Source organism: Homo sapiens, chromosome 7 (assembly GCF_000001405.40).
Source record: "Homo sapiens chromosome 7, GRCh38.p14 Primary Assembly".
In the NCBI taxonomy this organism is placed as follows: Eukaryota; Metazoa; Chordata; class Mammalia; order Primates; family Hominidae; genus Homo; species Homo sapiens.
Window position 1 is genome coordinate 92,540,702 of NC_000007.14, and position 545,156 is coordinate 93,085,857.

General features: G+C 38.5%; 2 protein-coding genes, 3 long non-coding RNA genes and 2 pseudogenes across 12 annotated transcripts, besides 36 other annotated features; 1 reads left to right on the plus strand and 6 right to left on the minus strand.

Annotated features, from left to right (window-relative positions):
• Positions 1 to 20,056: 20,056 nt before the first annotated feature.
• FAM133B (family with sequence similarity 133 member B) lies at positions 20,057 to 49,689 on the minus strand. 4 transcript variants are annotated; one of them, NM_001040057.3, is made up of 12 exons: positions 49,567 to 49,689; positions 44,597 to 44,695; positions 40,805 to 40,902; positions 38,616 to 38,694; positions 37,618 to 37,692; positions 37,449 to 37,481; positions 36,954 to 37,016; positions 36,402 to 36,494; positions 35,070 to 35,120; positions 29,122 to 29,214; positions 25,313 to 25,360; positions 20,057 to 21,667 (listed from the first exon to the last, which is right to left on the minus strand). In NM_001040057.3, exons 3-12 carry the CDS (start codon positions 40,894 to 40,896, stop codon positions 21,581 to 21,583), a joined length of 714 nt encoding a protein of 237 aa, NP_001035146.1. In that variant the 5' UTR covers positions 40,897 to 40,902; positions 44,597 to 44,695; positions 49,567 to 49,689; the 3' UTR covers positions 20,057 to 21,580. The 4 variants fall into 4 exon arrangements, 3 of the variants coding, with proteins under 3 accessions (NP_001035146.1, NP_690002.2, NP_001275513.1); NR_109929.2 differs by lacking the exon at positions 44,597 to 44,695 and having other exon boundaries at positions 36,954 to 36,975; NM_152789.4 differs by lacking the exon at positions 44,597 to 44,695.
• Positions 49,417 to 49,476: an enhancer, noted in NCBI's record as "active region_26263". NCBI's record gives its function as "activates an Ori minimal core promoter by ATAC-STARR-seq in GM12878 lymphoblastoid cells {active_cell/tissue: GM12878}" and the evidence as "EXISTENCE:reporter gene assay evidence [ECO:0000049][PMID:35858748]".
• Positions 49,567 to 49,846: an enhancer, noted in NCBI's record as "active region_26264". NCBI's record gives its function as "activates an Ori minimal core promoter by ATAC-STARR-seq in GM12878 lymphoblastoid cells {active_cell/tissue: GM12878}" and the evidence as "EXISTENCE:reporter gene assay evidence [ECO:0000049][PMID:35858748]".
• Positions 51,319 to 60,234, minus strand: LOC105375397 (uncharacterized). The gene is made up of 3 exons (XR_927744.3): positions 59,733 to 60,234; positions 54,475 to 54,567; positions 51,319 to 51,447 (listed from the first exon to the last, which is right to left on the minus strand). It is a non-coding gene; the product is annotated as an uncharacterized LOC105375397 (long non-coding RNA).
• Positions 58,143 to 58,192: a silencer, noted in NCBI's record as "silent region_18373". NCBI's record gives its function as "represses an Ori minimal core promoter by ATAC-STARR-seq in GM12878 lymphoblastoid cells {active_cell/tissue: GM12878}" and the evidence as "EXISTENCE:reporter gene assay evidence [ECO:0000049][PMID:35858748]".
• Positions 64,220 to 295,872, minus strand: CDK6 (cyclin dependent kinase 6). Of its 3 annotated transcripts, none has more exons than NM_001145306.2 (8): positions 295,777 to 295,872; positions 292,390 to 292,989; positions 233,995 to 234,130; positions 184,925 to 185,092; positions 130,725 to 130,834; positions 82,335 to 82,385; positions 77,371 to 77,506; positions 64,220 to 74,585 (listed from the first exon to the last, which is right to left on the minus strand). In NM_001145306.2, exons 2-8 carry the CDS (start codon positions 292,620 to 292,622, stop codon positions 74,439 to 74,441), a joined length of 981 nt encoding a protein of 326 aa, NP_001138778.1. In that variant the 5' UTR covers positions 292,623 to 292,989; positions 295,777 to 295,872; the 3' UTR covers positions 64,220 to 74,438. The 3 variants fall into 3 exon arrangements, with proteins under 3 accessions (NP_001138778.1, NP_001250.1, XP_047275672.1); NM_001259.8 differs by lacking the exon at positions 295,777 to 295,872 and adding an exon at positions 293,172 to 293,258; XM_047419716.1 differs by lacking the exon at positions 295,777 to 295,872 and adding an exon at positions 293,102 to 293,258.
• Positions 85,014 to 85,308: a silencer, noted in NCBI's record as "tiled region #6214; HepG2 Repressive DNase unmatched - State 15:Elon". NCBI's record gives its function as "represses a minimal TATA promoter and a strong SV40 promoter by Sharpr-MPRA in HepG2 cells {active_cell/tissue: HepG2}" and the evidence as "EXISTENCE:reporter gene assay evidence [ECO:0000049][PMID:27701403]".
• Positions 91,360 to 91,449: an enhancer, noted in NCBI's record as "active region_26265". NCBI's record gives its function as "activates an Ori minimal core promoter by ATAC-STARR-seq in GM12878 lymphoblastoid cells {active_cell/tissue: GM12878}" and the evidence as "EXISTENCE:reporter gene assay evidence [ECO:0000049][PMID:35858748]".
• Positions 91,560 to 91,609: an enhancer, noted in NCBI's record as "active region_26266". NCBI's record gives its function as "activates an Ori minimal core promoter by ATAC-STARR-seq in GM12878 lymphoblastoid cells {active_cell/tissue: GM12878}" and the evidence as "EXISTENCE:reporter gene assay evidence [ECO:0000049][PMID:35858748]".
• Positions 97,505 to 121,969, minus strand: LOC112268009 (uncharacterized). Its single transcript, XR_002956577.2, has 2 exons — positions 101,560 to 121,969; positions 97,505 to 101,426 (listed from the first exon to the last, which is right to left on the minus strand). It is a non-coding gene; the product is annotated as an uncharacterized LOC112268009 (long non-coding RNA).
• Positions 101,390 to 101,439: an enhancer, noted in NCBI's record as "active region_26267". NCBI's record gives its function as "activates an Ori minimal core promoter by ATAC-STARR-seq in GM12878 lymphoblastoid cells {active_cell/tissue: GM12878}" and the evidence as "EXISTENCE:reporter gene assay evidence [ECO:0000049][PMID:35858748]".
• Positions 107,739 to 107,788: an enhancer, noted in NCBI's record as "active region_26268". NCBI's record gives its function as "activates an Ori minimal core promoter by ATAC-STARR-seq in GM12878 lymphoblastoid cells {active_cell/tissue: GM12878}" and the evidence as "EXISTENCE:reporter gene assay evidence [ECO:0000049][PMID:35858748]".
• Positions 154,699 to 155,898: an enhancer, noted in NCBI's record as "BRD4-independent group 4 enhancer chr7:92324714-92325913 (GRCh37/hg19 assembly coordinates)". NCBI's record gives its function as "activates an origin of replication core promoter dependent on BRD2, P300/CBP, MED14 and CDK7 cofactors, and independent of BRD4, by STARR-seq in HCT116 cells {active_cell/tissue: HCT116}" and the evidence as "EXISTENCE:reporter gene assay evidence [ECO:0000049][PMID:35650434]".
• On the minus strand, positions 161,008 to 161,113 carry RNU6-10P (RNA, U6 small nuclear 10, pseudogene; annotated as a pseudogene).
• Positions 177,177 to 177,226: an enhancer, noted in NCBI's record as "active region_26269". NCBI's record gives its function as "activates an Ori minimal core promoter by ATAC-STARR-seq in GM12878 lymphoblastoid cells {active_cell/tissue: GM12878}" and the evidence as "EXISTENCE:reporter gene assay evidence [ECO:0000049][PMID:35858748]".
• Positions 177,247 to 177,546: an enhancer, noted in NCBI's record as "active region_26270". NCBI's record gives its function as "activates an Ori minimal core promoter by ATAC-STARR-seq in GM12878 lymphoblastoid cells {active_cell/tissue: GM12878}" and the evidence as "EXISTENCE:reporter gene assay evidence [ECO:0000049][PMID:35858748]".
• Positions 183,178 to 183,734: an enhancer, noted in NCBI's record as "NANOG hESC enhancer chr7:92353193-92353749 (GRCh37/hg19 assembly coordinates)". NCBI's record gives its function as "activates a minimal SCP1, AML or CMV promoter by ChIP-STARR-seq in naive H9 embryonic stem cells {active_cell/tissue: H9 hESC(naive)}" and the evidence as "EXISTENCE:reporter gene assay evidence [ECO:0000049][PMID:30033119]".
• Positions 197,134 to 197,203: an enhancer, noted in NCBI's record as "active region_26271". NCBI's record gives its function as "activates an Ori minimal core promoter by ATAC-STARR-seq in GM12878 lymphoblastoid cells {active_cell/tissue: GM12878}" and the evidence as "EXISTENCE:reporter gene assay evidence [ECO:0000049][PMID:35858748]".
• Positions 197,404 to 197,553: an enhancer, noted in NCBI's record as "active region_26272". NCBI's record gives its function as "activates an Ori minimal core promoter by ATAC-STARR-seq in GM12878 lymphoblastoid cells {active_cell/tissue: GM12878}" and the evidence as "EXISTENCE:reporter gene assay evidence [ECO:0000049][PMID:35858748]".
• Positions 223,411 to 224,038: an enhancer, noted in NCBI's record as "OCT4-NANOG-H3K27ac hESC enhancer chr7:92393426-92394053 (GRCh37/hg19 assembly coordinates)". NCBI's record gives its function as "activates a minimal SCP1, AML or CMV promoter by ChIP-STARR-seq in naive and primed H9 embryonic stem cells {active_cell/tissue: H9 hESC(naive and primed)}" and the evidence as "EXISTENCE:reporter gene assay evidence [ECO:0000049][PMID:30033119]".
• Positions 227,840 to 228,379: an enhancer, noted in NCBI's record as "OCT4-NANOG hESC enhancer chr7:92397855-92398394 (GRCh37/hg19 assembly coordinates)". NCBI's record gives its function as "activates a minimal SCP1, AML or CMV promoter by ChIP-STARR-seq in primed H9 embryonic stem cells {active_cell/tissue: H9 hESC(primed)}" and the evidence as "EXISTENCE:reporter gene assay evidence [ECO:0000049][PMID:30033119]".
• Positions 242,060 to 242,260: a silencer, noted in NCBI's record as "peak6637 fragment used in MPRA reporter construct". NCBI's record gives its function as "represses an SCP1 promoter by STARR-seq MPRAs in K562 erythroleukemia cells {active_cell/tissue: K562}" and the evidence as "EXISTENCE:reporter gene assay evidence [ECO:0000049][PMID:32103011]".
• Positions 257,185 to 257,254: an enhancer, noted in NCBI's record as "active region_26273". NCBI's record gives its function as "activates an Ori minimal core promoter by ATAC-STARR-seq in GM12878 lymphoblastoid cells {active_cell/tissue: GM12878}" and the evidence as "EXISTENCE:reporter gene assay evidence [ECO:0000049][PMID:35858748]".
• Positions 268,681 to 269,880: an enhancer, noted in NCBI's record as "MED14-independent group 3 enhancer chr7:92438696-92439895 (GRCh37/hg19 assembly coordinates)". NCBI's record gives its function as "activates an origin of replication core promoter dependent on BRD2, BRD4, P300/CBP and CDK7 cofactors, and independent of MED14, by STARR-seq in HCT116 cells {active_cell/tissue: HCT116}" and the evidence as "EXISTENCE:reporter gene assay evidence [ECO:0000049][PMID:35650434]".
• Positions 268,869 to 268,918: an enhancer, noted in NCBI's record as "active region_26274". NCBI's record gives its function as "activates an Ori minimal core promoter by ATAC-STARR-seq in GM12878 lymphoblastoid cells {active_cell/tissue: GM12878}" and the evidence as "EXISTENCE:reporter gene assay evidence [ECO:0000049][PMID:35858748]".
• Positions 269,109 to 269,253: an enhancer, noted in NCBI's record as "145 bp enhancer 59/60 fragment used in the MPRA reporter construct; PK_construct_3404". NCBI's record gives its function as "activates an SV40 promoter by MPRA in HepG2 and K562 cells {active_cell/tissue: HepG2 | K562}" and the evidence as "EXISTENCE:reporter gene assay evidence [ECO:0000049][PMID:23512712]".
• Positions 269,176 to 269,186: a transcriptional cis regulatory region, noted in NCBI's record as "NFE2L2 motif; enhancer activity is reduced when this motif is scrambled". NCBI's record gives its function as "necessary for full MPRA enhancer 59/60 activity {active_cell/tissue: HepG2 | K562}" and the evidence as "EXISTENCE:site-directed mutagenesis evidence [ECO:0005528][PMID:23512712]".
• Positions 269,369 to 269,478: an enhancer, noted in NCBI's record as "active region_26275". NCBI's record gives its function as "activates an Ori minimal core promoter by ATAC-STARR-seq in GM12878 lymphoblastoid cells {active_cell/tissue: GM12878}" and the evidence as "EXISTENCE:reporter gene assay evidence [ECO:0000049][PMID:35858748]".
• Positions 292,120 to 292,620: an enhancer, noted in NCBI's record as "H3K27ac hESC enhancer chr7:92462135-92462635 (GRCh37/hg19 assembly coordinates)". NCBI's record gives its function as "activates a minimal SCP1, AML or CMV promoter by ChIP-STARR-seq in naive H9 embryonic stem cells {active_cell/tissue: H9 hESC(naive)}" and the evidence as "EXISTENCE:reporter gene assay evidence [ECO:0000049][PMID:30033119]".
• Positions 292,120 to 292,758: a biological region, named in NCBI's record as "H3K27ac hESC enhancer GRCh37_chr7:92462135-92462635".
• Positions 292,439 to 292,758: a silencer, noted in NCBI's record as "silent region_18374". NCBI's record gives its function as "represses an Ori minimal core promoter by ATAC-STARR-seq in GM12878 lymphoblastoid cells {active_cell/tissue: GM12878}" and the evidence as "EXISTENCE:reporter gene assay evidence [ECO:0000049][PMID:35858748]".
• Positions 294,455 to 294,704: a silencer, noted in NCBI's record as "silent region_18375". NCBI's record gives its function as "represses an Ori minimal core promoter by ATAC-STARR-seq in GM12878 lymphoblastoid cells {active_cell/tissue: GM12878}" and the evidence as "EXISTENCE:reporter gene assay evidence [ECO:0000049][PMID:35858748]".
• Positions 295,285 to 295,364: an enhancer, noted in NCBI's record as "active region_26276". NCBI's record gives its function as "activates an Ori minimal core promoter by ATAC-STARR-seq in GM12878 lymphoblastoid cells {active_cell/tissue: GM12878}" and the evidence as "EXISTENCE:reporter gene assay evidence [ECO:0000049][PMID:35858748]".
• CDK6-AS1 (CDK6 antisense RNA 1) lies at positions 295,782 to 376,486 on the plus strand. 3 transcript variants are annotated; one of them, NR_110086.1, is made up of 5 exons: positions 295,782 to 295,862; positions 314,208 to 314,252; positions 365,029 to 365,119; positions 365,390 to 365,676; positions 376,136 to 376,486. It is a non-coding gene; the product is annotated as a CDK6 antisense RNA 1 (long non-coding RNA). The 3 variants fall into 3 exon arrangements; NR_110087.1 differs by lacking the exons at positions 365,029 to 365,119; positions 365,390 to 365,676; NR_110088.1 differs by lacking the exons at positions 314,208 to 314,252; positions 365,029 to 365,119; positions 365,390 to 365,676.
• Positions 295,815 to 296,174: a silencer, noted in NCBI's record as "silent region_18376". NCBI's record gives its function as "represses an Ori minimal core promoter by ATAC-STARR-seq in GM12878 lymphoblastoid cells {active_cell/tissue: GM12878}" and the evidence as "EXISTENCE:reporter gene assay evidence [ECO:0000049][PMID:35858748]".
• On the minus strand, positions 430,241 to 430,625 carry RN7SL7P (RNA, 7SL, cytoplasmic 7, pseudogene; annotated as a pseudogene).
• Positions 464,185 to 464,640: a transcriptional cis regulatory region, noted in NCBI's record as "candidate enhancer chr7.3172 targeted for multiplex CRISPR interference". NCBI's record gives its function as "positively regulates CDK6 gene expression with high confidence in K562 cells {active_cell/tissue: K562}" and the evidence as "EXISTENCE:mutant phenotype evidence [ECO:0000015][PMID:30612741]".
• Positions 481,571 to 482,770: an enhancer, noted in NCBI's record as "BRD4-independent group 4 enhancer chr7:92651586-92652785 (GRCh37/hg19 assembly coordinates)". NCBI's record gives its function as "activates an origin of replication core promoter dependent on BRD2, P300/CBP, MED14 and CDK7 cofactors, and independent of BRD4, by STARR-seq in HCT116 cells {active_cell/tissue: HCT116}" and the evidence as "EXISTENCE:reporter gene assay evidence [ECO:0000049][PMID:35650434]".
• Positions 487,784 to 488,368: an enhancer, noted in NCBI's record as "H3K4me1 hESC enhancer chr7:92657799-92658383 (GRCh37/hg19 assembly coordinates)". NCBI's record gives its function as "activates a minimal SCP1, AML or CMV promoter by ChIP-STARR-seq in primed H9 embryonic stem cells {active_cell/tissue: H9 hESC(primed)}" and the evidence as "EXISTENCE:reporter gene assay evidence [ECO:0000049][PMID:30033119]".
• Positions 498,316 to 498,831: an enhancer, noted in NCBI's record as "H3K4me1 hESC enhancer chr7:92668331-92668846 (GRCh37/hg19 assembly coordinates)". NCBI's record gives its function as "activates a minimal SCP1, AML or CMV promoter by ChIP-STARR-seq in naive H9 embryonic stem cells {active_cell/tissue: H9 hESC(naive)}" and the evidence as "EXISTENCE:reporter gene assay evidence [ECO:0000049][PMID:30033119]".
• Positions 499,033 to 499,172: an enhancer, noted in NCBI's record as "active region_26277". NCBI's record gives its function as "activates an Ori minimal core promoter by ATAC-STARR-seq in GM12878 lymphoblastoid cells {active_cell/tissue: GM12878}" and the evidence as "EXISTENCE:reporter gene assay evidence [ECO:0000049][PMID:35858748]".
• Positions 499,864 to 500,378: an enhancer, noted in NCBI's record as "H3K4me1 hESC enhancer chr7:92669879-92670393 (GRCh37/hg19 assembly coordinates)". NCBI's record gives its function as "activates a minimal SCP1, AML or CMV promoter by ChIP-STARR-seq in naive H9 embryonic stem cells {active_cell/tissue: H9 hESC(naive)}" and the evidence as "EXISTENCE:reporter gene assay evidence [ECO:0000049][PMID:30033119]".
• Positions 503,160 to 503,891: an enhancer, noted in NCBI's record as "OCT4-NANOG-H3K4me1 hESC enhancer chr7:92673175-92673906 (GRCh37/hg19 assembly coordinates)". NCBI's record gives its function as "activates a minimal SCP1, AML or CMV promoter by ChIP-STARR-seq in naive and primed H9 embryonic stem cells {active_cell/tissue: H9 hESC(naive and primed)}" and the evidence as "EXISTENCE:reporter gene assay evidence [ECO:0000049][PMID:30033119]".

A 545,156-nucleotide genomic window follows, 5' to 3' on the forward strand; every position in this document is an offset into this window, starting at 1 on the left:
TTTGTAGAATTTGTTCCACAAAGTATCTCTTACTTGGGAGCCCATCAGGTAAAAAGGGTAACAGTGAAGTTGCTCTGTTAAGGAGGAAGGCACTGGGAGTTATGGAAGTAACAGTTCTGAAGAAGACTTGCAGACCACTGCTGAACCTTTAAGGATGGTTGGGATAGGTAGAGAGGTGTGAGGAGGAGGTGCAGAAGAGTGGCCCACCTGAATTAAGACAGCAAATGGGTATAAATTAAGAAGACAGACCTGCCTGGAGTGAAGCATTCATGACAGGGATTATGAGAGACCAAGTATGTTGCGCAGGAGTAGCGGGTGAGAATAGCATGTGTAGAGATTATGAATGCCTTTAACTGCTTAATTGGATTGGTTTCAACAGGTCCTTGTTTTTTCACTTCTGGGCCTAATTACATCAGGATTGCTGAGAGTCTAATCTAGAGAAAAGTTTGAGTAATTGTCAGAAAAAATTTACTCCATAACATTTTCTTTCAAAGGAGAGGTCCTAGCTAGCAATTAGACAAGAGAGAAATAAAGGGGATCCAAATTGGAAAGGAAGAAATCAAATTATCCTTGTTTGTAAATGATATAATCTTACATTTGGAAAAACCTAAAGACTACCCCAAAAAAGCTATTAGAACTGACAAATTTAGTAACATTGCAGGATGCAAAATCAACATAGCATTTCAACATAGCAAAAATCAGTAGCATTTCTATATGCCAACAATCTGAAAAAGAAGAAAAGCAATCCCATTTACAATAGCCATACATAAAATTAAATACCTAGAAATTAACCTAAGAAATGAAAGAGCTCTACAATGAAAACTATAAGACACTAATGAAAGAAATTGAAGAAGACACCCCCAAAAATGGAAAGATATCCCATGTTCATGAATTGGAAGAATCAATATTGTTAAAATGTCCATACTACCCAAAGCAATCTACAGATTCAATGCAATCTCTATCAAAGTACCAATGACATTCTTCACAGAAATAGAAAAAGCAATTCTAAAATTTATATGGAACCACAAAAGACCCAGAATAACCAAAGCTATCCTGAGCAAAACGAACAAAACTGGTGGAATCATGTTACCTAACTTCAAATTACACTACAGTGCTATAGTAACCAAAACAGCATGGTACTGGCATAAAAACAGACACACAGAGCAATGGAACAGAATAGAGAACTCAGAAACAAATCCATACATCTACAGTGAACTCATTTTTGGCAAAGGTGCCAAGAACATACGTTAGGGAAAAGACAGTCTCTTCAGTAAAGGGCGATGGGAAAACTGGATATCCATATGCTGAAGAATGAAACTAGACCCTACTTCTCACCATATACAAAAATCAAGTCAAAATGGATTAAAGACATAAATGTAAAACCTCAAACTATGAAACTACTACAAGAAAACATCAGAGAAACTCTCCAGGACATTGGTCTGGGTGAAGATTTCTCACAAGCACAGGCAACCAAAGCAAAAGTGGACAAATTGGATCACGTGAAGTTTAAAAACTTCTGCACAGCAAAAGAAACAATCAACAAAGTGAAGAGAAAACCCAAAGAATGGGAGAAAATACTAATATTTGCAGACTATCCATCTGACAAGGGATTAATAACCAGAATATGTAAGGAGTTCAAACAACTCTAAAGGAAAAAATCTAATAATACGATTTAAAAATGGGCAGAAGATCTGACATTTCTCTAAAGAAAATGTAGAAATGTCAAACAGGTGTATGAAAAGGTACTCAACATCATTGATCATCAGAGAAATGGAAATCAAAACTACAATGAGATATCATCTCGCCCCATTTAAAATGGCTTATATCAGCTGGGCATGGGGGCTTACACCTGTAATCCCAGCACTTTGGGAGACCAAGGCGGGTGGATCACCTGAGGTCTGGAGTTCAAGACCAGCCTGACCAACATGGAGAAAACTGTCTCTACTAAAAATACAAAATTAGCTGGGCGTGGTGGTGCATGCCTGTAATCTCAGCTACTCGGGAGGCTGAGGCAGGAGAATCACTTGAACTCAGGAGGCAGAGGTTGCAGTGAGCCGAGATCGCACCATTGCACTCCATCCAGCCTGGGCAACAAGAGTGAAATTACGTCAAAAAAAAAAAATGCGTATATCCCAAAGTCAGGCAATAACAAATGCTGCCAGGGATGTGAAGAAAAGGGAACCCTCGTACACTGTAGGCGGGAATGTAAATTAGTACAACCACCATGGAGAACAGTTTGGAGGTTCCTCAGAACTGGATGTGGTGGCTCACATCTGTAGTTCCAGCAATTTGGGAAGCAGAGGCAGGAGGATTGCTTGAATCTAGGAGTTCAAGACCAGCCTGGACAACATAGTGAGACCCTGTCTCTAAAAAAATTAATTTTAAAAAAATTAGCTGGATATGGTGGCACATGCCTGTAGTCCCAGCTGCTCAAAAGGCTGAGGCAGGAGGGTTGCTTGAGCACAGGAGGTCAAGACTGCAGTGAGCTGTGATCATGCTACTGCACTCCAGCCTAGGTGACAGAGTGAGACCTTTTCTCAAAAAATTAAAAATAGAGCTACCATATGATCCAGTAATCCCACTGCTTGGTATATATCTAAAAGAAAAGAAATCAGGATATTGAAGAGACAGCTGTACTCCCATGCTTATTGCAGCACCACCCATAGTAGCCAAGACACTTAGGAAGCAACCTAAGTGTCTATCAACAGGTGAATGGATAAAAAAATGTGGCGGGGCGCAGTGGCTCACGCCTGTAATCCCAGCACTTTGGGAGGCCAAGGTGGGCAGATCACCTGAGGTCAGGAGTTCGAGACCAGTCTGGCTAACATGGCGAAACCCCGTCTCTACTAAAAATAAAAAACTTAGCTGGGCATCGTGACACATGCCTGTAATCCCAGCTACTCAGGAGGCTGAGGCAGGAGAATTGCTTGAACCTGGAAGGCAGAGGTTGCAGTGAGCTGAGATCATGCCATTGCACTCCAGCCTGGGCAACAAGAACGAAACTCTGTCTCAGAAAAAAAAAAAAAAAAAGTGGTACATATACACAATGGAGTACTATTCAGCCATAAAAAAGCATGAGATCCTGTCATTTGCAACAACATGGATGGAACTGTAGGTCATCATGTTAAGTTAAATAAGCCAGACACAGAAAGACAAACTTCACATGTTCTCACTTTTACGTGGGAGTTAAAATTAAAACAACTGAACTCATGGAAATAGAGAGTAAAATGGTTACCAGAGGCTGGAAAGGGTAGTAGAGGGGTGGGAGTGAGGTGGGGATCGTTAATATGTACAAAAATGGGAAGAACGAATAGGACTAGTATTTGATAGCACAACAGGGTGACTATAGTCAATAATTATTTCATTGTACATTTAAAAATAACAAAGAGACAGGTGCAGTGGCTCACGTCTGTAATCCCAACACTTTGGGAGGCCGAGATGGGCGGATCACTTGAGGTCAGAAGTTCGAGACCAGCCTGGCCACAATGGTGAAACCCCATCTCTACTAAAAATACAAAAATTAAGCCAGACACCTAATTTTTGGCACCTGTAATCCCAGCTACTAGGGAGGCTGAGGCAGGAGAATTTCTTGAACCCAGGAGGCAGAGGTTGCAGTGAGCTGAGATGGCGCCATTGCACTCTAGCCTGGGCAACAGAGTGAGACTCTTTCTCAAAAAAATCCCCCAAAAACCCAAAATTTTTTTTTTTTTTTTTTTTTTTAGTATTTATTGATCATTCTTGGGTGTTTCTCGGAGAGGGGAATTTGGCAGGGTCATCGGACAATAGTGGAGGGAAGGTCAGCAGATAAACATGTGAACAAGGGTCTCTGGTTTTCCTAGGCAGAGGACCCTGCAGCCTTCCGCAGTGTTTGTGTCCCTGGGTACTTGAGATTAGGGAGTGGTGATGACTCTTAAGGAGCATGCTGCCTTCAAGCATCTGTTTAACAAAGCACATCTTGCACCGCCCTTAATCCATTTAACCCTGAGTGGACACAGCACATGTTTCAGAGAGCAAGGGGTTGGGGGTAAGGCCATAGATTAACAGCATCCCAAGGCAGAAGAATTTTTCTTAGTACAGAACAAAATGGAGTCTCCCATGTCTACTTCTTTCTACACAGACACAGCAACAATCTGATTTCTCTTTCCTTTCCCCACACTTCCCCCACTTCCACTCGACAAAACTGCCATCGTCATCATGGCCCGTTCTCAATGAGCTGCTGGGTACACCTCCCAGACGGGGTGGCGGCCGGGCAGAGGCGCCCCCGACCTCCCGGACGGGGCGGCTGCCAGGCGGGGGCTGTCACCCACCTCCTGGAGGGGGCGGCTGCTGGGCGGAGACGCTCCTCACTTCCCAGACGGGGCAGCTGCCGGGTGGAGGGGCTCCTCACTTCTCAGACGGGGCGGCCAGGCAGAGACGCTCCTCACCTCCCAGACGGGGTGGCGGTCGGGCAGAGACACTCCTGTTCCCAGACGGGGTCGCGGCCGGGCAGGGGCGCTCCTCACATCCCAGACGGGGCGGCGGGGCAGAGGTGCTCCCCACACCTCAGACGATGGGCGGCCGGGCAGAGACCCTCCTCACTTCCTAGACGGGTTGGCGGCTGGGAAGAGGCGCTCCTCACTTCCCAGACTGGGCGGCCGGGCAGAGGGGCTCTTCACATCCCAGATGATGGGCGGCCAGGCAGAGACGCTCCTCGCTTACCAGACGGGGTGGCGGCCGGGCAGTGGCTGCAATCTGGGCACTTTGGGAGGCCAAGGCAGGCGGCTGGGAGGTGGAGGTTGTAGCGAGCCGAGATCACGCCACTGCACTCCAGCCTGGGCAACATTGAGCACTGAGTGAGCGAGACTCCATCTGCAATCTGGGCACATCGGGAGGCCGAGGCTAGCAGATCAGTCGCGGTTAGGAGCTGGAGACCAGCCCGGCCAACACGGCGAAACCCCGTCTCCACCAAAAAAATACGAAAACCAGTCAGGCGTGGCGGCGCGCGCCTGCAATCCCAGGCACTCGGCAGGCTGAGGCAGGAGAATCAGGCAGGGAGGTTGCAGTGAGCCGAGATGGCGGCATTACAGTCCAGCCTCCTCTCGGCATCAGAGGGAGACCGTGGAGAGAGAGGGAGAGGGAGAGGGAGACCATGGGGAGAGGGAGAGGGAGAGGGAGACGGGAGACGGGAGACGGGAGGCGGGAGACGGGAGACGGAGAGGGAGAGGGAGAGGGGGAGGATTAATAAGAACTAAAAGAGTATAATTGGATTGTTTGTAATACAAAGGATAAATGCTTGAGGGAATGGATACCCATTTACCATGATGTGATTATTACGCATTACATGCCTATATTAAAGTATCTCATGCACCCAATAAATATATACATCTATGTACCCACAAGAATTAAAAATTAAAAAAATATATTAATACAAAAAAAGAAGGGTGTGTGTGGTACTGGGAACATACTGTCTCTCAGGAAGGAATCTACCCTCAGCCCTAACAGGCCTAGTGAGTATATTTCCAAAAGAAGAGGATACTTTGGAGACTGCATTAGCTGGATCTGAGACTCCAAAACCTCCCACCATCTGTTTCTTTCCTGAACTCCAAAGTAATACAGGTGAACTGGGCCTGGGCTGCCTTGGATTCACAAAACCTCACTGGTATCCAGCTTACGATCAAAGAAAGAAAAGGGTAGAAATCACCATGTTCATAGTAAAAGAATTACCTTAGGCTTTGGTTTTTGTTTTCGTTTTTGTTTTGTTTTGAGAGAGTCTCGCTCCCTTGCCCAGGCTGGAGTGCAATGGCGCGATCTCAGCTCACTGCAAGCTCCATTTCCTGGGTTCAAGCAATTCTCCTGTCTCAGCCTCCCGAGTAGCTGGGATGACAGGTGTGCACCACCACGCCTGGGTAATTTTTCTATTTTGGATAGGGACGGGGTTTCACCATGTTGGCCAGGCCGATCTTGAACTCCTGACCTCAAGTGATCTGCCCATCTCGGCCTCCCAAAGTGCTGGGATGACAGGCGTGAGGCCCTGCACCCGGCCAAGAATTACCTTAGGTTTTATTGAGAGATGAATTATGCACCCCATTTTCTAGGGTGACCTTGGGTAAACCTTTCTGTATTTCAGTTTTCTCATTTGCAAAATGGAGATAATAGTTTCTACTTCATAGTGATGGCAACAGCGGCCCATCTGGAGTGGCCATTGCAAAGGTGCCAGCTGCAGCAGGGAGGCGTAGCTGGGGCTGTGTGCGCTACATAGCAGGCAGGATCCCCACCCTCCTGGGCACAGCTGCCGCTGCCCAAGCCACAGCTGCGGACCCAGGCATCTCTGCACTCTTAGGGGCCGGGAAGGCCCCCCTTCCCCCCACAGGCTTGGAGATGCCTGCTCCCACTCTCTGACCTCTCCCTTCTCCTGGCACCTACTCCACAGGCTTGGAAGCACCTGCTGCCACTTCTGGCCTCTCGCTGCTCCGGCACCCATTCCAATCTTAGAGCAAAGTTGAGGCTGAGCCAGGGCACTGTCGCGACCTGGCCAGGTGTGCGCACACTCAGGGCAGTGCTGACACACCAGCCCCCTGCTGACTTGGCCCCCTCCGGACTTTGGGCACTGACTAGCATTGGAGAGAGGCCGAGGAGGTGCTGAAGGCAGTTCAGCGCTGGCCTGCAGGCACTCCTTGTCACCAACAACCTGGGCGCCATGAACAGCGGCAGGAGGCAGACAGGCTCTGGGGTGGAAAGGGGTGTGTCCTCAGTTTTGAAGAGAGAAGGAGAGAAGAGCTGCGGCCCTTCAGAGAGCCCAGACCTAGGAGCTCCCCAAGCCAGGGATGTGACACCCTGTTTGGGAATCTGTAGTTCCTGGCTTCTCCAAGCTTCTGGGCACCACCACATTCCCTGGTGCCAACTGTGGAAGCTGTTTGTGGTATACCTGGTCCAGCTGCAGCCTCACAGGGAGGTAGCGCTTGTGCCAGCACCTGGAGCTGCCCACCCCACCACAGCCAGTGTGCCTGTCTGTGCGCAGTGGCTGGACCCCATGGTCATTCACTCACACACCCTTTGCTGCTCTGAGCCTGACTCACCCTTGGCAGGCATGGGATTCAGGCCAGTAGCACAAGCCAAGCACAACCCTGCCAGGCCGAGTGGATGGAATGAGTCCAGTAGGCCTGAGCAAAACTTGGACAAAGGTGCCACTAGCCACAGAGGTTTCTGGCTGGCAAGGTGACACCCCAAGAATCCCATGACAATGAGGTTGTTTTGAGAATAAAATGAGTTCACGGCCAGGCGCAGTGGCTCACGCCTGTAATCCCAGCACTTTGGGAGGCCGAGGCGGGAGGATCATGAGGTCAGGAGTTCGAGACCAGCCTGGACAACATGGTGAAACCTCATCTCTACTAAAAATACAAAAATTAGCCGGGTGTGGTGGCACATGTAATCCAAGCTACTCAGGAGACTGAGGCAGGAGAATCCCTTGAACTCAGGAAGCGGAGGTTGCAGTGAGCCAAGATTGCACCATTGCACTCCAGCCTGGGTGACAGAGCGAGACTCTGTCTCAAAAATATATATATATATATATATAAAAATAAAATAAAATGAGTTCACAGATTAAAGCTCCCTGAAGGGTCCTGCATTTAGAAAGCACTCTAGAGGGGTCAACTATTTTTATTATTATGTTATTGTATTATAATGAATATGTAGGTGGATTGGAGGAGTTAGGTCATAAAGACAAAATAGAGTAGCATCCAATTGTACATGCATTGCATCTGGTCTCCCCCTAAACTAATGAGGTTTTACTGAGTAAAATTTTTAAAAATAACAAAATAAACATTCATTTTGTATAGTGATTCATTTAGTTGCCCAGCTATTCTATAAATATTTGTTGAGCACCACTATCAGCCAGGCATTGTTCTAGGCAATAGTTAGGTCAGGAACAAACAAAAACCCCTGCACTCATAAAGGCTGCATTCATTATGGAAGAAAAGAAATCATTTCCTTAGCTTTATCTAACAAAAATGAATTGTAATTTTTCATTCTTACCATTTTCTACAGTGTTATATCTACCGATTCTTTAATTCCTTCATCAGTCTCTTCTTCAGATGACTGTTGGTGTAGACTGTTCTTCAACATGTCAAATATTTGCTCTCAAGAAATGTAACCATCTCCATTCAAATAATAAACTTGAAACAGACTTTTTAAAGCATAAGAAGTTTAAAGATTTGAATAACAGCAGTTAAAGTGTCATTAGTCTTCTCTTTAGTTATTTCAATTTATGATACTAAAAGACAAAAACAATTTATATTCCACGCAATGACTAGTTTATTATATGGTAGAGAGATTTTAGAATAAAGCACTCTTTATATTTTTTTCTATCAGATTAAATATTCCTTGGGATATGAAATGAAAAACATAATTTCTGGATTTTTATATTGAAGGTTTAAAAATGATATGAAGCTGCAATCAAGGAGCTTTGAGATGAAGTTTTTAAACCTTTGATCATGCAATACATATATATACATACATGTATATGCATGTGTGTATCTATATCAGTATTATGATTCTCTTCTTACATAGAGTGCAAAAACGAAGTACACCCTTCACTGTATCGCTGACAAAGAACATTTTTGGATGTATTTGGATGGTGAATCAGTAATGTCCTTGGTGTCTGCTCATCTGCACTATCCAAAATTATCGAATAACCTCTCCCTGGAGAATGCTTGCCATGACTTATAATCATGGAGCTTAAGATCATGCTTTCCATGATCTTTATAAGCACCAAAGTTCACTCACTCATCCCACAAATGATCTCACTCAGGTCATTTGTGAATAAAGGAGTCCCACAGTGAAGGAGCTTTTGTGGGGTTTATAATCAAATGTTTTAGCAAAAGTAGGAATAAAACTCCAGATTAGCAGATTAGTTGGGTCTTTCTGTTGAATTTCTTCAATCTGTAGCATACATATGAGTTTGCAATACAACCTGACTAGAAAGTAGTATTTTCTCAAAATTAACTTAAGTGTATATGAAACATTTTTAAGAAGTGAGATTAGAGAAGGAAAATTTTTTTGATAACGGGAGGCTGTTCAACCATGTACAGCTGCATTCAGTGTCAAGACCACTTTCACCAGATATTAGCATTACAAGAATTTACATTCAGAAAACAACTTTTCACTCCTAAGTGAGACTTTGGTATAAAACACTGCAGTGGAAACTATATTTATTTATTTATTTATTTGTTTATTTATGTATTATTTTTTGAGACAGAGTCTCACTGTGTCACCCAGGCTGGAGTGCAGTGGTGTGATCTCAGTTCACTGCAACCTCTGCCTCCTGGGTTCAAGCAATTCTCCTGCCTCAGCCTCCCCAGTAGCTGGGATTACAGGGAAGCTCAACCATGCCCAGCTACTTTTTGTATTTTTAGTAGAGAGGAGGTTTCACCATGTTGGCAGGCTGGTCTTGCATTGCTGACCTCAAGTGATCCACCCACCTTGGCCTCCCAAAGTGCTGGGATTACAGGAGTGAGCCACTGCACCCAGCTGGAAACTATATTTAAAAATTATCTTATCTCATGAAAAGTTAGAGTGGGAGAAAAAAAGTACAACACAGAGAAACTAAAAAATTCATAAATGTCAAAGAAAAGTCAAAGAATTACCCCTCCATAATACATGCACTGCCATGTGCAAGGCCCGTTTCCTGCCTCAGAGGCAGCCTCGGAAATGCAGTCTTACCAGCTGATCAGAGTTGGCACAAGCCCTGACCCTTAGCTGTTGTTCTTAGCATGGGCCATAAGCCAAAGACCCATCCTGGTGATGACATTTCGGCATCCCAGAACCAGTGAAGGAAATGTTTGGGGCTGGGGACTCTTCCGTGACCTTACAATTCTGCCACCCATTTCATCAGCTTTTTTTTTTTTTAAGCTGTCATGAACTATTTCTGCAAGGTTGCTATAAAGAACACTGATTTTATATTTTTAAACATGTAAGCATTCACTAAGTCCAAAATTGACTATATATTACTAAGCCAGTAATCACATACAGAAATCTTACACTTGAGCTTTTCTTCATACGTTCCTTGAAGAAACACTGATAATCCTTTAACCCACTCTTTTACTTTTATGTAGTTATCATGGTCTTTGTCAAATGCAAAAAACACTGAAAGAAAAAGAATGCGTAACTGTATTGTAATTTAGTGCTATTTTGTAATTCAACAGTATGTAAGTATGGATAGAAAAATGTTTCTCCCAAATTGAGGGGGAGAAGTTTTGGCACAGTCTTCTTGAAAGAATCAAAATTACAGGAAATGTGTTTTCCGCTGTATTCTTGAAGAAAGAAAAGAGACATTCTCCATCATGAGCAATGATGAGTTTCGTTTGTGATGTTTTATACAGTTACTATGAGCCAAGGAGACACACAGTGGAGTTAATAGGATAATGCTTATTCTAAAAAAAAAAGTGGCAAAAATTATGTTCTAAAGAGTTTGCACAATACTTAAAGGTAAATTACTAAAATAATACATTATTTTTAAAATGGGAAACTTTAGTATTAGCCTATAAAAATAAGATATTTACTCTTTTTGAGATGATGAATATGTTAATCATTTTGATTGTGGTGATGGTTTCATAGGTGTATACATGCGTCAAAACTTACCAAATTCTATCTTAAAAATCTATTACTGGCTGGGTGCGGTGGTTCACGCCTGTAATCCCAGCACTTTGGGAGGCCAAGGAGGGCGGATCACCTGAGGTCAGGAGTTCGAGACCAGCCTGGCCAACATGGTGAAACCCTGTCTCTACTAAAAATACAAAAAATTAGCTGGGCATGGTGGCAGGCGCCTGTAATCCCAGCTACTCCGGAGGCTGAGGCAGGAGAATTGTTTGAACCCGAGAGTTGGAGGTTGCCTGAGCTGAGATTGCACCACTGCACTCCAGCCTGGTCAACAGAGCGAGACTCCATCTCGGAAAAAAAAAAAAATCTGTTACTGAAATTAACTGGATCACATTAAATAATTTTTTATTTTAAAGATATGATCTTTGATTTTTTTCAATATGATGAGTCATTACCATTTTTTATACTAACTGATACATGTTCATTTTTATGAGGAAAAAGAAGCCATTTAGTAATTTACATGTCTACAGCATGTGAATCTAAAGACATCATGATTAAAAGCTACAAACTGCATATCTTTTTTTTTTCTTTTTTTTTCTTTTTTTTTGTGTGACGGAGTCTCGCTCTGTCGCCCAGGCTGGAGTGCAGTTGCGCGATCTTGGCTCACTGCAAACTCCGCCTCCCAGGTTCACGCCATTCTCGTGCCTCAGCCTCCCGAGTAGCTGGGACTACAGGCGCCCGTCACCACGTCAGGCTAATTTTTTGTATTTTTAGTAGAGATGGGATTTCATTGTGTTAGCCAGGATGGTCTCGATACCCTGACCTTGTTATCTGCCCACCTCCGTCTTCCAAAGTGCTGAGATTTCAGGTGTGAACCACCACGCCTGGCCCTATTGGTTATTTCTCAAAGCTGTACACCTATGAGGTATGAAATTCTGAGTGAGTTTGTATTGAAAACTATCCTCACGATCAAACTAATTATGTTTGCAGCACTACACTTCTGGTATTATGCCTTTCTAGTTCGGAGTTAAAAAAATTCAGGCCTGGCACGGTGGCAGATCACGACGTCAGGAGTTCGAGACCAGCCTGGCCAACATAGTGAAACCCCATCGCTACTAAAAAATACAAAAGTTAGCCAGGTGTGGGGCACGTGCCTGTAGTCCCAGCTACTCGGGAGGTGAGGCAGGAGAATTGCTTGAACCCGGGAGGCAGAGGTTGCAGTGAGCCGAGATAGCGCCACTGCCCTCCAGCCTGGGCAACAGGGTGAGACTCCATCTCAAAAAAAAAAAAAAAAAAAAAATTCAAAGTCTTTCATGAAAATGGAATATGAGTAGTCTGCTATTTCAGATCGGCTGTTTTTAGTCTCTTATGACTTCTTATCCCTATTCATCAACATGTCATCAGTCATTCCTAATACATTGTGCAGGACCCCTCGAAAAGCGTTACGATCTAGCCCAGTGTTTCCAAATCTTCCATCAGCTCTTCCCACTAAGCTGTGGAAAAGTCTTATGAGACACTCTAGCTCACTTTTTTTGGCTGTAAAATGAAAAGGCAAATAAATACAACTTAGCTTTAATCATTAAGTTATTCAATCCAGTGAAATATATCTTACTAGCAGCTATTTTGTTCCTATGATGCTAGGTATTCTGATAGAAAAATATATATATGATATGGACTAGTTACTAAAGAGCTTACACAATTAATGTGAGCCTCACTTAGAAATTTCCTAAGACAGTATGCAACTGCTAAATCATGTAAGATAACGTTCACCACTATAGACATGTGAAGAAAGAAAAATCAGTATGGGAAAAGAGTTGGGCCATTTTCATGGGAGAACTAGACTGTGAACTGAGCCTTGAAGGATGCGTAGTATCTATGTAGGAAGAAATGTGTTGAGGGTGGTAAAGAGGAGGAAAATTCTAGGAAAATAGGATGACATGAGTAAAGGAAAGAGGTAGAATTTTAGGATTGAAATAGAACGTGCCTTACTGGAAGCATAATGAGCATAGCAAGGAGTTGGGAAGAAGAGAACAGCAAGGTTCAAGAGGATAGGCTGATGGTGGAGGGCCTTCAATGCCTGGTCAGAAGATTAATATTTACTATACAGAAGCAGTGTCATTTTAGACCATCTGTATGAGAATTAACCCCTTCTCCACTGCCCCATGCTTGCAGTTTCCCAGAACTTGCCCCAAATCTGCTAAACCAGAATTGTTAACAGCAGGCCCAGGAATTAGCTTTTGAACAAGAGCTCAACTTCTATGCCCTAGGAGTTGAGAATCTTTGGGTTAAGCCACTGAACATTTCGGAACAGGAGAGGGCCATAACAGTACAAAGTGGTTTAGGAAAATCTATTGAAGTAGGAAAGCTGGAAGCATGGAAGCCAGGCTTGGAGGCGTAGGGTTTGGGATAGAAAGGTGGAAATAAAGACAGAAAGCTGGGAGGGAGCCTGAGATGCTGCAGAAACTCAGTCAGGCTTTGTGACCGATCAGATCTGCAGTGTTCAAATGGAAATTTTTAAATATGCACATACCTGGTTCTCACTCCAGACTTAGTAAAATGCTATTTTGAACAAGTGCACAAGTGTCTGATGCACTGTCAGGACTGAGAACCAACAGGTGAGACTTCGTGGGCTGGGGATACAAGACTTAATAAGCCCCTGGGTTCCACTTCCATTTCTTATCCTAAATAACTGAGAGACTTACACAAGTCATACAGCTTCTTTATGCCTCACTGCCCTCACCTATAACACTTAGGTTTTGTCCTGGATGATCTCTAAGATTCCTTCAGTCTCTAAAAGCATAAAGTGGCACCGGGCACGCTGGCTCACGCCTGTAATCCCAGCACTTTGGGAGACTGAGGCGGGCAGATCACCTGAGGTCAAGAGTTTGAGACCAGCCTGACCAACATGGAGAAACCCCATCTCTACTAAAAATACAAAATTAGCTGGGTGTGGTGGCACATGCCTGTAATCCCAGCTACTCGGGAGGGTGAGGCAGAAGAATCGCTTGAACCTGGAAGGCGGAGGTTGCGGCGAGCCAAGATCGTATTATTGCACTCCAGCCCGGGCAACAAGAGTGAAACTCTGTCTCAAAAAAAAAAAAAAAAAAAGGATTACACTATATGATTTTTTTTTTTTTTTTTTTTTTTTTTTTTTTTTTTTTTTTTTTTTTTAGCACAGGATCTTTCTCTGTCACCCAGGCTGGAGTGCAGTAATGTGAATGATAGTTCACTGCAGCCCTGAACTCCCGGGCTCAAGAGATCCTCCTGCCTCAGCCTCTTGAGTAGCTGGGACTACAGGTGCACACCACCATGTCTGGCTAATTTTAATTTTAAAAAGTTTATTTCAATAGTTTTTGGGGTACATGTGGTTTTTGGCTACATGAATAAGTTCTTCAGTGGTGATTTCTGATATTTTGGTGCATTCATCACCTGAGCAGGGTACATGGTGCCCAGTATGTAGTCTTTTATCCCTCACCCTCCTCCCACCCTTCCCACAGAGTCCCTAAAGTCCATTGTATCATTCTTATGTCTTTGCATCCTCATAGCTTAGCTCCCACTTATGAGAACATGTGATATTTGGTTTTCCATTCCTGAGTTGCTTCATTTAGAATAATGGCCTCCAGCTCCACCCAAGTTGCTCCATCTAAAGGCCATTAACTTTCAAATTTTTAGTAGAGATGAAGTCTCACTATGTTGGCCAGGCTGGTCTACAACTCCTGGGCTCATGCAGTCCTCCTGCCTTGGCCTCTGAAAGTGCTGGGATTACAGGTGTGAGCCACTGTGCCCAGCCTGGCAGTAGATTCTTTTTTTTTTTTTTCCTTTGAGATGGAGTCTTGTTCTGTTACCCAGGCTGGAGGGCAGTGGCATGATCTCAGCTCACTGCAACCTCTGCCTCCTGGGTTCAAGTGATTCTACTACCTCAGCCTCCCGAGTAGCTGGGATTACAGGTGCCCACCACCATGCCTGGCTAATTTTTATATTTTTAGTAGAGATAGGACTTCACCATGTTGGCCAGGCTGGTCTCGAACTCCTGGCCTCATGTAATCCGCCTGCCTCAGCCTCCCAAAGGGTTAGGAGTACAGGCGTGAGCCACTGTGCCTGGCCGCCTGGCAGTAGGTTATTGAAACTACCTTATTAATGGTGAATCCTGATGAGGCAGTTTGTATTTTCCTAAAGATGATTATATCAATGTATCCCATTGAACATGCTCTTCTTACAATGTGACTTTGGTACTCCTCTCTTAGAGAGATGGGGTCTATGTCTTCTCCCCTTAAAACTAGGGGGCTTTTTGTGACTGTTTTAACCAATAGAATATAGTGAAAATGAGGCTCTGTGATTTACAAGACTAGGTCATAAAATGGACGCAGCTGCTCTGAGGACAAAAACTTGGAAAGTCTTTTCTTGTTTGGAATATGAAGAAAAAGGAAGCTCAGGTGTAGATGCATTATATAGAGTATAGTGTATTAATGCTTGCCTGAAAGAGATCCTGCTCCACTCTGGTAGAAAGTTATTATCTGAGTGGAAAATGTTAGCACCAATAGTGGTGTGAAAATGGAAGCCCGAGAAAAGAGAGGTTGGAAGAATAAGAGTCAGGAGCTTCTCTGAGAGTCAAATGTTGACAAGTCATCCAACAAAGCAATCAAAGATTTTAGATACAATCTGCAGCAAATAATAAGGTAACTTTTCCTGAATTTTATCAGTGTGTCTCATGTTTCATTATATCTAAAGACCTTGCACAAGAAACCATTGTAAGGACAGGCATGGTGGTTCATGCCTGTAATCCCAGCACTTCTAAAGGCAGAGTTGGGCAGATTGCTTGAGCTCAGGAATTTGAGACCAGCCTGGGCAATATAATGAAATCCCATCTCTACAAAAAATACAAAAATTAGCTGAGTGTGGTGGCACATGTCTGTAGGCCCAAGCTACTTGGGAGGCTGAGGTGAAATGATGGCTTGAGTTAGGGAGGTCGAGGCTGCAGTGTGATGTGTTTGTACCACTACTACAGTCCAGCCTGGGTGACAAAGTGAGACTCTGTCTCAAAAAGAAAAGGAGAAAAGAAACCATTGTAAATGATATTTGAGAAACAATGGGTCAATAATGAGGATGGTGTTGAGATAATAGAAATTGACCCATTTTAGTTTGGAATAATTTTAAATTTACATAAGAGATGCAACGGTATTACAAAGAGTTCCTATATACTTTTCACCCAGTTTCTCCCTAATGCTAATGTCTTACATAGCCATGGTACATTTGTCAAAGCTAATGTATTAACATTAGTACATTAAACTATAGACTTTAATTGGATTTCCACAGTTTTTACACTAACATCCTTTTTTTGATCCCAGAATTCAGTCCAGGATACCATATTTGGTTGTCATGCCTCCTCCAACCTGTGATAGCTTTCAATCTTTCCTTGCCTATCATGAACCTGACAGTTTTGGATTTATTTTGTAGAATGGAATGGTCATCATTTTGTTTTTTTAAATTATTTTTTTCTTTTTATTTTTTAAGAGATGGAGTCTTGCTGTGTCTCCCAGGCTGGAGAGCAGTGGTGTGAGCTCATTGCAGCCTCCAACTCCTGGGCTCAAAATATCCTCCTGCCTCAAGGCCTCCCCAGGAGTTAGGACTACAGGTGCATGCCATCACATCTGGGTGTTTGCCTGTTTTTCTCAAGATTAGACTGTGATTATGTGTTTTGAGGAATAAAACCACAGACGTAAAGTGCTGCTCTAATCACATGTAAAGGGAAACATAATCTCAGCATGACATATCACTATGGATGTTAAACTTGATTGTTTGGTTAAGCTAGAGTCTGCCAGCTCTCTCCACTGTACTTACTGTTTTTCTCTTTCCACAATCTATTCTTTTGAAGCCAGTCACTCAAGAAGGGAATTAAGCTCCACTTCCTGGGAAGTGGTATCTATATTATTATTTAGAATTCTTCCATAAGGAAGATTCTTCTTTTCCATTTATTACTATTATTTAATCAGTATTAAGTCACATGTATTTATTTTATACCACTGGTTATACACTGCTATGGTCTGTTTAGGCCCCTCCCTGGCCTCCACCAAATTCATGTTGAAATTTTAACCCCCAAGCTAATGGTATTAGGAGGTGTGGCCTTTGGGAGGCAGTGGCAGCTAGGCCTAGTGTTCTTATAAAGAGACCCCACAGAGCTAGCTAGTCTCTTCCACTGTGGTGAGGACACAGCAAGGGAGTGCCATCCATGAGCCAGAAAGCAGGCCCTTCCTTACCAGACAGTGAATCGGCCTCGACCTTGGGCTTCCCAGCCTCCAGAACTGTGAGAACTACATTTCTGTTGCTTATAAACCATCCAGTCTATGGTATTTTGTTACAGAAGCCCAAATAGACTAAGACGCCTTTCAATACTATGTTACTTTGTTGCTCAAGTTGTTCCGGCTTTGGCCATTGGCAGTTTTCAGGTTGGCTCCTGTATCTTTTTAATATATCCTCATCTTTTTGCTTTTTAAACATTTCTGTGAATCAAGATGTTCAGGCAGCACTGGAAGTCTGGTCAGTACTTACAGTTCTTGACAGTTTCACTGATGGATTCTACCAGTTTCTTCAGAGCCTTCTGGTCCATGTCGTGTGGCTTTAACAACTCCAGAATTTCCAGATAGCTTAGCTTCAAGCCTGGACATCCTGAGCTATCACTGTTTCCAAAGTTCGTTACTCCAATCCCAACATGGCATGTGACCATGGCAACATCCCAGCAACCAAACACAGAAGGTTCTCAAGTAACTGGAAAAGTATGAAATGTTTGCTACCACTCCGAATATGGTAATTTCATTAATGTTTCTGTGATCTAAAAATTCATTATTTTCTGAGACAGGGTCTTGCTCTGCCACATCGCCTAGGATGCAGTGCAGTGGTGCCATCTCAGCTCAATGCAACTTCCACCTCCTGGGGCTCAAGCAATCCTCCCACCTCAGCCTCGTGAGTATCTGGGATTACAGACATGCACCACCACACCTGGTTTATCTTTTGCATTTTTTGTAGAGATGGGATTTTGCCATGTTGCCCAGGCTGGTCTCGAATTCCTGGGCTCAAGCGATCCACCCACCTCCACCTCCCTAAGTACTGGAATTACAGGCCTGAGCCACCGTGCCCGGCCTATTTTTATTTTTTAGACAGGGTCTTGCTGTGTCACACTGCCCAGGCTAAAGTGTAGTGGTACAATCATAGCTCACTGCAGCCTCAGCTTCCCAGGCTCAATCCACCCTCCATCTCAGCCTCCCAAGTAGTTGGGACTGCAGGCACGAGCCACCACACCCAGCTAACGTGATTTAAAAATTTATAGCAATTCCAACATTTATCTTTTCTTTGGGGCTAAACACCACTTCAAGTGGTATTTGATACCATTTATACTCCTTCAGCACCAACAGAACAGTTGAAAACATATTTGAACACATAATAACTAAATAAGTTACAAATACCTTATTAAGCTGGAAGTAATTTCCCAGGCTATCAGCAGCTCCTTCAAAGGTTACAACCTCCTCCAAACTCTAACCAAGCACCCTTTTATGATATCCAAACAGAAGCTTCAATCTGGGAGCTTCTAGAAAAATTAAAAACTCACTTTTACCCCTCCAACTTTGATTGGGTTGACTGGTAGGATAACATGGTGTGACTATGCCAAAGCTGACTAAAATGTCAACTGTTCTAACTTGTTGATTGTAAAATCCTGGTAGAGAGAACAAACATGTCATCTATGTCTGCTGGCCTTCACTGTGGTAAGGCAAGAAAATGTATTAAAGTGATTTTTAGAATTTAGGACACTAGATTCTTACTAACTTTTAAATGAAACATAAAACCAAAATTTAAAATACAGCAAAGGCTGGGCGTGGTGGCTTATGCCTGTAATCTCAGCAGTTTGGGAAACTGAGGTGGGAGGACTGCTTGAGCCCAGGAGTTTGAGACCAGCCTGGGTAACATAGGGAGATCCTGTCTCTACAAAAAAAAAAAAAAAAAAAAAAAAAAAAAAAAAAAAATTAGCTGGGTGTGGCGGTGCATGCCTGTCACAGGTTCCAGCTACTGGGAAGGCTGAAGTGGGAGGCTGGCTTGAGCCTGGGAAGTCAAGGATGCAGTGATCTATCATTAAATACAGTTGGGGGGAAAAAAGGTTTCTCAAAACTTTTCTTAAGCAAATAAATAAATGAGTATTCATAGACTTTAAGTTAAAAAGTAGCAATTTTTAAAAAACTATGAACCCTGTCACTTAAATTTGAAGAATAGCTGTTCTCACTTGGTTTCTGTGAGCCTTGTCTATGGGTCTCCATGAAATGTCAGAAAATTAAGCAATAGGTTTTTAATACAACTTGATTGAAGGAATGTAAATCTGTATTCTAGTTAAAATAAATTCAGGACACTCTAATGGTATTTAAAACAACTAAATATACTAAGGGCAGCCAAAGGAATCCAAACAATTACAAAGAGGTAGCATGAGTATAAAGCCAATTTTTCTATCTGGAACATCCACAGATTTATGGCAGTTATTCCAGTACCGTTATCCTAGTAACATGCCTTGTATTTGTAAAAAATTGGTGTAAAGTTTGTCAAGAAAAAGGGTAGTTTGGAAGGGAGGAAGAGATGTTAGTAACTTGCACAGGGTAATAACTTTGGAATAAACATAACTGATAATATGACTCTGTCAGCTAGGCGCAGTGGCTCATACCTGTAACCCTAGTACTTTGGGAGGCAGAGGTGGGTGGATCACTTGAGCCCAGGAGTTTGGGATCAGCCTGGGCAACATGGTGAAATCCCATCTCTATAAAAAATAAAAAAAATCAGCCAGGCATGGTGGTGTGCGCCTGAAGTCCCAGCTACTCGGGAGATGGAGGTGGGAGGATCACTTGAGCCTGGGAGGTCGAGGCTACAGTGAGCTGAAATCACACCACTGCACTCCAGCCCAGGAAACAGAGTGAGACTCTGTCGCCAAAAATAAAAAAAAATAAAAAAATTAAAAAATTATTCTGTCAAATTTTCTTTTCTTTCCATACTTTGTTAGGAGGCTGTTAAGGCTACCAACAGAGGACTAGAAAAAAGTGTTGCCCAGACAGTTAACACATTCTGGAAAGAATATAGTTTTTCACCAAATCACCTTCTTCCCCGTCTAATAAAATGAACAGTTGCTTCTAGTGGAATACAATCTTTATATACCTATTGGACTAGTCTGTAAACCTGCACTTCCATGTCGTAACAAAAGTGATGACCATGTAATCTGATCAACTTATCTTCTGGCATTTTCATGAACAACAATTCTAGGAAACTTCCTTTTGGATGCAAAATGTCCCTTGAATTTTCTGTGTATTCAAAAGCATACAGATATCTTTTATTAGGAAATAGCATGCAGCTTTGAGTATAAGAAACCAAGATATGTGTTTTTTTAATAGCTAAAAATTTAGGGACATGTCTTATCTATTTCCAGCTTAACATCTAGGAGTGTTTATCTTTGTAAGTTTACTTGCAGTCCAAAGGGAGCTGATAAGAACACAGCTATTTTTAAGTAAAATAGCTATTTATTCAGCCTGTTGTCATGCCAACATGTTCTGTGCATATACCACTATAATTAGCACACCCTTTGTAACAGGCAAAATTGTACATCAAGTTGTATGTCATGTTACCTGATTATATAAAAATGTAAAATGAAAATGAATTATCAATTCCTTTTAACATTCCTAGTAAACAATTCAGCAGTAGACATGAGGCACAAAATCTTAGTAAAATATGACACAGGGAGAGCAATAATGTAACTCTTATTTAAACTTAACTTGTCATAATTTGTTATTAATATACAAAGACAACAAACTTTTAAAACATTACATTTACTAAGATTCTGGCAATAAGACACAGCATACCAGGCTTGCCACTCAACTTGTTATTGTAAGTCTCAGCTTCAATATGAAGCCGTTTTTTTTTTTTAATCAAAACCCTGCTTTTTACATGCTAAATATCTTGGCAAGTAGGCCATTAAACATAGTAATGAACTTAAGACAGCAAGAGTGAGGAGTTAACAAAAGCTAAACATTGCAGCCTAAACAAAATTCATACAAAAAAATAAACTATCACTAGTTACATAAAATTTTCCTGACTGGTTAAAACTTAGTATAAAACATGCATTTTAGAATCTTTAGCTATCAAGTTCAAAAAGTACCAATGTCTATTTAAAATAATTCCTCTCCCAAGCCAAAGTGTAGTCAAAATTAATTCAAATGACATAACACATTCTAATGCTAAAAAATATTCATTATTACTAAAGTGGAGGTAAATCCCAGAGCTTTTGGGGCTTTCTCATGCTGCAAATGGCTGTTTCTCTGGTTCACTCAAAGCAGCATATGACAGCATCCAAAGATGACACTAAGCTCAGTAAAGGGCAAGACTGCTGGTAGCCAGCTCTGACCTCCCCGTGAAGCATGGCTACTGTGTCCATAATACAGGATGTGTGAGGATCAAAGGCACACTATTCTGCTAGCTAAAGAGATAGCAAACCACCCCCCAACCCTAAAAGCTCCTTCCCCAGGTAAATAAAAGTATACGAGGGGAAAAAATTAAAATACACTTATCTACAGAGTAAGGGTTTTGAAATATTAATGTAATCCCTCCTTCAAAAATTCTAACTAGAGTCATCTGGTCATTTCTGATTACATCTTAAAGATGTATCCAGATTCAATTTCTGTTGGTTTATCCTTAGACGCTTCTAGTCAAAAGTATTAATTTTATTCCCAAATATCTTAACCACTAGTACGACTGCAGTGTATTATCTCCCAGAGTTATCAAGCACTGGAAGAGAAAAAAATAGATGTTCAAGCAGCAGGCAACATTTATGGCCCTTTCACACAGTGGCATCTGAGTGGCTACTGAATAGTCCAGGAATAATTCCAAAAACAAGAAAATTCATGCATTTTAGTAAATATGTTGTAGTTTTCACAGTTGAAATTTCCTCAGACATTGCACTTTCTTTATAAGGGAATCCTGATTTTTCTTAATGTTATGGTGAGTCAGGACTTGAACTAGCAGCCTTCTTTTTCTTCTTCTTACTGTGTTTCTTATGCTTCTTTTTCTTTTTTGTTTTTTCCTGTAAAGATAATTCCATGTTAGACATTACTATATAAAAATACGCAAATTAAAAGCATCTTTACCATGCTTCTAAGCTACCACATAATTCCAAACAATCCACACAACCAAGAAAACTACTCAAAACATTCCTCAAAAAGTCTCAACAACCAGTATCATATGAGGACTAAAACAGTTCTTGTCGATTTTCAAAAAGATAGGGAGAAACTCTTAAGTCATTAGCATATTAACATAACTTCTAACAAAATTTCCTGTAGGAAATAAATTCAATTGAATCATGCTACCAATCACTATTATTTCATGCTATATAACTTCTAAAGGTAAAGTAATTGCAGTTACTGGAATGGAGTAACCAAATAAAAACATAATTGTTTTTGTAAAATAGTTTTCAGACAGAACAGAGATATTAAATTTGCCAGTTTTAAGTAAATAGGTACACAGGCATTGTGTACTGCTCAGACTGGCAGCACTACTTGAAGTTGCTGTCATTAATTATTAAATTATTAAATTAAAATCAACTAATTAGTACAAAGTATCAATGTATAGTTAAAAAGTCTACTTTGTTAAGCAAAACAGATGTCTGATTTTTAGAAGAAAATGCCACTAATGCCCGGTAGAAGTAGTTAAACTGTGAGTGGATTGAAGGGAGCTGGAGTTTTGCTGAAGTCTGACTCTCCTATTTTTGTTATAGAACGCAGAACTTTTAGAAACACAGATACTTGGAAAGGTGGTACCAAATGAGAGACTGCTGCTAGTGTACTGATATTCAAGAGAAGAAAATGAAAAGCAAAAAAGAAGAGACCTATAAGGATGGTAACAGCAGAGCTTCCTATCCATTTCCTATCTATCAGCACTATCTACTCTCCCCTCTCTCAAAGGCCTCTACCACTCTGTGGCACTAAGCTAATTTTCAACATTCTTTTCTCACTACATGTTTGAAGTACATAGGGAATATTACAGAGTCCAAAATCTTGTAATTTGGGCTTTTAAAACTAAGTTTTGGGTATAGGTTGCTTTTTCATAAAAGGACAGCTGAGCACTCTCTTCTAAAAATCATTTTCTTCTTAGCTTCCATGACACCTCTCTGCTGGTTTTCTTCTATCACAAAGACCTCTTCATTTCCTTTGCTGGCTCTTCTTCCTCTGGCTGGCTTTTCTGGGGCTTCCTTCCATTGTTTACCACATACTCTCCCAGTCACATGCTTTACATTCCACTTAAAACCAATGATGCCCAAATCTTTATATTCAGTCCTACTCTTTGACCTCAGGACGATAAGTGCCTCATTAACAGCTCTACCTGGGATGTCTCGTAGGCATATCTGAAATTAGCACAACAAAATGCTTCATTTTTCTCTCCAAATCCTCAGCCATCTTAGTAACTGGCACTACTTATCTGTCATTTTGCTTAGGTCAAAGAATCTAAGCTATCTCTGATTCTGCTCTTTAACTCCAATGTCCGCATTCAAAGTACCAAGCAAGTCTTACCATCTAAGTTCAAAATGTATCTCAAATCCATCCTTGCCAGTCCAACTCCATTACTATCACTGCTGTACAAACATCATTCCTCACTTGTGCCCACTTATCTCCTGTACCAAAGGATTTACAAAATGTAAAATATTTAGGTCACCTCTTTGTTTAAAACCCTCAGAACAGCTTCTTATAACATTCTGATGAAAACACACTCTGCTGTGTAATGTAAGTAAGCCTCTGCTTACTTCCTACCCTCATTGTATGGCATTCCTCTTTCCCCACCAGGCATTAAGCCACTTACCTTCTCTTAGTCCCTCAAATATATCAAGCTTATTCTCACTATAGGTCTCTAAGAGCTCTTCCCTCTGCCTAGGATATTCTTTCCTTTGATATTCACATGGTTGGCTCTTTCTTGTAAATCAGATTTCAGCTTAATTTCACTTCCTCAGCGAGGATTTCATGAGCCCGTCCCCACAGTATCTCTCTCACGTATCATATTCTTCTATCTCATACTCTTTTGTACTCTTAAGACTTAGAAAAGTGCCTGCATAGAGTTGCTTCATACATACACACTAGCTGAAAGCATGAAACAGTGAAAGTATGCAAATACTTATTTGGTTATGTCTTAATTAATTAATCCGAACCACAGACCAAAGCTATCTTCACCCAAACTACTTTCACATTCAGAACAAACAAACAAACAAACAAAAACTTATTCGTCATCGTAGGCTTGGAGCACATAAAATGTTATTTCTGAATCATTACTAGGGGAGCCTTCCTATCAGAGAAGGTACCTCGTTTTAAGAGTCAGGAAAATTCTGGGAAGGGGTTACTGAAACCTACAAATGATGATGTTTTCATTTTTCTTTCACCTTTCCCTAAGAAAATGCCTTCAAAGGTCATAGCTCACATTTATACTGAGGGCCCCTAAATTACTTTGCTGATATTGTTGGCATTACTCTTTGAAAATAATCTCTGTTAACCATTTTCTCTTGGTTGATCTGTTTCTTGTTTGGATACTACTTCTATTTTCCTTAATTCGCCTCTTCTTTCTCTTTTCTTCTCAATTTGCATTAATAGCAGAGTTTGGCTTTAAAAGCTATCAAAAGAATCTTTATTAATGAGTCATTTATGTTGTCATATTATTATTTTTTCATTGCAGCTAGTGCTTGGAGAGGCTTTTTCTGTTATTACCAGATTTGGCTGATTTGGAAGTAACTATTATCAAAGATAACAGAAATCACCATACTTTGGTCTCTCGTATTTCATATTGTAGCTTAAGGAAGTCAAACAGAAATTTGAGCTTATATTTCTTTTTTTTTTTTTTTTTTTAAGACGGAGTCTTGCTCTGTTGCTGAGGCTGGAGTGCAGTGGGGCGATCTCAGCTCACTGCAACCTCTGCTGCCCAGGTTCAAGCAATTCTCCTGCCTCAGCCTCCCGAATAGCTGGATTACAGGCGCCCGCCACCACGCCCGGCTAATTTTTGTATTTTTTTTTTTAGTAGAGACGGGGTTTCACCATGTTGGACAGGCTGGTCTTGAACTCCTGACCTTGCAATCCACCCGTCTCGGCCTCCCAAAGTGCTGGGATTACAGGCGTGAGCCACTGTGCCCCACCTGAGCTTATATATATATATATGTTTTTTGAGACGGAGTCGCACTCTGTCGCCCAGGCTGGAGTGCAGTGGCGTGATCTCAGCTCACTGCAAGCTCTGCCTCCCGGGTTCACGCCATTCTCCTGCCTCAGCCTCCCGAGTAGCTGGGACTATAGGTGCCCGCCACCATGCCCGGCTAATTTTTTGTATTTTTAGTAGAGACGGGGTTTCACCGTGTTAGCCAGGATGGTCTCGAGCTCCTGACCTCATGATCCACCTGCCTCAGCCTCTCAAAGTGCTGGGATTACAGGCGTGAGACACAGCGCCCAGCCCTGAGCTTATATTTCTAACAGTAAAATACTGAAATGGAAACAGGACATGCTTGCTACCAGGGTATTTTTTATTTTTCCTGAACCATTTTGACTTTCTCCTACCCATTAAGTGAAGCTGCTGAACACACCACACCTTTCCCAACAAATACTTATTTGGTCCCAGTAAATCCAATCAAGCTTTACCATGACTCATTTTATATTAAACCAAAACACCTATTCTATTGTCTGTAAAAACGTTAAGAGATACTTGCTGTTGCTTTTTCTCGTTCTTCACTGCTTTTCTTCTTTTTTGCTCGCACCTAGAAAGTTTAAATTTTTGTGGAGAACAGAAGACAAACATGTAATTTGTACTCAAGGCATTTTTCTTTCATTCTCTATCTTGCATCTTCAAAATTTAAATGTAAAAAACATTTTGACAATCACAGGACATTTAAAATAACTCCTGTTATATCTCAATGAGGTTTCAATAAAAAACATAAAGGAAGGACAATTAAGACGTAAAATCTCTAGACAGCTTCTCTTATATTCCCTTTCAGCACCTAAAAAAATGTGGTACAGTGGAAAAAAACATCAGCTTTAGGCCGAGTGTGGTTGCTCTTGCCTGTAATCTCAGCATTTTGGGAGGCCAAGGCAGGAGGCTTGCTTGAGCCCAGGAGTTCAAGGCCAGCCTGAGCAACATAGTGAGAGCTCCCCCATCTCTACCAAGAAAAAAAAAAAAGAAAAAGAAAAAATAGCTGGGCACAGTGGCATGTGCCTGTAGTCCCAGCTAACTGGAAGGTTGAGATGGGAGGATCACTTGAGCCCAGGAGGTTGAGGCTGCAGTGAGCCCTGTTTGCACCACTGCACTCCAGCCTGGGCGACAGACTGACACCTTGTCTCAAAACAGGCAAACAAAACATCAGCTCTGAAATGAGATAGATTCCAAGGTCTGAATCCTATCTTACTCTCAACATCTGTAAAATGTAGATAATATCCACCCTCAAGGGGAAGTGCCTAAAATACAGCAGGTATTTCTCTCACTCTATGGTGCTCAACAAATGGTAGCTCTATATTCAGTGTAGTTAGTATAAAGCCAATAGGTTAAAATTCTAAGTAAGAATTATCATCCCATTTATATTTTATTTCAATCTTTTTGAGTGTGGTACACTGGATTTAAATTAAACTGAGGCCGGGGGCAGCGGCTGGTGCCTGTGATCCCAGCGCTTTGATAGGCCAAGGTGGGAGAATTGCTTGAGGCCAGGAGTTCAAGACCAGCCTGGGTAACCTAGTTAAGACTTCACCTCTACAAAAAAATTTTTGTTAAAAATTAGTGGGGTGTGGTGGCATGTGACTGTAGTCCTAGCTACTTGGAAGGGTGAAGTGGAAAATCACTTGAGCCCAGGAGTTCCAGGCTGCAGTGATCTATGACTGCACCATTGCCCTCCAGCCTGGGCGATAGAGCAAGAACCTGCCTCTAAAAAAATAAGAATAAATAAGCTGAAAGTTGTCAAAGCTTTCATAAACTTTCGTATTACATGTTAAGTCCAAATGTGAGATATTTCATATTAAACTTGCTACCATGTAGCAGACAAACATAATACAACACTAATACATTACATACAAAACAATATTTATAAATTTGCCTAATGTTGAATTGCGTGGTTTTGCTGCTAAGTGACTACGACATTAAATACATGACAAATACATAAAAATGCAATTAACAATAAAAGGAAGCATGAGGACTAAAAAAAATATAACACATTAAGCACTAGAGATCACAAGCTCACAACAGAGATCACTAACTCACTAGCTCTCTTTACCGAGCACCTAGGAAACAATATTTTTATTGTTATTCTTGTTATTACAATGACTAAGGGTGACAGCAGATGTACTACATCTATATTTAGCCAGGCAGAGATGAGGGATGCTGTCACGCCATGTCCTGAACAGCCCTGTACATCCTCCACGACTTTTGAATAGCCTGCTAAACATTCATGTGATGAATCTGTTTACAATACAGAAACTAAAATTTTTTTTTTTTTGACAAAGTCTCGCTCTGTTGCCCAGGATGGAGTGCAGTGGTGTGATCTCGGCTCACTGCAGCCTCTGCCTTTCCGGTTCAAGCGATTCTCCTGCCTCAGCCTCCTGAGTAGCTGGGATTGCGGGTCTGTGCCACCATGTCTGGCTAATTTTTGTATTTTTAGTAGAGACAGGGTTTTGCCATGCTGGCCAGGCTGGTCTTTAACTCCCGACCTCAGGTGATCCATCTGCCTTGGCCTCCCAAAGTGCTGGGATACAGGCGTGAACCACCACACCTGGCCCAGAAACTAAATTTTAAAAAATAAAATTTTTTTATTTTTTTAAAGAGATAGGGTTTCGCTATGTTGCCCAAGCTGGTCGTAACTCCTGGTCTGAACTGATTCTCCTGCCATAGCCTCCCAAATTGCTGAGATTACAGGTGCCACAAGAGGCTGAGCCACTGCACCAAGCCTCTTGTGCAGGATTTTAAGATATACTGTAATGCCACTGTATGGTTTTTGAAGGGCGTATGTAATATACACCTGCTACAGCCTGCATTTTGTTTTTTCTTAAGATTCTATGTCTTCTGGTGTTACAGCATTGACTGATTGATTGAGATGGAGTTTCACTCTTGTTGCCCAGGCTGGAGTGTGATGGCACAATCTTGGCTCACTGCAACCTCCGCCTCCCGGGTTCAAGTGATTCTCCTGCCTCAGCCTCCCGAGTAGCTGGGATTACAGGCACCTGCCACCACGCCTGGCTAATTTTTTTTTTTTTTTTTTTTTTTAGCAGAGATGGAGTTTCACCATGTTGGCCAGGCTGGTCTGGAACTCCTGATCTCAGGTGATCCACCCGCCTCAGCCTCCCAAAGTGCTGGGATTATAAGCACGAGCCACTGCGCCTGGCCTGGTGTTAATCACATTCAGGCATTTACACTGAAATACAATTTCATAAAATTGCACATTATCATTATTATTTTTTTAGAGATGGGGTCTTGCTATGTCACCTGGGCTAGAGTGCAGTGGCTATTCACAGGTGGGATCAGAGTGCACTGCAGCCTCAAACTCCAGGGCTCAAGCAACCTTCTTGCCTCAGCATTAGCTTTCATTTCAGGAGCAATTACAAGACATTGCTATAAAATGGGGGCAATAGGTCTTAAAGGACCAAGTGCCACTGTTGCAGACCAAGAACGATGAAATCAGAAAGGAGAGAGGCACAAACAAACAAAAATGCAAGACTCAGGGAATGGGGAGATGAGGAATATAGTAGACAGAGATAGAGCTGGGCAGGACTGATACAGGAGGAGGCTAATACGGAAACGATTAAAGAATCATGAAAACCAGCTCTTGTTGCAATCTGCTACCACCCCTTGTAAGCAAGGGTAAGATCCTCAACTCTTTTAGATTACACTATTGGGGGTTAAGTATGTTGATCGCTAAAGAAAGCTACAGTTTTAAAAATAAATGATTCTAGGGCAAACTTGGCTTAGATTTTACTGTAACACCAAGAATTATGCAAACTTTAGCCACCATTTACTCTGTCTCAGGTATGATGCAATGCCTTTCGTAATTTATCATCTCATTTAGTTCTCACAACGAAGTAATATGATATGTTTCCTGCCAACATTTCTTCTCCACTTCATCACCTTTCTACTCCCCGAAAAGTAGCTCAAAACACAGCTAAATATCAACTAAACTGAGATAGTATATGCAATGTTCTATTTTAACAATGTAAGAGAATGTTTGGTTTCAACATGCTGTATGTTACACAGCTTCTTTCATGTAACAAGAATGGTAGCACAATAAAAAGGAAATATTAGAAGACTAAAAATATCTCAGATTAGAAAGGTATGTGGAAATACAGTTAATTATAAAAAATAATAGATAATTATCTTCTGGAAAAAAGCAAAACTCATTCTGAAATGAAATAACTTTCATTTTGTTTTTTCATACTAGAAAGGTGAATAAATTAAATATGAAGTATTTCTTTTTCTAAGTCATATTTATTAAATCAATAACTAAGCATTTTAAAATAGAGAAAATGGATTTGATCATATACTTACCTCCTCAATATACTCTGATTCTGACAAGGACTCAGATGATAAAGGTTTATCTTCAGAATACATCTTTCTCTTTTTGCTGAGTCCTTTAATATCCTATGAAAAATAAATACATTTATCTTGACTCAGACATACTTTGTCACACACATTTTATGTTTCTAAGTTCTATTTAATTCTTCTAATTATTATAATTACCCATTTTTATTTTAGAATGTCTAAAAAGTGTAACATTTACCAGGATTTAAGTCTTTAATTCCACTAAAGCAATATTAAATATATTGAAAAGAAATAACTACATATCCATTTAGATGTAATATCCATCTTATTTTCTTAAATTATACAGAATAGACTTTATACAGTCATATGAAATATGCAGATAATGTAAGATTTGGTTCCTTTGTATTCTAATTCTTTTGTTTCTACCCAGGATTGGATTAGACAGGCCTAGTACTGCAGAAAAGAAAATAAATGGGTGATTATTTGCAGTGATCTAAAAGAATCTCTATGTAGTAATTCCTTTAGCGCAAAGTGTTAAATGTAAATATGTGTTTAAAAAAATCTTAACCTCTAAGTATTTTTAATGTTGAAAAAGTGAGTAACTCTGGAGAAGGAGAGGGGACTGAGATTGGGAGTAGTACTTAGGGGCTTAAATATATATTTGAAGAAATAAAAAAAAATTATGACAACACCCAAAGCAAGTGTAACAAAATGTTAAGATTTATTCGAGCTGCATAGTGGATATGCTGGTTATCATTTTATTATTTTTCATGGAACTGTTCTGTATATCTGAAGTAGTTCATAACAAAAACAAAACTACCCAATGGAAAAAATGTTCACCACCTAATCTTACATAAAAAATTCAGAATGTACAACTTTTTATATAGCGTGAGTCTAATTTTGAAGACAAACAAAAATGCAGAAAATAAACTAACAGTGATGATCTCTCTATGGGCTAGATTATAGCAGACTTCCTTTTGTTTCTGCAAACAGCATTGTTATTTTGGCCAAAATGTTAAATGTTAACTGTAAGAAAATGGACTCAAATCCCACTATCAGAAATTAAACACCATTAAGATTTTTGGAAACATCTTTCTAAGTGTATGTTTACAATATTACATAAATACCTGCTGTCTGGAACCTGCTCTTCTCACCCAATAGTATCTTTCCATGCCAACTACATCATTTATGGCTGCATTTAACATTCACTAAAATGCCAGAATTTACTTAACCCATCTCCTTCTGGAGGAAAGAAATATGGGTTCTTTGCTATTAAAAACAAAGTTGAAATAGAATGAAGTGTATGTGAGTGCAAACTCTTTAATAACGATGACTAAATCAAAGACCAACGTAGCCTTCACACAAATGATCATCTTTTTCTCCCACCATGTCCAAAACTGTCTGTCATCCATTTATGAATCACACTTTACCAAGAAGCCTCCCTCTCAGGCTCTTTATCAATCGTATCAGAGAATACAGTTTGTGTTTTCTTTTAGAATTGCCTAAACGTATATTTGCCAATTTGTCTGTGTATGTGTGGTATTCTTTTTTCCTTATTAAAGATCATTAGTTTTTTGTGTTATACATTCTTAGAAGTTTTTCTTAGTCTGTTCATTGTAGTTAAACTTTGTTCACAGTTTAATTTTTGTAATCAGTTTTTGCCATTCAGAATTTGAAATATATGGTCAAAAGTTTGAGTTTTGAGGCATAAGCCTTCCCCACCCCAGTACTGTAATAGTCACCCTTTCTCTAGTTGCATTTTCATACATTGAAATCTCTGAGCTGTCTGGGATGTATTTGGCTTTATGTAGTGGCCAGCTTTATATTTTCCAAATGATTAGTCATTTTGTTCCAAGAAATGCCATCTTTATCATATTATTACATTCCACAGATTCTCGAATTTTCACCTGGACTCTACACTGTTCCATTGTTTTGTCTATTCCTGTACTAGTACTGCACTGTGTTAATTAAAACATTCTTATAATGTTTTAATATCCAGTACGGCAAGTTATACCCAGGAACACGTTATGACTCTCCATTTATTCAATCTTCATATATGTCTCTGAATAGACTTGTATAGTTTTCTTCAAATAAGTACTGTTTACTTCTTTAAAATTTTCTTGCAGATTTTTTGGTTACTACTATAAAGAGGATATTTTCTACCACTGTATTTTCTAATTGAGTATTTTATTATCAGCACTTTCAGAATAATTTTAAATAATAAAGGGGCTAAAAACAATGATTATGTGACTTAAAATTAAAGCCTTTATATAATTATAATAGACACAAAAACAAAGTAAAGAGACGCCATGGACCAGAAAATGTTGTTTCTTTCCAACAGAAAAATGGGCAAAGACTATGAAAAGCAATGCAAAGAAAATGAAATATGAATGGCTAATAAGCAGGTTAAGAAGCTCAACCATTTGTATACATTAAATTTGCAATAATGACATCTCCCTGGGTTGACAAGTATGTGAAACAAGGGTATTTTTATACACTAGCAAGAATGCAAAATAACAAGCACTTGGGCAAGCAAAATGTTCGTAAGTTGAATGTGTATGCACATCCTAGAACTTAGAAATTACAGTCCAAAGTATCCTTTAGAAAATTAACAGTAAACTGGCTGGGCGCGGTGGCTCACACCTGTAATCCCAGCACTTTGGGAGGCTGAGGTGGGCGGATCACGTGGTCAAGAGTTCCAGAACAGCCTGACCAACATGGTGAAACCCTGTCTCTACTGAAAATACAAAAAAGTAGCTGGGCGTGGTGGCGCATGCCTGTAATCCCAGCTATTCAGGAGGCTGAGGCAGGAGAATTGCTTGAACCCGGGAAGTGGAGGTTGCAGTGAGCCAAGATTGCACCACTGCACTCCAGCCTGGGCAACAGAGCGAAACTCCATCTCGGAAAACAAAAAAACAAAAAACAGTAACTGTGGAAAAGAAGAAATGGGTAAGAAATATCCACAGCAGCACTATTTGTATTACTGAAAAATTAAAACAATCTAGATGTTCATAAAAAGGAGAACGGAGAAATAATTGTGGTGGATTAATTAGTAGAATACCATAAGCAAAAGAAACAAACTTGAAAGTATCAGTAAGGATAGATGTCAACAGTAATGCTGAATGAAAAGAAACAAGTTTCAGAAGGAAACACAATGTTACCATTTTGATAATACACAGTATTCTTCCCATTCCAGTAGGTATAACTAATTAAAAAAAAAAGAAACTCAATATTCTGTTATTTATGAACACATACTAATATAATAAAAGTATATAAATGTGGATAGGAAAGACATACACTAGTTTCAGGATCAGCTATATCAAAGGAAAAAATGATAGTTTGGGGACTTTTTTTTTTTTTTTTTTTTAGAGATGGGGGTCTTACTCTGTCATCCAAGCTGGAGTGCACTGGCATGATCATAACTCACTGTAACCTCCAATTTCTGGGCTTAAGTGATCCTCCCACTTCAGTCTCGGGAGAAACTAGGACTACCACACCTGGCTAATTTGTTTTCTTTGTGTAGAGATGGCCTCTCACTATGTTGCCCAGGCTGGTCTCGAACTCCTGGCCTTAAGTGATCCTCCTGCCTCAGCCTCCCAAAGTGTTCGGATTATAAGCATAAGCCATTGTGCCCAGTCTTTTTTCTTCTTTTTTTTTTTTAATACATAAAACAAGACTTGAAGCCAATGTAAATCATTTATTAATTCTAACTGGTAAATATATTAATATTTGTTGATTACATGTGTGTATATTACTCTGTATCTAATATTTTAAGTACTTAAAAATTGCAGTTCAGTTTTAATATTTCATGTTTCTATGTTACCAGATTTAATTTCACACATACTTTTTTTTTTTAAATATGAGGGTAACCACTTATTTTATAATCGTTCTGAAAATCAGGAATTAATGCTGAATTATATCACATCCTTCTGACAACTACTGAAATAATCATATGGTTTCTTTCCTTGATCAGTTAATATGGCAAATTATATTAAATTATCCTTGAATTCTTGGAATTGGTCATTACAGTTTCTTTTTTAAGTGTCTTTTTAAATTAAATTTTATTTTTTTTTAAATTTAGATGCAGGGTCTCACTCTCTCTCCCAGGATAAAGTGTAGTGGCATGACCTTGTGGGCTCAGTCTCCCAAGTAGCTAGGACTACAGGCATATGCCATCACGCCTGGTTAGTTTTTAAAATTAATTAAAAAAAATTTAAAATTAATTTTTATTTGCAAATTGTTATGTAAACCACTCCTAGGCATATACCCAAGAGAAATGAAAACATGCATCCATACAAAAACTTGTGTTTATAAATGTCCATAGCATCATTACAATAGCCAAATGGTAGAAACAAAACCAAATGTCCATCAACAAATGAATGGATGGCGAAATCCGCCACACACACACACGGAATATTACTTAGCCATACAAAAAACCAAAGTACTGATACATGCTACAACTTGGATGAAATTTGAAAATACTATGCCAGCTGAAAGACACAAAAGGTCGCATATTGTATGACTGCTTTTATATGATAAATCCAGAATAGGCAAATCCATAGTCAGAATACCCATTAGAGGTTACTAGAGAATGAGGGAGTGGTGGTGATTATTTAATGGATATGGAGTGTTTTTATGGGCTGATGAAAGTTTTGAAACGAGAGTGAGATGGTGGTTGCACAACACTGTAAATACATTAATACTGAATTTTAGCTTTAAAATATGGTATATACCATTGTGTACCATGGTATATTAAATGAAACTGAAACTGAATTTCAGTTTCATTTTCTATCATTAAAAAAATATGGGCCGGGCGCGGTGGCTCACGCCTGTAATCCCAGCACTTTGGGAGGCCGAGGCGGGTGGATCATGAGGTCAGGAGATCGAGACCATCCTGGCTAACAAGGTGAAACCCCGTCTCTACTAAAAATACAAAAAATTAGCCGGGCGCGGTGGCGGGCGCCTGTAGTCCCAGCTACTCGGGAGGCTGAGGCAGGAGAATGGCATGAACCCGGGAAGCGGAGCTTGCAGTGAGCCGAGATTGCGCCACTGCAGTCCGCAGTCCGGCCTGGGCGACAGAGCGAGACTCCGTCTCAAAAAAAAAAAAAAAATATGTAAATTCTGAGTAAAAACTAGTGACACTGGTCTGTAGTTTTATTACTGCCCTCTTTAGGTTTTTATTTTTAATAACCAGAATAACAATTTTAAATGTAAACCAGAAATTAAGGTAGGCATAAATTCTGCTTTAACTATATAGGTAAGTTATAAATGAAGGTAAAACATTTATTTACAATAGTAAGAAGATTTTTCAATATTTATCTATGGTATATTCAATTTGAAAGAGAAATTAATGTTCTTTAATTGGAAGGGCCTTCTTCAAAATGGTTTAAGAAATCAAAGGAAATAGGCTGGGCACGGAGAGGCCGAGGCAGGCGCATCACCTGAGGTCAGGGTTTTGAAAGCAGCCTGGCCAACATGGCGAAACCGTCTCTACTAAAAATACAAAAATCAGCTGGGCGTGGTGACACACACCTGTAGTCCCAGCTACAGGGAGGCTGAGGCAGGAAAATCGCTTGAACCCAGGAGATAGAGGTTGCAGTGAGCTGAAACGGCACCACTGTACTCCAGCCTGGGTGACAAAGCGAGACTCCATCTCAAAAGAAAAAGAAAAAAAGAAATCAAAGGAAATGTTTAATCTGCTAATCTGCATTATTTTGTATTTTTAATCTGAGATAATCCATTAATCTATATAAATTCAAACTCTTGGCCTAGAATACTCTTTTGATCCTTTATCTTCAATAATGAATCCAAATTAAAAATTGCTTTAAATTGAAACAAAATATTACAAAAACAAAATAAATATATCTCTTAAAAAGAGATACACATTATTGTTATTTAAGTCAATTAAGTATTATATGACAGACTATCTTAAGGCAATGTAAAAGTATAGTTACCTTTTCTTTCTCAGTTCCATCTTTTGACTTCTTTTTCTTTTTTAAACTATCCTAAACAAAGAAATATATGTATCAATTTTAAATGCCAAGGACACAGCATTACAGAACAAGGACAAAAACACCCAAAAAGTGATTTGCTCTATGACTGAAAAAAGGCTACTCCAATCCCAGTATATTATTCCGAAAATTTAAGAGAAATATAAGTTATGTATACATTTGCTTGTAAGCAAACAGGCTTCTTTATCTGGCTGTATACCAAATTTACTCTTAAAATGATAAGTACTGTCTGTAATACCCACACAGCTTATTTTAAAATAGGACTTCGTGTCATTGCCTGTGTTTGCTTATGGTGGTCACATGTACTGGAGTTGTATTCTAATTTGAGGAGGCAACAATTTCTGCTTTTGAATCCTTTGAGTTCTAGCTATTAATCTTCCTAAGCCTAGTTTCCTTATCCACTTTATCCATAAAGCGGATTACCAAATTACTTCCTGAAGTTGTTGAGATTCAATGAGTTAATAAATTAAGTGCTTAGAATTGTGCCTAACAGATAGTAGGCACTCAATAAATGTTAGCTATCATTATCATGAGACTAGCTCTTCTGCTTTAAAAGACAAAGAGAAAACCAACATTTACTGAGTACTTTCTAGATGCTAGGTATTTTGCCAGAAGATCTCTCACGGGGGCAGGCAGCTATCTGTTATAAATGCAGACAGCTGCTTTGGTTTCCTGAGACTCTAGTACAGTGTTTGTCAAATTGTGGTCCATAAACACCCCAGTATCAGAATCACACAGGGCATCTGTTAAAGACGTAGGTTTCCAAGCCTAATCAGATACTAAAACAGACTCTGGAGGTAGGGCTCAGGAATCAACACTTTTTTCCGAGAACTTCTTAACTTTTTTCTGACCAGTAATGTTTGAAAGCCAACTGTGTGTCTGACAATCCTGGTTAGTACAGAACAAATTTAGGTACGGTATAGTAGAAAGGACATTGGACCAGATTTTAGAAGATAAAGACTCAACTTTTAATTCTAATTCCAGCTGTATCATTTTAAGCCAATGCTTTTTATCTGAACTCTAACTTCTTTATGAAAACAGGGACAATAATGTCAGTTGCCATGGAAATGTGGAGACATGGAGATATATATATATGAAAGCACTTGAATTATTAAATGTCACATGCAAGATATTATCAAGTATATCAATTAAGTGGCATAGAACATCAAAGTACAAATATCAGACTATCTTATTTTTAAATTGAGAGCAACTTTAGGCAGAAAAACTTAATTAAATGTCTTTGTATCCAATATATTAATAATTTAAATAATTTACCTTACTGTCTGATTCAGTTTCTGACATGGAGCTTTCAGAAGATTTATGTGAACGGTTCTTCTTTTTCTTTCTCCGTTTTCCTTGTTTCTTATCCTACATAAAATATTTTTAGAAACATTTGCTTTCTGTCTCAAAAATCTAATTTACACATTTATTAATATAAAACTTTTATCAGTGAACAAAATTTCACAAAAGGATCAGTTTCTATATTTTTTTCTTAATACTTAATACATCACTTTCCTGTTATAAAGATCAAGTGATTTGAATCACATGTAATGCCTAGCATCTAGTCAAATAGCATTTGATTTTTCAAATATTTTCTTCTACTGATATTTTTAGGTCAACAAAACAAATTTTAAAATCTAAAAAATATATTATATACCAATATTTAAGTTCCTAGTTACCACTCACTCATGTTAGTCCTCTAAGTTATGGATAATTAATCAAAACCTGGAAGTCAACATTTCTAACAGATATTTCACAATGGGTTTCCACTTGACATTAAAGAAATTAAGAGATATTATTTCATGAACCATTATAAGCAAACCTTACCTCATCTTCAGAATCAGAAGAACTGCTGGAAGAATCAGAGCTTGATGAAGAAGAAGATGAATACTTGACCAAGCACAAAACAATTAAAGCTTGTGAGATGCGAGAATGTTTTTCTTTTACAAAGTCTCTCAAATACTTAGTGAAATCAATCTAGTGTCTGAGAAACAGATGCCATATTCATAAGTCATAAATATGAAAATATAAAATGTCACACTTGTTCCCTGTACAAAAGCTCAACAAGTTAACATATGTGGCCATGGTCACCAATCTTTCTCTTTAAATAGCAACAGAAAATGTACTACGTTATAAGGTGGTTGGCACCGTTTTTTATGTCAGTGATAGAACAAAATCACTCTTCACAATCAAAGAACCTCTAAGTTCCTTGACTCATCTGGAGTTTAAGCTACCTTTAGCATACAGGTTAAACAAATTATTCTTACTTTTTTTGTTGGCTCTTAATTGTAACGTTTAGAAAAATGGAAAATTTTTGCTCACCCTACCAGATTTCTTCTTTTCTTTTTTCTTTCTCTAAATGGAAACAAAAGTACAAGTCTAAATAAGCTGATGTGAGTTTGCAAATGCATCTATTAACAGTAGTATACAGCATTATTATGAAAATCCAACTATGAGATTAAGAATAGCAATAAACTAAAAGTGGTATTACCTGTCTTTTTTTGGATGAGCTCTCACTTCCACTTAACAATTTCTCCCTGTGTTTTTCCAGTTCTTTCTTCCAGTTCTGCAAAAAGGTTATGAACACCATCAGAGACTATCTAACCTTTCCAATACACCTAATATACAGAGACAGCCACTGCTTCCTTCCCTCCATCCTCTTAATACCTCTCACCCATTTCAGCTTCTAATTACAGTCAAAAGAAACACAGGTGCCAATCCTTGACCCTATCACCAAAGGACCCTCTACTAGCTCTTTTCAAAGAGCATATTAAGGGATAGGGGTTCTGTATTATTGAGCAGCAGGCATTATTACTGAAGCTGAGGTCTCTTTTCAACAAAGATGGCTAGATTCTCCGTCTAGGCTGTAAAAGTTGAATTAATCATTACTGTGATTGATATGTTATATACATGTTTGTAATCAAAACAAGCAAACAGGCTGGGTATAATGGCTCACACCTGTAATCACAGTACTTTGGGAGGCTAAGGTGGGAAGATCGCTTGAGCTCAGAAGTTGGAGACCAGCCTGGGCAACATAGTGAGAACCTGTCTCTACTAAAGATAAAAAAAAAATTAGCTGGGCATAGTGGCCTGCAACTGTGGTCCCAGCTGCTCAGGAGGCTGAAGTAGGAGGACTGCTCAACCCTAACTTGGAATCCAAGTTATCTAAGTCTTAGATGACTTACATTACAAGATGATTCTTCTTCATTTTTTAAAGCATGCACGTAAATACAAACTTGTATTCACCATAACAATAACACTTCTAAAATACAGAACCTCTTTAACTGAGAGAGCTATGCCCAAATACTTAAGGTATTTTCTTTTTTTTAATGGAGACAAGGGCGGCGGGGGGGGGCCTTACTTTGTTGCCCAGGCTGGTCATGAACTCCTGGCCTCCCGTTTCGGCCTCCCAAAGTGCTGGAATTATAGGTATGAGCCACCATAACTGGCCAAATTAGTCTATTTTTTTAACAGGTACTTTTTACAAACCTCATTCATTTTTTCTTCAAATTCAGCCAAAGCCTTGGAGCCTTTCTTTTTCTTTTCTAGTTGCTCTTTTACTTCTTCCCTTAAAAAATAGAATGTACAAACAAAATTTCAAGCAATTCAAATTAGATAAATGCTTACAAATAAGACAACAAAATTTCATAAACTCTTCTAAATATTCTAATAGACTTCTATTCAATGTTGGTAACATTTCAATTTCTTTGTTCACGTTTATAAAAATAAATTACCATAATAAAGCTAAATAAATAACACTAATCACTCCTTTTCTAAATATGGATTATAAGAGCTAATACACCAAACATCTAAGCACTTACAACAGGCACTATTTAAAATACATTTTCATTTAATCCTCACAACGACCCTCTGAGAAAAGGTATGGATCCCCATTTTATAGATAAAGAAACTGAAGCTTGGAGAAGGTAAGAAATCCACCTAAGGTCATAAACCTGGTAGTTTTCAGTGTTAGGATGCCCTGAAATCTATCTGACTGAACTACTACATTCCATATATGACCCATTTAATAAGGTACCTAACATGCTGTGCAGAGAAGAGTTAATACAGCTCGCCTGACTGCTTAATCTTGGAAAGACATACTTAAAAGACTGGCCCTAGGTGGGCATCTGGGAACTTGAATTCGGAGGATTCTTACTATTCTCTGATAAGAGCAGATCATTGTTCCTAAAACTGTTTGTACAAACAATGTAGTTCAAGCTAAATACCTGTTTTCCTTCTGGGAAGCTGGAATTTTTTTTAAAAAGAGACAAGGCCTTGCTCTGTCACCCAAGCTAGAATGTAGTGGCATGATCATAGTTCACTGTAATCTTCAACTCCTGGCCTCAAGCAATCCTCCTGCCTCAGTATCCCAAGTAGCTAAGACTACAGGCATGTACTACCACATCCAGCTAATTAAAAAAAAAAAAAAAAACACATAAATATTTTTTGTAGAGACAGCATCTTGCTACGTTGCCCAGGCTGATCTCAAACTCCTGGCCTCAAGCAATCCTCCTGCCTCGGCCTCCTGAAGTGCTGAAACTGTAGGCATGAGCAACCATGCCCAGCCCTGGAATCTGGAATTTTGGTACATGACAGGCAGAGGCTGACCAGCCTCAATAAAAACCCTGGGCACTGAGTCTCTAATGAGCTTCAATTGGTTGCCAAAATCTCACATGTATTATCACAACTCCTTACTAAGGGCATTAAGTGCCTCTCACGTGATCCCACTAGGGGAGGACCCTTCAAAGCCTGTTCCGGGACTTACCCAAACTTTGCTCCCTGTGCCTTTTCCTTTTGCTGATTGTGCTTGGTAGCCCTTCACAGTAATAAATCTTACCATGAGTACGACTATCTGCTGAAACTCCAGTGAGTCCCTACGAGTTACTCAACCTGAGGGCTGTCTTGATGATTTCTGATACACATGTAATATATTTACTTGGACATTTCTCCTCGAAAGTTCATTCCCTCTCCCCATTAAAACATACTTTGTTTTGGGATAATGCATTTTCTGGTATGCTGCAATGGTTAACAATGGCATTCACACACACTGGTAAACAATCCTTACTTCTTATTTAACTCAAAGGAAGGATTCCCTATTATACATAAGCATACTTTTCAACCAGTTGCCTAGTTTTCAGGGGCACTTGGGATTCTGAAGTTAACAGCTCTGAAGCCTGTTGTATGTTGTCTCAGGAGTAAGGTATTAATAACGAGGAAGACATACTAAAGAATAACATGGCCCATACTCTGATGCTTTATTTACAAAAATCAGTCAGTTTTTCTAATTCATTGAAAAGCTGGCAGATAAAACTAGAAACAAAGCTGAATATTATTCTTCCTGCTATCTGGTTACACATCAGTAAAGGACAAGACTACTTAAACTCACTAAATAGCTTTGACCACTGCAAGGTTAGGGTCTTTTATGGAATAGAGAAGAGACTGGTATGAAAAAGTTACCTGGCAGTGCTTTGGCTATACTGGGTAGTGGGTTCTTAAATGTTTGCTTTATAATTGTACACGTGTTTCACACATTCAAAAGAAAGCACATATCAAATGTTACTTAAAAAAATTACTTATCTGGCAATTGCTTGGTAATCAATAAAATCAATTAAAGTCTTAAGAATAAACTTTAAAAAGTTGATAAAAGCTTATAAATAGGTAAAGTGTTTCACAAATACCAGGTAGGCCTTGGTCGATTCAGATAATCCTGTATTGTTGGCCCTGAAGACTGGATTGGACCCCTTGATCTCGCCATTGCTATTGGGTTCATATAGGCCTTGGGGAAAGAACAACAATTAATCCATTAAAGCAATCATTAAACATGCAAAACCTCACTTACTCATCAAGTAATCTTTACTATAAATGCATAATATATCCAGCTAAGTATATGCAATCTGACTAACCAACTCTTTATTCTAAAAAAATTAATTTAATCCTCTTTTAAGTCTTAAAAGTTTGGGAGAAAATTGTGTGTGTGTGTGTGTGTGTGTGTGTGTGTGTGTGTGTTTTACAAGAGATTTGATGAAATAATAGATACCTCTGACCTACTGATGGCTTTACAGCTCTTTCTCCTAAAGCCCAGTAACCCTGTGAGGGTGATAACAGTATGTTCACTAGAAAATTAAGAAACTCAATTCCAGGCTTGGTGCAGTGGCTCACGCCTGTAACCCCAGCACTTTGGGAGGTTGAGGCAGGTGGAACACCTGAAGTCAGGAATTCAAGACCAGCCTGGCCGACGTGGTGAAACCCTGCCTCTACTAAAAATACAAAAATTAGTCAGGTATGGTGGCACACGCCTGTAATCCTAGCTACTCGGGAGGTTGAGACAGGAGAATCACTTGAACCCGGGAGGTAGAGGTTGCAGTGAGCTGAGATCGTGCCACTGCACTCCAGCCTGGGCGACAGAGCGACTCCCTCTCAAAATAAAATAAATAACATAACATAACATAACATAACATAACATAACATAACATAAATAACATAAAATAACATAACATAAAATAAAATAAATTCATTTCCAAAGAAGTTAAATAAGATCTAACTCTAAATTCATTGTTTATTCAACTACATCTTGTCTCCCACGAAATACTATGTCATAGTGATGACAATTTTATTCATAAATAGTTAACATCAAAAATTGTAGGCAGGCAAGAAAAAAATAAACAGAACATCAAAATGTAAAATGTTTGTGCATCAAAGGACACTGTTAAGAGTGAAAAGACAATTCACAGAATGAGAGAAAATATTTGTAAATCATAAATCTAGTAAGAGATTAATATCCAGAATGTAAAATGAGCTCCTACAACTTAACAACAACAAAAAAACTCCAAGTAATTAAAAAATGGGCAGAAGAATAGGTATTTCTCTAAAGAAGGTATATAGTAAATGGCCAATAAACACATAAAAAAATGTTCAATATCACTAGTCATTAGGGAAATGTAAATTGAAACAACAAAGAGATGCCATTCTATACCCATTAGGATGGCTATTATTAAACAGAAAATTGCAAGGGTTAGCAAGGATGCAGAGAAACTGGAACCCTTTCACATTGTTGGTGGGAATGTAAAACGGTGTGGCCACTGTGGAAAACAGTTTAGTGGTCCCTCAAAAAGTTAAACATAGAACTACCACATGATCCTATATCTAGGTATACACCCAAAAGAATTCAAAGAAGGGACTAAACAGATACTTGTACACAAATGTTCACAACTGCAGAATTCACAAAAGCTGAAATGTGGAAACAACGCAAATGTCCATCTATGGATAAATGGATAAACAAAACTGTGGTATATACATACAATGGAATATTATTCAGCCTTAAAAAAGAATGCAATTCTGATACATACTATATGCAACCTGGATGAGCCTTGAAAATATGCTAAATGAAATAAAACAAGAAAAACACAAAAGAACAAATATATGATTCCATTTATATGAGATACCTAGAAAAGAAAGTAGAATGGAGGTTAACCAGGGTCTGGGGAGAAGAGGAATTTGGGAGTTTACTGTTTATTGATACAGAGGTTCTTGTTTGGGATGATGAAAATGGATAGTGATGATGGTTGCACAACACTATGAATGTACTTAATGTCACTAAACTATATAGTTAGAAACAGTTAAAATGGTAAATTTTGTTATACATATTTTAGCTCAATTAAAACATCTGCAAAAATTTAAATCATGCTGTCTACTACACTTACTACAGCAGAAAAATATTTTAGAGATTTTTTTCAAAAACATATTGAGGCAAAACAAAGCAAAAGGTTTCTTTGTTAATGACAGTGTTTAGCAAAGCGATGTTGTTTTATTAAAATTCGCATTGCTACTGATATAAAGTCTGGTCTTTAATTCAGTCTCTACCTCTTCTATTTAGTTTTTCCAAATTTAAGTCAATAAAAATTTTATTTATTACTATTATTATTTTTTAAAAGACAGGGTCAGCCAGGCGCGGTGGCTCACGCCTGTAATCCTAGCACTTTGGGAGGCTGGGGCGGGTGGATCACCTGAAGTCAGGAGTTCGAGATCAGCCTGGCCAACATGGTGAAACCCTGTCTCTACTAAAAACACAAAAATTAGCTGAGTGTGGTGGCGGGTGCCTATAATCTCAGCCTACTCAGGAGGCTGAGGCAGGAAAATCTCTTGAACCCAGGAGGCAGAGGTTGCAGTGAGCTGAGATTGTGCCACTTCACTCCAGCCTGGGCGAAAGAGCAAGACTGTCTCAAAAAAAAAAAAAAAAAAAAAAAAAAGAAAGGGTCTTGCTCTTTTGCCCAGGCTGGAGTACAGTGGTCAGTGGTGTGATCATATCTCACTGCAACTTTGAAAAATCCCCCTACCTCAGCCTCCTGAGTAGCTAGGACAACAGGTGTGAGCCACCGTGCCCAGTCAATAGACATTTATGAAACTCTTCTACTTTTTAAATAAAAAGAATTTTGATTGAAAATGACTACCCTCAAGGTTGGTTTAAGGTGTTATACCTTGTAATAATCCAAAATAAGTGAAAGGAAAAAATATATTTGTTGCATTTTAACAAAATCTATGAAAATGACCATCATTTCCCACCTTTATAACAGATAAAAGTTATATACTTCCAGATTTCTCTGTCAGAGTAAACAATATAAAACCAGCATAAACAACACATACTGAGAACTATTACCATTCAACTGACAAAACCTAATTACTTGGAATGAAAAAGATAAATCTTTGACATACTTCTCTACAAGCAGGAACAAATGCTAGAGCCCCTCATGTAAGGAATGTTTACAGAATCAGGGCAAGATGTGGACATCATATGCAATGTTAAAGACAGAGGCATATTGTTATATTTTTTGTATAAACTGTTATACCCTCAAATATTTCATTCAACTGCTTTTGCTAAGCATTTCGATTAGTTGGTGTGGAAGTATGACAAACAATGAAGGCAGAAATGAAGACAATGAAGGCAAGTACCATGTGCAGCTTAGTTCACCGTTTGTAAAACAGGAGTATTATTTGTACTGTTCAACACAGTTAAGTTGGGCTCAAAGCGTCCTCCTACTTGGGTAATAAAATTTGGCCCAAAAAGCCAGGTGCACTGGCTCACACCTGTAATCTAGCACTTTGGGAGGGTGAGGTGGGAGGAGCTTGAGCTCAGGAGAGACCAATCTTGTCTCTACTAAACAAAACAAAACAAAACAAAACAAAACAAAAACCCTCTGTATATGGTGAACTGCAACCTGGCTTGATGTGCAAACAAGTTCTAACCTAATCAAAGAGTATATCCTCTTAACCAATCAACTGAGTCTCAGCCAATCACAGGAGCCCAACCCTCAACCAATCCCAAACAGAAGGCTGCCAAATTATGCCCAAATAAGGCAAACTCAGAACTGCACCAATCAGGTAATCTCTGTATGTCATTTCCTATTGCAAATATAGGTCACCAGGATGTAGAACATCTTCCTCAAGTTCTAGAATCTTTTTCTTGCTCAAATTACCTTTGTTAAATTTAACTGGTCTCAGGTTTTTGTTTTTGTTTTCAACAATATTGATCACATTCTAATTTCCTTGGTATCATGTCATAATTTTGGCAGTACCTAATGGCAAAATATTTCAGGTTAGAATTGTAAAAACTGTTTATTTCCAAAGAGTGCAAATATACACATATCAAGGATATTCAGGTCTAAATTACTAAAACAGCAAACACTGAAAACACCCAAATAGCTATCAAACTGGGATTCGCTAAATATATTAAAGTACACACCCTGTTAAATATTACGTAGCTACTAAAATGAATGAAGTAGATCCATAGTTCCTGATAAGAAAATGTTTAAGATTTCTCAAGTGAAAAGCAAAGGCAAGTTGCCAAAATGAAAGAATTATTTTAATAAATAACTAAAAATTTAAAAATCAGAAAAATTAGACTGCATGTGCACCAAAATATAAAGGAAAACATCCATATTCATTCACACACTGGAGAAAAAAATTTTAAATAATGATTACCTTTATAAAACAAAAAATGTAACTGCGTAAACATTATTATAGTAATAAAGGTAAAGAAAATGACAAAAATCCAACCACAATACTGCCACTCCAACTCAGAGAGCTGAACTGTCCTTATGTAAAAATTCACAGATAATGCAGTGGCAATTTTTCATTCTAATGAAAAAAATTATAACATTTACCATGTTTTACAGTCTTCAAGTTATCTAGCATGTATCTTTAAAGTACATTAATATTTTTACATCTTACTGTGTACTATCAAACTGCTTTCATAAAGTACATACCAACCTATTCCTACTTTTCAGAGGAAAATGCTAGTAAAGTAGTATATTCACATGCTAGGACTACGGGTACAATTACATGAACTACTGCTGAATAAGGCTTACTTTTAAGCTTTTGACCACAAACACTATCTCAGTCTGCTTAAGTACACTCCAAATATCTCCATTGTTTATTTCAATTATAATAGCAATATTTTTTAAAGTGCATCTTATGTTCTAGGCTCCATGCAAAACACTTGATAGTCTGCTCTTATTCATTAAGCAACAATACTTTTCTTTAAAACTATGCACAACAGAAAGCTTTTAAAACAAGCAACTATTTTCACAAAGGTACAGGAGTTTTCATTTTTGTATCAGTGTGAAAAATAATGCTTCTAACATTAAGTGGGTGGCATGGTTAAGCATTCACTAAAATATAGAGATTGTGCAATTTCTTGAAACATTTCACTATGACTTAATCATTATAAACACTGTGACCTTGTAAATCAAACATTCACATCCATATGTAACTAGAATTCTCTGTGGCTTCAAACTGCTGCATGAGTTCAGATAACAGAAAATGATTTGTTTCTGAAACTCAGGATGGCAAATTGGTCTCAAGGGGATATGTATGGGGGCAGGTACAAAAAGAGCAATGCAGTAAAACTGGCTAAAGACACAATGTGCAGAATTTCATTTGTCAATTTGATTACCTATTTTTATCTAGAGGATACATCTATTTTAGAGGTCCCAAAGTAGCAGAAAAGAACATGAAGAACACTTCGGAAAATAACAAGCACAAAAGGTGGCCATCATGAACTTAAGAGCCCTTTACAAGTCCTGAATTAAAACGTTCAGTTATAAAAACTGTACAAGAATGCATACCAAGAGTGACCCCTAATGCAAACTACTGACTCTGGGTGATGATAATGTGTCGATGTAGGTTCATGAAATGTAACAAATGTACCACCCTGCTGGTGCTGGCGAATGTTGATAATGGTAGAGCTGCACAAGTGTGGAGGTATATGGGAACCCTCTGTACTTTCTGTTCAATTTGGCTGTGAACCTAAAACTGCTCTAAAAATAAAAATTAAAAAAACTGTTCAACCTGAAATTCACTGGGGCTTTTTTTGGAAAGCAATCCTATCATCTTTAAAACTATGATTGTTTCATCAATGTAAGAAAGAACAGGAACTGTTTTTGAGACAATCTCAAAAAATGCCAATATTTTCACAAGCAAATATTCATTTTGTTGCTCCAAATCAAGTGTTATGGCAAAACTATGGAGTCAGTAAAAAGATCAGTGGTTGCCACACTTGGGGACAGGGGTGGTAGAGGAATGGCTAGGCCGAAGAGAGGATTTTTACTCTTTATGATACTATATTGGTGAACGCATGTGGTGGCACTCCTGTAATCCGAACACTTTTGGAGGCCGAGACGGGAGGATTGCTTGAGGCCAGGAATTTGAGACCAGCCTGGGCAGCATGGTGAAACCCCATCTCTACAAAAAAACAACAAAAAATTAGCCAGGTGTGGTTCCACACACCTGTGGTCCCAGCTACTTGGGAGGCTGACGTGAGAGCATCCCTTGAGCCTGGGAAGTTGAAGCTGCAGTGAGCCATGATGGCGACACTGCACTCCAGCTTGGGCAAGAGTGAGATACTGTGTCTAAATAAATAAATAAATAAATTTATTTGTCCAAGCCCATAGAGAATGAACACTAAGAGTGAGCACTAATGTAAACTACTGACTGGATGATAGTAACATGTCAATGTAGGTTCATCAATTTTAACAAATGTACCACTCTGGTGAAGGATGTTCATAATGGGGAGGCTATGCACGAGTGGGGTCAGGAGGTAAACGGGATATCTTTGTACCTTCCTCTCAATTTTGCTGTAAAACTAAAAATGCTTAAAAAAAAAAGTCTTAAAAAGAAAATCAAGAGTTAAGATGTACAGAATTGAGTGTCAGATGACTGAAGTTTTGGTCCCAGTTTAAAGTCTTACCCCTCCTCTATGCAATGAGGAGACTGAATTAGACAATCCGTGTCTTCTACCTCTTAATTTCTTGTTCTTAATCCCAATCTTTGAAGTGCACACAAAATGTTACCAGAATACTCTGTGCCATAGCTGCATACCAAAAGTAGTAAGTAGAGCCCAGAGCTATCAAAATGTTCTAGTAAATGAAGCTAATTTGGTAAGTTTTTCAAATGTTTTAGAGGAATGTTTCAACCAAAACGTTTTTTCAGTAATATGAAACATTTTAGGTCTGTATATGAAACTGCATCCAAGGTCAGGTGATCTCTAAACATTCAAGGCCCAAGGGTATTAGAAGAGCCCAAAATACTCAAACACCTAAGGATGCTCCTATGCTGAAATGGTGTTATGCTACATAATTTCAACGCCATGACAATCAAGATAGCACAACAAAGTCTCACCTACAGCCAGGAGAAAGAACAACCCGCTATCTTGTAATCAAGATTCACTACCACAGTGGTTCCTAGACATTTTCCATTATAAAGACTATACAGAACTACAAAGTTTTTAAGATGGTGAAATGGTTTGGATCTGTGTCCCCGCCCAAATCTCATGTCGAATTGTAATCCCCAATGTTGGAGGTGGGGCCTGGTGGGAGGTGACTGGATCATGGGGGCGGAGTTCTCATGAATGGCTTAGCATCCTCCTCTCCCCAGCACTGCATAGAGATGATTTCTCAACAGATGCGGTTGTTTAAAACTGTGTAGCAACTCTCCCCGTCCCTCTCTTGGTCCCGCTCCTGCCATGTAAGACGCCTGCTCCTGCTTTGCCTTCCACCATGAGTAACAGCTCCCTGAGGCCTCCCCAGAAGCAGATGCCGCTAAGCTTCCTGTACAGCCCATAGAACCGTGAGCCAATTAAACACTTTTCTTTATAAATTACCCAGCCTCAGGTTTTTCTTTATAAAAGCCATGCAAGAACTGGCTACTACAGATGGCAAGTGTCATCATTTCGTAAATGTTAAGTCTCCTTTGGTGTGAGACACACACAGCTTGCAAATAATTGTTGAATAAAAAAGCGAGTTCAAGAAACGTAGCACATTCGTTTTACGTGCATTTTCCTCATTTTGCTACTCAGTGGCTAAAACTTTGTCACAGGCAAGCCCAGAAATTGTCAGGCTGCAACCTAAGCTTATTGTTATTTCATTATGTTTACTACTCATTCAATCTGATTCATAACCTGAGTTTTTCAGCCCCCTCCCCGCCCCAGCGGTCTAGAATACTTTCCTCCCATCTCCGCTTCTCAAAAGCACCTTTTCTTTTGAATGCCTTTAGAATCTCTAACAACTATCAAGGACCATTTCCTACTCTTTCTGCTGTAAGTTATTTATGCATCTCTTTTATCTCATTCACTAGAGTAATAATTTTCATGCCCAGTACTCGCTCACACATCTTGCCTTTTGTGATTTCAATTAATCTGTAAGGTTGTAGATAATAATGATCCCCTTTTATAAACGACGGCACAGAGAAGAAAAGTAACTTGTTCTAGGTCACCCAACTTCCGACGGAACAAAACTGACATTCCAGTTTTGTGTTGGACTCGAAAGCCAACTATTTTCACGCCATTCATTCCCTCACAGTGTCTATGGGGGCCAGGTCCTACAGGGCGCTGGAGACACGAAAGCAAATGCTGCCATCCCATTTTCAAACGGGAGCCTGCTTGTCGCTAAAACCAGGCGCGCTGCTGGCTCTCCGGCACAGGGACCGCGTCGAGGCCTCTGTGCCTCCCTCCCACTTGGGTGCGCAGGAGAGGGGTGCGGACCTGGGGCGGCCGATACCAAGGGGCGGGTGAGTCGGATGCGTCCAAGGGCCTAAGTCTTCGGAGTTACATGGCGGGGCCAGGTGTGGGGGGGGTTCCCCGAGCCCTCGCGGTTCTAAGTGGGCACTGGGGGCCCGCGTACAGCAGGCAAGAGTGCAAACCAGCAGCGCCAGAAAGAGCGACGAGGTGAGGGAAGAAAAAAGGGGCGGGCAAGAGAGAGCTGGGAACCCTAAAGCGCCAACTGCGTGCGCGGCGCACGCGCATCTGGGATCGGCGGAGGGTGCTGGGTCTCCAGGCCCCACGTCTGAGGGCTGCCGCTTGCCCTCCGGCCCGGCCGGGAACAGCGAGGGTTCTCGCTGTCCTGCCGCCGGGCCCTGCGTCGCCCCACTGTTTTCCCGGCTGAGTACTCACCACCCGATTGTCCCGCTTCCCCATGGTGCTGGATCGAGCGCACAGTAGCACGCCGAGGGAAACCGGGCCGGAGAGACTGCCGAAGAGGGCCTGCCGCAGGTCCTCTTGCCGCCTCCCCACTCCGCCTAGAGAGCGGCACCACGCGGACTCGACGGCCGCGCTCTGCTACAGCGCCCCCTATCTCTGTGGAGGACAGGCCGGCTCCAGAGATCGCTGCAGTTGGCGGAGCGCCTGCAGGAGTCCGGTCGTTCATTAGGCACCCAAGAGCAGGCGACGCTGCGCTTCTGCACCGGAGCCCCACCAAGGCAGCTCGCTTCAGTTTGGCCTTGGATTGTTTTGCTTTCTTCCATTCTTTTTTTTTTTTTTTTTTTTTTTTTTTTTTTTAGACAGACTCTCGCTCCGTCGCCCAGGCTGGAGTGCAGTGGCACGATCTAGGCTCACTGCAGCCTCCACCTCCCGGGTTCAAGCGATTTTCCTGCCTCAGCATCCCGAGTAGCTGAGATTACAGGCGGCCGTCAACACGCCGGGCTAAATTTTTTGTATTTTTAGTAGAGACAGGGTTTTACCACGTTGGCCAGGCTGGTCTATAACTCCTGACCTCAAGTGATCCGCCCGCCTCGACCCAAAGTGCTGGGATTACAGGCATGAGCCACTGCGCTTGGCCTTTCTTCCATTCTTGATACACTGAAATACTCATTCGAGGGGACACAAAGATTCTCCCGATGCTTATTTTGTGCTTGACAGAGTGCAAGTGCTGGGGACAAAGTGAGGACCAAAGAGCCTTGGTCCCTCACGGAGCCCATCAGCTGGTGGGGGGAAAGGCAGTGCTGTCATAGACGCTGCTAACGAAATCACCCTTTAATTTCAATCCCATTCATTCATCACCTGTGCATTCATTTCACACTAATTTTTGAACATGTAGTTTGTACAGTTTTCACTAACTGGGTGGCTGGAAGCTGGAGCTGGGTAGGGCACAAAGATGATTAAGAAAAATCCCTATCGTCAAGGAGCCTGTTTATAAACTCGTAAGGGCAATAAACACACACAGGGCCAACTTTACTGCATAGCATATCGTAATATTGGCACTACTGCACTGCAACTTTAAGGAAGATGATCTGGGCTCCAGAGAAGATAATCATATTTAGTAAGTATTTATAGATAAAGCGACCCCTCTGGGTTCATCTTAGCAAGTATCATTAGGAAGTAGTTGAAAATCAATTAGGATCTTCTCCGGACTCTTGGAAATGGCAAAATGGGAATTACACTAATTACATACAAGAACATGCTTTAAAATCATCTTTCCCGATCTCTGCCTCCCTCCCTCCCTGCATTTTTCATGCTACACTATATGACAGATGCTCCCAACTACCATCTTCTGTCTCAAAACTTTTCCAAACTCTCACATGCAGTCCTTGGTGGTTCTGCTCCCTACTAAGTGTTGATTCTTCCTCAGTAACCCACTTTCCAAAATGAGGCCTCCAGTCTCTCATTTCTCCTCCTCCTCCATTACCCCCGACTTAAGCTGGGGACTCTGACTGAAGACAGGCTTCTTTTTATACACAAGAGGAAGAGGAGAACCTATTAATATTAAGTTATTCTTTCTTTCCTGGCTTATTTTTCATGTTTTAAATATTCTAGGCATTTGACAGATATTATTTTTAATACTCCAACATGATAAGCATGATAATACCTGTGAGAGAATATAGTTTTTTTTTTCCCTCTTCAGCTCCTTCTTACCTTTCACTTCCTTGGTTGGCTGATTGTACAGAACACAGAGATTTTTAAAAATATGGTATAAGTCAACAGAAAGGTTGTGTTTCCTTTAGAAGTCTCTCTCTCTCTGCGAGTGTACACAACCCCTCCTGGATGAAACGTGAATCCCTGGGGGGACAGAGAAACAAGAAAATGACCAGGGGCCTGTGAAGATAAGGAAGATGGCAAGAGCTATCGGGAGCTCATCTGAGTGGACTACATAAAGAACAAATCAGTCCAAGACTTCTCAGGATATAATTCAGTGACAGTAGAAATCTTTACACATTCTCTGCACATGTGTGATCTGCTAATAAATACATTTCTGTCCTAGCAGTGGGCCTACATGCCCTCCCGAATGTTCTAGGCATAACCAGGAGATTACATTCCATTTTGTGGATGAGAAAAACCGAGGCGAAGGGAAGCCGAGTAATTTGTGCCAGCTTCCACAGCAAGAAAGCAGAGAAGCTGGGGATTCAAACACAGGTGTGTCAAACATGAAAGCATTTACAAGATGCAGTCTCTATTAAATACACACATAGACACACAGGCACGCGTAGACACACACACACACACACACACACACACCCACCCACACCATGAAAGCATATGCTTTCCTTACAAAATCACACTGCCTTTGGGAGGGGAGAGAAGAGAGGGAGGATTGAGAAGTGGCATTTCAGGTGGATTGTGACCCTGGGCCAGCTTCCCTCAGAGGAACTGAGAGGGAAGGACATTACAGAGGGAATAGCCCGCGTAAAAGGAGTGGTGATGTGGTCAGGTTTGGCAGCATAGAACACTTATGATAGAAGGGAACAAGGCTGGAAAGGTACACTGGGCCTGGAGGCAAAGGACCTCGAATGCCAAAGGAAGAAGTTATATTTTATTCTGCAGGCAGAGCCTTTTTTTTTTTTTTTTTTTTTGAGATAGAGTTTTGCTCTGTTGCCCAGGCTGGAGTACAGTGGTGAGATCTCGGCTCACTGCAACCTCTGCCTCCTGGGTTCAAGCGATTCTCCTGCCTCAGCCTCCCAAATAGCTGGGATTACAGGCATGCACCACCACACCCAGCTAATTTTTGTATTTTTAGTAGAGACAGGGTTTCACTATGTTGGCCAGGCTGGTCTCGAACTCCTGACCTCAGATGATCCACCCTCCTCGGCTTCCCAAAGTGTTGGGATTACAGGCATGAGCCACCACACCCAGCTGTAGAGCCTTTTAAAAATTAATATTATTTTAATTGACAAATCACTGTATACATTTATGGAGTACAATATGATATTTTGTTATATGTATACAATGTGGAGTGATTAAACAAATTAACATATCCATCACCTTGCCTACCTATTTTTTTTATGGTGAGACATTTGAAACTTACTCTTGGTTATTTTGAAATATATGATACATTATTATTGACCATAGTCACCCTGCTGTGCAGTAGATCTCAAAACTTATTGTTCTTGTCTATTTAAATCTTTGTACTTTTTGATCCGCAGCTCCCACTTCCCTCCCTTCCCACTCCTCCAGCCCCTGATAACCAAATTTTACTCTCTACTTCTATGAGTTCAGCCTTTTTAGATTCCACATATAAGTGAGATCATGCAGTATTTGTCTTTCTGTGCCTGACTTATTTCACTTAATATAACATCCTCCAGATCTACCCATGTTCTTGCAAATGAGATAAAGCTGTTTAAGCAGGGTAGTAACATAAGCATTGATAAAAGGCAAAGCTGTAAATAGTAACAGTCTAATAATAATAATAATTCTCTGGGGCAGGATTTTTCAGCTTGAATAACAAAGATTATAACTCAGGTGGCATCTTTAGCGATGAACTTGGGTCTATATCCAAATTAAACAATATAGTGGATTGTCCTATATATTTTTCTTTTTCTTTTTTCTTTTTTTTTTTTTCTTGAGACAGAGTCTCGCTCTGTCACCCAGGCTGTAGTGCAGTGGTGAGATCTCAGCTCACTGCAACCTCTGCCTCCCGTGTTCAGGTGATTCTCCTGCTCCAGCCTCCCAAGTAGCTGGGATTACAGGCACACGTCACCACAATGCCTGGCTAATTTTTGTATTTTTAGTAGAGATGGGTTTTCACCTTGTTGGCTAGGCTGGTCTTGAATTCCTGACCTCAAGTGATCCGCCCGCCGCGGCCTCCCAAATTGCTGGGATTACAGGCATGAGCCACCAAGCCCAGCCTGATTTTCCTATTTTTTTTTGTTATTGTTGTGTGGGTATTTGAGATTTTAAACAATGGTGAGAGATACAGAAACTCAACCCACAAACCCAAGTATGTTGTTTTGGCATGCATGTCACTAGACTGGAAATGAAAACATGGAGCTTTTGTGTTTGAAGACAACAGCCGTTGTGTTTATCCAACTATATTAAATGACAGAGCAAAAGACAGGAAACAAGTTAAATATCCATCAAAAGGGTTAAAGTATGGTATGTCCATGTAATGGCAAATTATGCAGTTATTTAGAAAGTGATGTAGAGCTGTATGTGTTGATAGGGAAAAATGGCCACTATACATTATTATTAAGTGAAAAAGAGAATTATAAAGAGTATGAGTAGGCCGGGCACAGTAGCTTACACCTGCAATCTCAGCACTTTGGGAGGCCGAGGTGGGTAGATTGCTTGAGCTCAGGAGTTGAAGACCAGTCTGGGCAACAGGGCAAAATCTCATCTCTATAAAAAATTAGCCGGGGTTGGCGGTGCATAATGGTCCCAGCTACTTGGGAGGCTGAGGTGGGAGAATTACCTGAGCCTAGGGAGGTTGAGGCTGCAGTGAGCTGTGTTCATGCTACTGCACTCCAGTCTGGGTGACAAAGTGAGAACCTGTCTCAAGAAAAAAAAAAAAAAAAGAATGTGAGTATATAGAGTATGGCAGTATGTGCAGCAAGAGGATGCATTGGTTGAGCCTTATGAAATTGCCGACATGCAGTAATTTCTAACCTATGAGAATGGCAATTTCATATGGTTCAACTTTTTACGTACGTATGCTTGAAATCTTCATTGCTGGATACTTCATAATGGTATTAGTGAGTTTAGAGGGCAGGTATAGGAATTTTTATTTTCCACCATATTCCCTTCTTTCTGATTTATTTTATTTTATAGGACTGCTCAGCTAATCAACTCCCCTTGCTCCGATTCCACACTCACCATTTAACTTCTGGATGTAATTTTGCCTACATGCAGAGAAAATGATCACCAGCAAACGTGATCATCTTGTGCTCCTGACAACTATATTTCTCGCTGTAAAAAATATAAAAAGGATGTTTTTAAAAAAGGATTTGGATCATGAAAACCAAATAGACATTCATTTTAATTAATTTTCCGTTTGTAAACCCCAGGTTGAGTACTATTATTGGATAAAGGCAGTGGAAGCTACCAAGTAAAGTGAGTCAGAAAGGAAAGTTTCTGGTGTTCATGAGGGCGCCAACTGAATCAATGGGTTATAATTTCACTGTAATTTTCCTCTCGTTCCACCCTTGTTGAGGTGACTCACAAGCTATAAACATTCTTGGACAATTATTTCAGGATGGCTTTGTTGTTAGCATTGAAAGAAAACATCTTTATTTTTTCTTTTAAAAATCAGCTTTATTGAGGTATATTCCACATCCGGTAAAATCCACCAGTTTAAAATGTTCAGTTTGATGAGTTTTGAAAAATATATATGATCATGTAACCGTGACTACCATCAGGATATCATTTTCCATCTCTCTAGAAAGTTTCCTTGTGCCCTTTTGCAGTTAAACCTATAACCTTGCTAAATTTATTCATTCTAGTAGCCTTTTTTTTTTTTTTTTTTGGTAGAGCCTTTGGAGTTTCTACATAGACACTCATACTGTCTTTGAATAAAGAGAGACTTGCCAGGTGTGGCGGCTCACACCTGTAATCCCAGCACTTTGGGAGGCCGAGGTGGGCAGATCACTTGAGGTCAGGAGTTTGAGACCAGCCTGGCCAACATGGTAAAACCTCGTCTCTACTAAAAATACAAAAATTAGCCGGGCATGGTGGCACATGCTTGTAATCCCAGCTACTTGGGGGCTGAGGTAGATTGCCTGAACCCGGGAGGTGGAAGTTGCAGTGAGCCAAGATCTTGCTACTGCACTCCAGCCTGGGTAACAGAGTGAGACTCCATCTCAAAAAAAAAAAAAAAAAAAAAAAAAAGAGAGAGAGAGAGACTTTACTTCCCTTCTAATCTGTATGTTTTTTGTTTTCTTGCTTATTGCATTAGCTAGCACCTCCAGTACAGTGTCGAATAGAAGTGGTGAAAGCTGACATTCTTGCCTTGTTCTTGATCTTAGGAGGAAAGTACTCTGAGCTTATCAAAGTGTGGGGTCAATATTGTACCAGGTCATACTTCACACCTCACATCTTTTACTTTACACTTAGTACTTTTCATTTCACAGTTAGTATTTTTCACATCCCACTTACTGACCAATTCTTTCTTGAATCCAATCTAATCAGGCTTCTACTTCTACCACCTAATCAAGATTTCTTTTCAAGGTTGCTCATCTTCTCTATGTTGCTTAATCAGTTGCCCCTTATTTTCCTTGACCTATCAGCAGCATTTGTCACAACAATGACTCTCTCCTCCTCAAAAGATTTTTTTTCACTTGGATTTCCAGACACTATGCTCACCTTCTGCTTCTCGTAAAGTCCACTTAGTCTCTGTTGCATATTTTCCTTCGTCTCCTGGGATATAAACACTGGGGCACTGTAGAGCTTGGCATATAAACACTGGGGCACTGTAGAGCTTGGTTCTGGGATCTTTCCTTTTTTTTTTTTTTTTTTTTTTTTTGAGACGGAGTTTCACTCTTGTTGCCCAGGCTGGAGTGCAATGTCATGATCTTGGCTCACTACAACCTCCGCCTCCCGAGTTCAAGCAATTCTCCTGCCTCAGCCTCCCTAGTAGTTGGGATTATAGGCAGGCGCCACCACGCTTGGCTAATTTTGTATTTTTAGTAGAGATGGGATTTCTCCATGTTGGTCAGGCTGGTCTTGAACTCCTGACCTTAGGTGATCCGCCTGCCTCGGCCTCCCAAAATGCTGGGATTTCAGGCATGAGCCAACGCACCCAGCCGGGATCTCTTCTTTTTATAGACACTTTCTTTCTTGTTGATCTCATCCAATCTCTAGCTTTATATGCCATCCATACACTGACAACTTCAAAACTTTTATTTCCAATCTAGACCACTTCCTTGGAATCTAGACTCATGCCTCTAACTGCCTAGTCAACATCCTCACTTCAGTGTCTCATATGAGCTCAAGCTTAACATGTCCAGTGTCCAACTCCCAATATTCTCCCTAAAACCAGGTCCTCCTACATTCTTCCCATCTCAGTAAATGGCAACTTGATCTTTCCACCTGCTTAAGCCAAAAACTTCAGAGACATCCTCACTTTTTTTTTTTTAGACAAAGTCTCACTCTGTCATCCAGGCTGGAGTGCAATGCTGTGATCTCAGCTCACTGCAACCTCCGCCTCCAGGGTTCAAGTGATTCTTGTGCCTCAGCCTCCCAAGTAGCTAGAATTACAGGCGCCCGCCACCACATCTGGCTAATTTTTGTATTTTTTCTTATTAGTAGATGGGCTTTCACATGTTGACCAGGCTGATTTCAAACTCCTGACCTCAGGTGATCCACCTACCTCGGCCTCCCAAAGTGCTGGGATTACAGGCGTGAGCCACCACGCCCAGCCCATCCACGCTTCTTCTCTTTCAATGCCATGTCTAATTTATAAGCACCTACTATAACCTTTACCTTCAAAACATCTTACATCTTGTTGTCTCCATTGTTTTCACTTTGATCAAAGCTACCATTATCTCTCATCTGGATTATTACAACAGCCTCCTAACCCAGGCTCCCCGCTTACATCTTTGCCACCCTAAAGTATTTTCTCAATAGAGCAGTCACAGTGGCTTTACAAACAGATCATATGTCACGACTGTGCTTCTTGCCTTCCGGCAGTTTCCCATCTTATTCAGAGTAAATACCAAAGTCTTTGCATTGGCCAAGAAGCCCCTCCAAGATATGCTTCTCCTGCCACTAACTTCCCTGGAATATCTCCTTTCTTTCTCTTGCAGTTAATTGCTGCTACACTGGCCCCCTTGCTGTTCTTTGGACATGGCAGGCATGCTCCTGCCTTAAGGCATTAGCACCTGTTGTTTTCTTCATCACTAATACACCTAGATTCCTCTTCTCTGTAAGTCCTTTGATCTAGTGTCACCTTCTCTATGAGGCCTTCACTGATCTCCTCGTTTAAAATTGCACCCCCATGACACTTTATATTCCTTTCCTCATTTCTTCCCACACATGTATCTAACATCCTAGTTTACTATAATTATTTATTTGTTGCCCCTCACTAGAAAACAAGCTCCATAAAAACAAGACATTTTGTGTATTTTGTTTACTGCCACATCCCCAGTGCCTAAGGACAGTGCCTGGCACATCACTGTGCTCAATAAATATTTACTAAATGAATCAATGACTAGTTTCACTGCCATATTGACTGGTCTGTTTGTACCTGTACCCACTGTCTTTGCCTGCCCTCCCATTAATCCTTTTCTCTCTCAAATCCAGCTCTTCCTCTTGTTCTCCTGGGCCCTTCCTCTCCCTCTTCTCATTACCTTTGCTTCTGCTGTTATTGCTTCTTTTTCACCCTCAATCTCTCTGTTTCCACAATGGACTGTCTTCCATCTCAGAAAACAAGAATTCTCCTTTGATACCACATCCTCCCTGAGCTCTACCTCCATTTCTCTGTTCTGCTTTATGATTCAGCTTCTCAAACAGGCTGTCTACATTCTCTACCTCTCTAACCTCATCTCTGACCACTCCTCCCCCGACTGACTATGCTCTAGGCTCACTGATGTCTTTTCTACATACCAAGCCTTCCTACCTTGAAGCTTTCAGCTGCTTTCCCCTGAGCACCCCACCTAGCTGCCTTAGTCTCATTCTTCATGCCTCAACTCTTTTGACAGGGCCTTTTCTGACACCAGTTTCCCATCTTCCAGCAGTTTCCCATCTTATTCAGAGTAAATACCAAAGTCTTTGCATTGGCCAATGCAAGTACTTTCTACCTTATAGCAATTTTAGCACTTATCATAATGTAATTATCCTATGCAAATATTTATGTTAGCTCCATGAGAGCAAGCACCTTGTTTTGTTCACTACTGTATTTCTAGGGTTTGCTGGTGCCTGGAACAGAAGTTCATTAAGTGTTGAATGAATGAATGTATGAGTTTCCAGTGATGAGATGACTTAAAGCTAGCTGCTGACATATGCAAATAAATATAAATGCATGCGCAGTACTGCCCTTAGAAGCACTGTTTCTTTCTTCTTCTTCTTTTTTTTTTTTTTTTTTTTTTTTGAGACTGGGTCTCACTCTGTCAACTAGGCTGGAGTGCAGTGGCACAATCATGACTTACTACTTGGACCTTCCTGGCTCAAGCCATCCTCCCACCTCAGTCTCAGGGTCCATGCCACCGTGCCTGGCTTTTTTTTTGTATTTTTTGTAGTGACGGGGTTTCACCATGTTCCCAGGCTGGTCTCAAACCCCTGGGCTTGGCCTCCCAAAGTGCTGGGATTATAGGCGTGGGCCACCGCACCCTCCTTAGAAGCATTGTTTCTAACAGTAAAAAATTGGATATATGGTGGGGAGAAATACCTATCAATAGGGGATTGGGTAAGTAAATTATAGTACATTTACACAATGGCACACTATTCAGCTGTAAGAGAAGTTAATGTAGATTTATATGTATTGCAATGACGAATTGTCCAAGATCTTCTGTAAAGCAACACACAACACTCAAAACACAAGTTATTGAATGGGGTGTACAGCCAGCCCATCATCATAGCGTAAAATTTCATTCCTGTATCTTACATGTATCTGTACAAAGCTAGGTATCTAGAAATTATTTATCAAAATATTAGCAGTGATTTTCTCCAGGTTGTGGAGTTTCAGGTAATATTAATTTTTTTCTTAGTAGTTTTTGTATTCTTTAAATATTTTATGGTAAGTATGTGATGATTTTATTTCAGCAGTTACATTTCAGTCACTTGGCCACTGGAAATTCATCACTAATCCATTCAATACTATTGAACCTCTACTCTGTTTAGGCACCACTAGACCCTAGAGCATGCACTGATATTTCTTTCCTATGTGTTTATATACAACTTCATTTCAGAACTTTTTGGGGCTGACCACACCATCTACTTATTCTCACTTTGGAGGTAAGAATGACTTGATGAAATAAGATAGTTTGTATGGCATGTACCAAATTGGCACTTGGGGAGTTCACTGGATGTCAATTGCTTCCCTTCTCCTCCAGGGCACTATTTTTGCTGCATCCACAGTTAAATAACACTGTATCACAATGCAATCCAAGGAGCAGGAGGGAGGGTCTATTATTACAAACCATCACTGTTGAACCAATGAACTACTGGGTGCCTCTTGATGCTTCTGCCTCCTTGTATCGGATGCTCTTTGAAAGCCGACACCAGTTGTAGACATCCAGTGAATATGGGTAAACTTGACTTTCTTTATCACAGAATAGTTGTCATTTTCAAATGAAGAATCCTGGAGACCAGAGGAGGTACAGCATTTAGAACAACAGACCCCTTTCCAAACAAGTGCCAATGTGTTCTCTTGGCTGCTGTGGTGCTTCTCAAAATTTTCCACAGGAGAGGGAATTGTATCAAGGGGCATCTAGTGGTATCCTCCAATGCAGTTATTAAAGTCAAATAGTATCTTTGAAGTTATCTGTATTTTTTTCATTTTTATAAAAATGGGTTTATTTAAAAATAAATCTATAAAAGTAGAAATACATTGCCTTAAGAATCTGAATTTTGCATTCTATTCCACAGAGTCTCACTCTGTCTCCCAGGCTGGAGTACAGTGGTGTGATCTCAGCTCACTGCAGCCTCTGCCTCCCGGGTTGAAGTGATCCTCCTGCCTCAATCTCCTAAGCAGCTGAGATTACAAACATGCACCACCATGCCTGGCTAATTTTTGTATTTTTAGTAGAGACTGGGTTTCACCACACTGCAGAGCAAACATGGCATCCTGGGACCCATCCCTACCATTAAGAGTGTTTCCCTACAGAACAGGAGGTGCAAATTGGGCTGACATTCCAAAGGGCAAAATCAGCGGCAAACAGCTACTAGGTTCTTAATGTAATGTAATGTAATGTAATGTAATGTAATGTAATGTAATGTAATGTAATGTAATGTAATGTATAGTAGGTTCTGAGTGAGTAATACAGAGATAACTGAAGGAGCTGTTCATACATAGCTTCAAAAAAAAAAAAAAAAAAAGGTCCAGTAGGCCAGACGCGGTGCCGCAAGCCTGTAATCCCAGCACTTTGAGAGGCCGAGGGGAGTGGATTACCTGAGGTTAGGAGTTTGCAACCAGCCTGACTAACATGGTGAAACCCAATCTCTACTAAATACACAAAAAATTAGCCAGGTGTGGTGGTGCATGCCTGTAATCCGAGCTACTTGGGAGGCTGAGACAGGAGAATTACTTGTACCTGGGAGGCGGAAGTTGCAGTGAGCCGAGATCGCGCCACTTCACTCCAGCCTAAGCAATAAGAGCGAAATTCCATCTCAAAAATAAATAAATAAATAAATAAAATAAAAAATAAAGAAAATGGTCCAATCAAACCTGGTTGTAGATGCCTATGGTTTGTGGAAACATGTATCATTATGACTGACCCCTTTATAAACCACAAGTTTTTGATATCTTAATAAAGATCAAATTCTTGACCCTTTATATTACCTCATGAATATTTTTTAAAGAGTTTTAAAATTTAAAATTTAAAGTTTAAAAATCTAAATGGTTATGATCCAGATATTTGAGGGCCACTGTCCCAGGCACAGTCTCACCAGCCTCCTGGGCATGGTGGCTCATGCCAGCACTTAGGGAGGCCAAGGCAGGAGGATCACCTGACCCCAAGAGTTTGAGACCAGCCTAGGCAACATAGTGAGACCCTGTCTCTACAAATAAGAATAATAATAATTAGCCAGGAGTGGTGGTTCCTGCCTGTAGTCCCAGATACTTGGGGGGTGAGATTGTGCCACTGCACTTTAGTCTACGTGCAGAGTAAGATCCTGCCTCAAAAATAAATAAATAAATAAAATTTAAATGCAATTTAGGACCTATAAAAAAATAAAGGCAAGTCCTAATGGGAGCTTCTAGGGAATTCTGGAAGTCCAATTTAAATACAGTATACCTGATATTATATACGAAGAGAGGAATATATGTATCAGTGACAATGATCCCCCTTTTGGTTTATTGTGTAGTATCTCGGGAGCTGCTTGATCTATTCCTCCCTCTGCCTCCAGTACATACATAGTTGAACAAAAATTAACAGAAATAATCTCCTTCTTTAAAGTCCTTCTGTGGTTCCAAGCTCCTTTACATGGCCTATATGACCTTACCTCCTGACTCTCCTTCACATACCCGCCTCTTTTATCAATAATTTTCAAACTGTAAGTCATGGCCTATTCATGTGATTGTGAAATCAGCTTTAGTCACTAGTTATTTTCAGAGTAGTAGATAACAAAACAGAAAAGAGAATGTGTGGACCACATAGCATCATTTTGTAAAATGTAAGTTTGAACAAATATGGCCTTCCGGGAGCCATCCACATAAGGAGTTCTTCCCTAGACAACAGGAAATGTAAATTGGGATGACAGTCCAGAGGGTAAAATCAATGGCAAAAGGCTACTAGGCTTTTTTAATGCAATGTGGTCCTAAGTGAGTACCAAATACCAGAGATAACCAAAGGAGCTGTTTGTACACAGCTTCAAAGAAAATGATCCAGCATATATGTGTGTGTGTGTATGTGTGTGTATGTGTGTACCAGCTCATGCTGGCAGATTCTATTTCTTTCTCTAGGTTATGATCCAGATATTTGAAGGCCACTGTCCCAGGCACAGTCTCACCAGCCTCCTCACCTTCCCTGCCTGCTCTTTCATAAAACTACAGGCCTCTACATGGGCAAAGTATTTCTCCTCATGAAACTGGAAATCATTGCTCTTTGTTTTTGAGTCCCCTTAAGCATGATTTCCAAGGTGAAAACTTTGCTCATCTCCAGGTGATTAGCAATTAGTTACACAAACCTTTTTCACAGCCCCTTCTCTTCCTGTAAGCTCCTGAAAGGACTGTCCATTGCCTTACTCATTTTTGTAACTTCAGTGCTTAGCACAGTCAACTAATGAGGGTTCAATAAATACAGTCATGCACTGCATAATGATGAACTGAATATATAACGGTGGTCTGGTAAGATTATAGTGGAGCTGAAAAATTCCTATTGCCTAGTGATGTCACAGTGTAACACATGACTCACATTTGTGATAATGATAAATGGCTGTTACTGATTTATGTATTTACTATACTATACTTTTAATCATTGCTACAGAGTGTACGCCTACTTATAAAAAAAGTTAACTGTAAAACAGCCGGAGGCATGTCCTTCAGGAAGTATTTCAGAAGGCACTATCACAGGAGATGACAGCTCCATGTGTGTTATTGCCCCCTGAAGTCCTTCCCGTGGGACAAGATATGGAGGTAGAAGACAATGATATTGATAACCCTGACCCTGTGTAGGCCTAGGCTAATGTGTGTGTTTGCATGTTAGTTTTTAATGAAACAGTTTAAAAATTAAAAAAAAAACTAAAAATAGAAAAAATCTTATAGAATAAAGAAAATATTTTTGTATAGCTGTGCAATGTGTTTGTGTTTAAAAATAAAGTGTTATTATAAAAGAGTCAATCATGCCCCTGAAATCCCAGCTACTTGGGGGTAGGGGACTGAAGTGGGAGGATAGGTTGAGCCTGGGAGGTGGAGGCTGCAGTGAGCCATGATTGTGCCACTGTACTCCAGCGTAGGTGACAGAGTGAGACCCTGTCTCAAAAAAAAAAAAAAAAAGTCAAAAAGTTAAAAAAATTAAAGTTTATAAACTAAAAAATTTACAGTAAGCCAAGGTTAATTTATTATTAAAGAAAAAATTTAAAATAAATTTAGTGTGACCTAAGTGTACAGTAAAGTCTACAGTAGTGTAATGTCCTAGGCCTTCACATTCACTCACCACTCACTGACTTATCCTGAGAAACTTCCAGTCCTGAAAGCTCCATTCAGTGTAAGTGCCCTTTGCAGGTGTACCATTTTTTATCTTTTATACCATATTTTGACTGTACCTTTTCTATGTTTAGATACACAAATACTTAACAATGTGTTACAATTGCCTACGGTATTCAATACTATACAGGTTTGTAGCCTAGGAGGCTTAGGCTACACCATCTAGTCTAGGTGTGTATTTGTGTAAGTACACTCTATGATGTTCTCACAACGATGAAATCCCCTAACAATGCATCTCTCAGACTGTATCTCAGTCATTAAGCAACGCATGATTGTTGAATGAGTTCTTTTTTTTTTTTGAGATGGAGTCTTGCTCTGTTGCTTAGGCAGGAGTGCAGTGGCGCCATCTTAGGTCACTGCAACCTCCACTTCCCAGGTTCAAGTGATTCTCCTGCCTCAGTCTCCTGAGTAGCTGGGATTACAGGCGCGTGCCACCATGCCCGGCTAGTTTTCATGTATTTTTAGTAGACACAGGGTTTCACCACGTTGGCCAGCCTGGTCTTGAACTCCTGACCTCTGGTGATCTGCCTGCCTCGGCCTCCCAAAGTACTGGGATTAAAGGCATGAGCCACCGTGCCCGGCCAATTGTTGAATGAGTTCTAAGCTCACTTAGCTGTTATTTACTTTTTAAACACTAGAAGCCTGAAAAGGAATCTCTTAAAGTAAAACTTTAAAACACATTCTTTCTACCACATGGCCAGGTTGCAAATAAGAAGCACCAAAAAAAAAAAAAAAAAAAAAAAAAGAAAGAAAAAAAACACATTCTGCTAAAACTTGGAATTTAATGAATTTTACTCACTACAGTTATACTCATTTTACATTAAAGTAAAAAAGAAAATAGCCAGGAGAGTAATTCATCTCCAGAAAGCAGTTTAAAGTTATTGTTTTTATTATTTTTATTTGCTACCAATATTTTTATTGTAAGAAATACAAAAGGTATTACAAATATACAAACTATTTGCTCTTTTTGCCTCATTCAATTTAGCTTTCACATAAGTGAACACATTGGACAGTGATATTTCAACACCAATTTTGAAAAAAACAATGAACTTCATCATCTGACAATAAATACCTACATTTTCATTCTAGCACCCAGTAAGACATCCAGTTTCCAAAGGATTATTGGTATGCAACCCTCTGAATTTTCTGACATGTTACCTTTGCCACTGCAACAGAAACACCACTGCAGTTCTCCCTTTCCCAATAAGTCAGAGTAAGGGGCAGGTAAGAATGGCTATCTGACTTCAGAAACCCTGGGTCACAAAGCATCCCTTACTTGAGCTACTTTTAAAACCAGATTTTTAATGATAGGGTACTTAAAGTTTTGGTGGTCCTTGAATGACATATTTTACGTTACATATTTACCCTACTTTTCTATTCTCCTCCTCAGATAGGAAGGGTATAGATAAACTGGCTATATTTTCATCTGCCTCTTGGGAAAGGAGCAAGAGCATTCAGCTCAGAGCATTCTGAAGACAGTAGCCTTAGAGATAAGCTTTCTTTCTTTCTTCTTCTTTTGCTTCAAGAGGGCTTTCTGTGTGTAATGGAGGGATGGTTGCTAGAGTGAGACAGCCCTTCCCCTCTTGCTATGTCTATACCATACCTGAGGCCATTTTTCTTAGAGGGCAAAAACGTTAGAATAGGTAGGAAGGTTCTTGCTTTCAGAGAGCTGTGCTGCACCCACAGGGTGGACCCGACAGGCCACTGTGGTAACTCTCAATCTGTGTACAGAGAAAAGAGAAGCAACATCTGATACAAAGTCACCTGCCAACATTCTTATAAGACTGTGTCCCAGGCAGTGAATTTCCACACTGCTTCTTGGGTCTGCAGAACTCAAAGCACCAAAACAGAGCATTCTGTAGCAATATAAGCAAACGGAATAAGAATAATTATGCACCTTTAAGGAACATGCACCCTTATAAGTCTGTACCCTGATATGAAAATAGCAGAATGAATTTCAAGTATGAAGAAATACAGTAAAAGTGTGGCCTGTAGATGGAGAGAAAACAGCAGCCTGGAATGTGGTTTATATTCTTGATTAGTTTTTCTCTTGGTACCACAGCCAAAACTGAATGCTCTGTACAATGACTTGGTTTAAAAATCAAGATGCATACAAAGATGCTAGAGGCATTTCTAATGGGTGCCATGAGCACAGTCTGTGCCCAGCATCAGGAACCATCTCTAGATGAATGTGGCTAGGTCAAGTTGGGAGTGGTGGCCAGGCCTAGACAGGCACACCTGTGGTCCATGATGTGGAGGAAGATGGAGAGCACCATGTGGACAAGCCAGGATGGTAGCAGGGAACACTTTAGTGGTAGAAAGGAAGAGATACAGGGGACAGAGATGTAGAGGTGTGGGGATGTTGGTCATCTTGGGCTGGTTCACACAGCCTAGATGAGTATCTGATATACACAATTTCTACATTTCTAGAACCATGATTTCAAACACAGAAACTAACAAGTCAAATTTCCAAATTAGATTTTTTTTTTTTACTTTCAAAACATTTTCTATTATAAGTCAGAAGGAAAAAAGCTTACTGTATGTGACAGTCTTCCTGAAACCTAAGAGAAAGTTTTAACCAGGCCCTATGGCAATGCAGAAACACTAATACATTTTACAGTGAAAACCTACTTTAACACATCTCAAAATGATAATCGTATAAAACTTTCTAGTTCTAATTTGCACTCTACGTGAACCAATATTTTTCTTTTCTTAACACATACTGCTCTTCTATACCAAACACTTGCCCTTTAACCTTCAGATAAAAACCTCAAATACCAAAAAATGCAACAAGCTTTTGAGGTGTTGGGAATTGTTGGTTGTTAAAATCCCTTTTATTTTATAATAAATTATACAGGCAATCCTTGCTTTTTATTACCACACTGGATTGCTTCTGTACACAGCTAAGTTGCCTGAAGCATGGAAACTTGGACTTCTCCATCTGACACGTTCTGGAAGCCTCAAGGCACAAGCTGACAGTTCTGCTTCTACAGAAAAACTCTCACACTGCTCTCCTCTCAACAGTACTGCCTGTTCCCACTACTCCACATGACACCTACGAGGGCACTACATCACGTGAGGGAAGCTTCTTCATGAGGGCAGACAAGAGGAGGCACCACCCAGGCACTGGTCTCTGCCTGGCATCTATTCCGAGGGCCACCTGGCACAGTTTCTAAATTAAGGCATATCTAAAATGCTTTTCTACCTTTAGTTTTTATTTTTGCTATATTTTTGCACTCTACTATATGCATATTTAATAAAAACAACTACAAAGTCCTTTACTTTAATTCCTTTACATAATGATAAAACACCTAGATACCCAAAATACTACATCTATATATTCAAATCTACTAATCATGTTACAAATGCATGCAGCTTATTTGGGGGCTTAGTCTAATTTTTATTTTCTTAGGTCCATCAATACCATGATAATGAACATTAGATGCAAAATCCTAACACTTTCTGCCTTCAGTTGTACTTTCACAGGACTAGTGTGATTCAGAAATAAATAACATACATGAATAATAATAGAAATAATTTATGCAAATGTAGAACAACTTGAAAAAAAATCCCCCGCCTGTCAGGTGCTGTTCCTGGGGGTAGCTGATGCTATAAATTCCATGTACTAACTAATATATTTACTACAGGTAATAGGAAAACAAATGAATAAAAAGTGAGGAACTATGATATACATGTGTATATTTTTGCAAACACAGGATCAGAATGAAAAGATATATCATGCACTGTGAGGTTTAAGAAATGTATTACTGCTGGGATTTGTTTTATTATTCAGACTTTAAGATCAAACTGAGAGTTGTTGGTGATCACAGAAATATTGCTAGCTGATACATATTATTGCATTTCATAAAACTTAAGATTAGAAACTTTCAAGTAAGGGTACAACGGGTATCTTCAGAACTTTAACCTAAGCACATCAACGGAATTTTTCTAGGGACCACAGAGAGTTAGAAATTAAATAATTGTGTGGCTCTATGTGTGCTGATTAGTGCTACAGTCATAGTTCTTGGCAGTCAATATGTAGTTATATGCCCCCTTTGAGAAAAACCTACATTTGACAATCCAAACTCCTAAAATTGAGAAAGGGTTATTTGTGTGACCAAACAACTCACACGGAAGATTCCTCTCAACATGAAAATCCCCTGCTACATGAGATAATTTGTTTACATACCTTTAATTACCTAACAAAGAAAAAGAGAGAAAAGAAACTGGAAGCTAAAGAATTGAGAGCTTTTGCCAACTGAAGACGAAGCAGAAAATAAACTTTTCAAAACAAAACTTTTCCAGGCATATCTTTCACCATCACATATATAGAATGATGGAAAATAAAAAAATAAAAAAAAATTCCTGCAATTATACATCTTTTCTTTAAAAAAACAAAAACAAAAACAAAAACTGAGCTTAGCGCCTGAGAGATGCGGGGTAGACAGCTTCACACAGGGCAGCTGCTACCGCATCTCTTTTTACCCGAACTTTCGGAGAATTGTGTTGTACTTATTTATGCACAGAAGACACCCGTTTGCTACTAGGGACATTTTTCTTCCTAAGATTTGCAGAACAGATGCCTCTGAGACAGCAGCAGGGCACTCTGACCTCGGAAAGCAGCCCGCGGGGCCGCACATAATTTCAGGCACCGGCAGGTGAGTGGGAGGCGGGGCCCCAGCCCGGCCTCGCCCACTGCCTCTCTCCTGCCAAAGGGGCGGGGCAACGAGGCAGCGCGCCCGGAAGGCTTTCAAGTGGGAATCAAGTTTTGAGCACGAGCAAATGGGGTTCAGACTGGCCACTGTTATAACAAACCCTGGGGTGGAATTCGGCCTTTCGCATAGGGGCTTTAACTGGACTCTAGTTCCTGGGAGCAGAGGGGCGAATGAGGCGGGGGATTTCTCAGCCAGTTTCTGACTGCCCCTAGTGTATGTGGCATTTTGGTTCAGTATGAATTACTGAGACTCATCTGCTTGCCACTCAGGAGGAAAGTTGGGCAGGCACCGTCGAGTGTCTGCCACTCAAAAGGAATAAGCTGCTTTCTGTGGTGCTGTGCTAAGGAAACTGAAAAATACTGCAATATCCTTCCCTACTAAATTTCAAGTGACACTGCTGTGAGAAAGGTGACCTCTAAAATTAACTTAATCATTTGGGGTATAAGAAGTCTTTAAGTAGACTTGTAAATTTAAAAAAAGTATATAAAGTTGCCAAAAAACTTCAAAAGTTAAGTATGTAGACACACTCCTAAGTTGTTATGCTCATATACTTCAGACTTTTTTTTTTTAATTAGAGCTTCTTATGAATTTACATTTGTGATTCCACAAATGTTAAAATTACCTGGTCTTTTGGTATTTTAGGGCTCTGTTTCAATACAGCAATTTTTCAGACAAAAGTTTTGTCTACTGAATTACTGATGTGCTACTCATTTTGCTCACCTGATCTTTAAATTAGGATTTTAAAATTTAATCAATGTTGAAAGGCCACCATGCTAGGGAATTTGAAAGCAGCAGAGAGGGTATGTGTGTTTTAACTGGGGCCACTAAAGGAGTTTTATACTTCTAACGAAACTATCCTGTTCACAGATGAGGACTGCCTTTTTAGTAACTAAGCCTGTTTTAATCTAGAAAAGTAAGGTAACTGGGTACTTCAAAAATTTTTTCTTGACTGAATGAATGACTAGGCTTTCTTTACTTAAATGATCAAAATGGGTGTATTATCCATCCTTAAGAACAATTTATTTGCAGACAATTGTTCAGAACCTAGGTAACAAGTAAAATATTGAAGTTACAGAACATTATAGAGACTATTAATCATCCCAAAAAACAAGTGCTAGGAAAGAGTTAAATATGCGCAGAAAAATAAAGTTAGAATGAAATCTCTTTTAGAAGTACCTCTTTAGTCTTCATCAGATTTGTTTTTCTCTAAAAGTGCCACCTTGTGGAATATACCGGAATAAAACAAGAAAGCTCATCTCTTAGGACAGTGTGAATGTTTAGAAAGACTTTTGCAAGAAAAGTCACCTTCCTTTCCTACCACATCAACTTCAAATTGCTGTAACAGTATTTCAGCAGATGCTCGAAAAGAGCCTGTATTTATTTTCAGGTGGCTCTTGTTTTCTTCCTAAGGCTAGACAAGGTAACAATATGTTGAAGGAAGTCCACTTCTACTCATTTAGCTAAACGTTATCACTTCCTGGAAATGCTGAGAAATAGAAAACATTTTGAAAAGCTGATTGGCACTTCATTAAGAAAATAAAAATCCCCAGAAAGGCTACTTGAGAAAAAAACGTGTAAAAATTGGACCCCTTCTGTTTTTACATTTCTGTTGCTTACAAAGGTCAGAAGATAGAGAGACCAAAGGATTATTTTTGGTTTATTTTCTGAAAAAGTACAAGATAGAAATGCTTGAGATATAGGGATGTATTAAAATTGGGTTGTGAATTGCATTGATATAGAAAGGGAGTAAATAAGAAATGAAAATGCTAGTTTCTCATGCTTTTGAGGAAAACAGCATTTCTAATTACTCTAAGGACTTACATTTCTTGGCACACTTTGGTAGCCTCAATAAGTTTTTCCACTGTGGAGATGGAACATGTAAATATCTTCCTAATTATATACCCAAATATACTTAATGGACATGATAAATGGTTTTGGGTAAGGTTCACAATTTTTCAAAAGTATTGGTGGCATAGGAAACACATGCCTTTTAAAAATTTATTTTTTCAATGAACGTTCTTAGGCATGTGTAAGAAGTATTGCTTCATGTGGTTGCCTCTTCCCTTGAAATGGGAAAAAAGTACAGGTAATTTAGTTTGCTTGGGACAGCTTCTCCATAACATTTGTTTTCGACCATATTAATCCCACAGTTACCAGATGACCTTAGTATAAATTTTTACAATATATTTGTTCATAAAGAATATATCCTTCAAAATATATATAGCTTTGAAACTACCCTTTAAATACCTTCATTTTCTCCAGAATTTCCTTTATCTATTGCCCACTGTTTTATGAATAATTTTTAAAGCCTTAGAAATCATACATCTTTATCTGTCACAATGTGAAACATGCATTCTTTTGAATTATATAAATATCTAAGAGTTTATAATAACATTCCAATATTTTCTTTCCAGGGTAAATATTCTGTAGTTTCTATACTAACATAATTAAGTAATTATGGTGGCATATTCACTTTTAACATTATTTTTTCCTAGACTCAACTATGCAATTAAAGCCTGCTTTTGGAAAATGTAAGACACTCTCATGTGCTTATCATAAGAATAGTCAAATTGTCACTTAAAAGAAAAGCAATATTTTAGAAGAATTTTAATATGTTTATGATATTAGGAAGCTTACATAATTTAATTTCCACAATGGAACAATAATGGCCATTACTGACTTTAATAGGCACCACTTGTAAAAGAAGCAGCTACAGTTTCTTAAACACTCACTTTAAATACATAATTTAAAGTTCAAAATGTTTGGTACTATTTAAGAGTTTTCTCATCAAGATGGATAGTACATTCTGGAGAGTCAAACTATACATTTCTCTATAGAAAAGAAACATGCTTTATTTAAGATAGGAACATCTCATGCCTTCTAAAGCTTTCATTTTTATTTAACACAATGCTGAGATTCTATTCTTAGGTGAATAATTTTCAACTATTTTTAGTAAGTCACCTGGGGCTAAATGAAAAGTCTGCCATTCACAGTGTGTGCTTCCTGAGAGAAAATCATGAGAATACAGGGGGCTGAAATGGCCCCAAGCTTTCTTCCAAAACAGGTTCTTTGCACCTTGAGTTCCCATCCACTTCAAAGGAGGGACAAAGTGGGAGGCTCCAACCCACTGGGTTCTTACAAGTGCTTAGAAATTGTATTTTTAAGATTAGGTCCTTTTTATTACCCTTTGCCATGGGATTTCTTATGAAAGCTAAATGGACAAGTTTCTCTTTTTCTCTTTTTATATGTAGGTTGTTTTGACTCCACCCTGTGCAACAGTTCCCAAAATGCCTGAGCCGCCAGAACCAAACATCAAACAGAAACTAGCAGGGACATTCTTGTACTGGTCCTACTATGAAATTCAAACATGATTTCAAATCTGTCACAATATTTTAACTTGCTATGAGCTGCTTCAGTGTAACCTTGGGGCAATATGCCCTTTTCAGTTCACCACTGCTTAGCTTTTGGCAAAGATGTTTGAAACCATATGTTACAGAAGAATAAGCTGTAGTCACTAAGTTCTTACTCTACTATCTGCTTCAAAATGCCCTAACGGCAAGACTGCTTGTGTTGGATCTGGATTTCAGAAATGGCGAATCTGGACATAAAATACATAAATCAAGAGAGTATTCACTCAAATGCAACAACTACACCGATGGAAGAACTGGGGACAGATTTTTACAAAGTTCAGAGAGGCTGAGATGCCCTTTCATTCTGTGTCATCAGAAGATAATCTGCCAACGATTGAATGCCAGAATGTTTGTGCTTTAATTTTTCTTCATAAGCACTGCCTAGAAATGAGTCAAAAGCAGATGCTAGGAATAAAAGTTGAGCTCTCTACTCATTTAAAATTCTAAAGAATGCTGAAAAATTCCAGTTCAGAACAGCTGCATTTTTCTTGAGTGAACTTATGAAAACACTTTTACAACAGCAAAAACTAAAGCTATGTTCACTCTAGCCATGAATACTAACCAAAAAGCTCAGATGAATCAGTGCAGTGAGTTTTTAAATTCAATTTGTAGGCCCTAGCAAAAATGTCTTTGTATTTTGACCCTCGATCAAAGGAAAGGCAGAACTCACTTTTCCATGTGAGACTTTGAGTAGACCTGACCTTGAATGCTGTGGATTCATTATATCTCAAGCATTTATAGTACTGACAACACCTAATCAATGTTGTCACAACGAAAGTAGAAAACATTTGTATGGCCCATCTCCTTTATTATCTTGCTCTAGAAAACAATGTTCCTGTTCCTCAAGCTACTGAATTAGAACAATGTTAAGTAGTACAGCAATTAAAAAAGAATAGTTCCCAACCCCAAAAGCTCTTCAGGAGAAACATCTCCTAGTTTTTTCTCTTGTTCAAGATAGTCATATATCACATTAAGCTGCAAAGAATTCAGTACAACTTAATAATGCATAAACATGATCTGAATTATTTTCTGAGTGCAGCAACCTCCATTCTTTGAAAATCCTAACCCTAAACATAATCTAACTGTTGCATGATCTAACTGTTGCATGCACTCTGAGTCAGAAAGCACAGGTGGCTAAACTTTCCAAAAGATACTTTCTGTGTCCTCTGGTTACTAGAGCCAACTGAGCACTAAACCACTTATAAGGCAGAGATGGTATGAAATATAAAGGACTGTAGAGAAAACAGTAAGAGAAAAAGGAAAAGCTGTTTACAATGCCCAGGCCAGGCTGGCTCTGTAGAGAGCAGGAGTGAGCACAAGGCACTAGAAATAAGCACAGCCTGGGGGATGGAGAAAAGATCATTTGATAGAGTAAATGTATGGCCCTAAAACATAGCTAAAGACATACCCTCAGGTAAAGACACTGAAAATATCTTCTATAAAAATGTAATTCACAAAGTAACAGTTTATAGCAATCTGTGTGCTGGTGATAAAACAAAACAAGATCCTACTCATTATTTAGGTAACAAAAGTAAACACCAGGTAGAAGGACTGCATTAGAGAACATATGTGACCCTGTTAGGTTTGCAGAATCGAGGCCATAAACCATAAGCTGAGACTGCGAATTTATGAAAGGTTCATTGAAAGCAAGCAAACAGGTGGTGCATGGGAACAGCTTAAGCAATCTGTTATTAGTTATACAATGGTAGCAATATATTTCAGAAGTGCCGGGAGATAGACAAGATGGATACTTTGCCAACAAGGCAGTGTGTGGCAGAAAGTACAGTGTAATAGATGAGGAAAATTTCAAGGCCACTCCTGTCTCTAGTTAGAGAGAACTACTCTCCAAACCAAAACAGGAAAGAGTTTCTGACAAATTCCTAAAAACAAAAACAAAATAACAACAACAAACAACAATAACAACAACAAAAAAAGGGAAGAAAGGAATTTCAAACCAGGAAATAAAGGCTTTCTATTCTTTTTTTTAAAATCTATCTGAGGTACACTCCCTAAACCTATAGCAAGTAATAAAAAGCTTACAGGCTATTTTCCAAAAGAAATGATAAAGCATGATGTCATACAGAAGGTTAAAATAGACTTACAACAAGTAAATTCAGCATTCTGAAGACTAAATAGAATGCATGCACATCTCTTAAAATATACTAGAATTTTTTCTCCTTTTTGCTGTGTGTATAAAACTTCATCTTTTACTGCTAGCAAATTTACTGCTTTTGGCCAGAAAAGAAATGCTGAGGACATGGGGTTAACTTTCTAATTTGAGAAGACTATTTTGGTGAATCACCTTCAGTGAACAAATGCCTGTTATTTACTGACCACCTTGAGTCTTTAAAATTGAATTATTCTTGTCGTTTACAAAAAGTAACACTTTAAAAGATCACAGAATCTCTCACATACACACACACACACACACACACACACACACACATGCACACACACACTCAAAAGTACCAAATCAGGCCCGGCAGCTGCAGAGAGATTACATCATAACTCAGCTGTGCCTGGATTACCCACTCCACACTGGCAGCATTCAAGGTTAGAAAAATCAAATGGCAGCACAATTGGTCAGCAGCTTCTCTTCTTCTGGAATTTTTCCAGGTTCTTGAAACAAACAGACAAACAAACAAACAAATGAACATAAAGCTGCAATCACTCTTGCATTGATTTCAAAACAGTAAACTAGGCGGTTTCCTTGGAGAAGCAGAGCCTGTCCAGAAGACAGCAGCTGGAAGGCCTCCAGATAGCAATCCTCCACAGCTCTGTAGGGCTTGCTGAGGGGGACCCATAAGCCACCAAGGGTGTTCTCCGCAGGATCAGCTTAAGGCGGCTGCTGAGGCCTCAGGCTGTATTCAGCTCCGAGGTGTTCTGGCTGGGCGGCAGGTGGGAATCCAGGTTTTCTTTGCACCTTTCCAGGTCCTGGAAGTATGGGTGAGACAGGGCACTGTAGGCAGATATTCTTTTGGCTGGGTTAAATGTCAAACACTTCTGTAATAAAGAAAAAAATAATTGGTTGATATACAATACATCAATGTAAATAATGTACTTACAGAGTTATCCCTTTATTCACTGTCATATGTTAAGCGCATCTACAGTGGGAATGAGTATTTATTTAAAGGGACACTAAATAATATGGAGACAGTACTCATATATATCCCTAATGTATAAAATGTCCCTCAGGAGAAGACCCTTTTGGGTGCCTATGGACTGTTTCCTGCCCAGGATTTCTCACTAAGCCATTAAAGTATGCATATAACTTTATTTAGTAATTCTTCCAGTGCTAGCAAACTTAGTGCTACAGTCGGAGACTTCACCGTAACTTATTATCCTGCCTCAAGGCTACACCACTCAGAGGCAGGGCTATCTTCCTTTTAATTAATACCAAGGTGCCACATGGCTAGCAGTAGCTCTCTCAGGGGACCATTAGATTCAGTTCGAGTCACTAAACTCTATTCCAGGCTGACAGCTCAAGTGTAGGGCTACCAAGGTGAATGAGCTGGTGCCTGCGCTTAAGAAGCTCCTGGTCCTAGTCAAGTGGTTTGGGCAGTTTGGCTGAGCTACTGAGGTAGAAGGTGAAAGGAGGGAAAGGGAAACCTTTGCAGTAGCAGCAATCTCTATTCCCAAACTGTCCATACCTAAATTAGTTAGAATGTGTCCCTAATTTCAGTCTCATTTCCACCCCTACCTCAGGTAATCTTGTTACTCAAATCCTCCTCCTCTCCTTCCATCAACGCCTCCTGCTGGGTGCCTAGCAGGTGGCAAGCACTAATTAGTGATGAGTAAGACCTCCTCATTGCCACAGGAGCTCACAAGTAGCAGGGAAGCCACACTGGCTTCTCCATCCTAAAGTGAACTGGGTATATGAAATGTCTATGCATTCCAGTCTTCTATGTAATTTACAGACTTCACATTATCATGGTTAATGGAAGACCTCTTCCACTTAAGAGGTCTGCATAACCATGATATTAATAGGACTCCTGCTCACAGTCCTAGTCAGGTTCCAACTGGATTAGGGACCTCTCTAATATTCTATCGAAGGCTACTGACCTAGAAAAACAAATACAAACAGAAAGTTCTATGTGTAATTTCAGGCAAATTCTTGGGTCCTCTGAAATCTGATTTATCCTGAGATCCCCATCAGTCCATGGTTGCTAGCCTCCCTATAGGATCTTCTGAACATCAAGAGCTAAAGGGCAAGTGGAAGAAAGAGCTTGTCTGTAGAAAGGTTCCAACTGTCTCTAACAGCAAGAAACATCTCTAGAAAAGCTTTGCAAGGGCTGAATTCCCAAAGGACCGGAAAGCAGGGGCAAAATTCCTGAGCCTGAGTTCTCTTTTCCCAGAGCCCAAGAAGGAGAAAATTAGGTAGTGGCATTTAATCTCCAGGACATAGGAAAGAAGAGAAAAGAGCTGTGGGAATACATTCACAATACAGAGACATGTCTCTAGAGGATTATGTGAGAGGAAGCCCTTTCCTCACAGCTACACTGATGGCTTAAAGCTGGGAAGAGGGTGGAGAGAAGGAGAACACCTTAGCCAAATGTGGGGGTGTGGGAGAATCTCACGTTGGAAGTCTTAATACATTTTGTCCTATAGAAATATGGTTAAAAAAAAGGTGTTTAAGTTCTATTATTGCTCTACTTCAGGAACAAGGTTGCCAGGTTGAGGGTTAATTAAAAAACTTTGTGTTAATAATATTGTTTCTGCAAGAAAATTTAGTTTAATTGCCAAATAGTTTACTTATAAAATGAGCTTTTGGAATCACAACTTAGTCAAGAGTTGGATACTATGGTAGATTGGATAACTTTTAGTACATATTCCCTCTTTTCTCTCCCCTCTCACCATAGGGGGAGCATTCTTTCCTCCATTCAAGTTGGCCTTAGGCATGGAACTTGCTTTGGCCAATGGAACATGGGCAGAGTGGCGGGTACTTCTTCCAAGTATGGACCTTCAGGGGCATTGCATATTTCTGCTTGCCCTTCTGGAGCATCGATACCTTCTATCATGAGAAAAACATGCCCCAGGGAGCTGCTGCCTCTCTGGCATGGGCCCCAGCATGAGACACATGGAGAAGACCTGTGCTTCACCCACGGGCAGAAGCAGATATCAAAGGCTGTTAATTCAGGAGGTAAAGCAGACACTCATTACTCACTGGGTTTCAGACATCAAGAACAGCCCAACAGGTACACTTTTCTACCTATTGTTCTGGCCTCCAAGTATAGGAAATTATGTATATGGTTGAGCATTAAGAGTCTCAGAGCACAGAAGTCCTTATTTTCAGTGAGGTATTTTATATGTCCCTGGCACACTAAATACTTATTAAATAAATCAGCAACTAGAAGAAGTATTGCTATATAGTTCTTTTGGAAAAACATCTCCCCAAAGTTGTGAATGTTTAAGAAAAGGCACGTTAAAATGACAAACAAATTACTTAAAGTAGCATGAAACTGTAAGAAAGGAAACATAATATTTACTTCTAAAGAAACATATGTCAAAGTGAATCGAGAGGCTTCTAAACCTGCATTGAAATAAACATTCAAAGATGGCAGATTTAAAAAAATGTGGATCAGAAAGACATTCCAGAATCAAAAGCCACCAGCTGCTACAAGTGTGAAAATGAAACCTCTGGAGGGACTGTTGCCTCCTGCTCCATGTGGCTGTGGCATGTGATGCCTATAGCAGCTACTGAACTGATATTTGTGCCCACCACCCAGTCTGGGTAGAGCAGGTGTCTCACTGGCACAGTGCAGACGAGCTTGACATCAGAAAAACTTACCAGAAGTAGGTCTTTGCCTAGTTCATCGATATCTGTTACAAACTTCTCAATTGGTTGGGCAGATTTTGAATGAAAAGCCTGCCTGGGAAGGGCAACATCTCTAGGCCAGTCTTCTTCTCCTGGGAGTCCAATCACGCTACAAAAGAACCACACATGGACATAAGCATTAGCTACTATGCAGAAGCTGTTTTCTCATCAATTTCCAGAGAAAGGCAAAATCTAAGGGGGAGACATGGGGGGCAGAGTCCCAGGAGACCTTCACTTTATCACTGGCAGGGTCTCTGTTTATCTCTGTCCTACTGCAATATGGTGGCCATGGGGGAGAGGGTAATCTCACAGAAGAATTGTAAAATTCAGTGGGAGGAGATAAGAGATTGCTCTGGTAGCAGACACTAAATGTAAGGGATGATGTAGAAATAGAAAATATATTACCAGGCAGTAAGCTCTGACTTAGTGACAAAGCAGGACTTATTGTATTCAGAGGAGACCCATACTGGTACATATCTTCCTTTATGTCCAAGAATGCTTTTTGTGTTTTGATCGAACACCCCAGTATTGACATGATTTTATGATGCTCATCCAACATGGTTTATTAACATATCAATTTGGTTGCATTTTTGGTTAAAGAGCAATTCCCTACATATTAAATATATACATTAGAATCAGAAGGAAAAATGAGGCTAAAACGTGCTAGTCCTGCATTATACAAACATGATTTTATAAAAGGAAGTCTGTGGTATTCCAAAGTGAGCAAACAGTAAATTAAAAGACTATTATTTATATTTCCCCTGAAAACCATTCTGGGATCAGAAATGTGGAAAGAACAGCAAGTGATAAGCACAGGCTTCGGAAATAGGCAGATTTGGGTTCAAATCCTGCACCTGCCACTTACTGGCAGGTAAGGACAAATTACTTAACATCTATGACCCTTAGTGTCTTTATGTATACAATGATAATAACTTACAGTTGTAATGAGGATCAGTTATACTTTATTTGAATTTATAGTAATATATAAATTTATAATTTAAAGTACAAAGCACAGCACCTGATATACATCACACACAGTCAATTATCAATCAATACACTGCCTACTATTATTATAATTAGAAAATGTTATTAATACAAGATGCATAGGAAATACATCACTACCACACTTAAAATATGAACTGCTTGTATCTATGTATAACTTAAGATTCTTTAAAAAATTAATGGGTCAATGGACTTACATAACTTATACATTGTATAGATATTATTTATAGTTTACATATAGGTCGTAAGTAGGTTTGAACAGAGAAAATCAGAGGATGCAGGGACTTCTTTCTCACACAGACTGTATAACTCTGAACCAAAAATAAAATCATAGTTTAGTGGACGGGGTACATAGCTATTCAAATACTGGAACAAATAATTTTAACTACAGTTAGAAATTGTGCTGGCCCACATTAGGGTCTTCTGCTTGGCCTCTACTTGTTGGGACTAAGGCCCAGGAAGAGGTGTTCTTATGAATGTACTTCCAGATTTCAGGAAGATGTGGTACAGGTCTCAAGATCTGTAGCACTTCATTTCCCCTTCCCTCACCTACACGGAGCCCAGGCCATAGACTTCAGCTGGGAAGATAACCCTGTCATCATGGCTTCTCTGCCTGGGTGTCTGGGGAAGACACTGTAATTCGGCCTCTATCAGGCATACTGAGAGAGCTACATTATTGAGGCAAAGACAGATTCATGGACATATTTACTAGAAGCAATAAATAGAAATGACAATGAGCAATATATAGATTTGTTCAATAGTACAGCCTACAATAGAAGTAAAAAGAAAAAAACCAAAAATACCACTATTAATTATGAAAAGAAATGCACGTGTAAGTGTCTGGATACAATGGGACAGGGCAGAGGAGGGAATGAAAAATGCTTGTTAGAGAGCTTTAAAAATTTCCTTTCATTCCTTTTTAGTTGTCAGGTCTATGTGTATCAATATTTTTGTGTATATTCACCAGTCAGCTAGAAATTGATTATATTAATAACTCCTAGAAATATTTAAAATCTTTTTTATTTGTGGCTTTGAATGTATCTACATCTAATTACATCTTGCAAGTATATGATCAACTGAATGCCAAAAGCCTTCAGAGGAACAGCACATCTCTGTTTGTATGTGTGTACATATACAAATAACTTTATATAATTTTATATAAAATTTTAAACAAACACATAACTATATATATAAAACTTTAAGTCTATCACCTCCTCTGATTCCTGTAATAATTTCCTAAGACATGTAAGTCAGGTGTTATTAGTCTCATTTTATAGATGGGGAAATTGAGAATGAGGAATAAAATGAACTGCCAAAGTCACAGATAGCAAGCTCAGTCACAGAGTCCAGAGTGAGTTCCGTTCTCTCTATTCCAATATTTTATTTCCATTTAGCTATGACATCATTCTTAAAAATGCTCTAAGATGTCACAGGCTAAAACTATTGTTTCACTTTTAATACTTGCTATTACTTGAAGGCTTAAATCTTCCTAAACACAGAAATGTTTTTCCCTTTAAGAGTATGTGAACATGGACCAGGTGGGGTGGCTGTAATCCCAGCAGTTTGGAAGGCCGAGGCAAGTGGACCACTTGACCCCAGGAGTTCAAGACCAGCCTGGGCAACATGGTGAAACTCCATCTCTATAAAAAATATAAAAATTAGCTGGTTGTGGTGCCCTGTGCCTGTAGTCCCAGCTACTTGGGAGGCTTAGATAGGAGGATTACTTGAGCTCGGAAGGCCAAGGCTTCAGTGAGCCAAGATCGCACCACTGTACTCCAGCCTGGACAACAGGGCAAGACCTTGTCTCCAAAGAAAAAAATAAAAAAGAGTATGTGAATATGGCTTTCCTTAAAAAAAATTTGGTTTCATGTCCAGAATGAACTTTTATGGCCCAAATATGTGTTGTGAAATTCTGATAGGTCCATTAAAAATGCTTGCACTTAATTCCACTATTTGGACTGCTGAATATAAGCCTTAAAAGTTGACATTTATATTGGCAAGCCCAACAGGGCACAAAATCTATAAATGGCAGTGATGGAGGAGACAGAAATATTTTTTCAAGTACTTCAGCAGTGACGCTAGGGTGCAGCATTGTCCCTTTTCTCTGGCAAGGTAATGCATTCAGAGGAAACAGAACATAATTTTGATGACACAATGCCAGAAACCACAAAGTAAAATCTAAAGGCACAAACCATAGAACTCTACAGCTTCTTTGCTGTTGGCAACCTACGATTGTCAGGACTTTGCCAAAAGCAGAACTGGCTTTTCTTTGGAAGCAGGTCAAACATGCCGGTCAAATGTTCCTTCTGGTCCATTTCACTGGCCTCATGTACTAAGGGGGCACTAACAATGTTAACAAGATTGCAGACATCAGTGCTGGAGGTAGACACAACTGTCAGGTAGTATAAATAAGGGAAAGAAGGTGATGGCTTTCAAGTCCTGGCAAGCTGACTTTAGTCAAGATTCTCTTTCCTTTTAACAGAAGGTCATCAGTATGTCTGCTTTCCCTAGTTTCCTCTTTATGATCACATGCACACAAAATATATTCAACAGTCATGGGGAAAAATAGATGGGAGTTCATCGAGTGATTAAATAACTTGCCATTCAGAAGCAGGGGTAACATGAAGGCTTTGTGTTGAATTTATCCACTGTACAGAGTGGTCAGTAGTAGGAGCAGTAGCATCACCTGCCCTGGACCCAGGAAGCCCCCAGGCATAAAAAACTAGCAAATGTTATTCAGGCCTTAAAGCTACTATGTTCTGACTCAGCAGTAGCACTGGCATTAACAGAAGTCTAGCTGCTTCTAGTCACTAAAAGAACAAAATCAGGTTCCAGTTTTATTAACTGTTTTAAGCAGTCACGCTTGAGTAGACAGTGCTGATATGAAAATCTGTTCTTTAGGGGTGGTTTTTTTTTTTTTTTCAGTCTTACAGACTTCGAATTTCATAAAAATCACTGGGATTCCTATAAAATGTCACAGACCAAAGATCAGGGCTATTTTTGGTCTAGAACTCCCACTTTTTTCCTACTCCACTCCAATTTGGATGGGCCTTTCAAACACAAAAAACCAAAAAAGGATGCCACACTGCATGCTTTGTCAGAAGAAGTGCCCCAGTTACATTCTAGAAACATGAATGCATACATGCATGAACATGCAGACATGAATGAAACTATGTAAATCATCAAGGAGCGATGTAACTGAAACCAAAGAATTTGAGCACAAGAAAGGATCTTATAGAGAATTTAAGTCAGAGTTTCATTTCTCAGATGAAGTTAAGGAAATAAAAGGTTAAATAATTAATGATGAACTCTAATAGTAACAGTAATAGATAACTTTTTAAAGTGCTTACTATGTGCCAGGCACTGTGTAAGCCCTTCACGAGGTGTTTTAAATGACTTTCTCAAAGTTGCAGAGTTATTTTGCCAAAGACTTAGGGTTCTCATTTTCTATTTTGGTGCTCCAAAGAAAAATGAGATGTGTAGCATACCATCCTTCGCCCAGGAAAACAAAACAAAACAACGCAGAACCAACCTGGGTGACCAAGGATACTCAGTGGGGACAGGAAGCTCACTGGACAAGGATGGGTACTTGGTCACCAGGCATCCCATCTCTGATGGTGGGTGCTTTTGAAATGACCACAAGCAGAAAATGTATTTGAACTAAAAGAACTGGAGCTCAGCCACACGAAGAAAGAGGAGCAGCAAAAAGATCCACACAAGCAACATACAAGCTTCCAGAGCAGAGCAGTTAGGGCTCTGCATAAAACGGCACTTCTACCATGTCTCCACTCACCACACAAATAGTAACACTGTCTGCAGCAGCTGCTTGAAGTAAGAAAGACAAGAGATAAACACATGATATGCATGTCAGAGGAAAGTCACTGTAAATGTTTTAATGCTATGGACACTGGTGTAAAATTATAATTATTACTTACTCCAAGATTTTTCCTAGTTGATCAACATCTGAACTTCCACGAAAAAGAGGCCTAAAAGAATAAAGATACATTTTAAATAAGAAATGTTCTCAGATTACATTTCAATCATATTTGCCATTATCATTGTTTCACAGGAAGCAAAATATTCTTTATGGGTTGGGAAGAAGTAAAAAAAATTGAGACATTTTTCCTTTGGTAAGTGAAGGTTTTCCCTGCATTTCATGTATGGGTTAGGATCTCTCATGAATACCTGGTGGTAGATGAATTCCATGTTTTACAATCACGGGCATTCTGTTTGCAGTCATTCTTACAACAGTGCTACCGTCAAATTCAGTTCCAGGTTTCAAAGATCTGCTTAACTTCGTGATAAGGTGGAACATACCACCATCCTAGTCTCGAACCATAAATAGGTGAGATTCTTTGATATTTCTCAGAGCACTTTTTCCATACTACTCTGCTATCAGAGTACTTCCTCATGGGTCTCTCTCCTTTCATTTGTCCTCAATGCTGCAGTGAACCACCTCTGGGTCTATTTTTCTAATTATACCACTTTTCTTCCTCCCAATATTATGGCAGCTAACCATTACAAGTTCTAAATCTTAACTCTGGGCTTTAGAGGCAATTGTGTCTGCTTCAAACACACAGCCTTCCTTGTCTACATTGAGCATTTAACTGGCAATTAAAAAAGGTCATTTTGTGACATTTCTGGCATTTCTCCAAGAAGATCAAGTAGCCCCTTGAGGGAGGAGACTTCTCTAGGTTTCCCTATAAATCCCTGCCATAGAGCTTTACTCTGACAGATGCAGTTACTAAACATTTTATTTCATTTTGCATACACCTATGGTACACAAGTAAACGTTCCCTGATTCCTTCCTCAACAAATGCCATAAACAGGTAATTTTCAACATTAATGTACTAAAATAGTTGTAGTCTATTATCAGGTATCATATCTCTTTTTATATTATATATCAAATTATACAGCCTTAAACTTGACCTCTTAAATATTTTCTGTGCACAATAAATGAACTCACTATATATGGCCATATATGGAGAATCCTGCAGTCATAGCATTTCAGTGGTTAGAACACACCTTAACGTTTCTCAACCATACTTTCTATGAATGTTACTATTCCTGAAAATAATGATTTCCAAATGCAGTGGAAAAGAATTTACTTATTGCAAGGTGATGGGCTGAATTTTTTTCCCCCAAATTCATGTTGAAGCCCAACTCCCAAGATCTCCGAATTTAACTGTATTTGGAGATAGAGCCTTTAAACAAGTAATTAAAATAAGATAGGGTGGGCCCTAATCAAATCTGACTGTTTTCCTTGTAAGAAGAAGCCATTTGGACACAAAGAGACATCAGGGGTGCACATGCACACAGAGAAATAAACATGTGAGAACCATGAGAAGGTAAGCCTAAAAGAGAGCCCTCAGAAGAAACCAAACCTGCTGACACCTTCATCTTGGACTTCCAGCCTCCAGAACTGTGAGAAAATAAGCTTTTGTTGGTTAAGCAATCCAGTCTGGTATTTTGTTGCAGCAGTCCTATAAAACTAATATAAGCCACCTGCATATCACTAATGCAGCCAAATTCATAAAGAATCACGAAGTTGCGCTCTGAAAGACATCTTGACAGGTCTTAAAAGATGACAAGGTGAGAAGTCCAAGTTTTTTTCTAAAACTTCCAAAAAAAGGCAAAAAATGGAATCTTAACAATTATAATTTATTGAGCATGAATGTTGTATCTGGCCTAGTGCCAAGTGCCCCAAACATAATCTCATTTGATTCTCACAAAAATTCCAGGAGAAATGTAGTAGTACAATTATCCCTATTTTCAGATGAGGAAACTGAGTACTGGAGATGTTACATGGCTTAATTAAGGGCATAATATTCCCCTCTCCTTTTATTTCTTTTTAGTTAACATGCTGATTTTTCAAGATTTTTTTTTGACTGGGGAAAGGGTCTGTTTGGCGATGGACTGTCCTGGGAGTGAATCTCTATTTAGCTGTTTCTTCCTATATGATCTTAGGAAAGTCTCTTAATTTCTTTGACTTAGTTGCTTCATTTGTAAAATGGAAAGAATGATACTTACCTCATAGGATCAACTAAGTGAGATTATGAATATATCTCATCTACTAGAATGCCCAGCTTATAGCAGAGTTACAATTAAGTGGTAACTAAACACACACACACACACACACACACACACACACACACACACCTCTCTTATTCCTGGCCAATATTATACAGATAATCATGTAAAGTATTTCACACAGTGAAGTAGAAAGGAAGGAACCATTTGCCACCATGTGGTGAGGTCCAAGTCACATTTAAGTCTAACAGTCTTTCCTCTGGGGTCACTAAATATTGCTTACATGTTACAGCTCTTACAACTTTATCAAGAAAAGAATTTTCTAAAGGATGAATGCCACATTTTTCAATAAGGATTAATTAATTCTGAATTGGCAATATCACTTCCTGTATGCAGTTTTGCAAAAAAAAACAAAACAAAACAAAACAAAACAAAAAAAACCAAAAACCTCACCAAGTATTTAAGTCTATCAGTGAGATAAATTTTCTCAGGTCAAATTACCAAGGGGACTAAGTTTCAGATTATATGCCTTTTTAAAAAAACAACTCAAAAATGCATAGATATCATTTGTAATCTCAGTAACAGTGGCAAACAACATTTAGAAGTTGGGTATGTTTTTTAACAGATGAGAAGTGTATACTGGTATGTCTGTTATAGAAAGGAAATGATTCATGCATAACAGGGGATGAAAGTTTCATTTAGTTACAATAATTTCATTGTACTCAAAAGACAAGGAAGTCATGGGTTAACCTATAGAACACCTTTGTAACCTGTATTTGACCTGCAGCTATGCTTTGACAGCTATTTTTCTTGATTAGTGGAAGAATTTTCCATGTTCATAAAGTGATCTTTCAAAAAAATATTACTGGAGAATATCTATTATTTTATACTCATTACCACATTCTATTCTAGAGTTGTTATCAGTTAAGTTAAAATTGTTAACTTATCACCTTACAATTACCACCTATTCAAATAACTGGATGAAGCAGAAAATCAATTAACTGATCTACTTAGTACACACTAATTGACTGATTACCCAGTAAGTACATGCGGCTGTAATTGGTGCTGGGAAATACTAAAAAATACACATATAAAAAATATAAATTACATTTCAAAGTATATAATTATAATGTATGTAATATACATATAATGTAAGTCATATGATATACATATAATATGTATTTATACATTAATAGCAGGAGACAAGGAGACAAGATATACAAATGCAGAATCACCGAATAGAAGTTTACCTCATTTTACCAGTGGGAGACAGAAGTCGCGGTAATCGTTTCATCTTAATAGAATGTTAGGAAGTGGTTTGATTAACTTACTTTTACAGATGGGAAGTAAAGTAACATCTAAGGAAACACAGATGAGTAAGTGGCTAAGCTGATTTGTCTGACTTCAATGAACAGCAATATAGAAAAAGTGTTTTAGAAAGACTAATTTGGCAGGGGTTTACTGAGTCAATAAGAAGGGATGGAAACCAAGCCAAGGAGGTCAACTGGGAAGTCAGTGTACAAGTAAGATGACAAGGGCCTCAACTAGGTGGGACAAGGAAATGGCTAGAGATGCAAAGACATTTAGAAGAAGATGATCAGAACTTGATGGAAATGTGAACATGACTTGAGAGGAGAAGCATGATTTTAAGTTTGTATTATATTATTAGTAAAGTCTGGCAGAATGAGATAGATGGAGGTGGTGGGGAGAGGAGATTAGAAGGTAACTGATTTAGTTTTAAATATTTTCCTTGTATAATAAAATTATATAAAACATTTCACTGAAATTGGAGAATGAATAATATGCAAAAAAGGTAGTTTGGCATACCTATGTATATACCCAAAAGCATTAACATACAGGTCCACATAAAAACTTGTACATGAATATTTATAGCAGCATTATTCATAATAGCCAAAAAGTGGAAACAATCCTAACGTCCATCAACTGATAAATGGATAAACAGAATGTGGTATGGACTTACAATGGAATATCACTGAGTCATAAAAAGAATGATATACTGAGACTACCTGGAGGACCCTTGAAACCATTATGCTCAGTAAAAGAAGCCAGTCACAAACAACCACACATAATGTGATTCCATTTATATAGACAATGTAAATTTATACGAACAGAAAGTAGACTGGTGGTTGCCTGGGACTAGGGGATTTGAGGGAACTGACTGTATACAGACTGAAGGTCTGTGCCCCTGAAAATTTCCTGTGTTGAAATCCTAATTCCTAAGGTGATGGCATTAGGAACTGGGGCCTTTGGGAGGTAATTATGTCATAAAAGGCATTAGTGCCCTTATAAGAGAGACCCTGGAAGGCTCCCTTGTCCCTTTCACCATATGAAGACACAGCAAGATGACGATCATCAATGAATGAGGAAATGAACCCTCTCCAGATACTGGCTCTGACCTTGGACTTCCCAGCCTCCAGAACTGTGAGGAAGAACTTTTTGCTGTTTATAAGCCAATCCAGTTCATGGTATTTTGTTAGCAGCCCAAGCTGAGTAAGACAGACTGCTAATGGGTATGGCGTTTCTTTTTGGGGAGATAAAAATGTTCTAAAATCGACTGTGGTGGTAGTGGTACAACTCTGTGAATATGCTAAACTGAAAAAAACACTGAATTGTACTATTTATATTGGTGAATTGTGTGGTTATATCAATTATATTTTGATAGAGCTGTTAAAAAAGGTGGTTAAGAAATTATATTTCCAAGCAAACATTACGGATTCAGGAGGAGGGTAAAAAAACTGCTAAATATTTGGAAACCATCCACATACACACAAAAATAAATTAAAAAAAAAACTGCTAGGAAAACTGTTAGGTCTACATATATGAAAGGCTTTAAGCATGCGGTATTAAAGTATAGTGACAAACATTTTACCATATATTCAATCAAGTACTTGTCTGGAGACATGTGCTCCGCAAGTTTTGATAATCTATTGTTATGATCTGAATCTTTCCAAACACCTGATTTATCAGATTAGGGTTAAATAATAAACCAAAAATGTCTATGCATGCAAAAAAAGGCACTGGTATGAAACTATTATCTTATACTTCACTTTGGATGGTGAGATGATGAATGATTTGCTTTCTGCATTTTTCTACTTTTCTATACTGCGTTTTATGAGTGTTAGTTTTAAAATCAGAAGAAAAAAAAACCCGACAACATTGCCTCTTGCCATACACTGCACATATATGATCTGTTCACCTCACTTCTTCATTCCCTACTTTAATACTAAGGCAACTCTATTATATTCGTTTACCTGTTGATTTCTACACACAAACTGGAAGTTCTCTGAGGACAGGGCCAACCCTCACTTGATTCTGTATTCAGAGTACTGAATTTACTGCCCAGTTTGGCTATAATTGGAACTCAATTAATACATGCTGAGTGGTTATTGCTCCCCCCTGCAAGAAGGCTTTCTGTCCCTTCTTTTCTTCAACTTCAGCTCCTCCTGTCTCAAAATTCACTTCCTTGGTTCATCTCTGGGTAATTCAAGTGCAAGCAGGTGTATCTGCAGAGGTACATATATACGATTAGATGTATACACACCAAGAGCCAACTCCAAATCCAATTTATATTGTTGTATCTGTTTATGCTTTAATCTGCCTGTGGCACCAGACAATATCTGCCTGCAAATAATGTGTATTTAAAAACTGGGGCTGGCTGACAATTATTCTCCTATATCCAAAACCTTGCGAAAACCTTCACAGAAGCAGCAAGAGGCAAGCAGGATAGGAACTTTGCCCTCCAGTGCTTGCTTCAGCCAGGTATGAAGGCTAGGGATGGTCTCCCTGGAAGACAAAGAAAGAGAAGTGTTGAGAAAAAGTGTAGCAAAGGCAAAACGGTATAGGATTAAGGAGAGTGGGGAGGGGAAAGACGCACTTGAAGTAAAACCGGTCCAGAAAGGGAGAAGGGCTGGTGGGAAAGAGCACGGAAAAAAACAATTTAAAGCCCAAGTAATGACAAGGAAAGACCGTGGCAGAAAGAAGAATCTGAGACGAAGTTCCGTCACAGAGACCCAGACTGATAGGAAAAAACCTCTGCCAGGGAAGGGAGGTGCCACTTAGAGGAAAGACTTGTGTCTCTAACACAAGTTAGAGAGTGTGCTGGCATCCCTGTCCATAGGAGGGACTATGAGTCTGGTAATTTCCTTAAAAATAAATAGCTGAATTAATTTTTCCTTGTTACCGATGTGAATAATTTATTTATCCACAGAGGGCTCATATTTACTGGACTATGAGTAACTTCCTCTAGAGAAAGAGATGGAGAGAAAGAAAGAGAGGGAGAGCAGAGGGACAAACCCTACCATTTTTCAACTCAAAATTGAGGATTAAAATTAAACTAGAACTCACCAAACTACTTCAGATTTCTGAAACATTACAAAACTCATAAATTAATATATTTACTGAGTCAACTTTACATATGACTAAAATAAGACTAAGCGGTCGTTGAGATGAAAAAGTCATTTCTAATCACTATGACAAAAATTGAATGGGTATCTCCCATTTCCAAGAAATAGTTACTTCTCTGAAATATTCAAATAATTTCATTTTTATTCTCCCAGTGTCATCTCTCCCTGCCTTAGTCTACTCAGGCTGCAATAATGGAGTACTGCAAACTGGGTGGCTTAAACAACAGAAATTAATTTTCTTGTGGTTCTGTAGGGTGGAAAGCCTGAGATCAGGGTGCTAGCATGGTAACTCAACAATGTAGGGTTCTGGTAAGATCCCTCTTCCTGGCTTGTACCTGCCTTCTTGCTATGCACTCACGTGGCTAGAGAGAGGGTATGCTCTTTGGTGTCTCTTCTTATAATGGCACTAATCCAATCATGGGAGCCCCATCCTCATGACCTCATTTAATCCTAATAATCTCCCAAAAGCCCCATCTCCAAATAGCATCACATTGGGGGTTAGGGCTTCAATGTAAGAATTTTGGGAGGGACACAAACATTCAGTCAGTAACACGTCCTTCTTCATATTAATGAATGTAATATATCTTCCATAATTTTAAAATTAAAAAGCTGGGCTGGCACATTCTTGTCTACTATAGCAGCAATAAATGTGATTTGTCTTTCTGTGACTAGGATCCAACTCTTCATTTTATATACTTTTTGATATTTTTTCTTGCCAAATTACATTATTTATTTATTTATTTATTTATTTATTTCCCTTCCAAAGCCTCCCTTATCTCTTGCTCTCCAATCACACTGTTCAGGGGGATTCTTAAGGCTGGGAAAGAAATGATGATGTATTTAGCACTTTCCAAGGGCTGGGTTCCTAATGCATTATTGCATTTTAATTCTCACTCTAACCATGAAGTTAGGCGACTAGCAAGTACTGAAAAACTTTGCAAATGAAAGAAAGTTTTAGAACCAGGAAAATAAATCTGAGTCAAACTTCGGAAGCTATAATTCACAAGGGTGAAGACTTTATATTAGTATTATTAAAAAATTGGAGGCAAGTCAAGGATATGGTACCCCCATGGAATCACTCCTGTCACTATGGGCTTCTTTAATAGTCAGATATCGCAGGCTCAACACTCCGGGGAATACTGTCTTCTGTCTCTTCATATAACCACAGAGCTTGGATAACCCTTCTGCTCCCTTGTGGAAATTCTAGCTTTAATACTCACTATAGTTTAAATTGGGCTTAGCATTGAAAAACTTTAATGACAACATGCTGGAAGGTCATTTGGAGCAAGGGTGATGGTGTGGTGTGGAGACAGAATAGATGATTAGAGACGATCAGGGACACCTGGCAAAATGAGTGCCACTGATTAATTAGTGAGGCTCTGATTATTAACTGGGCTCAGGGCTTATCAATTGCCTTCACTCTGCAGCAGAACTCTGAACTAGAGATATCACTCGACCAAATTAGAACCTCACCATACCACATAATAAACTTATTCTGTCTCACAACTCCCAGTCTTGCTTTATACTGTGCCTTCCTGGGAGAGAAGGAAAAGCTTTACCAGGGAATTCGTTCATGAGTAGGAACCTTAGCACTGTTGTTCTTCAATACCTGGTCATTTGGGTAGGAGAGGGCCCAGGAATAGGGTAACCAACGAGCCCAGTTTGCCCAAGATTGTCCCAGTGTCAGTACTGAAAATGCTGTGTCCTGGGAAACCTCTCTGTCCCAGGCAAACTGGGATGGTTGGTCACCCTATCCAGGAGACTCAGAGCAAGAGGCTGTAGAAGACAGAATTTTTTAAAAAAATTAAGTTCTTTGTTATTTCAGTGGGGCAGGCTGTTTAAAAAAATCAAATGAGCATACCTCAAAACAATCAGAATGAAAGTGGTCCAGACAGACAGGTTTTATTCTCTTTTTTCCTAATAACTCACTGCTACTGTGTAATAAGGGACTAGACTGGGGGGAGTCCCCTCCTCATACCACAATTCAAGATGTTATTTCTCTCTTTCAGTAAATGACTTCGTAAAACTATACGCACCTTGCCTCTTTTGCAGGGAAAGAGCATTGCCTATGGTTAGGTCTACATGGTTAAATTAATAGTCTGCAGGAAGTGCTGGATCTAAGGAGGCAACCACAACTAGGGGGTCACTGGGGTGGAGCTACCTACACATATAGGATGACAAGGAGATTTCATCCAGTCTGGTTGGTAGCGATAGGCTGTAAGCTGGGTTGAGAATGATTCTGAAGTGCTGTGTAGGTGGAGCAAGAGAGAGTGCTACATTAATCAGTAACACACACCTCTGAAAATGAACTAGCTAAGTGAGTCAAGTTTTCTCTCATGATAGGCTGACTTCAAAGCAACATTGATACAAGGAATAAAAATTAGAAAATACAAAAGTAAGTCTGTCTAATAGAGACATTTCAACAGCAAATACTACATACATTACGGTAACTAAAATGTGGCTCTCAAAACTACTTCTTACTTTTAACCTCTGAATCCACTGGTTTTGTCTTCAATACAACATTTTTTGCCAAAGGGAGTCTTATGGGCTCTGTTGTGGGTGTGTCTTTGAGTATATAATTATCATCACCTCTATGCTCACACACCTTTCTCTTGCAAAAACTCTAATATTGACATCAGCCGGATGTCAGCAAAATGACATCTTTCTGAGGCTGAAGGTTTTCATGTTGCCTTTGGGGGAAAATAATCACTAGACATTTTCTGAAATGGAAGTGTCTGTTGGCTGAAGTGGCTTCTTTAAAAAGAAAAAAAGAAGCTTTGCTCAAAATGGAACCAAAAGTATCAGTCATAAAGCATTACAAATGATCTAAAAATATTCTCAAATTGGATTCAATCATTGGTTAAAAATAGTCCAAACACTGAAAGACTGATTTTCTCATTTTTTCCTTAAAAAATTATAATGTGCTCAACATATAAATAAGGGCTCTGGCCCTTGAATGTCAGTGATGTTGTCTACCAGTGTCTAGTATTGTGAGTTTAGTGTGGTGATTAATCAACAAAAGCTAGCATTTATTTTATCAGAATAAAATTTTACTGGCCCAACAGCAAGTTTAACTTTTTCAAAAAGCTTATTTACTGAATTTATATTTTGAATGATTCATCATGGGTACTGTTAAAAATAACAAATTATTGCATACCTATATCAAAACATCTCATGTACCCCATATATATCTACTATGTATCCACAAAAATTAAAAATAAAAAATTTAAAAAGTAACAGATTATCTTGATTATAAAATATATACGCATTGTGGAAAATTTGGAAAATAGAGTAAATAGATGAAAATAAATTACACAGCATCACTTCCATTCTTTTCTCTTTTTATATACAAATGGATATGATGGTATCTCTAAAGATCTTTTTTTTTTTTTTTTTTTTTTTCCAAACAAGCTAAGATGGCACCAATCCCAGGGCAGGATCTGAGTCTTGACTATAGTCCTTAGTTTTGAACAAGTACAGGGTGACAAGAAAGTGCATAACAAAGCTATGACTGAATAAAACTCAAATCTTGGTGAAGAAAAGAAATCAAGGACACATTAAAAAAACTATGGGTACACACATTTTCACTTCTTAGTTTATATCTTATGGCAGGGAGCAGGAGTAATCTTTTCTTTTTCCTTTATGAATGGTAAAGACAACTGGTATCCTGTCTGAATATAATATGCCTATCCAGCACACTTTGGGTAGAATCCAATGATGTGTGATAACTCAACAATTTGGTACAGGAAACAGAGCCCACAACATTCCTCAGAAATTTCACAGACAATCTAGACAGAACAGACCTATTTGAATAGGGTTTTTTGTTCAGTAATATTTGAAGGATGCAATTTTTCACGGTGGACACATTGGGTTTGTGACAGATGCAAATTCAGATATGAATAAAACACAATTAAATGATTCAGACTCTTGAACTGTGCTTCCACAGACCTGATTTCTGCATGGGCCAAACAAAGGAAAGTTGGTGTTTGACAACTGTGGATGACTCATCAGAGGAAGTTCTTACCATGTGGATGTGCTTGTTGAAATAAAGCTGGTTAACAAAGCTAGCCTTTTTTTTTTTTTTTTCCCTCTGTGGGCCAGCGAGGGTTTCATTTTAGGAAATGGAAGTGTCAATGTGGACAAACTGTTCTGAAGTATTTATAGCATAATGTAATGTGTTAGTTTCCTTAAACTGCCTTTGGACAAAGAATATGTGAATGGAAAATAAGATCTGAATTTCTAATACTGTCTTGTGTCATCTGAACTGTATTATGAGTATAAAATGATTTAGCACTGTGATATGTACACAGTGTGATAGGAATGTAGTGTAGCTACAGTGGGGTGTGCTAGTGGCTTTCCAATTAATTTTAAGAGCTCTTTTATTCATTAAGGATATTACACCTTTGTCATATTCATTCATTTTCTCCAAGATTATCACATGCTTTTTAACTTGGCAGTGTTTTTATTTTCTGATGAACAAAAGTTTTCAATTTTTATATAATCAAATATATTAGTATTTTTGTTTGTGACTTCTTAATGCTTTGAAAATATATCTCCATTCTAGGGTCACAGATACTTCCTATAGTTTCTTTATTCTTTTATGGCTTCACTTTTAATATGTAACTCTTTAAGCCATCTGTCATTTGCTCTGTGGTGAGGAATAGTGAGAATCTAATCAGGTTACCATTTTTCCCCCATGAAATTGACCAATTACCCTATTCTCATTTGTTGCATATGCCGTTCTGTCCTCCCAGATTTGTGATTTATGATAAATTGCATCACTTCCTAAATTAGGGTTTCAAGTCTCATTCTCTATTCTGTTCCATTAATGTCTGTCACTTCTGCTGGTACCACATTATTTTTATTACTGTAGTTGCATAATGTATTTTAGTGCTTGGTAGCAGGAGTTTCTCTTCATAACTTTTTTTTTTTGGTAACAAAAAATTCTTGGCTATTTTCACCAGTTTAACTCTTCCAAATGCATTTCAGGAAATCCCACTGGAATTCTGACTGGAGTTGCATAAACCTATGAATTAATTTGGAAACCTTTTATATCCTTACAACTATTCAATCTTCCTGTTCAGGAAAATGGAATATTTAATATCTTTCTAATAATCAAATATTCTCTATATCTAGGAAAGTCATTTTTATGTATCTCAATCAAGTTTTATAGTTTTCTTGATATGGGTTCTACACATTGACTTACATCCATCTACATTTTTGATTTTTATACTGGGAATGAGATGGAGCTGCTGCTAACTCTGGAGAAACTTACTGCTGATCTTTTATCTTTGGACATGATCCTGACTGTTCTCCTAAGTGATGGATTATCTTAGATTTGAAAAGTATAGGAAGTAAAGGACAAGAGGGACATGTGGGGGGATGTAGTAGAGTCTGTTTTATATTCATAGTGAGAAGACTCTGAACCTCCCAGGAGGGCTCTAAAGGTTAAAAAACATGCAACCAAAAGCACCGAGGATTAGTAAAAAGAAATAATGTGCAGTAAGTGCTCAGAGGGATGACTCATTGCATTGGATCATCTTTGGGAAACCACCTACTAAGCAGAATTTAGCAGCTAAAGCGTTATTTTTGGTGCACAGTTTATTGCTACTTCCTCTTGGGAAAAAAAGATTAATCCTAGCTCCCTAAAACACTTAAGAATGGTCACCCTGGCAAACCGGCCTGTCAGGTAACAATGTTGTTTCCAGATCAGGGCAGTGTTAGGTTCCCTGTAGGGATTTCTTCAGAACAAGGGAGAAGCACTTTACCACATGTTATGGAAAGGAGTATAGACCAGGAGACAGAAGATCCAGCTCTTAGTGCTGGCTCTGTAACTGATTAACAAATAAATCCCAGAGTGCAGGCAGGCCACTTAATCTCTGCTCATCTGCTAAAAAACAGATATCACAGCTTCTGTCGTACTCCATATCATGGAAGAAAATAACACAAAATAATAAACCATGTGAATGAAGCAGTTAAAACTGCTGAGAAATAAAATTAACCTGCTCAGTAAAAGTAAGGCTACCAATCAAGAACAAATAGAATGAACTGTTACTCGTTCCAAAGTTATTTATTTTTGCTTAATACTGTATTTCCTTCTCCTTTTTCTCTGTCCTGTGGTTTCTTTTCCTTGTTTCATTATGACTAAATATGCAAGGAAAATTCAATGCTGTTATTTTGGTCCTATCTTTGGCCCAAATCTCTAGATTTAATTTACCCATGATACCGTGCTGTGCTATTTAAAAAGATCACTAAGAAAACTTTATAGATGATGAAGTTAGGAAAATGACAAATAAGGGGATAAATGCGTTTCCTTATTTAGGTGAGGACTATGGCTGAGAAGATTCTGTAACTTAGACATAGTCAGGGACGTGATAAGAGCAGGAGCTGTAATCAGTTTTGCTAATCATGATTTCTAAACAATACTATTTTATCAAGTATTTAAATGCAATCTATCCGTAGCACATTTAAAAAAAAGTTATAAGAAATATTTTTAAATTTGTTATTATTATTATTTTTTGAGACAAGATCTCATTCTGTTGCCCAGGCTGGGGTGCAGTGAAGTGATCTCAGCTTGCTGAAGCCTCCATTTTCTGGGTCAATCATTCACCCACCTCAGCCTCCTGAGTAGCTGGGACCACAGGGGCATGCCACCACACCAGGCTAATTTTTGTATTTTTTGTTTTGTAGAGACAGGGTTTTGCCATGTTGCTCAGGCTGGTTTCGAACTCCTGAGCTCAAGCGATCTGCTGCCTTAGCCTCGCAAAGTGCTGGGATTACAGGCGTGCACCACTGTGCCCAGCCAACACAAATATTAAGGTCAACTTCTGGTTTCAGTACAAACTATTTAGTTTATTTATGAAGCAAATGAACTTACAAGAATGAGAAGGCTGAGGGGATATGATTATATATAAGATCCATTTGCATTATACATTCTCTAGAGAGGTACAACTCTCTGTCATATTTTTGATTTTATAACTATAAGAGAAAAATATCACCGGCAAAGGCTTTATGTCACTCATAAGAAATGAAACAGCATTTGATAAAAAACAGCATGTACAGGAATAAATAATTACATTTTGGTAAAAATATATGTTAAAAAAGATAAAATATTTATGAAATATGTTTTCTTCTTCCCCTGAGACGGAGTGCCCAGGCTGGAGTGCAGTGGCGCAATCTTGGCTCACTGCAACTTCTGCCTCCTGGGTTCAAGCGATTCTCCTGCCTCAGCCTCCCAAGTAGCTGGGATTACAGGCATGCGCCACCATGCTGACTAATTTTTGTATTTTTAGTGGAGATGGGGTTTTGCCATGTTAGCCAGGCTGGTCTCGAACTCCTGACCTCAGGTGATCTGCCCACCTCGGCCTCCCAAAGTGCTGGGATTTAGGTGTGTGAACCACTGCGCCCAGCCCGATTGTATTTTCCTAAATGAAAACTTCAAAAATTTTGCTGGTATATTGCTTTTTAATATGAAAGTGCAATAAAAGTTGTTAAAAATGCAGCCACATGTTGCTACACTTACGGTTTTAGAAAGAGATGAATATGTAGACATAAAACAAAAGCCTTGGGAGGTATTTCTTCTATACTGTACTTAAGACTATGTGGCCACAGAGGGCTGCCAGGTTTTACAGACCTACGGGTTAAATAGCAACTGACTGTTTTACTCAAAAACTCCTTTTGAATTTAGAAAACAATTTAGTCAGATTTTGGAATATTAAGCAAATAAATGTCTACTTCCAATATAAAGTTTAATTACTGACCAGTTAGACTTCTTGATCATCACTCGTAGTCTTGGCATTGTAACTGAGGGACACATTTTCCTTGAAAATGAAATTCAGATTCTTTCAAACTATAAAATAACTTCTGATCACTTTTGGCTAGATAAAAATCCTGAATGAATTTTAAGGAAATATGTAAGAGAATTTCACCTTAAGATCATTATTTTTAAGAAATTAAGTAGATAAAAACCAGTGTGACCTAAAAAGTGTTGAGTAAATAACTTTTCTTCAACATCAACAGCTAATAATAATAATAAATTCAATTTACTGAACACTTATTACAGGAAAGGGGCTGCTTTGCTTTGTTTCACATATGTTGTCTCATTTACTCCTAATAACACTCTGCTAAGTAAATATCATTATCCTCATTTCAAAGGGAGAAACTGAGACTTAGGTTAAGTCAAGATCAAATATCAAATTTAAAAACTCAACATCTACTATGCAATAACAGCCAACGACAAGGCCAATGGTATACATACAAGGTGATTACCATGTTTTGGGGAAGCAGGAAAAAAGAGAACGCTGAGATAAATTTCAAAATTTGATCACTTGCTGAAAGGCATTAAAAAAAAATGAAAGTTTGTGCTGTGTTCATTTATCCCATCTAATTAAGTAGGGCCCTTTAAAGCTTACAAAGCATTATGAGTAAAAGTATTTAACGTATTACAAATAACATGTTGGTATAATTTGTTAATAGACATTGTATGCATTGCTCATAAAATGCACCTTCAGATGGTATAATTTTAGCTCATAACTAATGTATACTTTGGATTACTGTGGTTTTGCATGCTAAAAAATTTAAAAGACATTTTCATTTTCTTTATATGGAAATTTATAAATTTTCCAAAAGATATAGAAAATAAACTTTTAGTATATCTTTGGCATTATTTTTATTAACATCAGTATATTTTGAAAATAAATGATGTATTTCAAAAGATGAACCTGGAAGTAGGAAGGCCTTGATACCAGGGAGGAGGCTGCAGGCTGAGCATGGAGCAGAGTGACTCTGCCAAGCCAATCCCATGTCCCACAATTGAACAACGTTTCACTGTCTCATGTCTTACTGACCCACTCATTTGAGGCTGAACTTTTTTGGTACCTTTACCCACTCATTTGGGAGTTCTGCCAATGCCCAGATAGAAGGATGCTTCAGAGCAAATCGGGGTCTGCCTCACTGAGTCTTGCTTTGTGCCTGCTCTGACAGGTAGCAGGACAACACACCCTGTGTTGACCCTCCAGACTGGGCAGGAACCTCAGTCCAGGTCTGCCATTGACCGGCTGTGACCCTCGTGGGCAACACTAACTGACTCAGAGTCTCTTTAGTCTATTCCAGAGTGGGTTCCTTGAATGCCTTGAAGGAACATCACTTACCTACTAAATTATAATAAAAATGTCCTCAAATTAAATATGTCTTCTTCACTAGTGCTTGAAGATGTCTTTTGACCCCCCCAGAGTTAAACATTGGATGCCAATGATATGCTGAAAATTACTAACTTTTGCTTTTCCAGGAGAACCACCATATCTCATCAGATCTAAGATGTCACCAGTTGACTGCAATTCACATTTTGATTTTTAGAAATAAATGTGAAAAAAATGTAGATCTTAGAAACACTGCAATGTGGTAGAATAGTTGGCAAAATAGCAATTTTCTTGTTGGGGGGTGATGAAATGCTTCAGCTACACTGTGTTCAGATTCTCCTGATGTTATCCTGGGACTTATATCATCTGCTTCTTTATGGATCCACTTAATATTTCATTCAATGAATACAGATTTACTGAAAATATTTTCTCAAAATATTAAAAAAAATCTTGGCGCTTTGGTGAACACACGTAGAAAACCTGCCTCCTTAAAGTTCTTGAAATAAAGAAAGTACATATGAGATAGATTCTTTGCTAAGCACTTCTGAGTTACAATGAGTTATTTCTTGATAACCAATGAACAATAGCGACATTATTAAACGTTTGTTCTGCAAAAGGCAGTAAAAAGGACTATGGGGTAAACTCTTTTGACGTAACTTGGTGACCAGATCCTTAGGTTCTTTTGCATATTAGTGGTCTGAGGAGCATGTTAGGAGACTGACAAAAATAGTCTCAATTAAACGCTATTCTCTTCCTTCAAGAAAAGCTTTCTTGCTCAGCAGTATTACTGGACAGCATGGCTTTGGTGCTTAAAGCCTTCCTGTTCTCACTGGAAAATTGGAGTCAGTGTCTTAGGCACCACCATGCTGCGGCACCCTCACGCCTAATGATCACATCAGACTGTACAGGCTTCAACCACTTTAAACAATTTCCTTTGTCTCCCCTTCCTTTTCTGTAAATTTTTTTGTTGTTTCGTTGTTATGGGTAGTGACAGTTTCTGGTTTCTTTCATTTGCCAACGGTTTCCTTTACCACAGCCTCTATTCCTCCTGCTGGAAGCCTGGCACCATTGGAAGCTGGAATAAAAACCACAACTGAATAGCCTGGCACTTACTTTAACAGTCATTTCCAACCACAGATTAATACTGTTACTGGATTTGACTAACGGCTCTCAATCAGCCCAACTGTCATCACTTGAGAACATGCTAGCCAGTGAAAGCCAAAAAGGAAAATATAAGCAAATTCAAATTATGGTATAATTTTTCTGATTGCTCATCTTTTGAATCCAAGGGTATCTATCTCTCTAAATATCTTCTTCTGGGTTCTCCTTAATAATATGTTTAATGTATATATAGATCAGGAGATAATACACCACCTGGCTGCAACTAGTGGGGAGGCTGAAGTCAGGAGGGAAGGGTTGCCACAGGCACTGGCTAGCACAAGAGAGCACGCCGCTCAGCTGCCCATGGAACGTATATGTATCCTGCACCTTGCTCTGCCCACCTTTGGCAACGGCACTGGAAACAGCTGGTGTTAAGTGTGCTAAGTAGCCAGCATCAAAGTGCAAATGGAAGGGGGCCCTCATGGAGGTTCTGTGTTGATAACAGTGATGTTCAATGCTAGCCTATCATAAACAGGAACCAGGTTTTTCTCTTTATCATTTACTTTGACATAGTAGACTTCAGGTCCAGTGCAGCTGATAGGATTTTTCAATAGATACAAAAGAAGGATGGTATAGCACATTATACGGTATATGACTGGCTTAATGAAAATAAGAGTCTATCCCAACTTGGAGCTTCCCGTATCAACAAAAACTCCATTTTCTATGACTGAAGGCTTTGACAACTCTTACTAATCCCAGCTTTTGGTCCTGACAGAATCTAACCTACAGATACAGGGAAAAGAATTTGGATGACTATTACTTTCTGACTGACGACTTCTGGGTCTACTCTGGGTATTTCACACACATTTAATCCCAATCTTCCTCCTTAAAAATGTATTGAATGACATTCATTTAATACACCCCTGGAGGGAAAATAAAGTAGAAAAATCTTTCTGGAGGGCAATTTGGCTCCACGTATCAAAGGGCTCAGGGTTTTGAATATGCTTTGTATCACTATTCCACTTCCGGGAGTTAGTCCTAAAGGAATAATCATGAGAATGAAAAAAACTTTACTTACACCAATGTGCATCACAGCTTTCCTTAAAGTCTTGCAAATTTCATTCACTCAACCAATATTTACTACATGCCTACTATGTACCAGGGAATATTTAAATACAAATAAATAAGATCCAGATATATTTTTATATAAGAAAAGCAGATTACAAAAAAGCATGATCTAATTTTACAAGAAAATTAAAATGTTATAATGCATAGGAAAAACAGTTGAAAGATAACTATTAAACCATTAGTAATGGTCATCTCTTGGTCACTGGTTTATGGTTTATTTTTCTTTCCTCTTTCTTTTCCTATTTTTATTTTTAAAGTAAGTATCTTGTAAAGAGCCATTTTGACACTACGTAAATCTCTTGATGAAATTTCCACTCAGTAGTTTTAGCATCATCCATTGATGATTTTCTAACTCCATCATTCACTCTGTTATTATTGATTGTCAGTCTACTGTAAGACAAAGCTCTCTTTTCTCCCACTTTATTTATATCAGCATGGACTCATGGATTTTAATTTTATTCAGGAGGTTATAATCCTTTACTATAATTATGTATTTTGATGCCCAAATTGTTTTATATTTGTCCAGTGGCTCCTTCAAGCTAAATTCTGTGCCTTTCTGGTATGTTCCCATATTTTTTGAGCATTTTCTTACTTTCTGGTATAACAAGATACTATAGACTTATACTCTTTACTCGTATTTTAAAAGCTCTACAACAACCATGTATATTTTTGTTAAATGAAAGAACATAATACATACTATTTAAAAAATAATCTTACATAAGATGCATACATTATACAGATTTTTATAAGATTTTTAAAAAACAGTCCAGATTGCTGATCCTACATGGTTCAGGAATATTAGAACAAATGGGCCTTCTGAGCTCCACCTGAGATGGGAGAGGATAGCACCTGTCTTACAAACCAATATGAAAGGAAATTATGTCTAGTGAGATCATTAAATGCATAAGTCATTGCTCTTTACTTGACTAAAACCAGTGAGCCGGCCACACAGCCTTAGATAAGAAAGGTAACAGTTAAAGTACATTCTGTTCGATTAATTAATGTCTCACAGCCAAATGTCTCTGTCTTGCCCCTTAGAAAACTGCATAGAAGAATGGTGAGACACCATCATTTTCATCTGAGTGACTGAGTTTCTTCCTGCTGACTGTTTGGAGTTCCCCTGTGAGCTGGCGTAAGGTACTTCTTCCTGTGGCTCAGAGTAAGACTCTGAGAGCCTTGGGGACTGCCCTCTGGATTCTGTGAGGAACTATGGAAAACAAGGGAAGACCAAGTAGGAGCCCCCAACTCCTCCTTGTGGAGGAGTCAGCTGACCCCACGCCTTGACCCCAGAGCCCTGCATAGTTTCTTTAATCTTATTAGATGGGTTTCCTTAAACTCACTTTCATGCTCAGCCTTTTGCCAGACTCTAGGACCAGCTCTGGCCTTTGTGGTGACTGTGGTGGGATATAGGGGGAGAGATATAAGGAGCACTACAATGATTAGTCATCACTTCACTATTGAGTCATTTGGCCATGCCGCCCAGCCCACTGTGACCTCAGTTCATGCTGTGTACCCCACGCTTGAGGTTCTGTCTAGAATCCCAGTACTCCAGGTCCTTGGACTTTTTTGATTCTGAATTCTTCTAATGTCTTCTGTTACCTCTGAGAAGAAGCCATCCTTTATCCTGTTCTAGAAAAGTGATACACCAAGGTAATTTAACATTATGAACAGGAAGTTCAGTGGCTAAGTTTCACTGAACATGTACAATGCAAAAAGACAAAAGTGAAGTGCTTTATACATACTGTTTAACCTCAGATCAATGCTATGTGGGGGATATATATTAATATCCTCATTTTACAATTGAGGAAACTGAGGTTGAGGGATGGTTAATGATAACTCATCATCATTGAGCTAAGAAGTGATAGAGACAACTAGATGCTCCAAAGCTGGCTCTCATGACCACTTCACTACATCGCATCGTTTGGCTATGACTACGGAACTGCTAGTGGACTTGAGACTCAGGCTGAAAAAAGAATTTTTTTTTTTTTTTTTGAGACAGGGTCTACCTCTGTCACCAAAGCTGGAATACAGTTGTGTGATCACAGCTCAATGCAGCCTTGACCTCCTGAGCTCAGGTGATCCTCCCACTTCAGCCTCCAAGGTAGCTGGGACTATAGGCATGTACCACCACACCTGACTAATTTTTTGTAGAGACAGGGTTTGGCCATGTTGCCCAGGATGGTCTCGAACTCCTGGACTCAAGTGATCTGCTTGCCTTGGCCTCCCAAAGTGTTGGGATTACAGGCTTGAGCCACCACGCCCGGCCAAATCCCGGGTTTTAAAAAATACAAATGAACTAATGGGAATAACACTGGTAAGCCTGATGTTGAGACCAAGTAGTATTCTTCAGTTGGTTCTAAGAAAAGAAAGAGGTGATCCAGAGGAGTCTGTAAGTCCATGAAGAACTTGGAACAGGTTTGCCATTATAGCACGCTTCAGCAGCTCATTCACTCATTCAGCACATTTGGAGTCTGTGATGTGCTTATCACTATGCTGAGTGTAGGGAACACAGAAATAAGACTGACGTGGTCCCTGCCCTTGTGAGGCTTACAGTTTAGGGAGAAAGAAAATCATTAAATAAGTGGTAAGTGTTATGAAGAAAATAAGATATGCTGGTGGAGAATAATAGAAAAAGCCTCTTTAAGGAGGTGACATTTAACCTAAAGGATGAAACAGAGGAGGCAGGCCTGCTGAGGTCTATTCACTTTCTTTTCATCTTTGGTTGTAGCTAGAATTTTTGAGTACTCTTCAAGGGAGCTTTATGACTTGGGTTCTGTTAAACAAGTCAACCACGATTTTTAATCCATGTGCTTTATCACGAATGGTTTCCTTCACCCTGTTCAAAACATCACAAATATGATATAAATGGGACACTTACTATTCAGTCTAAAACTGTTCTCATTTATTTACTTATTAAATACAGAAAAATCCCTTTAGAATCAGGGATAAGAGGAAAGGTCTTTGTGTTTCGCAAAGTTCATCCAAGTGTACTATTTGTTTCTTCCCCATGGAATTGTCATATCAGCTTTAGGAAAGATGATGAAAGAAAAGAAATGGGCCCAGAGGGACCTAAGGAAACCAGGCCAAACTTGCTGTTCACGTGGACCCTTACAGGGAGAATGGAAGGCAAAAGCAGAGAACTGGGTCCAATTTTCTTTCTCAGTGCTATCTGTGCAGTGGTCAGATGTGGCACTCACAACCAAAAGGCTTTTGAAACAGCACTGGTGAGTCCTGACCTACCTTCTTCAAATTTCTGAAAATGATACATTTTATTATCTCATGAGTAGAGATACTGGAGATTACTCTTAAGGCAGGAAGGGGAGACCTAGGGTCCCTTTCTTTGCTATAATTAACTGCATTTTCTCTGGGAGAACAGAAGCTCCCCATGGATATATGGGGTTGGGACAAGTGGCTATTTACAGCTAAGAAGGGAATATTTTTGAGGTTTAGAGAATTCAAATCACGATTACTATCTCATGTTCAAAGACTGAAATAAAAATGGCTGTGTACTCTCTTCATGGAGCAATTTGATGTTCTGAGGCCCTCTACTCCCTGGCTTCTGGAAATCTATTTTTCCCTCCATCACAATATTTCCTTTAACTACTGAATAATTAACCCTAGTGACTAACCTAGTCTCATAGGAAGAAGGCTTGTGAAATCTGCTCCTGATGCATGTAATAAGTGTAGAAGGACACATTAAGTAATGTGTACAGTCTGGGAAGGCCAAAATTCCTTTCCCAAGGCCTGGTCCACCCTGAAAAAGAGGAAGGAAAGCTCATACTTTAATTATTGGAGCAGGTATTCCACTGGTTCACACATTACCAGGACCTTAGAGGTTTCTTCTATCATACAGAAGGAACCTGGATCAGCACACTCGCCTACTCTTCTTTGTCTGCCAGTGGAACTCCACAACAACTGACCGAAGCTGTCACCACCCCAGGCTGCCAATGTGGGCCTCCAGATTGTGAGGCCACAGGGTCAGATATGGGGCCTGGCGCTGCACTGACAGTGCTGCATGTCCAAAGAGGCAAGCAGCCAGGCAGAGCCCTCTCTGTTACAGCTTGGCCACCTGTCTGAGAGGGAAGACAAATCCCATTTCATCGGGTTTGGCATGGAAAGCAAATTGTTCACCCCCACACGCAAAAGCTCTTGAGTGGCAGAAGGAAAAGTACACACCCCAGGTGCGAATATAAAAGCGGGTCTCTTTGGGATGAACCTTCTGGTTAATTTGGTTTGGAGTCTATGGTGTTTTCACTCAGCTCTCATCAGTTTTTAAGCCGTATTACAGCTCCCAGGCTTTTAGGATAATTCTCTTAATGAAGTAATGAAATGCCAAAGAAATGGCATCACAGGGCTTTGCCCTTTCCTGCTTTTTAAAGGCCATCAAAACCATCATTCCCTAACATACCCACACAGGAAAAAAGATGAGGCTTATCTTGTTTTTAAGCTATTGTGTTGCCAGCATTTCCATCGTACAAGAAAGATAAGTAAATGCTTGCAAAATAAAGTCTGACCCAAGCTTCACCTGATATGCAGTTTCTATCTTGCTGAGTGCACATGATAATAAGATTTCCAAGCAGCATTAGAAACCATGGTTCAATCCAGAAGTGTGCTCCTGCAACCCGGGGAGGGGGCTCCTGATGACTTCACAGTGAAGCCACCGTCACAAACAGGATTTCCTAAAGAGGTCTTAGGGTGAGGAAGAAGCTTCATTCTAACTTTGGCTCTGCCATCTGGGCAGCACTGCTGCTCCTCCCCTCCTGTAAACAGGCAGTTAAGAGGGGGCAGGGGCACTCCTTCCTATTGTTCCTCATGGCTCTCACTTCCCTTTCATCTTTGGCAATAGCTGGAATTTATGAGTATGTTGGATGACCTTCCAAGTCTTTCCTTCGGAGTTTATTTACTTCGTGGATACTCCTTAGTAAGGCTCCATCTTTTGGCGGCTCACACCCCGGCTGTATTTGTCCAAAGGTGTGGCTTTATCTCTGTATGGTATTGAATTGAATGGAAAAGGAGTCATAAAGACTGTGTGATTCATATAATCCAACGGTGATTGTGCATACACGACACTATTTCCCAACTTATACCTTCCAGTACAGCCAGGTCTTGCTTTTCTGAGAATGAATGCACTGCTATTTTTGTGGCTTGCCTAATGAAGTTCTTGTTAAATATCCAATCAAACATCTTCAAAATCCAGCTCAGGACTAACTTCAGGAAGCCCCTATTATTCTAGTTCAGGGTAATATCTGACTTTTCTAAGCTCTTAACAGTTTTAAAAATCTGTACCATGTGGCTCAGCACTTACATATGCCTGGTCTGATACTGTTTGCTAATTATTACATGCTAACACATCATGCACATTTTTATTTGCTCATGTAAGTTATAACCTCCTTCAGGCTCAGTCTTCAGGTTTTTGCTATCTTCCACAGTGCCCAGAATGATTGTAAGCACCTGGTAGGTTTTCTTTTTTCTTTTTCTTTTTCTTTTTTTTTTTTGAGATGGAGTCTTGCTGTGTCACCCAGGCCAGAGTGCAGTGGCGCGATCTCGGCTCACTGCAACCTCTCCCTCCCAGGTTCAAGCGATTCTCCTGCCTCAGCCTCCCGAGTAGCTGGGATTACAGGTGCCTGCCATCACATCTGGCAAATTTTTGTGTTTTTAGTAGAGATAGCGTTTCACCATGTTGGCCAGGCTGGTCTTAAACTCCCAATTTCAGGTAATCTGCCCACCTTGGCCTCCCAAAGTGCTAGGATTACAGGCATGAGCCACTGCGCCTGGCCAGCACCTGGTAGGTTTTCAAAGAATATTTGCTCATTCATTAATTGAGAGAAGAATCCCATGGGATTCTTCTGTAAGTTTCATTTCCTTATTATGCAACTGAGTTAAATATATTAAGTGTAAACATTAGAACTACCAAAGGAATAATGCTAGGACCAGTATTGACTTAATATGTTTATACTGTTTTGATTAGTAAAATGACATAAAACCTCTGAATTTAAAATTAAGTGCTTTCTGGGAATATAAAATAAAAAAATGACTAAACTCTACTGAAGAAAAATCTTGAGACTAAGTGACTGAAGAGAAACATGGGAAAACTGTTTTGAAAAAGGCAAGGAGCAAACGATGCATTTGGCCCATTTTATGCCAGAGCTACTCACAGAGTGATGGGCTCTGACCTACAGGCTGCAGTATGTTCATTCATTTATTCATTATTCATTTACTTAGTAGCCACTTTATGCCATGCTCTGTTAGGTACTAGTTATACAGTGGTGAGTAAAATAGAGAGGGTCTGGTTTATAGTTTCATGAGTGATAGGGCAAACAGGTTTTAAGCCAGAAAACACTAAAATAAATATAAGTGCAAACTGTGCTAAGTGCTATGAAGGAAAAAAGTCAAGGTGTTGTGAGAGTGAATACCCGAAGGTACTGATTTTACTCTGGGTCAGGAAAGGTTTCTTTAAGGAAATAACATTTAAGATGAGATTGGAAGAATGACGTGGAGCAGCCAGGAGGTGAGTTGAGGAGGTGAGTGGGCAATGCTCCAGGCAGATGACTCCAGGAATCTCTGCAGGCAGTTTCTTGAAGGGACCGATATAACTGCTGCTTCTGCACAGCAAAGCCAATAAACTTATGGATCCAAATAAGAATACAGGAAATTCATATACTCATTCAACGAATCTTTATTGAATGCTGACTATGTGCTGGATATAGTTCTCTGCCTCTGGGATATCCAAGTAAACAAAGCAAAGATCCTTGCCCTGTGGAGTTTAAGTTCTATAGTAAGAAATAAATGCACCAATATATTTTCATCTAAATATTGCAGGTTTGGCTACAGACCTTGATGTGTGTATAATGAAACTTGAAAGGTCTCAGAGGAAGGAACAGTGGTGTAGTGGACGCAGGGGACAGCTGTTCCCTGTTGGGAGACAATTCTGCATGGGCCCTTTGTATTTCTGCACATCTTGCAAGTAGAGACACTAACTGCATTTGTGCTGGATTAGATTTTCAAGTAAACTGCTTTGGAAGATGATAGTGTCTCCCTCTATAGCATGAGCAGGTTTGTTTGCTCTTAAACATGATAATAGCTTCTGCTGGGGCAAAGGTAAGGCCGACTTAACTGACCATTATAAAAGATTCATGTTGGGGATTCGTTTTTGTAACACAACCCGTGTGTGTGTGTGGGTATGTGTGTGTGTAAGTGTGTTCGTGCGTGCTTGCAGGTGTCATCTGCCCCCCTTCTTATTTTCCTATGGGAATTGGGAATCTGGTGCAAATGCTGATACTGTAGCTACTGCTATTGCTGTGAGTAATAAACTAGGCTTTGTCTCTAACCCAAGAGTCTTGTGTCTTTTGCCAGCATTCATGAAACTGTGGTAGACTAATTTGTTAACCTGCAAATAGGGGAAAAATCTCACATCCTTCGCAGGTCTTGACATGAGTCAAGTGACAAACCAAAAAATGGGGACTTTTTAGTTGAGAAAGACAAAGACCAAAGGGGTAGAGGATAAGGCTGAAGTATATAAAATCAACAAAAGTAAACTTGGTTGTATTCACCAGTCTTGAATATCAAGTGAAGGGATGAATCCCTGATGTTTGAGAGAGGTAAGTTTATGTCAATAGAAAGGAATTTCTTCACATACAGGATACTAACCTTATAGAACTTACCATCTCAATAAATGGTGCTGGCTGAAACTACAAATTATTTTATAAAAGGCCTCACTAAAGTGATGGATGACAAACCTAGAATGCCCAGTTCAATACGTATTGGATGACCGAGTGTTTGCCAAGTGACCATCTATAAGATGATCTCATTATCTGTGTCAGAGAAGAACTACTGGGAAAAATCATTAATTTGACCTAACAAGGACCATTTTTAATCTACAAAGTGAGAAATAGACTCTTCACTGCTTTATCTAGTTTTAGTTTTTACTATGGATACACATACATAAACATATACATTTGGGATATGTAAGTATAAAAATCTCCTTTACAACAAGCTACAATTCATAATCATCTTAATTCATAAATGTTAAATAATAATGGTAAAATATGCTCCTATTTTAGGGCAGTTGTTTCCCAAGCTGGATGTGAAGAACACTTCCAGGAAATTTTAAGAGGCATATCTTGAAAAAAAAAAGTCTCACGGTCAAATATATTTGAGGAGCTATGCACTATATGTATATATCTTTGGAAATTCAAAATTTACATTAATAATGAGGGCTGTGATAAGCCCTGAGTCACAGAAACCTTTAAGCTCGTGTTTCCCAAATTTTTAGTATTGACCGATCATTTCACAGCATGCCCATTATTATCTCATGAAACACTATTCCATGAAACAGCAGATTGAGAAATGCGTTTGTCAATTGTTAAAAAATGAAGATTTTTATGGCAAGGACTGCTATAATGCCAACATTATCTATAAAGCCTCACTAATTTGAAGTTAAAAACACCAGTGAAGTGGGGACAGAAGGGCCTAACAGGTGACTGGATGTCCTGGTTTGCTTCTCTCATACAGGTGGTTGGGCCATCTTCACCTGGGGGGATCCTTGGGATTAATTGTTTCTTGTGTCCAAGGAGCCCGAATGCCCCAATTTCATGAATATTTTCATGTTTAAGGCAAGGATAACAATCATAGTTATAGCTAACATTTATTGCTTCCAATTGATGTGCTACAATGCCATTTTGAGCACTTTATATTCTAAAATTCTCACAATAAACCATGAGAGAGGTAGTTTTATTATCCATGTTCACAGAAAAGGAAACTGAGGCACGGGTGGTTCTGTCACTTGGCCAAGGCTATACAGCTAGTAAGTGGAAGAGCTAGGATTTAAACCCAGACAGTCTGGCTCCAACATCAACTCCTGTGCTTAACTACCTTTGGAATTACAGCATATGTCAGCAAACTTCCACATTACCAGTGTAATTCATACCACAAAGCAATTCACTTTACCTTCTAGTTGGGTTGAGCCTAGGTAAGTAGCCTTCAGAGCTTAGGAACCATAAATAACAACCAGACCTTGTGCTAACACATCTTGAAAAGCTTGTCTAAGCTTTACAATTGTACCAGAAGAAGTAAAATACAAATAGGACAGCATGTACCATTGCCAAAACAATCTCCCCTTTGTATAGTTTTTTCTTCTCACCAATTTGTTACTATATGCAATACTGACTTTAAGTAAACAAACAAGAAGCTACAAACAATACACCCACCCTCTTTTAATTACAGCACTACAACAAGGCCACTTTGTTAAAATGGTTCATCTCTAAAATATTTTTCTTACCAAAAATGATACACAGATACATACACACTCATGTTTCCCCCTAAAACCCCAATCCTTTTTGTATGTTGTGAGTGGAGTGCAGAGAATAAAGCTCCTACTGAGTGCTTTTGGCCTTCAGATTTGGTGCTCATTACTGTGTAGACATTCTCAGCCAGAGCGCGACAACAGGCATTCAGAACTGTGTTTTCTGCAATGTTTATTGTTTATTCCACGATCTTTTGTTGTTTTTTTTTGTTGTTGCTGTTATTTTACATGTTGGCATATTAATTTCTATTGCTGTTGTAACAAATTACCACCAATTTAGTGGCTTAAAAAAACAACACTCATGTATCATCTCACAGCTCTGTAGGTCAAAAGTCCAAGTATGGCATGGCTCAGCTGGTTCTCTGTTAGAGTTGTACAAAGCTGACATCAAGGTGTCGGCAGAGCTGTGTTCCATTCTGGAAGTTCTGGGGCTAAATCTGCTTCCAATCTCATACGTGATTGTTGGCTGAATTCAGTCTGATGTGGTTGTAAGACTGAGGTCCCTGTCTCCTTGCCAGTTGACAGCTGGGGGCTGCCCATTGTTCCTAGAGGTCTCTCTCTGGTTCCTAATGTGGCTGCTACGTCTCAGAGCCAGCAAAGCATGTTTGATCCTTCTCATACTTGGAGTCTCTCTCTCACATCTCTTTTGCTTCTAGCCTGAGAAAATTCTCTCTCTTTTTTTTTTTTTAGACGGAGTCTCGCTCTGTTGCCAGGCTGGAGTGCAATGGTGCAATCTCGGCTCACTGCAACCTCTGCCTCCCAGGTTCAAGTGATTCTCCTGCCTCAGCCTCCCGAGTAGCTGGGACTACAGGCATGCGCCACCACACCCAGCCAATTTTTGTATTTTTAGTAGAGATGGGGTTTTACCATGTTGGCCAGGCTGGTCTCGATCTCCTGACTTCAGGGGATCCTCCTGCCACGGCCTCCCAAAGTGTTGGGATTACAGGCGTAAGCCACGGTGCGAGGCTAGTTCTGTTTTTAAAGGACTCATGTGATTAGGTTGGGCCCCCTCAGATAATCCAGAATAATCTCCCTATGGTAAGGTTCATAACCTTAATTACATCCGCAAAATCCCTTCTGCTATGTAATGTAACAAATTCATAGTGTTTAGGGTGTAGATATATTAGGGGACCATTCTGGGTACCACTTCAGGTGAACATTTCTGTGCCAAGATGGCTAACAGGGGTGAATGATAATGCTAAATCTGCCCCAAAACAACAAACAACAACAACAACAAAACCAAAAGAAGAATTTCACTGACATTAAATTCTAAATTTTACCCATTTCCAGAAGCCTTTAAGGTCCAAGAAACAGGATAAAGATCAGAAGTGAGTTAGGGACTAGGAGTAGAAGGTCTTTGATATTATAAGGAGCATAATGAATTGCTCTAGACCAGCATTTGTGCAAGTGGTAGCTGGAAGAAACCACTGCCAGAAACAGAGTGACTTCAGGGGGCTTAAAGAGAATACAGGAATAACAGCAAATGTCTACTCCCAGGAATGCATTTCTATAACCTGAAATAATACTAAAAAACTTTTTTTTTTTTTTTTGACATGGAAGAACACTGGTGTCAGCTGTTAACTCTCTAGTGGTGGAATCTTAGGGAGGCCCTGGGATCTTGGAGAGGGGCAGGGGCATCCAGGGAGCTGGGGCACTCCAAGGAGGGGCTCTTTACCAATGGGTCTGGAAGCACATCAATATTTTAACAATGGGTAAGGGATGCAGTAATATTTATAACACTGAATATTGGAAATGTAATCCAATAACATGAATGAGAGTCAACACGCTCACTTATAGGGAGGAACACTACAGCACAAATACTTTTGAATTTCAACATTTCATAACGTATTGATAGATTGTTATTTATTAAGCAGTTCCACAAATACTGAACATTTTGATTAATTTCACTTTTTGTATTAATATAGATCATCTTCAAGTAGAGAAATGCATGTTAAGAAAATTGGGAAAAATGCAAGACATGATATCAGAAGGAACACATCACCCACCTGAGAGTTTAACCCTATTTGCCTTTGCATCACTTTCTCAATTCTCCTAAAGTGTCAATTTTGTTATTTGCTGTCTGCCTTAAGGGGACTGTAATTTAGCTACTCCATTTTACGTCTTTATAATTCTTTCTTATCTCATTCATCTCCCTTTCCATTTCATCTTTGGTTTTTCACTTTGAATAGCCTTTCATATATTTATTTTTTAGGTCTTTAGAGACCATTTCTTTCTAGTCAAAGGTAGGGTAAAATGAAACATAATTTTAGTCATACTTAATTAGACTTTTAAATCTGATGGTACACTCTGCCTGAAGCTTTTCAGGGGGGAATTTCTGAGGTCCAATTACAGGGCTAGTCTCATAATAAGAACTAATAATTCATAATGAAATTATTTGCTTTTAAACCTCATCCAGACGCTGTTGTGAAAAATATACTAACCCAACCACATTCCTATAGGGTCATTAACACGGCCAGTACAAACAGGTGAGGTCTGCTGAAGTCATAGTTCTCAGAGCTTCTGTGAAGAGCTGGATGTTGGTTCTGTGACAGTATCACTACAGGGCAACCCTTTCATACCAGTCCTTTCATAGTATGGCATCCTGTTCTTGATGTATGGATTTTGATATCCTTCTCAGCTCAGGTAAATGCCCAATGGGTATTTAACAAATATACAAATAGAAACTGAATCCTTGCATCACTAAACTTTGTGTTGCCTTCACACATTAAGACAACTTAGCTGAAAATAAAGTTCTTGGGTTATAGACTTAGCCCCCAACAAAGTTGTAGAATTTTCCCTATTCTCCTCTGGCTTTGGTTCAACAAGAGAGAAGTCTGAGGCCAGCTTGATTTTCTTTCCTTTGTGTATAGCTTTAATAGAAACGTATTTTATCCTTGTAGGTTCTTTTCTTTCTCCCTGCAATTCAAACATTTTTCCAAATGTGCTCCACGTCAATCTTTGGAGTGAATTCCATGGATTGTCTCCCCTTTCACCTTGTAGCACAACACTGATGTTCTTCAATCTACCATCTATCTGATAAGCAAATTCCTTTGTTCCGGTCTCAGTCACTGGTTCCACTGCAGGCCCACATCACAAGCAGCCCTAAGAATGCATCTCAGGGCTCCTGTTTGAAATCCTGACACAGAAGAACGTACTCTTTATCTGAGTATCCTGCAGGGCAGATGTGAAACCTGGAACTACTGTAACCGCTTTGCCAATGAATGAAAACAGCCTTTGAAGATGCCAAGACATAGAAAAGGGAATGTTAGAGAAATGGAGCTGCAGCTTCTGGATTAAGCCAACCCTGATGCTCACCTATCTCTGGAATCACCGTTTATGTGAGTCAACAAGTTTTTTATTCTTTAGTGGATCCAGAATGAGTTTTCTGTATTCACAGCCCTGAGCATCTCAAGTACTAATGTCTCTTTTTAATGATTTTCCCCCAAATATTACAGGATCTTTTAATTTGTGTACTCAAGTTTTTCCTCAGTTTAGGAACATGTTTCTTTAATTATGGCTTTTATTACTGCATTTTAAGACCATCAATTTCCTTTCTCTTTTCGTATTTAGAGACAGGGTCTCACCGTGTTGTCCAGGCTGGTTTCAAACTCCTGGGCTTAAGCAATCCCCCTGCCTTGACCTCCAAAATGCTGGGATCACAGGTGTAAGCCACTGCACCCGGCCTCAAGATCATCAATTTCTTAGGCCAGATTTCTATTCTTTATCCTTCATGTTTGTCAGTTTCTCACCATTTTATAAATCTTTTTTCCTTTTTTCTCAGTATTTTGTGAGAACTTCCAATATCATCCTTTATGTCAATGGTTCCATTTCCTACAGTATTAATTCTATGTTTTACTGCTTCCTATCAGATTTTAACTGTGCTATATACTCAGTTTCCTTACAATTCCACTTATCATTGGTCTCTCCATCTCAGATTGCTGTTTTCACATTTTAGAGTGTTCAATTCTTGTGGCTTTTTTTTTTTCTGTTTTAGAGAGTATGTCTTCTAGCATTCTTCTCAGTCTACTGACTTTTAGAAATTTTCTTCTGATTTAGCTAATCACTTTCAGAATTTTTTTCTTTGGTTTTTTGAGTCTTTTGGGAAGTGTTACTTTACCCTATCTAGTAGTATTTTTTCAAAAGTTACAATCATTTTTTCTTTTAGATAGTTGTTTTTCATTTTCTAAGAGGAGCAATCTAACCAGACAATTTGTAGTCAATGCAATGTAGACATTACTTTGAACTTATTCTGTAAATATTTAATGGTCTCTGAGTAGCTTAGATGTTTATATCTACCATGTTTCTTCTAATATTACTCTTATGTCTCTGTCCCCACTTACTAAATATCCCATTCTTCTCACCTCCAGACCCCTAGTTCCTTTTTGCATGTATGTGTTTTCTGGTATTTGAAGCGTCTTACCCGAGAGAGCAAAAGATGTAATACTGTGGAGTAGGTAAGACAACAGCACTATGGAGCTCTCAACAGGAAAGGTAGTGGGAAGAGCTGGCCATTTTCTGAACCGAAGTCAACCTTGTGTTTCTGAAACAAGGGGACTTGAGGGAGGGGAATAAAGATCTACCTATTTCCAGGTGCACATAACAAACCTGTGTCACCAAATGGATATATATATGTATATTTTTCTGAGACAGAAAAAAGCCTGTCACCCAGGCTGGGTTGCAATGGCACAATCATGGCTCACTGCAGCCTCAATCTCCCAGGCTCAAGCTATTCTCCTACCTCAGCCTCCCAAGGTGGGACTACAGGCACGTGCCACCATGCCTGGATCATTTTTTTTTTTTTTTTTGTAGAGACAGAGTCTCCCTATGTTGCCTAGGCTTGTCTCAAACTCCTGGACTCAAGTGATCTGTCCACCTTGGTCTCTCAAAGTGCTGGGATTATAGGTGTGAGCCATTGCACCTGGCCACCAAATGGATTTTTCAATTCAGTTCTGGCTAAATGAAAATTCTTCCTATAATTTTGATAATTATTTCACTGCCAGTCTTAGTTTTTTAATGCTGGATGTTTTGAGGGGCCAGTAGGTATCACTTTAAACTAAAAGCTCCCAATATTTTAAATAAATTTTGATTGAGGGTTTACAGAGGTAAATGCAAAAATAAGCTGTTAATATGCAATCTGTAAAAAAGGTACTAGGTTAGAGAAAAAAATGAAACATGTCTAAGTTCAGTGCTGTTTTTAATCAGGGCTGTATGCCACCTAACAGAGTGCCTTTGAAAACAAGTTTATTGCATGCTGATGCCTAGAGAATTCAATATGACTCTGATAAGCAAAACAGATAAAGCAATTGGCTTCCAAATTACTTCTGAATATTGAAATATTAGCATGTCAAATTATTACAATTAAATGGTTGGGCAACACAGTGCAAACACATTTGGCACGCTCTTGTTGCCCAACTTTCAAAGTATTGGATCTCCTCCCAAGTTTTAGACTGGGAATGTCCAGCAAACTCTGTGCCAGTGATAAGAGAAGAGCTGGTAGTATCCAGTTCAGTTCATGGTAAAATCTAATCTCCACTAGAAATCTGCCATCTTGAATTGTCCCTTGCAATGTTTCAATTAGCAAGTAAGTACAATCCATATGTCTGCAGCTGTCTGTCACACCTTTCTTTTTCCTGTTATAAAAGTGCATGTATGTGCATTTGCACATACACACACGCTCCTAAGCAGCCAACAACTCTTAAACAATCCTATCTATGAGTACATTCTAATACCTGTAAATTTAATTTGGCAAGCAAAACTGGAGCAATAAATCACAAACCCAATTCTATCATGTATTTCCAGAGAAGGTTAAAGGCGAAAGACCATGCGGAATGCTCTATATTTCCTATGGTTAAAGTGGGAGGGAGAGAAGGACAAAGGGAGAGAGGGAAAGAGAAGGAAGAGAAGGAGGAGAACAGGAGCGTGGAGGGAGGGAAGAAGAGAAAGAAGATGAAGGGAGGGGATAAAAGAAGCTAGGTAATATCTTTTATTTCTGTAAGAATATACCCAATGTTTCTCAGTTAAACCAAGTGCTGGGTCTTATCAGACACCAGCTCCTTCAGCCACCATAGGAACACCAGATGGGAGGTAGATGCTCAGCGCAAAACAAAAGAGCAAGGGTATCAGACAGCCACAGACCACTCCACAGCAAGGGCCCGTATGGAGTTACTTGGTTTGTCACTACCCCCTATCATTTTAGTACAAGACCTAGTAGAATCTTTTGACACATCTTACTATTTGTTGTAATTTAGCGCCTTGGTTGTGTTTGGTGGGAAATTATGTAGGCATACAATAAAATCTCAGCAATCTACATTTACCTGAAGTTATTTACTATATTTATTATTGTCTAGTAAATTTGCATAAACACAATAAAACAAATGTAAATGTTACACCACACTTTAAAGGAGTTACCAAGGCCAGACTCAACTCAGATTGGAGGTCCAAGCCCCAGCTAGAATAATTTTGTGCAGGTGTGGTTCTTTTTATTTTGTAGGGCTATGAAGTACCTCCTGCTCATGAGAAAAATGAGATGGTAAGTTTGCCACTGACTAAAGATTAGACTGGTAAGAACTGACTTTCCATCCAGGACACAATTTTCCTTTAGAGTTGGCCATAAAACTTTCATTCCAGAGGTGCCCACCCTACACCTGGAGGATAGGAGCATTCTTATCTCTGAAGACCCGGGGACACAGAATGCACCTGAACAAGCAGGCCTTGCCAGGTTTCCCCCAGTTTATTACCATTAGATCATACCCTTGGTCTTCCGGCCACACTTCTGCATGACTGTCCATAAAAATGCACAGTTGTCTCTGTTTCTTTGGGTCTTCATTTCTGAAGGCTCCCATGTCACATAAAACATATTAAATAAATGTGTATGTTTTTCTCTTAAAAAAAAAAAGAATTGGCTTTCAATGTATAAAATAGTGACTGTCTCTGTGTTTTATAATCAAAAGTGGGTGGCTTCTGGACCTCAAGCTGAATATTTTCATCTGACTCAATGGCTGAAAGATGTGACCAGGTAGACCTGAGACTTTATGACCAGGTAGACTTGAAACTACTAGTTTGATTATTTTCCTATTGTAAGCAGCTGATGGAAAAGCTTCTAGAGTTATTCCAAGGAGTAGACCTAGAAGGCATCCAAAGTAATGATGCATGAGCACTGGTGACTAAGAAGGAAAAATGACATGAAGCACCTAAATTCTGCCTGGAAGGAATATCATAACTCAATATACATTATTCTTCAAGCCTAGGCACTTCTGAAATTCTGTAGAATAATCTTTGAACTGCCTGTGCACTGGAAAAAAACTGGTCTGAAAAACTGCTTGGGATGTGATCTGAGATAATTTTTTTTTAACTGACAAAATGAGGTTGATTCCTTCCCTATCACTACCCAACTGATAAAAAGGAAACCCACAGTGAATTTTACAGTTGAAAGATGTCTCTTATGCATCAAACCAAACTTAACAAAAGTTTTATAAAATTACCATATTCACTTATGTTTTCCACTTAATATTTTTGACACAGTCTCACTCTGTTGCCTAGCCTGGAATGCAGTCGTGTAATCATAGCTCACTGCAGTCTCCATCTCCCAGGCTCAAGTGATCCTCCTGCTTCAGCCTCTGAGTAGCTGGGAGTACAGGAGCACATCACTATGCCCAGATGATTTTTTTAAATTTTATTTTTCGTACAGACAGGGTCTCACCATGTTGCCCAGACTGGTCTCGAACTCCTGAGCTCAAGTGATTCTCCTGTTTTGGCCTTCCAAAGTGCTGGGATTACAGATGTAAGGCACCATGGCCAACCTCCACTTGATATTGTTTTAATGTAGTGGTAGAAAAGGTAGCAAGGCTTACATAAGAGTTCTTTTCTTGCTTTACTCTTGACAACCTTTCTTCATCTTTGAGAATCTCAATCCTACCTCCCACCTCAAGCTAAAAACAGAGTTTAGTTGAAACTTTTTGCAGGGTAATTTGGTTTAGCTAGCACAATTTAAAAAATTTGCATGTCATTTGACCCTGTAATTTCACTTCTGGAATTTACTGTACAGAAATACCTGGACGAATGCTCCATAAAATAAGCACAAAGATTTTACTGCAACACTGTTTGCAGTAAATATTGTTTGTATTTTTTGACCAAAAAACCCCTAAATGTCCATCAAGAAGAAATTAAATTATGAAATAAATGAACTGACAGTTATTAATCTGTTTAAAAATGAGTTAAATCTCTAGGTACTGACATATTATGATAAAATAAAGCGAATAAGCAATGTACAGAAGAGTATCGGGTAAGCCCATTTCTGTGAGAAAAATTTACATATGTACATGTGTACCTATGTATTTTAGCATTTATAAACTCTCTCTCTTTCTCTCTCTCTCTCTCTCTCTCTCTCATTTGTAACAAGGAAGATCTGGAAGTATATCGAGGGGACTATCTTTGGGAGTTTTGGAGAAGTACAGGAAAGACAATGTTCACATTTTATACTTCTGTATTAACATTAGGTGTTTTTACAACCAGACTATGTTATTTTACTTTTTCGTTTAAATTTTTTTAAAATTAAATAAAACTAACAGGCATGGAAATCTCCTACTTTGATCCTTCGTACAGCAATTTTTGTTTCTTAAAGTGTCACGTGGAGTGAAAGATCACAGAGACAATGAGGCTCCCCAGGTGCAAGCATTTTTTAAAGTAAGGACATATTGAGGATGATCCACTAGTGTCGATAAACACTTTATACTTGCAAGTTTGAGCTCAAGCACCATTAATTCAGGAGAAGAAGGCCAGGCAGCTGCATCAATATCAGCTTGGCTGGTTTTACATGCAAGGGCCCCAACATCTATAGCCCCTACACAACCAGAAAAGAAGACAATGTGGGACACAGAAGAATGAGACTTCAATGAGAAGGGCACTGACTTATTTTCTCCCCTCTTCCCAATAAATGGCAAGTTGTCTCTGTTTCTTCTTTAATTTATCCTTTTATTTGATGACTTAGACCTGCATTGTCCAATCAGTACATGTGGCTACTGAGCACTTGAAATGTGCTGAAAAAAGTCTGAACTGAGATGTGCTGTAAGTGTAAAATACACATTGGAGTTTGAACAGTTAGTAAAAAGAAAGAATGTAAAAATATCTCATTCATCCATATATTTATATTCATTACATGTTGAAATGATAACATTTTGGATGTACTGTGGTAAAAAAAATATATTATTAAAAGTAATTCGACTTGTTTCTTTCTACCTCTTAAAATGCAGCTACTAGAAAATTCAAAAATACATTTGTGGCTCTCATTACATTTCTCCCAGACAGAGCTGGTTTATACTTTTATAGATATTCCACATGGCAATGCAAATGTTCAGAAAAAGGAATAGCAGGGTAGAGAAGTAGGCATGACACACACACACACACACACACACACACCACACACACACACACTTTTGAATTCATAATAAGGAAGAAGTGGAAGTATATCCAGGGGGATATCTTTGGGAGTTTGGAGGGGAGTACAGGAAAGACAATACTCACATTTTATACTTCCATATTAACATTAGTCATATTAGACATAGTAAGAGTTTCAGAAATGACCAAGATATGGCTTTCTCAAAGAATATCAGAGTTGGAGTGAATCTTGGACATCATCCATTCCAGTGTTTTAGGGTCTTTTTAAATCTCAGAAGCCCAATATAGAAAAAAGATGAAAGCAAGATACTCTGATTAAAGCTGAGTGTGGGAACAAGAAGGGCCGAGAAATCTCTGGACTATGCATAGGAAGGGAATCTAAGAACTCTGAAGCACAGTTTGAATTCCATGGATGTGGTATTTCAGCCTCTCCATTTTATAGGTAAAGACGCTAAGTTCCAGAGGTTGATGGTTTGCCTTCAGTGGCAAAGCTGGTAGGGGTAGGGCTGGAACCCATTCTTAGATGTCTGGTTCCTAAGAAACAACACCGTGCTCTGCATGACATCATTGCTGCACCTATGGTGGACAACTTGTGTGCATGGAAAGATAGTGGCTCAGGAAAGTGCTCTGACATAGGTACAGACACAATGCTATGGGGCTACTGTAAGCACAGTACAGTGCTTCAGGCCTCTTCGTTAAAGAAGCAGCTTCTAGATTTACCTTTGAAAGATGACAGAGGCAGCTGGGCACCCAGGACAAGAGAAGAGCAAGGGTTCTAAGGAGAAAAACTTTGAGGCATGTTTTGGGGCCAAAAGGTAGGTCTCTTTCACTAATAGTGACATCTTGGAGAATAATATATGCAATGGCCAGAATAGAGTTGGAGCCTTCTTTCAAAAGGTCTTGAGAGCCAAGGATCCTACACCAGTCTTAGCAAGATTTTGAAAAACAGTGATAATAAGAATATTAATTTATCATAAATACATGAATGGGCAGGAAACAGGGAGACAGATTGGCAGGTTACTGGGTGACTGTTAAAGGCAGCCTCAATTAATGAGATGCAGGTCATGATGGAAATGGGCCAGATTGGAGGGGCCCCATGGAGACAGAATCCACAGGACTTGGATACAGAAGGATGAAGATGATTCCAGGGTGACTCTGAGGACCCAGCTGGGGGGCTGCGGGATGAGGGTTCCATTAACAGAAAAAGGGAAGGTAAGAGAAGCTGGTTAGATGGGTTCAGTGAAGAAAGGGTATCTGTGAGGTGGTTGGTGGAAGAGTCAGTCCATTAAGAAACTGCAGTTTGGCCCTGGAGCCCATCTGAGGGTCATCTATATCTTATCTAGATAGAATTCTTTGTAAACACCTAGGTTTGGGAGAAGGGAGATGAAGAGCCAGCAAAGGGGATATGGGCAGAGGCACCCAGAAGTGTGCTTTTTACCAACAGTGAGGACAGGGAGGCTTTCACGGAGTGAGTGGCCACAAGATTCAAATGCTGCAGACATCAAATGAAATGAGAATGGAGAGGAGGCTCCTGGATGCAATGATGAGGAGGTCACCATCAACCTCTAATATAGCAGCTTAAGTGTCAGGAGGACTCTGAAGTCAAATAATCCTGGTTCAAAGCCTCTTCTTGGGCCTCAGTTTTCTTACCTGTCAAATAGGGATGACAACAGTGCCCCTTATAAAGTTATTCTGAGATTAAAATGAAATTGTGTATTTTAAAGCACCAAATATAGCTGACCCTCGAACAACATGGGGGTTAAAGGTGCTGACCCCCTGTGCAGTCAAAAGTCCATGTATAACTTTTGACTCCCCTAAGACTTAACTACTAATGGCCGAGTATTGACTGGAAACCTTACCAATAGCAAACAGCTGATTAACACATATTTGGTATGTTGTATGTATTATACCCTGTATTCTTATAATAAAGTAAGCAGAGAAAGGAAATGTTATTAAGAAAATCATGAGAATGAGAAAATATATTTACTATTCATTAAGAGGAAGTGGATCATCATAAGGGTTTTCATCTTTCTCATCTTCACATTGAATAGGCTGAGGGTAAAGGGGAAGAAGAGGGGTGAGTCTTGTTGTCTCATGGGTGGCAGAGTTGGAAGAGCTGGAGGTGGTGGAAAGGGAGATAGGAGAGTCAGGCACACTTGCTGTAACTTTTACTGAAAATAATCTGTATATAAGTGGACCTGTGTAGTTCAAACCTATGTTGTTCAAGGGTCAACTGTACAGAGCGTGGCTCACAGTAAGTGTGCAATAAATGTTATCTATTATTTTTATGATGGGAAGGGATGAAGAAATGAGCAAGTGAAGAAGAAGTGGAGGCTACATGTAGAGACACTATTCTTTCAAGAAGTCTGGGCATGAAGGGAAGGAGAAAGACTAGGGGAATACAAAGGGGAATGAGAATCTTTTCCAGAATGGAGAGACAAGGGCATGATTTGACTCTTACGAGGCAAGTCAGAAAGGGATGATGGATGAAGTGAGAACCTAGAAGCAGGGTAGGAACAAGAGCAAGGGTTGAGGGAGATTTGCCTTGTAAGCAGGGAGAATGCATCCTTCTCAGAAACTGGAGGGAAGGAAGGAGAAGGTGAAGATAAAGAGAAATTTTTGAACTGAAAGAGAAAAGGAACTCACTTCGAGGGCTTCACTCATCTTAATTAACTGGAGATGGGGCTGAATGTTGGGTTGGGGGTGTGGAAGTAGGTTGGGGCTTAAGGATCGTGGGGATGGGAAGAGAAGTGAATCCTAGCATGGAAGTGGGTCTCAGACCAAAGGAGGGGAGCTGGAGGGGAGGAAACATGCCCACCAAAAGCCTAGATGCAAGTGTTAAACAAGCACGTGTGCTCTAGTTGCTCTTATTTCTGTCTCTAAGTAGAGCTTTCTTTTCAGTGGTGGAACATTTGGATGATGAAGTCCCTAATGTACAATGTCATGAGAAGGGAGAAGAAAACATTAATTCTCACGGGGGTCACTAAATGCTTGTGTATAGGCTGGGGGACAGGGAGAGTGCAAGCTGAGTGATGCAGCTGCTGAGTCAATCAAGACCCTCAAACTGCTCTGTCTCCACGTATTTGCAAAACACTTCTGTCAGTAACATTTACTCTTACTCTGTAGTGACTCTTTGCTGGAAAATCATGGGTCCTGAAAATCTCCAGGTCATGCCATTAGGACTGGGGAGACAGGAGTGTAAGAGGATTGCAAAGAGAAGTTGGGAGGCTTTGGCGGAACTGTGCCCCCAAGAAGCAGATAGCTAAAAACACTGCAATTCCCTTCTTGAGGGGATAGAGCACCTACAGAAAAAGGCCGGGTTTTAGTTACCTTGAAGAAGATTGTGAGTAAAAGTTTGGGGAAGAAAGGAACTTCTTCCTATGTGACAAGGATTCCAAGAGTCAGATTTGAAAGGAGTAACAGAAGTAGAGAGTCAGCGAGGGGAGGTATTGGGGGCTAAGAACAGGGATGGGAACATGGGAAGAAGTAATAAACCAGCAGTTGTTAGTAAGAGGGAAGCAATGGCTTGGGAAGTAAGAGGGAAGAAAGAATGGTAGAGTGGTATATGATATGTGATAGAATGGTTAGAAGAAGACTAAGCAGATAAAATCTGGTTTGTGGTAAAGATCACAGAACAGGCAGACCTAGGATATGAGAATGGAGGTGCCCTGGAGTGGGAAGGTGGAGGACCAAGAGATGCCGCCACAGGGAAAGGCCAGGTCTGGTGGTGGCTTCTCAATATATGTCATGAAAACAAATATATTTTTCAAATTCATGTTAAAGTACACATCAAGAATTTAAAAAATCAGGCCAGGCACGGTGCCTCATGCCTGTAATCTTAGTACTTTGGGAGGCCAAGGTGAACTCCTGAGCTCAGGATTTCGAGACCAGCCTAGGCAACAACAGCGAAACCCCGTATCTACTAAAATACAAAAAATTAGCTGGGCGTGGCGGCATGTGCCTGTAGTCCCAGCTACTCAGGAGGCTGAGGCAGGAGAATTGCTTGAACCCAGGAGGCGGAGGTTGCAGTGAGCCGAGATTGCACCACTGCACTCCAGCCTGGGCAACAGAGCGAGACTCTGTCTCCAAAAAAAAAAAAGAATTTAAAAAATCAATATTAATAACATTACCAAAGTATTAATTTGTTCTTACTTAGAACTACCTTGTTTGCATTACTCAACCAAAATTGGACCTTTTCCTGGGTACCATCTTGGATATTTCCTCACTCATAAAAATGCTTTTTAAAGAGATCTTCCCAGCCAGGCACGGTGGCTCACGCCTGTAATCCCAACACTTTGGGAGGCCGAGGCGGGCGGATCAGGAGGTCAGGAGATCAAGACCACGGTGAAACCCCGTCTCTACTAAAAATACAAAAAATTAGCCGGGCACGGGGGCAGGCGCCTGTAGTCCCAGCTACTCAGGAGGCTGAGGCAGGAGAATGGTGTGAACCCGGGAGGCGGAACTTGCAGTGAGCCAAGATCGTGCCACTGCACTCCAGCCTGGGTGACAGAGCGAGACTCTGCCTCAAAAAAATAAAATAAAAAAAAAGAGATCTTCCCATTTGGCTGGTTCTTTAAAGGAAGAAAAAAAAAACAAAAACAGAGTCTAGGAAAATATCCAACAAAAGGTAAGAAATCTGAAAGTCTAAAGTGCCCTGGTTTCCATGCACGTGTTTCGACCTAACCTGAAATGATGGGTTTCTTCTCACAGGCTAGGGCGTGCCTTCTGGCACCCTGGTGTTCAGGTCAGCTTGTGAAGGACCTCATTTCCTGGATGTCACTAGGGAGGGTGCTCAACTATGGGGAGGCACCAACACAGTAACCAATGGGAAAATTGGCAAGGTAGTCAGTGACATTTTAAAGACATTTGCTCACTGACCACTGACCCACAAAGGACAGTTTCACTGTCAGTTTCTCAGCTACTGGTGTTTAATTCATAGAAATCAATGACGACAAGCCTAGAGAGGCCACCAGACAAGAGGCAATATATGACAAATCAGGAAGCCTTGTTTGTTTCCTTCTAACAGTGACTCTATTTGTTATATTCTTCCTGGTGGCATTTGGCATTTCTTAGCTATGGATTGGCAGAGCTGGCAACTCAGAACTTCTAAGAATTACTATCTGCTTGCCACAATCTTCGTATTCAAAGAAACATGTTTTATTTTCTTTTTTCTTCCTTTTTTTTTTTTTGAGACTGAGTCTCACTCTGTCACCCAGGCTGGAGTGCAGTGGCACGATCTCAGCTCACTGCAACCTCCACCTCCTGGGTTCAAGCGATTCTCCTGCCTCAGCCTCCCGAGTAGGTGGGACTACAGGAGCATGCCACCACGCTCAGCTAATTTTTTGTATTTTTAATAGAGACGGGTTTTCACTGTATTAGCCAGGATGGTCTTGATCTCCTGACCTCGTGATCCACCCACCTTGGGCTCCCAAAGTGCTGGGATTACAGGTGTGAGTCACCACGCCTGGCCGCATGTTTTATTTTCTAAATGTGCATTTTATGTGACTTTGCTGTAACCTGGAAAACCCCATAACTTTCAAACTACAGACAGTTCTAACTAGGATTACAAGGCAACCAATAGATACCTGGGGAGTTAATACTGTGAATTTATTTTGCTGTATAGTTAAAAATCAATCTATCACAACCATCCAATCATCCATCCATCCATCCATCCATCCATCCATCCATCCATCCAATCTCATCCTTTAAGCTGACTAGTTGGCCACTAACCAAATTTATAACAATTTTTTTTTAGTATTAAAATACAATTCAATGTGGAGTAAGGATGGGTTACTCTGGATGAAGAATTAAAGGAGAAAGATAAAAAAATGTAGCTCTTACCCATTTTGTAGAATACTTCTGTGGGCCAGTGTGGGCAGTTATTAAACCCAGATAACAGTGACAGATGATATTTAAACTCTCTGGCTCTTTGTCAACCATCTGCCCTATGACTCTCTTTACTGAGTTTATATTTCCTAGGTATTTCATTTTTGAACAAAAGACATGCACCTCTTAATAATATGACAGAGAATTGGCCAACCTTTCCAATACAGGACAGATTCTAAATCAAAGCTATTAAATACATGTGTGATTTGCTTCTTGACCACTCTAAAATATCATTGCTGCTACATCACAGTAATACACAAATCATTACAGAAAAAAATATGGCCTAGTAGGTCAAACAACAGCAATGGCAGAAACCCAGCAGAGTAGAAAAATCAAAGGCGATCGAGTCAGGCAGACATGGGGTCTTGGCTCTGTCATTTGATTGTTGTATGCCCATGGGCAAGTTATTCACCCTCCTTGTGGAAGGTCTAGTTCATTATCTGTAAGCTCTGGAAAGAAGTCTTCAGAATAGGGGTTTAAGCAGATAATGCACATGAAGGTGCCCCCAACCCCCAACTGCCAAGGCATGGGCCTGTCACATGACAAATGGTAACTCCCTTTGCTTCTTTTCTTCTCCCTAGGTTATGGAGGATGGTGAGCCTCGCTGACACATAAATGACTATTCCTCAAAGATTTTAAATAAACAACTAGGATGCGACCTCTAAAGAAGGTTAATCCCAACTGCTGGCCTTCCACTGAGAAATCTTCCCTCTCCAAAAACAGACTTGTCATTATACCCACTCACAGTACTCTACACTTCTTCACAGCATTTATCCCACCTCTGGTTAATTAACTAATTGTGCAGGCAATGGATTTTTTCTCTACTAGGATTTAAGTCACCCCTCTAGAAGTGGGCCTGGCATACAACAGTCACTCCATAAGTTAATTGTGGACTGAATGGAACACTTGTTATAGGGTTTCCAACATGTGACATATTACTGTTGGTGACATGTGAGATGATTTAGGGGATAAACATGCATGAACTTTCTGAATAGTTTTAGTGGTTATATATTTATTCTAATGTGTATCAGACAAATAAATAACCGGTCAAATCTCTGATTTTTATACACAGCCATGACCCTCATAATAACGTTTTGGTCAACAATGAATGAACCACATATGTGAGGGTGGTCCTAAAAGATTATAATGAAGCTGAATGATTCCTATCTCCTAGCCATCTTAACGTTATTGTAGTGCAGTGCATTACTCACTTCACATGTCTGTGGTGATGCTGGTGTAAACAAACCTATTGCGCTGCCAGTCATATTAAAGTATAGCACATATAATTATATACAGTACATAATATTTGCTAATACAAGACTCTGTTGCTGGTTTATGTATTTACTATATTATACTTTTATCATTATTTTAGAGTGTACTACTACTTATAAAAAGAAGTTAACTGTACAACAGTCTCAGCCAGGCCCTTCACGAGGTATCCTAGAAGAAGGCATTGTTATCACAGGGGATGACAGTTCCATGCATGTTATTGCCCCTGAAGCCCTCCTAGTGGGACAAGAAGTGGACAGGCAAGACAGTGATATTGACCATCCTGATTCTGTGTAGGTCTGGGCTAATCTGTGTGTTTCTTAGTTTTTAACAAAAAAGTTTAAAAAGTAAAAAAATAAAAAATTTAAAAATAAAAAAGCTTATAGAATGAGGATATAAAGAAAAGATTTTGTATAGATGTATAATGTTTTTGTGTTTATTTATTTATTTTTTTTAGACACAAGGTTATCTAGGCTAGGGTGTAGTGGCATGATCCTAGCTCACTGTCATCTTGAACTCCTGGGCTCCAGTGATCCTCCCACTTCAGCCTCCGGAGTAGCTAGTACTACAGATGTGTGCTACCATGTTCAGCTAATTTTTTATTTTTTGCAGAGATGGGGGTCTCACTATGTTGCCCTGGTTGGTCTTGAACTTCTAAACTCAAGTGATCCTCCTGCCCTGGTTTCCCAAAGTGTTGGGTTACAGTGAGCCACTGCATCTGGCTTGCTTGTGTTTTAAGATGTGTCATTACAAAAGAATCAAAAAGTTAAAAAATTTAAAAAGTTTTTTTTTTTTTTTGAGACAGGGCCTCCTTCTGTTGCCCAGGCTGGAGTGCAGTGGTGTGATCTTGGCTCACTGCAACCTCTGCCTCTCTTGGGCTCCAGTGATCCTCCCAACTCAGTCTTCCAAGTAACTGGAACTACAGGCACACACCACCATGTCTGGTTAATTTTTGTCTTTTTTGTAGAGACAGGGTTTCGCCATGTTACCCAGGCTGGTCTCGAACTCCAGAGCTCAAGCAATCCACCTGCTTCAGCCTCCCAAAGTGCTGGCATTACAGGCGTGAGCCACTGCACCCGGCCAAAAAATTTAAAAAGTTTATGAAGTAAAAATGTTACAGTAAGCCAAGGTTGTTATTATTGAAGAAAGAAAAATATTTTTAGATAAATTTAGTGTAGCCTAAGTGTACAGTGTTTATAAAGTCTACAGCAGTGTACAGTAACATCCTAGGCCTTCAATTCACTCACCACTCACTCACTGACTCACCCAGAGCAACTTCCAGTCCTGCAAGCCTTATTCATGATAAGCATTCTATATAGGTAAATCATTTTTTATTTTTTATACCATATTTCTACTGTATCTTTTCTATGTTTAGATACACAAATACTTACCATTGTGTTACAATTGCCTATGGTAGTCAGTATGATAATATGTCATACAGATTGGCAGCCTAAGAGCAATAAGCTATACCATATAACCTAGGTGTGTAGTAGGCTACACCATCTAGATTTATGTAAGTACATTCGACAATGTTCGCAAAATGACAAAACTGTCTAACAATGCATTTCTCAGAACATAACCCTGTCGTTAAGCAACACATGACTGTACTTTTGTTTAGGATGAGGCTAAATAAAAAAGTAAACTGACAGAGAGTAGTAAAAAAAACCTACGTAAATAATAGTACCAGTCTCATAAGAATATGGCAAAAACAATGAAGGTGATAAAGAAAGGACAAAATTTGGTAACTACTGCCTTAGCATCAAGTGGGTACCCAGAGTTTAGAAGTTCAAGACAACCAGGGCAGCACAGTGAGACCCCCATCTCTACAAAAAATAAAAGATGCTAGGATTCCCTGATTTAGGATTAGCCTAAAGCAATGAATGAGTCTGCTTTAAGAGCCTATGGCTTGTGAAGTCTCAACTGGGTCAATACTGAATCAGGAGTCAAGTCAGAACCAGGTCAAGCTGGTGATGGACCCCAGAACTCATCTGGCATAAGTAAGAAGCATGACACATGGATATCTGGGGGGTATCATAGGAAATACCAAGGACACAGGGTAGCCACCCTAGGAGGGATGGTATGATTGGCCTTGATTCACTCTCCTTTCAGCCTTAAAGGCATATGAACCTGGTTTCTGATACTGCTTCCTCCTTCAAGCAATTATTTCTCAAATTACTATTTTTGTGCAAGGCTTCTGGAGAAAGGGTACTTTCTTATGTGCACATTTGAAGTGCCAAAGGATCTCTACCCAATGTCTCACTTTTCCAGCAAACTGAAGCAGACTGCTGCCACTATCATCAAAGGAACCCTCCCCTGAGCCTCCAATATTTGAGTCCTACTTCTCAGTCCCAATGCTGAGATGGAGAGATAAGTATTCCTCTAGTCTTGGATTGGAACATAGAATGAATTTTCCCACAGAAGAAAAAATTTTGATGAATTAGCACAATGGGTGTTTTGTATATGTTCCAGGTCGTAGAGGATTCTGCAAGCTAGGCTTGGAATCCAGTGACCACTTATCACTTCAGTGGAAAATGCTTTTAACATTTTAAAATAAAATTTGTTCCACAAATGGAGATTGCCTATACAGCAAATTCCTTAGTAGTGAATACTTAATTCTACATATATAAAATTTTATCTTTCTTTTAACATCTTAAAAAAATTGACTTTTAGCATCAATCATGACTAGTATTCAAGTCTGTAATTGTTGAAGGACTCTGTCTTTACAGTTGAGACTATTCTAGACACATAAAGATAATTCCAATAAGCATTTCTGTAATCAACTCTTGGCTGTACCGAGTTATTCCTGCGATGAAGTAGAATGACTGTCTTAACTCCTACTCTGCTCTATTGACAGTAAATTATTCTTGGTTCTAACCATAAGCCTTTAACCCAATGTCTTCTACACTTGTTGGATGAAAAGAATCGCTGAAGGTACTTTTAAAAATAAGAATTCCTGGCCCCAGCCCAGTAATGAATCAGAATCTCAAGGGAGAGGCCTGGGAGCCAGACTTTTAAAGACTGCCCATCCCTGGTCATACTGTCATCCAACCCAGGGGTTCTTATCCTGGAGGCTGTATTAGGATCGGAGGACTTGTTGAAACACAGGTTGCTGGCTCCCAGCCCAAGAACTTCTGAACCAATAGGTCTGGGGTGGGGCCTGAGAATTTGCATTTCCAGCAAGGTGCCTGGTGATGCTGAGGTTCCTGGTTCAGGGACCATACTTTCAAAATCACTAATTTAGCCTGTTTGGCAAACACTGCAGCTGATTTCAGTATTACTTTTTCTCCCCGCTCCTTGGGAAAAAAGCAACACCAGAATAGAACTTGCAAGCTTCCTTTGGACTCATACCCCTGCTACTTCTTAGCTGCCTAATGTTAGACAAATAAATGTACCACTCCATCTCAGTTTGTTCTTATTGGTAGGACTAAGAAAGGTAGCATAAAAGAAGAGGTTTGACACTATACTTGGCACATGGTATGGCTGCATTAAACATCTGTTTACTCTGATCTCCTTGTGATGATCTCCTATCCTATGAGCCACAGATGAATTTGCTGAGTACTAGCAACAGTTCCAAAAATTTGTTACATGCACAAAACTTTGTTTGGTTAAAACCAACCAAACAACAAGCAAGCAATGGCTGACCACTTCTTTTCCTTGTGAGCTACCATGGAGCTACATTTTAAAGATACAATGGGAATATACTGTTTCCTAACTTACCTTTTCCCATGGAAATAAAAATAGAAAAGAAAAAAAAGATTAGATTATGATTAGGTTCTCTGTTTAATTTAGACTAGGCTGAACTTAGTACCCAGATATGGATTATTTTCCTGGCAGATCTTTATTATATTATTTGGCTATTTCTTGTGACCTGAAAATCAAACAAACGAATCACATGCTCTCTTAGAGGGAACTTAGAGGGCATCTAGCCTACGCACCAACCCTATAAATGCTACTGAAACATCACCAATGTGTGGAGGTCCAGCCTCTTCTTAGACACACAATGAAAACTCACTATTCTCACAAACCCCAATCCACTCTTCAGATAACTGTCTAATCATTAGATTTCTACCCCTTTTAACAAAAATCTTTCTTTTTGTAATTTCTGTATCCTTGGTCTTGTTTCTGTCCTCTATAGTACCTGAATATATCTAATCTCTCCTGTACACGGCAGCATTTAAAGTGCTCTGAAGTAGCACTGACATCCCCACTGCCTATTCTTTTTCAGCCTAAATATTGTTTTTTTCAACTATTCTCACTATCAAAATTCCATCAAAAAAGTTTTCATACACTTAACAGCCTTGGTTCTCCTCCTATGGATAAAGTCCACTTTGAGATATTTCTTCACTAAAAAAATGCGAAAATATGTGTTATTTTCACCATGTCCTATCATCACCAGTAAAACAATGTAACTTATAAGAACAGTGGGGTATTCCTTCCCAGGCAGAGTTTCCAGAAGCTGCAAGCTACAGTCATATAAAACAACACTGTAAGCACTGAGAAGGCGGTTTCAGGACAGGCTTGCAAGTGGTAGCCTGGGGTAGATGGATCTGGCCATCATGACCCCTAATGATAGAAATGCCATGCTGCCACTCAAATTCACAAAGATCCACAGTCTCTTTTCAAGGAAAGCAGAGTGAAACAAAATGTATTTCTTACTTTCTACGAAACATTTCTGCAAATATGCAGCCAACACTCCAGAGATCCACGGGGGTGGCGTAGCTGGACTGGAGCAAGACTTCGGGTGCTCTGTACCACAGCGTGACGACCTGCAATGGCAAGCGGATCCAAGTGTTACTGAGAAGGTGGCTGTTGGCTTAGACTCCTGACTAAACCTGGTGGTTTAATGACAAGATGTAGTTCAGAAAGAACTCCTATAAATCATATAAGGACACTGCGCTAGAAGCAATAGGTAAATAGGACTCATCACTGACAGGCCAGGAAATTACATCATCCCCACAAACTGGGTTCCCACCTCCAACTCTATGTCTAACTAGGATGGCATAATAACATGAGTTTCAGAAAGCAAAGACCAAAAAAATTTTTTTTAAACTTAGAAACCGTTTTTTTTCTCCCCCCCTTTAAGGGCCTTTAAAAAATAATACATGGAAAACAGGTGATGGCAACAATTACAGCTCAATCCCCAGGCCAGCATTATTGGCAGATTAGAAGATGATGGCATACAGAGTGGTGTAATGGACTTTGGAGACTCAGAAAGGGGGAGGGTAGAGAAAGGGGTGAAGGAGAAAAAACTACATACTGGGTAAAATGTACACTACCTGGGTGATGGGGGCACTAAAATCTCAGACTTCATCACTATACAATTCATCCATGTAACCCAAAACCACTTGTACCCCAAAAGCTGTACATATATATATATATATATATATATATACACATACACACACACACACACAGACACATACACACACACACACACACACACACACACACACACACACACACACACACACACATATATGAAGATGGTGCCAGGGCTGCTGGATGGTGTCCCTGAAGTCTACACAACACCCAGGACATGTCAAAACTGCTCTTACCGTGACAGCTTGGGGAATCAAAGTAAAACCCCTCTCCATGATGCTCTTTTCAGAAAACAAGTAAAAAGTGGGGAAGAACTTAAGAGAGAATGTGTAACCCAATTGTTCATATGATGTGTGAAAAAGCCAAGCAGAGGAAGGGATTCCAAAAAGACAAGAAACTCATTTAATACAGAGCAGCGTATAGTAATAGATGAAACAAACACAACAATTTTTCCTGCCAGGTTGAGGGCTGAAGAAAGCATATCATGTTAAGGCTGCAGATTTGAGTACATAGGGGGGGTTCAAGTGATTCCTTTTGTGGGGGAAGGGGCAGATAGTCTATGGATACCCTGGGAGGTGCATTCTTTATTGTCAGATAAGGAATTCAGAATATAAATCTATTACGTCAGAATTTTATATTATTCAGATCCCTTTTATCCTTATTGTTTTGTCTAGTTGTATTATTATGGATGTCTATCTAAATTTTCTAAAATTCTGCTTTATATATTTTGATGCTATATTACTTGGTGTGCTAAGATTGCAGTAGCAAGTCTCAATAAATGGCGGCTGCCATCAATTTCCTTCTCTCCTTATTTGCACACACTGTTGCTCGTATCAAGGGATGGATTTTATTCATCTTCCATTGAATCTGAGTTGGCCTTAGTGACTTACTTGACCTACAGAATATGGTAGACGTAATGTCTGAGACTACCAATGTTAGGTCATAAGAAGCCTGAGCCTAGGCCTTTTCTCTTGAGATGCTACCTCTTGGAACCCAGCTGTCATGCTGTGAGAAGCCCATGAAGATGCCCTGGTTGACAGCCCCAGTTGAGCTCTCAGCTGAAAGCCTGCGAATGAGCCATCTTGGACATTCAAGCCAACTGACCTCCCATATAACTGCAGTCCCAGACAATGTCACACAGAGCAGAACTGCCAGCTGAGTCCGGTCAACTGACAAGATTATGAGTGATAATAAAATGACCGTTTTAAGTCTTTAGATGATTATATGGCAACATCAAATTGGAAAAAGATTCTTGACAGGTTCCCCCTCTATATCTCATCTAACATATTTTGCTTTGAATTCACACATGGGTCAAGTTTTGTTTAAGTAATACTGGTTGATATCTAATGGAGGGATGGTTGTGATATAATAGAAATAAAAAACAAAACACAAAACTGACAATACTGAAACAATGTTACTCAAGTTACCATTTGGCCCCAACATATCTTTCTATCAATGCATCACCTCCCAGAGTATTTTCCATCAATGCATCACCTCCCATAGAACTTCCATAGCCTTTATATCCTAGTCACATCTATACTGCACCACTGGTTTTTAACCCTGCCTGTTCATCAAAATCCCCATGGGGTTTTAGAAAAACTTAGGTGTATAGGTCTTATCTTGTGCCACTGAATTAGACTTTCTGTGGGCTGAACTTTTTGGGTTGGAGTTTTCCTCTTTTGTTCCTTCCTTTTTTTTTTTCTTTTTGAGATGGAGTCTTGCTCTGTTGCCCAGGCTGGAGTGCAGTGGCATGATCTCAGCTCACTGCAACCTCCGCCTCCCGGGTTCAAGCAATTCTCCTGCCTCAGCCTCCTGAGTAGCTGGGACTACAGGCGCACGCCACCACACCCGGCTAATTTTTTTTGTATTTTAGTAGAGACGGGGTTTCACCATGTTGCTCAGGCTGGTCTCGAACTCCTGAGCTCAGGCAATCTGCCTGCCTCAGCCTCCCAAAGTGATAAGATTACAGGCATGAGCCACTGCGCCTCCCCCTTTCTTCTTTTTTTTTTTTTTTGAGTTCTTCAACTAATCCTCACCCTTGGCTATGTTTGAACACCACTAGATTATGCAAGCATATCCCATCGCTCTTGTCTCCATGCTTTTGTTTATATCATTTTCCTAGCCTGGGCAACTCTTCTTTCTCCTCTCCACATATGTAAATTTCACCTATTCTACAAGGCCTAGCCTAGATGCCAGCACCACCCTGTTGCAGCACCAGCTGCTATCTGAAAATCATACCTTGTAACATAGCTCATAATATGGTTTGTTCCTGAGGACATGGCCCTGCCTTAATCTATGTTTATATCTGTAAATGCCTATCACAGTACTGTAAACACAACAATAAGGGCTTATACACCTATCAAATTAATCCTTTTAAGGCAATCATTCCTAGAAAGATAACTGGGCAAAATTCAATGACCAGTCATTTCCAAAAGGGAAGGTATTGTTTTTGCTAAGAAGAGTGTCCAATACTGGGGTCTAGTTTTAGTTACATTACTTGTTTCTGCTTTATTAATATTTCTAGCTGGAGGAACACTTCTTTGCTTCCCTGACACACTGTAAACAAAACTGCAGGTGCAAACTGTCTGTAAGGTTCCACTTGAGTGGTTGACAGAAATACACAGATATCATGAAGGCACACACTTATCTTTCTACCTCAATTCAAAATAAAGTCTAGCAACATAAAAAGAAAAGTTTAATCTGAATACAGCCTTATTTTAAGCTGTTCTAAGGAAAATATTATTTCTTTCTTTTTTCTTTTTAGACAGGGTCTTGCTCTGTTGCCCAGACTGGAATGCAATGGTGCGATCTTGGCTCACTGCAATGTCCACCTTCCAGGCTGAAGCGAGTCTCGTGTCTCAGCCTCCCAGGTAGCTGGGACTACAGGCACACGCCACCACACCTGGCTAATATTTTTGTATTTTTTGTAGAGATAGGGTTTCACCATGTTGGCCAGGCTGGTCATGAACTCCTGGCCTCAGGTGATCTGCCCACCTCAGCCTCCCAAAATGCTGGGATTACAGGTGTGAGCCACTGTGCTCAGCAAGAAACTGGTTTCTGATTGATTACCCATCCTAAAAAACTTTAGTAAGGCTGACTGTCTTCATTTTCAATACTTCAGTCAGTTATACCTATTATGATAAATAAATGTATAGACAGTCAAAATCATAATAACAATATTGATATGTTAGGGAAATTCCCTCTATTCCTTTTAAAATTTAGTTACCACTCAAAATGTAGAATGAATTTTTATCAAATGCTTTTTAAAATGTCTATTAATAATGACCATATAATCATTTGCCTTTGTTTTATTAATGACGTATTAGTTACATTAACAGATTTCCCAATATTGTAGCATCCTTGCCTTCTTGGAATAAATCATTTCTGATTGTGTATTATTCTTTTAAGACACTCTGAAATTCTATTTGCTAGTATCTATTCAGGATATTGACTTATATTCATAAATGAGGCTGATCTGTAGTTTTCTTTTTTGTGTTAATTTTTCATGTTTTGTTATCAGGGATATTCAAGCTTCCAATCTTTATTATATTCTGGAATAGTACAAACAACAGAAGAATAATCAGTTTCTTGAGGGTCAAACAATCTCGCTCATAGAGCTGTCTGGATCTTTGTTAGCAGTGTGTCTTAACGGTCTTTTGAATTTCTTCTTGGTAATTAGTCTGCTCAGCTTTCAACCTCTTTAGAAGCCAATTTTCGTAATGATAAAGGATTTTCCTACGAACATTCTTAATCTAGATTTAAAAATGTATTGACTTAAATTTGAACATAGTATTTCTTATAATCATTTTAATTTCATCTGTTTCCTTGGTTATACTGATTTTCTTTTTCTTAATGTTGTAAATTTTTGTTTTCTCTTTATATCTGTCAGGTTTGTCAGAAGTTTAGCCATATTATTTATATAAAAAAACTGACATAATTTTATTTCCATTTTGGGAGGATTATTGTTTTATTTTATAATTTGTTGATTTCTATTTTTATCTTTTAAAATTTTCTCCTAATTTCTTTGTTGTTGTTGAGTTTTTTTTTGAGTTAAAATTTAGCTCATTTCTTTTCCATTTTAATTAATAATAAAATGCTAACTACATATTTGTAGATAAACTTTTCTCATTTTTGCTCATCTTTAAATACTATGTAATTTATCTTTAATTTAGAAAAGTGTTTTAAGATGTCCATATGGTCAGGTTATTTATGGCTATCTTTGAATGGTTGAATTTCTACTTTTATTGAATTACAACAGAGACTATGATCTGTACAATTTCTACTTGGTAGGATTTATTGTTGTTTTCTTTAAAATGATGTATATACTTGGTTTTTGTTCTGGGAGTGTAATGGAAGTACTGTCTTTGTAAAGTTCTTTATTGATAAGGGTTTGTCTTATATAAATCCTTACTTATATTTTTCTATACTTCATTTGTCAAACTCTAAAAGAGAGTTGAGTTTCTGTTTTCCTTCCCCCAGTATCTCAAATGCAAACATAGATAATGGTTTATAAGGAATATAAATATAATCTTTGAAATACTTCAGAATCTTTATTTTGTCAAAGTGAAGGTTTTCTAAACTGTGCTCTAATCTGTTTATTTGCATCAGAGCAATACAAAACTTTCTAATACATATGTTTTTCTCCCTAAAGAAAACTAGTATGGTTTTGTGAAGTGAAAATCAAAACTAGTGATAATTTCACTGACTTTTCACAGAGTTGCAAAATTTACAACTCTGGTGGGCGCTTGTAGTCCCAGCTACTGGGGAGCCTGAGGCAGGAGAATGGCGTGAACCCGGGAGGCGGAGCTTGCAGTGAGCTGAGATCGCGCCACTGCACTCCAGCCTGGGCGACAGAGAGACTCCGTCTCAAAAAAAAAAAAAAAAGAAAGAAAAGCGTTTCCATTACTTTCCAGTTCTCTATATGATATGACATCTACTCATCACTTCACATTTAATAAGTTCAATGAAAGCTAAAATTTAGATATCTCGTTTTTATCCTTAAGATTTTGCTCTAGTCTGTGTAAATCATTGTAACCAAGTGAGAGTGAAATTAGACTAACTTTATGCTTACACTCTATTTTAAACTATCAACATCTGTCTAAAGAGACATCATTTTTGGTTCAATCTTTGAGGAATTCAATTCCAAAAGAAAGTATAAATTGTTCAAGACTTACATTTCTAGTTAATTCTCTAATAAAATAACCCCATCAATGACCTGGGCCTACATTTAAAAATAACAAACTACTGGGCCAGGCGTGGTGGCTCATGCCTGTAATCCCAGCACTTTGGGAGGCTGAAGCAGGCGGATCACTTGAGGTCAGGAGTTCAAGACCAGCTTGGGCAGCATGGCGAAACCCTGTCTCTACTAAAAATAAAAAAAATTAGCCAGGTGTGGTGGCACACGCCTGTAATCCCTGCTAATAGGGAGGCTGAGGCAGGAGAATTGCTTGAACCTGGGAGGTGGAGGTTGCAGTGAGATTGTATCCCTTTAGTCTGGGTGAAAAGCAAGACTGTCTCAAAAAAAAGGAAAACAAACTACTATATTTTGCAATAGATATAAAAGAATAGCATTTTCTAATAGTTGTTTCCTGGTTTATGTAATATTATTCTATATATCAAGAGAGCATCCCCAGTTTTAATTTGTTAATTTACTTGGCTGTTCTATAATTTCTGAACCACAGTCTTTCAGTCCCTACATTAAGTCACTGAAATTTTAATTATCTCAAATTATGACAACTTCTGTAATTTCATAGGATTTAAAATATCTACTGCAACTAAATCTGGATCCAAGTTTTTGAGAACAAATTGCAACAAATTTTCCTGACAGTAAAATATAAATTCCCTTTGCTTAGACATTATTATACTTCTGTGCCTCTAAAAACTTCTGATGGAAGACTGCTGAACTTAAAACCAGTTTAAGTCATGCATGAGCAGAAGCTTATTTTTATTTGAAAGCTTTATAAAGAATGAATAATATCAATAAAATTGTTTCAAGGTTTTAGCTCGTGAAAGTTCTCAACAATATAATCAATTCTACCAGAAGTTCTGTTTAATAATTCTAAATATCCTTAAAAAGAAAATATAATGGTAAATTTAAATTTTAAAACATGTTGAGGAAAACAATGAGTGCAATATATAAAGATCAACATTTAGAAATCCGTAACAAAAGTCGCTACTAATGGTAACAATGCAGTTGTCTAGTAAGCAAAGACAATAGGAATTATGGACAGAGTTTGGTGATTGGAGCCAGCTGGAACCAAAGCAAATACCATGTTTATTACAATCATTACATGTATTAACAGCCTCTAGAGGTGCTGAATGGATGTGGCAACAGGAGGGGGAGCGGAAGGCAGGGGGGAGTTCAAGGATATTTACACAAGTGGATGTATCTGTTTAAACTGCTTTGATCTCTATTCACATTTTTTTGAACCTGTTCAATAATAGTATAAGAAAAAGTACAGCCAAGGCCAACTCTGACTTAAAATACATTTCAGAGTAAACCGCTCTCACTTGATGTTATATTTAACAATCTTTTATCATGTACCCTTTCACCAAGGTCTTGAAAAAATTAGATGTTATCTGATTCATCCTCATTATATGGCCACAATGGCAGAAAAGCATGGTATGAACACTGTGCTGGATGTCTTCTTTTTGTTGCCCCAGATAGTCTCTGCCCTAGAAATGGACCTGTATCTGCCATATGCCTCCAGTTTCTTACTGGCTTTGGCCAATGGGAAGTCTCGGCAGGAATTCAGAGAGAAGGAGAAGCATGAGGTCAGGATCCTCAACTCTTTGATTTTCCTCCCAGCAAAGCTGTCTAGAACTGACTGTGTTGCCACCACAAAGTCAATGTCCATCTCAGGAAGCCTGCTCTACTTGCTTTCTTCCTCCTGGATTCCAGTAACTGCTTCCCCTCTTCTTCTAGGGCCTGGGAATGGTAATGAACTGACTGCGAGTAAGACTCAGGTCATAGCACCATCCCCTGAGTTCCCCTAAGCCCACATCTCTGCAAATCATGCCTGTGTCAAGAAATCCTTGAACTACTTGAGTTTGAGTGTGCCATCTATTTCCTGTTGGGACCCTGGCTGATACATCCTGTTTATAGATGGAGAAACCAGCGTGGGTGGCAACTTCTTCTCCAAGTTTCAGTTTTCTCATCTGTTAAAGAAGATGTTTGGACTGGGTAATCTATAAGGTGTCCTCTGTTAACATTTTAAGACTCCCTAAATGATATGGCAATGGCAATGAAGATTTAAAAAAACATATATACTTTATGGACCCAACAACGTTATCGTTAAATATCTTTGCTGTCCTTTGGTTTAGTAATTACTTATGGAGTGTTCCAGTGTGGTGATATTCTCCTTCTCGGGCCCACTTCAACAACATGTCTCAAATACAAACATAGATAATGGTTTATCAGGAATATAAATATAATCTTTGAAATACTTCAGAATCTTTATTTTGTCAAAGTGAAGGTTTTCTAAACTGTGCTCTAATCTGTTTATTTGCATCAGAGCAATATAAAACTTTCTAATACATATGTTTTTCTCCCTATAGAAAACTAGTATGGTTGTGTGAAGTGAAAATCAAAACTAGTGATAATTTCACTGACTTTTCACAGAGGTGCAAAATTTACTTCTTTTTTTTTTCGAGACAGAGTGTCACTCTATAGCCCAAGCTGGAGTGCAGTGGTGTGATCTCGGCTCACTGCAACCTCGGTCTCCCGGGTTCAAGTGATTCTCCTGCCTCAGCTTCCCCAGTAGTTGGGATTACAGGCGTGCACCACCATGCCCGGCTAATTTTTTGTATTTTTAGAGACAGAGTTTCGCCATGTTGCCCAGACTGGTCTCGAACTCCTGACCTCAAGTGATCCGCCCTCCTTGGCCTCCTAAAGTGCTGGGATTACAGGTGTGAGCCATCGTGCCCGGCCATAATTTAGTTCTTCAAAATTACATATTTAAATGAAGAATATTATAAAGAATTGGAATTCTAATTCTGCCAAGCACAGTCTTCTCATTATAACACCTTAACTGGTTATGGAAACTATTAAGAATTAAATACTGGCCAGGTGTGGTGGCTCACACCTGTAATCCCAGCACTTTGGGAGGCTGAGGAGGGCGGATGACCTGAGGTTGGGAGTTCGAGACCAGCCTGACCAACATGGTGAAACCCCGTCTCTACTAAAAATACAAAATTAGTCGGGCATGGTGGTGCATGCCTGTAATCCCAGCTATTCAGGAGGCTGAGGCAGGAGAATCGCTGGAACTCAGGAGGTGGAGGTTGCGGTGAGCCGAGATCACACCATTGCGCTCCAGCCTGGGCCAACAAGAGTGAAATTCCATCTCAGAAAAAAAAAAAAAAAAAAAAAAAAAAAGCATTAAATACCCATAAAATAATAATGGAGTCATCTCAAATTCACCCATTTGTAATCTAAGGGCTAGAAGGAGATGTTTTGACATATGGCAAAAAAATGTCTGAGGTCAATACAAAGATGAGAGTCTCACAGCAGGGAGCGCTGTGCCAATAACTTTGTCCTCACCTCTGCTCTGATGCATCCATTACCAGCAGAAGGGCTGTATTTCCTCACATCTACAGCTGCCTTGGCTCACATGGGGCCACTGGCTCCCTTTAGATATGTGGATGTCCCATCACCTGCTATTGCTGGTGTGGTTCTCTGATTCTCTCTCTGGGATTCTCTTTCTCTGAGTCTCTGCAGGTCCAGATCCTACCCATCTTTCAAGCCTCACTCACATATTGCTTCATCCACAAAGCCTTTCCTGATCTCCCAGCTGGAAGTAATGGCTCTTCTCTGAGCTTCCACTGCACTTCTATAGTACTTGACCCTTTCTATCTTGCATTATAGCTTTTCCATTTCTTGGCCACAATACATTTACAGTGTCATGCATGGAAGGTGCTCAGTAATTATCTGATAGCTAGATACATCAATAACCACAGGAAACTCCCAGTGGCAGTGCTGAAGATGGATAGAGGCAATCACCTAGACTGGAGAATATGAGGACAATACTGTCCCATAATAACTTAATATCTTTGAGTAATCATGTATCTTTAACAGAGGAAATGATCCTGTGGAGGGAAGAGCACTACCTGATTAGCTTCAGAGATTGTGTAAGAAGACTCACAGGGCAATGAAAGGCACAGGGAAAATGAGCTGAATGGGTGTTCCCTCCAAGTAGAGAGGAAAGGCATCTTGGGGGAAGAGAGCCACTCAGTAAACAGGGGGGCTGTGTACTCGTGTCAGGGGAGGGATGAAAATGACTCACTGAAGGACCAGCAAAGGTAGAATTCAGGGATCCAGGTTTCTGACCTTTTGTGATATCAGTGGCACTTGCCATTTCTTACTGAGTCGTACACCTCTCCCCCATTTTATCTATGTCTAAGCAGATCTACCTACAAAAGGCCTAGACAGCAAGCCTTTAGGTCAAAGTAAGCTTCCAGTCAATTCATCATGTGAATGTCTACTCTGTGAGGTACCATGTTAGTCCTGGACAGTGTGGTCGCAAATTAGGAAAGCAATGAGTTAAATGAGTTGGCTGAAGTACAACTGGGTTGGAGGGAGGGGTGGTGTCTGTGTAGCAATTTAAGTGCAGAATGCTACGGTCCTGTCCTAGTGTTCCTCCTGCCTTTGTCTCTTTTAAATTATTGCTTAATCTAAGGCGACATCCTCAGGCAGTCACTTTTCTTACATGAAGCACAATCCTTGTGGAGCACTCCATGTGCCTGTCCCCACCCCCGCTCCAATCCATGCTGTATTCAGAACTCTGCAGTCTCTGACCCACAAATCCAACTGTCTCCCGGACATCACTACTTAGTGCTGCTACCAGTATCTCAAATTCAAAATGCATGCATTGTCATTCCTCTGAAACTTGCTTTTCCTATATTTCTTCTCTCTGTAAGCAAAATCGCTACCTACCCAGTTTCCCTACTTCTCTTGACTTTCAATGAAGCCACCATCAGATCCCGACAATTCCATCGAGAGCATGTCCTCTCCTGGATGGTCCAAATAGCTTCCTCTGTGGTCTTTTCCTGCCAACATGCCCCCTGCCACTCTGTCTTCTTTACTGCATCTGAAGCTGTGCTCACCACTCTCCTGCTTAAAATCCTTCATCCATTCTCTGGAGATTTCAGGGTCAAGCTCAACTCTAATTTACCTCCAATGCTCTCATAATCTGGTTCCCACCCACTCTCTGCCTTCATTGTCTGTTCCCCCTTCAGATGAAGGCTTTCTTTAACTTGTCAGAGACCGTGAGGTTCTTTAAACATGTGTGCTATGTCGTGCCTCATGTGGTCTTCCCATAGGCCCTTCTCTGGAATGCCCTCTTCACAACCCCATTCTTAATTCCTGTGAACCTTGCCCTGCCTAGTCCTCCGCAAGCATAAATGATTGCAGCACTTACATTGCATCTCAATCATTGTATCCTTACGGTCTACTAGGCCCAAAGCCAGCCCTTTGAGGGTAGAGAGTATTTCTAAGTGGACTTTTAATCCCAGTCCCTCGCAGAGTGTTGTATAAAGCAAGCATAAAATAAACATATGTTCCAACAAATGTATGGGTAGCCAGAAGACAGCAGAATGGAGAGTTACAGGATAAGGAGGGATAACACAGGGCAGGACAGAGTGTTTCTATTATAGTATAAATTTTATAGGCCATAGTTGTGTCCCCATGTCCACACCAGGCATTCTGAGAGTCCACCAACATGATCTTTAGTCAACAGATGACTTTTTAATAAAGTGCAAGGACCATTTTATTTTTGTAAAATGAAGTTTTAAAATGCCTGAAGGGCCTATGTTTTCCTTCAGGCTGCACTGTTTAAATTTCCTCTTGAACTCGTGAAACTTAAAATAGTTACCACTTATTAAACGTCTATTATGTTTAAAGTAACAAACTCATTCTCTTTGTAGAAGTACAGTATAGTATAGTTTTGATTTTGACACTAAACAATCATACATTTGATCTCCCTCTGCTTTCACCATAGAAACCAAGCAAATATTTGCAGACATTCCTTCAACCTTCACAGATAAGTAGAAATGAAAATTATTCTGAACACAGGATATGGCAGGCTGCAGGGCTCATTGTTTCCTCTTAGAAGTTGTTTTAACTCTTAAGGAAATCTATTTGCTTTGAGAGGCCACATTATTACTCAGATTTGTAAAAGAATTTAAAAATTGGGTTTTTCCTTGCTATGGAAACAGTCAAATGCCTCTAAGGTCCGTGCCTTCTTTCTCATTGGTTACTATGCTCCTTTTGACACAGGTTGCAAGCAAACCTACTAAATGAGTACTAGCAGGTTATATGGTTAGTGCAAGTGATGAGGGAAATGGAAGCATAGTTTTAAAATCCAAGTTCAGGCACACACATTCTTCAACATTTTAAAATTCCATGAGCACTGCCTTCCTTAAATGGGGAGGATTTGCAGATTGTCAGGTGGAAGCAGTCATGAAGGTATAGCTCATTCAGCTCATTCTGCAGTACGCTCTCCTCCTCAAACACTCCCATCTGAAATGGGTCATCGAGATGCATGCAGGAAAATAAAACCAGCCACAACATTTCCCAGTAATCCAGGCTACCAGAAATGAATTTATAGTCTACAGAGGACTGTGGTGGGGGGGGGGTCCCCACTATATTTTGTGCTTTAAGCTATTAAAGGAAAGACATAAAGAAAATATGCTTCTGAAGATTAGGGTGTTTCATGCTGTTCATTTAGCAAGATTAAAACTGCAAACAGAAAAGGAGGACACATCTGAGAGAAGGACTTAGATTGCAGCATTAGGAATTTGTGTTAGACAGAAGGAAGTATTTTCTGACAATAAGAACTGTTAAATACCAGAATGGATTACTGTGGGGCCTTGTAATGTTTTCTCTTCTCTAAAACTTTTCATTTTTATTTTGAGTGTAAATAAGTAGGGGGCTACGGAAGGAGAGAAAGGAAACATTTGTAAAGCACAGAAGATGTAATGTACTGCGCTGAATTAACTTTATCTGTTGTCTTATATAATCTTCAGTTTAATGGTGTGAGGCGAGTATCAACGACTCTATTTTTACAGATAAGGAAGCTGAGAATCACAGAAGAGCCAATGGCAGAACCAGGATCTGAAGCAGGTCTTATTGAACTCAGGTTCATTCTCCTCACTGTGGAGTCTAAATGACCTCAGGTCTTTTCTTTTTTGGTCTTAAGCCTAATTACAATAAAAAAGTTTGTATTTCCAGAATAGTCAACATTTCCATAGTAATGCAGTTTACCAGAAAAGCTGACAAAAACAAAAGAAGTTGTTTTTCTAAGATAATGGGACCCCAAGGGATTTCACCAAGATAGCTGCCAGTTGAGGGATCAGGGTCATGGATGTGCAAATGACTGGGTCCTGGATGGAGGGTAGGGAAGGTTTGCCTACCCACAATGTTCTGCACAGGAGCCAGAAGTCGGGCACTGTGTGCACAGGCATGTCTATGCTGTTCCCTAGATCCCTTCCCTGAAGACCAGGCATCACCCTTCCTCCCTAACATTTTCTCCTTTTGTATTCTATCTCTGCAAATGAGACCACCATCTCACCAGCTGCCCATGTCAGGCTCTTCCTCAAAATCACCCCTCACCCATTTATGCAGATGTAGTGTAAAAAGGGTGCCTTCTTGTTTACAAAAAAACAAAATGCACAGAAGACTAGAGCTGTGGAAATAGGAGAGAAGGAAAATACACAATTTAGGGAACCTAAATACTATGACCCACCATTTTCTAACACAGTCACTAAGCAACATTAAAAAAAATCATATTACTTGACATAAGAATTCTTTGGTTTTGAACACAGTGCAATTGTATGGACTCGACGACATTATCTAGATTTTACCATCTGATTTCAAAGTTGCTAAAAAAAAAGGTCTAATATGTAATATGTGTCCTAGCCCTTTATTTAATTTCCTCTTTCTTTTATAACACAGTTTTGCTGTACTTACTGAATTTTAAATGTCCTCAAAATCTAAAATTCATTTCATATCTCTTCTATGAGCAGAGATGAAAGAAAGGATCATTGAAAGGGAATATAGTTCTGTTGATTAAATAATTACAGAATATATACATTCATTTGCTCTTAATGAGCCACAATGCTTTTCTTAAAATTGTCTCAGTTTCTAGGAAGAACCACACTAATACCAAGGACTTACAGAGTATTTCTAGGTATATCCGCTGTCAGGAGAGATACATGTGTGAACATAAAAACCAGCGGAAGGCTTCTCACCTAGACTCAGGGACTCATGCTGCATGCGTGTTGGGGGCAGTGTGGTTGCTGCATGCAAACACTACTTGAAAGGAAAAGTAACCCTCTGAGTTTGAGTAAAACTTGGCTTCTAACTCAGAACTAATTCAAAGAAACGCTATATTTCCATTTATAAACATTTCAAAGAATGTTACTGCTTTCTAGAAACCTGTGGCAGGTAGCTTCTTTTATCCTGGAAACTGTTAGGGCTTTCAAAATGGCCTAAGAAATATTCCACAAAAATTATAGCATACCATTATTTTGCACTAAACTCCTGCACTAGGCCCCAACAGACTGGACTAAAAGTTAAAATGGAGTCACTTATGCTCACCAAACCAAAACTGGGTAAATCAGGAGAGACAGAGAAGTCAAAAGAGAAAGACAGCCTAATTTCCCAAACAGGCCAGTTTCTATCTTAAATCAGCATGACAATGAAGTTCCCTCTGTTTTAATCTTTACAATAGAGTAACTTGAAGTAACCTGATGTTAAGCAGTTATCTATTGTTCTGTCTCCCTGTCCCTTACATGGACGTAACTTTGAAATGACCAAGCTGCTTTCCGTTCTTTTGTTTCTGCTTTCTTCTGCCCCTTTTCTGTCTATAAAGCCACTCTCCTTTGTTTGACTAACTGGAACACTTACTCTATTTTACAGAATGTGGTGTTGCCCATTTCTAGAATTGCAATAAAGCCAACTGAGATCTTTAAACTAAATTTGTTGGAATCACAGAAGTGATCACAGTGATATCTAAGAAAAACATGTATTACATATTTTAACTATCTTTTAGTAACTGAAAGTACTTTTTTCTCATTTATGTATTTATTTATTTTTGTACATGAGTAAGTTCTTTAGCGGTGATTTCTGATTTTGGTGCACCCATCACTTGAGTAGTGTACACTGTACCCAATGTGTAGTCTTTTATCTCTCACCCTCCTCCCGCCCCTTCCCTGAATCCCCAAAGTCCACTGTATCATTCTTATGCCTTTGCATCCTCATTGCTTATGAGTGAGAACATACCATGTTTGGTTTAACGTTCCTGAGTTACTTCACTTAGAATAATCGTCTCCAATTCCATCCAGGTTGCTGCAAATGCCATTATTTTGCTCTTTTTATGGCTGAGTAGTATTTCATTATATATATAATGAAATATATATATACCACATTTTCTTTATCCACTTGTTGACTGATGGGCATCTGGGCTGGTTCCATATTTTTGCAATTGTGAACTGTGCTGCTATAACATGCATGTGCAAGTATTTTTTTCGTACAACTTATTTTCCTTTGGGTAGATACCCAGGAATGGGATTGCTAGATCCAATGATAGCTCTACTTTTAGTTCTTTAAGGAATCTCCACACTGTTTTCTATAGTGATGTACTAGTTTACATTCCCACCAACAGTGTAAAAGTGTTCCCTTTTCACCACACCTGTGCCAACATCCATTTTTTTTTTTATTATGGCCATTCTTGCAGGAGTAAGGCAGTATTGCATTGTGGTTTTGATTTGCATTTCCCTGATAATTAGTGATGTTGGACATTTTTTCATATATTTGTTGGCCATTTGTATATCTTCTTTGGAGAACTGTCTATTCATGTCCTTAGCCCACTTTTTCAAAGGAATGTTTGTGGTTTTTTTCTTGCTGATTTTGTTTGAGTTCCTTGTAGATTCTGGATATTAGTCCTTTGTTGGAAGTATAGATTGTGAAGAAAAGTACTTTTAAATCACTATTGTAGATACTTAAAAGAGAACTCTGACATATGGCAAAAATAGAAGCAGGGCCTCGTGATACCCTCTGTGAAAGTCTTCCAGAATATTCTGAGAGACGAAGCAGATTCCTACTCCACACTCCTGCAGTACACCTCTCTTACAGCCCTTGCTGACATCTGGTGTGACCAGAAGAATCTGCTTCCATCTCTGTTACCCCCATAAAATTGAATGCTACAGTGGCAGGGACTGGGGTTTACTAGCTAATCTTTGGATCCCCAATGCTTAGTGCAATATCTGACACACGGCAAGCATTCAATGACTATTTGTTAAATGTATGACCAAGAAAAGTATCTTTTCTGATAAAGAAGTTCTTCCAAATTTGCCCCCAAACTCCAAAAAATGAACTCTGTCCAAAGCAGCAAATCAAAACAAGGAGGAAAAAATCCATGTGTTTGTGTAATTCTGAAGGTATGAAAAGTGTTCTAGATTAACAACTACGGCAATAGAATAAAATTTATACATAATAGCTTAAAAAAGATTTCTTGTAAAGAATAATTTTGGCCTCTGTTGGCATTGGTTCATATACATGTATAATTGCCTAAGGCATTTATTTATCTATTTATACTGAGGTGTACACAAATCTTAACATGTTCGATGTATCTTTACACATGTACACACCTATATAAACACCACTCAGACCAACATATAGAATACTTACATCACCATCACCACAGAAGGTCCTCTTGTATTTTTCCTAGCAATACCATTCCTGCACCCCTATTTATATAACCATAGATTAATGTTGCTGCTCCTTGAATTTCATATAAAGGAATCATGTGTTTTGCTTCTTTTGCTCAAGATAATATGTAAAAACTGTGTATGCTGTTGTAGTTATCAGTATATAGTTTTCTCCCTTTCATTGCTGTGTAGTATTCCATTGCATCATTATGCCAGAGTTTGTTTAGCAATTTTTTCTGTTGATGGTTATTTCTAGTTTTTGGATATAGTAAAATAAACATTCTGCTTTGAACATTTTTGTACATGTCTCTTGTTGGATACAGGCATGCATTTCTCTTGGGTATATACAGGGAGTAGGCAAACGTTTAGTAGATACTACCAGTTTTCCAAGTGGTTGAACCATTTTACACTCCCACCAGAAATGTATGAGAGTTACAGTTTCTCCGCATCTTGGCCAACAGTTGATATTCCCAACCATTCGAATTAGTGTGTAGTGGTACTTTCTATACTTTTGACTGAATAATTTGTATTCTAAAAGGATAATATAATCTGGATTTATTAAAGCACTAACTGGACTTTCTTGGTAATGACAGAATAAATAGTGTCTGTCATTTGTGACTAACATTTTAAATTGTCTTAAACTACTGTGTGACTCAGTAGTTCAAGACAACTGTAAAATATTAGGCTTTTTTTCTGACTTTTGTCCCTTCTATGTCGGACTTAGCAAACTCCCAACTCTTTAAGCATCTGTTTGTCCTCCTCTTGAGGTGTATAGACTACATATACATCACACACACACACACACACACACACACACACACACACACACACACACACACAGAGTTCTTAGACAATTTAGGCATTGAAAAAGAACTGAACTTAGTATTCTGAAATGTTTGTTTGAACATTAATAATGTAAACATTTTAGAAGCTGTTGGATAGTAGTTTTTACTAGATTTCTTCTATGGACATAATTCTGAAACATCATTATACACTAAACATAGAACCATATTTGTCAGTTTATAGCCCTGTAGCTTAGTTAAGGGGCAAACCACATTCCCTCTAAAGAGGTCACGCAGTCACATTTCCATTTGTTGTGAGTCTTCCCATTCACCCACGCACAGAATTTAAAAATGGGGAACCACAGCAACTATTTTGGCGGAGGGAGGCTGAAGGACAATAATCAGTGTACACATGCTGCCATTTTTTCCTTGTAGTTTAGAAACTCTGAATTAGTGTAGGAATTATTTTTTTTAAGTCAACAAACATTTGCAGAGTGCTACTTGGTGGCCAACACTCAGTGCCAGTGAATTCTAGGGTATGGTTCTTGCCCTTACAAGGCTCATAGGCTTTACAGGTAAACGTGCGTCACAGGGGTTCATTGTACTGATTATTTCATCACTCAGGTGTTAAGCTTAATATCCATTATTTTTCCTGATCCTTTCCTTCTTCGCACCCTCCACCCTCCAATAGGCCCCAGTGTATGTTGTTCCCTTCTATGTGTCCACATGTTCTCATCGTTTAGCTACTACTTGTAAGTGAGAACATGCAGTATTTGGTTTTCTGTTCCTGTGTTAGTTTGCTAAGGGTAATGGCCTCCAGCTCCAGCCATGTCCCAGCAAAGGACATGATCTCATTTATTTTATAGCTGCATAGTATTCCATGGTGTATATGTACCACATTTTCTTTATCCAGTCTATCACTGATGGTCATTTGGGTTGATTCCAAATACCCATAAAGAAATACATGAATGATAAAGAAAATGATTCTTTGCTATTGTGAATAGTGCTGCAATGAACATGCACGTGCATGTGTCTTTATAATAGAATGATTTATATTCCTTTGGGTATATACCCAGCAATGGGATTGCTGGATTGAATGGTACTTCTGTCTTTAGGTCTTTGAGGAATTGCCACACTGTCTTCTACAAAGGCTGAACTAATTTACACTCCCACCAACAATGTATAAGCATTCCTTTTTCTCCACAACCTCACCAGCATCTGTTATTTTTGACTTTTTAATAATAGCAATCTGATGGTGTGAGATAATATCTCTTGTGGTTTTGATTTGCATTTCTCTAATGATCAGTGATGTTGAGCTTTTTTTCGTGATTGTTGGCTGCATGTACGTCTTCTTTTGAAAAGTGTCTGTTCATGTCATTTGCCCACTTTTTTATCGTTTTTTTTCCTTGTAAATTTGTATGTTTCTTATAGATGCTCCATATTAGACCTTTGTTGGATGCACAGTTTGCAAAAATTTTCTCCCATTCTGTAGGCTGTTTACTCAAAAGAAACATGATAGTTTCTTTTGCTGTGCAGAAGCTCTTTAGTTTAGTTAACTTCCGTTTGTCCATTTTTGCTTCTGTTGCAATTGCTTTTGGAGTCTTTGTCATGAAATCTTTGCCTGTGCCTATGTCCTGAAAGGTATTGCCTAGGTTGTCTTTGTGGGTTTTTATAGTTTTGGGTTTTACATTTAAGTCTTTAATTCACCTTGAGATAATTTTTGTATATAAGGAAGGGGTCCAGTTTCAATCTTCTGCATATGGCTAGCCAGTTATCCCAGCACTGTTTATTGAATAGGGAATCCTTTCCTTATTGTTTGTTTTTGTTAGGTTTGTTAAAAATCAGACAGTTGTAGGTGTGCGGTTTTATTTCTGGGCTCTCTATTCTGTTCCATTGGTCTATGTGTCTGTTTTTGTACCAGTGCCATGATGTTTTGGTTACCGTAGCCCTGTAGTATAGTTTGAAGTTGGGTAGCATGATGCCTCCAGCTTTGTTCAAAAAGAAATATTTAATTCAGCATTTACAAAGCTGAATGACTTTCTCCCCCTCACATAACATCTATTAACATTCTACAGAATTAGTGATCCTTGGAAAACGAGTTGAAAAGCACTACTCTATGACAACGTATGGGGTTGAGCACAAATAATCTAAAATAAAATTTGAAATATATGTATGCATGTAATTTAGTAAGAAAAATAAGAGCTAGTATATCTTGCTTTAAGCAAGCAAAATATATGAAAACCTGGTTTTGCATTAAAAATGAAAGTAAAAGTTAAGAATCCTTCAGGGCTTTGGTATAACCATTATGGGAGTCAATTACCACTATATATTATTACAGATGTAGATGGTGAGGACATCTTGCTATATATCTGTATTAACTATACTATTTTTATTAGTTCAGATATGCTCACATTCAGGTAGTGGCTTTTCTGAATAAATATCTTATTTACTTTCAATTACTTTTTCACGATAAAAGTAGAGTGCAGAACAAATTCTAATTACTTATACTTTCTGGCTGTCTGTACAGCAAATGAGAAGACATTTATTGTAGTATAATGTTGAAGTTCATCAATAATTACTGGGCAATCAACCTACCAAGACAGAAGCTGAGACTATAAAGACAAATAACATATCATGTCTGTCCTGGAAGAGTTCATAGTCAAGCTAGGCAAATGTAAAAAGAAATAACTGTAATACTGTGTGGCTGGAAGTATAATAAGGCATTGAGAAAGTGCTACAGAAACACAGATGACTTCATTAAACAGAATGGGTGATTTATTGCTCCTACAATGAAGTACACACACAATGTCTATGTACAATAAAAATATGACTGCAATCAAGAAACTAATATTTATTGAGCACCTATTACATATTGTAAATGTGCATGCCAGAATTTCTTAATTATCAAATCACTGTTAGTTTCATAGAATTTCATATTGTTCTCAAAAGGAATATAAAATATTTCTTAGATTTTTGGGCAATTTTATTATTCAGAATCAGAGGGAGCCAAACAAAAGTTTAATTTTACATTTTAGAAAAAAGTCTAAGGCAATACCATCATATGCAAGCAATCCCTCAGATTGGTAATCAGAACTATATAGATTACACGTGCTTTCATTTCACAGTTAGAGCCAGCAGAGGGAGTAAACCTCTTCAAAGAAAAGACTGAAGTATATATGGAGAAATGTAAGACTTCAGATGTAAAGAATGCCTTTGATAAAAAAGAAAATTTGAGTACTGAGACACAGATGTCAAATACAGGGAAGTACTTTAACTGTACTTTTAAAACTCATTAAATGTAAGCGTAAAAGCAAGAGCAACCACTGAGTAAACTGAAGGATGCCATCTTATTGCTTTAAAGAGACCCACAGGACTGAAAAGTATTAACTTTCCCATATGAAAGCCCTGTAGGCTGGGCGCGGTGGCTCACGCTGGTAATCCCAGCACTTTGGGAGGCCGAGGTGGGCGGATCATCTGAAGTCAGGAGTTCAAAACCAGCCTGACCAACATGGGGAAACTCCATCTCTATTAAAATACAAAATTAGCCAGGCATGGTGGCACATGCCTGTAATCCCAGTTATTTGGGAGGCTGAGGCAGGAGAATTGCTTGAACCCAGGAGGCAGAGGTTGTGGTGAGTCGAGATCACACCATTGCACTCCAGCCTGAACAAGAGTGAAACTCCGTCTCAAAAAAGAAAGAAAGAAAGAAAGAAAGTTCTGTAAAATGTGTTCTGTAGCAAAATCTGACTGATTGGCATTAACAGGAAGGAATTTCAATAGTCCATGTGCTAATTAGCAAGAGCTACTATCTGATGAGTGCCTGTTTTACTCCAAAGATAAGTCCATATACACCAATCACAGTACCTTGCTGCCTGAATTTCTAAGGCTATGAAACTGCTACCTATGAAGAGTATGAAAATTATCTTGGGCTGGGCACAGCGGCTCATGCCTGTAATCCAGCACTTTGGGAGGCCGAGGTGGGCAGACTGCTTGAGCCCAGGAGTTCGAGACCAGCCTGGGCAACATGGCAAAACCCTGCCTCTACTAAAAATACAAAAAATTAGCTGGGTGTGGTGGTGCGTGCCCGTGGTCCCGGCTACTCTGGAGGCTGAGGTGGGAAAATCACCTGAGCCTGTGAAGTCGAGGCTGTAGTGAGCCGTGATCATCATGCCACTGCACTCCAGCCTGAATTATGGAGTAAGACTGTGTCTCAAAAATAAAAAACAAAAAACAAAAACAACTACCTTAGGAACACAAATTCCTTGTGAATATTACAATAAATTCATTTTTTAACAGAACTACACAGGACTAAGCCTTTCTTTGATTTTCCTCGTGTAGAAGAAAAAATTGAGAGAGAAAAATTTTCTGAATGAAAACCAAGTATTTTTACTCACTTTCATCTCTGGTACATCCACAATATTTTTTCATCTTTGCTCTTCACGGGGTACTTCTTGTACCCTTCTCAGTTGGTATTTTTACCATATTTGGTTCACCTACCAAACAAACTATAAACATAATCTGCATAGTGGAAAATTATTAATAGGAATGTCTGTTTTGCACAGGCCCAAACTCTCTTTTTTGCAGGTTACTATTTTCCCTGTCTTTTGTTTACCTGTGAACCTATAACATGTATAAATAGGAGGTATTTGTTTTTCTTACCTGGGTTAAGAGAAAGAGATACAAGTAGAGAAAGAAATGGGGGTGCCTAGGCTTGAGAATAACTGGATATGGGCTGAGTTCACAGAGAAACCCTGATCAGCACTCCCTCCCAGCCCTATGTGATCCTGTCTCATATGCCACAAGTTCTTTCAAAAGCTCTATTACCTAGTAGCAAAGTGGGCTGGCGTGATCTAGAAGGTGACTCTCAGGACCAACTGGTAGGTTTATTTTTCCATTTTATTATCTGTTTTCTAATTTATTCATTTATGCTTTAAACTTTTCCTGCATCCTAGTTTATACAGGTATATTCTAATTAATTCATCATTATATACTTTAACATGTTTTAATTTTTCATAATGAGTAATATGTAAATACAATCGATGCTTGTTGAAAAGAATTCTTTTTCTTTTGTGCTACTTGGATTGAAGGCTTTTACATTTACAGTCAATCTTTCTTTTCCAGTCATAAAAGCAGTTAGTGCTATGAATTAGCCTCTGTGAATAGCTTTGGTCATATTGTCAGCTTTGATGTAGAGTTCACTGTTGTCATGTGAAGTCACTGTTACACATTAAATAGGCAAGAGAAAAGGGGGATTTTACAGATTGTGAGAAGTTTATAGTGAAATTGGAGTATGGCAAGTTGATAAGCTGAATGGTTGAAATGTCAGTTACCAGGTACCCTTGGGAATAAGTAAAGACCAAGACCCCATGTTGCCTCATGCTCAGTGTACAAAACGTCTGTTCATAATCATTTATGTGGTCATCTACTTGCTGAAGATGATCTAAATATCGGCCATTTATTAGTCTCATCTTTAGTCATCTGTGAACACCACACAGTATAGGGGGTATGTGACTAGATGGACTAAGGGAAAGAGTCCTTGATTGAGATTTTGAAATCTGAGTTTTTGTTCCAGATATACTCTGGATATTAGTTTTAAATAAATATTTATATCCAGATATACCTCTGGATATTAGTTATAAATAACCTTTGTATATTTATTACTTTGCAAAAAAGTAATTTTATATTGTTAGGCCCTAGTTTCTCAACTACAAAATCAAGAAGTCACATTTGATTATTTCTAAAGTCTTTCCAACTCCAGAATCCTATAATTAGAATAAATAAATTCTACATGCTCAGTGACACCATCTGAACATTGCACTGTGTACCAATACATCCAGGTCAGTGATGCTGTTCACAGAAACTTGACATTTACAGAAATCAAACTTTAACCAAGAGGAAAACTGAAAGAACATTAATAATTACTCAATATAATTTGTGATTCCATAAAGCAAAATTGGAATTCCAGAAGAGCCTGTGAAGAACCTTTAAGAGTTATTTAGCCTGAGTGGCAAAAGGCAAAGCCACATATCACTTATCAATGTAGCTACAGGCTAGAGAACAATCATGTCTGCATGTCATGTAACATGGGAGAGGCTGTTGTCTGTCTCGTGTTCTTTTCAGAATCAAGCATCATTGTTCAAACAGAAATGTGTAGTGATTGCGCTTCATTAGGTAAGCATCCAAATTTATTACAAAATATGCTCAGAGTGGCCATTTCAGAAGACATGTCTGTCTCTGAAATAGAAAATTATATATATATAAAAAGACCACAGCAAAAAGGAATGACATGGGATATAATTTTTCTGTTCCTACCTATTGAAATATATCTCTGGTTCGTGTCTTTAGAAATTACCAAAGAGAAAAAGATGATCTCAAATGACTGAAATTACTTATAGACAGAAGGATATTAACCTCCTACGACATATTAAAAAGTTTGGGAGGGAGAAATTTAAGCTACACATGATATCTCTGGAAATTCCATTCTGTTTCATGCAAATGATCAGTGAAAGTTATAATGATACAAAGTTATGTCAATAATAGACTTTTAAAGAACCAGGTATAAATGGCAGTGTAAATATACAAATCATCTTGGTTTCTTTTAAATATTACCAAACAAATATGATCCTAGGACTAAGGCAGAAATTAGGGGGAAAAAGTCTCATAGCTTCTTTGTTGGTGATTAAGGGACCCTGAGGTAAAAAAAAAAAAAAGAAAGAAAGAAAGAAAGAAAAAAACCAACAAAAATCAAGAAGCAATGCTCAAGGTAATAAGTGCTTTCATGTTTCCAGTTCTCATATCTGAGGGCACTGGATCAAGCTAAAGGACAAAGAGATAAGGACAATATTGCAAGTTACAAACAAATGGCAGATAAAAGAGCTCTTCTGGGTTCTGATTAAGTGACAGCATTCTACACATTCTTTTGACTTGAGAAAGTCAGACTAAGAGCAGCGGCTAAGTTCCATGTGAAGCCCCGCTAAATAAGCGTATCTGCATGCTTTCACATTCTGGCAGGACAGGATTCCTCCCCTTTCATTGAACAGAGACATGTTCTCTGGGCTCACAGCAATAATGCGCCTCTGCTTCAACTTCCATAAAAAAGCATAAATGTATATGCTGAAAGCACAGAGAAGTTTTGTGCTTTGGGACGAGGTGGCTGGGAGCCAATGTTTACAATCCCCTGGGTGGGGAAGGCAGGCTGAAAGGCTCAGGACGGCAGGCTTTAAAAGTCTTTGCTGTTGCCGCCAGTGACCTTCGCCTCTGTTTTCAAAGCAGCTCTCACGTTAACCCCTTGGATTCTGTGTGCACTGGAGCTGCACAAAGGAAATACCTTTCTTTGAAGGACACCTCTCTCACGCACATCGGTTTCTGATTTCAGTTGGAGCAGCTCAGAAACACTGGATTAAGAAAGAAGCATGTATTCAATCTGCTGTCAGACCCACGGACATGTCAGCGGTATTGGATCTGGGTTTCGGAGTGTGCTCTGTTGTACAAAGTGAAAGTTTCCAGCTTTAGGCAATGGACTCAAGGTTATAAACCAGGGGATTGTGAAACATGAGCATATTTGGTCTCCAGGGGAGAAGGAAGCATCCAATTTATGCAGAAATGCTCTTTTCCCAGCTAGCCAATGAGAGGCGAGGCTACAAGAGTGGGCTTCCTATTGGGATCTCCTGACTAGAAGAATGGTGCTTAAAATTAAAGACAGGCTAAATTGCTAACAGGCCAACTTAAAAAGCAGCTGAAGAGAAAACACCAATTGTAAAAATGAAAAGGGAGTTTTCCCGTTATGAAATCAAAGCTGACCACATTTAGCTTATTATTATATGTTGTTGTTTCACGGGGAAAGAATTAATAATCTTTTATTCTTAATGCTAAGAAGATCCTACAAAATCTTACCATATATGTGTATTTTTTTAATAGTCTTTACTAAGTTACTCAAATGATGATATTCAAGAGTGGTATTATTTAAGGCCTCAAAATGTTTTCAGGACACAAGATTTACTTTGAAAAAACTGGTTTGATATGTCAGGGACCAGATCAAATGATTTACTTTGAAAAAACTGGTTCGATATGTCAGGGACTAGAACAAACGCTTTGGTCTATGAGAAATTTTGTGGATTTAAAGATGTTTGTCATCTAAACATTGATCATCATGGACAGTGTCACCCCTTTATTGAATGGACAGCATATGGAATCCTGGGGTCATGAATTGTGCAATTCTAATATTCAGAGTCTATGAACTCCTAACACATTTCCTGTCTTCAAGAGGATTAAGATTTCTGGAGAAGAAAATGAAAAGCAACATACACCAGAAAATTTAACCGATTCGCAAAAAAGTCATTAAGTCTTACTAAAATCATCCAATCAAATATGAGACAGGAATGAGAGAGAGAATTTTCTCTTCACATTTGGAGATGAAGCCTGGCCTCTACGTTACCAGGCAGCCATCTATAATGTCACAAAGTACATGTATACTATAGCTGGAAGTCATCTTAGGAATATTTGAGAGAACTGTTTTTCAGGACTAATAATTGGCTCTTAATAAGTGCTTCGGAAGACAGTTAATAACATTTCAGCTTCTCGAAGAATGCTTAATAGTAATCATAACTATCGGCCTGGCTTTCATTACAGACCAAACAACCTGTTCCTTGTTATCTATTGTGGAAGTCAATGGTGATTAAGTAAATATATTTTACTCTAATGCAGAAACTGACTAGAAGGAATGTTTTGAGAAGCTCAAAGAAACCCCAGAGCTGCACAACAGAGAAGACATAGCCAAAGAAAAACAGTCGAAGTTTATCAAGAGTCTTCCGTACGCCTGGCACTTCACTAAGGACTTCACACATTTTATGTTACTTAAACATAAAAACTTGTGAGATAGGCACATAATTTTTTACCCATATTTTAGGTAAGATACTGATATTCAAACATGTTAATAACTACAGTAGTCCCACAACTAGCCACTTGTCAGAGATACAATCCAAACCCAGGTCTAACTCCAGAGTCTGCAAGTAACCACTGAGTATGACAACCATGCAGGCAGACAGCCCTCTACCACTGCAGAGAAGCCCCCGGGAAACATATTTCACAGCTCTAACCAATTGGTGTACATTGCAATTACTATTTTATTGGGGACTCCAAGGCATGTCAATCTTTTAAGAAGGAGGCTGTGTTCAGTTGGAGATTTTTCATCGTATTACTGAATTAAAAGTCACATATGACTTCTATCAGAGGTGAAGAAGCTGCAATACTTGGTTTCTGCAATAGATTTACTAACATTTATATATTAATTTCACATTTTAAATGGAATCTAAAAGTAGCAGATGAAATTATGCTATCACAAATTTTCATGTTTTACAAGCCAGTTGGAAAATGTTTTATTCACAGGCTACAGGATCCATATTCTCATCATTCCCAGTCTGGGCCCCTCACTCCTACCCAAAGCTTTTAAGATGTTGTTTCTTATTTGTCTCCATAAATGAATCTTGTCTTAAAAAAAAAACTGCTGTGAAATCAAAGAAAATAATTGTTGCCATCTTTTACAGTAATGACATGTCACTTAAAAAGTTTTCAGCTTAGACTCCGTTTTCTGAAGCAGCTTCTATGAACTAATAACCTAACAGCTCTCCATGAACTTTAATTATTGCAATAGAATTATTAGGCACCACCAGTTACAACTGAACTCCTCCACACACAGTATAAAGTTAAAACTGTACAAATGAAGCCAAAATATGCACAGCTAAAAGGAATGTTACAGGGGGGCCTCTCTTAGCGAACAAAGCAAGCTCAGTTTGGCTCTTTTTCCCTCGCGCTACCACATCCGCACATCGTTAGCTGGAAAATTCCTGATATATGCTGTAATTTTTTGTGCTTTTTTTTCCCCCAGTACACTTGAGGCTTTAATGTCCAGATGCCATTTTCCCCCTTATCTGTCCCTGTTTGGGGTTCTGCCAGCTATGGTCAACAATTAATACAGCCGAAGAAAAAATACAGTACGCTCCCTGGCAACTGGTACAGCCTTGCAGGAAATACCAAATAAAAACTTGATTATGTATTGTTTAACCATTTTGTTTGCCTGTAGGCCACCCTGTCGTCGGTGTAATTCAGACGAGCATGCTTCATCTGGACGGTCTGTGCACTGCACCATTGTTCCCAGAGTCTGTCACGCACAATCACTGGCTTCAGCCTGTGGCCCTCTAAATGAAAGGAGCAGATTTGTGGCAGCTTTCCAACCTGCATTCCTTTTAATTAGTCAACTTGTGGCCCAATGTTATAATAGATAAGTAACCTCTTAATATTCATGTAATTAATTTATTTTTTTCTCATTCAGTTATAAGCCTTTGCATGGTGGAAAAAAGGCTTTTTCCTATATGGGCTCTGGCTTATGAAATAAGCATGCTACTATTATAAAGAACATCAGAGACCATGTCTCAATGATTCTCCAGGAGGACAATTCCAGAAACCACAGTATGCCCATAACTATATTTTAAGCATATTATTTTTGCATTTAAAATAGTAACTGATATCTTCCTTTTGCATGAATTTGATGTATGTAAGATGAATCATCTTGCCAACTTCAACTGGGCTGATAAATTTTAACTAATAACTTAGTTCACTATCAGAGAGACAGAAAGCTTTCACATTTTAGGATCCCTTTTAAAGCAAGGCTGACATGAAAAGTGGCCAGGAGTTCCCAAAGTACTAGGAAGTCCTCTACTCTAGACCTCGATTAAGTCAATAATTAAACTGCTGATGCTGTTAGCTATTAGCACATGATGAACCTTTAAAAAGATAAGTTGATTTCTATAAATACTAATAATGCCTCTTGGTAACAGGAATCAGAATGGCTTCTAAAAGCTCCATATTTAAGTTCTTTCAACTATTTACATTTTTCTACTAAACCAAATTCTCCTCAAAGGCAGTAACATCATTTTTACTTATTTCATGTCCTCATGGACAATACACATGGTGGGTGAAATACAGATATATCTGTACTACTCTCACATATTCTTAGTAGCACTTCTCATGAGATTTATGAGACATTTACAATGTCACATCAACAATTAATTCATTCATTCATACATATACAAATGTGCCTACTAGGTGACAAGCATTGGATCTCAGTTGCAAAGATGACACACAGATGATGAAGTCATCATATCTGTTCTCAAAAGCTCACAGCTGAGCAGAGGAGGCAGACATGTAACTTACCAATTGCACAAGCTCTGTGCGAGGTAGACGTAAATAATTTAAAAGCCTGGATTCAAATCCTGTCTCCTCTTTTATGAGCTACATCACCTTGGCTAAATAGCTTAACCTCTCCATGCCTCTGTTTCCTCACCTGCAAGATGGAGAATCATAGTACCTGCTTAATAGGGCAACTGGAGAATTATATGGATAAGGTACATAAAGTACTCTGCAGGTGCCTGGCTCTATAAACTTTAGCTATCAGCAAATGTTATATACACATCAACTCCACAGGGGTGAGGCGGGGTGCAGGATAGGGGTATCTAGTGTTAGAGGCTTCAGCGAGGAGGGGCAAGGGCATGACTGGTAGAGAGAGCAACATGAGCAAAAGTTGAGGAGTATGAAACTGCATGGACCAGATAACAGGACCCCAAGTGTTACTTGACAGAGCTAGGACTTTATCCTGAGGAGAAGGGGAGGTACTAAAGGGTTTTATGCAGGGCGTGTATGTCAGATATGCATTATTCTACATTTGCATTCTGGTAACTGTGTAGGATTGAAATTGGAGATGATCCTGAAGGCAGGGATCTCAATGAAAAGGCTGCAATGATCCAGATGCTCTGGGAGGAAGATGTATAAAACCACAGCAGTAGGAGAGGAAAGGCAGGAAGAATAACTTTAAACGAGTCAAATGAAGGAGAAAGAAAGATTAACTGAATCTAGGATAAGTCCCAGGTTTCTGGCCTGGGTGGCCAGGTAGATGGTGAGGCCATCAGCCTGAATAGGGACCCAGAAGGGAATGACTGGAAGGCTTGCTACTTAGGATGATATTCAGAAAGATATTTGGGTCTGGGGCTCAAGGGAGTGGACCGAGTTGGACATACATGAGTTCCCTGCCTCCAGGATTACCTCCACAGCGGAGGAGACTGTTGAAGGAGATAGCATGTACAGGCTATGTGCCATAGGGCAGGACCTTTGAGGAAGGCAGAGGTGGGCAATCAGTGGAGAGGAGTGAGAGACGTGGAAGGAAAAGCAGGATACCACGATGTCACAGAAGTCAAGGTGGATATTTACAAGAAATAACGAATAGAGAAGCATGCATGTACCCGAAGATGCCAAACAAGGTGAGGTCTTTAGAATATCCACTGCGGTAACATGATGGCAGCAGAAGGCTGCCTGCACAAAATTGAAGGGTTAATGACATCCAGAGTGAAGTCCTTAGTTACAGAAGAAAAGAGGCAGACGACAGAGACAACTGAAGCTGCTCTCTCTGCCTACCATGCCTTTCCCACTTGCCTCTAACTCTGCCCAGAACCTCTGGCCCCTTTAAGGCTTCTTTGGAAAATAGTGGGTACAGACTGTGCTTGAAGGCATGGGGGCAGCAAAGACATGATGGAACCAGGATCCGGAGAGGATCAAAGTGGATGGGATCAAGCGCCCAGGTAGTGAGATTAGAAGAGCACTGACTCCAAGGCTACAGACTCAGAAGTGAAGATGAGCACAGAAAAATATAGATTAATTTGCAAGTATATGTTGTAGAGATGCACTGATGGAATTCACATTCAAAGGTTTATTCACTTGATTAAAATACAAACAATATTATCATTAACAGGGGCAATCTCTGGTTTGTGAAGTCTAAAGCTTACACACTTTTTTTTTTTTTTGAGACGGAGTCTCGCTCTGTCGCCCAGGCTGGAGTGTAGTGGTGCGATCTCCACTCACTGCAAGCTCCGCCTCCCGGGTTCAGGCCATTCTCCTGCCTCAGCCTCCCGAGTAGCTGGGACTACAGGCGCCTGCAACCACACCCGGCTAATTTTTTGTATTTTTAGTAGAGACAGGATTTCACCGTGTTAGCCAGGACGGTCTCGATCTCCTAACCTTGTGATCCGCCCGCCTGGGCCTCCCAAAGTGCTGGGATTACAGGTGTGAGCCACCGCGCCCAGCCAAAAAAAATATGGAATGCTTCACGAATTTGCGTGTCATCCTTGCGCAGGGGCCATGCTAATCTTCTCTGTATCGTTCTAATTTTAGTACATGTGCTGCCGAAGCGAGCACCTCACACACTTTTAAAAAGCTGACAAATACCACAAAATGCAGAAATAAAATCACAATATTTTGATTAATAAACGGACACCTCCACTAGGAAACTCACTTGCCCTGTGTTATTTTTGAGCACATACTCGTTGACTGTCTTTCATCTGACAGCAATTTTTGAAATATTTTCTACAGGAAGATAACATGGTTGATCAAAGATTATTTTTATCAACAGCTGTGATGCAGAAAACATGTCACTTCACATGTGATCACTGTTGGTGGTAGTGCTACAGGTTTTAGCCATAATCAAATAGAATATTGATAAAATCTATTTTGGCTGATTCTTATAAGGCTGATTCTTTCCTTATAGAAGAAAAATTGCATGGTTATTTCTATCATTAAATATGTTGCATTATCAAGTATATTCTTTTTTTTTTTTTTTTTTTTTTTTTTTTTTGAGACAGAGTCTTACTCTGTCGCCCAGGCTGGAGTGCAGTGGCATGATCTCGGCTCACTTCAACCTCTGCCTCCTGGGTTCAAGTGATTGTCCTGTCTTAGCCTCCCGAGTAGCTGGGATTACAGGTGTGTACCACCATGCCCAGCTAATTTTTGTATTTTTGGTAAAGACGGGATTTCGCCATGTTGGCCAGGCTGGTCTTGAACTCCTGAGCTCAGATGATCCACCTGCCTCGGCCCCCTAATGTGCTGGGATTACAGGCATGAGCTACCATGGTCAGCCTCAAATATATTTTCTTATTATGAAAAAACTTCCATCTTAACTAGGCATTGATGAGAATAGAAACATTTGCTTTCAAGGTACATGTCTGTTGCCTTGAAGAATTCTCCTCAGACTAGCCTTTGGCTCAGTATGTTTCAAACCTTGTTTCTCCTCCACTACCCACAGACTTTGGTGCCAGAGACCATAGGACATGGTCATATTGTGAAATGACCTCTGAATCCCAGGTAAGTCAGCACAGTGCTGGTGGAAGTGAATTCCTGGAGGCCATTTCTACACGGGGGTAGCCAGGCATAACTATGTTAAGGGGTTTCTCAATCTGGGCACTTTTGGCATTTGGAGCCAGGCAATTCTCTACTGCAGGGGGCTGTCCTGTGTATTGTAGGATGTTTAATGGTATCCCTAGGCTTCCATCCACTGGATGTCAGTAGCAACATCCCTCTCCCCCATATTGTAACAACCCAAAATGTCTCCAGGCATCGATGAGTGTCCCCTGGGGGATAAAATCATCCCTAATCGAGACCCACTGATATATATGTAACCAGTGAACCCCATATAGAGCTTATAAAACCCAAATGAACTCAACATCCCCTTAGCCAGATCTCAAAAATGCCCATGGTCACTCCATTGCCACCTGACACGAGAACTGTGATGGGTGAGGTGGAAGGTTAATCAGCTGCATTTAAAATAGCTCACCTCCACAATTAAAAAAAAAAACACCAGATGACCATATTGCTAGAGCCTCTCCCATAACCTTGGTATGCGATGGGAGCTGAAAGTGAGGAGCTCTGAAGCTTAAAACTCATTAGACACAGATAAATCCACTTCTGATCATAATTTTAGTCATAAGCAATGACATATTTTTAAAAATTCTCTTTTTATACTGCATAACTAATGATATGACATGTTTCATACACATACTGCAAATCTCAAGATAGGTAAAAATACATTTCAAATGACCTCATTAATCATTATAATATGACCTATGGTTAAGTAAAGCACAAAACAAGTATTCTCAATTCTCTAGATAAACATCACATGTTTTATGACATGAATGTGTTATATAAAAGAATATCTGTGTGTTATGTATGCAAGCAACTAAAATTTTAACATTTCATTTATCTGGTAAGATGAATGAAGACTTAGATGTAACTAGATTTCCTGGATTACTTACATTTCTCTTTGTAAGCTCTGCAAGTGTATTATTTTAATCACTTGAATTTTTTCTTGCTTGTGTCTTATTATCAATTGCCTTTTTCCTGCTGTTATGATCCCTATGTTTATCAGCCTAACTCCTTTTCTAGTTTCTGCTTCTAATATGGACCTATTACACTTCAAAATGAATTCAAACACATTTATCAGGTCCCCCACAGAGGGGCCTCAGACTACCTCCCTGATCTCAGCCCTGACCTCTCTCCTTCCTACTTACTCTGCCTCAGCTGCACTGACCTTCTTGCTTTCCTTGGACAGACCAAACTCCCTCCTACCTTGGGGCCTCTGAATTCACTGCTCCCTGTGACTAGAATGCTCTCCTGAATCTTAGGATGCTCTGTCCCTATCTCCTACGCAAAAGACCTTCTTTGACCACCCTCCCCCTCTAAAATAGATTCCCGGTGTATCGCACTCTATTGCACTGCTGGGCCCCAGAGATTTTATCTAATATATTAATTTGTTTATCATACACCTTCCTGACAAGAATGAGGGGAGATTTTATATATATCATTAATTTCTACACTCTCAGCTCAGTGACTGGCCAGCAGAAACTATAGCAAAACTTGAAGAAATTTTAAATAAGAGTATGGATCTAAATAAGAACTCAAGAGGTAGACATAAGGCTTTAATGATGTGATAGCTACTTGGGTGCTCAGAGCCCTCCTCTCTCTTTTGTTCTTCTGTATTTCTAATTCTATTCCCTTGCTTCTTTACTTCTCTTTACCCCCACAGGCAACCACTATCCTAAGTCTCATGTTTTTCATTTCCTTCCTTAAAAAATGTTAATCTATAAATATACCTAAATAATATTTAGATTTGCTTTATACATATTTCATATGCTTTATAACTTTCTTCATTTTTGTTTTATTCCCCTCAATATTATTGCTAATATTCATCCATGTTATTGCCTGTAGCTATAGCTCATTCATTTTTAAATTTTCACTGCTGTGTAATTCTATTGTGGGAATATACCAGTGTCAATTTAATCATTCCTTTGTATATGAACAGTTGGGTTGTTTGGAGTGTTGGTATTACAAACAATGCTGCAGAGTATTCCTGAATATGACTCTTGGTACACATGTGCAGGAATTTCTCTAAGGTATGTAACTTAAGGCATGGAATTGCAGGGTTTCATGGTATAAGCATGTTAAACTGTATAGTTAATACCAAATTATTTTCTAAAGTAGAGTATCATTTTATGTTCCCTTCAACAGAGGATCAGTTTTAGGTGTTTCTTGAAAAAGCAAAGACTTGGTTTTAGAGAAATATTTTAAAAATCTAATCTAACATTCTTTGCCATCGAACTGGTGAGTTTTGTCCATTTACATTTACTGTGATTAAGAATCTGTTTGGACATTTTTACCAATCTATGTACTCGACATTCTTTCTTGCATCTCGGGCATTCCTTTTGAGATTATTTTCTTTCTTTTTGAAGTACATCCTTTAGAAAATTCTTGGTAGTGGTAAACTCTCTTGGTTTTTGCTTCTGTGAAAATTTCTTTACCTCATTAGTATACTGTGTACTTAGAATTCCATATATACACAAAATAGTAACAAAATATCCAGAATATCCAAAGTATTTTTACTACGATGTCCTTCAGGCACCAAGAGAGGAAGCATATAACAAGTAGTTGTTCACCAAGTAACCAACCTTCTCCTACGTTTTGGGTCCATGCTAAGGCATGCTTAGCAAACACAAATCATTGTTCCTGGTCTCAAAGAGCTTTGAGCAGCATTAAAAAAACTTGGAAATCACATGAAACCTAAGTAGAGAGTGAAAGGTTTCATGTAAAGGATGAATTGGGTGGCTTAAGAAGTGCTGTGGGCATTCAGAGCAGGAAGCATCCAAAGAAAGGTGGATCCCAGTCAGGTCATGTTGCAGAAGCTCCTGAATTATGTTTCTACACAACACTACTTATGTGGCCAAACCACACCTTTACCTTGAATCTGAAAAAAGCCAGGGTACGTTTTCTTTGGAGATGGTACTGTGGCTTAACTGAATCCTGAATTGGGCACTAGATAGATAAGAGCAATATTAAGACAAATGTTCTTAAAGACTAAATTAGAGAATAAGCAATTGTATGAAATGCTAAATACAAATTTTCCAGAATTGCAGGTTGAATGTGCTACTCAGTTATTAGTCTAGGTACCAACTCCTTTTCTGAATGGGGGGCATTCCTGCATGGCTTTGTAAAACAAAACAAGACAGTGCAGGTTATACAAGGGCTGGGCTGAAAGCCTCAGGAATTTCTTTTAACTTTCTTGAAAGGTTAATAGCTGAAAGAGTTCTTATATGACACATCTTAAGCAGACTATGTGAAAGAAGTGTATGTTATCTGTGACATTAATTCCTAATCCATAGTACAATGAGTCACTTATTCACTGGAGAATAATCTAACCTATTTGGGAAATGAACCTTTCTGAATATTAACTACCACCTATTCCCAAGAGGAAGTGATCGGTGGAATACAAAATGGCTCAGTACAGAAATAACATTAAAATGCTCATTTTGGCCAGCGTGGTGGCTCACACCTGTAATCCCAGAACTTTGGGAGGCCAAAGTGGGAGGATGGCCTTGAGCCCAGGAGGCTGAGACTGCACAGTGAGCTGTGTTTGTACCACTGCATTCCAGCTTGGACAAAACAGTGAGACCCTGTCTTTTTAAAAAAGCTAATTTTGACTACAGTAGGGAAAGAAATTTACTTTCATAATTAATGAGCTGTTACTTTCCAGTCATCTGCCTTCCACTCTATAGAGATTAAATACACAAAATGTCCTTCGTGAAAAACAATTTTCTTGTCTTTGTAGAATTTGTCCTGTGGGTGGTAAAGAAGAAAAGCACAACCATGAAGGTCTGTGCTCCAGGGCCACAACTCAATTTTTCTGTGCCATCCTCAACTACTTGCCTAGTGGTTGAAAGTAAGCAAGGAACAAAGACTGAAGAAACACCACTGGATTTCTGGGACTCTGAGATCTCACACTGAGATATGGTGCCTGAAAGCAAAGCAATTAATACTGCCTATACAGTCCATTCACAATAACACACTGATTCATTCTTAGATTCTCAGTGAAAATTCTGCAACTGTCTGGATTTGTGCATTCAATTTCCTGTATTCGAAGAATAGATACGTGTGTAGCCTTGGAAAAAATACATTTTATTTTTCCCCAGACTTCAACATTGTTTAAATAACTGATAATGGAAAGATTTCTTCAGCATAATCATTTCAGGAATACCAGAAACACTCTCTCTTTTGAGAAATAATAATGAAAAAAGAGAGAATGGTCTCCCTAAGATGTTAGTAATCTAAACTTTAGTAAAAGTGATTTCTAAGTAACTGATTAACAGTAATAAAATGGTTTCATTGGTTTATATTCATTTCTTTACCTGTCTTCATATTCAGGTTCAAAGATGAGTATTACTATTACATAATTTAATTATAGGACTTCACTTTTTCATGTATTAACTCATTTAATTCCCACAACAATCCTATTAAGATAGGTACTGTCATTTTCTCTATTTTAGCAGAGAAGAAACCCAGGATACAGAGAGGCTAAAGAACTTATTTAAGGTCACACAGCTTGTTAAGTTGCAAAATAACTTTGTATAAAAGATCTGGTTCCAGAATACGTCCCTTTAACCATGTACTGTGGTATTATACTGTGTATAATAGCCGTTATACTGCTTTTTGAAGGAAGCAATGTTTTTCAAAAAAATTATCTCTTTGCCTATATTTGAAAATGGTAGGAGAGAAAAAGTAATATTCCAGGAACACTTGAATCAATTCAAGACTTCAGAAACAATGTTGCCAAGAAGGAAGTGAGAAACAAGGGAAGAAATTCTAAAACAACATCAATGGAGTCACTGTTTAAAGAAAAGAAAGGACTTATTCTCTTGGAAGGGTGTGAACTATTTATTCACAAATACCTGATGAGATATAGAAAACGTGCGTGCATGCGCACACACACACTCACAGTCTCTTTCTCTCTCACAAGATAAATAAATGTAGTATTAGAAAGAATGCTAGGTATATAATGTTTTAAATTCTGCTGTCTTCCCAGACTCTTCCAACTTAACAATCTCTGGCCTCAAGAACATGACATTATTCTCTTAAGAGAAACAGCCATTATCAAGTGTATGATATTATGGGCAGCAGATGAGCAGATGGAGGAAGACACACAGTGGTGATGATGAAATTTTTAGGCATATTTAGTTGTTTAAAAAATCCTCAAACTGAACAGACTCTTACTGGATTATATCCAATATCTAATTTCTAAACTTGTTATTCTTTAGGAATAGTGAGGGAAGACGGGTGAATGAAGGTAATTAGCCCCAAGGAGAGAAAAATCGAAAAAGGGCTGAAAAAAAATTTGACGCTTTTCTTTACTAATTTACAACTTTCTTTGAAACCCCAGTTTGATTATCTGACTTTTGAAATTGAGAAACTAATCTGTGTTACCATTTTAGAGAAATGAATGGATGAGGTGAACCAAGAATGGAGAATGGAGATAAACCAAGACCACACAAATTTGACTATAATGAGTATATATTACTTTTATAATAGACATAAACAGCTTCAAAGTGCATCATCATTACCAATTGCTATTTGGTGAGCATAATCTATGTGACGCCCGTTTCTTCCCTCAAGGTGCTTGTTGTCTAAGGAAAAAAGTAAATTATGGTATTTTGTGGCTGTTTACATTACATAACCCTCATTAGGGTTTAGTCATATAACGACCACAAGTGAGGTATACAATTTGCCAACTTTAGCAAAATCTGGATTATGTGGAGGAAAAAGGAGAAACAGAAAGATAGGTGGCTAATTAATTAGAACATAACCATGTCACTGGCACTTTAGGCCCAATAAAGTAAAACATCTATCATTTAAGTCCTGATAAAAAGAAATATATTTTTTAAAAGGCTCTGTTTGTAAAAGAAAAAAAAGTCATTTCATGATAGATTCATCTGAATTACAATTGGGATAAACATTAAACCACTAGAAAATTTCTGATTTATACAACTACTAGTGAGATGTCATATAGAGATTCTTCATTATACAATTTGTTCCGTTTTGAATGAAAATGTTAATCATACCAGGAGAAATTACTATACATATTCAATACCACTGCCAGTAAAAATAGTAGTGATTACATCAGTAGTGGCTACTATGTTCTGAGCATGTGTCAGGACACATCCACAACAGTACAGTATGAAGGCAATTATGACCAGAGACACTTATTTGATTTAAATAAATATATTTTTATTTCTTATTTATCTCATAAAGTAAATTTCATATCAGATTTTGACATGAACATGTTTTCCCCGGATCTACATTTAACAGCCTCCAGTTTCTGTCCCATCTCATTCTTGCTCTCACGTAGCCCCTCGTCACACATCTTTCTTAAAACAGCCTCCACGCTGGTTTCCCTGCCATCAATTTCTTAATTCACACCAAATCCTCCCTACCAATCCACTCATCACATTGTAGTAGACTGCTTTTTTTTAGGGTAAAAAAGGTTTTAAAGCACTCTGCTCAACAACCCACATACTTCTTGCTGCTTTGCCGTTGTGTGTGTGAACATGAGCTGATGTTTCTCAACCCCATACCTAGAACACACCTTTCCCTGTGCTTTGCCAGGCAAACTCCTCCTCACTTGTAAGCCTGCCTCAAAAATTAGCTCCCCTGAGAAGCCTTCCCTGACTCTCCTAGATCTAACAATGCTTGTCTCCTAGATTCACCAGGGTTTATCTGGCTAGGTAAGAGTTGTAGAGGCAACTTCAGATTTACATATACATATATGTAACTAAAAAAACATACACATATATACATATATGTATTTTATTTATGCATCCAAATACTGAATATTACTTTTAATCATATGAATATATTAATAACAAACATACTATTTATGTAATATAAATTACGTAAATAATATTAATGAAATTCACATCTTTTTAAAAGTTCTTAGTTTAACATAATTTTTCTTATTGCCTCACTGTTTTTAAAAGCAATCCTTAGCTTCCTGAATTTGCCTGAGAAGAATGTTACCTGCTGATTGCTGATAGATGGCTCATACTCAAAAAGTGTTTGCTGATTGCTATTATTAAGGAATCTAAGGAATCATAGTCCTGGTGGGTGTGGTAAGCAATCATTCTTAGTCTAATCAACATTTCCATGAAACTCTAAAGCTTTCTGCTTTCAACATATGTGGAGCACGTAAGGAAAAATGCACTGTGCTTTATAAAACATTTTATTAGAGATTGGTGAATATATCAGTGCGCCTCTGAAAGAAACCAACAGCAGATGTTCCTACCTATACAGTGGCCCTGCTGCCTTGGTGGGGGTGTATCTCTAGACTAATGAAGGGCCTGTACATTCGTTGTTCACCCAACAGCCATCCCCTGCTTTCCTGGCTAGCATAACCTGATTTTCTTTTGGGTAGCAATATGCTTATCTACAGACTGATTGGTCAATGGGTAGGTACGGGATTCAATTATGAGTGATGAAACCTAAAGTGGAAGTTTGAAAAGAGCTTTTGGAAAAGATTGTCTTCCCTGATTAAAGAGACAATAAAACCCTTTTTGGCCCCTGCTTCCTCACCTACTGCTTAGAATACTGTTGTATGTGATATAATGCTTTTGAAGTTGTGGCAGCCATCTTGAGGCCCTGAGGGATGACACTCTCAACTAACCAAAGAAGAAGGAATGGTATTTTCCCAATATTCGGTTATCGGAACCAAGATGATACCATCAAGCAACAGCACCAATTGCAGAATTACCTATCTCCAGACTTCTTATATCAGATTTAAACGTTATTATTATTCAAGACACTTTGATTGGATATTTTGTACTTGTAACTAAATATATGATGCTATAAATGGGTCCAGAAAAAAATCTGAAGATTCTAGCTTTGGTGATTACCAGTAATGAAGTTAAACAAAGGAGACCAAAGCAGAATTGCCTAGGAAAGGAGAAGCTGATGAGTGATCTTTTTGTTATGATCTGTTTCTACTGCCATGGAACACCAGATGGAGAGGTGGGGAAAAGCAGAGATGAGGGCTGATACTCAGAGGAGACCCGGGCAGACGGATGACTTGGACACCTCTGCACGGAGATGAAAGTTACAGCCATGGACCTGAGTCAGACACAGAAAGGGCTGAAGTCAGAACATGCTGGATGCTTTATTAGAGGACAGGAAGAGCAGAAAGCGCCAGCAAAGGCAATGGCCAGAGGCACTCAGGAGAGACAAAGCAGTGAGCTCTCTCACATTCAGTTAAGGAGTGCAGGAGTAGGAGCTGAAACCCTTTTGGAGAACAATTTGGCATTATCAAATTTTTGAATGTGCATTCTTTGTCCTTTGTCCTGGTAGTACCATTTCTTAAATAATTATCCTAAAAGAAATTAGTATTTCAGTGAAAAAAACATAAGCCCAAAGATGTTCACTGCAGCCAAAAAATGAGAAACCACCCAAGTGTTCATCCTGGGAGACTGGGTAAAAATATTATGTAAATTTACACAGTGAAAGTAAGAAAAAGAATAACAGGCTAATATATGTTAGATATGGACAAAATGCCTAGGATAAATAAATGGAAACAAGTAAACAAGAAATCCCAAACAAACAGAAAACCTGTATGTATACTATTATAGGCACATCCACATCCACCCTCATGCACACCCATACTGAGGGTTGTATACAAGTAGCAAAAAATATAAAAGTTCATTTAACAAACTGTTAATAGTGGCTTTTTTTCTGGAAGGAAGGATCATTGAGGATTTTCCCTTTTCATTTTTTTACCTACCTGGAATGGTCAAATTTTTTTTTTTTTTTTTTTTTTTTTTTTTTTAAGATAGAGTGTCTATCTGTCACCCAGGCTGGAGTGCAGTGGCATGATCTCTCAGCTCACTGCAACCTCTACCTCCTGGGCTCAAGCGATCTTCCCACCTCAGCCTCCCAAGTAGCTGGGACTACAGGCACATACCACCATGCCTGGCTAATTTTTTTATTTTTTGTAGAGACAAGGTTTTATCATGTTGCCCAGGTTGGTCTCAAACTCCTGGGTGCAAGCAATCTGCCCGCCTCAGCCTCCCAAAGTGGTGGAATTACATGCGTTAACCACCACACTGGTGGAATGTTCAAATTTTAAAATAATTTTAGCAATGAACAAAGAATGCAGACAAAAAAACTGAAGAAGGAACCGTGACACTTTGGGAGGCTGAGGCGGGCAGATCACGAGGTCAGGAGATCGAGACCATCTTGGCTAACACGGTGAACCCTTGTCTCTACTAAAAATACAAAAAATTAGCCTCCTACTCAGGAGGCTGAGGCAGGAGAATGCTGTGAACCCGGGAGGCAGAGCTTGCAGTGAGCCGAGAGAGCGCCACTGCAGTCTGGTCTGGGTGAAAGAGCAAGACTCCGTCCCAAAAAAAAAAAAAGAACCATGAGAGTTTAAGGGAGCGGGGACTCGCATATACAAATGCTACAAAGGGAATGTGGAAGAACCTGCAAAAAATGCCACTGGATTTGGTGAACTCTATCTTATAAATGGGGCTATTTCTCTCTAAAAAATTGTCTACTAAGACCAAATTTCTAAAAACAAAATTACTGAGTAAATGCATGTGAATTAAAAATAAAGCAATTGATGAATATCTTATTTTTCTAAAATATTATGGGACTAACAATACTTGAGAACTACAATCGACTATTGAAAAAATTTGATGCCTTTAAAAACAGGAGTACAAAAATTACAAATGATAAGCTGATGGAAAATACAAATTGTACTGTGCATATAGTAGCAGCAACATGACCTTTAAATGCAGTTTTTCAGCCCCACATCCTAAAACCAAGAAGTCGTTATAGAAATAAAGATAGAACAATAAATACAAAGAAAAGATAAAGACAAGATTTTATTTCAACTTGTGTAAAATTGCTGAGGTCACTCTTGAAAGCTTTTCTTACTTTAAATGGACTATTCAATCTTGTCAAAATCTTAAATATTGTGCTACATTTTTAACATCTACTTGCCAATAAAAGGCATGACAGTGGACAGTTTGGGTATAAGAACATGTGAGTTTCTCTCTTCTTTAGACATTAATCCTATGTATGTATGTATGTATGTATGTATGTATGTATGTATGTATGTATTTATTTATTTGAGATGGAGTCTCACTCTGTTGCCCAGGCTGGAGTGATCTTGGCTCACTGCAACCTCCGCCTCCTGGGTTCAAGCGATTCTCCTGCCCCAGCCTGTAGCTGGGACTACAGGAATGCGCCACCACACCTGGCTAATTTTTGTATTTTTTCAGTAGAGACGGGGTTTCACCATATTGGCCAGGCTGCTCTCGAACTCCTGACCTCATGATCTGCCTGCTTCAGCCTCCCAAAGTGCTAGGATTACAGGTGTGAGCCACTGCGCCCGGTTGACATTAACACTTTACAATTCACAATGGGCTATCTGTGGCTTTTCCTAATACAATATTTTTGAATGTATATCAAGTAAAAACTACAGTGGCCAGACAGTATAAGTAGTTTTACATAATATACATAAACCTGTAAAGTCTTTTAAAATGCATCTTAATCTAGTAAATCATATTTTAAATGCATAGGCAGCTTTTGAAAAACTTTGCCAAAGCCCATATGCAAATTACTTGATTTTACATATTTGATTTTTAAAACATTTATGCAGTTTTATTAAAGCTATATTGGTTTTTTGAACCCAAGATTTGGTTTCTATTACAACTCCATTAAAAATGTTCCCTGACTTAAATTAATATTGATAAATTAGTCATTTAACATTAAAAGTGGTTATGATTAGAATGAGTATCACTGATTAAGCTTCCATTTACTCTGTTGCTCTGTACTGAAAGCTGAAGAAATATAACTTTAAATACCAAGTCAATTTGTTTTAAGTCCTCAAAATTTAAAAAAAGTAAAAAAAAAAAAAAAAAAAAAGAACTAGTATCACTGAGATCTTGTGCACTCTTGACAATATCCAACCAGCTGACTAGTCATGCATTTGTGTAAAATGCAGTAACTTTGGTTTTCCAGAATATCTTCTAAATATAAACACAAGATTTTAGCAATGAAAGTGACTAACAAAATAAGTTTAATTCTTGGTGTTTAAATTTCAAGATGGATGCAGATACAAACCACAATGGCACCTTTCAGGGAAGTCAATATTTAAAGAACAGCATCCCTTCCCAACCTCAGTCCTCCTCTACCTCCTCTACTCAGAAACCTCCTATTTTACCACCCACATATACTCTATAAACACTCACTGAGCAGCTACCATGTGCCTGTGTGTTGTTACCTGAAGTGCTGAAATGGCTATTTTGCAATGTTAATCTTTTAAAAATAGAAGACAGAAGTCAAACAAATGGGGATACTACCATATGAGAACTACTATATTACAGGCAAATCAAAAGTGCACGGGAGGGTAGGTACTTAACTTTATCCTGGGGAGTTGGGCAGACTTCAGAGATGGCATCTGAGTCTTGAAGAATGAGTAGGAGATTGTTAGGCTGGGAATGGGAAAGGCAATCTAAGCAGAGAGAATGTTTAGTGACACGGAAGCATAAAATCTAATGGCATGATTTTTCAAGAAGGAGCAAAAAGGTCTGGATAGCAAGATCATAGGGTGTGTGGAGATGGGTTTGGTGTGGGTGGGAAAGCAAGAATGGAGAGAAAGGTTAGGAACAGTTGACTGCTGCATTCCGGAGCTCAGAGTATACAGACTTGAGTGTGTGGGCAATGGGGAGTCACTGGGAATTTTTACTCCTTCACCTCCCCAAACGGGCTTGTTTCCCACAGTGGTCCATGTTGTATGGCTGTTCCCACAGCTCCCTTCTACATGCCAGTCTTGTCTTTCCAGGAAAAAGAAAATCTCCTTTTCTGACTAACTGTAGTCTTGATCTTTCATCCATTCTGCAAAAATGGGATTTTATAGACAGGTAAGGACATTCTCATGAATATATGTGAAGACCATCATTTTAGGAATTTATTTCACATTCTTGATAGTAGCTTTTAAATGCTTTACTTTATAAAAGTTTTACAGTTTTTTTTTTTCTTTTTCTAATCTGCTTTTTCTAAACTAGTAAAAGCTAGTTTTCTGGAACTAGGTTACAGACAGACTTTGGCCCATTTAACAAGGTCAGACTGTTTATTCTTGACAGAATTCTTTCCCACTGTAAAAAGGTACTTTTAAATGCCACATTCCAAAACCAGTGCCAGTAAGCCACTGAAGCATATTTTCCCACAAGAACTGATACCATGTGCAGTCCCTACCTCACTGAAATCATCCAGCGTTACATAAGGTGCAGATAGTATTTAACGTCACCATGAAATCTATCAACTGAAATATGCCAGCCATGTATTTATAAAACACTTCCGTACATTTCAAAGCATTGGTAACATTTAAAAAAGTAATTATTAAAAATCGAAATGGGAAAAAAGAAAGGGAAGGACAGTGCTAGAAATTTTTTAAAAAGAATTTAAGACAGAAGAGGAAAATGAATCTTGTAACTTTATATCAGTATCCAAACCTGAAGTAGTAGAGCTTTTTCTCCCTTATTTTGGGGTTTTTATGGTTGAGCTGTTAAATTTACAGCCCCATTTTTAGATTCTGCCAGCCTTCAAAATAAATATATGAGCAGCGCTAAAGTAAATTCTCCTACGCTTTCCCCTTTTCTCTTTTGGATGTTTCCCTGAGATTTGAAGGTAGATTATTCCTCCACAGCCAACAGTAAAGTTCAACATTCAAATTTATGAAGGATTTAAAAATCATCAGTATCCTTGTAGATAGATGCTGGGTGCAACAATGTCACTCACCCTGGGTTTCAATCCCTAGAGAGGGGGAAAGCAGAAAGCAGGAGCAATAAGAGGAATGGTTCAGCAGCCAAAGACTATCATTTAGAAATGCATTGGGAAGATTAGCAATAAAGTCAATAAATGCATCAGAAAATCCGGCACTACAAAGTAATTGTATAAAAGTCTGAGCTCAACTTTTGGAGAGACCTACACAGATAACAGGATCATAAATTTAATCTTCTCAAGGACCCAAATGGACTAGATAAAATGACTAAGGGAAACTGCAATGCAGAGATTTTCAACCCCTTCTTGGGACACTATGGTTTCTCCAAAGATCCCAAGGGATCTTAGCTTTAAAATAAAAGCATAACATACAGAACATCTAAGTGCACAAGTCAGGAGATCTGGCAAGGTTTGTGATCTCAAATAAAGAGGGATGAAGCACAATAATTATCTGAAGGTTATGAATGGCTGCCCAGACACACATTCAAAGTGTAAATGTTACTCCCTCAGAGCTCAAGTTATTATCAAGGAGTGACGCAGGCAATTGGGAAGATTAGTTGAAAGTTGTGTCTAAAACAAATTAAAAAAATTTTTTTGGATGCTTATAATTGATGATGCAATGACACAAGCAGCAACATGGAGAATGCAGAGTAGGAAATCCATTCATTGATTCATTTGTAAAAGCAGGGAGTTGTGAAAGCAATTAAGTTCAAAGAATAGTGAAAAACTGATAAAGAATATGTGCTTATGTTATGTGCTTACCACTTTGGGTAGAAGCGATGGAAAGACAGAAAGGTAGGTTGGAGCTGAGCTTCAAAAAACTTTGTATGCCATGCTGTAGAGTTACAGTTCATTCTCTAGGCACTGGAGAATCGTAAGGATTCATTCATTCATTCACCATGTACTCAAGTGCCCACCTCGTGCAAGGAAGGCACTGTAGGAAATGCTAAAATACATTATTTGGACTGAGTGAATAAAAATGGATATGGCCAATGTTACAGAATTTGAGAAACATTATCTTGACTCAGAAACTTACACTATGATATTATCAAAGCCTAAGCAAAATATTGCCACCTCTCCTTTCCTTAAAAGGAAGCAGTGACAGCTCTAAAATACAAGCAGCTCACGTGTCCAAAGAATTAAAGAGGACACAAAAATCCAAATTATTGAAATGTTGCTTTATATTCAATTCCAAGGACCATGTCTCATACTCCTATGAGTATGAATATAACACTTGCGTTGAGTTAAGCAAATTTAGGGGAGATGGAATTATCTCATTAAATAGAACTCTTCAGAGAAGCCCCTAAACTAGCACAGAGGCATATTCCCAAAAATGTTAAATGTAGGAGGCAAAATGTTTTTTCATCTTCTGGATCCCTGAGAAGCCCTTTACTTGAAAAACTTTCTGAAGCATATGGTCTCATTAATCTTAAGACAATGCTTAGTCTTTATATCCAGTTTGGCCTCAGGCTTTTGAGATTTTGAATGGCATCATATAGGGTGTCCGTATGAAAAACAGGCCCAGGCATGGTAGCTCATGTCTGTAATCTCAGCACTTTGGGAGGCTGAGACAAGAGGATTGCTTGAGGAATTTGAGATCAGCCTGGGCAACATAATGAGACCCCCATCTCTTAAAAAAAAAAAGAACGTAGCTGGGCGTGGTGGTGTGAACCTGTAGTCCTACTACTTGGGAGGCTGAGGCAGGAGGATGGCTTGAGCCCAGGAGTTGGAGCCTGCACTAAGCTATGACTGTGCCATTGCACTCTAGCCTGGACGACACAGCAAGACCTGGTCAAGGAAAGGAAAGGGGAAAGGAAAGGGAAAGGGGAAGGAGAAGGGGAAAGGAAAGGAAAAAGGAAGGAAGGAAGGAAGGGAGGGAGGGAGGGAAGGAAGAAAGGAAGGGAAAGGAAAGAAGAAAGAAAGAAAAAGAAAGAAAGAAAGAAAAGAAAGAAAAGAAAAGAAAAAGAAAGAAAGAAAAGAAAAAGAAAGAAAGAAAGACAGACAACCAGATTCTCTGTATCATACCCTGATAGATGCTGGCTGAACAAATGTAGGAAAAAAGCAAGGAACTTCTGGCTCTTTCTCCGAGTAAAACATCCTCCAGGCAGTAGCATTACAGTTGAACTGTTTTTGTCCAGAACTAATTCGCAACAGTGACCACTTATGAAGGAGCTAGAATTAGGTGAGTCAAATGAATGACTATCTTTTATAAACAAGGGAATCAGTCATTTGATTCACTTCGCAAATCCACTTGGTGCAATTAGATAGCCACATGCATGCACATGCACCAACAGCAGCTTTCTGTGCAGTATGGAATACATTCTCTTTCTACATGGCAGAAATTCTCACAGTGGTCATCGATATTTGCCTTCACCGTGGAGGCAGAGCTAACCTATCAGATGGTAACTCAAATGTGTTTTATTACCACTGAGAACGCGCAGTGGAGAATCTGGATGGGTTTTCATGTTTGTTTTGGCTCTGGCATTTTCCATGTACCCAGCCCTGGGAATCCTAAAGAAAACGTGTCCTGTTCCCAGCTCTGTGCACTGCCCCCATTGTGTTCCACTTCCCTCACTGGTGAAAGTGAAAACGAAACCGGCACAAACCCTCCATTGTTAACTATGAAATATGTACTGGCAACTGGATGTTTTAACAAAACAGACCTGGTTGTGTCATGGCAAGATGTTGAGAGGGGAAGGAGTCACAGGAGCCCTTCCTGCTTCAGAGGTGTGTCCTGCACTTTCGCTGAGGTGCCGAGGCGACGGGGCTTTGGGTTTTTTCCATTATACTCATGTAATGTTCTTGGTTTGATTTATTCAGTATGCACTGGCAGCTTTTGGAGGCTTCTGTGGGAGCTACTCGGCTGCCCAAGCCGAGGCACAAACCCTGCCAGGTCTCCATAGTAAATACAACACGCACGAAGAGGAAACAAGCATAAACAATTTATTTTCTCCTGTAAAAGATGACATTGTTCTCCGATCTCTGGTCCTGCTTCACTTTGTCACTTGGTGGTGCCAACTGGGTGCCGTGGAATGAGTTATTCCAAACACACACACACACCCCAAGCACGAATTGCATGACGCGCACATTCACAGGGCCCACATCCAGGCGCGTTCAACAGGAGGATGCTGGTGACCTCTTTAAGCATCCCACATTTTGACCTGGGTAAGGAGGGAGGGCTTCCCTGGCCCTTAGCCTAGGCAGGTTCTTGAGCCTTATCATATGGCCTCATAAAACCATATCCCTTTCCTTTATTGCATTTATCTCTGTTTCTAACTAGACATTTCTTTGTGTGACTATCTGATTCAGATCTATCTCTCCATCTCGCTTGTAAGCTCTCTGACCTTGTCCATTTCCATTCACCATCATCCCTCAGCTTCACTGACAGCGTCTGCACATAGAAAGTGATCAGTAATTATTTGTTGACTGAAAGCCACAACTCCATTTCATTGATTTTCTCCCCTAGGCTTATCAAAGTTTCTGAATCCACGAGGTTCCGTTAGTGTTACTAAATGCTATCAACACTGAGGTCAGAGTAAGGAAGGAATATCATCAGAGGCACAGGAAGGGGATGTAAGTAATTTTTTTTTCTTCAACTTTAAGTTCCAGGGTACATGTGCAGGATGTACAGGTTTGTTACATAGGTAAACGTGTGCCATGGTGGTCAGCTACACAGACCATCCCATCACCTGGGTATCAAGTCCAGTATTCATTAGCTATTCTTCCTGATGCTTTCCCTGGCAATTTTTGTAATACTTCTGGTATTAAATAAGTTAATGATCTCAAATAAAGCAATATTGGGAATCTTATCAGTTACAGATTTAAAAAAAAATTTCCAAAATTAAGTTTTGTACTTTGTACAGCTGTCGAATAAAAGTCTTCTCATGTTTAACATTTACTTGTTGTCTTTTTGTAATTTCTATGGAATAAAGGGTGTTTTCAGAACATGTATATCTTTTATTAGTGAAGGTAATATGGAAAAAAAGATTCTTGGAGAAAGAGAATATAATTCACTTAGTGAGAATTTTATTAAGTCACTAAAAAGATGGGAACATACTCCCACTCTTCCATTATGGTACAAAGAGGAATGTTTCTCTAAACTATACAGGTGTGTTTGGCACAGGCATTTGAAGGAAAAATGCTAACTTCATGAATAGCATTAAATGATTGTATAAAGGCCCCAAAAATACAAAGATACTGAGGTACCAAAAAGAATGACCTCATTTTAGGGTACACTTCTCTCTACCCACGGATGGCTTTATGATGGCTGTCCTGGGGAGTGGCTGGCTCTAACTGCCTGGGTGTTGGCAATCACCTGTGGTATAAAAACATCAATACTGGCATTGCCTTGGGTGGTCCTTACAGTATTCCCATGTACACTGAGAGCAGCACAATGAATGTGCTGTTGCAATTATGGACTTGGGTGATTTTAAGGGAGAGGACACAGATAGGACTGAATCAAGAGAATGCTTCATTTTTCCTAAGCAATGATACTTTTATAAGACATTCAGGTGCACAATGTGGCAAAAGTTTTATTGAGGTCTACATAAAAAAAGAAAACCAGGAGGCACCAGTTCATGACCCAGTGTTCCTCACTGTGTCAAAATGTGGCATGAGCTAGTTGTCTGTTTTTGGTTTTATTATTTTAACAAGACTTAAAAAATATTCTTTAAAAATGGACTCCTAAACATTTGTGGAACCTCTAAATACCCTTTGTAGAATCTGAGAGTTCCACAGAACACAGTTTGATACCCTCTTGGGTACTGAATTTTTGGTATGGAGAAAAGAGGAGTGGGGATAGTGGGCCAGAGCCAGAATATAAACATTAGAATTCTCCAAGCCATTTACAATCTATTTGGTAAATTCAGACTTAAGCTGGTCACACTGCCTGTTTGAATGGCAGTTTCCCCACTTTTCAAAATGAAATGGTTGATAAAGAGTTCCAAGAGCACCAAATCCAATGGCAACAATATCACCCTCCAAGCTGTATGATTAGGTTTAGAAAAAAAATTAAAGATTTTGCATCATAAATGGGAAGACAAGACTGCTCCCTTCCTGAGCTTGCTGGTCACAGTGCTTCATGACTGTCAGAGCCCTCACCAGGGCTGCTGATGATGTTCCTGGCTCTGCTCTAAGACATGTCAGACCCGGGTGCACAGTGAGGTAGGACTGAAATTGCTGGCTGAGTGGCTGGTCTCTTTTTCCCTTATCTTCACAAAAATAAGTTGCACCATGCACTACATTTCACATGAGAAGGACTTAGAAATGTTGACTTCAGAGTGACTCTAAATATAGTTTCAGCTAGTCACAACAGTCATTGTACCGAACAGGTGTATATTCTTGAAACACTTTTGCCAGAGACATTATATAACTTCACATGTCATGATTTTTACCTATCAGCTATGTACAATGGAAAGAACTTCCCTGTAACCTGTTCTCATTGGTTTTCCAATGAGAACAAATGTAATAGTTCAATAGAGGTCAGAGAAGTTAATTTTTCATGGTTTCAGAGAAACTTTTCTGATAAAAATAACCCATGCCAGGTGTTAAATATAACAGGCCCCACTTCTCTTCACATTTCCAACTCCTTCTTTGAACCACAAGGGGCCTCATACACATGCTTACGGACACTCCAGTCTGCAAGTCCAAGCTCTGCCCATATGCTGCAAACAGCTGCCCCTAGGCTTAGGAGTGAACACACAAGTGGCAAAATCCCTATTAGGAGGAAGGATGAGCCCATGCCCTTCCCATTTAGTCAGGGAATTGCAATGTCCTGTGTGCGGTATGGGGCAGGGGTGGAGGTCTCAAGAGACATGCTTCCTTGGCACCCTGGGTTGTGTGCTCCATGAAGGGAGACAAGGCTGGAGTAGGGCCAGTGTAGGCTTCTCTAAAGCATGAGATCCAGGTCAGGGGCCCCTCTTGCCTAGGACCAAGGCAAACACTGTTACCATCCACATCTTAATTCTACAACCTTTAAAGAAAAAGGTATAATACTCTGTATGGGTACATGTGCATACAAGACACTATATTGAGCAGCAAGAACCCAATACCCCATAAAGACACCAGAATGTCATGTTGGAGGCAGCCTGGCAAAGTTAGGCAAAAGACATTTAACTCTTTGATTAGTCCTCAATTTATCAGATGAGGACAAGATAAGTCATTCAGCCCGATGTTGCATACCACCTACAGCTACAACTATGGTCCAGGCTACTGTCCTAAATTAATTTCTACCAAAGGCCAACATATGAAGTATATTCTACTTATGAAACTCGTGTTTCTTAACAAGAAACTTGTTTTCACTAGAAAAATAAAATAATAAAGATCATAATATAAAGGGTTATACCTTAAGATGCCTGGAAAGCTTACCTGTCTAGAACAACTAATTTCTCAATTAATCCAAAAGATGCCTTGTCTTGAATACTGGCATAGAGCATACTGGCTCAGAAATTAAGGAGAAGTAGTACTTCAGGATCTGTCAGGTGATCATGAACTTAAAATGAAAATAAATACTGTTAACTGCTCCCTCAAAGTTCTATATGTAAGAACATTTTGAAGTTTTCAGAAAGAAGCTAATAATACAAGCTTTTATAATTGTTCAAATAGAAATATCATTTATTATGTAAATATATATATATTAACATAGATAGTAAAAGTTGTCTAGTAATTCACCCATTCTTTCATTTAGAGGATGTTAATTATCTTAGAAGAATATGACTCCTCTTCTAAAACTTGCTTTAATAACAAAACACAAGGGGCTAAAGAAAGTCTTCAAATAAGTAAAATTACAATAATGCTACATTCCTCTATCTCTACAGCTTTCTGTTCAGGACAGGAAGTTCAATTCATATATGTAATTTGTTCCTGAGGCAGTAGAAAGGATTATGATAAAAACAATACACAGACTGTGAACTTGGGTTTGCGTCAACTTTTCACTCCTAACTTGAGATTGAGCTACAGCATGTATTAATAGCTTTCATGATTTTGAACACAGATATGTGCTGCCAATAAATCAATCAGGACTAGGGTGCAAAATGGACTCAGCCATTTTAAGGTATATGGAGTAAGTCCTTCAGCTTAATATTACCAGGTAGCTATGAGGAATATTGACACACATCAAATGAGACCATTAAATGTATAACATAGCTCCTTCTCTATTCCTGTTATGACTCAACTGCTTATATCTGCAAGTCAGCATTTGTCAATTTATTCACTGAAAAATATTTCCTGAGTGCCTATCAAAATAAACAAGGCACTGTGTGTTAGGGCTGAATAAGATGAGCATCTGCCTTCGAGGAACTTATGGCCTGATAAATAAAATTCCCAAATAACTAAAAACAAGACAGAAAACAGTATTATAGGCTGGGCACAGTGGCTTATGCCTGTAATCCCAGCACTTTGGGAGGCTGAGGAGGACGGATTACTTGAGGTCAGGAGTTCAAAACCAGCCTGGCCAACATGGCAAAACCCTGCCTCTACTAAAAATACAAAAATTAGCCTGGGGTGGCCTGTAATCCCAGCTACTTGGGAGGCTGAGACACGAGAATCGCTTGAACTCGGAGGGCAGAGGTTGCAGTGAGCTGAGATAGGGCCACTGCCCTCCAGCCTGGGCAACAGAGTGAAACTCTGTCTCAAAAACAAAAACAAACAAAAAAACCCAAAATATTACTCTGGAAACAGAGAGGAAAAAGAAATTAATTTCTGAAGGGGATACTAGAAAGGGTACCTCTGGAGTCAGGCTTTGCAAGGTAAGTAAAATACTAGCATTTCTCATAGTTTTAAGATGTCAGTTTTGAATCAGTTAACTTGTAATTCCTTTAACATTCCACAAATTAAGTTGATTCTCAGTTCCTGTATGACATAACCCACTAAAAAATGTGTATTTCCAGGAAGAGGAGTGTAGTCTTTTTCTCTTCAAGAGACACTAAAAATACATACCAGTTCAGTCTAAAAAACTATGATTCCAAGTTTTTATGTCACCATGTGTATATAAATCGACGCATTACTATATTAAATGGGTATTTCCTTTAAATAGAAAAATACAAAAGAGTGGGGAAATTTTAAAATGCAGTACCCTGTAGGAACATACCCTTTATTATTACCATTAAATTCCAACCGTCACTCTTTCCAATAAAGTCTGATTTTTGTTTTAGAATCCTTCTCAGCTGCTAACATGTTTTACTTATGTCACTATAGGAAATATAAAGCATGCAGTATAAACTAGATACTGAAAAATTGTGTATTTATGACTGCCTTTCTCCTTTTCCTCTATGAAATAATTTGTCTACATTTTCCTGTTTGAACATATCAACTTTCAGCAAGAATGGAATGTTAATTGATGTTACGCACAAGCTCAAATTTAATAAGCAAAAAAAAAAAAAAAAAATCAAACACAAACCAACTGGGTTTCCTGTTTTTATTTATGGTTATTAGTGCCCATTTGGGGGGATTAAAATAAAAGCGTCCATCTCAGTTACAGCTTATCCTTCCTTCAATTAACGTACCCAAGGAGACAAGTTCCTTCCATCTACTCCCCTGATGACTCTCTGGATCACAAAGCCTATTCAAGCTTCTCCCCAGGGCCCCAAAACAACATGCGCAACAACTTCCTAGGGAAACTCAAAGCCTACCTCACCCTTCCCACTGGGGAAATACACAGACTCAGCCCTTTCTGGTGTGATTACATAAGAATACAAGGGCTTGCTTGACCGTGCTCAAAGCTGAGGCCTATCTTTTAAACATCAACTCGTGCCATTTCTCCTCTAAAGCAATGGTGTATGCTGGGCAAAGAGGAAATGAGTAGGATTTATCTTCTAACAATGGCAACATTTTCCAAGGAATCCTCTGCATCAAAAGTTCTGATGCCCTAGGAAAAGTCTATAATGTTTGGAAAGTAACTGGTCTTACGTGTCTAGGTGGTAGCACCCCTATTTTGACTGGGGGCAGGGGGTGGGGAACACTTTTATAAATTGGATTTTTTCCTAAGGCAAGTTATCTGTCTCAGAGAATTTCTAACTCCTCTCTTGAATTTCTACTTATCAGCTGTAGTATTACTGAAATTTAGGGAAACAATTTTTTGCTGTGCAGAATGACCAAAGATGTTGCCAATCATTACTTAACAACAGGGCCATGCTGTCCCTGATGTGAGAACCACTTTGAGGCTAAAGATGGACAATACGGATTATTTTTTTTTATTTCTTTGAATATACAAAGATATTTTCTTTTTTAAAATTCTTTTTCTTAAGACTTAATTTGCTATATATTATTTATTTAATTTACTGTACGTAAGGCATGAATTTACTGTATGCAAAACAGGTCTTTCAAAGAGAAGGGTATTAATACCTATTTCCAGGCTGCTCTTTTTGTATTTGGGGTGCAGAATTTCACAAAAATCCATCTGAGAAATAATGAACTATATGGAGAAATAGAAGCTAACCAATGTCAATAGCTATTATGGTTTTGCAGCTGAATGGCAAAAAGAAACAGGGTATCATAACTGTTATTTTTTGCCAAAACAGGGCCGTTGGGTTCGCTCTTTCTATTCAGGGTTATATGAGCCTTCACCTGGCATGGCGGTGCTCTACGTTCATGCATCATCCAAGTTCACTGTGAATTTGATTTCTTCTTTACAGCTGGCACCATAGCTTCAGATGAGTGCATTAACAAACCTGTGTAGGCACTCTGTTTCTCAAAACCATGATGCTGCAGACAGGTCAACGTTGCTCGTGCTCTTTCTTCCCTGACCTTGAGCTGTGTGTTCCCTAGGCATTGTACATACAGCTCTGAAAACAGTGGTTATGGCAGAAAGCATTTGGAAACTTGTAACTGATTCCTGTCCAGTGGCTAAGATGCAACAGGCTATTTCTGCAATGGATCCTGTCCACAACAAGCCCAGGCTGGATGTGACTGTAGCTGTAAGCAGAATGCTTTCTGCCTACCCACTGCCATATAAAAATGGGCAAAGACATTCTATCCACCAACTAGTCATGGGCAGTACTAACATTAGAGACATGGAAGAGGGACAGACTGTCATTCAAAATAGGAAAAATAAGTTTAATAAAAGGACAGCACTCTCTCACTCACCACTGAGGTTAGAGCCATCTGGAAACTATAGATGCGGGCAAGGCCGAAGTCAGCGAGTTTTATTTGTCCGCTGCTGGTCACCAGAATGTTCTGTGGTTTTAGATCGCGATGCACTACTCGGTGTGAATGAAGAAAGTCCAGACCTCGGAGAAGCTGAAACATCATATCCTAATAAAATTAAAAAAAGAAAATCAGTAAACACTCAAAACGGAAGTTGAGCATTTGCTATGCTGGACGCCGAATCCTTAGCATTTTGTGGCTGCTTGGCATGCGGCAGGCATTTGACAGGTATTGGCTGAATGAGTGAATTGTCTCCCTTCCTGCCTTTCCACTCCCACACTTTCAAGAACACTGCAAAAAATTTCACTCTCAACCTGTATTTTATTAATGAAAGGACAATTTTAAAATAGTTTTTGATGGAATAGGAAACATTCTGGAAGGATATCTGCCAAACTGGTTTCAGTGGCTCATGCTGGGGAGAGGAAGGAGGAGGTCGTGAGGGGACACTTTTTGCTTCTCTATTGTTTAATGTGCCATTTCAACAATTAAAATCCAGTGAATAATAATATTGTTATTAATGGTGATTATTATTTTATAGCACCTAGTACTAAACACTCACTATATATCAAGCACTATTCTAAGCATTGTCCACTTAGTAAATAATTTAATCCACACCACAACATTTAGGTAAATAATATCATTACACCATTTTACAGGTCAAGAAACTGATACACAGATGTAGGCTACTAATTAGCCCAAAGTCATACTAGCAAGAGAGTGCTGATTAACTGTTTGTTTTTTTTTAAACAGGATCTTGCTCTGTTGCCCAGGCTGGAGTGCAGTGCTGTGATCACGGCTCCCTGCAGACTTGACTTCCTTGGCTCAAGAGATCCTCCTGCCTCAGCCTCCCAAGTAGCTGGGACCACAGGTGCATGCCACCATGCTAGGCTAATGTTTTTAGTTTTTGCAGAGATGCGATCTCACTATGTTGCCCAGGCTGGTCTCAAACTCTTGGGCTCAAGCTATTCTCCTGCCTCAGCCTCCCAAAGTGCTGGGATTACAGGTGTGAGCCACCATGCCCAGTCTTAATCAACTGTTTTAGAATATTAACAGAGTCTTGATTTAAACTAGGGTCTGGAAAACCTCGATTCAAATCTCCAATGTATTCCTTTATCAAATCAATGAACAAATGAATACGTAAAATAAGGCAAGCCATTTAACCTCTCTAAGGCTTAGTTTCCCTGTCTGTAAAATGGGACAGTAACAAAGCCCACTTTATCATAGGATCATTGTAAAGCACTTAGCACCATAGTTAATATTCAGTAAATGGCAGCGCTTATTACTGTTATTATTAACCAGTATGGAGGAGCGGATCATTCAGGATATAAACCAATATCAGATCTTTTTCTAATTTTAGGACCAATACAAATATACACAAGATTTAATACTCAGGGACAGTGTCTGAAGGTAGGAACTAAGACATTGGCCATGATGTCATAATCCTCTGAAATGTGTGGAAATTAAGAGTGACCTACTCCCCTGACCCAAATATTATAAGAATGGTGTATACAAGGGAGGATGGAGCTGTTTTGTTAATACAAGGGTTAGAAAAATGACTGGGTACCACCATGGATTTCAGAGCTGGAAGGGGCTGTGAGGATACACTTATCATTGGCCGGACCACTGAATCCTCTCATCGAGAACAGTATATTTGGTTACTGGTTTATGGTTTTGGTTCTTCCTTTAGAGTTCGGAGTTCTGTCTTTATATTTTAGCTTGTTCAAAACCAAAGCCTTAGTTTTTCCTTTTATAAAGTGGAGAAAGTAGCGATTACTTTTCCTACTATTAAGGGGGCTAAATGAAGTAATGTATGCCAAGTGCTTGTACAGTTTCTGGCATATGGTAAGCACTTGACAAACAGTAATTATTAGGATGATTATTGCCAAGATAAGTGTCCTGATTTCTGGGGGAGACTGATTCACAAACAACTAAAAGAAAACATGACCACTGCTACAAGGTCGGTGTGAACAAAGCACTTAGAGGGGGTATGCAGTGATCTAGAATCATTTCTGAGATCCCCCTGAGTGAATATTCTGAACTGGCAGGGGTGACCTTCTAAGCTTCCCAAAACCCTGGAGAAGACTGCATTGGGGAGGAAAAGCCCTTCAAGACTTGAGAAGCACTGCAGGTCCAATAAGTTGTAATGAATAAACAGGAGTGTGAAAATGTAGCACAAAATGTTCAAGGAACATTTTGGCAAATAAGTCTTTATTGGAAACACATGCACACAACTTGTAAGCACTGAATTTTAAAAAGCATGACTAACCTAAAGTAATGTCCTGTTGGCTCATCATCTTTAGCCTCTATACAGTTAAGTGTCACTCATTTAAAACAGTATAAAGAATAAATCTGTTTGGTTCATGCTGCAGTGTTCAAACAACTTTAGCAGCCAATTAGCAGTATACAAATTTAAAAACATGCACATCGTTTTTATTTGTGTTATAACACACACTATGTTTTTCTTAATTATAAAATTGCTAAGATGTATAGATGCATGCTTAATGCAGAAACTAATAAAATGTTTTAAGAATCCAGAGAAGAAGAAAAATCACTAAAAAATTCCACTACTTGGAGAACAGAGAAAACTTCACTGTTAATATAACTTTTTTTGTGTCTTTTTAGTCTGTCTTTTAAAAATTACGTATTTTATTATATTTGGATGTATAAGTATATTTAAGTAAAAGTGGTTATTATTCTGTACACATTATTTTGTAGCTCTTTTAAAAACATGTAACAATTCATTATCAACATTTTGCCACTAATAAAATTCTGCAATATGACTTTTTTTATACAATGAGATTTTTAATGGCTGCATGGTTTTTCACCCTGGGACATGCCATAATTATTATTATTCAGTTTTAGTTGTGTTACTTTGGCACTTATACTACAGGTCTAGTTCTTGTTTGTTTAAAGGTAGAGTAGATTAAAAGGGCTTGTTAATATCATACCAAAGCATGGGTTAGGCAGTATGAATCCACATGACTGCACTAACGTTGATTCCATGTGTATGATGCCTATAGATGTAAGTTGGTTCTACATAAGAATGACCATTCTTTAGATTTTATTAGGCTACTTAAATTTTTTTTTTGTTTAGCAAATGGCTTTTCTTTTAAATCTCCAATATCTAGACACAATTGGAATTCTGAACCAATGAACACTGAGTTAACGACTTAAAAAACAAAATCTTGCCCAACATCTCATGACCTTCAGTAATTCAACCACGAGTTAGGTTGTTGGGCATTGTGAACCTGTAATAAGCATGACTGGGGAACCCCTCTCAGTCTTTAGCCAACCTTTATTGCAATACCTAATTTCAAAGGTGAAGTACATTCAGCTACGTCAGGAACTCTGGTCCCAAATAATCATAAGATATAGTCCCAATTCCAGAGGATTATATAAATAAATAAATTACAACATTAAATGAGGTAAGAAAAAAACACCTTTCCTACAGAATCACAAGAAGTGTTTTCATCAAAGACATTTCAAAGGACTCTCTACGTAAGCTTATGATCTGTTCTATCTCAGTTTATAGTATCGTGAGGCATACTCTTAAATTAGCTCAAGATTTTAATCTAAATTATTCTGTACCATATATGACTCAAATATTTCACAGTAACCCTAGTGATGCAATGCAATGAAACTACAGATACCACCAATTAAGGCTCTTTCAGTTAAACGCAGGTTTAAAAGTTTCCCTTTTTATGTTATACGGCACAGTCTGGTATAAAAAGTTTGAACATTTAGTCATACTTATGATAAACAGTCACTTGGGACCCTCACTCTATCTTTTTAAAACATGCGACTCGCAAGCATGTTTCAACAGGACACCATTGTGGAATGAAGTCTGGCTCCGAGAGATCTTAGGTGGGGCTTTATCTTGGCAATGCCCCTAAAAAGACTCTGGACCTTTCTGAATACAAGAAATCCTTGAAGTCTTGTAATTGTTTCTCTTAGGTGTTCCAGAGCTCTAATCCTCTTATTTAAAATCAAGACAAACAAGCAAACTAAAAAACGACTTCAGGCTTTTCTAATGGGAAAAGGTTGATCATGGGGCCTTCTTTTCTTTTTCTTTTCTTTTTAGAGGCAGGGTCTTGCTCTGCCACCCAGGCTGGAGTGCAGTGGTGCCATCATATCATAGCTCACTGCAACCTCTAATTCCTAGGTTCAAACAATACTCCTGAGTAGCTGGGACTACAGGTGTGTGTTACCATGCCTGGCTACTTTTTAAACTTTTTGTAGAGACAGGGTCTTGCTATGTTGCCCAGGCTGGTCTTGAATTCCTGGCCTCGAGCCATGAATCCTTCCGCCTTGGCCTCCCAAAGTGCTGCAATTACAGGTGTGAGCCACTGCACCTGGCCTGGGCCTTATTTTCTCATTACAAGAAAGTATGATTATTTCCAAAAGACACTAAAAACACCCAAGTCATATCATAAGTCACAGAATGACAACTTTAAATAGACAATTCTGGATATAGGGATATATCTTGTGATATATTCACATCCTCAAAGTTTTAGCACCAAAAATGTATAATCCTCAGTTTATTTAAAAATTAAAAACAGGACATATCCAACTTGTAGGCAAAGATAATCTATTTTTCTCCTTATACTCTGTAAACCTCAGTCTTTTCAAATTTGTTATTCAAGTTTTCACAGAACTCTCTCCATAGTGGTTTGTCTGTTTCCTATGAAGTGTGTTAGAGGAGGCCACAGACTAAAATGTATCACATATAACAAAGGTTTTTTAACACTAAACCAATAAGAACATGTTGAATTAAGGTGAGGGTTACGATTATAGCAACAGAGGGAAAGGTCACCTGAGCCTGCATATAACTTCTCTCGCATGTCTCCCCATGTACCCCTCCCCTCAGTCCTTGACAGCCACCATTCTATTTTCTGTTTCTATGAATCTGACAACTCTACATACCTCATACATGTGGAATCACACTGGATTTGTCTTTTTGTGAGTGGCTCGCCTCAGTTAACATAGTTCCTTTAAGGTTCATTCATGTTGTGGTGTGTATCATAATTTCCTTCCTCTTTAAGGTTAAATAATATTCCATTGTATGTATATATGACATTTTGTTTATCTGGTGATCCATAGATGGGCACCTCAGTAGTTTCCACTTTTTGGCTGCTGTGAATATTGCTGCTATGAACACAGGTGTAGAATGATCTCTTTGTGACTCTGCTTTCAATTTTTTTGGATATATACTCAGAAGTGGAATTGCTGGATCTATTCCCAGAATGTTTTAAAACCATGGTTCTCCCATAAAATGTGGTATATTGTTGCTACCTAAGCAATGAAATAGTGACTAACAGCATCGTGTTAAGGTCCTAAAGCGTTAGCCAAGTGGCTTGATTCACTCCTTGGAGATTCCACCCACTTTTGTCTGCATTCTGGGAGAATCTACACTGCAGGTCCCCACATCAAGCTTGCTGTATGTATACAGCTTCTACTCTATTTCAAAACCTGACAGGGTTCCCGTGTGCTTTCATTGATCAATTTGCAATGAGCAATGAACAATGAGCTTCAAAGGCTGTTTATAAACAGGTCTCCCCTACTTCTCACTGTGGTCCTCAGGAGGACCCAAAGAATGCTTCATCCAAAATCACAAAGAACAAGACAAACAAATTCTGAGAAACCAAGAGGAGGGTTCAAGAGGATTCCTTAAAACTTCCATATCACCTGGAAAGTTGTAATGGGTGAATTCAAAGCAAGCCATTAACTGGCAAGCTAAAAGAGTCACACATGAGCTTTGTTCCACAGCAAAGCATAGTCCAGCAATGCCATAGTACCCGTCTCTTTGCCACTGTGCATGATGAGTCAGGCACACATCACCTCGAGGCCCCTCAGGAGAAACAAAGGCATGGGCCCTAAATGGAAACACTGGCTTCTAATTTTTACTGCTTCTAGGCAACTGGATAAAAGTGTAATAAAGTGGCATTGCATGTAAATTTTAATAATCAAATATGTATTCTGAAATGAGAACAGAACCCACTTTTTATTCATTCCTGGAAGTGATGATAATGCTGAGAAGGTAAAGAATCAGTCTCAACTAACTGGAAATAAAAAAAAAAAAGATAATAAGTCATTTCCACCAAGCCTGAAAATGTTGGTGTTTGAGGAACAATGTAATGACTTAAATGAACAACATGAAAGAATAAATCATTACCTCATCATAATGGCTATTTTTAACCCACTGTGGAAAATCATCAGGAACTGAAACTGCAAATATGCAATGCTAAACATAATTTCTTCAGAGCAGGAGATAAAAATCAGCACTGGGTAAAGAAGTAAGAAAACATGAAGCCCAAGTTCCTAGGTTGTTGGGTAATGACCCAAGTGGCTATCATTCTATACACATTGTTTTGTGAGGCTTTTAAAAACATTTTACAATGTGCTGTGAATATTTCCCCATTTCAACACACACTTTTCTATAATGAAATTTTAGGCCAGGTGTGGTGGCCCACACCTGTAATCCTAGCACTTTGGGTGGCTGAGGTGGGAGGATCACTTGAGACCAGGAGTTTGAGACCAGCCTGGACAACACAGGGAGACCCTGTCTCTACAAAAAACAAAAAATTAGTTGGGCATGGTGGCTCATGCCTGTGGACCCAGCTACTCGGGAGGCCTAGGTGGGAAGATCACTTGAGCCTGGGAGGTTGAGGCTGCAGTGAGCCGTGATTGCACCACTGCACCCCAGCCTGGGCGACAGCTCTCAAAAACAGAAGAAGAAATTTTAATAAGCTTTCTAATGGCTGCAATTGGACAAAATACTTTCTTATCTTTCCACATTCTTCCTCTCAATTCCCTCTTTTGAGAATTTTCCCCTCACTCTGTACTTCCTTCCTCTTCAAATGAGGTAATGCTTAGAGGAGCTGGTTTTCCACAAGAGTAGAACAGATAATTATTTGTGTGATATAGAAGATACTGCTGGTTGTCAGCCATGAAGACCTGGTCCAGGCCAATGAAGGCAATCACATTTCCTTTTGCTAGGAATTGATCCAGGGATGAACATGACACCCAGTCCTGTATGGGCAAATTGGCTAGAGAGTTTCAGGAAGCATTTTCCTCCTTGATAAGAGGTGCACAGTAGAATGCTCTCTGCTGTACTTCCTCATCTCCCATTCCTCACCCACGTCTTATACTGAATGCTACCGAGCTGTAGCAACCATCTTGAAACATCATCTGTACACATAAAAGGCCAGAGTGTAAACAGGGAAAGAGTCTGGGTCTTTGATGACATCAATGAATAGCTGCATCAACTTTAGGGCTGTCTGCCTCCAGCCTTGTAGTTATGTATATAATAATGCCCTTATCTGGATCCACTTTTCATTGAGTGTTCTGTAATTTGCAGCTGAAAATTATTCTAACAAATCTAACTTAATTAAAATTATATTAACTTAAATATGTTATGAACATTATCTTTCATTTATAGCCACCATGATTCACCCCAGGGTGAGGTACAGACCCAATGGGGCCTGTACCAACATTCTTTTCCTGTTGGCAATCATCCCTTTCAGGTGGTTATCCTTTTCTCTTTGAGGTGTGTACCTCCTTCCATTAATGTTTATAATATCGCCTTTGCCATCACTATCATTTACTGTCAACTCTCTATATTCCCCAGGAACCATGGCTCATCCTGTTTACCCCACACTCAACGTCTTCCTGCAGGACTCCAACATCACTAGGATGCCCAGCTAATATTAGCTTCAGAACTTTGACTTCTTTAACCTCATCCCATTTTTGCCATCTACATAATACTCATGCAGATGGTTAGTCTCTGTTTTCTAAATGGAATGCGAATGCATACAATTTTGTAACTGTCTTTTTCACATCATGCTGTATACTGAACTCATTTGCATGTAGATCTATTGGCAATGTAGATCTACAGCTTAATTTTTAATGGTTCTATATTTTTCTATTTTTATTTATATTCTATGATTAGCAAAAGGGTTTAAGCAGTCATTAAATTACCCACCAATTTTAAATGCCACTATTTCTCATGTTCTAAATTACTTGAAGTTATTTTCTGGACTTTTGCTCTTTGTTTCTGGCTCTGTTTAGAGTACCTCTCTCCTTTAATTATTAAATATTTAGAGTAAATTTTAACATCTGCAGGGAAAGTTTTCTCTTTCCACTCTTTATAAAACATTCCTGAATATTTTTTGAAAATAAAAATATGTATTTATTTATTTTTAGAGGCTGGTCTATGTTACCCAGGTTGGCCTCAAATTCCTGGCCTCAAGTTATTTTCCCACCTCAGCCTGCCAAGTAGCTGGGACTACAGGTGTGCACCATCGTGTCTGGCATTCTTGGATATTCTTATATGTTATGATTATGAACTGACTTCAGAATCATTTTATTGAGTGCCCACACCTTCCAAAAATCCTTTTAGTATTTTCAATGATTTTTAAAAATTGATAAATTGATTTGGGGATAACAGATACCTTTACAATATTGAGTCTTTCCTTTTCTTCATTTACTCAAGTCTTGTTCTGGGCTCCTCAGTAAAGTCGTGTCTTTTTAAATACAATTCCTACACCTCTGAGGCTCCCACTATAGCGGGTCTGGTCCGCCTTCTCCTTCCTCACATATACCATTACCTAGCCTTTCCCCACTGATCTCAGTCCTCAAATCCATCTTGTACTCTCTGTCTAGACTGAACCCTTAAAAGTGTAAACCTGATCCTATCAGATAATTCTCCTGCTTCAGCCCCCTCAGCCAAAGCCCACCTAGCTCTCTGGCCCTGCCTCCTGGTACTCTGTGGATTTCTGCCATCTTTACTCATTTACTGCCCCATGGCCCCAACTCCTGGCAGGGTCCTGCTTAAATTGCTCTTCCTCTAGATTTATTGGCCTCCCACCACATTGTACTAATGGGTGTCAATAAATGCTCAATGAGTTTTCATAAAGAAGTGAGGGCCCAAACAAAACTAAAAATGACCATGAAATCTATGAAGGCCATTAGCTTAAAAAGAACTCACTGACTCCTTTTAGGAGGAATGCGATAAAACTCCAGGGGAATCAGAAAGAGCAGGTTTGGATTACGGGATAGGGACAAAAGAGGCATGGCATATAAATCAGTATTCGTACCTTTTAGCCATTAAAACATGTTCATATGTGTTGAGACTTTGGGCTCATTATTTTAGAAATATAAAACTCCCATGACTATAATGAACACTGACACACTGAACAAAAACAATGAAGGATGCTTCCTATCTTACCATCTCTTTCAGAAGCAACTTGCCCAGGGGTCAAGAGACATGGATTTCAGCACATTGTTCCACAGCTTGGGGTAGGACTAGCTTAAGTACCTTATCCTCTCCCATCTCTAAGAGAAGTATTCCACAGATCAAATCACTTTGCCTGAGTCTTCACTTGGATGCAGAATTGGACTATTGGCCAAATCCCCTAATACTACTTTAATTTCATATGATCATATCAGAGTTTCTCAAAGTACAGTCTCTTACTCCAGTGTTACTAAGTTCCGTTCAACTCAGCCACTAGTCAGTTGATTAAGCAAGTTCCACCTTCCTTCTTATCATTTTTGTAATAGTACAGATTTTTTATTTCATTTTTTACTTTTGTCAACTTTTATTTTAGAATCGGGGGTATATGTGCAGGTTTGTTATAAAGGTATATTTCATACCTTTGTATGTCTAAGGGTGTAAATGATTCCATCACCCAGGTAGTGAGCACAGTATCCAATAGGTAGTTTTTCAGCTCTTCCCCGCTCCTCTAGTAGTCCCCAGTGTCTATGAAGTCCCAATTTTTTGGAGCCTCAGGTTTTCACTTATAAAAACCAGAATAAATCCTGCCCTGCCTCTGTCATAGAACTGTGGAGAGAACCTAGACATTTGATTATTTTATATTATAGATTTGATTTGTTTTTTAAACTGCCAAGCGCTATCCAGCTAGATTGCAAATTCCTTGAGGAACAGGAATGCAATGCATCTTTATATTCTCCAAGAATCGAACAAGGCACGTTATACATAGAAATCTTTTGGTTTTACTTGATTGGATGAATCACCCAATAGTCTATAGATATGCATTAAGATGAATTATAGTGACCTTTGCTCTTGGTTTTGTGTACAGGAGTTATAGAACATTCTCACCGATTAAACTGATTCCTGAGTCTTTCTTTAGCAAAAAAGCCATAATCCTGCATTGTGGCTTATTGGTTATTCACTAAGAATTTACTGACTGCTTGCCAAGTGGAGGCATAAAAGTATTAAAAAAGTTTCTTTTGGGTACGTATAAACCTAAGTGAGTCACTTAGACATGAGATGTAAATTTCCATTTTTGAAGGCAGTATGATTTAAAAGAAAGAGCACTGGGTTTTGAGCTAAAAGCTTTGGATCCAAATTTGTACTTGCAAGTTAGATAATCTAAGACAAGTCACTTGCAACTTTCGTGGGCCTTGCTTTTCACATCTATTTTTGAGAAAATGACCCCACAAAAAGATTTAAACAAGATATATTATAGATTATGTAATATATATTTATATATGATTATGTGTATTATGGTTATATATATGACATAGGATATTATGCTTAAGCACTTTATTTATTGTAAAGTTCATACACATAATAAATTGCTACCACTTATTCAAAAGAACTATGAAGTCCCTACTATGTGTAAGGCATTGTGTCAGGTGATGCTACACGGAAGCACCTGAATAGAGTGTCCCAAGGAGCTCTTACTCTAGCAGGGAGAAAAGAATATGTACCTACATACTTCATGTCAGTATGTGCCAAGGACCACAAATGGCACAAGAGCGCTAGGCACTGAGTAAGCACCAAGGAGGGAGCAGCATCTAAGCCAATCTGGGAGGAAGGCTGGTATTAGTTTTGGTGTGGGGAAGCATCTGTCATGGAGGACACTAATAGAGGAGGAGGAAGTGCTTACGTGTTTGTACACCAGCTATAGCTCCAGCAGGCAGGGTCCTAAAGAGGGCACACTGCTAAATGGGACCACACTGCAAAGGGATTTATTGCTGGTGGACACAGGGAGTCTATAGTGTTTTATCTTATATTCAGTGGGTAAGTAGTAAAAATGTGTAAAACCATGGCATGTTATTATTGACATTTTAGCATACATAATGGATGGGAGGTGGTGTAAGGAGGCTATGATACTATTCTGAACATATGATAGAGAAGGTCTAAATTAGAATATTGAAACAAAAAGCAAGGGGAAAAGCAATTCAAGAGACAAATGTGATATATTAATATTTGTTCTCACAGTTCAATTTTAATGGCCCATCTTTGGAGAGCTCCGCTACATTTCCAGGTTGCACACTGTGTGATCTTGGGCCTGTTATTTAATCTTCCCTCCGCTAGCATCTAACCTTCGTTTCTTCATCTGTAAAATGGGGACAACACTTTCTTGTAGGGTGGCTACAAGAACTAAAAATAATGTGTAAACCTCCCAGTTTGGGTAAACAATGTGTAAACCTCCCAGTTTGGGTAATGGGTTCAGCACTGGTGCCACTAAATGAAGATGAGGCTGTGATAATACTATAAGTTCAGATCCACTGAATTTTCCCCAGTTAGTATGTGGATAGCCTTCTATCTTCCCTAACACTCTATTAAGATCAACAAACACAACTTATAATATAATCCTTAAAATATCTGTTGTTTTAATTAAATCAAATGTTATGTGGTCTGTTCTTAATTTTGAAAGTCTAGGTCCTTAGAAATTATCTGTTATTATTCATTGAATGTATTACATGTTTCATTTTGTAAATGACCCAACTTGCTAAAATGGTTTTAAGTTGCTTTTTCCCTATACCTGGACAGATTTTTCTGTAGGCCTCTCTGACTATTGAGATTTCCCGAAACTGTCCTTAGGTGCTTTTTATAGGATAATAACCGGATACTATAAGCATGAAATATACCATTTTACTTAATCAACATATATATTCTGAAGCTACTACCAAAACGGGAAAAACATTACAAATGAACTTTCTTACATAGTTAACTCTGGTTGCTTTCTCAACTTAACAAATAAGAACTAGAATTTGTGACATTATTTCCTTATGTTATCCATTAATGCTGAACTGTGTGCATTCCAATACAGAGAGGGGGAGAGGAGCAAACAAGGACTCTGAAAAGAACACTTAGCTTCATTTGGTCAAAAAATGGTCTTTACAAGGGTTTTTATTATGGGTCATAAAACATGCTTACCACAATGTACCTCCTTGAAAAAGAAAAGAAACCCTTGTAGTGGTGAGAAACTGAAAACAACACACTGAAAGTCCTTGTGCCTCCTTCCCATAAACACATCTGTGCATATTATCTGTTTTGGGTAGAGTTGCACGCACAGCTGCTTATGGGGACTCCATAGAGGTGGGACTTCAACATTTTTTATTTTGTGTTGTTGCAAGGACTGACTTTTTAAACTGAAGTCAGTTATGATAGAGGTAGCCAATGTATCTCCAGTGGAAGGAGGACCATGTACTCCTCACTAACAACTTCTTCAATCTGCTGGAGGAAGAGGATCTGGGTGGTCACAACTAGTCAGGAAAAGCATGGAGGTGCAGAGGAAGGGGGATCTTCAGGCCAAATGGAACTGAAGAGCTACCCACCAAGGCAAAACTGAGAACTGGGTTAACGATCTAATGACTCTTACAAAGAAGAATTTATCCAGCTAATGTTAAAATTGGTATCACAGGCCAGCACAGTGGCTCACGTCTGTAATCCCAGCACTTTGGGAGGCCATGGCAGGCAGATCATCTGAGATCAGGAGTTTGAGACTAGCCTGACCAACATGGTAAAATCCTGTCTCTACTAAAAACACAAAATTAGCTGGGCATGGTGGTGCATGCCTGTAATCCCAGCTACTAGGGAGGCTGAGGCAGGAGACTCGCTTGAACCCTGGAGGTGGAGGTTGCAGTGAGCCAAGACCGGCCACTGCACTCCAGCCTGGGCAACAAGGGCAAAACTCCATCTCCGAAAAAAAAAAAAAAAATTGGTATTACAATAGGAATTGCCCAGGGAAACATGGGCATCCCTATAGATGGGAAACTCTTAGTGTTCAGCATAATAGAGTACAGGTATCCAAGTTTTTGCATTGCAAATACAATTTATGTATTCAGTGCTACTCTGATTTAGGGATACCCCTGTCTAAAATGTCTTGAACTAGTTGTTTTCTTAAACGTGCGCCTCTTGCCTTCAAACTTTTCCTGGCCCACCTAAAACCCCCAGTCAGCTTTTGGTATTATTCTTTTTCCAGGCACCAAAAATTGGCTTCCACTTTTTCTTATACTGGTCCTCTAAGGCCTAATCTCAGAACAATTTGCACATCTCTACAATTAGGACTGCTGAGAGAAAATGTTCATAACAAGTCTGAAGTGGTTGCACATCATGGTCTCTAACTTCATCTGGGCTTTCGGTACTGCCTTCTCTGGGTCTCTAGTAAGCTCCCTTTGCTATTGTCTATAATGGCTACCAAAAACATTCACCATTTGTTTGTGTTTCCATAATTACCTTTGCAATTATACTTCTCAAGACTGTCTTAAATTTTAAATTCTGCCTCCACCCCTCATCTCCCATTCATTTGTGGCTTCAACATTTAGTCACATTCTGAGGCATCCCCAGTCATAAGGCAGCTGGGGCTGCTCTCCCAAGCTCCAGATGTGCAAACTTCTGCATGTGCAAATGTACACATGCTTCCTGCTATGTTTTTTAGAATAGTCCCTGGTAACTGTAATCTCCATCTGTTCCAAAATAATAATACAGTTTCTTTACTCCCACCAAAACCTGTCCTTCCATCTGTATTTCTTATCTGGTATAATGGTACCACCATCCACCCAAATGATCAATTCAGAAATCTGACAGACATTTTAGATTCTTTCTCTCCTCCCAAACACATATCTAACAAGTCACGAAATCATGGTAATTATAGTTCCTACATTACCTTTCAAATAAGCCCTTCTCTCCCATCTCCATGGCCCTTGCCAAGTAGTCAGTATCTCTTGCCTGGATTACTACAATGGTGTTCCGACACAAAGAACTCCTGTCTTTAGATTTTTGCATCTTTAATCTTTTCTCCACTGCACTAAGTGGTATTTATTTATTTATTTTTTTGAGACAGGATCTCACTCTGTTGCCCAGGCTGGATGGAGTGCAGTGGTGAAGCTCACTGCAGCTTCAAACTCCTGGGCACAAGCAATGCTCCTTCCTCAGCCTCCTGAGTAGCTGGGACTATAGGCACATGCCACTATGCTCAGCTAATGTTTTATTTTTATTTTTGTAGAGACAGAGTCTTGCTATGTTGCCCAGGCTGGTCTAAACACCTGGGCTCAAGTAACTCTTCTGTCTTGGCCTCCCACAGCACTGGGATTACAGGTGTGAGCCACCATGCCTAGCCCTAAGTGATATTCCTAAAAGGTAAATCTGAGTCATGCAGAAGTCCCCCACTGTTCACTATAAGACAAAGGTAAAACTTAGATTGTTACCTAAAGCACTTTAACGTCTGCTTCCTAACTATCTCTGGATTAATTTCCAGCTGTTCCTACATCCCTGTTACTATGCTCTGAGGGTAACATGCTCTATTATATCTCTGTTCTGTTGCAATGCTATTTGCTTTTCCTGGAATGCTTGCTCCATTGTCCTATCCCCCGATATACACACATCTTCCAACATACACATCTTGTCTGTCTGGCTCCTTTCAACTTGTCTTTCAAGGCTTACTTTAAGTAACTTTTGGCCACATCCTGGGCAATTCTCCTTACAGGCACAGGTTATGTGCCCGCCTCGTATAATCTCACAATGCTCTGAGCATAGTTCTGGCACAGAACTTATTCCACTTTACTCTAACTGTAATGTCACCCTCCCTAGATTACAGCCTCCTGATGCTAAGAAAGTAACTGGAAATGGGGGTGGGATGAGAAAAATAAAGAAGCATCCTAGGCATTTTACATACATTATTTTTTTCCCAGGTACTCTGCATACATTATTTCATTTATTTTTCTCAGCAACCCCTTGAATAAATTCATATTCATTTACTCATTCTACATTTGTATCATGAGCCAACTTGTGTGGCAGGCTGGAGAACAAGGATGCCTTGTCTCATGGAGCGAACAGTGAAGGCGGGAAACCGAATTTGAGAAGCCAGAAAGGTGCCTAACACACACAAGGCCCATATCATCAGAAACCTAAGCTCCTCCTCACCTCGTGCCCAGGTACACGTGGCCCCTCTGCAACTCCTCAAGTCTCCAGCCTCAGGCACTAAGTATGAAAGGAATGACCCAATGCTGCTTTAAAAATATGCTACAACCTTGTAATTCAACTTCTAGGAATTCAGGCTACAAAACCAACAAGTTTACAATGAGTCAATACAAAGACATTCAGTGCTGTTTTGCTTGAAAGAGTAAAAAAATGAAGACAGCTAAAATATCCACAATTAGAGGAATAGTTAAATAAACGATGATGTGTCTCTCTGTATAATATCAAGCAGCAATTAGAAAGAACATGGGTAATTCTGACATGTAAACTAGATAAATCGACAGAGAAAGGAGTAAGGCTTAGAGTGATATATACAGCTTGATTCTATTCTGACAAAACAAGAGATATATGTACAGGTTTATGTATGTGTGGCTATGTTTGCATTAGGATGGCCAGATAAAACGTAGGACACTAAGGTAAATTTGCATTTCTGATAAACAACAAATACTTTTTTAGTTTAAGTGTGTCCCATGCAATATGTGGGACATATTTAAATAAAAAATCATTTGTTGTTTCTTCGAAATTCAAGTTTAACTGAATGTCCTTATTTTATTTGCTAAATCTGGCAATTTTAGTCTGAATATATATAAAAATGTTTGGAAAGAGATATAGCTACAGTTAAAGATTGCTACCTCTGTCAGGTGTTGAAAATGGTAGGATTATGGGTGATTTTTACTTTTTGGATTCTCCTGAATTTACCAGTTAAAATTATACATATATATTAATGTTTCTTTTAATCAACCCTACTTTTTAAGTTAGTAGCCAGCAGTCTTTAGAAAATAAAAAAATGTAGTAAGTCTCTGGTAAAATTTGTGAAATAAATCCTCTAAGGACCATTAAAAAAATATTCCACAGAAACAGACGGCATAGTACTTCAGAGTTTTCTAAGTAATGGCACATAACTTTCTAAATTATAAACAGCACTGTTTTATGTCCTCAACAGACTATAGCTACTCGAAGATAGTAAGTACAAGTTATTCAGGGTTTTTTGTTTTGTTTTGTTTTTCTTAACTGCCACTTCCTGACAGATTCTAGGGAAGAATAGGTGCTCAATAAGTTTTATGCTTTTAATATTTAAAGCATAAAATTATTGGAAAAGTAAAAGCTAGAAGTGGTGCTGACAGACAATAAAATGAACCATTTTAGAGACAAACAATGATACAAATAAGTACTGGGTTGTTTTTAAGATTTACTCAGTTTGTTTAAAATATTTTAGAATGAAAACTAAATCAATAATGTCCTCTCAGAACAACTTGAACTTTGCTTAGGTTGAGAGTGAAAAGCTTAATCAAAAGTTTAAAGGCAAAATAACCAAGGTAAATACCCTAAGTAAGAAGTTTCTTTTGAAATAGAAATTGTACTTTCTTTCCTTGAATATTTCCAATCTCTGCTTCTGTTCTTCTGTTATGTTTGTCAGAATCAGCACACAGCACCTTTCAAAAATGTTTTCTGAAGGTTTTTATCTGCTAAGGCTGTAAGCAGGCAACTTTTTAGCACAGATTTTGGGGTCATCTCAGAGTGTCAGACATGACACTTGCTGGTTTGCCAAGAGGTATCAGGCTCACCAGTGCTATCTGGTGTTTCTTTAACACTTATATTTGAATGTAGTTTGTTTTTATTTTGTACTTTAACTATATATCTAAGAGGAATACAGTTTTTACACTCATCCCAAAATATACATACACACACAACCTTAGACTCTTCATTCACAAAGTAGTACAATGGTAGGCTAAACAAATTGTTTTTCTTCTTTAAAGTTTGTAAACTCTTTTTTTTCTGAATTTACCAGTTAAAATTTTATATGTATAAAATGTATACATATATATATACACACACACACACACACCCCTTTTGTACTTTTTTGGAAGATAAAATGCATGCTGGAAATTGAAAGTGTTTAATATTTAAAAGCCTAGCTATGAGGCTTCATTATCTGTAACATATTTAGAGTTCGCAGTTAAAAATATTTTACTGGAGACTTAAAATGTACAAGTATGGGATGTTTGTGTTCCATATTATGAATTGCTAAAATAGGCTAAAAGGCAGTAGGGAAACATTTTGTCTCTCTATATTTTTTTAAGTGCTCAGATAGAAGAGAGGTCCAAGTGATAAGACCATTAGTTTGCTGCCCTTTCTCGGTGAAGAGAGAGGGGAAGGATCCCATTCAAATCCCTACATCCTGGGAGATTTTTGCACTGCATGTATCTGCCAAAGGACTTATACTCACAATATATAAAGAACTCCTGCTACTTTGAGTTCGAGACCAGCCTGGCCAACATGGTGAAACCCCATATCTACTAAAAATACAAAAATTAGCTGGGCGTGGTGGCAGGTGCCTGTAATCTCAGCTACTCAAGAGGCTGAGGCAGGAGAATCGCTTGAACCAGGGAGGCAGAGGTTGCCATGAGCCAAGATCATGGCATTGCACTCCAGCCTGGGTGACAAAAGCGAAATTCTGTCTCAAAGAAAAAAATAAATAAATAAAATAAAAATAAATAAAAATAATAATAAAAAAAGAACTCCAGCAACTCAATTAGAAAAAGACACACAAGAGCGAAATTCTGTCTCAAAAAAGAAAGAACTCCATCAACTAAATTAGAAAAAGACACACAATCCAATATTTAAAAATGGGTTAAAGATGTGAACAGGCACTTCACAAAAGGGGAAACCCAAAGTCCAGTAGCTTGTAAAAAGGTTAACCTCATTAATCATCAGTGAATTGAAAATTAAAAGCACAATAAGATATCATTACAATGGTTTAAACTGACTATATCAAGAGTTGACAAAGATGGAGAGCAGTCACATACACTGATGGTGAAACACAAATGGTCTATCCACTTGGGAAACATTTTGGCAGAGAGAGGAACAAAAATTCATCTCACAGACAAGATGCTCAGTAAAAGAAGCTATACACAAAAAGCACATACTTTTTATATGAAATAAGTCAGTGTAGTGATTACATCTGGGGGAGGGAGTTATAGACTGGGGAAGGCATAAGGAAGACTGGAATGTTCTGTATCTTGATCTGGATGGTTACACTAGTAAAACATCATCAAACTGTATGCTTGAGATTAGTGCACCCACTTTATTCTACATCTCTTATTCTGCAACTAAAAAAAAAATTTATTGTCTTTCCAATATTTGTCCAAATCTGGGAAGTTATTCAGTACAGGTATGCTATTCAGGACCTCCCTGGCAGGCTAATCATTAGATGTTTCATGGACTGGCACAGAGACTGTATTAGTCTGTTCTCACACTGCTAATAAAGACGTATCAGAGACTGGGTAACTTACAAAGAGTAAGAGGTTTAATGGACTCACAGCTCCACATGGCTGGGGAGGCCTCACAATCATGGCGGAAGGCAAAGGAGGAGAAAAGTCACATGTTACATGGCAGCAGGGAAGAGATAATGAAAGCCAAGCAAAATGGGCTTCCCCTTATAAAATCATCAGATCTCGTGAGACTTACTCATTACCACTAGAACAGTATGAGGGAAACTGCCCCCATGATTCACTTAACTCCCAACGGGTCTTTCTCACAACACATGGGAATTATAGGAGCTACAATTCAAGGTGAGATTTGGGTGGGGACACAGCCAAACCATAACAGAGACCTCAGTTTTCCTTTGGGATCTGTTGCTGCTTCTTAGTAGTACTTTACCTAATTTCCATTTACATCAGTTTACTCATTGGTAAATGGGAGGATACTATGTTTGTCTCATACACTATTAATCAGGTAATATGCATGTGTGTAACTGCTTTGAAAAGTAAAACTATTATATGAATGTACACATTATTATTTTACAGCATTTGGAAGAATCCAAATTTCTCCAAGTAATGTTAAATATGTAACATTTTTATCACTGCCAACTCCCTGGACAGTTCTCAATTTCTTGAAACACGAAGAGTGGAAAGTTTGTAAGTAAGACAAAAAGTGTATAGTCATCTTCCTTTCACTCTATAGTACACTGCAAGAGACTCAAGGTATAGGCTTTATGGTCCTAACTCTTACCTTTCTCGCTGGGCGACCTTGGGTAATTTTGTGTATTTTATTTTTAATTGACAAATAATAACTATATATATATTCATGAGGTGCAATGTGATGTTTTGATAAATGTATAAATTGTGGAATGATTAAATCAAGCTAATTAACATGTCCATTTTATCGAATCTAAATCTTAATGTACTACTAAAAAAGACAAATGACTGTCAAACTGACATGACACAATTTCTTATCATTCAGAAGTTTTAATTATGCCCATTAAAAGGGCTCTTGCAGACTTCTTCACATTTGGATTTTATCTATCATTCTTGAACATACATTAAAAATTAAATTTGAAATGAAATAATTTGATGAAGGTATTCCAAGAATTTCTTCACATTCAGAGTCCTGCTCTTTCACATCCTTTTCTACTCAGAGTTGTTAGATGTCTGTGTTTTCCACACAATTTTGTCTTCTGTCCCATGAAGGGCACTGATGACAGAGCAGTAGAACTCTACTATGACCTCGAGGATTTTCATGCCTGCCATTGAGTAACTCTGCAAGTTTCAGGCACGTGGGCAGGCAATCACCACTGGATCAGGACTGATGCCTGCGAACAGTGACTTCAAAATGTGTTCTGTTTTCAAAGGCCCATTTGTGAAAAAATGGGCATCTTAGAACTGATCAAATGTGGTACTTCGCTCTTTGAACCTCTTTAATAAAATAATATTTATCTTCACAGGATATGATAAAGATTAAATTAGATAAGGTTGAGGGTAGAGTATTTGAGTTTGAAAATAACTTTCCATGAAAAAATTTTAAATGTAGCCGCTATTTCCAGGAACCTGTGTTGCTGATAAGTCTGCTGCTTTTTCACTTTGGGCCCCAAATCTGCTTCATACTATATTTATCAATCCAGCCATCCAATAAACACTGAATATACAGCAAAAGAATGAAAATTTAACTAAGCACTATTTTTATTTGCTAAATCTGGCAAACTTATCACCTACCCTAATCTTAGTCTCTTCCAAAGAGGTAGTCCCTATTATCAGTTTGTTGTATATTCTTCCAGGTTTGGTTCTGTGAATTATATGAGATATACATGTACTTCAGATAAATGGAACCAACCAGACCGTACCTACAGTCCAAAAAATGGCTTTCCCCCAACTCAACACTGTGCCTTAAAGATAATTTCTTATAGGTCTATGTCATTCTTTTTAATTGTCACATAGTATTCTATACATAGCAGTCTATTCAGCCATCCCTCTACTAATGAACTTAGATTATTTCCATTTTTTCCATTATAATTAATGCTACAGCAAATTTTCTTATTCATGCCTCCTTTTGCCCTTGTACCAGGATTTCTCTGAGAAGTGAGAAGTCTCAGTCGCTGAACATATGTATTTTTAATATTAAAAGATACTTCCAGATTACCTCCAAAATGCTTTAAAGGCAAAGCATCCCTAATCTGAAAATCCAAAATCCAAAATGCTCCAAAATCTAAAACCTCTTGAATGCCAACATGATGTCACAAGTGGAAAATTCCACGTTTAAGTACTTAACACAAACTTTGTTTCATGCACAGAAGTATAAATATTGTATAAAATTACCTTCAGGCTATGTGTATAAAGCATAAATGAAAAATAATTTTGTGTTTAGACTTGGGACCTATCCCAAAGATGTCTCATTATATATACACAAATATTCCAAAATCTGAAAAAATACAAAATCCAAAACACAGTTCTGGTCCTAAGCATTTCAGATAAGAGATACTCAATCTGTTCCAATTTATAATCCCAACAGTTGGTGTACGAGACTATCCATTTCTTAACAGTCTCACCAACACCTGACATTATAAAACTTTTTATTTTTTTTGCTTGCCTCAATATGATGGGGGAAATATTTACTATCATTTTACTTTTCATTTCTCTTATTGTAGTGAGATTTGGGCATTTTTTCATACTTCTTAACCAGTTATTTTTCTATATGCTCACAACTTATTATTTTAATAACCTAAAATCAGTATCAATTTTGCTGGATTGTATTTTGTAGAATCTATCTTTTTCCTATCTTTAAAAAAACACAGAATATTTCTCACTTCTAGTATTGTGGCACCTCTCCTAGATTCCATGACTCCTCAAAGGTTACATGGGGCTCAGAAGTTGCAGCCACAAGTTATTGCAGTGCCCTGAGATATACCTTCCTATTCCAGGCCAAATTCAACAAGACTAAACTATATAATCACCTTCCCCAAACTGATAATTAACTTACCTATTTCTGCTTTTCCTTTACTCCGGACAATGAGTAACCAAGTCCTGTCAAGTCTTCTCAATTTCTCATTTCCTTCCAATTAATCATCATTGCCCCACTCCAGGTACAGGCCCTGATTATTTCATTCCCAAACCAGAGGACCATTCTCTTTGACTGATCTCCTGTTGTAATTTCTCCTAAACGAGCACACTGCTACCAGATTAATCAGCTGAAAACACAACAATGGTATCAGCCACCCACCCAAGAGCTGCCTAATTTGAGTTTGAAACACAGTGCCTCCACAATCAAGTCCACTTCTCTCCTGCTTAACTGGCTTCTTGCACTCATCTCTCCAGATGTACCCAGCCTAATGGTGTCTTTCCCCAAGTGGAAACCAGCAAATCTTGAGCAAGACTTCAAATCTCTGGCTTCTGCTGGCTTGTGTCACTCATGCCTCAGAGTAACAGCTTCAATATTCTAAAAAAATTGCCACTTTCTTTAGGAAGCCAGTCCTTATTTTTCCCTCTTCTGAATTCCTGTGGCTTTTGTCATTTGTAACACACTGTATTCGTCATAAACTGCCTTATGTGGTGGCTATTTCTCTATGTATCTCATTCTCCCTTTCTAGATTTTAAATTATCTACAAGCTGTGTGTCCACATTAACATGCTGCTGCACAAGGACTTACAGAATAAATAAGATATAAAACTAGGTTGTATTTCTTTGCTAGGTAGGCTTTCTTGTTCCCATATAAAGCAGGCCAATAAAAGGTGATGTATTTTAAATACATCAAATATTAGAACATTCTAAAAATTACCATTTCAATTTCATCAGCTACCATCAGGAAAGAATTGAGGGAAAATGCGCAGATGGTAATATACTATATTATTCCCAGGGCTTTTACTTTTTAAGTGTTTCAATACACAATGGAAAATTCTTAAAATTAAATCTCTAAACTTATTGTGTGTTCTAATGGCATACTGCATGTTCTATACTCAGAACTTTTACAGATAACAGGTTACAGAATATGGCTTTCCAGAGAATCTGAAGATTTTCAATAGTATTTCAAGAAGCAACTATTATATCATCAGCAAGAAGGAGCAGGAAATGCAAAAAAGGCATTTTATAGTCAACAAACGCTCAAACCAGAAGGAAGAAAGGCCTTTAGGGACACCAAGTAGATCAAGTCATTTTGGCGGGCCATTAAAGGCTCCATGCAAAATCTAGCTGACATCACTTTAGGCAATTTTGATATGCCAGTATTATTACTGGTCAGACCCTTGGTATAGTTCTATGATCAGTTGAAAAGCACATGGACGTAACTAGAAAATACACAAGAGAAGAATCTCCATCCTTTATATCATAGAATGCTGAACTGTCTACAAAATACTTTCTACATTTTAACTCATTTGACTTGCATATTTTAATCCTTGTTTTATGGATAAGAAAACTAGGGCTCAGAAAAGTCAAGTGACTTGCTCAAGTCACATGGCTAGTAACCAGGTGTCTTGTTGCTAGGGACTCTCTTTCATAACATAGAATAAATAAAATGAAATAAGCAGATGGTGTCTTTTGGCCTTAAGACCTCTCAGTACTACAGTACTTCCTTAAATCTAGTTGAGGCACTGCTTCCTGAGGCCCCATGGAAGGCAAATATATGACTACTCATATCCCACTCCCATTCCCCATCCACACCTATAGAATTAATGAATGTGATTTTGCAACTTAAGATCAAGTGAGCCAGGGGTGGTGGCACATGCCTGAAATCCCAACACGGCTGGGCGCGATGGCTCACACCTGTAATCCCAGCATGTGGGAGGCCGAGGTGGGCATATCACAAGGTCAGGAGTTTGAGACTAGCCTGACCAACATGGTGAAACACCATCTCTACTAAAAATACAAAACTTAGCCAGGCGTGGTGGCGCATGCCTGTAATCCCAGCTACTCGGGGGGCTGAGGCAGGAGAATTGCTTGAACCTGGGAGGCGGAGGTTGTGGTGAGCTGAGATCACACCACTGCACTACAGCCTGGGTAACAGAGGGAGACTCTGCCTAAAAAAAAAAAAAAAAAAAGAAATCCCAGCACTTTGGGAGGCTGAGCCAGGAGAATTGCCTAGGCCCAGGAGTTTGAAATTAGCCTGGGCAACATAGCGAGACCCTGTCTCTACAAAAAAAATTAAAAAGTTAGCTTGGTGTGGTAGTGTGCACCTGTAGTTTCAGCTACTTGGGAGGATTGCTTCAGCCCAGGAGTTCAAGGCTGCAGTGAGCTATGATCTCACCATTGCATTCTAGCCTGAGTAATGGAAATGTCTCTGTCTGACAAAAACAAAAACAAACCAAAAACCAAAACCAAACAAACAAAAGATCAACTGAGAAAAAACAGATGCCAATGTCCAAAACCAAACCTGAAATTCTTCAGGGTATTCATATCAAATTCTCATTCCTATAATCACATGTACATTTTTGATCCTCTGAACCTCTTTTCCACTTATATCTCATAGGGAACTTCTGACTGCTCTGCAGCACTTGGTGGGTGTGTCCTGTAAGTTTTTGAAGGCATTCTGCTGTACTGATTTGTAGCCTTCTTTAGTCCTGTGAGGGTATGCAATAAATGTTTACCAAATTGAATAAAAGCCACATGTTTATTCAACATACACCCTTATTTGACAAATACGCAAGTGATTACCAGGGAAATAGGATAATAACTTTGATAGTGCATAGTGAGCACTACTGAAATGAAATGCAGAGACATAAATGATTACAATTCTTCATGGAGAAAAAATATATACTGTACTTGGAATGAGGCTCTAGTTGAGGAGAATAAAATGTTAAGAATGAAAGTTCTAGTGAAGAGAGCATTACTGATTCTGGGGTAGGTCAGTCAAATGAGGGCAAAGTTCAAACTAACATTGTTTTTAGAGCAATGTACAAGCAAGTATAGTAACACATTCAAACCAGTAATAAGATGTTTTAAATATAGGTCTTTATTCTAGGAAATAATTCTACATGAGTGAGAAAAACACATTTATATGGCTTTTGGAAAGTCCACCGAACTAGAATAATAGGAACTTGGTTACAGTCCTAGCACAGTACTAACTGCATGACTTTGGGCAACTCACCACCCTCTTCGGGACCCACTTCCTTAAACATAAAGTGGGGAGAGGCTGGGCTACATATATTCCAAGGAATTTTCCAACTCTAAAAATGTTATAATTTCACTGATTTGTGTATAAGTGATACCTTCAGGACTCTAAAATGGCCTCCTGAGTAGGTTAAAAATGATTCCTCCAGTTTTGGTTACAATCCTAATTTGTGGATTCCACTTTGATCAACCTTGCCAGCTTCTCAAGATTTCAATTTGGGTTGCCACTACGCCATATTTTGAAAATTACAAGAAAGAGTAAAACGGGAATGGGCTGACTTTACATGATCTATGAGTCACAGTGATAAAACCTTATTGTAACAAGCCATTTCTAAACAAAAGTAACACAAATAAATGAATTTACGTCACAATGTGGAAGGCAAACCTTTTTCAGCATCCTAGTCACCTTTTGAGACCTGATGGAATGACCTGACAGAACAACTGGAATGCTGGTTTTGAAAATGTCTTGTTATAGTCACAGTGTGATCTGAATTGGTTTTTGCAAGCCTTTCTTTGGCTTAATTCAGTTTTCGCAATATAAAAATTTACCTGGCATAAAGGAAGTTTTTAAAAAAAGGATTTAATGATACTTAATGACAGAGTTTTCAACAGCTAATAAGCCATTCATTCCTAGGTTTTGAGGCAGAACATGGATTACCAGCTAAACTACTACACGATTTATTTCCTGTACAGACGTCATATTTGATCATTACAAGAATTGATAATAAAAGTTATGACTTGGGAGGTCTTCGTATTTTTTTACAAAGGAAATAGACACAGATTCTAATATATACAAAACACTAACTAGACAAATTCCTGGAGTGCTTTCTGAATTGCCAAGAGGAACAACGTCATATAAAAATTCCTTCGAAATGCTAAAATTCCATTTCTAGTGGTCTCTCATAATCTTCCTTTGTTCTCAAATAAAGGTGTAAAATATTTTGTCACACAAGAAAAACTGCTAAGAAGTCTTAAGGTGATGATGAATCTCCTACTTTGGATACTAGATTATTGCTGATATTTTAAGAAGAAAAGAAGTGTTCGAGATACATTTTGTCTTGAACTAAGTTGGGCTCTAATTCACAATTGTGTTAAAGTTCATGTATCATGTGTAAAAGTTGTACATCATACCCTCAGATTTTTTTTAAGCAGGATTTTTTCATTGGAGAGAAGATAATTTAACTGGAGACTATCCTAATTCAATGATAACAATACAGCAAAAGTAACCATAAACAGGTAACAATTAACAGAGATCTGTGAGGAAACAGCATAAAAACTGTTATCACATACGCAGTTTTATTAACTTTTTGCAAATAAATTAGGCTGTATCTTTGTAAAGCACACAGTATGTATTCCTCAATGGTTGTAAAGTAAATATGCAGTGATAAGAGTATATTCTCCTTAACTCTGAAAATAATTTTAGGGATGTTAAGCAAACAACAATATATTTTATGAATGGCCAAAATCTAATGAAAAACTTTTATTTCTGAATCCTATCATTTATACCATGTGGTTTAATAATAATACAATTAAATATATGTCTTCATTTCATTTCTGAATTTATTTTATACACTTAAGAGGATTATAATAATTAAAATTATAAAAATAAATTACCTTAATGGCCCAGAGGGCACGGAAATGCTAAAACATTTATGTTAAGTAGGAGTTAACTCATTAAAGAGCACTGACAAAGATATAAAAATTATATTTAATTCTACTATGGTGACTTAGATGAAATGAAAACAGTCTAATGGGTTGTGCAAGAGTCACAAATCTAGCTCCTGGCTCTATACTTGTGTGAACTTGGGCAAATCATTAAGTAGCTATTTATGCCAGCTGCCTCCATCTGTAAAATAAGGACAGTGCTGCTTCCCAACTGCATGAGAATGTCCTAGGCTCAGCTTTGAGAAGTTTCCCTCAGAGTTTAATCTTTAAAAAAAAGCCAAACCCAATCAAGATATAAAGGTATAGGAAATGTTAAATTTCCTTAAACTTGCAGACTAGACAATGTCTTCCAATGGCATTGCAGAGGTTGAACTATTCCACTGTTCATGAAAATAGTCATGTTATTGATTCACTACTAGGCTTGTGTCTACATGAGACAGAACTCTGAGAGTAAACAGGGGATAAGTTCTGGTGAAAAGAATGCAGTGAGTCATTAGGACCACAAGTGAAATGAAATGCTATACCAAATGCTGTTGAAACTTTGGGACCTAAAATGAGAAACTACTTTTTCCCATGAGAACTCAGTAATTATCATTTTAATGCATGTTAGGAAAGATTTTCAAGTTCTTAGATGACATGTTTAAACGTAAGTGTTTTCAATGAAATACGCCATTTTATAAAATACAGTCACTATTAATTAATGCCAAAACTAAGAGAATTTTTATGGAATTACATACAGACATATGACTACCAAAGCAGTTCATCATGATTGATGTTATTATTCTGAATACCACAGGAGTTAGTAATGATTCGGTGCCTTCCCATGAAGTTCAAGCCAATGTTTTTTTTGTCTAATTGGCTCATCATTGTTCACTAAATTGGTATTTTCTCTGCTATTCCTATTTCCAATCCTCTGGTATTCCTCTAGAGTCTACACAATCTTCAGGTAACTGCTTCAACTGAAGCCTGACATTATACGACAGATCCTGAAATTAGGCCAAAGAAACAATTCTGAAATAATAATGCTTTTTAAACATGAAGCAAGCCTAATTTATTTACTTTCTCTATATTTTCATATTTAACCAAAGAAACAACCTACTTTATGGTGATTAAATCTACTTCTGAACATCAAATTGTGACCTTATTAAGTTATTAAATTATATGCTTCACCTGTGAATACTGAAGCATATGATTTAATAACTTAATAAATGTCACAACCTGATGTTCAGAAGTGGATTTAATCTCAAATAGAATTCAATTACTGATGATCCCCTAAAATCAGAGATCAGCAACAAGAGTAGATGAAAAATCATTTACAGTCTACCCATCTGTAAGACCAGAGATCCCATAATTAGTGATTGAGCCCATACTCATGAGGGCTCGCATTTATGTGTACCTTACTGATTTTCCTTTGTGATCTAACATTTGAAAAATTATAAATACCGAATGAGGCAAATTTCTCAGAATCTACACATTATTTTGAGAAATACTTTTATTTCTCAATTTTTAGATATACTTAAAATTGCATAAGAAGATTATCTTATTTATTTATTTATTTTTGAGACGGAGTCTTGCTCTGTCGCCCAGGCTGGAGTGCAGTGGTGCAACCTCGGCTCACTGCAACCTCTGCCTCCTGGGTTCAAGCGATTCTCCTGCCTCAGCCTCCCGAGTAGCTGGGATTACAGGTGCACACCACCACGCCCAGCTAGTAAGAAGACTACCTTTTGAAATTGGCATCTCTTGCTCTAAGAGGGCCAACTAAAACTGGTGCCTCAAGTTTCCTGCCTGACATCATGGCAGAAGTATTGAAGAAAGCCGTTTCTACCTCAGATTTGTGGTTCATTCCTACTCCCTGCTTTCAATGAGGTAGGAGGACCCCTTTGTTGCTGCTAGTATTGGTCATAACTCCTGTGCTGAGTCAGCTCATGGAATGATATAAACAGTTCACCTGGGAATGGAAACCTTGTGTTCCACCTCTGCTTCATTGTGAGATCATAGACAAGTCCCTAACCTCTGATTTCTGTTTTCTAACATATACAATGAGGGTCTCAGACTAGATAATGTCATAGGATGGGAACAGCCCTAACATTCATCACTGACAATCTCTCCAGGCTCTGCTTGGTGATCCTGTCACTTCTTCCACACAGGAAGAGATGAAGTCTCAATAAACACAGTAACACTGTTACTTCCACTCAATTATCCTAATGGTTGCTTCTATCCCTCACTTAAATATTTTAAATGGTGCCAGCATCTTCCTCAGTAACATTCAGGAAGCATCTCAGTAAAATCAGAAGATGATTATTCCCTGCACTGCATTGTCTTTGGTGCAATCATTTAGATGAACATCAGCTCATTTTCCTGTACTCATTAGTATTGATCATTTTCAGAACTCCTGTCATTTTTATGCCCCCAAAGCAAAATGGTCTCTTTTCAGAGGAGAAAGTTCCAGGTCTACATAAATGAACGCAAAACCTGTTGAAGTTAAAACATGGTAAGAAACCATTCTTTTCCCCCATTCTTTCTGTAAACAGTTTTAATGATTAGTTCAATTGAGTAAGTTGGAACAAACATAATTTCACACAGGACCATCTCAGTCACCCATCCCTCTGTGCTGGTAATCAGAATTTCACTAGACAAAGCCACTCCAAAGCACAGTATGTGCTTATAAAGGTTAGTCAGGACTCTATTTGGATAACAGCAGCTTAATTCAATCTTTAAAAAATAAAACAACAGTTTTTGGAAGCCTGTATTTTAGAGTTTCTTTTCTCATCTTGGATTGCCTTTCTCCTCTATAACTGGTTCTCATTTCCCAAAGTCTCTTCTTGTTTGTGCTCCCTAAAAGTCACCATAGCTTGTGGTAAAGAAGGGTTGACAGTCAGCAAGATGGATCTTTCTGGAAATGGAAGCCGTCTGGAGCCCACCAATTTTAACTACTTCAGTTTGAGCTGAGGAGGAGTTTATTGCCGCTCTAGTCCCCTTCCCTGTGGCAGTAAATTACCAACAATTAACAGAGTCCATTTCCTTTCACCCTCTTGGCCCTACCACTCTTCTCTGCTCTCAGCAAAAACATAAAAACGATCCCCCAAAGGACAAAACCTGCCACCAAGGCAGCAGCACTGTGGTAATTTCCCAAGGCATTATGATTGATAATGATCAGCAGAGCGTGGGATAATAGCTCCCCTTAATTTACTGGTCCCTTTGAAGGGTTAAAATATGGCAGATGTTGATAGCCGACACTCCTTGCTAACAGGAAAGACACATTGCTGTGGGGCCCACTTCTAGGCTTTCCTTTCCCCGCAGCTGTCTGTGTAGGGCTAATTGTATCCACTTGTTTAACCTCGGGGAACGTCTGGAGGGGACCCAGTGCCACAAGGGTACCTTTTTTTTTTAACGGTCATTTCCTCTCTGGTGTAACTTGCATGACAGTATGTGACAAGCAGAAATTAATGGGGACACTGCTGTGCCAATTCCTCCTGAATTGCTGACACTGGCTACAGGCTGCCTGTTTGCCACCCAGCCAAGACCTCACATGAAACATGGCGAGGGGCCCACAGCTCTATTCACCAACAAGCCAGCTGGTCAGTGATGAGAGGAGCTGAAACAATGTGGTGCGCACAAACCAGGAAGAAAATGCTTTACAAACCGCTTCAAACCAAGGAGGTGGCATTTGCTGGGAGTTAATATGCTAGTTTATTTTCCTGAGTGGCAAATTGCTGCAGGACTCCAATCTCCAAAGTGCATTAGATATAAAAAGTATTCCTCTTCCAAAGCCTCCTAAGGTATAAGTTGGGGTGCGGATACCATTCAGGCAAAAGGGAACCACATGAGATTTATCTCCAAGGAGTCTTTTCCAACAGTCAGCTTCCAGGAAGGTCTGGGAGCCAACAGGGTATCTCTTGCCTCTAGCTAACTACCACAGAGCTGCCCGGTTTAAAAATTCTATGCATGGGTATCTCTTTCACTCTTTCTTGCACATACAAGTGCACATACAAACACACACACAAAAGAACCTCATGTTCAAGCCCATTAATTGCCCACAACGTTTTGCAAGGTTGGAGAATCTGCCCCAACCTTGGCAAAGTCCACTTTCTCCCTTTAATATAATAAGGGATCAAACTCAGCTGGCGGTCACTTAAAAAGGTGGCTCTGTTATAGATTAGGCCCTGCTGATTTAGGCACAGATGAGTGAATAGAGGCATGTAAAATTGTAAAAAAAAAAAGAAAAAAAGACCCAGCAAAAAACTCACCTAACTATGATCTTGTGTACAACTCAAAAGTCAAGTTTAAGGAGAAAAGGGGGAAAGGTGTAATGGGAAAATTACATTGGTAAGATTTTTACAACAAATTTGGGAAGCCCTAAGGCCATTTCAAAAAGGCACAACAAACAGGCTCCTCAATTTTGTGGCTGGGCATGGCATGTAGTGAAATTTTGCTGCTCTGAAGTAGTGGAGAAGCTCATAAAAACAAGAATCTATTTAATTCACTTTTTCTTCTATTCAAAGTTTTAACCAGTTGATGTGAATCGGCTTTACCCAGTTTCTGGGAAAATAAGGAACCCTCACAGAAGCCAGGGAATTCAGTCAATGAACAATGTAGGTTTAGATCTAGGTTAGACAGGGCTCTCATTTGTTGGAGAATAAAAGAGAAGAGACTGCAATAACTTAAAGAGTTGTATCAGGTTCACTGTTGGTATTAATAGAAGGAAGATGTATGCTTCTACTTCCAGGGGAACTCTTCCAATGCAACATTAGAGTGGTGGGCTCAGGATTGTCATTCTTTGGCCATCCTGTTAAAGGGACAGGCAATCTATCTTTCCAATAACAAATGGGATTAACAAAATTCTCCATTTCAATTGGGCAAGAAGCGCAAGACCAGAGGGGGAAGAAACGGAGTATGCATACCCACCTCCACTGGATAAGGGATCTGGGAATAACTTTGGTGGGGCTTTTCTTTTCTAAATATAATTTGTGAGAGAGCTACTGAATTTAGGAAAGGTTTAAAATGTTTCTAACCCAGAACTGAAACACAGGCCTGGAAAAAAACACAAAGGAAGAAGTCATGGAATTGGAAATGCTAATCTCTTAAACAAATACATTTCCAAAATATACTATATAATGCAACCCGAGCCTTTTAAAAAAGTTCACTGCCAATATAGTCTTTAAGGATCTGTGCTTTCTGATAACAAAGTACTGTAATATTGATTTTTAACTTTTATTTTAGGTTTGGGGGTACATGTGAAGATTTTTTATATAGGTAAACTTGTGTCACAGGAGTCTGTTGTACAGATTATTTCATCACCAAGGTATTAAGCCCAGTACTGAACAGTTATCTTTTCTGCTCCTCTCCCTTCTCCTACCTTCCACCCTCAAGTAGACTCCAGTGTCTGTTGTTCCCTTCTTTGTGTTCATAAGTTCTCATCATTTAGCTCCCACTTACAAGTGAGGACATGCAGTATTTGGTTTTCTGTTCCTTCATCAGTTTGCTAAGGATAATGGCCTCCAGTTCTATCCATGTTCCTGCAAAATACATGATCTTGTTCATTTTTATGGCTGCATAGTATTCCATGGTGTATATGTACCACATTTTCTTTATCCAGTCTGTCACTGATGGGCATTTACGTTGATTCCATGTCTTTGTTATTATGAATAGTGCTGCAATGAACATTCACATGCATGTGTCTTTATGGTAGAATGATTCATTATTCCTCTGGGTATACACCCAGTAAAGGGATTGCTGGGTCGAATGGTAGTTCTGCTTTTAGCTCTTTGAGGAACCGCCACACTGATTTCCACAATGGTTGAACTAATTTACACTCCCACCAACAGTGTATAGTGTTCCCTTTTCTCTACAACCTTGCCAGCATCTGCTATTTTGTGACTTTTTAATAATAGCCATTCTGACTGGTGTGAGATGGTAACTCATTGTGGGTTTGGTCTGCATTTCTCTAATGATCAGTGATATTAAGCTTTTTTTAAATATGCTTGTTGACCACATGTATATCATCTTTTGAGAAGTGTCTGTTCATATCCTTTGCCCACTTTTTAATTTTTTTATCTTGTAAATTTGTTTAATTTCCTTACAGATGCTGGATATTATACCTTTGTCAGATGCACAGTTTGCAAATATTTTCTCCCAATCTGTAGGGTGTTGTCTGTTTACTCTGTGATAGTTTCTTTTGCTGTGCAGAGCTCATAAACTTAATTAGAGCTCACTTGTCAATTTTTGCTTTTGGTGTCTTTGACATGAAATCTTTGCCCATTCCTATGTCAAGGATGGTATTGCCTAGGCTGTCTTCCAGGGTTTTTATAGTTTTGGGTTTTACATGTAAGTCTTTAATCCCTCTTGAGTTGATTTTTGTATATGATGTAAAGAAGGGGTATAGTTTCAATCTTCTGCATATGGCTAGCCAGTTATTCCAGCACCCTTTACTGAATAGAGAATCTTTTCCCCATTGCTTGTTTTTGTCAGGTTTGTGGAAGGGCAGATGGTCATATGTGTGTGGCCTCATTTCTGGGCTCTCTATTCTGTTCCATTGGTCTATGTGTCTGTTTTTGTACCAGTACCGTGCTGCTTTGGTTACTGCAGCCCTGTAGTATCATTTGAAGTTCGGTAGCATGATGCCTCCAGCTTTGTTCTTTTTGCTTAGGATTGCCTTGGCTATTCAGGCTCTGTTTTGATTCCATATGAATTTGAAAATAGTTTTTCTCCTAGTTCTGTGAAGAATGTCTTTGGTAGTTTAATAGGAACAGCATTGATTCTGTAAATTGTCTTGGGCAGTATGTCCATTTTAATGATATCAATTCTTCCTATCCATGAGCATGGGATGTTTTTCCATTTGTTTGTGTCATCTCTGATTTCTTTGAGCAGTGTTTTGTAATTTTCATTGCAGAGATTTTTCACCTCCCTGGTTAGCTGTATTCCTAGGTATTTTGTTCTTTTTGTGGCAATTGTGAATGGGATCTGGCCTTCCTGATTTGGCTCTTGGCTTGTCTGTTGGTGGTGTATAGGAATGCTAACGATTTTGGTACACTGATTTTATACCCCAAAACTTTGCTGAAGCTGTGGTTAAAAAGCTGCATGGCTTGTCAAAGGCTAGCCAACTATCCATGTTCTATTTGTGAGTTAGGGAACTACAAATTGTATTTTAAAAGGCAATCCAGCAAGCAGCTGAATATAACACACACCCAGGCTTCTTAGCCCTTCTTCATGCTTCCTTAGGTCTCTTATCAGAACAAGAAGAATAGAGATCTCTGTTATGGCTTTCCTGTGGCAAGTAAAAGACAAGGCGATGATTTTCCAGTCCATTTCCCCTGGCAACATGCTCATCAATCACCAAAGGCTAGGACTTTGTTATTTTGGCTGGAGGCAAAAAAGCTTAGTGGTTTCTGTCTTAGTGAAATAGGACTCTCCTTTAACCTGTGTTTCAGATTAGCATCAGGGCTTGCTGCCTCCACCTTAAGTGTATCTGCTTTGATGGCATATAGGCTCACAGGACGAGTCTGGAACACACCAATTTTAGCTACTATAGAAATGATTTGGTCTGGGATAAAAGTTATTTTTTTTAAAAAATGTGTGTGGTGGGGCCAGTTTTCTAAATCCAACAGGGGCATTACCAAAACTATGGGTATTTATCTTTCTGCAAGTGATGTGTCCTCAGCAGTTTTCATTTACTGTTATCCATACTGGTCTATTTTCACCTTCATACTTTCAAAAGGCCACAGTAGGATGGAACAACAGACTTTAAGGCAAAAAAAAAAAAAAAAAAAGAAAAAAGAAAGCTTAAAAAAAAACCATACACACAAATTCCCTTTGTTTGGCATCACTTTCCCCTTTTATCCCATTTAATTTGAAAGAAATGTATATTGTCCTTGAGTGGACAGTGGAGTTATATACAAACATGTTGCTGTATGGCCATGCACATACAATGAAGATTGCTGTTAGCACTTCAAGTCTCAAATTAAATATTTTGCTTCAAGAAAAACTGAAAATGGAAAGACATCTAACACTGCTTCATTAAACCAATTCAGCATTCATAATATCTTATCTATTCACGGACAATCTCCCTGTACCTGCTAATCCAGGATTTTAAAAGTATTGAAAGCCTAGAGATTGTTACAGAAATCCCTGTATCAGTAACTGTCATTGTAGTAAAAATAGGCTTGCAACTTTACTGTATTCTGTACACAGACATTAATTTAAAAATTTACTCTCATCAGCAATTGCTTCCATTTACAATCAAGTGAAATTTCTCCATAGCCCAATTATACTATTTAATGGTAAAATGTTTGTAAGACTAAAGGAGATAACAATGGTGTCAATAAATCTCATTAGAAAACTTATCATATCATTTTTCCTAGTCCTTCAATGTTTGCTATTTTATCAATATCATCATCATCAGTAAACATGTACTGAATGTTTTTAATGTATACACACTGATTATTTTACAAAACCTGTCCCTTTGTGTTGCCTAAGAGCAAAGGAAGTGACACTATGTTGTTAATTCTTATGTTGGGCTATAAAGATTCAGATGTGAGAACTTCAACTTTTCTGTAATAGAGGGCATTCCCCAATAAGATGTATGCTAAAACAGCCTTTTGTTGGATTATAAAAATATTGGGTTGAATTATATGAAACTGTCATTTTTGTAGGGCAAAACCAGTCAATTATTGGGAATGTCAAAGGGTTTTAATGTTGTATGGCACTAACCCATTGTAAACAATAAATTATAAGGAACCCATAATACCCTGACAGAGATATATACTGTTAATAATTTCATGCTAGTTTTTTAATATATGTATTTGAAATACATTCCCAAAATGGGATCATATTGTATATATGTATTTCTTTAGGCAATTATTCTTCAACAATATGAGATTTTTTGAAAAATCATCCTATGAGATGTATTCATTTTGCTAGATAAATTTTCATAATGTATTTAATCATCCCCTATGGTACATTTTTTTATTGTTCATTTCTCTAATTATTTGGGAGGTTGAGCATTTCCCATGTCTACCAGCGTTCTGTATATATGTACATCTTTGCAAATTTGTTCATGTTCTTATCCATATCTAAACTGGGTAATCTCCTTTTTCTTAGTGGTTTGTAAGAGCTTTTTATATATTAAGGATATTAAACCTTTGCCATAGTTTTTGCAAATATTTTATCATTTGCTTTTTAGTTTTATTTATAATATTTTCAGTCTAAAATTTTTATAGTCTAATGCATGAATCATTTCCTTTGCGATATTTTCTACTGTTTCGCACTTAGAAAACTCTACTACCAGATCTGAAAAATATTTGTTTACATATTATTATATCATTTAAAAAATTAATAATAGCTCTCTCCTACACACATATCTTTTGAAACTATAAAGTATTTAGACTGTGTACAAAATATAAAACAGGCCACTCGTTTGGTATCCAAAGCTGAAAGTGTTGTCTTCAGCCTCCTAACCAGCACTAAATGTTACTAAATCAGGCCTGTTTCTAGCAAAATTTACAAGCAAACTCAGCTGTCTTCTTTTCTAAGGAAAATTTCCTGCTGTACAAAGGGTTACCTCTGAACAGTATCTCCATTATTTCACTCATGACTCCATTCCTAATTTTCTGTTTTCTGGCAGCTGCTCTCCAACTTACAAATAATGTGTGCCTTTGTTTAGAGTTCCTTAAAAAAACTGTATATTCTAAATGTGGAAGAAAGCTCAATTTATTTTACTTTGAAACCTGAGAAATCAATAACATGAACCATATGTTAATTATAGAACTTGGTGATAAATAAAGTAAGAAGTCCAGTGAAACTGTGGAGAAAGTGATGGTGGAGTTGAAACAAAAAAGAAGTCCTTTCTCTTCATGTGTGATGCTCTCATAAATCTCCCCACTTGGGAGGATACCAAAATGCAACTCTTTTTCTTAATTCACTCTAATGTAATTTGTGTTTTACTTCCTTCCAAGTTCCCAAGTGTTTTTATTAGGATTTTGCAGCAAAGATAAGATGCATATCATGGGCTGTTAGTATAGTGGCAACATTAAGAAAAGATGATGTCAAAGACAAAACTTAACTGATATTTATGTCCTTCTGTGGTGTTTATTTCAATTTACATAGTTTTGTACTAAAGATATAAGTCAACTCATCTTTAGTTTCTGGTTGAAATATTAAAGGACTTGAGGTTTACAAGATCAATTGCTATGATCAGAGTAATAATCATAATGGGGGGGACAAGAATTAGCAATGTAATGTTTCAGGCACTTACACTCAGCATAATCACATGCTTTTTAAAAAAGCACTTTCTTTTTGGTTTATTTATGGTAAATAAATCTCTCCTTCTTTTTTGTGACTCATTCAACCAATTCTCTTCCTGTGATCACCAACCTATTTCTTCCCTATTCTTGAACCCCATCCTCCCGACCCGGAATATATTTTGGTAGAGGAAGGAAGCAGAGGGAAGCAGGGCCCTCACTCATAGCTTTTATACCATCTTAGTCTCAACAAACATTTCAAGTCTTCAGCTATGAGTAATGGTGAATTTCTCAGTTCCAGACTTAAATATTAACATATGATATATTAGTGAAATTAAAATTTTAACAAGTGTTTATTCCATACTAACCGTATTCATAGAACACCTTTTTTTTTTTTTTTGAGATGGAATCTCGCTCTGTCACCCAGGCTGTAGCGCAGTGGCACAATCTCGGCTCACTGCAACCTCTGCCTCCCGGATTCAAGCAATTCTCCTGCCTCGGCCTCCCAAGCAGCTGAGATTACAGGCATGTGCCACCATGCCCAGCTAATTTTTTTTTTGTATTTTTAGTAGAGACGAGGTTTCACCATACTGGCCAAGCTGGTCTTGAACTCTTGACCTTGTGATCCACCCACCTCAATCTCCCAAAGTGCTGGGATTACAGGCGTGAGCCACCGCGCCCGGCCTAGAACATCTTAAATTGAGGATAGCTATTTCCAGATTGATCTAAATCTGATTGCTTAATAGTAAACTTATCTTTTAATGTTGCAGTTCCTAAACATTATTTTATGCCTTGCAGTCCCCAATCTTTGCTACATTTGGTTTAACATTCTAATCTAAAAGTGGTATGACTATACTACAGTAGAATGATAAATATTTTCTTTGGTTTTGGCCAAGAAATAAAAAATTAACAAGTATGGCCAGTGACAACAGTGAACACTGGTAATATAAAAATCAGCAAAACTGCTAGCTTAAATTTGCTAAAGGCCTAGAATGACAATTAGAAGAAAATTAGATTCTGAGTACTCATGGCTTTCAATATATGAGCCTCAGAGTACTAGGTTTAGCCACATTGGTGTCAGCACTAAAAACCTATGACTATGATATATTTAAATTTAATATAGTTTTGGTTCCTTACCAATAAAACAGGAGTAGGAATTCTGACCCATTACACTTGCAAGTCTGGTAATGGTTTACTAATTTAAGACCCTAGAGAACTGTTAAATCATTAGTGTATATGAAACAAATAGCAACTTTCAAAGGTCAAATCATGAATGAGTGATGAACACTTTTTTAAAGGAAAGATTTTTGTGTGGCTTAAAAATTTTTAGTTGGAATTCTCCTATTCCTAAGCATCTCTTTAATTTATATCTCCTATTAATGAGTAAGTATTTTTCAATAGAACATTTTAAGGAATAAAACTTCAGTGCCTTTAAACAAATTTCCTACATATCAATGACGTTAGTAAAGCACCACACCTGACTTCACCTGGGCTTAGATTGCCTAAACCTACTGATTGGCTGGGGTTACCAATGCACAGGCAAGCAAATATTCCAGATGTCTGAGTCATCTCAGAATGTAAGGGAGATGTTTTCCATTTCCCACTTGTGTCATATGACATACTGCGGGGGTTGGGAGTATGTCTTAAGCTGCAGTGTCTGGTGTCACCAGAGGGTACTTATTAGAAACTCCCTCCTGAGACTATGTTTGACAATGAGGAATCAGTTAGGGCAGGATTGTCATTTTAAGTGAGCACCCCAGGTGGTTGATTCACTGACCACACTTGGAGAAACAAAGCATAGTGTTTACAAAGCCTTTATCAACCCTTTATTAGATAGTTACTCATTTTTGCAAAATCTGTTGGGTTTAAAAAAAAAACCTGTTGGGTTTAGTCCATTTTCCAGGCATCCTAATTAATCTAACCATTACATGGTAGTAGCCAAGGTTTATTTGTCTTTTTTTTTTTTTTTGAGGCAAGGTCTTGTGCTCTGTCACCCAGGCTGCTGTGCAGGGGTGTGATCATGGTTCGCTGCAACCTGAATCTCCCAGGCCCAAGCAATCCTCCCACCTCAGTCTCCTGAGCAGCTGGGACTATAGGTATGCACCACAACACCTGGCTAATTTTTGTATTTTTTGTCAAGACAGGGTTTCTCCATGTTTTGCCATATTGTTGAATTCCTGGGCTCAAGTGATGCGTCCTCCTTGGTCTCCTAGAGTGTTGGGATAACAGGTGTGCACCACTGCGCCCAGCCCACTTTGTCATTTCTGACATTCAAGGAATTCTCTTTTACTCCCTAAACTCCAAGTGTCACAGTGCCCAGATGCTAAGTCCTTAATTAAATATATGAATCCATATTCAGGCCAACCTCTCCTCCTCACTTGATTTACCGTAAGAATCAATCTTTCAGGACAATTTTGCTTCTAGAGGGTGATGATGAGGAAGAGGAAGAACAGAATGACAGTAACTACAACATTATTCTACATACTGAAGACACCAGATTCTCATAACTGGCACTATGGGGTTTGCAAGGCTTCATTATACAACTTTTTGTGAAACCACATATTCATTCAACAATTACTTACTAGAACCAGTAATTACTTACTTAACTGCAATGAAACGATTGTTTAATTTTTTCCACCTTGCTTAGGAATGAGGAATAAGATACTATCTCAGATAACTGATGGATACCTACTTTGTATGCCTTTCACTGATTTAAAATTTTGTAATGACAATATTGCAAATTGTTGGCAATTGCTCTAGTAGAATGGTCCTTTTTTTCAACTTAATATATATGGGCATCTGAAATTTCTGGGTAAGAATGATAAAATCCAAATGAATAAATATAGTATAGTACTTCAAAGATTTAAAAAAATAACTTATTCCTTTGAAGCTTCTAGTTCTCGTGATGGGAATGGGGAAGACAGCATACAATTGGGATATAGGGAAAGTAATTTTAAAATGAAAAACATGTATCACTACAAAATTATTTTTTAGATATATACTCCTGAGATACGAGAATAGGGTCTAAAATTCATGACATCCATCCGTCTCTTCACTGAGCTTAGTTCTCCATCCTTGGTATAAAACATATTTAAGCGTCCCACCCCGGGGAAGAACAATTTCTGGAATTCAGTTAGTATTTTTGGAATTAGTACTATTTTAAGGAGAATATATCTTATAGTTTTGGTAGGATCAGTTATTGGTTTTAGACTATTTCTAAACCAAGCTATATTCTTAGCTACAACACAGATAATCCCAGAATCCCGGCCCACCACAGAGAACTGAATGCGCAAGTGCAAAGTGAATGTGCCAAGATACAACATACCTTCAGCTTATTTTTCTGTAATATAAATATTTAAAAATTTTATCCTTGAAAAAGTACCATTTCCTGGCTTGTACAATGGTGGTATTGATGCATACATTTCTGAGTTAATTAGAAGATAAACACCTAGTACAGTTACAAACACATGTTTACTGAGGATCCCCTATGTTCCAGGCAGTATGCTGGCCCTGGAGCTAGTGCAATGGACTAGAGTCTTGACTTAAAGTCTCATCTAGTTGGGAAAGATTAAAAAACAAACATAAAAAATAAATGAGATAATTTCAGCTAAGTGCTATGAAGAAGAAGATAAAATAGGATAATGTGGTGTAATGTGATAAACTATAACTAGATGTGGAGTTGTAGCTGAGAGGGTCAGAGAAGGAATGATGAAGACATGACATGAGCTAGAGGGTGTGGAGCATTCCAAACAGATGAAAAATCAGCACGGACAAATGCCGAGCTAGAAGCAAGCTGGAGGAACAGAAAGAAGGCCACTGTGGCTGGAGAACCGTGGGCCCAAGGAAGAGTGGAGGCAGATCAGAAAGGCAGGGGGTGGGGAGCACTAGATCATGTAGGACTTCTGATTTTATTCTACAGGTCATGAGAAACCACTGGAGCTAAGTTTTCAGTAGGGAAGTTAGATAATTTTATTTCTGCTTTAATAAGGTCCCTCTGGTTGTTATACAGAGGATGGTCCATAAAGGGGCAGGAGCAGAAGTGGTGTGTTGAGTTAGGAAGCTGGTTGATGGGTTAAACTAGAACTATAGCAATGAAGATATTGAGAAGTAGTCAGATTGGGGATATCTTTTGGGGATAACACCAAAAGCACTTACTGATGGATTGGATGAAGACTGTGAAGGAAAGCAAAAAATCAAGAATTATGCCTAAACTTGGGGCTCAAACAACTGGCAGATAGGGAAGGCTTGAGTTTGGCAGAGGATTCTCGGTCAATGTTTTACATGGTTAGCTGACTATCTGTACCAAGAGCATGTGGGAGACGTCAGGCTGGAGAATAGGTATTTGAAGATTCTGGACTAAATGACATCACTTGATTAGAAAGTGTAGCCAAGGAAAAGAAGAAGGCTGACAGTGAAGCCTTGGATGTTCCCATGTTTAGAGGAAGAAGAGCCAAAAAAAGAGACTGCAACCAAGGAGTTTAGCACAGGCTAAATTTAGATGAGAAATAGCCTTCCTTCTACGCAGAAGAGCACTCTGCTATCTGTTGCCATGGTGATATAAACGGGTATATACTACCTGCAAGTTTTAATGGACTTTGTAAACAGATTCAATGCCTAGGGTGAGGAAGCATTTTCTAAAGAGATTCTAACTTATCTGTTATTAGCTGAATCTAAGTGTCATTTGCCTATTTAGTGAGTCATTATTTATTTAGTGAGTCAGTCTTACAGTACCTTTAGAAAGAAACTAGCTTTTCTTAAACCCATATTTCCTATCCCCCTACCACCACTATCAACCCCCTGTACCCCACCAAAGGTTCCCTTGGCTCTGCATAGCTCTGCCCCAGCTTCCTTTTAGTCCCTGGCTTTAGGCTGTCTCCAACCTAAGTCCCAAGATTCTTTCATTTTTAGTTCTGCTGCTCTTTTACATTAATGTAGCTTTTTATAGGATTGGAGATTTTAAAAAACCTACTAAATAGCTGTTATATTTTTTGTTAGGATACATACACATGCATAATTCTGTCCTCTTTCTCTTCTGATATTTTCAGCTACTATAAGGGTTAGGAATTTGCAAAAGGATTTATTTCTGAGAGTCTTCAGAATCTAGACTGCATAAAAATGTTCTCCTTTAAGAAGTTGCTTGAGTTACTGAGTTTTCCCTTGGAATGAAAGATACTTGAAAGCACAATATGTATGTTCCTGATTGGAGCAGAGGGAAACAAATGGAAATTATTAGTAAGATTACACTGAAATCTTACTAATTAGAAAGGTTACACTGAAGATTTTATTTCTCTCTACACTTTAGATCTGGGCTTCTGACTTTAGTAGTATAAACTCCCACAGTTGTTAGAGCTCACTCACTCTACATTTCCCCCTGAATTTGGAATATACTCAGTATTGACTCACTATTCTTCCATCCTTCAAATCATCTCTCCTATTCCACTCAGTGGTCAGCTGCTGGCACTGCTTTGATTTATCCCCCTGTCTACTCTCAGGCTGGCTGCTTAATTTTTGCTTAGCAGTATAGTCTTTAAAAAAAAACCCCAAATTTCAAAACTCTCAGTATGTGTGGGGGCAGAGGGGTGCAGAGTGGGGAGGGGCAGTAAAGTTGTGGTTTCTGTGGAGAAAATATTTCTTTGGAGTCAAAAGACTATATTAAAAGCTCGTCTTCCACAGAATATAGGTCACATTCCTGGTAAAAGTTTGGATGCCTGTTTTTTAAAAAAAACAGAATGTCTCTAAACACCATAGTTAATATACTATAAGTGATATACTTTGAATAAGGCATAATAAGGGTCTACAATGTGCATAAATCAACTAGGTAAAACATTATAATAACCAATACTGTAAAAAGCTACATTAATGGAGAAGGGCAGAAGAACTAAAAATGAAAGAATCTTGGGACTCAGGTTGGAGAGAGCCTAAGGCCAGGGTAAGCTGGGGCAGAGTTCTGGAGAGACAAGGGATGCTGAAGGTGGGAGGCTGATAGCGGTGGTGGGAGTTTGTAGAGGGGTAAACAGTGAAAACAAAGGATATAGAAAACACAGGGTCTTGAGTGCCAAAAAGAAAATAAACTGGGAAACCACGTTCGCAAGTTAAAAGCCTTGAAAGATCTACTATACTGTGAGGAGTGAACTATTTTAAGTCAAATTGCTGTAGGTTAAGGCCCATCTTACAGTAAAAGATGGCATCACTGATCTATGAGGTCTTTTAAACCAGAACTATGTTATTCCAACATTCGACTTTGCTTCTTTAAAGAGACTTTATTGAACAGTCCTCTCAGGTGTCTTTCACAAATGTACTTTCTTTTTAAAATTATTTCCTGTTACTATGAAAAGTAGTTTGCATCAAATACCAGGAGAGATGTGTGTGTGTTTTTAAAAACATGGTCTATTCAATTAGTGCAGCTATGATATTAGATTGAAAAAAATTTCCTTCCAAGATCTTTATCATTATGGTAGAGTATTTGTTCTTTGAATTTCTTGCCTTGTTTTTGGGATCACCTTATTATGCAACATCTGCTCTGAATTTCAAATGTGATAAACAGAGTATGAGTGTCGGTGGCAGATGGCTAATGACCAGCAGCGACAGGGCATTCAAGCCTGCCTTGTTTTCTGGGAAGCGATATTTTCATGTTAATTTGCTCTGTGTCCTGCAAAGATGAGACAAATCACCTGCTCGTAATTCAGGCAAAATGGAGACCACCAGGAGCTGAGAGGGGCCATGGCTTGATTCCTTTAGGAGTGAGAAGAGAAGAAGATCTGAGAGGCTTTCCTCATCTGCAGTACAGGGACCAGTCAGTCACTTTGCATTATGTCAAACTGAGAAAGATGAATCAGCCCTGGGCATCCCATACTGACATCAGAGCCACTGTTTACTGCAAGCAGATATTATTCATGAAAACAGACATTTCCCAGAGGCAAAAAACAGGTGCTATTAACAGTGTGTGTCAGTTTCTGAAGTCTGGGTTTTGTAAAATAAACCTAATAGTGTGTTTTATCTCTTACTAAAAATATTACAACCAATAGAAAACTCTAAGAAACATTCAATTGAAGATAAAATGAAATCTAATTCACAGAGAAAACGACCCACACAGACATGAACCTGGAGCTTTTCTGGCCCTCTCAAGCTCTATAGAATTCATTTATCATAAAGATACATAAATAAAAAAAATTTTATTCCAAGATTGAATCATCAAAAGAGGCCATATGGTCTTGAGCTCAAAGAACCCTGTCCTATTTTAGAGGCTGCTGTTCTTTTGTGTGACCTTTCAGTGCCTCAAACTTGTGAAACTATATTGACAATTGCATCAAACATTTTTTTTTATCAAACATGTTTCATGCACAGAATGTCCACAGAATAATTTTAGGTTTTCAAAGAGTTTATAAAATAGTTGAGAAGCCAGGTCATATCCTAGGAAAGATTAATGTATTATACAGACAAGACTAAATACCAAATGAATGATTTAGTAAAAGAGGGCATTACATTTGGAAAAGCCTGTACAGGAGAATATTTTACATAAGAGTCTCTCTCCATCTGTATCTTGCAGTGTACAGTTCTTATTCTGGGTGGCAGTTACAAATTACTAAGAAAAATGGTGAGCAAATTTCTTTACAGTTCTTTCTGACCCTCTCTCATAGGATGGCAGATGAAAGCATGAAAGAGAAAAATAAAAATCTGAGAGCTGTTTTTTTTTCTCATAAAGCTCCATAAATGGAAGGTGCTATATAAGCATAGATACTCTGAATTTATCACGTACTCTAAAAGAAAAAATAACACAATCATTAAGGTGTCAATTATTGCCTCATAAATCTCAGCATGGAAACCCAGGAAGGCAATATTAAATCTCAAATGAGCCAATAAAAATTTAATAAAGATGGCACTGAACTCCTCCACAAGTAAACAGACCCAAAGATAATATCCTGAATTAGAAAGAGGAAAGCCAGATATGTCAACAATAAGTCTATGAGGGAAAATTAGAATATCTGTTGACTTCACAGGACAGCAGCCAACAGGCTGCTTTATGCAAATGTCATTGTCAACCAAGAATGGATGCACCTAAAGGACATCAAGAAAAGAGGTTAAATAATGTGATGAAAACCCCAAGATGAAGTATGAATGTGATTTCTATGTATGCTTTTTTTTTTTTTTTTTTTTTTTAGAATAAGGTATATTTAATGATGTTGGAAAGAATCACCTATGATTTTATTTTATTCTCATGAACTTCTCAATGAAAATTTTCAGTTCAGGCCTATACTCTTAATGTACTTTATTAAAGTCCCACATGAGCACCGTGCAATAATTAGAGTTTCCCCAATAAGTTTACCCAACTATCAACCTTTATTAGTACTTATGGCTTATGGTGTGGTTTAATGTCTTTTTTATTTTTCGAAAACAAATGGCACTTAAGTGCACTTCAAAAACTGTTAGGTGATATAAGTAAGCTAGAAAAGTAAGATCATCATGGGCTCTTTTCTAACAAACGTGTTGATGAAATGATAAGCAAAATGATGTTACCCCTATGATATCTAGTAAGACACCATGGAGCATCCTAGTTTTATCCAAGTACTGCCCAACTAATGCAATTTATGTCCTGAATGTGCATTAGAATATCCTGAGTTTCAGTGGCCTGTTAACTGGTAAACAGTGCCACAGAAAACACAACACTGGGTAGAGGAAAGTGGGTAGAGGAAAATCCCCTGAGCTTAAATGATCTTAGATGAGGTCTTGTTTTGATTTTCTATTTTATATATATTTCATGTTAAAATATCTGGCCAGGCATGGTAGCTCATGCCTGTAATCCCAGCACTTTGGGAGGCCAAGAGGTGGGCGGATCTCGAGGTCAGTAGTTCGAGACCAGCCTGACTAACATGGTGAAACCCAGTCTCTACTAAAAATACAAAATTAGCCATGCGTGGTGGCCCGTGCCTGTAATCCCAGCTACTCAGGAGGCTGAGGCAGGAGAATCGCTTGAACCTGGGAGGTGGAGGTTGCAGTGAGTTGAGATCGCGCCACTGCACTCCAGCCTGGTGACTCCGTCTCAAAAAAAAAAAATAAATAAAATAAATAAATAAAAATAAAGTATCTTAGATATGTGACTCCGTCTCAAAAAAAAAAAAATAAATAAAAATAAAATATCTTAGACACGTGACTCCGTCTCAAAAAAAAATAAAAATATCTTAGATATGTATAATTATTTAACAACATGATACGTTTTAATCTATGCAAGACAATGTCAATATTAATACCTATGATTTGGATCCTTTGAAAAGTAATTTAAATTTAAGTATTTTAAAAAATAGTTTGGCACAATATAGACTGTGCTTACTTATACATAAGTAGTCTGTTCTTGACTTGAAAATACCCCTAAACTACTTAAATAACCATACAGAATGTGTACCACAGGCTTGTGTTTGCATTTTATCTCTTCTCTTATACTCTAAAGGTCCTTCAGAGCAGGTCCTCTCTTTCTCATGCCTAATTCAATTTTGTGTCCCTGAACTGCCTAGCACAGAACCCTCCCTGCACAGAGTGAATATTCAATAAATATCTGTACGAGTATAGTCAGAGAAGCTCTTATTCCAACAGAGCATTCTATATAAAGAATCAATTTCTGTGTTCCCAATAGGTTGTTCAGAATAACAATATTTGCTTGATCTAGTTATTAAGGCTTCCCATAAATGAGCCTATATAACAACAAAATATTTCTGTTCTCTGGCTGTGTGCTTTAAAATTTCAATTAACCAGAATTCAGATTCTCCTACTTAGCAGCTGTTTATTCTGCATTCCAATTCTTAAAAACAAGTCAATCACAGAAACAAAAGATACGAGTGTTGATTAAAAATAATTTTGTATCAGTTATATATTCAGCCTAAAACTATCCATTTGATGGTTTTATTATGCTTTTAAATGATTATTCAAGTTTTCAACAATGACCTTAAAGCATCACAAACACTCAAATTATTTTTTAAAAAACCTTATATTTAATAAGGAAGGAAAGTAGGTTAGTATAGTTCAGAATTTTTTTTTTAAATTAAGAATGAAGATAAAAGAGTCTTCTAATTAGCTTTTAAGTTAGCAAAAAATGTTTGATTAACCACTAACATGTAAGTTAACTGCCTGAAATATTTCATTTGACTATGGTTTATTTTACTATGAAAACATCAATACAACATTAGCCACAAACCTTCAATAACTAGAGCCCCTTGCCCCCAACTCCACCTCGTATCTGACAATTTGGATCAAGGGGTGCTGATCCTAATGGCTGAAGAAATTTAACAGCCTCCAGGACAATCCCTGTTCAACACGGAATGAAGTGACATTCCCTTTCCTGGAGATAGACAAAAAGCTCAAAAAAAAAAAAAAATTAACTTTTAATGTCACCTTGTTCAAGAGCTTCTGGCAACAATCACCCCCTTCTAGCAAGCCTCCAGCTCCATCCTGGCTCAGCCACTGCCCCCTGTCTTCTCCTCCCCTTTCTTACTTTGGTGACCACCCTTCTGCCTGTTCCTTTTCCTATCCTGCTTGCCCCTCCACCCTCACCCTTGAGATTCCCCCCATTCCAATTCATTTCTACTCCTGCCTGATCAAACCTGAGTCTAGTAAACCACTCTGGCTTATCAACATTTTAACTGCACAGATGCCTTTGCAAATGATTCCACTCAGTAGCCTCCAATATACTAGGATAATTTAATATAATGCTCAAAAGATCTATGTAGGTGGTAATGTAAGATATAAAATATATGGTTGCCTCATCTGTCTGTTTTTTTAAAAAAAAGATACTCCCCAAATAACTTTGAACTTAGAAATGTATCAGAAAATGTCAATGATTTTTTGATAGTCTATGTTTAAAGCCTTTGAAAGTCATTTTAAAAATAATTTTGAAAATACTTACATCTAAAGAAAGCTTGACAATGTGTCTTATTTACTTTGTACCTATGTGTATAAATCATTGTGTAAGACACTGTCAGGACATGAGGATGACTGAATACATGAGATATGTACATTAAAAAATCCCAATTAAAGGCAGAAAACAAGATAAAGAGGTAGAGATATGCAGAACAAGTGTTATAAGGCATGTGAGATTACATCTAGCTATAAGAGTTGATCAAATGGCTTTTGAGACGGCACTTGAAAAATTTAGGTAGATAGCCTGGTGAGAAGGAGCAAAAGAAATGGCATGAGAAGGAAGGCCACCAAGGTGGAAAATCACAGATCATACCAAGAGAATGATGAGCAGTCCAATTTGCCTAGAAAACTGTATAAGAAAAAGGACTATGCCCTGCTCTGCATGCTGAACACAGGGTTTCTGACAAACTCATAAAGGAGAGAACTAAAGCTTCAGGGGTGGAATAGAATGCCAGAGGAAAGAGGGGTGCACAGACAGAAGATGGCCAAGAACAGGTAACTATCAGGCATACCTACATTTGGAGGGCCTTAATGTCCTTGAAACTGCTCAGGAAGAAATGGGACTATTGTTAAGCACCAGATTCTTTAATGAGAGCCAGATGGGAAAAAATACAATATTAATCTAAAACAAAAGGAATAAATCATTCAGTATGTCAAATTCTAAATGTATCAGTCAGTATCTGAGAACGTCATTTAGCTATCACTAAAGACATTTCTTAGTCTGTTGAGAAGATAAACTATTTTTAGCTATTAACTTCTATCTAGAATGATGGTGAATTCTATAACTCATTTCTAAACAACGAATGATAAGGCAGGAGTCTGTTTAAGCTACCTAATTCACACAGACAAAAAGGTTTTCATGAAGACCCGCACATGATGTGTATAAATCTAAAAGATCTACGGGGAAGTTCAGTTAAGCAGAATGCAAATAACAACAAAACTTTATCAGCAGCATTTTCCATTAGACTTAAAGGTAGGAAGAACTTCCAGTCAATATACTGCATCTAGTTTACTGACCTCTAAGGATAGAAAGCATGTCTCAATCATCTTTGAATCCCAGGAGTTTGGCATAGTATCTGGTTACTTAGGCTTCCCTATAAACGTTTTATGAATAAGAAAAATGAAGAAAGAAGGAGGGCCTAACAAGTAATATTTCAGATTCACATAGCATAGGTTGTCCCGGAGTTATTATACAATCATAATATACAATGTGCTCATGAATAATGTTCAAATTATGTCTCTCATAGACAATAAACCATCAGAAGAAGACTGAGCTATACTTACTAAACTATGTTTCCTAAGGTCTAAGACAATCTACAACTAAGTATTTTTAAATAATTTTAATATGCATTAGAACTAAAGGTTTTTTTTTCCACTTAGTTCTAAAATTAATGAACTAGAATACATATGTCTGTACTTTGAACATCTCACTTAGTTGATGAACTGGAATATATCCCAATCTTTGAACATTTTCTTTGATTTTTTTAACTATATACCGAATTCTAAAAGTTGTAATTGTGGCAATTTTCATAAGGAAAGAAAGCCATTGCTTAACAGACTATAATAGTCGACTGCCTGATAAGACATGAAGATGATTCTTGATACCTTTATGGTTTCAGTGGGCACTCCAGGCTCTGGAACTTTATCCAAGTAAGTGGTCAAGTCTTGATCGACATGTTCAAACACTAAAGTTAGTTTGGTTTCTCTGTCTGTTCGTGACACTGTGCACACATCAAACAACCTAGAAGAAAAAACAAAGAGGTTAAGTAGGTGGCAATAAGCAAAGAAGTAACCTGTATGTTTTATACATATCGCTCAATTTGGTCTCATAATAGAAAAAAAAGGCCAGTGTTGATCATTTCTTGTGATCATATGTAAAGATATCAAATGAGATCTGATACTTTAATAACAACATGAAGTTCAGGAGAGGGGCACTCAGAGTGTGCGGTTAAGCATGAGAACATCTATAGTAACAATGAGAAAGCAACGCGCTTGGAGCACAAGAACGCTTGGAGAGTTTCCTTAGTTAGGACCTTAGATAGAACTTGCCAATGGGGATAATTTCAAAAACTTGATGTCTAGGCAAAATATGTTTCTTCTTAGCTCACAGTTTGAGAATTACTAGAGATAGATTGAGCATCCTTTGGAGATGCTGAATGTTGTAATCAAGATTTTCCTGGAATTTAAGGTGTCACAACCATGTCTGTGAAAACAAATATGATGGAATATGGAGAAATTTAGTTTATTTCTAAGACAGCCCTCATCCTGCTGAGTCAAATCATTCCCTGGAAAGGGCATACATTCTTAGTTTTTAAAATTCCAATACCATGTTAATCAACATTGTAAAATTTAAACTTTTTTTTCAGGGGTAGGGGGACCTGCATTGGTAAACTATATTGCCCTTAAATAATAAAGCAACAGATTAACAAATGTTTTGGATGGGTGAATCCAGTTTCTTCCATAAAAATCTTAAAATAAGACAAAATTTAAGTTTTAAAAACTAAGCCTTCAGGAGTCAAAAGAATATTCAAGCCAAAGGACAAAATTTCCTTTCGTTTCAACCACAGTACACTATTTAGCACAACAGATTCTCACCAAATGTTTGAAGAATTAAACTACCCATAAACAAGCTGTAAGTACATTTCTTAACAAGAATGTAATATAAATACTAAGAAAAAGCTAATAAAATACTATTCATATTACTTTAATTTTTAAAAAAAATTGAATAAATGCCTTCTTCAAAGAAACTATAAATGTGCATAGAGTCCAATAACTGATGCACAGGGTTGACTATCAATTATCCTGCTTACATATTACCTCCGTTAATTTTTTTTATTATATTTTAAGTTCTGGGATATATGTGCAGAATGTGCAGGTTTGTTACATAGGTATACACGTGCTATGGTGGTTTGCTGCACCCTTCAACCCATCATCTACATTAGGTATTTCTCCTAATGCTATCCCTCCCCTAACCCCCCCACCCCGACAGGCCCTGGTGTGCGATGTTCCCCTCCCTGTGTCCATGTGTTCTCATTGTTCAACTCCCGCTTATGAGTGAGAACATGAGTGTTTGGTTTTCTGTTCCTGTGTTAGTTTGCTGAGAATGATGGCTTCCAGCTTCATCCATGTCCCTGCAAAGGACATGAACTCATCATTTTTTATGAGTGCATAGTATTCCATGGTGTATATGTGCCACATTTTCTTTATCCAGTCTATCATTGATGGGCATTTGGGTTGATTCCAAGTCTTTGCTATTGTGAACAGTGCTGCAATAAACATATGTGTGCATGTGTCTTTACAGTAGAATGATTTATAATCCTTTGGGTATATACTCAGTAATGGGATCACTGGATCAAATGGTATTTCTGGTTCTAGATCCTTAAGGAATTGCCACACTGTCTTCCACAATGGTTGAACTAATTTACACTCCCACCAACAGTGTAAAAGCATTCCTGTTTCTCCACATCCTCTCCAGCATCTGTTGTTTCCTGACTTTTTAATGATTGCCATTCTAACTGGTGTGAGATGGCATCTCATTGTGGTTTTGATTTGCATTTCTCTAATGAACAGTGATGATGAGCTTTTTTTTCATATGTTTGTTGGCCTCATAAATGTCTTCTTTTGAGAAAATGTCTGTTCATATCCTTTGTCCACTTTTTGATGGGGTTGTTTTTTTCTTGTAAATTTGTTTTAAGTTCCCTGTAGATTCTGGATATTAGCCCTTTGTCAGATGGATAGATTGCAAAAATTTTCTCCCATTCTGTAGGTTGCCCGTTCACTGATGATAGTTTCTTTTGCTGTGCAGAAGCTCTTTAATTTTATTCCATTTGTCAATTTTGGCTTTTGTTGCCGTTGCTTTTGGTGTTTTAGTCATGAAGTCTTTGCCCATGCTTGTGTCCTGAATGGTACTGCCTAAGTTTTTTTCTAGGGTTTTTATGGTTTTAGGTCTTATGTTTAAGTCTTTAATCCAGCTTGAATTACTTTTTGTATAAGGTATAAGGAAGGGGTCCAGTTTCAGTTTTCTGCATATGGCTAGCCAGTTTTCCCAACATCATTTATTAAATAGGGTATCATTTCCCCATTTCTTGTTTTTGTCAGGTTTGTCAAAGATCAGATGGTTGTAGATATGTGTCATTCTTTCTTGTTTTTTTTTCCTTTTTGTGAAGGAGTTTCGCTCTTGTTGCCCAGGCTGGAGTGCAATGGCACATCTTGGCTCACCACAACCTCCGCCTCCCAGGTTCAAGCGATTCTCCTGCCTCAGCCAAGTACTACTCCCAACCCGAGTGGCTGGGATTACAGGCATGGGCCACCACGCCCAGCTAATTTTATATTTTTAGTAGAGACGGGGTTACTCCATGTTGGTCAGACTGGTCTCAAACTCCTGACCTTAGGTGACCTGCCCACCTCGGCCTCCTGAAGTGTTGGGATTACAGGTGTGAGCCACCGTGCCCAGCCATGTGGCATTATTTCTGAGGCCTCTGTTCTGTTCCATTGGTCTATATATTTGTTTTGGTACCAGTACCATGCTGTTTTGGTTACTGTAGCCTTGTAGTATAGTTTAAAGTCAGGTAGCATGATGCCTCCAGCTTTGTTCTTTTTGCTTAGGATTGTCTTGGCTATACAGACTCTTTTTTGGTTCCATATGAAATTTAAAGTAGTTTTTTCTAATTCTGTGAAGAAAGTCAATGGTAGCTGGATGGGGATAGCATTGAATATATAAATTACTTTAGGCAGTATGGCGATTTTCACAATATTGATTCTTTGTGTCCATGAGCATGGAATGTTTTTCCATTTGTTTATGTCCTCTCTTATTTCCTTGAGCACTGGTTTGTGGTTCTCCTTAAAGAGGTCCTTCACATCCCTTTTGGGTTGTATTCCTAGGACCTCTGTTAAACTTTTAATGCCTTGCTGGTTCACCATGTCATCCTTCTGCATTTCTGGGCTTTATGGACCCCACATTTGGACTTCTCTGTGAATCTATACTAAATTTTAAAGGAAACGAAAAAAAAAAACCAAAACCAAAAACAAAAAACACTTAACAAAAAAACCCCACCACTGTAATTAGGTTAAATCTGGCAGGTCAAAAAACAGAACACCAACAACTACACATGCTTCATAGCCAGATCCAAGCTTCTTTTTAATTATGGGCAGTTTGGGGTGAATTATACAACTCCATTAAAATTAACCAGAATCCATTGAAAATTTTTTCCTCACATTTATCTACTTCTAAACATTCTGGTTTTTAAGTTTTAATATCCATTCCTAAACTTAATATTTTCCCCTAATGTTACTTATTCTGGAAAATTATTCCAATAAAGTAAAAACTCTTAACAGATTTATTAAAGATAGTACCATAAATCATATTAAGTCTCACACTCTAAAAATATGATTGCTATCATGCATGGATTTAATATGTGGAAAATTTATCAAAACAGTTCTTTTGCCTTGATAATTCAAGATAACTACAACTATTCACAGGCTTTTTTAAGCCAGCTTATTGCTATTAAATCCACATACTTGGACAACTTCACTCTTTTCTTCCTATTGAAAAAGAAAATGGAGTTCCACAATCCCCAACTTTCTTTATATCTGTTGCTTGTATTTTTGTAATAAAATAAAAGAGCAGTGAACCAAAAATGGCATGTCCCTAAAGTCAAATACAAACACAGAGCTGTTTCATACTATGACCATTTCAGTTGTGTTTCTGAAACATTACTTTAAAAATATTTCCCATTATAATTAATATATTTAGTGAAAAAATTACATTGCTTACCACTACCTGGAATCAATAGTAATTTTAGTAACTCCAGTTCTTACTGCATTTATAGTTTATCATATATATATATATATATATATAAGATATTATAGTAATTTCCAAAAGAGAAAAAATTCTGACGGGGGCATAACTGGAGAATAAAGTGATCCTAAAATACTGCTGAAACAAAAAGTCATCTGCCCCCTGGACCGTTGTCTTAGAAGTTACCTAACAACCCTGGCAGTATGCCCTGTTGCTTCATCTCACTGAAACCGTTTTCAAGCACTCTTTGCATGACACAATTTAAAAATAACATCTAACCCACCCAAGTTGCTTTCCTCAGAGTTATACTGCTCTCTTCAAAATATTAAGACTCACTGATGCCACCTGCAGCAACTGGACTCCAGGCCTCAGTTTCAATGGATGCTCAAGATACGAAAGGTGAGCTCACTGAAGCCACTACTAATTGTCCTAAATGATAAACCTTGGAGAAAAAAGGACTCATTTCAATCGGTAGTTTTTAAAACATGGAATTTTAAAGAGATGTGTAATAGTCCATAGAGCAGAACATTTTCACATAAATTTTAATGTATATACTTGCATATTCTTAAAAAATGGTATTAGGTAGAAGTGACTCCTCCAGGTTCAAGGAAATAATCCTTTTTAATTTTTAAGGTGCCATTATTATTAACTTCATTCAGGAAATGGAGCATATTAGAGACTTCTCAGACATTCACAAAGGGCATCAAGGGACATCAGAGTCCTAAGGGTGCCTGTAGGATACTCTCTTTTTTGGCTCCAGTGCTGGCTAGCCATCCACATCCTACAGACCTAGTACTCCATGGAAGACATCTGGGGAAATATTGCTCTTCCCAAAACTATGAAATTTTGTCTGACTTAAATTATGTCTGATTAATGGTTAGTAAACATTGTACTAAAAATTAACAGTTATATTAGTCACAATGGGTAGGAAATGCATTTTGAATCAATGGTTGTAAACATTAATCTTAGAAATGCTAGACTATAATATTTATGATGCTTTTTTTTGTCTACAATGACTCCCTCTGGAATTGCCCCAAATCAAATAATAGTCACTTTGGTGGGCAATAAAGAGAAAACAGAAACTTTATTTTTATTCTTATTTTTCTTTTAAGATGGAGTCTCACTCTGTTGTCCAGGCTGGAGTGCAGTGGTGCAATCTTGGCTCACTGCAACCTCCTGGGTTCAAGTGATTCTCCTGCCTCAGCCTCCCGAGTAGCTGGGACTACAGGCATGCACCATCATGCCTGGCTAATTTTTGTATTTTTAGTAAGGATGGGTTTCACCATGTTGGCCAGGCTGGCCTCGAACTCCTGACCTCAAGTGATCCACCTGCCTTGGCCTCCCAAAGTGCTGGGATTACAGGCGTGAGCCACTGTGCCCGGCCAGAAACTTTAATATAACAAATGAGTTTCATATACAACAACTGAGCTAAGCATGAATTAAAATCCCTGGTATTTGGCTAGAGGTAAACAATCTGTAATGTATTTATATAAATCAATAAGGAATGGGGCTAGGCTACCTAGAACCCTTACACTTGCAAAACAAAAGAGCCAGACAGGTCTGAACACTTGAATGTAAAAACTGGAAAATAGGCTGGGCGCGGTGGCTCACACCTGTAATCCTAGCACTTTGGGAGCCCGAGGAGGGCGGCTCACGAGGTCAGGAGATCGAGACCAACCTGGCTAACACGGTGAAACCCCATCTCTATTAAAAATACAAAAAAATTAGCCGGGCGTGGTGGCAGGCGCCTGTAGTCCCAGCTACTTGGGAGGCTGAGGCAGGAGAATGGCGTGAACCTGAGAGGCAGAGCTTGCAGTGAGCCGAGACCGTGCCACTGCACTCCATCCAGCCTGGGCAATGAGCGAGACTCCATCTCAAAAAAAAAAAAAAAACAAAAAAACAAAAAACAACAACAACAACAAAAAAAACCAAAAAAACCCCAAAAAACTGGAAAATAGCTACAACTGCATGATTCCTTATATTGACCAATATTTTAAGACTTTCTAAAACCTTTTTTTAAAAATTTTTGCTAATCTGTAACCTGACAAAAATACCATTTCAAGAATTACATGACAGCAGTTCCATAAGAAAAATGTAATCACAATGTATTGAATATGAACAAAATATCTCAGATGACTTTTAAAGGAAAGGAAAATTACCATTAAATATTTATCCATTAGAGCTTAGCATAATGTGATCCAAGTGAATGTTCAAAAAGTCAAAGTGCAAACTGGTTATTGGCATTAACTAAGGCTATGCCTTCAGTTTAGCTGTGCAAAATGCAATCCAAAAAAGGCAGATAGGTCGTTATCATTTCACAATTAAGTTGGCCAAGCCCCTAACTCTCCCACAAAGTAAGTTCTCTTGCTGTCTCTATTGTCCTGACCCGCCAGCTGCAGGGCAGAGAACAAGGCTTGCAGTCCAGCACAGCACTCAGTTTTCCAGCTGTCCTAGTGATGTAATTATCTAATAACAAAATATCTCTCTGAATTAACTCTGCATCCTACCCATTGTAATTCTTAATGACTACTTCCTGTTCATGTTCTCAATTTAACTTGCTCTTCTGGAACTATTGCATAGGCAAGTTGCCTTCATCTAATGGATGGGATTACATCCAATAGGTTTGGGATTTCCAAAGATTACAATTTACAAAGGTCTCCCAAACAACATGCTTTGTAAACACAAGCCCTGCCTTTCTATTGTGGTTACAATAAAAGGGAAATCTGTCTTATTTGCTGTGATTAAACTTTGACCCATTCACAGGAAGTTCTATGAGGATTTTTTTCCGGTCACTTTTTTTTCCCCCATTCTCTTCAATGTTTGGACATCAAATAGTTCAAGAGCTGAGAGATGTCTGGCACAGCTACCTAAGGGCCACAACAAAATTCTGCTTGAACTAGAGCCAGTATTTGGAATCGAGAAGAATTTTTAAAAATATCTAATCTCCTCCTCTTAAGTGCATGAAGCATATTCTGTGACTATGTCTTGTATGCACCAAATTTATGTTCACACATCTCACTAGCCCTACACTACGGATATGGGCCACTGTATTCTCTTTTTTGCTCATTAAATATGGACTCTGTGTGCACTTATTCTCAACCAGCACCAAATGGTATAGCTCCAGGAGTATTTGCCACCAACAATAATGTGCATGCTGCTAGAAGCAAATTGCGATTTCAGCAGCACCCATAAACATTTACCAGCACCTACCATGTGCAGGCACTATACTCAGTTTTAGAGTTTCCAATAGATATGACAGATATTGTTTTTAAAAGCTTTACTATCTAGTTGTGGGAAAGAAGACTTACAAGTAAAAATGCAGGTAATGATGTATGGCTATGTATTAGTACCAAATAAATTCTATAAACACTATGTACAACTTTATATATCACATCAAGTAAATTTATTCTACATCCTATTAAGTAAACCACAGATGGTCTCTGCCTTTCCATCCATTTACCTCTCCTGGAAGCCACACCCTTATTTTCTGTTGAGGAACTACTCCTGTCCTAGAATCTGGCAATCTGGTTTTAACAGCAGGGGCCCACGGATGGCATGTGAACAACCCTGGATTGAGTGATGATGAATGATTCAGAGGTGGACAGGAGCATAATAATCAGTCTCAGAAATTTTGCTAGGACTTCTGGGAGAGTAAAACTCTACACTGGGATTATGAAACTGGCAAAGTCTCAGCCTGCAGCTACTGATGGCTGTCTTTGCCACCATTTTAGTGAACCTACTATGGGATGCAGAAGAGGGCCAGAACAAGGGACAGTGGGCAAGAGATTCCGGAAGACATTATTTCCACACCTGGGCCCAGTGTGTTTGATCTACCCCTGGATTTATTAATTATGTGAGTCACTAAAGTCAGTGTTTTGCTTATCCAGCTTGAGTTGGGTTTTTATTACTTGCAACAAAAAATTGTCCTAAGACATCTATAAATATTTTGAAATGATTAAATGACTTAAAAATGTCAATATCTGGCCTCAAATACGTCTTACAGAGTAGACACAATGAGTGAAGCTCAAGCACAAAAGAAGTAGCAGTGTCCTCAAAGTGACTGTCCCAGTTCTCTGACTTGGCTGGGAATCTATTCACCTTAAATGGCTCCTCCATTCGCATGTCCACTGGGCAAAAGTAGCCGACAGCAGAGAACCAGATCAATCCATCCTTCCCAAGGAGCCAGGCAGCTTCCTCTCAGACCCTACTTGAGGTTCCTGATCTGACCATAGAGACACTGGATGGAGGAAAGCACAGAAGGAAGAAGACAGATGGACAAGTTTATCACAAACAGGAATGTAAAACATAGAGTAGAAAAGAACTCAATGGTAAGAGGAAGCAAGGAGAAAAAAGAACTTAAAAATAATACAAAGATACAGGGTTCAATTAATTTAAAGGTTGAATCCAGTGTGCAAGGTGTGTTCTCCTGAAGCCTTCAATTAAACAACCCCTTTCCCACTAGCTGTTGCTGAAAAGTGGAAAAGGACAGGGATGTCAAACCAACTCTAAAGCACAGAAATCCTTTGTATTTAAACTGTTAAGTTTATGGCTGCTATTATCTGACAAGGGAAGGCAAAATCAACATTGCTTATTTACTAAATCATTTTATTCCTACAGCCTTTAAGAGAGTATTCATAAGAAAGTTTCATTGTTTATCTTCTTTCCAACTTTAGAGTTGCTATTAATCTAGTTTCAGCTTCTATCTATATAGACCTGGCACTGTGGCTCTAGGAGTTAATATCTTCTGAATCTGTTAACCAAAAAATGTTTTACATGTGGAATGGGAATCCCCTAAACTGGGCAAGTTTACAAGATGTGACTCTTGCACTATAGTAAATTTTGAAAATAGAGCAAACAGTAAAACTATGTATATGGAAACACATTCCTACCACACGATCAGCAACAGAACTGATGTACTACTAGCTGGGCCTGAAACAAGCTATTTAGGATGGCTTAATGGGTATATGGGATGCCTATGTACCCCTCTCCTCATTCCAGATCAATTCCTGAACTGGACATTAAATAATAGAATTCAGCTTCTTCCATAGTCCTACATACAGCAAGCACTACAGGCACTTCTACGTCATCAAACACAATTATTCAAACTGCTAATGCATTTTATCTGAATGAAAGGCAGAGAAAAGAGTAAGGCTGTAGCATCACTCTGTTATGCTAACTACATGCTATTATGGGAAAAAAAAAAGCTTTAGAGCTGCCACAAAGAAGGCATATCATAAAATGCGATTTGTTGTCTTGCAGGGAAGAGAATGGTAGCAGGGGCAAAATCCTACTTGGAATTAAGTGAACTCCAAGTCACTAACCATGTGGATCATTATCTCCCCAAAGACAAGAGAAAGATAACAGCTAAACAATAGCTGTTTTCTGTAGGCAGCTAAACAATAATCAGTTGATAATTTTGGTGAGTCCAGTTCCAATACAAAATAGATTTGGAAGTTCAAAGAGAACACAGCCAACTCTACAAAAAGAAGCGACCTGCCAATGGAGAAAATTAGGAACTATTAGGTCTAGATTAGTATAAAGAACAATTCACCAACCTCAGCTATAGATCAGGAACAGGGCACTGTTTACCTCTTGAGGTCTCCACCTAGACATGATGAACTTTTAGTCTTTCCTTAACAGTTACCTTCAATCAGCCACTCCAAAAACATAAATATGATGGACAAAATAAGGGCCTAACAAGAGTGAATGGACTGAGAGACCCCAAAACCTGTGGCTTTTGGTGAGAGGATGGGGTGAGGGGAACTCAAGTCGCAAGCCCTACTGGCAGGTCAGAGATGACAGAGTAGCAAACTAAAGATAGCCTTAAACTAGTGGTGCCTCTTTGCGTTTTGCTTATTCTTTTCTTTCAATTCTCAGTGGCACCCACAGCCATGTCTGATACATAGGTGTTCAATAAATATTTATTGAATAAATGAAATTTTTCTAAATTATAACTTAGGGAAAAGTCAAAGTAAAATAAAGTAAAAGTGAGGATACTTCAAGATGTCATTAGGAAAGCGTGGCATTCTGAGTAAGCCAGATTTTGTAACTGCTGTTAAACGAAGACTCAAACACTAAAATATTGCATTTACTAGTTAATTAAAAAATCTTAACAACTGTATGAGATGGTACTCATTTTAGAGACGAAGAAATAGACACAAATGTTCACTGAATGATGACGCAGTGAAGGTAAACAAATATTCACTGCGGCATCATTCGTGATAGCCCAAAACTGTAAATAACCCAAATGTCCATCAACTGATGAATGCATAAACAAGGTGTGGTATATCCATACAATGGAATACTATTTAGTAATAGAAAGAAATGAAGAACAAATACATGCTATGACATGGATAAACCTTAAAGGGATTATGCTAAGAGAAAGAAGCCAGTCACAAAAGACTATGTATTCCATTATTTCATTTATATGAAATATTCAGAGCAGGTAGATCTATAGAAATCGAAAGTGGATTTGTGGTTGCCTGGGACAATGAGCAGTGGGAGAGTGTGGAGGAATGGGGACTGATAATGTGTACTGGGTTTCTTCTTGGAGTGATGAAAATTTCCTAAATTTAGATCATGGTGATAGCTGTGCAACTCAGTAAGTATACTGACCTGAAGTCTTACACAGGTGCATTTTATGGTATGTAAATTACATCTCAATAAAGCTGTTTAAAAACAAAAAATGGACAGCAACAGTGGTAGAGAGGTTTAATACTTTGCCTAAAGTACAAAGACAGTAAGTAGTGGAGATGGGCTTTGAAATCAGACTGTCTGGCTCCAGAATCTGATTTTCTAACCACTCTGTTATTCTGCCTCTGAATGCAGCACACCATTTGGAGCTGCAGTGAAGCAGAGGTCAGTGATGGGGAGACTTTGTGACAAATGAGATACCCTGCTGACAGGCATTGTGGGAATGCCAAAGCCAAAATGTTTTTGGTAAATTAAAAGATCCCAATACATACTTTACATGGTGGGCTGAAAAAAAGAAGTTCAGAAAATTCACAGGAAAAATGTTAAAAAGCGAAGACTGCTGATATCCCAAACCCTCTTACATTTTTCCCTTGACTAGTTAGAAAAAAGGCACACTTCAATTCACCCGACAGAGCTTGAAAAAGAGATTCTGATCTCAGAAATAAGTGAGTTAAGTGTATTTTTAAAAGCAAAGCGAACAGCTCTGGCTTAAGTCAGATAGAGTGTGGAACATTCTGGACAACTTTCAACATTTAGTTCTCTGTCCATTTCTGACCTGTGAAAGCCCTGTTCTCCAGCTTTGGGCCTCTCTTGAGGAAAAATGACTAAGCAGCCAAAACTAGGCAGCCGCCTGTAATGAAGACTGTCTGCTGTGTCTTAGAAGAAAGCCAACCAAGCTTTACCTACACTGTAAGCCAAAAACCTTTCATAATCACATCCTTAATAGGTGAGTAAATTCATCCCAGCACTAATTCACTCAGGTACTTATGATTAGGTACTGATCTAATAAAACAATCACTGAAGTTAGTTCCTTTTAAGGAAACTTTTGATCATAAACATAGAAGAAAATGTTAAACCTTAGTAACTTAAAGCAACACAAATGAAAACCTCAGTGAAACACTAAACCTTTCAAACTGGGTTAAAAACAAACTTGTTTAATGACAAAACTGCACAACACTTGTTTATGAAAATGAGCCCACATCACTGTGGGAATACAAACTGATAAAAACCTTTCTGAAGAATAATCTGGCTCTGTGTGTGTGTGTGTGTGTATACATATATATATATATATATATAAATAATCTGGCTCTGTGTGTGTATATATATTGTATATATACACACACATACACATTATATATGATATATAATGTATATGTATATATATATAATGTGGCTCTTAAAATAATGGTACTGATACATCTTTATTGAAAATGGAAAGACATTCACAATATATTATTTTTAAAAATGCAAGTTTCAAAAGAGTGTGTACAGTATGATTCCACATATGTAAACATAATGGTAGAAAGATAAATCAAGATGTGGCTGGGTGCAGTGGCTCACCCCTGTAATCCCAGCACTCTGGGAGGCTGAGGGGGGTGGATCACTTGAGGTCAGGAGTTCGAGATCAGCCTGGCCAACATGGTGAAACACTCTCCACAAAAAATACAAAAATTAGCTGGGTGTGGTGGCGCATGTCTGTAATCTCAGCTACTCAGGAGGCTGAGGCAGGAGAATCACTTGAACCTGGGAGGCGGAGGTTGCCGTGAGCAGAGGTTGTGCCACCACACTCCAACCTGGGCAACAGAGTAAGTGAGACTCCATCACAAAAAAAAAAAAAAAAAAAAAAAATGTAGCCAGTGGCTATTTCTGGGTGATAAGATTTTGGAATGGTTGTTTTCTGCTATTTGCTCATCTAAACTTTCTACTGTGAGAACCTATTAATTTTTAATTAAAAAAATTATTTAAAAAATAAGAATCATAAAAGCCTATTTTTCAATTCAGATTTTTTTCTCCTACCACTCACGTACTTTTCTTCAATCTGTTCCTCTGAATTAATGAGGAAATCCTAATCATCAATCCTGAAATGCAGTTTTAAAAATCAAACATGTAAAAACATAAATTCTTTTGTATTTAGAATTGTTTATGTTTGTCCACTTAGAATATAAATTTTTTGTTTATGTTTTGTTCTCTTAGATTCCTGAAATCTCTACAAATCTTAAAATATTGTTCTAAGAGAAAAAATAATATGTATGCATTACTGCCGCATTAAAGTATGTGCTTTTCAATCCCCTCCCAATATGGAGTGACTCTACAAAAAAGAATATGAGAAAAAATTATTTTTCTGATACTTGGTGAAAAAGGTCAAAGTAACAGACTACCACGAAACAAAAGAGAAACAACGATGGCTCACAAAGTCTTCAGATTACTCTAATGTTTCTTAAATAAACCAAGAAAAAAAATCCTACATGGTAGAATTCAGTACCCTTTGTAACGTAACAAGGTGCAAGCAACCAAAATAAAGCTTGGTCAAAAATAAAGATCCTTATAAAAATTAAAATATAACATCTTATATTTTTAAATTAGATCTATTAGAGCAAAATTTCTGGGAATTATTGTGTTGAGAACTAAGAAAAATGCTAGAAATATATTCTAAGATCACCAATGGCAAACTATATTAAAATATTAGAAAACACACTGCAGTTGGAGAAGCTGGAAAAACTGGTATTTCTACCAACTTCTAAACTTAAGGATCTAAAATTGGGTTGTTTTGTTCAGGTGCAAACACTTATAAAAATTAAATTATGATTTGCTATATTTCTATAAGTCCATTTTATTTTAGAGTTTGATCTTTGTTCTAGAAGTATCTCAGATAATAAGGAAAATGTTTCATGGTGTTAACGGTAATGAAAACTGTGGGAGATAATTTGTAAATGTAACTGCAAGTTTATCTATTTCAAGGCAGACGTTTTCTTTTGCAAAGAACCACAGGAACACCTCATATACTAATAATCTGTTAGTCATCTGGTTGTCCCATGTAAGTGAATATTTTAGATAATTGATTCTTACCCATCTTAATTCCCTAAACTATTTTTTAAAATTAAAGTTTTAGTGGAATTCTTGGTAACATGCATTGAACATTTTCTTGACTTTTTAAGCACAATATTATGTTTAACTGGTAGATGATTCATGGTCATTACTGTTACCATTAAATTATAATCATTTAATTCTGCACCATTATTATGATCACTTATTTGAGTGTTTACTAAGTACATGCAGATGAGACCAAAAGATCCACAATGAGGCACATTGTAATTAAACTATGAAAACCAAAGACAAAGAGAGAATCTTGAAAGCAGCAAGAGAGAAGCAACTCATCACACACAAGGGATCTGCAATAAGATGAACAACTACTTCTCATCAGAAACTATGGAGGGCAGAAGGCAGTGGGATGGCAATTTGGAAGTGCTGGAAGCAGCCAGGCATGGTGGCTCATGCATGTAATCTCAACACTTTGGGAGGCCTAGGCAAGAGGACCACTTGAATCTAGGAGTTTGAGACCTGCCTGGGTAACACAAAGAACCCCCTCATCTCTACAAAAGATTTTTTTTTTTTAAATTAACTGGTCGTGGTGGCACATGCTTGTAGTCCTAGCTACTCAGGAGGCTGAGACAGAAAGATCATTTGAGCCCAGAAGTTTGAGGCTACAGTGAACTATGACTGCACCACTGCACTCTAGCCTGGATGTAAGAGTGACACTCTGTTTCTAATAAATAAATAAAGAAGTGCTGGAAGAAAAAAGAAATCTGTTAACCAAGAATTCTATATCTGGCAGAACCATCCTTCAAAGATGAAGGCAAAATTAAGACATTCTCAGATAAACAAAAGCTGAGGGAGTTTTTTGCCAATAGATCTGCCCTACAGGAAATGCTAAAGGGAGTCCTTCAGGCTGAAATAAAAGAACATTAGACAGTAACATGGAGCCATATGAAGAAACAAAGAACACTGGCAAAGGTAACTAACTACATAGGTAAGTGGTTTGTAACTTTTAAAATATGATTTAAAAAACAAATGCATAGGACAGTAATTATAAGTCTACGTTAATGGCCACACAACGTATGAACATGTAATTTGTGACAATAACAACATGAAGGAGAAAGGACAGAACTGTACAGAAAAAAGTTTTATATACTATTAAAGCTGAAATAGTATCAACTCAAACTGGATTGTTATAAGTTGAAGATGTTAATTGTAATCTCTGGGGTAACCATTAAAAAATTCTTTGTTTTGAAACTGCTCATATCTTGAGGAACATTTTCTTGAATTTACCACTTAAGAGCCCCTACAGTGAGCCTGGGACTGTGGCAGGGATTTAATATATGGAAACTTATTGAATCCTTTCAATATCCTTATAAAGTATATACTATTACTCTCATTTTACAGATGAAGAAGCTAAGATTCATAGAATAATTTGTTCAAGCATCATAGAACAGAGACAAGAGGCAGAACCAAGATTTAAATTAGAAACCTTCACAGGCCTCTCTCCTTCTTGATCTGGACCTTCAATATCAAGATCTCCTGGACCTATTCTCTTCTTCCCCAATGTACCACCACCACTATGACAATCTAATCAGCAACAGATGACAGTTATCTCCTTTATGGTCACAGCTTCAAAGAGTACCTAGAGGTTGGTAAATCTCCAACTTCTCTCTCCAAAATAGTACTTTCTCCAAACTCCATACCCAGTTATCTCTTGGACAACTTCAACCAATACTCTGAACATCTCAATTTCAAAATGTCTAGAACACAGTTCATTCCCCTTGGTGAATCACACCCCCATCCAAATAATTTTCTAAACCCAGAAGCCTTCAAATAATCGTAGATTGTTTCATTTCCCCACATGTTCAATCAACCACCAATTCCACCACCTAAATATTTTTCCATCCACTGCCACTTCCCTGAGCTCAGGCACTCAACACCCTTGGCCAGTTTTCTACAAAGGGCCTTTATCCTGTTTCCCAAATGCCCTGAGACTCTTTGTACTCATCCCCTACTCTGGTCAGTGAGCCTTCCACAGTAAAAATCTGATCGATAGCATTGAACAAATGCATTTAACCAGCAAACGTTTATTAAATATTTGTTATTTTCTAAGCATTAGATTAGATGCTAGGTATAGAAAAATCAAAGGGTAAAATAAAATTTCTTAAGTTATTCAGAGTCTAGTGGGAAAAGTAGACAAAGTATCAACTATTCTGTAAATGCTGAGGTATGTATGTCTGCGGTATACACAGATACACATAAGTGTATACACATATACTTATTCAAATCCGCACACACACATACACATACATCTTTCTGTCTCTTATGTATATACCTATGGAATTTTAAGAAATGATAAAAGAAGCAACCCATCCATATGTGGAGGAAAACTTTGTAGAAGAAATGACAATTTAACTGTCAGAGTATCAAGAGTTACCCAAGCAAGTGGCAAAGAAAGGGCACTTGAAACCAAAGAAAGTGTGAGCAGGAGCACCGCAAGAAGCCCCATTGGAGAGAAACTTTGTATGCTACAAAGAACTTTGTTCCTCTGGAAAGTGGGCAACTATTTTTTATGGTTTTCAAAGAGCCCAATCTGATGACATGGGTAAGGGGAAGTGTGGTAAGACCACCTGTAAGGAGACTGTTGCTGCAGTAGTACAGGGAAAGTAAAGAAGGCCTGTTCTAAGGAATTGGCAGCAAGGATGGAGAGGAGAGTACAGATTCCAGAAATATTTAGGAGGTTGAGTTGGCAGGACTTGCTAAGTGTCTAAATGTGGCGGGGGTGGAGGGATGGGGAAGGAGAAGCCAAGGATGACTCACATGCTTTTGACTTTGGGGACTTGGTGCCACCCTCATGAGATACAGCAGTGTTCCCAGATCTTTGGTTTTCAGAGGCCTGGAAACTTTCCAACAACTTTACAGCTCTGACAGAACATTGCCAACTAAAGACATTAATATACTCTACTATCTACTATCAATATCACTTCATAAATAAAGCATATTTTAATATCCCAAATGTGAATAGATTTAGCTTTCTGAAAAATTTACCACAGGGCCCTATTTTTCTAATTGCATCACAGATGATGGAAAATTGGTACCAGGCCTCAGACCAACACTGCAAAGCCCTGAGGTAGAATATAGGAGAAGTCAGTGCAGCAGTAAGATGATGAGTTGAAGTCAAAGGAATAGACAGGCTTGCCCTGGCTAACTCTCCAGCCCTAGAGGAATGTATATATATTAAGAATTGTAAAAAAGTTCAAATGGTGTTGGAGGCCCTGAAGAAGAGGCATTCAACATACCTCGAGGGGAAGTGGCTGGGGAGCTGAGTCTCATAGGACAGTCTGGAATTTGCCAGATAAACAAAGGAAGTTTGGCATGGTCCTGGCAGAAGGAACAGCATGTCCAAAGGTATGTAGGTACACAGAAAAATTCATATTTGGGGAATTGCGGATAGTCTGGCATGATTTGGTGATTATCTTGGAAAATGGCAAGAGAAGAGCTGGAAAAGTACACAGAAGTGAAATTATGAGAGTTTAGTAATCCAGGCTAAGAAGTCTGGAAATTATCTTATGGGCACTGGGAAAAAAGCAAAGGACTTTTACAATGAACAATGCTATGGTAGGATGTGTCACTTGGAAATACTACTCTGGTTGCAGAATGGAAGTTGGATTATAGGAGAATAAAATTGGAGGTGAGGAAAACAAGTAGGAAGTGTCTGCAAAAGCCCAGGTAAAAAATATAGACAGATTGGTTACAGAAATAGTAGCAGCAGAGAGAGACCAATACAACTAACAAATATTGACTGAGCACATTATACTCTTCAGCTGTCTATCAGGATCATCAGGCAAGATCCCTGCTCTCTTAGAACTTATTTTCTACTGTTGTTAAACAAAGTTGAATCATGTTTTGCAATTAAAAAAGTTTAAGTGTACCAACCACTTTCACAAATCTATCTCCATTTTTAGGTTGCACTAAATTATATTCTATATGTAATTTATTAGACCATTTCCCTGTTCTTGTAACATTGGCTCATTATTATCTTATGATAAATTCCTAGAAGTGGCATTTTAAAAATAAAATGATATACACTTTTTCTGAATCAAAATATATATATTTTTTGAAAGTTCTTGATCCAAACCACCTGACAGAAGATTGTACCAATTTATACTCCCATAGTGATATCTAGGAGGTGGAATCCAGAAGATCTGGTAACCTACCAGAATGTACAAGTTGAAAGAGAAGTTTGAAATGAGTTTCACGTTTTGGTTTAGACAAGGTAGATGATAGTACTATTTCCAAAGGCCATAAGAAGAGATGAAAATAAGATGAGTGAAGTAATTAATGAGCTCAGTCTGGAAAAGATTAATTTGAGATGTCTGTGACATTCAGGTGGTAAAGTCCAATAAACAACTGTAAACATATACTTCTCAGAGCTCCAGACACAAGTCAAGCAATAGTTTGGGAAGTTATCAGCCTCCAGATGAGACGGAATCTTGGAGGCAAAACATAAAACAAGCAGAATAGCATCCCTAGATGAATCAGAGAGGTGAGCAAGAAAATAGATGAAGAAAATGATATCATAAAACATCAAGGGAATTAAAAAAAATTCAATGTATGGCATCATCAAAAGCAACAAAATACGTATAAATTTAACAAGAGTTCTCTGTACAGTGAAAACTACAAAACAATATTGCAAGAAATAAAAGAGCTAAATAAATGGAAGGACATCCGTATTCATGGATCAGGAAGACTTGATATTGTTAAGAGGCAATACTCCCCAAATTGATCTAGAGCTTCAATGCAATCCACATCAAAATCCCAGCTGGCTTTTTAGTAAAAATTGACAAGCTGATCCTAGACTTCATATGATAATGCAAGGAACCCAGAATAGCAAAAAACAATCTTGAAAAAGAAAAACAATGTTCGAAGACTCGCACTTCTCAATTTCAAAACTTACCATGAGCTGTAGTACCTAAGACAGTATGGTACTGGCATAAAGATAAACAAACAGATCAATGAAATATAATTTAGAGTGCAGAAATTAACTTTCATGTTTATGCTAAATGAATTTTCAACAAATGTGCCAAGACCATTCACTCAGGAAAGAATAATCTTTTCAACAAATGATGCTGGGATAACTGGATACCTACATGCAAAAGAATGAAATTGGATCCTAACCTCACAATATACACAGAAATTAACTTAAAATGGATCACAAACCTAAATGTAAGAGCTAAAACTATAAAACTCTTAGAAAAAAACATAGCAGTAAATCTTTGTGACCCTGGGTTAGGCAATATCTTAATTATAACACCAAAAACATAAGCAATATTAGAAAGAACAGATCACTACAGATTCATCAAAATTAAAAATGTTCATTCATTTGTAAGAAATGGCCAGAGTAGGCAAATCTACAGAAACAGAAAGTAGATTAGTGGCTGCCTAAGGCCAGGGGTGTGGGGGTTGGGGAAAAGTGGGGAATGGCTGCTAATGGGTATGGGGTTTCTTTGAGGGAGAATGAAAAGGTTCTAAAATCAGACTGTTTAACAATGGTTGCACAACCCTGTAAATATAGTAAAAACACTGAATCAAGCGCTTTAAATGGGTGAATTGCTTTGCATGTCAAGTATGTCTCAATAGAGCTGTTTAAAAAAATCAAGGCAAGAGTCAGTTTCAAGAAGAAAGAAGTGGTCAATGGTGTATATAAGATAAAGAAGTGTGTTCTGCTCTTTAAAATCCTTCTATTGTCTTTTATCCACTGGACAAAGTAGCAGAAGAAATAGCTAACACTTACTGAGTGCTTACTGTGTGTCAGACACAATGCTAATAATTTTGTTTTATGTATTTAAATCTCTTTACCCTATAATACAGGTACCATCATCTCTTTCACAGATGAGAAGAATTAAGGTATAGAAGTTTAGTAAATTGCCCAGCATCCTAAAGACTGTAAATGAGAGAGCCAGGATTTGTACTCAGAAAACCAAGCAAGAGAACCCTCACTCTTAAACACTGCATACCCCATCCCATGGCTTATTAGGTCACTCGTGATCTTGCCCCACTCGCCACTCCATCCTCATCTTTTATTGGATCCTAAAAATACTTACAGTTGCTAGAATGTGCGTGATTTTTGTGCTGTGCCTCAACACCAGCTGTTACTGCTGCCTAGAAAGCTCTCTTTTTCTCTGTCCATCTGGTGACGTCCCTACTGATCTTCAAAGATTATGCTCACACATTCTCCATATCCTTACTGTCTCCCCTTCCACCCTCCCTCTCCCACAGCCAGGACTCCTCTGTGCTACCACAACATACCTGACTCATTGGGGGTGCTCAGCCATGATTGCTGAATGGATATATAATATGAATTAAGAAAAATATTCAGTTGTCCTATAAGAGAGTGTACTGTATTTTTGGAAGAAGCCTGAACCAAGTCTGATAAATTAAGTGGGGGATCAGGCTGAGTAATATTCTTTTGGGTCCAAAAAGAGGTGTGATAATAAAGATGTTGATTCTTTGGCCCATAAAACGATTCTGAAGATAATTCCAAAAGAGTCTGAAAATGTTTTGCTCAATTAAAGTAGGGCTAGAAAAACTGGACTGCTTCCCATGGGACCAGATTTATTTGGTCATATAAGTTCTTGTATGGAGTGTTTTCATTTTCTCTTTGTCTCATTATTTTCAAGTCACATGGGATAAGGCAATTATCCTTTTACTAAACATATTCCATTTCCTAAAGAGCAAGTCTCTGAAAAGTTATTGTCGTTTTTCCCCTCATGCTTTCTTTCCTCAGTAACTGTCTTGACATGTTCAAGAAATATTTTATTATCAGAAGGGTGATTTTGCTTATTTCCAAAGAGGGAAGCAATTTGCTACACTTTAATTTAAACCTACCCTTAAATCCAAGGAATGTTTGGCTCATGAAAGGGAAAACAAGGTCCAGAATCTATTAACTTGTGATCCACAGCCTTCAAAGCAATTTACATTCAGTATACATTTGAGTTCATTTAGCTGTCAGAGTAAAGTCTAAATCCTCTGGGTATCTTGCTAGTAAAAAAGTATACTCAGACCAAAACTAGGTCACAAAATGTGTTACAATGACAATGTGTTTCACTCTTCCAACATTTTGAGAAATTTCCAAGGAATCACAAAAAAGAAAACTTCCTGAAAGAAGTAACTTCATACCTTAAATCACATCCTAGATAAGCCCTGTCCCAGTATGGATTAAGGGCATCATTAAAACAATAGAAGAGAACTAACTGTGCCACAGCACACATTCAGTCGTGCTATTTCTTCCAAGTCTAAATCTTCCAAGTCTAAATCAATAAGCCTATCTGTGTTTAAATGTCCTTCAAAGATTTTAATATCCAGATAGTTTAATTTAACCAGTTTTTCTTGTGTCAGAATTTTATAGATTTTTACATTATGCATTTTGAATTAGTTTATACAAAGGTTTGATCTAAGCATTAGCCTATTAAGTACATCTCTGTTAATGTCATTTACTAGTGTTTCTTAGCTGTTACTAGGAGGTCATTCTACTAAAGCCACCTTCTTGTCCTACATTTAAGTGTTATTTGAGCATAAGGTCACTCTCTGAAGAATATCCACTGAAACTAAGATGGAAAGTTGTAAACACAGAGCAATGCTACCTAAATGGAGGACAAAGGTAACACCACCAGCAGCTGAAATTAACTTGGAGAAAAAAAAAAAAAAACTCATCCAAAAAAAAAATTTCACTTAGCATGCATGTATCAGTTTTTTTTTCTGTAATGAGCAACAGATTTTTTGAAAAATATAACCCTAGGAATAAATATATATTTATACAATTTTTTAAAAGTTATAGACATATGGATATTTAATCACTACCTTCTTGGTTTGCATTTCTTTGTTTCAAGTAAAAGAAAAAGCAAAATTGACAAATTAGCAGATAACAAGTAGCTCTATGAGATCATAGTTTTTACTGACTTGTTTCAAGATACAAAAATGATAACAAACCAGATAGTTTAGACAGACTCTTAGTCTTTTAAATCATTCTCATAGAATAATTTGAGAGAAAATAATATTTTATAAGTTGCTACGTGCATAAATATTGTTTATTTATCCTAAACATTGTTTCTTCAGTCTTGGATATTCCACATCTCTTTTCTACATTGTAAAGATATACAGTCTATTTCCCTTTTACAATTGAAAGGGAAAACTGAGTTGGTAAGAGTAGGATATTTTCCCCTTAACTGTAAACACATTATTTTTTATTCAAAAGAAAATGATCTCTGTATCAAAATTCAAAAAAAACCCTCAAAGTCTATAATTTATATTTTAGTAACTGTTTAATCATAGAGGTAAATAAACAGGGCACTTTAAAATATTCCACTTATACCAGTTAAACTTTTTTTTAAATACCACTATCAAGTCATGTGCCAAAAATTTATCTCCAGGAGGTTAGCTTTTAGTCAGAGAAGTTATATCAATGAACAGACAGAAAAGTATCCATAAGCAGGACATGAGACAGGTAACATGGTATCCCCTGAACTGAACTGATGGACAAACTCTAAGATGGAAATAGGGAAAACCAAAATGTGGGGATGAGGATGATCTACCAATAGAAAAGGCCCAAGAGACTATGACCACCCCACATCGAACAGACTAGGCTGTGATGACAACTAAACGGTACTTTTACAAAAAGTATGTATGTTATCTATAGAAAAGCAAACTCTGGAAAGACACAACTGGCAGCATGGCTCAACCCTGTCATAGGTGAGAGTTTGTGAATGAAACTTCCTCTCCTACAGCCAAAATGGATGCAACTGGCACCAGAGCTTGAGGCTATCAGACATTAATCTCATCAGCTAACTCCCCTCTCCAGGTTCCATGTCCACAATGCAAGTATCCTACTATAACCTGGCTTTCCCACAGACAAGCATGCAAGGGAGACAATGATTTGGCTGGCAGATGCAAGCATACTTGACATGTACAGTTTTTACTGGAAAAGAATGCATTAACATTTTTGTTCAAACCTCAGTTTTCTTGTGAGGTCGGGATGAGTCTGTCAACCTTGGACTCCCAAACCCTCTATATATACTAATGAAATTGGGCTTCTAGGCATTTAGTGCCAGGTGGATACTGGAACATGGCAACCACATCACAGAATTGGCTCCCTATGTTTGGGCAGCCAGCCATTGTTCTGACTGCCTCTTAAAAAGGCCCTGGCCCTCAGACATACCTTTTCTTCACACTGTAGCATAATGTTTCTGCATTTTGACTTTAACTCCTACAACTTTTAACCTATAAGAATAAAGATCAGGACTACCCTGGTTTGTTAGAAGAACTTCTAAAGAAATCAACTCTTTGGGCAGCACAGATGAGCACTTTTGAAAAGGCTAATTGTTAGTTTGGTTTATACTGAATTGTTTTGGTTATGAATTGCCTCATGGGATGGGAAATCCCCTGCAGGGCCTTGTCAAACACCTCCTCACTCTCCACGGAAAATCAGCCAGACAACAACGGGATCTTGGACACCTTCGATGTGTTAACACTGGAGGTGCTCCAGTGAGCAAAACTGTCCCCTCTGGAAGTTACTGGAATCACTATCCTGGGAGCCACTATAACAGATGACTCTACTTTTCTCAAGTGTGCTAGGGTGGAAATTAAATTGAAAATGACTCGTCCTGAATGATGACTTGACTTTTCAAGTGAATTTTGTCAACACTGTTAGAGAATTTTGTTCCTGGCTTTAGCCATACAAAGCCCAAATTTGTCCAATTCATCTGATGTAAGACTAAACAAAGGCATTAATGAATAAAAAGCAGAAAAAAAACAGTGCCAAAATCTTTGTATATTTTAGTGCATAATACATTTATCTTCTTCTAGGCAAATGGCATGCAACTTGTTTCTAATTCAAAGAAAGATAATGGAAAAAAACTGTTTACAGTAGAATAATGTTTAATAATTCATAGCTTGATGATCTAATGAAATTACTTTAAAATGCCAAATGTCAAAATGCTTTATCAAATCTCTTCTTTTGCATTTCAACTCTAAGTTAACATTTTGATGAAAAAGGAATTCAACAAATATTAACTGTGTTTTAGGAAGGATTTGCCCAACTTTTGCTAAGCCCAGTTAGCACACTAATTTTTATAGATCTGCTATATAAGAGAGTTCTTACTTTTTATAAAATGTCACCCTAACAATTTTTTAATGTCTACATATCAGTGAATAAATCCACTCTTATTGATGAATGAGGGAGAGTCTCTCTGTTGCTAAGGGAACCCAAGTGTGCTGACCACTTTAAAGTCTTCCACAGGCTTGGGTCCCTCTTAGGACAGCCAATCCCTCTGCTTCCTCCTCTTCAACATCTAGCTCTTCCTTCTCCTGCCCTCTCTTCCTAACTCCAGACACTTCCTCAGCCTTTACTTAGGGCTCCCAATTCCTCCCTGCTTCACACAAATGTCCTTTTCTTGTAATAGAAGATCAAAGCTATTGTCTTCTTCTATATGGATCTTCTGTCCCTCATGATTCACAGGAAAGTGTCCTCCTCTTCAAGACGAACCCTATTCCTCCTGAACTGTGCCTCTCCACAATATGCTAAATCTGCAATTCATCAGCTTTTATTCCCTTTCATTCAATTCCCCTTTAAGTGTTCCCCTCCTGGCTCCTTCTAATACACTTCCCTATTTCCTCATAACAACAAAAATGTTTAACTGTGCCTATCTCTATCAGATTGTCATTCTGCCAGCCACATTCCATGTCCCCCAATTTACTGAATGACAGTCTACACTTTGTGCTACAGTTTCTACACTTTGTGCTACACTTTCTCACTCCTTAGTTATCTATTACCAGGTTTCCCCTCTTTCTCTTCCAGCGAGATCTGTCTCTCAAATGGATAGCAGTAATTCCCCACTACTGGATGCAGTCTTTAGGCTCTTCCACCTCTTGGACGCACCTCAGATACCAGAATGAGATGCCTACTCCTCCCCGAAACTCTCCCCTCCCATGGCTTCCCTGAGAGTTTTCTTTTACTTCTCCCTCTACTTCTCTTGTGTCTGCTTTTCTCTCTGCCCCCTTTTTTCTCCTTCAATCCTAAATGCAGAGTCTCAAGTTTCCATAGTCTTTTTTTTTTTCACTTAAAATACAGGATTTCTTGCTCATTCATCTATTTAATATACAGGGTCCTATTTGCCAGTGACCCTGAAGATCTACTACAGACAGCAACTGTGTCAGAGGCAATTTTGAACCGCCTGTGCTGTGAAGGTTGGCATGGGTGAACAAGTCACTTAGCTGGTGACAGCCTAGTCATGTGCTCAGTAACCACACTGGGGCATTCGTGATTTTCTCCTTATTGTGGGACAAATTATATGCAAAAGTGATATTCCAAATGTGGGGCTCAAAAAAGATTTCTATACATCTCCTTTAAGAATGCCACAGGTTTTCCGGATTCCTATCTGGATGGAGCTCTCAATTTCCTGAACTTTGACTATAACTCTGCCTTGGCTATTTCCTGAAAACACATGTAACTCAACATGTTCAAAACTGAGTTCATCATTGTCCCTCCAAACCTGCTCCTTCTGCTGTGAATGCTATTTCTAACAGTGACATCACCATCACTATCCTCTCACTCAAGCATAAAACCATAATTCATCTTGTTGACCCTACAGCTCTGTTCACCTACACATCTAACTAGCTACCCACATTGGCCAATTCTAGGACTTAACTATCTCTCATATGCAAACCTTCCTCTCATTTCAAGGGCACTACCCTAATTTAGGCCACCATTATTTTTTCTCTCTCCAGGGAATGGTCAATCTCCTAACCAGTTCACCTGTCTCTAGATTCCATTTCAGGCCGCTTTACCCTCTGCTATGATTCTGACCCTATCGATTGGGCATTATCTCCATTCCTCCTCTTCTCCTCACACTGTGGTTAACTCAGCACCTCAGGTTCGTCTGCCATACGTGATGTCATTCATCTCCATGTATACGATGTGTCTGTTTCTTTTCACATCGTTCTTCTCTTGTTTGGAGCCTCATTTTCTTGCTCCTGCAAATTAAACTTAATTTTGTCTTCTGAACTGGCCTAGAATTGTGTCTGTATCTCTGAATGGTCACGATAGCTTTATTCTTTGTATTACAGTAATTGGCACAGGTACACACACACTTTCTCTCTCCCCACTAGGTTATAAACTCACTTAAAGCAGAGATTAAGGAATACACAATCTGACCCACTGTGTAGTCCCTATAGTAGGTGCCTTGCATTCAGGGGGGGCTCAATTAACCTCTGTTAAACCAAAAGTCATCTAAGGCACTATTTATGAACATGTTCTATGCCATGTACTGCTATTCCCTGTAGCAACATTAATTCTGGGAATAAGATCTAATATGTAGCTGGATATCCTTTGCATCTCTGGGCCCATCCCAAAAACATCTTCGATTCAGGCAATCTCATTATCCAAGTTCTAGAATGGACTCTGAGGAAACCTAAGAACAGAGACACCATAGAAGCAAGCCTCATTTCTTGGGATGTATCCTCAGCCTGGTGAGTATCAAGGCTCTACTTAATTTTCCATCCAGAAAATAACACTTTATCATTTTGTCCAATATCCAGTAACTTCCGAAATGATGGATTAAAAATCATTATAAAGCTTCCAAATCTGTTTTACCTTTACAAGCAAGAAACTTCTCAGATGTGGAACCATCTAAGAAATTCTAACATGAATTGTGTGAGAAAAGTCAGTATTATTAAAATATTTTATTTATATTTAAATATAAACAAAAGAAAATAGATAAAAATTTCAAAATTAGCTAATAACGACACTTTTGAATCAATTGTAAATTTTATTTCACTCTTTTTATTTTGATTGGGAGCAGAGAACAACTTTTATTTATAACAGGAATTCCTTTCTTTAAACACTGGAATTAAGCTTTTAGAGAATGGAATATTTCTGAAATTTCTAAGAAATGAACTGGAAAAATTGCCTTCAAAGTTTCTTTCTTAAATAACTGTACATACATGCGTGCTCTCTCTCTCTCTCTATCTGAAATTACAGGGACATAGAATTTTAAAGCTAGAGGTCATCAAGCCTTAGCCCTTCTTTTTGAAAATGAGGAAACAGGCAGGGAATGGTTAAGGTGTCCTGCCCAGGATCTCTCTGAACTGCTCCCTCCACCATACCACTCTTGGCCACATAAGCACCTCCCAAAATTAATTTCAAGAGAGAAAGAATATTCTCTTTCCCTCCTTCCTTCCTTCTTCCCTCCCTTCTCTCTTTCTCTCTTTCTTTCTTTTGGAGTGCAGTGGTGTGATATCGGTTCACTGTCACCCCCACCTCCCAGGCTCAAACAATCCTCCCACCTCAGCCTCCTGAGTAGCTGGGCCCACAGGCGTGCGCCATCATGCCTGGCTAATTTTTGTACATTTGGTAGAGATGGGGTTTTGCCATGTTGCCCAGACTGGTCTCAAGCTCCTGACCACAAGTGATCCACCCGCCTTAGCTTTCCAAAAGTGCTGAGATTACAGGTGTGAGCTGCTGCGCCACCCCGCCTCTCTTTTCGTCTCCTCTTCTCTCCTCCCCTCCCCCCCGTTCTCTCCCCTTCCCTTCTCCTTTCCTTCCCCTCCCTCCCTCCCTTCCCTCCTTCCTTTCCTCACTTTCTTATTTGTATATATTCATGGGGAACAAGCGCAATTTTGCTACACTGATATACTGCATTGTGGTGAAGTCAGGGTCTTCAGTGCATCCATCACTGGTGCAACTTACATTGCACCCATCAAACAACCTCTGATCATCCACCCCTCCATCCAGAACTCTGCCAGTCTCCACCTCTGAGTCTCCATTGTCCAACATTCTACACTCTGCTTCCATGTGTACACATTATTTAGGGAAATAATATTATTCTTACACCTTAAAAACTATCAAGTATTCTTCAAGGAAGCTTCTAAAATATTTGAAAAAATGGAAGGAGGTAGATTTCATTCAATATTCTAATATAACTATCAATCCTTGCAAAGGAATTCCAGTTTATTAAAAATTTGACCTGAAATTCCAATACATCCTTCTGGGTTAGCAAATGCCTCTAATTTTCTAAAATTATGGGCTATGTGCATTCAGTATTAAGAGAATTCTGTCTACTTAACAATCATTCTCTCCTCTCAAAGTCCAGGCCAAAGACATAAAGTGCTCGTTTACGGTACAAGCAGCTATCACATGTCTTTTAAACTATCCGACTGTTCTGCTTTATGTACACAGCTGCAGTTCCCACCGTTTAGGAGTTTACAATATATGATCATTTCCTCTATATAAAAATGCACTACTTTTTGCATGCTTTCATTCCTTTAGGTGGTAAAGTATGTTAATGATGGTGCCCACTCAATGCTGTAAATTAGGGTTTCTCAACCATGGAGCTATTGATATCTGAGGCTGGATAACACTGTTATGGGGATACTGTCTTGTGCACTGTAGAATGTTTAGCAGCTTCCCTCACCTCTACTCACTAAATACTAATCATATCCCTCCATTTGTGACAACCAAAAATATCTGGAAATGTTGCCAAATGTCCCCTAGGAGCAAAACTGCCTTCAGTTGAGAACTACTACTATAGAGGGCCAATTCGTCATTCTGCGTTCTTACAGTTTTTCAAATATGCCCTTCCCATGTACACCCAATATTAAGATGACTGGCAGTAATTAATCTTTTCAAGTACTTCTTGTATAATAACTAATATTATACTGTATTTGTACATATCATTTCAATGACATTTTTAAAGAAATAGGCTATCTTGCACAATCAACCACATAATAAGCACTTATTAAGTACTTGCAATATGGTTAGCAGTATGTGAACCTTCAATAAGTCACAGGTTTTGCTTACAAGGAGCTTTCCCTATAGATGAGGAAAGAAGACATGCACATGTGAATAACTAAGGACACTGTAGGACAAGATATAACACAACACTAAACCAGGTGATATAAACTTCACAAGGGAGGAGTGAACGTTAGTACTAAAGTTTTCAGAAATGCTCCCATGGAGCTGATGACAGCCAGGTGCAACCTTTGAAGATGAGTGAATATCACATAGGTAACAAGGAGAAGAGCAAGTAAGCCATGGAGGGCAGCCACATGAACCAGGCTGGTTGGAGAGAGCAAGCAGGCTCCGTTTGAGAGCCATGAGGGCAGAGTCCCCATTTAGAGGACAGTGTGGGACATGAACATGTAAGACGGATACAGATCACGAAGAGCTTTGGACCACAAATCAAAAAGTCTGGGTTTGAGATGGTAGACATTCAAGACCATTTTGGGGCACATGTGTGATGTGGGAAGAAGGCATCATATGAACTGGAACATAACCCAAACGAGAGAGAGAAAAAAGTTACTCATACAGGTTTATATTGATTGACTCCCGGGACAGTATGAAAAGGGGGAAAAAATGGGCACCAGGAAATGTTTTAAAGGGAAAATCTATTAGACTTGGTTAATATCAAACTATGACAAGTAGGATAAATTAATCTTCAAGGTTCAAGTCTGGATGAGTAGAAAAAGAAGTAAAGCCTCAACCTATATAAGCCATCTACCGTATTCATAGATCTCAATATTACCTACCTTAATTAATCTTAAGAGTCACTTCTCCACTGGTTTGTTTCATTTGATCACCTCATATAGATTAGTGACATTTTATAAATGGAGGCATGAAAAGAAAAATATAAAACATAATATACCAACCATATACATTAGGACAATTGAGAACAGAGATGAGGCAATGCATTCATAATTTAGAGGGAGCTCTGATTTGAGGTCTTGGTTGCCTGGAATTACCTAGACCCTTTCACTTGAGGGTATGCATCCCCTCTTATAAGAACCAGTCACTGAGCTAACCCATTCCTTAGGCCTCATTCTAGTTAGCTTCCTTTTTTAAACCCCTGATTCCCTAGCAGGGTCCAAATACAACTAATTCACAAATTTAGCCAACCAAAACAAATCAACAACAATTTCAACAACCTTCACCGTGGATTCTAGTTCTGAGCCACACTCTTAAGGAAATCTCACATTTTCCAGTTGTCTTTAACTCCGTCCATTTCAGCCATCTCACCTCGCTCCCAATCAAACAATTGTGGGAAAAGACTATCCTTACTCTTGGTTTTCCTCTTCTTGCCTATTGATGGTAATGAAAAATACTAATATTAGGAGTGCTAATTATATGAATGTGAGCTTGTTAATGCTAGATGGTTGGACTTATGTGTTTTTTCCAATTTATGCTGCAGACCTTTATAATTTTTTGCCTTCTACAAATTGTTGTTAACTAGTGTCTTTTTGAAATGCAGAGCTCTGAATCTCAGGACTATCAGCATTTTGAAATTTGTTTGTTGTGGGGAGCCATCCTGTGCATTGCAGGATACTTAACATCAATAACCTCTACCTATTAGATGTTAGTGGCAGTAGTCGCAGCACTAGTAACATCTATAAACTCTACCGCCCCAGTTGTGATAAACAAAATGTGTTCAAAGACTGTCAAATCCCCTGGGGAACAAATTCACCCCTGGTTCAAGACCACTGCTGTAATGTGATCTTGGGGGACAAATACTGGTCATGTACTGTTTGTATAATTCTAGGTTCAAAGACTGAACGAATGAGTAGAAAAATTAGATAACCTATTAACTCTGAAAGCCTATAATTTCTTAACCTCTAAATAAACATATTGCCTTCTCTCTTGATTCAAAGAGCTTGAAATCTCGATGAAGGAAAATTGGCCACATAGCCTATGCCCTTAAAGTAGGCATACTAAGAGGGGCATGGCTAGACTTGGGATGAGTTGGAGACTGAATCATGTAATCTGCCCACTCCACACCCTTCACCACCATCACGTTGCCACTTCCCTTGGCTCAAGTCACTCAGGATCAAAGAGATGCTGCTTTGGGGGTTAGTTGGTAAAAGCATCAGCTTGTGAGGTAATTATATGTAAGGTATCTCCTAGCCATCATAAAGTCATACAGCATTTCTTCTCAATGGTTTAAAATAAAAATCCATTTTCCGTCATGCTGTTCCAACTTTTCACTCTGAAAGCATGATTTTCCCACCAAAATGAGTGAGCTCAAGATGTCACTATGGTCAAGACTGATAATGTTCATCCATGAAACCTACTCTTCATAAACTCCCTCAGTGTAATCATGATGTGCTATAGTTGAAATTGGAAAGGATGTTATGACCAAAAAAAAACTACCATGAAGTCTTGGCATGCAGTTTTATACCGGTCTAGTAACACCTACATGGCTTCAAAAGGCTTAGTAAAACTTCGAAACGATTTAAGAACTATCCTAAAGCACTCCACAGAGGCTCCTGGTATCCAGAACCCCTGTTCCAGGAGACCAGAAGTGTAATGATTCTCATGAACCTTGTTCCCCCCGTACAATAAAATCCCTCTTTCTTGAGCTAGTTTCAGTGGGTCTCTATTATTTCCAATCTGAACCCTAAGGTTACTGGCTATGGCATAAACTACCTACCGGTTCTCTTCTGATTTTAAAATGTTATTTAAAAATGTATCTTCTTGTAGGGGAAGGGGAGTGAAGAGTCATTGTTTAGTGAGTACAAAATTTCAGTTTGGGATGATGAAAAAGTTCTGGAGATAGCAGTGATGGTTGCACAACAATGTGAATGTACTTAATGTCACCGCATTATACATTTAAAAATGATTAAAACTGTAAATTGTATGTTATGTTTATTGACCACATATGTTATGTATATTACCTTTATTTACCACAATAAAATAAGTTTTTAAAAAATCTATCTTCTTGAAAAAAGCATGATTGAAATACACTGTCTACAGAAGCTTCTAATCCTCAACGTGAGATAAACCTAGATAGTTGGGGCTTTTCTTCCTATACTTATGAATATAAATAGAAGTATGTTCCCAACTCTCCCAAAATTCAGTAAAGTGTTCTGAGCCTGTATCCAGGACTATCAAAGACGCCCGTTAAAACATGTACAATTGTAGATTCTGAAGTGATCTTTTGTTTTGTCAGTGATTCCCCCCACCATCCCTTTACTTTTATCACTACTTATCACTTTATTAGCATCTTTATAAAACGATGTAATAAAGTGCAAAATGGATATGCACGTGTCCACATGCAAAGAGGCAGACCCTGGTGGGAAGGAGTGGAGGATGTCAGGGAGGAATGAAGAACCTAATTTTGTAAATTGATTACCACTTACCTATACATTTAAAGCAGTCAGTTCATGTTATAACATGACAAAAATGTCTGTGTAACCAGATGACGGGCACAGGATATCGTGTATATTAATGCCAACAATAAAAACCAATAGAAATTTTGCAACATGCGGAACAGACCGACTTCTCTTGTTAGCATGCCAAGTATAACAACTCCTTTGTTCACTCTGACATTCAGAGCACTAGACAGAAAGGCTGTGAGCCTTTACCTGCGCTTCACTGCATTTCTTCATTTTGATAACAACTGTTTTATCCATATTTTTCTACCGTAAGACCATAAGCTAGATGAATGCAAGAAAAATTTACTTTGTGTTTCCCACAAGAGACATAATACGAAGAGGACAAACAAATACACATTTATTTAGGTTTTGGGCAAGAGGTCAACAATTTAAGATAAGCCATACTGAAGTTGTAGCTTATACCAATTTTGGAGCTGAACTAGTTTTAATTCTGTATCACTCCCTTGAACTTTTTGGTTTGTTCACCACCTGTCCTCTGTTCCCCTTAACCTCATTTATTCTTTCTACCTAATCTTGAGAGCCTCTAGATCCAGAAGTTTTTGCCATATGAATTTTTACCCTTCCATGATATTTTTAAAACTTTAAGAAATCATTTGTTTTCTTAATTTGATCTCTTCTAATTTGGTCATCTTTTACTCTATCTACTTTCTGAAAGTAGATCTATATCTATATGGAGACATGTATATCTATATCTAGAGATATCTATATCTAGATAGAGAGATGTATATATCTCCAGATTTCTGTATCTATATCTAGATATCTAGATTATATATCTGTATCTAGAGATATCTATCTAGATATAGATAGATATACATCTCTTTATCTAGACATAGATACACATCTCCTTATAAATATATCTACATAATTATATGTAAGTTTATATCTATCTAAAAATAAAATGTATTTAACTCTGCATCTCTCTATATAGATATATATCAATATATATAATAGGTATAGATATAAATACATATTATTTTTCTTCTGGTTTCTCATTATTTTATTCTCCACCTAAACTTCCTGCTTGCCCTTCACTAGTACTATCTCAACCTTTCCCTCCATAAATAAATTTAAAAAGTGAAATTTTATACCTAACCAAGCATAATTCAGCAATTGACTTCGTGTTTCCATTGGACATGACACAAGGCCTTCTCTTATCTATCATGATGAACAGTCAAACGGTATAACCAAGCGAAAATTTTATTAACTATAATTCTCTAGTAGCAAGCATAGGCATCATTCATCATAACTACCATTTTATTAGGGTACAATAAAGGATATATCTTGAAGTATCTTCTCAATGCTCAACAAAGATTAAATTATGAGTTTTAGTGTTAAGTGTATTTTATCACATTCTAATCCTTTGAAAAGGGGACTCAGAAGAGATGGCAACTTTCTAATAACTAAGCTTTCTTATTAACTGGACTGCTCTATTCCTCAATTACGCAAGTTAACAGATGACTCCCCTGTAAATTAAAAAGAAAATAAAAAAAACTAGACACCTCATATGGTATTTTTCTTCTTTATGTTTAGTGATAGTTAAGTAGAACTCCTGCTATTGCTCAATACACAGAACACTCATTAAATCAGCAGATGAGTAAAATGCAAAGTGAACCAAAATGCCAGTTACTGTGTTGCTGCGGGGCAGCATCAGAAGCCTGCAGTCTGAAGCATATGCTCCCAATTCTCAGATTTCTATAGCAGCATCTGAGAGAACACACAAGAAAAGAGGGAGGTTTCTTTGCTTTTGCCTATATTGGCCAGTATTCTCACATTTAGAATGCTTGATACCATAAGGTATAGTCGGCCAAATAGTTTGGTAGAAATGTTACAGACAGATCTGAAACAAATGATTCACTTAAAGTGCCTTCTATAAAGTAAATGCTGCTTAAATAATTCACTATTAATTGGACAGGTATTCTGCCTAGTAAAAACTGTGTTTGTATATTCTGTTTATCTATCTTCTTGCATTATTTGCTATTTATTTAAATCATCAATGGAGTTAAATCCAATGTGCAATTTTCCAATGTCCTGAGCCCTTCTGAAAATTGTATGCTTTGGAATGAAATTCTTCATGTGATTTCTCAAGTATTTTGAGGTAGGGTGGTTAGATGAACAACCAGAACATAACCCATTTTCAGCTGGGAGGATAGTCAAATAAACAAAAATATGTTTCTGAATGAAAGATATTCAAAGGAATACATATTACTGCATATTTTCAGTATGATTATGTAACAAGACTCCATTTCAAAGCTAACTTTTTGTTTGGATTACATGTGCAAAAAGGTCAGGGCTATGTTTTCTGTAGGAATTTTTACTTTTGCTTATTTGGAAGCAGTTAAAGGGCCAGAAATCCTGGCTATTTAGAGGCCTCTGTAAAGATGAAAACACATAAACACATTTAACAATAAATATTTGTATTTTAAATATAGGCATATTTTTGCTATACTATAGCTATTTCCTTCACTGCAAACCACTGGTTTAAGATTTCCTTTAATAATGAAGATATATTTCTAAAGAAATATATCTAGATAATCTATAAAATGGTTTTTAAATTGTTTCATAAATTGTAAAACAAATTGGCTGTCAACATGGAGAAACTCTCAATAGCCCAGGAAAACTCAGGCTTAAAAAGTTTCAAGGTTTCCTGGAACTTTCAATGTTTTCTGAAAATTTTCATCTCCAAATGTGCTCAATGTTAATAATTTTAGAGTCTAAAAATTGTGGCTGATCCTAAATATAAAACTAATTGACAACGACAATCTGGTTTCACTCATGGTAGACCTATTCTGGACCATTCAGAAAGTGATGAGGGACCCAAGGGGCAGATCCACAATTACCTTCCCTTACTTGGCCTTACTGGTCACTAAGCCTTTCCTAAAACCAAAGCTGCAAACAGTGCAACTGAAGTTTGAACTCCATTTCCTTCCACTCCTGCCCTACTTATTAGGTTGCACAGAAACAATAAAAGACCAAATGAGTTATAGCAGGACTGCTCTTACTTGAGAGGTAAGGGTATATTTATTTATAGTCCAGGGTCAAAGCTACTTCCTTAGATTGTGACCATCTTAAGAACAAAAAGTATCTAATCCAGTGTGAAATATAATGGTTCATACCTAGTACCATTAACTAATTAAAAACAGAAAGGAAAGACTGCAAATTTTTGATGATGAAGAAACCAAAGGTTCCCTGAAACTCTCAGTTTGAACCAAGGTCATTCGATATCATTAGCCAGAGTGTGGCTGAAAAGAGAAACCAGGAAGTGCTGAGTCATCGTGAGCATATGCAACATCCTCGTCAGCACTTCTGGTGCCAGATTCAAAGGTATGCGTACTTCCTTTGACCTGCTACTCTTCCATCCTTTTCTCAGTAACGCAGGGTAGGTCATGGAAAGCTAACTGCCACCAAGTTGAGAAGCAGCATGAACCCTAACAAATAACACTACTTAACACTGTCAATTCTATATGCTGGTCTCTAGATATGGCTATGAAAATAGATTGTTTGAAAATATATATGCGTGTGTATGTGTGTGTATATGTATATCATTTACTATCTGTCAGAATTAAGCCATTATACCTCTAGTTTCCAGTAAGTCAAGATAGCTTCCTCTTCAAATAAACAGCATGCCTTTGTCAGCATGCAGTTTATGTGCATTTAATTTGCCAAGCAGGTCTTACTAAAACAGTCAAATCCAAATGACCTTTGCATGACTGAAACACTTGTAGTATTAGGTAGAAAAACTATATAATAGGGGAAATAACACCCTGGAGTCAAAAGGCTTGTGGTCTAGTCCTGACTCTGCCAGCAGACAGTTGACCTTGAGCAAGTCATTTACGTTGTCTGTTTCTTTATCTGCAAGACGGGAATAACAATCCTCCCCCAGTCTCCCTCACTGCTGCTGTGAACGTAATTATATTAACAGCACTTAAGAAGTAGACAACTGTCATGACGAAAAGAAGTGATGAATTCATTACATATTTTTTAAAAAACAAAACTTCAGTCTCAGGCTAGCTTCTATGCATTTTATTAGAAACATACAATAATTTTACTGGATTTGAATGTTTAAGTTGTCACCCAGGTTGGAAGTGACATAAGAAGATAAACAGTAATAGTAAGTAGATGGGCAGAATTCAATAGTAAAGGGCTATATAAATATACTTCAAAAAAAGCAATTATAGGCCGGGTGCAGTGGCTCACGCCTGTAATCCCAGCACTTTGGGAGGCTGAGGTGGGCGGATCACGAGGTCAAGAGATTGAGACCATCCTAGCCAACATGGCGAAACCCCATCTAAAAATACAACAATTAGCTGGGCATGGTGGTGCGTGCCTGTAGTCCCAGCTACTCAGGAGGGTGAGGCAGGAGAATTGCTTGAACCCAGGAGGCGGAGGTTGCAGTGAGCCGAGATCGCGCCCGGTGACAGAATGAGAACCCCCCCAGCGCCAAAGAAAAAAAAAGGCAATTATATAGGAGAAATATCAAAATAATACTTTATTGAGAGAAAGAAAATTTGAAGTAACATAAATAATCAGTACCCAGCATTTTCTCATAGAATTTCCACAGGTCTCCAGCATTGCTTTCTGCAGTATTTTACTCATTGGACATTCTTCAGCTATATAAATAAGCATTGTGAACGAGCCTGGGATTCAACTACAGTTATAATGTTGTATCTACTAGAAATCCTGAGTGCTCAAACCCCAATGTAGCAGGGTACTTTAGGCAAACATCGTTTTAGTCCCTTCACCATCCTTGTACACTGAGACACGTGGCTGAAAATATTTACGCCCTCCTTACCGTGTGTAAAAACAAAATGAAAAGATTCTTTCTTGGCCTTTGACTCTCAGAAGGAAGAACAAACTGGGGTGGCTTCGAGTGAACAGTCTTGAGATTAAATGTGGAAATAATTATAGCACTTGAAGATGGCAGAAGGTGGCATTCAAGATGACAGTGTAACTCCATCTAATAGCAACCATTTGTTGAACAGCTCCTATGTCCGTAGTACCTATGCCTTGCCCTTGCAACTACTACCTGATATAATGTCACACTTAACCAGAGAAAAAGTAGGCAGACTTGAGAGATTCCTAATGGACTTAATCATTTTGTCCAAGAGAATGAGAGATGCACATAATATTAGAATTTGAAGATTTTGTCAAGTTCTGCCACCAATCCTATTAACAAAACCACCCCCCTACAAAATATTCTGAAGGAGAGGAATAAGTAAGGCAACTAAGTACTTGACAAGTATCAAACACTTAAAAGGGCGAGGCGCAGCAGCTCATGTCTGTAATCCCAGCACTTTGGGAGGCTAAGGCTGGAGGATCATGAGGTCAGGAGTTCGAGATCAGCCTGACCAACACTGTGAAACCCTGTCTCTACTAAAAATACAAAAATTAGCTATGTGCCTGTAATCCCAGCTACTCAGGAGGCTGAGGCAGGAGAATCGCTTGAACTTGGGAGGTGGAGATTGCAATCAGCCAAGATGGTGCCATTGCACTCTGGCCTGAGCAACAGAGTGAGACTCCAACTCAAAAAAACAAAACAAAACAAAACAAAACACTTAAAAGGTACCTAACTTCAGAGACATCACTTAATATGTGTCCTAATTTTACAAATGAAGACATTGAAGCTTAGAGGTAGGAAGCATAATGGGGTTAAGACACATAGTCATGTGGCAGAACTGGAATGTGAACCCACATTTGACCTCCTCTCTTAGGTAATCAATAATATCCAATAATCAATAAGTAATAGTGTTTGTTATTTCTGAGGCCCATGTGTAGCTTCAGACTTTTAATTTAAATTTTCTCATTCAATTTTTTTTTTTTTTGAGACAGGGTCTTGCTCTGTCTCCCAGGTTGGGGTCAAGTGGTGTGATCATGGCTCACTGCAGCCTCAAACTCCTAGGCTCAAGCCTTGATCTTCCCACCTCAGCCTCCAGAGTAGCCGGGACCAGAGGTGAGTGCCACTATACCTGGCTAAATTTTAGGAAATATTTTTTGTAGAAATGAGGTCTCACTACGTTGCCCAGGCTGGTCTCAAATTCCTGGCCTCAAGCAATCCTCCCACCTCAGCCTCCCAAGGTGCTGGGATTACACACATGAGCCACTGTGCCTGGCCCACACTCAAACTTTTTAAGATGACAGCACAGTACCTTTCACAAGGATATCATATATTGAATTACTGAGCTGTGGTTCAAAAGTTTGTTCATGGTTTACCGTACAGACATTAACCACTGCTCAATCATTTCTAAAAACATATATAAAGTTGATGCCAATTCACAATCACCAGAATTTATTTTTAATTGTCATACTAATTTGGTGATCAGACCCTCTTCTATGTCAGAAACAAAGGGCATATATGTGAGTTGACTGCAGCCTTCTGACAAGGAGCAATTTTCTTCTAAGTAAGTTACAACTAAATTCCCAGCCTTGGTCTGTACACCCATGATCTAACAACTTTTTTTGCCTTTCTCAACAGTGGCCAAGAAAATATATGCAATTCATAGTAATTCATGATTTGGGATTTTATTTCTATGTAAAATGGGATAATTTTTAAGGACCCTGAAGTCCTTTAAATCACAAATCACTTTAGGGTAGCAGTCTATTCCTGCCAGAATTCGTTTACTGGAATTACAAAGTAAATAACCGTGAAAAGAAGATGGAGGTGAAAATCAAGGTTGTAGAGAATTTGAGAGGGAAACAGAAAGGGAATCATACTGCTTGCTTTTAAAAAAAAAATGCACCAAAGCTTTCTTCATTCAAGCAGTTGGTTTTGTTCCCTAACTGGTCCCCCACATATCTAAGTGCAATGAGTACATTCCCAACTCCTACTGCCAAGTTAAAATGAAAACGTTCTCAGTCTAGAAATGATTGAGGTGGTTTTCTTTAATCAAATTAGAGCAGCCAAATGTTCCTTTCAAAGGTAACTGTCTACTCTGCAGCTGTATGCAAACTACCACATCAAATGTGAGGGAAAAAATAGCGATAGAATTGTGTCCTTACAGTACAGAGCTAGCTGCAGAGATGGAGAAACAAAAGCATTTGTACAGTTAAGAATTACATTCACAGTGAGCTTCCAGAAATATGCTGACTTCACAAACTGTGAACAATGTATTGAAACTTCCAGTACATAATTAGCTATTTTGGGGAGGGGAGGAACATGGGGGGAAATGCCCCCTTAAAAACGGCTAAGCAGCAATAGATACCTTGAGTCATTTACCCTCCCAACCAAAGTTTCTCAATGAGAAACATTAAAAGACTGGCTGAGACTTCATAGGAAAAAAAAGTCTCATAGACCTTGCTTTTTCACTTCCTGTCTCCATCAAAAACACACCACAGTGAGTAAACTTGAGTATCCCGCAAGCTTCAATTAAGCTTGTAATGATTCATTTGCATGCAGAATTTATTCTTTTAAATAATCAGACATGGGAATTTCCTGCAAAGAATTAATTCATAGTGGGCTTATTTTTTCAGTTTGTTTCCCTTAAGAAAAATCAATTGGCTAACATTCCCAATATGATGTCAAATTAGCTTTTCTATGTTACAATTTATATCAGCTGTTGGTTTCAGGGATGGTATATCAACAGTATGAAAACCTAGAAGATGACAATGAATTTATATAGCCAGGTGCAATCAGCAACAGAAGAATGAAACAATGTTCTTTCTTCAATTATGGATCCTCTCCAGATGGTTATACTGTCCTCTAAATTAAGGAATGTGGAATAAATAGGGGAAAAGTATATCTCATGTGATCCCAATATTTCTCCAGAGCAGCTGTTCTTAAACTTTTTTGCTTCTGGTGAAATTAGCAGACAACTTCCTTGGTTCACATGCCCTTTGACATTACCCAAATTTAAGAACTGCTGCATAACAAAAACTTCCCGCAGGTAATAAGCAATTCTTGGGCTGCAGCCCTTCTGCTCCCAACCAGGAAAGCAAACTGAATTGCAAAAAAAAAAAAAAAAAAAAGACATTTTGATTATTCAAAAATTTATTTTAAGAAGTGTAATCAGACTTCCAGTTCAAAATGGTGGACCTATCACAAATATTTGCCTCCATTCTTTCTCAGTAAAAGAAATAAACCCATAATTACAAAAGGGCGTCCCACATACACAAAAAGGAGAGAATTTAGTAAATTTGCTGGGTGACTGAAAATAAACAGAAATAAGGTGATGGAAGAAGTCACCAAAGAGATAGTAGTCTCCAAAGTGAAGAACATATAATCAGGAGATGTATTAAGAAAATATCTTCTATTTTTAGGTATTTTGTACCCCTTCATTTCAAAATCATTATTTTTATTAAATATATAATAATATATCTGTATATGTACATAATTTTTATAATTCAGTGAATATCAGTGACATGCTCAAATATTTTTACTAGAAGGGAGGCCACTGCCCTAGAACAAGCCATGAGGGCACCGTGGAGGAAGCAGAAGCTGGACTACGAGTCAACAGGTGCAATGGAAAAAGGGAGGAAGAAGGGCAGCCATTTTCTTCCCACATTCAGGGGAGTCAACTAAATGTCTGTATATAGGGTAACTGCACCAGTTAGCATTCCTATTGCCATCCCTGTACCTAAGATCTTGGAGTAAACCATTTCTTATTGTGACATTTGAGAGTTTTTCCACATCCTGACAGCCATTTTTCCAGCCACCCAAAAGTAAAGCCTGTGAAGCATACTCCCATCCCAAGATTCCTATGCCAAACAAGTCTCCCAAAAATTTTACTCAGAAATGAGAGCCAGCAGGGAGGAAAAGATCCTATTTAATAGTCTTACTAGCTAACCAGTCTTTATAAAAACTAATGGACATACAAGGCAGTAAGGGAGCAAGAAGGTCCAGACTTCTTACCTGCCAGAAACAACTAGAAACTAGATAAACATATGAAACAACTGCTTTCAGATATTGGACTATAGGTAGTAGAGGACTGTGATCCCTGAGAGAGGGGAAGCAAATGAGGTGAGCCCTAGATTGCCCTAGCTTTCTGTTTGGAGGCAATTTCCAGACCACAGGTACAGGAAGGAGGAACCTCAGAGTTCTGTAAATTCTGTAGTCTTGCCCAGCTGGGTAGGCAGAGATCAGAGTTGAGAAGACAAGGAGGCCAAAGTGGCTAAAATTTGGAAGACACAATACTGAAGAAGAGCTCCAGAAATCTACATGGGGTCTATTGAGTCCCTGGCTGAATATTAAGCTACACATGTGGAACTGCATGAAGTCAAGAAAGGTCAGCTTCTGAGAAAAGATCACCAAGGAGTTGTAAGATGAATGATTCCAGAGCTCACAGAGGGCAGAAAATGTTTCAAACTCCTTACCAGCCAAAGAAGAGAGACTACAAAAGAGTAATGTCTTAGTAGGGCTAAACTAGCCTGGAAGCAAAGCCTACATACACTAGATCCTCTCCCCAACAACAAAAGAGACAAACTAAAAATAAGCCTTGGAAGTATAAAACTGAACCACACATAACTTTACTGCCTGCCAGAACAAAATCCAATTCTCTTTAAAGGAGTAGAACAAAATCCAGCAGTTGACAATGTCATAGTCACAATGTTTGGCATCCAATAACACATTATTAGACATGCAGCCATACAGAACATGACCCATAAGCAGGAGAAAAATCAGTCAATAGAAATAGACTCAGAAATGACAGAACTTATGGAATAGCAGACAAAGAAATTAAATAAACTATTATAAACACTACAAAAATGCCCAAGGCCTTAAAGGAAAACATGGACACAGTGAGGAGAAAATTGGAAATATATAAATAAAAAATCAAATGGAACAAGTACCAAGATAAGCTATATGTTGGACCAAAGCAAGTGTTACTATCTTTAAAAAGTATTAGAATCATACAGAATTGTTCTCTGATCACAACAGAATTAGACAGAAAGAAATTAGAAAAATCCCTTACATGTTTGGAAATTTAAGAATCCATGGATTAAAGAATATATAACTAAAAATGGCTTAAAATAACCCAAATTGAATGAAAATTAAGCCACAACATATTCAAATTTGTGGGAAGATGCATATATTTGAAGATCCAAGCTTCTATTTTAAGAAGCTAAAACTAAGAACAAATTAAACCCAATGTAAGTAGGAAAAGAAGATAAAAACAAAATAAGTATCAAGAGACCACAGACAAACAGAAGTGAAAATTAATGAAACAAAAAACTGGATTATCATCAATAAAACTGACAAAACTCTATCTGTATGTCAAGATAAAAAGAGGAAAATGCAAATTACCAATATCAGGAATAAAAGAGTGGACATCACTACATATTCTACAGACATTAAAAAAGATAAGGAGTTAAAGAATCTATACCAATAAACTACCACCCCCCCAAAAAAACCCTAGGATAGACAAATCCCTTGAAAAATACAAAATTATAAAAGGTGATCTAACCTATAAGGTCTCATATCTATTAAGAAAATATAATTTGTAGTTAATAACCTACTCAAAAATAAATGCTAGGCCCAGATGACTTCATTAGTAAATTCTGTTAAATGTTTAAGAAAGAAAGAATGCCAATCCTACACAAAATCTTTCAGAAAATAGAAGAGGAAGAAACACTTCTCAACTCGTTTTATGAAGCCAGCATTACCTCAGAACAAAAATCAGAGTTATTATAAAAAAAATTATAGGCCAATATCATTCATGAATATTCTTAACAAAATTTTAGCAATATATAAAAAGGCTACATCATGACCAAGTAGGGTTTATCCCAGGAATGTGAGCTTGGTTTAACTTTCAAAATTCAATCAGTATAATTCACAGCACAATAACAGAGTTTTTAAAAAAATAATCAATTCAATTCTTCAGAAAAAACACTGACAAAATTCAGTACCCAATCATGAAAAACTCTCTAAGCAAACTAGGAATATAAGGGAACTTCATCAATCTGATAAAGGACACCTAGGAAAACTTACAGCTAACATCATACTTTAGGGCAAAAGTCTGAATAGTTTTCTCCTTATTATTGGGAACAAGCCAAAAACATCTGCTCTCACCACTTTTATTTGACATTTTTCTAGAGGTTCTAGCCAGGGCAAAAAAAGAAAGGAAAAGAAATAAAAGACATATATATATATAGGGGGGAAAGTACAACTGTCTATTCTCAGATGATGTGTCTGTGTATGTAAAAAAACTAAAATTTACAAAGAAGCTACCAGACTAATAAGGGAGTTTTTCAGATCACAAGACACAAGGTCACTATACAAAAAAGACTATAGCTCTCAATGACAAACACTTAAAAAGAAAAAACAATGCCTTTTACAATAACATCCAAAAACATTAAATGCAAAGAGATAAATTTAATAAAATGCAAGCAAGGGCATTACACTAAAAGCTACAAAACTCTGATGAGAGAAATTAAAGACCTAAATAAATGAAGAGATACACCATGTTCGTGATCAGAAGTCAGTGTCAATATCTATGCCTTCGCCCTAATTAATAGAGATTAAATGCTATCCCAATAGGAGAATTTTTGTGTTAACTAACAAGCTGACTCTAAAATTTATATGAAAATACAAAAGAAGAGCAACAACAATTTTGAAAAACAAGAACAAAGCTGGAAAATGTATACTACCTGATTAAGACCTATACATTATAGTAATCAAAGTATGACATTGGCAAAAGGATAGATATATAGATCAATGCAAAAGAACAAAGAGTCTAAAAACAGGCCCAAATGTATATGCTCAACTAATGTTTAGCAAAGCTGCCAAGGTAATTCAAAATGAAGAAAGCAAAGTATTTTCAATAAATGGTGCGGAAATAGCTGGATATCCATACAGGAAAAATGAACCTGAACTCTTAGCTCAAGCCAAACACAAAGACTTGACTTGAATGCATCACAAATCTAAAATAAAAGCAAAAACTATAAAATTCTAGAAGAAAACATAGGAAAAATCCTATATGCCCTGGAGGTAAACAAATATTTATTAGATAGGATACAAAAAAGCATAAGCTATCAAAGAAAAAAAAAGATGAATTGGACTTAGGTTAAATTAAAATATTCTGTTTGACATAAAGCATTAAGGAAATGAAAAGGTAAGCCAAAGACCTGAAGAAAATATTTGTAATCCATGTAGCTGACAAAAGACTGCTCAAGAACTCTTACAATACAATAAGATAACTCAATTTTAAAAAACGGTCAATTTGAACAGAAACTTCCCAACAGAAGGTATCAGAATGGTCAATAGCCAAATGAAAAGATATTCAACAACATTAGTCATCAAGTAAATGCAAATTAAAATCACAATGTGTTATTAGTTCACACTCACTATAGAATGACTAAAAATAAAAAGATTGACAGTCCCAAGTGTTCAGGAGGGTGCAAATCAAATGGAACCTTTATACACTAGCACTGGAAATGGAACAACCAGTTTGGAGAAGTTTGACAATTTCTTAAAAATTAAATACACAATTGCCATACCAGTCAGCAATCTACCTGTAGGTATTTACCATACAAATGAAGCATATGTCATATCAATACAAAGACCTGTACACAAATATTCACAACAGCCTTATTTATAACAGCCCTAAACTGGAAACAACAGAAATGATCATCAGCAGGTGAATGAATAAACAAATTGTGGTAAATCCATATAATGGAAAATGAACTACTCAAACAGTCAACAACATAAATGAATCTCAAAAACACTATCAATGAAAGCCAGATATAATAGAACATAATACTCTTTGATACTGTGTATATGAAACTCTAGAAAGGACAAATCTATAATGACAGAAAGAAGATTAGGTTGGCAGGGGTCCTGGTAGAGGGAGGAGATTCACTGCAAAGGGCCCTGTGGGATAATGCGAGTATTTTAGATATTGATTGTGGTGGTGGTTAGTAGGTGAATAAATTTGTCGAAACTCATAAAAAGCACACACTTAAAATGGGTGTATTTTACTGTATAAAAATTATACCTTTAGCTCGTTTTGACTTTAAAAAAGCCAAAGGATATTCAAAGATCACCAGGCATTTAAAAAATTCAGCCACAGGAAAAACAAAAAAGTTAACCAAAAAAACTAAACACTGACAGAAACAGAGATAATGTGGAGGACTTTAAAAAAATTCACAGTAATTCAAAGAAATATTACAGAAAACCAGAGGAGGATGCTTTAAAAACCAACAAGTGGAGAACAAAAAATGATGTTTTGAAGTTAAAAATATTAATTACTGAGAGTAAATTCAGTAGACATTTGGAAAATAATATAGAAGTTTCTTTAGAATACAAAGCAAAAACCAGAGAAAAGAGATGAATTAGAAAAAAGATTAAAAGAAGAGACACAGAGATCCCAACTGCAAGATCAAATATCTGACTAACAGAAGAACCTTGTAAAGAGAATAGAACAAATGATGAAGAAGCAGCCATTAAAAAAAATAAAACGAAGCAAATCTGCACTTAGAAAGATTCCACAGAATGCCCAGCAAATTAAATGGTGGCGGGAAACCCACCATATGTAGACACATAGTATTTCTGGAGAACACAGATTGTGATAAAGGCAAACATGGCAAGAAAAAATAAAAAGGCAATTAGAAACTCCAGGAAAAACAAAATGATACAAGAAAGTCATGGCCTGAATAAAAAGTACACGAAAATAGGGCATATTTTAAACAAGTGATGCAGAATAAGGAAAGAGAATCCAGATGTCTGTTTTTACAAAAGAAGGACTCCATCAGCTTCATAGGGTTATAATGTTGAACCTGGAGAGAAGGAAACATAAGGGCTGAATATTTGGCCTAGCACTGAACTCTCTCTATATAGTCAGAAGAATGTAAGCACTGTTTACCAGTGTTCAACTTGCAAGGGTCAACCTTTAGAAAAGCAGGGAAGCCTCTGTTGCAGTACGGAACAGAATGCAAATAAACAATTTTAGCAAAGTAGCTGATAGAAATTGTGATGTTAAAGGGAGAACATAAGTGGAAGAAAGGTTACGGGGATAAAATATTCTCCTCTTACTAAATGGAGAATCAAGAGATACTGCCCAAAGTGAAAGTATGAAAAATTGAAGTTTAGGGATATTATTTAAAATTATTATATGAAATAAAAATATCCCTATCTCACAGAAAGCGAAGGAAATACACAGTAATATTAACAAGGTAAGTCCTCATTTTTCAGAGTAGAAAGTCAATAGATATTACTGAAGTTTAAATATCAAGAACTAGAGCAACAGCATATTATCTAAATTTATGGAGACCATAAACAGAAGCACCAAAAACAGACAGTGAAAAGAAGCTGTATCTGAGTACTGGGAATAGGAATAGCTGTATCTGAGAACTGGGGCAGGAGCTTTGCCTTTTTATCATAAGCCCTTTCATACTATTTAGTATTAGTATTAATGTCATGATTACAAAAAAGCTGGGGGTGGGGGGGTGGAAATTCTTTAACATTCCTTCCATTAAGAGGTGGTGTATGTCTCTACCTCTTGAATCTCTGGGGCTTTGAACTCAAATATAAACAACAAAACGTGGCATAATTAACACTGCTTGTTCTCAGGGACACCAACTTTTAAAGCCATGAGCCAACATGTACATTCAACTATTCTGAAGCTTTGATGCTGAAAGGGAAGCCCAGGCCACCTGGTGTAGGTCAGTGTAGGTGCTCTGCTCAAAAACCTGAGTTCAGATCCCAGCCTTCGCCAACCAACTTGCATGAACCACCAGGCTTGAAAGTGAAGACGCCTAGAATAATCAAACTACCAGTTTTTGAGTAATTTCCAGCTAATGTCCCAGACATCTTGGAACAGAGATATGCCATTCTCACTGTGCTCTGTCTGAATTCCCCACCTGCTAAATTCATGAATATAAGATAATGGTTGTTTTAAGCCCCTACATGTTGGAGTAATTTACTACAAGCAATATTAACCAGAAAAATTGCTTTAATAGAAAAATGTAATTATTTTAAACAAAAAACTGCAAATAACTCTCCTCACCTGCAAACTTTGGTACTCTACTTTATTAACAACTTCCTTGAAACATATCTGACAACTGACTGGGAACACCACAATTTTTTTTCTTTTCTATTCTATTACTCACTCCCTCTCTTCATTCCTTCTTTCCCTTTCTTTTCCTTAATTCTTTCATTACTATATATATTGTATAAATTATGTTATATATATAATTAGTTTATTGCTATGTAATAATATATTAGTATTATCAGTGATGTCACAACCCATTACGTGATCACAATCAGCTGTTCTAAGCAGAGGAGGAAGGTGCTTGGAATGGTAGCCCCAAACAGAAGTAATGGGACAAGGTTCATAATGGGACTGGCCACTTGGGCTTCACTGCTTATAAAGGCAGTGATAGCCATTTATACAAGGCTCTTTAGGGGAATGCATGTCAATATTTTAATATGACATACATATTACATGGACATCCCTACTTGTAAGGACAGCTATGGCCATTAATATAAGGCTCTTTAGGGAAATATAAAATATGACTCTTTAGAAGTCATATTTTAATATAACTAATTTTACAGTAAAACAAAAATGAGCAGTCACAGCCCAGAGAATCTTAAACCATGTTCACAAACTTCCATCAAAACATGTAAATTCAATCTGCAAAAACTGATATGATGATTTAAAATATCACTAAAATATCAATATTATTGGCATAAAATTATGTTCGTAATTTAATGAAAACAGTAGTGGATGAATTAGCTTAGAAAGGGTATATCTCATTGTCCAATCTACTTGCCAATCATTACATTATTAAATAACTCCTAATTCCCAGGTCAGAATCCAATTTACTACCTATTAGAGACTACATAATTTTGAAGAGTTTTAAATGCAATACTGAGTGAATAGAAAAATAAAATATCTAATAAATTGTAGTGTTAATTTACATTTTTACTGTCAATAAAGTTGCTGTGAAAACAGTAATCTTGAGTCATGGCTTAACTATTTATTCACTCAGTCATTTACTCAATTGATATTTACTAGGAACTGTTCTGGATGCTGGAGATAATGCGTGAGCAAAACAAAAATTTTTGCCCTCAGGGAGCCTATATTCTAATGGGAAGCTGACATTCAACATTAATTCATACAACTATTCAACAGGTAATTGAGTGCTAGGCACACGGGGCAATGCAAAAATGATTAAAATAAGGTGCCCAAGAAAAAGCAGACAGCAATGCCATTTTATTTTTGCAGAATTGTAAGAATGATAATCTGAGTTTACTCGTTCCATAAGCACTGGTTTGAGGGTTTTCTAAATATGGCAGAATTTTCATCTACTTTCAGATCACCAGGTTTCAGAGTTTGAAGTTTATCAAGAAACTTCAGATCTACTCACTATCCCAAGTTCTCTTACTGTTTTTTCTATTTTCTCTCTCATTGCTACCTTAACTTAGCTTATCTTCTACCACCGTCTTCCCTTCTTTTAATGAGCATGTTGTCCTTTCAGATACATAAATACAACTCCAGACCATTTTCTATTTGCCTAATGATGGATTCACCTCTTACTTTTATCAACTAAAGTGAAAAAAAAAAAAACCAAACCTATACCATCTTTCCTAAACAAAGATGTTTCTCTTGACTCATCTCAAAAGTCTAGTTTTTCTAGGATTGGATTGGTACCACCGAGTCAGTCACATTCATACAGCTCTCCTTGAAATCAGTTCCATCACTTTGAGTCAGTCAATACTTGAGTAGTAATGTCTGTGAAACAGACTTCTTCCCTTCACAAAACTTTAGCTGAGAACCAAGTGGCATCAGTTCTCATCTAATCAGCTAGAAGTTAAATAGCCACTGATTAAGTTTCATGGGCTTAAAATAATTTGTAAGAATTAGCAGAATGTTACCACTCTTCTTTTGAGTCTTAATATGTAAAAAAAAAAAAAAAAAAAAAAAAAAAAGTCATTTCAAAGAAGCTATGTTCTCCCAGGTCAAGGGAACTTACATAATTTGAATGTATTTCATTCATGATCAGCACTGGGAGTCCCTTCTAGCCCCAATCTCCAAACCTGTCTCTTGGTTTCTCAAGGTTCAACAAGAAAATATCCCATTTTAACCCAAGATTATTTAATAACTTTTTAAAGTGATTCTACATGGTTGAAATGTATACTATATCAGCTAAAACTCCCAACTTGAAACGACTCAGACAGTCTCTTGGGTTCTTCTAAAAAGTTTTAAAATGTACTGGTCTGAGTAAACTAAACTTTTAAACTAAAGTTTAAAAGTCTACCCTTGAAATGCAAAGATGTCTTTTTTCAGAAAAAGTTTTTATTATTTGTAGAGACAGGGTCTCCCTATGTTGCCCAGTCTGGTCTCTAACTTCTAGGCTCAAGCAATCTTCCCATCCTAGCCTTCCAAAGTGCTAGAATTACAGGTGTGAGCCACTGTGCCTGGCCTTCTTTTGTTTTTCTTGCTCTGCTGCTGGAAAGGTGTGAGAGTTAATGTTCCTAACATTATACTTTGAACCTTCTAAAAATAAAAGTATTTTAGGATAAATGAATGTTTTTTTTTAATCATTAGGAACACCTACCACAGAAATTATGAGATTACTTTGCAATAAAAGGAAGCAAAGGAAAAAAAAAAAGCAAATTCACTAAAGATTAGTGCCCCTAAAAAAGAACTGCTTCATTGCTGTGAATAGAACTCTTAACGATTTAAACAGAGGACACAGAACAAAATTTTAAATGTCATAAGTCAGTCACGCCATAGGAACAGCCTCAGAAAATAAACAAGCAGAAATTCCAAAGTATGACAAAAATGAATAATTCTCTTTGAGATTTTGAAATTAAAAAATAAAAGAAAGAAAGAACAAGCAAAGAATCCAACTCCTCTTTGGGTTAATTTGAATAGTCAAATACAGAAGAAATCATCAAGCTCCCATCAGTTTTGACAATGTGTTCTCAGCAGCATTTGGTCCACAGATACTCTCACAATAAACCCATTAATAAACAGGAAAGACCACTGGGTAAACACGACACCAATATCCAATACCCAAATGAAAGATTATTTTTTACTTTAATTACTATAAACTCAATACACATCTTTTCAGAAGTACCTAGCTCCATTCATACTTTCACAACGTGAGGTGGAATGAAAGTGCTACCAATCAGTAATACAGATATCTGTGTACATGTCAGTTTCTTCCAGGAAATTATAAACTACTTGAAAGCAGGAATTCATTTTGTTAATAATACCTTATATTTGTATAATATTGGATCTTTGTATACATAATTTCATTTGATCAGAGTAAACCACTAAGGTCTAAAGAGCAGTAGTAATTTCTATTTTTATTGTGGGGATATGGCAGCCAAGAGACATGAGGAATTTACCCTAGGTTACTCAACTATTAAATAATAAGCAGAGGAATCAGGATAAGAATCAGTTTTCTGACTCCTAGCCCACAAGCAGGAACATTTGAAAAACTTATTATGGAAAATTTCAAACATATATAAATGCAGAGAGACTAGTACAATAAAACTCCACAGTTTCAACAGTGATCAACTCATAGTTCATTCTTATTGCATCTCTACCCCATTGTGAAACAAATTGCAGACCACATACCATTTTTTGGGTAAACATTTCAATATGCACTTTTTGTGACTACTGCCTTAATCCCATTTAACAAAGCGTTGAATATAACAGATACTCATAAATACTTGCTGAATGCCAGAGACCTCACCTGTATTTTCAGACATGATTACTCATTTCTAACTAAAAAAAATTAAATTCTGAATTTCTAAATGGCGCATATTCTGTCATTTAGAAATACTTATTCAGGGTTACAAGACACCAGACATCATGCTAAATGCTTGGGATACTGCAAGGAACAAGACAACACAGTCCCTTCTTTCAAGAATCTTGTACTCCACTGTTCTGCATGCACATGCGTGCACACACACACACACACACACACACCCCAACCATATGTGTCTTAAGAAACTGGAATGAATTCAAACTGGAAGTATACTTCTTAATTAAACCTACCAGTTTGTCAAGATGGAATCCAAATTCTCTGTACACAAATTATGAAGAGGAGTAGAAGACAAGGCTCAAATGAAATTCAGAATCATCATCTTTTATAGAAATTATTAGGAAGGTTTTACCTAATTCTGCTAACAGGTTTTCCACTATTGAAAGCCAAAGAAATTAAAATTAATGGGAAAAATAAAAGAACTCAAGCAATTGATCAAAATGTATTTATAATACCTTACTTTCTTACATTTGAAATGTTCAAATCATTTTCAGCTTTTGCTGAATGTATGCTCATTTCCTAATGTTAATGTCTTCTTTGCAGTATATAAATTAAGTCCAAAGTTGCACAGTTAACTATAAGAATGAATTATACTTAAACTTTCATATAAACTATGTAGATTGGAGTAAGACAAAAATGAAACTTCCTTTTTTCAGTATTTCCTAAATTATTTCCCAGGAATCCCAATAAGTGTAATCCAATATGCAGATCCGTTCTCCCTCCTTGACACTCCTTAGTATTAACATTATTTCACATGATAGAAATAATTCATATGGTGTCTTCCTTTATAACTGGACCCCTTTTCAATGATTTCACTCACTTGTTACGTATTCACCTTATATCCAATGGATACAGGATATAAACGAATGTAATCACAAGACACTCTCTGCCTTAAAGAGCTTACAAATAGGGTGTGAAAGAGTAGAGAGTCAGAAGAGGGCTGTCATGGGAGTTAACATTCCATCTTACATAACAGAAATAATATAAGGGGACAGATACAAGCTAAGTGCCATAAAGGAGGTCCAAAGTTACCAGGACTCAAAGGAAGCAGAAATGTTATCCAAATCGAGGTATTAAGGAATACAGAACAAAGAAAGTGACATTTGAGGTTGGCCCTGAAGGATAAGCAGAATTTCAACAGGTGGAGAGTGGTGCAGGAGAGGTACCAAGTGCACATTCAGAGATCTGTTCAAATTAAAGTAATAGAGGTGGATGGCAAGAAATCCATTAGGGCAAATGGAGTAGTCCATCTGTCTGTAGGATACATGTTAACAAATACAGAGGAAGAACATGAGAATATCCTGTCAAAGCCAAAGCAAGTACAATATTGAAGATAAAAAATGCATAGTCAGGAAAAGTTTAAATATGAGTAAGTATTTGAAGACTCTTACTAAATAGACTTCACATGTGTATGCCTTACAGTTAATACCCACAGATCTCCCAATGTCAATAGTCCAAGATACTTGCTAATGCAGTATACAACTCTAAAACGATGAAAAGTGCTTATCTAAGGGGTTTAAAATTTCAATCAATCAGGAAACATATACGGGTTAACCAATGGTTATGGACACCATGTTATTTATGGATATAAAATACACAATCCTGGTTCTCAAGTCAGCAAACATAAAGTCACTAAACTGAAAATACTTTTACATCTCAAGGGATTTTTTTCTGGTATATCCAATGACCATCAGTCATCCTGTCTTACCAATGTTTAATATAAACCTCTGTCTGAATCTTAGCCATCCTCAATCAGTTTATATCTACAATGCATACAATCACAGAATAAAACTGTTCACTAACAGTGAGATAATTTTTTGCATTCATAAAACAACTCAAATTTTATTATTATAAAACAGATCAAAGGGGGTTGCACTAGGTTAAATCTAAGACTTCTTCCAATTAAAAAAATCCTTATGCTGTGATTCTAATTCTACTGAACTAAATCCTTTAGGAAGGCCAGAGAATAGGAATAATTTAAGTGGCTACTTAAATTACAAAGCCAGTAGATATCCAAATTTCGGCAAACTACTATAGACAAAGGAGATGGTCAAAAATGTTTAATAATAATCCTGACTCAAATGGACTTCCAGACTACAACTGTACACTTGCATAGATTCCTGCCACATGCCTTGCAGTCCCTCCGGTTCACCTCTCAGGCAAGAGCAGCTACATGTGCAGCTGGTAAAATAAAAATCAGGTATGGCAGCAAACTGGTGATATTCAAGAAAACTACCCAGCAGCTCTTGGAAAAATCTCTCTGATTGCTGGCCTGCCTGCTCCACCAAACCTAGCATCTATGGATCATCACTCAAATAGTGACCTTCATGTAAGTATGCTTGTTATCAACCACCGGTGCGTTTTCAGTGCTGCCTCCTGGATCTTGGACAAAGCCCAACATCATACACACTAACTTCTCCTGTTAACAATTCACTGACACCCAGATTTCATCTCTGCTGTGTTCTGTTACATCAAGAAGCTCACAATTAATTTACTTCCTATGAAGACAGAGCAACTCATCTGAACCTCATGAGAAAGAACAATAGTGTGATTAGTTCCTCAGAAGGCATGGAAAACACATATTTGCTTATGTGTCTGATGGTTATTATGCCATCTAATTTTTAAGTATTATGATGTTTTTATTTCATTAACCAGAATGTTACATAATGTGCCAGAGCCACATTATGTAATATTTCATTCATCAGACAAGTACTAAGTGTTTCAATTTTTCCTACTCCTCTTTGTCTAAAATGAATTCAATATTATTAATGAATTACCTGCATAATTTACCTGTATCATCATTTAACTATAGCTATTTTAAATTATTATAATTAATTTAAATTATCATAATTATAGCACAACTTCCTTAAAAGAAGAATTTACTGGAATAATACTCTTGTAGAGATATACTTCAGTATGGCATACTGCAGAATTCAGGAATTTACTGAATTTTTATTCATTTATCGTTATGTCATTCATTCCTGGCAAACTGTCACTTTTGTCTACATACAGTTCATTTTTTCCAAACTAGAAATGTACTCACCCGATTTAACTGCTTCCATCAAACAAACAAACAAAAATTGCTACTTAGTTTTAAGAACAAGTCAATAACTTTAAAATGGCATGACAGACAAGTAGCTTGACCTCCAGAGTGTCTTCCAACCCTAATATCCATGGTTTTACAATGATAGGCTGCATGTATGCTGTGTTTCCTTCTTAAAAAACTTTCCTAAGAAATCATTAATAGTGAGACATTTGTTTTTTTAAAAAAGAAATAATTTATTTTTAATAGGAACCTATTTGCATAGATATTCATTTACCCATGTCTTAAACATAGGAAAATATCCTCAAAGATATTCAAGTTTATACAAGTTTTCCTCTTATAGACCTTTTTTGTCCTTGATTCCATAGAGAGATTCTAATAATTCTATGTTGATAGTGGTTGTATAAAAGGGATATAACTGCAATGTCAAAAATTCAGCATTATCAAGTTCTTCTGTAGGAACAAAAAATGAGCAGAATACCATTGTGAAAATGTTTATTTACTAAACAACCTTGAAAAATCAGAAACTTTTCAAGGAACTCTCAGAGACAGAAAGAACAAACATACTTTTAACATACTGATATTTAAAAGGAGAATTAAACTCCTGCTTTTCCTGCTTTTATTGAAAAAAGCCCTAGTAAATGTATTATTCAACCACACAAATAGCAATTTTATTCAGAAGGATTCTCATGAACTAATCCAATTGAAGACCTGGCTTTACAGAGTCAAATATGTCATGTTTCTTTTACCCTGTTAACAATTAGGTTTTCCAGAGAAAATCACATTTTTACTCACCTTTTATGCAATATATTACTAAGATCTTTAAAAAAGAGAGAAAATTAGAAAACTCTCCTTGAATAATCATTAAGCTTTACAGCCTTTTCTTTGGGTTTTTTGTTTTGTTTTTAAAGCAGTGACTATTCTAATTATAATATTTAAACATCACAAGTTTATTCACTGATATGTAATGACTTTTAGTTTCCAGAGCCAATACTTGAATTTGAATTGCTTTTACTGTTACACTAATAAATATAATCCCTAGAAACAATACAGGTAAGCACTGGCTTGTATCTTTCTTACAGCACATGATCCTATCATGTATCAGGGTTATGGTGATCATCTTATTCCTTCAAACATGGGAAGAACTGCTTCAGGAGAGTAGCTAGGTATGATTTACCCTGGTATCTTTCCCAGCACCTAGCCCCATGGTTTTTAAAGCATATGCCCTTCCTAAATCCTTTTTGAATAAATGGAGCTCAAATGTTCACTTATATTAGCTATGTGTCAGTATCTCATATAGATCAATCCCTATGTTAGGGAGGTAAAATTTAATCTTCAAAAAGCACTTGATTCTGATTAGCCTTTTGGTTATGTTGCCTACTCAATCAGGAAATTCCTGGTAACCGAATTATCAGAAATATCAGTTGTTCTATAAAACTGGTTAGGTTAAGTATAACAAAACAAGGCAATTAAAACAAAGATGAGTAAATTTTTAAAGAGAAGAAAGAACTGCTCATCTCATTACAAGGCAAGTTCTACAAGTGCGGAGACTTTTCCAGGCTTGTTCATTGCTATATCCCCACCTTCTAGAAGAGTCTGGCACATAGTGGACCCTCAGTAAATATTTGGTGAATGAACAGACTGCTGACAAAACATGCTATAATTTTATCTCTATTGTTTTTAGTTCAGGCTGTTCAAACAGGATCCATTTGTGCAGTGCAGAAACTCCAATACAGGTTCACAGTGAAGTCCTATTCTGGCAAAGGTTCCAGGATTTGGGATTACCAAATGTAAAAAAAGAGTAAATTTACTTCCCAGACACTCACTGGCTGATCAGGCGAGGGCCTGGGATACATCAAATGCAGGTAAGCAAGAATTTCAAGTCATTATCCCTGTGCATGCAGGCAGTACCAGTGCCAGCAATAACAAGTCAGCTTTTCTGGCAAATCCATCAAAATTAAATCTTAAACTTTTGAAAAAACTAATATGTTTATTATGCTCCTGTTAGCTTAGAGGCTTAACTATCTGTGGGGGAGGGCCTATAATTATGATCAATTACTTATGACTTGAAGGTACTTATAAAAGCATCTGCCCTTTTAAGAAACCATTAAAGAACCAGGCTTAAGACTGTAAAACTAATCCCAGGGGCAATAGTAAATCACAGGTTTGGGGACCCAACTTTGACAACTCTCCCTTGGAAAGAAAAGAATTGCTGTCAACTGTCCTTATTTCCTGACCCTGTCTGAGCAAATATTCGCAGCCTCTAAAATCCAGAATTCTTAGTCTGGCCAAGCAAGTCATGGGGACCAATGGTTGTTTCAAGGCAGAGGCAGAAGAGAAGAAACAGGAAGGAAACAAAAAGGGAATGAAGATCTGTAGCTCATGAGGGTGACATCATCAATAATTTCCTCAAGTATCACTGAATTTCATGGCTCGTGACTGAGAGTCTTTTCTGACATCTTACAGGCTAATTATCCTCAAGGATCTTCTTGGTTCCAGAGCCTGTAATGTCTGGGTTTGAATATGATTTGTTCTACAAAAAAGGTCAGGTGAATTGACCCCTCCCTGTGAAGCTGCTCCATGGCAAGAGACCATCAATCTGCTGAAACGCAAACAATCCTTTAGATATCTGAAGTACTTTCAAATTTACAAAGTGCTTTCACATACGCCATCTCATTTTATTCTCACGACTTTAACAGGTAGGTGCCATCATCACCTTAACACGTAAAAATAATTTTAGAAAACAATGCCTTTGTCTTCAGTTCATAAGAATATCCTCCTGAAATTCACAGTACAGAATCCAAGTCATGGGTCAGTTAGAAACGTCTAGAAACACATCAATCTCAGGAGGATAAATCAAGAGAATAGGATGGATCAGACAAAATCTACAAGCACAATGGCAGAAAGTGTGCCTCTGGTATAAGAATGGCGTAAGCTTTGTAAACAATAGTGTTATACAGGGGTGCCTCTGTAGTACCTCTACGTTTGGAAGGACACTATTCATTCATATACATGATAAGCACCCTTAACTGGATACTCCATAGGTAACAGACAAAATAAAACAAGAACTTCCGTCTTAAAATTGTAGTGGTGGAATTCATCCTTCGGGATGTATTAGGTGATTCCCCTAGGACGACAGCTGAGTTACAGGGGGCTAAATATACCCTCCCCTTTTCCCTCCAATATCACAAAGAGCCCCAAAAACGGATTTTGTTGTTTTTAACAAATAAAATACACATGAAAAAAAGTCATCTATAGGTTTTTATATATAATCTCATCTTCTAAAACACTCATTCTCCTTCACTAGCTAGGCCGAGGTATAATGCGGTCTTAACTTTATAACCATTTACTGCCTTATTTATATATTTATGATTCTTTGATGCCTTCTAGCTTGAGTCTAAACTGCGTTGGGAACAAAGCACCGCACAAATCACCAGCCTGGGATAAGAGGAGACAAGTTAAAACCTCCCAAGAAGATTCTGTAGATATTTGGTCTCTCTGAGTCTGTAGAGAGTTTGGTATTTCAAAGGTCAGTCTTGGGTCTCTCCACTTTGATGACTAATGTTAAATTGTTTGACTTTTTACAAAAATATTTAGCTGTGCTTATTTACATCATTTCATCCTCAGCGCACACAGTAGGCATGTATTTGTTGAACAGAAGCCCTAAATGGATGAGAAAAAAGATATTTCTGCTACACATTTTCTCAAGATCGAGAAAGGTAAAATCACAACCCAATTTGCAGAAGTTTCTAGGCATTCCTTTTCAATGTAAAGCTATGCATCTCTGTTTAAAAAAGAAAAGGATGACACAACCAAACAATGTCAACCACACAATGGGGAAATTCCAGGATCACTAAGAAAACACCATTATCCTAAGTCACACATTTTCATTTAATACTGGTTACCACACAGGAGAGAGTAAGAACTGCTGTCTCCCCACCCACTCGCACAATCCATCTGGGAAAAGCATGGGCAGAACATTTATGATCTAACCATACCACATCTTGGACTCACATTTAACCCTTTGGAGAATTAGTCTAAAGAGTATGTCCGCCCAGAGATATAAAGTAAAACAGACACAGGGATAACAGTTTTGGAAGAAATTTTTATGACGCTGTTTGAGATTGGGCATCAGCACTCAAACTCCTTAGACCACCAGGAGTCATTCTTACTACGCAACTTTAATAAAGAGAAACTGAGAGTATGACTGGCAAAAATATTATGATGTTTCTGCATCTTGTTAACCTGATTTACACTTGGCTCCACCCATAAAGTTCCCACTGATTATCACACGGCATCCTCATTCTCCAGTCTCACCTACTCTGTCTTTCAAAAATTCCCCAACGGCATGGCCACGAAAAATATGCGGGGGCTAGCGGGGCATGTCTCAGGTTGGCTTATCCTGTCCCTAAAACGCACCCACTTCCCCCAGACCCTCCTTCAGGGTGGGCAGGGAGAAAACGCTTCTAAGTTGCACAGCTGCAGGGAAGCCTGCTCAGGTCATGTTTTTTTGACTTGTCTTTCGGCTCGCTGTCTGGCAAGGTCACCGGCTCTGGCTCGCGGCTCTGTCGACAAAACTTAACTCTCACTCTGTAAGACCAACAGGTCGCGCAGGACCTCCCCAGTCGCCCTCTGCCCCGCACCTTTCTGGGCCTGAGGATTCCCGGCTCGGCCCTCCCCGCGCGCGCGAGGCCCCAGATGGCGAGGGCGCAGCTCCCTGGCTCACCTGACCACGTTGGGGTGCTCGAAGGTCTCCAGGTGCCTCAGCACCGCCACCTCGCGGATGGTGGAGAGCGGCATGCCCTCCTCGCCGGTCTGCACCCGCACGCGCTTCAACGCCACGAAACGGCCTCCGTTCTTCAAGTCGCGGGCCTTGAACACCTTCCCATAGGCGCCCTCCCCGATCTCCGCCACGCATTCGTACTGCTGGTCAGCGCGGCACAGGCCGTCCTTCTCCATGCCGCCTGGACGCCGCCCGCCGCGGCGCCGCTGGGGCGGGCGGGGGGTGCGCTCAACTAGCTGGCGGCCGCCGCTCGCCTACTCCGGGGCTCCCCGGAGATCGGTCTAGCTTTACTTGCTCCCCGCCGGCTCAGGCGCTCGGGCGCTGGGGCTTTCGCCGCTGCAGAAGCTGGATGGAGAGACCTCCCCGCGGGGCTGGCGTAACCCTGGTGCCGCCGCCGCGAAACTCCGCCTGCAGAGTCGCCGCCGCCGCCGCCGCCGGAGGAGCGAGCCGATCCCTCCTCTTCCCTCCTCGAAGCGAAGTCCTCAACACAGACACGATTACATAGCCTCTGCCCAAGCGCGTCTCAGTCCAGAATCATTGCACCTAAAGGAGGAGACGGGAGGATAAGAAGAAAGTGCAATCAGACAGCCCAGAAGCCTTCCTCGGGGTTCCTCCAGACTCCCCTCCTCCTCCTTTACGAAGCCTCCATCGCTACCCTCCGCGCGCTCCTGCCCTCTCCCAAGCCGCTTAATCCTTCCTGGTTCCTCCGAGAAAAGCGAAGTTACTTTTCTTTCCCTGCAGGGCTGAAGCCGTCTTCGCGCGGAGAGGTTGCAGGGGCCCCTCGGGGATGAGCGAGCGGCGCGGGACGCAGTGGAACGGGAGGGGGCGTGCCGAGCAGCCCAGAGTGTGCCGGGAGCGCGGGGGAGGGGAGGCGCCGGGCACGTCAATGTCACGGCTTAATATTTATCCCTATATCATTGTGTTGCGCCGCTACCCTCCCCGCCTCCTGAGGCCCGGACGTGCAGGGAGACGGGGTCCAGGGGTGCCGGAGGGCGTTCAGGGGTCGCGCACAAGCTGGAGCGGAAGGACTGTGGGTCCATCCGTGTGGGGCCGCAGAATGTGGGTGGGGGCTCCCAGGACCCTGTAACCCGATGCTGGGAGTGTGCGAGAAGGGGTGGTCAGACATCTGCTCAGAAATTGCTTCCTTTCTTTCTACTTTCAGTTTTTCTACGAGGAGACATTTAAAAACGACTCGCATACACAAATGGTCTTTTTGGGGTAAAGGAGTCTCGGTTGGAAACGGAATTCTCTCTCCGGCTGGGAGGACCTCCCTGGTGGAAACCTTGGGAAGACCAGCCATCTGGTCGGGGAGGGTTGGGGCTTATCGGGGGTGGGCGAGCGAGCGGTCCTGGGGGAGGGGAGACACCGTCCCCCACGGGATCCCAAGGGTGGGAGAAAGGGGTGTTCGCCACAATTTCGCTTGTCGTCTCCTTAAAGAATAACTTCAGGAAGGGGATAGCATAATCGCGCCTCGTCCTTAAGTTTTAAACTGATTTCGACCTGAGCAAAACTCAACCTCCCTTTCAAAGGGTGGGGGGTGGGGGGTTAAATCCTGCGCCTCCAGGGGTGAGAGAGAAGGTCTCTGTCCTCGGGGCCCGGACTCGCGAACCTTTTCCCATTCCCAGGACCTCCCCGCTGTAGGTAGCAGAGGTGGCTGCCCCATTCCCCCTCCGGCTAAAGGCCCGGTCCAGTCTGCAGCCGGACGCCCCCGGAGCCCTCTGCACAACAAAGCGCCAGAGTAGGGTACCCTAACTTTCCCTCCCCATTCAGCAGCTATCTGGGACCTAGGGGGCCTCCCTCCTCCAGGGCCGCCGCGGCCTCGGCAGGACTTTCACCACGACGGCCGCATGTCCGGAATTCCCGGGGCACCTCGGAATTACCTGCCTCGCAACCGCTGGCCCGCTCGCCTTTTGCCAGGAATTAAACAAACGGCGCGACCCCCACGATGAGCGGGTGGAGCGGACCGCGGCGAGAGCAGAGCTTCTGGCACTCACTACATTCAGAACTTTCCTTAAAAGCCGAGGAAAGAGCCCCCAGGGACTGCCCGGGGGTCTGAGCCAGGTCGAGGGCCACACAGGTAGCCGGGGAGCCGCCGCCGGCCGCCCAACCCGCCTGTCCTGCATCCCCCCAACCCCCTCCCGCTCGAGTCTAGCCCCGGGCTCCGCAGCGAAGGAAGCGTCGGGGACGTCCCACCCCCGCAGGGAACTGCGCCTGCTGCCCCCGCCGGGCCCCGCACTGCCCTGGCTCTCCCCCCACTCGCCCCCCAGACGGTCGGCTTCGGCGGAGAGAAACGGGAGCAGCAATGCCTTTTCCCCCCCTCTCCTCCACTTTTTTTTGTTGTTGTTGTTGCTTTCCCACGCTGGCTGAATGTGACTTGACCCCATTTCAAAAAAAGTTTGACATAGTGCTTCAACATTTCCGCATTCCTCCGCGACTACAAAGGCTGCAGCCGCCTCCTTCTGCTTTCTGTCTCTGCTCTCTGTCTTCACACTCAATGAAATCCTTCATGCGCCTCTCCCGAAGCCTGCCAAGCACCACAAGGGTCGCCACCAGCACAGCGACAAGAGGCCACACCGGGGACCGCGACTCCCGCGTGTGCGCACACGCAGATGCGCCCATATGCACACGGACGGGCGCGCTGCGGGGACCAGGGCTGCTCACTGCGGGGCGTGTGTTTAACTCCAATATTTTAAATTATAAAAGTAAACTTGGAAACTACAGCAAACGTGCGTCTTCGCGGGGCTCCAAGCCTGGGCACTGGCCGGCTGCGTGCACTTTTCTGTGTATAACACGCCCGCAGGAAGCCTGCGTTAACATTTATCTCGTGGAGGGGAAGGTGGAGCCCACACCCACACCTCAGCGAGCTGGAGAGGGAGTTTTCGAGGGGGAAATGCAAGCACATTCTCCAGCATGGAGTCCCTAGAGGCAGTGCATTTTAAACCCTAAATGTGAATTATTATGTGAGTGTCCGAGTAGAGTTCCAGTTCCGTTTGGAGAAACTGTATGAGGCGTGTTCCGTGTGGGTGTGTGTGCGTACGGATACGTGGAAGCAGGATCTCGGTGTCGCGGGTGTCCCTAGGCTGGGATCTCCCCCTCTCATCAGATAAGGAGAATCCTCTAGCTCCCCAAAACTGGCCCCCATAACCAATCCCGTCTCAGTTCGTAAGGGGTTAACCAAAGCCGATTCCAAGGAAACACAGGTCCCCCCCACCCCCCGCCACCCTCCACTTACCCCACCCACAGTTCTGCCTCGGACCCCGGCCAATCCCCCAGATCTCCCCCGGGACCCCCCACCCCGCAGCCCACCCACCCGAGCGCACAGCTCCTCACCTGAGGGGCCCAGTCGCGTCGGGCCTCCCGAGGGGGCTGCGAGTGTCAGTCGGCTCTCCGCACGTGTCCGCGGCCTCGCGGAGCAGGTAATCAGACTCTGGGGAAGGAGTTACCAGCACTCTCTCCGGCGAGGGGGTGGGCACAGCGGCGGAGGGCGGAGGGACGGCGGAGGGCGCCGCCCGCGCCGCTCGCTGGGGGCGGACGGGGGCCGCTGGGCTCCGGCCGGCGCTGGGGGCCCCAGCCGGGGAGGCAGCTGGGGCGACCGTGCGGGGTGGGGGCAGGGACCCGCGAAGCCAACTCTGCCGGAGACCCACCCCCCGGCGGGGCTGGGGGCTCGTGGCGCAGTGGCAAGAAAGTGTGCAAATTAAAGCCTTCCGGAGAGAAATGAGGCGGCCGAGTCCCGGCAGTGCTCCGAGCTCCGGGCTCCCTAGCTCCCTTCTACGAGTCGGGGGCTAGAAGGGCGCGGTGGGGGTGGGGGTGGGGGGGAGAGTTAAATGAAAATTTCCGGCTTTCGCTGAAACTGTAGTAGGGGGATCCTGCGACTAAAATAAGCGGCATTAGTGGGAGAGAGTGGGACGTGTCGTCGGGAGTCGGCGGAGTTTCCAAACCCAGGGTCGCCCAGAGTTGGGGTTTTGACAGGGTGAAGCGGGGGGCATCCTCACTGTGTGACGTGGACGGATGGGAAAAACACAAAACAACCAACAATAATTATGAGCGGCCAATGGGGGTGGTAAATACCAATACTTTCCAAGAAACTGAAAAATCAGACCAAAAAATAACTCTTCTCTTAAAAAAATAAAGAAAAAGTTTGGCAGGATGCCTTGCAGAAAAGAAAATACTAATCTATCCAAGCACTTTTCACTTTCAGCATGAGCTACATTTGTTTTGTTTTCCTTCGCTTCCTTTCTGCCTCACAAAGCCCTATCTTTTCCTTTTAGACAGAGGATATGGTTTGGAAATTGTCAGGCACTCTTATGGTTAACGATCTACTTGAAGGGGCTGGCGGGCTCACAATTATTAAGTGGTTAGTAACTGCTGAGGGTTCACTAACGTATTTCAGAGGAGCTAAAAAGACTAAAATTTAGTGTAAATAATAGAACTGCAGATAGTAGATACATACACAAAAAGAGGAGTGCTCAGTTTAAATGCATTATTGGAAATCTGAAATTTGAAACCTTGTAAGAATGTATACTTTACCTGCTGAGAAACCCTTGAATACAATTATTTCAGGTGAAAATTAGATTTTGGAGAAAAAAAAGTCTTTAAAACTTTCTACAATGGAGTAAAAGAAAACTTGAAATAGCTGTCTTTTTGGAAAGAATTTGGTGTTCTCCCCAAAATCTCTATCTGTAGAATACTTGAAACCCTTTAAAACATCTTAAAGCAAAACTTTTCACAAAATTATTTACTTAAGTGCTTTGTAGAAAAATTAAAACCTGGCAAAATTCTGTTTGAATTGGAAATACTACTTCTATAAATCTTTTGACTTTAAAACCATGTTACTAATCTCACAGTAAATCAAATTTTTGCCTTTATAAAACTGATTCTATGTTATAGTGTGAGGTAAGGCTAGGGAAATAAAAATTGATGCATTTTCAGTAGCACATATTTTGCAATGCATTATAATACTTTTTTCTTTAAAAATAAAAGTGAATAATTGTATGTCTTTAAGCTTAAGATAATTCATAAAATACATTTGTGTTAAGAGCATGTCTTCTAAAATAAGATCCAGTTTTCTGAACAAAATTTGTATTTATAAAGCTATCTATAATCTCATATACCTTATAAATTTAAGAAGGCAAATCATTAGATTTTATATTTACATAAAAATATTGGATCACTACAAGTCACTAATTAGACTTTAAGCCAGAGACACAAGTGGGAATCCTCCATTTTGATAATTGTTCACACTTATCATTTGCCTTTTAAAACAAGATTTACTTGCTGGTAATTAACATGTTTATATAATCCAGAAATAATTGCCAGCAAATAGGAAGCAGCACATCATGGCTAGAATTTATTTGAATAAATCATTTATTAAAAAAATAGTAAGCTACAAATATTAAATTAACAGAGAAGTGTCTTTTCTACACTGGGTTGAATTTTTAGTTACTGAATTTGACAACAACCATTGCTAGATCAGAAATTCCATGATTTAGGTTACTAGATCATTTGGACAATGTAAAAAACAATGAAACTTTATTTAATTATATATGTTAGTACTGAGTGTTAACTCTCTGTCCTCTTCTTTTCCTGATACTGCTATCTTTTATGTTAATTTATCATTGTTCACTCTTCCTGCTTATGGTTCACATTAAGTCCCAGTTGGTGAAAGCTTCAGACCCAAGGCAGTTTTACAATTGATTGTATAAAATTAGTAAATACCAGATTATTTTTGTTTATGGATAACTTCTGCTGTGGGTAACAGGTTATCATAAGAAAATATGTTCAAACTTTTTAAACTGTGAACCAAATTCCAACTTCTTTGTTTAGGAGTCTTCTGAGAATTAATATATAGAACTCAAGAATAATGACTCCAACCAGTATTTTCACACTACATACCAGATATTCTAAAGTTGCAAATCATCTTACAGGTATTTAAAAATTACATTTCATGGACTTATTTCCAAATATGGTGGTGTAACTTACACTGAAAGACTTCTTAATGTCACACAAGGAATGTATTTCATGTGTGAACATTTATATATCAAATACCTGTACAATTTTGTTTTCACTAAAATAAACATAAAATTTTAAATTTTGGTCTATAATTTTTAACTTGTTAAGGAAATGTGTAATTTAGTTACAAATAATAATTATATAATGTACACCTAAATCTAATTCATTTCTGATTTATATTGGCTATTTGAGTTTATAAAATATATTTTCCAGAAACTCAGAAATGAGATTTTGCTATAATGTACTACACAATTATTTTAAAATACACTTCTAGTTTAACCTTGAAACAAGTTACCCTACTTTTTAACCTGATTTATGTGTTTGTGTACATGTTATCTTTATTGAGTAATAATCATGAGAAACTATAATTTTAACAGAAATAGCATAATATAAATGCAGTACATTTTAATGCATTCTTCTTTCCCTTCTCAGACATTTCCAAGATATTTTCTTGGGTTTTCCCCTGAACTATATTACCGAAAGTTTGCTAAATAGCTTAGGAAAAGTCAATTGTATTATCAACTTTTTGCATTGTAAAATTCTGAGCTTTAAATGATTTTTAAAGTTCAGTCTTCTAAATAAATTCTTTCTGTCAATTTGGAAATGACCTGGGTTTTTCTGTTTTTACTGTTGCATGTGATCTATTGCACTGCATTTGAGCAGTGAAACTTGAAATGATTTTGATATCTGCCATGAGGGAAAAAATAGATATAAAGTAGTAGCTTATAACATTTAAGGAGGAAAAAACAAACATTACTGTCTTTTGGAACATGCTGCTTCCATTGGTTCTACTACTCTATAATTTTCTTTGTGCAACATGTCAGTACTATGTTCATATTTGTATAATTGCCATCATCTTTTTTAATTTTTCCCTTTTGATAGACACCCATATCTTCTTTTTCCTTTGTGTGTGTGTGTGTGTGAATACCTGTATGTTCTTGGCATATTGTTATGACATGTTTGAAACATGTTCTTAAGATTCTTTCATCATCTATATTAGAATTCTGAGTAATCAGAAAAATAACTATGGAAATATACTTACAAAAGATGGTGATAATCACGTTAAAATACCTATATTTTCTTTCTATTTACAGTGACCTGTAATTTTCACTGGTTTCTAACATTTCTTTTCTGAGATAATACTTGCATCTCAGCTGCACACATGGCCTAAAAATTGTGTTACCATAGCTGGTTTTGGTTGAGCTAAAAGGTGTTTACATGCTTTAGATAGACCATTCAGTTGCAGCAGTGGAGGTATAACACAGTGGGAGTGAACGATGATAAAGTGGGATCTCAGAGGTAGGAGGAGGGACAAAGAAGGCACCCGGGGAGAAACTTCTATGAATGGCCTGGCATCAGGGACAAGTGAAGGAAGCACATGCTGAGGTCGTGGGGCTGAGAGATGCAGCCTCAGTGCTTATAGGTATGGCGTAGCCAGGCAACCCGATTCTTTCAGGATGAATGGCCTTCTGTGTCTATCCTATTATGCAATTAAATCTGTCTTATTAAATGAGGTTGTATACTGTATGACTCCATATTCACATGTAAATCTATTTTATGTTGTCTTATTCTGGATTTTTCCCGAAAATAACATAGAATGGAATTCTTTGCAGAATTCTTTGAATGCCTAGAAGAAAATATATCATAGCATATTTCTGTGGATCAAACATTTTCCATAAATTGAAGCGATAGTTTGATTTCTAAACCTTGTTATAAATTTGTTCAAAATTACTCATATCTTTGCATCCCCGGTACCTAGCACAGTAACTGGCAAGCATTTTATGTCCAATAATTGTATGTCAACAGAAAAGTTGACTTTGCATCCTTTAGACCCTCTTCTTTGGAACTGCTTAATAAAGTTTAAGGATCTACGTGCTGATTTCAGGACCTCAGAAATGTGTTTTCTCTACCTACAGCTCTTTTCCTTGTTAGCCCTCTTCTCTAAGTCCTATCATCCTTGCACGCTCAGCTCTTCCATAAAACCTTTGAGATTCCCTCAGCTGGAAGACATCCCCCTTTGCTCTAACTCCTTGAGGCAATTTGCTTTCTACCTTACTAAGCCACCCTGAGTCCTCCCCAGAGCATCCAGCATGCTTATCCCTTTAGCAATCCTCCAACTCCTTGTTGTGTCCTCTGGCCCTAGTAAGTGGTCAATAAATGCAGTAATAGTTCTTGTCCCCTTCTAGGAGTGTTACTGAGTCAAGCGGCCACAGAACAGACTGGTACACCGTGACATAACTAGAATAACATTTGAAAGTTGAGGACCAGTGTTCCATGTTGCTTAAACAGGAAAGAGCCAGGTCATCCTGCTACTTGGGGTAAATTTGGTGTGTTTTTTCTTGTGTTGCCGATATTAGTCATTTGAAACATTTTTGTCTGAAAGAAAATGTGTTTAGGTACATTTCTACATTTGTTTGAAAGACAAATTCCTGAAATCTTGGCTGAAAGAAAGTGTGTTTAGATAAATGTCTCTGTTTCCTCAAAATTCCAATTAAATAAATTTTATTTTAAAAGAGCAAGTACCAGACTTTGAGGTAAACTAGATACTATATAGCCCAGAGTTTGGAAAGATTGCTAATTTTATTTGCCAATATCCTTAATATCTATGTGACTGTGTCCTAAAAGATAAAATCCTTGATTTCTAAGTCAGAAGACTTGTGTTTTCATTCCCAGTTCTTCCTCTCTCGGTACTTACTATTCATTGCATCTTCGGTGACCAGTCATTTAATTCTTCTGACCTTCAGTGTCTATGCCTATTAAACGGGTTTTCTAATCATTCAGAAAGATATTATAAAATAGTCTGGAGAGAGACAACAAATAATTTTATCTTCACAAGAGAAGATATGGAGATATAATGGAGGTTGCTGTTCTGGGTATTGAAAGACCTGAAATTTAAACTGGAGTTGGCCACAGACTACCTGTATGACCTTGGGCAACACACTAAACCCCTGGGCTTTAAGGTCCTCATCAATAAATGAGATGATTGGACTGGATGATTTCTGTAGCTGCTGCAGCTTGAAAATGCTGTAGTTCTGAGCAGCGTGATATGCCAGGTGCCATCATTATAGATCTGTTTTTATAAACCCCCTAAACAAGAGTAATATCAGAGGATATGACTCTGATGTCTGCAACCTAGAGAGGTTTCTGGATTTCAAATGTGAATTATATTGAGTTATCTCTAACTTAACCCTGTAGGTTTTTAAGACTGAATAGAAATGACGACTTCTAGAAAAACATTAGGGAAATTCACTAGTGTTTTCATTAGAGATGGGGAAGGAGCAGCTAGGCTTGATTATTTGGCCAAAGCTAAAAGTGATAAATTAATCAGCCCTCATTAACAAAAATGTGATAAATAAATTACAATAGTATACATAGAACCAGGATATCCAAGATTAGAAATCTTGGGTTATCACAGAAATTCTTCAAAGGTGTCATGAAGCTTATTTGTAAACTATTAAAAACATCAGTGCCAGTTGGACTCCAGTGAGAAAGTGGGAAGGTGGGGGTGGGAGGGTCAAAGGCAATATACTGTGAATTTGAGAGGTTCCAGCATATTTCTGGAGCTATTGATTAAAAGCCGTTATTAAAACGTGAGTAGAGGAACAGCTGTTCTCTCTGCGTTCTTATTTTCCACTGCATCAGACCATGTGCATTGTTTGAAGGTCCTCTCTAGATGTTCAGGGAAGGGAAATATAGGTAGGTAGGACGAGATAGTCATGGATTGAAAGTCTGGCTTTATTGTGTAACCTTGGGCTAGGTTCTTAAGCTTTCAGATCACCAATTTCCCTTATCAATAAAGTAGGGATACTATAATCTGCCACATTAGGCTGGTGTGAGAATTAAATAAGTGCTTGCTATATGCATTTTGGATTTAATGGCCATTTAATAAATATTTGTGTACAGTCAATATCCCTTTCACAAAATCATATTTTCCTTTTTTTTTCTCTTTCGGGGGATAACTAATCCTTTAATGGACATGTCTTTCTTCTTAACTGGAATGAAACATCCACTCATTGCAGGAAAAGCAACCCAAGAAACAACATACCCAAGATTATCTTGGGCCTTGACAAAAACCACAGCTGACTCTAGGTATGTGAGGAATGGAGGAGAGGGTGGATTTTCTCATTGGAGACCTCTCCTTCTTGTTCAGATCTTATCCCAGTACTGCTGAATCTCCTTAGTCTGTTCCTTGCTGTTTTTCTTACCCTTTTCGTTCCATGTAGTTCTGTTTTTCCTTTTCTTACTGCTTTGGTGTGGCCCAAGGACCACCCCATTATGTCCCTTAAATCTATACCCCATATATTTGCTGGCATTTGTCTTTAAAACCCCATAATTTGCTGCCTAACTGCAAAAGGTCCCTCATTGGTTACTCTTCCATAGTCACTATGTCCCCTCCCATTTCTGTTGAAGTGCTGAGTGTCCCCCTGTTTGTCGCTGATATGGTTTGGCTCTGTGTCCCCACCCAAATCTTAAATTGTAATCCCCATGTGTCAAGGGAGGGAGGTGATTGGGTCTTGGGGGTGGTTTCCCCCATGCTGTTCTTGTGACAGTGAGTTCTCATGAGCTTTGATGGTTTTATAAGGCAATTTTCCCCGCTCTTGCTTGCTCTCTCTCCTGCTGCCTTGCGAAGAAGGTGCCTCTTTCCCCTTCCGCCGTAATTGTAAGTTTCCTGAGGCCTCCCCAGCCATGCAGAACTGTGAGCCAATTAAATTCCTTTGTTTATAAACTGTCCAGTCTTGGGTAGTATCTTTGTAGTAATGTGAAAATGGACTAATACAGTCACCTTGTCAATCTCTTCCCTACCACTTGCCTTATCTTCTTGGCTTAGCATGACTTTGCATTTCCTACTGCACACTCTCTCCCTAAAAACACTCAAGGGGAGCTACCACACTTGCCCCTCACCTTTTTTTTTTAACCTCCCATGGATACTTCCACAGTTCCTTGGCTTCTTAGCCTTCGATATGCAAATGTTACCTTGTCAGCCATTTTTTCTTACAGTTTTCTTATCCCTATCCATAGGCCATCTGGTACCTTGACCACATAGTTCCTGTACTTTTCTTCTCCACTGACTCCTACTAAGAGAGGCTATAAAAATGTATATAGGACTATATGCACAGGACTATAAAGGATGATGGACTCAAAGGTGGGAGGGACTGAGGACTTTCTTTATATCTGAGTCCTAGTCCAGCATCCTCAGACAGTAAGTACAGGTTGAATGAAAGATATATCACAAGAAACACAGGTGTCATCAGATAATTTTCCACCTCAGAAGTCACCTGGTACACACTTCTAGGCCACATCTTACTTACCTGTTTTGTTATAATGGATTCCATGTTATCTCCTTTGAGGATGAACTCTTAGGCAGGGCTGGTAAAGGTCTTCATTTTTATTGTTCTGACACCCTCAGTCTCCATCTTTGGGTTGCACCATCATGGCTTCCCTCAACAGGAGCATATAGAATGGTGGATGGGAAGCTCAGGAAGCTAAATCAATCTGACCCACCCAGGTCCATGCTACGCCAAAAAGAGCCATGAAATCCAGGCAGGGAAGCTTAAACCTGATTATTAGGCAGAAAACACAATTGATTTGAGATCTGCCAGCAGAAAAGGTAGTTCTTGGAGCAGTGATAGGACAAAAGCTGCACAAGAAAGATGACTTGGCAGTTGCAGGCGCAGGACATGGGAGTCAGAGAGGCCAATCTTCAGGATCCTATAAGTGGTGAAAAGACCCCGGGTAATAGTCTAGGAAAGAGGGGAAAAAAAGAATGTCTACCAGGAAGAATTCAAAGTAAACATTTGACAGGATTTGGCTAATAAGACAAACAGAATAATGAGAAGAATCCTGCCAGGATAGCTCTAAGCACTTTACGTAATTTGCCTATTTAAACCCAATTATCTCCATTTTGCAGACAATGAAACTGAAGCAGAGGACCAAACTCCTTATTAGGTTTTGGGTTTGAGGTATTAAAAAAAATGGTGCAGCTCACAAGAGATAAAAGAAAGATGGCAAAAGAAGATGACTTGATGAAGGTTTTGAATTTGAGATGACAAATAAAAATATCTAGTGGCACAGGGAATAGAGAACTTTTCACCTTTGCCTAGCTCTGCCTTAAGATAACACTCAGACCTGCCATCCTAGAGAAACCCACTGCTGTTTCCACATGACATTCTACTTTTCTTCTTTCCTATCTGTGGGGCCAGCTTCATGCGTCCTTCAGTGTAGCACAGTTCCTAGACTTGGTATAATTTCTGCTTTGCCATCTTAATAATTTTTGAATTAGGTGTCCCACATTTTTATTTTGGACTGGACCATGCAGATTATGTAGCCAGTGCTACCTACCCGATGGAAGGTCTGGGGTGGACATTCCAGATGTGGGCATTCATTTTACACTTCCAGCCTCCTTCACCTTCAAGGGATGTTTGCTCCTTCAACTCTCATGAAATTGTTCTTTCCAACACCATCACTGATGCACTCAGATGCAGGTTTTCTTAGTTGTTAGGCTCTGCAATTCTAACACTGGTTTTCAATCTTTTCTCAAAATTATCTTCTCTCTTAGCTGTCATGACAGACGACTTCTGCCATTTCTTGACTCAATGTTCTTTTGTCTTGCATTGCCAGCTTTTCCTCCTGGTCCTGCCTGACATCTGGAGGTTTCTTCTAAGACTTAACAATCAGCAGTTGAATTGTTCCTCTACAAACTCATTTACTCCCATTGAAGTTATCAAGCCTTCCCCTGTGCTGTGCACATAAAAATGGGTTTCCATCAGCCTCCTAGTATTCATTGCCTCAACCCTAACCACAAACCCGACCTGTTTCAAACTCCTTTTCCCTGCCTGCCTACACTGCTTCCTACTTGCTGACTTAATAAACTCTTTTCAAACTTATGGCCTCTTCTCACTGTTAGCCTTCACCTTTGGCTTTTCTACTCAACCGCCAGTGAGTGTCAGGCATTCTCTGATTCAGTTGTTTAGGCCACCCTGGAAAATACTTTATCTAATGCAGTCCTGTTCTGACCAGGCACTAGAGGCCAATGCTCCCATGGGGTTGGCCTTAACTCTGTTAGGGTCCTCCCCACAACTTCTTCAAATCTTCTGTCTGACACTGAAGCTGAGCAAGTCTGACATTGAATTTTGCAAATCAGAGCCACCCAACCCACCCACCATCTTTTCTTTTCTTTTTTCTTTTTTTGTGAAACAGAGTCTTGCTCTGTCACCCAGGCTGGAGTGCAGGGGGATGATCTCCACTCACTGCAACCTCTGTCTCCTGGGCTCAAGTGATCTTCCCACCTCAGTCTCCCAAGTAGCTGGGACCACATGCCTGCCACCACTACACTTGGCTAATTTTTTTTTTTTTTTTGTATTTTTTGTAGAGACAGAGTATCACCATGTTGCCCAAGCTGGTCTCAAACTCCTGAGCTCAAGCTATCCACCCACCTAGGCCTCCCACAGTGCTGGGATTACAGGCATGAGCTATCGCACCTGGCCTCCAATCCACCCTCTTCTGTGTTTGCTAAAAGAGCAGCTTTCTTTAATAGCACACCACTTGTAGGCAATGCTACTGTATTTCCCTAGTCAATTCTCTATCCTGCTTTCCAGAGATTATTTCATTTCTTCTCCTATCTTCCCAAATCTCCAGCACCTTCTTCCTGGCCTCATTGTCATGATGCCTTTGCTTTTTTATTTCGTTGAGAAAATAAAAGACATCAAGGGAAAAGTCCCATGCACTTTCCCTGCTCACCCTTCTTGAACTGCTGCCTTCAGTGTTCCCAGGACTTCACTCTCTTGCTTCTTCTCCTCCCTCGCAGCCTCTCCTACTCCCTCCCTTGTTGGTTACATCTTCCTCTTCCCGATCTCTAGATTGCTATATTCTGGGGCTTGGTGCTCAGACTTCATCTTCCCCTCTCCACTCTCACTCTGGGTGACCTCATCTAGTTCCATGACTTTATGTATTATTTGCATACTGACACTCCAAAATTTATATCGCCATTCGGATATCCTCTTTGAATTCCAGACATGTATATCCATCTGCCTACTGGATGTTTCTGCATAAATGTCTAACAGACATCTCAAACTTACACATCCAAAACTGACCTCCCTAAATTCCTTCACCCGCATTTTTCTTCATCATAGTAAATTAAGAAATGCGTTCTTTGGTCACTTAGTCAAAAATTTACCAACCAAGTTTGACTCCTGTCTTTTTTGCATACGCTATAGGCAATCCATCAGCAAATCCTGCTAGCCTTATAGACACAGCTCGACTACTGGTGCAGCCACCTTCATCTTTCACCTGGTCTGTTGCATGTGTTGCAATAGGCTCCCAGCTGATCACCCTGTTTCTGTCCTTGGCCCTCTGCCTTCTGCACACAACAGTCAAAGTGATCCTTTTAAAACCAAAGCCAGATCATATCAGTCCTCTTCAGTATTCAGACCCTTCAGTGACATTTCATTTCTCTCAGAGTAAAATCTAAGTCCCTTCCATGGTTTGTAAGTCCTTACACAATCTGACCCTACTCCACCACTACTCTGATTCTTCTTGTCACTCTCCCTCTTGCTTTCTCTATGGCATCTGGACTGGCTCCCTTGCCATTCCTGAACTCACCAAGCACATCACACCTCTGAGCCTTTGCACTTTGTTCCCTATGGCTGAAAACTCTTCACCTACAGGTCTGTCTTCCTCACTTCCTTCAGGGCTCACTCAAAAGTCACCAGAGGGGCATTCTCTGACCACCCTACCTAAATTGCATTCACCCCAGTCTTTCCCCTTCTCCATCTTAACTTCACTTTATTTTTTGTTCTCAGCAGTTGTCACCATCTGACACACTATAGGGTTATTCATTTATTTGTTTAGTGTCAGCCTCCACCATACCCACCAGAATGTTTTCTACAGGAGAGCAAGAACTTTGCTATATATGCTCTTGTATTGCTAAAACAAGCATTTGGCATATAGTGGGCACTAAATAAATATTTGAATGAATGAATGAACTCCCCTTTTATACCTGGGCTTGCAACTGGCCTGTCCTTGGCTGGGTTACAGTTTACTAGTTGAGAATAACTGTCTATAATATGTACCTTAGTGTAATCTTCTTAAATTTAGGTATTTTATATTAAACCAATTTCCTACTAGCAGCCTTTAGCTGGGATTGTTAAAGGTATTACTTAAGGATAATTTGTCTCACACACCAAAGACAAAATTCAATATAAAATTACTAAGACTATAGGGTAAGTATATTCCATTAATTGAAATTATCTCCTACACTGGAATGTGTGTGTAACAAATAAGAGTTTTGTTTAAAACATTTGTCTTTCCTCATAGAGAGAGAGAAACAGTTTGAAAGCCAGAGGTGGCCAGATTCAAGTCTCAATCCATCAGCTTATCGCTTCAGCTTCTTGCATGCTTGATGAGAGGCTTAGCATAGTGCCTAAGAATAGGGATACTGGGGCCAGACTATGTTGGTTTGAATCCAGGCTCTGTCACTTGTTAGATTTGTGACCTTGGGTAAGTTGCTTAACTTTCCTGAGTCTCAGTTTCTTTATCTCAGTTGATAAGATAGTTGATAATTGATAAGACTCCCTGTGGTTTTTTTTTTTTTGTCTTTTTTTGACAGGGTCTTGTTCTGTCACCTAGGCTGGAATGCAGTGGTGCAATCATAGTTCACTGCAGCCTCGAACTTCTGGGCTCAAGCAATCCTCCTTCCTCAGCCTCTGTAGTAGCTATGTACTGAGGATTTATTGAGTTAATCCATGTAAGCATTTACAGGGTTGGTACATAGTAAGTATGTGTTAGCTATGATTATTACTAATATTCCTTCTGAAAAAACAGCTGTCACTCCTTAGAGTTTTACTGTCCTTGTTCCTGTGCACCTGGCACAGGATTTACTGCATTGCACTGAGTCCAATGGGTTACAGTCACCACACCCTTTGAGCCCTTGCTTCCTTCCGTTCACCCTTTTTTTCCGTTTTCTTCTCTTCCTTCTCTCCCTCCCTCCCGCCTATAAGTTCTGCCTTTCCTTACTTTTTTCTATACATCCTCTCTCATACACTACAGTCTGTTCTGCATTAGCTCTCTATCTTCTCTCTTCCTTCTGCTGTTTCTGCTCTCATTCACAGAGTTAGAATTCTGCAGGAGAAAGACCTGTCATGTCACCAGGAAGAGTCCTCATAGGCAAATCTTTCACAGTTCTCACTTCCTAGATAGAATTTTGTTCTTTCAAGCAGCCCCTACTTTTAGAGCTCAGAGACTCTTTATCAAAGACTCCTCGTTCAAGTTGATCAGAAATGCCATCTCAGCACTTTTAACCCATGTGTGGGTTGTACCAGCAATGTCTGTTTCTTTAGAAAACACTGACTCGTCTTATCAACAATCACGGGCTAACTGTAAAATCAACCATAACCAATTGTCTTGCTTGCTGCTCCTAAGGGACATTGATAAAATAATGCGGTTGCTTTGGTGCCTAATAAAGTTCAACTCCAATGATGGTGAGAATGTAGGAAGGAATGAAAGACATGTTCAGTGGAAACACTTTTTTTTTCTTTCTTCTATTAGATTAGGAATTCCTCAAGTGAAGAGACCATGCATGCTCTATTTATTTTTAATATATATGACTACTGCCCAGCTTAGTGCCTTACTATACATGCTCAGTAAGTAAATGTGCCTTGAATTTTTGCTTCCCAAGAATTAGGCAAACATGGTAAAAAATTCTGAGAATTCAAAGCCTAAAACCATGAATAAGGGCAGTGCTTTGTGTGATTTTCATTTGGGCAGCCTTGTAAAACACACAATTTGATGCACTGAATTGTCACACTAATGAAATAATTATCACAGATCTCTATAGTCTTATTCATTTTTATAACATCTCTTTTGTGACAATTATTATTATAAGTTATGGTGAAATGTAAATATATGTTAATTCTTTCTGTCACTTGAAAAACTCCTTGGAGAATTAACTCATAATTTACTCCACACATTCTACACCTGTTTGCTGAATAAATGAAAGAATGGTTAAATGAATGATGTTATACTTATATTCATTCAGAATGTTTGAAGAAGTCTACATAATTAAATGATTTTAATAAGTAAAAGTTAGTATCTGTAGAATCTACGTGGGTTATTATATTAGGCTATAAAATCAAGTGAATATAAATTTATATTAAACATAGTGTTATTTTTTGTTGTTCAAAAGGCACTTCAAGATCTTTAAGCTACAAAATTAAAGGAAACCAACAGGTCTCCTAAAAATATATCTTCATCTTTTGTTTTGGTCTACCAGTACTTTACTATGCCTTTAAAATAAATCTGCCTTTCCAGTTGTATAGATTCGGAATAAAAAGCAACTTTATATTCTGTTGGAAAGTTTTAGGAAGGTTAAATTACTTTGAAAAAGACTATAACACCAAACCAAAGTGATGAAAATGTTTGTGTTTTAATTTTTCTTCAATCCATTTGTATCTCAACATATTACATTTCTAGACAAAACTGGTTTGTACATCTCTCTTGCTTGAGCAGGAGGAAATCATTATAATGGAAAGAATTATTGAAAATGGTCCATGTTGTGTAATTCCCAGGATAAATGGGCTGAGTAGCAAATATTTCTGTTGTGAACTGTTTTATACCTAAATGTGCATTATTAAACCCATTTGTTGAACACATTGAAAGATCAAATATCTTCCTAACCCGACACTGGAAGATGTTTATTTGCCATTCTTCTCCTTCCCCTGCTCAGATCTTGGCTTCCTGGAATTCATCCACATTTGAGGGGCAAAAAATCATAGATGAAGAAATCAGAAAAACAGAATTTAAAATTTATAAACATATTTTAAACAAGATCATAAGAAATTCAAAATAGTATACATAATAGAAACAGCATGTGGGGAAGCATATAGAACAATGTGGTAAGTGACCATTTTTTACATTATCATAAACATCCTATACATTTGAAGAACGTAGAAAGCACAGTAGTCACCAGACTGTAAGAATCCGAAGGTAGCAAAAAGAATGCTCATGATCAGAATGGTTCGGGGGTGGTTTTATGCACCTTCTGCTTTTATAAGGATATAACTTTAGATATACTGTGTATTTAAGTAATATGTATTTAACTATTGCCCTTTAAAATATTACATATCCAATCAGGTTGTTTTTATTTCAGCTGGATTAATCTTATGTATGCCCAATTCCATATTCCAAACAACCCTAAAAACCTCAGTTAAAAAAAAAATCGCTGGAATGCTTCAATACTAGATTTGAAGATAATAGTAGCAGCTGGAGTAGAAGGAGCAGAAAGCTGCTTTCTACCCCAAAATAAAACATTCTTTCTCTTTGATGATTCTTTTTCTTTCTTTTCCAGTAACTCTACTTTTTTTTTAGAATTGTTTTGAAAGTAGCACATTCAGGTATAGATTCATTTATTCATTCATTCGATAAATATCTACTGGGTATCAACCCTGTGCCAGCTCTAGACTAAGCACTGGGACATGTTATAAGAAACTTTTAATGTGGCACTGGACTTCAGGAGAGATCTCAAGGCTAAAAATATAGGATTGGGGGTTAGGTAAATGGTGGTAATAGTGCCTTTAAGGCATATGGAAATGGAGAGAGTTAAGTGAAGAGACATCTGTATATTGAGGTGAAGAGGAGGGGAGGGTAGATGAGACCAGTTTGTAGTTGATTGCTTCAGAAAGTCGTTGCATGAATGGTATAGAAAAGATACAAAAGGCTTTGGGTAAGTGAGTAAGAATGATTGTAGAGCTGTTAGGGAGAATGTTCCCAGCAATGAATCAGAGGATTGTTGTTGGCGTTTCCAGCACAGTGGAAGCTAGCATCAGTATGTTATAGTGAGCCAGGGCAGTCCCAGGTTTTCTCCAGCAATGCTCATCAGCAAAAGCAGAAAAATTAGAGAGTGTGTATGATGTAAGTTTGCCCACTGATATGGTGGGTAATGAGAACTGAGACTCGGTGTTAGAAAGGATGATAAAAAGGGCTGAAAAGAAGAAACTAGAAGAACCTTCCTTTTTATAGAAAGTTAATGGATGCATTAAACTATGAGGGTTTTAGTGTTTATCGAACTTGGTGAGCAGAAAACAAAGAGGGAGATGGGAAGGTGGAGAGGTACAGTGGTAGAACCGTGATTGTGTGTGGAGAATGAATATTCTTAGCACTGGTAATAATTAAATTCAGCGAATGATCTTGCTGGTGCATCACTCAGGTTGGGTGGGGTTGGAGGATTACAGGTAGCAAGATTATGGGATTATATAGTTGAGGTATCTCATGGGTCCCTAGCATGAATTTTGAAGTTGTCAGAGGTCACGATGAAGAATAACGGTGTGGAGGAAAATCAAAAGCCACGTGCTGCATTAATTTAGAAAGTGGAAGTGGGTCTCATAGGAGTTCAGTAAACAGCAGCCATGGTGCCTTTAAGGTGGTAGAACAAAGAACCAGTGTAAATTTTAAATGAGAAGAAAGAAATGGACAATTTGGTAGTGAGTAGTTTAAAGGTTTAAAGTGTGGACTTGTGAATTACTGGAAGAAAAATCCCAAGAGGGCCAGAATTTATTTTGAAGACACTCATATACTCTATTCTAATCAGACAACCATATTTTTTTTTACCAGACTCATTTAAATCAATATTAATTGTTGTTGATTTGGTTATTCATCATTATAGATATTGTCTCTGGTAAGAAAAAGGTGTTATTTTATTCTGCCTTCATTCCTTTCTGGCAGTGTTTTGTAGTATTTCTTCATAGTTCCCGGCCTTAAAAAATGTCAGTTTGTGGGAGGATATACTTTTCCAAATATCAGATATCCTAAGTTTTTCATATATATCAAGACTGTGATCCAATTGGTAGAACCACTAAACTAGAGAGCATGTTATTTTTCAAATCATCTGTATCTAAAAAGAAAACACTGTATTCTTCCTAATATTTTCTCCCTGAATACCAACATTTATTTAATCTCACTCATGTAATCATACTCTTGGACTAGTTCTCCGAACTACCGTTATATTAACTATGTAAACTGTAACAGATACAATTATTAAATTACCTTTTGCATTAGAATAGAGAACATCCCTTTCTACGATTTTCTTGATGTATAAATAATGGCCTGATAACTTCACAGACACACTAGTATATTCACAGATACTCTGGTCATTGCAAAGCCGGTTCCTCACCCCTGTAGCTAAATAATTTCTATACAAAGCACACTGAATGCTATTTAAATCACAAGTCTCTTCCAAGAAATTTCTTCTCTTCCTAGAAAATTATTTAGTAGGGGCAGTATATGGCAGCAGTAAAGGTTAATGTTAACAAACCCCTGTCCTTTACAGTTAAGTGCTAAAAGGCAGGTGTTCTCACATTTATTATACTTCTATTGTGCTTTCCATCACTAATGTAACACTTATCTGAAAATCGATAATTTTGAAAGATTTCACAGCTGCAGTATTCTTTGTGCTTTATCACTAAGAACAAACAAACCCTATTCATTCAGTGGGATGAACTTATTACTTTTCAATCCTTATTTAAGTAAACCTGGTCTATGGAATTCCGAAGTAAGATATTACTGCTTTCCTACTTTCCTTCCTGCAGCGTTAATTCTCCTTTGGAAGACAGTCATCTTGCCTGCTGTATCCATCTCTTAGTCTAACTCTTGTTTGATATAAGATCAAAAGGCGTTCGTTTTCTGTATCAATTAGGCAGGCTGTCTTGTCTCAATGAGATTAAGTAGCCTCTGAAGAGAAGTGACACCAGGGAGGAGGTAGATGAGCTGATAATTAACATACAATATGGCTGTCTTAATTCTTTCGAAATGATAGTTTGCCTAGTCTGATGTCTTTCTTTTATAATTGTGTCCGTGGCTCATTTGTTCAGGGCAACCAAGCAGCACACACCAGACCTGATAATCAGTGGTTTGGGTTTCTAATAAAGCTGGAAGGACACATCAATTCCTTCCTAGGCTTGACATTTTTTTTTCGTACTAGGGAAAGGCCCTAATATTTTCTTGTTTCTTAGATTTTTTAAGGACATTCATGAAGTACCAGAATATTTTATTCCAAATAAATTATAAATGCAATACCCAGTATTAACTCCCAAGTTTCTTAAAGAAAATGTTATCAAAAGCAATTGTTGAGCCCCAGACAAAGCTATGTAAGCAGGGTATCAGTCCTTCTATAGGTAGACTCTGCCTAGAAGCCTGAGTTTTTATAGCCTGAGTTTTCCGCAGTCATATTTAACCATGTTTCTTGAGATAAGACTTTAATTATCTCATTACAGAAAGTGAAGCAGTGTTTTCAAAGGAGCAAACAAAACACTGGTATTTATTAACAACATTTTCTTTCAGTGTATTTCCTCTCACTTCACTTTCAGAGATTTTCTAGCCAGTTGCTTCTCTAAGAAAAGATTGTTAGGTACAAATTCCCTGAGTTTAGCTCCCTTGCCATCATCAGACTTCTAGGCTTAAACCTATTTTTATCTACTTCCTATTATCCCAGAGGCAACATTTCTACCCCTTTCCAAGTCTCAGCCTTCAATCTGTGCCCACACATTCTGGCTTCCTCCGCCATCCCCTGCTCTCGTGCTTTTTTTTCTGGCCGTATGTGTGCTCAAGACATTACAGAAGTTAAAACAAGTGATCCAAACAACCATTCTTTATCTAACCCAGCTTCTTTTCTTACTAGGTTAATGCCTTACATTTCTCCATCATCAAATTCTTAAGAAAGATATTTACATGACTTATTCTAATCATTAGTTCTATTCTCTTTGCAGTCCACCCCTGGCTGGTTTCTGCTTCCACCTGCTGATCTCACAGAGGTGAGGTGATAACAGTGATGAAACAAAATCTTCAAACCACAGCACAGTAAGAAGATGCCGAGTTTATATGTGGACACTGCTTTTGTGACTATGACTATTGTTGTGGGTTTCCTTGCTTTCCATCTCGCCAGTTCCCTTCTTGACATTGTACAGCTATTTCCTTTGTAATACAGAAACTCTCTTACAGAATATTTCCACAGCTGGCTTTCATCACTTCTTGATAGGTACCTAAATATTTCAGTTTTTTCCACTTTATTTTCCTTTAACAATAACTGCTGCCCAATTAAATAATTCATCTTTTCCCCTGTATAAGTATTTGTGGTACTGAATGAATGTTTATCAAGCACCATTTGGAATCTCCTATTTTCTCTGGCTTGGCTTTTTCACAGACTCTTGGTCTCAATTACACATGGCAGTTTGAATTAAGTGTATTTAACCATTTTAAAATTAAGAATGAGTTTAGAGTTTGTTTTAGAATTTTTTCTACCCCATAGAGATGATTGTGTGTAAATTAAAGACTAACTTTAAAATCCAAGAGTTTCTTTGTTGTATAATAGTTAGATCGTGCACATTTATAAATAACATTCAGAAGCGTGACACAGAAAAGCAAACATTATGCTTTAAAATGTTCACAAATGATAATAATAACAATGTTTATTTTCTGCTTACTATGAGGTAGGTGCATAACTAAGTTCTTTATGGGCATTAATTTATTTACTCTTTTCATCAGCCCTAGAAGTTTGGAATTTTATTATTCGTTCCAGAAAGGTTACAAAACTTGCCCTAGATAGCTCAAAACTGGTGAAGTTGGGATTCTCAAGTCTCACCCCTGCATCATATGCCATTCTGCCTCTCCAAGGATGTCTACACATCAGTGAGTTTGATAAAACAAATACTAACATGGCTTCTTGATTCTAAGATACTATCAAGTGTAAGCTGTACCACCTATTTAATATTATCTTTCCAGGATAAAGTGAATCACTACCAACAGTATGTGTGTGTGCGTATGTGTGTGTGTGTGTTATAGATATATCACACTATATTTAGTCTCTTGGTCTCAAATTATGATTTTTGGTATTGAGAACATGTATGTCTTAATTTTTTCATACAGATGGAAATTTTCAAATATTGAAATATATAAAATATTTAAGTATATACTTACTATATTATATACATAATGCATATTATGTATGTGGGGCAGTATATACCCAACATGCATATTATATATATAATATAGTAAGTATATACTTAAATATTTTATATATAACTAGAAACATAATATGCATTATGTATATAATATAGTAAGTATATACTTAAATATTTTATATTTATACATAATATGCATTATGTATATAATATATTATGTAATAATATGTAATTATATAATAATTATACTATGTAATAATATATGCTTAAGTGTATTATGTATTATACATAAATATAGAAATTAGTATCCCTTTCCTCTCATTTTACCCTCTATTTTAAGTCTTTATTCTACATAATGGTGAAAAAATTAATCTTGTTGATTTTAAGGGAGCTCAGTTTTTACAATTTTATTTTAAAATCCTCAATCAGGATTGATTTCTGCGCACTTTTCCTTAAGTTACATCTGAGTTTCTGGAGGTTTGTGCTAAATTTACGCAATAACCAGGAAGGGGATATTTGCTCTTCATTTGTCCTTGATCTTCCACTGGCATCTGCTGAGAGAGAAATTCCATATGGTTTTTGGTTGTCTGCCTCTATCCCTTTGGCCTATGTTAGGAGACCACAACCTTACAGAATTCCTGGTTATGAAGACTATAAACTACCTCCTCCTTTTTCCAACCATCAGGATTCTGGGATCTGATGGCCTCCTTTCAGTCACATATACACCTCTCTTTGGGGTACAGTGGCTGTCAGTTGTTCTCTGGTATCACACTGCGGGTGCTCGAGGCTACTCCTAAACTCCACCTCACTTAGCCCCTGGAACTTCATTCTGGTTTGAACCCTGGGGAGAAGTGGAGTAAGGCTCCTTCCTAGCTCTCTTATCTGCCCGTGGTATAACAACCAAGACCTCTCCTTGTAGGGGCAGAAAAACTCACCCTTTTATTGTTAGATACTACTCTTATCTCTATGGTATAAACTTTATGGACCAAGTTCTTCAGGGTTTTGGCTTTTTATATTCAGTGCCAAACTTTTAGTGCTCAAAACACTTCTTTTTCAAAAAACTGGGCTATCTGAAATCAAAAGCTCATTGGCTTTCAAGACTAAGTCCTCTGTTGTAAATTTTTTAAAAGCCTATTGCCTTCTTTGTTTTTCCTCATGATAACTTGTGCCCTGCTTTCTCTGGGACAAATAAATGTTCCCCAGAGGCTGTGAATGCTATTTGCTCTGGAGGTAGTGATCACCAAGACAACAGCAAAAAACTTGGTTAATATCTCCATATGTAATTCCTCCACATATATTAAAATATAAAAGTATATAACATATAAATATAATCATACAACATATATTAATATAAATAACTACAAAATTTATGATTTTATATATTATATATAATTTATGTGTAACAAGTATAGGTATATAATTTTTTCTGCCTTCTTATGTGAAGACAAGTGTTATCAGGAGAACCTGGACCGGGATAATGGCAATAAGAGTAGTGTTAAAAAAAAAAAAAGATACATACTAGAGATATGTCAAAGAAAGAGTGGTTGCAACTTAGCAATAATGTGAAGACATGGCACTGTCTACATTGGTGGGAATGTTTATATTAGAGAGACTAGACAGATTTTGGCAAACCACCTTACCTTTCTTTGCTATTACAGAAATGGCCTTGGAGGATAACGAACCTTAGAAACAGGTTTCAGAATTTTTCTATTCCTTAAAATCTGCTATGCTTTGAATGTTTGTCTCCTCTAAAACTCATGTTGAAATTTAACTGTTATTGTCACAGGCAATGATGAGACCATTTAAGAGGTTATTTGGCCAAAAGAACTTCGCCCTCATCAGTGGGATTGATGCCTTTATAAAAGAGAGGGTTTGGCCCCTTTTGCTTCTTTGTTCTTGAGCTCTTATGCCATGTGAAGAACAGCATTCCTCACTCCTGAAGGATGCTGCATTCAAGGCACCAGCTTGGAAGCAGAGACTGGGCCCTCATACCAAACATGCTGGCACCTTGATCTTGAACTGTCCAGCCTCCAGAACTGTGAGAAATAAATTTCTGCTCTTTATAAATTACCCAGTTTCAGGTATTCTGTGGTAGCAGCACAAAACAAAGACACAGCCACATTATACTCAACAAGTATTTATTGAGCATGTATTACATGAAAATCTTTGAATAAAGTGTTTCAAAGAATTCAGAGATGATTAAAACACATGCTTGAGCCGAAAGTCATAGAGTAGGGACTAAGTATATATTGTACTTCAAAGAATATAAAGGACGCTTCATAAAGCCCAAAAGTGCTTGATCAGAGAAGCGTTTTGTAAATTACAGAGACTTAGAATTTAGGGATCTTATTAGTAATAATATAATTATATTGGACTTCGAAGACATCAGGGAGCCAGCAAGGAATAAGCTCCCAAATTACAAAATAACTAAAGTTAGAACTAAATATGCAATCAAATTAGAAAAAAATGAAAAGTTATGATGTCAAGTATGACATGGTAAAGAGCAGTGACATAGGCAAGCTTACATCCTGCTGCTGGTGGTGTCTTGCCATCATTCTGGAAAATCATTTTTTACTCATGAGTCAAAATCCTTAAACAAGTTTGACCAAAGGAAATAATCTGCTAAATGTGCAGAAATGTATTTACAAAGGCTTTTATCACAACAAAATTAGGAAAAGTCCAGGTTAAATACCTTGTGTAGTATTATAATGGACATTTACCTACCTGAAATTGGCCAAATAAGTTTTCTCAGAATTGCCCCTTCACCCACCTCTTTCCACTTAATTGACTTGGGGCTGTTATATAACTTTCTAGTAAAGTACAACTGATTGGTCTAATTGATGGCATTGTCCAGGAAATTTAGAAAATAGCAAGAGTTTGGGAGGCTGAGGCGGGCGGATCACGAGGTCAGGAGATCAAGACCATCCTGGCCAACATGGTGAAACCCTGTCTCTACTAAAATACAAAAAAATTAACTGGGCGTGGTGGCGTGCGCCTGTAGTCCCAGCTACTTGGGAGGCTGAGGCAGGGGAATTGCTTGAAACCAGGAGGTGGAGGTTGCAGTGAGCTGAGATCGCGCCACTGCACTCCAGCCTGGTGACAGAGCGAGACTCTGTCCAAAAAAAAAAAAAAAGAAAAAATAGCAAGAGCAAGAATAGAAGCCATCCTTTGTACAAGAAGGAGAAAAACACCAGGCACTGTGTGTGTGGCTGTATCAAGAACACACAAGAACACACACACACACACACACACCAGGAACTATTGGCAACTTTTTTTTTAAACCACAATATGGATTAGAGAAGCACAGGAAGCCATCTATACAAAGAGAGAAGAATAAAATAGGTACATAGTAGAGACAGTTCTGATAGCTTAATAACCTCTGCTTCTGGTTTGTTCCAGAGGTTCAAGTGTTTTTTTGCACTTGGTGTCCATGAGATATAACTGATCATTATAACAGTTTGAGTTGTAACCTGAAGAATATTCATTTATATAAACATGATATATGTCATCATGTATGCATATGTCTGTGTGGGCTTGTAAAATAGAGTATTTCCCAGACAAGGAGAGATCAGATATAAAAGAGTGCTCTGTCCATCTCATACTCATTTGACTGAATATAAAAAGGCCCAGGGGAACTTTCTGGGGGAAAAAATACCATACCAAGTATTTGAGTCAGGAGGCTAACTTGCAAGGATTTCACTTGCATGGGCCCATTAAAAGAACTTGACTTTGAAAAAAGAAAATCTGAAGATCTGAGGGGTTGAATAAGTAAAACATAAATATGGTTTAAAAAACAGAAAGATATACGACAAAAGTTTCCCTACCATCCTTGTCCTCCTCTGATCAGTTCTGACACAGCTCCTTCCATTGGTAAATACTGTACTTAATATCTTATGCAAATTTTCATAGTTTATTCAAACATATACAAGCAAAAACAAGTATTGATTCTTATTTTTCATTTGTTTACAAAGGTAGTATATTGCACATACTGTTCTGCACCTTGCTTTAAATATATGTTTATATATCTATATCTGTATAGATTATAGATTTATTATAGATCTAATAATTATTATATTATAGATTTATTATATATCTAAATATATATATCTTCTTTTCCTATCAGTATAAAGAAAGATTCCTCATTTTTTTTACAGCTTCCCAATGTCCTATGTATAGGTACATCATTGTTTATTGAACTAGATCCTATTGATAGACATTTAGTTGTTTCCAGTCTTTGGCTCTTACAAACAATGCTACAATAAATAACTTTGCACAAAAGTCATTTCTCACCTGTGCATGAATATCTGCACAATACATTTTTCCATAAGTAATTCTGAGTCTTTAATGGCTTTTGTTTTTTGAAAGAATTCACCTGATTATCCTTTCTGTGGGAATGAACACTGGTGGAAGAAAGGATGTGTTTCTAAAAAGCTAAAAAGCTATAACATATTAGGGCTGAAGCCACTCTGTTACAGGGACTCCTTAAGATAGTCCAACCCAGGAAGAAGAGACATGTTTTTGTCTACTTTTGCAGAAAGGATGAGTAGTGGTCTAAACATAGCCAAAGAGATGAAATTGGGGTGGAGATAGTGGTCTGATTGAAACATGGCTGTGGCTCAAACTTGAGGCCGTGATTATGTTATGGGCTGCTGAGGTTTGAGCAGAACTTTGCAAAGATGAGTGACTCTAGCAGTACAAAGGGTAGCACAAGGGTAACTTTTTTCCATGTTCTTACATTTTCTTACATTTTTTCACAGCTAATGAAAGCCATAGCACTGTGAAGCTTGGTGATATTTGAGTAATATATACTTAGAAAATGTTGGGAAGAATAGAGCCATATTAATGGTGGTTTTCTCTAGGAGTACAAGGTAATAAGTGAATGTATCACTTTACCTATTTCTTGACATTAATAAGTGCAACCTCTGTTGAGAATTGATGTATATCTCTCCTGATCTTTTCTCATATAAGTACATGTATTTACCAATATAAGTGATTTTTTCTTTTATTGTCTAGATAGGATATTTCTACATATACATATGATTGTGAAATTATCTGTTTTTACATTATATATATTTTGGAGATCTTTCCAAGTTAGTATTTGCACTCATGTTTAAAAAGGGAGCAGGGCCTTTGAAGTTAGGTGACTTTTACACCTTTTATCATGACTACTTTTTGTGGAGCTGAAATGATATTTTCATTCTGCTTTGGTGTTTCAGTGCTTTGTTCGAAGTTAAGTGTTTTCAGAAAAGTATATTTTGCTTTTTTTTTTTAACAGCCTAATTTTTGGCTATGGGGAAGTTTCTATTGTATAAAACTATAAAAGGTTTTTCTACTGACTCCAGGGTATTCTGATGATTGAAGCCTGTGTGTAAATTGCTACCAAATGGTAAAAAGCAACAATAAATAGTTTGATTTTTTAAAACTATGTAAAGTTGGATTCTAATGTTGAAAAAATGTGTGCATGTATATGTAATTTTCATTATGCTCTTAGGAAAAAAAACTACTAAGAAAGCCTTCAAAATGTTAAAGGTGTATATCTTTAGATTGGCTCTAAGTTTACAAATTTTTATATTTATATTTATACTTATTTTATTTTAAAAGTTTTCTGTAAGAAGAATTGCTTTTATAGTTAAAAAAATTCATAAAATGCAATGCAATTTGTACTACAATATAGTACCTACAGTCCTGTGACACAGGAGAAGACAGACATAGGAAGAGTTTGAAGAGGTGGATTTTAGAGTTTTGGGAGGAGGGATCAATTAAGAAAACCTCTCTACCCCATGGACTTTGGCACCAGCTGAGAGAGGGGCAAATGAAGATCAACTGATCACTGTTACCAGGACAAATACTGCATACTATCACTTGTATGCGGAATCTAAAAGAGTCCAACTAGTGGAAGTAGAGAGTGGAATGGTGGTTACAAGGTATATTAGTTCATTTTCACCCTGCTGATAAAGACATACCCGAGACTGGAATATTTACAAAAGAAAGAGGTTTATTGGACTTACAGTCCCATGTGGCTGGGGAGGCTTTACAATCATGGTAGAAGGTAAAAGGCATGTCTCACATGGCAGCAGACAAGAGAAGAGAGCTCGTGCAGGGAAACTCCTTTTTTTGAAACCATCAGATCTCATGAAAATCATTCACTATCACAAGAGCAGTGCAGGAAACTCACCCCCGTAATTCAATCACTTCCCACCAGTTTCCTCCCATGGCATGTGGGAATTGTGGGAGTTACAATTCAAGATGAGATTTCAGTAGGGACACAACCAAACCATATCTTTCTGTCCCTGGCCCCTCCAAATCTCATGTCCTCACATTTCAAAACCAATCATGCCTTCCCAACAGTCCTCCAAAGTCTTAACTCATTTCAGCATTAACTCAAAAGTCCAAGTCCAACATGTCATCTGAGACAAGGCAAGTCCCTTCCCCTCTGAACCTGTAAAATCAAAAGCAAGTTAGTCACTTCCTAGATACAGTGGGGGTCCTGACATTACATAAATACAGTTGTTCCAAATGGAAGAAATTGGCCAAAACCAGGGGGCTACAGGCTCCATGCAAGTTCGAAATCCAGCAGGGCAGTCAGATCTTAAAGCTCCAAAATGATCTCCTTTGACTCCATGTCAAGTATTGGGTCATGCCGATGCAAGAGGTGGGTTCCCACAGTCTTGGGCAGCTCTGCTCTTGTGGCTCTGCAGGGTGCAGCCTCCCTCCTGGCTGCTTTCATGGGCCGATGTTGAGTGTCTGTGGCTTTTCCAGGCACATGGTGCAAGCTATTGGTGGATCTATCATTCTAGGGTCTGGAGGACAGTGGCCCTCTTCTCACAGCTCCACTAGGTGGTGCCCCAGTAGGGACTCTGTGTGGGGGCTCTGACCCCACTTTTCCCTTCCACAATGCCCTAGCAGAGGTTCTCCATGAGAGCCCCACCCCTGCAGCAAACTTCTGCCTGGGCATTGAGGCATTGCCATACATCTTCTGCAATCTACTGGAGGTTCCCAAACCCCAATTCTTGACTTCTGTGTACTCACAGGCTCAACACCACGTGGAAGCTGCCAAGGTTTTGGGCTTGCACCCTCTTAAGCCATGGCCTGAGCTCTATGTTGGCCCCTTTCAGCCATGGCTAGACTGGCTAGGATGCAGGACACTGAGTCCCTAGGCTGCACATAGTACGGGGACCCTGGGCCTGGCCCACAAAACCACATTTTCCTCCTAGGCATCTGGGCCTGTGATGGGAGGGGCTGCCTTGAAGACCTCTGACATGTCCTGAAGACATTTTCCCATTGTCTTGGGGATTAACATTTGGCTCCTTGTTACTTGTGCAAACTTTTGCAGCCAGCTTGAATTTCACCTCAGAAAAAGTTATTTTCTTTTCTATCACATTGTCAGGCTGCAATTTTCCCAAACTTTTATGCTCTGTTTCCTTTTAAAACTGAATGCCTTTAACAGCACCCAAGTCACCTTTTGAATGCTATGCTGCTTAGAAATTTCTTCCACCAGATACCCTAAATCATCTCTCTCAAGTTCAAAGTTCCACAAATCTCTAGGGCAGGGGCAAAATGCTGCCAGTCTCTTTGCTAAAACATAACGAGTCACCTTTGCTCCAGTTCCCTTCCTCATCTCCATCTGAGACCACCTCAGCCTGGATTTCATTGTCCATATCACTATCAGCATTTTTGTCAAAGCCATTAAACAAGTCTCTAGGAGGTTCCAAATTTTCCCACATTTTACTATCTTCTTCTGAGCCGTCCAAACTCTTCCAACCTCTGCCTGTTACCCATTTCCAACGTTGCTTCCACATTTTTGGTTATCTTTTTTTTTTTTTTTTTTTTTTTGAGACAGAGTTTTGCTCTTGTCACTAGGCTGGAGTGCAATGGCATGACCTCAGCTCACTGTAACCTCTCTGTCCCAGGTTCAAGTGATTCTCCTGCCTCAGCCTCCTGAAGTAGCTGGGATTACAGGCACCTGCCACCATGCCCAGCTAATATTTTGTATTTTTAGTAGAGACAGGGTTTCACCATGTTGGCCAGGCTGGTCTTGAACTCCTGACCTCAGGTGATCCACCCACCTCGGCCTCTCAAAGTGCTGGGATTACAGGCATGAGCCACCATGCCCGCCCCATTTTTGGGTATCTTTTCAGCAACACGCCCTCTACTGGTACCAATTTACTGAATTAGTCCATTTTCACACTGCTGATAAAGACATACCAGAGACTGGGAAATTGCCAAAAGAAAGAGGTTTATCAGATTTACAGTTTTACGTGGCTGGGGAGGCCTCACAACCATGGTAGAAGGTGAAAGGCATGTCTCACGTGGTGACAGACAAGAGAAGAGAGCTTGTGCAGGGAAACTCCCCTTTTTAAAACCTGTGAGACTCATTCACTATCATGAGAACAGCACAGGAAAGACCTGCCCCCATAATTCAATCACCTCCCACTGGCTTCCTCCCACGATGTGTGGGAATTGTGGGAGTTACAATTCAAGATGAGATTTGGGTGGAGACACAGCCAAACCATATCACGAGGGAAGAGGAGAAGAATGAGGAGTTGTTAATCAAAGGATACAAGTTTCAATTAGACAAGAAAAATAAATGTTGAGGTCTATTGTAGAGCAGGGTGACTATAGACAATAATAATATATTGTATATTTTCAAACAAATGGGAGAGTAAATTTCAAATGTCTTGCCACGAAAAATGGTTAAGTGAGGTGATTAATATCTTAATTAGCTTGACTTAATCATTCCACTTTGTATACATGTATCAAAACATTACACTGTACTTTATAAATGTATACAACTGTGATTTGTCAATTAAAACTAATAATTTTTTTTTTCTAGTTGGAGTCTTGCTCTGTTGCCCAGGCTGGAGTGTAGTGGCGTGATCTCGGCTTACTGCAACCTCCAACTCTGAGGTTCAAGCAATTCTCCTGCCTCAGCCTCCTGAGTAGCTGGGACTACAGGTGTGCCTCACCATGCCCAGCTAATTTTTGTATTTTTAGCGGAGACGGGGTTTCACCATGTTGGCCAGGGTGGTCTTGTACTCCTGACCTCAAGCAGTCCACCCACCTCGGCCTCCCAAACTGATAATGTTTTTAAAAGTAAAAAAATAAAGATAAAAATGCATTACTCTAAATAACCTTCCTACTCCTAAACTAATCTGTGTTATATATTAGTAAAGATTAAAGCATATACCTTTACGTTTGTTAGCTAAGCTGGTTTGCAAACAAAACAAGACAGTTTTATAAGGGTGGTCTCCGATATATTTGCCACAAGTTGCCTTATAGCAAGCAGAGGCAAGGAAGAATGCATCTTCTCTGTAAGGAAGAGGCTGAGAAGCAAAGCTCTGCTCCTTCTCTCAAACTAATCAGAAAATTTATTCTTTCCCTGTGGAGGGCAAATAAAGTGCTACTTTAGTGATCCTTGTTCCACATGAAAACACATAGCCAGAAAAAAATGGAAGTGCCTCATCCCCAACACTGGGGAATGTTCAGTCGAGTCAAATACCATAGGAAGATAAACTAGGCAAAGTACCAAAATAATTTCTGGAGAATGGTGGAGAAGAAATCAGAAGTAAAGAATTCCCTGAAGTAGACAGTAGAGATAATCTCCATAGACTATGCTTTTAAGATGCATGCCAGTTAAAAAGCGTGAGAATAGGATGTAGGTTGAGAGAGTGCACAGAGAAAATAAGGTTCACTTTTTATTTTAATTTTATGTATTCATTTAAAAAACTTTTAGAATCAGAGAAACTTAAGCCTGTTTATAGCTTGAGGGGAGAGAGTGAAGAGGGAGAATTTTAACAGAAGAGAGAGAATAACTGGTATTATGGAGGTCTAGAGTTGGTTGGAGGCAAAATGAAGCATATTTTTTTCTGAAGCAGGAGGTTTCATCATCAGTTCAGCCAAAGAATTTAGGCATGGAGAATAACTGGGAGCTGACTACAGATAGTTGAACCATATTTGGTCAAGTATGAAGTCCCCAACAAATTTGTAATTAAATCGATCAATACAGTTATTTAATTTAATTTAACTATTATAGGAGCTTAGAAGCAAAGGAGATAAATATTTTATTACATTTGGTTTGGGGAATTGGCAAGGCAGAAATAGCTTATAAGATTAGGCAAACAACCCAAACAAATAAAATAAATAAAATTTAACAGATCGCGAATTTTTTTTTTCTGGAAAGAAACCTCTCCTAGAGAATAAAATTCAAAAGGAATTTTGGGAAGGATAAGGTTTAAGTTATAGTAAGCATGAAAAATAAAGGTTCACTTTGTTGACCAACTCTCTGGATTATGCTTTATTGTTATTATCAAGTCAAGTTCTATTAAAATAAGTGCATTTGATAAAGTAACCTAATATGTCAAATATGTTATTAATAGAAAATCTTAAGTGATGATGTTAAGTGTCATAAATGATCTACTGAACTGAGAATGTACGCCTATAGCAGGACCTGATTTGAATTACATATATAGATGTGGACATGTTCAATGAGGCAAAGCAGATAAACATACGTAAGCATTGGTTTTATCTAGTTACTATGATCGTTCAATCCTTTGCTCTCATGAACCTTCAAAACTGGCAAAAGAACAAAGTTAGAACTGAATAGTGCTGCTATTTTTAATCAGTCATGTGTTCCAAATACATTAATTGCATACCAGCTCTGTGAAATAAGTGTGCTTGGCTAAGAGACAGGACATTGTGTTTTAGAAATAAAGAATTTCCCCAAATGTCCACATTTTATAAATGTAATTCATGTTAAGATTTTATTACAGATTAATCATAAATATGGTACTGACTACAATATGAAGTCAGGACATATAATACTTAATATCTGACCTTCTTCATATTGGATCCCATTTATGCTATAGGCTGTTTTCACTGGAGGATGCTTTATGTGTGTGGGAGGTACTTATCAAGTAACAGAGATTTAGGGTCAAGTTACCAATTTGTATAAAAGCATGGAGGGTATAATGTAGGAAAGATGGAGATCAGAAGCAGGTTGCCATGTTTAAGTCAGGACTTAGAAAACAAGGCAGACTTGTCAAGGTCAGAACATGTAGTAATCAGTAAACTAGGGGAAGGTAGGAGAAACATTGTAATGAAGGATAGACAGATTTGTGAGAGGTTTTAAGTAGCTTAATAATTCTTCTATCTCTAACTGACCCCACCTATCAGTTGAACTCCCATTTGGTCAAACCATATTCCGTGATTACACGTTGTAGTGCGTTCCATGAAAATAAGTCATCTATCATAAGTTAACAGGATGTTTCTGAACCACCATGTAAGTATATGTTTCTGGAATGATTATACCTGTAGTGATGATCAATTCTGAAGAGCCCAAAGTCTCCCTTGGGATATCACTGTGAGCACCTGTATCCCTTGGTGGAAGAGCTGACTGGAATTAGCTGTTGGTCTGTATTCAAAGTCATGATACAGAACAAAACCAGTTAGGGGTCAGAGTGTTGACTTTGGCTTTAGTTGCACCCTTCTCTAACCTATTGAACTAATTTGCCATAGACAGAGTGGGATCAAAGTTATGCACATGTAACTTAAGGAAAGGGTATTTTCTGACTCTTCATCTTTAAAATCCAGCTTTGAAATATTTTTGGTCAAGTCAATCCAGACTTTTTAGTCAAGGCAATAAATAAATAAAGGCAGGTAAAGGACTATGAATGAAAATATATTTGTTTCTGAATACTGGTAATAAGTGACAAGATTTCTTTGGTAAAATTCAAGTTTTACTCATTGTGATTAGACATTTATTCTTGTGAATATAAAGCTGTTTTATTTAATATCTTTCAAATTATCACTTCCATTTTCTAAATTAAGGGTCAGTACACTTTCTCTATTAAGGGGGTATGTATTTTAATTTTTGTGGGTCATACTGTCTTTGTGGCAGCTCTTCAACTCTGCAGAGTGAAAGTAGCCACAGACAATATGTAAATGGTTGGATGTGCCTATGTTCCAGTAAAACTTTATTTACAAAACAGGTGACAGACTGGATTTGGCCCTGCTTCCTGTTTATTATATTTAGGAAATTGAAAACATCAGTTTGCTTTAGATAATAATAATATTAGCTTGACAGCATTGATTGGACATTTACTCTATGCTAGGTACTGTTGTGAAATCTTTATTAATTCATTTAATCTTCCACTAACCCCAATTCTGTGTTTATAGGTTAAGAAACTTGTTTAAGATTCTGCAGCCTGCAAGCATTGAAGCAGGGATTTTGACCTTAGCAGTCTAACTCCAGAGTCTGAACTCTTAATGACGAAAAATAGATATCACCCAGGAGACACTCTACCCTTTTCCAGTGTCACTCTATTATTTTGCACTTGGGAAAGCCTGACAGGTGAACTTACCCCACAGTACCTGAGTTGTCTAACTGATGGCCATTTCTCCCACTTTGTGACTGGCTGGCCCTGATTCACTAGGCTGCAGCTTCCCCATGTGGATATCCACAGGAAGGAGGATGTGGGCCATGCCACATCCCTAGATACTGCTCTGGCTCTGCATGCCACATGCCACACCACACATGTGCATAGAGGTGAATCCAAATGATCAGGAACTCTTGGTGTGGTTAATGAGATTTCTGACTTAGTGGGGCAACATTTGAAAGTCTACCCTGCATGGATCTGTTCCCATGCCCAAAAGAAAAGCACACACACATGAAAGACAAACTTTGTATAGAGGAGGCATTGGTGGACACACCCCTGTGTGTCCTTTCTAATTTTGGGGCTTCTCTCCTCTTTAAGGGGCCTCTTTCTTCAAAATGGCACAGTATGAATCCTCATACTGTGGGGATTCACCTTTTTGAGAGTTCTGCCCCCCAACCCACAGACTGTGGTCTGGAGCTTGGTTCTAGCTTCCTCCCCCACACTCCAGGCAATCTGTGGAATCCAGTAACCTGTAAGGACTCCATCAGTGAATTCTCCACCTTCTAACTACTGGTTGGGCTTAGCTGATGGAGAGCCCTGGAAGTGGATAAGAGGGAAGCAAAGAGAAAGAAGAGTGAGGTCAGGATGTGTATTCCCTGGATCCTTCTTTTCAAGATATCAGAGATAGTTAATTTTTATGTGTCAACATGGCTAGACAGTAGTCCCCAGTTATTCAGTTAAACACAAATCTAGGTATTGCTGTGAAAGTATTTAGTAGTTGTGATTAAAGTCCATAACCAATTGACTGTAAGTAAGGGACAGAGATTATCTGAATCTGGTGGGTCTGACTCAATTGGTTGAAAGGCCTTAAGAGATAACTGAAGCTTCCAAGAAGAAGAACTAATTCTGCCTGTGGACTGTTGCTTCACCCTGTGCCTGAGTGTTCTAGTCTGCCCTTTCTTTCAATGGCCTACCTTACAGATTTTGGACTTGCTATATCAGCCCCCACAATCACATAAGCCTATTATTTGCAACAAATCTCGCAATATATAGCTCTTACTAGTTCTATTTCTCTGTTTGAGCCTTGACTGATATAGTGGTCTTGAGCTGGCTGTGTCTTTTAACCAAAGGCCAAAGTTCCTCTGAAGTGGCTGACTCTACCTGACTCTTTATCCTTCCTTTTCCTGTAAATATTTCCAGCCTAAGGGTGATAACAGTTTAAGTTACTATCCCATTATTAGTAGTTCTCTTACACCCCACATTTGTATATAATCTCTTTGTAAGTCAACTATCCTTGAATTATCCTATTTTGAGCATGCTCTTTCCTCTTGGGAGTCAATAGATATATCCACTAATTAAGCATACTTAAAATCTAAGGCAATCATCATATACATTAATTCATTTATTCAAAATACTGTTGGGTGCCTTTTATGAGCTTGCAAAGTGATAGGCTCAAGGGATATAATGGTTAATTTAAGAGCATAGTTCATGTATTCTTGAGCTTACTATTTGGTGGAAGAGGCAGACAATTAAACAGTTATTGTTTTGTGGAGGAAATTTTATGATGAGGAAAGACAGCATGTGTGAGAAAAAGAGGGCCGAATGCAATGGCTCACGCCTGTAATCCCAGATTTTGGGAGGCTGAGAAGGGTGGATCACCTGAGGTCGGGAGTTCAAGACCAGCCTGACCAACATGGAGAAACCCTGTCTCTACTAAAAAAAAAAAAAAAAAAAAAAAATACAAAATTAGCTGGGCGTGGTGGCACATGCCTGTAATCCCAGCTACTCGGGAGGCTGAGGCAAGAGAATTGCTTGAACCCGGGAGGCGGAGGTCGCGGTGAGCCGAGATTGTGCCATTGCACTCCAGCCTCGGCAACAAGAGCAAGACTCCATCTCAAAAAAAAAAAAAAAAAAAAAAAAAAAAACAGAAAAAGAGAAGAAAAGATTTATTCCAAAAAGAGAAAAAGAGAAAGAAAAGATTTATTTCCCCCACAAAAAAAAAAAAAAAAAAAAGGAGGCCGGGTGTGGTGGCTCATGCCTGTAATCCCAGCACTTTGGGAGGGCAAGGTGGGTGGATCGCTTGAGCCCAGGAGTTTGAGACCAGTCCAGGCAACATGGCAAAACCCTATCTCTACTAAAAATACAAAAAAAAAAAAAAAAAAAAAAAAAAGAAGGTGCTTCTAACCCGGTATTATTAAGGTTAGGCATCTGGGAAAACTTCCCAGAGGAAAAGATTTCTAAGCTGAGACCTGAAGGAGGAGAAAAAATGAGCAACGCAAAAGTGTGTGTGGGGTAAATGGTATATGTGTGTGGTGGGGAGAAGTGTTTCAGACAAGCGAGTAACATGTTCTAAGGGAGTGTGGCTTCTTTATGACCCTGAGAGTTGTTGGGTATAGAGGGGTGAAAGCACCATCTGCAGAACCTGGCAGGCACCAGATTGTGGAGGACCTCGCTGTCATGATGAAGAGTTGGGGTACCGGAAGCCACTGGAGGGTTTTCAGCCAGGGGATGTTGTAATGAGATTTGAGTTTTAGAAAGATCCCTCTGCAGAGTGGAGAAAATACCAACGGGGCAAGCCTGGAGTTCTAGTTATGCAGGCAAAAGATGATGGTGTCTTGCACAAGAGCAGAGACTAGCCCAGGAAAAGAGAAAATGGTAGGTTTTTAGAGATGTTTAGAAACTAAATTTGACTGATCTCGAGGAAAATTGGGATTTTGGCTCTGGGCATTGTGGAAGGTAAAATAAAAAGAAGAGCTACGGTCCCTTAGGTTTCAGCATTGGGTGGATGGATGATGGTGCATTTCCTGAGATAGAAAACACAGGTTTGGGGAGAAGAAGATGAGTAACGTTATGAACATGTTGAGTTTGAGGAACCTGTGAGATGTGCAAGTGGAAGGTGAGTAGTAGGGTAAACAGGCCTGAAGGCTATAAGGGAGTTTTGAGCAAGAGGTAAAAATCTGAGATTTATCAGTAATTAGATAAGTCTTGGAGTTAAGGACTTATTTATCTATTTGCTGATAAATCTCAGATTTTTGCCTCTTGCTCAAAACTCTGTAAGTCCTGGAGTCAAGAAACCAATTAAGACTGGGCGTGGCGCCTCATGCTTGTAATCCCAGCACTTTGGGAGGCTGAGGCTGGGCGGATTCACCTGAAGTCAGGAGTTTGAGACCAGCATGGCCAACATGGTGAAACCCCATCTCTACTAAAAATACAAAAAGTAGCTGGGCATGGTGGCACGTGCCTGTGATCCTAGCTACTCAGGAAGCCAAGGCAGGAGAATTGCTTGAACCGAGAGAGTGGAGGTTACAGTGAGCTGAGATCATGCCACTGCACTCCAACCTGGGCGACAGAATGAGAATCTGTCGAAAAAAAAACCAAAAAAAAACCAAAAAGCCAATTAAGCCAGGGGAAAAAATCTTTGCTGGAACACACAGTTAACTCCTGGAATAGTCTTCTGTTAAGACCAGTTTGAGAAGTGTTCAAATAGTTGCTTTTGAACAATAACCAAATGTGAAATGTGTAGTGATATGCTGTAATATTATAGCGAGATACCTAAGGAAATCCAATCAAAGCTGAAGCCTATTCAGGTGCAATTTTATTTGTTTTTAATTATATCATACAGAGGGGTTTTTGTTTTCTTTTTTCTGTAGAGTCTGGGGGGGTCTCTCTATGTTGCCTAGGCTGGTCCTGAACTCCTGGTCTGAAGCAATTCTCCTGCCTCAGCCTCCCAAAGTCCTGGGATTATAGGCGTAAGCCATCATGCCTGGCCTTTGCAGGAAGTTTTAGATGCCCCAGTCTGTTGGCTGTGCTCAAAAATAACAGTAGCAAATATTTATGTGGCACTGACAATGTTTCAGGCAGCATTCTAAGCACTTTACAGGTATTAACACATTCATTCTTCAAAACCACCTGTGAACTAAGTACTATTATTATCCCCATTTTATGGATGAAGGTACTGAGGCACAGAGAGGTTATGTCATGCCCAGGTTCATACAGTTGGGTCCAGAGCTCTAGCCCTTGGCTACACGGCTGTGCTGCTCTCTGATGGGCTTCTTATAGCCAGCATGATCTGCTGAAGCTCAATTTCACCTCTGCATAGTGGGATTGGCTACCTGTAAATTTGCCAGAATAATGAATGATAGATGGAAGTGCATTTAGACTACCCAGTAAGGGTCCAACTGACTTGTATTGGCATGTTTCTCAGGCTTGATGACATCACAAGACTCTGAACTTTTCACAGGCTTTGGAAATAGTAGCAGCCCTAGGTGAACTCTCTTTGAAAAAGAGTTACCAAAGTATGGATTTATCACACTTCTAAGGAACCATAAACTTGGAGGAAAGAGTTTACCTCTGTCCTCTCTAGAAGGAGTTGGCCAGGATGAACTCATTTCTTGGTCTGGGTTTATTTTGGGAAATGCTCTGGGACCCAGGGAAAGGCTCTGGTTTCAAGACTCTTGGCACAAAGGCTCCCAGGAAGTGGTTAGGCTAGAGCTGGCAAATGTTGGAGGCAGTGGGGGCCAGAGGCCTGCTAATCCCTAATATCAGTTATCATGGGCCACCATCCTAAATCTCTGCTCAATTCCTGGGCTTTCATATGTAATTAACCTTTCATATGAGAAGAAATAAGATTTTGACTTTGTGCCTCTTTGGAAAGTGCTTACATAAAACCAGTGACTTAGTTGGTTCCAGTAAAATAATTATTTTATGCCACTCTGAGAGTCCGGTGAACTGGTGATAACTAAGCAACTAGTAGAAGATCTGGAAACTTTCAGTACTAATTTAAGCTCAATATGGTTCTGCTCCTCTTTTGTGGCCAAATTACACTGGAAAAAGCATTTGCAAGTACCTCTGGATACCTTCAAAGTTCATCCTGCATTTAATGATATGCGGTGTTTTTTGTTTTGTTTTGTTTTGTTTTTAGCATACCAAAGCCAATCCTTTTGGGGGAGGGGAGATTGGAACATCTAATTTAAAGGAATTAAAGCAAGAATTAAATATCAAGAAACTCAATAGAGAGAAATTGAAATTAAAGTAATATTTCTTAAACAGCAAATGTAATTTTAACAAAATCATATAACACTGTTAGTTCTACAAAAGCACAGAGAACCCACAAATATAAGCAATAAATCTATTTGGCTAATTTGGTGTGTAAGCAGGTGTAGAAGGTAGGAAAATGTGTTTGTCGATTCCTAAAAGACTAGCAATAAAGTCCAAGGATAGAAGGGTAGAAAGCTGTCTTCTGTGAATGTCTTGTTTATTCCTGAAATAGAAATTTTATTCCTGTTATTTTAGTTCTGTCCATTTCCCACTAAACTGACAGAAGAAGTTTCAATTTATCACAGCAGGTTATGGTCAGCCTGGAAATCGAGTAATAAAGTGTCTTTGTAATCACTTGATAAATCATGCTGAGATAAAAGCTCTTTGCTCATTCAGAGATGGAGTAAAATATGTGGGATCCAAAGCTGGTTCACAGGCCATTTGCTGATAAGCTGCTGTTTCAGAGGAATTCAAGCTTTTAAGAAATCCCACCCTAGTCTTCTGGGTTTCCAGTTTGTTTTTACTAGTAATTGCACATTAAAATACCACTTTGCTTCGCTTAACAGATGACATCTAAGACCATGGATGACAAAAGACAGATTACCAAAGGAAGTTGTGGGAACTCTTGCTAAACCATTTAAAAAAAAGAAAAATTTTAAGCCAGGAGTGATTAAACCCAGCCAGGTCTAACATCAACATGCACAAACTGTATATTGGGGACAATTTATATCTCTATAATTAAATAATTTTATAGCTTAGCCCAACCTTTATGAAGAAATGAGTCTGTTGTTTGATAGAGCAACATATAACAGAAGGATTATAACTATTGCTAGATCAATTAGGGTCAACAATATAATATTTTCTTGATTATCTTTTTTTTTGGTCAAAAATGCAGGATAAAGAATGCCCATAAATTTCTCACAGTGCATACTCATGTCCATTATTTTCTAAATAGCTTTATAGCAAATTTAGTGCCTTTTTTGTATTTACTTGATTCTGCTTTGTTTTCAGATAAGGGCATATAAAACACTAGATTAATAGCGTAACAAAAATTTCGCATGTGTTGAAAAATTTCTAGAGGGCATTACAGGCATTTTCTATTCATTCCCCAAGACCCAGCTGAAAGGTCACCTTCACAGGAAGCTTTCTCAGCTTTACTCATACAGTCAGTTGTTTCCTTCTGTTCCCACAGCACTTAGCCCAGACCACTGTATAGCATTTTTATCTATTACTTAGTGTGATTATTTGCTTCCCTTTAATCTGGAAATTCTTCAGAAACAGAGACCTTGCATTAATCATTATGTCTTTATCATCTAGCACAGTACGTGGCATATGGTAGGCATGTAATAATTACTATGGGACAACAATATTTATGGTAAGTGAATGTAGAAACCATGTTTAGCTTGCAGATATACAGCTGCAATTCAGAAGTTGAAGCCCCTTGAGACTTCATTTTTGCCATTAGGTTGTCTGATGACTCTGTTAAAAAATTCAGCGTGGTCTGGTTCGTTTTCTAGTCTTTCAAATCTCCCAAAGAATGGTTCAAAGCTTTGGTTATATTAGATTTGTTATGTTGAATTCAACTTGAGGTTAGGAGGCTATAGGAGAAAAAATTGGAAATGTTTGGGCTTTATATAAAGACTTGGATGGGAGTAATATCAGCAAGATGGCAGAATAGGAGGTCTTAGGCTTCAGTCCACCACACAGAAAGTCCAACTAGCAACTATTCAGACAAGAACACCTTTGTGAAAACTGCAAAACTTGGAAATGAGACTGAGATACCTACATGGACCACAGAAATGAAAAACTATATTAGAAGGGTAAGAGGAACTGTCTCACTTTAACCATGTCAGCACAGTCCCACACAGAGGAAATTCCCCAGGCCTATGGTTTCTATAGTAGGAAAAGTGAGCCTGGTTGGACATCCAGCTTCCCCAGCATCATGGGTCACCCACTCCTATCTTGCCTTATGGGGGAATACTATGGGTAATGGTGGGACTAGAGCGTTTGGAGTCCAGTAAAAACAAAAAAAGGGGGAAGGGTTCATAGTAACCACTATACAGATCTTGGTGGTAGCTGTGTATTCCTGCCAATGGTGGCACCTGATCAAAGATACCAAGCCAATGTTATAGCCTACCCACAAAGCTGAGCTGATTGCTCCCAGAAATACAGTGGGAAGTTCTACCTGGCTTGAGTCCCTAGCCAGCCACTCCAACCAACCTCACAGCCTACCACAATGGTCCACCCAGGCAGGGAGATGTATGCCATCATGTATTTCTGCAGACCACAGGGGCTGGACCTGCCTGACCTGGGAGCCCAAACAGTGACTTGGCCCTACCTCAGAGCTTACCTCAAGATTGTGCTCTAGCAGGGAAATGCCTGCCACTGTTTTTTTGTTTTTTTTTTTTTTTGTACAGCATAGGGGCTGGCCCTGCCCAACCTGGGAGTTGAAACAGTGACTCAGCCTAGTCGCAGAGCCCACGCAAGACTCTGCCCAGGCAAGGAGGCAAGCCTCAACTATGTATTCCTATGGAGCATAGCCTCTAGTCTTGAAAATTCCAAGCAATGACTCTGCCTAAGCTTAAAGCCCAGTCCACAGGCTGTCCAACTCTAGAATCCAAATAGTAGTACTGCACAGCCAGGGAATACAGCCTGTGACTCTGCTGGATTAGAGGTAATCACAGTGCCTGGCCAATAGGTCAGCCAGACTGCAGAGTCCAGTGAATGGTCTCACTGGACTGCAGCCCCCAACTGTAGTACCACCCAACCTAACAGCAAAGGCAATGGAACCTAAAGAAACAGAGATCTATAAAATGACAAAGAATTCAGAATAAATCTCTTAAAGAAGTTCAGTGACCTGTTTAAAAAAATAAGGATAGAAAATTAAAATTTGGAAGCCAATACATGAAAAAAATGAAAAGTTTCACAAAAAATAAAAACAAATAAACAAAAACCAAATAGAAAACATAGAAATGAAAAAGACAGTTGCTTAATAGAATAATTCAATAGAAGGCTTCAACAGCAGACTCAATCAAGCAGAAGAAAGAATAAGTGACCTCAAAGAGAGACCATTTCAAATTTTATAGTAAGAGAATTATAAATAAATAAATGAGAAAGAATGAAGAAAGTCTATAGGAATTGGGGGGTACTTTCAAGAAAACTGACTTTTGCATAACAAAAATACCAGAAGGAGAAGAGAAAGAAGGCCAGGAAGCATATTTTAAGAAATAATAACTGAAAACTTCCCAAATCTGGGGAAGGATGCCAACATCCAGGTACCAGAAGCCCAGAGAACTCCAATAAAATTCAACCCAAAGAGGAGTTCACCAAGATACATCCTAACCAGACTATTAAAAATCAAAGACCAAAAAGAAAAAGACAAAAAAAGAATTCTGAAAGCAGTGAGAGAAAGGAGACTCATCACATAAGAGGGAGTCCCAATGCAGCTATCAGCAGATTTCTTAGCAGAAACTTTGCAGGCCAGGAAAGAGTGGGATGATATATTAAAAGTGCTGAAGAAAAAAAATTGCCAGCTAAGAAAACGTCACCTAGCAAAGCTATTCTTCAAAAATGAGGAAGAAATAAAAACTTTCCCAGACAAACAAAAGCTAAGGGAGCTTATCACAAGGCCTGCTACAGGGAGTTCTTTAAGCTGAAATAAAGGCCACTAACTAATAAAATAAAACATATGAAATTACAAAACCCAATGGTATAAGTAATATGTAGTCATATTCAGAACACTCTAGTATTTTAATAGTGGTGTGTAACGTAATTTTATCTCTAGTATATGGGTTTAAAGGCAAAACTATCAAAAACAGCTGTAACTACAATAATTTGTTAAGAGATGTAAGTTACAAGAAAAAAAATGTAAATTTTGACACCAAAATCATGAAATGTAGGGGAAGGGGAGTAAAAATGTATAGTTTTAAAATATAATCAGGGTTAAGTTGTTACCACTCTGTAAAAGCCCATTATAAATATAAGAATTGTTATGTAAGCCTCATTATAACCACAAAGCAAAAACCTGTAGTACCTGCACAAAACATGAAAAGGATTCAAAGCACACCACTACAGAAAACCATCAAACCACAAGGCAAAACAGCAAGAGAGGAAGAAAGGAACAAGGGATCTACAAAAGAACCTTAAACGAATTGCAAAATTGGAGTGATAAGTCTTTACCTATCAATAATTACTTTGAATGTAAATGAATTAAATTATTCAATCAAAAGATATAGAGTGGCTGAATAGATAAAAAAAAGACACAATGATATGCTGCATATAACAGACTTACTTCATTCTTAAGGACACACATACACTGAAAGTAAAGGGGTGTAAAAAGATATTCCATGCAAATGGAAACCAAAAGATAGCAGGAGTAGCTATACTTAAATCAGACAAAGTAGAATTTAAGTCAAAAACTGTAAAATAAGACAAAGAAGGTCAATATATAGAGAAAGGAGTTAGTTCATCAAGAGGATATAACAATTATAAATACATATGCACCCAACTTTGGAGAACCTAAATATATAAATAAAAAATTAAATGATCTGAAGGGAGAGACAGATTGTAATATAATAATAGTAGTGGACTTTACTAATCCCAATTTCAACAATGGACACATCATTCAGACGAAAATCAATAAGAAAACACTGGACTTGCATTGAACATTAGAACAAATGGACCCCCCAGACTAATACACAGATTCCATCCAACAGCAGCAGAATACACATTCTTCTCAAGTGCACATGAAACATTTTCCAGGGCAGATCATATGTTAGGCCATAAAGCCAGCCTTAACAAATTTAACAGGACTGAAATGATATTAATTATCTTTCTAAACACAATGGTATAAAACTAGAAAATAAGAGAAATCTTGGAAAATTCACAAAAATGTGGAAATTAACAAGCTCCAGAACAATTTGTGAGTCAAAGAAATTAAAAAAGAAATAAAAATCATCTCAAGACAAATGAAAATGGAAACACAACCTATTAAAACTTCTGAGCTACAACAAAAGCAGTTCTAAGAAGGAAATTAAAGCAATGAATACCAATATCAAAAACACAAGAAGGATTACAAATAAACAACCTAAAATTATACCTAAAGAAACTAGAAAAAGAAAAACTAAACGCAAAGTTAGCAAAAGGAAAGAAATAACAAACATCAGAGCACAAATAAATGACATATAGACTATAAAAGCAATAGAAAAAATTAATACCACTAAGAGTTGGTTTTTGGAAAGATCAACAAAATCAACAAACTCTTAACTAGACAAAAAAGAGAGAAGATTCAAATAAATAGAACCAGAAATGAAAGACATCCCAACTTATACCACAGAAATACAAAGGATCACAAGAAACTACTAGAAACAATTATATGTCAACAAATTGGATAACCTAGAAGAAATGGACAAATTCCTAGAAACATATAACCTATCAAGACTGAATCATGAAGAAATAGAAAATCTAAATAACTAATAACAAGCAAGGAGATTGAATCAATAATAAAAAGGCTCTTATCAAAGAAAAGCCCAGGACCTAATGGCTTTACACCTGAATTCCACCAAACATTTAAAGAATAACAACCCTCGCAAAACTCACAAAATTGAAGTGGAAGGAGTATTTCCAAACCATTTTATGAGGCCAGTGTTACCCTGATCCCAAAGCCAAACAAGGACACTATAAGAACAGAAAATTACAGGCCAGTATCCCTGAGAAACATAGATGCAAAATTTTTCAACAACATACAAGCATACCAAATTCAATAGCACATTGGAAAGGATCATTTAGTATGATCAAATGTTATTCATCCTTTGGATTCAAGAATGATTCAACATACAAATCAATAAATGTGATACACCATATAGACAGAAGAAAGGACAAAAATTATATGGTCATTTCAATAGATGCAGACAAAGAATTTGACAAAATTCAACACTCTTTCATGATAAAAACTCTCAACAAATTAGGCATAGAAGGAATATACCTCAATAAAGGTCATATATGACAAGCCTGCAGTTAACATCATACTTAATGGTGAAAAGTTAAAAGCTTTTCCTCTAAGATCAGGAGTAAGACAAACATGTCCTTTCTGACTACGTCTTTCCAACATATTACTGGAAGTCCTAGTCAGAGCTATTAGGCAAGAAAAATAAATAAAGGGCATCCTAATAGGAAAAGAAGGATTGGAATTCTTTGCCAATGAGATGATATGTAGAAAATCCTAGACTACACTGAAAAACTGTTAGAACTGATTAGTGAATAAAGTTGCAGGACAAAAAATCAACGTGCAAAAATCAGTAGTGTTCCAATACACTAACAATAAACTATCCAGGAAAGGAATTAAGAAACCAATCCCATTGCAATAACAACAAAAATTAAAACACTTAGGAATAAATTTAACCATGGAGATGAAAAATCCCTATACTGAAAACAATAAAACATGGATTAAAGAGGAGGGGCTTCAAGATGGATTAGTAGATGTATCTGGTATTCACCTCTTCCATGGAGAGGAACCAAAATAGTGAGTAGATAATCACACTTTGAATAGATTATCTAAATGAGAACACTGAAAGAGAGAGAGAGAGAAAGAGAGAGAGAGAGAGAGAGAGAGAGCACTCATGCTGGGTGCCACAAACCCCCAAGTCCTAAGCAGTTGCAGCATGGCACATTTTGAGAGCCCGGCTTCTTCCAGACTGTGTCTTGCCCTGGGGCTCAACAGTTTCTGCATCTCTACATCCTTGGTGCCTCACTGACATTCAACAGAGAAGTGATGGGAGGCACTGAAAGCAAGAAGGGAGAAGGAAGTGAAGCAGCCTGTTCAACTAGCATTGGCTAGGAGTCTGGAGAGGCTATCTAATGTGGGTAAAGGGTAAATGAGTGACCCCTAGTGGTCCACTTTCCTGCCATGGACACCTACAATTCTAGCCATGGTAGAGCCCCTTCATATAGGGAGCTTCCTGAGGACTGTGAGGCATTACTCCAGAGAAAGAACTCATGCTTGGTCCCACAAACCCCCAAGTCCTAAGAAGCTGCAGCATGGTGCATTTTGGGAGCCTGACTTTTACCAGACTGTGTCCTGACCTGGGGCTCAACAGTCTCAGCATCTCTACATCCTTGGAGTCCCACTGACATTCCACTGCCCACAACTGCCATCACTAGGGGTTGCTGCAGGGCAAGGCACAAGTGAAGTATGCACTGTCGCTCCTCCTGCTACCTGCCTATGGCTGCTCCCATTGACCATTGCAGAGCTGCAATGCAGCCACAGCTGCCCCCACCTGACCTTTCTGTCAGTGGCCTGGGATCACCTTGCCACTGCTTATAACAGCTAGCACCTGCAGGCACCACTGGGGGTCCTGAGGGCAGGTCTGCCTGAGCCAGCTCCATACCTCCAGTACCCAAGCATGCCATCCGGGGGCCTGGGGATTGCCCAACCCAGTTCACCACCATTGGCACCTCAGCATTCCTCCCAGGATATGCTCCACTCAACCTGCCTCTGCCACTATAGCTGGCACCCAGCTGTATGTGCCACTTGCAGGTCTGAGGTCTGGCCTGCACAGCCCTTCATAACCAACACCAACATGAACTGCTTGATTCCCAGAGAATTTTCCCACCACTGGTCCTTCCATTGCCCATGCCGTGCCCACCACCCAGGGGATGGAGAACCCACCTATCTGTCCAGCCCACTGCTGCCATTCCAGGCACCCAAGCAGGCCACTTGTAGGCCCATGAGTTGGCTGGCTTGTACATGCTAACACCAGTGCCAGCATACGTCACTCTGGGGCCCAAGGCAAGCAAACTCAGCCCACTACTGCCATCCCTGGGACCTGAAGACTAGCCTACCTGGTATCCTTGTCCGAGCAAAACTTCACCACAAGCCTCCACTAACAACCACATCCTAAACCACTGAGGAAATCACAGACACCACTGATGCTGTTTACAGCCAAAGAAATAATACAGCAGCAACACTACTACGTGCATCCAGAATCAAAACCAAAGTGCCTTACCCAACTAACTTCATAGATACATCTTCATGAAAATCCTCCCCTATGAAAGCAAATTAAAACAATTAGAAACAACTGTTACACCAGATGAGGAGATATCAATGTAATGACTCAGGAAGCATAAAAAAGCAAGAAAATAAAACACCTCTAAAGGAACACAATAATTCTCCAGCAACATATCCCAATCAAACGGAAATTTATGAAGTTAAGGACGATGAATTCAATGATATTAAAGGAGCACAATGAGATACAAGAGAATACTGAAAAGCAATACAAAATGATTAGAAAAACAAACCAGGATATGAATGAGACATTTACCAAAGACTTAGATATCGTAAAAAAGAACTAAACAGATATTCAGGAAATGAAGAATGGGTTGAATGAAATACAAAATTCAAAAGCTTCAATAACAGGCTGGATCAAAGAGAAGAAAGATTTCAGAACTTAAAGACAGGTCTTTTGAAATAACCCAGTCAGACAAAAATAAAAATAATCAAAAAGCCTGAGCAAAGCCTATCTGACATATGGAACACCATAAAGCAAACAAATATTCAAATTCTTGGTGTCCCAGAAGGTTAAGTGAAAACTAAAGGGTTAGGAGACCTATTTAACAAAATAATAGATGGAAATATCCCAGGTTTAGCAAAAGATTTAGATGTACAGATACAGGAGGTTCAAAGATCCCCAAATAGATAGGATTCACAAAGTCTTCTCCATGGCACATTATAGTTAAACTGTTAAAAATCAAAGAAAAAGAAAATTATAAAAACAGCAAGAGAACAGTGTCTAGTATCATAAAAGAACCTCATCAGACTAACAACAGACATCTCAGCAGAAACCTTACAGGCCAGGAGAGAATGGGATGATATATCCAAGGTGCAGAAGAAAAAAACTTGCTGCCAAGGACATTATGCCCACAAAGCTATCCTTCATAAATGAAGGAGAAATAAAAGTCTTTCCCAGACAAGCAAAAGCTCAGGGAATTCATCCCCACTAGATCAGCCATACAAGAAATACTTAAGGGAATTCTATACCTAGAAGGGAAAGAACAATAACTACCATGATGAAAATACATGAAAATATTAAAAAAAAAACAACACTGTTAAATAAGATTTGAGATAAAAACTCAAATGTTACCACTACAGGATACTACCAAACCACAATGATGAACAATAAGAGAGAAAGAAAGGAGCAAGGATATATAAAACAACCATAAGTCAACCAATAAAATGTCAGGAATAAGTCCTCACATATCAATAGTAACTTTGAATGTAAATGGATTAAATTTTCCACTTGAAAGATGTAGACTGGTGGAATGGATTAGCAAAACAAAACAAAACAAAAAAAGAAAACATGAACCAAGTATATGCTGCTTACAAGAAACTCATCTCAGTTGTAAAGATACACGTCTTGAAAGCAACAGGTGGAAAACATATTCTATGCAATTAGAAACAAAACAAGCAGGAACATGGGAACACTTGATATGTTATGTAAAGCAAATATTATTAGATCTAAAGGGAGTGATAGACTCCAACACAACAATAGCTGGGGACATTAACACCCCATTCTCAGCATCAGACAGACATCTAGACAAAAAATTAACAAAGAAACATTGGATTTAAACTGTACATTAGACTAAATGTACCTAACAGACATTTACAGAATATTTGGTTGAACAGCTACAAAATACACATTTCTTTCATCAGCACATGGAATATTCTTCAGGACAGACCAGATGTTTGGACACAAAGTAAGTGTGAACAAATTTTTAAAAATTGAAATCCCACCTAGTATCTTTTCAGAACAAAATGGCCTAAAACTAGAAATTAATAAAAAGAGGAACTTTGGAAACTGTACAAATACGTAGAAATTAAACAACATGCTCCTGAATACCACTGAATCAAGGAAGAAATTAAAGAGGAAATGAAAAAAAATGTATTGAAATAAACGAGGCTGGGTGTAGTGGCTCATGCCTGTAACCCCAGCACTTTGGGGGGCCGAGGCAGGTGGATCACTTGAGGTCAGGAGTTTGAGACCAGCCTGTCCAACGTGGTGAAACCCCATCACAACCAAAATTACAAAAATTAGCCAGGTGTGGTGTTAGGTGCCTGTAATCCCAGCTACTTGAAAGGCTGAGGCAGGAGAATCACTTGAACTGGGGAGGTGGAGGTTGCAGTGAGCTGAGATCACACCACTGCACTCCAACCTGGGTGACAGAGTGAGACTCCATCTCAAATAAACAAAACAAAAACCAAACCAAAACAAAACAAAAACAAATGAAAAGCGACATATAACATACCAAAACCTATGGAATACAGCAGAAGCAGTGCTAACAGTGAAGTTTCTAGCAATAAATGTGTACATCAAAAAAGCAGAAAAGTTTCAAGTGCACACTCTAATAATGAACCTCAAAAAACTAAAAAAGCAAGAACAAACCAAGCCCCAAATTGGTAGAAGAAAAGGAATAATAAATATCAGAACTGAAATAAATGAAATAGAGACTTAAAAAACAATATAAAGGATCAATGAAATGAAAAGTTGGTTCTTTGAGAAGATAAATGAAATTGATAAACTGCTAGCTCTACTAACCAAGAAAAAAAGAGAGAAGAAGACTCTTCTGATTTTATAGAACCAAATCACAATTGAAAAAGGAGACATTACAACTGATACTATAGAAATACAAAATATCACCAGAGACTATTATGAACAACTACACACTAACAAACTAGAAAACCTATAAGAAATGGATAAATTCCTGGACTCATAGAACCTCCCAAGAATGAGTCAGAAATAAGTAGAAAGCCTGAACAGAGCAATAATGAATAATGAGATTGAATCAGTAATAAAAAGTCTCCCAAAAAGGAGAAGTCCAGAACCAGATGACTCCACTGCTGAATTCTACCAAACTTTCAAAGAAGAACTAATACTATATTATCTTCAAACAATTATAAGAAATTGAAGAAGGGGGAATTCCTTTTAACTCATTCTGAGATTAACATTACCCTGATACAAAAACCAGACAAGGACTACAAACTACAGGACAATATCCCTGATGAACACAGATGTGAAGATTCTCAAAACAATTCTAGCAAACTGAATTCAACAGCACATCACACACACACACACACACACACACACACACACACACACACACACACACACGTTAGTGTGATCAAGTGGGATTTATCCCAAGGGTGCAACAATGGTTTAATGTACGCAAATCAATAAATGTGATACATCAAATCAACAAAATGAAGGACAAAAATAGCTGCGATGAACATACATGCATACATAGCTGCATGTATGTCTGTAATATAATGATTTGTATTCCTTTGGGTACATACTCAGTAATGGGATTGCAGGGTCAAATAGTATTTCTGGTTCTAGATCTCTGAGGAATTGTCACACCATCTTCCACAATGGTTGAACTAATTTACATTCCCACCAACAGTGTAAAAGTGTTCCTATTTCTCCACAACCTCACCAGCATCTGTTGTTTCTGGAGTTTTTAATAATTGCCATTGTGACTGGGGTGAGATGATATATCATTGTGGTTTTGATTTGCATTTCTCTAATGATCAGTGTTGTTGCGCTCTTTTTCACATGTTTGTTGGCCACATGAATATCTTCTTTTGAGAAGTGTCTGTTCATTTTCTTTGCCCACTTTTTAATATTCTTTTTTGTAAATTCTAAGTTCCTTGTAGATTCTGGATATTAGACCTTTGTCAGATGGATAGATTGCAAAAATTTTCTCCCACTTTGTAGGTTGCCTGTTCACTCTGATGATAGTTTCTTTTGCTCCGCAGAAACTCTTTAGTTTAATTAGGCACCATCTGTCAATCTTTGCTTTGGTTGCAATTACTTTTGGCAATTTCACCATGAAATCTTTGCCCATGCCTATGTCCTGAGTGGTATTGCCTGGATTTTCTTTTAGGGTCTTTATAGTTTTGGGCTTTATATTTAAGTCTTTAATCTATCTTGAGTTAATTTTTGTATAAGTCATAAGGAAGGAGTCCAGTTTCAATTTTCTGCATATGGCTAGCTAGTTCTCCCAGCACCATTTATTAAATAGGGAATCCTTTCCCCATTGATTGTTTTTGTAAGGTTTGTCAAAGATCAGATGGTTATAGATGTGCGGTCTTATTTCTGAGTTCTCTATTCTGTTCCATTGGTTTATGTGTCTGTTATTGTACCTGTACCATGGTGTTTTGGTTATTGTAGACTATAGCTTGAAGTTCGGTAGTGTGATGCCTTCAGCTTTGTTCTTTTTGCTTAGGATTGTCTTGGCTATATGAGCCCTTTTTTGGTTCCATATGAATTTTAAAATAGTTTCTTCTAATTCAGTGAAGAACGTCAATGGTGGTTTAATTGAATCTATAAATTACTTTGGGCAGTATGACCATTTTCACAATATTGATTCTTCCTATCCACGAGCATGGAATGTTTTTCCATTTGTTTGTGTCCTCTCTGATTTTCTTGAGCAGTGGTTTGTAGTTCTCCTTGAAGAGGCCCTTCACTTCCCTTGTTAGCTATATTCCTAGGTATTTTATCCTTTTTGTAGCAATTGTGATTGGGAGTTTATTCATGATTTGGCTCTCTGCTTGTCTGTTTTTGGTGTATAGGGATGCTTGTGACTTTTGCCCATTGATTTTGTATCCTGAGACTTTGCTGAAGTTGCTTATCAGCTTAAGAAGCTTTGGGGCAGACACAATAAGGTTTTCTAGATACAGGATCATGTCATCTGCAAACAAAGATAATCTGACTTCCTCCTTCCTACTTGTATACCCTTTATTTCTTTCTCCTGCCTGATTGCCCTGGCCAGAACTTCCAATACTATGTTGAATAGGAGTGGTGAGAGAGGGCATCCTTGTCTTGTGCCGGTTTTCAAGGGGAATGCTTCCAGCTTCTGCCCGTTCAGTATGATATTGGCTGTGGGTTTGTCATAAATGGCTCTTACTATTTTGAGTTTCTTCAATACCTAGTTTATTGAGAGTTTTTAACATGAAGGGATGTTGAATTTTACCGAAGTCCTTTTCTGCATCTCTTGAGATAATCATGTAGTTTTTGTCTCTAGATCTGTTTATGTGATGAATTACATTTATTGATTTGCATATGTTGAACCAGCCTTGCATCCCAGGGATGAAGCCAACTTGATCATGGTGTATAAGCTTTTTGATGTGCTGCTGTATTCAGTTTGCCAGTATTTTACTGAAACTTTTTGCATCAATGTTCATCAGGGATATTGGCATGAAGTTTTTCTTTTTTGGTTCTGTCTCTGCCAGGTTTTGGTATTAGGAAGATGCTGGCCTCAGAATGAGTTAGGGAGGAGTCCCGCTTTTTTAATTGTTTGGAATAATTTCAGAAGAAAGGATATCAGCTCCTCTTTGTATCTCTGGTAGAATTCACCTGTAAATCCATCTGGTCCTGGGCTTTTTTTGGTTGATAGGCTATTTATTACAGCCTCAATTTCAGACCTTGTTTTTGGTCTATTCAGGGATTCAACTTTTTCCTGCTCCTATATTGGGTGCATATATATTTAGGATAATTAGCTCTTCTTATTGAATTGACTTGTTTACCATTATGTAATGCCCTTCTTTGTCTTTTTTTTAATCTTTGTTGGTTTAAAGTGTATTGTGTCAGAAACTAGGATTGCAACCCCTGCTTTTTTTCTGTTTTCTGTTTGCTTGGTAAATTTTTCTCCATCCTTTTATTTTGAGTCTATGTGTATCTTTGCATGTGAGATGGGGCTCTTGAATACAGCACACTGATGGATCTTGACTCTTTATCCAGCTTACCATTCTGTATCTTTTAATTGGGGCATTTAGCCTATTTACATTTAAGGCTAATATTTTTATGTGTGAATTTGATCCTGTCATCATGATTCTAGCTGGTTATTTTGCAGACTTGTTTATGTAGTTGCTTTGTAGTGTCACTGGTCTGTGTACTTCAGTGTGTTTTTTTAGTGGCTGGTAACAGGTTTTCCTTTCCATATTTAGTGCTATATTCAGGAGCTCTTCCAAGGCAGGCTTAGTGGTGATGAATTCCCTCAGCATTTGCTTGTCTGAAAAAGATTTTAATTCTCCTTTGCTTATAATGCTTAGTTTGGCCAGATACGAAATTCTAAGTTGGAAATTCTTTTTTTAAGAATGTTGAATATTGTCCCCCAGTTTCTTCTTGTAGGGCTTCCACTGAGAGGTCTGCTGTTAGTCTGGATGGGCTTTCCTTTGTCGGTGACCTGGCCTTTCTCTCTGGCTGCCCTTAACATTTTTTCCTTCATTTTGACCTTGGAGAATCTTATGCTTATGTATCTTGGTGTTGATCTTCTCATGGATTATCTTACTGGGGTTCTCTCTGGATTTCCTTAATTTTTATAATGGCCTGTTGGCTAGGTTGGGGACGTTCTCCTGGATGATATCCTGAAGTGTGTTTTCCAGCTTGGTTCCATTCTACTCATCTCTTTCAGGTACCCCTATCTGTTGTAGGTTTGGTCTTTTGATATAGTTCCATAGTTCTTGGAGGTTTTGTTGGTTCTTTTTCATTCATTTTTCTCTAATCTTGTCTGCCTGCCTTATTTCAGCAAGATAGTCTTCAAGCTCTGATATCCTTTATTCCACTTGGTCAATTCAGCTATTGATACTTTTGTTTGCATTGTGAAGTTTCTTGTGTTGTGTTTTTCAGCTTCATTTGGTCATTTATTTTCCTCTCTAAACTGGTTATTCTGGTTAACAGCTCCTGTAATATTTTGTCATGGTTCTTAGCTTCTTTGCAATGTGTTAGAACATAATCCTTTAGCTCAGCAAAGTTCATTATTACATGTCTTCTGAAGCCTACCTCTGTCAAATCATCCATCTCAGTCTCAGCCCAGTTCTGTGCCCTTGCTGGAGACATGTTGCTATCATTTGGAGGAGAAGAGGCACTCTGGCTTTTTGAGTTTTCAGCATTTTTGTGTTGATTCTTTCTCATCTTCATGGGTTTATCTACCTTTGATCTTTGAGGCTGCTGACCTTTGGATTGGGTTTGTGTGAGTTCTTTTTTGTTGATGTTGTTGTTGTTGTTGCTCTGTGTTTGTTTTTCTTTTAGCAACCAGGTTCCTCTTTTATATGGCTGCTGATGTTTGCTGGGGGTCCACTCCAGACCCTATCCGCCTGGGTCCTTCCTGTTCTTGGAGGTATCACAAGTGGAGGCTGTAGACCAGCAAAGATGGCAGCCTACTCCTTCCTCTGGGAGCTCTGTCTCAGAGGGGCACCAACCTGATGCCAGCAAGAAAACTTATGTATGAGGTGTCTGGAGACTCCTGTTGGGAGGTATCACCCAGTCAGGAGAAGTGGGATCAGGGACTTGCTCAAATAAGCAGTCTGGCTGCCCCTTGGTGGAGTGGGTGTGCTGTGCTGGGGGGAATCCCCCTAGTCTGGGCTGCCCTGATTCTCTCGAGCCAGCAGGCAGAAAATACTAAGACCACTGATTCACAATACCTCAGCCACCGCTCCTCCTAGGGGCTCCTCTCAGGGATCGCAGAATTCTGTCCATAAGCCCCTGGCTCGAGATGCTGAAATTCCCACAGGGAGGCCCTGCCTAGTGAGGAGTGGACCAGGTTCCTACTCAACCAAGCAGTCTGGCCATGAACTGATCCAGCTGCTGTGCTTCACTACAGAAAAGTGGCCTTGGTCCAGACTGCCCAGTCTTGCTGGCACAGGTGATGGGGTAATATGGTCAACTGGAGCCGCAGTGATGGTGGCCGCCCCTCCCCACTGGGAACTCAGTCTTTTTAGGCAGTCTCCAGCTTGCTGTGCTGGCTGGCATGGATTCCAAGCCAGTGGGTTTTAGCTTGTGGGGTTGCAGGGGAGTGAGGCCACTTGACTCCCTGGCTTCACCCCCCTTCCCGTGGGAGTGGATGAATCTCCTGCCTCATGGGAGTTCCCAGAGCTAGAGTATGCAAATACTCCTGTGTCTCAGTGCCTGCTCAAATGTCTGCCCACCTGAGCAGCAGCTGTGAGTCTTCACAGCTCTATGCTTGGGACCCAAGGCCCTGGTGGTGTGGGCTCACAAGGGGACCTCCTGATCAGTGTGTTGCAAAGATCTGTGGGAAAAGCATGGTTTTCAGGGAAGGGTAGCATAATCCCTCACCACCTCCCTTGGCTCTGTGCAGCTCTGGGGTGGGGCCTTGCTCCACCCTGCTTTTCCTTGCTCTCTGTGGGTTGGACCAACCGTCTAGTCAGGCCCAGTGAGAGAACCTTGGTACCTAAGTTGAAGATTCAGAATTCACTCACCATTTTCATCCTTCTTGGTGGGAGCCACAGAGCAGAGCTGTTTCTATTCGGCCATCTTGGCTGCTCCCCCAACAGGTATAAATTTAACCAAGAAGGTGAAAGATCTTTACAAAGATTACTACAAAATGCTGATGAAAGAAATTGAAGGGGGCACAAACAAATGGAAAAAACATCCCATGATCATGGATCAAAATTAATATCATTAAAATGACCACATTGTTAAAGCAATCTACAGATTCAGTGTAATTCCTATCAAAATACAAATGTCATTTTCACAGAAATATAAAAACATTCCTAAAATTTATATGAAACCAAGAAAGAGCCCCAAATAGTCAAAGCAATCCTGAGCAAAAAGAACAAAGCTAGAATCATCACATTTCCTCACTTCAGAGTGTATTAAGAGGCTATGGTAACCAAAACAGCATGGTATTGGTTTAAAAGAAAACACAGAGTCCAGTGGAAAAGACTAGGGAATCCAGATATAAATCCACAAATTTATTGCCAACTGATTTTCAGCAAAAGTGCCAAGAACATACATTGGGGAAAGGACACTCTTCAATAAATGGCACCAGGAAAACTGTCTACCCACATGCAGAAGAATGAAACTGGACCCCTACTTCTTACCACATACAAAAACCAACTTAACATGTATTAATGACTTAAACTTAAGGCCTGAAACTAATAAATAGGAAACATAGGGAAAACACTTCAGGACATTGGTGTAGGCAAAGGTTTTATGGCTAAGACCCAAAAGCAGAGACAACTAAAACAAAAGTAGACAAAAAGTCTATATTAATCAAAAAAGCTTCTGCACATCAAAGGAAGCAATCAACACAGAAAAGAGACCTGTTGAATGTGGGAAAATACTTGCAAACTGTTCATCCAACAAGGTACTAATATCTACAAAACATTAAGAATTCAAGCCATTCTTCAGTAAAAATGCCAAATAATCCCATGAAAAAGTAGACAAAGGACATGAATAGACATTTCTTAAAAGAAGACATACAAATGGTCAAAAAGTAAATAAAAATGCTCAACATCACTAATCATCAGGGAAATGCAAATCAAAACCACAATGAGATATTATAATCTTACCCCAGTTAGAATGGCTAGTATTAAAAAAAATATAACAGATGCTGGCAAAGATGCAGAGAAAAGGGAATCCTTATACACTGTTGATGGAAATATATATTGGTCCAGCAAATATGGAAAACAGGATGGAGATTCCTCAAAAAACTAAAAATAGAACCATCATATGATCCAGCAATCTTGCTACTGGGTATTTATCCAAAAGAAAGGAAATTAGTATAACAAAACAATACCTGCATCCCCAGGTTTATTGCAGCACTATTCACAATAGTAAAGATGTGGAATCAACCTAAGTTGTCCTGGACCTGGACCTAAGTGTCCATCAGCAGATGAATAAATAAAGAGAATGTGGTATACACACAGTAGAATAGTATTTGTTATGTTCTTTAAGAAATAATGAAATTCTTTTATTGTAGCACCAAGAAATAGCCTGGAAGACATTATGTTAAGTGTAATAAGCCAGTCACAAAAAGACAAACATGGCATGGTTTCACTCATATGTGAAATCTGAAAAACTCAAACTTACAGAACTAGAGAGTAGAATGGTAGTTACCAGAGGCTGGGAGTTGTGGGAGGATGGAAAATGGGGGGAAGGTAACCAAAGGGTACAAAAGTTCAAGTTAGACAGGAGGAATAATTTTTCAATATCTAATGAACAGCAAGGTGACCATAGTTAATAATGAAGTATTGTATGTTTCAAAATTGCTGAGAGAATAGATTTTAAATATTCTCACTACAAGAAAATGATGGGTATATGGAGTGATGGACATGTTAATTACCTTGATATAATCATTCCACAGTGTATTAATGTATCAAAACATCATGAACTCCATGCATGTATAGACTTATTTGTCAATTAAAAAAAATCTAAAGAAAAGAAAAGACTTGAATGTAAGGCTTAACCAGTTTCCATATATCAAACACGAATGCACCATTTTAGTTACCCTGTAACATTCACTGTAGGAGTATGGGTGGGCTGTCTTTCTGTCATCAGTTTTTAATTTAACTTAATTTTATTGCATTAAAAAAGAAGTATTGAGATATAACTCACATTCATACAAGCCCTGTATTTAAAGTGTACAATTCAGTGGTTTTCACTATATTCATAGCATTGGACAACCAATACCACTAATTCCAGAACATTTTCATCATTCCCCCCAAAAACTCTGTACCCAGCATTAGTCATTCTCTGTTTCTCCCCAGTCCCTATCCTCAGTCATAGGCAACCACAAATTTACCTTCTATTTCTATAGATTTACCTATTCTGGACATTTAATATCAGTGAAATTATATAATACATGGTTTTTTAATGATTGGCTTTTTTCATTTGTTATGTTTTCAAAGGTCATCTGTGTTGTAGCATGTATCAGTTCTTTATTCTTTTTATTGATACATCCCATCATCTGAACATACCACATATTATTTCTCAGTTGAATGGACATTTGTTTATTTGCCAAATGTTGGCTGTTATTAATACTGTGGTGATGAACCTTCCTGAACAAGCTTTTGTGTGGACATATACTTTAATTTCTTGTGGCTGAAAACCTAGCGGTGGAATTGCTGGATCACATGGTAAATTTATGTTGGACTTTTTGAGAAACTGCCATTGACTTTTTATATCTTCATAAGCAGTGTATAAGGCTTCCAATATCTCTACATTCTCATGAATACTTGTAATTATCTGTTTTTTTAAATTATAGCCACCCAGTGTGTGTAAAGTGGTAGCTCATTATAGTTTTGATTTATACTCCATGATGTCTAATGATGTTGAACATTTTTTCATGCACTTTTTCACAGAAATGTCTATTCAGATCCTTTGCTCATTTAAAAACTATGGTATTTGTCTTTTTATTATCGAATCTTTCAAAAAAATTATTATACCTTAAGTTCTGGGATACATGTGTAGAACGTGCAGGTTTATTACATAGGTATACACATGCCATGGTGGTTTGCTGCACCCATCAACCCATCATCTACATTAGGTATTTTTCTTAATGCTATTCCTCCCCTAGTGCCCCCACCACCTGCCAAAAGGAAACCGTGTGTGATGTTCCCCTCCCTGTGTCCATGTGTTCTCATTGTTCAACTCCCACTTATGAGTGAGAACATGTGGTGTTTGGCTTTCTGTTCCCATGTTAGTTTGCTGAGAATGATGATTTCCAGCTTCATCCATGTCCCTGCAAAGGACACGAACGCATCCTTTTTTTATGGCTGCATAGTATTCTATGGTGTATACAAGCCACATTTCCTTTATCCAGTGTATCATTGATGGGCGTTTGGGTTGGTTCCAATCTTTGCTATTGTGAACAGTGTTGCAATAAACATACGTGTGCATGTGTCTTTATAGTAGAATGATTTATAATCCTTTGGGTATATACCCAGTAATGGGATTGCTGGGTCAAATGGTATTTCTGGTTCTAGATCCTTGAGGAATCACCACACTGTCTTCCACATGGCTGAACTAATTTACATTTCCACCAACAGTGTAAAAGTGTTCCTATTTCTCCACATCCTCTCCAGCATCTGTTGTTTCCTGACTTTTTAATGATCACCATTCTAACTGGCGTGAGGTGGTATCTCATTGTAGTTTTGATTTGCATTTCTCTAATGACCAGTGATAATGAGCTTTTTTCATATGTCTGTTGGCTGCATAAAGGATCTTCTTTTGAGAAATGTCTGTTCATATCCTTTGTCCACTTTTTGATGGGGTTGTTTGTTTTTTTCTTGTAAATTTTTTTAAGTTCCTTGTAGATTTTGGATATTAGCCCTTTGTCAGATGGATAGATTGCAAAATTTTTCTCCCATTCTGTAGGTTGCCTGTTCATTCTGATGGTAGTTTCTCTTGCTGTGCAGAAACTCTTTAGTCGGATTAGATCCCATTTATCAATTTTGGCTTTTGTTGCCATTGCTTTTGGTGTTTTGGTTATGAAGTTTTGCCCATGTCTATGTCCTGAATGGTATTGCCTAGGTTTTCTTCTAGGGTTTTTATTGTTTTAGGTCTTACATTTAAGTCTTTAATCCATCTGGAGTTAATTTTTGTATAAGGCGTAAGGAAGGGGTCCAGGTTCAGTTTTCTGCATATGGCTTAGTTTTCCCAACACCATTTGTTAAATAGGGAATCCTTTCCCCATTTCTTGTTTTTGTCAGGTTTGTCAAAGATCGGATGGTTGCAGATGTGTGGTGTTATTTCTGAGGCATCTGTTCTGTTCCACTGGTCTATATATCTGTTTTGGTACCAGTACCATGCTGTTTTGGTTACTGTAGCCTTGTAGTATAGTTTGAAGTCAGGTAGCATGAAGCCTCCAGCTTTGCTCTTCTTGCCCAGGATTGTCTTGGCTATGCGGGATCTTTTTTGGTTCCATATTAAATTTAAAGTAGTTTTTTTCCAGTTCTGTGAAGAAAGTCAATGGTAGCTTGATGGGGATAGGACTGAATCTATAAATTATGTTGGGAAGTATGGCCATTTTCATGATATTTATTCTTCCTATCCATGAGCATGGAATATTTTTCCATTTGTTTGTGTCCTCTTTTATTTCCTTGAGCAGTGGTTTGCAGTTCTCCTTGAAGAGGTCCTTCACATCCCTTGTAAGTTGTATTCCTAGGTATTTTATTCTCTTTGTAGCAATTGCGAATGGGAGTTCACTCATGATTTGGCTCTCTGTCTATTATTGGTGTATAGGAATGCTTCTGATTTTTGCACACTGATTCTGTATCCTGAGACTTTGCTGAAGTTTCTTATCAGCTTAAGGAGATTTTGGGCTGAGACGATGGGGTTTTCTAAATATAGAATCATGTCATCTGCAAACATAGACAATTTGACTTCCTCTCTTCCTATTTGAATACACTTCTTTCTCTTGCCTGATTGCCCTGTCCAGAACTTCCAATACTACGTTGAATAGGAGTGGTGAGAGAGGACATCCTTGTCTTGTGCTGGTTTTAAAAGGGAATGCTTCCAGGTTTTGCCATTTAGTATGATATTGGCTGTGGGTTTGTCATAAATGGCTCTTATTATTTTGAGATATGTTCCATCAATACCTAGTTTATTGAGAGTTTTTAGCATGAAAGGGTGTTGAATTTTACCAAAGTCCTTTTCTGCATCTATTTAGATAATCATGTGGTTTTTGTCATTGGTTGTGTTCATGTGATGGATTACACTTACTGATTTGTGTATGTTGAACCAGCCTTGCATGCCAGGGATGAAGCTGACTTGATCGTGGTGGATAAGCTTTTTGATGTCCTGCTGGATTTGGTTTGCCAGTATTTTATTGAGAATTTTCACATTGACGTTCATCAGGGATATTGGTCTGAAATTTTCTTTTTTTAGTTGTGTCTCTGCCAGGTTTTTGTATCAGGATGATGCTGGCCTCATAAAATGAGTTAGGGAGGAGTCCCTCTTTTTCTATTGATTGGAATAGTTTCAGAAGGAATGGTAGCAGCTACTCTTTGTACCTCTGGTATAATTCAGCTGTGAATCTGTCTGGTCCTGGGCTTGTTTTTGGTTGGTAGGCTATTAATTACTGCCTCAATTTCAGAACTTGTTATTGGTCTATTCAGGGATTCAACTTCTGCCTGGTTTAGTCTTGGGAGGGTGTATGTGTCCAGGAATTTATCCATTTCTTCTAGATTTTCTAGTTTATTTGTGTAGAGTTGTTTATAGTATTCTCTGATGGTAGTTTGTATTTCCGTGGGATCAGTGGTGATCTCCCCTTTATTATTTATTACTGTATCTATTTGATTCTTCTCTCTTTTCGTCTTTATTAGTCTTGCTAGTGGTCAATCTATTTTGTTAATCTTTTCAAAACACCAGCTCCTGGATTCATTGATTTTTTGAAGGGGTTTTTTTTTTTTTGTCCCTATCTCCTTCAGTTCTGCTCTGATCTTAGTTATTGTCTTCTGCTAGCTTTTGAGTTTGTCTGCTGTTGCTTCTCTAGTTTTTTTAATTGTGATGTTAGGGTGTCGATTTTTAGATCTTTCCTGCTTTCTCCTGTGGGCATTTAGTGCTATAAGTTTCCCTCTAAACACTGCTTTTGTTGTGTCCCAGAGATTCTGGTACATTGTATCTTTGTTCTCATCGGTTTCAAAGAACATCTTTATTTCTGCCTTAATTTTGTTATTTACCTAGTAGTCATTCCAGAGCAGGTTGTTCGGCTGCCTTGTAGTTGTGCAGTTTTGAGTGATTTTCTAAATTCTGAGTTCCAATTTGATTGCACTGTGGTCTGAGAGACTGTTATGATTTCCATTCTTTTGCATTTGCTGAGGAGTATTTTACTTCCAATTATGTGGTCCATTTTAGAATAAGTGTGATGTGATTCCCAGGAGACTGTATATTCTGTTGATTTGGGGTGGAGAGTTCTGTAGACGTCCATTAGGTCCACTTGGTCCAGAGCTGAGTTCAAGTCCTGAATATCTTTGTTAATTTTCTATATCGTTGATCTGTCTAATATTGACAGTAGGGTGTTAAAGAAACACTACAGGCCCAAAGAGAGTGTGTGGGAGTCTAAGTCTCTTGGTAGGTCTCTAAGAACTTGCTTTATGAATCTGAGTGCTCCTGTATTGGGTGCATGTATATTTAGGATAGTTAGCTCTTCTTGCTGCATTGATCCCTTTGCCATTATGTAATGCCCTTCTTAGTCTCTTTTGATCTGTGTTGGTTTAAAGTCTGCTTTGCTGGAGTCCAGGATTGTAACCCCTGCTTTTTTTTTTTTTTTTTTTTTTTTGCTTACCATTTGTTTGGTAAATATTCCTCCATCCCTTTATTTTGAGCCTATGTGTGTCTTTGCATGTAAGATGGGTCTCCTGAATACCACAAACCGATGGGTCTTGACTCTTTATCCAATTTGCCAGTGTGTGTATTTTAATTGGGGCATTTAGCCTGTTTACATTTAAGGTTAATATTGTTATGTGTGAATTTGATCCTGTCATTACGATGCTAGCTGGTTACTCTGCCCATTAGCTGATGCAGTTTCTTCATAGTGTCAATGGTCTTTGCAAATTTTGTATGTTTTTGCAGTGGCTGGTACCAGTTGTTCCTTTCCATATTTAGTGCTTCCATCAGGAGCTCTTGTAAGGCTGGCCTGGTGGTGACAAAATCTCTCAGCATTTGCTTCTATGTAAAGGATTTTACTTCTCCTTTGCTTATGAAGCTTAGTTTGACTGGATATAAAATTCTGGGTTGAAAATTCTTTTCTTTAAGAATGTTGAATATTGGCCCCCACTCTCTTTGGGCCTGTAGTGTTTCTGCAGAGATATCTGCTGTTAGTCTGATGGGCTTCCCTTTTTGGGTAACCTGACCTTTCTCTCTGGCTTCCCGTTAACATTTTTTCCTTCATTTCAACTTTGGTGAATCTGATGATTATGTGTCTTGGGGTTGCTCTTCTCAAGGAGTATCTTTGTGGTGTTCTCTGTATTTCTTGAATTTGAATGTTGGCCTGTCTTGCTAGGTTGGGGAAGTTCTCCTGGATAATATCCTGCAGAGTGTTTTCCAACTTGGTTCCATTCTCCTCATCACTTTCAGGTACACCAATCAAACGTAGATTTGGTCTTTTCACATATTTCTTGGAGCCTTTGTTCATTTCTTTTTATTCTTTTTTCTCTAATCTTGTCTTCTCTCTTTATTGCATAAGTTGCTCTTCAATCTCTGATATCCTTCCTTTTTTGGATATCCTTTCTTCTGCTTGATCAATTCGACTATTGAAACTTGTGTATGCTTCATAAAGTTCTTCTGCTATGTTTTTCAGCTCCATCAGGTCATTTGTGTTCTTCTCTAAACTGGTTATTATAGTTAGCAGTTCGTCTAACCTTTTTTCAAGGTTCTTAGCTTCCTTGCATTGGGTTAGAACATGCTCCTTTAGCTCAGAGGAGTTTGTTATTACCCACCTTCTGAAGCCTACTTCTGTCAATTCGTCAAACTCATTCTCCATCCAGTTTTGTTCCCTTGCTGTCCAGGAGTTGTGATCCTTTGGAGGAGAAGAGGCATTCTGGTTTTTGGAATTCTCAGCCTTTTTGCACTGTTTTTTTTCTCATCTTTGTGGATTTATCTACCTTTCGTCTTTGATGCTGGTGGCCTTCCAATGGGGTTTTGGTGTGGACATCCTTTTTGTTGATGTCGATGCTATTCCTTTCTGTTTGTTAGTTTTCCTTCTAATGGTCAGGAGCCTCTGCTGCAGGTCTGCTGGAGTTTGCTGGAGGTCCACTCCAGACCCTGTTTGCCTGGGTATCACCAATGGAGGCTGCAGAATAGCAAAGATTTCTGCCTGTTCCTTCCTCTGGAAGCTTCATCCCAGAGGGGCCCCTGCCAGACGCCAGCCAGAGTTATCCTGTATGAGGTGTCTGTTGACCCCTGCTGGGAGTTCTCTTCCAGATAGGAGGCATGGGAGTAAGGGATCCACTTAAGGTGGCAGTCTGTTATTTAGCAGAGCTCAAGAACGGTGCTGGGAGATCTGCTGCTCTCTTCAGAGCTGGCAGGCAGGAATGTTTAAGTCTGCGGAAGCTGTGCCCACAGCCCTTCACCCAGGTGCTGTGTCCCAGGGAGATGGGAGTTTTATCTGTAAGGCCCTGACTGGGGCTGCTGCCTTTCTTTCATAGATGCCCTACCCAGAGAGTAGGAGTCTAGAGAGGCAGTCTGGCTACAGCAGCTTTGTCTACACTGTGTGGGGAAACCTCCTACTCAAGCCTCAGTAATGGTGGATGCCCCGCCCCCCACCAAGGTCCAGCATCCCAGGTTGACTTCAGACTGTTGTGTTGGCAGCGACAATTTCAAGCCAGTGGATCTTAGCTTGATGAGCTCCGTGTGGGTGGGATCTGCTGAGCTAGACCACTTGGCTCCCTGGCTTCATCCCTTTTTCCAGGGGAGTGAACAGTTCTGTCTCGGTTATGTTCCAGGCACTACTGGGATATGAAAACAAAAACAAAAACAAAAAAACTCCTGCAGCTAGCTCGAGGTCTGCCCAAACGGCCACCCAGTTTTGTGCTTGAAACCCAGGGCCTTGGTGGTGTAGGCACCTGAGGAAATCTCCTGGTGTGCAGGTTGTGAAGACTGTGGGAAAAGTGTAGTATCTGGGCCAGAATGCACCATGCCTCATGGCACAGTCCCTCACGGCTTCCCTTGGCTAGGTGAGGGAGTTCCCTGACCCCTTGTGCTCCCTGGGTGAGGTGACACTGCACCACGCTTCGGCTTTCCCTCCATGGGCTGCTCCCACTGTCTCAGTTGGAAATGCAGAAATCACCTGCTTTCTGTGTTGATCTCACTGGGAGCTTCATACTGCAGCTGTTGCTATTTGGCCATCTTGCCAGCCACCTCTGAATCATAAGATTTCTATACATATTCTAGGTATAAGTCTCTCATCAGAAATATGATTTGCAAATATTTTCTCCCATTTCGTGGGTTGTCTCTTCACTTTCTTGATGATAACTTTTGTAGCACAAGAATTTTAAATTTTGATGTAATCCAATTTATCCATGTGTTTCTTTGTTGCTTGTACTTTTAGTGTCATATCTATGAAACTTTTCTCTTACTCAAGGTTATAAAGGTTTAAGCTGATATTTTCTTTTAAGAGTTTTATAGTTTTCATTTTGTAAACTAGTTTTATGAAACTATAGTAGTTCTTACAGTGAGGTCTTTGATCTATTTTGTGTGAATTTTTCTACATAGTGTGAGGCAAGGGTTCAGCACCATTTGCTACAAAGTCTATTCTTTGTCCATTGAATGGTTTGAATAGTTGAGTTGAATCTGTAGATCAGTTTGGGAAATATTGCCCATGAACATGGGTGTATTCATGGTATCTGATCTATGAAAATGGTATGTCTTTCCATTTATTTAGGTTGTCTTTAATTTCTTTCAATAATATTTTATACTTTCCAGAACACAAGTTTTTCACTTCCTTTGTTAAATATATTTGTAAATATTTTATTATTTTTGATGCTATAAGAAATGAAATTATTTTCTTTATTTCATTTTGGATTGTTCAGTGCAAGTGTGTAGAAATACAATTGATTTTTGTATAATGATCTTGTATCCTGCAGCATTGCAAAACTTATTAGTTTGAATAGTTTTTGCTAGATTATCTAGGATTTTCTGAATCATGATGACTTAATCATGTCATGTATACATATATTTTACTTCTTTCTTTCAAATTTTATTGCTTTCATTTCATTTTCTCCCCTAATTGGCTCACCTTGTATAATGTTAAATGGAAGTAGTGAGAATAATCACTCTTGTCTTGTTCCTGATCTTAGGGGAAAAACATTCAGTTCTTCACCCTTATGTATTACACAAGTTGTATATACCTTACCTGAACTAGTTGGGATCAGAAGTGTTCTGGATTTGGTGGTTGTTTTTTTGGATTTTGGTATATTTGCATTGTACTTACCAGTTGAATATCCCAAATAAAAAAACCAAAAATTTGAAATGATCCAGTGAACATTTCCTTTGAGCGTGATGTCAGCACTCAAAAAGCTTTGGATTTTAGGGCATTTTGGATTTTGGACTTTCAGATTTGGGATGCTCAACATGTATTAACTGTGGGTTTTTCATATATGCACTTTATCAAGCTGAGAAAGTTCCCTTCCATTCCTAGTTTTTTATAAACAATATTTTAGTCTTGCATTGTGTGAAATGTTTCCCTTTTCTATTGAGATGATCATGTGAGATGATCATGTTTTGTTCTTTATTGTATTGATATGATGTATTACATTGATTAATTTTTGGTCTGTAAACATTTGTGGGCTGTTATCCATTACAGTGTCTGCTCAACAGTTATACCTTGACAAGTGTGAGATAAATGCTGAGTCCTGGCCATGTTGCTGTCCCTCATTTTTAAAAAAAAACATTTGATATTAAGTATGGTATTTCTAATGGAAGCTTCTATTAAATGTCACACTGTAAAATTCAAAATTTGCCATTTCTCAGTTTCCTAAACTTAATAGAGCTCTTACTAAATTGTCTTTATGAGAAATGTGTCTCTTCCTATTTATCTGAAAGTAGATGAAGAGAATTTTGTATTGCTCCAGCCCTTCAGCCAAAATTAAATCAGAATAGGATGAAATTCTTAAACAACATGAGTGTGTATCTATAATACACCTTTCAAAAGGAACAAGTTCTTACCAAATTATGCTGTTGTTTTTACTGGAGTCTTAGCTTTTATGATTTTAAAAACATCTCTAAGGCTCAAATTCTATCGTTCTTGATTTGAAATCAACCTCTTCTTTTCCTATATCGTTGGAAGGGTTACACAGCTATGGCCCAAAAGCCAAATTTGGCCTGTAGATATGTTTTATTTGTCCGTAGACTTTTGAAAGTTAGGTCAAGCATGTGCTCCTAGCTAGACACCACATTCAATCTTCCTATTGTCTTTTATTATGCATTTAAGCATGGCTTTGGAGTTTGTAATTCTTGAAGTAAACATCTGGTTTTTGGCATTTTTATTTATCTCAATGGAACCATTATCTCTTGGCTTACCCAAATTTGAAATATTGGAATCATGGAATCATTATTAATAATTTTTATGAAGTTTTTTTAATATAAAAATCACTTAAATACAAATAGATTCTCATTATCTAAGATTTAGACAATCAAAAGTACAAAATGCTGAAAGTCCCTTTTCACTTCTGTCTACCACTTTTTTCTCATTTACATGTAATCATTGTCATTAAGTTGGGATGTGTTCTTCCAGCTCACTTTGTAGACTTTTACACACACACACACACACACACACACACACACACACGGGCTATTTTTTTGTATAAAAAATAGGCTTGACAAATATAGTCCAACTTATTAACAATGGTTACTTCTAGATGGGGAAGAAATAGTAGAGAGGAGTGAAGGGGCTTTTCAATCTTTAGCCATTACTACCAATTCTGTATAATCATGACTTACAAACATATTTATATGAAGACTAAGTCAGCAAGACACAAAACCCAGCAGCTATAAATGAGAATATTGATAGATTGACTATGTAAAAATATTATACTGTATCAGTCAGGGTTCAACCAGAGAAGCAGAACCAGCAGGGAGAATAATTATAAATACAAATTCAAATTTAAATACACACACACACACACACACACATACACATATATATAGACAGATATAGATGCAGATAGATAGATACATGTATAGAAAGATAGAGATGTGTGTGTACACATACAGATAGACACACACACACACACACACATATGGATTGGCTTGTGTGATTGTTGGGGCTTACTAAGAAAGTCTGAAATCAGTAGAGAAGGTCTTTAGAAAGGGAATATCATAGTGTGAAACTTCATATTCCTTTGGGAGAAGCCTCGGTCCCACTTTTAAGGCTTTTCAACTGATTTAATCGGGTTTACTCAGATTATTTAAGATAATCTCCCTTATTTAAGGTCACTTGAGTAAGGGCTTTAATTATATCTGCAAACTACCTTCACAAGAAAACTAAGACTAGATGTTTAATTGAATAATTAGATATTGTAGCCTAGCCAAGGTAACACCTCAAAAAAGTCATCATATATACAAATTAAAAATTTACATACAGCAAAAGACACTGTGAACAGAGATAAGCAATATGCAAGTAAAATATCTATACAATATAGGTAATAGACAAAGGATTAATATTCAGAAGTTACTGAGTTCCCCCAAATCAGCAAGAAAGACAAGAATTAGTTGATAGAAAAATGGGCAAAGGATATGCATAGGCAATTTACACACAAATTTTCATAGTCTGATGAAAAAATACAAGAGAATGCTCAAATTCACTACTAATTAGGGAACTGAAATGTAAAGCAATAGCTAATTTTTCCTTATTATTTTAGCAAACATTTAAAATTATGGATAGCATCAAAAGCAGGCAAAAATGCAGATTAATGGGAACTCCTGCTAGGAATCTGTCCTTTCTTACTTTCTTTTTTAATCACTAAGCTCATATGTTTGATTGTTATGGTTGAGTCTCCCAACTAAATTCCGTGATTCTTTCCTCCCTATCTGAGTTCAGCTTGCATAGTACTACTAGATACATCTTAATCCTCTCTCTCTTTTTCCCTTACATACACACAGACAATGCCTTAACATTATTTGTAATAGCCTCAGCCTGGAAACCACTAACTGTCTAACAACTATAGCATGGATAAATAACTTGTGATATATTCATGCAACAGATTATTTATAATAAAGAAATTGACTATGAACTACAAGAATCAGCATGGATGACTCCTCAAAAATACTGTTGGGTAAAGAAGCAAAACAACAAAGAAAACATCAAGCATGATTGTATCTGAACAAAGTTCAAAAACGGCAAAACTAAACTATCTTATTTAGCAATGCATACCTAGGTGGTAAAAACAAAGTAAAACAAAGAAATGGTTATTCCAAATATTTGGGTAGCAATTACCTTATGGTTTGGGAATGGTGGATGCGGAGGGAGAAAGTTGTGATTTGGAAGTTAAACTCAGGAGATTTCGAAGTTAAACTCAGGAGATTTCAAAGTTAAACTCAGGAGATTTCTGGGGTGCTTTCGATCTTAGACTTCTTGACCTTGATGGCAATGACATGTTAAACAGAACATACATGTTTTACGTTTTCACTCTATTTGGTTATAGTTGATAATTTTTTAAATTTAAAAATACCACAAGGGAACTTCCTGAGGTGCTGGTAGCTATTTCTTGACATGAATGGTGATTGCATAACGTGTGATTTAAAAAATTAAATTTACTTAAAATTTCCACACTTTTCTCTTTGTTCTATTTGGCTAAAAAATTGTAAAAATAAAGTAGATAAAAAACCTTTATGAATTACTCCCTCCCTACAGAATAAAGATCAGATCCCTAACCTTTCAAAGTCCTCCATATATTGACTACCACAACCTTTCTAATCCTAACTCCCACTACTGCCTTCATAGAAACCAATAATAATAATGATAGCCCAAAACAAAAGTAAAAAACCCCAAAAAACCCCAACCTTCAAAACTGCAAACAAAATTAAAAAGTCCACAAATACACTAATTTTACTAAATTTCCTTTAACAAAAAACTTGACCTTGCCTCTTTTTATTCTTTATTTGAAGGATTTTGAATTGCCTACCACATGTTTTCCTAAGATGAATCAGAGCAGGATGACATGCTTGTTTAGTCTTTGATGATAATGAATATGTATTTACACGATTGTCAGAAAGAACACATTTCTCCCAAGTTGTTACCTAACTGGTATTGTGTGTTTAAGAATTTTCTTTCTGATTTAAACCAGCTAAAGCCAGTTTTTTAAAGGACATATATATATATATATATATATATATATATATATATATATATATATATATATATATATATATATATGATGTTAGATATTGGTTTGTGCCCAAGAAAACACAGGGAAAACTAAATAACCCAAATCAAGCCCTGAGTATTCATGTGCAGACTATCAGCTTCACACTTAGTCATAGTCAACTTCACACCTAAATGCCATTGAAAAGAAGCAGGGCCAAATGTTCCTGGAAAATGGGACTCTTAGGTTCACAGACGTTTGCTGAAAATACCTGAGCCCCATGCTTTGGGGAGATTTCACTAAGAAGATTGATATGCAGCTTCCAGGGGAAAGAATGAAGGAGGGGCAGGATGTGGTCTTGGTGAATCAGAAGCGGCCCTCCTTCCCCACCCCTCTTCTGAGTCAGCATGCAGCCACATGGCCCCACATGGTGCAGTTCTGGTTCTCGGATGAGCTGTCATATGGGGTCCTCCCTGTCTGCCTTTATTAAAGCACTTGGTGATTTCCAGCAGCCCTATTTGTCATATAAATAGTTTTGTTCTGTCTATAAATTAGTCAAGCAATTCATTTTTGAATCTTTCTGATAGTGACACAGTGACATGAAGTGTTGTTGGGTTTGCTTGTTGTTGGATTTGCTTGCCTCATTTGGTCCTTTAAATGGTAAAGTAACATCACCCGTTTGTAGACAGCCTCGCAAAAATTTGAGCCTTTGGTTTTGGAACCAAGTCAGCTGGGTTCAAATTCCCACTTGCCACCTTCCAAACCTGGGATTTTTTAAGTGCATATATTCCTTTTTGCCTTAGGGCATGAAACATGTGCTCAGCACTTGGTTGCTGCAGTGGGAACTGAGAGTCATTCTTGCTGGTCGTGCTGGTGGCAGAAGTTATGGCAAGCTCCCACAGAGCAGTGGCAGACTTGCCAGTGCCCGTGTCTGGGCTCCAGGTCTGGCAGTGTGGCAGAGTGGGCCACACTCACCAGTGCTGGGCAATAAGACAGTGTTTTCACATTGGACCAGCTCCATTACTTGATCTGGGGTATTGTTCATGGCTACAGAGTCCTCACATTGGCAGTCCTGGCAACTCTGGGAGTTCTGCAATGCCCTTTTAAGCACATTCCCTTTTGCTTAAACGAAAGTTGGTCTCTTTTAATTGTAATGAAAGATATTGACTGATATAGTGACCTTGTGAAAATTTACTTTCTCATCTATAGAGTAGCTTAATAATAGCCATCTCTAAGGGTTATTGGGAGATTTCAATATATTAATGCATGATTTGCATTAATCCACACTAACTATTTAGTCCACACTATTATCCACCCTAACTATATTCATCCACAATAACTATTTAGTCAGTGTGGTGTCTGGCACTAAAATATTAGTTATTAATTATTAATAATGTGCTGGGCACAGGAAGAGCATTGGACTGTCTGTAATGAGAGTGCGTCTTTTTATCAGGAGGGCCTCACTGTTTTAGGGTTAGGAATGATAGGATTAAAAGTAATTTGGGAATTTTTATGACTCATGACTTTATGGTTGGTTGATTTAGGCAACGATATAGCTTTTGTTTCACTTATTAAATTTAAATTTAATTTATGGACTTGTAAGGGCATAAATTTAATTTTACAGCTTGATTTTGACACAAAGCAAGATACTGAACATTAACACCACCACAGAGGCCTACTATGTGCTCCTGTCCCTGTTGTTACTTCCTCCAAAGGTAACCACGGCACAGATTCCTATTACTATAAATTAATGTTGCCTGTTTTTGAATTTTATTTGAATGAGATTACATAGTATATACTCTTTTGTTGCTAAATGTTATACCTTTGAGGTTCATTAATGTTTTTATAGATAGATATAGTTTTCTTCATTGCTAAATTGTATTCCATTATACATATATACTACAATTTATCTATTCTATTGTTAATGGGTAATATAGTTTGGCTCTGTGTCCCTACCAAAATCTCATGTCAAATTGTATCCCCAGTGTTGGAGGAGGGGCCTTGTGGAAGGTGATTGAATCACGGGGACGGACTTTCCTGTTGCTGCTCTTGTGATGGATTTCTCACAAGATCTGGTTGTTTGAAAGTGTGTAGCACCTGCCACTTCACTCCCTCTCTCTCCTCCTGGCCATGTGAAGACTGTGCCTGCTTCCTCTTTGTCTTCCACCATGATTGTAAGTTTCCTGAGGTCTCCCCAGGAGCAGAAGCCTATACATCCTGCAGAACTGCAAGCTAATTAAATCTGTTTTCTTTATAAATTACCCAGTCCCAGGTATGTCTTTGTAGCAGTGTGAGAATGGACTAATACAATGGGCATTTGGGTTGCTTCTAGTTTGGTGCTATGGAGAATAATGTGCTAGGAATATTCTCATTCTCATAACTATCATTTTGTGCACATATGTATGCATTTCATTTAATTTTATACCTGCAGATTGAATTTCTGAATCATACGGTGCACATATGCTCAGCTTTACTGGTAACAAAATTTCCAAAGTAGTTTTTACCAATTTACACCCTCAAAGCATCCTATGAGTTTCTGTTGCTCTATATCCTCATCAATACTTGGTATTGTCAATCTTTTTAATTTTAGCCATTCTACGGTGTGTGTAGAGATAGCCTATGTTGTTTTCAATTTGCATTTTCTGGATAACTAGTAATGTTGAGTACCTATTCATGTTCATCGGTCATTTGGATATCTCTTGTAAAAAGCTGTTCAAGTTTTTTTCCCATTTAGAAAAAAATTGAGCCTGTGTTTTTTATAAATTTATAAGAGATACTTACATAGTCTAGATATGAATTGTTTGTGTGATTTAAATATGTCAGATATCTTCTTCCACTTTGCATCTTGCCTTTTCACTCTCTTAATGGTGTCTTTTGATGAGTAGAAGCTTTAAATTTTAATAAGTCCAAATGATCAACAATTTTATTATGTTAGTGCATTTTATTTTAATTAATAGACTTTATTTTTAATGCAATTTTAGTTTTACAGAAAAATTGAGCCAAAGAACAGAGATTCCCATACACTCCCTGCTCTTCCAGTTTCCCTATTAATTTATGTCTTGCATTGATATGATACATTTGTTACAGTTGATGAACTGATATTGATACATTGTTATTAACATAAAGTCCATCTCATATGTTTATAAATATCCTATTGCTTCTGTTTGTCTGGAAAGCCCTGATTAATACACCTTGGCAACCACTAATCTTTTTACTGTCTCTATAGTTTTGTCTTTTCCAAAATGACATTTGTTGGAGATATACATATGTAGCCTTTCAAACTGGCGTCTTTCACTTGGCAATATGCATTGAAGGTTCCTCTATATCTGTTTGTGGGTCATTTTTTTCTTATTGCTTAATAGTATTAATATTACATTGTAGGGATGTACCACAGTTTGCTAATTTCATTTATCTATTGAAAGACATCTTGGTTGCATTCAATTTTAGGCAATTATTAATAAAGTTCCTGCAAACATTCATGTCAAATTTTTGTGTGGACATAAGTTTTTAAGTCATTTGGGCAAATACATAGGAGTATGATTGCTGGATCATAAGGCGAGACAAGGTTTAGCATTGTCATAAAATTCCATTTGTCTTCCAAAGTGGCTGTACTATTTTACAATCCTACCAGCAACGAATAAGAGTTCTGGATGGATGTGTGTGCGTGTGTGTGTGTGTGTGTGTGTGTGTGTGTGTGTATTCTATATATGTATATATGTATATGTGTGTCTGTGTGTGTATATACGTGTGTGTATGTAAAACTTGACCCCTACTTCACATCAGATATAAAAATCAATTTCAGAAGGATTGAAAGATAAATCAATACAAGTTCTAGAATATAACATAAGAGAAGATTCTGTTTTTAATTTCCTTTAAAGCATTAACTTAAGAGAGTAAAAAAAAACAAGTCACAGACTGAGGGGAAATATTTGTAAAACACGTACCAGATAAAGGTCTTGAATCCAAAATATACAAAGACATCTTAAAACTCAACAGTAAGAAAACAAACAACCCAATTATAAAGTGGGCAAAAGACCTGAACGAACACCTCACCAAAGAAGATATACAGACAGCAAATGGCATATCAACATATGTCCAACATCATATGCCGTTAGAGAATTTCAAATTACAACAAGATAATACCACACATCTATTAGAATCATTAAAATCCAAAACACTGAAATACCAAATGCTGATGAGAATGTGGAACAATCAATCCAGCATAATTTATTTAAAAGACCATCCTTTTTCCACTCCATCATAGTAACAGTGTTGTTGAAAATCAGGTAACTGTATACAAGGACTATTTCTGGACTCAATTCTATCCTCTTGGTCTGTTTATTTTTCCTGGTGCCAATATCACTCTTTTGGTTACTGTAGCTTTAAAATAAACTTTGATAGCTGTAAGCTAATCTTCTTCACAATTCTCTTGGCTATTTTTGATCCTTTGCATTTCCATATAAAGCTTAGAAACAGTTTGCCAATTTCCACACACACAGACAGATACACAGAAAACATCCTGAGAACTTGATTGTAAATGTTTTGAATCTATAGATCAGTGTTATCAAACCTTTTGGTCTTGCGACCCCTTTACAATCTTAAAAAGTATTGAGAACTCTAAAGAGCTTTTCTTTATGTGGGTTATATCTATTAATTGTTACCACAATGAAATGGAAAACTGAGAAAATTTAAACATACTTACTAAATAATTTAAAAATAACAATAAACCCATTACATGTTAAAATACATAAATAAGTGAAAACAGCTATATTTTCTAAAACAAAAAATATTAAGTGAGAAAAAGAACCTTGCTTTATGTTTTTACAATTTTTTTTTTGGATGGAGTTTTTCTCTTGTTGCCCAGGCTGGAGTGCAGTGGCGCAATCTCGGCTCACTGCAACCTCCACCTCCCAGGTTCAAGCAATTCTCCTGACTCAGCCTCCCAAGTAGCTGGGATTACAGGCATGTGCCACCATGCCTGGCTTGTTTTTACAATTTTTTTAAAATGCCCAGTTTAATGGAAACCAGTGGGATTCTCTTATTGCTTCTGTCTTTAATCCATTGTGATATGTTGTTTTGATTGCAGTACATAAAGAAAATCTGGGCTCAGGTATATGTAATTAAAAAGGGAAATGTTTTAGTAGTCTTTTTCAGAAAATGGTGAATATTCTTCTTTGATACTACAATGAAACACAAAAAGTGGTAGTTTCTTAAATTTTAATTGTAGTGTTTGGTACTTTAAAAATGGGTTTTAATTCCCTGGTGAATTTTTAAAATCTTCTTATTTATGTTTTTTCAAAATATCAGTTACAGTTATTTTAGAGTCAGTGTCTTATAACTCCAATGTCTGTATCACCTATGGTTCTGTTTTTCATTGTCTATTTTTTCTCTTTATTTTTGTTTGTTTGGCCCCGTTTCCTAGTATACTTAGTAAGTTTTTACTGATTACAAGAAATTTATTGAAAAAATTAGTCTCTGAATGATGTAAGCTTTTCCAGAAAAGATTTAGTTTTTTTCTCCTGGAGGGCAGATAGAGTACATGCAGAACACTTTAATCTGGTTAAGCCTTTTCTATTTCTGCATTATTCTTACTCCTAGGGTATATCCCTTTCAGGGCCGTAATTGAAAGCCTGAAGTGTTTACTAGTGCCTCTTTTACTTGGTGGTTCCTGAATTCCAATTTTTGTTTCCTTGGTACCATGAGATTGCCTAAATATCTGCTTAGCTTTTTAGCTTCTTAGCAGCTGCTTTCTGTCTAGTTGCTGCCATCTTGCCCCATATGTGCTCATCTTAGAAATCAGGAAATGCTTCATAGGAAAATTTGCATGCAGAATGTTGGGCTTACTTCTCTCTGTAACTCCCTTTTCTTCTGGATCTGGATCCTTATAGTCTGGGCTTTCATTTCTCTTGTATGTGCAGCAAATACATTAAAAGTAAGAATAAAGTTTATTACAGAAATCAAATATGTCTTAATATTAGGAAATGTATTAATATGGTTCATCAAAATGTTTTAAAAATCAACAATCCTTTTTAATTGTAAATGTTTTTCTTAGTAAACTATAGCTTGATGACTGCTTTATCAACAGGACTTAAAAAAATCTAGTTATCTATCCAAGGGATTGGCAAATATGGCATATGGGTAAGTCGCATGTTTTTGTAAATAAAGTTTTATTGGAACACTGACATGACAATTTATTTATGACATCTGTGGCTACATCTATGCTACAATGGCAGAGCTGAGTAGTTGTAACAGAGGTTGGGTCATGGCCTAAATCCTAAAATATTTACTCTTTGACCCTTTAAGCAGATGTTTGCCAATCCTTTATCTATCTTATCTTAGGCAGTTTCCTCATCTGTAAACTGGGGATAACATAACCTTACTTCACTGGGTAATAAAATTTATATCATTATATATATTTGTGTATACAGTTGACCCTTGAGCAACACAAGCTTGAACTGCACAGGTTTCACTTACTATGCAGATTTTTCTCCATATATATTTTGGAAAATGCTTTGGAGATTTGCAACAATTTGAAAAAACAGATGAACTGTGTGAATTAAGAAAAAGTTAGATATGTTATGAATGCACATAATATGTGTAGACAATAATCTGTTTTACCATTTACTATCATAAAATATGCACGACTCTATCATAAAAAGTTAAATATTATCAAAATTTACATACACACTTATAGACCAAATATGGCACCATTTGTGGCGGAGAGAAATGTAAACAAATGTAAAGATGCAATTTTAAACAATAATTGCATAAAACTAATTGTAGTACATATTATAGTACCATAATAAGTTTATAGCCACCTCCTGTTGCTATTGTAGTGAGCTCAAGCGTTGTATCTGCTTAAAATGCTATGTGATGCTAATCATCTCCGTGTGAGTAGTTTGTCTCTCCAGTAAATTGCGTATAGCAGTAAAAAGTGGTCTCTTGTGATTCTTGTGTATTTTTCATTATGCTTAGTGCCATACTGTAAATCTTGAATAACATTATGGGACCCATACAAAGTGCCACTGGTGATGCTGGAAGTGCTCCCGAGAAGCATAGAATAGTCATGATATTACAAGAAAAAGTTGACTTTCAGACAGATGATTCATCCTGTAAACAGACCATGTGAATTTATGGTATTGATAAATACAATATAGCACTGTAAATGTATTTTCTCTTCCTTATTATTTTCTTAATAACATTTTCCTTTTTTCTAGCTTATTTTATTGTAAGAATACAATATATAATATACATAACATACAAAATATGTGTTAATTTACTGTTAGCCTGCTACGGTAGGCTATTAATAGTTAAGTTTTTGGAGAATCAAAACATATATGTGTGAGGGGTTGGCACCCCGACCTCTGCATTGTTCAAGGGTCAACTGTATATCTAGATGGGTGTGTATACAACTGTATATCTATATATCTCTATGTGTGTGTATACATACACGTAATATTTTTACTCTTAATATTAACATTGAGAGAGTCAAAAAGAGGGGACAAGTGATGGTTCTTACATTTCATTCTGTTCTATTCAAAAGTTTTACAGGTAGGCTGGGTTGATGAAAGGTATGATTATAGTTAGGAGAAATTAGAAAGTAACCTAATAATCTCATAAACACAAGGACCACAACTGGGCTCCTTTGACAGTAGAAACATACCACAATACACAGAAAGATAGTTTTCCTTAGCTTTGATCAAGAAAAAAGAAATCTCTAGACCAACAGAATTAGAGGAAATGTTGATCAATTACTTGGCTCAGTCTGTTGCTTTAGATGAGGGTGTGTTTATAAATTACCTAGGCCATAGCTTAACTTTCAAAGATCTTCTGAGACTTTTTTTTCGGTCTTATTCCAACATTTTTTTCCTTTTTTGACATCATTAAATTCTTCCTAGTGTCTCATCAAAATATCTCTAGAATTGCATTTATCTTATTTTGTTCTTCTTTTTCACTCTTTTGAGTACATGGAGAACAAATGATCAGTGACTCTAAAATCCTTCAGTTACTTCATGAAAATCATCAAGCCTCACTTGAGTCAGCTGTAGAATGAGCACTCCTTTCTTCACAAGACCTGCTCTGTTCTTTTAGCTTTTTAATCAATGACAGTGAGGAGGTAATCCATGGAGAGCATTAAATGAAAATCCAACTGTTGCAGCAAATATTTAAATTGATTAGAAGGAGCATAGGACATGAAGGGAACTAATATATATTGGGTGTCTATATCAGAAGCTATACTAGCCCTTTAACCACATTAAGGCAGTAATTCAAATAATACTGCTATCAACTCTATAAACTAGGTGATATCACTGATATTTTATAGTTGAAGCTAGGAGACGTTAACTAAGATATCTACAATGAGTTGCAAAAATTTCTGAGGAATGTATAAGTAGGTAATTTGTAAGTAGTTGTAAGTAGTTAATGCCACTTGCAAGTTGTAGTTAACTCTTTTGTAATCAGTCTGATGGTACAGCCATTTCTATTATTTCTCCAAGAATATAACACAGGCAGAGTAGCTGAGAGCTTAAGAGTTTAGGCTTTGATCTGGGTTCAAATCTGTGCCCTACCACTTTCTATCTATATAATGGGAAATGGATTTAATATTCCCAAGCTACAGTTTTCTCATAAAATAATAATAAGAATACCTTATAGGGTTGTTGTGAGGATTATATGAGATAACACATATAAAATCATAGCATATTTCCATGTAAGGGCACAATACATAGTGGTTTTTATTAATATTATTGCAGGTGAGTGGTAGAGCCAAGATTTTTTGGACTCATTTGTCTTAGTATCTTACAGGGCTTAGAGTAGTATATAGTCTTCAGAAGAGAGAGTTGTCACACAGCACAGAGAAAGTGTTAACAAAGAATATTTAGGAATAGTTAAGCAAGTAAAGGGTCTTCTTAGGCCTAGAGAATGGCAATATTGACAACATATGTACCTAAAAGTATGAAAGGAAAATATCAGAGTTTGATATTTTTGGTGGTTTGCTTCAAAAATACCAATAAATAAATTGCAATGCAGTGAGAGATTATTTTTTAATCTGATGACAGTGCATGACTTCAATTGGGTCAGAGAAAACTAGATGTTCAGATTGGAGGCTGAGGCTTGGATGAGAGGGGATAAAGTCCTGCTCCAGGGTGGCAAAGGTAACAAAAGAAAGGCATAGATTTCAGAGACATCATGAAAGAAGATGCAGGCTCAACAAAGTATCCTGAGTATCTACCATGGGATAGGTGTCATGCTAGGAGCCTGTGTGGTTTTCTCATTGATTTGAAGGTGACAAACTGAGGCTCTGAGAGACTAAGTGATTTTCTTAGCGTCACAGAACTAATAACAGATTTAACGTGGGGTTCTAATTCCAAGGCCAGCTTTGATTTTTAAATATACCTCAACTACCTCTCTTGGAGTCAATGACAAATTGGACGTGGAAGAAAGATGAGGGGGGAAGCAAGATAATTGAGAGCATAATAATACCATGAGAAGTCAAGAAGTGAACATGCACTAGCATGCATATATATACATGCACACACACACACATACACACACATACACTGTCCCATCCTCCCTATTATGGTCTGAATGTTGGCATCTCCCTCAAATTCATACGTTGGAACCTAGCACCCAGTATGATAGTATTAAGAAGTGAGAGTCTTTTGGGAATAAAGTTACGAGGGCTCTGTCTTCATGAATGGGATTAGTGCTTCTTATAAAGGAGGTTGAAGGGAGCCGCCTTGCCCATACTGCCATGTGAAGACGAAGCAACAAGGTGTCATCTGTAAAGCAGAGATTCCTCACCAGACACTGAATCTGCTGGTGCCTTGATCTTGGACTTCCCAACCTCTGGGACTGTGAGAAATAAATGTGTATTTTTGTAAGTCTGTAAGTCAGCCTTCAATATGAGCATCCAGTTTTCTCTGACCCTATTGAAATTATGCACTGTCATCACATTAAAAAACAATCTCTCACTGCATTGCAATTTATTTACTGGTATTTTTGAGCACCCAGTGTAAGGTATTTTGTTATAGCAGTCTGAATGGACTAAGACACTCCCAAATATATAACAACATACAGAGATTCTCTAGTTAATATCCGTAATCACACAGAATCCATAAATCTCTTATCCGACAGCAATGTTTTGAAATAAACTTGTGTAGTATGCCTCCCAAAAAGAACCAAATACAAATAGATATAGTAAAGGTATATGGCCAATTTTTATGGAACAGTTACCAAATCATAGCCCTGTGGTTACATGCATTATGTCATTTAATCACAATAACCCTGTGAGGGTCTTATGAGGTAGGTATTCTCATTGAACCCATTTTACAAAAAAATGGGAGATGTTGCTTCTAGCTAGTGTTCTCTGTTCCTATCTCCTAGGTACAGTATACATTTTTTAGTTGTTCACCTCTTTTTCTCTGTTATTTATTTTACCTTTCTTCCTGCAGATTTACCCTTTTAGAATATGCCCATCAATTTTTACTACCAGTCCCAAAATAGAGCTTCTCTTTTTAGCTCCCCCCCCAGTCCTGAGCATCTTCTCACTCCACTTGGGAAGCTGAAAACCTCACAGGCCATGTTTTATGGATGCCTGGACACCCCCAGTGTGGGCAATAAAGCTCTTTATACAGAGGATGGAATTATGGCTCAATATCTATTTGGGCTGGCTGTTCCTGGAACCAGAGATAGTTTATTTATGACTAACGAAAACTTACTAATCTGTCTTCAAGTGACAAGTGACAGAAACCCAGCCGAAACTTAAGCAAAGGAAAAAGTCATTTGGTTGACTGGAACTAAGAAGAATCAAAGAGGAGCTGGAATCAGACACTATCCCAAATCTCTCTCTGTCTTTCTCTCTCTTCCCATATCTCTCTCTCACTTAGAGGATTGTCAACAATAAGAAAAATACAACCTATCTTCCACTGGCTTAAGAAATAAGTCCTTCATTTCCTTCAAGTGTTTGTTCAAATCTCACTTCTTCAGTGAAGCCAAATTCTCACTTTATTCAACATCAAAACCTGTCCCTTTGATCCTAGCATTCTTGATTCTTTTTGCCATGCTCCTCTTATCAATTTTTTTCTGCTTACTATTTCCTAACATACTATAGAATTTTCTTACTTAACGTTTTTAGTTTATTATAATCTCTCTTGGCTAGAATGTGAGTTCCACAAGGGTAGGGATCTTGTGTTTTGTTCACTGAGCTACTTCAGACACCTAGAATAGGGTCTGGGACATGGTAGATGCTCAACAAATATGATTGCATGAATGAAAGGGAATCTATTATCTTACATAAGAAGAAATCTCAAGTTGAGTGGACCCAGGATTGTTGGTTCAATGGCTCAATGACATAATTTAAAACCATACTTTTTCCATCTTTCCTGTCTGCCATCCTCAGCACTTCAGCTAGGCCTCTTAGGCTGGCTCTTTTCATGTTCGCAAGATGGCTGCTGCAGTTCCAAGTATCACATGTTGACAAGTATCACAGGTTGATAAGACATATGCGGCAACAGCAGAAGGACGGTTGCTAGCTGCTTCTTTTCTGACTCTATTTTTTTTCTTTAATCAGTGAAAAGTCATATATTATTTTTTAAAAGCCACACTTGCATATATAACAACTGAAGTTAAGATAACTGGTTATAGTTGCATTAGTTTCTAAGCTAACCCTTACAAACAAGAATACTTATTCTTTTTTTTTTTTTGAGATGGAGTCTCGCTCTGTCACCCAGGCTGGAGTGCAGTGGCGTGATCTCGGCTCACTGCAACCTCTGCCTCCTGGGTTCACGCCATTCTCCCGCCTCAGCCTCCTGAGTAGCTGGGACTACAGGCGCCTGCCACCATGCCTGGCTAATTTTTTTGAAGAACACTTATTCTTAATATAAGTTACTCAAGTGCAACCATGTGTTAGTTTTGGAAGAAATAAGTCAATGTAAATGTATGAAATGTTAGGAAGGCATTTCTAGGTATAGTAAGTGTAATAATTCAACATTGCTTTTGAAAAGTATAATAGCTAGAAAAATTACTTTTAAAAATCTATAGTAGTTTCTTATTTTGATAAAATTCTTAGAAATAAAACATGAGGAGATCTGCCATGAAGATGACTAATGGGAAGGTGTTCTTGATTATATTAAAGTAAGGCAAAGTATCTTTAAAAACTGTGAAAATGTATTTTAAAATACAAATTTTCTATATGGTATAATATAGCCAAAATATATGAGAGACAATTTATTTGTTTTTTGGCTTAATCGATGGAATGCATATTTTATTTAACCTATGTTATAGGTCAAATGGATTAAAAAATTAACTTTTGCTAAGAAGATGAGACAGTGGTAAGGGGTCTGTTGAACTCATTTAATATTGCTGTTTGAAAAAATAAAGAGTATATGGTGTAAAAATATTAATTTAAAAATGGACTATATTGGTTGTAATCTTGTTCAACATTATCTGTAAGCCTCATGCTTATAAAATCTGAAGCAAGAATAACTACAGATCACCCTGTTAATCCTTTGGGCATTCCTAGTTGAATTAAGTTTGTCCTTGTTAAAGAAATTATCTTTGTTTTTTTTCCCCCTCAGGCATGCATGTAAAACAGTTCCTGTCTCAATGTATGCCTTAGGCAAAAAGTTCAGTGCTCAATTACCTGCTGTCTGAAGTCTCATATTTTGCAGCAAGCAAGTGAAATAGCATTTTAATCAGAAGTCTTGACCTCTGCTCTTCTTTTCCCTTCACAGCACTGCAAGCTATTTGGCATATGAAGGTCTTGACCTGAGAAAACCATCTTGGATAACTGCAGCAAGGAAAAGGAAAAATGCAACACCTAGGAGATTTCAGTAAACAGTAGAATCATGCCAACCTAATCTGTGTTAAAATGCTTGGAATGTGGGAGCCGCTGATGATGCCTCTTGTCTGTGTGTCTGACTGAATCCTTTCTTTTCTCAGAGCAGCAAAGCAAAGCCTGGGAACCAGGCCAAATGCCTGCCACTTACCTTAAATTGATCAGCCACTTTGAGATTAAAACCCCTGAAAGCTGCCACACCGTGAAAACAAGGCCTCCTTCACATTAAAGGCAAATTGCGACTTTGGGTTTGCTGTGATCTTTTTTCCATTTTATCCAGTTTTTCACAGTGCACTTTTTTCCCCCTTTCCATTTATGCTCCAATATAGAAGCCAATAGTTACAGCATCTTGGCCAAGCATTCATTAAGGTTTATAAGAACAAAATTTATGGTTATTTAGGAGTTGGCACAAAGGCAGACTGTTGCTGGAAAAAGAAAAAGAAATACAGGTGGGAAATAGAAGCCTCCACAAAGGCCCACACTATACAGTAGTGTACTAGACTCTAGTAGTGGGCTGGGAGGAAAATGAAATAGTATTTGAAACCAGCTACTCTTCTATTCTGAATCATTCTCATTTATGGCTCTGCAGATTATTGAAACAAGTATACTGGTTATTCCAGGAGATTTTTCTGTCTTGGGTAAATGCTACCATTTACAGGAGCTGACAGTAGAGATAAATAGATGTGTGCCAATCTGAGTGATCTGGCAGTTTGGCTAAAGGATAAAGTGCATTTAAAAAAGAAATATATATATATATATAATTTCTATATTTATATATAGAAATATATATCTATATATTGCTATATAGATAGAATCATATATATGATATATATGACTCATATATGATTTTTATATATGATATATATATGATATATATATATGATATATATATATGATATATATATATATATGAGATATATATATATATATATATATATGATATATATATATATATATATATATATATGATATATATATATATAAGATCAGGATAAGGGCTTTCCCGTAAAGAGAAGAGTCACATTATCCTCCTTAGTGGACCTTACATAATGCTGAGCCTGTGTTCCCAAAAATCTAGGGTGTGGGTAAAACACACCCTTAATCTTAGAATTCGGGTAGTAATGTGGAATTCTGATGCAGGCTGGAAGGCTTTATTCTCCTTCAGGAAATACTGTTAATGATTCTTCTTCCTTTAAAAAAATACCCTGGCTTTCTTCACTAGGGGAATAAGAAAGCTCTTTGCCCTATCTTTTGCAATATTTATTAAGTAAGCCCTTTAAAAATATAGTTTAGTTTCTACTCATTGTTGTCTAAGAACTACCTAGAGTACTATCATTTATTGAAAAAATATACAGCTTCAGTGTTTCATGATGTAAACTGTTCCTAAAATATCACTTATTTTAGCTGCACTGGTAACTCACTATGTGACTTGGGGCAGGTTAATTTACATGTTCAGCCATCTCCCATTCTCAAATAGGAATACTAATAACGATTATAATAATAAAACATACTATTCCACTGTGATGAGGTAGACTGTGATGAAGTATTTGCTTCTACTTCCATAACTTTGCATATGCTAGAATATTTTACCCTTTCCTCCCCATGAAATTAAGTTCATCAGTTTTACTGATACTGTTTTGAAAACCTTCCACCTGATTCTTTTTATTCCTGTTTATCAGCATCACTTCAACATGGATACACATACTGATATTTTGACCCGCATTTGTTCACAGGTTGCTCTGCAGCAGACCTATTTAATTGTGCATGGATATAAGTGATTCATCCTAACTATACATGCTTAAAGCTCCCCAGGGGAAAGGGGAATGACCTTCCTGATATCTCTCCACCATTCTTGTAACAGTCCTCTGTTCTGAAAAGACACTCATTAAATCTGGAAAATTGAAGATGCACAGAATCTTTTGTGTCATTTCATAAAATGCCAGCTACAACTCTGGATGCATGAGCACACATGTGACCATCACTTGCAAATAATACTGATTATTTCTGAGCCTGGGTTAGTCTGTTTAGCAATCATAATAAGACATTTGCCTTGTTTTGCAGAGTGTCAGAAAGCCACAGCCATGATAAAAGGAAACACAGAAAAAGCTATGGCTCAGTGTGTTGGTCAACTCTGTTTCTGCCCCTTTTTAACCAGTTTGTCTTATAAGTTTGTCGTTAAAATTTTCCATCACACCTAATAGACTTTTATCTTGATCATCAATTTTATAACTTCCAAGTCTTCATACTTCATATTTCCTATTAATTGTGATTGTTCTGTGTTTCTTTTTTTTCTATTTTTTTAAAAATTATCTTTAAGTTCTGGGGTGCATGTGCAGAACCTGCAGTTTTGTTACATAGGTATGCATGTGCCATGGTGGTTTGCTGCACCCGCGAATCCATCCACTACTTGAGGTATTTCTCCTAATGCTATCCCTCTCCTAGCCCCCCACCCCGACAGGCCCTGGTATGTGATGTTCCCCTCCCTATGTCTATGTATTCTCATTGTTCAACTCCCACTTATGAGTGAGAACATGTGGTGTTTGGTTTTCTGTTCTTGTGATAGTTTGCTAAGAATGATGGTTTCCAGCTTCATCCATGTCCCTACAAAGGACATGAACTCATCCTTTTTTATGGCTGCATAGTATTCCATGGTGTATATGTGCCACATTTTCTTTATCCAGTCTATCATTGATGGGCATTTGGGTTGGTTCCAAGTCTTTGCTATTGTGAATGGTGCCATAATAAACATATATGTGCATGTGTCTTTATAGTAGAATGATTTATAATCCTTTGGGTATATACCCAGTAATGGGATTGCTGGGTCAAATGGTATTTCTAGTTCTAGATCCTTGAGGAATCGCCACACTGTCTTCCACAATGGTTGAACTAATTTGCACTCACAGCAACAGTGTAAAAGCATTCCTATTTCTCCACATCCTCTCCATCATCTGTTGTTTCCTGACTTTTTAATGATTGCCATTCTAACAGGTGTGAGATGGTATCTTGTGGTTTTGATTTGCATTTCCCTACTGACCAGCGATGATGAACTTTTTTTCATATGTCTGTTGGCTGCATAAATGTCTTCTTTTGAGAAGGGTCTGTTCATATCCTTTGCCCACTTTTTGATGGGGTTGTTTTTTTCTTGTAAATTTGTTTAAGTTCTTTGTAGATTATGGATATTAGCCCTTTGTCAGATGGATAGATTGCAAAAATTTTCTCCCATTCTGTAGGTTGCCTGTTCACTCTGATGATAGTTTCTTTTGCTGTGCAGAAGCTCTTTAGTTTAATTAGATCCCATTTATCAGTTTTGGCTTTTGTTGCCATTGCTTTTGGTGTCATGAAGTCTTTGCCCATGCCTACGTCCTGAATGGTATTGCTCAGGATTTCTTCTAGGATTTTTATGGTCCTAGGAGGGACTCTTTGATCCATTTTGAGTTGATTTTTGTATAAGGTATAAGGAAGGAGTCCAGTTTCAGTTTTCTGCATATGGCTAGCCAATTTTCCCAACAATATTTATTAAATAGGGAATCTTTTCCCCATTGCTTGTTTGTGTCAGGTTTGTCAAAGATCAGATGGTTGTAGATATGTGTTGTTATTTCTGAGGCCTTTGTTCTGTTCCATGGGTCTATATATCTGTTTTGGTACCAGTACCATGCTGTTTTGGTTACTGTAGCATTATAGTATAGTTTGAAGTCAGGTAGCCTGATGCCTCCAGCATTGTTCTTCCTGCCCAGGATTTTCTTTGTTATGCAGGCTCTTTTTTGGTTCCTTATGAAGTTTAAAGTAGTTTTTTCCAATTCTGTGAAGAAAGTCGGTCGTAGCTTGTTGGGGATAGCATTGAATCTATAAATTACTTTGGGCAGTATGGCCATTTTTATGATATTGATTCTTCCTATCCATGAGCATGGAATGGTTTTCCATTTGTTTGTGTCCTCTCTTATTTCCTTGAGCAGTGGTTTGTAGTTCTCCTTGAAGAGTTCTTTCACATCCCTTGTAAATTGTATTCCTAGGTATTTTATTCTCTTACTAGCAATTGTGAATGGGAGTTCACTGATAATTTAGCTGTCTGTTTGTCTGCTATTGTTGTATAGGAATGCTTGTGATTTTTTCACATTGATTTTGTATCCTGAGACTTTGGTGAAGTTGCTTATCAGCTTAAGGAGATTTTGGGCTGAGACAATGGGGTTTTCTAAATATACAATCATGTCATCTGCAAAGAGAGATAATTTGATTTCCTCTCTTCCTATTTGAGTACGCTTTATTTCTTTCTCTTTCCTGACTGCCCTGGCTAGAACTTCCAATACTATGTTGAACAGGAGTGGTGAGAGAGGGCATCCCTGTCTTGTGCCAGTTTTCAAAGGGAATGCTTCCAGCTTTTGCCAATGCAGTATGATATTGGCTGTGGGTTTGTCATAGATAGCTCTTATTATTTTGAGATACATCCCATCAATACCTAGTTTATTGAGAGTTTTTAGCTTTAGCATGAAGGGCTGTTGAATTTTCTTGAAGGCCTTTTCTGCATCTATTGAGGGAATTGTGTGGTTTTTGTCTTTGGTTCTGTTTATATGATGGATTATGTTTATTGATTTGCATATGTTGAACCAGCCTTGCATCCCATGGATGAAGCCAACTTGATTGTGGTAGATAAGCTTTTTGATGTGCTGCTGCATTTGGCTTGCCAGTATTTTATTGAGGATTTCTGCATCGATGTTCATCAGGGATATTGGTCTAAAATTCTCTTTTTTTGTTATGTCTCTGCCAGGCTTTGGTATGAGGATGATGCTGGCCTCATAAAATGAGTTAGGGAGGATTCCCTCTTTTTCTATTGATTGGAATAGTTTCAGAAGGAATGGTACCAGCTCCTCTTTGTACCTCTGGTAGAATTCGGCTGTGAATCTATCTGGTCCTGGACTTTTTTTGGTTGGTAAGCTATTAATTATTGTCTCAATTTCAGAGCCTGTTATTGGTCCATTCAGGGATTCAACTTCTTCCTGGTTTAGTCTTGGGAGAGTGTATGTGTCGAGGAATTTATCCATTTCTTCTAGATTTTCTAGTTTATTTGCATAGAGGTGTTTATAGTATTCTCTGATGGTAGTTTGTATTTCTGTGCAATTGGTGGTGATATCCCCTTTGTCATTTTTTATTGCGTCTGTTTGATTCTTCTCTCTTTTCTTCTTTATTAGTCTTGCTAGCAGTCTATCAATTTTGTTGATCTTTTCAAAAAACCAGCTCCTGGATTCATTGATTTTTTGAAGGGGTTTTATGTCCCTGTCTCCTTCAGTTCTGCTCTGATCTTAGTTATTTCTTGCCTTCTGCTAGCTTTTGAATGTTTGCTCTTGCTTCTCTAGTTCTTTTAATTGTGATGTTAGGGTGTTGATTGTAGATCTTTCCTGCTCTCTCTTGTGGGCATTTAGTGCTATAAATTTCCCTCTACACACTGCTTTAAATGTGGCCCAGAGATTCTGGTATGTTGTGTCTTTGTTCTCATTGGTTTCAAAGAACATATTTATTTCTGCCTTCATTTCATTGTCTACCCAGTAGTCATTCAGGAGCAGGTTGTTCAGTTTCCATGTAGTTGAGCGGTTTTGAGTGAGTTTCTTAATCCTGATTTCTAGTTTGACTGCACTGTGGTCTGAGAGACAGTTTATTATAATTTCTTTTCTTTTACATTTGCTGAGGAGTGCTTTACTTCCAACTATGTGGTCAATTTTGGAATAAGTTTGATGAGGTGCTGAGAAAAATGTATATTCTGTTGATTTGGGATGGAGAGTTCTGTAGATGTCTATTAGGTCTGCCTGGTGCAGAGCTGAGTTCAAGTCCTTGATATCCTTGTTAACTTTCTGTCTCATTGATCTTTCTAATGTTGACAGTGGGGTATTAAAGTCTCCCATTATTATTGTGTGGGAGTCTAAATCTCTTTGTAGATCTCTAAGGACTTGCTTTATGAATCTGGTTGTTCCTGTATTGGGTGCATATATATTTAGGAGAGTTAGCTCTTCTTGTTGAATTGATCCCTTTACCATTATGTAATGGCCTTCTTTGTCTCTTTTCATGTTTGTTGGCTTAAAGTCTGTTTTATCAGAGATTGGATTGCAACCCCTGCTGTTTTTTGTTTGCCATTTACTTGGTAGATCTTCCTCCATCCCTTTATTTTGAGCCTATGTGTGTCTCTGCACATGAGATGGGTCTCCTGAATACAGCACACCGATGGGTGTTGACTCTTTATCCAATTTGCCAGTCTGTGTCCTTTAATTGGGGCATTTAGCCCATTTACATTTAAGGTTAATATTGTTATGTGTGAATTTGATCCTGTCATTATGATGTTAGCAGGTTATTTTGCTCGTTGGTTGATGTGGTTTCTTCCTAGCATCGATGGTCTTTACAATTTGGCATGTTTTTGCAGTGGCTGGTACCAGTTGTTCCTTTCCATGTTTAGTGCTTCCTTTAGGAGCTCTTGTAAGGCAGGCCTGGTGGTGACAAAATTTCTCAGCATTTGCTTGTCTGTAAAGGATTTTATTTCTCCTTCACTTATGAAGCTTAATTTGGCTGGATATGAAATTCTGGGTTGAAGATTCTTTTCTTTAAGAATGTTGAATATTGGCCCCCACTCTCTTCTGGCTTGTAGAGTTTCTGCTGAGAGATCCACTGTTAGTCTGATGGGCTTCCCTTTACGGGTAACCCGACCTTTCTCTCTGGCTGTCCTTAATATTTTTTCCTTCATTTCAACCTTGGTGAATCTGACAATTATGAGTCTTGGTGTTGCTCTTCTCAAGGAGTATCTTTGTGGCGTTCTCTGTATTTCCTGAATTTGAATGTTGGCCTGCCTTGCTATGTTGGGGAAGTTCTCCTGGATAATATCTTGAAGAGTGTTTTCCAACTTGGTTCCATTCTCCCCGTCACTTTCAGGTACACCAATCAAATGTAGATTTGAACTTTTCACATAGTCCCTTGTTTCTTGGAGGCTTTGTTCATTTCTTTTTACTCTTTTTTTTCTCTAAAGTTCTCTTCTCTCTTCATTTCATTCATTTGATCTTCCATCACTGATACCCTTTCTTCTACTTGACCGAATCTGCTACTGAAGCTTGTGCATGTGTTACATAGTTCTCGTGCCATGGTTTTCAGCTCCATCAGGTCATTTGAGGTCTTCTCTACGTTGTTTATTCTAGTTAGCCATTCTTCTAATCTTTTTTTCAAGGTTTTTAGCTTCTTTGCGATGGGTTCGAACATTCTCCTTTAGCTTGGAGAAGTTTGTTATTACCAACCTTCTGAAGCCTACTTCTGTCAACTCATCAAAGTCATTCTCTGTCCAACTTTGTTCCATCACTGGTGAGGAGCTGCAATCCTTTGGAGGAGAAGAGGTGCTCTGGTTTTTAGAATTTTCAACTTTTCTGCTCTGGTTTCTCCCCATCTTTGTGGTTTTATCTACCTTTGGTCTTTGATGATGGTGACCTACAGATGGGGTTTTGGCGTGGGTGTCCTTTTTGTTGATGTTGATACTATTCCTTTCTGTTTGTTAGTTTTCCTTCTAACAGTCAGGACCCTCAGCTGCAGGTCTGTTGGAGTTTGCTGGAGGTCCACTCCAGACCCTGTTTGCCTGGGTATCACAAGCAGAGGCTGCAGAACAGCAAATGTTGCTGCCTGATCCTTCCCCTGGAAACTTCATCTCAGAGGGGTACCTGGCCATATGAGGTGTCAGTCGGCCCCTACCAGGAAGTGTCTCCCAGTTAGGCTACTCGAGGGTCAGGGACCCACTTGAGGAAGCAGTCTGTCTGTTCTCAGATATCAAACTCCATGCTGGGAGAACCACTACTCTCTTCAAAGCTGTCAGACAAGGATGTTTAAGTCTGCAGAAGTTTCTGCTGCCTTTTGTTGAGCTATGCCCTGCCCTCAGAGGTGGCATCTATAGAGACAGGGAGCCTCCTTGAGCTGCTGTGGGCTCCACCGAGTTCGAGCTTCCCAGCTGCTTTGTTTACCTAGTCAAGCCTCAACGAGGCAGATGCCCCTCCCCCAACCTCGTTGCTGCCTCGCAGTTCGATCTCGGATTGCTGTGCTAGCAGTGAGCAAGGCTCCGTGGGTGTGGGACCCGCCCAGCCAGGCAGAAGATATAATCTCTGGTGTGCCGTTTGCTAAGACTGTTGGAAAAGCGCAGTATTAGGGCAGGAGTGTCCCAATTTTCCTGGTACCGTCTGTCACGGCTTCCCTTGGCTAGGAAAGGGAATTCCCCGACCCCTTTCTCTTCCCAGGTGAGGCAATGCCCCGCCCTGCTTCAGCTCACACTCCGTGGGCTGCACCCACTGTCCAACCAGTCCCAATGAGATTAACCCTGTACCTCAGTTGGAAATGCAGAAATCACCTGTCTTCTGCGTCCCTCATGCTAGGAGCTGTAGACTGGAGCTGTTCTTATTTGGCCATCTTGGAACTCCCCATAGTCCCATATTTCCTAGAGGCTTTGTTCGTTCCTTTTTATTCTTCTTTCTCTAATTTTGTTTTTTCTCTTTATTTCATTAAGTTGATTTTCAATCACTGATTTCCTTTCTTCCGCTTGATTTGGCTATTGAAACTTGTGTATGCGTCACGAAGTTCTCGTGCTGTGTATTTTCAGCTCCGTCAGGTCATTTATGTTCTTCTCTAAACTGGTTATTCTAGTTAGCAATTCGTCTAACCGTTTTTCAAGGTTCTTAGCTTCCTTGCATTGGGTTAGAACATGCTCCTTTAGCTCGGAGGAGTTTTGTTATTATCCACCTTCTAAAGCCTACTTCTGTCAATTCGTCAAATGCATTCTCTGTCCAGTTTTGTTCCCTTGCTGTCAAGGAGTTTTGATCCTTGGAGGAGAAGAGGCGTTCTGGTTTTTGGAATTTTCAGCCTTTTTGCACTGGTTTCTCCCCATCTTTGTGGATTTATCTAACTTTGGTCCTTGATGTTGGTGACCTTTGGATGGGGTCTTTGAGTGGAACTGCTATTCCTTTCTGTTAGTTAGTTTTCCTCTGACAGTCAGGCTTCTTTGGTGCTGGTCTGCTGGACTTTGCTGGAGGTCCACTCCCAACCCTGTTTGCCTGGGTATCACCAGTGGAGGCCGCAGAACAGCAAAGATTGCTGCCTGATCTTTCCTCTGTAAGCTTCATCCCAGAGGGGCCCCTGCCAGATGCCAGCCAGAACTCTCCTGCATGAGGCATCTGTCGACCCCTGCTGAGAGTTATCTCCCTGTCGGGATACATGGGGTTCAGGTACCCACTTGAGGAGGCAGTCTGGACCCTTAGTAGAGCTTGAACTCTGTGCTGGGAGGTCCACTGCTCTCTTAAGAGCCATCTGGCAGGGAAGTTTAAGTTCTGCTGAAGCTGCATTCACAGCCATCCCTTTCCCAAGGTGCTCTGTGCCAGGGAGATGGGGGGTTTTATCTATAAGTCCCTGACTTGGGCTGCTGCCTTTTTTTCAGAGATGCCCTGTCCAGAGAAGGGAAATCTGGCAGTCTGGCCACAGCAGCCTTGCTGAGCTGCAGTGGGCTCCGCCCAGTTCAAACTTCTCAGGGGCTTTGTTTACACTGTGAGGGGAAAACCGCCTACGCAAGCCTCAGCAATGGCAGATGCCCCTCCCCCTACCAAGCTCAAATGTCTCAGGTCAATCTCAGACTGTTGCTGTGCTGGCAGCGAGAATTTCAAGCCAGTGGATCTTAGTTTGCTGGGCTCCGTAGGGGTGGGACCCGCTGAGCCAGACCACTTGGTTCCCTGGCTTCAGCACCCCTTTCCAGGGGAGTGAACTGTTATGTCTCACTGGCGTTCCAGGTGCCACTGGGGTATGGAAAAAAGGAACTCCTGCAGCTAGTTATGTGTCTGCCCAAATGGCCGCCCAGCTTTATGCTTGAAAGCCAGGGCCCCGGTGGGGTAGGCACTGGAGGAAATCTCCTGGTTTGCCTGTTGCAAAAACCATGGGACAAGTGCAGTATCTGTGCTGGAGTTCCTCAGACTCAGTCCCTCAAGGCTTCCCTGGGCTAGGGGAGAAAATTCCCTGATACCTTACGCTTCCCGGGTGAGGTGACACCCTGCCCTGCTTCAGCTCACCCTCCGTGGGCTGCACCCACTGTCCAACCATTCCCAGTGAGACGAACCGGGTACCTCAGTTGGAAATGCAGAAATCACTCACCTTCTGCGTCGATCTTGCTGGGAGCTGCAGACTGGAGCTCTTCCTATTTGGCCATCTTGCCAGCCTTGACAAAATCTTAAGAGTTGTTCTGTATTTCTTTAGCTATCAAGTATTTATGGAGGTCCTGGTATATATTTAATGTTAGGCTAAGGATAATTCAAAAATCACTATATAAAATGAAGCAGTTGGTAAGAAAACACAAACAAGCAAACGACTGCCTGTAGCAATTTGCTTTGTATTTTGTTGCAGAGGGTAACAATTTGAGAACAATTCAAGATAATACATTAAAGAGTCATATTTCACGATTAAACAGTCAATTTGGACAGTTCAAAGAGTATACACTGAAAACACCATCATAGATTGTATAAGACTTGAAAAGGGTCTAGAGGGATGATGGAGAAAGGCTCTTTAAGAGGGTAATGGCATAAACAAAGCCGTAGAAGTGGGAATGATCTTGGTTAGCTCACAAAGCAGCCAAACAGACTTCAGAGGGAGAGGTGGGAGTGTAGCTAAAATGTCGTGGGAAATAGGGTTGAGAGAGAGACAAGAGCCAACTAATGGAAGGCCTTGAAAGTCAAACAGAGGAGTTGTCACTGTCTTGGGAGAAAAATAGGATCCTTTTAATATTCGGAGTCCAAGAACAAAAGATTTTAAGATGTTTATCTTTTTTTTTGGTGCAAAGAGCCCCGAATCCTGAAACAGAATACCTAGGCTATAGTCTTGGTTTCACCATTATAAAATTGTGCAATCTTGAGCAAGCTAGTGGATCTTTCTGAGCTTTAGTTCTTGCATTCACAAATTGGGGATGAAAATACCAGCCTTACCAGTCAGGTTCAGCACACCATTAAGCCACTGCAGCTACACAGGTGTGAGGAAATGAGGATCTGGAGGGTGGCAGTGGCTACAGAAAATGAGTGGGAGAAACAAATCAAAGAGATGCTGCAGAGGCTGACATTATGTCATGTAGGTGACTTTGGTCTGCCTGTCTCCAGGAAAAAATAACACTTCCAATTCACTTCTTTCCCTGAAACTTTATCTTCTCACCTCAGGTCCTCTACAAATCCTCACATTTTGCTGTTCTCTTTCTTCCCTTGTCCGTTTTGGGAAAGAGTATTTTTGTCCCTACTTACATCACCCAAGAGGGTTCAGACTGTCTCTGAGGAGTCACCAACAGATTTCCAAAAGACCTCTGTTGTCTACTGTTTCTTCACCACTCAGCTTATATGCTTTCATCTATTAACCTGTTAACATCTTTCCTTAGTAATGTATATCTTTCCTTTTTTTGAGTTCAAGTGATTGTTTTATTGTAAAGGCAAATAAACTGTTACTAAAGTAAACTAATACATGTGAGTTACAGGTGTCACTGCATGAATGTATTGACTGAATATCTGCTAGGAAATGAGATGTGAAATTTAAGCATGCTTTTGGAATTACATACATATTTTTGTTCAAAGCACATTTTAATGGTTCTATAAAAGTATAACATCTTCCTTAGAGCATATAAATGATTAGTATCAAAATTAGACATATAAACACCATGTGGGTTCAATAATTTTTCGTTATTTCTGCCTGCTGCAGAACTAGCCCTGTGACCAGGCTCTGCCTGCATCTTAAATCACATGCACACTATATTAGTCCTTCCCTCATCTTCCACTCTAGGCTAAGGGAGTCCAGAATGGGCACCATTAGCAATTCCTAATGGAAGCTCTAATTCCTACTTAGAAGCAAACAGTAGGAAATTAAATCAGTTCAATCTAAAAAGATACAGTGGCAGTTCTATTTCACAAGGGATGCTGGTTAAACAGTTAACCCAGAGTGAACTCCTCCTGTTCTTTGATTGGGAAGCCTTTCAGACCTTAATTACTGTGTTCTGTGAATCTGTGAGAGATGTTCGTAATGTCCTTTCTTATTTATTTATTTATTTATTTATTTATTGTTTTTTGGATGAAGTCTCGCTCTGTCACCCAGGCTGGAGTGCAGTGGCGCGATCTCGGCTCACTTCAAGCTCCACCTCCCGGGTTCACGCCATTCTCCTGCCTCAGCCTCCCGCGTAGCTGGAGTACAGGCATCCGCTACCGCGCCCGGCTAATTTTTTGTATTTTTAGTAGAGACGGGGTTTTGCTGTGTTAGCCAAGATGGTCTGGATCTCCTGGCCTCGTGATCCGCCCGCCTCAGCCTCACAAAGTGCTGGGATTACAGGCGTGAGCCACTGCGCCTGGCTGTACCTTCTTATTTTCTGTATCTCTCCGGAGTTTCTGCAGAGTCTGATTCTAAATGACTTTTATTTCCCACCTAAAAAATTATTGAGAGTGATATCAGCAAGAATCACTATTTGATCATCATCACCCCACGGAAGCATCAATTTTAATGGCCACACATGGATGAGAGTACCTTTGAGAGAGTCTGGGAATCCAGTGGACAAGTTCCAGCTTACCATTGAAGAAGAAAATTTGAGAATAGATGCATTGAAGAGGGTAAGAAAAACAGTTTCATTTACCTATGTCACTCCTCTAAGGTGACATAGCTCAATACCAAGAGAGACCCCTTTAGTCCATGATTTATCCTGTAGGAAAAAGTGAGAGTATAGTCAGTGAGCAGCCAGCCATGGGGTGCTGCCAAAGAGGCCCACTTGTTTTTAGCCCCACCCAGCACAGCTGAGTGGCTGGGAGAGGCTGGAAGCAGAGAAGAGAGATGGGGATTTACAGCAACCAGGGCATGGAATTCAACCAAAGGCCTTGGATGCTACTAACTGCTTTGGAGACTTGATCAGAAAACCTGCCCATGAGCTGCTTGGGAGACCTTGCCTGCAGACCCCTTCAGCTGGCTCATGGGCACCCCCAACACTGTGTACCTCACTCCTGCCCCTGACTGTGGCTGGCTCTGTGCATGTGCCTGTGAACACAAAGTACAGGCCTCTGCAGATGGCTTATGAGCTTGCACAGACAACCAGCCTGATTCTGAAAAATAGGAAGAAGCTATACAAACTTGAGCATTTCAGGGCACGGACCTAGGAACAAGAAATGGTAGCCTTTTTTAATCTACCATGGCTTGTGTGATTGAGAGAAGACATACAATCTTAAGTATTCCTCCTCAAGAGGGAACAAGAGATGTGGAGTAGGCAAATCCATAGATAAGTTCTGAGAGAGCCTCAGAAATCCCTAGTCAGGCTGGCTGGTGATGGTATTTCTCTTCTGAAGCTAGTCAGTACAGATTTGAGGAGGTGATTACTTTTTCCGGTGTCTTTAAGGAACAAGAAAAACCAAGTAAACACGATACTATCAGAGGAATATAATACTTTTCCAGTAACTGACTCTAAAGAAATGGAGATCTACAAATTGCCCACAAATAATTTAAAATAATTGTTTTAAGGAAACTCAGCTGTGTTCAGCATCTTTTCAACACAGATAGACAACTCAACATAATCAGGTAAACAAAATGAGAAGTTAACAAAGAGAAATTGTAAAAAAGAACCAAACAGAAATTCTGGAATTGAAGAATAGGATGAATGAATAAAAAAATGCAACAAAAAGCATCAAGAGCAGACTAGATCAAGCCAAAATAAATAAATACATAAATAAATAAATAAAAGAAAAAAACATGAACTCAGTAACAGGTCATTTGAAATTATCCAGTAAGTGAAGAAAAACGAATGAAAAGAAACAAGGCTGTGGGATTTATGGGACACCATCAAGAGAATTATGGGAATTCCCAAAGAAGAAGAGTGAGAGAAAAGAGAAGCAAAGCTCATTTAGGGAAATAATAACTGAAAACTTCCCTAATCTAGGGATAGATATAGACACCTAGGGATATGGCACATTATAATCAAACTATCAAAAATCAAAGTCAAGGAGAGATTTTTGAAAGCAGCAAAAGAGACTCATCACATACAAGGGAATGCCCATTAAACTATCAGTGGGCTTCTCTGCAGGAATTTTGCAGGCCAGGAAAAAGTAGATAATATATTAAAAGTGCTGAAAGAAAAAATTGCCAATCAAGACTACTTTACCTAGCAAGTCTGTTTCAGAAATGAAGGAGAGATAAAGACAAACAAAAGTTGTGGGAGTTCATCACCACTAGACGTGCCTTATAAGAAATGCTAAGGGAGTTCTTCAAACTGAAATGAAAGAATGCTAGTTAGCAATACAAAAATATATGAAAGTATAAAATAAGTATATAGTCAAATTCAGAATACTCAAATACTGTAATGAAGGTATGTAAATCAATTTAAACTCTAGTATAAAGGTTAAAATACAAAAATATTAAAAATAACTAGAACTACAATAACTTGTCAATAGATACATAGTATAAAAAATAGATTGTGGTATTATATTTCAATATGCTCCACATAGAAAGACAAATACGGCATCATCTTATGTGTATGTGGAATCCAAAAATGTTGAACCTGTAGAAGCAGCAGAATGGTGGTTATCAGGGGCTGGAAGGTAGGGAAAATTGGGAGATTTAATCAGAGTGAAAACTTTCATTCATAATGTGAATAATTTCTGGAACCTAATGTATAGCATGGTCACTCAAGTTAACAATAATATCTACTTGAAATTTTTTAAGAGAGAAGATCTTGGCTGGGTGCATTGGCTCATGCCTGTAATCCCAGCACTTTGGGAGGCTGAGGCAGGTGGACCACCTGAGGTCAGGAGTTCAAGACCAGCCTGGCCAACATGGTGAAACCCCATCTCTTCTAAAAGTACAAAAATTAGCCAGGCTTGGTGGTGGGCGCCTGTAATCCCAGCTACTTGGGAGGCTGAGGCAGGAGAATTGCTTGAATCTGAGAGGCAGAGATTGCAGTGAGCCAAGATTGTGCCATTGCACTCCAGCCTGGGCGACGGGGCGAGACTCAGTGAAAAAAAAAAAAAAAAAAAAAAAAAAAGGGTAATACTGTGATTGATATGTCAATGAGCTTGATTGTGATAATCATTTTGCAATATATACTTATATCAAAACCATGTTGTATGCCTTAAATATATACAATTTTCATTTGTCAGTCGTACTCAATAAAGCTGAGGGGGGGAAAAGGGTCTCTTTTCCACTTTCCCAAATATTTCACTATTTTTTTCCTTCCTGTTAGCCACCTGATCTTTCTGATTACTTGTTACCAGCACAACTCTCTTCCTTCCTGTTCCCTCATTTCTTTCTTGAGTCTCCTTGTGTTTAGGATTAGGAAAAGTGAAGTGATTTAGGATTAGGAGAAGTGAAAGGATCAGGAAGTCACACTGCTAATGACAAGTCCTGGAGATGATGCGGAGGAGCAGAAACTCATGCTAGTGCTGGAGAGAGTGTAAACTGGTACAACCAATTGGAGATCAGTTTGGCAATAGATATTAAAAAGATGCTCAGCACCTGACCTGTAATTATCAATTACAACAATTATCATTAGGGCGGACCCCTAGCAAGTGAGGTCTTACTATGTGCAAGTGATATGGTTTGGCTGTGCACCCACCTGAATCTCATCTTGTCTTGTAGTTCCCATAATCTCCACGTGTTGTGGGAGGGACCAGGTGGAGATAATTGAATCATGGAAGCGGTTTCTCCCATCCTGTTCTCGTGATAGTAAGTTAGTTCTCACGAGATCTGATGGTTTTATAAACGGCTTCCCCCTCTGTGGGGCACTTGCTCATTTTCCTTCCTGCTGCGGTGTGGAGAAGGGTGTGTTTGCTTCCCTTTCTGCCGTGATTGTAAGTCTCCTGAGGCCTCCCCAGCCATACTGAACTGTGAGTCAATTAAACCTCTTTCCTTTATAAATTACCCAGTCTCCTGTATGTCTTTATTGGCAGCATGAGAACGAACTACTACGGGAAGACCGTTTTTGCTGCTTTATTCTCTTCAAGGAGGTTCTATCATTATCCTAATTTTACTAATGAGGAAACCAAGGTGCAGAGAAACTAAATAACACACCCAAGGTCGTACTGTTGTGGTAGAGCTGGGGTTTAGATTGGAGCAGTTAGGCTCCAGAGCACCAAATATTGCCTGTAATAATGCAGGTCCCAGGAGTGATGATTATTAGTATTCTCTGCAACACTACTTAGAATAATAAAAAGGTATGAATAGCCTAACTTGCTCCTTCAAGAGGGAATGCATGGATATACCCATGGACTATTGTTAGGAGCTTAAATGAATGAACTGGATCTATAAATATTAACATGGAAAATCTCAAAAATAGAATCTTGCAGGAAGAAAATCAAGGTACTGCAAAATACACACAATAACACCATGGATGGAAATTTTAAAACACATAAAACAAAAATACATAGTTTACAGATAACTGCATATGTAGTAGTTAAAAACCTTAGGTGAGAATTATATAGTCCAACTGAATTATGTCTTACCTTGAGAGATGAATGGAGTAAGTGATAAGGAATGGAGGTGATTTTCTGTTTTTATTTAACACGAAAAAGAAAGTTGATGAAAACATGGCAAAATATTAACATGTTTAGTTCAGGCACTGGGTACATAAGTATCATATTTTTAAATTTCTGTACGTTTAAAACATTTTATATAAGCATTTTGAAAACACTTAAAAAAGAAATGAGAAATTAGCCAAAATCTGACATGGAGGAGACCATCAATTTGGTGGCTGTTCAAGTCAAAACAAATAATTCTTGAGTACAGATTAAGTTCCCAATATGGTGAGGGAATAAAAAAATAAGGAAAAGGCACTTTCTGGGAGTCTAGAGATCAGTTAAAAATACAGAGCCAGGCCAATACAATAACTAGGAAACAACATATGCATACGCAGAGATTTGTGTAGCACAACCTACACATACTAGATAAATTTCACTTGAGAGGTTTTAGCAGCTTGTCTATGGTCAGTGTTGCAGAGGAAAGATGACTTTATTGGGCTAGTCTTTGACCTATGGCTGGCCCTTTGAGTATGATGCCTGATGTGAGTGGTAGCTGGGATTCAGCTCTCAAGGAATGGAGAATAGGAAGCACTTAGCTATCCACCCACATTGACAGCCTGTTTCTGATGTAGAGAAGCCAAAAATGTAATTTTATTATTTTTTTAGCCAGCTCTGTTTATATATCTCATGTCCATAGATTTGGTGTAATTACAGCCTAGAGATAATACCTAAGGTATTTATTGAACAAGTTCATTCTGACTGGGTAATATTTGTTATTTATTTAGCTCTCTAAATGTACACGGTACTTGACAAATATGTAGAAAGACAAGTTTCCTGCCCTGGGGAGTTTATGTTCTAATGCAGACAAACAGAACAGAAGGGGTGGGATCTTGACTTGAAGACTTGGCAGGTTGGGAGAGGCTGGCTTGGTAGGAGAGAAGGGAACCTGAAGACTCTGGAAAAGTGAGACTGGAAATGTGAAAGGAATAGAGGACTTTTAGAGACATCCTTTAAAAGTAAACACAATGTTCAATCAGTATAATGCTTTTTTTTTTTTTGAGATGGAGTTTTGCTCAGGCTGGAGTGCAATGGCATGATCTCAGCTCACTGCAACCTCTGCCTCCCAGGTTCAAGCAATTCTCCTGCCTCAGCCTCCCAAGTAGCTGAGATTGCAGGTGTCCGTCACCACACCTGGCTAATTTTTTTTTTTTAATTAGTATAAACGAGGTTTCACCATATTGGTCAGGCTGGTCTTGAACACCTGACCTCAAGTGATCCACCTGCCTTGGCTTCCCAAAGTGCTGGGATTACAGGCATGAGCCACTGTGCCCAGCCTAGTATAATGTTCTTAAAAAACGTTTTTGAGGATGGGGGTTAAGGGGAGGGAGAGCATTAGGACAAACACTTAATGGATGTGGGACTTAAAACCTAGATGACGGGTTGATAGGTGCAGCAAACCACCATGGCACATGTAAACCTATGTAACAAACCTGCATGTTCTGCACATGTATCCCAGAACTTAAAATAAAAAAAAAAAATGTTTTTGAGGGTAGGGAAGAGGTTAAGACAAATGAATCTGATTGTGACAATAGTAAGATTAGTAGCAGAAGTATTATTATGTTAGCAGCAGCTGTAGTGTATTGAAGCTACCATATGCCAGGCAATGATGCAATGCATCTGTGCTAGACTCCTTGTGTACATTGTTTCACCAGTTCTAAAAGGCTGATTTTAGTGTCATTACTTTATGTTTGTGGAAACTGAGGTCCAGAGAGGTTAGATAACTTGCCCAAAGTGACACATCTGGGAAGTGAATAAGCATGAATTCAAACTTAGATATGACTCCAAAGTCCATGCTTTTTACTTTATGCTCCCCTCCAGACAAAGAGAACATTAAGGAATGAGGAATAGACAGGAGGGTTAGAACATAGGCTAATTGTACACCCTCAGCAACATTAAATGCAACCACCTCAGCATTTAAGGGGGTAAATTTCCTTATGTGAGAAAAAGTAGAGTCGCAGCTAGTAGGTGAAATGACTGAACCGAATTGCACTTATTGCTAGGAAATTTAAACAAGACAAATTTGTTGAGTCTTATGCTAATGTTCTAAGAGAACAGTCAGGGAATAGAAAGATATGGTATTATCATGGAGGAAACCAGCAATGAGGAAAGATGACAGACTAAGCTTCAAAATTCCTTAAGAAGTGGACACTTAAGAGCTCTGGATCTGCAACTAAATATACCTTCCATTGTTTTTTTTTTTTTTCTTTTTTTTGAGATGGAGTCTTGCTCTGTCTCCCAGGTTGGAGTGCACACTCAGGCTGGAGTGCAGTGGCACAATCTCGGCTCATTGCAACCTCCGTCTCTTGGGTTCAAGTGATTCTCCTGCCTCGGCCTCCTTAGTAGCTGGGATTACAGGCACACACCACCACACCTGGCTAATTTTTGCATTTTTTGTAGAGACGGGTTTTCACCGTGTTGGCCAGGCTGGTCTCAAACTCCTGACATCAGGTGATCTGCCTGCCTCGGCCTCCCAAAGTGCTGGAATTACAGGCGTAAGCCACCGTGCCCAGCCTACCTTTCTTTCTCGAGTCTGTGATCAGGTTGTTTTGGCTGCCTGTCTCTCCCCCTGCAACCCACTGCACAAGGTTCCACTGGCATGGAAATCAGTCTGTCTGTGTATTTCTGTTGTCGATCTATCCATCTTTATCTATCTAATGATCTCCCACCTCTTTTCCAAAAGGATTTAAAATAAGTTTTAATAAAATTATATTGGACAGATATATCTATAATATATACATGATATTATATTCAATTAGATAATATAGATAAAATTATATCCAATAAGGTTAATAAAAGTAAAATGATTATAAATTTACCTGAAATACTCTTTCCCAACCCCTCACTCCCACTCAACCACCTACCCATCACACTTCTATTCATATTTTAAGACCCAACTCAAAATTCCTTGTCAATCTGATGCTTCTATGTTGTTCTACCACTGTTCCATGTACATAATTTCATGATAGCATTTATTATATGATCTTATAATTAGTTTCATGTAAGTTTTCTTAATAGACTATAAGGTCCTTGAAGGTGGGAACCAAGTTTTGCTCAAAGTGTCTGTCATGTATTAAGTACTCAAATAGTTATTGAATAAGTCAATGACTAGATAAAATGAGAATCAAGGGAAAGAAGAGGAAGCAAGTATGCTAAGTATGGATTGACATGTACTTCTGTTGCTGAGCATCAGATTTGATTCTGGAAGCTAGGGCAAAAGGTAAACACAAAGTCACATGATTCTCATCATCAAAAGGAAAAGGCAAACACATTCTCAGGGAGGCAGTGTTTATGGCTATTTATGTCTGATTAACCTTTATTTGTTATAAGTAATATGCAATAAGTAATATGTTTTAAACTGATTTTTTTCAAGCAGAAGGTTCATAGTAAATAAAGTATATCTCCTTATTTAATAAGGGATGGCCAGGTTGTCAAAGAGCTATAACCAGAATTTCCCAGTGCCACTGACAAAAGATCCCTAAATTTATTAAGAAATGTGACAATATTACCATGAAAATGCTTTTTTCTTTGTTGTTGATGAGTTAGTATGCCACAAAAGGAAATACATTCTAATCACCAATGAATGTAATTCACAGCAGCATTTAAAAAAATCATATGTCAAGTGCCTTCTTTTTCAGCATATTTATTTTTTAAATTTAAATTTATATTTTAAACAACTAATAATAGTTGTGTATATTTATGGGGTACAGTGTGATGCTTTGAGAGAGATATATATATACACATACACATTGAGAAATGATTATATCAAATTGGTATATCAATCACCTCACATAATTTTTTATGGTGAGAACATATAAAATTTATTCTTTTAGCAATTTTGAACTGTACAACACATTAGCTATGGTCACCTTGCTGTGCAATAGATATTGAAAACTTATTTCTCTTGTCTAATTGAAACTTTGTACCCTTTGGTCAACCTCTTTCCATTCCTTTCCCCTTCTCCCACCTCTGGTAATCACCGTTCTAACCTTTATTTCTATGAGTTTTACTTTTTTGGATTCCATATATGAGTGAAATCATGTGGTATATGTTTTTCTGTGCCTGGTATATTTTAGCATAATGTCCTCCAGATTCATTCACGTTTTTGTAAATGACAGAATTTGCTTCTTTTTAAAGATTGAATAATATTTAATCATATATATGTATAAAAACACACTCATACTCTATTCTTGCATTGATGGACACAGGTTTGTTCCATATCTTGACTATTGTGAATAATAGCATATTTGTTTTGAAACATGTGGTTCAGTAAATAGAAGATGCATCTTGGAATCAAGCATCCTTAGGCTCAGTTCCTAGCTCTGCCATTTATTTGCTATGCAATCATGGAAAAATTATAGTATCTCTGAGCTTCAGTCCCTCATCTGTAAAACTTCTATAAGCAGTGTATACAGCAGTATATGTCAAACACATAGGGATTTCATATAGTAGCCACTCAATCAATGATGGTTATTATCAAAGGCAAAAATGCAATTCTTCCCTGGTTGCCTTTCATTAGGGTATTTGAAACCATTCTCTGTGGTTTAAGAGTGGTAAGTGAGGAGTGAACACCTTTCAGGTTGTTTCCCTGGGGTGGGTTGCCTTTGGCTGTTGCTTTGCTGATTATGGCCAAAACAATCACTGTCTTAGCACTCACCCTGGGGATGAGCCTATATGTCACCAACAGGGAACTGAACATTTTGTCTATCTGAAGCCCTCTTGCTTTGAATAGTACCATTTTCTTCTTGGCATCTAACCCTGCTGAGGCAGATACTAGAATTTTCTTATATTTATGCTTTCTCTTTTTGTATTTTTTTTTCTTTTTAGTAGAGACGGGGTTTCATCATGTTGGCCAGGCTGGTTTCGAACTCCTGACCTCAAGTGATCCTCCTACCTTGGCCTCCCAAAGTGCTGGAATTACAGGTGTGAGCCACTGTGCCTGGCCTATGCTTTCTCTTTTTAATCTTCACAGCCTGCATCCTGGTCACTTACCTGAACTCACCTTGTTTCAGTTCATTCTAAAGAAATGATCAGGACAATCTTACTCAAGCTCTGAGTTCAAGGCTGAATTACCGCTTTCAAGAATTTAAGATATAAGACATACTAAAGTAGTCAGATTGTGGATTCATCCATAGGGGTATTTTGCTTCTGCACCAAAGAACATTTTTTGAGGAGTCTCGAAAGGTTATGAAAATACCCATTATCTTTAGTAACTTTCTAGTAACCTATTACCTATATATCTAGAATTGCTTTCTTTCCTCAGGGTTGGCTCCTTGCGACGGACAGTGACATATGTAGGGTAGAAAGAGCACCAAAGGATAAAAGGATATAGATTTCCATCCCCAGTTTTATCTCAAGCTTTCTGCAGATAATGGGAAGCAGTCACCCAAGGCGCATAAGCTAGGGGTGCTTGAAATAGAGGTGATAATTGGGGTCATGTGTTTATTTGAATAAAGAAGAAGTGAAGAGAAAAATGCTCTGATCTGGTGACTTCTGATTTCCTCAGAAAATAGACCTTCAGAAGGAAAAAGCAAGGAGATATCTAGACACACATAGAAAAGAAATGATAAAGGTCTGCCTACAAGGAAGGCTACTAGTAACTATAATAATAGGAACCATTGACTTAGAACCTTCTGTTCCTGGTTTTCATTCCCTTTTAAAATCCTAATTTGTGCTAATCAGAAAAAGACTATTTAGCATCTATTTAGGTGCTGAAATTCTGTAGCTTCTCATTTATTTTCTGTAAAGTTAAGCTATGCAGTTCTTCATCAATCACAAATATTTATTAATTGATTACTGCAAGAAAGGAAATGAGCCAGGTTTTGTAGTACAAACAAAGTAGCATATGGCTGCAGTGGACGTTTGTAGGATTTTTTTTTTTTTTTTGATGCTCAGTATTCAAGCTCCTTTTTACTTGTGGACATGCTCCAATGTGTGGTTCTGGTGAAATGGAAGCAGAATGGGGCAGATGTCCCTTTTGTCTTACTCTTCTTGTATCTAGGGTATGAATGTATGATGTAAGCTGAGGTCATTTCTCCCTTTGGTACTTTTATCCTGAAAACAGTGACCCAAAGACACAAAGACTGTTTAGAAATTATTATATGGTGGCAAAGAGAGTCAAGCAGCAGTGATGTCCCCTGGGGCAGGGATGATGCGACCAGCAGCAGTATCTTAGCCAGATTGTTCCTATGGCTTGACTTTGACTATGATTCTTGTTTTGGAGTCTGATTCTTACCTGCTTTCTGAATCTGCTTCTTCAGCTTCCCTTTGATATTTTGCCTCAGTTAGCTAGAGCAGATTTCTATTTGTCAGCCAAGAAGTCTGACTGATGAAATGTAAACACAGCTCCTTTCTCCATATGTGTCTCTGGGATTCAGTCTATTTCCATCTTGTGACTTCACCGTTTCAGCCTGGCTTCCAGAGTTGCCACAGCAGAGAAAGCGAGAGTGTGAGAACTCATACTCTCTCTTAAACAGTTTGGCCCAGAAGCACACAAAGCACTTTTTCTCATGACTGTTACCCAGAATCAGTCACATGACCTCACCTGACTGCAAGGAGTCAGGAACTAGATCCCTGTGTGTCTAGGAGGAAGAGGATGTTCACATATGGGTGGACATTAGTAGTCTGTGTCATAGACAGTGTAGATGAAGTGGTAAGAGTTCACTAAAAGCAGAAAGTGTTGGAGGTTTAGAAGGTCAGAGAAAGTGTATCAGAAACAGCTTGAGTGCTTCCTCTGGTTACTCTGCACCAACATCTCCTGAACCATTAGTCTTAGCCACAGAGCCCAAGTGGTTCCAGCACCCGCTGCTACCCAATTGCTGGGTGGTCTGGGCTGTGTAGCTTCTTCTGCCACTTTTTGATTTGAGTGAAATGCTGCACAGTGATGTGTGGAATCTAAGTGGGTACCAAAGGGGCTGAATGCAGCTAACTGGAAGGGCTGGGAAACAGACTGCCTGTGGTTCAAACTTGACTAGTGGAAAACAGGAGTCAGGATGCAACTAGGCAGATACGTTCCCTTTTTCTTCCTCGTCTTTGAGGCATAGTTTCTCTGTAAGGTCAGTCAGTAGACCTGTTGTGTCTCTTCACGGCTCATTGTAAATCAGTGGCCAGCATGGAAATATTTCCCCTTTTAAGTTTTCCCATCTTTTCCTGTTTTATTTTCTTTCTCCCTCACTCTTATTGACCTAGGATTGTGTTCCCAAAGAAAACATCAGCACTTAATATGTGCCTCAGGCTGTGCTTTTTAGGAAACTCAGACTAACAGCAGGCTTCATGCAAAATAAATTAATATTATACACACTTACCTGAGCTTTAAAAATACTAATTATATGCAAGACTTACATTAAGAAAACTTGAAGAATAGAAGTTTAGTCTATTATAAATTAAGAGATAATGGTGTATTTTCAGAAAGCATTCCTTTCTGTATTTACCAATCTTTCACTGTCAAGTCAGGAGAGGATGAAGAGTTTTAAGAACGTTGAGATCATAATAAAAGTTTACAACTTTCAAGTTCTCTGAAACTAAACTACATCGTTGTGAAGGTAAATCTAGTCACACCAGGGTAGAAGGTAGCACAGAACAGTGTGGCTATCAAAACAACAAATAGAATTTGTAATGCAGAGTATTTAATATTCAGAAACAAAGCAAATAACTTAAGATACAAATAGATACAGTTAGGCAGGTGGAATAGAATCAAATCAGCCAACTTCAAAACAGTTGAATTGTTTGAGGATAAACTTAAGTTTTACTGAGCTATATATGTTTGATAAACGTTCATATTATTCTATGAGGTTCTGAATGGGATGCATCTAGAAAAAAATAACTTCTACTGGAAACATGTCAACCTGATTCAGAATCTGGAAAGATATTAACAGAATATCATACTATAAGTATTTACTATCTAAAAGCTCTAATCAAGGAGCTTAGAAATCCATTATCCTAGGCCTGAATCTCTTCCACAATATCTTCACTTCTGGTCCTTCTGCGTTTGCTTGCAGAAGGCTAATCATGGGGAATTTGCTTTCTCAATCGAAAAATGATTTCTGGGGTCATCGTGTGAGTGTGTGTATGTCTTAAAAGTAAAATTTGCCACCCTTTAACTTTAACTGATCCTAGGTCCTTAAACCAAACAAAAATGGTCTAATTGCTCTCCCATATGATAGTACTTAAAATACTTGAAGACAGTTTTCATATTTTCTCCGGGACTCCTGTGCTCCAGGCTAAATATCTACCACTTCATCAATTACTCCTCTTATGATTTCGTGTTTTTGTTTTGGCGTGACCCATGTTGAGTTTCTAAGTGAAGGAGAATCCGTCACTTTCTCTGATTGAGACATTATATTCTTCAAAAATGTAATGCCCAGAACTGAACACAGAATTTTAGGTATTGTGAGACCCATGTAGAATGGATAGGATTGTCAGTTCCTTTATTGAAGATTCCATACTTCCATTAATGCAATCTAAAATTACACTACTTTTCTTAGTGGCCACTGTTGACTGCAATAAAACATAGCCAGCTGCTAAACCATTAATTTTTTCCCTTCTGTTGCTTCCCAGCCATACATCTTCCATTTTGTCCTTGTATTAATTTGTTTTGAACCCCAATTTAGTGCTTTACATGAATTGTTATTAAAGTTCATTTTATTTGATTCAGGCCATCATTAATGCCTATGGAGATTATTTTTTGATTCAGAATCTGCCAACTAAGATAGTTACTATCTTCTTAGATTTTGAACACAGGCCTTCAATGATAAGCAAATTGACAAGAAAGAACCAAGGATGACACTGTGGCATATCAGTAGATAGTGCAGGTTGACCTCAGCCTGATATTCAATCAGTACTCATTGGGTACCATCATCAGTCAGTTAAAATGTGTAGCTGTACCAAGCTCAAGACACTTTATCAGGAGATTTGTTGAAATACATTTCCACTTGTTCTACCACTTTTCTATTGCCTTAGTGACATTCAAGAAAGAGAAGGCAGCTCTTGGCATCCTGCTTTATTCCAGGTACAGTCAGTGAGGCCTTGGTGTTCCCAGGTGGCCTGGTGTTCACAACTAGGTCTTGGTTTTCTCTTGTTGGATGTAAACTTCACAGAACATGCCCCATCAAATAAGACCCACTCTGTGACCATGATGGATCAAGACAATGACTCTATAATCATGTTTGAACACAGACAAAACATTAACGTTGTCCATGTCTGATATGGTTTGGCTGTGTCCCCACCCAAATCTCTATCTTGAATTTTAGCTCCCATAATTCCCACGTGTTGTGGGAGGGACCTGGTGGGAGATAATTGAATCATGGGGGTGGTTTCCCTCAGACTGTTCTTGTGGTAGTGAATAACTCTCACAAGATCTGATGGTTTTATACAGGGAAACCCCTTTCACTTGACTCTCATTCTCTCTCCTGTCTGCTGCCATGTAAGATGTGACTTTCACCTTCCATCATGATTGTGAGGCCTCCCCAGCTGTGTGGAACTGTGAGTCAATTAAACTTCTTTCCTTTGTGAATTACCCCAGTCTCATGTATGTCTTTATTAGCAGCATGAGAACAGACTAATACAAAGTCACAAGTTATCAAACCTTTCCCTCTCCTGCCTAATGTAATGGACTGTTACTTCTTTGGCAATTACAGCTTTATCTTTGCTTTACTCTGCTTTTCCTATAGATAAGATTTATTGAGATACCTAATCATAGAATTGTCCCCACTGTCTGACAGAATCCAATCTAAAATGAACTTACCCATCCCTAGAGCCTCCCCAAAGAACTCAAGCCCAAATTTTATAATAGGTTATTTCTAACACCATCTTACTGGGTGCCTCATGGTTTCCCCATAATGAATGTTATCCCATGCAGCAATGCATAATAAACCTAACTTAATCAACTACAGTTGTGTTTTTGGTAGTCTTTGGCTGGAGGCGTTGATATCCTATCAGAAAAGAAGGAAACAGTGTCCTACACAAATGCATACACACACTCTGTCTCTTAACAGATTTATTATTTTCAGTTTGGCTCTGGGGGTTAGACAGGAGTCACAGTCACAGAACCCTATTAGTGTTTTCTCCAGTTAGGATCCATAGTGGCCCCTGGCTTTCCTAAAGGAGGAGATGGCCTTGTCTCCCTCTGCACGGGCACAGCTCTGTTCATGTTGATTTGAGCACTAATAGTGGAACCCAGGGCACAGTCTATACTATGCTGGCCCTGTGTCCTCAGCAGAAGTCTTCTGCTTGTGTTGTTGTCACCAAATCCAATGATGCTTTCAATGGCATAAGGAAACTACTTAGCTTGTGGTGACTGTGGTGTCTGGCTCTGGGAGAGCAATTCTTCTCTTGAGTTGTGGGCAAGCCTGGCTCATGGGCTGAGGCCAAGGGTGGGATAGAGATAAATGCTTTTCTCTTCTCTGCAGTACCCAGCTAGAACCAGAGTCGCTGAACCAGATCTAGCATTACAAATATTGTATTCATGTGTAGCTTGTATTCATTTAGTTTCAGGGAACATCAGTGTTTTCTTGGCACTGGATTCTATTTGCACTTAAAGCCTGTGATTTTTCTTTTTTGCTACCCGTTTACATACTAACTGTTGTCCCTTACAACAGACTTTATCTTTCCATTTAATTTAATAAATATTTATTCAGCAACAATCAAAGAGCTGTGAAATACAAAGATGAATGAAATATAACTTATCTAAAGAACTAGATAATCTAGAAAATGGGATGAGACATGTACATGAATAGCTGGGTGTTAATCTTTCAGCCAACAAATATTTATTAAGCAAATACTTGTTCAAAGAAGTTCAAAGGAGAATAATCTATTTATTGAGCACCTTCTATGTGTTAATACTGAATCAAGAACTTTTCCTTGGATAGCACCCTTAATTCTCAGAACAACGCTTTGAGATTGATGTTATCACTCAGTTTTGCAGAGGAGATAGCTGTGGCTGTGGTATAACTTGCCAAGATCCCAGGGCTAGTTACGTGTGAAAGCCTGGATTCAAACCCAGACACGGTGACTTTGGATCTGTGCCCTTAAAAAACACTTATCATTTGTGTTTTGTTATTCTTAGGGTTCACAGTTGTTTGGGATGTTGTTGATCTCTGAGAACCTCTGCTTTGGGGAAGCTTAGAAAAATTGTGATGCAAGTGGATGTTTTAGAAGGTGTTTGAATGATTTTTCTGTAGTTACTTCACCTAGGAGCACATGTGAACACACAGGCACCAGAGCAGACCCTGGCATCTGCAGCTATGACTGTACTCTCGTTGTTCTATGTATTCTGTACAGTCTTGGGAGGTTATTTTTAATGCAACATGCCAGAGTGGCATGTTGAAAGAGCCATAGTAACCAGCTAACAGTAACAGCAGGGCCTGCCAAGTAAAAGTTCCGTAAATCAGTCATAAACGCAGTTACAAAATCGGGCCCAGTGTCGTGTGCACGAGGGAGTGTCTCTGGAGAAGGCACAATTCATGCACAGTTTCATGGGATCTCCATGAAATTCCATGGGAGTAGAGAGCTCTGTGGCCATAAAAAAAAAAAAAAAAAAAAAAAAAAAAGGACAGAAAGCAAAAGAGGCTTTCTAATGGGAAACTTGCTCCCATGCCATCAGGTAACTCAGAAAAGCTAAGGAAAAGATGCTCAGAGTAATGAATGCTTTAGATACAAAGTGTCCTCTTGTCTCATGTTTTTAATACTTTTGGAATCATTCCTTTTCTGCTACCACAGCCCACATTCAGGCCTTAATGACTTGGTATACTGCAAAGCCTCATTGCTTTGATGTATCCTCCCTCAAATCCACCAAACGCAAAACAGTAATAATTATCCTAGGCAGAATTTTGAATATCTTACTTATCTTGTGAGAATTTTACAAGGCGCTCCCAAGCACTACCAACCCCCACGAAAAATTCATAATTTGAAACACTAGAGGCTTTCTCCTATGATAGACTTATAGAAAACTCTTTGAGGGAGCAAGATGCTTTACTTGGGATTTGGAAATTGTGAGGCTTTGGGGTAAGGACTTTCTTGTCAGGCAATAGGGACATCGCCAATGAGTACTAACAAATAATGTGTTGCATTTGAAAAGTCAGAGAAATCACCCTCACTGATTTGGCTCCCTGCTGTTACAGAAGATCTGGGCATAGGGAGCAGGTCATTCATGACTGACAGTATATTATACAAGTATAAAATACACCACAGGCAGGGAATTGGAGCATTGACAAACTTAATGCTCGATAAAAGAGTTAATCTGTGCTTACTGGAGTGGACTATGTTGCCTCTTCCCTTTGATGCCCCTTCTGATTTTACAAATAGCTGGCTCTCTCCTTGCTTACCTATTTGTTTAGAAATCACTATCCTCTTTGTAGAGGAGTGTTAGGTAGGGGAAGAAAAGGATGAGATAAACCCAAAGGGAAAACTTGGAGCAATGCCACCACCTGAAGAGCAATTTTCATTTAGATAAAACCCCTCTGCCTATATAACCTCGGTTATGACCTGGGAAGATATGATTTAGCTTACAACTTTACAGAAATATTGGTACTGGTAAAATGAGGTGTGGCTGTGTAACCCGAAGGACTAGAGATAAGTTTAAGTGGAAAGCTCTTTCCAATATGCTTGATGAGGACGCCTCCCTTGATTGGGAATTCCCCACTTCGGGTGTTCTCCCAGAATGAGATTCTTATTGAACAAAAGGGAGTTATGAGGCTGATTTTTCTCTGTTGACTATGAATGTTTTTATATTTCAGGAATTTTAATATTTTACACAGTTTTGTTTCTTATTGTGGTAATATATACATAATGCAAAATTAACCACCTTAGCCATCTTTAAGTGTTGCAACTCAGTGGCAATTAAATATATTCACAGTGTTGAACAACCATCAGCACTAGCCATTTCCAGAACTTTTTCATCATGCCAAATAGAAACTCTGTACCCCTTAAACAATAATTGCCCATTTCTCCTTTCCCTAGCCCTTGGTGACCTCTATTTTACTTTCTGTCTCTGTGAATTTTCCTATTCTATGTATCCCATATAAGTGGAATCACAGAATATTTGCCCTTTTGTGTCTGGCTTCTTTTGCTCAGCATGTCTTCAAAGTTCATCCATATTGTAGCTTGTATCAGAATTTCATTTCCTTTTAAGGCTGAATAATATTCCATTGTATGTAATATACCCATATTTCTTATCCATTGCTGGAGTTTTGGGTCATTTTCACCTTTTGACTATCATGTATAATGCTGCTATGAACATTGGTGCACACGTATCTGAGTCTGTCCTTTCCTTTCCTTTGGGTATATATCTAGCAGCGGAATTGCTAGGCCTTTTGACGATTCTATGTTAACTTTTTGAGAAACTTTGGAGACTTGTAAAGAGAGTATAAATCAAAGAGGCAGACTCATTTCAGAGTCTGAGCTGGAACCCAAATGAGGAGTATTAATAGGATTTAGTTAAAAAAAAAAAAGGACTGTTGACCCTGATGTGAATCGTTTGAGTGGAGCGGTGGAGAGAGAAACCAGGCATATTTAAGATGGAGGAATCCTGAGCATGCTTAAGTGTTGTGGGAGATATGAAAGGGAGGGGACAGTCAGCAGAGTGAGGTCTCCAAGAAGGCAGGAAAAGGAGTTGCCTTGGCCTGCTTTGAGAATCTACCTCTTTATAATGAGAGGCAAGGACAGCGTCAGGTGCAACCCAGTGTAACCAATCAAAGGTATTTACTGAGTTTGGCACTGTGCAGGAAGATAAAGTGAAACACTACTTGGATTTTACCATAAATGACACAGTGGAAAGGCTTGAACCTCGAACCAAAAGTAGGGTAGAAAATACTCAATGTCACAAGGGAAAGGTAAAAAGCAGGTGTTAGATCCTCAGCAGAAGGACAAGGTACTTTCAGCTGTAGAGGAGGACAAATAACGAGGAAAGCCTTTGCCGCAGTGTAAACTATTCTGGATGGGATTTGAGATCTGGATAGGCATTGACACCTGGCAAAGTGGGGGAAAGTTCATGCTACCCAAACTGTATTCTACCACATACTTAGGTATTATATGAAAAGTGGGAACAGTGGTCAAATTAATTTAGAAAGTGCTGTATCTAGGAAAACCATATTGTACAATGTAAGACATTTTTAAAAGCTAAAAGGGACACTGGTAATTATGCTGGGATAACAGGTATACATTGGGACTGTTCTAGGCCGACTGAGATGAGTGGTTATCTATACCACTTCTATACCATATTTTACCTTTGAAGATTTAAATGAACATTAGAATTGTAAAAGGTTCTGAGACTTACTATAGTAAGGAAACCTATTTTACGCTGGTTAATCCAGCATTTTCCAAATTTATTTGACCATGGAATCCCCACCCTACTTCCCCTCCCCTTCCGAGGAGTATTTATTAGCACCTAATAAATACTCCAAAGGCAGAGAGATGAAAGAGATGTGGGGATCAGGGAGGATTTGGTTTGGCAGAAAGAAAGCAATGGAAGATGAGAAATGTGGGTTGAGCCATGTCTTAGTGGCTTTTGAGGGCCAGATTTAGAACTTTTACTTGATGAAAGCCTTTTCTCATAGCACCAAATGGTGCTGTGTGCCTACAACTCAAAAAGAATTTTGAAGAATCATGATTTTCAGGAGGATAAAATGGCATATTTTTCCTGGTTTTCCTACTGCTGTTCCTTCTTTAATCTCTGAGATTAGTGGAGACAAAACCCTCCAATTTTGGAGTTTTCTTCCATTTTTGAGGTATTAAGGGATGAGTTGTAAAACTCCCATCTGAAGTCGTGTCTTCTTCTCTTAACCTGGTTTCATTCGTGAGGTCTAAAGGATAAAGGCATGGGAGAATGCCTAGGCTTTGAAAAGAAAAGTCATCTAGATTTCATTCACGATTGTGACTGCTATAACTTTAAATATAGATTTGAATGCAAAGAGTTAGCATGGTTACAGCAGCCTAGTAATAAGTGAAGATCAATGATTATTACGTGACCACAGTTAGGCTTTTCTTAATTAGAGGTCGCATATCTGGCAACCTGGTTAACTGGACAATAGACAGGTAAGAAACAGAAGTTATTAAAAACAAACTTCTTGAGAAGTTATGGCACAAACTTTACATTGAAGGCCACACAATTCTCAGAAAAACTCATTATTTATAAAACCTTATTTGCACACACACTTCCAGTAAATTAAGTGAGCTAAATTTTTTGTACATGATAAATTTAAAGGCAAATTAAAAGGGAAGAAAAAATTAACAGTGGTAGGTACATTTAAGTGAAAAGAGAAAGTGTGAACTATAAAAATTCAAAGGACTAACATGGTGTAAGGTTCTGAAGGCATTTTAGAGGGAAAAAGTCCACCAAATCTCAACTATTCTCTCTGAGGATACCATTCAGTTATACCATAGAATCATACTTATTTAAAAGGCTTATCTTTGACTCACCAAAAGATATTAAAGCATGTAACATTACTCAGTTTAAGATGGCAAGAAAGGGCTGGATGTGGTTCCTCACTTTGGAAGGCTGAGGTAGATGGATCGCTTGAGGCCAGGGATTCGAGACCAGCCTGGTCAACATAGCAAGATCCCATCTCTACAAAAAATAAAAAAAGTTGCCAGATGTGGTGGTTTGTACCTGTAGTTCCAGCTACTAGGGAGGCTGAGGTGGGAGGATTGAGCTCAGGAAGTCAAGGCTGCAGTGAGCTGTGATCGTGTCACTGCACTCCAGCCTAGGCAACAAAGTGAGACTGTCTTAAAAAAAAAAAAAAAAAAAAAAAAAAAGGTGGCAGGCCAGGCACGGTGGCTCACGCCTGTAATCCCAGCACTTTGGGAGGTGAGGCGGGCGGATCACAAGGTCAGGAGTTCGAGACCAGCCTGGCCAACATGGTGAAACCCTATCTCTACTAAAAATACAAAAAAATTAGCTGGACATGGTGGCATGCGCCTGTAGTCCCAGCTGTAGCTACTTGGGAGGCTGAGGCGGGAGAATCGCTTGAACTCGGGAGGTGGAAGCTGCAGTGAGCTGAGATTGTGCCACTGACTCCAACCTGGATGACAGAGCAAGACTCTGTCTCAAAAAAAAAATAAAATGGCAAGAAGGCATGTATGACATTTTGGAAAGAGTTCAATCCAAAATGCTTGTGATTTTAAGTTTGGTCACTTGAAAGTTCTGTTATCTGGGGCAGTCAATATATAAATCTGATATTCTATCCAGGTGTCTTTTCCTTTAGAAAGAAGTTCATTGTCAACTTTTTCCAACTGTATTTCAACATCAATTATTAATCCTTTAGGTTAAAAGAGGATCAACATGGCAACAAAGTGTTTTGGAAATAGCCTCTTGTGATTTGAAGATTAAATAAATCATTAAATTAAATTACTATATAATCAAATGTTTATGGCTGTTTGAAGTTGGCCACTCTGTAAAGAGACATCGGCTGAATTATGTCATAAAATATGGCAGCTAAACTCTTACCTTATCACCTTAAAAGCCACTTGTGGTTCTTATATGAGGATGTTGGCTGTTCAGGGTAGTGAGCAACAATCCTGTGTGTCAAGAAGCAGCTGTGGCCTTGTATCAGCTCTGCCTTCCAAGAAGAGAGGGCCAACAGTGCAGTCCACAGAGAGCTATTTTTTCCTTAATATTTGATTTTGGAGTATTTTTGCCCACTTTAAAGGTACTTGGCAATCTTTGCCTCCAAAAGTGGGGGAAAAAATCAAACAAAGCTCCCTTTAAGTTAAACACAAATAGAATTTGGAAATTGTGGAGAAAAAAAAAAACACCTCTCATGCTCAGTTTGCCACTGTTAAGAATAACAAAGCACTGTTCATAACATATGGCCATCAATCCTTACTTCTTGGAAAACAATAGCATTTCTACTTCTTATTCCAAATTGAGCTAGACAGTTGAAGAGTAAATCATAATTAGAAGAATACATTTCTTCTCTAACAATCTGAACATGCTAAGATTTATCAGTCTCTTATTATATAATTTAATGTGGTTTGCTTTTACCCATTTTTTCTTCATCAGAAATATAGGTAGATTTCTAAAAAAATCTGTCTCTAATGTATTAGGAAACCCTGAAATTTTTAAACAACTAGCTAGAAAAGGCTATGTTGAAAGTATGTAGGACACTCTCCTGAATAGTAATTTGGACAGAAACAAGCACACAAACCAACCTATTGCACGGCTCAGGGACATTATGGCTGCCATTCCATGAGAGAGGTTGGGAGGGACACAAAATTGGTCCAATCCATACAGTTTGACTTTTATTTTTTTAAAAGTAGAAGAATTTTAGGACTTGAGGAAATCCCAGTGTGTGATCCTGGACCAGCAGCATTGGCACCACCTGGGAGCCTGATGGAACTGCAAATTCATGGATCTCACCATCCCAGGACACCTGAATCAGAATCGCTCAGGTGGAACACAGGAATCTGTGTCATAGAAACTCTCCCAGGTGATTCTGGTGTGTACTAAAGTTTGAGATCCATCTGTTGATTGACTTTCCCTTCTGACATCACTGTGGAGCACCATTGACTTTATTGACTGTATGGGAAATGTTTATTATCTTCTAAGGCAACCCATTCCATATTTGGATAGCTTTGAGTTTTCAGAGAAAAGTCTGATATTGAGCTGATAACTGTGTCTCCGAATCTCTCTTCTGTCGCCGCAATTCTACACAAGCCTTTTCCTTTTCCTACACAAGCCTACAGTTCCTTTTCCTCTGTAGGGTTGTGAGACAGCCCTGAAGGATGGGTAACAACAGACAGGTTCTGGGTTTGAATCCGAGCTCTGTCATTAATGCCTGTGTGACTTTTGTACAAGTTATCTAACTCTGAGTTTGTTTCCTCATCCATAAAGGGAGGATAATATCAGTACTTTTCTATAGTGTTGTGGTGAGGATTAATTGAGATAATGCATGTACTTAGCACATAGTGATGACTATTATTCTGGAGGATGACTCTTTACACATTTTAAGGCAGTTATATTCCCCTCTGAGTTTGTTTCTATCCAAGGTAGATATGTCCCTATTTCTCTCCACCATCAATATTATGATGATATGCTTTTGGATCCTCTCCAAATGCCCTTCAGTTTCTATATTCATGTCCCTACCAAAGTGTGGCTCCCAAAATGGAAGGAGTTCCATATTCTAGATTTGCACAGTTGAACTAGTATGGCCTTTTGACTTTAAATAACTATTCGTCTGTCTATGTAGCCAAACATAGCTATGTTGACTATCATGAGTCCTGTAGACTCACACTAATCCTGCTTTCAACAAAAACACTGAAGTATTTTAAAAGAAGTATTACTTTTTTAGCTGGGGGTGGTGACACACCTGTAGTCCCAGCTACTCAGGAGGCTGAGGCAGGAGGATTGCTTGAGTCCAGGAATTTGAGACCTGCCTGGGCAATATGGTGAGACCATATCTCTAAAATAAATACATATATATATACACACACACATACAAACACACACACACACACACACACATACATATATATATATATATATATATATATACATATATATATATATATATATATATAGAGAGAGAGAGAGAGAGAGAGAGAGAGAGAGACAGACAGACACCCTGTTGCCCAGGCTGGAGTGCAGTGGCACGATCTCAGCTCACTACAACCTCCGCCTCCCAGGTTCAAGTGATTCTCCTGCCTTAGCCTCCTGAGTAGCTGGGATTACGGGTGCACACCACCATGCCTGACTAATTTTTGTATTTTTGTAGAGACGGGGTTTCACCATGTTGGCCAGGCTGGTCTCGAACTCCTGGCCTCAAGTGATCCACCCACCTTGGCCTCCCAAAGTGCTGGGATTACAGGTGTGAGCCATTGCGCCCAGCCAATAAATATTATTTTAATTACACAAATGATATGCATTCAATAAGCAAAAAGAAAAACAATGCCACCAATAATCACTACACAGAGATAATTATAGTTAAAAATTTAGAATATATTTTTCCAGACTGTAAAAAAAAAAGATATTCGGTAGTGAATGATTTGGAAAGCCAACAGCATGGACTTTGGAGCCTAAGAGAACTGTACTCAAATACTGGCTAGTTGTGTAACACTTGAAAAATTGTATAATCTCTCCTAATCCCATTCCTCACTGGTAAAATAGGAATAATTAGATCTATCCTTTTAGCTGATGTGAGATCTAAATGAGATACTATTTGTGAACCACAAAACAAGATTTCAGTAGGTAGTACTCTTATCATCATAATTACATAAATTACATGGATATTTTACCAAAAAAAGAATCATACCTTCTAATTTGGTATCAGCTCTTTTTCCATAAAAAGCTCTCTATTTTAATAAATTTATTCTTTTTATTTCAAAATTATGATAGACTTACAAAAATTTGAAAAATTATTCCAAAGAAGTCCTGTACACCCTTCAGTTAGCCTCCCCTGCAATGGCAACCTTTTACATAAGTATAGTACGTTATCAAAACCAGAAAATTGACATTAGTGTAATACCATTAACTAGACTATAGATTTTGTTTATATAGTTCTTTCCTATTGGGGATATTTTGTATGCATATTCATGAATGTGTATGTTTTTCCATTATTAACAATGTTATGATTAACCCTCTGGTAGCTAAATATTATGTGCATCCTTAATTATTTAATGAAGAAAATTACTATAAGTGTAATTATTAGGATGAAAGCTCTGCATGTTTTTTTGATTTCCAATACACGTGGCCAAATTGTTTCTGAAGGGCTTACAAGTTCCCACTTTCACATGATGTATATGAGAAAGTCTATTTCTTCACACCCTTTTCAGCATTGAGAATTACAATTCTTTGTAGCTTATCAATTTGATAGGTTGAGGGATTACTGTTTTAATTTCTTTGATTAATAATGCATATAGTTTTATTATTTATTTCTTCTTTATGTGGTTGTCAGTTCAAGCTAGTTCAAACCTGAGTCTTCAAAAATACACACACACACACACGCAGCCCCACACACCGGCACACACTCACACATATTGTTCCATGCCTCTCCCATCCTGTACTTGTATGTAGTTTTTTTTTAATATGGGCTAGAGTGCAGAAACTTACATTTTCCTCATTGTAATCATTTTGTTAAATTCAGCCAAATGTTTCAGCTTTCTGGATCCTAATTCTCTCATCCTGTGTTTGCTCTCCTTTCCGTTTTTTTTTTAACTGGAAATCTGATAAATATGCAAAAAATATCTTTTTATTCTCATCTTTCAAAACAGGATTAGCAAGACGGCTCTGTCCAGAGCCTGTGGCACTCCCTCTGAAACTGGCCCTTGTAGTGACATTAACCAGTTAATTAGATGGATTTACAGAATTACTTCCTGGTAGGCAGAGCTGTCATCCCCACTGTGGATGTTGTTGGAACTCCAAGTGTTCAAATGCTCTCTCAGCCTTAGTGTGTTGATCACTGCAGCTGCGTGTTGAGGTCCTCTGATGCAATAGGATCACAAAGTTTTGATTTCCCTGTTGACTGTAGACTTCTGAGAGGTTGGTGATAATATCTCATTTGTCCTTTTGTGTCTCTCCTCATCCCTCCCCCAGTTTCTTTCCATAGCAGTCATTCAATGAAAGTATATAAAATTGAATATAAATTTTCCTGGTTCTTAAGCACTTAGGGACAAATGATTCACCTCTTCTCCTTTCCCCACAGTTAGGCGTTTCCATCCTATATCCAAGTAGCAATATATACACAATAAAACCTCAATTAACTGGACTCCAGTTACTCAGAAATTTAAATTAATTAGATAATATTATGCACTCCATTGTTGAAACGGGAGAGATTGCGCAAAAATGCTTATACCTTATAGTTTTAAGAGTACTTTCTTATTTGTTTTGTGGAGCTACAGTAAGAACTTATTAAAGATGAACTTGAAGCACTGAGAGTTTCTAGGTCATAACAATTAAATTATCTTCTTTAATGAGAAAAGCAGACCAATACACTTAGAAAATATTTTCAAGGAGCATTGAAGCTTAAAAGTAAATTTCTGGTTATTCAGAAACACACAAGTCTCAAACATTCTGGTTAATTGAGATTTATTATGCCCTCTTTTCACTTAAGTCTAGCTTCTTTGTGGTTTCAGACCATTAACATTTTGTCATTAGTTATTTGTCCAAGCCTAAAATCTGCATTTTTTGCCTAAACATTCTACAAACCTATCTCACGGAATCCTCACAACAAAAAAATGTACAGAACCTTTTTAGAAGAAAATAATTGACGTGGACTTCTAATGCTGAGGTCAATTATCTTAAATACCATGCTTCTACAGTATGTACAGTGATAAAACTGGATTCAGATTCATGATACTTATAGCTCCTATTAAAATAACAAAACAAGGGCAAATTTAGTAATTAATATAAATCAAATGACAAAACAATGTAATCTAAATGAACCATATATGATTGATGTGATGGATAGTTTTGTTTGAGCTTTGGGCTTAATATAAGAAAAAAAGGCTTATGTTGACTTGATTCTTTTGATTTTGAGCACTATGAGCCTTTGTTTGAATAATCATCATGATCAGTATCATTAATTTTTCTCTTAAGCAATTGTCTTGTTTTTAACATTGGCCCTTTGTTTTGATGGAGCAGTCATTTGAATAATGTACCCCAAAAACAATAATAAAAAGCAGTTAAAAGTTGCTTTATAACAAACTTCACAACAGGTGTACTATCACCCATATTGTTAACGAGCTGGGACAATTTGGTCTGTACAAACCAGGACCTACAATACATTCACTCCCAGGGCTCCCAGTATGTGGTGGTCTGACTGCTGTCATGGGTAATTTGAGTCTAGTTTCCTTTTATTGGCATGAACTTTGTGGTGGCCGGGTTTTCCCATCACTTTTTTCTACGTAAATGACTCTCAACCTCGTGTCTGCAGCTTGCCCCAAGGCGTTTTGGCTTTTCCTGTGGTGAGAAGGAGATTGTAAACATGAATAAAGCATGGGCACTAATGTTATCTGTTGGTGGTCATCAAGATAATCCCAACAAACGTCTATACTACTTTTTTCAACTTTTGTTGAAGTGAAAATTCCGAATTAAAACATTCTAAGGTAACTTCACAGGGGTTGACATTTTGAGAAACTTTGTAAACAGCTTTATTAGGATATAGTTCACATACCCTACAATTTACCCATTTAAAGTGTACAGTTCAGGCTGGGCCTGGTGGCTCATGCCTGTAATCCCAGCACTTTGGGAGGCGGAGGCGGGCGGATCACGAGGTCAAGAGATCGAGACCATCCTGGCCAATATGGTGAAACCCCGTCTCTACTAGAAGTACACAAATTAGCTGGGCCTGGTGGCATGCGCCTGTAATCCCACCTACTCAGGAGGCTGAAGCAGGGTAATTGCTTGAACCTGGGAGGTGGAGGTTGCAGTGAGCCAAGATCGTGCCACCGCACTCCAGCCTGGCGAAAGAGCGAGACTGTATCTCAAAAAAAGAAAAAAAAAAAGTGTACAGTTCAATGGTTTTATTAGGTTGGTGCAAAAGTAATTGCAATTTTACCATTACAATTTCAATGGCAATTACTTTTGCACCAACCTAATAGTATATTGACAGAGTTGTGCAACCACCACCAGTTGATTTTAAAACATTTTAATCACTTCAAAAATAAACCCTGTTCCCTGTTATCTATCACCCCCCTATTCCTTTATTCTCCATCACCCAGCTTCCCCAGTCTTTTTTTGTTTTCTGTCTCCCAGGCTGAAGTGCAGTGGTGTGATCATAGCTCACTACAGTCTCTAATTCCTCGGTTTAAGGAATCTTCCTGCCTCAGCCTCCCAAGTAGCTGGGACTACAGGTATGTGGTACCATGCCTGGCTCCTCTCCCTTAGTATTAAACCATCACTAATTTATGTTCTGCCTCTTTAGATTTCTCTGTTCTGGCCTTTCATATGAATGGAACCATATAGCATGTGGTCTTTTGTGACTAGCTTATTTCACTTAGCACAGTGTCTTCAAGATTCATCCACTCTGTAGCATGTATCAGTATTTCATTTCTTTTTATGACTAAATCTTCCATTGTATAGACATACTACCTTTTGTTCATTTGTCAGTTGATGGATGTTTAGATTGTTTCCACCTTTTGACTATGGTAAAACATTCATGTAAAAGTTTATGTTAATGTATGTTTTCATTTCTGTCAAGTATATATCTAGGAGTGAAATTGCTTGATCAAATAATAACTCTATGTTTAATTCTTTGAGGAAGAACAAGACTGTTTTTCAAAGTGCCGCACCATTTTACCTTACCACCAGCAGTGTATGACAGCTCCAGTTTCTCCACATCCTTGCCAACACTTGTTACTATCTGATTTTTTTTTCTAAGTCACCCTAGTGGGTGTGAAGGGGAATCCCATTTTGATTCTAACTCTTAAACTGTGCTCAGTGCTAATTTTGTTTTCATGTGTTTGTTGCATCATTGGTTGTTCTTTTTAAAAAACGGACATCATTTCTTTGTTCTTTATTTGAATACTCTAAACTTATTTGAAAATCTTCATCAGACTATTTTTGATAAATTATTTTCATCTGGAGCAAATATTTGCTTAGTCTGTCTTAGTATTACAGTTTCTCAAACACTTTGGAATTTCAGTGTATAGGCTGATTTTCAGTCAGATATATTTTATTAAGACCCTCCCCTTTATGGGCCAATATTCAACATTCTTAAAATAATTTTCAACCCAGAATTTCATATCCAGCGAAACTAAGCTTCATAAGTGAAGGAGAAATAAAATCCTTTACAGACAAGCAAATGCTGAGAGATTTTTATCACCACAAGACCTGCCTTACAAGAGCTCCTGAAAGGAAGCAGTAAACATGGAAAGGAACAACCGGTACCAGCCACTGCAAAAACATGTCACATTGTAAAGACCATTGATGCTAGGAAGAAACTGCATCAACTAACGAGCAAAAGAACCAGCTAACATGATAATGATGGGATCAAATTAACACATAACAATATTAACCTTAAATGTAAATGAGCTAAATGTTCCAATTAAAAGACACAGACTGGCAAATTGGATAAAGAGTCAAGACATATAGGTGTGCTGTATTCAGGAGACCCATCTCACATGCAGAGACACACATAGGCTCAAAATAAAGGGATGGAGGAAGATCTACCAAGTAAATGGAAAACAAAACAAAACGAAAAGCAGGGGTGGCAATCCTAGTCTCTGATAAAACAGACTTTAAGCCAACAAACATGAAAAGAGACAAAGAAGGCCATTACATAATGGTAAAGGGATCAATTCAACAAGAAGAGCTAACTCTCCTAAATATATATGCATCCAATACAGGAACAACCAGATTCATAAAGCAAGTCCTTAGAGATCTACAAAGAGACTTAGACTCCCACACAATAATAGTGGGAGACTTTAACACCCCACTGTCAACATTAGACAGACCAATGAGACAAAGTTAACAAGGATATCCAGGACTTGAACTCAGCTCTGTACCAAGCAGACCTAACAGACATCTACAGAACTCTCCATCCAAAATCAAAAGAATATACATTCTTCTCAGCACCACATCCCACTTATTCCAAAATTGACCACATAGCTGTAAGTAAAGCACTCCTCAGCAAATGTAAAAGAACAGAAATTATGACAAACTGTCTCTCAGACCACAGTGCAATCAAACTAGAACTCAGGATTAAGAAACTCACTCAAAACCACTCAACTACATGGAAACTGAACAACCTGCTCCTGAATGACTACTGGGTACATTACAAAATGAAGGCAGAAATAAAGATGTTCTTTGAAACCAATGAGAACAAAGACACAACATACCAGAATCTCTGGGCCACATTTAAAGCAGTGTGTAGAGGGAAATTTATAGCACTAAATGCCCACAAGAGAAAGCAGGAAAGATCTAAAATTGACACCCTACCATCACAATTAAAAGAACTAGAGTAGCAAGAGCAAACACATTCAAAAGCTAGCAGAAGGCAAGAAATAACTAAGATCAGAGCAGAACTGAAGGAGACACAAAAAACCCTTCAAAAGATCAATGAATCCAGGAGCTGGTTTTTTGAAAAGATCAACAAAATTGATAGATGGCTAGCAAGACTAAGAAAAGAGAGAAGAATCAAATAGATGCAATAAAAAATGATAAAGGGGATATCACCACTGATCCCACAGAAATACAAACTACCATCAGAGAATACTATAAACACCTCTATGCAAATAAACTAGAAAATCTAGAAGAAATGGATAAATTCCTGGACACATACACCCTCCCAAGACTATACCAGGAAGAAGTTGAATCTCTGAATGGACCAATAACAGGCTCTGAAATTGAGGTGATAATTAATAGCCTATCAACCAAAAAAAGTCCAGGATGAGATAGATTCACAGCCGAATTCTACCAGAGGTACAAGGAGGAGCTGGTTCCATTCCTTCTGAAACTATTCCAATCAATAGAAAAAGAGGGAATTCTCCCTAACTCATTTTATGAGGCCAGCATCATCCTGATACCAAAGCCTGGCAAAGACAAAACCAAAAAAGAGAATTTTAGACCAATATCCCTGATGAACATTGATGCAAAAATCCTCAATAAAATACTGGCAAACTGAATCCAGCAGCACATCAAAAACTTATCCACCATGATCAAATGGGCTTCATCCCTGGGATGCAAGGCTGGTTCAACATACGTAAATCAATAAATGTAATCCACCATATAAACAGAACCAAAGACAAAAACCACATGCTTATCTCAACAGATACAGAAAACGCCTTTGACAAAATTCAACAGCCCTTCATGCTGAAACCTCTCAATAAACTAGGTATTGATGGGATGTATCTCAAAATGAGAGCTATTTATGACAAACCCACAGCCAATATCATACTGCATGGGCAAAAACTGGAAGCATTCCCTTTGAAAACTGGCACAAGACAGGGATGCCCCCTCTCACCACTCCTAATCAACATAGTGTTGGAAGCTCTGGCCAGGGCAATCAGACAGGAGAAAGAAATAAAGGGTATTCAATTAGGAAAAGAGGAAGTCAAATTGTCCCTGTTTGCAGATGACATGCTTGTACATTTAGAAAACCCCTTCATCTCAGCCCATAATCTCCTTAAGCTGATAAGTAATTTCAGCAAAGTCTCAGGACATAAAATCAATGTGCAAAAATCACAAGCATTCCTATACAACAGACAGAGCCAAATCATGAGTGAACTCCCATTCACAATTGCTTCGAAGAGAATAAAATACCTGGGAATCCAACTTACAAGGGATGTGGACGACCTCTTCAAGGAGAACTACAAACCACTGCTCAACAAAATAAAAGAGGACACAAATGGAAGAACATTCCATGCTCATGGATACGAAAAATCAATATCATGAAAATGGCCATACTGCTCAAGGTAATTTATAGATTCAATGCCATCCCCATCAAGCTACCAATGACTTTCTTCACAGAATTGGAAAAAACTACTGTCAAGTTCATATGGAACCAAAAAAGAGCCTGCATTGCCAAGACAATCCTAAGTCAAAAGAACAAAACTGGAGGCATCACGCTACCTGACTTCAAACTATACTACAAGGCTACAGTAACCAAAGCAGCATGGTACTGGTACCAAAACAGAGATATAGACCAATGGAACAGAACAGAGCCCTCAGAAATAATACCACACATCTACAACCATCTGATCTTTGACAAACCTGACAAAAACAAGAAATGGGGAAAAGATTCCCCATTTAATAAATGGTGCTGGGAAAACTGGCTAGCCATATATAGAAAGCTGAAACTGGATCCCTTCCTTCCACCTTATACAAAAATTAATTCAAGATGGATTAAAGGCTTAAATGTTAGACCTAAAACCATAAAAACCCTAGAAGAAAACCTAGGCAATACCATTCAGGACATAGACATGGGCAAGGACTTCATGACTAAAAGACCAAAAGCAATGGCAACAAAAGCCAAAATTGACAAATGGGATCCGATTAAACTAAAGAGCTCCTGCACAGCAAAAGAAACTATCATCAGAGTGAACAGGCAACCTACAGAATGGGAGAAAGTTTTTACAATCTACACATCTGACAATGGGCTAATATCCAGAATCTACAAAGAACTTAAACACATTTAAGAAAAAATCAAGCAACCCCATCAAAAAGTAGGCAAAGGAAATGAACAGATACTTCTCAAAAGAAGACATTTATGCAGACAACAGACACATGAAAAAATGCTCATCATCACTGGTCATCAGAGAAATGCAAATCAAAACCATAGTGTGCTACCATTTCACAGCAGTTAGAATGGCGATCATTAAAAAGTCAGGAAACAACAGGTGCTGGAGAGGATGTGGAGAAATGGCAACACTTTTACACTGTTGGTGGGACTGTAAACTAGTTCAACCATTGTGGAAGACAGTGTGGCGATTCCTCAAGGATCTAGAACTAGAAATACCATTTGACCCAGCCATCCCATTACTGGGTATATACCCAAAGGATTATAAATCTTGCTGCTATAAAGATACACGCACACGTATGTTTATTGTGGCACTATTCACAATAGCAAAGACTTGGAACCAGCCCAAATGTCCATCAATGATAGACTGGATTAAGAAAATGTGGCACATATACACCATGGAATACTATGCTGCCATAAAAAGATGAGTTCATGTCCTTTGTAGGGACATGGATGAAGCTGGAAACCATCATTCTCAGCAAACTATCGCAAGGACAGAAAACCAAACACTGCATGTTCTCACTCATAGGTGGGAATTGAACAATGAGAACACTTGGACACAGGATGGGGAACATCACACACTGGAGCCTGTTGTGGGGTGGGGGAAGCAGGGAGGGATAGCATTAGGAGATATACCTAATGTAAATGATGAGTTAATGAGTGCAGCACACCAACATGGCACATGCATACATAGGTAACAAATCTGCACATTGTGCACATGTACCCTAGAACTTAAAGTATAATTAAAAAAAAAGAAAGACCCTCCCCCTTATCGTGTTCATGTCTCCCTACCCAAACATGTGGTGGTAGCTTCAGCTGACTCACTATGCACCTCTATGCAGAATATGCAACAGCATTTTGCAGACTCACCTTCAAGGCAACAATGGGGGTATTTTAGATCCAGTTAGTGAGCCAGTGGGAGACTTTATCAGGAAGCTGTATTTGGTCTGTAGGCTTTCACATTGCTAAAGGCACTGCCCTAGTTGTTGGTCAGTAATAGTTTTCTCCAGCCTTCTTTTACAGGTATGGGGAGAGGGGCTGATCATATACAGGACTGAGAATGGAGCTGGAGGTGGGGAGAGAGGCCAACCTTATGCTTAGTTTTAAGTATTAAAATGGTCATATGTCTATCAATTCCTGCTCTGCTCAGAGTTTTATGCTGCTTTTATTGTTTTTGGTCTACAAAAATGTTTCTTTTGATTTTGTATCCAGTTTTTTAAAAAGTTGTCTATTATCTTTCCTTTTTGTGTGGTCAAAGCAGAGGGAGTAAAAGTGTGAACTCCCTGTGTCATATGGACTAGAAGTCTTGCTTTACTTAAAGAAGGATAGCAGGGGCTCGGTTAATTTGGGAGCAGGAGCTAAATGGAGTTAACAGTTTTGCAGGTAAGGAAGTGGAGTGGAAATTTTGTTTGGACTTCCCAGCGTTCTTTCTCATATTAGGCAACCCCAGCTTTCCTCTGGGAACTTCCCCTCCCTTCTGACATCAGTCAGCATGATTTGGGGTTTGGCTCATCCTACCCCCATAGTATCAGTATGTGATCCAAGGCCTGGCCACTGTAATTGGTTCAGGGATAAGCAAATAGTTCAAGTTGTCCAATGAGATCTCTTCCTGTTGTTTTTCTGTCAGGAAAGACATACACTTTTCTTTTTTATGTCTAGCTCAAGCATAGTCCCCTGTAAAATGGGGTCAATAGTGCTGTCTATCTCACAGAGAATCAGAGGCTAGGAGAGCCTGGCACATGTTGGCTATTGTCATCGTTATTATGGTTCCATGTGAAATTTAGAGGAGGGAGCAATTGCCTTCAACTGGTCTGGTCTAGGAGGGATTCATACAGGAGATGAGATTTTAAGTAGATCTGGAAGGATACATAGGAGGTTGATGGAGAGGAACAGAGAAAAAGCACTATCAAGAGGTAGAAGAGGACAACATGGTGGTGGATAGGAGGGATGGTGAGGAGGGTTGGTTGAAAGCTGAGGGTGGGTGTGGCAGTGGAGACCATATTGGGAAGCTTGTTGGGGCCTGAACCAAGGAATTGGGACTTTATTTGGCAAGTATTGGGAAACCAGGGAAGGTTTCAAATTATAAAATATGATTGAAGTGGAATGGCTTATAATGAAATGACTCTTCTATAGGCAGAGGGTGGAGAAGTGAGAAATAACTCCACATGTTCCTTCACTGTAACCTCTTGATTACTTAAGCCCCAAACACAAAGCCAAACCACACATAGGAGAAAGTCTAGGAGAATGATGGAAGAAACAAAATAGGAAAACACCATTTTCCTCCTTCCTTGCTGGATTCATAGCCCATGTTTCAGTTTTCTGTATATTAGCCAAGTCAGCTTTCCTTTATTTCTGGGTCATGTAAGCTTAGTGTGTGTGTCATGGGGGTGGGGGGGTTGTTGTATGCACAGTTTTTTTTTTTTTTGCCAGTGTATACATTTGTATGAAATTACTTTTTTTATACAAATTTGTGACATACAAAATTATTTTAATGAGTTGGTTATCGTCGGTTGTCCACATTCCTTTTACTATTTTTTCCTTAAATAAATAGGTCACTGTAGGGACTCCAGCAAGATGTGGGCAAACCAAACCTAGCTTCCTTTGTAATATTTGAAGACATGTCATCAAATAGGTAGACTGGAGCCGTGATTACTCCCTTTCAAGAAGACGTGTGTTCTATACTTTGCCACAGCCGTCACTACTCCTAGTTTTTCCCCAACTCTGAGCCCCTGTGTCAGTAGCATTTATCATCACACCGGTCTCTTGTTTTACTTATGCTTAGTTCCATACATTAATTTTCATACCTACTTGGCCACGATGGGCATTCATGTATAAAATCAATTTTTATTTTTCACTTCTGAAGTTAAACTTTTATGGGTATTTCTCGTAAGTTTTCTGAGACAAGCTAAAAAGCAGCATTAATTATCCCAAATACTGAACAGCTGAGTTCAGGCCAATTCTCAGTTGTAACTCATGTATGCCACCTTTCTTGGCCTGACTAGTTTTGTGCATTCATTGAGAAAGGGAGTCTGCCAGGCGTTGTTTTCTATCTGACGGTAGGCCAACAGATGCTGTGAAATCATGCCAACACGTGCCAAGCTGTCACCTCTGCATCCTTATTTATCAGGGAGTCCATTGTACAAGTCTCCTGTCTGCTATTACGTCATGTTTACTTGTTCAGATAGATAAAGGTCCATACCCAGATGAACAAATGCTTAGGAAGGTGCTATTTTTACCCAATTCCCTAAACCACATATGAGTGACAAATATTTCCATAGGATTAATGAATAGGTGTTTCAGTCTCCTCCACCCTTATTAAATACTAGCTTTTTCTTTCATGCTTGGAACACTGTTGAATTTGTGGATGAGAAACATTTTCCATATGTAATGAATCCAAGGACTTTTTAACCTATTAGATTTTGTTGCATATATTGGTCACTCTTTTAAATAATAGTTTCAATCTAACCAAAAATCAAATAACCTGAGAATCTGATATGCCTTCATTTTGAATATTTTCATATTTTACAAGTAATGTACACAGAGCTTATTTTTTTTGATAAGATCGAGAATTGACCAAGGGAATCATGTAGCTTTAGCCATCTGTAGTTTTATCATTTGCCAAAAAATTTCCTGAGCTTCGTGGAAACCACATAGAAACCAAATGACTTGGTTTTATTTCCATTTCTCTAGGCAATAAACCAATTTTTCAGTCTCCATGGACACCCAGTGGAGCAACAGTAGTTAGATCTGTAAAAACTGCTATCTGACTTAGAGTCTGATGGTGGCCTGCCCACCCGCACTTGATGACAACTTAGGCTTGACCCTCTAAGAGACCACAGGTGTGAGAGATTGCACGTGGGCATCTGGAACAGTGCCAAGCTACTGTTCCAGGTTCTTAATTTGTGGAGGTTTGCAAATAATTATGGATCTTGTCTTGAAAGCTGGGCAGTTAGAAAGTCCAAAATAAGGCAGTGGAAATAGTGAAAAAAAAAAAAAATCTGGTTGAAATAGATTTACTTTCCACTTGGTTAAGCAAGAGCCCTCACATACTGATGGGTATGTTAACTCAGTTAAGAAAGAATACATATTTGGACATCCTTGTGGAAAGCCCAAAATAATACTTGAAATGAGAGAAGTCATAGGCTTATGTGTCAGTACATATGAAGGATAGCTTTGACTCTAAGCAGTAACTGGAAAGCCTACCCTTTCAGTCTCAGCAGCAATATAAGAAAAGATTGAACTGAATTGCTCTGTGTTATATATTAGTTCTCTAGGGCCTGTTTCCTCTAGCCTAGAATAGTGATTACTTGAAAAGATTAATCTGGTTTAGAGGTTTTGAATATGTGGTCCTTTGCTCTTGCTTGCATTGTGTAAAACTCCCTATTTCCCAGTTACTCTAAAATTAACAAAAACTAGGTCTCACAGATCATTAAACAGCATTGGAAATGTCGCAAAAGAAAGGCATATGAAAATGATACCTTAATTGGCATTATGGGACACAACACAACTCTGCAATAAATATGCTAGGCCATTCCAGGTATGTAGTTTCTTTTTTCTGGGTTTTTGCCTCCTTATCTGTAAATGGTGTGGGGTGGTTGCTAATATTCCTTCTAGTACTAATATTCTACTCGTTAATGAAAAGTCAGTTTTCATTTCACATACAACAAATAACATGGTCTTGAGAAATCTAGCTTTCTACAGGACGAAAACATTCAAGTTCATGATCTTGGGGAATTGGATGAAAGAATCAATCTTGTGCTTTTTGAACAAGCTATAGTCATTCCTGTTTCTCCTTAGACCATGTAACATTTCCATGAATACCATAGAAAATGAATTCCTGGGGAATAAGAATAGGTGCATTTTCTCAGAGACTTTTATTTTTGGTTTGTTTCTAGATATTTGAGACCAAAAATAAGAATAGAATCTAAAAATGTAAATTTTTTTTTAAAAGGAGGAGATAGTAATAGATGGTAGTTAACTATCAGAAATCAGCCATAGTTTTGTGAATGTATAATGAACTGATTTTGAGGTGATATATTTAAAAATTGCCTTGGGAACAGGAGAAAGGAGAAATGTTGCAGAAGAAATCTTTAGCTTTACAAACCCAGAGATTGTCATATATATATAAAATTGTTCCTTGACAGCACCTTCCCTCTGTTCAATGTTTTCCATCTCATTCAAGTCACATGGGCACATAAGGAGGGAAAGGCATTCCAGGTAGAAGTGACACCATGAACCAGAGAGAGGAGGTGTGAGACTGCATGGCATGTGGAGGCAGTGCAAGGAGCATAAAATGTAGAAAGAGGCTGGATTACTCAGAGTTCAGGTGCAGATAATAGAAACCACTTGAGCAATTTTGAGCAGTTTTAATATAGGCATATGGTGCTTATAAACCTGTGGGAAGGGGTGGAACAGCAGGCTTCCGGTGGGCCCTCCAGAAATGATTCTTAAATTGACACTTCAGGACCTATCTGCTTCTTGGCCTCAGGAACACACACCTTAGCCATGATCTGTGTATAAAATAAGCAAGCCAACTCAGAACCAAGCTGCACCTGTTAGATTCTTTTTAGCAAAATGGAGTCATAGTGCCTGGCCCTTCTCTCCCTTTAATTCAATAGCAAAATCAAATCTTGGAAGAGTGTATCTGATTGGAGCAATCTAAATCACTTCCAGAACTCTAACTGCAAGGAATTTGGGGAAATAAATTCTTTAGTTTTTTTAATCTGCTATTGTTCAGGAACGAACACTAAGAAGAGAGATGGATGCTGAGCCCACCGATCTATCTCATCTGCTGTGGTATCTATTGCAGAAGTCTAGGAAACTGATGTGGAAGGCCTGAAGTAGGGTAGTCAGGAGGGTGCCATAGTGATGATGGTACAATTCAGTCAGTCTTTGTAAGGCAAAACCATAAGACCATTAGGAAATAGGAGTGAGATAAAGGATGATTTCCAATGTTCTGATTTAACCTAGACTTGATAAAAATTATGTTGGAGGAAGAGCAGATTTTGAGGGCAGGAGTGAAGAATTGAAAATGGGAAATGTTGAAGAGTTTAGTTTTATAGAATTTGAAGTGATAGAGGGGATACTAGGTTGACATGTCTAATGAACACTTTGGGTTTTGGTTTGAAGCTCCAGAGAAAGTCCTGAGTAAAAATATAGATTAAGGCTGGGGATGGTGGCTCATGTTTGTAATCCCAGCACCTTGGAAGGCTGAGGTGGGAGGACTGCTTGAACCCAGGAGTTTGAGACTAGCTTGGGCAACATAGATCCTGTCTCTATTTTTTTAAAATTAAATAAAAAAATAAATATAAGTTAAGAAGTTATATGTGACACTTAAAAGCCATGCATGTGGCTGGGCGTGGTGGCTCTTGTTTGTAATCCCAGCACTTTGGCAGGCCAAGGCAGGTGAATCCCCTGACGCCAGGAGTTTGAGACCAGCCTGGGCAACATGGCAAAATCTGTCTCTACAAAAAAAAAAAAAAAAAAAAAAGAAATTAACCGGGTACGGTGGCTCATGCCTATAGTCCCAGCTACTCAGGAGGCTGAGGTGAGGGGGTAACTTGAGCCCAGGAGGTTGAGGCTGCAGTGAGCTGAGATCAAGCCACTGTGCCCTAACCTGGGCAACAGAGTGAGACCTTGTCTCAAAAAAAGAAAAAGCCACACATGTGGATGAAATTTCCTGGAGAAAGCAAGTAGAAGGACAAATGAAGATTCATGGCAGAACAACTCTGGAGATGACTAATGTAAAGAGGTGTGAGGCACAATAGGACCATACAAATGAGACTGAGTGGCTACAGTGGTAGAAGGAGAACCAGAGAAGAAATGTGGAACAGAAATCAAATAAAGGGACAGTTACTTAAGTTCAAAACAGCTGTGATGTCAAATAAGATCAGGGCTGAGGAGTGTCCAGTAGTTTTGACCATTAGGAGATTCTTAGCAAAACAGGTCAAGGTGTTTAGTGGGACTACACTGTGTTGATTTAGGTATGAATGAAAAGTGAGGAAGAAAGGAGTAATCTCTGCTTTCTGGAAATGTGGCTCTGAAGGGAAGGGAAGCTTTGGAGAAAGAACACAAAATGGAGGGAGAGTTTAATCATAAGCTCCAAAAGTCTTAAACAGGCTTGGATGCTGAAAAAAAGGAATCAATGGCCAGGTAAAGATTGACGATACAGGAAAGAGTCAGGTACTACATACCAGCTGCCTACAGATTTGGAAGAGGAGTCCAGAGTCTGTACTACTCCTCCTTAGATAGGGGAGGAATATGTATTTCTCTCACACATGGCAGTGAGGGAAACCATGAATGAAGAAGCAGATATGTTTGTGAAAGGTGGGAAAAAACAGAATAGAAATCACACCTGATAGATTATTTTCTGGATGATATAAAATGCAGATAATTTGCTGAGAGAAGGGAGAGTGGGCATGGGGTTAAATAGAATGGAGTAAGAGGTTTGCAGAAAAAATGGATTGGGGGAAATGAACGAGAAATGATTAGAGACCCACGTCAGAATTGCTAATCAGGACTGACCATGAAGAAGTGGGGAGATTTCTGAGGAAAGGCATAAAGTAATATCATAATTGTCATGATCATGAGGTCTTTGGTTCTTTAAAAAGTGGTGGTGGGTCCTTACAATGATGGTGTTCCTCTTTAAATATATTTGTTTTAGAGTTGTCCAACTGTTGATTAGGTAAGCCTTTTAAATCACTGCCATTGTCGTCGTCATCATCATGATCATGATCTGTTAATCTATTAATAAGATCAATCTTTTATTTCTATTGCAACTTTCAGTGCCTTGGATAAAAATGAGACAAAATGGCAGAAGTGTATCATTAAAGAAAGAATGCCTAAGAATTTACATTTTGAAGGACTCTTCTGTGACTGAAGGCTGTCCCTTTAAGTTAAACCTGATTGAGAATTTGAGAAATCTTCCCAACAGACTAAGGACATGAAAAGATGCTCAACATTATTAGTCATTGGGGATATGCAAAATGAAACCACAATAAGACATGACCAAGTATTTATTAGAAAGTCTAAAATGAGTAAGACTGAAACATATCAGGTATTGGCAAGGATGTGGGGCACCTGGAACCTTCATACACTGCTGATGGGGAAGAAAATGTTTCAACCATCTTGGAAAACAGTTTGACAATTTCTCGGAAATACACACACACACACACACATGCACACACATGCATGCTGTATAACCCAGTCATTTTATCTTCAGATGCCATAAACATTTGTGTGTAAGTCTTTACCCAAGAGAAAAAGAAATATGAGTATACAAAGACACGATGTTCATAGCACTTTTATTTATAATAATAAAAAATTGAAACAACATACATCAACAGATGAATGGATAAACAAATTGTGGTATATCCATACAATGGAATACTAATTAACAATAAAAAGGAATAAAGTATTGATTGCACAGCAGCATGATGAATCTCAAAATAATTATGGTGAGTGAAACAAGCCAGACAAAAGAGAATATGTAGTGTATTATTCCATTTGTTAAATTGTCTACAAAATTCAAACTAATCCACAGCAACAGAAAACAGATCAGACGCCTAGAGATGGGGGTCAGGGCAGGGCAGGGCTGAGAGGGGGATTACCAATAAGCACAAGGAAACTCCTGGGGGTGATGCGTGTGTTCATTATCTTGATTGTGATGATGGTTTCACAGCTACATTCATAGGTCAAAACCTACGAAACTGCACACTTTTAATAGGTGCAGTTTATTATACTTTAATAAAACTATCACAAAAAAGAAATAACTTGTATGTTCAAGAACTGGAACATGATTTTATTATGTTATACAACAGCACACTTTTTGAACTTTGTATATCTTTTAAAAATCATGTTTTGGAGCCTATGTTGTATCATTGGAAAATGCTCATAATATTTAGAGACAGGCTTGGTTCTGATTTATAATAGCTCATTAATATTTGTTGAAAGTTAAATCAATGATGTAGTGTTAAATGAAAACAAGATATAAAAAATACATATATAATATAATATGATCCCAAATGTGGTAACTCTCTCTTCTCTCCCACTGCTGAAAGGAAATACCCCAAAATGTTAACGTTGGTTGTGTCTGTTAGGTGGAATAACATATGATTTTTATTTTCCTTCTCATGGTTTTGGGGCTTTTCTAAAATTGAGCTTCTGTTACTTTCACAAGCAGACAAAAACCCAATAAATGCCCTTCTAAAAGATTCTTGCCCACACGAAGGAATTCATTTGGTGCAAATATTTTTAGAAAACATTAGTCTAATTGAGGTACATAGCATCTTTTTGATAGCAACATGTTAGCAAATACTTTTCAGGGATTTTACGTGGAATGGTGAATGTGCTGAAAAGAAAGACTTACACCAGCTTCAGCCTGCCAGCTTGTGATATGCTGCCTAGAAATGCCTACTTATAAATATGTTTTATATAGCCTCAGGAGTTCCCTTACCTTTATTGCTCCACCTCTAGCAGTCCTTTAATAAAACAAGGTCAAAGACAAGGACAATAAATTCCCAGGGCCTTTCCTAGCACAGTTCTGCAGGAAATGATCATCAAAGATGTCCTGATCAGAAAAAGAGAGTTGCTGAATGTAAGTTTTTCTGTGAAATGCAGATGATTTCTTGCTCCTTTGTCTAATCAGTGGTGACCTTTTTTCTTTTTGCAAAAAAAGAAAGCAAGTGCAGGGTGAGACATGTGGGGTTAGAGCAAAGGAGAAAACCCTCCCCTGAGAAGGTGAGAGTCAAAGGTGATGAAGAGTCAGGAGGGTTCTCCCGCATAAATACATGCTGAAAGATGTACCTTCCTTACTGTCCCCAAGAGTATGAGGGGCATTTGTCCTGTGAGGCTTTCATTTTGATATTCTGCTTGTGTGAAAAAGACAATGACTGGGTGCTGTTTGAGTAAGGTGGGATTTGGCAGGAGGGTGGGGGCTGGGCCATGAAGCAGAGAGATTGGTGAGACTGAGGTAGTCCTATGTCCTGCTTGGTCAGGACGCTGGGATTGTATCTTACAGCCTGATCCGTTCTTATCCAGTGACATGAACATTAAAAATAAATAGGAATGGAAACTTCCATGTTTGAAAATCATCCAGCGGCTTATAACATTTTAGCTTTTCATTTCTTTTTTTATTATTTAAAAAGTTATAAGCAAATCCTTGAAAATGTGTTTGTTCGTGTCCCTAGGACCCATTGTAATCCCTCTGCTATGTAAACAATCTTATCCTTGAATGTATCAGTTTGCAAATCAGATCTTCAGGTACTTTTCTTAAATATTCTGCATTCCTCTCACCTAGATTTCCCTAGAGGGTTTTTTTTTTTTTTGTTGTTGTTGTTGTTGTTGTTTTGAGATGAGGTCTGGCCATGTTGCCCAGGCTGAAGTGCAGTGGCTATTCACAGGCACGGTCCCACTACTGATTAGCATGGGAGTTTTGACCTGTTCCGTTTCAGACCTGGGCCTGTTCACCCTTCCTTAGGCAACCTGGTGGTCCCCACTCCCGGGAGGTCACCATATTGATGCTGAACTTAATGCAGACATCTGATGGTCATAGCTCACTACAGCTCAGAACTCCTGGGCTCAAGCGATCCTCATGCCTAAGCCCACCGAGTAGCTGGGACTACAGGCATGTGCCACCATGCCCCACTAGATTTCCCTTGAGTTTTGAGAGGGACGTCTGGTCACTCCATCATAGTTCTTCAGCCTTCTGGATTTTACCCTCAGCCTCCTTGCACCTCCTCAACTGGTCAGGCCATAGAGACTACCATCGTTGGGTGGAAACCATGAAAATCCAGTTCCTCTTGCTTGCCTAGGGCCAGGGATGGTGAGTGGAACAGGGAGTCAGGAGAATTCTCCATCTGGGAACAAAGTTTTAGGCATTACAGGTGAGAATTACATATGCTTCCCTCAACCCTACTTAGAAACATTGTTATACATGGAGACTAAGTGCTAGAATGCTATGATGGTGGAATTTAACGCATTTGTGGTTAAACAAGTTTTAGTAGGATCACTTGGGCATTCAAGGTCTTTGAAAGTTATCATATATGTATGTATATATGTTACATATGTATGTTACATATCTACTATATATCTATACAATTTTTTGTTAAACTAATCATTTAACCCAAACCTTTGAGCAGAACAACACATTCCCTGACCATGTTTGACAATAGGATTGGCCACATTTAATTGTGGAAGAATGAAAGGATATGGAAGAATTATATGTTCATGATCTATTTTCTTTTACATAGAAATACTTTTCTATTTTCTTTCAACATAGTAGAAAATCTGGTCACTGGTCTGAGTCCTCTCATTTCACAAATTGTCCCTAACATTTAGCTGAACTATAGCTAATTCATATTTCACTCTGATTATTGCAGAATCATTTACTTTTGTATAGGCAGTTGTATTTGGCCATTCTTGCACTGCTATAAAGAAATACCTGAGACTGGGTAATTTATAATAAAAGAGGTTTAATTGGCTCATGGTTCTGCAGGCTGTGCAGGAAGCATAGCATCTGCTTCTGGGGAGGCCTCAGGAAGCTTCCAATCATGGCAGAAGGCAAAGGAGTAGCAGGCACATCAAATAGCAAAAGCAGGAGCAAGGAGAGACTAGGGGTGTGGGTGGAGGTTGGGGGTGGCGGAGGGAGGAACCACACCCTTTTAAATGACCAGATCTCACAAGAACTCACTATTGCAAAGACAGAATCAAGCTCTGAGGGATCCACCCCCGTGATCAAAACACCTCCCACCAGGCTGCACCTCCAGCACTGGGGCTTATAATTCAACATACGATTTTACTGGGGACAAACATACAAACTATATTAGCAGTAGTTATTTCATAAATAATTTAAGTCTTTTCGGTATTTAAAAAAAGTTTTTGTGCCACAAGTGGATTCCATGTATTTGTGAATAAATAGTGAAATTCTAAATATGCTGTTGGTTAAAACATGTTTTTCAGACACTCTTGAGAATCTGAAGAATGACCCTGGTGTACATCAGCATTCAAAAATGAAATATCCATATTTATTTTTGGTAGGGAAGGAATTTTCTTTCTTTCTTTTTTTTTTTTTTGAGTCAGAGTCTCACTTTGTCACCAGGCTGGAGTGTAGTGGTGTGATCTCAGTTCACTGCAACCTCTACCTCCCAGGTTCAAGTGATTCTCCTGCCTCAGTCTCCCGAGTATCTGGGACTACAGGTGCACACCACCACGCCCAGCTAATTTTTATATTTTTAGTTGAGATCGGGTTTCACCATGTTGGCCAGGATTGTCTCGATCTCTTGACCTTGTGATCCGCCTGCCTCCTCAGCCTCCCAAAGTGCTGGGATTACAGGCATGAGCCACCGTGCCGGGCCAGAAGGGAAGAAATTTTCTAAAGAAATATACTTCTGAGTGCAGTCTTCAACAAAAGCATTTAGGGACTCTGAAATAAGATCTAGGCAATCCAGGTCTTGGGAATGATATCTGGGATACATTAAAAATGTCACTTTCAATATTTAAGCCCTAAAATATGTTTATTATTCTTGGAATATATAATATTCCAACAACAGTTTATTAAGGTACTCTAGTCAATAGGTTATTGTTCTTTTTTAAACATAGTTGTATCCTAGGTAAGAATTTTTGAGTATGGAGGATTATAGACATGTGACATTTATACACACAGAAAAAAAGTCATTTTGAAACAGAAAACTGCTTCATTCCATAAGCATGCCATTAATACATGATTCAAGATGTCACAGTTTGGATGAGATAATCAAATTCCTCAGATAAATCTGTTGAAAGCAGCTGCTTCATTCAGGAGTGATTTAGAGATACATAAATTGAGGACAGTAGATTGAAAAGGAAAAAAGATAAGTGTAAGTTTATTACTGAAAGTGAAAAATGATTAAAAATTGCCACTATGACTGTTAGGCCAATTAAAACATTTTATGCTCATTCATCTTTCAAGAAGCCACCTACAAATGAAAGTATGGCACTAGCTCTACTGTTAACAAATAGAGCTTGTTTGATGTTAAAAGATGTAAATGCCATCATTTTGAGACTATGCATTTGCAATCTTTGGTGATCATCATAGAAAGAATGAACTAGCATTCTCTGAAAAATCCCAGTCCAAGAAAGTTTGTTCTTGATAATAATAAAATTTCGTGTTTATAAGATGCCTTTCATTCAACTCTTAAGACTTCACGTATAAATGTGTTTAAATATGCAGTCATATATCACTGTCTTCATATATCATAGCCCAAATATTTCAGTTCTTTAGACATAAAGCAATTCTTTATTTCATATGAGAAAATACAATCTCTACTCCTGCCACACAAATTCTCTATGAATAACACCTTCTTGTTAATGCTTCTATATTGCTTGTGCTGAAGGATTGTCAATGCAATCTTTTCTTAAAGCAATGTTTTAAAAAATTCTTTAAAAACAAAACACCTGTGTTTCCTGGCAGAACAACAATGTATCAGCCAAAATACTTTTATTTAATGACTAACTGTGGTTAGCTAGCGCCCCATAATTCATTTCATAATTGGAAAAAAATGTAACATTTGCTGACATCATCTGAGTGCTGATCTGGACCCATTGAACAGGGAGTTTTCCAACAAAAACGATTAATTTTCCACTTCACAACTCAGGAAGAATTTAGGATTAGGGCATTCATGGAGTCTAGAAATGGTTTTCATATTCAGAATTTTAGCTCAAAATTTGGACAGGAAGAAAGACTGAACATAGTTTAATTTCCAAGACAAAAGTTCATCTGTAAAATCCTACTTCTTTTTATGCATATTAATACCAGTCTGAGATCAAACATACTAAGCTCTGAAGATAAAAGTATTAGGAATAAAAAATTAAATGAAAAATCTAATGAGTGAGGAAAGATAGTTACCATTAAGTTTTATTCTGAAAGAGTTTCTTAAATATGTACTCACCTGATTTTTGCCTACCCAGATCTCAAGTTTATCTGAGTTTTCCATGCAAAATGTACATGGAATACATAAATCATTATTTAAAAGTAATGTACTATTAATCATAGTGGCATTATTTGATATTAATGTGGTAATGAGTCCAAAATTGTATATACTCCATTGCAAACATGGCCAAAGAGTATCTAGCTTATCTTTCTTAAGAAACTTTATATCACAGAAGAGACAGAGAGGAAATTTATTTTTGGAGTTGTCATTTTCGATGTTTTTGTCTCTTCTCACTTATTTTCTTTTTACTGAGCTATAATCTATATCTCTTCTCATTTAAGCATTGTCTTGTGTAAATTTTTAATTCTCTATTTCTTTTCTTGACTGGACTTCGCTCCAGAGTCATGATCCAGGTTAAACCTAACTGTCTGCTTATCCTATTCCCATGTCTGAGCAGTTAAAATGGCTGGAAAAAATACCTACACACACACAAACACAAACACACACACAGACACACACACACACACACACACACACACACCCATCCCCCCAGTGTTGCTTGGTCTCTCTTTAAGTTCTACAGACATAAATCTCAGGTGGACACTCAACATCTCCAGAATCTTACTAAACTTTCATAATATTTTCATCAGCTTACACGTCCTGATGACCATGTCATGCCTTCTGTGTGAACCTCCTACATTACCCAACCTCTCTGCCATGCTCATGCTCACTATAAGCTTGTGTTACATGCATCAGGAAAGCAGGAGCATTTAGACAGGAACTCCTTCATATTTCTCTGTGAAAGCCACCACCCTGCCCACGTAATTATTCCTCTTTTTTGACTTCCTTCTCATTTCTGTGGTTGATGTGCTTGGCCAAGGTCAAAAGACAACCTGGTCAAAGGCCTCTATAGATTATAAATCCTTTCCAGGGACTTTGTTTCTATAGTTATCCCCTCTGTCTCATGTCCACATGTCTTTTGAATTTCTATCCCATTTTTCTCTTTCCCTTCATAATAACTGTCTTCAAAGAGTTATCTAGAGTTGCTTGCTGTTATGGACTGAATTATATTCCTCCAAAATTTATAGGTTGAAGCTCTAACCTCCAATGTGGCTGTATTTGGAGATAGGACATTTATGGAGACAATTAAGGTAAAATGATGGATTTTACCTTATAAGGATGGGGCCCTAAACTGACAGGACCAGTGTCCTTCTGAGAAGCAGAAGAAACACCCGATGATCTCTCTATCCACACACACACACACACAGAACAGGTTGTGCGAGGATGCAATGAGAAGGCAGCCATCTGCAATTTAGGAAGAGAGGCCTCACCAGAAACCAACTTACAGCCTCCAGAACTGTGATAACTTCATTGACTTTGCCCTGGTCAAAATTAACAATGTCCCTATTCTTAGCACTAACGGCCATTCCATTATTTCTCTCTTACTTGCTCTCTCAGCAGCATTTAACAAAGTTGATCACCACTTCCTGCTGATAGTTACTTTTCTTGGAAACCATGGTACCACAGTCTTTTGGTTTCCTTCTATTTCATTGGCTGCTGCTGCTTATTCTTCATCGTGGGCACTTCTCCTCCTCTGCCTGAATGCTAAAGGTAGGAGCAACCCAGGTCCTGGTCTCCTTTCTTTTCTCTGTCTACACAGTTTTTCCAGTGAGCTTCATTCAGTCCCGTGACTTTAAATAGTATTTGTATCCTTAAAGTTTCCAAATCATATGTTTGCTCTGATCTCTCTTCTGAGCTCTAAATTTTATATTTAGATCTCCTTGACAGCTCCACATGAATATTAAGTAGCTATCTCAATTGTATTGTGCTCAAAATAGAACTTTTATTTGTCACCCTTGACTCCAATCCTGCTTGGTCTTTTCCTCAGTATATGGGAACACCATCCACCCATTGCTGAAGCCAAAATTCTAGGAGTCAACCTTGATTCCTCTGCTTTCTTCATTTACTCTCACCTCTAAACCCTTGGTAAGTCTTGCTGACTCTTCCTCTAGAAGTGTTTTGAAACTTACCTTTTCCAGTTCCTATCATTGCCCTTTTAGTTCAAGCTGCCATAGTCTCTACCCCGGACTATTTTCACAACCTTCTAACTATACCAGGGTTCCCTCCTATTCCCCACCCCACTCCCTAGTCCAAATGGAATTCCAATGGAATGGATATGTGGTAGCCAGGGTGCTTTTTAAAAAATATCAAATCATGACCCTCTAATTCCTTTAATAACTTCTCTAATGACTTCTCATCAGAATCAGAATAAAATCCAGAGTCATGACCTTAAAAACTCTAGGGCTTGAAGCCTTTAAAATATATTCTATGAGAAAAGTCCTGCAAAATTATTTCACTATTAAATATGATATGGATTTTTCATAGACCCTTTTATTAGGTTGAGGAAATTTTCTACTATTCCTAGTTTGTAGAATTTTATAGTGAAAGTGTGCTGAATTTTGACAAATACTTTTTCTGTATCAGTTGTAATGATCATGTGGTTTTGTCCTTTATTCCACTATTATGGTGTATTATTTTCATTGATTTTCATATGTTGAACCATCCTTGCATTCCTTGGATAAATTGCACTTAGTGATGATATGATTCTTTTTATATGTTGTTAGATTTGGTTTGCTGGTATTTCGCTGAGGATTTTTGTTCTCTTGTAATGTCTTTGTCTGGTTTTGGTAGCAGAATAATACTGGCCTCATAGAATGACCTGAGAAGTCTTCCCTCTGTTTTATTTTTGGAAGATTTCATGCAATTTTGGTGTTAATTCTTCAAGTTTGGGGGCCGGGCGCGGTGGCTCACGCCTGTAATCCCAGCACTTTGGGAGGCCGAGGCGGGTGGATCATGAGGTCAGGAGATTGAGACCATCCTGGCTAACACGGTGAAACCCTGTCTCTACAAAAAATACAAAAAATTAGCCAGGCTTGGTGGTGGGCACCTGTAGTCCCAGCTACTCACCAGGCTGAGGCGGGAAAATGGCGTGAACCTGGGAGGTGGAGCTTGCAGCGAGCCGAGATCGTGCCACTGCACTCTAGCCTGGACCATAGAGCAAGACTCCATCTCAAAAGAAAAAAAAAAAATTCTTCAAGTTTGGTAAAATTCACCAGTGAAAGCAATTGGACTGGACTTTTCTTTATAAGACATTTTTTGCTTACTAGTTCAATCTCTTACTTGTTATAGACCTATTCAAATTTTCTATTTCTTCTTGAGTCAGTTTTGGTAGTTTGTGTCCTTCCAGGCATTTGTTCATCTTAACCAGGTTATCTAATTTGTTGACATACAATAATTCCTAGTATTCCCTTATATGCTTTTTTATTTCTGTAAGATCAGTAGTAATGCCATTCTTTTCATTCTTCATTTTAGTAATTTGAGCCTTCTGTCTTTTTTCTTGGCTAGAGGTTTGCCAGTTCTAATGTTGTCTTCAAAGAATCAACTTTCTTTGGTTTTATCTATTTTTTATTCACTGTTTCATTTATTTTTGCTGTAATAATTATTTCCTTCTTTCTGCTTTCTTTAGGCTTGGTTTTCTCTTTTTCTAGTTTCTTAGAGTGGAAAGTTAGGTTATTGGTTTGAGATTTTTCTGCTTTTTAAAGATAGGCATTTACTGCTATATATTTCTCCCTAAGCATTGCTTTAGCTGCATTTCATAAGTTTTGGTATGTTGTGTTTTCATTTTAATTCATCTAAAAGTATTTTGTTTTTATTTTTTTGAGATAGGGTCTTGCTCTGTCACCCAGATTGGACCTCAGTGGTATGATCACAGCTCACTGAAGCCTCAACCTTTTCCCAGGCTCAAGTGATCCTCCTACCTCAGCCTTTCGAATAGCTGGGACTCTAGGCATGTACCACCATGCCCAGCTAATTTTTTTTTTTTTTTTTTTTTTTTTTTTTTTTTGTAGAGATGGGATCTCCTTATGTGACCCAGGCTGGTCTCAACCTCTTGGGCTCAAGTGATTCTCCTGTCTCACCCTCCCAAAGTGCTGGGATTACAGGTATGAGTCATCAGGCCTGGCCCTCAAAGTATTTTCCAATTGTCTTTTTGGTGTCTTCTTTGACGCATTCATTATTTAAGAGTATGTTGTTTAATTTCCACTTATTTGTGAAATTCTCAAATATCCTTCTTTTACTGATTTCTAATTTCAATCCATTGTGGTCAGAGATCATATTTTGTATTATTTCAATCCTTTTTAATGGCCTAGCACGTGACCTATCCTGGAGAATGTTCCATGTACACTTGAGAAGAATGTGTATTCTGTTGTGTGAAATGTTCTGTTAGGTCTAGTTAGTTTATGGTATTATTTAAGTGTTCTATTTTCTTGTTCATCTATTTAGTTCTATATATCATTGAAGTGGGACAGTGAACTCTCCAATTACTGAATTGTCCATTTCTCTCTGCAGTTCTGTCTGGTTTTGTTTCATGTTTTTTTAAAGCCTGTTATTAGGTGCAATTCATGTACATATAGGTTTATCATTGCCCTCTTGATGGATTGACCAATTTATCATTATAAAATGTCCTTCTTTATTTCTAATAATAAATTTTGGGTTAAATTGTAGTTTGTCTGATATTAGTATAGTCACTGCAGCTCTTTTTTTGGTTAAACTGTATGATATATTTTCCCCCATCCTTTTGCTTTCAACTTATTTGTGATTTTGGATCCAAAGCTCTTGTAGACAATATATAGCTGGATCATGTCTTTTAAAAATCCTGCCTGTCAATCTCTGCTTTTTGATTGGAGTGCTTAATCTATTAAATTTAATATATTTCTAATGTCAGTATTTGTGTCTGCTGTTTACTCTTGCTTTCTATATACCATTTTTTTGTTTTCATATTTCTCTATTAACACCTTATTTTGCATTAAATAGATATTTTCTAGTGTATCATTTTAATTCTCTTGTCCTTTATTTCACTGTCTTTTGGAGTTATTCCTTAGTGGTTGCCCTGGGGATTACAAATAACATCTTAAATAATTAATCTAGTACATATTAATATCAACTTAATCTCAGTAGTATACAAAAACTTGGCTTCTATATAGCTCTGTTCTCTCCTTTTTCTTTGGTGCTATTATTGTCATACAAATGACCTCTTTATATATTATATGTCCATTTATGCAGATTTATAATTATCATTTTATACAGTTTTCTTTTAAATCAGATAGAAAACAGAGTTAAAAATGAAAAAAATACATTTAAACTGTCTTTTATATTTATCCACTGTATTATTTGCTAGGCTGCCATAACAAAATACTCCAGACTAGGTGGTTTAAACAACAGGCATTATTTTCTCATATTTCTGGAGGCTAAAATCCAAGATCAGAGTGTCAGCAGGTTTGGTTTCTCCTGAGGCCCCTTTGGCTTGCAGATGGCTACCTTCTTTCCATGTCCTCATATGGCCTTTTCTTCATGTGTGTACATCCCTGGTGTCTCTCTCTCTCTTCTTATAAGGGCACCAGCTATGAGGGCGACCCCTCATCCATAATGATTGGATCATTTAATCTTAATGACTTCTTTAAAGGCCCTATCTTCAAATATAGTTACATTCTGAGGTGTACTGGGTGTTAGGACTTCAACACATAAATTTTGGGGTGCTACAATTTAGTCCATAACACTATTGATATAATTACCTTTATCAATGCTCTTTATTTCTTCAAATGGATTTGAGTTACTGTCTAATGTCCTTTAATTTTAACCTGAAGGACTCACAGTACTTCTTGTAATCCCATATTTCACAGTATTTCTTGAAAGACATGTTTGCTAGTGATGAGTTCTCTCTTTTAGTTTATGTGAGAATATCTTAATTTGTTCTTTACTTATAAAGGATAGATTTGCTAGATATAGAATTATTTTTTGATGTCCTTTTTCTTTTAATAATTTGTATACTTCATCCAACTGCATTCTGGCCTCCATGGTTTCTGATGAGAAATTGGTGGCAGATATTATTGAGGACCCCTTGTATGTGATGAGTCACTTCTTATTTGCTGATTTCAACAGTTGGTTGTGTCTAGGTGTGGCTATCTTTGAGTTTATCCTACTTGGAGTTTGCCAGGTTTCTTAGACATGTTGATTAATGTTTTTCATCAAAGTTGGGAAGTCAAAAAGCTTGGGCTATTATTTCTTCAAATATTTTTTCTCTCTCTCTCTCCTCCTTCTTGTAATCCCGTTATTCATATGCTGGTATTTACTGATATTCTCTATTCTGTGCAATGTAATTCGCATACTTTCCTTTAATTCTTTAGGTGTGGTTTCCTCTCATTCTTTGAATGTATTCAAAATACCTGATTTTAAATCTTTAATTAGTCCAACAGCTGTCTCAACATCATGTCCCAACATTCTTTAGGGACAGTTTTTGTTGGCTGCTTCTTTACCTGTGTATAAACTATAGCTGCCTTTTCCTTTGTATGTCTCCTGGTTTATTTGTTTTTTTTTTTTTTTTTTTTTTGGGAAACCAAGCACTTTACATAATGCAATTAGACAACTCTGGAAATCAGATTTCCCCTGCCCTAGAGTTTGTTGTTATCATCACAATTTGTTGTCTAGTGACTTTCCTGAAAAAAATCTTTAACGTGTAGATACTTTGTTATGTGATCACTGAAGTCTCTGCTTAGTTCACTTAGTGATCAAATAATAATTGGATAGACATTTTCTTAAATGATTGGAATCAATTCATTTCCAATCCTTTTTCAAGGGTCTCTGTGCATGTATGTTGGCAGGAAGTCTACAACTCTGCTGTAGCCTCACTTTCTGCTTGTGTAAAACCTCAAGGCTAGCTAGATGTAAGAGCTTCAGGCCTTCTCAGTTCTTTCCTGGGCATGCACAAAACCCTATGCAGGTGTGTGGCCTTCTGGATTACCAGAAATATGTCAGAGCTTTTCTAAACACCCAATGGCCATCTCCTTCTCCAGTTCTATCTCTTTTTTCTTTCTTATTTTTTCTTTCATTTTTTATTGTAATTAATTGACTACAGTGCTTATGTGCAGTTCCTTTTACCTTCAGTTGTGTAGACTCTGAAGCTACTTAGGCGAGCACCTTTTTTGCATGCTCATTTCAGTGAGGTTATGTCATGCATTTGTAATACAGTTAGATTCTCTATTCACAGTTTGTATTTTTTCCTGGAATTCCCCCAATCTCCTAAATGATTTTTTAAAATAATTTGTATATATTAAGGCTCATTCTTTGTACTGTAAAGTCACTTGGGATTTGACAAATGCATAATGTCATGTATCCACCATTACAGTATTATACAGAATAGTTTTCCCATCCTAAAATTTCTCTGTGTTTAATCTATTCATCCCTTACCACCCCACCCCCAAATCCCTGGAAACCATGACTTTTAAAACTGTCTTTATGTTTAAGTCTTTTCCAGAATGTTATATAATTGGAATCATACAAACGTAGACATTTCAGACTGGTTTCTTTCACTTAGGAATATGCACGTCTTCTCATGGGTGATAGCTTATTTCTTTTTTATTGCTGAATAACATTCTATTGTATGGTTATCCATTCACTTATCTATTCATCTTGGTTGTTTCCAGTGTTTTGTGATTATAAATAAAGCTGATGTAAACGTTCACGTGCAGGTTCTAGTGTGGACATAATTCTTCATATCATTGGGTAAATACCTAGGAGTGCTATTATTGGATCATATGGTAAGATGTAAGAAACTTCCAAACTGTCTTCCAAAGTAGCTACATCTTTTTGCATTCCCAGCAGCAATGAATGAGCATTCCTGTTGCTCTGCAACCTCATTAACATTTGGTATTGTCAGTTTATTGAATTTTAGCTATTCTAATATAATAAGTAGTGGCATTTTATTGTTTTAATACAGAATTTCCCAATAAAATGATGTTAAGTATCTTTTCAAGTGTTTATTTGCCATATATTTATCTTCCTTCTCAGCTGCTGCTTTTTTTTCTTTTCTTTTTTTTTTTTTTTTTTTTTTTTTTTTTTTTTTTTTTGCCACAACTGTTAGCACTGCCTCAGGCAGCTGCAATGTTAAATGATTGTTGCTGAATTGTTTGACAAATATGTTGTGGAAAAGGATGCTCACATTAAGTGAGGTTTCAGGTCAAATAAAGACAAGACCTCCTAATGGAGTTTCCAGGAAACTAACAGACCAACATAGATAATGACAATTCTCTGAGTATGGTGCTTTTGGAGAGATCAGATTCTATTCTGCTACCATCAATGGCTGCTAGGCTTCTGGTTTCACTATAATTGTGGGGATTTTGGTTTTTAAGGATATTGTGGAATCAGGGAGAGGGGCATGGGATTAAGCAAATTAAAATGCCACAGATACTGCTGTTCTTAAAAAGATTCAACGATTTTTCCTTGGATAAGCCCTCATTGGATTATTGCAAGACTTTGATTAATTTCTAGAGTCCTTAAAAGTTGATTTGGATACTTTGCCAATGTTTTTATTACTTTTATGGAAGGGCATATTTTCATAGGTCATTACTGCACCATTCTTGTTGATGCCCCTCTTCATTTATTACGCTTTATTTATATTTGTTGGCATCATTTTTCCATTGTCTCCTGACCTCCATAATTTCTGTGAGAAGTCAATTATTTTATGTTGTTCCTTTGGAGGTAGTGTGTCCTTTTCCTCTAGCTGCTTTTAATATTTTCTCAGTTTTTATGGTTTTCATCAGTTTAACTATTAGGTGTTTAAGTGTGGTTTCTTTGTATTGCTCCTCCTTGGGATTTACAGTGCTTCTTGAATCTGTGGCTTAATGTTTCCTGTCAGTTTTAGAAAATATTTAGCCATTATCTTAAAATATTGCTTCTGCTTCATACTCTTTCTTTTTTATTTTTCTTCTTTAATTATATATACATTATATCTTTTCAGCTTATTTCATACACAATTTTCTGTATTTTCCTTATTTAAATCCCTGTGATCTAGACATTTTCTGATTATCTTCCAGTTCGCTAGTCCTCTTTTCTGCTGTACTAAATTTGCAGTTAAATCTATTGTGTCCTTGATTTCAATTTTTGTACCTTTTCAATCTGTAATTTCCATGTGCTATTTTTTCTATTAGTTCTAGTTCTATGGTGAAGTTCTTCATCTTGTTATCTGTTTTTTCAATATATATTACAGTAATTTTAAAGTTCAAGTCCGTTAACTCTAAAAGCTGGGCTATTTATTCTTATGTTGTATAATCTGAGTACCATAGTTTCCTATGCCAATTTAATAAACTCATAGAAAATAGTCATTAAGGGGTTATATAACTTAAGTCTTTTACATTTCCATCTGAATTTGTGAACCTTGAGTTGTGTTTCCATTTTGTTTCTTCGATTGCTGACACCATGGAATTGTGTTTTTACTGAAAACAAACAAAAAATCATTTGAATCTAAGACTCCAAACGAGGTCACATAGATCCTTTCCTGCTTTTTCTCTTTCACGTTTCTCCATTTGTTTCCCCCTCTGTATTGTCTTTTTTTTTTTTTTTTTCCAGGTGGACACATTTTTCCAAACCCAGAGGAAAGAGAGCTCCTCTTTGTGATGGTTTCAAATCATCTCAGGATTGAGATTTGCTTTTACCTCTGAATCAATCGATGTGACCAGAGATACTGACTGCTTGATTATAATGACTGGACAGATCTAGCATCAAGACCCCCAATAGGTCTTAGTCCATTTGGGCTGCTATAACAAAATACCTCAGACTGGGAAACTTATAAGCAACAGAAATTGCTCACAATCTTGGAGGCTGGGAAGATCAAGATCTAGGCACCTGCAGACTCAGTGTCTGGTGAGGTCTTACTCTCTGCTTCATAGATGGCTCTTTCTTGCTGTGTTCTTGAGCAGAAGAAGGGACAAACATGCTCCCTCAGGCTTCTTTTATAAGGGCACTAATCCTATTCATGAAGGTGGAGCCCTTATGACCTAACCACCTCATGAGGTTCCCAGCTTTTAACACTATTGCACTGGAGATTAGGTGGCCACATATGAATTTGGGAGGACACAAACATTCAGATCATAGCAGCTCCTCATGAAGCTGGTGGTAGAATCAGCCAGACCCACCCGCAGGGACTGAGAGTTGGGAAAAAGTGGTTTCTCAAAGGAAAACTGAGGTATTCTTACTAGAAGAGGGAAGAGATGGTGGAAAAGCAAAAACAAGATGACCAATGTCTCTGATGTATTAGATCATAAGAATCATCAGAATGAGTGTTAAAACTGAGATTTCTGGGCCCTACTTCATTCTTATTGAATCAGAATCATTAGAGGAGTTGTCCAGAGATCAGGGGTTTAAATAAGATTAATTACTGCTCCATTTTAGTTATTGCTTTTCCTAAAATGTAAAGAAGTAATTGGAATCTTTTTTCTGTTCATATTAAGATATACTTCTTAGCTAGGTTCCATATCCAAGCTAAAGAGGGCTAAATAATTATTGATTGCATTTAGATTGTATAGATAAACACTTGAAATTTGGTATGGGGATTATCTGAAATACATATTGATACTTCTTCTTCTTCTATTTTTTTTTTTTTTTGACGGAGTCTTGCTCTGTCACCCAGGCTGGAGTGCAGTGGTGTGATCTCAGCTCACTGCAACCTCCCCTTCCCGAGTTCAAGTGATTCTCCCACCTCAGCCTCCCGAGTACCTGGGATTACAGGTGTGTGCCAACACACCCGGCTAATTTTTGTATTTTCAGTAGAGACGGGGTTTCACCATGTTAGCCAGTCTGGTTTTGAACTCTGGACCTAAAGTGATCCACCTGCCTTGGCCTCCCAAAGTGCCGGAATTACAGGCGTGAGCCACCGTGCCCGGCCCATATTGTTATTTCTTTAAACTACCATTTATCACCTTTTTTTACTTCTGCAGTGTAAAGCCAGGAACATGTTTTATTTTAAAAACAAAACAAAACAAAACAAAACTTTTCTAGTCCAACTCTCTTCTTCTCCCAAAAGGCAAAGATCAATAAATAGCTATACTATGGACTTATTAAAAGAGACCACATTTTTCACGTCTTGAATTGTACCATGCTCCTCTGTTATTATTTATTTATTTATTTATTTGTTTATTTAGAGATGGAATCTCACTCTGTCTCCAGGCTGGAGTGTAGTGGCATGATCTCGGCTCACTCCAACCTCCGCCTTCCAGGTTCAAGCAATTCCCCTGCTTCAGCCTCCCGAGTAGCTGGGACTACAGGCACATACCACCATGCCCAGCTAATTTTTGTACTTTTAGGAGAGATGGGGTTTCACCAAGTTGGATGGTCCCAATCTCTGGACCTTATGATCCACCTGCCTCGGCCTCCCAAAGTGCTGGGATTACAGGTGTGAGCCACCACGCCTGGCCTACTCTGTTATTATATCTGTTTAGGCTTCATCACTAGAAGAGAAGATATCCTCAGCAGATGAAAAGTCACAGCAGAGCACCAATTAATTATTTGCTGCTCATATGACTGATATAAGTGTGTGATGTGTGAAGTGGCTTTGAGATAGGTTTTCTGGCTCTGCTGCATGTTCAGGAAGATGTAGTGACTGCTCTTGAATCTATGCACCTGTGGATATGAGTTTTACAGCCAATATGTACCAATGCTAAAGGAATCCTAGCTACAACACAGACTTACATAAAATTAGCACCATGGATGGCATGTGCTTTGAGATGTCATTCGATAGCAAGAATAACAATAACAGCAATAATACCAACAACAAATTGAAGTAAAAATTGACAATTCATTTTTGCTATGTGTCTACCATTGTGTTAGACATTTTGTATGGGTAATTTCATTAAATCTTTACATGAACCCTATGAGGTAGTTGCTATAATTATCCCTATTTTATGGTGAGACAATGGCAGCACCAAGAAAATTTAGTAATCTACTAAAATCTACATAGCTATGAAATGGTTGAGACAGGATTTTAGGACAGTCAGTCAGTCTCCATCCATATCCACCTACCCTTTCCTCCTAGTGACTAATGGATTTACAATGACAGTGGGGATCCATTTGGTGGGGATATATTCAGTGAACACACAGGAGGACAAGATTAGCTGGATTGGATTAAGATGGAATTAATGACCTTGACTTCATTAACTCTGTACTCCACTCAGCTAAATAAGCCTAGTAGATCTGAATGTTTTGGAAAACTTGCCTCTGGGTTGAAGCCTCCTGGCCTGGAAAGAACAAGCTTTAGAAGGCCTTGCTGTCTGTTGTGGGATAGACAGATTAGGTTCACAGAATGAGGGCAAATGAACATGCAAGTGATCAACTGTACTCTTTATAAACTCAATGAAAGCAAGAACAGAGCTCATTCATTTCTGGCCACCACCAGGAAGCTCTCATTTTTTTAGCCTGTGTCTCCAGGGAAGGTTGTTATTTTCATAAAAAATTTATCTCCATATTCATTTTATTTCTTTAAAAATAATGGTGGATTGTTTGAAAACTTTTCTCAGTCTTTTTATTAGCTTCTTGGAAAGTTAGAAGTAGCCCTATGATCTCTAAAATTGGTTTGAATTAGGTGCACAATTAAAAGTTCATCAAATTGGGAAAGATTTGAACTTTCTAACACTGGTTTATCATCATTTTTCTAAAACCAGTATCAACAAAAGAAAAAGGGAAAGCCTACTTCAAGGATCCTATGCAAAGAGCTCTCAGTTTTTTTTCTTGTAATTATTGTCAGCCCTTAAATGTACACATCTGTTGCAATAAGCAAGAGTTGTGGCATGCTCTGTGAAGATGGGCCAAACCTCCTGCAGAACTGTGTGAATGGAATTCAGTATACACTGAAGCCTGAAAATATCATAAGAGCATTCCATTCTTCTCATGTGACTTTTCTTTCTTATTCAGCTGTATTTGGATCTCTGTGGGGAGCAAGTAACAGACTGTGGATTCAATGAAATGGAAAAGCAGGAGAGACTTCCAGAGAGCCTCTTTCCATCCTTCAAGGTCTTCATTTGTCTATAACACTTGATAGATCAGTTTAGTCCAGAATTCACTGATACACAAGAGATTGACCTGCCCTATTATGCTAACATAGAAAGCCCCAAATCAAAACCCCTGCCACTGACCCCGGGCCCCAAGCTCTAGGAGCTGTGAGGTTGAGACAAGAAATTGTGAGAGTCAACAATGGCACTGACAACCATACGTTATTGACTCAGACTGATTGAAAATTAAAGCACCAACCCCAGAGGAAAATTTGCAAAGAAATCAGGATGTGCTCAGATGCTCTGAATTCCTAAGCTCTTGCTTTTGCCTTGACTGGATCATTATAAGTAAAGACAAGTAGAAAAGCTACAAAGTGCATTAGTAAGTTCTTCTCCCTTTTGAAAAGTTGTCATTGACTAAGGTCCTATGTGGAAAACCAGGATGGGATTCGGAGGTTTAACATTAAGTGGAGTCTCTGCCCTTCAACTGATGTGACTTTAGGGAATTCATGTCACTGCTTGATGTCTCTGTTTCAAATTTGTAAAAAGTGAGATAATTATATTTTCTTCCTTCCTGATTTTCCAAGATGATTATCAGTCAGGTTGTGGACAACAATGTGTTGAATTCTGAGCAAAGAAGGCTCCCATGAGATTCAAAAGAATACCTTTTCCCTTACTGTTGTATTTTTCTTTCAGTGTAGTTTGCCTCTAACAGACAACAAAGTAGCACAGATATGTCCTGTCTTGTTCCTGGTATCTTTCTTCTCTCCAAAACATTATCAGTGACTCACCAATAGGAAAACAGAGCTTGGGAGATGGGATTTGTCAGTTAACTTGCACTCCCTCTGCTGGTTGGATGCCTTGTATTTATTTTTCCATGACTCCCAGGCTGTAAGGTTTATTTACTTGTTTTCAGTAAACTTGGAAATTATGCATATTTTTGGAGAGTAATCAACTTAGAATGAATTTGCAATATTCTATGTTTTCCAGTATCTGGAAGTGTTGCCATTTTATTTAGTACAAATGTAAAGGCCAGGTTCATAAAACTGTTTTATCAAGGCAGTATTATCAGGAATTAGCAACTCTATCCAACTCCAACTTTCTATTGGTACCCATGAACAAAGGGGTAAGAAATAAGTACTTATCTGACATCGGCTATCAGTCATTGTCCTTAAAACACTGGAGGAGTAGCTCAGTGCACACAGGAGCAGTCTGATAAAAGCAGCCAGAGCCATCAACTATGTTTACATTAATGAGTTCATAGTAATATGGAAAAATAAACTGATCGGTTATCTTCAGAGGATGATAGAGAAACAATTCATTATTTTGAAAACTGGAAAATAAAGGGAAAGACAAAGCAATTATCCTGTCTTTTCTGTGTGAATTATAGTATGGGGGTAATCTAAAGTAAAGGAAAGGAGTATTTCTTTTTAAAAGTATTCTAGGCAGTAAATGTAAAAGAAATGATAGAATTAGAATATAATTATTCTTCAATCCCTAATCAATTAATGGATCTAGGCATCAAGCATCAAAGGCTACTGACATCACATAAAGAGGTACATCTCGTACCTCCCAATGAAAGAACATACCACCACCTATGAACTTGCCAAAGGTGTTGAATTTGAGTCTGATCAATTCCCTGGATCCAGTTGCCAATTTGCGAAAGACAGAGGAAATGTTGAAATGTAGCATGAGTGTGCATTCAGCAAAATCCAGACTGAGGGAAATTCTACAGGTCAAATGCCCTGAGTTCTTCAACACATATATTGCAAAGAAAAGACATGGATAGAGAAGTCTCTAGAATAAAGGTGACTTAAGAGACATGTCCTTTTTTTCTTTTTTTTAAGGGCAAGTCTTAACCAGAGTGTCTAAGATGCCTCTGTGTGTGATAATACTGTGAAGAAACAGAAGGAAGTGATTACCGTGCTAGTTAGGTTGTGGTTATTTCTGGGAAGAGGGAGGGCACTGAGATTGGAATGAGGCTAATGGAGGTGCTTCAGGGATGCTGACAAACTTTTATTTATTGACCTGGGTGGCAGTTATTGGGTGTTCACCTTATAACTAATTAAGGTATGAATTTGTGTGGGTTTTTTGTTTTATTTTACCATGACAAGTTTTTTTTAAAAAGGCCTCCAGGATGGCCAGCCGCAGTGGCTCACGCTTGTAATCCCAGTACTTTGGGAGGCCGAGGTGGGCGGATCAGCTGAGGTCAGGAGTTCAAGACCAGCCTGGCCAACATGGTGAAACCCTGTCTCTACCAAAAATACAAAAATTAGCTGGGCATGGTGGAACGTGCCTGTAGTCCCAGCTACTCGGGAGGTTGAGGCAGGAGAATCGCTTGAATCCGGGAGGGGAGGTTGCAGGGAGCCGAGATCGCACCACTGCACTCCAGCCTGGGCAACAAGAGCGAAAACTCCATCTCCAAAAAAAAACCCAAAACGGCCTTCAGGATGAGAAGGTGCCTTTCAGCAGCCTCAGTCAGTCCCCCTCCTCCCTATTTCTTTCTGTTCGCCCCCTCCTCTGCCCTCCCATCTCAACCTCTCCATCTTTCTAATCACTGTGATTACTCTCCCTGGTTCTCAGCTCTTGGCCACCCCTTGACTGAGCCTTTGGCATTTCCCTCATGTGGCTCTTTTAGATCCAGATTGAAGTTTTTCTCTGCATGTTGGTTTTGGTGATTGCCTTTGCCTAGTCTCATGTCAAGACCAAGTGGAACAGCTGGGAAGAGAAAACAGAGCCCAGGAAATCTGCTTCTACTTTGCTGGTCTTCAAGGTCGGCCTGCCAGATAAACTCAGTTTCATCAGACTTAATGTTCTCTTAAACGTGTCTCATTGTATATTTTTTACATTTATATGATTTTGTATTTCTTTTAATCTGGTTTATACTGTCAGTTAATTGTGAGTTTAACTTAGGTCTAAATGTTAGACCAAAAAAGATGTAAGTAGATATTTTAGACAAAGGTATTTTAGAAGCAACTAATTTTATTGAGTACCTTTCATATGCCATGCACCAGACTACATTTCTTCACAGGAGTAATAAAAAATAGTAGCCACTATTCACTGAGCACCTAGTATTTATTGAGCACCTACTATGTGCTAGGCAGTAGCAAATAAATATGTTTACATATATTATCCCTAATCCTTCAAAGGGCATTTTATTTCTACAAGATGGGTATCATTGTCCCCATTTTACGGGGAAGGAAAGTGGGGCCATGAGGGTAAAATGATTTGCTTAAAGTCACTTGAGCAAAATAGATAGTTACTTGTGAAAACAAAATTGAACCCATATCCTTCTGGCTCCAGAATTTGTTCTTTTTCACCATAATTAAATATTGACCTATAGCCGTCTTCATTATACAGTGAAAACAATTTTCTATTAACCTCATGATGAGGTACAACACTGGACTTGAGTTTCAATATGAATTATAAGATTTACTGTGGATGTTGATGTTTTGTGTTGGCTGTTCTTCCTGTTATGGGGGTAAAGCACAGCTGTTATGGCAAACAGATACAGTCACATTTGAGTATTAAAAATTAAAGCTAATCGTAGAGAAAACTTCCCAAGTGCTTGGCCAACTGTTGCCTTTCCTTTTCTACCTCTGGCACTGCTTCACTTCAATGTGCTTCACGTCACTCATGCTTTGTTTTTTCTCTTAGTACAGGGTAACTGAGGGCTAATGTGTTGGTAGGAACACATTGCTGATTTCTTAGTAAATCAGTGAAAATAACTCCTCCTGGACTATTATTACGGTACTTACAAGGTGATTTCGCCCCATATTATGTTCAATTCCAGAGCTCTTCTGCATTTGGACAAGTAGGAGACAGTAAACAGAATCAGAATAAGAGAGAATATATACATTTATTGTAAAATTGTTCATTATGTAACCCAATTCTCACCTGGAAAAAAAGTCACTTAATGTTGAAAGATTTTCTATCCTGCAATTGCACAATCCAGTTTATTTAGTGCACAGGAATAAACATGCACAGACAAGGGGGTAAGAACTTGACTGGGTTTCTTGTTTAGTAGTAGTCTTACAAAAAAAACATTTTTGTTTCATTTTAAAAATTGCTTTTTTTATTTCTCTCAACTTTCCTTAGGGTTTTTGTTCTCTTACAGCTTTTTAAGTAGAATTTGAAAAGATTGTGTTTTTTTTTTTTTTCGCTGTGGAGTGGACAGAAGAGAATTGTTTCCCAGTTTAAGTATTAATATATTGGCAGGCTTTTTTTTAAAGCTAATCTGCCACAAATCCTGCAGAAGAAGCATTAACACAGATTATTTTTGTGTGAATCTTACATACCATATGTATGTAAGCCTTCATAAGGCTATTTATTCTTTCATGTTTATAAAGGTATGGATATTGCTGATACAATTTTTTTCATTTTTATTTTTAAAGAATGTAAATCACACACACACACACACACACACACACACACACACACACACACACACACACACACACGCCAGACTAGAAACTGTGCTATTCTTGAATTTCTCTAAGAGCAAAAAGCTCTGTAATCCTCTAATATCTGAAAACGAGTCTTTGGCTATTTTTGTTTGTTATACATCGAGGATAGATTTTTAAGGTGCTCAACACGGCCTTGAGAACTATTTGTACGTTAAGACCTAGACTTACTGAATATTTTCAAAGCAATCAAGTTAAATACCTTTTCTTTTGAAGAATCCTGGCTACCCTTAGAGAATCTCAGAACACTCCATAGACACAGCAGTGACATGTAGGCCTACAGATCACCTAACAACGACAATCCCAAGCATCCGACTCTGCTGTACAAAGGGAAGGCTATTTGGCCAAGTGAGATGCTAAAGTCAGTGGACTACAATAAAGAAAATCCCTTAATAATTAAAATACAGAGTCTAAAAACCAGACATCCCTCAACAGCCAGCAATTCTTAACCCTCTGTCCATTAGAATTACTGGGAGGGAGTGCATGTGAATGCTCTCAATGAATACTGATGCTCAGCCCCCTTGCAGTTCTCTAGGTATGGATTGGAGCCATCAGTGTTTTTCAAAGCTCCCCAGGTAATCTTTGTATTTCCAAACATATTGCAAATTCTGGGGTTACCATGGAATGACTTATTCTTTGGTCAGAAAGTCTGATTTAAATAGAGGAGAACAACAGCAAGATTTGCTCACCGACAATTCCTTTATTTCATTTAGAAGGCATTACTCTACATTACTGCATGGAGGGATTCTATGCAGACTCCAAAGATATTTTGCCAGACATCTGTGGCACCAGAGGGTCTGGAAACTTTCCAAATGATACGTTTCCAGACTAGAGAAGGTTTATGCATTTGGGATGGTATGAAACAAGTGCTTTTTGGGGTCTGTGAGAACTTTTTAAACAAGGCTATTTAGAGAAAATTAGGAAAGCTTCCTCCCCGCCCCTTCATTTTTACTTTCTGAAATGTATTCATGATGCCTGGGACTGATCAAGGTGTCATAATCCTCACCTGAATGGCACAGAGTAATGTTTTCCATAATGAAGGAGGCCGCAGGTCAAACTTTACATAAAAATTCTGACATTCCTGCTCTCCAAAGCCATCCTTTCCCAGTGATAATAACTTCCAGTTTCTTGAGATCCACTGGGCATTTTGCTAGGTTGGAAGGCATTTTGTTTGCTTAGTTTATCCTAAGATCTGAAACAAGAGTGGTGTGTGGAGCAGATTTGCTTTCTGGACACTGTGGAATTTTAGCAAAAAAAGATCAGCCTGTATGGCTCATTTTAATTTATCAAAAGCTGCCAGGCTTGGCTACAGTGTAGATCTAGCAATCCACTTTAATGTAAACATTTTAATTACTATTTCTAACATTTGGCTTTCATTAAAAGAGAAAAACTTTAAAGTTTTTTTTAATAAAGTTTATACTTAAAACCCCCTTACAGAGCGTACCCCTTCCTATTTCCAACACACACACACACACACACACACACACACACACACGGTTTTGATTTAAAAACAAAAAGGAAAATCCATAAATAAAAGGAGAACAAGAAGAAAGGGAGGGGAAGGGAGGAAAAGAAGGAAGAAAGGAAAGAAAAAGAAAATACCCCAGTAACCCAATAGCCCAAATGTGAAGGCAAGGTTTAGGTCTTAAAACATGAATAGAAAAGAGGTAACCTCTGATTGATTCTGAAATTCAAAAATATCTTTTTGGCAAAGGACCTTGAAAAATATGATGCATGGTGAAGCATAAAAATGTTTTGCAGGATATATTTTCCTGCCCAGTTTTAAAAAGATTTGTGGTCATTTATAAGATGGACTATGATGCGAACTGGTACAATTGGTGTTGAAACAGAGCCTGGGCTATCTGATGAAAATGGAGGGAGAGGGTGTTACCCGGAATTTGGGATGAGTTGCTTACTTCTAGGCATTTTCGGAACCCGCTACTTCACACCCCTCTGTAGCAGCTAAGCAGTACCTCTTTCTCAGGGGACTGAGCATCAACTCACTGGGGAACCTCCTTGGAGCTTCCAGGTCCTGGTAGCTCCAGCTCCTTCCCTTTAATTCCCTGGCAACTGCTTCCTGCAAGTGTCATCTCTGGGCTCCTTCCGTGTTCTTTTTTTACTCTTTTGATTTTCCAACATGTATGTAACCAGTTATCAGTATTAAATTTTGTCTGCTAAAAGGCTTAATGTAGTTTCTGTTTTCCTGACTGGACCTTAACTGGTACATTTTGTCTAGTTATTAAATGCTATGATCCGAATGTTTGTGTTCCACTAAAATTAATATGTTGAAATCTTAACCTCTAATGTGATGGTTCCAGAAAGTGGAACCATTGGGAAGTGATTAAGTCATGAGGGTGGACCCCTCATGAATGGCATGAGTGCCCTTATAAAGGAGGCCCCAGGGAGACTGATCTGCCCTTTCACTGAGAGGACACCATAAGAAGGGGCCATCTATGAGAAAGTAGGCCCTCAGCAGACGCCAAATCTATTAGCACCTTGAACCTGGACTTCCCACCCTCCAGAACTGGAAGAAATACATTTCTGTTGTTTATAAGCCACCCAGTCTAGGGTGGTTTGTTATAGCAACCAGAATATACTAAGACATTATTAAATAACGGAAATTCCTTGGAATCTGGTTCTGGGTTGGGACCCAGGGATCTATATTATTCTAAAGTACTGATGCATAGCCAGTTTAGGGGAACATCAGGTAAGATCATCTATAAGGTCTCTTTGGTCACCAAAATTCAATTATTCCTTAGAATGACAGAGTCATAAATTTAAAAATTCAATGACGTGAACTTGTTCTAAACTTGTATTTTTAAAAGATGGATGTTGTAGAAGACTTACTTCTATACCAGGGTATTATTAGTCTCTTAGAGTGGCAAGGGACCTCAGATTTTATTTAGCTAAGCCCTCCTTCTAGTGCAAAATGGATTCTAAATGGCTCTTGCAGTAAGAACATAAAATCAGATCTGAGTTCCATTCAGGGAGCAGCCTGTGTCACCGGCATTCCCACAATGTAAAGTTCTTTCTATGTGATAAGTGACCTTGACTAAGACCAGACTCCACTACTTTTTGTACCTTTGTGTGAAGAAATGAAAAAAAAGTATCCGTTTGTAAACTGCAAACAGTTTTCTATATCTTAAGAGGTGGAGACTTAAGTTTTATCTTTTAAGCACAGTGTCACTTTATTCTGGAGAAACCTCTCCCAACTAGTGCAAAGGCAATCTTTAAAATGAGGAAGTTTGACACAATTTGGCTCCAAGGAGATAGAATGAACTAGGTAATGAAACTTTTCTCTATTTAGGAAACCATTGCATCTCTACAGAAAGTGTTTCCTTTAGACTGAAATCCCTTCCCTTCCCTCTCTTTCTCTCTCTCTCTTTCTCTTCTCTTCTCTCTTTTCTTTTCTTTCTTGCAGAGTCTCACTCTGTCACCCAGGCTGGAGTGCAGTGGCATGATCCCGGCTCACAGCAGCATTGACTTCCCAGGCTCAGGTGATCCTCCCACCTCAGCCTCCCAAGTAGCTGGAACTATAGGCATGCACGACCACACCAGGCTAATTTTTGTGATTTTTGTAGCGACTGGGTTTCACCATGTTGCCCAGGCTGGTCTCAAACTCCTGGGCTCAAGTGATCCTCCTGCCTCAGCCTCCCAAAGTGCTAGGATTACAGGTGTGAGCCAGAGCACCCAGCCACTTTTCTTTTCTAAGTATAGTCATAAGTCACTTAACGATGAAGATACCTCTGAAAAATATGTCGTCAGGCTATTTTATCATCATGCAAACATCATAGAGTGTTCTTACACAAACCTAGATGGTACAGACTACTGCACACCTATGCTAGATGATATAGCCTACTGCTCCCATGCTGTGAAGCTGTACAGCAGGTAACTGCACTGAATACTGTAGACAACTGTAACAAAATGGTATTTGTATATTTAAACAGATCTAAATGTAGAAAAAGTACAGTAGAAATATAGTGTAAAAGATAAAAACTACCCCTGTATAGGACACTTACCATGAATGGAGCTTGCAGGACTGGAAGTTGCTCTGGGTGAATCAGTGAGTGGTGAGTGAATGTGAAGGCCTGGGACATTATTGCACACCACTGTAGACTTTATAAATACTGTACACTTAGGTTACACTAAATTTATAAAAATATTTTACTTTCCTTTGTAATAACACTTTTTTGTGTAACAACACTTAGCTTAAAATGCAAATACATTGTGTAGCTGTACAAAAACATTTTATTCCTTAATATCCTTAAGCTTTATTCTATTTAACTTTTTTTTTTTTTTTTTTGCTTTTTAAACTTTTTTTGTTAAAAACTAAGACACAGACACATTAACCTAGGCTTATACAGGCTGAGGATTATGATTATCACTGTCTTCCACCTCCACACCTTGTCCCACTGGAAAGTCTCAGGGCCAATAACATGCATAGAACTGTCGTCTCCTGTGATAACAATGCCTTCGGGAATGCTTCCTGAAGGACTTGCCTGAGGTTGTTTTGCATTTGATTTTTTTTAAATAAGTAGAAGGAATATACTGTAAAACAACAAAAAGTATAATATATTAAGGACATAAACAAGTAACAGTTGTTTATTATCAGGTATTATGTATTGTACCTAGTTGTATGTGCTATACTTTCATACAACTGACAGTGCAGGTTTGTTTACCCCAGCATCACCCATCACCACAAACATGTGAGTGATGTGTGCATTATGATGTTACAATGGCTACAATATCACTGGGCAATAGGAATTTTTCAGCTCCATTTTAATCTTATGCAGCCACCATCATATATGCAATCCTTTGTTGATCGAAAGCTCTTTATGCGGTGCATGACCGTATAAATTTAGACCAGTGCAAACTACGCATAGGGCAAATCTGGCCTAGCACCTGTTTTTGCACTGCCTGCAAACTAAGCATGGTTTATTATATTTTTTAATGGTTGGAAAAAAAAGAAGAATATGTCATGCCATGTGAAAACTATGTGAAATTCAATTTAGTGTTCATAAATAAAATTGTATTGGAACACAGCCATGCACATTCACTGACATATTGTCTGTGGCTGCTTTTGTATAAGGACAGAATTGCAGAGTTTTAATGGAGACATGTGGCCCACAAAGTTAAAAATACTTACTATCTGACCCTTGACAGAAAAAGTTTGCTGATCCCTGGTTTAGACCATGCTGTGTTTGAAAACCGTTGTTTGTTCTTGTGGAAGGGTGTGTGTGTGCTTGTGTGTGTGTGTGCATGCACAACCTCAGTTGCTCACTGAAGATTGGGAATGAAAATGCAGGACATGGTAGATAAAATATGGATTTTCATCTTCAGGGCACGATGGTGGAGAGATCAACAAAGGAGTCAGCCAAGGACTGCTGAAGCTCCACTTGAGCTTTTCCATTACATAAACTGTGTACGGCATCTGGTGTTTATTTTAAGCTGATTAACACAGAATCTGGGAAATACAATCATGCTGGACTGTTGTTTTCTGATTTTGTCCTAGAGACAAAGGGCCACTCCACACTCCTGTGATATGGGTGGAGCTTCCCTTGAAAGGAATGGATCTTCTTACCCTCAGTTACCCAAGGAAGAGGAAGACTTCCATCTGAGGCAGAGCAATGGGGACTTGGAGGAAAGTTTTTGCTCTGTGGGTTTCTAGATAGTGGGACTAGACTCCAAGCAGGGCAGGCACAGCAATGTTACACCCCGGGACTGACCTTTGTCCGGGACCACTCCTCATCTGAAAGTTTCATCAGCAGTATCCCACCCTCTAACTCGAACTCCCCATTTTCCAACTCCCATGCTTTCTCACTCCATTCTATCTCAAGTCCTCCATTTCCTTGTGCCTTTCTTCCCTCTCAATCTTATGGCTCCTTTTTGGATTCACTCCCTTTCTTTTTCTCTTTTCCCCTTTCCTTCCCTCATTCCTTCCTTCCTTCCTTCCTTCCTTCATTCCTTCCTTCCCTCCCTTCCTCCTTCCCTCCTTCACTCCTTGCCTCCTTGCATCCCTCCTTGCCTTCCTCCTTCTCTCTTTTTCTTTCTTCCTTCCTTCCTTCCCTCCCTCCCTCCTTCCTCCCTTCCCTCCTTCCCTCCTTCCCTCCTTGCCTTCCTCCTTCTCTCTCTCTCTTTTTCTTCCTTCTTTCTTTCCTTCCTTCCTTCCTTCCTTCCTTCCTTCCTTCCTTTCTTTCTTTTTCACAGGGTCTTGCTTTGCCACCCAGGCTTGAGTGCAGTGGTACAGGAACGGCTCACTGCAGCCTCGACCTCTAGAGCTCAGGTGATTCTCCCATCTCAGTCTCCCAAGCAGCTGGGACCACAGGTACCGACACCATGCCCGGCTAATTTGTTTGTTTTGTTTTGTGTTTTTCTTTCTTTCTTTTTTTTTTTTAGAGAAGCGGTTTTGCCATGTTGCCCAAGCTGTTCTCAAACTCATGGGCTCAAGCGATCTGCCCGCCTCGGCCTCCCAAAGTGTTGGGATTACAAGCGTGAGCCACCATGCCCACTTCACTTCTTTCTTTAATTAACCTGGATTTCATCATACAATTTTTCAGTGACTCCCTCACTGGTCAATGACTTCATTTCATTTCCAATGTCTTTTGCTTCTCTTACCCTAATAATACTCAACCCTGGATAAATCCAGCCATTTGCCTTTTCACTGTCTTTCATCTGACTATGGAGTATTTTTGCAAAAAAGTCACACAGCAAAAATTCATGATTCAAATTTCAACCTGGCCATATCTCCTTATTCAAAGGGAAAAGAAGCTATCATATGGAATTCTCTGCCTACAGACTTATCTGATTCTGCTTGGTCTTTTTCTCCTCTTCAATCTTAAAGCAACTGCCTCCCTGTCCTCCTGTGCAAGAGTTTGGCTCCTCTACTGACAACTTGGATCCTGGTCCCTCCCTGTTTACATGGACTTGCTCTGTCTTTAATTCCTTCCTGTTTACCTTTGATTCCTTCCTGCTTATCTTTATCTTCTTTATCTCTGTTACCTCTTTCTCCTGAGCATAGAACTATGCTCAAATCTTGCCTTGGAAAAATCTCCCTTTTCTACAATGTATCAATATTGTTTAATATTTTAAATTTGCATTCCTCATTGACGAGTTCTATCTTGCGTTTATTGCATGGAAACTAAGATGTTCTCTAAGATGTTCAAGTATTTCTAGACAGAATAAAACATAAGAAACAACCTAAATGTCTGTCAATAGAGGTTTGGTTAAATAGATTTTGTTAAATATAAATATATTTGTATGCCTTCATACAAACAGAATGCTACAGGTCCAGTAAAAAAAGAATAGGATTAATCTCTGTATCCACTGACATAGAAAGAGACACACTTTTAGGCAAAAGGGGCCAGTTGAGGGACATATACAGATTCAATTTTTATAAACTTTAATTAAATACACACATACAAATGCTAGTGTCTTTTTAGCAGGCAAATCTCACATGCCACAAAGTTATGTGTAAATCAAATGTATTTTTTCTTTATTTTTCTATAGCTAAACCTAATTTCTTACATGTCCTTTCTGCCTAGTGACATAAACCTATTCTGAGTCAATTCAGGTTAAATTTAACTAATTCAGAGTATTCTCAGTTAATATAAATCTTGTCTCCTTTCCTTTCTCTGCAGAGAAGCAACTGGTTTTTAGGGGAGCTTATGTTGTTTCCAGGAAAGGGGATATCAATACTCAGTTGCCAGCCTGTTCATTCATTCACATAGTCAATCAACAATTTTTGATTGTGTATCATATGTCAATCATTGTTCTAAGTTTCTAGAAATACAGCAATGAACAAAGCAGTAAAATCACAGCAGAAGCAGCAAGAACATCCTGACTTCATAAAGCTTAATTTCTGTTGGGTACAGACATACAATAAAATAATAAGTAAAGTATGTAGTATATTGGGTAAGTGTTTTGGATACAAATTAAGAAAAGGGGACAGGGAGGCTAGGGCAAGGGATGTTGCTGCTTTAACAAGGCTGATCAGGGAAACTCATCCTGATCAGGCGACCTTTGAGCAGAGAGCAGAAGGAGGTGAGGGCAGCAGCCATAGATGTGTGGGGGAAGAGGATTCCAGGTAGAGGAAAGAGCTACATTTGCTCTCTTATTCAAGCATGAAGCATGCTTGACCTGCTTGAGTAAGAGCAAAGAGATCCGTTTGGCCCAAGCAGAGTGAACAAAGCAGAGAATGAGAGCAAAATAGTTTGGAGATAAAGTGGGGAGTCATGATGGTGGTGGGAACCTCTGTTGCTCCTTATCCCTTTCCTGGACAGCTCAGCTCAGGATGGCTAAGGGTTCTCAATCCCTTCTCAGGACATTTACCGCCTCTATCACTCTGGCTTCCTTCTGCTTCTGAGCCTTTGCCCCAGCTCCAGATACATGTTTATGTAGGAAAAAGTGCACTAAACCACAAACTTCAGATTTAGGGTCTTTTAGAACCTCAACTCCTAAGACTCAGAACTTTTTTCTCAAAGATTTACCTCTGTTCAGGACTCCAAATTTATCCAAATTTCAAGATTTGTATCTGCTCAGGATTTTGAGATTTTTGAATCTCAAAATTGAGAGTGGGCTTTTTCTTTCGCTCAGAATTTTTGCTGTAACTGCCCTCCTTTGGAACAATGGATGACACTTAGCTAGTTTAAATAGGGAAAGAGCAGAGGTGGACATAGAATGTAAAATGGAATTCCTAGAAATGAAAAACACATTGACTAATATTTAAAACAATTACCTAATACCTTATCTTCCTACTGTTAATGATAGTTATCTCCTTTGTTCTGCATTCTAGGAGGCTTTTCTTTACTATCTTTACTATAGCTTTCTGAATCTCTCGAACATTTTCCCAGTTGCCATGTATTAATTTTGTAATCATACAAAGCTATAAAAATAAGCAATAAAATTATATATAAATAAGACACTGTCCTTTGGTGTAATTTCACTCTTTATCTCTCTTCCCTCTTTCCTCTGCACCTGCTCAGCCAACCTTCTTAAAGTAAAACCTGTACTTTCTCTCCCTCACTCCTTAGTGTACTGTTATCTGACATCACCCTCCAACTCACCGTGGAGACTGTTTTCTAGTTCAGTCAACTCTAAAATGCCAAGGAAAATGGATGTCCAACCTATTTATCCCATTACCTTGTCTGCTGTGTGTGATACTATTGACCATTTGCCTTTCTTGACACTCTTTCCTCTCCTACCTCTCTGGATAGACACTCTTTCTCAGTCTCCTTCTTGAAGTCTCCTTTCTCCTTGTACCATGTCAGTGTTGGTGTTCTATTAAACTCTTCACTTGATCTTAGCCAAAAGGCCGAGAAGCTATATGTTCTACTAAATTCTGTCCTCAAACTTCCTCCCTCCTATTACCAATCTTGATAAATTTTCATGGATACGTGCATTTTCATTTATGACTCCAACTTCCCATGTATATAACTATTAATCCTTAATATGTATCTTCAACCTGGAAAAAAATTGTGGATTAAAAATGCTATATTCAGTGGCTGATAAGACATCTCTGGCTGATGCACTGACATCTCAAGTTTGGCTTCTGCATACATGATTTTTTCACTCTCTCAAACTATCTCTTCTTCCTTTATTTCCCATCTCGGGGTTTAATGGCTCCACCATTCAGTTTCTGAAGCCAGAAATGGTGGCATCTTCAGTTATCTCTACCTGCCTACTCACCATCTTTATTCCTTATGCTTACTCCGCATTTAATTGCACTCCCAATTTTTGGAGTTGTGTTTTCTAAGTGTTTGTGAAATATTTGTTTTTCTCTCCATCCTTATTGTCATTGCCTTGGTTTTGGCTTTGGTAAGTCCTTGCTTGTGCTACTGTAATAGTCTTCTGGCATCCAGTTTCACCTCTTCTAATCTGTTCCAACGGTCACAAGGGTGAATTTTGAAAACTGAAATCTTGTTCTGTTCCTTTTTTTTCATTTTTAATGGCCATTAAAAATGGTCTTCAGAATAAAATATAAATTTGTCAGCATTGCATGCAAGGCATTCCATGATCCAGCCTCTATCTACTTACCACACTAACTTCCTACTAAAAATTTCTTTGGCGTTATTGATCCTCTTGGAGTTCCCTTATATATTCTTGTTCTCTCTTACTTCTAATTGTTTGCATAAATGACTACCTCTGCTAGTAATGTCCTTCTTCCCTTTCTCCCCAAGTCTGTGAAGACTCCACTTAAACCTCATATTCCATTAAAGTACCTTTTAATTTCTCTGCCTCTCCAATTTTACATCTGTTGCCCCTGCTAAGTATTCCTTCTCTGTACTACCGTACTGTCCCAAGCATTATCACTCTACACTTTCATAATCACATTTTTTATCTGTTCCCACATAAGCCTATAAATTCCCTAAGTATAGGAACTGCATCTGGTTCTCTCCCCTGCTAGAACACTACTTGACACATGATAACAACTAACAAATATTTGTTGTCTGATTTAATAGCCACCAAAGATATTTCAAAATAATTCTCTCCCATAGTGTATATCTCAAATTGATTTTTTGTTTAGCAGAAGAAGCAATCTGCTTTGCTAGAAAAAGTATCTATGCTAAAAGCAAGAAATATTGTACCTGGATTTTCATAGCAGCATATTCATAATGGCCAAAAAGTAGAAACAACTCAAATATTCATCAACTGATATTTATGATATTAACATACAATGAATACTATTCAGCCATAAGAAGGAATGAAGAACATTCATTCCTTCATACGTAATAGAACATATTTGTAATACAACATAGATGAACCTCAAAAACATACTAAATGAAAGCAATTCACAAAAGACTACATATTGTATGATTCCATTTATATGAAAGTCCATGATGGAGAAATCTATAGAAATAGAAAATGAATTGATATTTGCTTGGGCTTTGGGTGAGTAGCAAAGGGAGGATGGAGAAATAGTGAGGTTGATAAAATTGATGGTGATAGTTGTATCTTTCTGTAAATATACTAAAAACTGCTGAATTATATACTTTACATGGGTAAATTACAGGGTATATGGATTACCTCTCAGAAAACCGAAGCCAGTGGCCAGTATTTTACTTCTCTCCACACCAGTCTGGGCACCAGTCATGAACCAATGCAGGACCAAGGTCTTGGTAGTGCTTGGGATGGAAATGGCCCTAAAAAATCTGGCTAAATTAGCCTAAGACTAACCCGGTATATGCTCAAGAGGCCAGATCTATCACAGCAGGTGTGGGAACAGGTGTTAGTAGGCAATGCTTTAGGAGTTCTGGACCAAGTGCACTCAAGAGAACAAGTAAACTGTTCCTGTCATTTGCCTGGCCAGCTCAGGAAAGGTTCCAAGTAGTTCTTTCTTGTGTCCTTCTGGAATGGAGAAGACTTGGGGTTTGGTTGGTTTTCTTGGGTCACTTTATGATGGGACAGGCACCTTCTGAAAGAAACTAAGAATGATGATAAAATGCTACCTGCTTAGCTTTTTTTTGTTTTTTCTTGCATCTAGTATCTGAGGCCTCTGAAACCATTAAAGTCAGAAGGAAGAAACTTAAAGGAAAATAGAAAGATTGTAACTTCATCACCTGGATTCTGGTGCACAACATTCCACTTGGAAATGTTTTATTGAGCACCCGCTCTAAATTCCGGGCTGTGACTTATCAATTTGGTTTTGTTATTGTTGTTCTTGTTAAATGAATGAATATAAATTTATTCAAAAGTAGAAAATAATTCTTAATTACTATCTTAATCAATAATTGAAAGCATCCAAAATCAACAATAGAACTTTGGTAGAATTTAACTACAGGCAAATTCTTCCCAGTGAAGTGGAAGTCTATTCACTGAAACAGGGTATTAAAAGACAGTAAGTCTGAAGAAAAAGTTTTGCTCCATATATGACAAACAAATGATTCTTCTTAGGCAAACATCTTATGTATTGATTATTTAAAATTATATAAAAATTAAAAATAGCTAAAGGTTAAGTTATTCAAATAAAAATCTTGGATATCATTAGTAATAAAATGTGGCAAGTACAAATGACAAAAAAATACTACTTTTCCTGTTAACTTTTTATGAATTGGGTTCTGAAGGTGGCATAAGAGTTTTATCTACCCATGTATCTATTGGATGGGTTGAGTGTGAATTAACTTAGGGGACAAACGGGTAAGGGTCTAAGAGAAGGGTACTCTAGAGGCTTGAGGTAGCACATTGTGCTCAGAGATATGTGAAAAGTTCGGCACTGCTGGAGTTTACAATGAAAGAAGAAGGAGAAGAGTGTAGAGTGAAGCAAGGTGTTAAAGCAAACTAAACATGGCCTGAGAAGGACTCCATACTTCTATATTTGAGTCCTTGTGGACAAACTGTATCCTACCTTAATACACAGACCAGATTTAAAACCTAACTTAGAAGTATGTGCCTGTAACAATAGCTGAGTCTTGGCGGATCCCAGCGGCCATACTTCAACCACTTATAGACTGCTGAGTGTTCAAACTGTGCTCAAACAAGGCAAACGTCAGCCTGTAACCAATCCAGTACGTCACTTGCTTTTTTTCATCTATAAATTTGTTCTCACCACGAGGCATCCCTGGAGTCTCTGAATCTGCTGTGATTCTGGGGTCTGCCCGATTTGCCAATTGTTCATTGCTCAATTAAACTCCTTTGAATGTAATTTGGCCGAAGTTTTCCTTTTAACAAAAGTAAACAAGAAGAGTCAAGATTATGGAGGACATTGGGCAGGAAATGGTGAAGAACTTTGACTGTATCTTGAGGATGATCAGGAGTGACTGAAAGGCTTTCTATAGGGAAATCCCAGTCAGAATAGAGTTTTGGCAAGAGTAATCTGACCATGATATGGAAGGTGGACAGCAGGTAGAGTGAGGCTGAAGATAGGATGGCCACTCAAGAACTATGGGGTGGTCTAGTGAGATGCGGAACTTGAAGCCAGCCAAGAAAGTGGGGCTGGAGAGGAGAGCAAATGTGCAACAAGCAGTGTCTACAGCACCACCCCCTCAGTTTACAGAGTTTACATTCAAAGGAAAACACCGCAAAAGACACACTTAGCCTCTTCAGTTTTAACATAGGTTCATCCTCAAGTGAAGGTGTTTTTTTGTTCCTACTGCATAACTGTAGGAAGGAGACTGTTAGTCCAGAGCTGGGTGTAGCATGTGGTCAGTAAAATTCTCTGGGCTGCTTTCTGCATGTCACGATGGTTAACTGGTCCTCACCCTGGCTGTAGGTGTCTGATAATACAAGGATTTGGACCCAAGTTGTAGGTAGCTCCTATCTTAAGGCTCCTGCTCAGACCCTAAGGGAGTTTCCTGGAAACCCTGAGCTCTGTTGCTATAGGGAATTGGCTCTACTCTAAGTGGCAACCAGGGAGAGTCTTGGGCTCTGAGGAGAAAAGAACTTTGCAAGTCTCAAGAAAGATTGAGTGATTCTTTAAGTTCTCATTTGGAATTTATTTTCGCCTTTCTAAGAATGCAATACATCTGGTTATTGACCTTTTAATATGTTCTGCATAGAATGAGGCTAATAAATATGGGTTATAGCTTACCACCTTCATTACCCTCCTCATAAGCCCACTTTTTATTTATTTATTTTTTTTGAGATAGAGTCTTGCCCTATTGCCCAGGCTGCAGTGCAATGGCATGATCTTGGCTCACTGCAACCTCCGCCTCCCGGGTTCAAGTGATTCTCCTGCCTCAGCCTCCTGAGTAGCTGCATCCCACTTTTTTATGAATTGGGTTCTGAAGAAAAAAAAATTCCAGACAACTTCACAAGTTGGCCAAGAAATGTACAATTTCATTTTTAAATTATAAATTATATTTTTATGGTTTAAGAAAAAATTACATGACTAACATTTTTTAAATTACATAGACAATAGTTACTGGGTCTAACTCTAGTTAGATTAGTGGACCTATATCTAATATTCAGTAATGATTGGTTTCTTTATGCTGGGATTAAGCTGAATTGCTTGGGGCTAGTGAGAAAGCATATGAGAGGACATTTGACAAAAACTAAGAGTGAAATATTGAGAGAAAGTAAAAGCTGTTCTTTGCTAGGTGGTCAGGAATGTATGGGAAGCCCATAGACATAAGGACAGGTGTTTCAGAGGTGGAGGTGCTCAGATCACAAAACCAAAGGGGGAAGTGTGTTCTCTAGATATTTTGCAGGTGAGGAACCTGAAGCCCAGAGAAGTGAACTGTCTTGACAAGGTCATATAGCTGGTTAGTGGCAGGGCCTAGATGAAAACTGACCTCTCTTGATTCAAAGTCCATTGCTTTTTCTAATACCCCACATTATCCTGTGATTAAATACAGAGCTGGTGATTTCGGTGACTATAGAGCCACACAGATAAGGACCAGAATAGAAAGAGTGGTAAAATTATATGAGAAAATGACAAAAACAGACTTACAAAACTAAAGTAATAGGTCAGATTCGTCTTTCTAGATTAAAGGAAACAATAGCTATCTCCTAAGGCTGGGGAGGGATGGGTTAGTGGCAGAAGAGTGCACTGGGCCCTTACTTGGTATTTGGTTCAAGAAATAGTATAATAATCCAACTTTAAGAAAAACCTTCAGGTAATATTTTTCACATACACACAAGGCAAAGTGCGAAAAGGTCTGATTAAGAAGCATACCCAATAGAAGGTTCTAGCACATTGTTAAATAATTGTATTACCCTTCTAATTGCCAGGGAAGTGGGTGGAGATCTGTTAAAACTTTACAATAGACAAGGCGCAACAAGGAATCTAGATAACAGCCAACAGAACTAGTTATAAAAAGATTAGAAGCACTTGAAGTTGACCAAACAGCAGGAGCAGATAACACACATCTGCAAGTTCTAAAGCCATAAGCAAGGCGACTGGTGAAGCTAGGACGTGCATACAGAGCACTAAGGGGAAGGTTGAATAAGAATCTGAGGCATTCAGGTGTCAACTGTCTAAGATATTTCAGTAAGCCACTTTCTAAACAAAGCTGATCAGAACAACTGGAACTCAGTTTTCTCATATGTGTGAAAAAGAGCACCCTAGGGACCTATGATTCATAAAACTTCAGTGTAGTGTTCCAAAGAGGTAGGAAATAAACACACAGATTATTGAGCAGCTCCTATAACCAGGCACTGCATTAGACTCTTCTAATTCTAAGAATCTGCTGGCTTAGTGGTATTATCCCTACTGTATAAAGTCTCAGAAAAATTGATTAATTTGTACAAGGCCATTCTACTAATGACTTAGTGATGGAGCAGGAATTACTACCTGGTTATGTCCAATGTTTATCCATTTCTCATACAGCACAAAGTAGATGGGTGGGAAGAGTCATAACTTCTTGCCTACTCTGTCAAGGTTCTAGCGGAAGAAACCTGGAGAAGGCAGGTCAGTTCATCCTGTGTTGGTGAATGTGTTCGTGATCCTTCAGGAAATGATGTTCTACAAAATTTCCCAGATAGTTTTTAGGGGAAACTTGGGAGGAAGTTGTCTGACTCTGGGTCTCAAACATTGTGCAGATACCAACAGTTCCCTCATAACTGGAGGATAAAATTTAGTCTTCAAACTCCACGTTCTGCCATTCAAGACCCTTGCAAGTTTGCCCACGCTCTTTTGTTTAAACAGTTTTTAGTGTGAACTACAGCAAATACACAGACAAGTATGTAAAACGTGTGTACAATTTTAGAAATGATAATTTATAAGACTCTAGTTATATTCTAGGTACAATGACCAGCACTTTCTTCTCATTATATTCAATCTTCACAAAAACTTAAGGTTTGTGAAGGAAATAAAGACCTATTTTATGAAGGAAAAAGCAGAGTCTGAGGATGAGTGGGTGGTTGGGGGTAGTTTAAGCAACTTGCTGAAAGTCATACAGCCATACAGCTAGAAAGAGGGAAAGGGATTTGAACCGTGGTCTGCTGGATGGTAGAATTGTCTACTTCCTGTTTGGCAAAACATGTCCTCCCAATGCCACTTAGGTACATCATCCACTTTGCCCTGCCCCATCACCATCTCCATGAGGCACAGACTTCGCCACAGAGGCTGTCCATTACAGTTATCCAGATCCCAGGTGAGGGAAAATGGTCATGGGCAGAAACTGTCAGGCAGCCAAGACTCATGCATGGAGGTAGTGACCATTTTGCTACTGCTTATTTGCTTTAGAGCAAAAAAAAAAAAAAAAAAAAGTCATGGTTGAGAACCACATATTTGATTGTTCCCTAACAGAGAACACAGAGAAGTTGTCAGCATAGGTATATTCCAAATACTTCATGAAACTAAAAAATTAAGTGTTTTTTATCTGAGGTTCAAATCTAATTGTGCACTTTGTAATTTATTTGCTAAATTTAGCAATCCTAGTCCTTAAAGAGAAAGGCTTCCCATTATCTCCCATTCTTGGAAGCAAAAAATAATTGAAAATAGCCAAAATAAACACAGAGCAAGAAGCCCAGAAGCAAGAGTCCGTGATCCCTAAATATGGTTTATTTAGGATAAAATTATTTGGTCCCTCAGTTCTCCCTCCAGCTCTGCTGCTTGAGACACCACAGTTGAAAGCAGGTGCTTTAGGGAAAGGATTCATGTGAACTGGAAGTTGGACTTCTAACTCTGAGTGAGTTTGAGCAACCCCTTAATCTCATCGAACCTAGTTTTCTCATTTGTAAAATTAAAACACTAGACCAGGTAACCTCTGAGGTCTTTCCAATTCTAAAAATATTCTCCTTTGTATAAAAGAAGTGAGGAGAAATCAACATTTGCTGAACATATATTAAATGGTCAGTATTGTACAGGATAGTTTAATACATTATTTAATCCTCAAAATAATTCAGAGAAGCAAGTTCTACTATCCTTGAAATCAATGCATGGCAATTCTTGAAGGCAACCTTTATTTTTTCTCTTCTCTCATTTCAAGGAAAGACTACATAGATGCATTACAGAAACGAGTTAAATTCCACAACACGTTAACTAGACATGGTTAGTTCACTGATGATTTGGTGGGGTGACAAAGTACCGATAACATACCAGATTTTCTGCTCTTAATTATGAATTTCCAATCTGCCACTAGCTATCAATTCTCAAATTCTTTTCTTCCAAACCAGTCTGTTGTCCCTAGACTCCTTCCTCAATGGGATTAGACTCAGTAATAAAGTCGAATTCAGGGCATTTTCAAAGTGTGGAGAGGCTGTTTGAACTGGCCAATTGTCACTGAGAACTATCTTTCAAGCACTGAACATCTGTTGGTAAAAAGCTTCTGGCTGACTTTCAAGAGAAACTCTTTAACTTCTATTGATAAGTAGTTCAGTTAAGTAGAAAAAAAAAACCCTGTGAGATTAATCAAATAGAAAATACACACAAAAGCGTTGTATTCTACAATATGCCTTAGTGTTATGCTGCAATTATAATTGGGTTAAAATGGCAAAGATGAGGAGCATGAAATCATTTTAGGAAGCCTTTTGAGTAAGGCTCTTTTCTTTCAGCATAATACTCTTGAAATTAACCCACAGTTGTGCATATCATTAGTTTGTTACTTTTTGTTACTGGGTAGTATTCTATTGTATGAATGTACCACAGTTTATCTATTCATCCTTTTTGACCATTTAGGTTGTTTCCAGCTTTTGGTGACTGTGAATAGAACTGTAGAAATAAAAGATAAAAATTTCATATAGGTTTTTGTGCAGACATATGTTTTTATTTTTTGTGGGTAAATACTTAGAAATGGAATTGCTACATTGTATGGTAATTTTTTGTTTAATGTGTAACTAGCTGCTAAACTTTTTCTCAATGTGATAGTACCATTTTACATTTCCACCAGCAGTGTATGAGAATTTCAGGTGCTCTGCATCCCAATCAACATTTGCTATTGTCATTCTTTTAAATTAGCCACTCTGATAGGTGTAATAAATTAGCCACTCTGATGCGTGTATCATATGATGGCTTCAACTTGCATTTCTCTAATAAGTAATGACATTGAGCATCTTTTCTTGTGCTTATTTGCCATCTGTGTATCTTCTTTTGTAAGTTATCTATTCAAACCTTTTGCCTATTTTTTAAAAATTGTGTGGTTTGCTTTCTTATGAGTTTTGAGAGTTCTTTTATATATCCTGGATACAAGCCCTTCATCAGATATGTGATTTGTAAATATTTTTCCCACCTTGTGTCTTGCTTTTTAATTTTCTTAACATTGTCTTTCAGATCTTTGAAAGTGCAGAAGCTTTTAATTTAATGAAGTCTAATTTACCATTTTTTTCTTTTTGATTCATGATTTCAGTGTCCTAAGAAATCTTTGACTAACTCAAGGTAACCAAGATTTTCTCCTTTTCCTTTTTTCTACATATTTTATCATTTTAGCACTTATGCTTAATTCTGTGAGCCATATGGAGTTAATTTTTTAAATATGGTGGCAAAGGTTCACATTTTTTTCATATGTATACCCATTTGTCCAATACCATTTATTGAAACAACTCTATTCCCCATTTAATAACCTTGACATCATTGTTGAAAATCAAACGGCTGTGTGGGTCTATTTTTGATTCTCTTCTATGTTTGTCCTTATGCAAACACCACATTGACTTAATTAGTGTAGCTTTTTACTAAATCTTAAAATCGAATGGTGAAAAACCTCTAACGTTTAGTATACTCTCCTAGAGTGTTCAAATTTGGAAATACTAGGAGGGGATATTTCTTTTTCCCAGAAAAGGACTCTGAACACTTGTACATATTCTGGAAGCATCCTTTGCTTCCTGCAGTAATTTATATCTGTTACTACTAAGCTTTAAGTATTCCAAGAGTTCATTATAAGTTCTTGCTTTCATGTGCTCTTGCAAATGAACCCCTTAAACAGATCACTTCACGTCCATGATGTGTGTAATTCGTCATGGAAGTCACTAATCCCAGATCTCCATGGAAGGCAAGTGGTAGCATTATTGAACAGCTCGACTTTTCTGACTGTCAAATTATCTTGCTCACCCATGGTTTCCTGATGCTTGGAACTCTGGCTTCTCACCTCAGAGGCTTTGTAAACAAAACAGTTTGTATAGGTTGCATTTGAAATGCAAAAAGCTTACTTTTTAAGTGTTGGGAATTCCAGGGAACATAAAATCACTTTCACCAATTCAATCTATAAAAATGAGAAATCAAGAACGTTAGTCATGCAAACTATAAAGTCACAAATCAAGGAGATTTCTGCTGAAGACAGAGCTTTATCCTTGTTTTTTGGATGCAGGGACCCTCCTTTCTATCACCAAAGGAATATTTTGGACAGAAACAGTTCATTTGCTAGGGTATTTTCAAATTGGAAGAAGTGTGCCTTATATCACACTTACCAGTCTATATTGTCCAATCTATCATTTTCTCTCCCCAAACTAGAAAAGGGCAAAATGTGATAAATATGAGTTTAATGGTGAGTAACAAGTATCTTTGCATAATAACAGCTCATTTGTTATCAATATTATTGAAGGAATAGAACAAAGTATCAGCTTAAAAATTCAACCTTTTTAACAAAACGAATTAACACTTCCTTGTCTTGGTGATGGATAATGCTGAACATAATTTAATCTCACCTAGTAACTCAGGGACTACTGAGGGTATACTGTTGTTTGCCCCTGCATTAAATAGTCCCTAATTATTGTGCTTTTTACTTACTGTATTCACTTAATAACTCCCCTCCCCTGCTGTTGGTACGCCTTTTATTTTGCGATGAGCTAATGAGATTATTCAACAGCTCTGTTAGATATGAGATAATCGAAGCTTGCTGGAATTGTGAGAAAAGTAAGAGCACATGAGTTTTGTGTGAGGCCCAAAGGCTTCTTCTATGAGCTCATGATTTTTTCTCATTAAACATTCTGACATGGTTTGCCTTCTACATGACTCAGAAGTTCTTGGCTTTGTAGTAGATTGTCAAAGTTGCTGGAAATGACCAATCGTGTATGCATGTGTGTGTGTCCGGTGTGGTGTCTACGTGCTAAGTATGTGAGAAGTAAATACATGAATATATACACATAATATAAATTTTAAGTTCCACAAGAGCATTTCTATATGCCTGTATCTATATAAACTTTCAATAAATGTTTGAATTAATTAAAAACTGTATATATTTTGTATTTCTTGATTGGTGACCACCATAGCAACTTCAACAATTTTAGAATTCCTGCTGCCATGTGGGAAATGTGTAATGTCCACCCTGGAACAATGCCCCAATTCCTTTTGGAAGAGAAAGGTATTCTGATAGCATTGTTATGACTACCATCCACACTTGTTTTGGGGGTTAAACTTCCAGGCAGCCAGCTTTATGCAGAAGGGTGATTCACTGTTTCTGTGTCCACTCAGCTCAAAGCCCCTCTGGGACTGGAACACCTTTAGTCTAATTTTCTCAAAAAAAAAAAAAAAAAGAGCATATTTGCCACTTTCCACTTAATAAAATGCCATGTAGAATATTGATATCAAAAGGCAGTTGCAATATCAAGATTTTCATACTTCTATCGGATTAAGAGGGAGTACATTCTTTTGCTGCTAATGCTATTGACAGTCACAAAGATAAAGGGGAATTTAATGGCTTAAGAGCAATTAACTATATTTCCTTCCTGGAATCAATCAGTAAAACACAGCACATCTGAGAATAGAGAAAGGAATATTGGATCCAAATCCCGAAGATCTCATCTGAGATAAATTTAAAAATTAGGACTAATAACACTGGACTATATCTACCATGAGGTAAGATATTTGCTTTGACAAAGCTTTGCTTCAAAAATTTTTTCATCCTCTTTAATCATGTTGGAGGTCTACATCAATAAAGGATCAGTTACTTCTAATGGTATCTGTAAATTTATCATTTTTAATAATTATTAGACTGGTTTTTGCATTCACATTCTTTTAAAAATAATTGTAATATACCTTAATGCTTAAAATGACCAGTTCTCCAAATTGTTTGAAGTTGATTTTGAACCAACTTACGTTACTCATTGACAGCAAGTTGTACCAGTAGCACGTGAATACTTAGATCATACTATAAATCCCAATATAAAGATTAGAGGTAGGGAGAACACAGAAGAATAACAGAATCTTGTGAAAGCCTCTGTGCAAAACTTCTGACTATCTCTTTGTATGCTCAGAGGATCTGATCTGGCACTCAATAGCACAAATCTACATGCCCTTCTAATCAAGATAATCCTGAGATTATGACATCTGTTGGGGCTCAAACTCAAGATTAAGTGTCCACCCTGCAGGTTGGAAAGACACGATGAAGAGTTAACCTTATGATATGGAAATGCTAATGTGACATGAATCTTTGTAAAACTGTAACAAGCCTTCTCACTGTAGAGCTATAGCTTTTCTAAGCATTGCACAACTGACCCAAACTGTATTCATGCAGCGTTCATTTTATAGGAAAAAGTATTATCACCAGTGGTGAATGTATTGGGAAACTAATGAAGCTTAAACCTCAGGGTGCTTCACTTGCACAGGCCCCTTCTAAATAAATCTTCACATCTATACATAAGTTTTTTTAAGACATAAGGGTCTTGCTATCTATGTCACCCAGGCTGAACTTGGAGTCCTAGGCTCAAGTGGTCTTCCTACTTTAGCCCCTGGAGTAGCTGGAACTATAGGCATATGGCACATAGTTTTGTATTTGTATTTTTTAAAATGTTTTCTTAAAAAGGGCCTTAATGTTATGTAAGTATCCAGCCCACAAGACCTGGCTCTGTCCAGCTGTATCCAGTGGGGTTTCTATGTGTGATCAAAATAGCTGGTTTGTGAGCAGCAGTCTTTTCTAAGAGGCACACATCTAAACATTATCCTTTTGTTTCCAATGGTTATCCAGCTTGGTTTTGTTTCTGACTCTACTGTGTTGACTTACAGTTTGCATGACACATCTGTCCAAAAACTATTTCCCTACATCAGAATTTCCCTATGCCAGGCTTGTCTATCCCCCTCTTGAATTTCAGTTTAAGTTTTCAATCCTTCCTTCAATCACATAGCAGTCAGTCATTGCTCGGGTATTCTGCACACATCTGGTCTGGTGCAGATAGGACATGGTTAGCCTTGCTTAGGGTTTTGTGGATGGGCTGTTAAACATGGGAGACTGGTGTGTATCTGCAAATCTCAAATGCGTCTCATCCCTGGAGTTGTGTGTGCCTGTTTCAAATATTTACACATATTTTTCTTTCCAGTCATCTGTCCCCCCAAATATTATCAACAAATACATTGTTGGAAGCACATTGTCTGTTTGAGTGTCATAGAATCTCTAACACTAGGAGATTTCTGGGGCTATGATGGGAAGAGGCAAAAGTTGGAAAAGTTAGTGCCCATTGTTTTGTTTTACAGAAAGTCATATTAAAAAAAATAAAAGTAAACATGTCGTTTCCTAGATTTGCAGACCCAGTTTTCTTTAGTGATGTAAAAATGCCTAGAGAGGCCCTGATAGCTGTGCAAATGTTTGCAAATTGTATCACTTTGACTGATTGAGGGAATTTTAACATCATCAGGTTGGGTGGGCACTAGTAAGATCTGTTTGCAATTGTAGTTCCCTGATGCTGGCCACAACTTAAAAACATACTTTCCTGTATACTTGTTGGCCAGTTTCTGAATGGAGGCAAGGCCTTTCTTCTGCAATCTGCACTCCCATAGCTGACTTTTTAATGAACAGTGGAGTAGAACATACTGTGGGAAAACCACCCTCCCATGCTGATTTCCAGAGCCATTAGAAATGAACAAGATCCAGTATATGACAGAGGCCTTCTTCCTGCTTAGCAGGCTTGACAACAACTTCCTTCTTGGCAAGACAATCAGTAAGCCCAATCACTTTGAAACACACTCGTCTGGTTACAAACAGAACCAGGAAGTTTTCTGGAAGTGCTGAATATGTCCCCCAATTAGAGGATCTGACTCTGATGTCCCTTCTTAGACATAATGCTTCTTTATTTCCATGGATGGCCTGTGTGAGGGAGGACTCTGGGACTTTTTTCTAAAGAAGTTTAACATTTTAAATTGATAAGGCTGGAAAATATCCACATACATGTTGAATGGCTCCTTTTCAGACTCCTATAAAAATGATATGTCTATTATGACTCAAAGATGGTGCAGAAAATAATTATTAAAATAAGCAATTTTATACTAGATTGCTTTCTCTCCACGCCCATTGATTTAAAACTCTGTCTGAGTCTGCATGGAATATCCAATGCTTTTCTCTAAGAGAGATTAAGAATTAAGTCCCCTGCCTTTCCCATCTGTTTCTTCTTCTTAAAAATGTTCTCAGGCTTTCTTCCTGCCACTTTTCCTGGGATCATGACAAAGGTACACAGATGAAGGCTGATCTCAAAATAAGCATGTCAGTGCAAAGAAGTAAAGAAAGAAAAAAGAATGGTGGCCTAAAAGAATGCAGAGGTTTACAGAAATGATGTACCTCCTGTAAAAATCTTAACTGCTCAGAGAGTCTTGGTTTTATGGAATGCCTCCTTGGAATGATTTTTTTTTTCCCAGTGGCTGCAATACATAAAGGCCACTGAAATTTGCTGTTACCCTCCCCCTGCTTTTTATATCCCCTCAAGTTCGGGTCAGTTTTCACCCATCTAAGCCCGGGTGGCAACTCTGGTTTAAATACCATTTCATGCCTGATAAAATTTCATTAGGCATTTTAACTTTTGATTTCTTTTATTGACTTATTGTGCAGATGGAGAGAAATGTTTAGAAAGGGAAAACAATTTAAATGGGGGATTTACTGAAGTCATGTTTCAGTAAGGAAGGAAATACCATTGACTTTATTACAGCTGCCTAATGTTTTCCACAAACTGTAGAAATAATGCGTTGTATCTTGGTGACCTACAATAGCAGCTGACTGCTTGCACATGATGGAAATGCAATCTGGTTTTGCTAAAAATTAACTATTTAATGTCCTGGTGTCCTGTGTCTCACTGTATCTTGTGTCTGATTTCTTTTATATGTTCTTTTCTACTTGGGGACAGTCATTTGCTATAGGCCTGAATGCTGTGCAGCTTCCTGAGAAGGGGCTAGGGATAGATGGGGAGAGGCTGCACCAGATACCTGTATGTCTGTGTTTGCTGAGCCTGCATGGTCCTAAATGCTGATGTGAAGATTTCTTCTTCCTCCTTCCTGTGCCCCCTTTACCTACCCCCCCATCCTCCATCAACCAACCCCAAAAGGGCTTTCTCTCCCTTCGTTTTTCCTTTCTTCTCTCCCTCCCTCCCCCTTCCCTTTGCTGGGCCTTATCTGATATGTTTAATGATGTGATAAAACAAAAAGGGAAGTTTTTGATTGCACGAACACACCCTTTGGAGAGATTCCAGCTGAAGAGTCTGTTAAGGAAAGCGAGAGCTGTGTGGGGAGGCCTGGGTGCTGGGTGTGAGGAAAATGCTAGCTTAGGAGGGAAAAATAATAACATGCTAGGATGGCAGTGGTGGTTGCAAGAGGTCTGGAGGGTGGGGGGAGTTCAAAAAGGAGCTTGCTTAATGAGGCCTCTCTGAAGATTTACTGCTGTGGCTGCTGCTGAGAAGAGGATCCGGAGAAAAGATGTTCTGCCCTGACTAGCTTCACAGGAAGTCAGACAGGGCTTGTGTTCTCTGGCAGGCAGAAGAGAGAGCCTGTTAGGCCCGCAGCATCTAGGGACTTTCAGCCTGATTGTTTTTTAAAGAGCCCTCTTCCATGCATTGTTGATGACTTTTATACATATAGTTCTCAAGGCAGAAAACCAAATAGGGAAACTGTTCTGGATGGAAGCCATTCCCCAGTTTGTCATGAGGATGTTCACATCGATTCCCAGGGGTACCATTTCCTCCCCTGACTGTACCTCTCATATAGCCTCAGGGTGCATCCTTCAGACATCAGCTTCTTGTCTGGGGGGACACAATGGACCATCCGCGGAAGTCAGAATGCTGTCCTTCACCCAGTGGATTGGGGCCTGGCCTTTTCCCATTTTCTCCTGCGAAACCCAAAGCCTCCCTCTCTTCTAGACACTGCAAGTCAAACTCTCTGGTGCAAATATCACAGCAACAGGCTGCCTGCACTCAAATGGGAATGCTGTCTTCATGCTAAAGGAGTTATAAGGATTAACTGCTAGGAGAAAATACTACCTTTCAGGTGCAAAAGCTTCACCTCTCTATCGTTAGAGTAGATACCATCACTGTCATTTTACTTATGGGAAAACGGTGGCTTAGTGAACAGGATGATTTGCTCGAGGATACAGAGGTATTTGGCTTTAGAACAGTCCTGCCCCAACTGACTACTGGAGCACACATGCACCGTGCTCTCAAGGACAGGCTGATGTCATCTTGAGAACTCATTCTGGGTAATAAATCAGAATCCTTCAAGGGGAAGAAAAACAAATGGGGTTCTGGGTGTTTTTCTCACAAAAGACAGGAAAGCAGCCCTCTGGTACACCATGTAAATCATACTAAGTGAGACAGAATATGGAAAGACATACGGAGTTCAGGATTCCCACCCATGCTATGAGCTGAGGCTGAGCTGAGCTTCAATAAAATGAACTCAGCTTACCAGGAAGGCTCAAGGTAAATCCAAGGAAGGACTGAGTGTAGCCACAGTGAGGGAAGAAAAGCAAAGGAATTCTTTGATGACAGACAGGGTCTTAGATCATATTCCCCCCAAGGACTGAGAAAAACAGAACAGTGGCAGGAAGGAAGTCCTCCCTTCTTCACTGAGTGGTGTGTGGCAACAGATAGAATGCCCAAAAAATTCTAAGCAGAAAATTGCTTCATTGACGTCTGTTTCCATCTAAAAAATACAAGATTCCTAGTTGCCTACTGAATATATTTTCTCTTTCTTCTTTAGTAAAAAAAAGCCTGATTTTTTGGAGGGTGAGGTGGGGGACATAAGTTGCCCATCTAAAGTTTTTATTTCTCAACCTTCCTTGCTGTTAAGTTCTGGCGAATAGGATGTAAAGTCAAATTTATTTGGTGGAAAGTCTAGGAAATTTCCTTTTAAGAAAAACAGACAGATGGCAGCTCTCTTGTCATCATAAGACACAAAGCTAAGTGCTAAGGATGTTGGAGCAGAAAAGATAGAAGCCTGTATCTCTAATGGTATCTTCTTGGCCACATAACGACTGAATTGTCTTTTCTCAGATTTCTTTTACAAGAAAGAATAAATTCCTCATTTGTTTGAGCCACTGTGACACGGTCTCTGTTACTAGCAGGAGAAGCCAATTCCTGCTACAAAAGGGAAGCTGCTTACTTTTTTCTCAGTACACAGGTAGTACACATGACACAAAGAAGTGAATGTTCAAAGTATGAAGGAGGCCAATAAATACAAGGGAGAAATTCTAAATCTATTGCATTCACCCCTTCAATGAGAATGTCATAATCTTAAATGTCAAAGGCCCTTTTGAGAAACTGTAGAAAGTTGTAGAAACCTCCTTAGGGAAATGCATATATACACTTCCATATGAAGTCTTCACACATAATCTCAAGCATGTTATGGAATCAGTGAAGCCTGTCTGCAAAGCCCTTGTTAGGGATTTCTGCACTGGGTTACAGTTACCTCAAGACTGAAAAGAAGGGACTAGATCTGGCTTGACTAATAGACTGTGCATTCAGGGTCTTTTACCCAGGAAGTCTCACGACTAGACTGAGTTACCTGGGTAGTCATACGTCTTCCTAGGAGCCTTCTAAGAGAGCAACCTAAATCTTTTGGACTTGAAATGGGGTAATAAGACTGTTTTCTAGAGGAAAACTGAAAGGTCTGAGATCTGGTGGGACTCAGGGACAGTCCAGGCCATCACAGGGGGCTTCAAGAGGCTTCTGAGGCTAGCTGTAGCCCAGTGTTAAAACAAAAAATATACAAAGAGCTGATTTACTCTGCAAAACTGAGCAAAGGATGTTAGGAAGTGCTTCAGGATTGAATGGGAACCATCTTTAAGGAAGTATCCACTTCTGTTTATTGGATTTTAGTAGATTCTGAGTAGTTTTACAGGACTTTATATGTTTGTGTGACACACTGACAAGACATTCTGAATAGTTGGTTGGTTAACAAAAATGTAACAAGATATTTTACTTATAGCACAGCTGTTCCAATGTTTGGGCATTCCATTTCAAACTGCTATGAGCTGATCTAGTCCAAAGAGGCTTTACTGAAAAAAAAGTTATAGTACACAGTGTCCATTGGTGAATTTGCCTAAATAGTGTTTTATGCATTATGTCTGACGGCAAGTACGTATATTTGGAAGCTGTTTTGGTTTGATTTTCCAACAAAGTAATCCTTTCCCTCACAAATTTTAATTGGATGATGCCACAGAATAGGCCTAATCCAGTTGTGAAAATGTGTGAGCCCTATCATATTAATCCCCGATTGGGAAAAAAATGTATAACTCATTTCTTTAGATCTTTATCATACGTGATTTCTTCTTGAATTATTTACATATCTTTCACTCTTTTTCAAAAACAAGGTAAAACAAAAAAACAAAACCCCAGAAACAAAAAACAAATGCCCTGATTTGTTCATTTCAACCTCCAAGATTATACAAGGAACATAATAATAGTGTTTGTGGAGCATTTTCTCATATTTTAATAGTAAATTAGAATATTCTGGGGGCAGTTCTTGAATTTCAGTGTGTTAAGAATCACTTGTGGAGTGTGTTAAAATGCAAATACCAACGCACCTCTGGACTCATTCAGGGGCCCATGCTGCTGTTAGTAGGTATTGTGCTTTTTTTTTTTTTTTTTAATACTTTAAGTTCTAAGGTAACATGTGCACAACGTGCAGGTTTGTTACACATGTATACATGTGCCATGTTGGTGCACTGCACCCATTAACTGGTCATTTACATTAGGTATATCTCCTAATGCTATCCCTCCCTCCTCCCCCCACCCCACGACAGGCCCCGGTGTGTGATGTTCCCCAACCTGTGCCCAAGTGTTCTCATTGTTCAATTCCCACCTATGAGTGAGAACACGCGGTGTTTGGTTTTCTGTCCTTGCGATAGTTTGCTCAGAATGATGGTTTCCAGCTTCATCCATGTCCCAACAAATGACGTGAACTCATTCTTTTTTATGGCTGCATAGTATTCCATGGTGTATATGTGCCACATTTTCTTAATCCAGTCTATCATTGATGGACATTTGGGTTGGTTCCAAGTCTTTGCTATTGTGAATAGTGCCACAATAAACATACGTGTGCATGTGTCTTTATAGCAGCATGATTTATAATCCTTTGGGTATATACCCAGTAATGGGATGGCTGGGTCAAATGGTATTTCTAGTTCTAGATCCTTGAGGAATCGCCACACTGTCTTCCACAATGATTGAACTAGTTTATAGTCCCAACAACAGTGTAAAAGTGTTCCCATTTCTCCACATCCTCTCCAGCACCTGTTGTTTCCTGACTTTTTAATGATCGCCATTCTAACTGGTGTGAGATGGTATCTCATTGTGGTTTTGATTTGCATTTCTCTGATGGCCAGTGATGATGAGCATTTTTTCATGTGTCTGTTGGCTGCATAAATGTCTTCTTTTGAGAAGGGTCTGTTCATATCCTTCACCCACTTTTGGTTGGGGTTGTTTGATTTTTTTCTTGTAGATTTGTTTAAGTTCTTTGTAGATTCTAGATATTAGCCCTTTGTCAGATGGGTAGATTATAGAAATGTTCTCCCATTCTGTAGGTTGCCTGTTCCCTCTGGTGATAGTTTCTTTTGCTGTGCAGAAGCTCTTTAGTTTAATTAGATCCCATTTGTCAATTTTGGCTTTTGTTGCCATTGCTTTTGGTGTTTTAGTCATGAAGTACTTGCCCATGCCTATGTCCCGAATGGTATTGCCTAGGTTTTCTTCTAGGGTTTTTATGGTTTTAGGTCTAACATTTAAGTCTTTAATTCACCTTGAATTAATTTTTGTATAAGTTGTAAGAAAGGGATCCAGTTTCAGCTTTCTAAGTATGGCTAGCCAGTTTTCCCAGCACCATTTATTAAATAGGGAATCGTTTCCCCATTTTTTGTTTTTGTCTGGTTTGTCAAAGATCAGATGGTTGTAGATGTGTAGTATTATTTCTGAGGGCTCTGTTCTGTTCCATTGGGCTGTTGTGCTTTAAAACACACAATCTAAGTTTTACAGAGCTGAAGTTTCTTTTGATAAAAGGGCGAGATTATTTGCTTATTTTATTTCTTTCCATTTGAAGACTACACAAATACTTTAAAACAATATTGTATTGAACAGTAATGGGAATAGTGACATCAGGAAGAAAGTAGGAGGGAAAAACCTTGGTTCTCGTAACCACTGTACCCTGAGTGGGATATAAAGTTACATGTGACAACCCATGAGATGATGTACATGCCTGGAACATAACTGACCATCAGTCACTGGAGTGAATTCTGAGGGACCCCATCATTTCTATGGTGCCTCCTAAATGCTGTGTCACCTTAGGATTTGAAAACACCCTTCTCTTCTTAGACTATTCAAGTGATGATTGAACTGATGGCAATATCAGGAAGAAAAACTTTTAAGCCCTTCTCAGATGCTGTTCTATCTGCTTCATGTCATAAGCCCACAGATAGTTCTCCCTTTAGGAGACTTCGAACAGTCTTGTTTTACAATGTTAGGAATTACAATATTTTCAATATGCTGCTCTAAAAATGCCATTTATGTTTATAATATACTGTCCTTTAACCTAGAAGTATGTATCATGTAAACTACAGATGTCTATTTTTTATATTTATGTGGAGGGTCTAGTTACTCACTGTCTGCTTTCACTAAACCTCTGTGTGCAAGAAGAGCTTTCCTCTCTCTGGCTCCACGTGTTGAGAGGCAGGTAAAGCTGGGTGGAGCAATGAGGCTACTTCTGAGAGGTGCTTACCCTGAGATGGGGTGGGCTACTGCAGGGTCAACTGTGTTAGAAAGGGAAAGGTCAAACCAGCAGAAGTCCAATACATCAATCATAAAGGAAAGCTGAAGTGTGGATAGTCAGGAAAAAGAGAAGGAGAAAGGCCCACACAAAACCAGTGGGAACTGATAAGAGAGGTGAAAAAGAAGCAATAGAGTCTAGACTATTTGTCATGAATGGGTTCATGGTTCTTAAATTTCATTTTTGGTAGCATAAAATTTCTTTTTCCTGACAATACAAGCCTTTGTGAGTCACATTTTGAGTAATCATTCAAGGTGTCTAACACTTTCAACTACCTCCAAACACAGGATCTGTAGTAACACTGGAGTCTCACCTATTTATTTGCAGAGGGTCTTAAAGGCATCTAAAGGGAGCTCACTCCGCGCCCTATATCCTCATATGATTTTGTTACAGCTTCTCTGTTTATTTCAGCCACCTTTGAGGGCATTGAATAGTACCATCATCCCAATGCCACTCCCCACCTGTGGGCACTGATGCCCTTGCCTGGGATGGAGCCCCCTCGAGGCCCTTCAAGCAGCCAGTCATCAGGGTGTGAGGGCAGAGAGGCTTTCCCTAGAGCCCTCAAAGTGAGAATGCCGCTGTGTCCAACCGGACACGGGGAGACCAGTTCTTCCTCCCAGCTGTCACACTTTGTCTCTAGGCCCCAAACAGTGTGGCTTCTGTCTCACAGAGTTCCTCAGGAAAACACTTTCTTTCTGCCTTTCTCTACAGAGCCAGAAATGAATCCATGGGGCTGAGATGAGGAACTAGAACCCACGGCACATACCACGTTATTCTGTCTATTTCTCTTCCTCTAAAAGCCTACTCCCTTTTTCTGGTTCTTCAGACTCAAACTTTCATGCAAACCAACTCCTGGGATGAGCTCCACTGGTGCATTAACCATGCCTGGTATTGTGTCTGAAATTTATTCCTTCCGGTGGGTTCCTGGTCTCGCTGACTTCAAGAATAAAGCCATGGACCCTTGAAGTGTGTGTTACAGTTCTTAAAGATGGTGTGTCCAGAGTTTGTTCCTTCAGATGTTCAGACATGTCTGGAGTTTCTTCCTTCCAGTGGGTTCGTGGTCTCGCTGATTTCAGGAGTGAAGCCGCAGACCTTCGCAGTGAGTGTTACAGCTCTTAAAGGTGGCATGTCCAGACTTGTTTGTTCCTCCCGGTGGGTTTGTGGTCTCGCTGACTTCAGGAATGAAGCCTCAGACCCTCGCGGTGAGTTTTACAGCTCATAAAGGTTGTGCGTACCCAAAGAATGAGCAGCAGCAAGATTTATTGTGAAGAGCAAAAGAACAAAGCTTCCACAGGTAGAATGGGACCCAAGTGGGTTTCCGCAGCTGACTTGGGTGGCCAGTGTTTATTCCCTTATTTGGCCCCACCCACATCCTGATGATTGGCCCATTTTACAGAGTGCTGATTGGTCCATTTTACAGAGTGCTGATTGGTCCGTTTTTACAAAGTGCTGATTGGTGTGTTTACAAACCTTTAGCTAGACACAGAGCACTGGTTGGTGCATTTTTACAGAGTGCTGATTGGTGCATTTACAAACCTTTAGCTAGACACAGAGCACTGATTGGTGCGTTTTTACAGAGTGGTGATTGGTGCATTTACAAACCTTTAGCTAGACACAGAGCACTGGTTGGTGCATTTTTAGAGTGCTGATTGGCGCATTTACAAACCTTTAGCTAGACACAGAGCACTGATTGGTGCGTTTTTACAGAGTGCTGATTGGTGCATTTACAAACCTTTAGCTAGACACAGAGTGCTGATTGGTGTGTTTACAATCCTCTAGCTAGACAGAAAAGTTCTCCAAGTCCCCACCAGACCCAGAAGCCTAGCTGGCTTCACGTCTCAGTATGTCTGCATCTCACTAGGCAGAAAGGCCTCTCTGCTTCTGGCGTCCACTTCTTAATGCAGTCATTTTTTGGCCTGGTTTAAAGCCTCAGCACCTATGTGGACAGCGTGGGACATCTTGTGAGTGCTACCCTACACACAGATAGCGTTCCAGCATTTGTCCGTTGCTTTCTTAGAAAACTAGGAAACCACTGAAGTAAGCAGCGGAGTTAACCTCAAAGGTGGGGGTCACGTAGTTCTCATATTATAGCTAATATGTATTTGCCAAAATAGTTCTAAATCTCAGGACCTGTGCTATTTCCTGCATGAATTCCACAGTATAGTTATGAGCCCCTAAGAGTGAACATGTTGTCTAATATCCTCAGTAGATCCCAAATGACTTTTAGTTAGAAAGAGTGAAACTGGATAATTAAACTCTGTGACTATTAATTACCTCTCTGCCTGAACAGAGCCTGCTCTGAACAGCGTTATGCGGTGGATGAGGTTCTGGTCTCATGGCACCAGCAGTTCACACTCTTCCGTGCTTCTACCCCCATTTCACCTTGTCTAGGGAGCCCTCTGTCCCTTGGGGGAAGTAAACACCAGAAGCACTGTGGCCGGAGACAAGGATCTGGGGTCAGAAAACCATTTCAAAGTATAGCCTTGCCACCTATTAGCTGTATGACCTTGAGGGTTCCTTAACATCCATAAGCCTTAGTTTCCTTATCTGACAAATGGAAATAACCTCAAAATGCTGGCATGAATGTCAAATGAGATAGTTCTGCCACCTAGTTAAGACTTGGTAAAAGAAAGCTGTTCTTATTCTTGGTTTTCCCTTGTATGGTTCTCCCTCCCAAGATGTCCCATGTCCCACACACATCCTCTCCCTCCCTGCATGTGAAACCTGCTATCAGAAAAGCATCAGAAAAACAAATTTCATCGTAGCTGCTAAGTGCATTATGGGAAGGAGATAGCACGGTTGTGGTACATGGTGGCATTTAAATACTTTGAGTCAGTTAAGGTACATTTGATGGATCTGCAGACTCTGTGTTTCTGAAGGTATCTGCGTGATTAAATGAAAGAAGGCTAAAAGCTTTCCCTTCATTCAGCAAACCTTCATTGAGCACCTACTGAGTGTGAAGCACTGTGGTAAGCATGCCGTATATGTACGGTAGCATTAGAAGCTGATATTGTCTCTGCACTCACGGAACTTTGAATCTTACAAATTAAAAAAAGGCTAATAGTGGAATGTTAAATACTGGCAACCGTGTAGGATGGGAAAGTAAACGTTAGGCATCTTCATGTTCACAAATTACTACATTCCATTTTATAGTTTGGTAGGAATGGGGGATAAGAGAGTTTTAGGGGAACTAGGAGATTGGGAGGAATGATGGTGAATATGGATTAAAACATAAAAAAAGATAATTTAATTTCTAAGTAAAAGAGCATTCTAATAGGTTGAAAATAATCACACACAAGCAGCTCTAAGATCAAATGACCTCTTGGTTGAGATTCGAGATTGCAGACTGGCTCCCTAAAGCAGCTGAGGCTCAAATTCAGTAAAATATCCATTTATGGCTTGACTAAGCACTGGGATCATTCAATAAAAATGGATATCCTAGAAAAGAGGAAATTGGCTATTTTCTTGATAATTTTATTGAAAAAGTTTCTCTTCTTCAGCAATCAAAAGAATGTACTTCTATTTCCCTCTATTAATAAGTTAGAAAATACAAAAAGCTAATATAATTACAAAAAGCTTACAAAATTATTTAAACCTTTACTAGGTGCTTTGCATGAGACTACCACATTTCACCTAAAATGAAATCCTAAAAAGAGATTATATAAAAACAAACTTTTCTTATAAATTAAACAAAATCTTTGAAACTTTTGAAGGGCTACTAAATCTTGTACAATATGTAGTTTAACTATTCTCCAAATCTGATAATTTTTTTAAAGGATTTAGAACACATAAGTACTAACAGCTCCTTCTCCTGTGGTGCTTATGTGGCACTGTGTGATAGGAGCACTTAAAGAGATTTTTTTCTTTCAGTCCCATTTAATCCTCGACATCACTCTGTGATGTGGCTTTTATGCTCATTTTACTCAGAGGAAACTGAGGCTTAGGTTAATGTCATTTACTGGCAGGCAGAAGAACCAGCATTTGAATTTCTAGCCCTGAGCTTTTTCCACTAAACCAAGTGGCGACACACAAATCTCTATGGGTGACAGTCCTGGCAGCTTAGATTTTGCCTTTTATCTGAAAATGGCTTATGATTTATTTTCTGATTTAGAATCTGAAAAGGATGTGGATTAAGTTATTTTATGAAAACAATTAGCCAGCTCTTGAAGCAAATTTGAATCACATTTTTATGACAAAACTACAAAACCTCGTAATAATCTGACCCTTAGATTGCAAGAAAAAAAGGAGAAGAAGGGTGGGCAAAGGGCAACAGGGAAAGGGAAGAATAATCAGGCTTTGGTGCAGCAGAGAAGAGTAAGAGATGGATTCCCATGAGAAAGTCCCACATGAATGAGGGACACTCATGCCTGGGTCTTCAGGACCTGGTTACCTGCCTATTGTAGGCTCCCACAGGGCCCATGGACTTTTATACTAGGAATGCTATTAGGATGGTATCAGGACTGGTTATGCTGGGAAGAGAGTGGGCATTAGAGATCAGGTACATCCTATAGCAAGAGGCTCACTGAAATATAATACTGTGTATTCAGACTCACACACAGACGAAAACAACTAAACATTGTAAGATTTTTGGATGTGTCCTGGAAGTATATGGCATTTGCTTTCAAGTATGTGCTGACAATCATCTGTTATTTTCCACTTCTGTCCAACGCAGAAAACAATGTGAGAGGCCAGTTTCACCTTTGATATAAGTTCTAGACCTTGGATTAGAAACGTGGGGATGTACTCTCCATCACAAAAGACTTCTTTGCTGAGTTGAGGTGATCTTTCTGGAGGGTGGGAGGTCAATCCAGGATGTCATAGAAGTGAGGATCCAGGTATGGGACAGTGTGGCTAAATGTACTTTTCATTCATTCTTTTGGATGTGGTTAGGGTCATGGGCCCGAGTCCAAAGGTCTCGGTTTGAATCCCAACTTTGCCAATTCCTAGCTGTGTGACCTTGGGCAAGTTACTCAATCACCCTATGCCAAGGTTTGTTAAATAATAATGTGCTAAATAGGGATAATAGTAATACACAGGCATGTAGTGGGGGTTATATATGACAATTTCTATAAGCCATTCAGTACATAGTAAGCTTTTAAGAAATGTTAGCTGTTATAGGCTAATTAATTCTTAAATGAATATTGATTAATCTCCTAATACAAAATGTATCTTGTCACTCAGGAGTTTAAGAAAAGAAATTATTTCTTCTCTGTAATTTAGGTCAGAAAATCTAAGGAAATATATAGGTTGAAAGCCTTCTAAGCACAATTCCATAATGAGAGGGCTCATGTCCTGTACATGCGGCAATTCTAAAGCTGGAATTGGTGGGGGTTGCCTCTTGGAGGAGGTTTCAGGGACTGAGTCTCTAGAAAGGGATCTGGCTCCTGGTAGAAAGATTTAGGAAATTTAGCTATTAGTTCTATTCATGAGGCTGGAACCAGGCATTAAAGAATCACTTACAAAGCAGAACAGTTTCTGATATGTCTGGGAATCAGAAGTTGTGCGAGTGTGTGTGTCTATGTGGGTGTGGGTAGGTAAAGGGAGGGGGGATAGATAAGGGAGGCTTAAGAACAAAATGAGTTGAGGTGAGGCAGCTCGTTTACAAGAACCACAAAATTTTACGTGGGGTGGAGGAAATGGGGAGACTGTAACAAATCTAGGCCCACCGGGTTTTGTTTGTACATTTATCGTGCAATTCCTCCAGCCTTTTGAATTCTGATTTAAGATGTTCCCAGCCCTTCAGGTGCACCAAGGTGGCTTATGAAGAAGAGAGTTCAAGCTCTTTCTGAAAGCAGACCCACCAGGAGGAGAGAGACTCTGTATATCATTACGAATCTGGAGTGAAAGGGCAGAAAGCATATGTTTTTATATTGCAAAGAAGCATTATCTCTTTGCTTTCAATTAGAAATTGTTTCTAATAATCAAGTTTTCTAAATAGTCACTTTGTACCTTAACATATCTAGCAGAGCACATTTTTAAAGCAGTGCCCTAATACAACCAAGGATTTATTGTACTCTCATTTTTTAACTACTTTTATAACACAGAGAATGGTAAAAAGTTTAAAAAATGTTTCTATTATATAAATATAATTAATACACACTTCAGCAAAAATTCAGACAATTTAAAAATTAATTAATAATGAATTTAAAATTTATTGCCTATGTCTGTGGACTTTGACCACATTTGGTTACACACTAATTCTATGATTGGTTTTGCAAAGGAATTATCTGTCAAACTAATATTAATACTTATTGAGCACCTACTATGTGCCAGGCACTTTGCTAGAAGCTTACCCTAAAGGAATCAGTAAGATAAACATAGTTTCTATCCTCAAGGAGTCTATCAGAGAACAGAAATCTTATAATAAGTGAACATGTAGTAAAAACATATATTAAGTCGGCTGGGCGTGGTGGCTCACGCTTGTCATCCCAGCACTTTGGGAGGTTGAGGCAGGTGGATCATGGGGTCAGAAGTTCAAGACCAGCCTGGCCAACATGGTGAAACCCCATCTCTACTAAAAATACAAAAATTAGCTGGGCGTGATGGCGGGTGCCTGTAACCCAGCTACTCGGGAGGCTGAGGCAGAGAATTGCTTGAACCCAGGAGGTAGAGTTTGCAGTAAGCTGAGATCGCGCCACTGCACTCCAGCCTGGGTGACAAGAGCAAAACTCCATCTCTAAAAAAAAAATATATATATATATATATATTTAATAATATATATAATATATATTTTTATTATATATATATTATATATATATATTAGGTTAAAAGAAAGGCTCGTTCCTGCTCTAAGATGGCCAACTAGGTGCAGCCAGGAGGAACATCTCCCGCAGAGGGACCAGAACATTGGGAAGACTGGCACACTCCTAGCAGATCTTCAGAGGGAAGGCATCGAGAGTGGACAGAGGGAAGACGCAAATGCTGGGCTGAAGCAGGAGGAAGCTGGAAATGCTGCACGGGGCTATCATACATTGGTTGTCATTCCTGGCCCCCAGTGATTCCTGCCAAAAGGGTGAGTTGAACAGGCAAGGAGCAACCCACCCTCTCCACAGGCCTCTGGAATCCCGGCAGGAGGAGACCTCTTGATGACCACAGGGGGTGGTGGGGAGAGCTGCTTTGAAAAGTGGTAGGGCCAGAACTCCAGCCAGTGCAGAGCCCAGAGGGTTTGGTGTGGGAGTGTCTATAGTGGAGCACAGCCAGGGATGCCCATGCCCCTCAGTTCTACTGGCTCCCAAAGGAGACTTTAGCCCTTAGGATAACTGTTGGACCTGAATTCTGCAGAGTGGTCTTGCCCATGAGATGGGGCCAGTCCCACCTGAGCACCCCTTGGCCTGCTGGCCTCTCCGGGGCCCAGAAGCTTGGCTGTGTCTGCTTGAATTGGAGCCCCCAGGCACCCCCTGGGGGCCCGTGTCATAGCTGTTGCACTGGAGGACCACCCATGACCGGCAGAGTACTCCAGCAGAGCTGCACCCACTGGACACACATCAGCCCACCTGTGCCCACCCCCCACCGCACTTCCCCATGGTGCTTTGCCTGAACACGTTCACCCACGGCCAGCCACGCCCATTGCTTTGCCGGCACATGCATGCCTGGGTGGACCTTGCCTTCTTTCTCTGCCAGTACATGTCCATGTACACCCTGCTGTGTCACTGCTGCTGGTGTGAGTGTGCCCTGTTCCCATTCAACCCACCTGGGATGGTTAATACTGAGTGTCAACTTGATTGGATTGAAGGATAGAAAGTATTGATCCTGGGTGTGTCTGTGAGGGTGTTGCCAAAGGAAATTAACATTTGAGTCAGTGGGCTGGGAAAGGCAGACCCACCCACAATCTGGGTGGGCACCATCTTATCAGCTACCAGCATGGCTAGAACATAAGTACGCAGAAAAATGTGAAAAGAGGGACTGGCCTAGCCTCCCAACCTACATCTTTCTCCCATGCTGGATGCTTCCTGCCCTTGAACACTGAACTGCAAGCTCTTCAGGTTTGGCACTCAGACTGGCTCTCCTTGCTTCTCAGCCTGCAGATGGCCTATTGTGGGACCTTGTGATCATGTGAGTTAATACTTAATAAACTCCTCTCTGTCTGTCTGTCTGTCTGTCTGTCTCTCTTTAGAGAACCCTGACTAACATACCACCTTCCTGCCATTGTCACTGGAGCATTGACAGACACAGAGCCTGCCAGCCCCACCAGTGCCCCACCCCTGCACTGACACTGCTCCTGGCATGAAACTAGGCACAAAAACAGCAGACTTGCCCCCAACCTGAGTATCCATCACCACCAGCATGAATGCACAGAGGGCACACACAGTCCTATTCCCACCAGCACCCTGCCCCCCTGCTAACACCACAACCAGCGCAAAAGTGTGCACAGTTGCCAGAAGGGATGCCCTGTCCCCCCAAGCTGTACTGCTTCCACTGTTGCTGTGAACACCTGCAAAGAGGCTGGCACCCCAGTGCCTGCCAGCACCCTGCTGCAGCTGATATATGTGTACCCCACCACACTGCCATTGCCACTGCTGCTGTTATTTACAAACGAGGACAAATCCCACTGCCACTGCCCTACAAAGTGCTTTAGCTGACACCACTCATTGCAGTGTTGTGCCCAGTGGTCTGTCAATACCTCAGGCCCTCCAGTACAGCAGGCTTCTAATCTCCAGGAGCCAGAGAACAAAGCCAGGGCTCTATATAAGTCCCCCAGAATTAGAGCACATAGTCCAGGAGTCACCTGCTGAGCCTTGCCCACCTAAAATCTTCCAGAAATGAAGCCAGTCAACTGAACCTACAATCAAATCCTCAAGGTCATCAAATAAAAGAAAATTAAAAAAACCATCTAAAGGTCAGCAACTTCAAAGATTGAAGAAACGTGAGCCCACAAATATGAGAAATAACCAGCACAAGAATTCTGACAACTCAAAAAGCCAGAGTGTCTTGCTTCCTTCTAATGACCACATTAATTCTTCAGCAAGGGTTTTTAACCAGGTTGAGATGGCTGAAATGACAGAAATAGAATTTAGAATATGGTAAGGAATGAAGATAATTGAGATAAAGGAAAACATTTAAACCCATTCTAAGGAAGATAAGAATCTCAATAAAATGATACAGGAGCTGACAGACAAAATAGTCAGTATAGAAAAGAATGTAAATGACCTGATGGAGCTGAAAAACACACTGCAAGAATTTCATAATGCAATTGCAAGTATTAACAGCAGTACAGACCAAGCTGAGGAAGGAATCTCAGAACTTGAAGAATGGCTTTCTGAAATAAAACAGACAAGATAAAATAAAAAAGAATGAAAAGGAATGAACAAAACCTCTGAGAAATGTGGGATTATGTAAAGAGACCAAATCTATGACTCATTGGTGTTCCTGAAAGAGATGCAGAAAATGGAAGCAACTTGAAAAATATATTTTAGGATATCATTTATGAGAACTTCTCCAACCTAGCTTGAGAGGCCAACATTTAAATTCAGAAAATGCAGAGAACTGTTGCTGCAAAATACTTCACAAGAAGCATCCCCAAGACACATAATCATCAGGTTCTCCACTGTCACATGAAAGAAAAAAATGCTAAAGACAGCTAGAGAGAAAGGGCAGGTCACTTATGAAGGGATGCCCATCAGACTAACAATGGACCTCTCAGCAGAAATCTTACAAGCCAGAAGAAATTGAGGGCCTTTATTCAAGATTCTTTTTTTTTTTTTTTTTTTTTTTTTTTTTTTTTTTTTTGAGATGGAGTCTCGCTCTGTCACCCAGGCTGGAGTGCAGTGGCACGATCTTGGCTCACTGCAAGCTCTGCCTCCTGGGTTCACGCCATTCTCCTGCCTCAGCCTCCTGAGTAGCTGGAACTACAGGTGCCCACCACCACACCTGGCTAATTTTTTGTATTTTTAGTAGAGATGGGGTTTCACCGTGTTAGCCAGGATGGTCTTGATCTCCTGACCTCATGATCCACATTCCAACCAAGAATTTCATATCTGGCTAAACTAAGCTTCATAAGCAAAGGAGAAATAAGATCCTTTTCAGACAAGCAAATGCTGAGGGAATTTGTTACTACCAGATCTTCCTTACAAGAGCTTCTCAAAGAAGCACTAATATGGAAAGGAAAGACTATTACCAGGCACTACCAAAACACACTTAACTACACAGACCAGTGACATTTTAAAGCAACCACACAAACAAGTTGGCATGATAACCACCTAACACCATGGTGACAGAATCAAATTCACACATATCAATATTAACCCTGAATGTAATCAGGCTAAATGCCCCAATTAAAAGGCACAGCATGGTAAACTGGATAAAGAAGCAAGACCCAATGGTATGTTGTCTTCAAGAGACCTATCTCATATGCAGTGACATCCATAGGCTCAAAATCAAGGGATGAAGAAAAATCTACAAAGCAAATGGAAAACAGAAAAAAGCAGGGGTTGCAATCTTAATTTTAGAAAAAATATGGATTTAAAACCAAAAAAAAGTTTTTAAAAAAGACAAAGAAGATCATTGTATAATGGTAAAGGGTTAAATCCAACAAGAAAAGCTAACTATCCTAAATATATCTGCACCCAACACAGGAGCACCCAGATTCATAAAGCAAATTCTTAGAGACCTTCAAAGAGACTTAGATTCCCACACAATAATAGTGGGAGACTTCAATACCCTACTGACAGTATTAGATCATAGAAGCAGAAAATTACCAAAGATATTCAGGACCTGAACTCAACACTGGACCAAACAGATTTGATAGAAATCTACAGAACTCTGTACTCAAAAAACAAGAGAATATACATTCTTCTCCTTGCCACGTGGCACATACTCTAAAATTGACCACACAATTGGACATAAAACAGTCCTCAGCAAATGCAAAGGAACTGAAATTATGCTAACTACCCTCTTGGACAATGGCACAATAAAACTAGAAATTAAGAATAAGAAAATTGCTCAAGACTATACAATTACATGGAAATTTAACAACCTGCTCCTGAATGACTTTTGGATAAATAATGAAATTAAGGCAAAAATCAAGAAGTTTTTTTGAAATTAATGAGACCAAAGATACAACATACTAGAATATCCAGGACACAGCTAAGGCAGTGTTAAGAAGAAAACTTATAGTACTAAATGCCCACATCAAAAGTTAGAAATATCTTAAATTAATAACCTAACATTACAACTAAAAGAACTAGAGAAGCAAGAGCTAACCAACCCCAAACTAGCAGAAGACAAGAAATAACCAAAATCAGAGCTGAACTGAATGAGATTGAGACACAAAAAAAATTCAAAAGATCAATGAATCCAGAAGCTGTTTTTTTTAAAATTAATAAGATAGACTACTAGCTGGACTAATGAAGAAAAAGAGAAGATCCAAATAAACATACTTAGAAATAACAAAGGGACTATTACCACTGACTCCACAGAAATACAAATAATCATCAGAGACCACTATGAACACCTCTATGCACATAAGCTAGAAAATCTAGAAGAAATAGATAAATTCCTGGACACATACACTCTCCCAAGGCTGAACCAGGAAGAAATTGAATCCCTGAACAGACCAATACTGAAATTGAAACAGTAGTAAGTAGCTTACTAACAAAAAAGGCTCAGGACCAGGTGAATTCACAGTCAAATTCTACCAGATGTACGAAGAAATATTGGTACGATTCCTACTGAAACTATTCCAGAAAACTGAGGAGAAACTCCTCCCCAGCTCATTCTATGAGGCATTATTCTGATACCAAAACCTGGTAGAGACACAACAACAACAACAAAAAAAACTTCAGGCCAATATCCTTTATGAACACTGAAGCAAAAATCCTCAACAAACTACTTGCAAACTGAATCCAGCAGCACATCAAAAAGATAATCCATCATGATCAAGTAGGCTTTATCCCTGGGATGCAAGGTTGATTCAACATATGGAAATCAGTAAACATGATTCATCACATAAACAGAAATAAAAACACCACATGGTCATTTCAATAGATGCAGAAAAGGCTTTCAACAAAAGTAAAATCTCATGTTAAAAACTCTCAATAAACTAGGTATTAAAATAACATACCTCAAAATAATAAGAGCCATCTATGACAAACCCTTAGCCAATATCACACTGAATGAGCAAAAGCAGGAAGCAATCACTTTGAAAACTGGCAGAAGACAATGATGCCCTCTTTCACCACTCCTCTTCAACATAGAAGTTTTGGCCAGGGCAATCAGGCAAGAGAAAGAAATAAAGGGCATCCAAATAGGAAGAGAGGAAGTCAAACTATTTTTGTTTGCTGATGACAGGATTTTTATATCTAGAAAATCCCAGAGTCTTAGCCTAAAACCTCCTTCAGCTGATAAAACAACTTCAGCAAGGTCTCAGGATACAGAATCAAGTACAGAAATCACTAGCATTCTTATATACCAACAACAGACAAGACAAAAGCCAAATCAGGAATGTTTTCCCATTCACAATTGCCACAAAAAGAATAAAATACCTAGGAATACAGCTAACCAGGGAGCTGAAAGATCTCTACAATGAGAATTATGAAACACTGCTCAAAGAAATCAGAGATTACACAAACAAATGGAAAAACATTCCATGCTCATGGATAGGAAGAATCAATATCATTAAAATAACCATACTGCCCAAAGCAATTTACAGATTCAATGCTATTCCTATCAAACTCCCAATGACATTTTTCACAGAACCAGAAAAAACTATTTTAAAATTCATATGGAAAGAGCCCAAATAGTCAAGGAAATTCTAAGCAATCCTAAGGAAAAAGCAGGAGGGATCATGCTACCCAACTTCAAACTATGCTATAGGGCTACAGTGACCAAAACCAGCATGGTACTGGTAAAAAAAAAAAAAAAAACAGACACATAGACCGATGGAACAGAATAGAGAGCCCAGAAATAAGGCCACAAACCTACAACCATCTGATCTTTGACAAAGCTGACAAAAACAAGCAATGGGGAAAGGATTCACTGTTCAAAAAATGGTGCTGGGATAACTGGCTAGCCATATCCAGAAGACTGAAGCTGGAAACTAGACCCCTTCCTTACACCATATACAAAAATCATCTCAAGATGGGCTAAAGACTTAAATGTAAAACCCAAAACTGTAAAATCCCTGGAAGACAACATAAGCAACATCATTCTGGACATAGGAATGGGCAAAGATTTCATGACGAAGATGCCAAGAGCAATCGTAACAAAAGCAAAAATTGGTAAGAAGGTTCTAAGAAAACTAAAGAGCTTCTGTAGAGTAAAAGCATCTATCAACAGAGTAAACAGACAACCTACAGAATGGGAGGAAATTTTTGCAAAGTATGATCTGACAAAAGTCTAATATCCAGCATCTGTAAGGAACTTAAAAAACCATTAAAAAGTGGGCAGAGGACATGAACAGATACTTTTCAAAAGACAACATACATGCAGCCAACAAGCACATGAAAAAAAGCTCAATATCACTGATCATTAGAGAAATGCAAATCAAAACCACAATGAGATACCATCTCACACCAGTCAGAATGGCTATTACTAAAAAGTCAATAACAGATGCTGGCGAGGTTGCAGAGAAAAGGGAATGCTTATACACTTTTGGTGGGAGTATTTATTTACAATAATTGTGGAAAGCAGTGTGGCAATCCCTCAAAGAGCTAAAAAAAGAACTACCGTTCAACCCACCAATCCCATTACTGGGTATATACCCAAGGGAATATAAATTGCTCTATCATAAAGACACATGCATGTATATGCTCATTGCAGCACTATTTGTGATAGCAAAGTCATGGAATCAACCTAATTGCCCATCAATGGTAGTCTGGATAATGAAAATGTGGTGTATATATATACCATGGAATAATATGCAGCCATAAAAAAGGATTAGATCATGTCCTTTACAGGAACATGGATGGAGCTGGAGGCCAGTATCCTTAGCAAACTAATGCAGGATCAGAAAAGCATATACCACATGTTTGCACTTATAAGTGGGAGTTAAATAATGAGAACACGTGGATACAAAGAGAGGAACAACAGACACTGGGGCCTACTTGAGGGTGGAGGGTAGAGGGTGAGAGGAAGGAGAAGAGCAGAAAAAATAAATATTGGGTATTAGGCTTAGTGCTGGGGTGACAAAATAATCTATACAATAAACCCTCATGACACTAGTTTATCTATATAACCTGCACATGTACCCCTGAACCTAAAAGTTAAAAACATATATATATATAAAGATATATAAATATATGCAACATATATGAAGAAATAATATAGATTCAATATAAAAGTAATTATAATATATAAAATTACACATAATATTTAATGTTCTTAAAATATATTACTTAGATAATTTCAAATAAAGATTAATTTGCGATGTCAATCATTTTTAGACAATCAATAAGACCAATTCTGATTATCTGAACTTTCTGGTTGTTTGGATTTTGACCAAATGTGGGTTTATCACCCTTAATACTCATGTTTTAGGAGCAAATTTAGTCGACTACAAAAACTATCATAGTCTAGAGATAGCCATAGGCAAGGCTGAGTGACAGAGGGGCTAAAGCAGGTTCCTTGATCTTTCTTTGGGCTTCAGATGTGACTGTAGAGAACTCTTCCTGGGGAAAGCTGATGGGACCTGGGCAAGGATCCCAGCCCTCTGCTGGCCTCATAGGCTGAGTGACTGATTTAGAGTGCTTGGGGTCAGTATGAGTTAGAGAGATTCAACTCATCTATTTTGCTGAGGCAGCTCATCTATTGGCTCTATAGTGATGTGGATATTACTGACTTTTCTCAGTTTTACATGAGGCCAATTGAAGGCCTGTCCTGAAGTTCTGCCTTCAACAGTGCTAGTGTCATAACCACCATGGAGGAGTTGAAAGAAGCATAGAGGTGAGTCTTCTCTGTATTAATTTTCTTCCCTATCCCCACTTTGAACAGCAGGTTGAATTAGTGAAATGTTGTGTGTGTGAAGCAAGTGCCCCACCTTAACTCCTGGCTTTAATTGCATTGTTACCATTAATTTATCCTACTTTATTATAGTAGATAGCTTCAAAATTGTGTTCCTAGCACAATCACTTTATCTGGTAAATCCCTTCTTGATTGGCTTTTGTGGGAGTGGCCATTTTGTATAACATGATCCTGCTCCTTGGCTATATTTAATTGGTTCATGGATAAGCACTTGACTACATGGGCAGGTACATAATCCAAACTGGATGAGTCATAGTCTCTTTTTTTCTGGCTTTGACTGAGACTACAGGTGTTAATATTTGCATCAGAGATTGGTGACTGACTGACTCAAGCTAGGACAGTTAGAGCCTTTCCTAGAAGAGGCAGATAGAAACCCAGAGACTTGAGCTGAAGCAATGCGATATAAAAACCTGGTTGCTGTGAATAGCTGTGTTTCCTGCCACGTGGAAAGAATCAGTCTGGGTGAACAAGAATGAAACTGACAAGCAGAGCAAAACAGAGACTGCAGCAAGATGCAGGGGTTACTTAAAGCCCTGGTTACAGTTGTCCTTAAGGCTGATGTGAATCTCTGCCCTTTCCAATGTGTCATGTGATTGCTCCAAATTAAAACACCTATTATTATTATTTTGCTTATGTTGGTTTAAGTTAGGTTTCTGCACAAATCTTTACCACTTTTTCTTTTTTGTTTTAGTTTGATTTATGTTGCTATATAAATGCATTTATTGTATGACCCCTGAAATCTTTATGGAGCAAAGCAAGTTATAAGTCTACCAATCCAGGGGAGAAATGCATGTATTTATACCTTATACTGTGTGAGGACTAAAGAAAAGGTGGTAAGGGTAAAATCAGCAAGAAAAGTGAAAGTTGTGCTCAATTAACAAATTTTGGTGAGTGAGGAATTTTCTAAAGGCCATTTTTAAAGTTAGAGACCTAAAGTTTGGAAAACTGACATCGTTCTCAAGTAGGACATTCTTGGAATACTTTCACTTAGATTTAACCCATTTTGAAAGGTATCTACATATGCTATCCAGAAACAGTCTCTTTCATATTGTAGACAGTCAGTAAATGTTTATTGAATGAACCCATAAGTGTCCCTAGCTTTGAGGATCAGGATATTTCATTTAATTGACCTTAGGTAAGCTATTTAACTTTCATAGCAGTTTCTCTTGTGTTAAATGGTTATTGAAATACAGAAGATTACATTCAACATGAAATTTCAAAATTATTTCTGAGCACCTATTGTTAATATCACTATTTCCATCTTTAGCTAGTGTTCCTTCTTTAAGAGTCTGAAGTGAAGCATTGGTTCAGTACCTTCCTCATTAGTCAGTTGCCTCACCTTGAATCTGCATGACCTGGAAAAGAGGCTATGATGTGATCCATAGAATACCTCCTACCTTAACCTTCAGAACATCATCAGGACCTCTTGCATCTCGTTTTATTTTTGAGTTTTTATTTGTAACTATTTTTAAAGATATTTGATGTCTTTTATTATTCCAAAGAACTGAGGAAAAATTTACTTATTTTTCTTTTTTGAAACAGAGTCTCAATCTGTCACCCAGGCTGGAGTGCAGTGGGCTGTCTTGGTTCACTGCAACCTCTGCCTCTAGGGCTCAAGTGAATCTCCCACTTCAGCCCCTCAAGTAGCTGGGACTACAAGTGTGTGCCACCATGCCCGGCTAATTTTTAAGAAATATTTTGTAGAGACAGGGTTTTGCCTGTATAAAGCTTTATACAGGGTCCAATGGAGCTGCATGGTAATTACAAGATAGGATGGTAGAAATCTTCATGAGCCTATTTTTTCCATTTTGCTATTTCAACTTGCTAGGAATGATTTTAGCATTGCTATTTAATTGTTTTCAACTCTGCTTTTCTAAAAAGATTAAAATAATAAGAAAATGGAAGAATAATGAAACCTCCTGGAAGGAAATAAATAAATCATCATGGTGGCATCAAGCTTTAGTTTTCTTTTTGGGTTGTGCAAAGTATTGCATTTTTAAAAAGTAGGGAATAAGAGAAGTATGGAGATACATTTTTGCAGTCTTTTTAAAGACTAAACACAGTTGAGGATTTAAAAATTTCCATTTTCTTCCCATAATGGCAAAGAAAAATAAGTTGATAGAGGAAAGTATTATTCGATGGAACAGAAAAAGAATGCAAAGAGACAGGTATCAGCTTCCTAGGCCATAATGATGATAGTAAATTGGTCAGAGAAGTGAAATCTCAGGTATGAGTCCTCAGATGACAATATTCTGGGTATAATTTTTTCTCCCATACTTAAGAATCAATGAATGAACAATTCATTTCTAAATAAATAAAGAAAATATGGTATTCTCATCCAGTTAGTCATTCAACAGGAAATATTTTGCAATAAGAACTTAAACCATTCTGTTTTGCTGAAAAGATGTTGAGTATCTTTTATTGTTTCAAATTGTTTCAAAATTTATTCCATGTGGTTTATTAGCAAATGAGTTCTGAAGGCAGGTGTGTTTACAAAGGTTACTGGAAGAAAATACAAGATATAGAAGTAAAAAATTAACTGGATTATTTTAACTGGTGTTCATAAATCCAGAAATAAAATTTTTTGGCACTTATGGAGCAAAGAAAATGTCAGTCTTCATGCTGATGGCAGTGGTGGCCTGTCTGGAGCAGCCACTGCCATGATGCCCGCTGCAGTGGGGGAGGTGCAGCTGGGGCTGCAGACCCAGGCATCCCTGTGTCCTTGGGGGCTGGAAGCAGGCAGGATCCCCACCCTCCCAGGTGCTGCTGCAGCTGCCCAAGCCATGGCTGCAGATCTTGGCATCTCTGTGCTTTCAGGGTCCCAGGAAGCCCCTCTTCCCCCACAGGCTCCTGCTCCCTGGCCTCTCCCCACTGCTGGCAGCCGGTCTGATCTTGCAGCAAAGTTGAGGACCAGCCTGGGCGCTATGGCAACCTGGCTGGGTGTGCACAAGCTCAGGGCAGTGCTTACATGCCAGCCCCCTGCTGCCTTGGCCCCCACCAGACCTTGGGCACCAACAAACACAAGAGGGAGGCCAAAGGGGGTGCTGAGGACAGCTCTGCATTGGCCTGCAGGTGCCCCTCGGCATGAACAGTCTGGGCGCCATGAACAGCAGTAGGAGGCAGACAGGCTCCTGGGCCGAAAGGGACGGGTCCCCAGTGGAAGCTCACCTTCAAGCCAGAGAAAGCCTGAAGCCTGGGGGCCTGGCTGCCAGTCCCACAGACCAGGGTAGGAGATTACAGTGCTTTTTCTGGGTCACCCATGGACCAATCAGCACATACTTCCTCTCCTCTGAAGTCCGTAAAACCCCCAGATTCAGCCAGACTCAAAAAAGATGACAGGATGACCAGCTGCAGAGAGGAACTACCCACCCTAGGGTTTCCTCTCTGCTGACAGCTGAACACTCATCAGGACACCCTGGCTGTGGAGAGGAGCTATCCACTGTGGGTCTCCTCTGAGCTGTTTTATCACTCAATAAAGCTCCTGCTTTGCCTTGCTCACCCTCCTTTGTCCATGTACCTCATTCTTCCTGGATGCAAGACAAGAACTCGGGACCCACCAAATGGCAGGGTCAACAGAGCTATAACACAGGGCTGAAATGTGCCCCTTGCTCGCCACATTGTAGGCAACAAGAAGGACAGCAGAGAGAAGGAGAGAAGAAATGCGACCCTTTGGGGAGCTCAGACCTGGGAGCTCCCCAAGCCAGGGCTGTGACACCTCCTTTGGGGCTCAGCAATTCCTGCTGTCTCCAAGTTTTTGGGCACCAGTGCATTCCTTGGTGCCAGCCGTGGAAGCTGCTTGCAGTATGCAGTATGCAAGGCTAGTCCAGCTGCAGCCTTGCAGGGAGCCGACACCTGTGCTGGCTCCTGGAGTTCCCTGCCCCCACTGCCGCCAGCATGCCTGGCTGTGCGCAGTGGCCGGACACCTCACTTACCCACACACCCCTCACCGCTCTGCTCACCCTTGGCAGGCATGGGATCCAGGCCAGTAGCACGAGTTGAGTGCAGCCTGCCAGGCTGAGTGGGCCCAGCAGGCCCAAGCAAAACTTAGGCAAAGGCACCACCGGCCACAGAGATTTCCGGCTGGCGAAGCAATACCCTAAGAATCCTGTGACAATGCCAACACAATTCTGGTTTGTTAAAAATTTCAAATGTGTCACATTTTGATAAGGCCAAACAGAGCAGAACCATGAATATGCTAAAACCTATTAAAGAGTTATTTGAAATCAGGAATCAATATTTACACTATGGATATGCTGCAGGCTCCTGCATGATAGGTATGGCAGTTAGTTGAATTTTAAAGACGTCGTCTATTTTGGGTATAGATACCTTCAAAAGCAGGAAAATATGGAAAATTTAAATTTGCTATGCTTAAATTCTTATTAACATTTCTAACTTTTTTTTTTACTATCCCTTATTCTTACTTCTATCAATTATTTGCAAAATGACTTAAAAATATTTTTGAAAATATTTTAAAAAATTTAAAGGGTTTATTGGCCCCAGATGGTAAATGGTGATTTTTTTTCCTGGTATAATGAAGGTAAATGAGCTCTACTTGATGTATTTCAGTACATGTATCAATGTACATCAATAAGTGAATGGATAAAGGAATGACTCTAGACCCAATCAGTAAGAATATGAGGTGACTTTCAAAAAGAATATACAATAAAAGAAAGCAAGATAGAAAGGAGATCAAAGTGAAGGAAAAATACTTCTTTATTTTCAATTTCAGTGCTTGAGAAATAGAGCCAAATATAGCTACTGGTTGTAGCAACTACTGCAGTCTCCTTAGCTACAGAGAAGCCATGATGGCTCCTGTGCTGCTCATCAAGATTTCAAAGTTACAAAGTGAACCCAACTCCATGCCCAGTTCAGTTACAAAGTTGGAGACGGAGTTGTGCACACCTACAGGTATGTTATCTGAAAGAAGACATTGTGAGAACATAGAGCCTCATGACTTTGAAAAAAATATATTATACATCAAAATGCAATTTTTAATGAGTCTGCTTTCTGTTCCTATAAGCCAACTCCAACTCACTGCTTTGCAACTTGAGCCTTTATTCTTTATGCAACACTTATACTTCATTTCGTGCTGCCTTTCCCTTCTCAGTTGACAGTTCCAGTTTCCACAGAGGCAAAAAACAAAAACAAAAACAAAAACAAAAAACAACAACAAAAACAGCTGCATTTAAATATATATTTAAAATTTATGATATATATGCAAGGATGTTTATGGCAGCATTATTGATATTACTGAAGAATTTGGGATAACTTTAATGACCATAAATATGGGAAGGACTAAATAAAACATACACTGATATTCTGGAATATTATGGAGCCACTACAAATAATATAATACTGGTATTAAAGGCTATTCATGATTACATTTCTGAGTAAAAAGGAAGTTATAGAACAATATGTTTAACAAGATCCCATTAAAAAGAAGCGATCCTCTCTCTATAGGTACATTAAATGTATATTGCATGTATACAAGCATATGCAATACACACATATATTTTATACACATATATATTATACAGTATATGTGTTTGTGTGTTTAAAAAGACTGGAAAGATACTTGTTGGATTTGTAAGTGATTATTCCAGGGGAGTGGGAATGGAGGTAATTTTTACTTTTAATTTTAAACATTTTGGTATTGTTTTCTTTAACAAGAAGGTGATACATTAATAATTCAAAACTTTTTTTAAAGATAGAGCATATCTGCTATTGAGAGTGTACTTTGTAAGTGATGTCCATTTTTTTTCTCTTTCTCTCTCTTTTTTTTTTTTTGTAGAGATGGGGTCTTGCTATACTGCCCAGGCTGGTCTAAAATTCCTGCCCTCAAGCAATCCTCCTGTCTTGGCCTCCTAAAGTGGTAAGATTACAGGCATGATCCACTACACCTGGCTGGATGTCCATTTTTATGTATCTTCTCTAAAAATGCATTATGTGTACAACTGGGTCTTCAGTATCTGACTTTTCATCCCAGGCTCAAATGTTTCCTAGACTCTTAAACATGCCATTGTCACTTCTGAAGCATAGAAAAGGCACAGAGAGATAAAATGATTTAAAAAAAATCATCATCCAAGTTCTTGATAGTGGTAAGTCAACAAACTAAATCATAATTAATATTTTGCTTAGCCACCGATGAAGTGATATCAAATCTTATTAAATATGATTAATTAAAGCATTGTTGTAAATAAACACAAATCACTGACCACCTCAAAGCCTTTGCAGCCACTTTTGAGAAGTGCAGCTCTAAGACTAACTTGGATTTTTCCACTCCCAGTCTCATCCTCAGACAGCCCAATTACTGGGAAACACAAGGCTGAATTTGAAATTATTTTATGGGGGCGATTTTTCTGTCCCCTTACCCCCAGTTTCAACTCAATTAAGGATGCTTTCTTGTTTGGCGATTGCCCGATTGTGGGATATCTTCATATAAATTCCCCCAAAATGGAATCATGGATAGATATGTTGTAACAAACTGCACATTCCCTGATGTTTGCTTTTTTCGAAAATGCGTTAGTTCTACCTTCTTTTTAAAAATTCATTAATTCATTTATTTCTGCAAAGAGGGAGCGCCTTTAAGTCAACACACACACACACACACACACACACACACACACACACACACACACACACACACGAATACCCAGGTACTCAGGCCCATGCAGTCAGTCATTTACTAAATCAATCTAGGCTGGAGAGACTGTCATCCTTCAGCCCTACAAAGGGGCTCAGTGTGTGCATCTTGCGCGGAATTAGTGCAGGCAAACAGTTCCTGGAAGGGTGAACAGCTAGCTCATGTGTAAAATGATCGCACATCGGTTCCCCAGCTGCCGCAGCCCAGCGCCGGAGCCGGAGAGGCCAGGGAAGAGCCTTCCCCCGAGGCCAGCCAGGCAGAGACGCGGGAACATAAAACACATTCCAGCGGTTGGCATCTGGGCGCGCAGCTGCCAGGCGCAGCCACTGTGTGGCCGCGGGGGCTGCGGAGCGGGCGGGGGCAGAGCAGGTCCGGCGCCAGGCCTGCAGAAAGCGGCCTGCGGGCCAGTTTGGCTCTGCAGGCTGTGGCCTCATTACTGAGAGCAACAGTTTTATCTAGAAAGTGTGCTGTGGGGGATTTTGGAATCCTCCTCTGGGGCGAGGGCTTGGGGAGTAGCTTTGGCACTCCCAAGGCTCTGGGGTCGGGGAGCATTCCATGTACCGTGGTGTTCATGACTCAGGCAAAAGGGAAACCCCAGAATTACCACAAAGCTATCCCAATCCTGGCTTGGCATCACCAATCAGCTAAAAGCAATGTTTTCATTTAGCATTTAGGAGTGCACGTTTGTGTCTGTGTATGCGTATGCATATTTTTAAGAATGAATTCTCCCGATTTTCATCTTTGCAAATAGATTGGGGGTTGGGGGTAGACGGCCGGTAATGCCTATTAGAACTTCAAGGGATTGGTTTTCACATGAGAGAGCTTCAGAGATGAGAAATCGCTGAAATTATCTGGTAGCAGCTTCTGAGGGACATTTACCGTGGATTCACTTTTACATTTCAGTTCATTTGAAAGCCAGTATGGTTAAATTAACCAAAATCTAAATTAAAAAAAAAATTCCACGATTCTTCCAGGCCTACTTCACATCATCAAACCAGGCCCTGCTGGAGGCCCCATTAAAATGGCAGCTCCCACTGAGAGAGAGACAAAAGCCCCCTCTCTGAATGGGGATGCTGAAACAGTGATGGACTCTCAGAACTGCTTTTTTTTTTTTTTAATCCATTAAAAAAAAGTTACCTCTGCATTGACTGTGAGAGAGTATTTATTTCGCTCTCCACACTGTGGGAAACAGAGGCGTTCTCCCTTATAAGGACACCCAGACCTTCTTGGGAGAGGAGAGAAATATGAATCCATAACATGGCTGAACAAATTCCTCCTCGCAACTGAATTCATGGAATGTTTCAGACGTGAACAGCTTAATTTTGGTGTGGTCTGGGACAAATTAATATGACTCAAATCCCACCTCACAGAGGAAGCATCTCCTGATGAAGTGGGTGGGGTGAGTACACTCACTTCCTTCAAAATTCTGTCTAACAATCATCTCTATTAAATTTCAATATGTCTCACCCTCTCCCCCAGCAAGAAAAAAAAAACAAATAGGGAAATCAAGAACAAACTAAAAATATATCTAAAAAGCCTAACTGCAAAGTGTTCAGCAAATGATTATGTGAAATTTTAGGCTGTATGAATGATAATGAGTTTGTATACAACAGAATAAAAGCTTCTAGAGGGTAGTCCAGAAACTGTATTTTGGGAGTGAATACATTAAACAAGATCACTCTTCTAGGTTCTCATGAAATCCCAGTTATCGTTATTCCAACCCGGAAGGCTTAGGGATGAACAAGGACATATCATTCTTTTCTTCCAGAGGATGAACTGGACTTTTCACCTTAGCATTTAATCGGACACCACTCTTTTCCCATAGAGGTGCTCAGTCTCTAGCAGGGAAGGCCATTTATACATGAAAATGAACTGTAATGTTATCCTCTCCAGGACTAAATTTATTTACTTTTGTAAAATGGGAATAATTTCTTCACGCTTTCAAAGTGGAAAAATGATTGCTAGCACATATGGGAGTAGATTCTTGAGTGAAAGTTACTATAAATATTAAATATACAGTGGGATTTAGGAACCCACTTGCATGTGGCTCACACACATTACCTTATATTTACAGAAGGCAGTGGTGAGAAAGATTACTTTTCAATGATCAAAAATAGAAATCACGTTTATTTGGCTTTGAACTGCATCATATGCTTGTTCTTTCTACATATTTAGCATGTAATTATGTTTGGGTTTGGTTTGTGTTAAAAATTAGATTACATTTCCTGAACCACTGATAATCAGCAGAAGTTCTTCAAGAAGCAAGATGGGTTGTTAGGCACTTTGAGGTGGAATGCCAGCCAAGATGCCATTTTTGAGATGCCCCTGGGCTCTATAAGCACAGGAGACCATTAGAGACCATGAAATGCTGACAAACCCAGTGTGATAATACCACTCTGTGTGACAATCTCTGTAGTGGTAGAGGCTGTATATGTACTCTAGAACAGTGCTCCCATTCTAGAGTGGGGTTCTCAGAACACATGTCCCTTTCCAGATGCATCTGCTATACATAGTTTTTCTATAAGAACACTATTTTGATCAAGAATCAATAGGAGAGACATTTAATTTAATATCACTGTTAAGAGCCTTTGAAAAATGCTTATTAATAAAAGATACAAATTTATGCATCCCCTTTTCATTACAAGAATCATACACCATCAGAGGTAAAAGGAACATCCTTCAGAACTGGTTTTCAAATGCTTTTTTTGACTTGAAATAGACTCCTTTTAAAAATGGAATAAAAAGAAATAAAAGTCCACATGGCATTCCAATATGTAAAATAATACCAGTATGTCTTACTGAACAGGGGAAATACATAGGGTTTCAGAAGTTCATTTTGAAAATCACTGTGTTAACATGTTTCCTAAACTTCCTGAAAAAGAAACTATATGAATCATCTCAGGATGCAAAGGAATAGTAACAAACACAGAAATCCTAAAATATCGGGGAAATGGTATCATTGTACTAAGATGGCACCTACTCGTATACAGATGAAGAAATGGGAGCCTGATTGTTTGCAACAAATGGCCAAAGGTTGCACAGCTCCTTTAGGACAAATTCAGGATGCAAATTCAATGTTTTTCTCCCCAGCTTGCGGGTCACTATCTGATGCCGCCTCTGGAGTCTGGAATGCCTTTGAAATCAGGCTGTATGACACTCTAATCAATTTTAATGATCTAAAGCTTTTATAAATTGGTGAAAAATTTTATAGCACAAAACTACTTTCTACATTGTTCTGTGCTGCCACAAAAATCAATCACGATTCTCAGGGATATTTTTATGTTCATATATTGATGATAATCATTCCTTATATTTATGTAGCTAGATATGCATGGCTTAAACACCACCACATGCATTCTGGGACTGGACATAGGACATGACATCCTTGACCAGTAAATCCCTTGAATGAGTGCATTTTCCCCCTCTGTGCATGTCTCCTTCTCGTCCATTGTCTGTCTCCTTTTCATGCCTGTCAGGCGATGGCCATGACTGTGCACTTATAAAGGTCAGTGACCCAGCAGAGAGGGCAGGCCCTGCAGAAGGCGTGTTGATGAAGCATTACAATGCACACTGAATTTGTTAGCTCTCTGGCTTACTCCCAGGGGCAGGCTACAATTGTTTCCTGTGTGGCATGGCACCCACCCGGAACTCTTATGGTATGGGCCATTCCAACCAGGAATCTCTAAACCACATCCTACAAAATAAACATCCCATATTTCCCAGCTCACTAGATTCTTATACCTGGCTCTCCTTCCCTTAATTTGTACACTATACCCAGTGAAATGAATTAAAACAGAGTTATCTCTTATTTACATAAACAGCCATAGGGAGGTTTTCAAGGGATTATTTGCAAAACTGGGAGGCCACATAGATAATAATAAACTCACATCTTTCAGGTTGAAAACTTTTAGAAGGCTGAGGTCTTAAGCCTCTTTATATTACAAATACTAAATTAAACAAAAACAGACATGGCATTTCCTTTGAGATTGTCTCAAGGAAGGCAAGCATTTATTTCTCTCTTTGGAGCATCTACCTTTTAATAAAGCAATGATTATCTAGAAATGGAAACCTGTGATTCAAAAATAAAAGATTCACCTAAAATTTCAAATTTGCTGTAATTTATGCTACCTGTGCAAAACTTTTTACTGAAGTGAAATAGAATGAAAAAGTTGCCTGCATATGTTCTGGTTCTGGTTGTGTTGCAGTAGTTTGTATCAGACTGCCCTTCCTACAGATAACAATTGTGAACTCTGGACAAAATATTAAAAGAAAACAATTGAAACATACTGGGGAGACAACAAAGCAGCCCAAAACCAGAGAGAATTTGATCCTTGAAATAAGGAACCACATTAGATAAAATCAATGTATTTATTGATTTTTCCAAAGGTGCTCTATACTCCACTTGGTGCAGGACAGCTAGAATTGAAGCAGAAAGCTACAGTCTTATTGACCTGAGGAGTCAAAGGATAGTGTTTGGAGCTTTCACAACATCTGGAAATTGAGGGGTAAAAATCCCAGAGAGAAAGATCACAGTGGGGCTAGGTAGGCCCCAAATCTGCTCATAATCTCCTCTCTAATCTTTGGTGACCCTGAACTGTACGTGTGAAGGGGAAACTCCAAGTTGACCAGTGAAAAACTGTAGCTGAGAGACTGAAAGAACAGAACAGAAATTTTTAAGCTCTTGTTCACTGCACCAAGACAGAGTTTAGAGTTTGAGTCCTGCCAAGTTTGAGGGGCTTGGTAGTTTTTCAAGATTTCCACTTAAACTCTAGAAAACTCATGCTTTAGTTATAAAGACTAGTTATCAGATTCCAGAGATTTGCTTTAGGACTAATAACACAATGGAAACACACCCCATCAAAGCATAAAATTAAGCCTCTAAAAGTTCATTGGTGAGCTGCCAGTAATTTAAATGCCATGGACCACAAAATTCGGTACTGTTGAGAGGAAAAAACAGAAACTAGACTTTATAACGTATTCTTTATGATGTCCAGTATACACTAAAGAAGTACTAGACATACATATGAAGAAATGGGGAAACGTGACCAAACAGTAAATGACCCAAGATGACTCAGATGTTACAAAGACTTAAAATTAGCTATTATATATTTGTTTAAGGAATTAAAGAATAAGATAGTCATAATAAGTGGACAGATGGAATATTTCAGCAGAAAAATGCAAACTAAAAAAGAATGAAATATAAATTTTCAAGCTAAAAAGTACAATGTCTGAAATAACATTTACTGGATGAATTTAAGAGCAAAGGATTAGTTAATTAGAAGACATCCATAGAAACTATCCAGTCTGAAGAATAGAGAGAAGAAAAATTATGTGAAACAGTGTGTGAAGAGAACTTTAAGGTCCTGTGGGAAAGTATCAAATAATCCAATATATATGAAATTGGCTTCCCAGAAAAAGAAGACAGGGAAAAGGAAAACATTTAAAAAATAATAGATGACTAATGGAAAAATATCAAATTATAAATCCACAAAGCTCAGAAAACCCCAAGCAAGGCAAGTACAACAAAACAAAACAAAACAAAACAAAACAAAACAAAACAAAACAAACATCTAGGCACAGTTTAGCCAAAGTTGTCAGAGGAAAAAGATATCACATACAGGGATCAATGATATAATTAATCACCTACTTTTCAACAGAAACGATGAGACAGATACAATGTAACAACATCTTCAAAGTGCTGAAAGATAAAATGTGTCCATCTGGACTTCTACATCCAACTAAAATATCCTTCAAAAATGAAGATAAAGGCTGACCTGCTAAAGGTATATTAAAAGAACATTTTCAGACCAAAGGAAATAATACTAAGTACCAACTCAGATCAACAGAAGAAATAAAGAACACCAAAAATGTTTTTTCAAAAGTAGGTAAATATACAATATTTTTTCTTCCTTTTTAAAAAACATAGCTCATTGTTTAAAGCAACATTTAAAACACTGCATTGTGGCATTATAATGTATGTTGATATATAGCATGTGACTGGGAATTAATGGAATGTTATTGTTTCTGGGCTTTTACATTTTACATAAGGGGGTCAAACATTCACTCTAGGTAGGCTGTGGTAAGTCAATAATGCGTGTTATAATACCTAATTACTTTAAAAATACAAAAATGTATAGTTAAATCCATGGGAAAACTAAAATGAATACTACAAAAATGTGAGTAAGCAAAAATAATGTAGGAAAGGAGAAACAAAGGAAAATGATGGGGTAAATAGACAATAAATAACAAAATGGTAAACCTAAATCCAACTATATCAATACTTACACTAAACATAAATGGATTAAACACTAACTAAAGACAAATATTGCCAAATAATATAAAAAAGCAAGATTCCACCATAAACAGTCTATCAGATATGCACCTTAAATATAAAGATACAGATAGGTTGGAAATAAAAGTAAAAATATATACCATGCAAACTGTGAGCAAGAGAAACGGGATATGACTGTGTTCACCCTAGAGAAATGCAGGCTTCAAACGAAGGAATATTAGTAGAAGTTAAAGGCATTTCATAATGATAAAAGATCAATTCATCAGAAAGACATAATAATTATAAATGTATATGCAGTTAATAATAAAACTTCAACATATAAGGAGCAAAAACTGACAGAACTAAAGAGGGGACCAAACAAATCCACAATTATAAAGACCTAACATCACCCTCCCAGTAATTGAAAGAATAACTAGGTGAAAAATTAGGCCGGCAGCAGTGGCTCACGCCTGTAATCCCAACACCTTGGGAGGTCGAGACCATCCTGGCTAATACGGTGAAACCCCGTCTCTACTAAAAAAAAAAAAAGAAAAAATTAGCCAGGTGTGGTGGCGGGCGCCTGTAGTCCCAGTCCCAGCTAGGGAGGCTGAGGCAGGAGAATGGCATGAACCCAAGAGGCGGAGCTTGCAGTGAGCCGAGATTGCGCCACTGCACTGCAGCCTGGGCGACACAGGAGACTTCATCTCAAAAACAAAAAAATGGGAGATTTTGATACTAAGAACCATCTTGACCTAACTGACATTCACAGAATGCTGTAACCAGTAACTTCAGAAGATATATTCTTTTTAAGTACATAAAGAGCATTCATCAAGATAGACCATATGCTGGGCCATAAAACAAGACTCAAATTTCAAAGGACTGGCATTTTACAAATATGTTTTCTTACCACAGAGGAGTTAAATGAGAAATTAATTACAATAAGATCTCTTGAAGACTGCTAAATGAACTGTAGGTTAAAGAAGAAATCACAAGAAAAATGAGAAACTTTCAAAATGAATGATAATGAACATATATCAAAATTTGTGGAATGCAGGTAAATCAGTTATTAGAAGAAATACACTTTGAAATGTTTATATTTTAGTTAGGCTGGGAGCTTGGCTCACTCCTGTAATCCCAGCACTTTGGGAGGCCGAGGTGGGCAGATCATTTGAGGTCAGGAGTTTGAGACCAGCCTGGCCAACATAGCAAAACCCTGTCTCTACTAAAAATACAAAACTTTTTATTTTTGGGTGTGGTGGCACATGCCTATAATCCCAGCTGCTCAGGAGGCTGAGGCAGAAGAATTGCTTGAGCTGGGGGAGTGGAGGTTTCAGTGAGCCCAGATCGCACCACTGCACTCCAGCCTGGGAGACAGAGCCAGACCACTGCACTCCAGCTGGTATTTAGTTCAAGAAAGATGTAAAATCAATGATGTAAATTTTCACTTCAAGCCACTACAAAAAGAACAAATTAAACTCAGTTAAACCATATATATGTAAATAATAGAAATAATAAATGTAAAAGTAGAAATCAATGCAATAGAAAAGAATAAAGAAAATTAACAAAAGACACAAGTTGTTTCTTTTTTTGGTGATATTATCTTATATATCTTTTTTATTTATTTTATTTTTTTATTATACTTTAAGTTTTAGGGTACATGTGCACAACGTGCAGGTTAGTTACGTATGTATACATGTGCCATGTTGGTGTGCTGCACCCATTAACTCGTCATTTAACATTAGGTATATCTCCTAATGCTATCCCTCCCCGCTCCCCTCACCCCACAACAGGTACCGGTGCGTAATGTTCCCCTTCCTGTGTCCGTGTGTTCTCATTGTTCAATTCCCACCTATGAGTGAGAACATGCGGTGTTTGGTTTTTTGTCCTTGCGAAAGTTTGCTGACAAGTTGTTTCTTTGGAAAGAGTAATAAAATTTATAAACTCCCAGCAAAGCTGATTCAAGAAAAAAAATAGAAGCAGAAATTACTAATATCAGGAATAAAATAAAACTGTAGCGCCTATAGACCAGCAGTCTCCAACCTTTTTGGCACCAGGGACCAGTTTTGTGGAAGACAATTTTTCCATGAAATGATTGGGGAGTGGGTGGTTTCGGGATGAAACTCTTCCACCTCAGATCATCAGGTATTCAATTCTGATAAGGGGCATACGCCTAGATCCCTTGCATGCACAGTTCACAATAGGGTTAGTGCTCCTATGAGAATTTAATACCACCGCTGATCTGACAGGGGGCGGAGCTCAGGCAGTAATGCTTGCTCGCTCACTGCACACCTTCTGCTGTGTGGCCCAGGTTCTAAGAGGCCACGCACCAGTACCTGTCTGTGGCCTGGGGATTGGGGACCCCTGCTATAGACATTAAAATAATAAAATAAGGGTGACTTATGTCTTTATGACAGTACTGGAAAAATTGGGTAAACATAGAGTAAAAATGATCCTCAGCTTCTACCTCACATAATATACAGAAATTAATCAGACGGATTATTACAGATCTGAACCTAAAACCTAAAAGTTGAAAGTTACTAAAAGAAAACATAGGACAATATTGGACCCATTAATTAAAAACAGTAAGCCATAGACTGTGAGAAAATATTTATAATACCCATATCCTACAAAGGATTTATATAGAGAATACATAAATAACTCTTACAAGTCAATAATTGGAAAAACAAATAAGAAGTGTAATAGATAGACAAAATGCTTGGACAGATACTTCTCAAAAGATATGTACAAGAATAAATGCTCAAATATCATTAATCATCAGGGACATAAAAATTAAAACTATAATAATATATCATTTTATATCAAATGTTGGTGAGACTGTGGAACCCCTAGAAATTTTGTACAGTGCTGATAAATATATAAAATGGTACTGTTTGGTAATTTCTTATGAAGTTAAACATAGAACACTTATCACTCAGCATTTCTACTCCTATAAACTTAGCCAAAGGAACAGAAAATGTGTCCACAAAAATATGTGCAGGAGGGTATTCATGGAAACTGGGATTTATTGAAGAGAGTATATGGGAATTTTCTGAGGTGATAGAAATATCCTCTGTTACATTTACCAAAACTCATTGACTTGTATGTATACTTAAGATTTGTGACTTTCACTGTATGTTAATTTTAGCACCCCCCTCCCCACAAAGCCAAGAAACAAACCTCATGAATGCCACTATTTCCCCTTGAGAAAAAGCAACAATGTCGCAAAACATTGATAAAAGGGAGTGAAAAGTATTCTTAAATGAAGATCCTGAAGCCTTTGTATACTTTCTAGTCATTACTCCCATTTGTCTGTTTTGTGAAAATAATAATAGTTTCTATTTATGTAAAATGTTTAAAAGAAAGCTAAACTAATAACTGGTAGAAGCATAACTTCCTAGACACTTAGGAAGACAATTTAACAATGCCTGTGAAAACTCAAATTGCTCTTACCTTTGACCCAGCAACCCCCCTTGCTGACACCTGTTCCACAGAAATATTCACATTAAATGTATAAAGATACGTGGACAAAAATTCCACCGTAGTATATCTTGGAACAGGAGCAAACTAGAGACTGCTAAATGTCTACTGACAGGGGAAGAGTTAACAAACTATGGCACCTCTATGCTAACAAATACTGTGCAGCTGGTAAAAGAAAATATAAATATTAGATGTCTATAAGACAGTCTTGTTTGAAAGAAGCAGGCTGCAGAACAAAATGCACACGATATTATCTGTTTTGAAATAACTTCCTCCATTCTCTCTTCTTTTTCTCTGCTTTTCTCCTTCCTTTTTCTTTGTGAATGCATAGAAAATGACCCGAAGGATACACATTAAACTTTTATCAGTGGTTACCACCTGGAGAGAGGGTGTGGAGAGGTGGTGAGAACTTTCATTTTTTTTTTTTTTTTGCTTTCTATATGCCTATATTGTTTGATTTGTCTTCTCAATGGATGTGTGGTTGTTTTGTAATTTAAAAAAGAAAAGAATGGCTTGCACCTGTAGTCCCAGCTACTCCTTCGAAGGCTGAGATTGGAGGATCGCCTGAGTCAAGGAGGTGGAGGCTGCAGATGGGATCTCACCACTGTACTCTAGCCTAGGTGACAGAGTGAGACCCTGTCTTTAAAAAAGAAAGAAAGAGAGAAAGAAAATAAAAGAAGAAGAAAAAGACAAAAGGAAATGAAGGAAAAGGAAAGTGAAGGAAGGAAGAAAAAGGAAGGAAGAAGAAAAAACAGAAGGGAGGAAGGAAAGAGAGGGGAGGGGAGAGAAAGGAAAGGAAGAGCTGGGAGGGGAAGGAGAGGAAGGAAACAGGAAGGGAGACTGCAGGTCTCTGAAATGCAGAAGCAAAGACAATCTAATCGTCAATGTTCTGAATTGCTCAGGGCTTGGCAGAATGATCCTTCTAGTCTATGGACCATAGATTTGATCTCTGCACCTTGAGAAGGTAGTGAATATTTCTTATTTTTAAAGACAGAGTAGTCGATTCCACAACTTCCCTTGGTAACATTTTTATGTATACTGATCTTTACCTTCAGGTTATTACTTCCTTATATCTGAGTACTTCTGTCCCCAGGCTAGAAACGGAATCAGTGATCATCACATATCATCACACACAATGTTAACTTTCAGTTAATCTCGTTAATGTTAAAGGAGGAACAATGACTTGGAGGACAAAACTCCCTCCCCCCACCCCATAAATAAATAAATTATATATATATATTTATCCTATCACTTTAAAGCCAGAAGAACTTGAAGAACAGTGGTGTACTGTACCTGTACAGCCTTGGAGTCAGGCAAGAATGAAAGCCAGCTCTGTCTCCTAACAGCTGTTTGCTTTGGGCAAACTAATTAACTTTCTTGAGCCTCAGTTTCCTTATTTGGAAAATAGTTAGAATCATAATAGTAACGATGATAATAACAACTCCTAACTTGCAGGCCTTTTGTGAGGATTACAAATAATTAATTGGCCAGGACTTTGAGTATTATAAAGAATTAATTGGCCAGGTTCACCCCTGTTATCCCAGCACTTTGGGAGGATGGGGTGGAAGGATCCCTTGAACCCAGGAGTTCGAGATCAGCCTGGGCAACATAATGTGACCCTGTCTGTACAAAACAAACAAACAAACCTGGGTGTGGCGGCGCATGCTTGTGTTCCCAGCTACTCCAGAAGCTGAGGCAGGAGGATGGCTTGAGTCCAGGAGGTTGAGGCTGCAGTGAGCCATGATCGTGCAGTGGCACTCCAGCCTGGGTGACAGAGTGAGATCCTGCCTAAGAAAAAAAAAAAAAAAAAAAAAAAATGAAAGCACCCTGCTCATAGTAGGTGTTTAATCATGATTATATTTAATGGAACCCCCTAAAGTAACCTAAAATGCTACTGGAGATAAGAACCCATCTCTCTTTACTTCAAGGTCATAACTCCATAACCGTTTGTTTCAAGGTTGGCTCTCTTTACAACAGGCTTTTGTGAGGTAGTCTCTTAATGATAACATTTGGGCTATTAGTAATTTACTGACAGTTGCTCATAGACACCTGCCTTGTTGAGATCCATGTTATAGTTCATAAGAGCCTAATATGCACGTATTCTGGGATGTGAAGGGTTATTCTTTAGATGAGGATTGTGGACCGCAGATGTCCTTCAACCTCACTGGAAAGGTCCACACTACAGGAAATGGGATTACACTTCATCAGGAGGGATTTAGGTTAGATGGGAAGAAGAACTTTCTGACTGATGATTTCCTTCCTTGAAATCTTTAAAAATAGACTAGTTCCCCATTTGTCAATTTTCAAGATGCTGGGGGTTAGAATAGATGGTTTTTCAAGATCTCTTTTAATTCCATGTATTGCTTACGTCACAGGGCTGTATTTCTAAGAGCCACAAACTTTATTGCAAATGTGTATAGAGACAATTTAGAGACCCTATTTTTTTCCCAAAGCAATAGGAAATGCTTTCTGTCTTGCCTGCCTCTTGAAGGGCCTATAGAATAACACAAAATTGCTTTAGCAAGTTAAAGAATAATTAATGGAAAATATGCAGAAAGAGATTTTAAAAATTATTGTGTAATAAAAATTTATATTTGTATTGCACATTAAAAATGTTACTATAGGTATTATTATTTACTCATTATTAGATGTTTGAGTCAAACCTAAAACGGCATCTAATTGAGTCTGAAATCTAATTCGTTGAATGCCATTGAGTCGTGAACCCACCGTGCTGAAAAATGAGAATAAATATAAAGTAACACTGCCATCTAATGGATTCTATGTGTTACTGCCATTGTCTGAGGCAACATTTAAACTCAGATCTAATTCTAATTAATCACTGATATATTCCACCACCTTATTTTGTGTTTTTAATTCACCTTTTTTTTCTTTGTATTTTGTCCCTATAATCTGTTGGATTGATTTTTTAAATTCTTTCTTTTGTCATTTTAGGATATATTGTATCACTGTTTTCTTTTATATTTTATCTCATACTATTTTTATTATGAAATAGTTCAAATATACAAATGAGTATATGATGACCTATGTGCCCGCACCTTAGCTTTATGAAATTTTAATAAACCTAACTTTCTGCTATAAGTGCTTCAGATTTTTTAAAAGGAGAAAACATTACAGATTTAGTTGAAGACTGTATATTTCTTCTCAATTCTATTTCCCTCTGTCTCCAGAGTTCATCTTTCTCATCAGTTTGATGGTTATTAATTCCATACATGGTTTAAGGTTTTATTCTGTATTTTCTAATTAAACAATATATTTCAGCAGTTTTAAATTAAAAAATGTTTATATAAATAATATATCTGCTGCATTAACATTATATTTTTGATATTCATTCATGTTGATTCATCTACTTCTGGCTGATCATTTTAATACCTGTATAGGAATATTATATATGTACATTTTTTCCAACTTATTCTTCTGTTGATGGACATTGAGTATTTTCCCCAAGTTTTCCTTTCATCAAGCAATGTTAGAATGATGTTATTTTACATTTCTTCATGTACACATATGTGAGAATTTCTGTAAAGTGACTCATTTGCTTATGCATCTCCTAAAATAATCTTGAAAAACTATGTAATTCCTTAAACATTTTATTTTAGAGACAGGGTCTTGCTATGTTGTCCAGGTTGGAGTGCAGTGGTGTGATCACAGCTCACTGCAACCTCAAACTCCTGGGTTCAAGTGATCCTCCCACCTGAGCCTCCCAAGTAGCTAGGACTACAGCTACATGCCATCACACCCAGCTAATTTTTAAAAACATTTTTTGTAGAGATGGGGTCTTGCTATGTTGCCCAGGCTGGTCTTGAACTCCTGACCTCCTGGGAGGTCAAGTGATCCTCCTGCCTCGGCCTCCCAAAGTCCTGAGATTACAAGTGTGAGCCACTGTGCCTGGCCTCCTTGAACATTTTCAGGATAACATTAAAAATTTTTTACTTTAAATTTCAATAGTAGAAAATGATGTAGTTTTTGCTTTATTAAAATATTAATATTTTAAAATACAGTGGTTCAGATATTGAGGCAGCACCACCATCAGTATAAAGAAACATGAAGATGCTCTATTGGAATAGTCAAATTTTACATTGTTCCTTTTTCTCCTTACACTCACATTTCCATTTCACTCCACAGAGTTTTATCCCAATGCATTCCTTTAATGTATGAAAATATTTTCTCAATCATCTTCATATTTCTCCATAATAGACTATAAATCAAAATTTTAAAAAACATTTTTTCTCTGTGATTAAAAGACTGAAAGGTAAAACATTTTATTCTGTATTGAGTTATTAGCACTATTATTAGTAGTATAAAATTAGTCAAAGCAAGATAATAATTATTTTGATAAGTATTAAGCATAAATATTAAAACTTTAAATACTAAAAACATATTTTGATGAAATATATTTGAGCTTCTTTTTCAATTACAGGCATACCTCAGAGATAGTGCAGGTTTAGACAGTAGCATTCTGTCTAAAAACCAATGTATATACTTAAATTAAAATACTTTATTGCTAAACAATGCCAGCAACCATCCGAATCTTCAGTGAATTGTAATCATTTTACTGGTGGAGGGTCTTGCCTCGATGTTGATGGCTGCTGACTCTTCAGAGTGGTGGCTGTTGAAGGGTGGGGTGGCTGTAGCAATTTGTTAAAATAGGATAATGAAGTTTGCTACATCCATTGACTATTCCTTTTATGAAAAATTTCTGTCTTGCAATGCTCTTTGATAGCATTTTACCCACAGTAGAACTTCTTTCAAAATTTGGGTCAATCCTTTTAAACCAGCTGCTGTTTTATCAACTAACTTTATGTATAATAATATTCTAAATCCTTTGTTGTTATTTCGACAGTGTTCACAGCATCTTCACCAGGAGTAGATTCTATCTCAAGAAACCACTTTTTGGCTCATCCATAAGAAGTGACTCCTCAACTGTTTCATCATAAGTTTATAGCAATTCAGTCACATTTCAGGCTCCACTTCTAAATCTAGTTTTCTTGCTGTTTCCACCCCATCGGCAGTTACTTCCTCCACTGAAGTTTTGAGCCCCTCAGTCATCTATGAGGGTTGGAATCAACTTCTTCCAAATTCCTGTTAATGCCGGTATTTCAGCTTCCTCCCATGAATAACATATATTCTTTCTTAGTGGCATCTAGAATGGTGAATTCTTTCCAGAAGGTTTCAAATCGCTTTGCCCAGCTCCATTAGAGGAATCGCTATCTATGACTGTTACAGCCCTACAAAATATATTTCTTAAATAATATGACTTGAAAGTCAAAATTAGTCCTTGATCTGTGGGCTGCAGACTGACTGTTGTGTTAGGCATGAAAACAGCACTAATCTCCTTGCATATCTCCATCAGAGCTCTTGGGTGGCTAGGTGCATTGTCAATAAGCAGTAACGTTTTGAAAGAAATTTTGTATTCTGAGCAGTAGGTTTCAATAGTAGGCTTAAAATTATTCAGCAAACCATGCTATAAACAGATGTGCAGCCATTCAGACTTTGCTGTTCAATTTATAAAGCCCAGACAGAGTAGATACAGTACAATTCTTAAGGGCTCTAGGGTTGTTGGAATGGTAAATGAGCGTTGGCTTCAACTTCAAGTCACTAGCTGCATCAAACCCTAAAAAGAGAGTCAGCCTGTCGGCCAGGCGCGGTGGCTCACGCCTGTAATCCCAGCACTTTGGGAGGCCGAGGCGGGTGGATCATGAGGTCAGGAGATCGAGACCATCCTGGCTAACAAGGTGAAACCCCGTCTCTACTAAAAATACAAAAAATTAGCCGGGCGCGGTGGCGGGCGCCTGTAGTCCCAGCTACTCGGGAGGCTGAGGCAGGAGAATGGCGTGAACCCGGGAAGCGGAGCTTGCAGTGAGCCGAGATTGCGCCACTGCAGTCCGCAGTCCAGCCTGGGCGACAGAGCGAGACTCCGTCTCAAAAAAAAAAAAAAAAAAAAAAAAAAAAAAAAAGAGAGAGTCAGCCTGTCTTTTGAAGCTTTGAAGCCAGGGATGGACTTTTTGAAGGCTGTTTCATCTACATTGAAAATCTGTTGTTCAGTGTGGCCACCTTCATCAGTTATCTTAGGAAGATCTTCCAGTTTACTTGCTGCAGCTTCTGTGGCAGCAAAAGCTCTTAAAGATAAGGAGGGACAAGCAAAGTAATCTAAGGATGAGCAGCCAGTGAGGTTGGGAGAAAATCGAGAGAGTGAGGTGTCTTGATAGCCAAGTGGAGAAAATATTTCAGGAAGGAGGAAGTGATCATTTGTGTTAAATGCTGCTGAGAAGCAATCTTATAGCAATATTTCCAATGGAGCAATAGTGGTTATAGATTAAAGCGTGTTCAAAAGAGAATGAAAAGAAGGAAGACAGACAGTGAATTTCAGTAAGTTTTTGGAGTTTTTCAATAAAGGGCTGTAAAGGTGAGGAAAGGCATGGATATGCTATTTGGAGAAATGAGTCAAGACAGGATTTCTATTTAAACGTTTCTTTTAAAATTTCAAAATATACATACTGAAAAGAGTACTACACTTATATATATAGTTTTAAAATAGTTATAAAGATACTACTCATCTCACTACTAGCTGAATCAAGAATAGAACATTTCAATACCAAGAAAATACGAACGTCCTGTTTTTCCCAGTATGCCTACCCCTGTAGGAAGATTTACCTTAATGGTAGTCATTTCCCTGCTTTCCATTACTTCCTGCCCATGTAAAGTTCCCTACAACATACAGTTTTGTTTTTTTTCTTATATATAATATATATGGGATCATAATGTATATTCTTCTGTGTAAAAACACAGGTGTTTTTTTCACTCAATATAATGTTTGTAAGGCCTATATTGTTAATGAATCTAATTTTAAAAATTTTAATTGCTATATAAGTAACTAGAGCTTGTATGTTCTACACTATAATAATTTATTTCATCTTTGATTAGCACTTGGATTGTTTTGTGATTTCGGCAATTAGAAATGATGCTACAGGAGACTCGTTCTCACCTAAGGAGATTTTGCTTCCTAGGAGACATTGGTCAACGTTTTGAGACTTTTCTTATTGTAACAACTGGCAAGTGCTACTGGCATCTAGTAGGTAGAAGTTGGAGTCCTGCTAAACGATCTACAACGCACAGGACAGCCACCCATGACAAAGAATTAACACACCTATAAAGTCAATAGTGCTGAGCTTGACAAACCCTGCTCTGGGTTATATTGTTGGGAGAGAAATTGCTGGCTGATAAAGTATATTTATCTTCAAACTTATACAATACTACCATTCTGTTTTCTAGAGTGATTGTATCAATTTACACTGCCATCATCAGAGTGGGAGGCTTCCCGATGCTGTATATCTGCACCAGCGCTAAATATCACCAGCTTAAAAATATTTTGCTCCAGGCACGGTGGCTCACGCCTGTAATCCTAGCACTTTGGGAGGCTGAGGCGGGTGGATCACAAGGTCAGGAGATGGAGACCAGCCTGACCAACATGGTGAGACCCCGTCTCTACTAAAAAATGCAAAAATTAGCTGGGCTTGGTGGTGTGCACCTGTAATCCCAGCTACTCGGGAGGCTGAGGCAGGAGAATTGCTTGAACACAGGAGGTGGAGGTTGCAGTGAGCCGAGATCGCGCCACTGCACTCCAGCCTGGGTGACAGAGCAAGACTTCATCTCAAAACAAACAAACAAACAAAAAAACAAAACTATTTTGCCAATCTACAAAGGACATGAACAGATGCTTCTCAAAAGAAGACATACAACAAACATGAGAAAATGCTCAACATCACTAATTATCAGAGAAATGCATATCAAAACCACAACGAGATACCATCTCACACTACTCAGAATGGCTATTACTTAAAAAGTCAAAAAAGAACAGATGCCGGTGAGGCTGTAGCGAAAAGGGAACACTTAAACACAGTGTTGGTGGGGATGTAAATTAGTTCAGCTCTATGGAAAATAGTTTGGAGATTTCTCAAAGACCTTAAAGCAGAACTATCGTTTGACTCAGCAATCGCATTACTGGGTATATACCCAAAGGAAAACAAGTCATTCTACAAAAATGACACATGCACATATATGTTCATTGCAGCACTATTCACAACAGCAAAAACATGGAATCAACCTAGGAGCCCAACAGTGGTGGACTGAATAAGGAAAATGTGGTACATATACACCATGGAATACTACACAGCCATAAAAACAGTGAAATTGTGTACTTTGCAGCAACATGGATGTAGCTGGAGGCCATCCTTTTAAGAGAATTAACGTAGGAACAGAAAACCAAATAGTGCATATTCTCACTTCTAAGTTGGAGCTAAACATTGGGTAAACATGGACATAAAGAAAGGAACAATAGACGCTGGGGTCCATGGGCTGAGGGTAGCAGGGAGTGCAACAAGGGTTGAAAAACTACCGAGTGGGTGCTATGCTCACTACTTGGGTGACAGGATCATTTGTACCCCAAACCTCAGTGTCAGGCAATATACCCATGTAACAAACCTGCACATGTACCTCCTGATCTAAAATAAAAGTTAAAATTACATAAATTATCTTTGCCAATCTAATTAATTATATTTCATCAGAGTTTTAATTAGTATTTCATTATTAGCTAATGGGGTTAATCACTTTTACAAGTCTTTGTTGGCCAGGTTGATCAATTTTAAAAATTGGCTTATCTTCCTCATCCTCATTTATTTGTAGGTATTCTTTATATAATCTGGCCTCTGGACAGTTGTTGGTTATAGGTTGTTCATATCTTCTCTGTGGCTTGTCTCTGTATTCTTATGTGATTTTTTTAATGTATAGAAATTCCTAATTTTAAATAACAAATATTTCTCTTTAGTGCTTTTTGTGAGGTGCTTAAGAAATCCTTATGTACCCCAGATTCATGATGATTCTCCTAAAATCTTTGGCATTTTACCTTTTTCATTTAGATCTTTAAATCACCTGGAAATGATTTTTGTGTAGGGAGTGTGATATAGTGTTCAATTTCACTTTTTCCATATGGATAACAAATTTACCTTTTATGACTTATTGGAAAATCTGTTCTGCTATTCCACCTTTCTCATAAATCAATAATCCATATATATGTGAGGCTTGGTTTATGGTCTGGTGAATCTGTCCCATTGGTCTATTTTGCAGGTTCAGCCCTCCAGGAAGCAGACTTTGAGACTCTGATAGAAGGGAGTTTGTTAAGGAGGGTGATTGGGATCAACACATGTGGAAGGGAAGGAGCGAAAGCAAGATTGAGCAGAGGGAGAAGCTGGGCTGCAATTCAGTCTCAACAAAGCCTCAGTTGACCATATGGGAAAATGAAGACAAGGTGGTTACTGAGAGTTGTTCAGAGTCGGGATGAGGGGGGCATAGCCTTTATATTCCATATCAATTATTGGATACAGGCTCTTTTCAGCTGAAATAAATAATTTATTCTGGCAGCACACCCAGCTTCTGGGAAAATAAGCTCTTTGATCCCAAAGGGATTTCAGCGGTACATCACAACATTCACTACAGCCCACCTCTTGAGCTGCTTGGATTTATTTCTTCATTTGAGGAGCAGATCTTCTAGGATTCTGGAAGACCTCTTTTAGAAACCAGTAGGAGGAAAGCGAATGGGACAAACTACAACCCTTGCAATGTAGGCATTCTTAGGACTGAAACTGATACTCGTAATCTTGCCTCTCTGCTCTCTATTCTAGATTTTCTCACCCTCATCTAGCATCTCTGCTGGTCTTGGTGGCTAACTCAGTGTTACAAAACCTTAAACCTTGAGGGTTCTGAATCCTTGGTTACCATGCCCTTCTCAGGCCGTGACTGCTGCAATCGTTCATCTACTGTCAAAATTGGCAACAGGGTACTGATTCACCCAAAGATATCACTTACATGCAAAACATTCTTCTCTGCTATCACTGTATAACAGCAGCTTCACCTCTCCTGATGGCAGGGTCAATACCCATTGCTGTAACTCCTCTCTTACCTGCTGACCTTTGACACAGATGTTCAAGTGGCTTGAGCAGCAACCATAGCTTTTGTTTCAGTGCAACTCTTGCTGTGTGTCAAGCACTGTGGAGGGTCTGAAATTTTACATTACTTGCAAGCTAACAAGTTAGCTTGCTGTAGTTTCACAGACCATAGTGGAAGACTTAAGACTCCAATTCCTAAAGGGCAACATGAAAAAGACCAGGTAACACTTGCACATGCTGTCGGTTGCATTCTAGGAGAGCAATCCCAAGTGTAGGAAATCTGAATCTTTTATAATGGTTAGCAAGCCTCCTGAGGGAGACACTATTTCCAAAACTGTTCACTGTAAAAATAATCTCAAGAAGATATTCTGGATCAAACAAAGTCAGTGCCACTTCTCAGAACAGCTTCAGAAACACAAGAAACCCATGGAGAATTTTCTCCTGGCACTATTGTTGTTTTATGTTTTGCTTTTACATGTTATAAACCTCACAGTATTTTAGTCATTGTATTTGCTAGAAAAAGTAATTTTCTTTAAAAAATATTTTATATTTTAAAATTCTCTATTACCTATTTTAAAAATTATTTGTGGTGCTCTCTGTATCGTTCTGTAGATCAAAATTTCCATTTGGTATTATTTCACTTTAGACTGAAGAATTCTCTTAGCCCTTTTTTTTTAGTTTTGAATCTGCTGGCTATGGATTATTTTAGATTTTATTTACCAGAAAATATATCTTTCTGGATACATTTTTGAGGAATTATTTTTTTTTTTTACTGGATATAGAATTCTAGATATAGAATTCTGGATATAGTATTTTTTCTTTCAGCATAAATTTTTTTTAACCTAATAATTTATTTAATTCTCCTCAAGTAGAGATTATTTTTCTCCCTTTTATTTTTAGTTGACATGTAATAATTGTACATATTTATGGGATACAGAGTGATATCTCAATACATGTAAACAATGTGTAATGATCATATCAGGGTAATTAGCATACTCATCACCTTAGACATTTATCATTTCTTTGTTTTGGAAAGATTCAAAATTCTCTCTTCTAGCTTTTTGAAAATGTACAGTAGATTACATTACAGTTAACCATATTTGCCCATCAGTGCTATAGAACACTAGAACTTATTCCTCCTATCCAGCTGTAATTTTGTATCTGTTAACTCTCTTCCTATCCCCCCCTCCACCCTATCCTTTCCAGCCTGTAACAACCACAATTCTACTCCCTATTTCTATTAGCTCAACTTTTTAAAGCTTCCACATATGACTGAGAACATGTGGTGTTTATCTTTCTGCGCCTGACTTACTTCATTTATCATAATGTCCTCCAGGGTCATCCACATAGCCATGAATAACAGGATTATATTACTTTTTATGACTGAATAGTATTCCATTATATGTATATACCACATTAACTGGATCCGTTCATCTATTGATGCACATTTAGGTTGATTCCATATCTTGGCTATCATGGCTAATGTTTCAATGAACATGAGGGTGTAGATATTTCTTCCATATACTGACTTTCTCTCCTTTGGATAAATACACAGTCATGGAATTGCTGGATTATATGGTAATACTATTTTTATCTTTTTGAGAAGACTCCATACTACTTTCCATAATGGCTCTACTAATTTACATTACCAGCAACAGTGTATAAGGATTCTCTTTTCTCCACATCCTCACCAGCATTCATTTTTTTTTGTCTTTTTGATAAGAGCCATTCTAAATGGGGTGAGATATGACCTCATTGTGGTTTTGATTTACATTAATCTGATAATTAGTGATGTTGAGTATTTTTCATATACTTCTTAGGCATCTGCATATCTTGTTTTGAAAAATATCTATTTAGATGCTTTGCCCATTAATCAGATTTGTTTTGTTATCGAATTTCTTTCTTTCTTTTCTTTTTTTTTTTTTTTTAGGCGGAGTCACATTCCATCGCCCAGGCTGGAGTGCAGTGGCGCTATCTCGGCTCACTGCAAGCTCCGCCTCCCAGGTTCACGCCATTCTCCTGCCTCAGCCTCCCGAGTAGCTGGGACTACAGGCGCCCACCATCACATCTGGCTAATTTTTTTGTATTTTTAGTAGAGACGGGGTTTCACTGTGTTAGCCAGGATGGTCTCAATCTCCTGACCTCGTGATCCGCCCACCTCGGCCTCCCAACATGCTGGGATTACAGGCGTGAGCCACTGTGCCTGGCCTATTGAACTTCTTTAGTTCCTTGTATGTTCTGGATATTAGACTCTTGTTGGGTAAATAGTTTGCAAATATTTTCTCCCATTTTAGGTTATCTCTTCACTCTATTTGATTATTTTGTTTTTTTATGCAGAAGCCTTTACACTTGATATAGTCCTATTTATCTATTTTTTTTTTTGGTTGCCTGCGCTTTTGAAGTCTTACTCATAAAATATTTGTCTAGGCCACTGTCCTGAAGTGTTTCACCTATGTTTTCTTCTAGTAGTTTTATATTTTTGAATATTACATTTAAGTCTTTAATCCATTTTCAGTTGATTTTCATATATGGTGAGAAATGGTGGTCTAGTTTCATTCTTCTGTATAGGGATACCCAGTTTTCCTAGCATCATTTATTGAAAAGGCTGTCCTTTCACAAATGTATATGTTCTTGGTGCCTTTGTCAAAAACATGTTGGCTGTAAATAATGTGGATTTATTTGTGGGTTTCCTGTTTTGTTTCATTGGTCTGTATGTCTGTTTTTATACAAAATACCATGTTGTTTTAGTTATTATAGTTTTGTAATATATTTTGAAGTCAGGTGGTGTGATGTCTCTAGTTTTGTTCTTCATTCTTAGTGTTGCTTTGATTATTCTGGGTCTTTTGTAGTTCCATATGAACTTTAGGTTTTTTTTTTCTATTTCTGTGAAGAACATAATTAATATTTTTATAGGGATTGCTTTGTATCTGTAGATTGCTTTGGGTAGTACAGTTGTTATAACAATATTAATTCTTTCAATCCATGAACATGGGATGTCTTTCCATTTGTTTATTTCCCCTTCAATTTATTTCATCAGTGTTTTATAGTTTTCATCGCAGAAATCCTTCACTTTCATAGTTACATTTATTTCTAGGGTATTTTCCTTTTTTTGCAGGTACTGCAAATGGGATTGATTTCTTGATTTCTTTTTCAGCTGTTTCATTATTGGTGTATAGAAATACTATTGATTTTGGTATGCTAATTTTGTATTCTGCAACTTTACTGACTTTATCAGTTATAAGAGTTTTTTGATGAAATCTTTAGGTTTTTCTATATATAAGATTATGTCATCTGCAAAAAGGGACCATTTAACTTTCTCTTTTCTAATTTTGATGCCCTTTATTTCTTTCTCTCACCTAATTGCTCTGGCTAGGACTTCCAGCATTATTTTGAGTAAGAAAGGTAAAGTGGGCATCTTTGTCTTGCCCCAGTTCTTACAGGAAAGGCATTCAACTTTTTCCCATTCAGTATGATGTTAGCTGTTGGTTTGTCATATATGGCCTCTATTGTGTTATGATATATGCCTTTTGTTCCTAATTTGTTGAAAGTTTTTACCATGAAGGGATGTTGAATTTTTCAAATGCTTTTCCATCTATTGAGATGATTATATGGCTTTTGCCCTTCATTCTGTTTACATTATGTATTACATTTATTAATTTATGTATGTGGAACCATCCTTGCATCCCTGGGATAAAAGTCATTTGCTCATTGTATATTATCTTTTTAATGTATTATTGGATTGATTTCATTGCAGATTTTTGCATCTATGTTCATCATGGATATTGCCCTGTAGTTTCTTTCTGGTTGCATCCTTGTCTAGTTGTGATGTCAGGGTAATGCTGGCCTCATAGGATGAGATAGGGTGAATTCCCTTCTCTTCGTTTTTTTTTTTAGAATAGTTTGAGGAGAACTGGTGTTAGTTTCTTGTGAGTTTGGTAGAATTCAGCAATAAAGCCATCTGATTCTGGACTTATTTTTTAGGGGGGAATTATGTTACTGATTTGATCTTATTACTTGTTATTGGTCTGTTCAGGTTATCTATTCTTTCTGGTTCAATCTTGGTAGGTTACAGGTATCCTACTCATTAATGGTCTGTTCAGGTTTTCTATTCTTCCTGGTTCAATCTTAGTGGGTTATAGGTATCCAGGAATTTATCTATTTTCTCTAGATTTTCCAATAGTTTGACATACAGTTGTTCATAATTGTCTTTAATGATTGTTTGAGTTTCTGTGGTATCAGTTGTAATATCTCCCTTTTAGTTTCCAATTTTGTTTATTTTTTTCTGTTTTTTTCTTAGACTAGCCAGGGGATTGTCAATTTTATATATCTTTTCAAAAAACAAAACTTTTGTTTTGTTGATCTTAAAGATCTTTTAAGTCTTTATTTTGTTTAGTTCTGTTTTGATCTTTATTATTTATTTCCTTCTACTAATTTGGGGTTTGGTTTGTTCTTGCATTTCTATTTCCTTGAAGTGTGTTGTTGTTTATTTATTTATTTATTTTATTATACTTTAAGTTTTAGGGTACATATGCACAACGTGCAGGTTAGTTACATATGTATACATATGCCATGTTGGTGTGCTGCACCCATTAACTCGTCATTTAACATTAGGTATATCTCCTAATGCTATCCCTCCCCCCTCCCCCACCCCACAACAGGTCCCAGTGTGTGATTTTCCCCTTCCTGTGTCTATGTGGTCTCATTGTTCAGTTCCCACCTATGAGTGAGAACATGGAGTGTTTGGTATTTTGTCCTTGGTAGTTTGCTAAGAATGATGGTTTCCAGCTTCATCCATGTCCCTACAAAGGACATGAACTCATCACTTTTTATGGCTGCATAGTATTCCATGGTGTATATGTGCCACATTTTCTTAATCCAGTCTATCATTGTTGGACATTTGGGTTGGTTCCAAGTCTTTGCTATTGTGAATAGTGCCGCAATAAACATACGTGTGCATGTGTCTTCATAGCAGCATGATTTATAATCCTTTGGGTATATACCCAGTAATGGGATTGCTGTGTCAAATGGTATTTCTAGTTCTAGATCCCTGATGAATTGCCACACCGACTTCCACAATGGTTGAACTAGTTTACAGTCCCACCAACAGTGTAAAAGTGTCCCTATTTTTCCACATCCTCTCCAGCACCTGTTGTTTCCTGACTTTTTAATGATCACCATTCTAACTGGTGTGAGATGGTATCTCATTGTGGTTTTGATTTGCATTTCTCTGATGGCCAGTGATGATGAGCGTTTTTTCATGTGTCTGTTGGCTGCATAAATGTCTTCTTTTGAGAAGTGTCTGTTCATTTCCTTTGCCCACTTTTCATGGGGTTGTTTGTTTTTTTCTTGTAAATTTGTTTGAGTTCATTGTAGATTCTGGATATTAGCCCTTTGTCAGATGAGTAGATTGCAAAAATTTTCTCCCATTCTGTAGGTTGCCTGTTCACTCTGATGGCAGTTTCTTTTGCTGTGCAGAAGCTCTTTAATTTAACTAGATCCCATTTGTCAATTTTGGCTTTTGTTGCCATTGCTTTTGGTGTTTTAGACATGAAGTCCTTGCCCATGCCTATGTCCTAAATGGTATTGCCTAGGTTTTCTTCTAGGGTTTTTATGGTTTTAGGTCTAACATTTAAGTCTTTAATCATGTTGAATTAATATTTGTATAAGGTGGAAGGAAGGGATCCAGTTTCAGCTTTCTACATATGGCTAGCCAGTTTTCCCAGCACCATTTATTAAATAGGGAATCCTTTCCCCATTTCTTGTTTTTGTTCAGGTTTGTCAAAGATCAGATGGATGTAGATATGCGGCATTATTTCTGAGGGCTCTGTTCTGTTCCATTGATCTATATCTCTGTTTTGGTACCAGTACCATGCTGTTTTGGTTACTGTAGCCTTGTAGTATAGTTTGAAGTCACGTAGCGTGGTGCCTCCAGCTTTGTTCTTTTGGCTTAGGATTGACTTGGCAACGTGGGCTCTTTTTGGTTCCATATGAACTTTAAAGTAGTTTTTTTCCAATTCTGTGAAGAAAGTCATTGGTAGCTTGATGAGGATGGCATTGAATCTATAAATTACCTTGGGCAGTATGGCCATTTTCATGATATTGATTCTTCCTACCCATGAGCATGGAATGTTCTTCCATTTGTTTGTTTCCTCTTTTATTTCATTGAGCAGTGGTTTGTAGTTCTCCTTGAAGAGGTCCTTCACGTCCCTTGTAAGTTGGATTCCTAGGTATTTTATTCTCTTTGAAACAATTGTGAATGGGAGTTCACTCATGATTTGGCTCTCTGTTTGTCTGTTATTGGTGTATAAGAATGCTTGTGATTTTTCCACATTGATTTTGTATCCTGAGACTTTGCTGAAGTTGCCTATCAGCTTAAAGAGATTTTGGGCTGAGACGATGGGGTTTTCTAGATATACAATCATGTTATCTGCAAACAGGGACAATTTGACTTCCTCTTTTCCTAATTGAATGCCCTTTATTTCCTTCTCCTGCCTGATTGCCCTGGCCAGAACTTCTAACACTATGTTGAATAGGAGTGGTGAGAGAGGGCATCCCTGTCCTGTGCCAGTTTTCAAAGGGAATGCTTCCAGTTTTTGCCCATTCAGTATGATATTGGCTGTGGGTTTGTCATAGATAGCTCTTATTATTTTGAGATACGTCCCATCAATACCTAATATATTGAGAGTTTTTAGCATGAAGTGTTGTTGAATTTTGTCAAAGGCCTTTCCTGCATGTATTGAGATAATCGTACGGTTTTTGTCATTGGTTCTATTTATATGCTGGATTACATTTATTGATTTGCATACATTGAACCAGCCTTGCATCCCAGGGATGAAGCCCACTTGATCATGGTGGGTAAGCTTTTTGATGTGCTGCTGGATTTGGTTTTCCAGTATCTTATTGAGGATTTTTGCATCGATGTTCATCAGGGATATTGGTCTAAAATTCTCTTTTTTGTTGCGTCTCTGCCAGGCTTTTGTATCAGGATGATGCTGGCCTCATAAAATGAGTTAGGGAGGATTCCTTCTTTTTCTATTGATTGGAATAGCTTCAGAAGGAATGGTACCAACTCCTCCTTGTACCTCTGTTAGAATTCGGCTGTGAATCCATCTGGTCCTGGACTTTTTTTGGTTGGTAAGCTATTAATTATTGCCTCAATTTCAGAGCCTGTTATTGGTCCATTCAGGGATTCAACTTCTTCCTGGTTTAGTCTTGGGAGGGTGTATGTGTCAAGGAATTTATCCATTTCTTCTAGATTTTCTAGTTTATTTGCATAGAGGTGTTTATAGTTTTCTCTGATGTTAGCTTGTATTTCTGTGGGGTCCGTGGTGATATCCCTTTTATCATTTTTTATTGTGTCTATTTGATTCTTCTCTCTTTTCTTCTTTATTATTCTTGCTATCAGTCTATCAATTTTGTTGATCTTTTCAAAGAACCAGCTCCTGGATTCATTGATTTTTTTGAAGGGTTTTTTGTGTCTCTATTTCCTTCGGTTCTGCTCTGATCTTAGTTATTTCTTGCCTGTTGCTAGCTTTTGAATGTGTTTGCTTTTGCTTCTCTAGTTCTTTTAATTGTGATGCTAGGGTGTCAATTTTAGATCTTTCCTGCTTTCTCTTGTGGGCATTTAGTGCTATAAATTTCCCTCTACACACTGCTTTAAATGTGTTCCAGAGATTCTGATATGTTGTGTCTTTGTTCTCGTTGGTTTCAAAGAACATCTTTATTTCTGCCTTCATTTCGTTATGTACCCAGTAGTCATTCAGGAGTAGGTTGTTCAGTTTCCATGTAGTTGAGCGGTTTTGAGTGAGTTTCTTTTTTTTTTTTTTTTTTTTTGAGACGGAGTCTCACTCTGTGGCCCAGGCGGGAGTGCAGTGGCTCAATCTCGGCTCACTGCAAGCTCCGCCTCCCGGGTTCACGCCATTCTCCTGCCTCAGCCTCCTGAGTAGCTGGGACTACAGGCGCCCGCCATCACGCCCAGCTAATTTTTTTTGCATTTTTTTAGTAGAGACGGGGTTTCATCGTGTTAGCCAGGATGGTCTCGATCTCCTGACCTCGTGATCCGCCCGCCTCGGCCTCCCAAAGTGCTGGGATTACAAGCGTGAGCCACCGCGCCCGGCCTTGAGTGAGTTTCTTAATCCTGAGTTCTAGTTTGATTGCACTGTGGTCTGAGAGACAGTTTGTTATAATTTCTGTTCTTTTACATTTGCTGAGGAGTGCTTTACTTCCAACTATGTGGTCAATTTTGGAATAAGTGGGATGTGGTGCTGAGAAGAATGTATATTCTGTTGATTTGGGGTGGAGGGTTCTGTAGATGTCTACTAGGTCCGCTTGGTGCAAAGCTGAGTTCAATTCCTGGATATCCTTGTTAACTTTCTGTCTCGTGGATCTGTCTAATGTTGACAGTGGGGTGTTAAAGTCTCCCATTATTATTGTGTGGGAGTCTAAGTCTGTTTGTAGGTCTCTAAGGACTTGCTTTATGAATCTGGGTGCTCCTGTATTGGGTGCATATATATTTAGGAGAGTTAGCTCTTCTTGTTGAATTGATCCCTTTACCATTATGTAATGGCCTTCTTTGTCTCTTTTGATCTTTATTGGCTTAAAGTCTGTTTTATCAGAGACTAGGATTGCAACCTCTGCTTTTTTTTGTTTTCCATTTGCTTGGTAGATCTTCCTCCATCCCTTTATTTTGAGCCTGTGTGTGTCTCTGCACATGAGATGGGTTTCCTGAATACAGAACACTGATGGGTCTTGACTCTTTATCCAATTTGCCAGTCTGTGTCTTTTAATTGGAGCATTTAGCCCGTTTACATTTAAGGTTAATATTGTTATGTGTGAATTTGATCCTGTCATTATGATGTTAGCTGGTTCTTTTGCTCGTTATTTGATGCAGTTTCTTCCTAGCATCGATGGTGTTTACAATTTGGCATGTTTTTGCAGTGGCTGGTACCGGTTGCTCCTTTCTATGTTTAGTGCTTCCTTCAGGAGCTCTTGTAGGGCAGGCCTGGTGGTGACAAAATCTCTCAGCATTTGCTTGTCTGTATTTTATTTCTCCTTCACTTATGAAGCTTAGTTTGACTGGATATGAAATTCTGGGTTGAAAATTCTTTTCTTTAAGAATGTTGAAGATGGGCCCCCACTCTCTTTTGGCTTGTAGAGTTTCTCCCAAGAGATCTGCTGTTAGTCTGATGGGCTTCCCTTTGTGGGTAACCCGACCTTTCTCTCTGGCTGTCCTTAACATTTTTTCCTTCATTTCAACTTTGGTGAATCTGACTATTATGTGTCTTGGAGTTGTTCTTTTCGAGGAGCATCTTTGTGGCATTCTCTGTATTTCCTGAAGTTGAGTATTGGCCTGCCTTACTAGATAGGGGAAGTTCTCCTTCATAATATCCTGCAGAATGTTTTCCAACTTGGTTCCATTCTGCCCGTCACTTTCAGGTACACCAATCAGATGTAGATTTTGTCTTCTCACATAGTCCCTTATTTCTTGGAGGCTTTGTTCATTTCTTTTTAATCTTTTTTCTCTAAATTTCTCTTCTCGCTTCATTTCATTCATTTGATCTTCCATCACTGATACCCTTTCTTCCTGTTGATCCAATCGGCTACTGAGGCTTGTGCATTTGTCATGTAGTTCTTATGCCATGGTTTTCAGCTCCATCAGGTCCTTTAAGGACTTCTCTGCATTGGTTATTCTAGTTAGCCATTAGTCTAATTTTTTTTCAAGGTTTTTAACTTCTTTGCCATGGGTTCGAACTTCCTCCTTTAGCTCGGAGTAGTTTGATCATCTGAAGCCTTCTTCTCTCAACTCATCAAAGTCATTCTCCATCCAGCTTTTTTCCATTGCTGGTGAGGAGCTGCGTTCCTTTGGAGGAGGAGAGGTGCTCTGATTTTTAGAATTTTCAGCTTTTCTGCTCTGGTTTCTCCCCATCTTCGTGTTTTTATCTACCTTTGGTCTTTGATGATGGAGATGTACAGATGGGGTTTTGGTGTGGATGTCCTTTCTGTTTGTTAGTTTTCCTTCTAATAGTCAGGACCCTCAGCTGCAGATCTGTTGGAGTTTGCTGGAAGTCCACTCCAGACCCTGTTTGCTTGGGTATCAGCAGTGGAGGCTGCAGAACAGTGGATATTGGTGAGCAGCAAATGTTGCTGCCTGATCGTTCCTCTGGAAGTTTTGTCTCAGAGGAGTACCTGGCCGTGTGAGGTGTCAGTCTGCCCCTACTGGGGGGTGCCTCCCAGTTAGGCTACTCGGGGGTCAGGGACCCCCTTGAGGAGGCAGTCTGTCTGTTCTCAGATCTCTAGCTGCATGCTGGGAGAAGCACTACTCTCTTCAAAGCTGTCAGACAGGGACATTTAAGTCTGCAGAGGATTCTGCTGCCTTTTGTTTGGCTATGCCCTGCCCCCATAGCTGGTGTCTACAGAGGCAGGCAAGCCTTCTTGAGCTGTGGTGGGCTCCACCCAGTTAGAGCTTCCCAGCCACTTTGATTACCTACTCAAGCCTCAGCAATGGCGGGCGCTCCTCCCCCAGCCTCGCTGCCACCTTACAGTTTGATCTCAGACTGCTGTGCTAGCAATGAGCAAGGCGCCGTGGCATAGGACCCTCCGAGCCAGGCGCGGGATATGATCTGGTGTGCCATTTGCTAAGACCGTTGGAAAAGTGCAGTATTAGGGTGGGAGTGACCTGATTTTCCAGGTGCTGTCTGTCACCCCTTTCTTTGACTAGGAAAGGGAATTCCCTGACCCCTTGTGCTTCCCTGGTGAGGCGATGCCTCACCCTGCTTCGGCTCATGCTTGGTGTGCTGCACCCACTATCCTGCACCCACTTTCTGACACTTCCCAGTGAGATGAACCCAGTACCTCAGTTGGAAATGCAGAGATCACCTGTCTTCTGTGTTGCTCATGCTGGGAGCTGTAGACTGAAGCTGTTCCTATTCGGCCATCTTGGCTCCACTGTTGTTGTTTATTTAAAACCTTTCTACTTTTTTGATGGAGGCACTTACTGCCATAAACTTCCTTCTTACTACTACTTTTGCTATATCTCATAGGTTTTGTTATGTTGTGTATGTATTTTCATTTGTTTTGAGAAGTTTTAAAATTTCCTTTTTAATTTCTGTTTTTTTATTTTGTTTTGTTGTGTTTTTGTTTTTGTTTTTTTGTTTTGTTTTTGTTTTGAGATGGAGGCTCGCTCTGTCACCCAGGCTGGAGTGCAATGGTGTGATCTCGGCTCACTGCAAGCTCTGCCTCCCTGGGTTTTACTTATGCCATTCTCCACCTCAGTCTCCTGAGTAGCTGGGACTACAGGTGCCCGCCACCATGCCCGGCTAATTTTTTTTTGTATTTTTAGTAGAGACAGGGTTTCACTGTGTTAGCCAGGATGGTCTCGATCTCCTGACCTCGTGATCTGCCTGCCTCAGCCTCCCAAAGTGCTGGGATTACAGGCATGAGCCACCGCGCCCAGCCCTTTTTTAATTTCTTAATTGACCCATTGGTTGTTCAGAAGCATGTTACTTAATTTCCATATATTTGTATAGTTCTAAAAGTTCCTCTTGTTATTGATCTCTCATTTTATTCCATTGTGGTCTGAGAAAATATTTTATATGATTTTGATATTTAAAAATATTAGTTGAGAATAATTTTGTGGCCTGACATATAGTCAGTCCTGAAGAATGTTCCATGGGTTGATGGGAAGAATTTGTATCTGCAGCTATTGGGTGAAATGTTCTGTAAATGTCTGTTAGGTTCATTTGTTCTATACGACAGTTTAAGTCCTATGTTCCTGTGTTGATTTTCCATCTAGGTGATCTGTCCAGTGCTAAAAAGTGTAGTGAAGCCCGATTATTGTATTGGGCCTATCTCTCTTTTTAATCTCTAATAATATTTGCTTTATATTGTTGGTTGTTCCAGTGTTGAATGCATATATATTTATAATTGTTATATCATTTTGGTAAGTTGATCCCTTTATCATTATATAATTACCTTTGTGTCTTCTTATGACTTTTTGGCTTACTGTCTATTTTGTCATATACAAACATAGCTATTCCTGCATACTTTTGGTTTCTGTTTGTGTGGAATGTCTTATTCCATGCATTTACTTTCAGTCTATGTGTGTCTTTACAGATGGGGTGATTTTCTTACAGAGAGCGTATAGTTTGGTTTTGTGATTTTTAAAAAATCCATTCAGCCAGTCTGTATCTTTTAATTGAAAGAGTTAAACAATTAACATTCAAGGTTATTATTCATAGGTGAGGACTTACACTTGTCATTTTATTAATTGTTTTCTGGATTGTTTGTATAGTTTTGTTCTTTTCTTCTCTTACTGTTTACTTTGTGGTTTGATGGTTTTCTGTAGTGATAATATTTGGTTTCTTTCTCTTTCATGTGTCTGCTCTACCAGTAAATTTTATGCTTTTGTATGTTTTTGTGTTGGTATATATCATCCTTTTGCTTCCAGAGGTAGGATTCTCCTGATCATTACTGGTAGCACTGATCTAGTGGATCTAAAGAATTCCCTCAGTTTTTGCTTGTTTGGGAAAGGCTTCATTTCTCTTTCATTTCTGAAGTATAGCTTTGTTGGGTATGGTTTTCTTGGTTAGCAAGTTTTTTTCTTTCAGCATTTTGAATATTTCATCACTTTCTATATTGGCCTGTAAGGTTTCTGATGAGAAATCTCCTGTTGGTCTGATAATGATTCCCATAGATATGACTTGATACTTTTCTCTTGTTGTTTTCAGAATTTTCTGTTTGTCTTTGATTTTTGACTATAATGTATCTCAGAGAGGACCTTTTTGGGTTGAATCTCTTTAGGAATTTTTGAGCTTCCTGTATCTGGCTGTCTGTATCTCTCTCAATACTTGGGAAGTCTCCAGTTATTTTATGAAATAGGTTTTCTGTGCCTTTTCCCATTTTATCTCCTTTTGGAATTTCCAAAATGCAAAAATCTGTTCAATGCTGTCTCGTGTCATGTGGGCTTTCTTCTTTTTTATTTTATTTTATTTATTTTTTAGTCTAACTGGGTTATTTTGAAAGACCTGTCTTCAAGTTTAAACATTCTTTCTTCTGGCTTTTAGTATGTCTCAGTTACTTGGAAATGGTGAAATGAGCATAAAGATAAACTCTGTGAGCTTTTAATTAAAGAAGGAAAATAGAAATTCACCAGAGTAGTGAAGGACACCCCAGATCCTGGAAAAGGGGATGTGAGCAAGCAATCCTCATTACAGTGTTCAGCCGATAAAACTGCATGAAGCCACTGTACATGAGACAGACAGAGAATCTCCTTCTTTGACTCATCTTTCCACTAGGAATCCATGCAACCCAGGCCAAGGGAGAGCACTTGGTTTCTTCCAATCCCTGAAGCTAACATGGGGAGAGGCTGGGAGATGCTGAGAGGGCAAGACACCAGGAAAAGCTGCAGGCACTTTCTCAGGCCTGGAAACAGGGGTCCTGGGACCCTGCCATTTTAAAAACAACCTCAAACAAATAAACTGAATTCAAATAAACTGGATAATAGACCAAATGTATCTTATAGACACTTACAGAACATTCTAACCACAGAATACACATCCTCACCTCTACGTGGAATGCTCTCCAAATTTGCTCATATGTTTGGTCATAATAAATAAATCAATAGGGCAGCCATCATTATAACTCCAGGCTGCACTTTACCCTGGCTGGAGCCAGGGAGGCTGGACAGCTTGGTCGTGAGAGATATTCCCCACAGTACAGCATACTGGCTATGGCAGTCCATGTCCATATTGCTTCTTCAGGCCAGACCCTGACCCATATCTCCTCACTGGGTTGGGACTCCCTGCAGGAACTCCAACAACTCCAGCCAGAGGCTCAAGGACAGAACTCTGATCTCCTTGGGCCTAAGTCCCTAGGGGGAGGGGTGGCCGCAGTCTCCATGGGCCAGCAGACTTATTCTTTCCTCCTGCTAGCTCTGAGGAATCTGGGCAGCCCAGACAAGTGGGTTTCCCCCCAGTGCATCACACCCCTTCCACCAAGGGACAGCCAAAGTGCTCCGTTAAACTGGTCCTGCTTTCTGTATCCCCCCAACTGGGTGAAACCCCTGCAACAGGGGTCACAGAGACCCTATATGGGAACATTCCTGCTGGCATCAGGCCAGTGCCACCTGAGGTCAAAGATCCCGGAGAAAGGAGCAGGCACCCATCTTTGCTGTTCTCCAGCCTCCTCAGGTGACATCTCCAGGCGTGGGAGTGAACCAGACAAACAGGGCCTAAAGTTAACCCCCAGCAAACTGCAGCAGCCCTACAGAAGAGGGATTCGACTATTGAAAGAAAAACAAACAAACAGCAATAACAACAGCATCAACAAAAAAGTTCCCACAAAAACCTCATCCAAGGGTCAGCAGCTTCAAAGATCGAAACTAGACAAACTCATGAAGATGAAGAAGAATCAATGAAAAAATGCTGAAAACCCCAGAGTGCTCCTTCTCCTCCAAATGACTGCAACATCTCTCCAGCAGGGGCACAGAACTGGACAGAGGATGAGATGGATGAATGGACAGAAGTAGGCTTCAGAAGGTGGGTAATAACAAACTTCTCTGAGGTAAAAGAGCATGTTCTAACCCAATGCAAAGAAGCTAAGAACCATGATAAAAGGTTACAGGAGCTGCTAACTAGAATAACAAGTTTAGAGAGGAACATAAATGACCCGATGGAGCTGAAAAGCCCAGCACAAGAACTTTGTGAAGCATATACAAGTATCAATAGCTGAATTGATCAAGCAGAGGAAAGAATATGAGAGACTGAAGACTATTTGCTGAAATAAGGCAGGCAAACAAGATTAGGGAAAAAAGGATGAAAAGGAATGAATAAAACCTCTGAGAATTACAGGGCTATGTAAAAAGACCAAACCTACAACTGATTGGAGTACCTGAAAGAGACAGGTAGATTGAAATATTAGAAAACACACTTCAGGATATCATCCAGGAGAACTTCCTCAACCTAGCAAAGCAGGCCAACATTCAAATTCAGGAAATACAGAAAACCTCAGTAAGATACTTCACAAGAAGATCAACCCCAAGACACATAATCATCAGATTCTCCAAGGTCAGAATGAAGGAAAAAGTGTTAAGGGCAGCCAGAGTGAAAGGCCAGGTCACCTACAAAGGGAAGCCCATCAGGCTAACAGCAGATGCAGATCTTTCAGCAGAAACCTGACAAGACAGAAGAGTGTGGGGGCCAATATTTGACTTCATAAAGAAAAGAATTTTCAATCCAGAATTTCATATCTGGCCAAACTAAGCTTCATAAATGAAGGAGAAATAAAATCCTTTATAGACAAGCAAATGCTGAGGGAATTCATCACCACCAGGCCTGCCTTGCAAAAGCTCCTGAAGGAAGCACTGAATATGGAAAGAAAAAACTGGTACCAGCCACTGCAAAAACACACTAAAATACAAAGTCCAATGACACTATGAAGAAACGCATCGATGAGTATGCAAAATAATCAGATAGCGTCATGATGACAGGATCAAACTCACACATAACAATATTAACCTTAAATGTAAACTGGCTAAATGCCCCAATTAAAAGACAAGGACTGGCAAATTGGATAAAGAGTCAAGACCCATTGGTGTGCTATATTAAAGAGACCCATTTCACATGCAAAGACACACATAGGTTCAAAATAAAGGGATGGAGGAAAATTTACCAAGCAATTGGAAAGAAGAAAGAAGCAGGGGTTGCAATTCTAGTTTCTGACAGAACAGGCTTTAAACCAATAAAGATAAAAAAAGACAAAGAAGGGCATTACATAATGGTAAGGAGATCAATGCAACTAGAAGAGCTAATTACCCTAAATATATATATATATATATATATACACACACACACACACACACAATACAGGAGCACCAAGTTTCATAAAATAAGTTTTTAGAGACCTACAAAGAGACTTAAACTCCTATACAATAATAGTGGGAGACTTTAACACCCCACTGTCAATATTAGATGATCAACAAGACAGAAAATTAACAAGGGTATTCAGGACTTGACCTCAGCTCTGGATCAAATGGACCTAATGGATATATACAGAACTCTCCACCCAAAAACAACAGAATATACATTCTTCTCAGTGCCACATGGCACTTACTCTAAAATTGACCACATAATTGGAAGTAAAACACCCCTCAGCAAATGCAAAAAAACTGAAATAATAACAAATAGTATCTCAGACCACAGTGCATTACAAACTCAAGATTAAAAAGCCCACACAAAACCACAAAACTACATGGAAATTAAACAACCTGCTCCTGAATGACTCTAGGGTAAATAGTGAAATTTAGGCAGAAATCAAGAAGTTCTTTAAAAACAATGAGAACAAAGAGAAAATGTACCAGAATCTCTGGGATACAGCTAAAGCAGTGTTAAGAGGGAAATTTATAGCACTAAATGCCCACATCAGAAAGCTAGAAAGATCTCACAGTGACACCCTAACATAACAATTAAAAGAACTAGAGAAGCAAGAGCAAACAAATTCAAAAGCTAGCAGAAGACAAGAAATAACTAAGATCAGAGAGGAACCAAAGGAGACAGAGACATGAAAACCCCTTCAAAGAATCAATGAATCCAGGAGCTGGTTTTTTGAAAAAATTAATAAGATAGATGAACTGTCAGCTAGACTAATAAAGAAGAAAAGAAGGAAGAATCAAATAGACACAATAAAAAATGATACAGGGGATATCACCACTGACCCCAGAGAAATACAAACTACCGTCAGAGAATACTATAAACACCTCTACGCAAATAAACTAAAAAGTTTAGAAGAAATGGATGAATTCCTGGACACATACATCCTGCCAAGACTAAACCAGGAAGAAGTTGAATCCTTGAATTGAATCCAATAACAAGTTCTGACATTGAGGCAGTAATAAATGGTCTACCAACCAAAAAAAGCCCAGGACCAGACAGACTCACAGCTGAATTCTACCAGAGGTACAAAGAGGAGCTGGTATCATTCCTTCTGAAACTATTCTAAACAACTTAAAAGGAGGGACTCCTCCTTAACTCATTTTATGAGGACAGCATCATCCTGGTACAAAAGACCAGCAGGGACACAACAAAAAAAGAAAACTTCAGGCCAATATCCTTGATGAACATTGATGCAAAAATCTTCAATAAAATACTGGTGAACCAAATCCAGCTGCACATCAAAAACCTTATACACCACAATCAAGTTGGCTTCATCCCTGAGATGTAAGGCTGGTTTAACATATGCAAATCAATACATTTAATCCATCACATAAACAGAACCAATGACAAAAACCACACGATTTTCTCAACAGATGCAGGAAAGGCCTTTGATACAATTCATAATCCCTTCATGTTAAAAACTCTGAATAAACTAGGTATTGATGGAATGTATCTCAAAGTAATAAGAGATATTTATGAAAAACCCACAGCCAGAATCATACTGAATGGACAAAGGTTGGAAGCATTCCATTTGAAAACCAGCACAAGACAAGGATGCCCTCTCTCACCACTCCTATTTAACATAGTATTGGAAGTTCTGGCCAGGGTAATCAGGAAACAGAAAGAAAGTGTATTCAGATAGAAAGAGAGGAAGTCAAATTGTCTCTGTTTGCAGATGACATAATCCTATATTTAGAAAACCCCACATCTCAGCCCAAAAGTGCCTTAAGCTGATAAGCAACTTCAGCAGTCTCGGGATACAAAATCAATATGCAAAAATCACAAGCATTTGTATACACCAACAATAGACAAGCAGAGAGCCAAATTATGGATGGAATCCCATTCACAATTATTACAAAGATAATAAAATACTTAGGACTACAGTTAATAAGGGACATGAAGGATCTCTTCAAGGAGAACTACAAACCATTGCTCAAGGAAATAAGAGAGGACAAAAACAAATGGAAAATAATTCCATCCTCATGGATAGGAAGAATCGATATCATGAAAATGGCCATACTGCCCAAAGTAATTTATAAATTTAATGCTATCCCCATCAAACTAACATTGACATTCTTCACAGAACTAGAAAAAACTACCTTAAAATTCATATGGAATGAAAAAATAGCCTGTATAGTCAAAACAATCCCAAGCAAAAAGAACAAAGCTGGAGGCATCACGCTACCTGACTTCAAACTATACTACAAGGCTACAGTAACCAAAACAGCATGGTGCTGGTACTAAAACAGACATATAGACCAATGGAACAGAATAGAGACTTCAGAATAAGACCACACATCTACAACCATCTTATCTTCAACGAACCTGCCAAAAACAAGCAATAGGGAAAGGATTCCCTATTTAATAAATGGTGCTGGGAGAACTGGCTATCTATATGCAGAAAATGGAATCTGAACCCCTTCCTTACACCTTATACAAAAATTAACTCAAGATTGATTAAAGACTTAAATGTAAAACCCAAACCCTTAAAAACCCTAGAAGAAAACCTAGGCAATACCATTCAGGACATAGGCACAGGCAAAGATTTTATGATGAAATTGCCAAAAGTATTTGCAACAAAAACTAAAATTGACAAATGGGGTCTGATTATACTAAAGAGCTTCTGCACAGCAAAAGAAACTATCATCAGAGCAAACAGGCCACCTACAGAATGGGAGAAAACTTCCAATCTACCCATCTGACAAATGTCTAATATCCAGAATGTACAAGGAACTTAAACAAATTTACAAGAAAAAACCAAACAACCCCATCAAAAAATGGGCAAAGGGCATGAACAGACACTTCTTAAAATAAGACATTTATGTGGCCAACAAACATATGAAAAAAAGCTTAACATTACTGGTCATTAGAGAATTGTAAATCAAAACCACAGTGAGATACCATCTCATGACAGTCAAAATGGTGATTATTAAAAAGTCAAGAAACAATAGAGGCTGGCGAGGCTGTGGAGAAATAGGAATGCTTTTACACTATTGGTGGGAATGTAAATTAGTTCAACCATTGTGGAAGACAGTATGGTAATTCCTCAAGGATCTGGAACCAGAAATACCATTTGACCCAGCAATCTCATTACTGGTTATATACACAAATGAATACAATCATTCTATTATGAAGATACATGCACATGTATGTTTATCGTGGCACTATTCACAGTAAGAAAGACCCAACCCAAATGCCCATCAATGATAGACTAGATAAAGAAAATGTGGTACATATACACCACGGAATACCCATAAAAAGGAATGAGATCATGACCTTTGCAGGTACATGGATGAAGCTGGAAGCCCTTCTCCTCAGCAAACTAACACAGGAGCAGAAAACCAAACACTGCATGTTCTCACTCATAAGTGGGAGCTGAACAATGAGGATACATGGACACAGGGAGGGGAACAACACACACTGGAGCCTGTTGGAGAGGGGCGAGGGGAGGGAGAGCATCGGGACAAATAGCTAACGCATGTGGGGCTTAAAATGTAGTGATGGGTTGATAGGTGCGGCAAACCACCATGGCACGTGTGTACCTCTGTAACATACCTGTGTGTTCTGCACATGTATCCCAGAACTTAAAATCAATCACTCAATCAATAAATTAAAATCATCAAAATCATATCAAGTATTTTCTTGGACCATAGTGGAATAAAATTAGAAATCAATACTAAGAGGAACTCCAAAACTACACAAATAATGGAAGCTAAACTATTTGCTCCTGAAATATCCTTGGGAAGACAACAAAATTAAGGCAAGAATCAAGACATTTTTCAAAACAATTGAAAGTGGAGACACAACATATGAAAACCTCTGGGAAAAGAGCAAAAGCAGTGTTAAGAGGGAAGTTTATGGTGTAAATGCCCACATCAACAAGACAGAAAGATGTCTTATTAACAACATAACATCAAATCTCAAGGAAAAAGAAAAACAAGAACAATTTAAACCAAAAGATAGTCGAAGAAAAGAAGTAACAATGATTTGAGTAGAACTAAGTAAGTTTGAAAGTAAAAATCCACAGCATAACAGATCAGAGAAACAAAAATTTGATTTTTTGAAAGGATAAACAAAATTGACAGGCCACTAGCTGGATTAAACAAGATAAAAGAAGATTCAAATAAGCATAAGCAGAAATTAGTAAGGGGGCATTACAACTGATACAAAAGAAACAAATGGATCATCAGACACCCCTATGAACACCTCTGTGTGCACAAGCTAGAAAACCTAGAGGAAATTGATAAATTCCTGGAAACATACAACCCCCCCAAGATTGAATCAGGAAGAAATAGGAATCTTGAACAGACCAATAATGAATAATGAAATTGAATCAATAGTAAAAAAAATCTTACAACAACAACCCAAAAATCTCAGGACCAGATGGATTTATAACCAATTTTTACCAGATTTACAAAGAAGAGCTGGGACCAATCTTATTGAAACTATTCCAAAAAATTGAGGAGAAGGGAGTCCTTCCTAACTCATTCTACAAAATCAGTATTACCCTGATACCAAAATCAGGCAAGGACAATTAAAAAAAAAAGAGAGAGAAAACGAAACTACAAGCCGGTATCCCTGATGAACACAGATGCAAAAATCCTCCACAAAATACTAGCAAACTGACTCCGACAGCACATCAAAAAACATAATTCAAGTGGGTTTTGTTCCAGGGATGCAAAGATGGTTCAACATCCACAAATCAATAAATGTGATTCATCAAATAAACAGAACTAAAAACTAAAACCATATGATCATCTCAACAGATGCCAAAAAGGTGTTTGATAGAATCCAACATCCCTTAATGATAAAAACCCTCGACAAACTAGGCATCAAAGGAACATATATGAAAATAATAAGACATCTATGGGAAACCCATAGCCAACCTAATACTGAATGGAGCAAAGTTGAAAGCATTCTCTGTAAGAACTGGAAAAAGACAAGAATGTCCACGGTCACCACTCCTATTCAACATAGTACTGGAAGCTCTGACCAGAGCAATCAGAGAAGATAAAGAAATAAAAGGCATCCAAATTAGAAAAGGGGGAGTCAAATTATCTCTGTTTACTGATGAAATGATTATATATCCTAAAACCCTATAGACTCCTCCAAAAAAAACTCCTAGAGTTGATAAACAAACTCAGCAAACAACTTTGATACAAAATCAAAGTACAAAAATCAGTAGCATTTCTATACACCAATAACTTTCAAGCTGAAAATGATATCAATAACTCAATCGCATTTATGAAAGCCACAGGAAAATAAAATACCTAGGAATACATATAACCAAGGAGATGAAATATCTCTACAAAGAGAATTATAAAACACTGATGAAAGAAGTTGAAGATTACACAAACAAATGGAAAACTTCCTGTGCTCATGGATTGGAAGAATCAGTATCATTAAAATGACCATACTGCCCAAAGCAATGTACAAATTCAATGCGATGTCTATCAAATTACCAATGTCTAATTTTTACAGAATTAGAAAAAACAATCCCAAAGTTGATATGGAACCAAAAAGAACACCAAATAACCAAAGAAATCCTAAGCAAAAAGAATAAAGTCAGAAGCATAATACTGCCTGATTTGGAATTATATTACAAATCTATATTAACAAAAATAACATCGTACTGGTGTAAAAATATAGATCAATGGAACAGAATAGGGAGACCAGATGTAAAGCTACACACCTACAACCAGCTGATCTTTGACAAAGTCAACTAAAATAATGGGGAAAGGTCACCCTATTAAATAAATGGTACTGGGAAAACTGACTAGCCATATGCAGAGTAACGAAACTGGACCCCTGTCTCTCAACACATACAAAACTTAACTCAAAATGTTCAAAGGCTTAAAGGTAAGACCTGAAACTATGAAAATCCTATAAGAAAACCTAGGAAAAATATTCTAAAGACTTAAATGTAAGATCTGAAACTGTAAAAATCCTATAAGAAAACCTAGGCCAACTCTTTTGGCCTTGGCAAAGAATTTTTTTTAAAGACCCCAAGAGCAACTTCAAGAAAAAGAAATAGACACATAGGACTTAATTAAACTAAAAAGCTTTTGCAAAGAAATAAGCAACAAAGAAATAATTAACAGAGTAAGCAGACCACCTACAGAATTGGAGAAAATATTCACAAATTATGCCTCTGACAAAGGACTAATATCCAGAATTTACAAGGAACTCACTCAAACAACTCAATAAGAAAAAAAAAAAAAAAAGCCAAAAACAACCCCATTAAAGGCTAGGCAAAGGATGTGAACAGCCATTTCCTAAAAGAAGACATACAAACAGCTAACAAACACATAAAAATGTTCAGCATCACTAATTATCAGATAAATACAAATTAAAACTTCAATAAGAATATCATCTTACACCAGTCAGAATGGCTATCATTAAAAAATCAAAATGCAAAAGATGCTGGCATGGATTCAGAGCAAAGGGAACACTTATACATTGTTGGTGGGAATGTAAATTAGTTCAACCTCTATGGAAAATAGTATGGAGATTTATCAAACAACTAAAAATAGAGCTACCATTTGACCCAGTAAATCCAGTACTGGGTGTTTACTCAAAGCAAGAGAAATCATTATATAGAAAAGACACCCGTACTTGTATGTTCATTGCAGCACTATTCACAATAGCAAAGTCATGGAACCAACCTAAGTGTCCATTGACAGTTGAATCATTAAAGAAAATGTGGCATATATACACCACGGAATACTACTCAGCCATAAAAAGAATGAAATCATGGTTTTTGCAGCAACATGGGTGGAGCTGGAGGCCATTATCCTAAGTAAACTAACTCAGAAACAGTAAGTCAAATACCACATGTTCTCAGTTATAAGAGGCAGGTAAACAATGAGTACACATGAACATAAAGATGGAAATAATAGACATTGGGGACTCCAAAAGGGAGAG

Coding starts and splice junctions, on each gene's coding strand:
- FAM133B (NM_152789.4), bottom strand. CDS start 49,590: ATGGGGAAGCGGGACAATCGGGTG. Junction 37,482..37,617: donor GCTCATCCAAAAAAAGACAG/GTAATACCACTT, acceptor GTTTCCATTTAG/AGAAAGAAAAAAGAAAAGAA. Junction 35,121..36,401: donor AAACTGAATCAGACAGTAAG/GTAAATTATTTA, acceptor TTCTTTGTTTAG/GATAGTTTAAAAAAGAAAAA.
- CDK6 (NM_001145306.2), bottom strand. CDS start 292,622: ATGGAGAAGGACGGCCTGTGCCGCGCTGACCAGCAGTACGAATGCGTG. Junction 82,386..130,724: donor GCAGAAATGTTTCGTAGAAA/GTAAGAAATACA, acceptor TTATTCTTTTAG/GCCTCTTTTTCGTGGAAGTT. Junction 74,586..77,370: donor TAGGCAAAGACCTACTTCTG/GTAAGTTTTTCT, acceptor TCTTTATTACAG/AAGTGTTTGACATTTAACCC.